This window comes from Magallana gigas, chromosome 2, assembly GCF_963853765.1.
Source record: "Magallana gigas chromosome 2, xbMagGiga1.1, whole genome shotgun sequence".
Classification (NCBI taxonomy): Eukaryota; Metazoa; Mollusca; class Bivalvia; order Ostreida; family Ostreidae; genus Magallana; species Magallana gigas.
This window is the reverse complement of record NC_088854.1, coordinates 42,397,795-42,921,284: the sequence shown is the minus strand read 5'-3', so window position 1 is coordinate 42,921,284 and position 523,490 is coordinate 42,397,795. Positions and strand designations below refer to the sequence as shown.

General features: G+C 33.5%; 31 protein-coding genes, 5 long non-coding RNA genes and 1 other non-coding gene across 66 annotated transcripts; 17 read left to right on the top strand and 20 right to left on the bottom strand.

Annotated features, from left to right (window-relative positions):
• Nucleotides 1-3,344: 3,344 nt before the first annotated feature.
• LOC105325691 (NEDD8 ultimate buster 1) lies at nt 3,345-12,327 on the bottom strand. Its single transcript, XM_011425362.4, has 16 exons — nt 11,926-12,327; nt 11,042-11,212; nt 10,731-10,898; nt 10,472-10,601; nt 9,903-9,976; nt 9,625-9,731; nt 9,286-9,395; nt 8,927-9,003; nt 8,723-8,830; nt 8,378-8,429; nt 7,908-8,008; nt 7,618-7,706; nt 7,365-7,470; nt 5,670-5,753; nt 5,232-5,376; nt 3,345-4,581 (listed from the first exon to the last, which is right to left on the bottom strand). Exons 1-16 carry the CDS (start codon nt 12,061-12,063, stop codon nt 4,394-4,396), a joined length of 1,848 nt encoding a protein of 615 aa, XP_011423664.3. The 5' UTR covers nt 12,064-12,327; the 3' UTR covers nt 3,345-4,393.
• A 13,193-nt stretch (nt 12,328-25,520) lies between these two features.
• On the top strand, nt 25,521-32,851 carry LOC105321753 (DBH-like monooxygenase protein 1). Its single transcript, XM_011420203.4, has 10 exons — nt 25,521-25,915; nt 26,111-26,249; nt 28,406-28,538; nt 29,168-29,269; nt 29,375-29,545; nt 29,856-30,028; nt 30,154-30,397; nt 30,931-31,027; nt 31,143-31,707; nt 31,951-32,851. The coding sequence occupies exons 1-10, from the start codon at nt 25,839-25,841 to the stop codon at nt 31,975-31,977; spliced, it is 1,728 nt and encodes a 575-aa protein (XP_011418505.3). The 5' UTR covers nt 25,521-25,838; the 3' UTR covers nt 31,978-32,851.
• LOC105321752 (uncharacterized) lies at nt 32,601-40,035 on the bottom strand. The gene is made up of 12 exons (XM_011420202.4): nt 39,842-40,035; nt 39,282-39,420; nt 38,843-38,999; nt 38,550-38,739; nt 37,931-38,438; nt 37,760-37,818; nt 37,445-37,533; nt 37,244-37,356; nt 36,895-37,047; nt 36,545-36,681; nt 36,184-36,290; nt 32,601-36,093 (listed from the first exon to the last, which is right to left on the bottom strand). Exons 1-12 carry the CDS (start codon nt 39,960-39,962, stop codon nt 36,010-36,012), a joined length of 1,857 nt encoding a protein of 618 aa, XP_011418504.3. The 5' UTR covers nt 39,963-40,035; the 3' UTR covers nt 32,601-36,009.
• Nucleotides 40,036-42,930: 2,895 nt separating this feature from the next.
• On the bottom strand, nt 42,931-115,302 carry LOC105320711 (prolow-density lipoprotein receptor-related protein 1). Of its 5 annotated transcripts, none has more exons than XM_066076736.1 (84): nt 115,058-115,302; nt 102,929-103,057; nt 102,487-102,525; nt 100,827-100,970; nt 100,267-100,401; nt 99,601-99,732; nt 99,139-99,305; nt 98,764-98,863; nt 98,428-98,590; nt 97,358-97,589; nt 96,930-97,116; nt 94,055-94,198; nt 93,819-93,887; nt 93,556-93,678; nt 93,096-93,208; nt 92,319-92,454; nt 91,894-92,001; nt 91,398-91,517; nt 90,762-90,893; nt 90,315-90,446; nt 90,027-90,152; nt 89,184-89,378; nt 88,609-88,813; nt 88,230-88,400; nt 87,529-87,676; nt 87,040-87,262; nt 86,632-86,868; nt 86,113-86,299; nt 85,572-85,672; nt 85,052-85,357; nt 84,576-84,698; nt 83,030-83,161; nt 81,787-81,924; nt 81,323-81,470; nt 80,759-81,028; nt 80,265-80,392; nt 79,671-79,793; nt 79,076-79,312; nt 78,562-78,754; nt 77,968-78,172; nt 77,414-77,606; nt 76,964-77,083; nt 73,793-73,924; nt 73,249-73,476; nt 72,882-73,028; nt 71,821-71,949; nt 70,534-70,653; nt 69,877-70,008; nt 69,520-69,639; nt 68,458-68,700; nt 67,944-68,108; nt 67,054-67,179; nt 66,711-66,913; nt 65,975-66,127; nt 64,068-64,494; nt 63,809-63,965; nt 62,694-62,797; nt 61,765-61,905; nt 61,369-61,485; nt 60,198-60,446; nt 59,745-59,867; nt 59,265-59,390; nt 58,968-59,087; nt 58,495-58,608; nt 57,855-57,968; nt 57,549-57,680; nt 57,064-57,189; nt 56,788-56,937; nt 56,546-56,640; nt 55,982-56,143; nt 55,387-55,568; nt 54,757-54,977; nt 54,083-54,274; nt 53,692-53,869; nt 52,689-52,799; nt 51,971-52,075; nt 51,581-51,714; nt 51,438-51,497; nt 51,207-51,344; nt 50,523-50,640; nt 49,601-49,765; nt 49,380-49,400; nt 47,060-47,180; nt 42,931-45,924 (listed from the first exon to the last, which is right to left on the bottom strand). In XM_066076736.1, the coding sequence occupies exons 1-84, from the start codon at nt 115,131-115,133 to the stop codon at nt 45,751-45,753; spliced, it is 12,765 nt and encodes a 4,254-aa protein (XP_065932808.1). In that variant the 5' UTR covers nt 115,134-115,302; the 3' UTR covers nt 42,931-45,750. The 5 variants fall into 5 exon arrangements, with proteins under 5 accessions (XP_065932808.1, XP_065932809.1, XP_065932810.1 ...); XM_066076737.1 differs by having other exon boundaries at nt 93,096-93,205; XM_066076738.1 differs by lacking the exon at nt 49,380-49,400.
• Trnap-cgg (transfer RNA proline (anticodon CGG)) lies at nt 95,978-96,049 on the top strand. The gene has a single exon. It is a non-coding gene; the product is annotated as a tRNA-Pro (tRNA).
• A 1,847-nt stretch (nt 115,303-117,149) lies between the features above and the next one.
• Nucleotides 117,150-123,402, bottom strand: LOC105339094 (uncharacterized protein C7orf57 homolog). The gene is made up of 7 exons (XM_011444504.4): nt 123,254-123,402; nt 122,397-122,579; nt 120,346-120,469; nt 119,919-120,236; nt 119,523-119,750; nt 118,494-118,610; nt 117,150-118,111 (listed from the first exon to the last, which is right to left on the bottom strand). Exons 1-7 carry the CDS (start codon nt 123,282-123,284, stop codon nt 118,045-118,047), a joined length of 1,068 nt encoding a protein of 355 aa, XP_011442806.3. The 5' UTR covers nt 123,285-123,402; the 3' UTR covers nt 117,150-118,044.
• A 234-nt stretch (nt 123,403-123,636) lies between these two features.
• Nucleotides 123,637-126,400, top strand: LOC105339096 (protein N-lysine methyltransferase METTL21A). Its single transcript, XM_011444506.4, has 3 exons — nt 123,637-123,945; nt 125,209-125,320; nt 125,422-126,400. The coding sequence occupies exons 1-3, from the start codon at nt 123,637-123,639 to the stop codon at nt 125,802-125,804; spliced, it is 804 nt and encodes a 267-aa protein (XP_011442808.3). The 3' UTR covers nt 125,805-126,400.
• On the bottom strand, nt 125,850-129,119 carry LOC105339095 (jmjC domain-containing protein 4-like). 3 transcript variants are annotated; one of them, XM_011444505.4, is made up of 7 exons: nt 128,817-129,119; nt 128,425-128,590; nt 128,204-128,329; nt 127,424-127,509; nt 127,044-127,225; nt 126,573-126,716; nt 125,850-126,450 (listed from the first exon to the last, which is right to left on the bottom strand). In XM_011444505.4, exons 1-7 carry the CDS (start codon nt 129,091-129,093, stop codon nt 126,025-126,027), a joined length of 1,407 nt encoding a protein of 468 aa, XP_011442807.4. In that variant the 5' UTR covers nt 129,094-129,119; the 3' UTR covers nt 125,850-126,024.
• A 155-nt stretch (nt 129,120-129,274) lies between these two features.
• Nucleotides 129,275-160,830, bottom strand: LOC105339114 (rab3 GTPase-activating protein catalytic subunit). 2 transcript variants are annotated; one of them, XM_034445208.2, is made up of 25 exons: nt 160,750-160,830; nt 158,793-158,845; nt 150,140-150,215; nt 148,810-148,978; nt 148,066-148,144; nt 147,826-147,945; nt 147,385-147,550; nt 146,793-146,892; nt 146,624-146,647; nt 145,946-146,027; nt 137,507-137,575; nt 137,181-137,254; nt 136,340-136,429; nt 135,906-136,075; nt 135,693-135,794; nt 135,418-135,590; nt 135,137-135,191; nt 134,562-135,020; nt 134,029-134,249; nt 133,547-133,725; nt 132,908-133,029; nt 132,551-132,647; nt 131,471-131,571; nt 130,907-131,125; nt 129,275-129,893 (listed from the first exon to the last, which is right to left on the bottom strand). In XM_034445208.2, exons 1-25 carry the CDS (start codon nt 160,762-160,764, stop codon nt 129,669-129,671), a joined length of 3,240 nt encoding a protein of 1,079 aa, XP_034301099.2. In that variant the 5' UTR covers nt 160,765-160,830; the 3' UTR covers nt 129,275-129,668. The 2 variants fall into 2 exon arrangements, with proteins under 2 accessions (XP_034301099.2, XP_034301100.2); XM_034445209.2 differs by lacking the exon at nt 146,624-146,647.
• Nucleotides 160,831-163,148: 2,318 nt separating this feature from the next.
• Nucleotides 163,149-208,874, top strand: LOC105339097 (fibrocystin-L). Its single transcript, XM_034445204.2, has 54 exons — nt 163,149-163,254; nt 167,000-167,195; nt 167,857-167,971; nt 169,116-169,324; nt 169,566-169,639; nt 169,854-169,899; nt 170,393-170,574; nt 170,908-170,997; nt 171,388-171,653; nt 172,144-172,235; nt 172,481-172,613; nt 172,987-173,146; nt 174,760-174,918; nt 175,444-175,601; nt 175,957-176,172; nt 176,703-176,833; nt 177,176-177,330; nt 178,941-179,107; nt 179,273-179,369; nt 181,204-181,361; nt 181,855-182,089; nt 182,493-182,765; nt 183,314-183,438; nt 186,199-186,328; nt 186,672-186,864; nt 187,503-187,753; nt 188,032-188,220; nt 188,589-188,762; nt 188,907-190,382; nt 190,589-190,738; nt 191,435-191,603; nt 191,907-192,054; nt 192,205-192,361; nt 192,604-192,683; nt 196,183-196,312; nt 196,584-196,952; nt 197,112-198,607; nt 198,930-199,101; nt 199,342-199,605; nt 200,106-200,363; nt 200,970-201,218; nt 201,709-201,876; nt 202,282-202,515; nt 202,853-203,146; nt 203,265-203,681; nt 204,008-204,173; nt 204,488-204,720; nt 205,229-205,474; nt 205,635-206,192; nt 206,571-206,878; nt 207,040-207,414; nt 207,552-207,945; nt 208,094-208,272; nt 208,543-208,874. Exons 1-54 carry the CDS (start codon nt 163,158-163,160, stop codon nt 208,810-208,812), a joined length of 13,431 nt encoding a protein of 4,476 aa, XP_034301095.2. The 5' UTR covers nt 163,149-163,157; the 3' UTR covers nt 208,813-208,874.
• A 3,513-nt stretch (nt 208,875-212,387) lies between these two features.
• Nucleotides 212,388-221,609, top strand: LOC136269527 (uncharacterized). Of its 2 annotated transcripts, none has more exons than XR_010711149.1 (4): nt 212,388-212,502; nt 213,291-213,376; nt 213,466-213,559; nt 221,488-221,609. XR_010711149.1 is itself a non-coding variant. In XM_066076734.1 (4 exons), exons 1-4 carry the CDS (start codon nt 212,430-212,432, stop codon nt 214,305-214,307), a joined length of 312 nt encoding a protein of 103 aa, XP_065932806.1. In that variant the 5' UTR covers nt 212,388-212,429; the 3' UTR covers nt 214,308-214,497. The 2 variants fall into 2 exon arrangements, 1 of the variants encoding a protein (XP_065932806.1); XM_066076734.1 differs by lacking the exon at nt 221,488-221,609 and adding an exon at nt 214,249-214,497.
• A 6,061-nt stretch (nt 221,610-227,670) lies between these two features.
• LOC105339099 (uncharacterized) lies at nt 227,671-241,928 on the top strand. 2 transcript variants are annotated; one of them, XR_010711151.1, is made up of 4 exons: nt 227,671-227,783; nt 228,596-228,681; nt 228,777-228,870; nt 241,613-241,928. It is a non-coding gene; the product is annotated as an uncharacterized lncRNA (long non-coding RNA). The 2 variants fall into 2 exon arrangements; XR_010711150.1 differs by lacking the exon at nt 241,613-241,928 and adding an exon at nt 229,113-229,367.
• LOC136269530 (uncharacterized) lies at nt 233,662-234,728 on the top strand. Its single transcript, XR_010711152.1, has 3 exons — nt 233,662-233,735; nt 233,825-233,918; nt 234,619-234,728. It is a non-coding gene; the product is annotated as an uncharacterized lncRNA (long non-coding RNA).
• A 985-nt stretch (nt 241,929-242,913) lies between the features above and the next one.
• Nucleotides 242,914-282,689, bottom strand: LOC105339103 (fibrocystin-L). 2 transcript variants are annotated; one of them, XM_066076733.1, is made up of 23 exons: nt 282,569-282,689; nt 279,490-279,551; nt 263,914-264,109; nt 263,193-263,307; nt 260,675-260,877; nt 260,368-260,441; nt 260,091-260,136; nt 259,423-259,604; nt 258,942-259,031; nt 258,300-258,565; nt 255,567-255,658; nt 255,197-255,329; nt 254,669-254,828; nt 253,147-253,305; nt 252,449-252,615; nt 247,284-247,499; nt 246,626-246,756; nt 246,130-246,284; nt 245,448-245,614; nt 245,193-245,289; nt 244,041-244,198; nt 243,657-243,891; nt 242,914-243,300 (listed from the first exon to the last, which is right to left on the bottom strand). In XM_066076733.1, exons 1-23 carry the CDS (start codon nt 282,643-282,645, stop codon nt 243,053-243,055), a joined length of 3,429 nt encoding a protein of 1,142 aa, XP_065932805.1. In that variant the 5' UTR covers nt 282,646-282,689; the 3' UTR covers nt 242,914-243,052. The 2 variants fall into 2 exon arrangements, with proteins under 2 accessions (XP_065932805.1, XP_011442815.3); XM_011444513.4 differs by lacking the exons at nt 279,490-279,551; nt 282,569-282,689 and adding an exon at nt 268,369-268,528.
• On the top strand, nt 268,583-272,241 carry LOC136273027 (uncharacterized). Its single transcript, XR_010711153.1, has 3 exons — nt 268,583-268,675; nt 270,797-270,998; nt 271,542-272,241. It is a non-coding gene; the product is annotated as an uncharacterized lncRNA (long non-coding RNA).
• A 2,975-nt stretch (nt 282,690-285,664) lies between the features above and the next one.
• On the bottom strand, nt 285,665-289,667 carry LOC105339104 (small ribosomal subunit protein eS25). The gene is made up of 4 exons (XM_011444515.4): nt 289,566-289,667; nt 287,358-287,450; nt 286,952-287,135; nt 285,665-285,864 (listed from the first exon to the last, which is right to left on the bottom strand). The coding sequence occupies exons 1-4, from the start codon at nt 289,566-289,568 to the stop codon at nt 285,782-285,784; spliced, it is 363 nt and encodes a 120-aa protein (XP_011442817.1). The 5' UTR covers nt 289,569-289,667; the 3' UTR covers nt 285,665-285,781.
• A 127-nt stretch (nt 289,668-289,794) lies between these two features.
• Nucleotides 289,795-295,849, top strand: LOC105339105 (etoposide-induced protein 2.4 homolog). The gene is made up of 10 exons (XM_011444516.4): nt 289,795-289,981; nt 291,584-291,728; nt 292,916-292,976; nt 293,269-293,335; nt 293,471-293,595; nt 294,104-294,220; nt 294,437-294,548; nt 294,844-294,955; nt 295,223-295,297; nt 295,620-295,849. Exons 1-10 carry the CDS (start codon nt 289,918-289,920, stop codon nt 295,768-295,770), a joined length of 1,029 nt encoding a protein of 342 aa, XP_011442818.3. The 5' UTR covers nt 289,795-289,917; the 3' UTR covers nt 295,771-295,849.
• Nucleotides 295,850-298,391: 2,542 nt separating this feature from the next.
• LOC105339106 (uncharacterized) lies at nt 298,392-300,485 on the top strand. Its single transcript, XM_011444517.4, has 5 exons — nt 298,392-298,509; nt 299,009-299,153; nt 299,328-299,636; nt 299,794-299,994; nt 300,245-300,485. Exons 1-5 carry the CDS (start codon nt 298,479-298,481, stop codon nt 300,321-300,323), a joined length of 765 nt encoding a protein of 254 aa, XP_011442819.3. The 5' UTR covers nt 298,392-298,478; the 3' UTR covers nt 300,324-300,485.
• A 745-nt stretch (nt 300,486-301,230) lies between these two features.
• LOC105339107 (carbohydrate sulfotransferase 1) lies at nt 301,231-312,326 on the top strand. Of its 2 annotated transcripts, none has more exons than XM_066076731.1 (4): nt 301,231-301,421; nt 307,595-307,681; nt 310,545-310,716; nt 310,910-312,326. In XM_066076731.1, the coding sequence occupies exons 1-4, from the start codon at nt 301,262-301,264 to the stop codon at nt 311,745-311,747; spliced, it is 1,257 nt and encodes a 418-aa protein (XP_065932803.1). In that variant the 5' UTR covers nt 301,231-301,261; the 3' UTR covers nt 311,748-312,326. The 2 variants fall into 2 exon arrangements, with proteins under 2 accessions (XP_065932803.1, XP_065932804.1); XM_066076732.1 differs by lacking the exon at nt 301,231-301,421 and adding an exon at nt 305,629-305,888.
• A 626-nt stretch (nt 312,327-312,952) lies between these two features.
• Nucleotides 312,953-315,334, top strand: LOC109620103 (uncharacterized). 3 transcript variants are annotated; one of them, XR_010711148.1, is made up of 5 exons: nt 312,953-313,067; nt 313,903-314,448; nt 314,619-314,675; nt 314,899-314,961; nt 315,130-315,334. XR_010711148.1 is itself a non-coding variant. In XM_066076729.1 (5 exons), the coding sequence occupies exons 1-5, from the start codon at nt 313,464-313,466 to the stop codon at nt 315,217-315,219; spliced, it is 807 nt and encodes a 268-aa protein (XP_065932801.1). In that variant the 5' UTR covers nt 313,363-313,463; the 3' UTR covers nt 315,220-315,334. The 3 variants fall into 3 exon arrangements, 2 of the variants coding, with proteins under 2 accessions (XP_065932801.1, XP_065932802.1); XM_066076729.1 differs by lacking the exon at nt 312,953-313,067 and adding an exon at nt 313,363-313,514; XM_066076730.1 differs by lacking the exons at nt 312,953-313,067; nt 314,619-314,675 and adding an exon at nt 313,363-313,514.
• Nucleotides 315,335-323,366: 8,032 nt separating this feature from the next.
• Nucleotides 323,367-330,892, top strand: LOC117681315 (carbohydrate sulfotransferase 1-like). 2 transcript variants are annotated; one of them, XM_034445188.2, is made up of 4 exons: nt 323,367-323,539; nt 326,909-326,995; nt 329,232-329,403; nt 329,541-330,888. In XM_034445188.2, exons 1-4 carry the CDS (start codon nt 323,443-323,445, stop codon nt 330,367-330,369), a joined length of 1,185 nt encoding a protein of 394 aa, XP_034301079.2. In that variant the 5' UTR covers nt 323,367-323,442; the 3' UTR covers nt 330,370-330,888. The 2 variants fall into 2 exon arrangements, with proteins under 2 accessions (XP_034301079.2, XP_065929926.1); XM_066073854.1 differs by lacking the exon at nt 323,367-323,539 and having other exon boundaries at nt 326,909-327,026; nt 329,541-330,892.
• Nucleotides 330,893-331,355: 463 nt separating this feature from the next.
• LOC105339115 (uncharacterized) lies at nt 331,356-333,961 on the bottom strand. Its single transcript, XM_066076728.1, has 6 exons — nt 333,805-333,961; nt 333,501-333,674; nt 333,212-333,305; nt 332,098-332,192; nt 331,871-331,964; nt 331,356-331,704 (listed from the first exon to the last, which is right to left on the bottom strand). Exons 1-6 carry the CDS (start codon nt 333,928-333,930, stop codon nt 331,469-331,471), a joined length of 819 nt encoding a protein of 272 aa, XP_065932800.1. The 5' UTR covers nt 333,931-333,961; the 3' UTR covers nt 331,356-331,468.
• Nucleotides 333,962-336,596: 2,635 nt separating this feature from the next.
• On the bottom strand, nt 336,597-344,131 carry LOC105339108 (uncharacterized). Of its 2 annotated transcripts, none has more exons than XM_066076726.1 (8): nt 344,051-344,131; nt 340,307-340,376; nt 340,108-340,219; nt 338,053-338,226; nt 337,870-337,963; nt 337,685-337,785; nt 337,347-337,440; nt 336,597-336,918 (listed from the first exon to the last, which is right to left on the bottom strand). In XM_066076726.1, the coding sequence occupies exons 1-8, from the start codon at nt 344,097-344,099 to the stop codon at nt 336,677-336,679; spliced, it is 936 nt and encodes a 311-aa protein (XP_065932798.1). In that variant the 5' UTR covers nt 344,100-344,131; the 3' UTR covers nt 336,597-336,676. The 2 variants fall into 2 exon arrangements, with proteins under 2 accessions (XP_065932798.1, XP_065932799.1); XM_066076727.1 differs by having other exon boundaries at nt 337,685-337,767.
• LOC117684938 (uncharacterized) lies at nt 340,760-342,705 on the bottom strand. Its single transcript, XM_066074327.1, has 2 exons — nt 342,363-342,705; nt 340,760-342,009 (listed from the first exon to the last, which is right to left on the bottom strand). Exons 1-2 carry the CDS (start codon nt 342,703-342,705, stop codon nt 340,760-340,762), a joined length of 1,593 nt encoding a protein of 530 aa, XP_065930399.1.
• A 3,166-nt stretch (nt 344,132-347,297) lies between the features above and the next one.
• LOC105341609 (F-box/LRR-repeat protein 4-like) lies at nt 347,298-350,809 on the bottom strand. Of its 3 annotated transcripts, XM_066076722.1 has the most exons (8): nt 350,717-350,809; nt 349,586-349,655; nt 349,385-349,496; nt 348,892-349,065; nt 348,395-348,488; nt 348,171-348,253; nt 347,992-348,085; nt 347,298-347,572 (listed from the first exon to the last, which is right to left on the bottom strand). In XM_066076722.1, the coding sequence occupies exons 1-8, from the start codon at nt 350,769-350,771 to the stop codon at nt 347,337-347,339; spliced, it is 918 nt and encodes a 305-aa protein (XP_065932794.1). In that variant the 5' UTR covers nt 350,772-350,809; the 3' UTR covers nt 347,298-347,336. The 3 variants fall into 3 exon arrangements, with proteins under 3 accessions (XP_065932794.1, XP_065932797.1, XP_065932796.1); XM_066076725.1 differs by lacking the exon at nt 347,992-348,085; XM_066076724.1 differs by lacking the exons at nt 347,992-348,085; nt 348,171-348,253.
• Nucleotides 350,810-353,704: 2,895 nt separating this feature from the next.
• On the bottom strand, nt 353,705-357,345 carry LOC136269597 (uncharacterized). Its single transcript, XM_066076721.1, has 8 exons — nt 357,291-357,345; nt 356,112-356,181; nt 355,915-356,026; nt 355,387-355,560; nt 355,199-355,292; nt 354,988-355,070; nt 354,338-354,431; nt 353,705-354,233 (listed from the first exon to the last, which is right to left on the bottom strand). The coding sequence occupies exons 1-8, from the start codon at nt 357,343-357,345 to the stop codon at nt 353,986-353,988; spliced, it is 930 nt and encodes a 309-aa protein (XP_065932793.1). The 3' UTR covers nt 353,705-353,985.
• Nucleotides 357,346-359,361: 2,016 nt separating this feature from the next.
• On the bottom strand, nt 359,362-360,705 carry LOC136273026 (uncharacterized). The gene is made up of 4 exons (XR_010711147.1): nt 360,611-360,705; nt 360,399-360,481; nt 359,750-359,843; nt 359,362-359,645 (listed from the first exon to the last, which is right to left on the bottom strand). It is a non-coding gene; the product is annotated as an uncharacterized lncRNA (long non-coding RNA).
• Nucleotides 360,706-360,804: 99 nt separating this feature from the next.
• On the bottom strand, nt 360,805-365,743 carry LOC136273025 (uncharacterized). The gene is made up of 4 exons (XR_010711146.1): nt 365,648-365,743; nt 361,523-361,592; nt 361,326-361,437; nt 360,805-360,971 (listed from the first exon to the last, which is right to left on the bottom strand). It is a non-coding gene; the product is annotated as an uncharacterized lncRNA (long non-coding RNA).
• A 3,113-nt stretch (nt 365,744-368,856) lies between these two features.
• Nucleotides 368,857-372,411, bottom strand: LOC136273024 (F-box/LRR-repeat protein 4-like). Its single transcript, XM_066076719.1, has 7 exons — nt 372,344-372,411; nt 371,017-371,128; nt 370,273-370,446; nt 370,085-370,178; nt 369,870-369,952; nt 369,232-369,325; nt 368,857-369,127 (listed from the first exon to the last, which is right to left on the bottom strand). Exons 1-7 carry the CDS (start codon nt 372,409-372,411, stop codon nt 368,880-368,882), a joined length of 873 nt encoding a protein of 290 aa, XP_065932791.1. The 3' UTR covers nt 368,857-368,879.
• Nucleotides 372,412-379,329: 6,918 nt separating this feature from the next.
• On the bottom strand, nt 379,330-386,220 carry LOC105335840 (F-box/LRR-repeat protein 4). Of its 2 annotated transcripts, none has more exons than XM_066076718.1 (8): nt 385,845-386,220; nt 385,579-385,648; nt 385,355-385,466; nt 383,752-383,925; nt 383,456-383,549; nt 383,246-383,322; nt 383,018-383,148; nt 379,330-379,592 (listed from the first exon to the last, which is right to left on the bottom strand). In XM_066076718.1, the coding sequence occupies exons 1-7, from the start codon at nt 385,897-385,899 to the stop codon at nt 383,029-383,031; spliced, it is 702 nt and encodes a 233-aa protein (XP_065932790.1). In that variant the 5' UTR covers nt 385,900-386,220; the 3' UTR covers nt 379,330-379,592; nt 383,018-383,028. The 2 variants fall into 2 exon arrangements, with proteins under 2 accessions (XP_065932790.1, XP_034301075.2); XM_034445184.2 differs by having other exon boundaries at nt 383,055-383,148; nt 385,845-386,201.
• A 1,420-nt stretch (nt 386,221-387,640) lies between these two features.
• LOC105335841 (ubiquitin-ribosomal protein eL40 fusion protein) lies at nt 387,641-390,694 on the bottom strand. Its single transcript, XM_011439956.4, has 4 exons — nt 390,536-390,694; nt 390,359-390,445; nt 387,972-388,074; nt 387,641-387,786 (listed from the first exon to the last, which is right to left on the bottom strand). The coding sequence occupies exons 1-4, from the start codon at nt 390,669-390,671 to the stop codon at nt 387,693-387,695; spliced, it is 420 nt and encodes a 139-aa protein (XP_011438258.3). The 5' UTR covers nt 390,672-390,694; the 3' UTR covers nt 387,641-387,692.
• Nucleotides 390,695-391,389: 695 nt separating this feature from the next.
• On the top strand, nt 391,390-404,743 carry LOC105335842 (zinc finger protein ZPR1). Of its 2 annotated transcripts, none has more exons than XM_011439957.4 (14): nt 391,390-391,490; nt 392,170-392,306; nt 392,574-392,735; nt 396,173-396,257; nt 396,677-396,747; nt 396,928-397,014; nt 397,657-397,697; nt 397,818-397,902; nt 398,389-398,487; nt 398,666-398,732; nt 399,039-399,199; nt 399,636-399,836; nt 403,123-403,191; nt 404,109-404,743. In XM_011439957.4, the coding sequence occupies exons 2-14, from the start codon at nt 392,193-392,195 to the stop codon at nt 404,226-404,228; spliced, it is 1,362 nt and encodes a 453-aa protein (XP_011438259.3). In that variant the 5' UTR covers nt 391,390-391,490; nt 392,170-392,192; the 3' UTR covers nt 404,229-404,743. The 2 variants fall into 2 exon arrangements, with proteins under 2 accessions (XP_011438259.3, XP_065932789.1); XM_066076717.1 differs by having other exon boundaries at nt 391,394-391,461.
• Nucleotides 404,744-411,025: 6,282 nt separating this feature from the next.
• LOC105335844 (protein turtle homolog B) lies at nt 411,026-462,417 on the top strand. 5 transcript variants are annotated; one of them, XM_011439959.4, is made up of 17 exons: nt 411,026-411,226; nt 431,889-431,954; nt 439,232-439,561; nt 448,587-448,862; nt 450,149-450,430; nt 450,638-450,925; nt 451,791-451,906; nt 452,385-452,544; nt 452,883-452,994; nt 453,466-453,644; nt 454,362-454,394; nt 455,170-455,250; nt 455,475-455,768; nt 456,087-456,161; nt 457,687-457,818; nt 458,143-458,200; nt 459,351-462,417. In XM_011439959.4, the coding sequence occupies exons 1-17, from the start codon at nt 411,166-411,168 to the stop codon at nt 461,320-461,322; spliced, it is 4,515 nt and encodes a 1,504-aa protein (XP_011438261.3). In that variant the 5' UTR covers nt 411,026-411,165; the 3' UTR covers nt 461,323-462,417. The 5 variants fall into 5 exon arrangements, with proteins under 5 accessions (XP_011438261.3, XP_065932786.1, XP_011438262.3 ...); XM_066076714.1 differs by lacking the exon at nt 431,889-431,954; XM_011439960.4 differs by lacking the exon at nt 454,362-454,394 and having other exon boundaries at nt 411,027-411,226.
• Nucleotides 462,418-463,640: 1,223 nt separating this feature from the next.
• LOC105335845 (inositol-trisphosphate 3-kinase homolog) lies at nt 463,641-504,661 on the bottom strand. 6 transcript variants are annotated; one of them, XM_011439965.4, is made up of 10 exons: nt 504,555-504,661; nt 499,555-499,621; nt 498,658-498,754; nt 474,852-474,936; nt 474,208-474,360; nt 473,643-473,715; nt 471,420-471,612; nt 469,868-470,041; nt 465,596-465,772; nt 463,641-465,049 (listed from the first exon to the last, which is right to left on the bottom strand). In XM_011439965.4, exons 3-10 carry the CDS (start codon nt 498,733-498,735, stop codon nt 464,975-464,977), a joined length of 1,008 nt encoding a protein of 335 aa, XP_011438267.3. In that variant the 5' UTR covers nt 498,736-498,754; nt 499,555-499,621; nt 504,555-504,661; the 3' UTR covers nt 463,641-464,974. The 6 variants fall into 6 exon arrangements, with proteins under 6 accessions (XP_011438267.3, XP_011438268.3, XP_065932788.1 ...); XM_011439966.4 differs by lacking the exon at nt 504,555-504,661 and adding an exon at nt 504,298-504,385; XM_066076716.1 differs by lacking the exon at nt 504,555-504,661 and adding an exon at nt 503,280-503,299.
• Nucleotides 481,316-485,105, top strand: LOC109618586 (uncharacterized). Its single transcript, XM_066076713.1, has 5 exons — nt 481,316-481,951; nt 482,603-482,702; nt 483,067-483,147; nt 483,851-483,922; nt 484,156-485,105. The coding sequence occupies exons 2-5, from the start codon at nt 482,627-482,629 to the stop codon at nt 484,392-484,394; spliced, it is 468 nt and encodes a 155-aa protein (XP_065932785.1). The 5' UTR covers nt 481,316-481,951; nt 482,603-482,626; the 3' UTR covers nt 484,395-485,105.
• On the bottom strand, nt 482,286-488,493 carry LOC136273023 (putative nuclease HARBI1). 2 transcript variants are annotated; one of them, XM_066076711.1, is made up of 6 exons: nt 488,065-488,493; nt 486,066-486,400; nt 485,738-485,856; nt 485,500-485,635; nt 485,146-485,375; nt 482,286-483,753 (listed from the first exon to the last, which is right to left on the bottom strand). In XM_066076711.1, exons 1-5 carry the CDS (start codon nt 488,284-488,286, stop codon nt 485,150-485,152), a joined length of 1,038 nt encoding a protein of 345 aa, XP_065932783.1. In that variant the 5' UTR covers nt 488,287-488,493; the 3' UTR covers nt 482,286-483,753; nt 485,146-485,149. The 2 variants fall into 2 exon arrangements, with proteins under 2 accessions (XP_065932783.1, XP_065932784.1); XM_066076712.1 differs by lacking the exon at nt 482,286-483,753 and having other exon boundaries at nt 484,854-485,375.
• Nucleotides 504,662-504,818: 157 nt separating the features above from the next.
• LOC105335846 (DNA primase small subunit) lies at nt 504,819-516,698 on the top strand. The gene is made up of 13 exons (XM_011439970.3): nt 504,819-504,976; nt 509,888-510,045; nt 510,661-510,767; nt 511,239-511,312; nt 512,866-513,002; nt 513,293-513,354; nt 513,440-513,552; nt 513,840-513,943; nt 514,174-514,312; nt 514,459-514,528; nt 515,752-515,810; nt 516,246-516,350; nt 516,595-516,698. The coding sequence occupies exons 1-13, from the start codon at nt 504,865-504,867 to the stop codon at nt 516,612-516,614; spliced, it is 1,260 nt and encodes a 419-aa protein (XP_011438272.3). The 5' UTR covers nt 504,819-504,864; the 3' UTR covers nt 516,615-516,698.
• Nucleotides 516,699-523,490: the final 6,792 nt, after the last annotated feature.

Sequence of the window (523,490 nt, the reverse complement as noted above, 5' to 3'; positions counted from 1 at the left end):
GCTAAGACTACACAATTTGTGTCTATTTCACGTGAAACCATTGCCAATTTCAACTTGTTTTTGTGCAAGAAATAGGTAGTTACATACTACTGAATGTCCAAGGTCTTGTTAAAATGGTTCTAAGAAATAAGACCTACAAGACAGAATTGGTTACATCACGGATGTAGGATCCTCAATTGAAACAACATATAGCCTTATACTTTATAATTCTACACTCAGATATCATTCCTTTACTAAGTATTCAGATCAGCAGGTACAACCAGTAAAAGTTTTTACTGTTTATTTTTTTGGTACAAGAAATGGATCCGGTGTACTATAATGTCTAAAAGGAACATCATTCACAAACAAACTGGAATTGGGTTAAATTTTATTTCAAATGTATTTTAATTTATCATGAAGCAACAAATTTTATCATATAAAAGTTTTGAGATAACGGGTATATAATTTATATAATCCTGTTTACAAATACCGTAAACAATTGTTTTAACTATAGTATAATGTATTACTCTTAAACAACAAGAGGCCCATGGGCCACATCGCTCACCTGAACAACAGTTCCTTGTAACATTCTATTTCATAGCATATGTTATTTCTATTTTAAACTTTGAAACCCTTTCTGGGGCCCCAGTATTGGTCTGGGGTTTATGATTGGCTTTAACAACTACACTATTTGAGGATCCTTGCATTGTAATCTCACAAACTGTAGCATTGTAGTTCTCAAGAAGAAATTTTTTAAACAAACTCCATATATATTTCTATCTTAAACTTTGAACCCCATCTGGGGCCTCAGTATTGGTCTGGGGGTCTTGGGGCCTCAGTATTAGTCCGGGGGTCACGATTTTACCAATTTAGAATCTACAATAGCCAATGATTCTTGCATAGTAATCTCACAAACTGTTGCACTGTAATTCTTGAGAAGAAGATTTTTAAACATGTTCCCTATATATTTCTATGTTAATTTTGAACCCCTTCTTGGGCCCCAATATTAGTCTGGGGGTCACGGCTTCCACAATTAAGAAACTTTACAATTTGAGAATGCTTGCATAGTAATCTCACAAATTTAAGCATTGTAGTTCTCCTCCATAAGATTTTTAAACATGTTCCCTCCTATCTTTCTTTGTGAAACATTGAACCCCTTCTCCTGGGGCCCCAGTATTAGATCGCTTCTATATTTTAAAGTTTTCACTATTTGAGGATCCAAGTAAAGTAATCTCACAAAGTATGACATTGTAGTTCTCGAAAAGATTTTTTTAATCATGTTTCCTATATATTTCTATGTTAAATTTTGAACCCCTCTTGATGCCCCAGTAAAAGTCCGAGGGTCATGATTTTAACAATTTAGAATCTACAATTGCCAATGTATGCATAGTGATATCCCAAACTGTTGCATTGTAGTTCTTAAGAAGAAGATTTTTAAACATTTTTTTTTATATATGTTAAACTTTGAACCCCGCCTGGGGGCCCAGTTTATGCCCGGGGGTCACAATTTTAACAATTTTGAATCTTCACTATACATACAAGCTTATGTATAAATTTTGGCATTTCTGGTGCAGTGTTTCTTGAGGAGATGATTTTAAAACGTTTATCCTATTTATTTCTATGTTAATCTTTGAACCCTGCCTGGAGCCCCAGATTTAGTACGGGGGTCATGATTTTTATAATTTTGAATCTTCACTATACATACAAGCTTTTGTATAAATATTGGAATTTCTGGTGCAGTGGTTCTTGATATGAAGATTTTTAAACAATTTTCCTACATATTTCTATGTTTAAGTTGTAGCCTGGACCGCCTGGGGCCCCGGTTTTGGTCCGGGGGTCACGATTTTTACAATTTAGAATCTTCACTATATATACAAGCTTTTGTGTAAATGTTGGCATTTCTGGTGCAGTGGTTCTTGAGAAGACGATTTTTAAACATTTGTCCAATGTATTTCAATGTTAAACTTTGAACCCCGCCTCTGGCCCCCGTTTTGGTCCAGGAGTCACGATTTTTATAATTTAGAATCTTCACTATTATAATATATACAAGCTTTTGTGTAAATGTTGGCATTTCTGGTGCAGTGGGTCGTGAGAAGATGATTTCTAAACATTTTTCCTATGTATTTCCATGTTAAATTTTGAACCCTGCCTGGGGCCCCAGTTTTGGTCCGGGGGTCACGATTTTTACAATTTAGAATCTTCACTATATATACAAGCTATTGTGTAAATTTTGGCATTTCTGGTGCAGTGGTTCTTGAGAAGAAGATTTTTAAACATTTGTCCAATGTATTTCAATGTTAAACTTTGAACCCCGCCTGGGGCCCCAGTTTTGGTCCGGGAGTCACGATTTTTACAATTTATAATCTTCACTACATATACAAGCTTTTGTGTAAATTTTGGCATTTCTGGTGCAGTGGTTCTTGAGAAGAAGATTTTTAAACATTTGTCCTATGTATTTCCATGTTAAATTTTGAACCCTGCCTGGGGCCCCAGTTTTGGTCCGGGGGTCACGATTTTTACAATTTAGAATCTTCACTATATATACAAGCTATTGTGTAAATTTTGGCATTTCTGGTGCAGTGGTTCTTGAGAAGAAGATTTTTAAACATTTGTCCTATGTATTTCAATGTTAAACTTTGAACCCCGCCTGGGGCCCCAGTTTTGGTCCGGGAGTCACGATTTTTACAATTTATAATCTTCACTACATATACAAGCTTTTGTGTAAATTTTGGCATTTCTGGTGCAGTGGTTCTTGAGAAGAAGATTTTTAAACATTTGTCCAATGTATTTCAATGTTAAACTTTGAACCCCGCCTGGGGCCCCAGTTTTGGTCCGGGAGTCACGATTTTTACAATTTAGAATCTTCACTATACATACAAGCTTTTGTGTAAATATTGGAATTTCTGGTGCAGTGGTTCTTGAGAAGAAGATTTTTAAACATTTTTCCAATGTATTTCCATGTTAAATTTTGAACCCGGCCTGGGGCCCCAGTTTTGGTCCGGGGGTCTCGATTTTTACAATTTAGAATCTTCACTACATATACAAGCTTTTGTGTAAATATTGGCATTTCTGGTGCAGTGGTTCTTGAGAAGAAGATTTTTAAAGACATGCACCCAATTTTCACTGTTTCGTAATTATCTCCCCTTTAAAAAGGGTTGTACCCTTTATTTTAACAATTTAGAATCCCCTTTTCATAAGGATGCTTTGTACCAAGTTTGGTTAAATTTGGCCCAGAGGTTTTTGAGAAGAAGTCAAAAATGTGAAAAGTTTACAGACGGACGGACAGACAGACGGACGGACGGACGGACGGACGACGGATGATCAGAAAAGCTCACTTGAACCTTCGGTTCAGGTGAGCTAAAAACGAAATTAACGTTATTTTCACATATGCTACTCACATTTTCAAAGTATTTCAAATTCTTGAAACATTCTCTCTTATCAATAGAAGAAAAAAAAATTTTGCATAGAAAACATCACTGATTTTCATACGTAAATAAGTATCTAGCGATTTTTCATATTCTGATAAAACTGTTAAAAAGTATATAAGAATATCCCGGTACTACACCAAGGCACATATTTTCCCTCTGTAATACACTGAGTTGAGTGCAGTGATATTGAGGACAGATTTGAGCGTGGTTGATACAGAAGCTGCCTCTTGTTCTTCTCTCCATTGTAGACAAGTTTTGGTAGACAATTCTTGTCTATACATTTTGGTAGACAAGACTTATCAATATATTTTTGTAGAAAAGACTTGTCTAAAGACTTTTGTAGACATGACCTGTTAATGTCAATGCATTCTGTAAGATAAGACTTGTTTGTATGGAAGAGACTTGTTTGCATAGTGTAAATTATAAGATTATTGTTTACATATTAAATATACGTAAATAAGGCTTATCTGCATGGTGCCTAAAGACAAGATCTTTCTTCATTGCATAAGTGGAAGAAACTTTTCAGTATGGTGTAGGTTGATGTCTGACTTTTCTGGAAAGTGTAGGTTTGTGAGACTTGTCCACATTAAGTAAAAAACTAAAATTTGTTTACATGGTATGAATAGCCAAGACTTGTCTACAGGATGTAAAAAGCCAAGACTAGTCTACATGGTATAAATAGCCAAGACTTGTCTACATGATGTAAAAAGCCAAGACTTGTCTACATGGTATAAATAGCCAAGACTTGTCTACATAGTGTAAATAGCCAAGACTTGTCTACATGGTGTATATAGCCAAGACTTGTCTACATGGAGAAAATGGCCAAGACTTGTCTACATGGTGTAAATAGCCAAGACTTGTCTACATGGTGTAAATAGCCAAGACTTGTCTACATGGTGCAAATAGCCAAGACCTGTCTTCAATGATGTATTTAGATAGATTTGTCAACATGATGTACATATCCAGGACTTGTCTAGCCTGTGTTACTAGGTGTTGGTAGAGAGGACACTGTTGACTTTAGCCAGGTACTCCTCCAGATACTGTGCCTCCTCCTGTAGAGTGAGGTCGAGGTAGTCCTCCTCATCCTCAGGGAGGTCAGACACCAGCTCCTTTATCGCCTTATTCTCTTCCTCAGAAGACTGGTGGCTGGGCCCCGCCTCACTGGGAGAACTGTCTGGAATCAAAACAACACCAGATTACTACAGTATGGTGTGGTGTGTGCTTATATTGAATATGTTTTTGTTAATATATACCCATGTACATGTATTTTTAGGTAATCAACTTTATGAATTATTTCTTTTGGGTATTACAGTCAAGTGAATCTAATACCCTCATCATAAACAGACATGTATTAAAACAACAAATTTAATTAAAGTGTTAAAAAGTATAAATCACTGTGTATGAATGTATTATCACACAGTCTTATTCACATCCTGCAGCTGACTGTTGGGGGTTGTAGGAAGTTTATTCCACCTGTTTACTTTTCTATCATATCTACACACCAATCTCAATATCTTATAAAGTATACAACCAATATTCAATGATGTAGCAGCTTAAGCCAACAGAGCTATTTAAAAGAAACCACAACCTTTTGTTATGACGTAAATAATCTTATTCATTCATCAAAACAAGTTGTACTGTAATTGATGCTGATATCAAGTGAAATATGCACCAACTATGTAGGCACACAAATGTTGTGCTCTATAAGCCATTGACTGGACAACTGACAATGGAGTAAACAGGCCTATGTCATACTGCTGTTTGAAATAAACTAACCCAAAGTCAATGGTCTTGTTAAAATGGCTCTATCAGTATGTTTCTCACCTGAACTACTGGCTGAGCTCTCCTCTGGCGTTGGTGGGAGAATACCTCCCTTCTGTATCAGTTCTTCTATTGCCTTCTGTACATCTCCCTTGACTAATTGTAAAGCTCTGCTTGCCATGATGGTATCAAAACCCATAGCCACCACCTCAATAGAGTAAAAGAATCAAAATACATGGATGCTTCAATAGTCATTGTGAGGTTTGTTTACAAGAGGAAATGAAAAAGCCATCGTGAAATGCATCTCTAAACATATTTGTACATATAAATGAAGATATTTATTGAGAACTTATTCTGCATCCTCTAATTGTTTTTTTTTTAATTTCAAAACCTCCACTGGGAGTACCAGTACATGTCTCATTGAAAAAATAACTTGCAGACTGTGAACAGAATTGGATGTATGTGTTGTACACTAATTCAAAATTATTTTTTGCAATCTACCTGTGCAATCATGTCATCTGTGATAACAACTGACTTCTTTTCAGGGTCTGGAAGATTTAAGAGCTCTGGGTGTAACTGTAAGACCTGGAAATAACAAGGTTAATGATACAGTGGTATCTACATATTTTTAATCTCTTCGTATAAATGGACTTCTTTAAACCTTCGTTATCCACAAGCTATTTTTCTCCCATTTTTCTGTTAGTAAGATTATATAAATCAAATTTTACACACTTAATAAGACACCTGTGTTTAATGAACCAGTTGCTATACATCTCTATATTTTCATATACAAGTTTACATCTCTATTCACCTTTGTGAGCCAGTTTAAATCTCATCACTGCAATGAACTTATTTACATCCCTCAAACTTTGTACAGTTCCCCCTTAATCTTATAAATTTATGTGTATCTCTTCACCCCATTGAACAAGTTAGTATTTCTAAACCTCTATTATGTAACAGTTTATATCTCTTCACTAACATAAACTACCGTAGTTCACTTCCTTGGATTAGTTAACATCCCTTCATCTCCATGGATTTGTTTACATCCCATTACTTACATGGATTTAATACTGATAGTTTAGATCTGTCAAGGCATATAGACTTGTTTTCATCCCTCTAGTTACAAAAAACCAGTAGTTTATAACCCTTCTATTCCTTGAACAAGTCTTTAACTTTTCATCCATTGATCAGTTTATTTCTCTTCACCTCCATGAACCATTTTACACATATGATATTGACCTCCATCGATTAGTTTGCATCCTTTAACTTCCATTGACACTTTCCATTCTCTCACCAGAGGGTCGTGCTACACAAGCTTCAACACCCGATGTACAAGATTCTTGTACAAACTTAAACGATGGGCAAAATGTAAATAAAATCTATTTAATTATTCCTTTTGTCTATGAATATGATTATGAATAATTAAATTTCAAATCTTTAACGCAATAATTTTCTTTTATTTCAACGTTACTGGGAGAACTACCGGTATTTTGCGGAGGTAAACATTAAAATATGATCACATGATCTAGTTTGACAGATGTTTGAGGAATCAGTTTCTGAACGCTACCAATTTATCGATGATTTTACATAAATCAGCAGTACTGTCATCTCCTGTGATGTTTTTAAAAGTATCCTCAAAGTCATCGCCCGTTGATGACTTCCCTTCAAGCTGATTGTACAGAAGAAGCGAATCAACAATGCCATGTGATCGCCATGCTTGTTTTGATCATGTGACAGACTATTTTTCAAGCGTTGACAGAGGTGTAAGTGAAGCTTGTGTAGCATGACCTCTGGTGAGAGAATGTGACACTTCCATGGACTACCGGTAGTTTGCCTCCCTTCACCTCTTTTGACTAGTTTACAACACTTTGCCCCCATAAAATTGTTTATGTCTTTATAGCCTCATTTTATTTATTTCATGATAACAATTCTAATTAAGGTAACTTTCTAGTTGTATGACTCGACAGTTTTTAGTCCATTTTTTATCCCAGTTTTTTGCTGTGCAAATGCATACACTGTATACACAAATCACTCTCAATCCATTACTTTCGAATTCCAAATAATTATGTTCACATGTTGTTGTTGACTTCAGAAAAATGTACTTTTTATTGCAATGAAGTTAATATTTTTGTTCCTAAAAATGATAAATCTTTTTTTTAACAGCACAAATGTACCAATTCTGACTTCTAGTTTTACCTCTAATGCCTGGTTTAAATCATTGTTAGTCTGTTTTAGGGCGGCTGCTGCAGCACCCCTGCCATAGCCCATGCTGATCAGATTCTCATAAAGAGACATATCCACCCTGCAATGTAAGGCCCAAAATTCAAATCCACACAAAGCCAGGAAAACTATCAATCTATGCATTCAAAAGTGTTAAGTTAGGGGTTTTTTTCCCAATTCCGGTTTAAAATTCACAGTGATAACAAATGGGTATAACTTAATTACATACTTTGCTCCTGATGCTGTTTTGCCCAAATCTCTCTGAATTTTCTTCTGTCTCCTTTCTTTTTTAACCTTCTTCTCAATTTCTTCTTTTTCCTAAAACAAATAATACACATGTAAATGCTTCAAAGAATATGGTGTGCATATAAGTTAGTAGATGTATATAGAGTTACTCATTTACTGATTCACAGATTAGTATAAAAATGAAGAAGAAAAAATTAGAATGGGTATGTTTTAAATAACAACTCTTGTACCTGTACAAATTTTCTGTATGGATTAAATCTGTAAGGTTCTTACTTTTCTCTTTTCAATGATGTGTTGTATTGCTTTAGTCATGTCCCCATTGGTTGCTCTTAACCCCAGGCGACCTTCTCTCTCACTAAAACCCATCACCATCACTACACAGAGAATAAACCACATCATCAAATGTAAAGACAAAAAAACATCATCACACACAAAGAAAAACTATTCCTAATCATTAGAATTCATTGTGGCTCAATTTTCATGGTATTCTTGGGTAGCCCTCCCGCATGAATTTAAATTCCTGTCAAAAACAAATTTTTAAAAAGTTAATTTTCTTACTGAAACTGAAAAATAACACTTTCACAAAATTACATACCCAAGAAAAAGCAAAACACCTGCAATCCACGAAAATTGACCCCCACAAAGTCAAATGATTCCACAGGATTGTATGAAAGGATATTTATAGGATAGGTTTTTCTCCAAAAATTCAATTCAATTAAAACCATATCAAAAATGCCAAATACTTTGTGACAGTTGGTTTTCATCGATCTGTAACCTCTTCAGTTCTTCTTCAGCCTAAAAATCAACACAAAAGAAACATGTCATATACAACCACTTCCTTTGAATGGATTTTTATAATTAAGCGAATTGCATGGAACATGCCAGTAAATGTAATTTCAATTAGTCATACAATTTTTTCACTACACAAAATATTTACATCCGTAATTAATTCCCTAAACTATAGCAGAAAAAAGTCTGGAAAATGAAATGGGTATTGAAAAACTGCAATAAAGACTATAGCCCCCCCCCCCCCATACACACACACAAATTGAGGACAAATAAAACAACAAAACAATTAATACATGTACCTTTCTAAGGAGTACATTGGCTTCTGTTATTCTGTGATGATGGTAAGCCACAATGCCTTGTAGTAGATGTAATTTCATGTACAATGCTAACTGTGTTCCTGATTCTCCCTGCAATTACCAGTAAAGGCATCAGTGAAATCAAGAATTTAGCAAAACATTTCAAAACACATTTCAGGGGGAAAAGCTTTATGGAAAAATACAAACTTTGACTGCTGCCAATCTCTCTAAATTCACTCCATAACTTCTTACAAAACAGTCTTCACTAGACCTCAATCGTTGATCTGTCAAGAGTTATTGGACTTTTCTCACAATTCAATCAAAAGCAGATTTTAAGATGCATTTTGCATAAGGGAAATTATTGACTTTGTACATATTCACATGTATCAATATTTTTTTAAACAATAGGCCCATGGGCCACATTACTCACCTTAGCAACAACAGAAATAAAATCAGCTTCATAGAGTTATAAACAAAATATCGGGACAAGTTTTCAGCTCAGGAGAGCTCAAAAGAATTAAAAAATTCAGACATGGTTGACTACATCATATTACATATAGACAGACCTGCATCTGGAAGTTCCTCGATATTTTGTAAACAGAGGTAGCACCAGACAATGTCTAAGCAGAGAACTGCATAGTTATCTACTGCACTCAAAATATTGGCTCCACATTTCCTGCAATAAAAGTATAAAAAATAAAATTAAAACAGTAAATACCGGTAATGCCATCTGAAAAACTGGTAGCATTTTACCCAACATTTTAAAGATAGTACATGTATACCATAATAACAATTATATAATACCATTATATATAATGCTGTATCTTTTGATTTTGGAAAATATTAATGTTGGATCAACATAAACTGAATTCAGAAAATTGCATTATTTTGGGATCTCTCATTACCTGAACTCCTTATCTGCCTCCAACAAAAGAAGTAAGGCTTTTGTGATCTCCTTTTTCTTTATGGCCACCCTCCCTTTCTCATGCAAAGTCATTGCAAGTGTAAGAGCCTAATTAAAATCATAATTAAAGCAAAATCACTTTTATTTTATAAGTGGGTCATTAACATGAAATTTTGCAAATAATACTATCACTTGATTATAACATGTATAATCAATTACTGATTAATATGCATGAGAAACACCCAAAAATAAGAAAGCAATCAAATGAAATAAATCAACCTTTCTTTCCTCTGGTGGCAACTTCAAAGGTCTCCCCGACTGGTCTGCTATCTGAATGTCCACATCATAGTCATCTATAAAGTATAAAACAGTAACAGTTACTAAACCTTACATGAAATGTAATATGGAATATTTCTTCTCCTATTTAAGCTGTCCAAATTATGCTTATGTCCCTTATTGATACATCGAGTAAAACTTATTTTATACAGTTAAACATAGTTATAGGGAACAAGTTTATAATGAATTGATGCTTACCGCAAAGCAATTTTTATTCCTCCATGACTTTATTATATGTTTTTGTAATGCACATATTTGTGAATTTGATGGATGTAACAAATTACCCTAATATTTAAAGAAGCAAAATTGCCTGTCCCAAGCACTTCATTATAAGTGTGTTTTACTGTATGCATAAAAGGTAATGTTCAAATAATTGGGATTGAAACAATTTATATGTACATAATTATCCATGTTTTATATCCTTATCAAAAACACTTCCCTCTATCTGTTCCTTATCTGTGAGTTTAACTAAAATTCCACAACCTTGTTTTTCCTTTCTAATTGGAGCTGACCTTTTTCTACTTTGGTGGACAGGAGCTCAGCAGCTTGCCTGGTGTTCATCATCTGGATCACTTCCTCTTCTTTCTGGGCAGCCTCCGCCTCAGAGACAGACAGACAGAGGCACATCAGCTGTGAACCATGCTGTCAATAGGATAAATAAAACAGATATATCATCAGCAGGACATTACATCCAAACCAACTGAGAGAATAAGTTATAAACTTAACAGCACAAACTACGGTACTTAGAGATACCACAGTTTTTATTCATACCTTGACATTTTGTTCCTGCAGTGACTTTGTCATACTGACCACTTGTCCACGGCATATCATCTTCAGATGATGAGCTGGAAGGCCCACTTTCTCGGCCAACACTTGTCTTAAATCACAACCTGTACTGGTCAGGGATATTTCCACTGTCTCCATCTGTGAAATCCTCTCCTGAAAAATATATAGCATTTTTTATAAAAGAGAAATTGACCAGAAGTGACAAAGAGTAGAGAATTCATACTTTTTTTCTCATTACTGATCATATCATCCCTTGGAATTGCACTTAAATACAAAAACATTTTTTTTAAAAACACCTTATTTTCTCGTAGTCCTGTTGCTTTTATTTTCAACACTGCTTTTCCTGTCTTTTGGAACTGATCCCTCTCTGCCAATTTCTGCAAGGCGTGCTGTCGCAAATGTTCAAGAATTTCTCTGATGTCTGCGGCAGGAATGTTTAAATCACTGGAGTATTTTACACACAGTTCCTAATCAAGTATAAATAAAAGAATCTGAAATTATACTCATATTCATTATTCATCTAAATACAAAATCTGTCATTATGATTATTTTGTGCCCAGATATCGAGACTACATTTGAGATACATTGAAGATTTACAATATATTTCAGTTAACATGTGCATGTTTAATACATGTCACATGTGTCCGTGTATTATATATATATATATATATATATATATATATATATATATATATATATATATATATATATATATATATATATATACTTGGCAATATGTCAATATTAAAACATCATTTAGAGTGCAACAGCAATATATTCTAATGTTAAACAAATTAGAACCACTTTTACAAGGCCTTGGACTTTCAGTGCTGCACCAGAGACATAAATCACATAATATTTAATGTTATTTATGTATCTGGTAGGACGCCACTTTCTATTTCTTGAGTCAAAACAAGTTAAAAATGACGCTGGTTTCAATCGAAATATACACCGATTGCATAGTCTTAGCTCAAAAACCAGACAAATCTTGTTGATTTCAAAGAGCAATATGACTGAGTGGCCACCATGCAATGAAATGGACAGGCCTACGTCACATTGCTGTTTTGACACCAACTACCCAAAGTCCAAGCTCTTGTTAAAATGGTTGTAAAATATATTTTGATGGTCATGGAACAGTTGTTATTTAATGTTGGTGTAGTTTCTTTAGCAGTCAACTTGCCTCTGGGATATTTCCCGGGCCCTGTTTCCCATCAGCTGAGTCTGTGTACGGTGGCAGCCATAGTTTTATCTGATCGGCGTTCAGTCTCTGTCTCACTTTCTGCGTCTGAAGTTCAATTGTATAGTTTGGCTCGTCCATGATTTTTTGCTATTTCACTGATTATCAACGTAACGTTACGTATCACAAAGTTGTTGCAGAAGACAACTGAAGTTATTAATATTTTTTCGCTAAAATTCCCCGCACACTATCGACATCCTCAGGAATGAAATGAAACAATATCTTTTTTCTCCAATTGTTTTTACAAAATATAATTTCTCAGTTACAGAAATAGCTATTACCACAAACATCAAAATGTGCAATGTCAGAACTTCGAATGATATTTTCACTTTTTCACTTTCTGTTTGTTATTTACTATTCCCCGCAGTTTCGTATTTCAGGTGCTTTGATCATCGCCCCAAAGTAAATTCGCCTTGAACACGAGCGCCATAAACTCCTATTTCTGGCGCCCCAAATCCAATTGACGTGTATTACTTAAAGGGACTTGGACACGATTTTAGATCAAAAATTATATTTTTATTTTTTATGTATAAAATGGTTTATTGGTGCATTTTAAATAATTGACCAAAATATTAAATGTAAAAGTCAAGTTACAAGCGAGATACAGAGGTAAGAATTGATTGTTATGTAAACAAAGCTCGAGTCTTATAGTTGTTTACAAAAAAGTAATGTAGAGAATTACCATTTCTTAGACAAAATGGCAGGTAAATAACAATTTAAACTAATTAAATATCTTCTTAAATAATATTTTCAACGAAAGAAAGTTACATTTCCAATACAACGAATATGTAAAAAATGACAATATTCGAGTTTTGTTTACAAACAAAGAATTATAAACTCTGTATCTTGCTTATGAATTGATATATGAGTTTCAAATTTTGACATGGCATTATAAACTTCTATATTTATCAGTATACACATTGAAAATGGAAAAATAAAATTTGAAAATTTTAAGTCAAATCGTGTCCAAGTCCCTTTAAGGAGGCCGATTTTGGGTTTTTTGCGGAAAAACTACAATAGCATAACTCTTTATTTTTTAACCATATGTAATTTAAACCAACTCAAGTTTATTTGCGAAGGTTCATGAAAATCGACCGTCTGGTTCTTTTTAGGGACCATCTCAAGTTAGAGGTACATTTACTATAGGAATATATAGGAAACTGTCATTTTCCGCACATCAAAGCAGTTTTAAAAAAATACTACAATTATAGCTTTTTTCTCAAATTGTTATATATGATTAGTAATATCATTTCCTACCTTATATGTAAAAAACACAAAATTCTACCGTCTGGTTTTTAGTGGGGGACATCTCAAAATATTAAAATGCACCAAATTTTGCTATATATTTGGATCATCACGAATGATGATTGGTATAATGGATTCATTCCAAAAATGAGGAAAATGTCCTCGAGGATAGCATCATTCTGTATATAAAATTTCAACAGCGTACAATTTTTACTTTTTCTTTTATGTTATTTCTTATAACGTACTCCTACAAAGCTTCATTTTATCATAACGTCATAAAAGCGCAATGGCAATGCTCCCCTACCGCACAACGTAAAAATCGTGTTAAAAATAAAAAATTTCCTTTAACAATCTAAATATTTTTTTCTGTATTTTGTTTATTATGTTCAATTTTATAAATGATATCGAAAAAAATTCATAAAAAGTATAAATCAACTGTATTATATTAGAATGCGCAAAAACATGCGCAATGCAAACTAAAGTCGGCCTCCTTAAATCACATCCCAAAATAATTTAACACAAACATGTCTGTAAAGAAGGAGGGTGGGTGGAGGTGGTAAATAGGATACTGTGTATTATTTAAAGTAATATGAGGTGCAATTTTCATGTTGATTTTTTTAATACGAAAATGTTATTTTCTACTATACAAAAAATGTCATGATTTTTAAATTTCTGTTAGCCATATTTTTGTGGGAAAAGCCTTTAAGAAGCTCTAATTTGATCAAAATTGAATTATTGTCGTCCTGTACAAAAATTGATCTGCTATACATTCCCAAGAAGAGAAATCTTTCTTCTGACAAAAATTAATGATTTTTTCAAATCTTATTTATCATAAAAGTTCAAATTACATGCAGACTTATCATACTAGAAGGTTTTAGCAGAAAAATAAAATTCTAAAAAATATACAGCTCATATTGCTTTAAATATGTTTACTTCACATTTTATCTATAAACCTAAGTAAGACAGACGCCATCAGTCAAGCCAACTCCTCGACTCCTATCCAGAAATCCAGACAGGAACGTCTCGGAGAAGTGAGTCAACAGGTTATATCATTGTTCGCCTGCATATTGCTTCAGCCGTCTATATATTGCTTCCAGCTCTGTACTGCTTTTCATCAGGAAATACGCGATAATTTCTCAATCTCTGTATTCAAGTTCCAAATGATCTTTCCGATGATTCCCTGGATTATTGACCACAACTCTCCAGACTGCGCTTGGTATCCTCTAAAACCGAAAACACATGAACTATCTTTTTGTTGCAGAATGATTTTCGTTCGCCATACCACTTTACTTTGTTTTCCATTTCCTATAAAAAAAAAACAAGTATGTAAATTGGTTTTTTTATCTGATAGACATCTTAAAATCCGCATCCCATTGGACAATGATATTTTTGCTTCCACAGGACCACAATAAATATGTCAAGATGGATGCTAAATAGTCTGAATGATGTTTGGATATAACAACCATCGCCGAGGTTCCATCTGAAAATCCCATGTTGAATCAAGGGGAGTAGTATAACTTTAACTTCAATTTCACAATTATTTCCTTATTTTCAATTCAAATTTTTACATAGTCCCATAAAAGTGGGATCTTAATTCAATTTTTTGTCTGTAAAATTTAAGAAAAATCTTTGCTGCGCAAGAAAGGGGGGGGGGGGCACGCCCTCCCCCCCCCCCCCCCCCTCGATGCTACGTGCTTGTCGTCTTTATTCCAAATGAATGACGTATTTCCTCTTGGACCATCCCGCTTTTTTTGGTGTCGTTGCTCTTCACCCAACTTTCTCTGTAGTTACTCCGTAACCCTTGCTTCCCCTCGCTACTGTGATCTCTATGTCTGCCTGTTCCCGCCTAGTTTTTGCTTGTTGGACTGCAATACTGGCTGACCACTCCCTTCTTGTTTTTATCTCTATTCATGTTTTTAAATCTTCTCATCTTCTGAATGTCTTTAGAGCGAAAACCGTCTGGTTTTTGCAACTTCTTATTCTTTTACCAGAAGGTATTGGTAGCTAGAGTTTGGATGAAACACTGTACAGGCCAACAATTGTAAAGCATTTGTGGGGCACTTAGCCAACTTCAAAGACATTTGTTCACTAACAGTTCTAGTGCTTCCACTGTCGTTCTGGATACATTATACACATAGAGGGTTGGTAGCCATGGTAGTCAAGAAAGTAGCCCATGTTGATTTTCCCAGCAATACAGTTTTTAGACCAGCTACCATTTTCCTTCCAATTGTTATGCTTCCTTGGTCTTTCAAGCTGCATTCCCTACACATTTAACGTGTTTGTCTACTATGGAAGGCATTTCCTTGCTTCTGTTCATCAAAGTGAGTTTCTTTGTCAATTTGCACTTAAAATCATGCTTACTTAATGGTTATATAAAGGTACCCAGTACTCAACATGTATACATATTAATCTAAGCGTTAAATTCGGTGTTTTAATTATGTTGAGATTTTTATAAATATTCAAGTGCAATTATCAATCTTCAGTTCGAAATTCGACGGCCAGTCTCGGCCACGTCCATTTAACCAAAAGAGATCCAAAACCAAAGTCTATGCTTCAGAAGACAAACAGTACTTCCCCCTTTTCCATTTAGGTTCATTCCTCACCAGAAGAGTATTCAAAGGAAAGTAGCTCAGTTTCAAGGTTAAGATTGTTATACAGATCGATAATGAGTAAAATCCTTGCCCAGAGCACATTTTCTCTTATATCAGTCACATCTGGCTCGTTCTTCTATCATTGTGTCAGACAGCCGAAGATCAAAATCAAAACAACCCCTTTAGAAAAATCTTGCATTTTTTCATCTGTGTGTCTTACCTGGTTCATCTTCAATAAATTATGCTCGTGAGTACAGTGCATCCCCAAAAAAAAATCATAGGTTAAAGTACACAAATATGCCTTTGCAAGTTCCCTTCCATTGTTTTACATTTTACAAGAAGCGGTGCTCATAATGTTCATCATATTTCATATGTATACATCTGAAATGAATATCTTTTTTTGCAATAGTAAGGTTATATCTGATGCGTTGCTACTATTGGGAGTATTAACATAGAATAAAGATATATATGGCACTCCTGATTGTTTGAGTATTATCTGCAGTAGAAAATGCTACGTAGCATACTAAAAATTATGCAACATGTCAATGAATTGTGGAAAAGGAGTAGCATAAACTAGACGAACACAGCGTGCTATGTCAGCGGAGTACTTTCTAATAAATGTTGTCAAATGGTGAATAGTGGTGAAAATACACGACACTGTGTGTGAGGTGGGATGGGGTGGGGTGGGGGGTCGTTATAACAGAAAGGCCACCCCGATTCCCAATAAGAGTCCATTGCAGACAACAGAACACTCAGTTTATTATCATCCTTCAGCAGAGGATGCTCACTCCTCCTAGGCACCTGATCCTAGCTCTATCTATTTGGAGGTCAGTGTTGCTCTGCTTTGAATTTGTATTTCGTTTTATGGATTTTTGAGATGGTTCACGGTTTGTTATTGTCATTTTTTCATCAATAAAAAGAAAGCCAACAATACAGCTAAGAATCTTTTGAGAGTAATCAAAAGTTAATTGGAATAAAACTGACATTGAAAGGAGGTTTCCTCACGCTTCGACTAATTGAATAATCGATTCCGATCAAAAAATCATCATGATGTCAATGAATCGGCAATTTTTTAAAGATATGAAAAATGGCAATGAAGTGCTAATTTCCAAAAATATATATTTATATGTTTCTGTCAAAATGTTCTATATTGTAAATTCATCATTACTATATCACGGAGGGTTTTTTAGTTTGAGTGATCTTTTCGAGGTCATTGCAATCCTGTGGAGACAAGTGTGACTGATTACAGGTATATATGTATTTTAAAAATTGGGCTGGGAGGAGGGTCTTCTTTTTTTGAAGACACTTTTTAAGAAAATTAGTTTAAATATAAACGGATCCAGGAATTTTTTTTTGAATTTTTAAGATTGTAACAAAAAACCAAATGTACTACCTAAGCTTAAAAAAGGAAGGCTTACTTTGGAACCGAAGTATATATGCTTAAATAGCCCCCCCCCCCCTAACAACGTAAAAAAAACAAAGAAACAAAACAAGAATTGAATATCTTAACATATTTCAACATTTTATTTTTAAAGATATACAAAGTTTTGACAAACTTTACGGAAAGGTCAACTATTTGTGAAAACATGCTTAGATTACATACAGTAATAATACAATTGTAAAAACAATGTAATAAATACTGTTTAATAATACATGCTCTAAAATTATTCCTTATGATGTAAGTATATAATTTTAATCTCTTAGTTAATTTAATTGAGCTTTATTAACTGCAATCACAATTTTACATTGAATGCTTTGTTTATGAAATCTCCGAAAAGACACAATTTGAGTTCAAAATTTTCAAGTACCGGTATTATTTATCCATTTTCAAAATCTAGAATTATGGTTTACTTGAGCATTTCTAATTAATTTTGACCTTTAAAAGTTGAATTGCAAACAAGATACAGAAATCAGAATTCATTTGCTTTTCTAAACAAAGCCAAATCCTTATTTTAGATTCAATTTACATGTTTATATGATTGTCCATTTGGTAAAAGTTCGATTCAAATCTTGTTATTTTTTTCTGTTTATAAAGTTATTTGTGAACAGAATGAAACAGTTCCATCTTGTTTGTCACGAGCCATTTGTGTAAGATATAGTTATTTCTTTGTTAAGCAGAGACTTCGCTTGAGCTTTGTTCAAAAAGAGAATTCTGGTCACGAATCTTACTTATAACTTGATTTCCAAATTTCGTTTTTTGATTAAGCAATAAATACTGCGCAAGCTAACTGTTCTAGACACTAGAAATGAAAAAAAGTTTGAAAAATTTGAGCTCAAATCATGTCTAACAGAAATTCTATAAACAATTCTATTATAATTATAATTGTTTTTTTATATCAAATGGTAATTTTAATACACGAATCACAAAAAAGTTTTGTTGATGTTCAGAGGTATCATGTTTGATACTTAGTTTTAGAAAATATCAGAAAATACTTTTTAATAATACTTAAACTTTGTCGTTTAAATGAAAACAGTAGCTTATCAAGGGTTTACTATCAAACTTCTTAAATTGAAACAGCGGAGAATTTGAAATTTGTTGACCGCTCAGTTCTTAATGATTTGGGCAAGTTTTACTTCAATGCACATGTACTATCCACAGAATACTACGCATTTGCACCTTCTGAGATATTAGCATATGTTGAATTAAATAGAAAATATCACTGTGTACATCAACTGAATTTACAAATGTTTTCTAAAGAAATTTGAAAAGCATTGGAGAAAATAATGTAATCATAATATTAGTTAAAGATTAAAAGGGACCCAGACACGATATGAGATGAAAGTTTTATGTTTCATTTTTAGCTCACCGAGACGAAGTCAAGGAGAGCTTATGCTATACCCTCGGCGTCGGCGTCGGCGGTGGCGTCGGCGTCGGCGTCCGGACCTGGTTAAAGTTTTTGTTGCAGGTCCTGTATCTAAGCTATTATTTGTCCTATCTTCACCAAACTTGCATGGATGATGCATCTGGACCTACTTATGGACTTGAAAGACCTGGATGCTGAATCTGGGTCCTAAATTTCAGATGCTGGAGGAGGTTAAGGTTGTTGGACCAGGTTAAAGTTTTTGTTGCAGGTGCTCTTTGATAGCAATATCTTAGTTACTGCTGGTCCGTACTTCACCAAACTTGCATGGATGGTGTGCCTTATGATACTGATGCACCAGACAGGCTTGAGTGCTGAATCTGAGCTATAGGTTTTGGATGCTGGAGGAGGTTAAGGTTTTTGGAGCAGGTTAAAGTTTTTGTTGCGGGTGCCCATTGATAGCAATATCTAAGTTACTACTGGTCCTAACTTCACCAAACTTGTATGGATGGTGCGTCTTATGATACTGATGCACCTGACAAGCTTGAATGCTGAATCTGAGCAATAGGTTTCGGATGCTGGAGGAGGTTAAGGTTTTAAGAGCTGGTTAAATAAAGTTTTTGAAACAGGTGCCCTCTGATGATGATATCTTAGTTATTACTTGTCCTTACTTCACCAGACTTCCATGGATGGTGTGTCTTATGATACTGATGCACCTGACAGGCTTGAATGCTGAGTCTGGTTTCGGATGCTGGATAAAGTTAAGTTTTTAGGAACAGGTCACATGTTTGATAGATGATAGTACTATTTCAAACTTGCATAGTTGATTTAACTGTAATATGAATGAATCGCAGAGGTAGCTTCAGATGCAGAGCTTGATCTCCATTATCAAGGATGCTAAAAAATAAATCTTAGTTATTACAGGTCCTAACTTCACCAAACTTTAATGGATGGTGTGTCTTATGATACAGATGCACCTGACAGGCATGGATGCTGAATCTGAGCCATAGGTTGCGGATGCTGGAGGAAGTTAAGGTTTTAATTGCTAGTGCCCTCTGATGATGATATCTTAGTTATTACTGGTCCAAACTTCACCAAACTTGCATGGATGATGCGTCTTATGATACCAATGCACCTGATGGGCTTGAATGCTGAATCTGAGCCATAGGTTTCGGATGCTGGATGAGGTTTAGTTTTTTGGAACAGGTCACATGTTTTATAGATGATAGCTTGCATAGTTGATTTAACTTTATTATAAATTAAATGCAGAGGTTGCTTCAGATGCAGAGCCTGATCTCCATTATCAAGGATGCTAAAGAAATCTCCTACCTCACTCAAACCAGCTCGATAGATAGATGTGTTTGTTGATAAATGATATAACATGATTCCTATGATATAGTATTGTATGATATGAAACAATATTGTTTGATATGATACAATATGATATCTTATGTTATATTATAAAAAGTTATACGATAAGATATGATATTGTATCAATTTTTTTTATATTTTATATGATATTGTATCATGATATTGTTATGTATAGTATTGTATATTATGATACAATATTGTAATATTATATTGTATTTTTAATTTATTATTTTATCACATGATACAATTACATAAGATATTGCAAAATATTATATTGTATCCTATGATACAATATTGTATATTCTATAATATTGTATCATACAATATTGTATAATATGATATTGGTTTCAGTAATATAGAATTATATCACATGAAATTGTATAATATGATATTGTAATATTATATAATATTGTATCATACGATATTGTATGATATGATATTGGTTTATATGATATATTATCATATCACATGAAATTGTATTATATGATATTGTAATATATATTATTGTGTCATATGATACAATATGTATAATATAATAATGTATTTTATAATATTTTACTTTATCACATAATATTGTATCATTTGATAAGATACAATGTTGGAATCAAATTATATTGTATTATTTGATATAATATCATATAATGTATCAAATATGTTTCAGTGTCATTTAATACAATATCATACTATATTATACAATATAATATCATCTTTCAATGTTATGTTGTATTATGTAATATGATATTGTAATATAATACTATATTGTATTATATTTTATGATATTGTATTATGTGATCAAATACAATAAGGTATAACACAATACAATGTCATATCATACGTTACAATATCATATCATTATTGTTTATTACGGTATTTTATTGTATTATATGATATATATTATAAATATGACATGATGCAATATTTCATTTTATATCATTGTATTGATTAACATATGAACATATGATTATCATAAAAAAATTTATCAGATGATATACGATATTTTGTCAAAACAGAATCCATGAATATCCAAGATCATAAAGTATGATTTTCATATAAAATGATAAAGGTGGTCTTATAAAGGTGATGTCTCATAAGGGTGATGCTCCGTCTCGGTGAGCTTAGTAATCTATGATTACCTATGTTTTTATTTATAATGTTTAAAATGGTTAATATGGGTCTAGTTCATGGTCCCTCTAAATTTGAAAATTATATATATTGAGTTACAAGCAAGATACTTACTAGCAGTTAATATGGGTCTATAGTTCATGGTCCCTCTAACTTTGAAAGTCAGATATTGAGTTACAAGCAAAACACATTGTACTTAGCTTGAAATTCTTTGTTTTGTAAACAAAGCTCGAGCCTTGTTGTTTACACATGTGTTGTATTGGTATACGTTTCAATCAAATGATGCTTTCTTTGTAATGATATTATTTATGAACACATTGAATCACTTGATCTTGTTTGTCACGATTCAATTTGTCCAATTAATGAAAATTCCGTTTTTTTTAAATTATTTATAAACAAATATAAGATTCAAGCTTTATTTGCATAACAATGATTCCTACCTCTATACATGTATTTCTCTTATAACTTTACTTGTAATGTTCAAATTATTATCATCATTTAAAAAGCAGAAGTAAGCTATTTTATACATTAAAATAAAAAAACAATTAAATATTGATCTAAAATCATGTCCAAGTCCCTTTAGATTATGATTTCTTTTTTTTTAAATGACCGTTTAGGTCGCTGAAAGTATAATTTACTAGGTACATGTAAGTAATTTAAAATCCCATTCACAATGCCACATAATATATCTTGATAAATGTTTAAACGAAATACATGTATACTGTATATGGAAGTACCAATACTTACTTTGTCCATTATTATCAATCGTCAGCAAGACTTGAAAAAGATTTCTCCAGAATTGGAAAGAGAGATAAAAACAGAAAGACAGGAAGTTTAAAAAGTTAAGACGATGGTCTGAACAACGTTAATCAAAATTAAGTATAAAATGTTTATAATTCATATTTATTTTACCATACTTTCTCTTCTCCGTTAGAAAGATATTAAAAAATTTTTTGCATTCCACCCATGCCCCTAACCTCCTTAGAATTAACCAGTATGTTCGGAAGTGTTCGACACGAAATGAACGTGCTCGTCCCAGACACTGGTCTAATTGGTATGCAGTTCCAAAAACCAAAATCAAAGAACCGAAGTCCTCCATTAACACAATTACCATGCGAGGTGAAGTTTTATTCAATTATGCATTTTAATACAATCAGACCTGTCAAAAATTAATAAATTCTTTATCAAAGAAACTGGTTTAGCAAAGTAAATAAAACTACCTGATAAAATTTGCCTTCAATCTTAAGTTCATAGATAATGAGAGAGGTTACCATAGAAGCCGACTGGTTTCTTTTATTTGATTTTCACGAAATGGTTTTATGATTGTTTCACATCAATTATAGTCCGTCTTTAAAGTATTTGGTTTTGCGTACATGGGTTTAAAGTATCGAAATTGATTATAAAATTTCACAACATAAAAAGAACAAATGTTTTCAAAGTTTGTAATGCCTTGCTTCACGATCATTATTTGAATACATTTCTATAAAAAAAAACAAAACAATGGTATCATTTTGATCCAACTGTGTTTTAAATTAAAACGTTTCGATTCCATACTTGCATTTGCATTCTCCACATTGTCTTTTAATAAAACTGAAATTAAATTTACATATCATGATATGTTGCATCATCAGTTATGAAATTTATAATTTTGTCATCAATGTTAATGTATATGTATGCAAAAATAATCGAAGGTGGCAGAAAAAAACTAACAAGACAAATTAAGATTAATAAGGTCTAATGTGAAAATATATTAATAGCTTCCTTAAAAAGTTCCCGATAAATAGAACTTGTTCCCTGAATGCAATTTACTTATCTCAATTCTTTTACATCATGCTGTCAAATTTAGAACATAAACTATAGCAAAATGTAAACTGGATGCAGAAAACATGTACTTTAATGCATGAAGTAAAACAATGTATCATTGTATTTTGGTTTCAAGAATAATTTATTAAGAGTAATTTCGGATAAGATTGTGCCATGCTCAGTGGCAATATCAATACTTATATTTTGCTGATGCGCATGGTGAGATTCTTTTTTTTTGGGGGGGGGGGGGCTGTAACAATTTTAAATTGATTTATCAGGTTTAATGGGACCATAGATTACAAAAGCTTTGACAAAAGAGAGGAATACAAATGATACAAATGTAGAGAAATGAAACACAAACGAATGATTACTATGAAAAACACTAAGAAAAAGAATAAAAGTACACAACGCAAATTTGACCTACCAATCAGATCATGAATGTTCACATTCATTCCTGGAGCTGCAAAAGGGAAAAGGATAACCTCAAATAAAGAAAAGGAAAGGAACCACATCTTTTTATTTGTCCCATAAATTCCATTTTATAAAAGACATACTACGACGCCATTATAGGGGAGATACCAATAACTCAATCTTTTATAAACAACAACACATAAAATATTTCAGCAATGCAAAAAAACCCGTATCACAATAGATTTAAATAATTAGCATACCACATCGTAAACTCTCACTGTTTCTCATAGAGTGTCTTTTGTATGGAATTAGGAGTAAATCACGGACATTTTGCCCTCTGTATGGTACCAGTGCTTCTGGGTCCCAATTACTCACAGATCGAGGAATATAAATGTCCTTCCCCTTAGTGCATTCACTTCATTGTCAGGTCTATAGACACGTATTTCGTTGTGACTATCTCATTAACAAAATCTCATTTCCTGATAAGTAATTAAGTACTTTATACATATTTATTTCTTGCCATCAGGGGTGACATCTATTGAACAGACGCGTCATTTGAATTTCAAATTTTATCAATATTGAAAAAAATATAATATTAGTCCAATTTTGAATAACATCTTTAATTCTACATTTTTTTTACTTAGCAAAAATGTAAGATGTTTACGTATTGAAGAGATATATTCTCATGTTTATTGATTGAATTTACAAGACATTCAGTTTACTTTATTATCAAAATTACTTTTAAACCACCTGAAGTTTATGATAACCAATTGCATCGGTGTGCTATATTTTGATTGACTCTGCAAAAATCCAAAACATGTAGGAACCATGTGATTTTTGTAATAATTATATTCGATTTCATAAAAATAACCACAAACATGCCAACAAAAAAAAAAAGAAGAGAAAACTATGTTGATTACTTTTCTTAGTCACTAAATTCTCAGTTCTGCTGTCTTCAGATTATTTATTGGTATATAGACAGAGCGAAAGCTTGTTTTGTTTTTAATTGATGAAAAATTTACACACTAAAAAAATTAAATAAATCAAATTTTCGAATATTTTTCAAGGAAACACAAATTTATTTTGGTCATCAAAGATGACAAATGTCATTAAAAACTATACATAAGTCATATTTACTCATTTGTTCATTGTACTTCAACGACAATATTAATAATGTAGTTACAGGCACGTAGCATCGTTTTTGAAAGTGGGGGGCCAGACCCATCCAAAAAATCTTGACAAGCAAAAAAAAAACAAAAAAAGGAAATTTAAAGTTTCCAAAAATCTTCAAAATCCTAATCCGTCGGGGGGGGGGGGGGGGGGGGGGTTAGACTAAACTATACTTCCAAAAAAAAATTCTTCCCTACCAAAATTATTTTCCCTCCAAATCATGAAATTCCTAATCCGTGGGGGGGGGGGGGTACTTCAATTTGACTCCTCATTTCCTTATTTTCATATCAATTTTTTACTTACTTCCAAAAAAGTGGGGGGGGGGGGGCAACTCCATTATAATTCATTTTTTTATATGTAAATTTTAAAAATTTTGCTGCTGCGAGAAAAAGTGGGGGGGGGGGGGCAGCCTGATGCTACGTGCCTGCAGTTAAGAAAAGAATAATCAGAATAAGATTTAAAAAATATAATAGGAAACAGTTGACAAATAAATTTGATGAGAAAAAATCAAGGCACAAATGGAAACTTGGAATTTCACATTCCTAATATGAAAAATAAACCAAATTGTAAGCGTCGAGAAATTTAACTTTCATCAGATACTTCATATTAAAACGTTGTGTTGTTCCTGATTCACAATAAATAACGATGGGGGGCAACCAAACACATTTGAGTAACATTTATGTTTATAAGATTAACAATAGCAAAATTATGCGTAACCCCTTTAAAGGATAATACAAAAATGACCATTTTTGGGTTACACGTCCCTTTTTACTGTCTTTTTTGCTTCATGACTGTTTGTATGCACTTCTGGCGATTTGTATTAATGTTTCTGTATGTTTTTTCCTTGTACCAATATATTTGGTTTGAGTGAATAAATTGAACTTGTTGTGACATCATTTTGTACATTTTTCTCAAAAATTGAGTCAGATAATTAACACCTGGGCGTGAGGAAACTTCAATAACTTTTCGTTTGTGTAATTAACAATTTATATTGATTTGGTTAATAAAATCAATACTTGTCAATAATTTTCAGATGTTTAAACTTATAACTATTTAAGATATGCTAGAGCTAATTACGAAAACACAAGTTGTGAGCATTAATGATGATCTACAGATGAATATGAATATGATTTCATATGCAAGTTTATCGAAGTCGGTAACATTTCAATAGCTAAGGTCAAACTATTAAATCATTAGGGGAAGGTAAAATTTTTCTCGAGGTGACAGCTGAGTGACAATAGGGGGCTTGAGGACTTTCGTCCCTGAAAATAAATAATAATCCGAGACGAGCTTTTGCCAGAGCAGATCAACACGAGCTCTCAGACCGACGAGCACGGGGAAAATGGAAGGAATGAACTGTCTCAGATTTGGAACTCTTCTTTGTCTCTTTGCTTGTGTACATGGCTATGCGTATTTTAGGTGAGTGTCACACCTCACAATTTATCAATCGTTATAATACAGGTGTTCGAGACTTTCGAAAAAATGGTGACCAAAATTAACTTTTGAAAAAATATTATTTGTTGAAGAGGCGAAATGACTTTCTCTAGATAAAGATAACAATGAAATGTATAGGAAACGTTACGGAAACTTACGACATGTTTCTTTTGCTTTCAGGGGTCGAATTCCTAATGGACACAAGGTTCCCCACCCTTGTAACCCTACGTCTGATAAATGGGTGGCGGTAGGACACATGCTCTCTGGGGGCAGAGGACCAAGAAATCCATTTGGAGATGATTTCGCTGCTAATGGCAATGTGAGTAATTTATATATATATTTTTAAACCCTTCAAAGTTAATCCTGATTTAAAATAATGTTTTCATGAAAATCGTTTTAATTTATTTCACTAAATCACACTCACTTAGCTGTTATACGAAACTAGAAAATTGTCATGGCTTAAAATGAATGAATAAAAAAATAAACAATATTTGTTCTGTAAAAGTAAAAAAATTAGTTTTGCTTAAAATGGTTTTTAAGATAATTAACGTCTTGAATAAGGCATTTTATTTTCGTGTCAATTCGCAAAGTTCCTTTCACTTTATTTTTTTGCAATAATCATTACGTTTTAAAGTGATATTTCCTTGTTAGATGATAAATTGCATCCTTTGTCTTATGTGCATTGTGCAGGTATATTTATAAAACTTTTGTAATGATTACTGATGGAAGCAGATTTAATTAATATATATATAGGGGTTATATTTAGCATATCTTGTTCACGCCGAAAGCACTTGATTGTGTACAATGTCGGTGTCAAAATCTGATGCCTATCAATTGCCTTTTGATTATGATTAATTTATTTTTTATTTCATAAGTATGCGTTGTTTCTAATGAGTAGATTATCCTGTATTGTTGCAAGTGCAAAGTCTACATTGTTATTTATTGCTAACAAGTTAAAAATTGGATCCCTATATACACGTATTTTACATAAAAAACTGACTGCTCATGTCAGTTGCTGCAATTTCTTATGTGCTTTAAAGAATGTATGAAACCATGCACAACTAAAATTAAATTGAACGGTGTTTAATTTCTAAGTACCCCTTTTAATCAAACATTAAATAAAAATTACCTAATTGCAAGCGCACCTTATAGAGAACTCGTCAGGTATTTCCTTTATGTTTACAAATGACATTGCACAACAACACGAAAGGTCTGAATGAATTGACATTAATTAAGTCTAACGAAAAACTGCTTACGGAACATTTACCAAAGATCACATAGCTATATGAACTGTAAATGCAGACGAGATGCAAATAAATGTATAGTACACAGCACGATTATAAGGAAAAGAACTTCAGTAAAAATGCTAAAAGCGCAATAATTCTTAAATGAAAACATATATGAAAGTAAAATAACTTATTTGAGAGTCAGAAAAGTGTATTAAAGTAATGATAAATTCATAACATGGAAATTCGAATCTTTCTGAAAAGATATACGTGTACAGTGCATATGAAATTTATGGTAAAATAACTGATTAATAAACATGTTTGTGCAAAAAATGACAAAAAATAATGTTTTTCAGAAGAACATTTCCGAAGGTACCTATGTTAGTTGTTAATTCGTTTTAAAATTAGCATATGATAAGCAATTTATACGACAGGCTAAGAGTACTTCGATTAAATATTTATTTAACGAATATGCCAAGGTTATAAAAAAAATTATCAGTCATATGACAATTCTTAAAATTCAGAAGTAAACGATTTGTTTTTATAATCATATCCGTTTAATGCATTTAAATATTCTAACATAATTAAAGCAAAAAAGATATCATATATTTATTATCACTGGAATGCAATTAATGAAATGCATTTTCAACTTTTTTTAAGCATAAAATTACAAAGTAGAGAAACAAATTAAATTACATTTTATAGATAACATCATAAGCATTGTAAATGATTGATTAATATTATTTAAAGTTAAATCATTCACTGCTATATCTTATTTCTAAACGGTAGTATTGTGACCAGCATGTCTTTTATTTTTCGGACAGTACATGCAGTTATAATTTTTCACACCATTGTTAAAGGAAATGGCAAATGTCTAAGATGATCAATTTCTGCAATTGTAATCAACTGAATTTTAATTTACGGTCAAAAGTGATCACACGACATAATGACATATTAGATAATCACACAGAATTAATTAGATAAAAGTAAGTAACATAAATATCACGAAAATGTAAATAACAATGATTATGTCTGTAATAAAAACACCAAATATTTGCATAATTTTTCAATTTTTTCACAAAACTTTTTATGAAAAAACCATCAGATCGTTATGAATTGCATTTTGATAAACCATGCAATAATAAAATTGTCAGATAAATAACAATGTTTTGGTTAAAATAAAATGAAAAACTCACGTTTCTTTTTTACTTTTAATGAAACACTCTCATTTCTTTTTACTTTTACATAGGAATGGACTAAAAAGCTTTGCTTCATGGACTCTGACGGGGATGGTCGACATAATGGTATAGAGCTGGGAGACCCCTGGTGTCAGTGGACCAAGGAGAACAAATACCCTCTACAGCTGGCTACCTCCCACCCAGGTAAGAGGAACGAATACTACTTCATGATTCCCAAAAGTTATCAAAAATAAAAATATGTTTCCCAAAAGTACAAACTCGGGTTCGTTAAACACAATATAAGTCAATAAATACAAACGGCATAGTGATAAATATTACATGACTGTATGATAAAAAAAAATATAAACAAAATTGTGTCAGACACCTAACAAAACAAAATAGATAGTTAGACACATTGTAGATAGTCTTAACTTTTGTATTTATATGCATTTTTTCATTATTTTAGTCTTGCACAAATACATTTGGCTTATATAGTTAACAGGAGAGCCAATTTAATTCCTGATTGTAATGATTAATTAATTCATAAAAATTAATATAATCGTTTAAGATCATTTACTCATAGCAGTTTCATGCATACATCAATATTGATTTGAGGCCAACCACATAAAATACTTACTTCCTTCATGTGACAGTTGGTGACAGGTTCCCACAAATCGTGATTAAGAGCGTTCTGTGTCAAAACTGGAAAATACCTATGCAATTTTTTTAAAATTACTTACAACTTATATTTTGTTTTATTTATTAAAAATATATAATAATTCATTGATCCTCATCGAGAGCATCACCCTTATATTATTATAACCTATTTACAGGAATCTGTGATCCTCTGGAAAGCCCAAAATGCGAGGGAAAGAATGAATGGCTGAAATGTCCCAGTTTCTCCGACAAATGTAACCATGCCACCAAAGAGACAGGTAACCCAAAAGAAATTAATATATAATGACAAAGGTGTTAACCTGATTATCAATTCATAATCTATTTTATGATAATATTAATAAGTGGTTATGCAAATTGTGCAGGTGCTCACCGATTGGATATCCGTCTGCCTCGTCTGCACGTGCCGGCCAAGGAAAACAGCTACATTTGCCTGGAGTACGATCTCCCTGACAACGACGACTTCCACCTGACAGCTGGAGTCCCGATCATTGACAACCACATCACCATGGGAGGCATCATGGTCTTTGCTTGTGGTAATTATAGCAACCATCTACTAAATGCAACAAATAAGTTCATTCTACATTACTAAAAAATATACCTTATAGAAGCACATTTCGAAAGACCAAAAATAAGTACCAAATTGTACAATATTTAAACAAATATCTTATTTAATTGAAGACCTCCATAAAGAACCAATTTCAACAAAATTTGAACACATTTTTAAAAAATAACACTTCAAGTTTTAAAATGTGATATGAATAAAATATTGCTTCTGACATATAATTATTTCTAGGTTTAACAAAAGTATCTAAATATCGAGGTATTATTTTCACCTTTTGACAGAGGCCAGTACTTACACACCTGCATCTAAGCATCCGTATGAATGTGGTTTGAAAACTCGTGGAGATTGTAGACATCTGATTGGAGGATATTCCGATGACATTCCAGGCATATGCTACCACAAAAATACAGGAATGCGAATCGGTAGAACTGGGTGCCGCCAGATTGTCATCCAGGTACCGTCTCCTAACAGAAATTCGAAATAATAATTCAACAATTGAGACATATATTTTTTTCTTCAAATTATTCATTTTTTTAATAAATTTAACATGCTAAACGATAATATTTGATTGCTCTACAGATTAAATGGAACAACCCAGAAGAGTATGAAGATATGTTCGATTCCTCCGGCATTTCTCTGTATTACACCAAAAATCTTCGCCGCTATGACGTAGGAACGAAGATCTTCTCCTCCACCCATTTTACCATCCCTTCACCGCGACCGATCTACGCCATCACGTCCAGTTACCCTAGCGAATGCTCACAGATGCAAATCAAATCACCTATCTACATCACCAGAGCTTTTAACCACATGCACAAATATGGTAAGAAAAGAAGTCGATTTATGAGGGTGAAGGAAAGATATATAGTTTGTTTGAAATCCGCCATTACATTGCTTTAAAGATGATTGATATGTAGGTAACGTTAATGACAATAAACGGTTTTAAAAATAAGGTCAAGTATAAAGTGAATAATTACAAATGCGACCTTATACCTATTATAAAATGCAAGAATGTGCAAAATAGAAAACAAGGTATTACGAAATTAGGATAAATGTAGCATTTTATGTAGAGCATAAAGTGATTGTCGGTAGAATGCAAGACTGTTAGGCAGGACGGTAATTTCCATGAACCAACACGATCTGCCAATTTAACATGCACAACGGCAGCTTAAAGTAATAAATTTCAGTGATGGAGATAATCTGATATATTTGGGTTAAGATCATTCATATAAAATGTGTTTTTTTTCTTCAATGATAAATGAGAAAATCAGCATAGTTTCTTTATATTGACTATTTCCTTTCTGAACGAATCTTAATGAAGAATTGATAATTGGGACATCTACTTGTACTTTTCAGGAAAACAAGAGAGAGTTGAGGTAATCCGAGATGGCCGAGTCGTCAATCTAATTACTGACGAAAGATTTTACGACTTGCATAAACCAAAAACTTTCTGGTAAGCACTTTTCTAAGGAAACACTCGAAATTGATTTAACAAAAGGTCATAAGTTAAATAAAGTACCTTCAAGGCCCGATATTGTTGGTATTCATGGCTTCTTGTTATTTTACAGGCACACGAACCCAGTCCAAGTTCTTCCTGGAGACATTCTTAGAATTACATGCGTTTACGACACCCGTGAAGTAAAACATCCGGTCCACTGGGGTCTTTTATCAACCAATGAAATATGTGCGTCTACTATTGAATTCTACCCGAAAGGAAACTGGATGGGGTCCACATGTTCTAGCTTCAAATCTATTCCCCTGTGTAAATTAGAAACAACTGGGGTAGCTAACGGATGCGACTTCAACGGCTTCTTTGGTGCACTGCACAAAGACGTGAGAACAGCCGCTTTGTTCCAGAATTGTACCGATATGAACTTTTGCACGCCTGCGTGTCGAACACTCGCTAATGCAGCTACGTCACATCCGTGTTTGACTGGAGACAGCATGGAACTTCTGAGGTCCCCTCTCACCGCCCCAAATAAAAAGCTGAAGGTGTTCTTTAATGTATTAGAACTTTGTGGAGCATATACCCCTCCCAAACACCCTCAACACAGACGCCCTCGTAAAAACCAAAACAACGATACCCAGGAGTCTATGAGCTCCGGAATTGGAGGGTCTCTTCCGGGACATCTTGTAAGTGGAACTGTGCACCTGGTATTTATGCCTGGAGAGCGATAATCCGGCTGCTTGCTTATTAATCCTTATTCCCTAAAATATTTATTTTCCCTTCGCCTAGTGTATTCCTAATAAACCGCTGTAGATTAAACCTCTTGCCAAAATAACCTGTTGCTTTGTGTCTGCTTTAACCTTAGTCGATTTTGTCGCAGTTAATGATGTGATTGTGTATTATAAACGTTCTCACTATACCCCTTACAGATTGGTCCTCAGCATAAAAGACGATGAGACTTTTGATTCAGGATGCGGAAACATTTGGTGAACGTTCATCGCGATTTTGATCAGCGAGATCCAGATTCCTTTTTAAATTCTTGATCAACAATGGACCATTTTTCATCTTTAAGATATCAAAATTTGGCATATTTTAGTTTTAAATTATTCATGAACCTTTTGACTTTCTTTTTCTGAGGTGTAACGAAAATATCGTTGCCGTTTTCCTTCATTTTACATGCCATATATTTGAAGCAAATTTTATCAACGTTGAAAATATTCGCGTACATATATAATTATTTTTCAACAGTAGATACAAATAAAACGAGAATCATATACTTTCTTGAGCTTTGAAAACAATTATTGAACACGGTTAAGAGGCATCATCTGTTGATTGTGTAAAGATATATATTATAATGATCCATATCCATTTACGTCTATTTTGTCAAATGTGTGGCAATAAAACTTTAAAAAGCTTAAAACATACTCTCACAAACACGTCCAACTATTAAGTTTCTGATATTTTAATAAAAACAGAATAAACTTTCTTCATCTCTTTCTTTCTACAACTGCAATATTGTTTGCACAACTTTTCCCATTAAAAGTGAATGAAAAAGGAAAAAAAAAAGATCGCCACACACTCTTCGTAGTCATTTCTTTATTTCAGTATTACCGTTTTGTGATATACATGTTTCAACTTCATACTATTCGTGTGCTACGAATAGTAGAAACAAATTGGAGACTTTGCAGTGTTACACACATGATGTACTGGCAAGCACTTGTGATTTTGTGTACATAGTTTTGTTCGACTAGATATTGTAACTAATGTATTGATGATGTAGACATTTTAATTTACATACATGTTATTTATAAATAAACTATTTATTCTTGATCAATTTTTGTAGAATTAACTTTCTTTATTTCGTTGGAAATTCAAAACAACTATTTAATTATTTTCTTTACATACATTATGTATCTGAACATTAACCGGTACCTGTCACATGGATGTAAGGGTCCTGGTTAATCTTATCGAAATGATAGAAAGATCGCTAGAAAGTTTAAAGATATATATTGGCATGATCCCAAGTTTTAGCTGAAAAGCCGTGTAAAATGATGTTTTCATCGGTACATTTTTTAGCATTTAAAAATAAATAACCATCCATATTACTTATATTCAATGATTATTTCTACCGACATTTTCTGAATCCATTCTCTAAATGGATACAATGCCTAAATAATTAATACAGTTTACAGTAACTAGATATAAAGATTGAAACTTCTTCCAATTACGTCATTTCCGGACAATGTGTTTTGCTTTCCTTTTATTAAACGTTAAGATCGGGTCTTAATCTTTTGTCCGATGAAAAGGTAAACCGATTTTATATAGCTAATCAAACATAGTAAGATTGAATACCAATTTGGCAGAGCTAGATAGTAAAATCACATAGTAAGATTGAATACCAATTTGGCAGAGCTCGATAGTAAAATCTTTAGGCAATGCCAGAAATTTCAGATTGTCGTGTTGCTCACCCATTCAGTGTTGCCGCTCTTCAAATTTGATGCGAAATTTATTGAAATTCTTAACTACACGTTGTTATTTCAAATGTCAAAAAATGACAATGTTTGACAATAAAATTCAAAGCAGTCTGATATACAGAAAGCAAAAAAAGCTAAAACTTGATCAAAATGAAAATCATAGACATATGATCTTTGGTCATTTAACAGAATTCACATATAGACTAAAAACTAACTAAGATCTACAATAAGTTAACATTAAACTCAGTTTATTTTTGGTATCAACAATTCAGGCTTCAATATAAGCCTTCGTTTTCATACCATAATGTCTGAAAAAGTTAAAACAGAATAAATGTGAAAATAATGAATGATCCAAGACATTGATTAACTAAAACACAATCATGTCAACTTACAGCAGTGTACAATCTGTGTGACAAACGAGACCTCAAAACATAAAAGTTTAAACATTTAGAAATAAAGTCTTATATAATACATCTAGTTTAAACATTTGAAATAATTTGTATTTTAAACCATTTTCATAAATTATACTAGTATAATTATTCTTACCCATATATTGAGAAAAATTGTTTGTACAAATGAAATTGGACGGACTTTAACTGAAGAAAAAACCCACATTATACAGACACACAGACAAAGCAGTAAACAACGTCGTATTCAGTTCTTTGCGTTGAACAGGAAATGACAATATAACTGCTTGTCTTTTATCATGCAACAATTAAACTAAATGTCGGAAAAAAACCATCAAAAGATCTAATGAAATTCGGTGTCCTCCAAACCAAACCAAAAAAAACCCTGTGATTTTTTCATAAATTGAAAGAACTATCAAAAAGCAAGAACAATGTTATTAAATGACATGGGAATAATTTCTCAAAATATGGGTGTAAATGTCGCATCAAGAATAATGGTATGCTATACTGTTAACCGCAAAAGTTCAAAATCACTAATTGAATATTACACTTTATATACGAAGAATGCTAGAGTTCTTCAGAGTGTCTGTGCAAAAATCAGCAAATGACGTTGAATATTAATATAAAGGTCAATATAATCGACCTTTGACGAGATAAGCAGTTGACAATTCCATTTAATATGTGGTTTTAAATCATGTATGTAATTAATACTAAGCAACCAAACGTCATGTTAAAATGATTAAATTACAAACAAGCATTACACAGAAACTGGTACCATACGTTGCAATGCAAAACTTTGCACATCATAAACACTAATGATATTCAAATATAATCTTTCTATGCACCTCATAGCACCGCCATCTGTCACTACACGGCGAACATTCAATTGATTATTAAATCAATAAAATTCTTGGTAATTAAAATCTTATTATTTTCTTTGTCAAAAAGTTTTGGCGTATACAAATTTACGTGAAATTCTAAAGCATTGAACCTCAACCTGACGGCATACAATATAAACCGGGTTCATCTTCGTTCATTAGATCATTCGCAAATCACATGAAATTTTCATTAAAAAAAATCCTCAAACGTCATTATTTCACCGAGTTTGTTTTTTGTTTTGCCGTTTTCTTTTTTTTGCAGGATGAGTGGATGCAACAAAAAATCAATGTCATTTTATTAAAAAAAATTACTTCAAAATATTTTTTTTTTCAATTCTGAATTCTAGTTGCTTTATGAAAAGAAGTTATGTATAAATTTGTTTCATTTTATTTTAAATTTGACGATTAAAATTATATCATAATGCATCCATCTCAAAGTCCTTTCCTAGCGAGTTAATAATGAACGAGTTAATAATGAACATTTTTAAATAAACCTAAAACCGATATTTACGTAAAAAAATACATTTATATGATTACACTTGAAGTCTGATGGTCAGTGTGTTTTTTAACCTGTTGTGAGATTTTATTTCACACGAGGAATATAAGTACATAATATTCTATCATAGATTGAATGCGATATTTAAAGTTGAAGCAATTTTTTTTTTAAAAACATCCTTTTTACTATACATGACCATCTTCAGCTTACTTTTCTTTAAGAATCGTGGTATGTAAAAACATTGGTCTTGAAATGAAAACATATTATATCAGTAATAGTTGAAAAAAAATTAATAAAGTTAAATCATCGGGCGAGCTTCACTTACAATAAATCGTAAATAAATTATAAACATGACGTTGAAATCTCAATTACTAATATTCAATATTGCAATCATGTTCTTAAATTGTATCGGTATAAAAATTCCATATTGTATATATGTAAGGTTTCAACTCATTGGGAACTAATTTTGATCACTTGTTTTAAGGTGTTTAAATCAAAACGTTTGATATAATATTTTTAATTGCTTTAATTTTCATAAATTCAAATTCCCTCATTTGTAAACGGGGGATAACCCTCTGTAAATTAAAGAAACAAATGAAAGAATGACGGACGGATGGATGAAGCGGGATACTACTAAATGCTCAAACCAATAAAGTGAACATCTATAATTCCGCATTTTTTTTCTTAGAACAATATTCTTGCGCTGTAAAGCCTTCCCTGGTCACCGCTGATGTCACTTGCTGGTAGACACTCTGTCCGTTCGCTTTTTTCTGAGCACTTTCAATGGTTCGTCTCGATTTTGAGTTTTCTTAGAACCCTAAAAAAGTCGGTCACATCTTACCATCACATTTCTTAACTATGTATCGATAAAGCTGTACTATTGCTTGGTTTTACTCTACTTATATACCTTTTTGCCAACTTTGCACATGATTTCCTGGAGTGGTATAAAAGTGCCATGGTCTTTTGGGCAGTTGAAGTATCGTTTACCATTCAGAACGCCATCATGGTTTCCAACTACAAATAATCATTTTTAAATGAAAATAAAAAAAACTTTAAAATTACTAATGCCTGTCGTCAAACAAGCAAAAATACTACACGAAACCGTCGTTTTACCGATAAATAATTTAATGCGTGGCTGGTTGTTATAAAAATCATGGTTTTTTCATGATATGCAGCGACGGCAGTTGTATTTACATCAATTACACTCTAAAGCTTGTCTTACAATATACATTGTTTTTTAGTGTGTGGTAATTTCAGTGTTGACTGACCGGGGGAGTCCAGTTCCAGTCCAGTGAACAACAGGTTCGGCTGCGTCTGTTTATCCAAGTGTCCGATGTACCGGATGTGACCTGTTCGGTCACCCTTAGCAACGACATGGTCATTGAGCTGAACCTGTAATTTGTGACTGAAAAAAAGAAGAAAAAAACTTCCTAGTATATTTCTTTCACTAAAACAAGGTTGGATTTGTTAAATCAATATCCATGCAAACAATTACAATATGGTATCCGAAAAGTATGTGAACGTGAAAGAATTAACGCTTAATGAAAACTACATGTAATAAGTGTAGGCAAACACTAAAGCAAATATAGAGATGTTTCAAAAGATCACATTTATTTACCTGACGGAGAAGGATCGTTTGTCTGTGCTCTCTTGGTCGGCTTCAGAGATGTACTCGGAACTGGAGAACACGGCCTGGCAGGCGCTACACTTACATCCATACAGAGGCTGGGACAGGTAGGCCGAGATCGGCGTCACCCGGTGTTTGATGTACCTGTATACAACAAAAAGACCAGCAACACGTAAGAAGCCTGTAGAGATTTATGAGCACCGCAAAACGCCTTTTTTGGAAGAGATATTTGTTTTATTTTACCTTTTGCCAAAAACGAGCATAAAGTATGCGCAATACAATAATAACACAACATTTTTCAAATTTTAATTCACAGTCAACTACGATCAAATGAACTTGCCTATCGCATGATTTGGTTTGTCTATTATTGTTGTTCAGCAGACGCCTCTCCAGGTATTCCATTTTAGTGTTACATACTTCGTTTTCAAGGAATAGTCTGTCCGTTTTGTTGGGCTATAACGTGATATGAACAATAAGGTGAAACACACTAAGACTTTTAAATTGATAAGACATTGCTATATATTTATTTATGTACGCAAACCTCTAATGTCAATAGCCGGTTCTTCAGAATTTCAATTTCTTTCTTTGCAGCTCCAAGCTCTTCCGTTAGTTTTGAATTCAGTAACATGCCTTCATAAAAAAACCCAGAAGATTAGGAAATAATTTCATACAAATAACCAAAAAGAGACATTAAAATGGGAAGAACATCAGTTTCACATATACATTAATTTATGAAATAATGGTTTATTGTCAAGCGAATACAGAACTTGTTATTTTGGGTTTAAAATAAAAGAAAATAAACATGGAACATCAATTTTTATTATATTTTAACAAGTCACGAGATTTAAGGGTTTACTTTGAGCAAACTTGTCCTCCAAACTTTCCTCTGCTACCGCCGAACCATTATGTGTTTCTCTGGAAAAAAATGTACATATGAATCTTCAATTATGCAAACGTAATTATAGCAATTTCAATAATGGAGAAGTTTCCCTAATTACACTTTCACATACATATATTCAATACTTACGGGTTTTCAGTACAAGATAGGCGTTTTTCTTCCGCTAACTCACTAGAATTTGGTCTATTACACACACCCGACAAATCACATTGTTTGAAATCCCTCTCACTGTTTTGCACACTACTCTGCGAGTCCTTATCCTCTGATGACACAGACGAACTTTTTGTCTTGGTAGAATTTGTTCCCATGGATTTTTCACGACAACTATTCGTGGCCGACACACATTCGGCATTGTCTTTAAATGCTGGACCACTTGTTAAAGATTGTTTAACGATTAACTCCCCCTCGTTTTCTTCAAAACGCCCGAATTCTTTCATTTCACACTCGTTTTGATTTTTGTTAACCGTATCAGACTTAAATTCTTTGTAATTATTATCAAAATCAAAAATATCATCTTTCAAACTATCTTCATCCGGTAGTTTTCCGTTTAGGTTTTCTTTGGTGAAATTAAATTCGATGTCTTTTGGCTCAACGTGAACTTCTGCTTCAATCGTAGAAAAAGGGAGTCCCTTAAAAGCTGCAAAAGCAAATATGAAAAATAACTATAATTTTTTAAAATATAAAATGTAAGTCAAAGATGATTAAGTTAAAGGTAATTCATTGACAACCTTTGTATTATTAGACTAACCATCGCAACTCTCTGAACGGGAACGTTTCCCGCGCAGAGAAAACTGTCTCCTATTGGTCGATTCGTCACCATGACTGCTGGCGGGTGAGTACTGCAGACTGGAAAGTCTTTGTCGATTTTTATCAAAGTTTGGAGAACTACTGATCGTACTTGAGCATTGGCTGCAACGGGAACATGGTCTGTTCCTCTCCTGGAAAAGAGGGTGGGGAAAATCAACGAATGAAGGATGAAACATATATACTCAGTACCCAATGTGTTTGATAAACTGTGACTTATGGAAGCAAAAAACGCACCGAGTGTAGGTTGAACAAGAAGTCGGCCTGGGCGCTTTTCTCTGAGCTGAATGAGGCGGGGGTGGGACTAATGGAATGGCTGGTCTGTCTGCTCAGTGAGGACGCGGAGTGGAGGAAGTCGTTCTCCTTCTTTAGCATGAACACCTTCTTTTCTAGTCTGAAGTGAGTATAGCAGGTGTGTAGTACAATAACTACAAGGGGGTAATCCAAAGTATGTAGACTTTTCCTACACTTTCTGTTTATTTTGAAATACTTTTACAATATCATAACGATCTTTAGTTTGTTAGACTTAGCGTGCTTTTATGATTTAAAAATAGAAGTAAGGAACTTTAAGTTGTCAGAAAATACTGAATACATATGTAGTATATTCAGATTTTATTAGAGGCCAATCGAACATTTCCTTTTTTAACATGTAGTATGTGCCAGACTGATGGACTACCTTCTTTTGGCCCTCAGAAGATTGGCCACGTCAGCACAGAGAGGGACTATTCCCTTCCTGCTTCCATTGACAACAAAGGCCACCGCGCGTGCCGCTATTTCCTTATCTTCCACCAAGTTGCTGAGTTCAACACTGCCCTCTGAATAACGTGAAAATATGAAAATAAGATTAATGGTCGCAACTGAGTGACAGATTGTTTTCTTCAAAATGAATCGGGTTTTACGGCGTAATCGTTAATCAAAATAGAAAATCTTCTGGACGGAGTTCCTATATCTAGAGTTTATAAAAAGGGGCCATATCATTACAGTATGTGACTCATGACAGCATAGAGTGCAATATAAATACTGCCCTTAAATATTGCCCTGAAAGTCAACTATACTGTCTCCCCCATCAGAACCACATATAATTCGGGCGAAGAATGTTTGTAATCTTGCCTCGCGTGGAATTTTCTACATAGCTATTATGTAATACACAACATGGTGCGAGGTGAAATACCATTCAATGAAACCAAAAACACAGCACTAAGTCAGTTTCGATCAGCCCCAAACTTGTCTACAAACCTGCCCCGAGATGTAAGTCGGGTAAAGCCGTGAGCTCATTTTCACAAGACTGAATCCAAAGACTGTTAATGTCCTCGCACAGAGACGGACTGTTTTCAAAACTACTGTTGTTTGTATTCATTTTCACTCACGACGCCATTTTCTCTGTTGCAGAGGATGGGTTTCTTTTGGCAGGGGGGCTCAAAAGGGGGAGACGGAAATAGAGCGATGACGTCAGCGCTTGCCAAAATATAGTGAATAGCATTCGTACACTAAGTATGAACCAACACTTTTTTGTTTACATTTCTCCAACTTCTGTCATTGAAGACTTATTTCAGCACCCATCTTATATATATATAAGGAACAGTTCTCAAATATTCCTGTAAGTAAATAACATTTTCAATAGCTACAGTAGATTTTATATCAGATTTTGTTATTTGTGCATCTTACATGTTAGTAAAATTCACTTTTTGAAAATAAGTATCGTGGAAAATTCCCGCACGATACTGAGAACTTTTAAAAAATTGTACAGAATTTTAATCAAGTGATTTAGTTTTTGAAATTTTTTTATTCCTGCAAGGTTCCAATAAAATTCTTAGAAGAAATTAAACTATTATACTTTCCATAAACAAAAACTGCTTGTTAAAATATCATTTATCTTGTGAACATGAAATACGTTTATCTCTTAAGGAGTAAAATGTCTGCAGCTTTTGTAGAATATTTTGTTAGTAAAACAAATTCTCTTTAGAATTTAGAATCATTGATTTCCAAAAGGACAATTGTTCTTAGGTACATGTAAATACATGTATGATCTAACATAAATTAAAGTAGAATTACAATAAACTATTCGTTGTGCGGTCTTTTTATGAATATAACCAACAGCTAGGTTTTTGAAAGGGGGGGGGGGGGGGGGGTAACTGCACCTTAATCAGGTCCACTAGTTTCACCTTGGTGTCAATATTAGCCGACATCGGGTTTTCACTTCTCGTAATTAAATTATTATCATATTTTATTAATTGTATGCATGTATGCTAAGATTATTTTTTTTATCTAACAATCAAATTAAAAGCAGCGTTTCTCAACCCCCCCCCTTCAAAAAAAAATCGATAATAGTAAAATAATGATACCATTTATATATACACATTTACAAATGATATATTTGTTACATAAAAATTTTGATCGGGCTATTATTTTTAGAATTTTTAATTGCTTACCGGTAAATGGATATTTATAATCTCAGTGCCCTGCTCTTCAAGCGGTTAACTCGTTTAAGTTCGACCACAGGTACTTGAAGTTAAAAATTAAACATTCCTTTTTATTGTAAAATAATTATTAATCAATCATAATTCTTATTAGTAGAGCATATAAATATTAACTTTTTTTTTTTAAATCTCTGAATTCTTAAAATGACTATTAACAAAATTTCATGATTTACAAAAAACAAAAAACCAAACAAACAAAAACAAAAAGGTTAAATTTTTTTTTTAGGTGATCGATCATCATGAGCGCAAATAATCCAACACCCATCCCCCCCCCCTTTCCAAAAAAAGGGGGGGGGGGCAACACATTCAGAAAAGGCGGGAAAATTCAAAGTATCCTGTAGAAAGTGTTAATTTGCAGGCACGTAGCATCGTTTTTGAAAGTGGGGGGGGGGGGGGGGGGGCAGACTCATCCAAAAAATCTTGACAAGCAAAAAAAAAAAAGAAAAAAAAAAAAGGAAAATTTAAGGGGGGGGGGGGCTGGCGTAGTATATAACTTCTATTTCACTCCTCATTTCCTTATTCTCTTATCAATTTTTTACATACTACCAAAAAAGTGGGGGGCCAACTTCATCATTGTTCAAATTTTTATATGTGAATTTTACAAAATTTGTTGCTGCGAGAAAAAGTGGGGGGGCCAGGCCCCTGATGCTACGTGCCTGATTTGAGCAGCAATGCAGCATGTTTTTGAATTAAAAGTAAAGTAATTGATTCTATAATGGATTCATTCATGATATCTAAATCTACGCAGTATATTTTTCTATAATTCTTATGAATTCTGACCAATTTGTCTGTGTATGGAAAAACCGCCTTCAAACAGTTCACATTTCTTTAGATAATAGCTATCTTAAAGTTACCTTACTTAAATGTGTTTGCTTTGCAAAACAGAAGAAATATCCATTAATGTTTTAAGATATAAGGTATACGTATATTTGAAAAATAAAAGTTTTGCAATTCTGCAATCTGCATGTATGAATAAATCATACTACACACTGCGCTGAGTCCGATGCAATATCACTAACACAAGCAATAATTCTATAATTCTCTTATTATAATGATCATTATTTTTTCAATACTTTGTACGGTCCTATGATGACGTCATTTTAGTAGGGTTCTACCTTAAAAACTCGATTGAACATAACAAAGTACTAGTTTTCCCATCTTTAACCTACGGCCAAACCGAACTTAAATTTCTTTGCCACCTTATCTCTTATCTTTGAATCCGTTATGCACGCTTCACATATTTTTAAACAATAAAATGCTTTCTTTTGGTGATTCATGTGGATATGAAGGTAGAGACCATTTTAGGAAAATACATAACCTGCGTTAGCATGGTTAGTGGGTTATGTATTTTTTCTGCAATGCTTGCTACCTACATGGCATGCAGCCAAAAATTATCAAAGACAGCATGTTATTGTTTATATTTACATCTTTCTTTAAAGAGTAAGTAAAGTAACCAAATTATTATAAAGTACACAAGTGTTAGACAGAAGAATTCACCAATGCTACTAAGTCTGGGAATTGGAATCTGATGTCATTTCATGCAGTGCATGACTTTTTTTTTTTAGGTTGCTGCGAGTTTCCATGATCAATAGACTGGTTAGAGCTGGATCGTCTGGATTTCGGCCTTGTCAGTTTCCATAGCACTATGAATTACAATCAATTTTTCTTAAAAATACTCAGTGCATGTAAATACACATATACATGTGTGAAATGTATGTTGGATTCTTCTCTTCTCCGACAGCAAATCTTTCCAAATTTGTGCTTAGCATTTTGCAAGCATAACATGTTCAACATTTGCCCACAAATTACCTTGAACATGTACTACAGAATACTAGGAAAACGGACAAATTACATATTCTAGAGCATTTTTATTTCAGTTCATTATTGATGATTTTTTATTTCTCTTAGAGATAAGCATAGGTAAATAAATGGAATGTACACAAATGGGATTACAGATAATAATGAACAGCTATATCAACACTACAACTGATACGAATTATTAGTAACTAATATAAACACAAAATTCTCAGATCATCACAAAATACACAAGTCTAGGAATACACAGAAAACAATACACAGATATTTATCAAGCACTTGATCAACATTGCATGGGTGCTTGTCAAAGGAAACTTTTATAGAATATTTTTCTTTTTTGCACTGAACAAAAAGCATATAATTTGTAGTACAGCAGAAAAATAGCCGTATTAGCTATGAATCTGTAAGATAACATTGGATATAATATATATTTGTATATTTTAAATAAAATGAAAAAAAACTGGGCAAATATGCCTAGCAACAGCAGACAATGAAGAGGAACAAATGCCATATAGGAGCATGATAAAGAACCATGACAAACAAGCATTATAGACATGGAGGCGTCTCCATGCCTCAAATAAAACACATCAGGGAAAAATACACATGAAAACAAACATGGAAAAAAAATCTCAGCGAACTTGCAACAGTCATGATAAAAACTTCCATTTCTCAACTTATACACAAAATCAATGAAAATAAAATAAAAGGGTCTTCACATTAGAATGACAGAGTATACATGTACACAAAGAAAGTAAAAAGATGCATGTCAGCACATTTATAATACTAGATATGTTTGGTAGTCTGGTATACCTTCTAAGTATGACCAATAGGCCGAAAAAATAAACAACCATACAAAATAGAAATCTGTGTATAAACAATATCTGAATACGTTAAAGCTATAACCACTTCAATGTCATCACAATCTACAGCAGCGAAAAGAAAAAAATTAATTCAAAAGATGACTGTTTCTGGTCCGTAAAAAAAACTCAAACTTTTTGGAATGTATAAGGATATCCATTGTTCTGCCATTTCCGAAAAGTCTCAGAATTCTGCCCCTAGCAAAAATATACTTACAGATCCTCTATCACCGGATTCAACTAATTTAATGAACGGTCATGATGCATGTACCATCAGTTTTTATTTGATGGGTGAAAAAAAACTTTCCCATCATCTAGGCCAAAACAGAAAATTCAAATACTGAGATTGATGAAGGCTTCACCATCAAAACATAATGCTTTACTTGGTATTGCATAGAAATGGTCAGAATTCGGAATCTAGGAAACAGGATTAACAACAAGAGTTTGGTAGTTAACAGTATTGGCAACAATAAGAGCCTTGGTTTGGCAACAAATGTTTGATTGTAATGGTGATTTTGATTAATGGTTAACAAGGCGGTGGTACTTCGTTTGAAACAGCGATAAATACAAGCACTTCTTACGACAATCATAACAATTGTGTGTCTATTAACGAGGGCATTCAGTCCTGGGACATCTATAAATATATCCCATGTATCAATGACTGTTCAGTATTTGTTTACCTATGGAACAACTGTTTCAGACGATAAGTTAAAATACATGGTACTGTGGAATCATTTAAATTGGTGGGGGTCAATTTTTGTGGATTGTGGTTTTTTTGCTTATTTGTGGGGATGTTAATTCGTGGATGCATCGTTCAGTTTCAATAAGAAAACTAACCTTTCAAAATTTGTTTTTGTCGAGGATATAAATTCGTGGGGAAGGGCTACCAATGAATACCACGAAAATTGAGCCACCACAAATTCTAATTATTCCACAGTAATCTGGAGAGAATTTTCAAATTTATGCATGAAGGATATGGACAAAGCAGTGTTCTCTCCCTTGCCTGATACTAAAATGATTTATGAATTAAAAAAAAAGGCACCCCATTCCAAAAGTGACACCATGTTATGATATGACATACATACCCACTCATATGTGCATAAATTAAAAATAAAATCTCTTAAAAACAATGCATTAAACTCTGGATTCACAACAACATGAATTATCTAATCAGTCGGACCTCAAACATTGTGTTCACACAGTCTCAAACCTCAATATATAGGGAGCATGCATTCCAATCAACCATACTTACATATAATATTGCATAATCATAAACATGTCATTTAGAATTTATACAATATGATTAAGTAGTCAATTTCAATGATATAATAAACTGTAAAAATACTTCATTCTTGTTTCAGAATTCAAAAATTTGGCTGAGCACCACATGAAGAACATGTAATGCAGGATTGTCAATCTGCATGGAAGCTTCAATATTCTCAATTCAAATAAAATATTCGTACAAAATTAAGCAATAAAATTTCTCGGACAACACATAATTTCTCTGTGTGTTTCACAACTGTGATAAAATAATTCATGCAAACAAAAGGGAACTAAGTCTTTCAAATAAAATTATCAACATGAAACTTGAAAAATAATCATGCCTGTATCAAAATTCTCTTATAATTCCATGTAACCGAGGACTTAACCAAAATGTGAAGTAGTTAACATCCAAAATTCATGTACACACTCTAAACACAAGAATAATACACATATATAATGAAATAAAAAAAAAATAAAAAGTCCAATGGGATACACAACATGGTGATTAAATTCCCTGATGAAAATTCACAACCTATAAAACATAGTCCACACATTGCAGGACACGAGTTCATTGTAATGCACATGCACACACATTTCTCTTTGGCAATAGTCAGTGTTCCAACTCATAATGTCATCAACAAAATCAGCAGGAAAATGACAGCTCTGTCTCTTTGTCTCTGAGCAGAGCTCTGAATTATACACAGTCAAACAAAGGCCCCCCCTTCAGCACCGTTCACTTTTTGACGCCTTTACCCTTGGGTTTGTTTTTGTCTTTTTTGCGATAAATGCGCAGGTTTCCATTGCCCTCGATGATGTTGTTTTCCTGGTCACTCTCCTTTGGAAGAAGAACATCGGTACTCTCTGCCTGGTACAATCGGGGGTCATATGTTGGATTTGCAAAATGATCCTATTGAAAAAAAATTCAATCATTAATTAGATGATTTACAAACTTTAAATACAGCAAATTTTTTCTAGTAATTAAACAATTATAATTAAAATTCACATTTGTGGAGGAATACAGGCATAATATATAATAAGGGTCTCAACTATATATATAATATAGGCGTCAAAATGACCCCCAAAATGAACATCTTCATGTTTTGTATACCGGTACATCAAGTTTTTCTTTACACAGATACATGTAACCAGAAGTTTATTCATATTTTTTTTCTTTTAATTTAATCCACATGCCCTCAATTTATAAGTATGATATCAATAAGATCCCATTTTCCAATTTTTTTTTACTTCATTCAGTTTGGATTGCAAACATTGCATTATTTCCGAAATCATATAAGGCTAAATGAGACAAATAGATGAAAATATTTATATACGAATGAAACTCATAATTCATGATCCCCTAAAGTATTAGGATTCAACTTCACAAGTATATTGGTGTCAGTACGATTTACGCAGCATTGCATCTCTTTCTCCAAAGTATATCCAGTTGATAATCAAGATTGCAATGATTTAAATTGACTTATCAAATATTTTCTATTTACAGAGTAGAACTCAAACCAGCAAACAGTTACACCAATTTAACATAGGGAGATCAGGATTATAGGGCTAATACAGACTGGACCTCAGTTTTTTTAAACTAAGGTAGTCAATGCTTTTCTTCTTGGGAATTTTAACAGTTAATTAACAAACATTAAGGTGTTTTTTTTTATATCGTAAACAACCCTGATCTGGCAATCATGCAGTTTTTATGAATGGTATGATTATAACCATGCCTGCAACATTGCAAGTGGTGAATGACACCCAGCATCAAGGAGCAAGAACTTCATCAGTTCCAGCGATCTTACCTCCAACTACACTCTGGAATAAAACACCTATTGTATCAACAAATTGTCACCAAAAATAAAAATAAAACTGAAAGCTTCCTGGGAAATACTAAGGGGTCCATCAGATAACTGGGTAACCTTCGATCTTCATCTCATCTTCTATTATAAGTTCCACATCATATCAAACCCCAAAATTGCAGGGGTCAAAATAAGCCTACTAGGATTTGTGGTATATGTATTGAGTACTAATAAATGACATACGTGATCTTCCAGGTCAAAGTGAGCGTTCATTTCCCGGTCCTCCTCATCATGGTCCCTGTCTCTGTACACAGGGTTAGGGACGTCCATCCCATTCATTCTCTGGTGCTTGAAAGGATTTCGACTGTAAACGAATGAAACAAAACGCTGTTTATATTATGTATGTCTAGAGGAGTTGCAGGTGGGGGGTTGTTATGTGATTTTCTCCCACTACCTTTGTAAACACTTGACCTTGGTCTATAGCTAATGTATCCTTTTTCATAAACTCAAATTATTTTTACTTCAAGTATTCTGGCTAAATCCGTTTTTTTTTTATTAATTAAAATTCATACTTATTTACTGTGGAATCATTAAATTTCGTGGTAGCTTCATTTTTGTGGAATTTGTGGGACCTAGCTCTCATCCACAAATTAACATTCTCCACAAAATAATTAATCGGGGTTATAATGTCATATTTACCTTTGGATGTATAAGATAATACACGACATTACCTACCCGCAAACCTGTAAAATTTAAGCAGTCCATGAAAATTGTCTCCCAAAAATTTTAATGATTCCACAGTATTACTAATTCCACTTTCACTTCAATTGTATTTTATACTTCAATGATTTCAGTGGTTAAAAAATTCATACAAATTCCAGTTTTCAGAGTTTGTTTTACTTTCTGATATGGTAATTGTTTGTTTAAATGATGATCGAAAAAAGAAATAACAGAATGAGATCGAACATTTGTAGCACAGCCAGTATTCAAAGACATTATATATATATAGTTTTTTGGCATTGAATTTATAGGATTAAAATGAAATATTGATTTTATGTCATCTCTTTCATCTCTAACTGTAAGTGTATATTTTCCATGTATGATTTTGACAGGTAAAAAGATGAAATACTGCAAAAATGAGATTCCAAAACCAGCATACATTTATTACCAGGTTATTCATGCACCTTCCAGGTTAAAACTTCAATCATATTTTTTACTTGGGTTATCTTGTTATGTATGATTGATCATTCCATTACAGTCTGCTGTTTAGCATTCACTTTTTACATCCCTTTTCTGTATTTCCTTTTATTTGCATATATATATTCATGCAGACAAAATAGAATATTACAATATATGCATGTAATATGTACATGTACCATTATATATGGATGAGATAAGACAATTTCCGTTGAAAAAAAAAACCTCACAACATTAACATTTTCTACATCTACAAAAACACTAGATTGCTTTCCAAGGATTCACATCATTTGGTTGGCAGCTATTAATTGGAAAGCTAACAAACAAATATAAATATTACAGTGTTCCATTCATAAATTCTCTGACATGTTTAAGTCAGCTATTTGGCTTGTACGCCATGGTCATCTAGAAAGTGTACAGCAGTGTATAAAGGTTCAATGGAGGTGTGTGTTCAGGATAAGACGTACTACTCTCTCTTAATGGCCATGCTGACAAAGCTTAGAATCCATGTCTGGTGCTCAGACTGGCATTTTGAAATCAAAACCACTAATACAATACTACAGAGCCATCTTAGCAACATATTCTCTGAAGAAAAGATTACGTAGCATTTCCTAAGAAAAGAAAATCACTAACATCACAAAACAACACCAATAGCAACAACATCTTGCCACAGAAGCTAAAGAGATTTTCGTAGCAAAAGGAAGCTGTATACAGCTTCTGCATATTTCTAGTCCGGCTCCCTTATTCAGCTCGATCTCCATGCAAATTTATATACATATTATAGCTATAAAGTTTCATGCTTCAGTTGAATAAAGTCTTTTAGCATTGCAGTCTTTTATTGGCTGCCGTATTCAGGTATCAGTTTAAAGGACAGTCAGCACTGCATGATTGGTTATTTCTGATCTGGGACTAAGTACAATGTGAAGTACTAGATTTTTTTAGAGAATGAAACAGGAAATTGATAGATGATATATAGATGCACTACCACAGATTTTTTTGCCTAAAATATTTAAGAGAATTTAATTTCAAAATTTTTGCGGTGATACATGTCAGATGATGGATCAATTCAAGGTTTCAAGGTCAATGCATGGTTTATATAATCATTAATATAACCTGTATTAAAATTAATAACCATGCATGGTATTCCATTTATTTTTTGGAAATCATGTTTGAACCATTTTCATTAACGGAAAAAAAATGTGAGGGTTGATAGAGAAATAAAGTAATTAGTCCCAGTCATGGAAATAACAGAAATAAAGGCAAATAACTTAAATAAGGATATAAATACAATATTCAGGAGTAGGTAGACACTGCATGGTAGGCGTTGTAGATATACATGTTCTATGTGTGCTGATCTTACAGTTACCTTTTTGGGTTTCTGGGTCGTCTTTGAACAAATAGAGTAGATAAATATGATATGCTATTGTCTTACATAATAGATACTACAATACATAGTCACTACCATGACTAAATTCTATTTATTAATGAGATTTGAATAAAAAGTTTGTACGATATATTCCAAGAAAAGGTATATAATAAAATAGCATTAAGTATGTACGATTTCAAAATAAACTCCTAATTTCTTACCTCTTCCTTCGGACAATGATGATGACGATGACCAAGATGGTGACAAGTAGAAGGACTAGCCCAACTATTATGCCGACAATGGTTGCGGTAGAACTTGATGAGCCCTCAGTGGCTTGAGTCTGTAATTTCTGTCCACAAAGTGGCCCGGTGAAAGGTGCTGGGCAGCTGGTTATATAATATAAAAAAACAACTTAGATACCCTCTCTTTATGCTTATGAAAGTCAAAGTCTACATCACATCATGGTAATGCACTCTGTAGATAATATCAAAGTTGAGCCTTGATATTGTTAAACAAGGTTATAAAAAGCTGGGGATTAAGTACTCATTTTCTATAGCTATATTAACAATATGCATGGATATTGTATTCATGGATGCATGATTTACCACACTCAAATTTTGATTTGTTTACCATTCGTATATATATGTATATATATGTATATTTCCCACAAGCATAAATAACAACTTTTACGTTATCTTGAATTCCATGGATACTATTTCTAATCAAAGGCAACAAATTTAAATACACGCATGTGTAAAATACATGACACTGTGTAAAATCAAAAGAATTCCTCACAGGTTTTACAATCTCTCTTAAATCTTTCTGACAGTTTTAAACTGTCTATTTGAAGTCCCTACAGAGGTTTCATCGGCACTCACAATTTTATATCCTTAAAATTTGATTTGAAAAAAAAAAAAAACCAAAAATGTGGAATTAAGTACATGTACTCCCATGAAATATGTTGGAGTCTTAATGAAGTCCCAACCAATTTTTCTTTAAGCATTTTCATCATGAAATCACAATTCCTACTTTATTGCAGCTTTTTCTCAGTCCTGTGGCACACAGGATAACTAGATTTGACTGACTCTGACATGTATTTGGTTCTGAACCACTACTATTGTTCTGTTAACTAAAGTCTTTTACCTGCAGGATACAGTTTTATCTGTTAAGACACAGCCCCCTCCATTTTTACAGGCACAGTCCTTACACTCTTTTCCAGTATAAAACTTTGTACAGTTACATTTTGCTCTTCCTTTCGAATCTACAATGGAATAATAAATAAAAATTAATAAATCATACATCTATGGTTACTGAGATTTTCCAGAATTAATTCCTAAACTGTACTTTCTATATACCGGTATTCCATATACACATCTAACTACAGTCAACCTTTGTTATCTCGAACTACATGGGACTGTTTAAAAACTACGAGATACCCGAGTACTGTAAATTCCTTATATTACGCAAGTACTTAATTCTGCGAACCTGCTGTTTTGTATCAAATCGCGAGAATATAAAATCGCGAACGCGGGAGATATATTCATATTTCTGATAGTTCTCAACTCTCAGAAAATAATAGCTAGGTTTTAAAATCTGCGTGAGATGCTTCTACCAATTTTACGCGGATATAATTTCCTCGCGTTTTAATAAGGAATTTACAGTACTCAAGATATCAGGGGTAAAAACTTTAAATAATATAAAAGTAGTTTGGACTTACAAATCACTTCGACATATCAATTGTATTCAAGATATCAGTGTTAGAGATATCAAAGTTCAACTGTATAATCATGTATTGATATGTTATATGATACTTGCTGGGACCCTCACCTATCATACAACTTCCTTCATTGGCACACTCCTTGTCATCACAGACAGAGTTCTGACATACGTCTCCGCTATATCCCGGCAAACATTCACACACCGGCGTAGAGTCCTGTAGCTGGTTGTTACTTAGGGTGCACTTTCCTATAACACATTAAGGACTTATATTACCACTTGATCCTTTAAAATATTTCTGGTAACTATACAATCATGTAAATTTACCACTTAGTTCCTTACCATTATTCTTGCAATGGTCTGCACATGGAGAGGAGGGTTGTTTTTGTTCACATTGATGTCCTGTTGGGGAAAAAAGTATTTTTTTGATTTTCAGCTAGGATTTAATCGATGCATATTCCTGGATTTGATTTAGATGGACTTACCTGTATATCCTGGGGCACATTTGCAGATTTTGGTACGGTAGTGGTTGAAGGTACATGTACCTCCATTCTTACAAAAGCTTGCATCATCACATAGTTCTGTATCACATTTTTCCCCAGTGTAATTTTCTGAACAACTGAAAAAATAATTATATATTTCTCTGAATTTTTCTGATAGACAAAATAAAATGAAAAATTGATAAGTCAATCTGCATATCTCTATAATGTAATGGTAATGCATTGAATACTAACCAAATTCTGATAATAACATAAAAGTTGATTGGTGAAAAATCGTTAGTTTATATCATTATCATCCTATAATACCACATGGTTTAGCATTTGACACAAATTGACTTGCATCAGAAACTTGGGAAGATTTTTTGTAAAGTTTACCTGCAGACTACATCCCCATTGTCATTCAAAGAACAGCTGCCTCCATTATGGCATTGCTCTTTACAATTTTTCTCACAGTTTTTGCCTAGGTATCCAGGTCTACACCTACAACAGAAGTGATCGAGTCTATGATAACAACCTGAGCAAAGTGCCTCAATATCTGTGTTATTAATGCAATGGCAAAAGCTGATGCCATAGACAGAGAAAAGGAAGCAGATTGTTAGATAATGAGGCTTATTATTACATGTATAAGCTGATGATCTAATTAATATGATATGTTAGTGAGTAGACATACTGGATGATAGGATAGTGAGTGGAAGATGAAGTGAATGATAGATAAAGACAGGAAGATGTAATGGCATCGCTGGAAATCCACTATTGATTATGCATCGTTCCTCTCCCAATTAAGGGGAAAGGAACAACGCGTAATCAACCGAAGATTTCCAATGGTGATGTATTGGATGATAGGATAGTGAGTGTAAGATGTAGTGGATGACAAGATATTGAGTGGAAGATGGTGGAAAATGGGATAGTGAGAGAAAGATGTAGAGGATGACATGATAGTGAGTGCAAGATGAAGTGGATAATGGGATAGTGAGTGTAAGATGTAATAAATAATGGGATACTGAGTGTAAGATGTAGTGGATGACAGGACAGTTGGTGGAAGATGAAGTGGATAATGGGAGAGTTAGTGGATAGATGAGGCCAGAGGTCTTACCGACAGGCAGGGGACTTATTGTGGTCAACAAAACACTCGTGGGTAACTGGACATTGGTAGTTCTTACACAGGTTGGTCTCACACAAAGAACCTGTGTATCCTTGGGGACAGCTACAAACAGTGAAATCACGAATGTAGCAAACAGCACCTCAAAGCAAGGCCGTGAATTAATGATGGTGGAAATGCAAGATTTAAATTACAAATACATATTAATAGTGCCATGGAATTGAGTGCTAACTTGATTTAGTTTAGTCTTCTATCTACTGTTGTGCATAAAAAATGAGATCAGAATGAAATAGTTTTAAATACAGATTACTCTGTATTCATACAAGTACATGTAAATTGCTGCATATAAACGTTATGTGCATATTATACCCTCACAAAAATGCTGAGTTGCATTTAATTGATGGCAACATGTTCAAAGCTTAAGCAGCATTGAAAGCAGCATTGAAATTTTTAATTATTAATAAATTAATGTAAAATCTTCAATATTAACTGGCATACCTGTAACTTAGAAATTTGACAGTAATACCAATAACCTGCATTACCCCCCAAAAATACACTACATCTGACTGAATTTGTAAGTACATCCTACCATCTTCAATGTATTCATTTAACTTTATTTTGTTCCAAAACTTCATAATTTTATTATTTTCTACATACTCTCTTCATCACATCTAAATCATACACACTGATTTGTGATTTGTATGTTAAGCCCTTACAGAGACTTGGACCCAATTAAGCAAAGTACACATGCACTTATTCACATGGACTTGGACTCAATATATCCAAGTACTTAATTACGACTCTGTATAGTTATACCATGTCCTTCTCACAAAGACTTGTATGTCAATACAGTGCCTTTTGACTATAGACTAAAAATATCAAGCACACACACACACACACACACACACTGACTTTTATGGGACTGAGAAAAGTACCTCAGTTGCATTGTACTTACACTCACTGTTTTGAGGACAGTTACTGAGTTAAAAATACTTACACACACAGCTTAGTCGTGGTATTGCGCTGGCCATTGACACACTTCCTATAGAAGATACACTCCTTCTGAGTCTCGTCGTAGTAGGAGTCGTCGTTACACACACACTTGTGGCCATCTTTGGAGGTTGGCATGTTTACACACCAGCCACGAATACAACTCGAGCTTGTACAGTTATGCTCTGGAAAAACAGAACAAGGTTTCAATGTTATAGTCACCTTTATTCTTCAGCGAATGGTGTCAATTTTAAAGCAAGTTAATATTTGATCATATCTCGTACCAAGGATGTACAGTAATTCTCTAGAAATAAACTATAACGTTTCCATTTTGTAAGCATGCAGTGCCAATTTTCAAGCAGAAAGACCTTATTTTAGGTCGTCTGCAATGTACTCACTGAATGCCTTCTGCTTGCTGGGATGTAGGATGACTATGTCTCCGATGTACTTCATATTCTTAAACAAGACCCTGTCTTTGACCTGAGTGTTATTGAATTTGTGGATCACAGACACATTGTGACTCTTGTAGAATGTGATGTAGAGGAAGTCTTCAAATACGTCAATCATGTATGGTGGATCCTTGATGGTTTCTGTCGATGAAGAGCTCAGTTATTGTACAATTGAGTTTCTCTAATTCAGTCAATAATATCATTTATATCTTAATGAGCAGCATATTACATGGTTAACATTTATAAAGATTTGGCAATTGTGATAATGATTGAAAAAATTAAAATTGAATAAGAAATGGTAAATGAAACATTCACAGTTTCAGCATAAATTGGGTCCAAAATTTACTTATATATGATTAATTTTTTAAAAGAAAATACTGTAAATGTGGGTTATTTACGTGAAGGGGAAATTTACACTATTTACCTGGTAAGCTTAAAACCACATAAAATACTCCCGCATACATTGTAAAAAAAATCAAAACATTATTGTGGTAAATCAGGCATCCTCGTATTGTTTGACAATTAATAGAAAATGTGTACTAAACCACCAGCGTAGATAACCACTTTTACAGTAATTACTAGTTAATCCTAAAAGGATTTAAACTTTAATCTGTGCTACATACTGTCAAACTGCCTAACAACATGTCTGTCCTGTCCCTCCATGTCGGAAGTCTCTATCGTCTGTTTCTTGGTGTCCACCCAGTAAATCCTACTGTTAGGATAATCAATGGCAATACCATTGGGCCAAATTATGTCCTCATTCACAAGCACCTTGCGGCCAGATCCATCCAGATTAGCACTCTCAATCTTAGGCATGGAGCCTCGATCAGTCCAGTATATTTTGCTGCGGAAAAGATTGACATTAATTACCAGCCATACACCAGTTTATGAAATGGTACTGTATATAAAGATTCATCTACTTTAATTTTATCCTATTTCTGCTTTGTTCACAATGGCATTTGGTTCACATCAAACATGTAAATTTTGTAAAGTTTTGAAAATCATCAAGATTTTTTTTTTTGATAAATAATCTAAGTAACCCTCTAATTGTATACATTTATTGAACATTTTCTAAGAGCAAAATCCAGGATGGGAAAAAACACTGTTCTAACTCTAAAATACATGTATCGATCATTAAAATTGATTCAATTTTCACAATGAGATACATGTATATACAATGTACTCCCCTGTACCCTGCATAAGACTAGTAAACAAGTCAAGTTCAGATCATTCACTATAAAATGCTTACTTACCCAAGTTCGGGATGTACAGCGATTGAATGGGGATGATCTAAATGTCTGTCTACAACTGTCCTAGTTCTAACCCCGTTGTATGTAGCCATCTGAATCTTGTGGGTTTGGGCATCCGTCCAGTAGATGTGTTTCCCAACCCAGTCTACCGCTACACTCCTCGGCTCAGCCAGCTCGGAAATCACCTGTAAACAAACAGATGGTCATGTAAATTTGGGATTCTTAAAAAATAAATTGCAGGTACACAACAAAATAAAACATTTGAGGTGTTATCTGATTTCCAAAATATACCACCTAAAAGTATTTATTAAATTCATTTTTGATCAAATAAATAGCTACAACATCTTAAATCATAAACCTAAGTGTACATAAAAATTCTTAGACTAACATTTTCATGTCAGATATTTATGATTTATACTCTATTTTAATTTTTTTTTCTTTTTTACAAAACATCTGAAAAATACAAATAAAAATAACACTTCATAAAAGAAAACAGAGTGTAAAACAATATTTTGTCACATTCAGGTAAATCATTTATCTTTTACATGGCATTGCGTAGAAATATTGTTCTTATGTGAACACATTTGTTTTACAGTACCTTTTGCCTGGTCTGTCTTTTCTTTCTGTTAGAGGGTTTGTTAATTTCATAACTATACAGAATGGAGCTGTTTCCTGGAGAGGTCTGCAGTGTGAACAACAGGAAATTCCCATTGGGATCAGTAGCATCCACATCCATAGAAATGATCTTATCCACAGAATTCTGGAAAAGGAAGCATATCAGCATATTATGGGAAAGTTTGACACGTGTGTCAGCAATTTTCTTAGTACATGTAACAAGTTTTGGAATGGACAGTACACAGCGACCAAGCATTAACATTATTTTAAAAATATTGAGCGATTGTTTTTTAAACACGAAGCAAACATGAATATTGTAAACCACCATTTTTTCATGTGTGACATATTTTCGGGAGGTACACAAGAACCTCGTTTTCGCAAATATTCCTCGTCGTGATTGGGTCTGTAAATGCCTCTGGTATATCATTTTCCATGTAGTCTAGATCTTGTTGCAAACTAGTCTATCTTTAGTAAATCGTGAAATATAGTCATTGATCATAAAAGTTGGTTTACAGAAATTTTTTTTTCAACATATTTTTAAACAAACCTCATTGATATTGAGTGGCTTTTCCCCTCCTCCTTTCCCCACGCCAGCTTTGATGATTTCTGTTTCATGAGCCAGGAGAATGTCTGGTTTGAGTCCTGTAAGTAAATTAATACACCTCTTAAAACATGATACTCAGTTTTGTGTGCCAAATGATGGGGAAAAATTGTTTTTAAAATATAAGGTTAACATGTTCATTATCTTAAGCAGAGCTACCACTATGGTATATCAAGACAACATATTACCTTTGGCATAGCAGGTGTGAATGTTTGTATTCATCAGGTAACCAGAAGTGTAATTCACACTGCATGAACAATTTGGTCTTTTAATCTGCTCCCAGAGCACCGATTGGCACTGTTGTGGGCAGGTGCCCCAAATTTGACAAGCATCAGTTTCTGTAAAAGAACAAAAATCCAACGACACATCAGCACAGTGAATACATGATGTATAAACAAAAAATTCTATCCCTGTTTGATAGAACTACCGGTAGGTACTGTTTTGCACTAGTACATTGTACTGACCGTTACAAGAGAAGCCGTTTTGATCCAGAGTGTAGCCACTTTTACAGGAACACTTGAACCGATTAATGCTGCTGTAGTTAGTACACATGTGTTGACATGGACTTCTAACACACCTTGTTGTGTGAGCTGAAAACAAGGAAAACGCATCAACTCAAGATACTAGTCACTGATTTTCTAACCAGACAGCTCTTAAGTATCAAAACAAAACCTTTTACAAATCATGCTGTATTCGTAATTTTTTTTCAAACAGGAAAATCAAATGTCAAGCTTGTGATTTGAATTCTACCATGTACCGGTATCTTAGATTTGTATGTTCTATGATATTTTTTTTTTATCAATAACAGCTTCTGATCTTTCAGAATGAGATAAAAATCCTTTAGTTAATTTTCTTCCAATGATAAACCAGGTCTGGATGCCAATGCTGGGGATATATCGCAAGCTCCCCCTAACCTGTCACGGTGAGCTAAAAATAAGGTTATACTTACAGCATAAAGCTTGTGATTCGTCGTCTGCAGTCATACAGTCCCTCTCTCCGTTACAAACTTTGGACATGGGAATACAATTGGAGGTTTTATTACAAGTGTACTCGTCATGAGAGCATCTATTAGGCTTGAAACCTGTAAACAAAATTCAAAGGATTAAATACATTTAACAGTACTGGTAGATATTGTTTTTACAGACATATATATGTGAATACATGTGTATCAGTATTTGAATTACGTTGACTTATCAAAATTAAATTCAACACTTCATTGAACATTCTGTAAACATTTTGTTTACTGGAAACTCACAAGAAATTTCATCCGATCCATCTCCACAGTCGTCTATGCCATCACAGAGTTGGCTTTCAGATATACAGTTGTAATTTCTACACTTGAAGCGTTCTGCTCCACATTGGAAATCCCCTGAAAGAAAATCATGCCAAATGTTCTACAAGTGCACAGGAAAAAAAAATAAGATTTGTAGCTTCAAATAAAAATGAAAATTTAAAAACAATTCACAGCTGGAAACCTGGCCAACTTGTAAAACATTTTCTCTGTTTCATGAATAAATCCTAGCTATTTCCAAGCTTTTTTGAACAGAATATTCAACATTATGTGAACCCTCAGGGGAGATCAATCCCTTTTTAACATATGTATTATTACATAGAGCTTATACAGGTAAATTGTGTGTGAGGAAAATATTTACAATATAACAAAGCTATAAGGTTGTGGATATTTTATCATATTTTCTATATAAAACGGACCAGTTTGATGAATCTTCAACCCACATCATACTTTTGAAGTGGAGTTATACACGCATAAAATGTTTTTCACTGCATGTATCATATAAGAAGTAAAACCATGATTAGCTCAGTAAGATTAGTGAGTTTGAACATAATAATGTTGACCAATTCTTGACTGTCCATTCTCCCCCACTGAGAGTACTTACTACAGTGAGTCCGGTTCTCGTCCGAGCCATCGGGACAGTCGCTGTCTCCGTCACACTGCCAGTAGGAGGGCAGACAGGGACCCATCGTACACTTAAAGCCACCATCACATTTTTCTAAAATATTGAATGGACATAAAAAGTTATTATTAGTTTTATCTCTGTCTAAAACCTTTGACATACATGTAGCAGTATCTGCCTGAGAAAAAAAAAAGAGAGCTTATATAAAAAAAAAAACTATAAAATTGGAAAAAGTTCTTATATGTGTACCTACCTGTATATTTAATAAAGGAAGAAATGAAAAAATGCTTTTCCTTTTTGATTCATTCATTGTCAGCTTTTTAAGCATTTAGAAATAATATCAATGTATCATATCCGTTACTAACTTTTAAAAAGAACTTGCATTCTATATTCTTAAATTAACTTTAAAAAAAGAAAGAGCAGCACCTATGAATAAACAACTACAAACACCCTACCATCAGCACAGTTGATCTCGTCCTCCCCGGTCGGACAGTCGATCTCTCCGTCACAGCGCCATGACTTCTGTATACACATCGTGTTACAGGAAAACTCTGTTTCTGATTCACAATGATGGGCTATTGGCAAAAAACACAGGCACATCAAACTGTCTCCTACATGTAACATGCCAATTTTGGCTAAATACTGTAGAAACACATATTTTCGACTGCAACTGATTTCTCTATGCACATGCTGTGCAGCCACATAGAGAAATCAATGTATTTATATAGCCTGTTTCTAATCTAGAACCTTACTTGTTTTACAGTTGGCTTCGTCGCTGCTATCCTCACAGTTATACTCCCCGTCACACAGGAACGACTTGTGTATACAGCGACTGTTGTTACAGCGAAACTCTGCCTCAGAACACTCACGATAATCACCTGTCACAGAAAAAGTTTGATTAAAGGTCACAGACATTTACAACACATTAATTATGCAAACATTTTGCATTTATACTGATTTTCTTTTTTACACCTGAAGAGACCATCATCATGCTTATTTAATATTTTGATGGTTACACCCTAAAAGTGCATTTAAATTTTGTTTGCAGATCTATCTCTTAGCAATTGCAATATCTCTTTCAATTAATAAGTTAAAAAATTGTGAATTATCTTATTCCTTTGAATGGTGTTTATTCAACGATAGCAAAAATACAGTTGTAGTCCAGAAACCAAGCGGTTATCATATATTTAAATCTGATAAAAATCTTATTGTATACATGTATATGCATTTACCTGTTTGACAATCTTTTTCGTCGGATCCATCATGGCAGTCTTTGTCAAAGTCACAGCGCCAGACCTTGGAGATGCACTGTCCACTTGCACACTGCCACTGGGTGCCATTTTCACATTTCTTGTCTGATAAAACAAAATAAAGGTGGAACTGTCATCCATACTGTTAATGTTGTAAAAAAAAATGAATAGCACAGTTTTCTTGAGAAAAAAAATCAAAAGAAAATAAAACTGAATAATAAATGCCCCAACCTTTCCCAATTTTGGAAATTTAATATAAATAATGCAAAGATTCAAAATATTTATAAATAAACACACACATATATGTACATGTATTTAATGACTGTGGTTTTCTTTTGTTTGTCTTTGAATAAAATGAGAACTGATGGAATTGCTGATCAATAGACTCTGGACAAAGGATATAAATATCCAATGCCTTAATATCCAGTCACTTACTACAGACTTCGGGACTTTCGTCGGATCCGTCAGTCCCGCAGTCCGCGTCTCCGTCACACTGCCAGGACTCGGGGTAGCAGCGGCCGGTCGTGTTACACTTGATGTAGCCTTTCTTACAGTCCTGCAGGGAACAAGTCTTTTTCTCATCTGAGCCATCATCGCAGTCGGGGTCCCCATCACACCACCACACGTACGGAATGCACCGTCCATTGTCACATTTGTGCATGTTGGAATCACAATCTTTGTTGGCTGAAACACAGAATCATCACTATGTTAAAAGAAAATGTCAGAAAATTGTGGTACGTTAAACATGTCAGAATCCCTGAACATCATGTTTTTAAATTCCAAATAAATGCACAAAAAATTAGATATATCTATAACTTTTAGAAAAAAGATGAAGGCTTATAATGAGGTTTTGATTTCATGATTCACCTATAATTAAAAACTTATTAATATGAACATGATAAAACATGAAAGTCCATTCATGGTTTTGGGAGGAATATAAACTTCTGGGAACAGCCGCAGTACAAAATTTCAATTCCACAGAAGAGACAAGTAAAGGACTATATACGGTTTGAGCCTAAAATGGCCCCCTTAAATGAACATTGTCGTTTTACTGTAATTCTTTGTTTTATTTGTACAAATATACATTTGAAGTTTTTTCATAATTTTCATTTTGATTTTAGTGCCCTCAATTTAAAAATATGACATCATAAAGTTTACCTTTTCCCGCCATTTTCTCATTTTTAGCATAAAACGGCTTGTTTTAAGGAAACATTGAGTGACTGCCTGAACAAACAAAATATTCTCACCAAAGATGTATCTCTCCAATAATTATAAATGACAAAAAGTTCGTTCTTGTTCAAAGAGTCACTCTATATTTCCCATTCGAAAAAAGATAAGAAAACTGTCAATTTTTCACTAATTTTGATTGAATTATAAAAATACCGTCACATCACATCACGTCACATCTTCTGACATCATATACTGCCAGTGAGTGCATATAAATCAAATAAATAGGTGAAAAACATATCTTATGTCTACTCTTTTATAAAATAACACAACAATCTAATGTATCTGAATCATTTTAAAAAAAGCGAATTATGGGGGCAATAATTTGACTAATATCATATATAGTTCTTTGTGTGACAGTTAATGGTGTGACACTTACAACAGTTATTTTTGTAGAAGACTGGATTACAGTTGGGGTCCCCACACAGGTCGGCCGATGGAATACACTTAGACTCGTTAACACACTTAGTGAAGCCAGGGAGACAGGTGAAATTGACTGAAACAGGGAAAGTGAAAGAGATTAACACCAGGCACACAGTCAGTTAAAATTCTGTTTTATACAGGAAGAAGGGATGAGAAGGTTAGTGACTTAAATATCTAGACAGTTAAATAAAATATCATTTGGAAAATCGTAGCTTACCAGTAATTTACTTGGAAAATTTTCTTCACCAGTATTTAATACTGATACTTGTAAGTTCATTAAGTTAATGGAAAATACCAGTGTTTAAAGTCCAGATGAGAGAAAATTAGCTTGAATTGGTGTTGCTTGACTTACGACAGACGAATGGATCTTCGTCCCATTTATTGCTACACTGAGGAGTTCCATCACAGATCTCCACTGGATTCACACAGTCAGTCTCATTGCTGCCATTGTGTCTACACTTAAACTCTCCAGGCACAGAGCAAGGGTACTCATCTGTTTTAAAGTACAAAAGGACTCATTAAAGCCTCATGTACAGTACTTGTATCCAGTAATCTTTGATATGCACGTGTTGAAATCTGTGCAAATGAATGCCAGATTGTCCTAAACAGAATACAGTCATGTACATTTTTGCCCAATGTAATTTTTGCCCATCTTCACTTGTGAAAAGTTTCGCCCTGTCTTGAATTTGCCCATGCAGAAAAAGTGTTGTTTTTAAAGAGAGATAATTTGAGACATTGGGGTTTGCCCAGTTTTAAATTCTCCCGCTGACAATGAGGACAAAAAGGGCGAAAATAAAACGGGTGCAAATATTTCCTTGTATTTAGTAGTGTGGACTGGAAGACTGAGTTTGATTTATTAGCATGTGCCTCATTCTTGTCATATACTCTTCTTTCATTCTCATTATTAATGTCCTGTAGAAGATTACCAGTACACTTCTACATCTACTGTGGTTTCATCAATATTCGTTGAATACTAATTTTCGTGGATTTTGTTGATAAGTTTATCCATGAAATTAAATGTTCATTGAAGGGCAATTTCTGCTAATAATTTGTATTGATAGGGTCATTAACCACGAATTTACGTATCCTTGAAACTGTTATTTTCACTTTATCCACGAAAATTGATACCCTTGAATATTAATGAAACCACAGCAATTGCTGGTGGATTCATGTGCGACATTTAACCATGCATTTGAATCTCTGTCTGCCTCATCATTATCTTTTATAAAATCTCTTTATTCAATATGTCCATGGGTTTCCCTCTACTTGTATTTGACTTACCACAGTCCGCTGGTTCATCAGAGCCATCCTCACAGTCATATACTCCGTCACACTGCCACCAGAAAGGAATGCACTTGGAACTCTTTTTACAGTAAAACTGTGAACTGTCAACATAAACAACAACAGGCTGTTATATCAACACACTTCATTTCTGAAACTGCATGGAAAGCTAACTCAGCATCCTCTCACCACCTTTATCTAATAAAAATGTTTTTAATGCAAAGACATGGGAAGAATTGAAATCCCAGTTACAAAACTTAAATTGACTCTTTAATTTTACCATGAAACAAATTAAATCAAATCTATAACCAAACTATGGTGGCATAGATCTGCCACCACTTGTCAGATAACTATGTCGACTTGTCAGATCTTGATGTTGACTTGTCAGATAATTATGTTCACTTGTTAGTTCTTTAAGTCGACTTGTCTCTTATTCACGTGTTTAAGAATTCAACACTTTAACCTTTCCACGCCCAATTTGTGTCATTCATTTAAAATAATATTTTCTGACAAGTCGACATAAGGACCTGACAAGTTTACATAATCATCTTTTAAGTCGATATAATTATTTGACAAGTCGACATAACATCTGACAAGTCAGCATCATTATCTGACAAGTCGACTTACAATATGAATGATAATTTTCTTTAAACTAGTGGCCATATTATTTTTTCTGTCAGATAATTATGTTAACTTGTCAGATCTTTATGTCGACTTGACAGATAACTATGTTAACTTGTCAGATCTTTATGTCGACTTGTCAGATGATTATGTAAACTTGTCAGATATTTATGTCGACTTATATGATATTATGATGACAAGTAAATGGCAGTTAGTGGCACTAACACACTTTGGCAACAAAATATTGAGTCTCTAGTCACTATGGTTATTTTCTGACAAGTCAACATAAAGATCAGACGAGTTGACATAAATATCTGACAAGTCGACATTATCATATGAGAAGTTAACATAATTATCTGACAAGTGGTGGCAGATCTATGCCACCATACCAAACAAACATAAAAAGTTATGATAAAACAGACTTTCTCCTGAATTAGTGTACCAGAAAACTGTAGGAAGTACACAGTAACGAGAGACAGGTGATAAGAGCTGACCTTTCACAGTTCATTATACAGGTGCGGTTATCACTGGCAAGGTCATGGTTTTCCGGACAGGCACAGACTCTAGTCAGACCACCAGAGTCTGACGGCTTCAGTAAACACAGATGCTGACATCCTCCATTATTATGGCAAGGGCTCTCTCCCTTTGCAGCTAAATCAATCACACAAAAAAATGAATTTTATTGAAATTTTTTAAAACAATATAAAAGATTTCAAAGACTTTTGGTTATCAACTGTGTATAATTTTGTATACCTGTCTGTTTCATTTGATGATACACATGAATTCCCATGGGACGATGAATCAATGTTGCCACAGGTCTGCGGTTGATTCCAGAGAATTTGTGGGCAGACTCCACCTTCATTTTCTCCCAGTCTGTCCAGAACAGCTGATCCATAAATGTTGTCATGTCAAATACGTGAGGAACTTGGGAATCTATGACAATATGCCTATTGCTGCCATCAAGATCAGCCATAGCAATGTAGTCAAAGTACGCATCAGCCCAGAAGAGCTTATCTGTGACATAGTCGATGGTGAGGGCGTTCGGCCATGATAGGTCGGTGGTCACTATCCTCTTGACATTCGTACCATCCATGTGGGCAGAGGAAATGTGAGCACTGTTCCCCCAGTCAGTGAAGAACATCAGTCCCTTTCCTGGATAAACTTCCAAAGCCCTGGGTTCCTAAAAGAATGTATGAAAATTATTGACAACGTAGAAAAAATCTAGATGTTCTGATAACTAAAGGAGAAAATGAAAATGCACTGTATCATATGTCCACGTCAATCATTCAATCAATCAATTTAAACGATTAGATTTACATTTAGATTTGGACATGTACATTGTAGATACTTTATAATCATTTAAATTTGCAACGGCCAATTTTGGTGGTACATAGAGGCAAAATTTCATGGATGCACACATATGTACATGTATGATTCATGAATCAATACTGTGTTTCATAATTTGATCAGGATGTCAAATCTCGAGTGCAGGCTACAGGATCTTCAAAATCCATGGAAATTGAGATATCATAAATTCTTTTGATTCCAATATTTTTCAAAATTCATTTGCACAAATAGAAAGCAAACACCATTATCTCTGAAGTACATGTGCAATAGTTCTCTGTATGTATGAATGTGTTACCTGGAGTACAAGTATTACAATAGTTCTCTGTATGTATGGGTGTGTTACCTGGAGTATTACAATAGTTCTCGGTTCTCTGTATGTATGGTTGTGTTACCTGGAGTAAAACAATAGTTCTCTGTATGTATGAATGTGTTACCTGGAGTACAAGTATTACAATAGTTCTCTGTATGTATCGGTGGGTTATCTGGAGCATTACAATAGTTCTCTGTATGTATGGTTGTGTTACCTGGAGTATTACAATAGTTCTCTGTATGTATGGTTGTGTTACCTGAAGTAATACAATAGTTCTCTGTATGTATGGGTGGGTTACCTGGAGTATTACAATAGTTTTCTGTATGTATGCGTGTGTTACCTGGAGTAATACAATAGTTCTCTGTATGTATGTATGTATGTATGTATGTATGTATGTATGTAAGTATTGGTGGGTTATCTGGAGTATTACAATAGGTCTCTGTATGTATGGTTGTGTTACCTGGAGTATTACAATAGTTCTCTGTATGTATTGGTGGGTTACCTGGAGTATTACAATAGTTCTCTGTATGCATGGGACTGTTACCTGGAGTATTACAATAGTTCTCTGTATGTATGGGTGTGTTACCTGGAGGATGACAATAGTTCTCTGTATGTATGGTTGGGTTACCTGGAGTATTACAATAGTTCTCTGTATGTTTGGGTGTGTTACCTGGAGTATAACAATAGTTCTCTCTATGTATTGGTGGGTTACCTGGAGCATTACAATAGTTCTCTGTATGTATGGGGTGGGTTACCTGGAGTATTACAATAGTTCTCTGTATGTATGATTGTGTTACCTGGAGTATTACAATAGCTCTCTGTATGTATCAGTGTGTTACCTGGAGTATTACAATAGTTCTCTGTATGTATGGGTGTGTTACCTGGAGTATAACAATAGTTCTCTCTATGTATTGGTGTGTTACCTGGAGTATTACAATAGTTTTCTGTATGTATCAGTGTGTTACCTGGAGAATTACAATAGTTCTCTGTATGGGAGTGTTACCTGGAGCTCATTACTGATGAGAACCTTCCTGTACCAGCCATTAAGCTTGGACACCTCTATGGTGTCCTTGGTCTTGTCACACCAGTAAATATTTCTGCCGATCCAATCCACAGCAATTCCATCTGGGTTTCTCAGTGTGGTGTTATGTATAACCTAGAAATTACATTCAATTAAGTGACCATAACAATTACTGTATACAGGATTATTTTTCATCCCCTTGTTATGTTTGCCCCTTCTTCATTTGTTAATGGTTTTCCCCCTCTCTTGAATTCCCCCATACAAAGTTGTATTTGAAGAGAAATAATGTAAGAAATTGTCCCAGTCTTATGTTTGCCCAGAGACTATGAGGGCAAAGTGGGCGAAAATAAAATGGGGGGGGGGGGGGCCAAATGTTTCCCTGTACGCAGTGTTTGTAATGCAAGTAGTACATATCAATGAATTTAAAAATAATCTTTAAATCAAAAATAAAAATTAATTTCATGAAGCTATTTCTGGTTTTTTTTTTAATTTCTCAGATGTACACTGTCAAGCATTTCTTTTCATCATGTTTGCTAAAATGGCTGTTTGGAAAGTTGACATAAATGTACATGTAAGAGATGCATAAAAATCATAACCTATCACGATTCACAGACCCCTTTAATACATATATGCATTACAGTGTTGGTACCATGCAGCTTATATTCTCCCTTCACTTGTTTGCCAGGAATATCAGAGGAGTGTAATGTGATGTACTTACGGACACTTTGTGATCAGTCAGATTGAGACGGCTGATTTTGCTCATTGAGTTCGTGATCTCTGACCAGTAAATCATCTCCTCTTGGTAGTCAAAATCAATGGCCACAGCATTGTTAAGGTCATTCAGCACCAGAGACTGGTGACCAAGGAAGCTGATGTTTCGCAAATAAAATCCATTGGCCAGAATCAAATAGGGCTTCACCGCTGAAATTCAACCATAATGAACCTTAATATACATGATAAAACATGAAAAGCCAAAAATAACGCTCTTTTGATAAAAAAATAAAATATGCAACCAAAATCACATGTTTGCTAGCGAGAAAATTAAAACTAGCACCACTTACAGCCGGTGACCTGGCAATTCTTCCCATCCACTAAGTGAAAGCCTTTAGCACACTCACAGCGGTAGCTTCCAATAGTGTTGATACAGAAGTGGGAGCAGGGATAAAGAGTCTTGCATTCATCCACATCTACAATCAATGCCCAAAAAATCTGCATAACTTCAAATTATTTTGCTGTGAAGATAAGAGATTATTGGTAACATTCAATATGGGACATCATTAATGCCTTTAAAACTGACATATTAGATGTACTGGTATTCTTTAAAATACATATTTCATGTTGATCTTAATTAGCAAAATAACCTGATGATAACCTCTCCAGGATGTGTGTGGCTCCTTTGTAGACAATATTTAATCAGTTTTTCAAGCATCTTTTAAATTTAAAAAATATTTTTCAAGCACATAAGGACAATACAATCCTGCACAAGTTGGATGACAAATGTTCAAATTCAAGGACTCTATACTTCTAATCTAGTGTATAATTCTAAGAACATAACTGTATTTATATTTGTAAATATTTTCCCGTATATGAATCTTCTAAGGAGCAAAAATTTTCATTGCTGTTTGCACTTTTAAGGGGTCGGGGGTCATATCAATGACATTACAATAATAATCCCCGAGATAATGGTTTCGACTGATGCTTTCTCATGTATATGTATATGGTTGTGTTCATAGTTTTAGGGCGTTGATTTCGCCATTTTTTGGGCGCGTGTTATACATAAGACCTGCCGTTTTTTCGCTATTTTTTTGTCAACTTTGGGGGTGCGCATTATACACGAGTGCGTATTATACACGAAATATTACGGTAATAAATAACAATGTTAAGAGGTTCATTGGGATATGAACTTGTTTGGTAACCTGAGCAAATCCTGTGACGCCTGTTATTGTCCTACCTGTACAGCTGTGTTTATCTGGAGCCAGTTCATAGCCTTCATTGCACACACATTCATAGCCAATCTTTTTCTCTGTGCAGTCATGTTGACATTCCTTGTAATATGTGCCGTTATTTTTAATGGCTTTTCCCTTATCTAATTCCATTAGTGTGCATTCATTAACATCTAAAAATGGGAAACAATGAACATAAAATGTAATGGATATTACAAGGCATCTAAGTCAACCTGGCTCAAAACAGTAGATCTGTACATGGTAGTATGGAATGTAAAAATTTTAATATTAACAATTTAAAAAGCCTGTGAAGATTAACAGGTATTACTTTTTGAATATGCTCTGTACAATCAAATTACTTAACAATAATGAGAATTTATGATCAAATTAACTAATGCTTCAATTTCTAATTTTCACCACAAATTCATATAACTGATTAATATGAAAACCCATTTATAAGACCCTATAAGTAGTTCAAAACAGCAATATTTGGGGCCTTTTTCTTTACAGAGCACTACTTACTACAGTTGGATGCCTCATCAGTATTGTCCCCGCAGTCATCATGGCCGTCACAGACCTGACTCTCGTTTATACAGCTTCCATTACCACACCTAAACTGGCAGTTGTTTGGTGGCTTTGAATCGCACTTCTCTGCATCTTCGTCGGAATGATCATAACAGTCGGGAAATCCATCGCACAACTTCGAGTTGTTGATGCAATTAAGATGGTGTGTACATTTGAATTCTCCTGGTCTACATCCCCTTGCTGTTTTAATACAGACAAAAAAACCCAGATCAGTGCATGATTATTAATACACTGTACAATGCATTCAAAATACAACTAATTTACATGTATTTCTCATTAGATTGTACATTCATAGCTAAATTCTCTTGGTTTACATCCCCTTAAGCTTGCTGTTATATTAATATGTACAGGCAAATCGGTACAATATGTTCAACATACTGTCCATGGATACAACAATGAAATCCAAGAAAATTGATATTCAATGAAGATTGATGAAGCTTTCTTATGGATTTTCTCTGCTGTTTAAAATTTCCACCTCCCTAAAGCAATCAAGAAGGTTAATAGCCTACATAAACTATCCCATTCATTACAAGTTGACAGTTACTACTATCCTGTACATTACAAGTTGACAGTTACTACTATTCTGTACATTACAAGTTGACAGTTATTACTATCCTGTACATTACAAGTTGACAGTTACTACTATTCTGTACATTACAAGTTGACAGTTATTACTATCCTGTACATTACAAGTTGACAGTTACTACTATCCTGTACATTACAAGTTGACAGTTACTACTATTCTGTACATTACAAGTTGACAGTTACTACTATCCTGTACATTACAAGTTGACAGTTATTACTATCCTGTACATTACAAGTTGACAGTTACTACTATCCTGTACATAACAAATTGACAGTAAATACTATCCAGAACATTTTAAGTTGACAGTGAATATTATCCAATAGATTACAAGTTGACAGTGAATACGATCCCATACATTAAAAGTTGACAGTGAATATTATCCAATAGATTACAAGTTGCCAGAGAATACTTACAGCAGTCTGGAGGTTCATCACTGTTATCTTTGCAGTCATTGTCCGAGTCGCAGTAGAAAATGCTCTTGATGCAGAGTCCATTCTGACACTGATACTCATCCTTATTGCATCCCAGTGACTCTGTTCAATTAGACAGAATGTTAAACACTTTTGCAACAAATAATTGAAGAAAAATATATTAAAGGAATGATCTAATCTTTATTTTTTTCATGCCAAAAAAGAATGTAGCAAGCAAGTTTTTAACCAATTTGACCAAATGCAGTTGAGCTTGAGAAACAAAACACATTAATTTTTGTTTATCATAATAATGTAGAGGAAGTTTATATCTTGTCTGGAGACTAATTAAGTCACACTTACGACATCCCTGGGCAACATCCTCGTCCTCGTTTTTGGGACAGTCGGCATCCCCATCACACAGCCACACCTTGGGGATACACCGGAAGTTGGAGGGACACATAAACTCGGTAGATTTACAGGTGCGATTGTGATCTAGACATAAAAAGAAGACCCTGGTTAATGGTCTGTAAAAGTACATTGCATGAACAATACTGCACATACATGTCCATTCATATTTCAGTGATACCTTACCTTCTGTTACTTTTTTTTTTATATTATCATTTTAATTCCAAGTTATCATACAAACAATAATTGATTTAACACAAAGTGGTATTAGATCAGATACTCAATGCCAAGAATTTAAAAAGCGATTTAGAACCTTCGTTGACCTGTTTGACTTTTTGGAGGCTAAGGGGTCAACAAAATACCCATCAGATCTACCTTAAATTCTTATACATATTTTTTTTTAAATTTTATACAATTAAACTTTATCCAACAAATGTAAATTCCATACCATTTAACTTTCAAAATTTGAATATTTTCCTACATGTATACCTTCAAACAGAGCTTTTCTTTGCAAGGAGATAACTATAGTCTAAATTAGAGCCATGACCACCAAGCCTCCTTTAATTGAGATCAACTCATACAACAATAATGCAATGTATAACCAGTCCTTACTGCAGGTATCCAGAGCCTCGTCAGTGCCATTTATACAGTCGTTATGGCCGTCACACTCCCAGGTCTGAGGAATACAGGTACCATCCAGACACATCGTCATACCGCCCTCACACTTCTCATCTATTCAAAAATAAAAACAATTCGCATTTAACGAGGCCGGGTCTAATTTTTTCTGCCCTAGATTTTTGAATGAAATTTTTTACATGAATTTCTACTGATATAATTATTATTTTAAGATAAAAAAAATAAGACATTTACCATACCGTTTGTTTAAGGGGTCATCTCAAAGTTTGTTAATTTTTAACATAGGACCCTATGGGATTTTGCTTGAAAAGTATCAATTTTGCACACTTTTTACATTTTTTTTAAACTTCTGCCCTAGGGATTTCTTTTTCTGTTCTACATATTAAAGTTATTGCTAAAAGGCATCAAATGGTCAAATAAAAAGAACCTTTCACCTCCTGGTTTGTTCCAGGGATCTTATCAAAGTTGTTTTTTTGTATACCCAATTTCCCAGTTTGTCAGATAATGGCTATTTTTTATTTGACAAAAACGAAAATGGTGATCTTTATAGTATTATTAAAACATTCAGACATATTTAAGTAATAAATAAATATATAACATCACATATTTAGGGTCATTAATAAAAAAAAACCATGGTTTCTGTCTTGAAATATATGAATTAAGCTATATTTAGGTAGGTTAAGAAAACGTGAGAGGGCTAGGCTTGCTGAACCCTCTTCGCGTTTTCGACCCGAGCCCAAATATAGCTTATACTTTGAGACATTTATGTTTATTCCACAATATAAAATCAATTTTACGCAGCAAACGAGCTATTTTCAGCAAATTTCGCTGAATATCTGCAGTTGACACTATCACGCCATGGCGTCAACAACGCAAAAAAATGACGTCACAATTGAAATGAAACGCTGCGCGAAAGCGTGCGTACTCGTTCTGTACTCGGCCTCGTTAAATAAATCCTTCTTTTACATTTCAATTATAAAAGGAAGATTAAAGGTGTCAAGCACTTTATCATGCAACCTAGTTTCGGTATATTCAATTCTGAACATTTCAAACTCGGAATACACATAAATTATCAAACACTCCATCAAACCCTTATTCGTCATTGTTTTTACAGTCACACATTTTCTCGTATCCACCCATGCACATGTACATGCTATATGGATAGAAATTTCCTTTACATCCAATAACATTTGGTTTGAACAAGTTTCACAACAATACTATGAAGGGGTGAGAGAGGCTGATGATTATAGAAACAATACATACCACAATTCAGTTCATCTGACTTGTCCAGGCAGTCATTGTCAAAGTCACACTTCCAGTCCATTGGGATACAGCTGTCTCCTTTCTTACACTTGAACATGCCCTCCTCCTCACAGTGATTGTTGCTGTGATCTGTTACCAAAAACTAACTTTAGAAAGTGCAGATCTTTGAACAACAAGATGTACTCAATAACAAAAAGCCTATAGGTCTTAATAGCCGTTAGATTGCCTTGTCAAGAGGGTCTCATTTTTGCATTTTCAGCTTCATTTTAGAGTCTAAACCCTACTTAGATTTTTGATGTTTAAAAAAAAAATTATTCATAAAGGGAGAGGGGGGGTTACATTTTCACTATGTGGGCATATTGGGCTTGCCCAAACATTCTGAACCCCTGGCCCAGAGTTATGAATTTAAAAAATTAGGTAGAGGGTTTCATGAATACATTCAGTTTATATCTCCCTGCTGTAGATGAAATGAAGATTGTTTTCTAAGATTGAAAACATTTTCACTATATGGCCATATTAACCCTGCCCCCAATCTCCATCACAGGGGCAAGGAATTTTACATTGCAATCAATTTGCACTTAATTTATCTCCCCCTGCTGTGGGTAGAAAAAAGAAGATGTTCTAAGATTAGATACAAACTTTTATTTTATGGCAATATTAGCCCAGCCCAAGTACCTGAACCAGGGACCATGAATTTCAAAATTTTGGTAGAGGGCTTTATGGACATCATAATCATGCATTTAGTGATTTTTTCAACATGTTTTGGAGTATAGAAGAAGATTTTTGATAATTTGGCCCTTTTCTGCTGATTTGGCCCTGCCAATGAGGCCCCAGGGGTGGTATGGTCACAAATTCACAATTTATATTTCTCTTATCCTAAAGATGCTTTAAGTCAAAAACAGTAATACCAGTAATTGGCCTTGTAATTTTCAATAAGAGGTACAAAATGTAAAATTGTTAATGGACAACGATGGACAAAGACCAATTGCAATAGGTCCCCTCAGTGACTCAGGTGACCTAAAAATGAAGATAATTTCATAAAATTAATAATTATAATTTACTTGTTGGATGACAGTCCTTTTCGTCAATATTATCTTCACAATCCGGCTTTCCGTCACAAATCCAGGACTGCATGATACAGGTAGATGTGGTATTACAGGACACCCAGTGATAAGCGTCATCTCTGTAGATCAGGGAACAATCCACATCTGTCAATTCACATACATTGGTTCAGTCAAACTTGTTGAGAAAGAATACAGATATAGCAAAGTTTTATGGGATTTCCAGCAAAATTCTGAACAAATCCTCATAATATCAAAATAACAAACTCTGAGATAACATTGCCTATGTACTGAAACAGAGTAATATCTAATTAAAAGAAGTGTAATTCCAACACTTTGGCTACTTATGAAAATCAAAATAACTCACTGCATCCCACTTCATCTGAATGGTCATCACAATCACTCTCCTGATCACAGTGGTGCTGCTTGTTGATACACTGGTTGTTACGACACTGGAACTCCGAGTCCTTGTCACAGGGACAGTCTCGCTCGTCTGAGCCATCCAAACAGTCTCTCTGCCTGTCGCAGTGCTTTCCCCATGGAATACACTGATAATTGGCACAGGTGAAGAATTGGGTTCCACAATGTGTATGGTCTGAAAAGTTGCAGGTAGGCACATTATAACATGTTAATGATATCGGCGATAGTTTATTGTGCAACCAAAATTTACTGTTATTTCAGGAGGCCAAGAGCTCAACAAATTACCCATCAGATCTACCTTTAAACATAAATTTTAGCCATAAACTATATCATTTACTAAGTTAATCAAAATATTTCAGGTTTAAAATTTGAATATTTTTCTTAATCTTTATACAAAGCTCTCCTGAAAAGGAGATCATAGTTCAAAAACGGGCAAAACAATCCAGCCCTATTAAAATGAACTTGTTGATGCTTTAAAATTTTCTACTTACTGCAAACTTTTTCAAGTTCATCACTTTTATCTTCACAGTCATGGATTTTGTTACAAGTCTGTACCATTGGAATACATTTTGAGCCATCATGACAAAGGAATTCCAAGTTAGAGCAATTGCGAACGGTTTCACCTTAAAAAAAAAAACACACAGTCCACAAAATCTTTGAAACAGCCACCATCTAACGTCAAAGAAAAATTGTCATTGGGCCAAGGGATATACTATTTTATTCAGATGAATTACATGTAAATGTACTTTCTATCTAAAATGACATGTACTGTGGAATCATTAGAATTTGCGGTGGCTCAATTTTCGTGATATTCACAGGTAACCCTCCCATACAAATTTATATCCTTGACGAAAACAACTTCTGAAAGAGTGACCAGGTAGTTTTTTTGCTGAAACTAAAAACTGGTGTATCCCAAAATTACATCCCCACAAGTAAGCAAAAAACCAACAATCCAAAAAAGTGTCCCCCTCCCCCAAACGAATTTAAATGATTCCACAGTACGTGATTTTTACCAAAATCAAGATCTAAAGGTGCTTAAATAACGGTAACCATGTAGTGTCAAAGCAGAAGTCAAAACATAGGTAATCACAGATTACAAAGCTCACCGAGACGAGGCATCACCCCTATGACACCACCTTTATCATATTATATGAAAATCATACTTTGTGATCTTGGATATTCATGGATTCTGTTTTGACACAAAATCATATATCATCTGTTAAAAAAATGTTTGATAATCATATGTTCATATATAATAATATAAAATTAAATATTGCATCCTATCATACTTACAATATATATCATATAATAAAATGAAATACTGTAATAAACAAAGATGATATTGTAAATATGAAATGACATTGTATTGTGTTAAACCTTATTGTATTTGATCACATAATACAACATTATTATATATAATACAATATTGTATTATATGATACAATATCATATTACATAATACATCATAACATTGAAACATATGATATTATATTGTATAATACAATATGATATATTATATTGTATAATATTTGATACATAATATGATATTGTATCATATGATACTGTATAATTTGATATAACATTGTATCATATCAAATGATACAATATAATGTGATAAAGTAAAATATTATATAATACAATATTATACATACATATTGTATCATATAATACAATAATATATCATATAAACCAATATCATATTATACAATATCATATGATACGATAATATATATTGTTTTCCCTCGGACTGAAATGTAACACTTTCATTGGTTTAAACATAGCACGTGATTGCCTCATATATCTCTATATTTGTTCGGTGAGAAATAATATGAGGCAATATGGCCGTCATCGACCGACGCTTCCCTTACTCATTTCGACATTTCATAGTATTTAATACATAAACCGCATGCCGTAAGTTCTTAAAGTATTTGGAGTAGTTGCCCTTTGAAATTCTTTAAAATTAGAGTAGTTGCCCTTAGAATATTGACGTCACATTGTTTTGTCTGGAGCAGAACAAAATGGCAGTGTCAAAATTTGCTCAAATCTCTGCAGAGAAAGGGAGAAAACATTTAAAATTGAATAACAACAAAACATTGCAAGTAAACATGGGTGAAGCAAAGGTTTTAAAAGAGTATTTGAAAGGTGAGATTGAAAATTTTGAAGAGTTTAAATGAGTTAAATTGGACGAAATGTTAAGCATCTTGAACCTTGCCTTGCGTAGATCATTGCTATTTGTGAACAAATATGTCGCTTCATAGTCCTCGGGAAAAACAAAACACTTATTAGGTTAGTTACTGACTCACTACGGAAATATATTGGGTTGATCAATCTCATAGATGGCCCGGCTTCGCCTCGCCATCTATGAGATTGATCAACCCAATATATTTCCGTAGTGAGTCAGTAACTAACCTAATAAGTAATAATATTACAATATCATATAATACAGTTTTGCGTGATATAATTGTAAATTACAGACCAATATCATACCATCCATTCAAGTTTGGTGAAGTTAGGACCTGTAATAACTAAGATATATTTTTTAGCATCCTTGATAATGGAGATCAAGCTCTGCATCTGAAGCATCCTCTGTGATTCATTCATATTACAGTTTAGTCAACTATGCAAGTTTGAAATAGTACTATCATCTATTAAATATGTGACCTGTTCCAAAAAACTTAACCTCCTCCAGCATCTGAAACCTATGGCTCAGACTCAGCATTCAGGCATGTCAGGTGCATCAGTATCATAAGACGCACCATCCATGGAAGTCTGGTGAAGTTAGGAAAGCAATGACTAAGATATAATCATCAGAGGGCACCTGTTTCAAAAACTTTAACCAGCTCTAAAAACCTTAACCTCCTCCAGCATCCGAAACCTATGGCTCAGATTCAGCATTCAAGCCTGTCTGGTGCATCAGTATCATAAGACGCACCATCCATAGAAGTCTGGTGAAGTTAGGACCAGTAGTAACTAAGATATCATCATCAGAGGGCACCTGCAACAAAAACTTTAACCAGCTCTAAAAACCTTAACCTCCTTCTGCATCTGTAACCTATAGCTCAGATTCAGCACCAAAGCCTGCCTGGTGCATCAGTATCATAAGACACACCATCCATGCAAGTTTGGTGAAGTACGGACCAGCAGTAACTTAGATATTGCTATCAAAGGGCACCTGCAACAAAAACTTTAACCTGCTCGAAAAACCTTAACTTCCTCCAGCATCTGAAACCTATAGCTCAGATTCAGCACTCAAGCCTGTCTGGTGCATCAGTATCATAAGACACACCATCCATGCAAGTTTGGTGAAGTACAGCCCTGCAGTAACTTAGATATTGCTATCAAAGGGCACTTGCAACAAAAACTTTAACCTGGTCCAACAACCTTAACCTCCTCCAGCATCTGAAATTTAGGACTCAGATTCAGCATCCTAGTCTTTCAAGTCCATAAGTAGGTTCAGATGCATCATCCATGCAAGTTTGGTGAAGATAGGACAAGTAATAGCTTAGATACAGGACATGCAACAAAAACTTTAACCAGGTCCGGACGCCGACGCCGAGGGTATAGCATAAGCTCCCCCTGACTTCGTCTCGGTGAGCTAAAAATCTCTGAAATGATGCTGATGATAGGTACATTTAGAGAGAATGAAAAACAATGCTACATACTTGCACACCGTACACCATCAGGCAGCAAGACAAAGGAGTCGTTACATTTACACACAGCCTGCTTATTGACGACGAGACATTGCTGAGTACATCCAGCATTCAGGCAAGGATTCTGTGTACCTTTTTCAAAAATAAAACACAAATTATCATCATCATCAATGCTCAAAGGTACATGTGCTTTCATGGTATACACTGTCAGTAAACTTTCACACTGACTTTATTTTGCATTTCAACAGTAACAAATTCCCTGGGGCAGCTATTTATTATGACCAAGCATAGTATGTTGATAATATCAAACAATTAAAAGGAACTGTAAATGCCTGGTTTGCAGAAAGGCTTTCACAATTCTTGCAAAATTTTCTTGCACACAAATAGAAGTTAGTTCACAGAAAATAGTCAATTAAATGTCAAGAGTATTTGAGATTTTTCAACTCTGAGAGAAATAATTACAATCATTGGCATCCTCAGCAAAGACAGCGATTCCCATTGGCTGTCTGTTGAGGTTCTGCTCCAGGTATGTGTAGTCGCTGCTGTCGTACTTGTTGACTCGGACCACGGCATGCAGCAGCCAGTCCGTCCAATACAGGTAGTCCTCGTACAGCGCCAGTCCAAAGGGATGCTGGGGGATGGAGGTCATCACCACCTGACGGAACAAGATCATGTGTCAATTTGTGTAGAACAACATGGACAGGCTGAACAATGAGTCCTCATCATACAGTCAAAAATCAAATTTTTAAAGTAATCTGTAGATTGCATATTCAGAATTATTAACTCCATTTTAATTTCAGCATCATAAGCACGAGTGTTGAAATTGCTACAACTGAATATCCCCTAAAAAAATTTCATATTACAAGTTATTTTTTTCTTAATTTGAATCATATACTGCAATAAAATTACTTTTTGACAAAATATTTTGATATAAATATGATACACATATTATACAATCCTAGCTGTGAATAATCACAGAATCTCATTTTGTTCAAATTCAAATCAAGGAGACTTACCGCTCTATGATTTCCGTCAAAATCACATCTTTCAATCCTATCCAGACGAGCATCTATCCAGTACAGGAACTGTTCCTTGTGATCTATGGCCAGTCCATTAGGGGTACTGATGTCAGTCTTCACTATGAACTGAGCGCTGAAACCGCTTAAATAGGCTCGCTGTATCCCTGGCTGGCTACTGTGCCAGTTGGACCAAAACATGCGCCTGAAAAAGAACAATATCTTGCAATGCTATTGTTCAATAGAGAAATGAAAGTATGTACATGTACATGTAAATGAAGGACTTTAAAGGACAGAAGAAAACAAACAACCAGGTGAAATCATCAGAATTCATTGTAATCAAACTTTCATGGATTTCATGGGTATCCCTTATCAAAGAATTTACATCCTTAATGAATAATGAAATGCCTTTTTTCTTCAGTAAACATGCAAAAAATCAACCGAACCTTTAAAATATTAAAAATCTATGAAAATTGGCCCTCCAGAAACTTAATGATTCCACATTGTTTTATGATACAGAAAACTGCCTCATCTGATTTATGTATATGTACATCTGTCAAATTTACAAGCAGAATGGTATTAGCTATTGCTTACTGAGTGCAGCTGTCCACAACAATGGCTCTAGGGTGGTCACTGGTAGACAGCTGAACAAGCTTCTGGGGTTTCCCTGCTGCCTCCCCGGTGCTGGCATTGACCTTTATTCGATTGATGGACGAGTTGGAGTAGCTGGTCCAATATAGTGTGCTGTTTAGCGAGTCAAAGGCTAGACCCTCCACTGAACCAATGGCTGAAATGATACAAAGCAAGGATTACAGGTTAACGGAACACATACACAACATTAAGGTCTTTTGATGCTCAATTTGATAACAAGATGCAAGTTACATGGAACAAATTGGTCGTGTTTGAGAATCAGTCCTATGGTGAAACTAAAAAAACATTGAACCACAGAGATAATGTTTGAAAAGGAATAGCCCATTAAAGAATGTCATTTGATACTGCTTTTTATAAGATGCAATTGACATGGGAATAGACACTGTCATGTTTGAAGTGAATAATAAAACGTACTAGTTTTAAGGTGAAACAGGGAAAAACTTTGATTAAAACTTACATGGCACGACTGTGGTGATGTTGGAGAAGGATGATCCATTGATCCACACCGACTGGATGTTGGATTGCTGAATGTCACTGAAGAACACCCTCTGTTGTTTGTAGTCGGCAGCTATGGCGATCACGTTGCGGATCTGGGTCTTGCTCTGGATTTCCTCCGCCGGTTTGTTCCTGTTTCCCGTCATGTGTAAGCTCTGAATGGCCGTCACTTTGGAGAACAGCAGGTAGCTGTCATGATCTGTATCAACATATAATCCAAAAAGTTTCATTTAGAAGAAATTTACTAAGGTTCAAAACTCACAACAAAGACAAGTTGAAATATACCAAAACAATGATGGCATAGTTGGTTCCTTCTATATGTATGATTAAACTTTCAATGATTTGCGATTGGTGATAATTGTGAATATCTTTCATCATTATTATAAATTTTTTAAATGTTACCTCAATACAAACTTTACCATGACTAGAACAAGTACACACCTATACAGTGCAAGTACCTACCTATACAATGCAAGTACATACCTATACAATTCAAGTACACACCTATACAGTACATATACAGTGCAAGTACCTACCTATACAGTGCAAGTACATACCTATACAGTTCTTGTTGTCTGTGTCCAGTTTTCCATAGGTACAGGCACATGTTACTTTGTTCTGACTGTTAAACAAGCAGATCTCTGCACAGCCACCATTTAAGTGAGTACACGAGTTGTTTCCTGAAAAGGAAATAAACCAATCTTTATTTTCATCTACATTCTGCAAAACCATCTATATTCATGGGGCCAATAAAAAAGACTGATTCAATATTCATAGACACATTTATTTGTGACTAAGAATACTGTGTACCCTTAACAAAATATTGTGATTCCTTAAAACACAATACCGGTACATGGGCATGTTCATGCATCATCGATGTAATACATGGACATGAGCATGTTCATGTATCATCAATGTTCATGTACTATTACAATTGATAGTTGGACCTCAGTCATACACTTGTACATTACAACAATAATCCAGACAATTTCTAACAGTAATGGATTTTTATAAAGACGAAAAAAGCAGATGATATGGTTGGGAGCAAAGTCAAGTGGATTAATGAGACTCCATCGCATTGCTCAGTCTTGATCCTATGGATCATGTGATGATCAATAATCAAACAATGGCATGTTCCGTGTGGTACATACCTGTTTGAACCTCTCTGTCAAACACTTTGATGCTGATCAGGTTCTTGGGAAGCTTGGACTGAATCACTGTAGGTGTACCTCCTTCCTTTGACATACTCAAAATGCTGGCTTCTGAACTTGACAGAGGTCTGAAGATGCAAAACAGGATCATCAGATTAATTAACATCTAAGAAAGACTAATTTGAGAAAGATGGAATTATTTATCATATGAAAAACAAAAAAAATGACTATTACCTATTTTGCTAAGACTTAATAATGTTAGTGGTATAGGGATATAGAGCATTTCATGCTAGACCCTATTAAGAGAAACGGGGTCATCTTAATATTTAAAATCATTTTCATTTTTTTAAACCTTAGCAGGAGAAAAAATCTATAAGTTTTGTTGAAACAGGATATAACCCGATACAAAAATGAAATATCATACATGTTTTGTATGGAGTGCAAGACAATGGTACATGTACATTCACACTTTATCTGTATTGAGGTATACTCACACATCGATCCAGTACATCTTGGTCTTGAACACAGTGAGTGAGTAGCAGTCGGCTGCGGTGGACACAGTCTTCAGGTCCTTGGTCTCTATGTTGAGGCGGCGGATACTGCGGCTCTCCCTCTCACACCAGTACAGCATCTTCCTGTTGGTGTGGTCCAGGGACAGTCCGGACACGTTGGAAGTGGTCAGTTTCAGCAGGACTTTCCGGTCTGTTCCATCCAAGGAGGCCTGCTCTATTTTCATACTGCCACTGTCCACCCATATCATGGTGCTAAAATACATAATTATTCAAATCTCATTCTACTCTGCTTCAAAATACATGTACATGTTTATGTCTAATTAAAGGAAATCATTAACAGCCATTGTTACAGATATTTTACAGTATTAAATATATGGGAGACCACTACTTCTTTCGGTCATATCATCCAACACCTCAATCAATGAAATATTTTTCCATTCAAATATTCATATATCACTTTCATTTAAATGATAAGACTCCAGTTCTATGGGGCCTCATTTAGTGAGAACAGCTGTTAAAAGTAGAATTGATAGGACTACCACTTACCCTTCTTTGGGACTGAGGACAATATTCTGTGGGTTCAGCAAATCTCTGTGAATTACCACGTATCTTTTTCGCTCTTTTTCCGACTCCTTTTTCTCAAGCTGAATCAACTCAATTACTTTTCTTTGTGCATCAGTCCAATACAAATGACCTTGAATAAAACAAACAGATTAAAGTGGATTTTGATTTACATATTGATTTATGAAGATAATACAATGTAGTCTCTGGTTAAGTACATACTAGCATATAAACTGCACCCCCTTTCTAAAGTTGGGTGAAAAATCATAGAAACCATGAAAACCCATAAAGAATTTAATTTCTGCGACAGTGTCTCAGGAATCAATAAACACTTTCTGAAAATGGAGATAAACATTGGTTCCTCAGTGTAATATCATCTGCTTTCTCAACTTTTGAACAAGTTTCGATGATAAACACTCACAAGATTTTTGCTCTGTGAAATCTGTTACCTGCTATCCAGTCCACAGCAATGTCAGTGATTCTGCCTTGTTCATCAGACAGGATCACTTCATGCCCTGTCAGGTCCCTCTTTATTCGCACTATTCTGTAGTTAGGTGTCGTCTCCACCCAGTATATATAGTCTTGTGCTGTGTAGTAAATAATGATACATGTACCAATTTTAATCAGACATAATACATATCTTTTCAACAACTTGTCAGAAATTTGTCAATTACCAGGTAAATGTGTCTGTTAAATGTTGTCAACCAAAGGGTGAATGTTTTCTTTTGATTTTTAAGTTTTTTGTTAAAGCTGCTTGGTCCGATTTTTTGTTATTACGGTATCAAATATTTTTTCAATACAAGCCATTTGTCTTAGAAAGTTATGGACTTTCTCCTATTTACACCAGCAGAATCAGTCTCCTTTCAAAGTTACAAATATTCAAAGTAAATAAAAATAATTTCTTTTTGGGCAAACAAAAAAACAAACCAAAATGCATCATGGGATGTTTAGAAAAGGGAACCGTTTGGTTTCGTCCCCCAAATGATTGGAGATATACAACCCACATGCTATGCATCGATTATAAACAAAGCAAACCTTAGAATTATTAGCAAACAAAACGTACACAGGTTTATTTGTAATTTCCCTGAACATTATGACCTTTATTTATAGCGATGTCAAAGTCGAAATACAACCATACCCGTCGTGATGTCAGGGTGAATTTTAGCATGAGGCGAAATAACCCGATACCCTTTTATGTGGTTTGTTTCGTTAAAAAATTTTGTACATAATTTTTTCATTGAAATTTGGCTTAATTGCAATGTCTATTACTATACATATACTTAGCATAACTATCGTTTAAAAACTTGCACAAAATTTGATATAAAATCGGACCAAGCAGCTTTAACTTGTTGCTATTTTTGCAAAACCGGGAAAAGAAAATACCACCAACCATTTGTTTGAATTCATTTGGTACTTTTTACAGTTGCTTTATACCTAAACATGCATCAATCAAGTGCCTCAATCTAATTAAAATTAGACTTGTAATTCCGCTCATCTACGATACGCTATACATGCTGTTCTCATTGGCCGTTGTATTTTCACAAAGGGTCACTCTGAGATGACCCCGTACGGGATGTTGTTAGATCTTGTATAGCGTATCGTAGAGGAGCGGAATTACAAGTCTAATTTTAATCAGATTGTCAAATGCCTTTATGGTAAATAAGTAAGCAGTGAACTCCTTTCATCCCTCACCTGCATGGAAGTCAATGACGGTGGCCTTCTGGATCTGTGAGATGAAGGGCAGAGCCTGTGTGCTGTTGTTAGGATTATAAGTGATTCCCCGGATCTCCGAGTCAGCCGAGTATATCAAAAGAGAATTAATTCCTGTACAGAGAGAGAGAGAGAGAAATAAAATGTCTATGAAAGCACGCCATATCACAAGATAAAAATAATTTGTATGACCAGACAAGTAAAATTGTTCCAACTTTTCTTCAATAATACAAGAGTATTCAAGGAAAACTTTGATGAAAGAAATATCATGCTTGTTATTTCACAGTGCATCTACACATATTGCTTATGAATGTATAGTTTATGCCCAAAAACAAAGAGGTATTGAATAGTTTGGGAATGATTTTACACAATTCATTAATAGAATGTAACTACATGTATGTTTGAAAGGTCTGTTTGGAGTAAAGTACACTCATCTGACATGGTAATCAAACTTGTACTGTAGATTCCTTTTTTCAAACATTAGTATCATGTTCAGTGGATTTTGCTGTTTTGTATCAAATCGCCAAAATTTTAAATCACAAGCATTTTATTTACTATGTTATTTTATCAAATAACAGAATAATGAAAGCGAGATTTCTCAATTCACAAGGGACACTTTTTGTGATTTTTGTGAATAATAATTCCTATTGTTTAAATATTAGGAATTTACTTTGATGATCAAATATCCAAAATTACTATTTTGAGGGTAATTGTCATTTGCTCCAATCAGAATTCAAAGAATCAAGTTTTCATGATTCCATTTCTAAATGCAATCATGAAAAAAAGGTCAATTTTATTATGATCAACAACTGACATAATTGTTCCAAAATAAACCCCCTAACCCCAAACCTACAAATACCTCTTGTTTATTTGGACTTTAAACAACTCAAAAGCTAGAATTAGTTTCTATACCAATTTCAAGATGGCTTTCAATATAAATGCATTGTCATTGTCAAGGATTTCATTCAAAGTTTTATTTCATCATTCAAGACATGTACAGCATTCAACAAAAACAAACTCAATACTGGGCCGAGTTTATGTTCAATGAAATGTTGATATGAATTAGAATCAAATGCATACACTTAGATTGGAATACGGAGCGGGCACTGCCCAAAGACCACGAACATGCTATTATTAACTGACATGGAGCGACAATTCTATACATGTACAGCATGTAAAAATGCCATTAAATAAGGTAAAATAACGGATAAGCAACAACTTCAAATATTACATACGCCGAAAATCTGAAAACAAAAATCAAAATGAAGATTATCACTGAAAAAATTCTTAATATATCGAAATAAAATTTTAAACATATATCAACCATTTAATCAATATGAAAATCAAAAAAAAAATTTTTTCCTTCTTAATTTTTTTTTTTGTGCAGAAAAAAACACTTATAAAATCAAACATTGGAAAAGTAAAAAAAAAATCTTTAGAGAGCACACAAAAGAGTTCCTATCCAAGAAAAAAGAACATAAAACCACAAAATAACATTTCTTTGATCGTAAGTTTACGGAGTACTCACCTGCACAGTAGGTCTCGTTTTTACGCTCATATCCTGCAGTGCAGACACAGACACGCTGATTTTGTCCTGTTGGCAGACAGAGCTGAGAGCATTGGCCATTCTTGGTTTTGCATGCATTGGTATCTGTATTTCAAACAAGATCAAAGCAATTAAAACAAGAGTATTCATGATCATTGATGTGTACTGGGGTATTACAAAAATGAACATTTCTTGATAATGTATAGCCTTGTAGAATTAAGGTAAAAGTTAGTGTGAATATTTTGCTTCTGCTGTTGAAAATGGGAATCCATATAATAAAAGCTAGATCATTTTCCATAATATATATTTATGCAAATTACTCCTAGCAATAATATAACTGTGACATTGTCAGTTCACCATCCTATGAATTTCAACATTTATTGACTTTTTTCTACATATTCTATGTAAATTACCTGCATTCATAAATTTTTTGAAGTTTGGAGTATGCCACAACTTACCGTTAACTCTTTGTGATTTGTCATAGACAGCCATGGCTATGACATCAACAGTTTTATCCCGTAACACCGAGTGGCTGTAAGTCCCATCCTGCTGAAGACTAAGCTTTGCAATTTTTTGGTCATGAGCAACAAAGATGTCTTTAGCTCCATTTACCGCAAATGCCATAGGAAACTGAATCTGAGATTGGTTATTAGTACCACTGTAGATGTCTGTACAATTCTGGGTTGAAATTTCACAAGCGATTATTGAATTATTTCCTTCCGAGAGAAAATATATCCGGCTATCTGCCTCATTATACTTTAAATCTGAAATCATAAAATCATTACAACATTATAAAACAGATTCAATAAGTATGATTTAAAAATCATATCACAAATATTGCTATCCCATCCACAGGTAGAACTTTTGAATTTTTCCATTTAAAAAGATGGCTGCAGGTCATTCTGAAATAATCTCAATAAATGTACATGTATATGCATAAATTCATGCATCAATTTCTGTACAACCATAAATACTAACTTGTTGGTCTGTTAGCATCCGATCTAATAACTTGTACTCCAGAGCCATCCATTTTTGCACTATAAATGACATCTTCATTGGAAACAGAGAAAAAAAGCCTCCTGCAGTTTAAAAAAATGTAAACTTTTCAAACAAAGTAACAAAACAACATTATTAAATAAATATAGTAGCTGGTAATTTAAGAAAACTATGTAATCAACTTGTCTATACTTTATTTTATACTAAAGGCACTGTCAATTGTTGGAAGCCTATTTTATAATTCCAGAACAGAACTTTCTACCACAGCATGTAAGTTGAGGTTCATCACACAATACAACAAAACCTACGTACTGTTAGACAACTTTAGATTCCTCATTTTACAAAAAATTTACATCATAGTTACGTATTGATTATTGATGAATGTACCTGGTACCACAGTACTAGTATGGATCACTCTGCACCCCCCCCCCCCTTACAGGTTGCCGTCACCTAAATATAATATTTACACTTAAAACACTAGTATATATCACTCGGACTATGTGTACTGTCTGCCCTCACTCACCCGGTCACTGGACTGACGGTGATAGATTGAACCCGGGTCTCGTTCCTGACGTACAGCTCCTTCCTGTAAGCCCCGTCCAGATTGGCCACAGTGATGGAGCCCCGCCGCGTCTTCTCGTTGTACGTGGAGAAGTACATGTTTTTGGAGATCCAGTCCACCGCGAAGGCATGCAGACTCAGTGCTCTCCCTGCAAACAATAATCAATGGCTGTTATAATCCTAATGCTGTGTGTTGTGTCCTTAGACATGACACTTCATCTGCATTGCCCTATATGCCTCATGGTGTGGAGGAGGATTTTGAAATAATCAGTACAACTTTGTTTTCCAAGTTCTTGCAACAAGCTGTATCAGAGGCCTGTTCAGCAGAGCTGGCACTCTTGAGTGCTCACCAAAATATTTAACTTCAATAAGTCCTCCAGTTTTTATTTATCCAAAGAGCAGAGTTGTTAATTTTTATATTTTAACAAAAGGACGATAAAATATATCACATTCTCTTATTTAAATGAATGAAATTACTCACCTGCGTCAATGACAGTTTTGACCTCTAATCCCGATAATGGAGACCTGTTGATGACTTTCAGGTCTTGGTCAGCCCAGAAGAGATAGCCCTCCTTCTCGTCACTGATGTCGTAGTCCACAGCTACAGGCTTACTCACATACGGGGTGGTCAGAGTGGGAATCACACTGAAATTGGCATTCTCCAGATCCACTCCGCGGATCTCAATCCGTCGAACAAACACCAAGAAACTCTGATCCGCTGAAACAGTCAATTAACATTTATAAATCAACCAATATTAAAAATTCACAAGTTTTCCATGAACAAGTATTTTTTTCAATGCCTTTCACGCACACAGACAAATAAATAGAAATTTACAAACTACATTATGCATGCAGGAGAAAACAAGTTTTGACACAGTGAATTGCCTACGTTTGCAGGTTTTTCCATCAGCAGCCAGTTCCATTAGATGGGGACACACACAGCCCACTGTGTTGTTGTAACTGATCAGACACAAGTGTGAACAGTTCCCGTTATTAACAGCACAAGGGTTACGCCATGGCAGCTGTCTCTTTGGGTGATAAACTTGGATGTCAAATGGCTGAGTATTGGTTCTTTTGATGACTGTTACATTTGAACCATCAAACTTGTTTGCCTACAACATCAAAATAAATATAGGTGAAGTACTGTACAAGTATGCCCTTGAACTGACAAGGATAAAACATATACCCCTGGTACCAGTAATGCTATTCTTGTACAATGAATACCTAATTAATACATGTATTTGCTTATTAAATTAAGTTAATGTTTTAAAGTCAATTCTAGAATATGCTGTGCCATTTTGTATTCTGAATTCTGAACTCCTCTAAAATGACTTCTCACTCTTAAGTTAAATATCTAAACCATTCTTTGAATTCTCACCGAGACAATAGCATTGATTCCCCAGTCTGTCCAGTATACATAGCTGCCAAACATGGTCAGAGCAAATGGGTGTCTGATGTTCTCCTTGTCCAGGAGAACCAGGCGATGGTCCTGCCCCTCGTAGGTTATAGTGTGCAGCGAGTCCGACCTAAAAGCATGAAATTCCATTAGGAGAAGGTCTGCTTGATACTGTCTTCCTGACCAATATTCAACTCTGTATTTTTTTAACCTCAGGAGAGCATTTAAGATCATAGTTGATACGTAGAGCTACATAGCAGCTACGCTGTTGAACAGGCATGCTAACTTAGCCACTACGTAGATATATGTAGATTAAATTTTTAATGCTACCGTAAGCATTATATCAAGATGACTAATTTAGTTACCACTTTGTAACAAACATGAAATTTATCTTATTTAGTGATATTTTGGTCATCCTATAAATTATTTTGAATTTAAACATACATATTTCTGCTTGATATTAACAAATCACGTCGATGTAATAAGTCTTTTAGTTGAATATTACCAACTTCAAATCAGAGACCTATTGGCTAATCTAGTAGTCCATTCAATAGACCTATATATTTACAACCTAGCCGCTAGGATAGCTACTATGATCTTGAACACAACCCTTTTACCAACTTGACCAATAATATAACTACTGTATTACCAAAGCTCTATTATCATAAGTGAAGCATACACACCTTGCATCAATCCAGTAAAGTCTTTCAAAGTCGTAGTCCACAGTAAGTCCATTAGGCCAGCCACCTTCCACAATACCTCTGATGTGAAATATGATGTGTCTGTTCTCCCCAGCCATGGAGCAGGTCTCAATGCGAGGATTTTTTGTATCCCAGTCTGTCCAAAACAGAGACCTGAAAGAAAACAGTCCTCAAAACTTAAAAACATTCACCAAATATAGATTCCAATCACTTAAGAACATGTTCATGTAAACGGAAGCAAACTAAATAGTTAGAGCCAAAAATAAATTGTTTGAATGTATTATTGTAGAAAAATTAGAATTAAGTAAACATTACAATAAAACAATGTACATTAAAAATGATAGACCACCGATGAACTTACCCATATCTAGGGTCCAGCACAATGGCCCTGGGACTGACCATGTTTCCCGCAATGAGAGTGGTGCGGTTCTGGCCGTTGATCCCTGCTACCTCTATCTGGTACAGTTTACTCTCCACCCAGTAGATCTTCTCCCCGATCCAGTCAACAGCCAAACCCTCAGTGGTGGCCAATCCAATGTCCACTATAGGCTCAATGTCAGTCAGAGCTGTCACAACAAGGACAAGGGAAATCAGTCAAAGAAATATTGGCAATTACAATACATGTACAAAGACATGCAAGTGGGTTGATATTGACATTTTGTGTACATGTACATGCAGCTGACAGTATTGTAAATCATTGAGATTATCACTGCCATGGATGTAATTTCATTATGTTCTTGGTTTTAGATTTTTACAGTGAAATTCAAAGAGCAATGCATTCTGAAGAATATTCTGTGTAAAACTTAACTATAATCTGCTACCAGGTGTAAAGTTTCTTTCTTGTATTTTTCAAAAAGATCCCATTTAAATCATAGACAGAATTGAATACAACCATAAAACAAAAGCAACACAATTTCACTGGGAAGAGGAACATACCATTTCCTTGGAGTTTTCCTCGGAAGATTTTGTCATCTGCCACATCTGTCCAGAAGATGAAGCTTTTATTGTAATAGAAATCTAGGGCCACTGTGTTGTGTAGTCCCGATACCAGGGCGGCATAATTGTGATTGGACAGGTCCACACTGCGCATTTCATGGCGGTTAGAGAAGATCAAATACTCTGGTTCAGGGTCTACAAGGACAAAAGGAAACACTTTCATGTTCATGCAACATAAAGTGAAACAAAAAGGCCAATGTCAAGTCAAACCTTGTGAGTATATATGTAATGCATGTTAAACTTTACTGACTTGAAATATAAGCTATATTTGGTCGAGGGTAAGAAAACTTGACAGAGGGCAAGGCTTGCCGAGCTTTCTTCACGATCTTGAAAAGATCCCAAATTCCGCTTATATTTCAAGACAGTTATCATGTATTTTGTTTATCCTGCAACATAATATCACATTTTGCGCCTTAAAAGAGCTTTCTTTCACAAATTTTGCTGCATATCGATCTGCAGTTGAAACCCGTAAACGAAGCAAGAAAGATGACGTCACAATGCATCTGAACGTTAGTTAAATGCACCAGGCTATATTGGGTCATTGATCGAATATAGCCATGGTTTATTGGGTTACCTTTATTCCTTCAATAAAAGGGGTAGTTGCAGGATAAAAGTTTTAAACTAGATGTTTAAAACTTTTTTTCGACATGTGTCTATTCCAATTAGGCGTTCCTACCAACATTATAATAATCATGTAAAATTAATTTTAAATAGAATACAGTTGAAATACCAGTATTGACAAGTGTGAAATATAACAATGTGTTCAGCACTGACAACACTTACCGAGTGGTCTGCAGGTAAATCCATCTGGCTCCAAGTGAAACCCCTCGTGGCATCCACATTTATGACCTTGAGGCAGCTTCTCACACGTCTGTTGGCAAATTCCCCATGATTGACAAATATTTGTTGCTGTAAACAGAAAGAAAAGTAAACCGAGTGTCCAATTATCTTCTTTTGGAAATACAGCAACATGGAAATATTTGTTAATAATATGTGTGCTAAATACGAAATCTCCACTGCTTAAAGGCTTTACTTGATGACTTTTTCGAATTTGTTCAGAACATTTCTTACGTTGACAAGTTCTGTTGTCCCTGCTGAGATCTCTGCTCTCATTGCACAGACAGATGTAGAGTTGCTTCACGAGTCCAGGAGGGGCGGGGCGACAGACGTCAGAACAGCTGTGGTTCCTACAGCTCACATTAACTGTAGAGGACAAACATTTATAGATACGTGTACACAAAACTACAAGTACAGACAAACCTTGTTATCTCTAATTCAATGGGATTGACAGAAAAATTAATATTACCTTACATTCAAGAAATATAATGAAATGCAAGAAATAGCGTTTGGGTATTTCCATTCTTAAATCTACAAATGGTATTTTTTTGAGAATTGTGGAAGATTCAGATGAAAAACTTCTATATCATAAATGTTGCAGTAAAAACATTCAGACTCGAAGCATAGTATTCTGTCAACAACTGATCTTTAATTAGATTTTGGATATACAAGAAGCATTACCTGGATTACATCCATTTTCATCGCTTTTATCAGAGCAGTCGTCGTTGCCATCACACATCTTATCAGGGCTGATACATCTGACATCATCATGGGGACCACAGGTAATATTGGGGAAGTTACAGGTAGAATAGGCTGAAAACAGAATATCACAGATGTTTTCAAAATGTAAGCCACAATGTAAACACTGAACAAATTTTAACACATATGTATTCACATCTTTGCTAGGCAGTGGGTTTTTAATTCTTGTGTGTTGGTCGAAAACTATTAAACTGAATTGTATCTGTTGTTTTTTTTCATATCTGGTTTTTTTTTTCCCCCCTCTTCTTCTGCAGGATTGTATCACTTTAAGCCCGCATTTTAATCATATAGAAATTCTAAATTCTGAATAAAATGTAATCTTGTTAAGTCCTCTAAATTACAAACTGTAATAAATTTTGCCATTCTTCATGACGCTATTACCAAATACAAATAGACCTTAAAATCAAAGGCTTATGTTCTAGACATGCATGTAGTACATGATATGAAGTTGAGTCTGCATGAATCCTGACAGTATGTGGAGTACTATAAAAACACTCTATTGCTTGGTACCATAAAAAACAAAGTGACTAAGATGAACAATGGTACATGTATACTCACTGCAGTTGGCCTCGTCTGTTCCGTCTTTGCAGTCGTGTTCTTTATCACACCTCCAGCTTTTTAAGATACAGGAATCCCCATCACACTGGAACTCATCAGAAGTACAGTTTCTCGCAGGCTCTATATAAATACACATACAATATACCATAAGGGGACAGTGTTACTCAAAAATAAAAAAAAAATCGGAAATTATCTAGCACCTCAAAATCATTAGGGATGGGGGGGATTTTTTTTAAAAGTACTAATTAAAAAAAATCTTCAAAAGTACTGCAAACTGACATATGAATTATGCTGTGTGTATATTATGTAGCAAATAAATAAAACAAATGGTGTCTGCATATAAGCTGACAATTAATCAATTATTTGACAAACAATTACCTGTATATGGCTCAAGGGATTGAATGATGAAGTACATGTAAATACATTTTTGATTAACAATTTACATAGACGTCTGCCTCTAAAAATACATGTATATACAAAAAGCTTGTGAACTCACGGCAGCCATATTCGTCACTGCCATCCTCACAGTCCTGCTCCAAGTCACACTTCCACCTCAGGGGGATACACTCCCCAGACTCGCTACACTTGAACCCTCCTTTACAGTCTGAAATGGGGGGGAAAATATAAATCATCTAATTTGCTGATTGATAATTTGCAATGTAATTATGAATTATCATTGTGTAACATTAAATGTCTCATGTTTGATGTGATTTCGAGGTTGGACCTTTACCTGGAGTCAATTCAAATTACTTAAAGGGAAATTATTCATAATTAGGATGGTCATTTTTCAATGATTATCAATGAAAATTGACTAGTTTGTGTGGGAGGCTTACTTTCATGGCAAGATGATTTTTTTGAAGATATCATTAATCAGTCTCGAAAGCTTTAAAGGCCATAAGTATGACGTGTAAGTATAAATACCTTCACAGTTCCGTTCATCGGTCCCGTCCAGACAGTCTGGCTTGCCGTCACAGATGGTGCTGTTCAGGAGACACTTGCTGTTGCTGTCACACTTGTAATGAGTCTTCATGTCACTGCAATACACCTCACATCCATCCTGTGATGTAAGACAAAGCATTAATTAAGCATGAACTATTAGGCTCGAACGGGAAATTTATTAAATACATTTGTGTTGTCCTTTCTACTTTACCAAACAAAATACACTTTTCTTTAGCTTTTAAAAAACCCTATATTTCTTCAATCATCGATTGGAAGTCTTTTAAACAAGCACACTTTCTACAGAATATCCAGTAGCAACATTTCCTGATAGTATGGAATATAACTAAGAAAATTCCCTTTTATTTCATTAAAGCCTTCAATAAATATCTCCACAGGCCTTACTCCTTTAGAGCATACTTCTTCAGTATATCAAAGAAGAATCTTATTCCTGTATTAACTGAACAGGTTTGGAATAGAAGTTGGCATAACTCTAAGACTCAAAAACTTCAGCGTTCTTCCTATCATTGTGGTTTCAATGATAGTCAGGGATAAAGCGAAAGTCATACATTTAAGGATATTATTGATAAGTAAATTCATTGATAATGAATTAATATTACGATAAATTAATAATGGTCCCATAACAAAACACTATTTTTTCGAGATATGGCACTTCAATAAACATTTAATTCTATGGATCATGTCAACAAATATTGGTACTCAACCAATCCTGAAAACCTAATACTATTGTAGCGTCCTTACCTCATCAGACCCGTCTTCACAGTCCTTCACAGCATTACACTGGAACTCCCGATCTATGCATTCCCCACTCCTCACACACTGAAACTGTGTCACTTCTGAACAGGTCCTCTCTGCTAATGATTTGGAATAACTCAGTTATTTGCTTTGTAAAATTTTGACAACTCATTTTTTTCAATCTTTTATAAAAGAAGTATACTAACTACTTCGATTCTTGACTTAATCAATTCAATGTTTTGAATATACAGCTGATCATGATAGTTATTATATTTATGTACTTTTTATTGAATCTTGAATACTTTTAAGTGAATTCTCATTCCACTTTTTTTTTCATATTTAGGTCTATTGAAACTTAAAAGTCATGTATTGAAATGAAGATGCACGAGAAAAGAAACACTGAACTGAAATGTTAAACACACCCCCTCCCCCCACCATTGGTTATGTAACTGACTTAGTTGCTTGCCTTTGGTATCACAGAAGTTTTCATCAGCCCCGTCACTGCAGTCCGGCTCTGTGTCACACCACCAGCTGGAGATCAGGCACTCACTCAGCGGACATCTCCGGAATCCAACAGCACACACCGAACCTGTTCATTACCACATAAAATTAGTTGCATTATATGCTTAAATCATTCACTTGGTTTTAACAATTAGCATAATTGGAAACTAATGTCCTATATACCAATATTAGTTACATTACAATGAATAAAATGTCTTGCTAACTTACTTATGTCGCATTCTTGATAACTGATGTTTGGACAATTTCCATTTTTACACTCACTGCATTCTGTACGCACTAAAAAAGCAAAGGAAAATCTGTAAATACTTAACAAAGTTTGCTCTCTTTATAAAAACCAATAAATTGTGTGGTGCAAAATTTCGTCTTTTAACGTACACATTTTCAATTTACATATCAGAATTTAAATACAGGGAATATCAATGTGTATGATGGGCGACGCTTACCTTTACAACTTTTCTGGTCCTCCTCTAACTGGTAGCCTGCTTCACACAGACATTTTGGTTTTAGGCCCGTGCTGGTCGGCACAGTCACACACAGATGACTACATCCCAGTGAACTGCACAGTGAGGCATTGACATCAGGATTGACTGTAAAATTCAATTCATTACTGTAAAATTCAACTCATTACAACATGAATACAATGGCAGATACTTGCTCTACTCTTAGGTCCTCTAACCTTCAAATTTAGCAATCTTATAGTCAAAATAAAAGGAATAACTCAATATCCAGAACTAGAAGGATTGCCAGATCACATCTGCTACCACTCTGTTCCTCTCCTCATAAGGAATTGCATGACTCTTCTGGAGAGCCAACATCATGAGTGTAAATTCTCAGGTACATTTGCCAGAGAATAGCGAGTCCTCCACATTCCTGCCGGATGATATGGGGACCAGTTTTGCCTCTACATGATGTACATTTTCTACTGTTCCAGTCTACATGCTAACCTTCTGTTCAGTTTTTCTCACACCAGTACACTCATCTTACTTTGGAACCATTTTAACAAGACCTTGGACTTTAATTCAGTAGGATGTAACCATCTACTTCTTGCCTCAAAACAAGTTAAAAATGACGCTGATTTCAAGCAAAATGAACACGATTGCATAGTCTTAACTCAAAAGCCAGACAAATCATGTTAATATCAAAGATCCATGACTGAATCGCCAGCAATGAAATAGACAGGCCAACATCACAATGCTGTTTAACACAACTACCCAAAGTCCAAGCTCTTGTTAAAATGGTTCTATTCTTATAACCTTTAGTGTACCAGTGTTCAGGTGTGAAGATAACACCAATGTATCAAGCTTACATATGTCCCCTTCATAGTCATAGCTTATGGTATTCTTTTACTGATTGGTTTGTGTGTACTGGTAATTGAAATACACTGCGAACATGAAATATTTGGGGGATGGAAAAGGATTAAAAGGGCAACATAATTTAAAAGAAGTATTTCAACAACTTCCTCATTGTTACATTGATGGCAATTAATGACCATCCCAACCACAATATATCTCCGTATTCATATATAATGGGCTAGACAAAAGAGATTTCTAATTAAGTATATTTATCAGTACTATATTAGAAATTAAGTACACATGTACTACTTTTACAGCTTAGTGCATTGTAATTGATAAACATAAATTTAAGTTTGATGAATTTCATTGCAGTTTATCCAATTTAATTAAGGTGATTTATATCTTTGAATGTGTCTTATATCATTTTCATTGGTACATGTAATAATGTCTACTGTAACATCCTGCAAATAAGCAGGATTCCCTCTACCTCATTACACAGACAAAATATATTCAATATTTTATATTATTTTGTCAGCACCAAATGAGCTAACTTAACAAAATGGGGATTATATGATATCAACCTTTTTTTCCAAATTTTATCTGACTGCTCTATATTTCAATTTTATTATCAATGAGTAATGTATTTCCGAGTGAAATACATCTACATGTTCAATGAATAATAGTTACATGTATGCATTAATTCATTCTGTAAAAAATGAACAGCTGAGACTAGATATATTACACAGGTAAGTATAGACACCTGGCTACTATTCACCGGTTTACCTATGGGGCATATTTCAGAAGCTTTACAATGCATGTTTGGCAGTCAGCCAGCCATAATGAAAGTGAAAGGTTTTGATAGATACTTATACTCTAAAGTAAACATAGTCTATAAATACATAAAAATGCTAATTGCTGATTCAAATACAGATTATCCACTTCAGGAGATAAAATTGATCAATTTTTTCGTCCTTTGACATGATCCCTTTACAAAGACCGCAATCTGGGACATAAAGATCCGTCTTACAGCTGTGGCTGTCAATGTCAACACAAAAATGAACATTATGGTATTGTGGCTCGTTGGTCTAGGGGTATGATTCTCGCTTCGGGTGCGAGAGGTCCCGGGTTCAATTCCCGGACGAGCCCAAATTCATTTTAAGTCAAATATCTCTACGAAAATTGAATAGAAAGTTTGAGTTTATACATCCGCTGTCACAGTGAATGTAGTTAAGTCCTATTACAATGGACTTTATTACTGCAGGCATCAAACAATAAGCTGTATACATGAACTTAAAAAAGTTTATCACTGTGATTTCTAGATGTACATGTTAGAAAGTCTAGTAATGGTTTCAAAATCCTGTTGGAATTTCTTTCCGATAATTTTCCAAAATTTCATCAAATTCTGTAAGAATATTTTTCCTCCCTTCAATTTTCTTCCAATTTATCCCCATTGTTGGAGGACAATCATAAAATAGGGCTTACTCGATAAAAAAAAGTACAGGTTTATCTTTAAACACAACTCTGAAAATTTGTACAAGTGTCATTTGGTAAAAATGACATGGAGCACAAAAATTCTGTTAACTTAATTAGTACATGTATTACATATTAAAAGGATTTTTCTTAGAGAAATCACTTTTGAAATGGCCAGTATATTTATTTATTCATATGAAACAGACTGTCAAATTTTGTGCATGAATGTTGCAAATACAGTGGACAGAAAAGATCACAGTGGAATGACACAATGATTGAGTGACCTTGCACACTTTATAAGTAGATTGTAATGAGAATGATGCCAGAAACCAGTTACATCATAAGCTTCAGTCAGGCATGTTAATTTCTAAAGGAGTTTTCAAACACTGTTGATGAGTGATGACCAAACAACACATTAAAACCATGCTAGGTGTAAATGTTGTACCCTTGTACCCATGTATTTATCACAATATAAGAAGAACTGTCTGGCAAATTGAAATGGACTAAAAAATGATAGGAAGATAACCACATGTAAGTTTCTGAATGATAAACTTACTTGGCTGTCGCAATGGATGGTAGATCTGAAGCTGATAGGGGTCTGGCAAGTTAATATGCTTGTACTCCACAGCACTGACTGATCGATTCCAGCGATGAATCTGGCTCATCTTTACGTCTTCATCATTGCTAGTCACATAAATATAGTTACCCAAAATGGAAATGCCTCTATTGATACTGGTCTTTAACTGCAAATAAAAATTAACGAAGAAATTCATGAACTGTTCAACTTTTATAATCCTACATCTGAAATTCTATTGAATTTCTCTTTTCTAAATCTCTTTTACTGTAAATGCATTCCTAAACAGATCAGAAAATAGCAAGCACTTGTCACTCGTGTATCAGCTTTGATTATAAATACAGTGTTTGATTGCAGTTATTACTATGTGTCTTAGGTTATCACCATCAAATTATGAGGGTATTCCTTACCCTAGTAATGGTATTTCTGTTAACGGCTCCACCATTGATGTTGATTCGCTCAATAGTGTCTTTGATATGGTCCACCCAGTACAGCTGTTGATTGGCAAAGTCTATGGTTATACCATGAGGACTAAACAATTCCTCAATTTTGTCCACTAAAGTACTACTGTTTGAGCCATCCAGGTGAGCCTGACAGATGCTCCAACCCATAGTCTTAGATTTCATTGTGTAGAACATCAGACTGAGTAGAAGAAAAAAACATCAGTTTAATAAGACTTTTACATTACATTGCTACAAGGATACAGCATCTCAAATGATGGAAACCTGAAAATATCATCTTTTTGAAGGTTATTTAATAGATACTTTAATATCTTTTGTACAAAACTCTTGAGATCAATGTAATGAATACTTTAGATTCCTTATTTTATGCAAGTATTTAATTTCACCTACTGTTGATTCTTTATTTTACACGAGTATTTATTTCTGTGATTTAACTGTTTTGCATCAAATGGCCACAATAAAAAATCATGAACATCAAATTTTTATCATAGTTTCATTTAGTTTACATATGTCTGGTAAAGTGAGATTTTAAAATCTGCAACATATGCTTCTTGTGTTTTTTACGTGAATGTTAATCCCTTGCATTAATTAGGAATCTACAGTATTTGTATATTCAGCAGTAAAAACAAATTGAAGGCACAAAACTTTTTTTTTGATTTTATATACCCCGGGTACTGTAAATTCCTAATTAAACGCGAGGAATTAATATCCACGTACAATCGCGAGAAGCAAGCCTTGCGGATGTTAAAACCTCGTCATATTTTCTGAGAGTTGGGGACCATTAGAAATAAGGATAAATGTTCTGCGTTCGCGATTTTATATTCTCGCAATTTGATACAAAACACTGGGAATGCGGAATTAAGTGCTTGCATAATATAAGGAATTTACAGTAGTTCACAACTTTCAAGGAAAAAGCAAGATTTTAAAATCATCCAGGAATGGTTCCTGCAATTTCACATTGATATTAATTCCTCACATTTAATTTGGAATCAACAGTACACAGTGACAGTTGCACTTACCCCAAGTTTGGTTCCAGTACGAGTGTCTGTGGAACAAGGTCCCCAAAGTCGACTATTCTGACACATTTCTGGCCCTCTGAGTTACAGAGGATGATCCTGTTGTTCGACACATCCAGAAAGTACCAGTTCTCATTTATCCAGTCGTAGGCCATACTGCCGATAGCTGTAAAAATGTCAAAAGAGAGTCTGTCATTAATCAGTGGTGTATTACAAAATATAACCTTCTTTTTTTACAGGTTGGTAATTCCTTTTTTTAAATCATACAATTTTTTCAAACACTTTCCATTCTACATTGTTTTCACTGATTTTATCAATACCGTTAAGCTTTGAACTTACTCTCGAGTGATACTTCTGTTGGAATTTCCATAATTTTTCGGGTAGTTTGGTTCATACATTTCATTGTAGACTTGTCTATTGGTGAAGGTCTATACATTATCTAGATGAGAAAATAAAATCAAAAAGTAAAATGAAAATTAAAGAAGTGAACGAAGGATACAATAATATGAACATGTGTTACAGGTCAGTGTTGGCTCTTAAAGAAATAACAGGTATGTAAAATTCTGAATTAATTTTGTCATCGTCTTCTGCTGATATTAAGCTATCTTAAGTATAGCATTGTATTAAATAATAAACTTCTTGACTTAATTTAATTATCACAATTCACAGAGCTGATTCTTTTTCATCTACATTCAATCTTAAAGGATTTCTTACCCAACACACGAGTTGTTTTCTGTGGTCAAAATCCACAGTCCTGATGTAGTTGGCCTCTGGTGAGCTGTGAGTGAGTCTGAGGGTAGAGTTTACGACATCGTCTAACCGAAACTGTAACAAGACCTGGGAGGCCGCCACCCAGAAATATGTCTTCCCTGTCAATGCTCCTAAAAAAAATACAAGCTTGTTTTATCATAGAATGATTAAGATTAAAAAATACATAATATTTATGATCTGGTAAATAGAAATATGTCCTCCCCGTCGATGCTCCTAAAAAACTAAAAAAAATAAAGGTATGTTTTATCATAGAATGATTAAGACGAAAAAAAATAATATTTATGAACGGGTAAATGGTTTCCCTGAGCAATTTTGTCTTCTCCTTTTAAAATCTTAATTGATGCAAGTGTGAGAAAGTGGGGATAAACTATAGAACAAGTGAAGTAAGCATTACAAAATACCCACCATCTAAAGGAAAACATTGGTTGCCATCTGACCCATATCCACTGACGCAGGAACATGTGACTTTATTGGTGGTATCATTGAAGGAACATTTCTGATCACAGATTCCTTCGTGGTAGTCACAAGGGTTATACTCTGAAACACCAAACATACAATGATCATATATATCTCAAACTGGTGAACATTTTACAAACAAAGCTATACCCTACAATGTTTTACATGAATAGCTTTATGTTGCATTGGTAAAAAATAATCATAATTTGTAGATCATGAATTGCTCGTTTTCATAGATTCATGCAGTAAAGGCAGAAATAACAAATTTTGTTTGGGATTGATTTTCATTTCTTCCATCATTAACCATATATCAATGAAATTAAATACCTAAAACATATTTATATGATATTGAATGTTTATCATACTTTTTTCTTAAACAACGAAACAGACGCCAAATTAGATCACAAATGAATGAAATTAACTCCCATGAAACATCTACAACCTTTGTTAACAATGTTGCCTTTTTCTGTTTGTGCTCTACTCCCTGATATGTTACAAAAAATCTCGTGATGATTCTAAGATACATTTTTTATATATTCATACATTTGTTGACTTGAGAAGCTGATCAGCTTCTTTTAAAATGAAATAAATTAATGGCTAAAGTAGTATACTCACTGATACAAGTGTTGTTTTGTTCCGACACCATTGTGAATTTGTCAGAATCGCAGTAGCACTTCGGTCCTTTAATAGTTTTGGTGCAGTTGTCTTCACAGTTTAACGTATCACAGCTTGGCAATGTACGGAAGGTAACTATAACAGAAGTTGAGAAAAGGTGAGTTTCTAACAGTGAAAGCGATAAACCTTCACTTTAACATTAGTAACATTATGATAGTAAGAGTGTTATATAAACATTCAATCATAACTTAATTCTGATGAAACTTATCTTTCCCTTTTTTTAAATAACAGCACGATGAATAACAATTCTTTTTAAAAGTGCAACATGTGGAATGTTAACTTTATATTAATGTCAATAATCAGAATAACAGTCAAGATAAAGGGGCCATCTTAATTTTGTATGCGTAAAGTTAAACAATACATGTATTCATATTTTCAATACACTAATTCTCATTTTTATTTGGATTTTATATAACAATTTAGCAATTTATGAGTAAACATTCATTGTATTTGGCACAAACAACAAATCAACAACTAAAAAAAAAAAGAAAAACGCTTACCATTACAACTACTTTCATCACCTCCCAGATAACAATCTTTCTTTTTATCACAGAACTTTGAAAGTGGAATGCACACTTCTTCCCCAGGACACCGCTCATAGTTTGGATTGCAACTTACATAAGGTGATAGGGTTTCGAAGGGGGCTAAAAAAACAAAAATATTTCAAATCAGTGATATTTCATTCAATCTCTACCTTGTATGCTGGTCATTAATAAATGGAATAAAAAATTAATGAAACACATATTATAATACTTTTTTATCAAACATATAATTGCCATACATTGGATTATACTAAATTTGAGCTATTTTGGTGGTTTAATACCAGCTTACAACAAAAATAAAGTAATCAAAATATAGATTAAAGATGTATTTTGTAAAAATTTTGAAATATCCTTATCTTTTGAAACCACCAAATTCTTAGTACAAAAACTTTTTTGAATATGTCAATTTGATTGCCTGAAATATTATGGTAAATAAACAGCATGTTTTGTAAACTTTGTAGTCAAATGCATATCATGCATTCAAATTGCTCTTTATTCTTTGTTTTCATGAAACAACCAACAATTATGTTAAGGAATGCATCAACAACAAAATCAAAGAAAGAAAGACATGCAGCTGTGGTTTGTCAGTAACATTGACAGAATGGAGATTGAAATTACTGAAACAAGAAGAATGAACGTTGTTAGCCCGTGTGGAACTTTTTCGGTGTGAGCCCCTCACCACAACAAGTTTACTCACTCCATGAGACTGAGCCAGTGATGTGATTATCCAACTCAATTCCTAATATCCCATGTAATATAGAAAGCTTTATGACATATTACAGGAAAACATGAAATCTACCCGGTACATGTAGGGAGAAAAACGGTGTCAAGTTATCTTCAATGGATATCACAATCATTTGATATGACAGGTGTTGCCTAATTAACCTTGTGGCCCAAAGGTAACCTCTCCCACCCAAGATACTATGAAAACTCATCACTTTCTTATTCTGGCTTACAGTTCTTGGCATATTTGATAAGTTCAATTTTATCAGTAAAATTAAACTTTTTTTTTGTATGCATCAGAACAAGCAGGGAAGAGAGGCTTTCTTTATACTGCTGCTCCTAGCAAATAATCTAGCAAAATTTGCTATGAAATGTTTTAATAGTTAATTTAAAAGTTTTAAAAAATCTTTCTCTGAATCATGATGAGCTTGAACCAGCAACCTTTGGGTTACTGGCTTAATGCCTATGACCACTGAGCCACAAGCTCCAGATTTTAAGATCTTCATCATTTAGTAGCTAAATTTCTCCTGCTTCTATGTCAAGCAATATAGCAGGTATGTGCTGCTTATTCCCTTGGTAAATGCCCATTCATTTTTCCCCACACAGAATTATCTAATGATAACATAAGAATGCATGTAACTGAAAGCTATCCAATATAGATCTTATACATAAGCCATGCATCATTTTTATTTTAAATATCAATGACATTTCTTATCAGATGGATGATAAAAGAATTTTGTAAAAAATATTTTAAGTGAAAAATCTCAGTCTTGATCTAATGCCACCATGCAAATAAAGGAAGAAACGAAAGAAGATGGAAGGCCAGACTTGGTACAAAGCTGGGACAATAATGATTCCACATTTACACACCGTGAAATAGATATACTTTACGTACTATTATCAGTTGACCTCCTTCTTCTTGAAGTTGTGACACCTGAAATAAAGACAGATCTGAAATATCCTCGTCACTCAAATCTTCATTGTCATCATGATTCAGACTGTATTATTTACAAGCAAGTTATTCAAGTCTCTGGAGATAACATTTATCTAATGCTCTCATAGATGTTCATTGTTAATTCTTTCATTCTATATTTCATTACACATATTAATTAAAATTGTCAGATCTTGATATCTAGATTTTTCTTGGATGTTTTCCTTTCATTAATTTTATTCTTTCACCACACATCAAACAGACATCTTTCTCTCAATCTTGCTCTCTTTTTTCCTGTTATTTCAGCTTTAAAGGCTTGCCAAAAAATCTGAAAAAAAACTCTCTCTCTCTCTCTCTCTCTCTCTCTCTCTCTCTCTCTCTCTCTCTCTCTCCACACTAGACTCACACTCTGAGTCGGACTCGTCTGAGCCATCATCACAGTCTTGATGGCCATCACATTTCCAGCAGCTGTGGATTTCCTCGATTCCATCGTGACAGGTCCAGAAACCCGCACTGGCTGGACAGTCTACATCACCTACAAATATATACACAGTCTACATCACCTACAAATATACACAGTCTACATCACCTACAAATATACACAGTCTACATCACCTACAAATATACACAGTCTACATCACCTACAAATATACACAGTCTACATCACCTACAAATATACACAGTCTACATCACCTACAAATATACACAGTCTACATCACCTACAAATATACACAGTCTACATCACCTACAAATATACACAGTCTACATCACCTACAAATATACACAGTCTACATCACCTACAAATATACACAGTCTTTGTATGAAGCATCACTTTCACATACATATAAGATAATCAAAATATTATCACCTTATGTAACTATGTCATTACATAATTTAAAGTTGTTGCCGATGCTTTCATCACAATTTATGCATCAGGTAATAATATATTTGTAATTAGTTTATAAATTATTATTTATTAGACCTAATAAACAACTAATACATGTACATGTATGTACATTGTACATCAGAAAAGAGACAATATACAATATCCTTAACCATTTAGAAATTACTTAACCTTGAACACAATATATTTGACTTTATAAATGACCCCATAGAATATCTTTTGTGTACCTCATTGACTTTATAGGAATGCTATGACAAGCTACTATTATCAAAACTGATAATAAAAAAGAAACAAAAATTCAAGATGCGGAATCTATAAAAAAATAAAAATAAATTGTGCCCATTTTAAAGATGTTTTAATAGTTATTCATGTACATCTCCTAAGAGAAAACACTACCTGGAACTTTTAGTTTTTTGAACAATGAAAGAATATATAAATCAATTAAATGAAATTTTATTAACTCGGTGGCTTCAACCTATGGAACAAGGTGAAATAAAAATATGTAAATAAGTATGTCACGTTGGCTGCACACGCCTAACACTGACCCATTGCATCCCATAAACGTTTGATATGTACAATTTGTGCTCGAGAAAGTCATGTCACTTTTAATCTGCCTGCAGAAGGTGATCACAGCCCAGCCCAGCATAGCTCTGATAGTGTGTCTCCTGTTACATTGCCACCATGTTCAATAAAGGAAAGCAAGATGTATGAACAAAGTCTTCAACATTGAAGTTTTGAAGACTTCTCCGAAAATTAAAGTACAAGACCTTGACAGCCACATTCTAATTTACGAAACACGAGACCAACAGCTGAAAAAGAATGACTTGCATTCCAGGGCATCAAAATCTCTCCGAAAATAAACTTTCATTTTCCAGAATGTGATGGTCTATGTCTTGGGTAGATAAAGGACAAAAAAGGCACAGCTAATGAATTCCTAGACATTTTCATTGTTTAGTCATCAGTGTAAAGGAAAATACAGGGGCATATTTTCGAGATTGCTTTGCTTCATTCAGGACCATTCCAGTAATGAGATATGTCAAGAGAAATTGATAGAGTCTCTGCATATACTCTCTCTTTCTTTACCCCGAAGTCAAGATTTTCTTTTTCCTTGGGACAGCTAATCTGTTCAAAGGCCGCAATGACTTGGAGTAATTGAATTTCAAGTTTACCATTATAAGAGAAGAAATTTCAGGAATTTACCATAACCAACTTGCTCAAAAATTAAATGGGTGAATGATATAATAGAGAGAAACAATGTCACAGAAGGTTCATGAGAGAGAGAGAGAGAGAGAGAGAGAGAGAGAGAGAGAGAGAGAGCAATACTAATGATTCAATAGAAATGATTAATGACATCTATTTATTTGTCTCTATGAATCTAATTAAGGGAGAGTCACATCTCAATGAATAGCTGCTAATGTCATTACATGGAGATGAAGGGTTACAGTACTCTGTACCTGTAATTATATAACACCTCAGGGACAATGCATGTCAATTTTCCATGCACAGGTAATAGCTCAAACAGAATATCTACATGTCTATCTCAAAACAAACAGAACAATGAACTTTGATAAAAAGATAATGCTAGGAACAGTGAAATTTAAAAAAGAGTCCATCACTTTCACTTTCTATAGCAAATTTGAAATACATGTACATGAATAATTCATTAAAGGATTTATTTAACAGAGTTTACTGCAGATAAAATTTAAATTAAGGATTGAGTGGTTCAAAATTCAGATCATTTCCCCGATAATGCTATTACAAGGGCCAGTTTGTATGAATAATATATTAATCAATAATTATTTTCCACTTCTTTCAGTTTCCATGAAGCAGGAACTTAAAATGATTCATTTACCAATAAGAATAAATATAATTAACACATGGTTTCAAAGAAAACCTTACAGCCTATTGAATTTCATAAATTTCCCACTATAATGAATAATACATATCTAGAAAGAAAAAATTGGAAAATTGATGAGATATCTCATATTTGAAAGAAGGCGTTAAAAATTGTCCCCAACTGAAGTTTCATTTTCTGTAGGGTTACACGTTGCCCTTGATTACCCAATACATGTTATCTATGAAAACGATTAGAAAATTCTAAGAATACCCTACACAAAAAATTCTACAGACATTGCTCATTTGCAATATTAGTTCTAATACGAGTGTTTATCTTTGTTGAAAATAAAAAAAATTGATCAAATTAGATCATTATTCCCAGATATCTGGGTATCTATGATATTAATCAATGAGCGTTTTTAGCTCCCTGTCATAAAATATCAATAAAAGCATAGTAAATCAGCATCACTATCGAGCCTTCAGCAGTTATAATGAGAGCAACAAAATCATTTCTGTATAAAAGCTGAACAAATTACACATGTAAATATTGACAAATCATATGCATCACTGAGTTAAACCAGTGAAATTTCATACTGCATTAAACTCCGCCTTGCTGGTTTAATTGCTTCAGTAAATACTACATAATCTGGCTACTACCAAACAATCCATGTGATAGAATCGGTTGATTTTATCAAGAGAGGGTAGTACTTTAAGTTGAATAACAGCTGACTGTGTGTGTCCACGTACTGTCCACTCTTATCAGCTAAATGCTCTTGGCATGGAAGAGCAGCTAGCTAGCTGACAGAAACTTGATCAGGTTCAACAAACTGACCGTTATAATGCTAATCAATAAAAACTAGTTTTGCTCTCCAATATCCTGACAGAAAAATGAAATATTATATGCCATATCAATTTACCAGATGAAAAAACAACATAGAGCCACATGATTCGAGCATTGATTCTCAATATATGTTGATAGTTTCCAAACATTTTCAAACAACATCTGTTGAACAAGATACCAAAGTCTTAACATGATATAATATTTCATAAATAATATAAAAATTAATTTAATCTGCTGATCCAACAGCACTCCATATGTTAAATTTCAAAATATTTTTTTAAAGTAATTTTTATCCTAGTAAAGTACATCGCTGTGTATATAAACACTCAAGATCTCTGCAAAATGTCAAAAAAAAAAGCTGCACACAGAGTTTCTAGAAAACAACATGATGTCAAAAATCCCTCTACTCCATGTTTTATTCAGTTTAATGGTTTGAAGTGGGCTCATCTTCAGATTTCTACCACTTTTTCTATTTTTTCGAGGAGTATTTCTGTTAAACAGAATTCCCCTGATAGCTTATTTACAACTACCTCCTTTCATAGTGTCATAATTGAACTACAATTACCAACTGATGCAAACCAGAATGGAGACGCAATAACCTGACCATTCATTGGTTTATATACATGCTTACTATAATTCTTGAACATTGAGGGTGTGGTAATAAAAATCTGATGAATATTTCTTGTATATATGTACTTTTAGGTAATTCATCAAAAACATTCAACATGAGCTCCGTTATTTGTACTTTGGTGTACAGAAATATCCATTGGTAATTTTCCAACTTTTATATTTCAAATCATATATTTCACAGCTCTGATTTTATTCTATAATTGATGCAAAAATTCAAAGTGGTGTCTCTGTCCTTAAAATCAACCCATTATGACACCTTATTGCCACATGACAATTTTAGCATAATTTACCTAAATATTATCTCAAGTGTGTGTAAAACTGCTAGGGTGAAAAAGAGCCAAGGATATATTTTTTTCGCCTCTTTCATTCCTCTTTCCAGGACATTAAATCACTGAATGACTGTGGGCCAGACGTCCCACAGGTTTTACTGGCTGTGAATTCTACCTGTGTTCAAGTTGTAATCTTAAGATCATAACATCACCCAATCCGACAAAACCAACTGTCAAGAGGAATGGCTCCAGACCACAATCCCTATCAAGATTACAAGCCCAGTTCGATGAATTTTTAAAAAGAAAAAAAAAAATACAGGTTGCATGTGACTGTGCCTCACCGGCTATCAAAAGCCATCACCTGTATACCTTTCCCTTTGGTATGAAATACAATGTGAAGGAGAGTTTATAGGTCTGGTTGTGACCTGGTTAATCGGATGCCACCCCCGTGGGGTTTTTCTCTCTCTGGTATTTAAGTCACCACTAGCAGCCACAGGTGACAGTGTAAGGATTTCTCATTGTCTGCACCACAGGAATTGTCCTCATTTATAACTACACTGATACTGGTATTTGACCACTTTATATATCTTAGTGGTCAGTGTGAGACTGACCCACAGACCCAATCAATACCACCCAGACATGTGATTAAAAGCCAGGAACAGGTTGACCAGTGTCCAGTGAGGATCGGATCAATAATGTAATTATCCGTGTCATTAGTGTCATCAATAAGTTATAGCTAATAACGGCTTCCATTCCATCGGGTGCAGTGCACTCTCCGAACTTCCCTACAGGGACAGCTAATGTTTCAGTGGCCCTGTGAAATATGACTATGATAATACAAAGGGTTAACAATATGACAAGAAGCCAAAGTTAAGGGGAAATTAATGTGAACCCCATTGATGAGACTGCCAATAAATCACATCAAAACTTCAAGTGTAAACAAAGATACAATTACAAGTAATTCTGTATCAGATTTTAATAGTTATAGAGGCATTCAATTGTATCAGAAATGCCTTAGGGATGAAAACAAATATGTGCAATGCTATCACATACATATTTAACAATTAAGGAAATGTTTCATATGATTATCAAAAGAGAAGCAGAATGATTGCTTCATTTTATATTCCTGATAAAAAGAATATTTAATACTGTAGTTTCCTAGTTAAACACGAGAAATTTATATTTGCGTAAAATCTCGAGAAGTACGTACCACATGAAGATTTTAAAATCTTGCTATCATTTTATATTTTTCATTGTATTGCACACAACTGCAGGATTGCAGAATTAATTACTTGCGTAAAATAAGGAATGTACAGTCTGCATGTATACAGGGAAATGCTCAGCCCCGCTTCATTTTGCTCCTTCCGCCCTCGTCAGCAGGCGAATTTAAGACAGAGTTTTAAACTGTGTTTGGACAAATTAAAGACTGGGCTAAACCCAGTTCCAAGTTAATTAAGAAGGGCCAAAAAAATGTGATGAAAATAACTCCGTATACAGATCACTCTCTAAACTATACCCTTATGACCATGTCCTTAAATGACCGATTGACCTTTAACCTCTCACAATATGACCATGATCTTACTGGTTTCAGACATGAGTACCATATGTCCCTTGAAGAATTATATATAGGCCTACTGGTATGTTCTGTAAGTATTAATGCACACATACATGTATTTGAATACAAACCTATTTGGTTTAAGGCAAGTGACTAGACTACTAGAATAAAAAAATATTGTGTCAACAAACGTCGAGTTCAGATTACGGATATACTGAAGACTAAAATGTACTGACAATGTGTATAATAGTGACTTAAAATGAAGATTGCTCTTCAACCATTCAACTGAAAATCAATATAAAAGCTAATAAGACAACTTTTAAAATAAAAGAAATATACTATCCATTAATTTTATAATAGAAATGTGTCAGATCTGATATATCATGCTTAAGATAGTGATTTTGTGCGATTTTTAAATAAAGGTACCAATGCCTGATCAATACTTTATTTCTACATTTACCAACAGTATATATTTACATTGTGAATAAATTGAAGTACCCCTAGTGCTTCTTGATGGAATCATTCATCCATCCCTTACTATAAACATGCAGGACAAGTAATATATATAATTATTGATCAGTATACATGTAATAGGTCTAAAGGTCAACTAATAACACATTACTCAATCATAATCATAACTCGTTAGTACTAATGCAAGACTGGGTCAACGGGCACTAAATAATATATCTGATTAATACGCCAGACGTATGTCCTATTAACGCTGTACCATTTTCCCTCGAGTTCATTCTTTCTGCATGGCCTTGAAATTTATTGAGTGTGTGTTGCAGTTAAAGCATTAATTCTTTAAAAAATAAATAAAAGAACTCTCTTTAAATACAAAGAAAATACGTAAATCTGGAGCAAAAATTCCATCAAGATCGAAGCTGCAGTCATAAAATAAACAAACCCCATCTGTCTTCTGCTTCTGGGATGTGACAGAGTGCAGATACGTGGATATGATAAAGCATAAAAAGCAGGTGTCTTAATACAATGCTCAATGATGCTCCCATTCTTGAAAGAGACACTTTATGTTCATGCAGCGAGCCCCAGTTTCTAAAATGGGAAAGTGATTCACTTTTAAATTCAGATTTAAACAGACTGCTTAAATTCAACCGTGCCAAAGGAAGATGATAAAAAAGAAATTGGGATTTTTTTAAAGACTTAATTTTTGAGTATGACAGGAAGCCACAAATGAGTGGAGCCCATTGCTAATATTCAGTGAAGCTCACTATCTGATTGCATGGTCTGGCCCTTTGTGAGGGTGACCCTGGGGTCAAACACACCCTGTCACATGATCCCCCATAGAGAATGACAACTACAATTGCCACTACCTGCAGGTGCTATAATGGTCTCGAAACACCAAACAATAACAGTCACTATTAGACAATTTCATTCACAAAATTTCTTTGAAAAGATTAGCTGAATTCTAATACTTCTTTTAGAATCTTTAGTCCTTTGTATTATTATTACATTATATTTTCTAAAATATTTCAACATGAAATTGACGGCACATTATGGACCATGCATATCATTTGCACTTAGCAAATAAGAAATTTGGAAGGTGAAGATCGTGGACTTCTTTGCATATTGAACCTGCATGTGAAGGAACAACATGTATTACATGCAAGACATGAACATATTTGTACTTTAACATGGGGGTGAACACTGGCTGCCATCTGTCACCTCTAAACCCTGTTACTGACACCAGTCAGTTACCAAATACAACATACCAGCATCAGGTGCAGTCTCTACATGACTCATGCATTTTTTAAACGCATATCAACTACAAATTCAGGTCACATGTATGTAACAGACCATCTATCTACAACCATGATAGTTCTATTACATTGTAGCAAATCCCCGACAGGCACAATCTATGATTACAAACACATTTATCCTTCCATGTTCTATGCCGATTAATCATTACATTGACTACAACGCCTCTGATTTTTCACTCAGATTAATTCATTTCAATTTCTACACTTATTATTTTATGCAAAAAACGGCACTATATCTGTATAACCAATTTCCTTTCCTTATCTAGTTTCCATGAAATATTCCTCTGCCAAACTTCATTTATATTAATCTGCAAAATCAATCAGTGATAAATTGTCTCTCTTTCATTCGATTGCAGTCCTTGATTTGGGGGGGGGGGGGGGGGTCCGTGTAAGCTTAAAGCTTAAAGTAACACCACAGAGAAAAAGTGTGAAGACTCTAGCTGGGATAATTTGTATAAAAGAGTGCACATTTCTTGTTTCTCAATTACTTCTCACTCTCTTATCCCTATCAATATCAAGGAGAAACATATTGTATTGATATTAAATGAATGCAGTGCACCAAATAGCTTTTCAAAGGCCCAAATAAACCCGTGGCAGGTTATTAATGATTTGCTAGATGAATGAAATGCAATGTCAATGGTATAAATTGGAAATTGAGGGAGAGGCTAAATGAAATGCAGCATGAAGTGCACTAGAAAAACTTTTCCAGAAATCAACCCCGAAATAAATCTTTCAGCGAGGCAATTTTCCCTATTGTGGAGGAGGGTCAATATCGCACCTAGACAAGGTGTTTTACGGGAGAATACCTGGTTTAACATTACAGAGGTGAATGGACGCCATAAATTTTCACCAACCACCTTGGTAGTTACAGGGACAATGACTCTGATCAGCTTTGCCGGCCTGAATCATCATATTGTCCCAATGTAAATGCATAATCACTGGCCTTGCCTTATATTCTTCAATTTTCCTTCAGTGTTAAGATTTGGTGATTTGTTCACAAATTTACATAGTTCACACAGTATGCCTGCATGTGCATGCATGAATCAACTAGTGTGGTGTACTGTAAAATAAAAAGTTTAACCAACAATACAAAATTTGATAAAGACCTGTTCTAGTTATCTTCTGCATGCACTGACTTTGATTTTCCACATGCATTCTGATGAAATTGAGCATCCGCAACTGCCTATTTGATGATTTTTATTTTCTTAATTAGTGTGTTACAGTATTACGGTAAAAGGAGAAAGTTGAAACAGCATTTCAACTAGGATATCTCCATTGATTGATCTTAAGATGCCACTTCCTGTATTAATCCACTTCTTTGCATGATGAGAAATGTTCAGGGGATGAAGATGTATATACAATGATTATAAAGCTCTTCCCCGAGGTTCCGTCGTAGATATCAGTCGACTTTGCTACATTCTATTGACAACATGGCCAAGAAATCATTATCAATGGCATATTCTTTGCCTCTTTGAAGTCTGCAAGGTCACTAAACATCTCATTCTCTCGGATTCTGTGAACAGTGGTGAAAAGGTTACTGCTTGGACTTTCAAGGAATGCAATGGGAGAGAGAATGGATCAAAAGTAAAAGCAAGAAATGGAGAGCCAGCTCAAAAAAAACACAGATAAGTCAGTGCCTGGGATGCACTTATAACAAAAATAATTGAAGGCTATGAATGTGTACATATGATTATCCCAAAATCCTGTGTCCATTTTTGAAGTTACAGGGCCAGCAAAATGTGCATCTGCTGAAGGAATGGTAGTCCACATTTTCCTCAATGCATGGCATCTCATCTCATTTAATTTTGTATCACTCTTTCCTATGTCTTGAATCAAAGCATACATCCTTAGCATTAATTTATTACATTATCAATACAGTGTTCTTTTACAGGTACATTTTCATTTATTTCAAAGATTTGGAAGATGAAGCCTATTAAAGTGTACCAGTATGTTCTCTTGCCAACTTGTTTAGATAAATATAATACGGTCATACAAGTTCACTTTTTTAATGAGGCTCTTCTCACCAATTTGTTTTCTTTTTTCATGATAGTGGTTAATAAAGATACACGACTCTTCTGCTAATTGGGACTGGATAGGTTTCAAAAAACATTCTATAAATATCAGTAACATTGTTTAAACTTGTAACTGACTAAACTTACACATGGTCATTTTATACGCATACACTAGCTGCTATTAAAGTGCGCAGTATGTTTGCAAGAAAGGTGAATGTTGAAAACTTTCTTCATGATGAATGAAAACCTCAGAATTTTATGTTTCATAAATAATAATTGATTCACTGGTCTGACCAATTTAAAAATAATCAATAGACTTCTAAAAGTTGTCAATTGTTTGCAACCATGTACTTGAGATGGGATGTTAAAACAGGTACTTGTATGTTGGGGTATTGTCTACATCCCATTCAATTTCAGGGAAATAACTAATCCTTCGATTAAAACCAGTATTCAGAATTGATTTTGAAAGTACAAATAACTTCAAATTTGCACGTGAATTGACAATAGGTTCAAGTGTAGACAGTGAATTTAATTTGGGGGTGGGGGGGGGGGGGGGCTCTTGAGGCAGGAAGGGAGGAGGAGGAAGGAGATTTATTTACATATTTTTTTACTTAATTTTATCAATTTTAAAATCATTACTCCATACTTATACTCATAATTAATTTCATCTTTAGGACATTTCCATGGATTAGTTTAACACAGTTGGTAAAGATTAAATAAAATCTCAATTTGTGAAATCAAATCTGATGATAAGCTTGTAAAGATATAATCTATTATATTTAATGCAACCCTATCTTCAGACGATACTTTTTCTTTATCTTGAAAACATTTTCAGATGGTTTTAATATCTACATCTGAAGTGCAAGAAAACATGCATGTAGAAGTACACAAAGCAATAAACGAAAAACCATCAGTCCGTTTCATGTGTCTACCAAAATAATTCCAGTACGATACAAACAGTTTTATTTACAGGCTTCCACGACAAGCTGTTATCATAGCTTAATAAAAATACCTGTTCAAGAACATACGAGACTGCACTCACACACATATATACATGTTGTTATTATTTTTGACATTTTAATAAAACAACATGCTCTCTATTTGTGAAATATTCAATTCTTTTAAAGTACAAAAAAAACAGTACATGTATTTCTTCCAAAAATAGCACAGACTTGAACAAACATATCCATCAAAGACATATTTATCTATATAATCCAAAAATAATAATTACAGACAGAAAAAGTTTGCTTCGTTCTTCAAAGCTCTATAGCTTTTTCAACATCAAGGAATATGAAAGTTATTCTGATCAAATAGCTCAAATCAATTTATATGTGGTGTATTATTTCTGACATTACATATTTCCATTGAGTGCAAATAAATTGAGGTAATGAAAATATTTCTGAACACAAAATAATTCACTAAACAATCCAACATTTATTGGAGGCCGAAATTGACTAATAACAAATATGTAATAGTTATTTCAAGGAAACAATAGTTATTGTCCTGCACGATCATGTATTGTATTGTTTATTACCAAGAACCATACGATTCATATGACAATCAAAGAATTCGTTATTTTAATTTAGGGATAGTTAGTACTTAGTCGATCCATTATCTCGATCTCTGGACCCCAAAAATTCATTAAAGGTCAAACAAGTTTTTCACACAAACATTATTCAATTATGATATTTGATTCTTCCAGAATAATCTTTCATAATGAGGTTTCACATACTGTGAGATTTAGTCCAAGAAAGACTTTAAGGATTTGAGATAATGTTGTTTATTATGATTTTAAATATGTATTTGTATAAATCTGATATAAATCTCTGACATATGACATCTTTATTTTTCAATACAAAGACTAGTACCACTGACGATGACGTTCATTTCAAGGACTTTTAAAATACTCTTTGTCATAATGGCCAGTGCTTTTAATTCAGTTCATGTTTATAAATCTATCAGAAGATTTAATTTTTACGCTTTTGTATCAAGTCAAAATCACAAGCCATTGAGTCAGCCATTTTATTTTTTTTAACACAGGTATTCATATGAAAATTTGCATATCAAATTTGGTGCGAGCTTTTTAAAACTAAAGTCTCTTATATTGCGTTTGTCTCGATTGTAAAGGGCACTTAGGTACACACTACAAAACATGGAAAGGAAGACGTTTTCCACATGAAAATATTGGGGGGTAACAATTTCTTAGTTTACATCAGCTGATCATTTATAGAGAGTACATACAAAAGTCTTTATATCAGCTGTGTTTATTGACATAAATTGAATAGATCCCCACAGCGTAAGTCAACTAAATGGCCCTCGTTGATTAGCAGACTGAATAAAAGGTTATAAAACAGGTTTGGGTCACCTTTGTTGGGAACAATGGTTTCAAACCAACTTATTTACTTAGTTGAGATGAAAATATTCACGCAATATTGTGTTCTATCCTTAGATCAGACTTTTGTGTACCGAATTACACAACACAATGTTGTAAAACTGAGAAAGGTAGATCGTTCGCGATTTGAAAGGACTCCGTTTTAATAACACCAATGAATAAAATCTTTTACTATTTTTATACTGAATACATTTATAAGAGGTAAATCCGATTAAAATATAAGTAATTGGGGATAAATCAATGGTTAGAAAAGTCCAAAATAATAACACAGGTGAGAGGACCCCTCAATGATCCCCAGGTGTGACAAAAATTCCTTACCTCTAGTGTATGTGACGGCAGTTACCCATATCAAAACCACCAAGAAGAAAAAAGCAGACGGTAGCTTCGCCTGCATTGCTGGCTGAAAGCCTTCTTTAATCACCTTTTAGTTGCACTCTTACTTAATCTATATATTTGCACTGCACACATAAAGGAAATTCGAACAGTATATCCATTCCCACCACCATGTGCCGTGTTGAAGTTTCCACTAGGCCTACCGTGCGTTTGAATGATGTTGACTTCGACAAAATGCGACGTCACTGCTGTTATTTTTAGAATGGGGAAGACACTTTCGAAGAGGGATAACTCAAAATAAAAGCGGAGAAAATTTTACACTTCGAATGGTCAATGACTGGATACGTAGGGGACAAGCTAATAGTAACAAAAAAAAAAATTCAAGTATATAATATTTTTTTATACATAAAGTATATTGCCAAAAAAACATGTAACGTTATCATAGGCGCTTCCCATTTAAATTGATTATAAAATATTCATCTCTAGGCCTATACTAACAAACACTTTCGTAAGGATAAGAATATTTCTATATGGTGATTAGAATATGGGGACCGCTTAAAGTATATCATTATTATATTTTTTTAAAGTAAATTGTTATATATCTAACGTTATATAGATTAAATAATATAACGTTACATTGTTTAAAAAAAGAAAGCTATATCCTTTGTACAAGTATGCAAAATGTTAGATTTATATCGTCACATCTTTCTGAAATAATGTCAATATAATGTCATATTCCTAACCTTGGTACCTAATTTGTACATCCAATCTATATGTATTTTTTTTATAGTTTTCAGTAGAAAATTACAATCCACACTCTGGTGACAAAGTACGACCAAACCAGTTTTTACTGGTTTTCTACTGGATTCACATAACAGTATAAATATATTACGGCATAACTTTTTTAAGGATTAATCGAAAGTCAGTGCTGGTCGATTTTGAAAAGAACTTAAGTAAAACGGATAAATACAGAACATTTTTTTTTATTCTTTGGGTTACGTAAACAAGAAAAATAATGTCCATATGCGAAGCATCCGTTTCTTAGATATGATAACAGGTTTGAAGTTTTAGCTCTCAATCTTGACAAGGATATATAGCGGAATTAAAAACTTTTCTTATTTCTATGTTGCATTACTTACATCAAATTTAAAAATTGGTTGATCGGAACAAAATATTTTCAATAGAATGTGTAAAGAAGAGTTCAAATAATATCTGTATTTATCAATCTGACTAAATACGACTTTAAAGCATCCTTTTTCAGAAGACTATTTTCAATATACATTACATATCAAATATAATTATTTTTGTTATACTTTCATGTTAAATACTGAAATCTGATTGGTTAAGACGCAGTTAATAATATTTACTATTACCCTCAGCGTTAGCAACGCACTTGGCAACGGGTAACATTAAAAAATATTACATGCGCGAAAATTATGCGCGTACGGTTCGCTGTAGAATTCACGTTATTCCTATATAAAAGCAGTAAAATTTTCTTAAAATTTTTAAAAAAAGACATTCAGTATAACAAAATAAATAGTGCCTGTTTGGGAGGATAACAGTTGAAATTGACACCCCTCGAAAACCATTGTCAACCTCCGCTTCGCGTCGGTTGACAATGGTTTTCTCGGGGTGTCAATTTAAACTGTTACCCTCCCAAACAGGCACTATTTATATAGTATATCTACATATTTTTTTCATGTATCAAAAGTAAGTTGATGGGGTTTTTTCTGTCTCAGGGACATGTATGCATGCCTCTGATGCACGTACATGTATGTTACAACGCGTTTTAGCTAAACAAGGTTAAATCAATCATTTATTGTATATAAAACTATCAACTTTTTGACTAAAACCTGAACATTTTTTTTTTCAAAGTGCGTTGACTTGGTCCAAAAACTAACGCAGTTTGAAAAAAATTGACAAAGTGCGTAATTTTTTCAAAGTGCGTTGCCACATACGTAATACCGGTATCGAGAAGGGAAATTGGGCAACTAGCCAACATGCAACTACTATAGTACTTTTTACATTCAGTTGGTCACGGTCAGGAAAATAGCATTAACACACAAAATACAATGAATACGTTTAGTAATTTATTTTAAAGTAAATATTACAAAATTTCATTAACAATTAATTATATAATTAGACCACATACTTTGTACTTTGTATATGAATATAATATATCATAAATCCTTTTATTTAAAAAAAAAAGTAGCACGTAAAATTAAGTATTTCAGTATCACATGAATGTACCAGGTCATAGGCACAGGTGCTTGTATTAAAAAAATATATAATTAAAACTAATATGATTTTACACTCTAACAGATTGGGGAAGACCTGCTACACAATGGGGTCAAAACAAAACATCCAATGTCTTCAAACATCACTGAAACATCTTATAATTAGTTGAATATATTCTTTCTTAGACATAGAAATAAATTTATAATGGTGGAAACAAATTAATGTAAAATGTTTTTCATAAAAAAAAATAAATAGGAATTGCTGTATTCAATTAGTAAATAATAAGAGCTATCTTTATTTCATAACAAAAAAAAAATTGCATGGGTATAGGTTTAGGTTTATGTAATAATTAAGATTTTGTAAATAGTTTTTCTTCAATAAGAAGCAATACATGTACGGGTACTTACATGCACTTTCCTTCACTAGTAATACTTTAAATAGTTTTATTACAATACTGTTCAATTTTGAGACTGAAAAAGCTAAATACTGTTTTATCTCATGATTATTCCAAATTATAATGCACCTGCATATCAAACTGATTCCAATATCTGTAAATTCATCAATAAAAAATGGATGAATCAACATGTAATTGATGTACATAATCAACCAGAATAAATTCCTCATCAGTACTCTGAGACATGGACTCCAAAGTCAACATACACCTCGTGTTATTATATGAGTGTATATACATGTATAAGCATCACAGATAAGTTTCATACAATAATAAAAAAAAATCAGTGTGTGGCCGCAACCATTGCTTTTGGCATTGTCTGGTCAACTCTTGACTGAACATTCTTGAACCTGAAATAAGCAAAATCATACATTGATAAATTTGTCTTATTCAATGAAATCAACAGTCTGATTAAAATTAGCCCCCCCCCCCCCCTACCCCCCTCCTAATGTCTGAATACTGAGAATTAAAGGTATCTTTTCGAAGCAAGCGTTTTGGTTCACTCCATTCTAACTAGGTTTATTGGGCATAGAGTTGACTGAAAACCACTGGCTAGCAAATTAAAGATGAGATAAGATGGACTGATTTTAATCAGATTGTCAAATAAAGAATATATACATGTACATTCTGAATACTTTCAGTTTGAACAAAGAGCTGATATAATACTATGAGTTTAACAAAAATTTATGAATCAGTGCAATGTCAACCTATTGATGAATAATTGGCCCTTACTTTGACATTTTGAAGAGTTCTTTCTCTGGCATCCTCTCCCCCCTCTTTGAGTTTGTGGTGGAGGTGATCGTCGATCGATTGGACTGGTGGCCAGATCCCCCTGTGTATCCTCTTTTTCTGCAACAAAAGTGTGAAAAACTTTATACATCTAATACATTTGTTTTGGTCAGTTGATGAAATATGTTTCCTTAAAATATATATGCATGTACCCGGTAGTTTAAAATGTTTGCAGAGAGTGAATTTGAGTACCACTTAATTCACTTATTGAATGCATCCTTATATCTGTCATAATCACAATTACATCATTGTTTTTTACGTAAATGTATATATACACCAAGTGCCCTTGATTGGTGAATGAACACATTATATACTTGCATATGTTTGATTAAAATTAATCTTCGTATTATGGTGCTTATTATAATTTTATCTTATTTACATAGAGATAAAAGAATAAATAAAGCATACTCCTTTTTTTCTTATCAGATATATGTAAAACTGTCCCTTGTATCTCAATGCATGTTATTAACAACTTCCATAAGAGTTCATAAAACAATCCCACGTACAAGAAATCACAGAATAGGAATTTTCATTTTTAGAGAATCCTTTACTAAATAAATTTACGTTTCCTGGGTATTCCTTTACATATCTACATAATTTTTCAAAAAAAATATGTAGATGTGTAAATGTTTTTTTGGTTTTTCAAAGAAGCAAGTCAAGATTCACAAGTGGAGGGGGGGGGGGGGGGGGGGGTCATGGGGAAGACAAATATGTTTGTGAGAGAATCTAGTCTCTTGTGTGGGAGATTTAAGATTTTTAGGCTGTTTTGCGGGAGTCTAGCTCCTGCAAGATGCGAGAGGGTTAACAGGTATGTTTTTCTCTTCAGAGCATCTTTTAGAATTCTCTAATACATATGTGATGTCCAATATTCAAAGTTATGACACCACCAAAAGAAATCAAGCTTCCTTATTTGAAATATGAGAATTCATCCCAAATGACCTTTCGGAGAATTTATCAAACAAGTTCCCTTACTGTGGTTGGTATGCTGGAGGTCTACTCTTGCCAATGGTGGTGTTGTACTCTGAGACCAGTGGCTCCTGATTCTGTGGCCCCTGGGCCGCGATCATTTGTTTGTGTTTTTCTCTCAGTCTGTCTTGCTTGTACTCCCACTTGCGAACCTCATCATGCCATTCTTTGTCATAAGTGTAGGACAAAAGTTTAGACATCTTTGCTTTCTCTGTTTTATCTGAAGCTTCAGGCCTGCAAAATAAAGGTAATAGGCTTTTAAATACTTTTTTGAAAGATTTATTTTTGAAATACCGGTATGTGTGTTCACATTGTTGCAAGCAAATGGTTTAAAGTCCACCCCACTTCTCATAAAAGTGAAGTGTGTTGAAAATGTATATTCTACCAAAATTGGAAACTTACATTGGTAAATATTTCAGTCTAGGTCTACCATCGTCCACCATCTTGGCTGCTGACACTTGCTGGGCGGTTTTGACTCCGGCAGGAGCAGGTGGTTGTTTCTTCATTCTCAGCGGTTTACCACTCCGTACACCATAGCCCGGTTTTATCACCTCTGGTAACTTGACTGTTTTATCTGTAACGCCTTTTCCTTCTCTCTCAAAAGCTGAGACATTGTCAAACCCATACAATGCTCTTCTTGGTCGTTCATAGGCATCTGTTTGTGCATCTGGATTGAACACTTCGTGGTACATGTATTCTGGTACTGTGAACTGGTAAGGACTAAATAAATAAAAAAAAATCCATGGTAATGAACTAAAAGAGTTATCTAATTCTTGAAGTTTGAAAAAATTATTCAAGAGATTTGAAGGTGTAAAATTAAATAACATACTCTGATGCAGTTTTTCCCTCTTCCTCTTCAAGTCTATTGTCCTCTAGGTAAAACCACTCATTTCTGGGATAGGCCTTAGGCTCTCGTTTTCTCATATCCGGATTTTCCTTGAATTGCAAGAGATCTACAAGGAGGGAAAATATTTATAGTATACTTTTTGGACATTGGCAAGTGCAATGTATTTTAAAGTTTATGCCAGTTATATAAGAAGCAAGTCCAGGCCCATAGGTTATGAAAAATCTTCAATTCAAGTAAAAACTTTGGTAATTTAATTAAAGGAAGTGAACATGAAAAAAATAATTGTTGCTTAATAAATTATAAAAGCCTTTTGAAACTTAAAAATGAGGTCTGTTTCCTATTTGTTTATTTCTATCAAGAGATTTTATCAATTTAACACTCTCAGTGAAAGGTTTATGGAGGTAATCCATTAATCCCCAGCATGCATCTGTTCTCTGACGTAGATAAGCCACATTGCTGCTGGTGACTGGGTCAATGTTGGAACTAGGCCAGTGTTTATGTACAGAGTTGATAAAAGTTGAGGAGAAAAATTATGCCTTGATGTGAAGAAAAATTTTGTGTACTGTCATGAGAAGACAAGGATTTAGTACATTTCTATAAATGAACCTCAGATAACTATTTGTACAAAAAATGAATATAGATAAATTAATTTGTGAAATATAAGACCATCACATGATTCCAGATGTTTGTACGGAGATGTATGTGGCAGTCAGTGTTTACATAAATAAAATGCTGTTTTTAGATTTCAATTTAAATTAATATAAAATTGTAATTCCATTTTCCATGTGGGGTTTCTTACCGTTACTTTTTATTTAAATGCCCTGGAAATTTTTCTGATTTGTTTTTTTTTTATACATAAGATCTTGATGATATGTACGCCGGTTCTGTTTATGCTGTCAGAAGAATAACAGGACTAAGACACATTTTAAAAGTCAGGATGCTGTGCAATGCACCTTGTGTGTTCATTTATGTAGCACACATAATGTTCAAACTCATAAACAAGAAATTCCAGAGTGCAAGAAAAAATAGGTCACAATAACACTGATCCACGGACATTCCATTCTAGTTACATGTCACATTAACTGCTGGTGGGAATGCATCATTCTGAGATCCAAAATCTTCCCCCATAAACACTGTTTAAAATGACAACTCTTTACATTCCTTTCAAGTTTCCATTCACATTTTGATGATGGCATGTTATCCCTGTTACTACACGTGTGTAAAAATGCAATGTGTCTCACTGATGCTGTCAGAAGAATAACAGGACTAAGACACATTTTAAAAGTCAGGATGCTGTGCAATGCACCTTGTGTGTTCATTTATGTAGCACACATAATGTTCAAACTCATAAACAAGAAATTCCAGAGTGCAAGAAAAAATAGGTCACAATAACACTGATCCACGGACATTCCATTCTAGTTACATGTCACATTAACTGCTGGTGGGAATGCATCATTCTGAGATCCAAAATCTTCCCCCATAAACACTGTTTAAAATGACAACTCTTTACATTCCTTTCAAGTTTCCATTCACATTTTGATGATGGCATGTTATCCCTGTTACTACACGTGTGTAAAAATGCAATGTGTCTCACTGACGGCAGCATCAGTGCTGCCCTCTCTTAGATGCTTAGAGATAACCCAGCAGGGAGGTAATTATTTTAACAATATGGCAGCGCTCATGGATTGCAAGAATTAGTTATTCTAAGTGGTATATCTTTTTACTGTGGAAAGCTCTGTCTAAACGGTTTTCAGATATCATTATACACATCAAACAGACAAATTTGAGCCCTTGATAATTTTTTCCTGTTCACTTCCTTTAACAAAAACTTTTTAAAAATTGGTTTACACTTGCACACAACAGGAGTAGATATGCAACTTTATATTGCAGTTTGAATGTTGCATGTATGTTATAATAGAACCATTATACCATGTAAACATTCTTAAATCAGCCTAGCTAAGACTTCTCTATCATATGCCTCTAGGGCCCGGTTTGCCTATTATAAAGAACTGTTTACTGGTACATGTACTTACTTTGTCTCCCTCCAGATTTTGCCAGTCGGACATACTTAGTGTCTGTGTCTCGGAACAGTGACCTCTGAATGTCATCTTCAGGAGGAAGGTCAGAGTTCAGACCCGGAATCTGAGAGGCAGCAGGAACCAGTACTGGCTCTGACTTGGGGTCCTGTCTCTTAGCAGGTGCATGGTAAAACCACCCTAAAACAGACAGAAATCTTAATGAAAAGTTTTCATTTGGGCTTTGTCAGGTAAAAATTAAAAAATATAAACATACAGAATGATATGTACATTATTATGTATTTCATTTAATTACCGGTAAACCAGCTGCTTAATGACAGTTGTCAGATCATGCAATAGTTTAAACATCTAGTTATATGAAGTATGCATATGAAGGTCTGTTAGAGAGATAAGAGTTGTATTTGTTGGTACAATGTATAATGACACAATATTTTGATCGCTGAAGCTTTATTTTGCTTGATGTTGTTATGCATTTAAACTGATGTAAAAGCATGCAATATGAGTTAAAATATCGTAGTTAAGACATTTACAATGATGCAACGGCAGTTCTAAGTGCTTAATAAAGAAAATAATTAACTACTAGTGCTTAATAAAAAAAAAAGGGGGGGGGGGTGGTTCATGGGACTCTCTTCGAAGTACCTGCGTTAATATGTTGTAAGAAATAAATCAAATTTCACGTTGAACTTTATTATGAAAACAGTAGGGGTCTTAATTCAATATTCACTTAATTAGCACACTTAATTTCCTTACATTAACCTAATAAGCTGACACACAATTTATGTGCTGGGATACACGGATAAAGTTTGTTTTATTGGAAACGACGAATTTTTAAAATTGAAAAATACAAAACTTACCACATTCTTTGATATTCTTATTCGTCGCCATTGAAATGCTCAATGTATAATCAAAATCTTATCGATAAAATAGCTACCGAATGTAAACACTCATGGCGTTAATGTAAACGTCGTTATGGATACAATGATACCATCTGTTTTTCGAACCCGATGTAATTTTAAATATTAAAAAATAATGTCTAAAATGAATATGGCTCATTATATTTATTTAAGACAAATCTTGGCCAATTTTTACATTTTGTGAGCGGTAGACCAAAATTTTTACAAACAAAATTTGTTGCGTATTCACTTCTGTCGGACTTGACATTAACATTCGTGCTTTTACTTTTAGAGTGCCCCTTCTATTTCCGGTATAAACAAAAATAAAAATCACGTTTTCGTTCATGTTACTGTTCACTAATATTCAGATTATTCCACTTTATAGTTTCGTGTTGATATGGTTCATACCGAAATATCATAGTTGTGAATCTACAGAAGACACACATCACTGTGTCAAACCAAAAATTGGTGCAGAAGGTTGTGAGGGGCCAGATATGCAGGGTACCACAATGGCTCTGGTGCCATATAACAAAAACAACGATGTGCTATCTATATTTAATCAGCCCGAGCGGGAATTCAATTTTGCTGGCCAAAAACTTAAAATATCACAAGACTGGAATAAGCTTGGAGTCGCAGCAGTCGTTTGGGACGCTGTAAGTGTTGTCTATCATTACAATACACAAGGTGTTAATACAAATGCATAGCAAAAATCTTAAGGTGGAATAACACATCATCACATAATGGCTGACCGCTGATCGAAACAACATTTCGTTTTATTAAAATGATTTTATGGACTGAAACATCTTACTTTCTCCATAGCCGAGTGGATAAAGCATCGGGGCCGTGATCCGAATCCCGCAGGGGCTTTTGTTGTTACTTACTGGAATAATTATTTTAGATATTCATTTTTTATCCCCCAAACTGCAAATTTTTCGCTTTTTTGACATTTTTACAGTTTATTTATAATTATAATTTTCATAATCAAAAAATTTCCTGTTACTTTGAGTGACTTTTTCCAGGTGTGTTATTCCACCTTAATCTATACATATATTAGGGTCTAAGCACTGTGTACACTTATAGTCTGTCCCAAGATATTGATGCCACACATTTGGATGATTTTTAATAAATATACTTATACCTGTAAAAGAAGTACAAATAAAATAGATGAAAAGGAAAATTTCCAGTATAATTTCATTCACATGTTATCATCTTTCACTCAGAAAAATTCATAGGAACAAAAACAAATTTCTTAGGGAGAATTATAATAGGAGCTGTTGACATCTTTTCTCAATTTAGAAGACACTCAGAATACCTCGCGCAATTCTTCAAAGTTATCACAGAGTCTGTTGCATTACAAAATCCACGCAGACATCACATTTTTATCTGTGTATTGAAACCTTACAAGCTAGAAGGGGCGTTTCAAAAGAAAATTTTTTTAAATACTATTTAATGAACATAGTTTGATCCCAGGGTTATTCATAAAATAAATATTGAAAATGTTTAGAAAATATGGGGCATATATATCTTTATAAGACAGAATATGGTTATCAAATTATCAGATAAAATGATCTGTTAACAGAGGGCAAAGGATTAAATCCGGTGGTTATTCTACAACTTTTCTGGGGAAAAAAAAGATAGCAAGAGAAACAACTTTGTTGTCCAATTGTTCCATTTATTCCTATAAATTTTACTGGTACCAGTAGTTGGAAAAATAGTGACTGAAAGTTGTAAAATCCATTTAAAGTTAATCATTTAACATAAGATAATGTGATACATGAAATAAAAATGGGCAATAAAAAGGTGTTAACAATCACATTTTGCAAGGTAAAGAGTATTGAATCCTGTAATATGCCAGTGCAATACACATACACTCTTCATTTGCCAAGCTTACTCTTACCATTGTTCTTGCTTTGCAGGCCATTGTTCTCTGTGAATACTTGGAAGCTGGAAATGTAGATCTTGACAAGAATAAAGTCATTGAACTGGGAGCAGGTTCTGGAATAGTTGGAATTGTTTCAACATTGCTTGGTAAGAGTTGCCTATACATGTATTACGATCAGCTTACTAATAGAGTACCAGTATTTCATTTGAAAAATGTGATAATCAAATGGTATCCTTTGTACACACAGGGGCCCATACAACTATAACTGACCTGGAGAAAGCAATACCATATTTGACAGAAGTTGTGAACACCAATTTACCAAAACGTTTTGAGGGACAGTTTACAGTGCAAGCCTTAGACTGGAGAGAGAATTTGGAATCTCGTACAAAAACTTATGATGTGATCCTTGGGGCTGATATCATATACATTGAGGAGACATTTCCAGATTTATTGAGGACTATTGAACACTTGAGTGATGAAAACACTTTGGTTTACATCTCTTGTAGAATACGATACACAAGAGATTCAAACTTCCTACAAATGTTGTCAGAAGTTTTTGACTTAAAAAAAGTTCATGTAGACCGTTCAAGAGATATAACTATTTACAAGGGGAAAAAGAAGACAAAGTAATCTTAATTAGGTTTTACAATTAATGAATGAAACATTAAATGCAAATAATATTCAATAAAATGATTTATATATATTTTGTATATTTATAGAGATCTATAGCAAACTCAAAAGAAGGCACATCCTATATGACACCTCCCATATATAAGGTTAAGCAGTTGCAATCGTTTCTGAACAGAATAAATATATATACAGCATTAACATTATTTTCAACATATATTATTTAGATAATGCTATTAATTATTTTTTCTATTTTTACTATAAGTTCATTGGCTTTGTTCTCACAATCATTTAAAGAAGTAAATTCTGGAGTCCGGATCATATCACATAATACATTCTTGACACTGTATAGGTCAAACACACAATGATTTATCTGCCCCTCTGTCATTGGAGAATACAATCTTTCATTCAGCACTGAAGTATAAGAGTCACAAGCACCTGAAACATCTGCTTGTTTTTCATCTGCTAGGCACTTTATGTTGTCAACAGACGGGGTCTCATCAGATCCAGACTGCCTCTGTTCTGTAGGTAAATTTCGTGACTTGTTCACTAAATGAACTTGTAGAAGTCTGATCCTGTTAATGGCAATGACCTCCATAAACTGAAGAAATTCACCATAATCGATTCCACAACTGGCCTTCAGGATTAACTAACATGAAAAGAAAGAAAACATTGAATGCCTCTTCAAAATAATTGAATCCCCAAAAAAACCCTATCAATGGAATTAAATGATTTCAAAATGGCAAAGAAGACAAGTGCTGCCTCTCTAACCTGACACTGTTGGTCCCAGCCGTCCATTCCTTTACAATCCTCAATCTCTTGCTGAACCTGGCTCAAGTTGTCTTTGACATACTCCCAGCAGATGTCAACATTACAGCCATTCATCCAGTTATGGTTTATAGAAATTGTATCTTCCTGTGAAATGAAACAATTAGTTTTAAAGCAAGTGTTCAAACATGAAGCTTCAGAGAGAGTTTATGGTGATGCAATTTTATTGTGTTGTGTTATAACAAGTATGTAATTGTTGTATATTTTAATGAAAAATGAACCTTAATAGAAATAATTCTAATTATTAGAGAGAAGAATATGTTTATTTGCATACTTCTGAATATCTTTGTTTGTTTTACAGGTGTTTTCAATGTTCATGCATTAAAGTGCATGGGTACAAATAGTTCTTGAACAGACTTCTTCTCAAAACTGAAGATACAAGAATTTCATTACTATTCAGAAACTAAAACATACAAGATTGTAGACTTGGTGGTGCCATCCACTAGGGACATAAATTATTTCCCCTGCCTCCTGAATCACCTCTATCCTAGACCCCACTTTCTTGTAGTTGGGATACAAGTTTTCATCCAGTAATTCAGCAGAATCTACATCATACACCAAATGACCATACTTATTGCGCAAATTTCCTTCTTCCCCTGCAATGAAACATATATTTATAGATTGACTATAGTGTATATTCTTAGATTTTGCAACATTTCAATGCAATCATTAATTCTTAGGGAGAAGACTTCCTACTCCTGTACTTTGTAAAGTTGCTGCCTTATAATGTAATAAACTAATCTTTGAATGAACAATACATGTATGAATTACTGATATATCTTCATAATATTCACCTGGAGGATAGAATATCCACTTCTTCCGACCACAAATGTTGGCTGACCAACTAAATGACCTGAATACATCAGCATGGAATGGTGTCCTAAAACAATATTACTGGGACTTGTAATGGTAAATGGTTATTAAAAACATAAGCTTATAGCTCCGAATTCTCAAAATTAAATGGAATTACCAGTACTGCATCAGCCTTTGAAACGATAGCTAAACAATGCCACAAAGAAACTTCTAAATGGCTTTAATTATTTTGATCAAAACTATTTTAAAAGCTTAGCTTACACTACAGCACTATTATTAGAAACTGTGGTAGTTTTGGTATCCATGAGTACCCCTTATCCATGAATTTTGCATCCTTGGAAAATTCTGAAAGTCTTAGTTTTTATGCAAGCCACTCCACAAAATTAAGTCTCAGTGAAACTGTGAAAAATTGGTAATCCTTGAAAACTAGCTCCATCAAAGATAAACGATTCTACAGAAGTTGAGGCATAGGCATGGACAGGGGAATTCCATTCTAACAGACATGAACCTGTTATGATCACTGCATAGATTTGCCACAATATGCAGCCATGCCTTGAAGTTCACATGTTTCAAATGGAGATGACAATTCTGAATTGACTATGGTTTAAAAAAAAGATGAGGGTGCAAATAAAATTTTGCAAACATTATACAGGGGTATTTACAATTTGTCACAGGAAAATCATGGATAGTTAACACATGCAAATTTTGTTTGGATTTTAAAGAGTAAAAAAGATTTCAAAAGTAAAATTTTTAAAGATTACCATGATCCTTTTGGGCCCATATACACAAATCTGTAGTCATCATCATCTTTTGTGTCCCAGAACTCATTCAACCAGTCTGACGAAAAGCCGCAAGGAGTCTCATAAGCTGTGTAGTCTGGGAAATCCCTTAGATATATAAACATGATAGAGAACTATGAACTTCCTTATATTTCTCTAACCTGAACTTAACTCCAAGTTTATAGAGCATTCGATCATATTACCGAGTGAAGTGCCAGTCTTTTAAGTAAAGATTATCCATGCTTTCTGGGTAATCAGACTCTATATAACTTTGCCAATAGTCAACAAAGTCAGCAAAAGTTTTATCTTCCTTCGGTTGTGCTGAATACTTTTCTTTTTTGCAGTTTGCAACAGGCCCAACTGTACATCCTGTAAAATATGCATGTATATATACCAAAATGATGGATTCTTTTTTTCCAGGTTAACCAATCAACCTCCTATTTTCGTATACCCTGACCTCAAGAATTTATGAAATTTGTGCCCAATAAAATAGTTATATATCATTACTTTCAACACAAACAAATATGCCGAGGTGTAGAGTCGATCTGAGAGAGAGAGAGAGAGAGAGAGAGAGAGAGAGAGAGAAAAAGAGTACCAAATGTTTTTCTAAGAAATTCAAAGTTTGGTTTTCCATCTGAATTCACCCAGTCCTTTCTACTTTTCCAGGCTTCTGTGTTCACAGATGACAAAATGCAAGGTTGATTTCTCAGTAAAAAGGTCTCAAAGAAGTTGCTGTAAGAATTATTGGTAACTAAATACGATATCCGGTCAATATTTACATTTGTATAATTCCTTACAGCTTTCCTTTTAACAATATTGTCTGGATTTAGGACAGATTTTTCAAGAGTGTTTACAATCAAGGAGGCTGCCATTGCAGTTTCTTTTTGTTGAATGCCAAACCCGAACTTTAAAAAATTGCAGTACAAAGGTATTTTTAACTCCTCAAACAGTTTTGACTTTTCTGTTACTTTTGAATTAGAAATTTAAAAATTTTGGCATATTGAATTATTCCTGTAAATGCATGATTAAAAGAGAAAAACCATGATACAAGACTATCCTTACAAGTTTTTATTTCATAAAGTAAAGAACATATTCATGATAATATGTCCCTGTGTGAAGTACAACATACTGGTATTGTACATACAATATAGGTGCCGTATGTATAATGCTGGTGATTTATACAATAAATAAGATACTGTTTCTTATCAACAGTTTAAATGGGAAAACAGTGAAAATAAATAGACTTGTAAGTCTACATTGATTAAGACCAGCCCATAGTTGACAAATTTCATGCATTCATACATTTATTTACATTGTAGAGTCAGCAATTATAGTGCATCTGTATCCAGCACTTTTCTAGTTCCTAGTCATTCAAAGCAAAATCCCTAAACCTAGATCATACTACAAATCCTACAATATTTAAAAAATTACAAATATTTACAAATGATCACTGAAATATCGTGTCAGAAGCAAACGCTCCAGCGAGTCTGAATTCATGCCCCTCAATAATGGAACATGTCATTTTATGCGGCAGAGACTTGGAGTAAGGTGCTGGTCTTGGTGCAGCTGTCCTCAGAATATACTCCCTGGCCGAGGGACGGGGGAAGTCAGGTACAGTGTTACTGCTGGTCTCCTCTTTGTTCTCTTCATCGTCCATCACCATGTGCAAGTCCTGAAACAACGATACAGTACATTAGTGGGATAAAAATACGGGATTTTCTATGAACCATCAAGAACATATTAAGTTTCTCTGTGTGCATCAAAAGGGCAACAGATGCCTTCTAAGGGCAGGTTATAGACTGTATATGCAGTACAATTTTAATTGCTCCTTTTCTTAGTACTCATTATATCTTTATGTATGTTTGGTGGTTCTTTTTTATTTTAGGCACAAAAGGAACCATGCATATATAAACTTGCTGTTAATATATTGTGTAATTCTCAAAACAATTACCAGTAACAGAAAACTATATATACCTGAAAATTAGAAAAAAATTCAGAGTCTTCAGGGGCAATAACTCTACTGATATGGGATGATTTTACAAAAATCATCTGTGTTGTGCTATAAACATCAAATATATGTTGCAAAGCAAAGAAAAGCATAAGAGAAACTGTGACATCTGGTCTGAAAGATTGGAAGGCAGAAAAGACCAATATATTCATTTTCATGGCCATTCCATACAAATGTTTTATTATACATGTAAGTTCATGATTTTAGAATACTCAAATTTCCTAGATATACAGAAAATGAAATGTAATACTATTGATGGGTAAAAATTGTGATCTGTAAGACCAAGCAAAGTTCTCAACTGATTGCCGACTACTGGTATTTTATATGTGAACACAATACTATAAACTCAACAGATTATTACTGCTAGTACATGTACAAGTATTTTATAGGTCATTTTCAATTGGAAAAAAGCTAGCTATTAAAAACACTACCAATCAAATTTCTAACAACTATTTTAATATGTTTTTTTTTATTTTTAATCAGTAAATATAGGAAAGATGGATATAGTGAACAAACCGTGGAAAATAAAAACTACTGTAACTTATAGGAAAACTTACTTGATTCTGTTAGCATCACAGATAAAAATGTAACAATTTAAATGCAAATCCATACCACAAAGTTTTGTTCTGTCACTCAGTTAATTCATTTAGTTCCACATCAGCAAGTTTTATCCTTACCCGCTGTGCAGCCACAAAGAGTTTGTGGATCATATTTCCCACTGGCCCTGTGGGTCCACCATTGATGGGGACCTCGTTAATGTGGAGGAGGTCACTGATAAACTTCTCCACTTCCTCTTTTCCACTGGAGCTCTCCACTAGGGAGGAGGGAAACTTGGCTTTTAAGGAGGTTGCCCGTGCTATCAAAGTCTCTGTTAGAGTGATCAGCTTCACCAAGTCCTTGAATGGAAAACAACACCCATATAACTCTTTTTGATACATATAATTGTTTTTTGCTTCATTGAAATTAGTTGTACATGTAATTATTCTCGTATTGTGAATTACACTCAACATCAAGAGTTTTTTGTTTTGTTTAGCAGTTCCCAGTATCTGATATAGACAAGCTACTAGTAACTGTTTTTGTGTAATTACATGCATTAAGTATTGTAAAATTGCTTAGAATTAATAAATTTTTCTCTCATACAATTATGTTCTCGTTACTTAATTTTTAAAAAGTCTTAATTATGAGACTAGGATCAATAGTGATCCTATCTAAGTTTAATGGCCCTTAGGACAGTTCATTACCTCATATCTTCTGACATCTTGATGAGGAGTCCTGGTGACCATAGAAGACTTTGATGTCAAATGTTCTATCATTTCCTTGACTTTTGGGATATCTGAATCCTCTACAAAAAAATTTAAATGACTTGTTTAATAAATGTTTTATTTCATTTGCCACGCATTTACATATTCATGTATGTATTGTATACAGAGATAAAATAACAATTATATCAGCAAACTACTGTGGAATTTAAATTTGTGGGGGGAAATTTTTGAGGATTTTTTTCTTCTTTGTGGGAATGTAAATTAGTGGGTGCATCAGTTTTCAGTTTCAGTAAGAAGACTATCTCTTTCAAAATTTGTTTTTGTCGAGGATGTAAATTTGCAGGGGAGCTGTACTGGGCTACCCAAGAATACCACAAAAATTGAGCCACCACAAAGTCTTATGTCTACATTTTACTGTGTTTTTCCATTAAATTTTGTGATCTTTAAATGCCTCTAAATGCAACAGCTAATCACTGCGTATGAACTTACGTGTAATTTACATAAGTAGTTCTCACACAGTGATTTCTAAGTTATCAGTTAAAAATATATATCATGAGCGTTGACAAAACACCATGTTTTACAACTAATCAACAAAAACCTTGACTTTATTGTTAAAAGCAAAATTTAAAGAGTTATTTTTCATGGATTATATTTTCATGCTCGTCGATCTCAACTCAACAGTTTATATGATAACCAGTTTAAACCGGTTTTGTAAAACAGCTGTTATTGCTGTTTCTAATTTACTCCCTCCTTGATCTACAATTTATATCGATTTATTTAAGTAAATAATTGACTTCATCACTAAGGGAATGTAAATATAAGCATTAAATGATATATTTTTGAAGTCGTGTGTCAATAAGTGCTGTCAGTTGAGCAGACAAATTATCATAACGTGCTAACGTGCGTTATTCAATTTGTCTGCTCACTTGACGGCAGTTATTAAATTTGACACAACGACGTCAAAAATAAATCATTCAATGCTATAACGATTCCACAATAAATTTTTTTTCTAATGATCAATCATCTCAACATTTTTGTGAAATTCCACTTTTTACTCACCATTGCTTATGATATTGACTATAGATGAATGTAACAACAAGGGCAGTAAATGAACCACAACATCAGCTGGCTTCATTGCAGACAAGAAATGTAGCACCTGTAACAATGTGTGAGAAGAAACAATTTTAGTGATATAATAATCCTGTAAACAATTCCACTCAAAGTGGTACATCCCTTTCTACTTTCCAACATACTGTAGATAAAATTTTCTGACAATATTTTCCAAAAAAAATATCAAAAATATTTGTAAATCAATACTAGTAAAATGTTTACTTCATCAGAGATTTTGATTTATTATTTTGAACATCCTGAAAAGTCTTTTTTGTTTAGCATTACTGTACTTCCTAAGTTTCTTACCTTTTCAGCCTCCTTCGTATCATCAAACAGCCTTTTCTGTCGTCTGGCTGGCACTGGTTTGGCACTTTGCCAGGCCTCGGTCCATATGTTTCCAGGGATCTGCATTCTTGTACTGAGATGGCCTACATTTAAGAAATGAACTCAATGTCTACCCAAGTTATACTCGTATAACCTGGGTTGGGGCAATTTACGCTTTATAATCCGCGAAGCGGATTATAAAAAAGCGTAAATTGCTCCAACCCAGGTTATACGAGTATAACTTGGGTAGATATTGAGTTCATTCCTTATAATTTAATTTTCTGGAATTTGCTGTACAAATTGAGTCCGTTTTACTTATAAAAATGATATAAATCTGTTCAAAATTCAAACGTAACGTCAAGTGAATTAGTACGTTGGTGCATTGTGACGTGTCTTGTGACGTGCAAACCAGGTTATACAAATTTAACTAAATTTTTCTATCCAATCAAATGGCGCGTTACAACCATAATTAAATTATTACAAAATATCTGATATACTGAAGATACTTTAATTCTTTCTTTATTTTCTTGGTAAATGCTTTTGATTCTGATTTCATATATATAATATTTAAAAAACTTAAATTGCATGATGTTCCAACATTCATTTTCAGCCTATTCATACCTATGGGGTTTTCTTTCGTTGACTCGTCCTCCTCTATCCAGTCCCTTGGGGAATACCACCTGACAAAGTCCTCAATCGTACAGCCAGGATTGGCAGCTTTAAAAGACTCCATGTCAGACACCAGACAGGCACTCTGCATTCTAGCTCTCAGCTGGGCTCCCTCTGACGATGTTCCTAGTCTTCAATGAAATAAAAGATCATTTACTGGGTACCGTACTTCATCTTCTTCTTTTTTTTCAGGTTCACTCTGGAAACCAAAAAATCATGCCTTTCCAAGAAAATCATCAAAAATGTGATGCAACAGGATTTTGGTACAGTAAGGTTTGTAAAATACATGAATATACTGATCACATAGGCAAATAATTAAAAACAAATTTTCTACATTCAATTTGTTCTCGAAACATCAAACTTGTATATGTGAGAGCTGTTTTTAAAATGATGTACAATTAATTGATCACTGTAACCAATAAACAGGATGCTACCTGGCCAACACTTCAGCGTGTTCCTCCAACATGTCCTCCGTCATTGGGGACGGGTCCTGGGTGATGGGAATGTACAATGACTCCTCAGAGTTCAGCAATTTCAGATCCCCAGATTTGGCCAGCCGTCCCTCCGGTTTGTGAGTGATGCTGTCCACGTAAGAGGAGGAACTTGTCACTGAGACTTCCATGGAAACCTCCTCTCCTTCAGGGGTTGTTGTTTCCTTCAACAAATATTTAAGAAAATCAAACATAAAGATCTCATATAATGTTCCATTCAAAAATAATTTCTAGACTCCTTATTATCAAATAAAATAGATTTCATTTTATGTGAGTACAATTATACTATATGACATCCATTGTAGTACCCATTATAACATTTAAATCATGTGATACAGGGGTTGAAATTTTCTTAGAAAATTAACTACTGGATGTCTAAAGGCTATTGTGCAGTAAATATTCAATAGGCCATGCTGCAAGCTGACTAGCCCAACAACAAACGCTTTTCTAATGTTCAACAGGGACAAAACATTTACCTTAGCTTTGATTGTCTCAACTTCCATCTCTTCATCCTCCTCATTGTCTTCCTCTTCCTCCTCTTCACCATCTTCTTCATTCTCCTCTTCTTCATCTTTCTCCTCATCTTCATCTTCACACTCAAAGAACTCATCGTCATCACTAGAGCTGTCTAGATGTGGTCGCTTAGCTGGAATGCCCTCTTTCTCCTTCCTGCTGGTCTGTTTTTGCTGCTCCTTCCTGGATTGCTGCAAGCGCTCTGTAGATTCTTTGCTGACTGTTGCAGTAGTTCCACTAGCTCCACTTTCTTTGCTCTGTTCTTCTTCTGATGCAGCACAAGGTTCAGAGTCTGAGGTGGTTAACTGACTAGATACGGCTTCCTCACTATCTGAGTCCTTCTGCTCTTCCAAAGACTGCCCTGTGTAGCCTTTGTACAACTGTTCCCTCTTGATTTTTCTCTCAATGCAACAATTCAGCATCTGTGAATTAAATATGATCAGAAATTTGTAAAATATAGTGATAAATAATATATTTAATGTGATTTACTGGGGTAACTTCAAATCCGTACAGACACATTGACAACAATAATACGTACTTGTAACTTTTGGTAGAGTAGGCATGTTCCCAAGTTTGGTGATCCTGGGTTTATTCTGCAATCAGACATCAAAGCATTTTACAGAAATTGAGAAGATTTTCAGAGATTTTTCTTAATATTTCTATGTAAAAATTTGACCCCCATCCACCCTATTGCAGCCCCACCCTACCCCCAGGGATCATGATTTAAATACACTTAAATCTACACCTACAACATTACACAGAGCGAAAAGCAGTATCATACAACCTAGCTACATGATTGAGTGAACTTTGTGTACTTACCCACTGATTAGAAACTTGTTCTCCCACCGGTACCTCATTTCTAGGACAAACTCTTGCCATAACTGGGCCACACCCCGAATTCCTCCGTGGTGCATGTTCACCATCACCAGAGCGGTCACCAAATTATGTAACAGACTATCGTCTGGGGCAGACTTCAGATGTTTGGATAAATCCTGTAAATAGGATGAAAGAACAAAGTTTATCTTTAAAATTACATGAACACAAAACAATTATACTGACCAGATGCATAATCTTTCTATCTTGAACTGTGTTACCTCAATTATAGAAGAGTATTTAGAGCTTGGTTTGTCACTTTCTGTTTCACTCTCGTCTTTGTCAGTTTTCTCTGATACTGGTTTTGCATCAGGAAACAAAAACTACCAATTAAAACAAAATAAATGTTGACTATGCACTGCTAATTCTTATAAATCCTTATATAAATTCTTAAAAATCCTTATAAAAACAAATATTATTGAGATATAACTTACCTCTAATAGAGTAGTGAGGGTATCGCCATTAATGGGGGCCTGTCCTGGTTTGATGGCCAGCCTACTACTGGCGCTGTGTACCACATTACTGAGGGAGGGAATGTTGTACATTTTGGCCACTTTGGGCTCTGTTAATTTCTGTAGGGCCTGACTAATATCTCCTGTTTGGTCTACACAAATAATGAAAATGCACATTAGATTTCAAATATTTACAGAATACCCGGTACTCTAGATTTTCAATATTTACTCCTTAAAATCTTTAGGGGGTGGGTGTGTTTTTCTCAGTTTGATCACCATTCTCAGATTTAACCATCAATGAATTGCTAGTTAGAATCCAAAGAATAATTCTCTTGTACACTTGATGAATGGAGTTTTGTGGGTTCCAATGATGTAATATTCTGATGATGTAATAAAGGCAGTACTGAAAGTTTTACCATCGTCCTCTTTGGACAATAAGTTCCACAGTAGATCCTCAACTGTCTCTTTTCTGTGTGAAATCTTCAGGAACTCACTCAAGTATTTGCCTGCAACAAGAAGTTTTCTCAGTCAATCTTAAGACACTTCTCTGTATGAATACTAGCCCCTTTCAAGGGGGCCTGGAAAACACTTTACATTTTTAAGGATGAAATACACTTTTATTATCAGTATCATACACAAGTATAATCTAATCAAATACTGTTTACAGGGAAATATTTGCCCCATGTTATTTTTACCCCTTTCACCCTTGTTGTCAGTGTGCAAAATTAAGACTGAGCAAATTCCACCATCTCAAACTATCTCTCTTCTTAAAAACGCAATTGTGTCTTAGTGAATTCAAGACTGAGCAAACCTATTTGCAAGTGAAGTAGGGCAAAGATTACATGGGGTGAAAATAACCCTGTATACAGTAGATGCAAATACCTGTACAAGTACAATGTACTTTGGTTTCAGATAAATGTAATGCACATTTAATAATGTAATACATGTAGTAAATGTACATATACACTCCCATAATTTTTAACATCAGATTTTCCTTTATAAGGATCTTTTGTAAAATTATATCTTTATCAAAAAATTTAATGGGTAATTTAAATAAATGCAAAATGAGCCATTTTTCAAATTAGAAGCTTAGACATTTATTTTTTTGTTTTAATTTTCCATACAACTGGTATCCAAGTATTAATGATCTGCTGGTATCAAAATTAGCCCGAAGTACTATATATAAATGTAGGATTTTTATTTTAATCAACGAAATCTTTGACTCAATTAGGAAAAAAAAAAGAATCATAAAATTACCAAGAAGACAGTTTGGGTCCTCTGTCATGATGATGCGAACAGCCCACTGTGGTGCCTGCATAGGGTCAAGGTCACTGCAAATCACAGACACAAATGGCCAAAAATATATAATTTGTAGGATCTTTAAATAAAACAACTTTCCACTGGCATTTTATAATGCATGTAATTATTTTCTTTTAAACCTTTTAATGAGAAATAATTGCAGTAAAGAAAGATCAGTCAATTGTAAGAATGAAAATCTGGTAACTTTTAAAAACATAATTACAGCATCAAAGATGTTTAGAATTGATTTTCTTTCTTCAAATTTGCATTATTTGCTGGCATACCTGTAGTTTTGGTTCTCAACAATCATGTCTTCTGACAAACTCGGCCAGGTGCATGCTAATTGCAACTCACTGAAAAAACATTGATTCACATTTACACCAATAGAGTACCAGTACACTGTATGCTGTATTAAAAACAAAAGGCCCAGGGGGTCACATCACTCACCTGAGCAACAAAAGCCATAACTGGTCAAATCAGCATTACAGTACCAAATTCAAAATATCTTGACAAATTAGTACGGTAAATCTTGCCCAAAAATTTTTAAAATCTACAAATTTTTATCCACATATTTTTTATGGTAAATACCAAGCCCCTTTTGTTGTTTAAGCATTCTTGAGAAGATTTTGTCTATTCCTATTTTAAAATAACCCTTTGTGCCCCATTTTTCTGAAGGGAATCATGATTTGATCATACTTTAATCTGTACAACCTGTGCTTTCACACAAAATTCAGCTTTTTGGCTATATGCTTTTTTCTTCTATCATCCTATGTATAAAATTTATATCATCACATTGTGGCCACGTCCTACCCCAAGGACCATGATTTGAATAAACTTGAATCTACACAAATGTTTTTGAGGAGAAGGTTTTTAAAGGTTTTGTCTAATATATATTACTATGTAACTTCATCCCCCCCAATTGTGGCCCTACCCTACCCTGGGGACATGATTTGAAAAAATATTGAATTTATACTACCTGAGAAGAATGCTTCCACACAAATTTGAGCTTTCAGGCTAAATGGTCTTTGAGAAGAACATTTTTGAAAAATACTAACAATTTTAAACTAGATGCTGTCATTAGACAGTAATACCCGCACCATGTGTTTGCCCCTAAATAACACTGTTTTATACCAGTTTAATTAAAAATGAAGGCTACATGCAAACTCCGGTAATACATTTAAAAATTATAATTTTCATAACTGAAGGATGAGATCCCTGCCCATATGATAATGCACATCGTGACATGAGCAGCACTTTATGTGCAATTTGGGGTAGAACTGTTTGCAGTGAATTTTCAGTTAATCAATAATCTTAACATTTTATGTCATAGGAAGTATAATGGTCTATATAATTATTACAAACAAAATTAAAAATTAAATTATGCCCCCTCCCCGTGGCGGTTGCCGGTTTTAGATTTGCTTCTGTGTGCCTACATGAACATCATCGTGTGCACAGATTTAGAGAAGGGGTGGGAGTGAGGGGTCCAGACCCCCCCTCCCCATGAAAATTCGTAAATTACCAAAAATACACCTTGGACCCCAATGCTCTTACAGACATGTAAACGCTCTAACCCATTGCGCTTCAATGTTAGGTAACATTATTTGGGGGGTAAATATTTAATCAATAGTCAACATACTTTATTGTTTATCTCAATAGGAAGTATACATGTACATCACAATATGCAGGTGTCCTGCACCACCTTAAAGCTGTTATTTACCTAATAAAATAGTGCAAGTGGATTTGAAGAATAGGTCATAAAAATACATGCATGTTACAAATGACTGATCTTTGTCTGAAGTTACGTACACAACACAGGTTTGCATGTCTCATTAGCGGGTACTAGTTTTACCCAGCTCTTCGATTAGATGGGTTCACGTGTATACATACATGGGTGTTGCTAAAACGCGGAACGGAAAACGGAACGGAAGGAAAACGGAAAATCTTATCTAATGTTATTTACATCATAGATTTGTTAAGTATGCTAAAACGATATACTTTATGTACCTTTTTAATTTTTTTTGAAAGATTAGCAATATTAGATTATTTATTCAAGAATATTTATTTCCTCAAAATTAACAGTACATGCATTGACCACTATATTCTGTCCCAAAATATCCTCGATTCACTTTTTGCTGTATATTTATATATACCTCAGGGTTCAAGCGATTCTCTTTTAGAACCATTAAACATTCTCATTATTTTTTCTTTAAAACGTCCTCTCTAGCTTATCAGCTGGTATAAATACACGGCTAAAAATAAAGAAGTCTACGGGGTTTTGCATTTTAACAGACCCGGATGATGGTGTTGAAAAATTGTGCAAGGTCTTCTGAGTGACTTCCAAATGTAGAAAAGATGTCAACATTTTCCATTATAAATCGTCCAAATGTGCTGCATGAATATTTTGGGATCGACAGACTATAGTCCCAATATATAATCGGAAAATCAAACCAGGCAACGTCTAGAGCTCTCTATTCGGATCATATGTATATAGCTGCTGGAATAAACAACTGCATGCTTTGTAATGCAAACGTAAACAAAATTGCATTGCTAAAAATACTAGTTTCACAAATTACTAGTTTCACAAATTACCGGGTATTTTAATGTTTACTGTATTTTAATTTTTTAATGTCGTCAGTCCTACAGTTTTTTTCTTCCATCTCAATGATACTGTATCGTCTGTATGATAAAAGATCGTCTAGAACACCGAAAATTCAATTTTGATGTAAGTATATACATGTACATCATATTTGAAATAATATAAAAATACTCAAAACACGCATAAAACGCTTTCACTAACTGCGTACGTTATGCTAATATGCCAGCAATACCATATAAGAAAAAAAGTAAAAAGTTATAGCTAATTTGCTCGTTTAATCATGTTAATGTTTCACAATTCGTATACATTTGATTTTTCCGTTTCGTACTCAACTAAAGCCGAATGAATACAATGCTATAATTGATAGACATTCATATGAATATTAATAAGATAGCAACATGTTGATAATCATTCATTAGATATAAATAAAAGATACAAAGTAAATCGTTTCTGGCCAGTCTATACCCTTTTTAAGGGATAAACGTGATGATATTTTCCATTCCGTTCCGTTTTCCGTTCCGCGTTTTAGCAACACCCATACATACATGTCTGTGTTTTCCGTATGCAGAAAAGGATTACGGTAGTTAAGATCAGCTAAAGGAATTCATTATTGTGTTTTAATTGGATTATCATTATGATGTTGACCAATTTAGGTAAGCATAATACATGTAGTAGCAGTAGCACAATATAATAAGATGCCAGCATGGGATTCCTGCCAGCATACATACACATGTATATAAGTTCTACTTTCACTTTCTAAATGTAATCTCCCTTTGACAGCATACTGTATCATCATCTTTTAATATTTAAATAAGCTTATCATCGTTACCTATCCTATCGCATTTGTAAAGTTTCTGTCATTTTAGTTGCAAAAGTTATTTTTTTCATTTGTCAGACTGCATGCACTGTTGAGTTGACCCCATATTGACCCTGTATAAACAATTTCTTATTAAATTTGTGTATTTCATATGTAAGTAAGTGTAGACACTTATATTTTTGATATGAGTAATAATAGGAAGGAAGGAGTATTTCTTTCTTAATGTATTATATAAATGCATCAAATACAATGTAGGTCATAACCTTATGGGACTGATCTGACCCCACGAAACAGGAAAATACAAAATATCTTCTAAAGTCATTATGATGCATTAACTGGTGTAAAGTACATTAATGACCCCCAGGTGTTGTCTTTAACCCCCCCCCCCCCCCCCCCCCCGCCTTTATGAAATAGGAAATGATCATACACTGTATATTTTGTTAACTTCTGAGATCTGAGATCCTCATCCCTAAACCGTTTAATTTATTTTTGCTCTTTGTGTCATTGCGCGTAAAATTGTATTGTAAGATTATGCCCCCTTGGAGACACCCTGACATTTTAGAACTAGAAATAATAATGTATTTTATCTTATTCATATGTTATACAGTAGTGTTTGATCCATGTGGGTAATTCCTAGCCTAATGATGTCACTGCTTTGTTTAGGAGACTTTACAATTGCCCCAAATAGGTGAATACACATGGCAGTGATGCATATAACATTTTGTTTATAAATCTTAAAAATTGAATTAAGCTATTTCCAAAATGTTAATGTGAATCACGAGAGAAAAAGCAATCAAGAAATGATTTAAAATTTGCTACTGTACACATGTAAGAATGTATTAAGAAGACTGAATCTTTATAAGCAGGTTAGATTGGGGGGGGGGATGAATGTGGAGTATAAACATTTATAATTTGAATCATTTATTGTTATTAATTAATTTTAACTTGTCAACGAATACTACTTATTGATCCCAAGGTAGAAATATGACCTCTGATCGTATCTCAATAGATCATTTGTCAATTATGCAAGGTGTAATGTAATTTTTTTTAAGAATAACATTTTTTACCAGTTTATAAAAGTTTTTAGACACCCAAATTATATTTTGATTTTAATAGATTATTCGACAAGGAAGGGGGAGGGGGGGAAGAGAGAGAACAGTTTATATTTGAGTTTGTTTGGGAGTGGGGGTTCCAAGTCATATATTTGACAATTTTTTACAGCGAATTACAGAATACCAGTAGAGTTTTCAATAGCTTGCTAGATTGATCAATAGGGTATTCAATTTGGTCAGCAAGGTATCACATTAGGTTTAAATCTAGGTCATGTGATTACTCAGGTATGACAGCAATAGAGTGAGTAAATCTGGTTAACATTTGCACGTTTTGGGCCTTTTTGTTTCTCTCTGTTATCCTACATTACTGCTATAAAAGTCTGAACTAATTTAGCAGTCAGCACAAAAAAAACTATTAGTGCTGTAAGATGCACCAGGAATCAGGGAACCAAAATATTTAATGATTTTTTGAAGTGAAAAATACCTCCTTTTTTAAGTTATGCTTTTCTCTTTTGTTTGTTTCTTCAGAACTGCCTTTTGAATTACATTTTTTGAAAAACAAAATTCAAATTACTCCAAGCAGAATTGATGCTCTATAGAGTCCAGTGCTGTCCAGGTGAACATTCTTTTTAAACATCTATGAATAGAATAGCTAACAATAGGAGAGAGTGTTCTAGAGGTTTTCTTTGTGTAAAATGAATGGGTTGAGTGCAAAATAACAATCTACACTTGAGTAACCACAGGACCTAGATTTAAACCTGATGTGATACCTTGCTGACCAAATTGAATACCCTATTGAGCAATCCAACAAGCTATTGAAAACTCTACCGGTATTCTGTAATTCGCTGTAATGTAATTTAAAATAAGACTAAGCCATACTACAGTCATGAACATGAATAGTATAGAACAAAACACAAACTAATACATGTACATGTATATATACATAGGAAGTATTACAAAACAGATGATTGATCTATATCTGGGTTCTTAAATTGAATCATATATCATGTACATATTATATTATTGTTTCTTTGTTCAAGGCATTTAAGGTGGTATGTAGGTCATGATCCCAAGTGCTCTTCCTGAAATTATCAAATATCATAAAAACCATTGAGATCCCCACCTTAATCCAAAGATATTATTCCTCCTTAGGTCATGCAGGCGCATCAGATCATTATGGCATGTAAGTCATGACCCTAAGGGGTCATCCTGACCCCCTTAGAATCAGAAATTGTCAATTATCTTTAAATTATTGATGTTTGATGATCCTATCTCTATTTAATCTTTATTAATTATTAAGTCTCCTGAATGAAGTTTGGAGACTTATTGTTTTTGTACGGTTCTTAATACATGTATATATTCTTCATCTTCTTTTTCTTCTTTCCCGCTCTGAACTTGTTTCTCAGAGATGGCTGAACATAATTGTACAAAACTCTAGGATATGATAGGCCTGCAAATCTAGTTGTGCACCCTGGTTTGGTTTTTCTCATTTTGGGTTAGACAACCACTTTTCGGGGGAGGGGGGGGGGGGGGAGGGGGGTGTCAAAAGGGTGTGGGGTCTAACATTGAACCTTGTAGAAAGAATCATAGACTCTATTGTAAATGGTACCTTGAAAACGGACAAAGATAATAATATAGGGTTTTCATAATCATATATTGGCTGTTACTGGCAATATATAGGGTTTATTAGATCTGACCCCTGGGGTCATCCCCACCCCCAGGAATTTGAAATTACCATATATCTCAGAAACTGTTATAATCATGACCCCTAAACCATATATATTCATGTTTCTGATGTCAAGGGGCATCAAATGTTATGTAGGTCATGGGCCCTGTGGGTGGTCCTGACGCCCTCAAACAGCAAGTCCCTTAATATCTTCAAAACAGTTGAGATCCCCACCCTTAAACCATATATATTCTTGTACCTTGTGTCAAGGGGCATCAAACGGTATGTAGGTCATGGGCCCCGGGGATTGTCATGACCCCCCTTGAACAGGAAGTGCACGAATATCTCGAAAACGGTTGAAATCCCCACCCCTTAACCATATATATTCTTGATCCTTAAAGGGCATCAAAAGGTATGTAGCGGTAGGTAATGGGCCTCAGGGTTAAATTTAATTTTTCAAAACCGTAATGCACATCTATGGAACAGTTCCTTTCATATCCCAAGATATGATGTGTCTATCCATTAAATCATAAAAGGAGTTCTAGGATCTATGTTTTTTTTAAAGTGATAAACGTCAATTTTCTGCTACATTTTGACTCCCTGGATGAAATTTAAATTTTGAAAACCTTACTGCACATCTATAGAACAGTCCCTATCATATCCCAAGATATGATTGTCTATCCATTAAATCATAAGAGGAGCTCTTGGATCAATGTTTGATTTTTTAGTGATAAACGTCAATTTTCTGCTACTATTTGACTCCCAGGATGAAATTTAAATTTTTAAAACCTTATTGCACATCTATAGGACAGCCCCAATTATATCCCAAGAGATGATGTAGCTACTCCAAAAGTTGTAAGAGGAGTTCTGGGAACCATATTTTTTTTGCCGAAAAACGTCATTTTTTGTTGCCCACTGATCCCCTTAATTAAAAAAAAAATTCTGGAACCTGATCATGCCTCAATATGACACCCCCAATCATATTCTAGAAGATCATTTGGCTACTGCTTAAAAAAAATGACGTTTTTTAAACCAGTTTTTTTGTAAAAAAACGTCATTTTTTAGCCATTAAATGACCCCCAGGACAAAATTGAAAATTCCGAAACCTTATTGCGCATCTATAGGATACCCTAAAACATATTCCAAAAGATGATTTGTCTACTTTTGAAAATGTAGGAGGAGTTCGAGGAAGAAGGTTTTTTGTGAAAAAACGTCATTTTTTACCAATTATTTGACCCCCAGGACTAACAGAGAATTTTTGAAACTTTTTTACAAAACAACATGATACCCCAAATCAAACTCCAAGAGTTCAGTTTGCTGGTTTATAAGATGTAAGAGCAGTTTGAGAAAGTAAAACGTGACAGACGGACGGACGGACGGACGGACAGACAGACGGACGGACGGACGGAACAGGGTAACAACAATATACCCGAACTTTCTTTAGAAAGTGCGGGTATAATAATTCTAAATTTTCCCCCTTCACAGAGGGTGTGACCCTTCATCTGAACGAACTTGAATCCCCTTTACCCAGTGATGCTTTGTGCCAAGTTTGTTTCAAATCGGCCCAGTGGTTATGGAGAAGATGAAATTGCAAAAAAGTTTATAACAACGATGACGACGACAATGACGACAGAAAATGGACAAATCTAGATTTGAGCCTTTGGTTCAGGTAAGCTAAAAACAATTGGTTTTTGCTATATCAAAAATAGATAACTTTTTCCTGTCAATAGTTATGAACAAACTGATTTCATATACATGTACATTATTTTGCTTTTTGGGAGTTGACTTTAATCAACTCTCCTATGCACTTACTCGGGCAAACCGAAAGTGAAACAGTGTTTGGACCTAAGCACAAATCAATACCGCTGACAACACTTAAGTCTTCAAAATAATCGATAAATCCGATGCAATGTATTCTGAAGCATTGTTTTTTTAGAAAACTTATTGATTAATACCTTGAAAATTGTTAGATTTTAAATGGTACAAACAATTTAGATATTTTTTGAAGTCGTATGTATTCCTACGCTAGAGTTCAATGTACTGTGGAATCATTAAAATTCGTGGTGGCTCAATTTTCGTGGAATTCCTGGGTAGCCATCCCCTACCAATTTACATCCTTGACAAAAACAAATTTTGAAAGAGTTTGTTATCTTAATGATACTAAAAACCGACAAATCCACAAAATGACATCCCCACGAATAAGCAAAAATCCCTAAATCCACGAAAATTGACCCCCCACGAATTTAAATGATTCCACAGTAGTCTCATTCAACCAGACGCTTGGCTGTCTCCGTTAATATCTGACAAAACATAGAATCTCTACTGTTTTTCGGAGATAAACGGAAACGGCCGAGCGTTTCATTGAAAAAAAACTTGCCTGGGTCCATACAATTTCTCAGAAATATTTCGATTACTGATACTACTTGCCATGCAAAATCATATATCGTTGATTTTAAAATAAATGATAATCGATAAAATCAACTCCCGTCAGTACTTCAGTACTTTGATTAATATTGTGATTAGTTCTTATATCATTGATGTACAAGTTCAATTATTCTTTGTGATATTTATCTCTTCACTGTCCAGGCCTACCTTACAGGATCCTCTGAAGCTCCAAATGGAAGATTACCAAAGTCTGAACAGCCTACCTCATCTTCCATGGGGGATGAAAAATCTTGAAACATATAACAAAGATAATGCAAGAAAACATGATTTTAAATAATTATATAGCCAGCTGGGCAGTGTGGAGAACAAATCAGAAAAAATTCACTGTCAATCTTGTATAAGCTCAGCAAGCTAGTACAAGATTCACCATGGTTATGAGGTTCTGACTACACTTATCAATAAGAATCTTAAATTTTTTTCCACAATTTCTGCCTTGTTTGTATCAGCCTTTCTTCTTGCTCAGTGCATATAGTTCATTAACAAATATTTGTATTCAGTATAAATAAAACGAAATTATCCCTTCATTAAATGCAAATTTACCCCACTTAATCATAAAGAAATAAACTGACAATAATGTTTGTTTGACTGTTTTGTGTCTGGCATCAAGTACACAGGATGTCTGCCATGCTGTCTGTCACTCATTATAAATAACACAAACTGCTCTTTTGAAATACCATTAACATATTTTTTTTTATTGTTCTTTTTTTTTATTATTTTTAAAAACATGTTAAAGGGATTATTAAGGGAAGAAAAACCATCAAATGCACATCCTGAAAGCTGCACTCTGATGCAAACATGCAAGTTCAGACTCATGCAGTCCCCTACCTTTAGAATTCACCCGTACATAAACTAGACAGAGATAAGAATCGTTTTGTATAACTGCTTATCATAAAAGTAAAATAAAGTTACCGCCTTTGTGATTTTAAAAACATAGAAAAAAGATTTAATACACTGTGCAATTTTTAAGTGAGGCTTAATCGGTGTGTACATGTACCTGGTGGTTCTTGGGGCCAGGTAGAATTGTGCCACTCTGTCAGAATGTAGGTGAACCTCACAGCGACCATGACTGTGGGTCTTGGCATCACCTGTGTTGCCTGGAAAAAACCCCCACCAATGTTCATACATGTATATAAATTACAGGTAGTTTTTTTTAGTCCCATCTGTTCCATCTATATCACTTAGACTAATGATGGAAACAATATGAACATCAAACTGGTTCTTAAATGATTTAAATATTTACAGCTGTTAAACATATATGATCCTTAATCTTTGAATAATTTGAGACCACTTGCCATATTTTCTCAATTCAATTCAATGCTTTGCTAATAGATACAAATCAACCCCTCCACCCAACCACCCACCGATGCAGTTTTGTAATTTGTATAGTGGGATGCCGCCTGCACAAGAATTTACATCCAAAAATGTATAAACATTTGTAAACATAAAAGCTAATATTTTTTATACTGGAAAGGGTTACCCAATTAAAATCACAATGAACCAGTAATTTTTGATTTAGTACCCTTGAACATTAGCCTCCAATAAAAGAACATGATTCTAGTTTACATGAGAAATGAAATATACAGAACCATTTTGGCCTTGAAGACATCAAGCAGCCCAGATAGATGGCTGTACTGAGGGGGAGCTGTCTTGAGGTGAATGACATCAAAGTCAATGGAGGAGCCCGGCAGTACACAGGCCCCAGAGAACATCTGTCTCCAGTACTGCTGGATCTGTATGAACACTGGCACAGGGCTGTAACACAGTCACCACATAACTGCTACATTATGTATCAACTTCATAGTTGCTTATTGTTGTTACAAGGGTTCCTACCAACACATTTTGGTCAAATTTTCCAATAAAATAAAACATGCTTTTTTTTTACCGATGCTTCAATTTTCATAATAATTTTCATTATCTTTTTTCTTAAGTCATTCACGAATTTTTATGAATTATATCAGTCAATTTAATATCTACAGACTATTGGCTGTTCTTTTCTACCACGTCATGGGGTCTGACATTAGACTTACCTTCCTGTGTTGTTAAGGGCTATGGAGACTGAGCTGAGCAGGATCTTTATCCTACTCTCTGATTCTATTGCAGCAGACGACTGGGAGGGTGTAATGACAACAAACTCTTGTAAGCCAAACCTAAGCAGGGAAATTAAAGGTCCTTGTAAAAATAGAAATGAGTCTACTCCATATGTTTTAAAACTGATAAGAAAGTAAAGAGACAGAAAGTTTTCTGAAAGGTACCGGTACTTGGCTTACCATCTTGAAAGACAGTGTGATTTTGATGGGAAGTCATTATCCAAACTCATCATGTCGGCCATGACTGTGGGTAAAGCCTCTGGAGACATTCAAAAAAAATTCTATTAAAAAGCTATTTATATCTTTATACTTTGTCATAACAGTAGTTTAGTTTTCAGAATAACTCCTACTTATACTCATGTTTGCTTTGCAAGGATTCTGTCCATAACTTTATTCATTTCAATGTCTCTTTTAAAATCATTATCAGAAATTTAATTGAGTGTAAAGATGAGTGATGACTCTAAAATGATATTTTAATGACCTTTAATGACAGATAAAGAGCTAGAGAAATCATGGTGAACACAAAAGAATGGAAATGAAGCTATAATGTCTGTTGAAAAAGAAGTTAGAAAATGACTTACACTCATCTTGGTGGCCAATGGTCTAAACCATTTGTTTTCAGATGAGTATAAACAAATCTGCCTCTTGGTTAGTGAAGATGGCTTTCCATCTGAAGGTTAATAGTGAAGGAGATTTTCCTTCTAAAGGTAAGTGAATAAGACTTTCCCTCTGGTTTGTGAAGAAGACTTACCCTTTTAAGGTTAGTGAAGAAGACTTACCCTCTGAAGGTTAGGGAAGAAGACTTACCCTCTGAAGGTTAGGGAAGAAGACTTACCCTCTGAAGGTTAGGGAAGAAGACTTGACTTACACTCTGAAGGTTAGGGAAGAAGACTTACTCTCTGAAGGTTAGGGAAGAAGACTTACCCTCTGAACTTTCCTTTTCCTCAGATTCATCATCAGGACTTGGTCTGGATTCTTCTCCAGATTTCTGTATGTCGTCTCGCTCCAGATACTTGTACGTCACAAGAAACGAAAAGTCAGCAAAACTGATGGATTCTTTCTTCTCATGCCATTTACCAGTGCTGAGACTGCCCTGTTTAATAAAAAGAAATCTGTACAGAGTAAAATAATGTTCTGTAAAACTTGTGTGTCACTAAAAGATTGTGTGATAAAGTGCCAACCATATCTGGCTGGTTTGTAACTGACCATGAAAACTCTCTTATGCTTATGATTTTATTAGAACAATTAAGTTAGTCATTGGAGACTGACCCTGGTTCAATCCATGTTCTCTGAGCTATATTATGTTTTGAAAAACTATACCAGTACACTCCCTTAGAAAGGATTATCTTAGGAGAAGACTAGGTGAACAATATTTCAATTTAATGATAGGAGTTTTGTCTTATCCTTCTTACATTTGTCAATAAAAAACACGTATATCTTCAATTTAATTCACATTTTCACATTCACATTTACTTGCTCTGACATCATAAAATGTTACAAATACCAAGCACTTTTATTGACATTTGCCAAACACCACTACAACTTATATTCCACTTGTATTGAAACCAATTATTTCAAAATAAAACTTAATCCCTAGACTCAATTTCTCATTTTCTTTGCAATAATAAAACATAACTCTTAAACTGAATTTCTAATATTAAATTTTTGTTTATATTGAAGTAAATGATCCATCTGCTGATAATGAGTTTTTTAAAAAAGTTTTCCAAGACAGCTTCTGTAATGGTTTTACGACTTTAAAATTACGTTGGTAGTAACCAAGGTTTCAGTAAATGATTTTTCACCTGCTGTGATATAATTTCCCTGCATGTGTTATAAATATATAAGAAATAAACAAGTAACAGTTATCAAAGAAGCTGAATTGCCTTCTGTGGAATCCTTTTAATTCGTGGGGGCTAATGTTCATGGTTAGCCAAAATTTTCTTAGTAATTTCGTTGGTTGCAAGTTCAGAAAATTTTTTATTAATATAAAACAGATGCTTGTATGTGGGGATGTAAATTCATGGGCAAAGGTTACCCAAGAAAGCTACGAACATTGGTCCCCCACGAACAATGATGATTCAAAAGTAGCTGATAAAACAAAACTATTTCAATTTGTTACCTTTTGGTCAATTTTGCTTCAGTATTCTTAATTTTGATTGGTTTCTCAAATTTCGATGTAATATAATTTAATGAGCTTGTATCTTTTCAAAAACATTTTTTTATAAATTGTAATTTGATGCTTTAATTACGGTACCCTTGGGGCCGGAGGTAGAGGGTTACTGTTGACTAACTTCCATTCGTGTAAAACTTCCTCTAGTCTGGCCACATATCTGAAACAAAAGAACATGAATACTATGTACCTCACATTTAAAATAACTTTAAAAAGATTTAAAAACAATCAATACATGAATTTCACTTTATCAAAGTTGATACACAATTATAAACAGAGGAGTGTATATGCTTCAGATAAATACACATAAAACACAAAACAATCAAATAAATACATGAAATTCCTCTGAAAGGACACAGGTTCTCGCATTAATATTCCATCTAACTGCAGAATTTCATGTTAAGTCAATATCAAATATTGTAAAATGCATTGACATTAATTGGTTAAAAATTTGATGTAAAAACACAATTTTCATGTAAATTAATTTTAAAAAATAAGAGTCATTCAATCAGCCACAATTTGTTCCCATTAAAGCACAATAATGTTATTTCTGAACAAATCTATTTGAATAATAAAGATTACCTTTTGGTCCCTAATATTGTAAACTTTTCCAATATTGTTATTAAATTTTCTCCAAAACTCAACATCATTTGCCACTTACAACCACAGTAGTAAATATTACAATAAAAAAACTTATAATAATCTCTGATTGGAAATAAATATAACCAATTTATAGTAAAATTGACACAAATATAGATGTAGGGCACTGATAAGGCAATTCTTAACCCATTACCCCTCCATTTTTTAAAATTCTTCAAATTTCCCTAGTAATATTGATTCTATGAATTGAAAAGCAACCCAAATACAAGTACACTTTATCTGGACAATTTAAACATAGTAGGATATGGGGCAAAGAGTCAATGTCCTAAGGGGCAGTTTGATACAAACTGTTTGTGCTCCAGTAACTACATTTAAACAGTCTGGGAAAATTACATCAGTGATTTTTCATCCTTAGGTGTTTTTTTTATTTAAAATAATTTTAACCTTTATGACAACATGACATGCTTCAATGCAACCACACTAAGCATCCATTTCAGTAAATTTCTATTTTTCATCTTTTTAAGCCTCTATGACATCACAACATACTTTAGTGCAACCTCTTGGCATCTGGGTCAATAAATTCCTGTTCCTTCAACTTTTATATTTTTTCAAATGTTTAACTTTAGCAATAAAAATGTAGCTATTTTTCCGCGTTTATTGCCCAGAATTTGATATTTTAAACATGACTTGGCGTTTAAAAATAAATCACATACGTCTACCAATAAATAAAGCATTGATGGGAAATTGTTTTTTTTCTTTTACAGATCAAGCTTGAACGATTTTTTTCCAATCTGTTTCGTTCAATTGCACATAAATTCAATTAAATGTCACGAAAATTTCAGTAAACATCATAAACATTAAGCTAAAGTGCCATTAATATTTTTTGATACAAACTTAAACTACCTGAAGAAAAAAAAATCTAAATTATGCTCATTGCTAATGACAGTTTTTTGTGCAAGTTAAAAGCACTGGAGAATTCTGATGGGATTAAACTGCTATATATAGGGATTTAAACACACATAAAATATTCTATCCTTAGCAAATACCAATGGAACACCAATGAGAAATACAAAGTGTACATGTGATTCATTTTGATATGTGTCCTGTGTTAAATTAAAAATACCAATTTTACTCTTAATTGATGTATATTTCAATAATTATTGTGTACATATCTCAATTAGCAGTTTTAAATTTACTATATTCCACTGATTATAATGTAAACATACTACATTTGGCTGTGTATTCATTTAGCGCTTTTAGTGGAATGCGGCTTCAGCTAAATCAAGTATATCGCTAAATGCCATGCATAGTTGTATAAGAATAGTCACATTCAGGAATATGCTAATTCAAATCCATGCCAACTTGTTAAAAAACTAAGAAATTATGCGCACAAGTTTGTAATTTTGCAGGAACCATCGACACGAATCAATTGGGATTTAATTAAGGAATAAGGAATCAATCTTTAAGCATTATGAGGTGATAATTTTGGTCGGGACGTTATTAAATCCAATAAAGCCCGAAGGGCTTTATGATAAATTTGATCACGGCCCGACCGAAATTATCACCTCATAATATTCAAAGAATGATTCCTTATTACCGGTACTTATATTTATATAATTTTAAACCATTGTATGATTAAATATTTAAATATAAATAAGCAAACCCTGCTGGCGCCTCATTGTTATTCCAGTACTATCTGCCTTTGGCATGGCAGGCAATCATACTTAAGCGTGGTGCGTCTTTAGGAGACAAAACTTTGGTGAAACCATCAGACTTTGACTTTGCATTGGCAACAAGCCAACAGACTTTGGTGTGACCATCAGACTATAGAGTCTTACTTATATACATCTTTAATTAACTCTATTTCAAGTCACTCACTGACAATAATAAGAAACAAGAGGCCCAGGGGCCACATCGCTCACCTGAGCAACTATAGCCTTAACTCTGATCAAATTAGCATTATACTCAGGGGCTGATAAATCCGATTGCCCGACGCACGGGGCAAGTGATTTTTCTGTTCGGGGCAAGTAAAAATTTGGTAGGGGCTTGCATGTGGGCAAGTGACTTTTTAACTTTCGCATATGTACTGAAAATGAAAGTACCATATTTTGCCGAATATAATGCAATTATATATAATAACTAGACTCTTGTTGCAAAAGCAACAAAAAGGTCTTCCGTTTTGATATAGATGTATCAATTTAACTGTAAGACATTGCTTCTCACATAAATAAAACATAGGTAATCATAGATTACTAAGCTCACCGAGACGGAGCATCACCCTTATGAGACATCACCTTCATAAGACCACCTTTATCAATTTATATGAAAATCATACTTTATGATCTTGGATATTCATGGATTCTGTTTTGACAAAATATCGTATATCATCTGATAATTTTTTTTATGATAATCATATGTTAATATGTTAATCAATACAATGATATAAAATTAAATATTGCATCATGTCATATTTCTAATATAATATATATCATATAATAAATAAAATACCGTAATAAACAATAATGAGATTTGATATTGTAACGTATGATATGACATTGTATTGTGTTATACCTTATTGTATTTGATCACATAATACAATATCATAAAATATAATACAATATAGTATCATATTACAATATCATATTACATAATACATCATAACACTGAAACATGATATTATATTGTATAATATAGAATGATATTGTATTGAATGACACTGAAACATATTTGATACATTATATGATATTATATCATATAATACAATATAATTTGATTCCAACATTGTATCTTATCAAATGATACAATATTATGTGATATGGTAAAATATTATAAAATACATTATTATATTATACATATTGCATCATATGACACAATAAAATATATTACAATATCATATAATACAATTTCATGTGATATGATAATATATCATATAAACCAATATCATATCATACAATATCGTATGATACAATATTATATAATATTACAATATCATATAATACAATTTCATGTGATATAATTCTATATTACTGAAACCAATATCATATTATACAATATTGTATTATACAATATTATAGAATATACAATATTGTATCATAGGATACAATATAATATTTTGCAATATCTTTTGTAATTGTATCATGTGATAAAATAATAAATTAAAAATACAATATAATATTATACAATATTGTATCATAATATACAATACTATACATAACAATATCATGATACATAATCATATCATAAAATATCAAAAAAAATTGATACAATATCATATCGTATCGTATAACTTTTTTATAATATAACATATGATATCATATTGTATCATATCAAACAATATTGTTTCATATCATACAATACTTTATCATAGGAATCATGTTATATCATTTATCAACAAACACATCTATCTATCGAGCTGGTTTGAGTGAGGTAGGAGATTTCTTTAGCATCCTTGATAATGGAGATCAGGCTCTGCTTCTGAAGCAACCTCTGCATTTAATTTATAATAAAATTAAATCAACTATGCAAGCTATCATCTATAAAACATGTGACCTGTTCCAAAAAACTAAACCTCATCCAGCATCCGAAACCTATGGCTCAGATTCTGCATTCAAGCCCATCAGGTGCATTTGTATCATAAGACGCATCATCCATACAAGTTTGGTGAAGTTTGGACCAGTAATAACTAAGATATCATCATCAGAGGGCACTAGCAATTAAAACCTTAACTTCCTCCAGCATCCGCAACCTATGGCTCAGATTCAGCATCCATGCCTGTCAGGTGCATCTGTATCATAAGACACACCATCCATTCAAGTTTGGTGAAGTTAGGACCAGTAATAACTAAGATTTATTTTTTAGCATCCTTGATAATGGAGATCAAGCTCTGCATCTGAAGCTACCTCTGCGATTCATTCATATTACAGTTAAATCAACTATGCAAGTTTAAAATAGTACTATCATCTATTAAACATGTGACCTGTTCCTAAAAACTTAACTTTATCCAGCATCCGAAACCAGACTATGCATTCAAGCCTGTCAGGTGCATCAGTATCATAAGACACACCATCCATGGAAGTCTGGTGAAGTAAGGACAAGTAATAACTAAGATATCATCATCAGAGGGCACCTGTTTCAAAAACTTTATCTAACCAGCTCTTAAAACCTTAACCTCCTCCAGCATCCGAAACCTATTGCTCAGATTCAGCATTCAAGCTTGTCAGGTGCATCAGTATCATAAGACGCACCATCCATACAAGTTTGGTGAAGTTAGGACCAGTAGTAACTAAGATTAATCATCAGAGGGCACCTGCAACAAAAACTTTAACCAGCTCTAAAAACCTTAACCTCTTCCAGCATCCGAAACCTATTGCTCAGATTCAGCATTCAAGCTTGTCAGGTGAATCAGTATCATAAGACGCATCATCCATACAAGTTTGGTGAAGTTAGGACCAGTAGTAACTTAGATATTGCTATCAATGGGCACCCGCAACAAAAACTTTAACCTGCTTCAAAAACCTTAACCTCCTCCAGCATCCGAAACCTATAGCTCAGATTCAGCACTCAAGCCTGTCTGGTGCATCAGTATCATAAGGCACACCATCCATGCAAGTTTGGTGAAGTACAGACCAGCAGTAACTAAGATACTGCTATCAAAGGGCACCTGCAACAAAAACTTTAACCTGGTCCAACAACCTTAACCTCCTCCAGCATCTGAAATTTAGGACCCAGATTCAGCATCCAAGTCTTTCAAGTCCATAAGTAGGTCCAGATGCATCATCCATGCAAGTTTGGTGAAGATAGGACAAGTAATAGCTTAGATACAGGACCTGCAACAAAAACTTTAACCAGGTCCGGACGCCGACGCCGACGCCGACGCCACCGCCGACGCCGACGCCGAGGGTATAGCATAAGCTCTCCTTGACTTCGTCTCGGTGAGCTAAAAATGGATATGAATATTATTGTGAATGATAAAAATATCAAAATTGGGTGTACTTCCTGTGACGACCGGAAGTTACGCAGGATAAAACAAAATAGTGTTAACACATGTACATACATAGGTCTATCATCCCAGAAAGTTTGGTTGTTCAAGTCATTACTGTTTTTGAGATCTCGTCGAAATCAGGTTTTTGGTCTCTGGACAGGAAACGGGCAAACGGAAGTGTTCAATGTAAATTGTATTCAATATTTCTTGTATACTTGCCTTTTATACATTATTTTTTATTTATCTAACTAAAATATATCAAAGGAAAACAGTTAAACTGATAGACAGCTCGATTTTTTTAACTCTTCCGGTATGGACCGGAAGTGACGGAAGACAAAATGAAACCGGTTAAACACATCTTCAATCAAATGTCTATCATTCATGAAAGTTTCATGATTTGATCATTTATAGTTTCTGAGATCTTACGGGTACAAAATGTGTTTTAAAAAAGCTACCTAAGATAATTGAGATATCTCACCGAAAGTAGAATTTTTTTGTTGATTTAACATCGCATAGTTGCCTTATGTATAGATTTATACTTAAATATTTATTTCATGGAAAAGGAATTTAATGCGTAACAATAATTATTTTTGAAGTGCTTCCGGTGACGACCGGAAGTTACGACGAGCAAAACAAAATAGTTTAAACACATCTACATACACAGGTCTATCATCCCACAGAGTTTCGATGTTCAAGTATTTGCCGATTCTAAGATCTCGAGGGAACAAGGTTTTTGGACGCGGGACAGGAAACGGACGACCGGAAATAGATTTTTAAAAAATGAGAAAAACGCCTCGAGATATTATCATTCTCTATCAGTCTTGAAAATTTCACGAAAATATATAAGCCATCTCTGAGAAATTCTGCCGACAAAAATGGGGAAAAAAAAAAGAAAGAAACAAACAAAGAAAGAAAGAAAAAACATTACAATCACTATAAGGTCTTCCGTTGAAAACGGAAGACCTTAATGATATCAATGATAAAACACACTTTTTTCAAAAAAAATCTTTACAATCTAAGGGTGATTAAATTATACACCACATTAGGCTTTTGACTTTTTTTTTCTTGGTACAGCACTGGCTATCATCATTAAATTAAATTCTCACTATATATACTGTTATTCTGAACTACGTACTGTTCTTTTGTTTGTTTATCATAATGATTAAAGCTAATTTAATCTTTGTAAGAGCTTTTAATTGCAAAAACTGTTTTGATTATAATCTTTTAAAAGATAAATACTTATAAAATGGCAATTTAACATAAATTTTAGCTGTTTATTCTATGTTCAACTTCTTTGAGCTGTGTTCACTGTCTCCATGTACTCCGCCATAACTGATGCTAAAAATAGATATGTGCCTATTATCACTCGCTAATCATTATCATAGCCTAAAGCTTTTTAAAAATTAAAATAGCAGGCTTAATATGATTACATATAATAAATTTAAACTAATCAACTCGCTGATGATTAATCATTTCACCTTTATTTTTAACACCTCTGTGGTCTTATTGAAACCACGGTTGTGCATGAACATGCGTGCGCTTGTCACCTATTATCTCAGACATTCACTTAAGGTAAAAGAAATTATTAAAACACCCAAAACTGCTAATGTTTTATACCTTTACAACAAATTCAATTAAATATCAATATGTAAAGTGTTGATTTCTTATCACATTCTCAAGAAAGCCAAGCGGAAGAGATGTTAAATCAAAACCATATATGTTTCATAAAGAGTATTTAAAGTGGAAAAATTTAATTTAAAGGGCAAAAACATCGTACGGTATGTGTATTGTTTATTTTTAATCACAATAAAGAATTTGGCATGGCTAGTAGATATTGAGGTAGGGCAAGTAAATTTGCCTAGCCACTTGCCCAAAGGCAAGTGCTTTAAAAAATGTATTTGTCATCCCCTGATTACAGTATCGAACTAAGTATAGTTGATCTTGCTAAAAAAAAATAAAAAATCTGCCAATTTTTATCCACATATTTTTTGCGGGAATATACTAAATAGCAAACCCTTTCTGTTGTACTTGTAAGAAAATTTTTCTCTATTCCTATATACCCCCCCCACCCCTTTTGGGACCCACTTTTCTCTAGGGGATCGTGGTTTCATCAAACTTTAATCTGCACAACCAGTGCTTTCACACAAGTTACAGCTTTTTGAACTGAAAACTTTTCCAGAATATTTTTAAAAATTTTCTCTATATATTCCTATGTAAAACTTCATCCCCCACTGTGGCCTCACCCTACCCCCGGCGACTATGATTTGAACAAATTTGAATCTATACTATCTGAGGATGCTTCCACTCATATTTGCGCTTTCCTGGCCTAACAGTTTTTGAGAAGAAGATTTTTAAAGATTTTCTCTATATATTCCAATGTAAAACTTGATCCCCCATTGTGGCCCTGCCCTACCCCCAGGGGCTATGATTTGAACAAACTTGAATCTACACTATCTGAGGATGCTTCCACTCTAATTTGAGCTTTTCTGGCCTAATAGTTTTTGAGAAGAAGATTTTTAAAGATTTTCTCTATATATTCCTATGTAAAACTTGATCCCCCTATTGTGGCCCCACCCTACCCCCAAGACCATGATTTGAACAAACTTGAATCTACGCTACCTGAGGATGTTTCCATACAAGATACAGCTTTTCTGGCCTAAAAGTATTTGAGAAGAAGATTTTGAAAAATACCAACAAATTTTCAATTATTCTAAATTATCTCCCTTTTAAAGAGGGTGTGGCCCTTCATTTGAAAAAAACTTGAATCCCCTTCACCCAGTGATGCTTTGTGCCAAGTTTGGTTGAAATCTGCCCAGTGGTTCTGGAGAAGAAGATAAAAATGTGAAAAGTTTACAACAACGACAACGCCGCTAACGCCAGCACCAACGACAACAGACAATGGACAAATTTTGATTAGAAAAGCTCACTTGAGCTTTCAGCTCAGGTGAGCTAAAAAAGGCTAAAAATAGGAGATGAGATATGCATATAATATATACACAAATAGTTAATGAAATATGATATTACCGGTAACTATATACTAGTACATGTGCTATTCACTTTTTAGTTATTCAAAACAGTACTTTAGGTAATACACAACATTTAAACTTAGACATATTCCTTAAAAGCATCCAAACCAAATAAACATGTCATTATTACCTTTCCCAGTCTGACGCTGTAGTAAAATCTGTGATCTCAAAGACATCAGCATCCTGTAAACAATCACTATGTACATAAATACATGAATGGCTAAGTTCTGTTCATACATGTATTTTACATGTTGAACAAGGTTTGATACTGCCTCCACATTATCACTTTTGTTAATCAAAAGAACAGAATCAAGTCCACAAACATGATACTCATGAAATAATGTATAATTTTTTTTCCATAGATAGAAGCAAGAATGTATTCTTGTAGAGTAACTCACTATTACATGTATTACTTTATAAAAAGGATTCTACATGTATCTGTTTTTAAAATCTGAAACATTTTTCAATCTGCTAAGAGAAAACAGCTACAGAATCATAATGGCTTAATATGCTCTGTCCCAAGATTATTGTAAAATATCATCAAAAACGTGAAGGAAACAGCAACTTGGGACAGACTATATATAGCTCAACTGACCTAAACAGTTACATGATAATGTTATAGTTAATTTATACTTTAAAAAGATTGCATTATATTCTCTCTCTCTCTCTCTCTCTCTCTCTCTCTCTCTCTCTCTCTTGCCCTCTCTCTCATTATTGCTTTTATCGAAAAGGTGAACCTACTGCAGATATTATATTATGCAGGGATTCATTGACAGTCAGTCCTTGAAAAAATCCCCTTGAACTGACACAACAGTTACCCTAATCAATCTGCATTGATTGGTCAATCTTCTAATCTTCATTGTTGAAGACCCCCCTTGTCATAAATTATTAATTTCACATTTGGTGCTTTCTGTAGATATCATGTATTGTAAAAAATTAAGGAACATATACATGCATTGTTATTGTTTCAGGGATTTCATCTTAAAATTTTACTGAGCAAATTTGAAATTAGCAGCAGGTGCAGAAATCATGGTGGTCCAAATTGGTAAAATTTTCTGCAGATTTGTTAAAATATTTTAAAATACCCTCCTAATTAGGAGGAGAGATGACATAAATATAAGTTTTAAGCCCTGTCAAATATCCACAGATGCATTTGATTATCTCAGCAAGGAAGGGTCCGATGGAGTGTTATACTCTGTCCCGAGTTTTTGCTTCCACCACTTTTTGCTTGATATTTCAATAATGGTAAATACCTTTGTGCTCAAACTACGTTCATCCACTAATATGAAAAATGTCCAGATTATCTGTTTTGAAACGCCCCCTCTACCGCTTCAGGTTTCAATACACATCTAAAAATTGAAAGTCTACGGGATTTTGCATTGCATCAGCCATTATTAAGCCCGGATGATAAAGTTAAAAAATTGCACGATGTATTCCGAGTGTATTATGAATGGAGAAAAGATGTAAACATTTCCCATTACAAATCTATGTATAAACTTGTTTTCGTTCCTGTGAAATTTTATGAGTGAAAATTAAGGGATAATTGTTCAATGAAGATATCTTGGATATATTCCCTTTCATCGATTTCAATTGTATTTCTTTCACAGGTATGTGTATTTTTATTAAAAATCATCAAAAATTGATGGAAGCAATAACTTGGGACAAACTATAGATACTCTATACATGGAAAATTCACCCTCATTGTTCGAACACAGCCAGGTCTGGGCGAATTAAATGCAGAGTGAAAACTGTTTGCAAATGTAGCAGGGCCAAAATTACATAGGGTCATGGCGAAAATACCCTGTATACAGTAATCAGGAATGAAAGCTGCGTGAAGCTGTTTTCACATATCTATGTGAAGCTTTATTCATATTCATATTACAAGCATATTTGCTATTTTCTGAAACCTTTCATCTGTTCATAGAACAGTGATAATAATTAGGTCATTCTCGTAAAAATTAACATGCTCAGAATCAAAATGCATATCAAAAGTCTTTATTATTTATACGGGATTTCATTTCATGGCTAAAGAAAGTAAATAACAACGTGTCAGCTGAATTTAAGCATCAATATTACAATACACTTACTTCGTCAGCTGCCATTGGGTTTGTTTTTTTGAAATAAATTGTACGTCGAGCCCGAACAGAATTGAAGTGGTTGTTTGATACCTTCATCAAAATTTTTAATGTTTTATAGTGTTTCCTTCAGCATGCATAACTTTTGGGTATACAGGACAATATAAAAAGGGTGTTATATGGCTGTGAGATAATTATATATAATTTTTATATTCATATACATTATACTTGTTTTTTGCCGTATTCACTTACTTGTAAAAACTTACGTTTTCATATATTTTTGATGGCCATTTTTAACTCTAGCTTAACCATTCATCATTACGGAACCTCTGCGGGGGGAAATAATGATGAAATATGTCATGGTTTATACAGGCATCGTTAATCCCTTTGAACATACTTTATTATATTTGAGGGGTTTTTTCCCAAGACTATCCCACCTTTTTATACTCGTATCTATAAAATGATAGAACCATTTTAACAAGAGCTTGGACTTTGGGTAGTTGTGTGATTGTGTCAAAGAGCAATGTGATGTAGACCTGTCTATTTCATATTCCAGCCACTCAGCCATGGTTCTTTGAAATCAACAAGATTTGTCTGCACTACGCAATCGGTGTATATTTCGCTTGAAACCAGCGTCATTTTTAACTTGTTTGACGTATGAAAAAGATAGCTACGCCCTACTGAAAGTCCAAGGTATTGTTAAAATGGTTCTAAATCATCGGTTACTTTTTCTGTGTTACCCACTAGATATGATGCTTTACTCAAACTTTTGTAACAGCAAAAACTTTGTGTTCTGTCATTCTTCAAAGTTCTGCAAGTCACTCGTTGCATTATGAAGGTCTTTGATTGCTTTTGATTTTGTCACTGTCTTCCCTCCGAGGATTTATTTCGCAATAATTCTGTACCAAACAAACAACTTTTTTAATACCAATTACCACTTAACATTCCATTGACATTCATATGGCCTTCCAGTGACTCTAGAAGCGATCACTTCAGCAAAACCATATCGTCTGGAATAATCTTTCAAACGCAATTTTATACGTACCGGGGTATATTGCCAGAAATTTCTTGGGCTTCAAATATTTTGTTGATAGAGTTACAAAAAAAAATACACCTTACGTCACTTATGAAAGTGATATACGTGTTCTTTTTTTCTTTTTCTTTTTATTTCGAACGCGGATGTTTGTTGGTTCAAATTTTAGATAAACACCCAGAACCAAGTCCATTAAACGATATCAATATGGGGGTAATTTAAATGATATATCTCAAAACAAGAGTTTTATATCTCAGTTTAGAGGATGATTGGTCCAACACACAAGCCAAGAGCTTACTTTTAAGAAATCCTTTTATATCGAATCTTTTAGAGTTTTTTAACCGAATAGTTTTGGGAAGTGACGTCAAGTTTACACAAAGAAACAAAAATCTAATAATTATTCAACATACTTACAATCTACAAACCTTTTAAAAAAAGATTTTATGGATCTAGAATTGCGACTATTTTATCTGAGCTGAAAATTATCACCCGTAGGAACCTGTCTTCACCAGTTATACAATTTAGTTTCGCTCAATATGAATGTATCCAAGATTATCAAAACGATAATGCAGTTTCTTCATTGTATCTTTCGAAAATACAAAAGTCGTAATAACTGTCACACGAGAACAAACATGGAACTTGCATAAGGAGTAAAGCACATTGCACAACATGGAATGAATCTAATCTATATATAGGATTTTTTTTTTTAATTTTCAGCAATAGTTTTAGAATACATTGTATTATGAAATCACCCCCCTCCGATGTAGTTGTATTTAAACTAACTTGAATTCTTTATATCAAGTCTGAAAAATGAAGATTTTTGCTAAAAATATTATAGAAAAATATACCACAGACATTGTCCTCGTTGTTATCTAATAGCATAAAAATATTATGAGAAAAAGCAAGTAAGCGAAGTACAAAAGGATGCGAAATAATTGAAAAAGGACAGAGACTAAGAAACTATTGGTCTGTAAACCTAAATGGTTTCTCAATAAACTGCGTGATCATATACCCCAAACAGCTTTAATGGGTACTTATACACTCAAAATTTATCAAAACACGAGATGCTTTTTTAATTTATTTTTTTTTTACCTCAGCTGCGAGTGATCAAACAAGAGAATATTTTTGATTTTACCTTTTTAGATCTTATGACTCTTTGGGAAAGGCCTATGACGGGTCACAAAGCTTGTTTCTTTGCGGATGCATCTCATTGGTCCTAAGTTTAATGGGTAGGTACAAACAATACAGCGACGTCAGCTTTCATTAACAAAACTTCGTGATAAATCAAGCGGAGAGCACGAAAACGAAAAGCCAAATTAAACCAATGGAGCATGAACAATGATATAAAACCAACGAAAAATTCATTTTTTTAACATTTGTGAAAAATATGGCATACTTAAATCAGAGGCGAAAGTCTCCGATTTTTGGATCATCGTTTCTCGGTGTGTTTTTGGTCCAATGTTTATTTACGAGATGTTCATTCGGTAAGAATTTAATAATAATAATTATCCCTCATCATTATTATGCAGACATTGTATCACATTAAATCTCTCTCAGGCACGTAACATCTGTTTTAAAAAGGGCTGGACACATCCGCTTAAAAAAAGAAGCAAATTCTTCGAATCTTGAAAATCCTATTCTGGGAGGGGGATGCTTGGCGTAGTGTACCTGTAATTTCAATTTCACTGTTGTTAATTTGTTCATCTCAACACTTTAAATTTGTGACATGCTCCCAAAAAGGAGGGGGCATGACCATGTTAATAAACTTTTTTTTACTTGTAAATTTAAGATAAAAAATTGTTGTGAGTAAAAGGACCCCCCCCCCCTCCCTCCCCCCGATGGTACGTGCCTCTTTTTGGTTTAATTTTCTGTTATATGCAAAAGTATTTCATAATTTAAGATGTATGGATTTACTTTAAACAATATAAAGTATAGATCAAATCATAGTTAATGAAAAATCAATCGGAAAACGTGAGAAGAATATATTGTTGCTAATCATAACTGAATAATATATGTGTTTTTTATATTGGTTAGAAATATGATGGTTGCAAATACTGGTAATTTTGCAAAGTCGATGTTTTTGCGCGATTGCGTTTAACAGATGTGTATGTATCTTCAAATGGAACGATCCCCTCATAATAAAATGCACTAACATATATTCATTCGAACCCTTTCCGATGTCTGTATTTTTTAAAAGATGAACAATTATTAATTTGGTTGTAAATTCTCTCGTAAAACGCATCTCTGTGTTTTGAAAACCACTGCCAGTTTCGCATAACTTGAATAAAACGTGTAATCCTCTGCAAGACTGACAAAATACCATAAAATATATTTAAAAGATTGTGGGAAACTTATACCTACATGTAACTCTGGCGTTTTGAGACGTTCAACGAACAAGTTCAAGTTAAGTGAATGCAAAATATGAAATATATTTTATTGAATGATCTAAATTTTCAAAAAACAATGTCGTGAAGTTAATATTGTGAATACTAGTAATTTGGTTACTAAAAAAGAAAAGCAAAAAAATGGAAAAAGACATAATTATATATTAAAATCAATTGCTCAGAAATTAACTTTAAAGTAGCAGGATTAAAGTTACATTTTGTTTTATATTATTTTTAACATTTAGGTATCTGGCATGCTCTTTAAAAAAAGACGTCTTTTGCTAGTATGCTTCAATACAGTTGCTAGATTTCTTTGGTTATCTGAATATCTCACTTTGCGACTAAGTCAGTGCTTTTCTATCTGCTTCGACCCCTCTTGTACGGGAGACAACAATTGACTTTCAAATTATTGAAATATAATCATAAGGAATATGTTCGTAAAAACAACAAAACGTGTCCTGTTATTTTCACGTCCCATCTAGATGAATCTTTGATAGCAATTTAGAATTTCAAATAAGACTGAGGATTTAAATAACTCAAATGTTATATACATGTATTAGGTAAATGTACCTGTATGGAAATATAAGATCTCTCAGATGTGAAATTCAAAGGGAATGTGATTCACTTTGTTTGATTAAGAATCTACGTACTTGGAAACATGTGTTCTTAAACCCGGATATACATGTATACATTTGGTTAAAAACCGCAGATGTTTGTTGCGAAAAACAAAGAACTGTCTAATACAATCTAATGACTGTACAATAATATAGATTTTTTGTAAAATAAGTGTTTAAAAGTCAAACATACATTAAAGGCAACTGTGGAAATTTGATCTCTTACGTTGATTGACAAGGGAGATTTTCAGAAAAATAGATACATGTACAATACGCGTTAGCCACACATTAACAACAATTTGTAATAAATCAATATATTTGTTTTAGCGTTATTAACGGTATATCAATTTACACTAACATGTACTTTATTTAAAAATGATCTATTGTATGTTGTTTTGCGTCCCTTCCTATTCGTTGACACTCGCTATACTAATGTGAAGAGCTATTAAGTTCAGCGCTTAAGACAATTGATCATCGAAAGTTCTTTATCATGCCCATTGAAGAGACCCCCATGCAACGTGCATCCTACAGTTGCCATATAACGTTGACTTCGAACTAGAAAAGACGTTCATAGACCAAATTATTCAGAGAGATGAAACTCTCTGCGACAAAAGCGAGACTCTGCGATAGAAGTGAGAGAGATCCCAAATAAATGTGTTTATTGAACTAAGTCTAAAGTTGTATAGAGGCGCGCCTGAGATTGGGCTTCGCCTATTGTTATCGTTATCGGTACATCTCAGCAAATTTTATATTAATATGGTAATAAAAATAAAGAACAGAATTTCTGTTTAATCTTCAGTAACGATCGAGATATCTCTCTTCAAATTTTGCATTGTTATGTAAGAGTTGTAATTAAGAGAGAGCAGGACTGCGAACGATAGCATTGTCTAGCCGCCTAGCTAAAAGTCATTTTTTGATATTGTCTAATTATTTTTTTTATCTTTATGTTTTTTTATGATAATGTAAACATTTATGTTTATTTTGATTTGGTGAAACAAAGAGAAATAACTTAGTATTTTGGGTTAAAATAGCTCATTTCATGATAGAAACTAACGGAATATGGAATTTAAAAAAAGAGAAAGAAATACCCCCCACCCTGTGAAACAAAAATTCCTTTTGAGAGGTTTTATATATTGTTATTCAGCATATTTATACCAAAGGGTTTGTTGTTTCACCGGGGGGGGGGGGGGGGGGGGGGCATTTGGCAGACCAAAACACATTCCAAAAATTGCATTTTGTTTTGTAACGTTTCAAAATACAAATGAATGAAAATGAAAATTTACTTTAATCAGAGACATAAATAATTTATGTCTCTGCTTTAATATCCAAAGTAAACATGTGATTATTAAAGTTTTTATGCATCGGCCGTTAAATAATATTTTCCTCACTCACAGGGACCAATTTCAATTAAATTTTTTAAGACCCCCCCCCCCCCCCCCCAGTTACAAACCTATTGTTAAAAAATTAATAATTTAACCACATATTTTATTTTGATATAAATTAATTGGGATTTGATAAATACTTTTTAGTAGATAACTTTGTTTTTAAATATCTGCCAGAATTTCCGAAATATTTGGATGTAAAATGTAGGCGGGAAACGGGCGTTAGCGTTCAAAGTTCTCTCTGTTTTTAAAACTTATTCTTGGTTTAAATAAAGTGCTGCCCTTTTGTTTTCACAAGTGAGCGAATGCACATTTTTAATATAAAAAAGATTGTTGACCACATTCTTCTTTATTGTCGAAGTAAATGTATCTTAAAAGCATCACCTTTTGCCCAAGTTGTTACATGTACATTGTAAACATGTAATAAAGCGTGCGCTATTTACACCAAAGTGGCGATGACTGCATGCATGAAAATTTCGTGCAATATCGGATGTCCGACGTAACATACATGTAGAATCACAGGCACCGGTAGCATGATGTATTTAGGCAATCTCTAAAATGAATAAATCCCCCTAAAAATATTAATACAATTTAATGGTTCATAAACCCTAATTTGCGCAGATCCAAAAAAAAAAAAATTCAGAAGGAGGGGGAGGGGGGTTAGAGGGATATATGTTTTCCAGGGGAGGGGGGGGGGGGTTCAAGACCTATTTTCGATAATTTTATCATTTTACTATGTGAATTTTAGAATTTTGAATTTCCCAGGGGTCTGGACCCCCCCCCCCCCCCCCCCCTTAGATCCGTGCATGCCTAACAGATAAATTTCACGCACATTTTCATCCATTTTAGGAGCTGAGGTGTTTTCAATAAGCCCTCCATACGGTAGCTTATGTGGAGAAACAAGAATGTTGATCAGTGGAACAGGATTCTCCCAAAACAAATTATCAGAAGGGAACGAAGTCCAACTGGTTTCCTTGGAGACATCGTATGACTGTCCAGTCAGCAAAGATGGAACCATGGAATCCATGATAATGTGTTATACAGTGTAAGTTTCTATCTATGTCTGCTCTGGAGAGAAGATGTTTGTTTTTTCACCTGCACGCTGATCTGTTGGTTGGTCAGTTGGTTGTTGGAATAAGTGTTGTCTGATCAATGTCTTGGGAAAACTGCTTAACAGAAATCAAATTTGGTACACTAGCTGGTATACCGCAATAGTACGTAAAATGGTTAAACTTTTCTGGACTTTTGCTTAATTGTTATAGATGTGCTGTCCACTCATCAGAATAATCAAGTACCCTTTCCTTGAGAGATGTATGTAGATCATTGTACAAGGGTACCCCTGAAGGAGAAGATTTTTAAAATGATTTTCAGATTCTGAGGTCAAAGTACTAAGGAAAATTCGGGATATAATAAGATCTAGACAACTCATTATGTTGAGAACCTTTTGTTTGTCAGACTAACTTTGAGGTCACAAGATCAAAGGTCAAGGGTTGATTTAGGGTACCATATAGAGAGACAATGTCTGATCATTAGGGATGAGAAAATTAGCTTTCAAAACATTTCTTTTTTCAATGATTTTTGTTTTTTAATGACAAAATTCATCTCAAATTTTATTTCATATTCTAATGTGTAATATGAGATTGAATGTAATCTAGATATGTAAACATACATAGACTGATCATAGTTAATATTTTTTGCGATTTCAGTCCTGGCATGAAGGAGGGTGTGTACTATGTCAGAGTGATAGTGGACGGTGTGCCCATCCCTGATGAAAACATGTGTCAACCTGAGGGTCCCTACAGCGATAAATGTCTATTTGAGGTATATACATAACCATGATTAAACAATTCCATAACATCATTCCTTTCTTACCTTCTGGACACTTTAACAGTGTTATAGCAAAGTGTCAAAGACAAGTAATTTATATTTGTTAAAAACATATTTTGTTATATCTGAGTTCACAATAATTTTTTTCACATTTAAAAAGGTCAAAGTACTACCATTGCTGTAACCATGAGTTCCCTATAATAGTATTTGCTATAACTGTGTTTTACTGTATTTACTAGAATACATCTTGTCAATTTTCATGGAATTTCCAATTTTTCAAGAGTTCATTTGGATGTAATATCATATCTTTGCTTGGATAAATAATAATTAAATCAAGGCTGCATATTATCATTCATTGGGGGTACAGATTCTTGATTTTGGACTCAATGAATTCTAAGAAAATCTAGCCACAGCTAATGACACTACATTATTCATCTAGATTAGAAAAGTTGGTCCTATGAATGCTTCTTTAACATAGATATGGAAGAGTTGATGTTTTTAACTCTATAATTACCTATTGTTTGTTAGCAATTGACTTCCTGTTTGATTTTCATCTAATTAAGAGCAGCTAGTAGATCTTTTGAACATGATCTACTCCATAAAAATGATCGAAGACTTTTTGAACACCACTAACGAGTTCAACTTTTGATAATCTAAGTAGGAATTTAGAGTTGATCTTTTGAACATTACAGTAACTGTAGATCTTTTATGCACAACTGTAGCTCTTACAGGTAAATAAGATTAGTTGATCATTTTCACACTTTTCATATATTAAGTGATTCAACACTGCTCACTTTGAGATGAGCAGTTGTAGAATCTTTTGAAACATACATCACCTTGCACAAGAAGATGAAAATTGAAAAAATGTTTTTTCTTGAATACTCCTCATGTACTTATCATGGTGAATATCATTTTGGAATATAACCAACTGTAAACCTTCCTTTACTCCCTACAGTTTTATTCATGATTAGCCATGAAATACGTAATAAACTGATTTGTGGTGCAACTTTTTTTTTTGGCCAACCAAGCATATGTAGTGGAAGCTAATCTTAAGCAGGTACAAGAGATATCAAAACACTCCTTTGCTGAGAGAGAGAAAAAAATTATCTGTTTATTCATCTCAAATGCAATATTTCAGGTGCGAAAACAGAACACCCCCTACATACAGAGTGTCTCGCCCACATCCTTTTCCCCTGGACCGGAGTCAGTAATAGCTTTAGGGGGGATGATATTCACAGACAGATATGGGACCAACGTAGCGGCAAGCTCTAATGGAAAGGAGGAGACAGTGAACCGAGTTTATGCTGGACCGCTGACGTGTGAACTGAAGAAGACTAATGATGAACTGTAAGTGAGCTGAGCTCAAGTCTAACAGTCCGCTCATTAACATTACCCATCCTTTTGACACGTACACTAAAATATTTCAATTAAAAGATGAGAAAATAAAAAAAATTAGAACAATTTAAAATGAGAAAATTGATTACTCTATGTCTTGATATGAATTAAAAAGTGTAATTTGTTTGTAACTGCATGCATGTTTATATAAAAGAGAATCATCTATTTTTAAAAAGATAAGTTTGTATTTCAGTTATGGACTTCAACTAGATTCTCCAAGTTCCAATAAAGGTCAAATGAAGTGTAGATACCAGGGAACCTATATTGGTGAGTACTGGTACATGTACTCAAATTACTTTACATGTGTCTTAAATTGGTAAAAACTCAAAGTTGCATATTGGTTAATGGTTGTATCTAAGTGCTAACAAAACATATAAAGATCATAATATTATCAATTATTTTACTCTATTCAGATTTTCTCTTTCTATTATGGTACACTTATTTTTATTACATTTCTTTTCAAACCATATCTTTTTTTCAGGTAACTCCAATGCAAGTTTCATAATTGGTGATGGACCATATGGAAGGTGATATATTGGTTTATGAATCAATAATTGTTAAAAATTTTACTAGATAAGTGGTTTATTCTTGTATTCTAATCATTTTCATGCTCATGTTGTATATACACGAGCATATAGACTACAAGCACTTTTTTCATACATATAATTTACTCATTGTTATATAACTATGGTATATCAGTTGGGTTCAATTTTTTGTAAATTGTCAACTTATTACACAGATTTATGGGGACATTATTTTGTTGAAATGCTTATCAAATATTAATAACGAATAAAAATCAGGTTTTATAATTGTTGATGATGTAAATATGTGGATGAGGGATCCAGACATAGTACATGATCGATATAGTTGACCCAGTCCAAAATGAACTCTAATTATGATTCACTCCAGATGGACAAATGATAAGAGATTTGATTTCTGCCTCAGTATGGATTCTAAGGATTAGATATGAGAGATGTTCCATAGTTTTTGATCAAAACAAATTGAATTGTATGATTTTAGATCTTGCCGCCAACTGGATACACTGTTGGTCAGTATCAACAAACAGATATATCAGTTCCAGACCTTCCCGGAGATAACAGGGGTGACCCCTTCCTCTGGGAGCACTGATGGGGGGACAGACCTAACCATTGCCGGGAATTATTTTACCGGAACAATGGAGAACACTGAAGTCTATATTGGAGGCAAGTCCAGCCTAATGTGATAAAATAATAAATAATGATGTATTTCAGTACTGTTTTTCTTTCCTTAAAAGGGTTGGGGTCATTCATATGTAACAATGATTGATTGATCAGACAGTTTAGAGAATTATTTTTTTCAAGGATCATACATTGAACAGCTATACTGGCTACTTGCCGCTGGGGTCTCTTTATGTACAGTAAAACATGGATAAAGCAAACTTGCTTAAACAATCATATTACATTCATAACAAATCAGACTTGCGTGTTAGTTGGTGTTTTGTTGTAAGCATGTTGTACTGTATTTTTAGTTCATTAGTTGTCCACTTTCTTTTCTAGGTGAGGAGTGTGAGATAACATCGTTGACCAGTACAGAAATACAGTGTACCTCACCCCCTCAGCCAGCAGAGCTACCCACACACTTCTGTGGTATGTCAAATCTGCGTCCATAGTTTTATCTTTCATTGGGATCATTCAAAAGATGGAAAATAGAACAGTTTTTTATTAACAAGACCTTGCAGGACGTAACTATATATTTTTTGCATCAATAGAACTAAGTTTAAAATGACGCAGGTTTTGAGTGAAATGTGCATAGAGTGCGTGGTCTTGGCTCAAAAGCCAGACAAATCTTGTTGATTTCAAGGAGCCAGTTAGTTGAGTGGCCAACAATGAAAGATGGATCGACAGGCCTACGTCACATTGCTGTTTGACATAACTACCCATCTAATCTCTTGTTAAAATGGTTCTAATTGTTTACCTATGCATAGACTTCGATGTTTGTGAAGGCTTTAACATATAATAATATAATTTCTAAAACAGGTAACAGGGGTCTGCTTTTGGAGGTCTGGACCAGTGGTACCAAACTCTATACAGAACTTGCAGACATTGAGACACTTACCAGTTCTGACACAGGCTACAGTGAACAACAAATTGGCCAATCTTCCTTCAGTCATCCAGAAACCAACTATGTCTCTCGAACTCGAGGCTCCTTCATAGCGCCTTACTCTGGGGAATATTTGTTCATGATTAAATCAGCAGATGCCTCTAGCCTGAGACTGAGTACGGACGGTGATCCAGCAAACAAGGTGAGGCTGAGGGAATAGAAGCGCATTGAAATGTACGAGTTGAATTCCTTTTGGGTTAATTTTGTATGCAGAATTATTTAAAGAAGTTTTGAAACTGATCCTGAAGAATTTGTTGATGTTCTGTGTATTTTAGGGCAAAGTTATCATCTTGTTCTCTAATTGATCAACATACTATAAATTAATAACCAAAATACAGTATAATTAATTAGTGTGGTTCTTTTTCTAATTAACCAAAATATCCATTATTTTCATCATTACATAAAAATATAACTATCAGGTATCCAGATTTTATAGCATTTAGAATGCATTCAAAAGGGCTACAAATGTTAATACATGCAGTTGAACTTTGATATCTCGAATACTGATATATCGAATACAATGGATATGTTGAAGTGATTTGTAAGTCCCAGCCACTTATTTTTTAAGTATTTTACCCTCGATATCTTGAAAACTAGGAGAGGCAATACATGTGTGTGCTTTTGTTTTGCAGGTAGAAATTGCAAAGTGTGAGAGCACCTGTCCAGAATATGGGTCATCTCCCTCTCAGACCTCGGGCAGAGTAGTACTGACTGAGAGTCAGAAGTAAGTATTTTAATATTATCAGTCAAAGTGCATGAATGGGATCAGCTATGTGTACTATAGTCTTTTGTTGCTCACAATGTGAGCCATGTTTGAGATAGACTGTTCCAGGAATCATGTTCAGATAGAGCCTGATCAAGTCTTCCCCCTGTCTGACCCTCTATTTTAACTTGTCCAGAAAATCGAATATTTTTTTTTTTACTTAAAACTATTTACTAAAAATCACAATTTCTTCTATCCTTCATCAGATATTTCATGGAGGTATTGCACTCGTATGGATCCAGTGGTAGTCCACTGGTTCAGGTGGCAGCCCGCTTCTTTGATACAGAATTGACTAATCAGAGCACAGGAATTGTCAATATGGAACATCAGCTAGTGAAGGTTAATATTTAAACTAAAAGAAAAATTAGTTAATAGCTTTTGAAAAACTTTAACATAAAGTTCACATAGTTATATGTGTACCAGACGGAAAAAAGTATGATGGGCACTCTAATATTCATAAGCATATATGTTATGTTACGCAGATAGGGCTTATTATTGTATAGTTGAATTATTGTGATCCCAAGAATCATTGGGTGAAAATTTTGTGGTTTGAGAAAAAGTTTAATGCATGGGGTTGTTTCTGTAGTTAAGAAAAAATGATGATTGACAACAACTTAAAGTTTGAAACGTTGCAAATGTCACAATGTAACAGAAATATATATATATCACAAAAATGTTTTATTTTCCTCAAATGTTTTGTTTTTCTGTAAAGGTTACATCCACTGTTGTCAGAGAGGTACAGAGGGTAAAGATTGAGATAGTGGCAGATGTTGGAAGTCAACGTAATGAATATCAGGTCATAGAGGTCACAGAACTAAGTGGTGGAACGTCTGATGCCACATACAGACTTGGCCTCTATGGAGTCTACACAGGTAAGATCTAGGTCACAATTTTATGAAATATAAATGCATGACTTTTAAAAGGGAGTATTTTTTCTCCTTATTTCAAAAGTCCCCTGGTACAGCATGATGGATTTTTTCGAAAAAGAAATTATGCAAATATAGAACCATTTTACCAAGACCTTGTACTTTCTGTAGGATGTAACGATCTATTTCTTGCGTCAAAACAAGTTAAAATGACGCTGGTTTCAAGTGAAATATACAACGATTGCGTAGTATTTGCTCAAAAGCCAGACAAATCCTGTTGATTTCAAAGAGCCATGGCTGAGTGGCGTTCAATGAAATAGACAGACCTACGTCACATTGCCGTTTGACTCAACTTCCCAAAGTCCAAGCTCTTGTTAAAATGGTTCTTTATGCTGGTACTTCTCACTTATTAATAAATGTTTGTAAATTCTACCCCAGGGAGGTATTATAGGCCACTAGCAACACCGCCTCACCTTGTCCAGTCCTGAACTAGCTTAATTTTCAGTTGGTACCACTTATTAAAACTGTACCCTCTTTTCTCCATCTCTGCCGAACACTCCTCCAGTAGGTGTTCTTGGGCATTGCTTTGAGTTTTTCAGGTTAAAATATCTGACAAGCAATGGAATATTTTGGCTTTGTTACATTTGGTCAATCTGTCAATTATTTAACTTAATTTTTTATGTTTTTGACTTTTCTAGAACCCGTGAATCAAATTTAACTAGGCAAAATTATGTAAGGGTTGATAAGAGGAAAATGAATTGTCAAAATTAAGGTTATTTTGATATCTTAGGGAGAAGTCATGTGTTAATGTATGGATCACGATCTTTGGTGAAATTGTTTTGCCTTAATGCTTCTGTTTTTAAGATGACTGCTTGGTTTCAAAGTGATTTTTTGTGTCTCCATGCAATTTGCTGTTTTTTACTGTGCTTTAATTTGTTTTGCTCAATATTTTTGAGATTTTCCTATAAGTTTTACTCTGTGTCCATGGAGAGCTAGAGATACATTCCTGGTGTTTTCTATTTTATCCCCGTTCTTATTCATTTTACTTTGGCCATGCTTTACTAATATTTCTTGTAAAATGGTGTTTTCTGATTGCTGCCTCCAGGGTCAAGTCTTGGAGAAAACCCAGTCTTTCTTCTTCATTTGTTGGGGCTTAGCACTGAGAGATGTTAATATATAATTCCTGAGCATGTTGATCTTGTAATTCTGTATTTCATTTGCAATGGTTTGTGCTTTTTCAGTGATGTACCTAGACAACACATTCCAAGTTATTGATTTGGGATGAAAAAGCATCAGTCTTGTAGCCTCCTGTTAGCTTTGACAACAAGATTGCATTCTCTTTCACTACAAAAGATCTCTCTCTCTCTCTCCTGATTCTTTGCTTGTGTTGTCTTATTATAATGTTTGTTTAGATTGTTTAAACCAAAATTAAAAAAACAATGACCATGCATGCATAGAGTTGAATTCCACAATATGAACCCACATGGTAGACATAAACACATATGTAGGCATAGATTGCCTAGATTGCATAGATAGGCTAGATACATGAAGGACATTTTAGGAAACGATTTATATTTTTACATGTATATACATGTACGTTTGTTGTTTCTTTCTCTCAGAGCCCTTCACCTCTACATCTACAAGCGCAGATTTTAGGCGTGCTTTTGAGAACCTCCCCTGGTACATGAATGTTGGGGACACTGTCGGTGTACAGATAACCCATTCGACCACTTCTGAGGTCAAGGTCACCATAGAAATCCAATTCTTCACAGGCAGAGGTAATTATAGTTCTTTATTTACTGAAATCGGTGTTTAAAACTGTTGTTAATGTTATGCATAATTTGATTTCTTAATTGTGGAACTGAATTTCTGTAATAATATTGCCTAAATTTTGCAATCCTTAGAAATTATAAGATCTGCTAAATGAAGAGGTCATCCCTTACATTTATGCATTTCAAAAAGTTATATAGGCTTGACAGTCATTTGCCTTTAAAAAAGGTGATATCAAAATCTCAGGCCTAGACTTCTAAAATACTCTGAACTTTTTTAAGGGGTTAGTGTGAAGGTCGCAGCAATAGTCTTGACAATGTAAAAATGTGAAGAAGTCAAGCGACATAGTAATTAAGAACAAAAATACTTTTAGTGCTTTAATTATCAATATAAAGGATTTTGCAGTTGTTTTGATTATTTAATATTGAAATTTAAGATCAAACATTTTTTTTTCAAAATGTATTCATGTTTAAAAAAATTGGTATTCTTATTGTAATAACTACTTGTAAAAAATATTGTTGTTCTTTTTTTAGGAGATATTCCTACACTAGAGTTTTTGCAAGCGGATGGCTCTCAGGGGGAAAAGTTAGATATTCAAATCAGAGAGACGGTCAAGGGTATCCCAGCACAATACACATTTGCAATGCAAATGGAAGGAATCATTTCTCCATTAATAAATAATATAAACGCTGTAAGTGTTGGACACCATAATTTGGCTGCACTTGTTTATTGCATTTGAAAATATATCTTTGTCTTTGTATTTTATCTAATGGCATATGTATTTTGCACTGTAGATTCCAAATTGAGAAAGAGAAATAATATTTGACTTTTTTTGCAAGAAGCCTAAATTTTGTAGAAATTGAAAATTTTCTTTTATTATGCCCCCCTTTATAGAGGTGAGGGCATATTGCTTTGTTGCTGTCCGTCTATCCGTTGGAATGTTGCTCGGTAGAGCCTCGTCCTAGACCATGAACCTTGTCCCCTCGTTTGAATTTCACTATCCCACACTCGTCATAATGAATGATTCTATTAATCTGCCCCCACAGGTAATACCCAAGATAGATGAGATGTTCACCACAAGATGTCCAAAGTTCCTGGGACAGACAGGATTTTTCCATCAAAGCTTTGAGACAAATGGAGGAAATAGTGGGGGAGAATGGATGAACGATCGCGAGGCTTTCTGTGGACGTGGTCTCGTCAAAAATCCAACGTATTTGTACTTGGATAATGGTGGATTCTATCTCCAAGGAACTGTGAATACTGTAGGTATTTACATGCATCAGTTAAGATTATATTTCTTGGAGCTGAGGAGAGACTTAAAATTATAATTGAAATCCACACACTTTTAGCATACTTTGTTAAATGAGCAAAATTTGAATAAAAATAAGCTGACATTCTCTGTAGGCGCATTTTCTCAAAGGGTCACATTTAGAAATATCTTGTACTATCAAGAAATTACTGCAACCAGATAAAGTTAATCCGTAATCAATTGTCATTGCTATAATTTTGTAAATTTTGTTTGATATACATGTTCATGTAATTACCAAGCAGCTTTAGACATGTTGCATAATGTGAATTGATTTAATTTGTCCCATTACTGATTACCAATGCTTTTTAGTACTATGTATGGTAACTGATTTTCATAAATTCTTGTTCCTTAATTTTGTAATTTGATCATAATAAACCCCGTAATCCTGGTTTTTGATTGAAGTAAACAAAATTTTTAATGGTTATGAATTACCAATATATGTTGATTGAAAAGAATATTTAAAGTGTGATTTCAACATTGTAGATTTGTTTTGGTTACCATGGAGCCATACAGGACACTCTGACCTTCAAATACACTTACATGGATGACACAATGACCTTGATAGAAAATAATTATAAATCCTTCACCATCAGCATAGGCGAGGAATCAGATGAGTAAGTTCGGCTAAATGGCATCAATTTTTTAATTACATTAATTGAATGAATTTCTATCGCAAGAAAAAAAATGATGCAGTGCTAAATTTAGCATTATATTGAAATTATATAATATTTAAACTATAGCTTGTATTTTAAGTTGGTTATAAGGTCAATTATTGAATTGAAATTGAAATTAGGACAGTTATGTGGGCGGGTTTGTTAAAAAAATAAACTACACATGTGGGCTGATAAAACAGGGTTGTCAAAAATGGAGAATGTGACCATTAATCCTCTTACCGGTAAGTTATAGATTTTTTTTCAATTTCATTTTTTTGATTTACATCAAATTATTTCTTTTAGGTGGAAATATACCTGCTTTGACATACTGTCAGCTCTGAGTAGCTTTAAAAGTAATGGGCAGAGCTTCAAAATACAGTACATCAAATTAAGTAGAGCAGGGGATGTATTCGTAGATGAAATATACATCGGCCAGGGGCCAAGCACACTGGACCAGGGTAAGAAGGCTACTGTGTATCCAGGTTTCTTTGGGCTATTATCTCTATTTGTGGCAAATTATTTTATTTTGCAAAAAATAAAACATACAGAATATATGTTTGTCTTAAACGAGTCCTGTAAAAAATTCTAGAATCGCAAAAAATGACCCACACACGTGAAAAACAGTACAGATAGATTAACTTTACTTTTCAAAATTTTAAGTATGCTAGAAACCAAAACCTGGATGTACAGCATTTCAGCTGTAATTTTAAAAACAAATTGTAAGCCTAATTATGTACATGCATATGTAGTAGTTACCCCATATAATGACACAAGTGTCATTATGACCATGCCCATCGGGTATCTGCACATAATCAACAATATTGTATGGGATAAGTTACTTGTACCATAGTTTACGATTATTCATTACATGTATATCTTATTATTATAATTATCGGGAGTGCAATTGCCTCCAAACGATAGATCTACAGTGCCAATGCGTTTGTCTTTATATATGTACATTGTACTCCGTGAATTTCCAAACGACTTCCTTTCCCCGACAAGCATTAATTATTCTTTATTTTTTTTTCTAAAATTCATAGCCATAATGAATAGATCGACTTCTAATTGTTATATTTTTATTTCATATTCATTCATTTTCTGACTTATAGTACAATATTTGCTTAAAAGTATTGAAATTATTGACACAATTTCATATTTACGAAGTCAACCCTAAATTGTGCAATGCTTATGTTTAAACAATTAAATATAAATTGATGAAGGTAATTAGTTTTTTAAATCATATTTGATACTCTGTATCAATAATATAAATGTAAGGTTTTTTTCAATGGCTGAAAAAAAACATGTACCGTACATATATAAACTGAACAAAATCAATCAATAAGCAAAAAAAAATTATTTGAGAAATGCATGTCGCGAAACCGTGAATGGTTAATGTCAAATCCGATTGGCTACCTACTCTTCACTCTGTCCACAAAACAAGTTTACTATTCAAACGCGTTTCTATCACGTGATTGACTTACTATAAAACCTTTCTACAGGATACCCCTAGCTATTTCATTTAACACGCGTTTCTCTTCTTGTCTGCACACATGGAGGAGAATATCTAAAAAGAGTCTTTCTGACAAAGCCACTGCCGATATCGTTTTGTCTCGAGCTACAAATGAGATTTATTTGACGAACTAAGTTAGTCAAGTCAGTTATCCGTGTTGAGTTTTGGCAATTTTGATATGGAGGAATCTCTTACTGTGAAGTTTTATGGATGTGTTAAAAAGCAACTTTGTTGATGTTGTTTTTACTCGAGATAGTAAGCAGAGTTAAATAAAGTGTGGAGTATGTACAATATAACTCACACTTTTATCAATAAAAAACTCGCCAAGCTATGGTACAAGTATATAGATCTATCATGATATGTTTTCCTAAAAATTCCTAAATCAAAGCATCACCAATGTTTCAAACAAATAATCACAACCTTTGAAAGCCTTGCTTTTAAAGCTGCTGTCTGTCTATGTAATGTATTAACAGCGCCCCCCCCCCCCCCCCCCAAAAAAAAAAAAAAGAAGAAGAAAAAAGAAATATTTGCTGAAAGAGGGATGATGTCGTTTTTCAGAGAATGTCAATTTATTGCGAATGAAGCCAGTGATGCCCAATGGACACCGGATACACTACACCCAGGGAATAGACACCTCCGTTCCACCAGTATACAGTGTGGATATCACTTTCTTCCCTTTGGAGTGTGGCCATGACTTTCCTTTGTTAAGTGTTGTCCCTGAACAGGTATTTGATATACATGTATAGACGTCTTTCTTATATAATTTTTATACTTTTACACATATATCAACACTTTTTGATTGTTTCTTATTTTATAAACTTTAATATCGATATGCTAACAAATTATTGCAAACATGTTTCATTGGTTATCCTTTTTCGGTCTATAAAAAGACTAATAACATGAAAGTTGAAGTGGAGCGAATGAGTGCAGCCTCACCCCCTGTCACAGGGACATTCACCTTGACCTTTGAAGGACAGGAGTCTGTGGGTAAGTTAATGTGTGAGGGGGATGAAATCTTTTCTACCTCTTTCCTGTCATAACTTGTAATACATACTTGTTTTATGCTGATCCTGTAGGTTAATGAAACTGCATTTAATATTGAAAATCTGTATATAAGAAATGAGAGATTTGTTAATGTTTTAAATCAAATTAAAAGAAGTTTTAGATTGTTATTTTTTCCTTTCTACATGATACAAGATTTTTGAAGCAGACCCTGATATCATTGGCATTTGATTTTTGTTTAGAAAAGAAGTGCATGGTAGAAGATTAAGCCCTAAACTAGTTTGCTATGTCCTGGTCTGTTGAACAATTATCTCCCACTGAATACTGATAAGGTTGCTATGTCCTATTTTGTTTAGCAATATCTCCCAGGGAAAAATAATAAAATTGCTATGTCTTGTTCTGTTGGCCATACAGTAAAACTAAGGTTATAGCGAAGTCCTAGGGACCAATGGATTTACTTCCTTATATCCGTATAATGAATTCGCAACAATTACTATTGCGAACTCACTATATACATGGTTTCTTTCACCAGACGACAATTTTTGCTAATGGAGGCTTAGAATGGAAATACAGCCTACCCCGGATATATTGAAATTCAGGGGATCATGCAAATTATTTCAATATATCCGTATTTCAATATATTAAGCGAAATTTATTGACGTGAAGCCGCCATTTTTGAAAGTTCAATCCTGATGTAAGCATAGAAAACCAAACCCGAACACATTATTTGGTCATCATTTATCTATTAAACAGTGAACAGATTACATGGAATATTAGTCCTTGAAAGTTTGATTAAAATTATATCCGTAAGTTTCATTTTGTTTAGTATCTTAAACATCATCATAATCTCCGATCGCATTCTTTTATGTTTTAGAGAAAAAATCACAATACTCAAACGATTCAGTACTGCTAAACGCTGCTTGTATATCATCGTAAGTGTACTCGCGATAATCTCAACACCCTTAGCTATTTCGAATTTAGGCTTTGTCCTTTTATCAATAGCCATAACTAGTTCGTATTTATTGTCCAAAGATAAGGTTTTTCTTTTCCATGGGGTTTCCATATTGCGTCGACCCTCTATACATCCGTATACGTAAAAACAAAAAATTCAACAGTGAATAAAGTTTACTTTTTAAAAGACGTATAAAAACACACATGATGAGAACTTATCAATTCACGTCTTTGTATATCAACCAGTCAGTCTGGCATAATTACTGTCACCAACCGTGACGACAGCCGCCAGGGAGTACTTCAATATAACCGTTATAAAAACAACTAATTATCACCTATGGGGATCGATCAGTGGCTTCAATATAAGCGATATTTCAAAATAACCGATTTCATTATATCCGTTATATCAATGCAAAGAAAACGAGAGACAAAACCTGGGGATTTATTTCTATTTCAAAATAAGCGGAATTTCAAAATAAGCGATTTCAATATAAGTGGAGTAAGCTGTACATTCCTTTGATACCTTTAATAATCGGACTGTAGATTGAAGAATTTATGTGAAAATGAATTACTTCTGAATCAATTTATTATGTCAAATGGTTGTGCAAACTTTTTGAACTGTAAAGAAGTTTGTTATAAAAGTGTTAAATTTTGTTATTATTCACCTTTAGAGGACTCAAAATCAGTTTGCTATACCAGTCTGTTAATTCATTATAACTGTTTAATTTTGCAAAGATTTGTTAAGAATTTTACCAGGGATTCAAAAAAACTTTGCTATATACGAGATTTCGCTATATCCGTGTTTGTACATAATGAGTTTTACTGTAAAATTAAAATAAAATAAAATTGCTATGTCTTGTTCTGTTAGCAATATCTCCCAGTGTGACGGGGGAGGAGCTGAAGGAGATCCTGATGACGAGTGTACCCAACATGGGAGAAGTCTACACCTACAGACACGGCGACTGTGCGAACTTTGACCTCAGTATAGCATTCTTGTCCAGACCAGGTGACCTTGAAACAATTCAGGTACTTGTCAAAGAAAAGATTTGATTGTAAATGGAATCATTATTTATTATTTAGCTATAGACATGAGAGAGAGAGAGAGAGAGAGAGAGAGAGAGAGAGAGAGAGAGAGAGTTTGTTTTATCCCTACACCTGCAGACACATGCCTGTACAAACTTTGACCTCAGTATAGCATTCCTGACCAGACCAGGTGACCTTGAAACAATTCAGGTATTGGTTGTCAAAAGGAAAGATTAAGAGAGAGAGAGAGAGAGAGAGGAGAGAGAGAGAGAGAGAGAGTGTTTCATCCCTACACCTGCAGACACATGACTGTGCAAACTTTGACCTCAGTATAGCATTCCTGACCAGACCAGGTGACCTTGAAACAATTCAGGTATTGGTTGTCAAAAGGAAAGATTTGAAAAGAGAGAAAGAGAGGGAGAGAGAGACAGATAGAGACAGAGACAGAGAGAGATGCTGATGATAAAGTATTCTAATGTAGTATTGTTACCCTCAGTTTTCCAGCCAGCTGTCTGGGAATGAAGTTTCGATGACAGTAGAAACTGTGGCTGACGGCAGCTTGAACTTGGATCCCATTCAGGGGGATATGTTGTGTAGCTACAGTAGCTCCCCTCAGGTGACTGTCTTTGTGAATGACATACCTGCTCGCTGTAGCGCATCCTCCCCCTCCACTGGCTGCTCTTTTAACTGGGACCCCTCAAGTACCCCAATCATCAATAGCTGCTCTACCAGTAAGTTTCTGTATTATGCACTCAGCAACTTTTCTTTCCTGGACACTTCTCATTTATAGAGTGACATCATCCTTCTTTTCTCTTTTCTTTCTTCTCACCTGTATATTTAAGTGTTAAAGGAATATGAACCACCAATTTCAGTTACATTAAGTGTACATGAAGCCTACAAAAAATTGTTTTCACTAACTTTGTTTACATTGATGATTTGCAGAATAGGTAAAGAAGTAACTTATGAAACATGGAAATAAAATATTTTCTGAAGTGGTCTGATTAACATACACAAATGGGTATTGATGAGTCTAATCTTTTAGTAATTGATGTTAAATGATAGCACATATTTTTAGGAAATGAAATAAAAAATTCATTTGAAAAAGAAATAATCATTTGCTTTCTTCAAATTTAGGTGGATCTGACGTTGTCATAACAGGAAGTGGATTTTCAGCGAGTGTAGAAGATGTCACAGTGAAAATTAAGAATGCAGATTGTACTGTAATTGCTGCCTCTGAGACAGAAATAACCTGCACTCCCTCACCGCAAACACCGGCAGGGAATCGTAAGATAAACGTCTATATAGCAGGCAAAGGAAAAGCAGCCTTGGCAGATGGAGCGTCCTGTAGGTTCTTTTCCACTTTGAAACCAATCGTATCAGTGACCCCTTCAAGCTGTAGTGTCGGAGGTAAGAACAAGTGCTATTTCGTTTTACTATTGTCATGCTGATGAGGTTGATCTACATTTAAAAAAAAAAAAGTGACGTGGTGAGATACCTTTTAATTGTTCAATCATGGAAAATTTACCTTACAAAGGTTCCATGATATTATATTGTATTTATTGAGAAAATTTTCAAAAATAAAAAAAGCCAAATGTAAATTAAATAATCATATTTATGAAGGCAATAATTGTTCTTTGTTTTGCGATGAGTATTATTACCGTATCTGTCAAACACGACCCAGATTGAAAGCCTTTTTTGCCATCCAGAGGAACCTTACATGGTTGATTTTAAAGCTCTGATATAAAAATGTAAAATGCCTCAAAAATGTGATCCCTAGATTGATATTTTCCATAAATCTACCAAAGAAATATACTTGATATGTTAGCTTGCACAGCACCTAAGTGTATAATAAGAATAAAGTCAAATGTATGTACCGGTATTGCATTATACTTATACATTTAAGGCGTAAATGATGAGGATGTCTAAGATATTATTTTGACTTTAATTTTTTACAGGGAGATGTTTGATGACAATAACTGGAGGAGTGTTTTCTGCAGATGTTAGCATTACCATGAACAATAATGTCTGCGAAATCAAAGAATTCAACAATGATGTAATTAAATGCATGGCGCCAAAGTCTGTAAGTTCTCTAACTTTAATTAAAAAAATGGTATAGAATCATATATACAATGTGTGGACTAGATCAGCTTCTTATCTGTATTTCTATCATGCTGCTGAGTCAGCGACATTTACTTCAATATCCTCCATCTGATATCTCGTGAGATGATGATGACTTACTGATGTCTCTTTTTGGGTTCTTGTGAAATGGTGATGACTCGTTGGTATTTCTCTGAGATCGTGTGAGATGGTGATAACTCAGTGATGCCTCTTCCTGAGATATTGTGAGATGGTGATGACTCATTGATATCTTTCTCTTAGATCTTATGAGATGTTGATGACTCATTAATGTCTCCATTTGATATTGTGTGAGATGACTCATAGATGTCATAGACGACTAAGATTTTGTGAGATGGGGATGACTCATTGATGTCTCTCTTAAGATCTTTTGCGATGACTCATTGATGTCTTTTTTCTTTTGAGATTTTGTTAGATGAAATTGACTTATTGATGTCTCTTTGAGATCTTGTGAGATGCTGGTGACCCATTGATGTCTTTCTCTGTGATATTGTTGGATGACTCATTGATGTCTTTCTAAGATCTTGTTAGAAGGTAATGATGCCCCTCTTTAAGATATGATTCATTGATGTCTCTCATAGATTTCGAAAGGAAGGTGATGACTTGTTGATGTCCCACTTATAGATTTTGTAAGATGTTTTGGCTCATTGATGTGTCCTGATATCTTGTGAGATGACCCATTGATGTGTCCTGATATCTTGTGAGATGACCCATTGATGTGTCCTGATATCTTGTGAGATGACCCATTGATGTGTCCTGATATCTTGTGAGATGACCCATTGATGTGTCCTGATATCTTGTGAGATGACCCATTGATGTGTCCTGATATCTTGTGAGATGACCCATTGATGTGTCCTGATATCTTGAGAGATGACCCATTGATGTGTCCTGATATCTTGTGAGATGACCCATTGATGTGTCCTGATATCTTGTGAGATGACCCATTGATGTGTCCTGATATCTTGTGAGATGACCCATTGATGTGTCCTGATATCTTGTGAGATGACCCATTGATGTGTCCTGATATCTTGAGAGATGACCCATTGATGTGTCCTGATATCTTGTGAGATGACCCATTGATGTGTCCTGATATCTTGTGAGATGACCCATTGATGTCTCCTGATATCTTGCGAGATGACCCATTGATGTCTCCTGATATCTTGCGAGATGACCCGTTGATGTCTCCTTCTTAGATCTTGTTTAATGGTGATGATTCATTTACGTCTCCCTCTGAGATCTTTTGAGATGACTCATTGGTGACTCTCTCTAAGATTTTGTAAGATGGTGATTACTCATTGATGTCTCACTCTGAGATCTTGTGAGATAAAGTTGGATGATTTGTGTCTCTCTCTGAGCTCTCTGAGTATCTTCCTTATAGATCTTGTGAGATGGTGATTATTTATTATTATCTCCCTCTGAGGTCTTATGAATTGGCCATGACTAGTTGATGTCACATCTCAGATCTTATGAAAATGACAATGAATTAGTCTCCCTCTGAGATATTGTGAAATGGTGATGACTAAAAGATGTCTTCCTGTCAGATCTCGTGAGATAGTAATAACTCATTGATATCTCTCTGAGGTCTTTTGAGATAGTAATAACAATGTGAGATGGTGATTATTCATTGTTGACTCACTCTAAGATCTTGTGAGATTGTGATAAGTCATTGATGTCTCCATTTCAGATTCCTAAACTATTATAGCAAGAGGTTTAATTTCAATATTTGGACAGGTTTGATTAAAAATATCTAAGATTCAAGTTCATTTTCTTTCATTGTTGTCAATTTATAGAATGATAATGTTCATGAAGGAAAAGCAGTAATTTAGAAATTCTATGGGATTGTAATGGTATTGGACACCTCCATATTTTGACATACTTCCAATCAAAATAAACAATAAAATAAAGCATATTTAAATAAACATTTTCTTTTCCAAAGTCATTACCTAACAGCGTATCGCAAAGGGTTAGAGCGTTAACTACGGATCTGTAGGTCATGAGTTTGAATCCCGCTTGGGCTTTAATAATTTTTCTTTCTTAAAAATTTCAAACCATATTTTTTTATCGAAAATTTTGAAATTTGAAAATTTTGAAACGGTTAATTCACATTTATATCGACAGGTGTCCCATACCACCTTAAAGTCTGTTTAGTACATACACATACTAATAAATACAACAAGCTTTCATTTCTCAGACGGTCTACTTCAACCTGTAATTTGTGATGTATCTGAGCTAAACAGTCCACAATTGAATACAATAGCAAAGATATAAATCACAGTTAGAAACGTTTAAATTCTTAGTGTTTTGATACTGCTGATTTCTATTTTTTTTTTTTTATATCAAACTGATTTACATTAATATCCATGTAAAATTATGTGGCGCATCCCTTTCAGATTTTATGTCTTGCTTGTTTTCCTGACAGTTGTTAACTATCTGAAATCATATCAAAAGTTTGGGGCTTGCAGTTTTATGTTCATGTGATTTGATACAAAATGACAAAATCCCAGAACTAAGTACAGTGTACTTGTGTAATTTACAATAGATAAGAAATCTTTAGAGTCATTTACTAAATTAAAGTACTTATATAAAACTTTGTAAACCTATGGCTACTTGAGTCAGAATTAGAATCCGTGGCTCAATTATTGAACTGTTACAGTACTATATATAATTATATAGACCTCAATTGTTCAAGGATACTTTTTTCCAGACTGTAGTTGGTAGCGCAGAATTGAAAGTAATGGTGGAGGACCAATCAGTAACTTCTACTGTAAACTATGTCACGTCTCCCTTTGTGGATGAAGCAAGCATAACGCTCACTGAGGAAATTATAGATGAAGGTATTTAATATGGTTAATTAGCCATTGCTATTAAATTTATCAATGTGTTATGTAATAAATATATGAGAAAATGTTTTGAAATTTTTGTGAGGCAGAATGTGAAATAATTTTGTCTGTTTAGTTTGACCTTTCTTTTCACAGTGTATTTTTAATATGACATTATAATTGTTCTTTAACTTAAATTCTTTGTACACACTGTAATCCATTGTGAGAAATAAAAATTCGAAATCAAAAATCCTCGGATATCAACAGAATATTGTATCATATTACTGCTAACTCTACCATAGTATTTAATGCTGAAAATGTTTTCATCTGACTATTTTTTATATTTTCCAATTCACAGCTCTGGTTCATAGACTGGTTTTCGGTGGAAGTAATTGGGTAGATGCTAACACTGTAAAACTCTTCATTGGCGGAAACGAAGTCACTCCAATAACTGTGACAGGGACCTTCAATCTAGAGGCTACTTTCGATTTGCTCCCCTCAGGAACCTATTCCCTAGAGTTACAAACAGAGGAAGGAAACGCAGTGGACAGGTCAGTGCGGTGATCAGTCAATATTCAGTTACTGTAGATTTCTTATATTTTCGAGAATGATATTTTCCGCGATCCTGTCGTGTATCAAATCTCAAGAATATTAAGAAATCACGTCTGCTGACGTTCTGTTTTGATTCCATATAGTATGCAGCTTTCAAATAATAAGAAGCTAGCTTGATTTTGGAATCTGAGAGGGGAGCTTCTCGTGATTTACAAGCATATACATAAATTCCTCATGTTTAATTATATTGAATCAACAGTTTGTTAGCTTGCATGATGTGAACTATTGAGCCTTACCCCTTCAAATATCCATCTGTGCAGTCATTAAGTGTCTTTTCACAAAGTTTTAACTCTATTTTCTGAGGGATTATTAATGACAGTGTTTTCATCAAATTCTTTGCATATATTCATGTACTTTTATCAAACAAACGCACAGTTTATTACTTTTCATAGCTCTTATTCTCAGTTCCACCAGCTTAAAATTACTAATGGTAAATGAAAAAAAAAAGAAAGACTTTTTCACTGTCTAATAAAATTTGTTATGCCTATAAGTCCAAATTTTTTCATTGTAATTGCAGACTATGAATTTTATGAGTTTATGTACAATTTTTTTAAATAATTTCCGTTCAATCGCACAGTGGTGGCAATATTCCAAGTATAACAGTACAAGAACGACAGATTACAAATGTATACCCAGCAACTGGCTCACTCAGAGGAGGAACAAAACTTATCGTTTCTGGGCAAGGATTTAACACATTAGCCCCTGTTAACAAGGTGAAGGTGGGCAGTCATGACTGTTTGGTAAAAAGCTCCACACCCAGTGAACTAACATGTCAGATCGCAGACACGGGGAGGACACATCTTGTTACAAATGACGGAATTCATCCAAGTAATTCAACTTAGTTTAACTTTTTATTTTATTTGAGGAATTAATGCAAAATTTCTTTGTTTTATGCGATTTAAAATAGTTTGGGGCAGTTTATGCTCTATAAAATGCAAAGCAACATTCTTCATATAGTGTTACATCCAGGATTATTGTGTTAGAAAAATTAAGTAACAGGCAAGCTAGATCCTGCTTTAATATTTTGAATCTGGGAAACAAAACTGATAATATTAACGTTAAGATGAAATATGCTATATATACATGTAACTTTTGCGTGGTTTAAGGTTTCAGGATCAGTGGATATGCATGGGAACCCAAAAACCTCCAGGTGAATGTTGGAGATACGGTTGAGTGGCGGTGGAAGTTTGCACAGTTCATCACCGGGATGAAGGTCCGAGTGGTTCAGGTCAAAGGTCTTCTCTCCCAGGAGGAAGAGGAGGGAGGCTTCAACAGCGGTCCCGCCACCAGCGAAGGTGAGCAGCTACTGCACTTTGGAGCCAGAGTGTTACTTTGTAAAACTGTTTCCCAAGTCTTGGTAATGTCTAGAATGATAGCTACATGTTTACAGTGACTTTATAAACATTGGATACTCTTGCTTCTTACCTCGTGAGGTTCAGGGTTATTAAAAACTACATATTAACTTGAATAAAATACATTTTGAATCATTATAACCAAAAAAGTAACTACCTTTGCATGAATGGTTGACTAAACATAATTCAAGTTTCCTTTATAGGAGATGATGAAAATAATTGCAAATATAGAATTATACATGAATTGATTGTGTGTAAACAATGGAGATTATTATAGAGATGGTCTAACAAATTTTGTTTACTTAATTTAGGAGGATACCAATTCCAGTTTCTGGTACCAGGGACCTATCATTACTGGAGTGATTTTGTAGATTTTTACACGACAACACATTTCTCTGGAGTTGTTGAAGTGCTGGGTGTTGAATCATATTCTGCGGAAGTAAATGTGATGCTGAATAATATTGAGTTTACTCATGTTAAACCAGGTATACATGTAATAATGTTGTGTCAGTTCAAATGGTACAATACAAATTAACTGTTTCTGAGTACTGCTGCATGAAACGATTGAAGTGCAAACAAAATTGGCTGAAGCTTTGAGTTTTATTAGAGGTTAATTGAATTAATTTCAGATACCGCAGACCCTTCTCCTGCTGGGACTTGTCCAGGAACCATTGGTGACCTAGGTTTTTGTACAACACCAACTCCTCCAGCTGGGGACCCCAACAAGCATATCTTTGGTTTCTGGAATTGTGCCACACCCACCGTCACTCAAATATCCCTAAAAGAGGGCACAACCTTTGACATTATAGAGATCAAAGGTCAAGGGGTTGATGTCAATACTTGTGAACTTGAGGTCAAGTTTGGTGAGGACATGTGCACTGTCCAAGGAATTAGTAGTTCTGGATTTTTCTGCACAGTTGACTCTGGAAATAACCCCACAGTGGGTGTTTTGCAGGAAATTTCTGTCCTTATCAAAAATAGAGGATATGCTTTGATAGACATAGAGAAGAGACTGGATCGTTCTTTTGCTCTGTTACCAGCCATTAGTACACTTTCCCCACTGTCTGGTTCCACAGCAGGTGGAACATTTGTTACTATTTCTGGAACAGGCTTTCCCGAGGAGGAGGACAAAGTCATTGTGTCCATAGGAGGGTACATTTGTCATGTGGAAAGTTCATCATCTACAGAAATAACATGTATATCTTCGGCTCAAACTGTGGGATCGAAGGATGTCGAGGTGACAGTCATAACTGCCACAGGCTCAGAAATCATGGCTATTTGTAAACATACCAGTGGTTCGTGTACCTTCTTATACTCTTCCACTGCAACTCCAGAGGTGACCAATGTGACACCTGATGCAATTACCGGAACCACAGAAACAACCTTGACCCTGACAGGTTCAAATTTGAAGTCAATGGTAGAGGGGGCGACAGTCATGGTTGGTGGGCAGCAGTGTGCTGTGCAGTCACAGAGTGTGGATACCATCGCGTGCACCATAACAAACCTTCCTCTGGGCATGAATGACGTCAGTGTTGATGTTGCAGGTTTTGGCAGTGCATTATCGTCCCTCACCGTGACATCACCAGCAGCCATAAGCAGTGTGACCCCAGTCTTTGGCAGTGTTTATGGTGGAACCACCATCACCTTTATGGGAAACGGGTTCACATCTGATGCCACTGTTAGCATTGGAAGTGTGGCCTGTGAAGTGAAGAGTGCTAGTTTGTCAGAAATGAAATGCATAACCGGGGCTAAGGTGGCAGGAAGCTACCCAGTGAATATACAAGTTGGATCAGTCTCTTACCCACAACAAAACTATGAATACAGGCAAGGGATATCGCCTGAAGTAACAAGCATTACTCCAAGCACGGGAGGGCATGGAGAAACAGTCACAATAGTGGGTCAGAACTTTGTCTCTCCTTCAAAAGTAACAATTGGAGAGGCAGAGTGTACAGTGGTCTCAGAAACAGCTGTCGAAATTGTGTGCACCACTACTCCACATGCAGTGGGATCACAGAATGTGGTGGTGGAATCTCAGCATGGTATATCCAATGATAATATCCAGTATGAATATGTCCTGAGTGTCACATCATTTAACCCAACGTCAGGTAAGATATTGCTTAGAAATCTTAAAATATTGTCAAGTGATCTGAAATACATTATTTTTCTGACAGTGCTTACAAAATTTGTGTTGAGCATTACATGTAAATGCAATTTACAGGTACCGGTACATGTACTTGTAGTCAGTGATTTTGAAGAAGTTGAACACCATTTTATGGAAGGTAATGGTTTTCATTTTTGTTGCTGTTGACAGGAAGTATATTTGGAGGCCTGGATATGAATATAGATGGTGCGGGATTTGATGGAAACGTTGAAGTGAGGATTTGTGATGAAATTTGCCCTGTTGACTACAACTCCCTGACTGCTTCCTCATTCGTCTGTAAGGTCCCTCCTTCATCTGATGGTAAGATTCCTATATATTAAGCTTTTAATTGAAATCTATGAAAATTGCCCAGGAAAGGGTGGGATCCACTCTGAAATGTTGTGCCTTACAGGTATGTTCAAGTTATAATACTGTGAGCATGAGTACATTTGTTTTTGCCATTACTGATGGGATAAAAGATATGAAAGTGTTTAATAATATTCTTTTCCCCAGACGATATTATCATTATATATCACAGAGATATATTATTATATGATGTATCTCTTGTTAACTACCATGTGGAGGTCTGATATGGTATTAGATATTACATAAGACTCTGCTGATATGACCATGCATATATCTGCATACACATTAAGTTTACTGTTTTATGTGGAAGTTTACCACTTTTAAACTCTGTTTTCCACTTACTGCTTTTATTAGAAAATCTACCGCTTACCTTCAGTAAACATTCATTGTTTTGATAGATAATCATTTTGGAAGCTGTTTTAGTTTTAAAAATATCTGTATGTAAAGATACTGTTCTCAGATATTGCTTGTATCAAGCAAAGACCTGGTCCTCTAATGGTATAATTTTGAATATCATTGGTTGTAATTTTATATTTAAATTAATTTTAATTGTAATTTTTAAGCTGACTCAGAATGTCTACAATTTTTTATGCTGAAGACAATTATATTTTTTAAACAAATGATTCAGATCTACATTTGGGATTTCTCTAGGAACTGCCAAAGCATGTGATGTTAAGGTGAGCTCTGGTACCGTACTTCTAACTGCTGGGACATACAACTATGATCCGTCAATGACTCCTTCCATGACTGGCCTTAATCCCACCCGGGGAGGGACAGGAGGGGGCTCATCCTTAACCATCTCTGGAACAGGATTTGGAACGTAAGTAAATCCAAAAGATTAATTACTATATTAAAAAAAATTTATAATCAAATATTTCAGCTTAGATAAGCAAGCACTTTGTACAAGTTCACATTCTTATTGACTAAGAATGTATTATTGCAATATTTGACAAATATACTCTAAGTGTATATATTAACTGTCTTGTTTACTAATAAATTAGGAAGTTGTGCATAAAATTGATAATGGTTGCCCTTGTGTTTAACATATGGACTATTAAAGGCAGAATAGGAGGTCATCACTGCAGTAACAATATTTTTCATGTATTATTTTTGTTTGATCCAGTGATGAAGGTTCTGTGCTGATAGATGGCAGCACCTGTTCTATTGATTCTTGGTCAGAAAATGCCATTACATGCACTACAGACACACACGAAGAAACTGGGACCTACAAAGTTATGGTGCTTGTACCAAACAAGGGAATGGCTGATTCGGTAAGTACAAAGAAAACTCTCTCTCTCTCTCTCTCTCTCTCTGGCACTTTAATTTTAGAAACAAAGCTAACCTGATAATCTTTCAAAAAAAGTTATTAAATTTATAAGAAGTATATGAGATGAATAGTTTAAACCAGTATTATGTTACAGGGTAGTTTAGAGTTCACCTACATAGATGTGTGGTCATCCCCATGGACTTGGGGTGGTGGTTCTATTCCATTGGAAGGGGAACTCGTGGTCATCCGAGAGGGTCACACAGTGCTATTGGACGTGGACACTCCCATACTTAACACTTTACTTATTGATGGTAAGGACCCACTGAAACTACCGGGTAGCTCATCATAAGGTTCACATGGAAGATGAGTGCTCTAATGGCAAATTACCCATGTATTTGCATATTTGACAATTAAAGCTTCTTATGATCAACATAAATAGTTATTTGTTTATCTATTCTCAATCATACAATTTGTGGAAGAAATTCCTTCAGCCATTCATCTGTACCGGTTCATTAAATATGACTGTAAAATGAATCATATCTACACATTTCAGGAGGAAGCCTGATTTTTGATGAAAAGGACCTTGAGCTTCAGGCTCACAAAATTTTGATCACCAAGGGTGGAAAATTGCAAGTAAGCAAGGAGATATCAAAGTTCTGACCATTAAGATATACACAAAATCAAACATTCATTCATTTTTAGCTCACCGAGACGAAGTCAAGGAGAGCTTATGCTATACCCTCGGCGTCGGCGGTGGCGTCGGCGTCGGCGTCCGGACCTGGTTAAAGTTTTTGTTGCAGGTCCTGTATCTAAGCTATTACTTGTCCTATCTTCACCAAACTTGCATGGATGATGCATCTGGACCTACTTATGGACTTGAAAGACTTGGATGCTGAATCTGGGTCCTAAATTTCAGATGCTGGAGGAGGTTAAGGTTGTTGGACCAGGTTAAAGTTTTTGTTGCAGGTGCCCTTTGATAGCAGTATCTTAGTTACTGCTGGTCTGTACTTCACCAAACTTGCATGGATGGTGTGCCTTATGATACTGATGCACCAGACAGGCTTGAGTGCTGAATCTGAGCTATAGGTTTCGGATGCTGGAGGAGGTTAAGGTTTTTGGAGCAGGTTAAAGTTTTTGTTGCGGGTGCCCATTGATAGCAATATCTAAGTTACTACTGGTCCTAACTTCACCAAACTTGTATGGATGATGCGTCTTATGATACTGATGCACCTGACAAGCTTGAATGCTGAATCTGAGCAATAGGTTTCGGATGCTGGAAGAGGTTAAGGTTTTTAGAGCTGGTTAAAGTTTTTGTTGCAGGTGCCCTCTGATGATTAATCTTAGTTACTACTGGTCCTAACTTCACCAAACTTGTATGGATGGTGCGTCTTATGATACTGATGCACCTGACAAGCTTGAATGCTGAATCTGAGCAATAGGTTTCGGATGCTGGAAGAGGTTAAGGTTTTTAGAGCTGGTTAAGTTTTTGTTGCAGATGCCCTCTGATGATTATATCTTAGTTACTACTGGTCCTAACTTCACCAAACTTGTATGGATGGTGCGTCTTATGATACTGATGCACCTGACAAGCTTGAATGCTGAATCTGAGCAATAGGTTTCGGATGCTGGAGGAGGTTAAGGTTTTAAGAGCTGGTTAGATAAAGTTTTTGAAACAGGTGCTCTCTAATGATGATATCTTAGTTATTACTTGTCCTTACTTCACCAGACTTCCATGGATGGTGTGTCTTATGATACTGATGGACCTGACAGGCTTGAATGCATAGTCTGGTTTCGGATGCTGGATAAAGTTAAGTTTTTAGGAACAGGTCACATGTTTAATAGATGATAGTACTATTTCAAACTTGCATAGTTGATTTAACTGTAATATGAATGAATCGCAGAAGTAGCTTCAGATGCAGAGCTTGATCTCCATTATCAAGGATGCTAAAAAATAAATCTTTGTTATTACTGGTCCTAACTTCACCAAACTTGAATGGATGGTGTGTCTTATGATACAGATGCACCTGACAGGCATGGATGCTGAATCTGAGCCATAGGTTGCGGATGCTGTAGGAAGTTAAGGTTTTAATTGCTAGTGCCCTCTGATGATGATATCTTAGTTATTACTGGTCCAAACTTCACCAAAATTGCATGGATGATGCGTCTTATGATACAAATGCACCTGATGGGCTTGAATGCTGAATCTGAGCCATAGGTTTCGGATGCTGGATGAGGTTTAGTTTTTTGGAACAGGTCACATGTTTTATAGATGATAGCTTGCATAGTTGATTAAACTTTATTATAAATTAAATGCAGAGGTTGCTTCAGAAGCAGAGCCTGATCTCCATTATCAAGGATGCTAAAGAAATCTCCTACCTCACTCAAACCAGCTCGATAGATAGATGTGTTTGTTGATAAATGATATAACATGATTCCTATGATAAAGTATGATAAAGTATTGTATGATATGAAACAATATTGTTTGATATGATACAATATGATATCATATGTTATATTATAAAAAGTTATACGATACGATATGATATTGTATCAATTTTTTTGATATTTTATGATATGATTATGTATCATGATATTGTTATGTATAGTATTGTATATTATGATACTGTATTGTATAATATTTTATCACATCTTTATCCCAATATACGGTGGATATCACTCATGGGATAAATTTTTGATATTCCACTGTGTGTTCTTACGCCACGTGACGTCATAGTTAATCATTACGTAGGTTTAGACGTAGAATGAAAAAGTAAATAATTAATTCAGTTGAGGGGTGTTGAGATATAAATTTTAAACATTTAATGTTGTTTCAGTTATTTGTCATGAATTCATAAAAAAATGTTCGAAAATGAATGTATGTTTGTTATACTTCAAGGAACTTTTTTTCCATGCGTAAAGTTGTTGACGTGTTGTAAATAATGTGTTGTGCGGCTCACAATCACAATTTTTACAGAAAAAGTTGGGATTAACAAAATACTTCGTAAAACATGTGATAAAAAGAATCTCTCATGATTTGCGATGGTATATGATTTTTATCCAACTCGTTGTGTGTTTTCTATCCCCTCGCCAAGGCTCGGGGATAGAAAACACACAACTCGTTGGATAAAAATCATATACAATCGCAAATCATGAGAGATCCTATATATATTGTATTTTTAATTTATTATTTTATCACATGATACAATTACATAAGATATTGCAAAATATTATATTGTATCCTATGATACAATATTGTATATTCTATAATATTGTATCATACAATATTGTATAATATGATATTGGTTTCAGTAATATAGAATTATATCACATGAAATTGTATTATATGATATTGTAATATTATAAAATATTGTATCATACGATATTGTATGATATGATATTGGTTAATATGATATATTATCATATCACATGAAATTGTATTATATGATATTGTAATATATTTTATTGTGTCAATTATGATGCAATATGTATAATATAATAATGTATTTTAAAATATTTTACCATATCACATAATATTGTATCATTTGATAAGATACAATGTTGGAATCAAATTATATTGTATTATATGATATAATATCATATAATGTATCAAATATGTTTCAGTGTCATTCAATACAATATCATTCTATATTATACAATATAATATCATGTTTCAGTGTTATGATGTATTATGTAATATGATATTGTAATATGATACTATATTGTATTATATTTTATGATATTGTATTATGTGATCAAATACAATAAGGTATAACACAATACAATGTCATATCATACATGACAATATCAAATCTCATTATTGTTTATTACGGTATTTTATTTATTATATGATATATATTATATTAGAAATATGACATGATGCAATATTTAATTTTATATCATTGTATTGATTAACATATTAACATATGATTATCATAAAAAAATTTATTAGATGATATACGATATTTTGTCAAAACAGAATCCATGAATATCCAAGATCATAAAGTATGATTTTCATATAAAATGATAAAGGTGGTCTTATGAAGGTGATGTCTCATAAGGGTGATGCTCCGTCTCGGTGAGCTTAGTAATCTATGATTACCTACGTTTCACTATTGCAATTTTGTGTATACAGGTTGGAACAGAGTCTGAGCCATTCTCCTGGAGAGCCTTCATTACTTTACATGGACATGTGCGTTCCAAAGAGCTCCCAGTGTATGGAACCAAAATGATTGGTGTTCGAAACGGCTCCTTAGAATTGCATGGTATGTTTACATTTATTTCTATACATGTTTAACACATAATTATATTGAGTAAAGCTCTATGTGTGCTAAAGTAAATTTTTACTTTAAATCACCTTGCAAAACTTTTTTTTTATCATTTTTCATTATCTTTAAAAGCACTTGAGTTTCTATGATCACACTTTTTCTAAATGTTACTTTTTTAAAAACTTTGGATTTTTCATGCATAGAAAGAAGGTAGATTTTTTATTTATATTAAAGACCTTAATAATAGAACTTATTTTTCTTTCAACAGGGAAGAAAATTGTGACTTCTTGGACACGTCTAGAAAATACAGCCAATGCTGGTGCAACTGAAATTGTTCTCACTCACCCTGTAGATTGGGTTGCTGGAGATGTTGTTGTCATAGCAACAACCAATCACAGACATCGTCAGCAGGAGACGGAGCAGCACACTATTGCTTCTGTCTCAGCTGACAAAAGGACATTGACACTGGAGCAACCGCTGACCTACAGTCATCTTGGGGTGACTGGGAATTACGGGGGCCAGGATATAGAATTCCGTGCTGAAGTTGGATTGCTCTCTCGAACGATCACCTTCCGTGGGACTGTTGATGACCAGTGGAATGATCCTATTGAGCAATGTCCTGATGGGTTTGATACAGGTCCGCAATTTTACTTTATTTTTACTTATAATGCTCTTTGAAATCTGATGAAATTGTAAATTGTGTGTTGTACTGTGCCATGTTATGAAACTTTCAGGTAAATGCAATAAAGAATGAACAACATGCATAAATAAACAAAAGCAATGTTGTCTTTTGTAGGGGAATTTGCAGTGCGTAGCTGTTTCAATGGTCTGTTTGGAGAAGAGATTGGAGTTGATCAGTTTGGAGCTCATATCTTGCTTCATGCTCCACAACCAGACTCTGGCAGTGTCCATGCCCACATTGAGTATGTTGAGTTTCATTATGTTGGGCAGGCCTTCCGACTAGGACGCTATCCCCTTCACTTCCATCTGAATGGTGACATGATGGGGTCCTATGTCAGAGGCTGTAGTTTCCATCAGTCTTTCAACCGCGCTGTGAATATCCATGGAACTCACAATGTTGTAGTGGAGTACAATGTAGCCTATAACATCATGGGTGGAGCCATGTTTCTGGAGGATGGAGTAGAAACTGGAAACACTTTCCAGTATAATTTAATGCTGTTTGTGATTGCGAGCTCTAGTCTGCAGAATGATGATAACAGCCCAGCTGCCTTTTGGGTGACAAATCCAAACAATATTGTGCAGCATAATGCAGTTGCAGGGGGTACTCATTTTGGCTTTTGGTATAGAATGCATGAACATCCTTCAGGGCCATCCTTTACCACCTCCATCTGTCCACAGAAAGTCCCTATTGGAATATTCCTCAATAACACTGTGCATTCCAATGGATGGTTTGGTCTTTGGGTTTTCCAGAAGTACACGCCCCGAGCAGGTGGTTCGTGTGGTTCTGGCACCCCTGAAGAGGCTCTCTTTTCTGATCTCACAGCTTGGAACTGTGAGAAGGGTGCTGAGATAGTGGATGGGGGCTCAGTCAGGCTTAGGAACTTTGTTCTTGTGAACAACAAACTATCTGGGTACGAAGGCAAGATGGTTTTGGAAGGCTCTCAGGTCATAGAGAATGCCTTGATTGTGGGACATGCATCTGAACTGACTCTTGAAGAGCAAGGATGCACAAGGGATGGAATTAAGCTCCCTTATGGATATGGTTTTCATGTAAAAAATGTTAAATTTGTCAACTTTAATAAGGATGGGTGTGCTGCATTTGGAGTGACAAGAATTACCGGCACCTGCAGTGTGAATTGTGGTGGGTATAGTTACACTACCGAAGGACTTACTTTTGTCAACTCGCCCAATAGAGGGCAGTTCTTCTGGGCGTGGGAAGCATTGATCACAGATTTAGATGGGTCCCTGACAACAGATGGTCCTTCGCCTGCAGCTGCAGGGAAAACGGTACTCCCTAGTACAGGCACTCTACCATCTACCTGCACAGCCATCGATTCGTTAAGCAAGGGATCTGCCCCAGCTGTCGCATGTCCAAGTGAACTGAAATATCATAGATTTACATTCAATGGTGTTCCTAAATCTCTGGAAGGAAAGGATGCTGTATTTACTAATGCTCATGGAAGTTCAACTCAACCCTACAGGAGCAAAGCTGTAACCCACAAGAAGGGCTGGTTGATAGTGTTTTTGGATGGAATGGAATACACTATGGATTTCACTGACAATCCAGGCCATACCAATTTCACATACAATGGAAGAATTGATAACTTTAAGGTAAATTAATGTGATAATTGAATATAATTGTCATATTAAACAGTAATTTAGAGAGAAAATGTCAGTTCTTTTATAAGGAATAAACTGCTTACAAAGACCCTTTCCCCAAACTTTCTTTGAATCTTTCTATCTGTGACGATTCAATCACTGGTGCCAGATAGCTCAGTTGGTAGAGCACCTGACTAGAGAATTCAGAGAACCCAGGTTTGATTCACCTTCTGGTCTGTCATTATTCCCCTACCTCATTCAACATTTTTAAATAAGCATAAAATTTCCTTTAGATGGAGTACCAGTATGATTATTTTGTTGTATTTATTTCCAGACCAAAGATGAGTATGTGATAGTAAAGCAGATTATTCAGCAGGAACCAAGTCGCCTCTTCATTGACTGGTCCTCGGGTCACATTCCAAAGCCAGAGACGGCCATTGATGTGGCCACAAGTAACCATGGGCACTGGGAATACTCTCAGCCACAGATGGAGCTGAAATATTTAGGTAATTGACCCCTTCACAATTAAAAATTTAAAGTGCTGTAAAGCATTTTTATGTTTATATTCCATACAAAAACCTGAATCCTTACACTGCTTTATTTCAAAATGTTGAAATTTAACAGTGTTTATATTCGCTATACATCAAACTAGACTCTGCAATCATTCATATATCAATAACTTTATGAATAATTTTTGGTCATTGCAATTGAGAAATATACAATATATATAATTTTTTTATCCTTAGTTCGAGGCTATAACCCATCCTCAGTCGGATCAACTACCAACAGAAACATTGGTATGAAATTTAATGTATACAAGTGCTTCTTTGAGGACTGTAAACCTCCCCCTGACCCCAACACGGTGCCCCCCGAGGAGGAGCGACCAGACGATGCGGTTTTCTGGTCAGTGAAAGAGACGTGGAGTGATGCAGAGGAGGGGTGGGGAGGGTACAAAGGGGAAGGGCTGTACGATCTGCCAGTGGATGGAGACAGTGTCAAAATACCGAAAGGTAAAAGGAAATTACTGTAAACAGGAAAAATATTATTTTGTTTATAATATTACTGTATGGTATAGAGATTAAGTTTATATATCCATGATATCTAACTACTTGTAGGTAAAAATACATAATAATTGATGCATCTATCATATCAACTGTTGTACTAACACCATTTTATTCTTTCCATGAATAATTGAGCTATTAATAGCTAGGATTCAATACAAAAAAATCATTAGATTTTAAGCTGTCAAATTTAGCAGCCATGTGTGCCTGTTTATGTAAAATCCCAAATTTTGCCTTAAAGTAGGAAGAAAAATTCTTTAAACATGATTTCTACTTTACCTTAGAACTATACCTGCTGTAAAAATATCAGTAACAATTTTTTGGGGGCTTCACCTGTTTAATGGAAAGGTAAAAAAAAAATGAATGATGCAAAGTAGCATGATGATACTAAAAACCGTTAGTTATAGAGACATCTCTGCTGTGCTCTGTATTGGTATTGATCATTGTAGACAAATGGGTTGTGGCTGATACCACACTACCCCAAATGGAAAAACTGATTCTCTATGGTGTTCTGGAATTGGACGATGATGGTGGAAGCAGAGACTTTGAGCTACGCTGTAAATACATCATCATTCGTGGAGGAAGGCTTATCATTGGATGGCCAGACAAGCCATTCCTTGCCAACGCCCTGGTCATCTTGGAAGGAGATCGTCAGACAGAGTATTTTGAACAAGACAGTGGGCCAACTATTGGTGCCAAGGTTCTGGGTAAGTTTCCTTCCTTTTGTCCTGTAAAGTGAATAAGTTATGGTTAACCATGCAAGTATGCAATTTGATGCTACAATTTAAAATGAATTTTGATTGTTTTACATGCATACAAGAATGTACTCATAGATTTATAGGGGATTAACAGAGGGGTAAAAAAAAAATGTTTTTCATTTAGAGTGGAGCTTAGTATCATAAGATGTGTTCAATAATTTTATCGAGATCTGTAGACTGATAAATTATATGATACTTACAAGCGGGTTAACGGTAAAATCTACAAATTTGAATAAATCTGAAAAAGGCAATCGACTTTAGACAAACAGTACTAAGTACTATAATAGGCGAGTATATATGGTATGCTTGACATGCATCAAACTTCATTATCGAAAGTCACCCAACACATAAAAAATAAATGTACATGTACCTGGAGTCAACGAGAGAAACCACTTGTTTCACAAACATTTCATGGTTTTGTAACAGTTAAGAATTCCTGGCATGACACGAAACTTAATACTTTAGTGTAAATACTATATCATTATAAATATTATATATCATTAAACATCAAGATAAAGCGAGTAGTAGTGATTGTTATTATTTGGTCTTAATCAGCTGCCTTTGGAGGTGTGGACATGCATGGTATACAGAAAGGAGACACGTGGACTCGACTCGCTCAAACAGCCAATCCTAGGGACACGCAGATCACACTCGAGTCCGCTGTAGAGTGGATGGTGGGAGATGAGATCATCATTGCCCCCACAGGATACAAGCCTGAAGAAGTGGAAAGGTTTACCATTGCTGCTGTCTCAGTAGATACCATGACAATTACCCTGGACAGTCCCCTGCAGTATAAACATATCGGTAATGGTGCATCAATGCTCCAGCTTTTATTACCAAAACAGGATTCAACACTTACTTTTCTATATGTTAGTGCAGATGAACTAGTACCTGTTTACTTTAACTAGCCTGAAGCCAATTTTATATGTATGAAATATAAACCAAAATGCATTACCAAATTTTGTTGAATATAATTTGCTCATTATAAATAAATATTATAAATAAGTAAAATTCTTATATTTTTTTTATTATAAAAAGCTTGGATGCATGAATGTACCAGTACTTCTTTTAATATTAAAAATGCCTGAATGAGTTGTTGTTGGCTTACTGTTTAAAGCTTTATATTCATATCAAATAATATTGTGCATAGCAAGTACTGGTATATTGCCAAGAACTAAACAATCGCACTTGTTTTTATGGCCACCTTTAATCAGCAGCCACTAAACATGAGCGACCAGTTTTAATTAATTATATGTACTTGTTACCTATTAATTAATTATATTTTTTATTTAAGCCCACACTCATACAGCGGGTAGTAAAACTCTAACAATGGCTGCCGAGGTTGGACGCTTGACTCGAAACATTCGCTTTGAGGGAGCTGCCTATCCAGACATGCTGACAGAAGCCTTTGGAGCCCGTATAATGGTGTCCAGAATCGTAGAGAATGGACAACTCTACATTGGTATATGATGTATTCACAAAATTTTTAAAATTCTATATCATAAATTCAACAAGATCTGAAATTAACATAAAACAGATTGGTACGTAATCATGGGAGAGAAATACAATGTAATTGCTTTTGGTATTTGTACTTACTTAAACAAATACCATTATAAATTCAACAATTATTGAATTTAATATAAATGAAGACAAACAACCAAAGAGGGAAATGTGCTATTGATGTTACAAAGAATGAAAAATATTGTATTCAATTTGATTAAATTTTGATATTTCTTTAACTACTACCTGTATATAGTTATCACTGAGTTTTGGATGTCAAAAGACCTGGGTCCAAACCAAGCAAAATGACCTTTGTCTTTATTACACATATTTCTACTTTATAACAAATTGTTACATAAATTTTCAGGATATGCCCGTCTCTCCAATGTGGAGTTCCGCTATACTGGTCAGGAGGGGTGGGTGGAGCGCGGAGATGCTCGGACCTCGCTAGCCTTCGCTGATGCCGGAACCGTCAATCCAATCAAGCCTTCTTATGTTAAACACTGCTCTTTCCATAAGAGTTTTGCCCCTTCGATCACTGTTCATGGGACAAACAACCTCCCTATTGAGTGGAACATCATGGCAGACTCGGTCTGGTTTGGTATGTATGGTGCCATAAAACAAAATACTTGATGTTAAAAAAAATTCACATCAAGCTGTATTTTGAAAGTACAGTAAAACACGCTTATAGATAAGTGCCAGGGACGGGTGAATTAACTTCCTTATAAGCGTAATTTTTTATATCCATCAAGTTTACAATATGTTATAAAGTTATGGGGAATGAAAAGAACTTCACTGTATGCGTCAATTCATTATAAGTGTGTTCACTTTAAGCGCGTTTTACTGTATATTTTACAGTTTCATTATGTGCTTTTTGAATATCAGAACATTAATTTGGCTGATGATAATACTTATATGTTACATGTTTATGACTTCAGCATTAGAGACCACTAGTTCCAGTACATTGATATCTCACAACTTTGTCACAAATGTTAGATGGGATGGATGCTTTAATGGTAGATTTGAAAATCTGAATGTGCGATACAATGGTGCCTTCAACTTGAATAAAGCCACGAACTTGGTGTTGGAATATAATGCAGTGGGAGGAGCCCAGAGGGTGGGCTACAACATTCTAGGGGAGGAGTGTGGTGTTACAACAGTTTGGAAAGACAATGTGGCCCATACTACACTAGTAGGGGTAGCAAGTTTTCAGCAGATGACCGTAATACCTGGTAAGTGACTTAATTGTTTCTATGACACATTTTCAGCAATAAGAAAATTATACAGTCATGTGAAATACCTACAGCAAAAGTTTGGGTGTTTTGGTGATGGTACATTTCTTATTGACAGAGGGTATGGACTGCATACAAATTAACAACTTTCATGTGTGGAAGAACCTGGACTATGGAATATATTACAACAACTTGGTGAGCTCAGTTATCGAAGGAATCAAGGCAGCAGACAATGGCGTAAACATCTTCCAGTTTATCATTGGTCCAGCTGCTGTCCAGCACCAGTATGAAAATAAATTTGCAGAAGTGTTCGATTCTCTTATTGTGGGAACCTCTGATGCCTTTGATTGCAGTACTGATGTCCCCAATACCAATGACTGCAACATTAAACTCAGCAAGCAAAGCCGATCTCACAGTCCAAGAAGACTTGGAATTACCATGGCAACATTTTCTTCAGGAGGAAATAAAGCTCCAGAAAAGCCATTTGCTGGCATAAAGGCCTACCAAGCCATTGGTGGGAGAGGCTATTTATCAGGTATTATTTTCTATAAAAAAAAGAAATATGAAGAGATCGAGAGATAAATATTTTTGGATTATGTTGGAACATGTACTTTTAATGCATTAATTCATGTATCTTATACTGAATATGCATAACTGGACTATATAAATCTGCTTTAAAATAAGAATTATTGAAAAATATTTAAATATTTTACCATTCATTAAAAATATCCGCAGTTTTTGGTTGTAAATTTTAAAAAAACATGTCAAAAATTTAAGATAGATCTGATGTTGATTTATTGATAATTTAGACTACTTAATGGGATGAGTTAAAGACAACTGTAAATGAGGTTTTTTTTGAAGATGTGACCTTCTCCAAGTTCAGTGACCGTTGCTCAACTGGCCGGGACATGGTGATAGCTCCAAACTTTCAGAGCGACGATGGAAACCATAGGATGGAGGTCTCCACCCTGACATTTGTAGATGTTGACGAAGAGTCCAAAATCTTTTACCCAAGATCCAATTTGGGGTACTCGGCTGTCAAAAGACACAACTTTTTTTTTCTTCTAAACTTTAAACAATGAACATCAATTTGTGTTGTTAGCTATAGAAATCTCAGTATTTTTGTGAGCTGATTGTCGATGCCTACAGCAAAAAGACATAGTCACTTTTAAATGACTTTGGCTGTTTATTCCATTAGTAAGACTGATGTCAAAAGTTAACTTCTTCAGTACTTATGATCTAGAGTTCTTTTTTCCATCTTTCATGCCACATCTTAAATAATATTAAATGATGACAAATCTGTATACTTGTGACTCTATGAGGAGATGGTCTTTCTTGTAGACTGATAAACCCTTCTGATTGTGTGGACATGTCTTGCGATGCCAAGATTAAAGCCTTGCTGGTGGACACGGATGGTAGCTTCCTGGGTCAGGCTGGCTCAGTGATCCCCCAGTCTGAGTACCAGTGGAATGGAAACCCCGCCTACATGTTGGGGGACTACAGGGTGCCCAAGGAAATGCAGGTGACTCCGGATGGAGAGAGAATTTCTATGGACACTTTGGCACCACACAAAGGTTAGAGTTGTTGCAAAATAACTGTGAATAAAATGATACTGTAAATGTATTAGTATGTATGATACTTAATGGAAATTGATTTTCAGCACATTAGTGAGGATTTCAGTTAGGATTTTTTAATGTACTTTTTTATATTCATATATTACTGGTAATGACATTTTGTGGTTTACTTGATATAGCGGAAGCTGCTTTCTGACAAAGTTTTTCCAAATGTATTACATTTACAGTAATCAGTTGTAATTTTTGGCAATGCAACTATAGTGTAACTGTAAATATAATGCTATGGTTAAGATATTATTTGTGGTTTGAATTTATTTAATGTACAGCATGATTTTGCCATTCATGGTTCATTATGAAATATGAATCCACAGCAATAGACAAACTGTGAATGAACAGAAATCCCCTGCAAATTGCAACATATTTGCTGTTGCAGCTTCAGAGTAGGTTTTGTTGGAAAGTATGGAAATATAAGCAGCACTTAATTATGATTTCTATTGGTTGATTACAGGGATCATTCGAGATGACACTTGTACCTATGTGACTGAATGGCAAGCTTACAAGTGCCCCAGCTTCAAGCACTACACACTGACCATTGAGAGCATGGACAAAGATACAGAGACTCGCCGAATCTCACCTGTGGCAATTCTTGGAGATGGTTACCTTGACCTCATTAATGGTCCCCAGGACCATGGATGGTGCAGTGGTTATACCTGTAGAAAGAGGCTCTCAACATTTCAGTCCATTGTGGCACTAAGTAAACAGAAATTGATATTGCTCCATAAGAATTTCATTCTCTCTGAAAATTAATTTTGAAAATTATAGAAGAATTTAAGTAAGAAATAACTGGTAAATAAATGTCTCTGATGTTCAAAAATGTTGATATTGTATAAAAATGCATTTTTCCTAAATTCCAGACAAGGATTATCTTTTACATTACACTGGGACCTCCCCTCAGCTGTCACGCTTCATGATGCTGGATGTCAATGAAAATGATTGCATTCAGCTTTCTATCTGGTATGCCCAGCCATGGCGCCTGGATGTGTATCATGAGGACCAGTATATTTTACCCGCCAATGCCAGACACGTAGGAGACGTCGGCACTATCGTATACGACCCCCCTCCAGTAGGGGAACCAGACAAATTCAAGCCCAGTGCTGCCACCTGTGCTGATGTATCCGGGTCAAATTTCTTTGACAGAGTGGCTGGTGTACTTACTATCCTGATTAAGGGTCCAAAGCCGGTCAGAATCGTGACCATGGACTCAGTAATTGTGTCTCTACAGTTCCCTGCCATGTCCCTGGAGGAGTTCTTTGGGGAAAACATCATTATGAATATAGCAGCTTTTCTAGATATTGACCCCAAGTTTGTTAGGGTAACAGATATCACACGTGAAAGTACAGGGGATAAACGAAAGAGAAGAGCAGTAGATGAAAACATAGTCGGAGCCACTATAGAAATCAGCAACCCACCAGGTAAATTAAGTCAAGGCTATATATATTACAGGAGGTATATTTTATTTGTTCATTATTTCGAAGGGGCATAACTTAAGATTGAATCAGATAATATAATAGACAAATTTATAATGTAGTTGGACAAGATTTATTTTATCTTTAAAAGAGAAGTATATCAATATTTCACCAGCAAAAGTTTTTGTTTTCATAGAAAAAGGTTAGAGTATAGTGTACTACAAAATATCATGATATTACTTGGTATACTTTGTTTTTTATTTATTTAAAAAGAAAAAAAGGAAACCATGTTTAGAGATTGTCAACAGCTAGTACACATGCACTTACCTTTCTGTGATTTCTGTAACAGTTACACAGTGTATTGAAAAAATGGACACATTTCAGGTACTCCTACTGATGCTGATAGTCTGACAAAAGATGACCTGGAGCAAGTCTCTGTTGACCTCATCAATGGAATACAGCTGACCAATTTCAGTGAAGACATCAACATGAATTCAAACACTTCCTACTCCATCTCCAGAAATATTCCAGAGACAGACAGCCCGGAGTGGCAGCAGATGACCAGCTCAGAGTCAGGTGGCTACTTGGTGGTGCAGGTGGCTGACCATATGATCTTCCACACTGACCTTGAGCCTATGCATGAAGGAGCCCCGTTCAAAATACAACCCAAGATTCAAGTGGTGGACCAAACGGTACTTTTGCAAAATGTGTTCTCTTAATCTTAAACTTCACATATGTAATGCATTTATTATAGATCTCCCTTATTTGACTTGTTAAGTAAATTCAACAGGTTAATTTTGTAAATATTTTTCAATATGTGTACAGGTTTAAATCATATTTTGTCCAATTTCAGGGGGAGATAATCAAGGTATTGGGAGCTGAGGAGAATACATGGAAATTAACGGCAACCATTCGCGATGGTACAGGAAACCCTGATGCTGTTCTCCTGGGATCTAAAACTGTCCAGTTTGTCAATGGTATGGCGACCTTCACAGATCTCGCCATCTCCCACTTTGGCACAGACTACATTCTAGACTTCACGGTCACAGAGCCAGATGTTGGAGAGCCATTTGTGGTGGCGTCCGAGAGGTTCACCCTGGAAGGAAGACCTATAGTGGCAGTAGTGGAGTCAAAGTCCCCAGTCATTGTGGAGCGATCAGCAGCTACTATAAGACTCGAGTTGAGAGATGCAGTTACAAACCAAATCATTGATGATATTGACTGGAGAGTAAGGGCTTTTCATCACAAAGCAATATAAAGCATTGTAACCAGTAGATCAAATCATATAACAATAGAAAAATACTGTATTTCTCCACAACACATTTCATTGTATTACACTATTGTCATAATGATCTATATTTTTAGGGTCACTCTTGGGAAGTAACAGCCAAAATTGGAATGCCAGAGTTATATGATGAAAATATCATGGATTCCCAAACAGTTACATTTGATGTGAACTCAGGGCAGGCTACCTTTGACAATCTTTTGTTTTATACTGCTGGGGTGTTTGTTGTACAATTTAATATCACATCAACTCCAGCAGATTACAGTATAGAACTCCAGGAAATCGTGGTGGTTCGCGGCATCAGTCAGGAAGAGATGACCACAGAAGTATCAAAGGAAATAGGCCTCAAGTTTGAGGCCGACTATGACAGCATTGTTGGGACAGCCAACAATAAATACTTTGCAGCCATGGTTCTGAATTGGGTTGCCGGCACATACACTGATGTTATTCCAGCACCCAAACTTGTATACAAAGGTAAGAGATGGGCATCAAACTTTAAATTCAACTTGATTATCTTTTGAATATGAATGGTCTCTCTGGTTTAGTTGTTTGAACACCAATCCAAGAAAAAATTCATTGCATGGTAGTTTTTCTGGTCATGTGAGTGTGTGTCTGTTTGCAGGGAGTATCATGGTTACCTTCAACATGGGAGGTGATGAGGGAAACATTACATCCACCATCAGCAGTCTATGTATGGCCATTCAGAATGGCACGCACTTCACTTTCATTGGTCAAGACCTCACCCTCAGTGGCTACATGACGGTGGATGGCAATAAATACTACGGTGTCTCCTGTGGAGTGGTATGCTCTCTACATACATACTTGTATCATGACTAATCTCTAAGAAAATAATTTGATAAATTTGAAGTATGGTAATGATTTGCTTTTGTGCATGAGAACTTTTTCTGATAAATTTACCCGTTATACAAAATTAAGTTTTAAAACTCTACTGTGAAATCTATTACTACATGTATGTTGCATTTGGCCATGTGCAATTCTTCCATGCACCTAAATTCTTTCCTCATTTGGCATGATCTACTAATTACCGGTATAAACTTTTTCAATCTTTAGATATCATCTGATGACGGAACAGACAGCGCAATGCCAATCATAATCATTGTGGCAGTGGTCGGAGGACTTCTGATTGTTGCTGTCATCATTCTGATAACCTGCATGATATACAAGACTAAGGTCTCCCCTCGAGCCAAGACCCACGACTTGGAGCAAGTGCTTCAGAATGAGAAATCTTTTAACAGTGTTCGCAGCTACAGACAACATCCTCCCAACTCCACCACGCTGACCGGCGAGAAAAGAATGGCGACCGATTACTGGAAAATGTGAAGCCACAGCACAAACACTTGCCATATGCCAGTTTCATAAACATTATCATATATTTATTCAGTCCGTCCATTCTGAAAAAGCACCTGAGAGATTTTGATGATTCAAAATATATGACTCTTCTTTGATGATGTGATGCAGTATTTTCTATTTCACTAGTTTTGGTAGAGAACTTTACTTGTTAGTTTTATTTCACATACTTTTTGATACCATTTCATTTTACTTTTGCTGTTGATTTTTATCTTGTTTTTGTTGACAATAGAAAGAATCTGTCCTTAAGATCCTTTCTTGCTGATATATAGACTATAGTATACATTTTTCCGTCCATTTGTTAAATGTCATTGAATCCTTTTCTGTTTTCTGAAATCAATAAAATTAACTGTTACAATTGTTGCTTGTGTCATCAATGGCTTCTTTACTGTTATCATTCAACAAGGATTATTATTAAATTTTCACTTCATGCGATACTTCAGCTTGCTAAGATTGTGTAGTTCACACAAGTATTTTTCTAAAAAAAAATTCTTGTTTCGCAGCAAATGCGTACCAGAAAATATCCTCTTTTGCTTTATATTTTAAAAAGAAAATTTTAAGGAGTATCACAATTTTGATCATTAAAATCAGTGTTTCTGCTCAATGTTAAAAGTGAATTATTCTAAACATTTGATCAGATATAAATTAATCAAGAACTTGATGTGCATGTATTCGAGTTCTCTTTAATTGATCTCATGTACCTGATACTATCCAAATTGGGCTGCGTGGTTCCTTAAATTTGAGATCTAGAGCTCTTAACAAGCTTTTCTGTCAATTAAAATTATGCATAACTAATACATTTTTAAAAAATTGCGTTTTTGCCTTGCAGCTACTCGTTGCTTTGCAACGAGCTAAATTGTTGTAGCGTTATTTTTTTTTAAATAGTAAACTTATTCACAGCCAATACAAATGTAGTAACACAGAAACAAACTTTCAGCATGTTTAAGTTAAGATTAATGAAACAAAATGCTAGAATACTAACAATACATAAGTTTAATAATTTTGGCCCAAGTTTACACAATTTACGTTGTTTTAAAATTATCCAGGAAACCATTTACAGTGCAGAGTTATACATAAAATTTTGTTTTAAAATTGATCCTTAAGAATGGAAATCTTTAGATAGAACTGGAGGGCCTTTATATTTTCTTGTCCCCTTGGAAAAAATGTAAAGAATTCAGATATTTATTTTTAAACTAGTAAATTAATTACTACAGTGAATGAAAGATAGGGTGTAAAATAAGCCCCAAAACTAGTAAAATTGTTAGGAAAAATAAAATAAAAGAAGGCAGACGAGTCTTGACAGAGAAGGAAAGCTACCGGCATATGAGCTACAATGTAATTGATAAATTACTTATAGGAGTCTACATTGTAGACTATAACTTCATCTTTGCCGAAATAAAACGGCTGACCATTCTCTTGTTCTCCAAATTCCGATTGTACTCACACTTTGCCTCTCCCCTCCCCCTTAGCTGAGGCCGTGGCTCCTGCCATAGGCTCCTAAAAAGAACCAACAATTAGTTCTGGGGTTAAAGCATTCCACACATGTAAAAATTCTGAAATGGGAATTCTTTTCAATTTTGACTCTCTTGCTAAATTTTCTGCAAAATCCCTACATTACTGAAGAGTTTTAAGAAAAAGACAGATGGAGTAAATAGCATTTCCTTAAATGATTGAAAGATTTCCAAATTAGGAAGATATAGATAGCTGTACACGCCGACTGCCTTTGCCAACTCCTCCTATTGCGTACAGGCGGTCATCAGCTTCCCATAATGAATGTTTCATTCTTGCTACATTCATTTGGGCGACGGAGTTCCAGTCATTGCTCTCGTATGAATATACTATTACATTTTTTTGGTGGCTTAGACACCCTTCGATTCTCTGTACCTAGCAATCCCGCCCCCCCCCCCCCGAAAAAAAAATTGAAAACAGTTTTGAGCTTGTGAACTCATACTGACATCAAGCTTTGCCAGTTACCTTTTATTTTAAACATTTGACATGAATTTGACATCTTTTGCATAGCTGAAATTAATTGTAATTAATGATAACTTATTTAGATTAGGAAAAAGTTTAAGTCAGACTAGCCCCCCCCCCCCCCAAAAAAAAAGACAATGAATATCTAGGTATATGTAAATTTTTGTCAAATAAAAAATCCTTCTCCATGCAGTTGCTCTAGACCATTACTTCTTCCTGGTTTCTGTGGAGCTAAGCAGCTAAGAGATGTTAACTCTCTGTTGATGGTACACCAGTCCATCGCAGGTTAATTCCCAATTCATGGTTTGCTGGTACCCAATTTCAGTTGCGTTGACTGAGACTGTGGGTAGAGTGCCTTAATTGTCTGAGGGCACAATACAGACACGTAACATCAATGGACCACAGGGCTTGAACCAGTAACCTTTGGATAACTGACCACTGAACCACATGCTTTATTTTAGTTGTTTAATAAGAACAAAGACATCTTTTCTACATGTACTTACCAACCATGTACCAAAATTCACATATCCATATCATGGCTTCTCTACTGTCACGGTGTGAAATTCATTCTTTCACTATTTATAATAATTGTGTAAATTAAAATTTTCGGACTTTGTTTTAATTGCTACAAAACGTTTTCCTATTTCGACAACGGTTTTAAAAACTTTCTAAATTCCGCACTGCCTTAATCCCACCTGAGGCACAGTCAGAAATGGACAGTTGAATTAAATATTTTAATTTTTATTGGCACTTAAACTTTCATCTTATTAATAATTTTATGTGCATGCTGCTAAAATGTCATGATGGTTTACTCAATAGCTGTTTGAAACAATTGATTTCTTTACATCTCTACATATTATTATAATTTTTCACTGTGTTATTCCATCAATCATTATATATAATTTAAAATTTTAAATTATGGTAAATTGGAATCAGACCATCCGTGCTGATGCATGCCAAACTCACGTTAAAATATATTCCATGCAAGTTCTAGAACCAAAACGCGTGTTGGCTTGTTGGTGGTTTCATGAGACTGGGTCCAACAACAAGGAAATAATTTCAGGGTTGACTCAGTATTAGTCATGTACGGGAGAGAGCGGGGCGGTCCTCGCTCGATTTTTAGATAAAAAAAATCATAAAAAAATTTAAGAGTTACTAAAAGTGGGATAATTATATGATTGAAGGTATCAATTCTAAAAAAAACCAGATATGGCATTTGTGATTTTAGAGTATATTTCAAAATTATTGATTAGATATATTAAAAAATACAAATAAAAAAAAATATCTTTTAAAAATACATGCTTTTCGTAAACACTTTAATAATGATAAACATCTTTTTTTTGAAAATGAATCATTAAAAAATTATTGAACATAATTGAATTTGTCTTGATGAATTTTTTCAAATATTATTGTTGATGTTTATAGCTTACATATATCAAAATGAAACAGTTTTACTTAAAGACAGTTAACCTAAAGACCCTAACATTAATGAGTTTATTGCGTGTTATCACCTGGAGTCGTGTTTTATGATATATATATATATTGAATTTCACCTATTAAACATATATAAATAAAGGTGTTTATCTGATGACAAATCATAAGGACAGTGGACGAGCACTATGCATCTCGGATACTACGTTTGCTTGTGTTGTTTTGTGTGCTTTTCAGATTGCTTAGGCAACCAAAATAAAAGTAAGTGCCTATATCCTTTACCAGTTTTTAAGACTTTTAAAGATATCTCTTTCAAATTCAAGTGTATTAAAAATGATTAAATCCAATAAACGTATTGGCATGCTTAATGTATTGCGATATGAATTATACGTAAGTTGGCAAACCGTTGGAATAGGTTACCCCAAGGTGGCATGGGACACCTAATAATCAAAATCCTTTCACCGGTTTAGAATTTTCAAATTTTACAATGTTTGACAAGGTAAACTGTTTAAAATTTTTGGAAAGATAAAAATTTTAAAACCCCCTGAATTCGGACTTATGACTTTCAGATTGGTGGTGAACGCTCCAATTCATTGCGCTACGCTGTTAGGTAACAACTTGGGAAAGAAAACATTTAGAAATTTATTCTTAATTTTATTATTTACTTCGTTAGATAGTACGTCACAATATGGAGGTGTCCCATACCACCTCAAATAACTTATGCCTGTTTCTTTTTTAAATGTTAAATCATGATTGTCAAAAATACATTATTCATTGGAACTTAGCCTTAGAATAAATCAGGGACTGTGATGTAAAAATCACTTTTGCAGACAAAGCAAGAAGTTCAAAAAAGTAAATACAAGCATTGAGTCATTAATTTTTGAAAGATATAGTATCACAACTGCAGCAATGTGTGCATACAAATTTCAATAAAGCTCTTTTTTAAAATCGATGAAGTGGCGACTTTTAAATAATGAAAATGTTTGATTTTCCAATGAAACTTACAGACTTTGAATGTAAGCAATGTCATCTAGTGTTTAATTTTACAGATAAAGCATGCAAACCCCCATTCCACAGATTCGCAAACAGTTGTTATTACATCAGCAGAGACAAAGTATGGGGAGATGAAGCCTTTGTAAGTAAATAATCACAGTAAAAGAAATATTGCACCTAATACATTAATTGTACATTTCATGTTTTGTTTACTTTCTGCCTCATCCAAAGGCTCGTTGTATCAACATCGGAGGTTACCTCGCCAACTTTGAGACATTGGAAGAGGCCATGCTGATGAAACAAAAGTTAAAGAAAATGAATTCGGGTATGAAAAAACAAGTATGACAGCTACAAAGATTTTACCTTTGATATGGATTAAATTAAGAGTATATAAACGAATTTTACCCCAGTTCTAGTTCATTGTACGATGTATATCACCCATTTAAGGTTTTTTTTGGCATTACACTGTGTGTTTACACCTCACGTAACGTCATAATTTTAACAACACCAAACAAATTCTGAAAATTACAGGGCAGATATATTTCAACCAATTAACAACATTCGCAGCTAAATTAATCCAGTACTGATATAAATCTTCAGTTCAATGTTCAGTGCCCTAATCATCTGAATGATGGATCCGACACTTTTTTCAGAACAACACTGCGTTCTGCAACACTTAATCCCAAAGTTTCATGTTGTAAATTTACAACATAACAATGCACGACAATAACAGTGACAAAGTAGTTCCCACACCTATAGTAATGTGTGACACTTTACGTCAAAAAGTGTAGTTTAGTTATATCCATAACGATTCAAACTGAGTATCCAAAATAAGACAAATCACGAAATCGCATAATTATTTTGTTTGATATTATACCGTATAATACATGTAATGTTTTTGCAGAAACAAATGATTTATATTTTTCGCTAAAAACTAGAAAACTTTACAAATACATGTATTGCATATTGAACCATGAAATACTCTATATTTACACCGACATTTCAATAATACAGGTCTTCACTTCTTTGTTGGAGGAAGAAATATAAACAAGAGAAAACCAGGAGGGGATTGAAGGTGGATAAAGAACGAAACTATGACCAAAATGTCATATTTTGCATTTGGCAATGGCCAACCCAATGGGAGTGACAGTAGTGCTCAAGATTGCATGATCTTTTTTGCAGGTGAATACTACAGATTTTATGATATCCCTTGTGACAATTACAATGGTGGTTATATTTGCGAAAAATAAAGTAAGAAATCAAGCTGGAATGTTTTTTTGTGTTTTGTCTTCTTGTTTGTTAAAGTTTAGAACTCATTGAAGTTCGTAGTACGCAGATAAAGTTGTTAAAAAAGTATTATGCATTCTGAAATAGTATAATTACCAACTCTGAACTGCAGCAATATCCAGCTTGGAATATAAAACAAAAATGCATAACGCTAGAAGACTGTATCAAATGCATACGTACATACGAGTATGTATGAAATATTTTGTTACCCCAATCGTGGGAAGTACAGTTCACATAAAATGAAAAAATGCTGACATTGATAAACACACATGTTTAATGTTAAAAATCCTCATTTCTCAAGTGAGGTCACTGATTCAGTTTAGCCATCGAAACATTTCCCAAAATATGTAGGGGAATATACTCCTTGATTCTATACAGGTTGTATCTACTTATGCTTATCTTTTCTTTGCATATACATATACAACATATTACATGTACATGTAAATAACATCACAAATGTTAGAAGACCTATAGAAAACCCTGCTTGTTTTATTCCACTAAAAATATATTTATAAAAAAAAGGCGGGAAAGCTTCCTGTATGTCATGGGTAATATATTAAATATGCATTACATGGGAAAATTAGACATCAATGTGGAATAACACATCGTCATAAAATGGCTGATCTCTGATCGGAACGAAATTTTTTTTATTTAAAGGATTTTATCGATGGCAACATATAACTTACTTCATAACCGAGTGGATAAAGTGTCGGGCTTGTGATCCGTACATACCAAGTTTGAATCCCGCAGGTACTTTTGTTGTTACTTACTGAATTGATTGTTTTTAATATTCATTTTTATCCCCAATTTGCAAATTTTTTCGCTTATTTGACAGACATATAGTTTATTTATCATTATATCTTTTGCAATTAAATAATTTACAGTTAATTTGAGTGACTTTGTTCTGGTGTGTTATTCCACCTTAACTCCGTCGTTTGTTTAGGGGGTCATCTCAAAGTTTGTTAATTTTTTTAACAGTTTGAAAAATCTGTTATCTCTTGGTTTGTTCCAGAGGTCTTATCAATTTTTTGTGTGCCCAATTACCCAGATTTGCCAGATAATGGGTATTTTTATTTGCAAAGACGGAAGTGGTGATCTTTATAGAAGTATTAAAACATTCAGACATATTTAAGTGATTAAAATGTATGTAACATCACATATTAAGGGTCATTGATATAAAATACGTAGTTACTGTCTTGAAATACATGTATTAGGGTGTATTTACGCGGGATAAGAAATCGTGACAGAGGGCTAGGCTTGCTGAACCCTCTTCACGTTTTCGACCCAAGCCAAAATAGCTTATACATGTAGTTTAGGACATGTTAGTCTTTTCACAATATAATAATAATTTAACACCTGAAACGAGCTATTTTCGACAAATTTTGCTGAATATGTGCAGTTTTAAGCATAACGCCATGGCGTCAACCAAGCAAAAAGATATCGTCACAATGCAAATGAAACGCTGCGCGAAAGCGTGCGTACTCGAACTGTACTCGGCCTCGTAAATAGGAGAAGCCTAAGCAGCTTCCATTAAATAATTACAAACTTGGATAACAACATTACTATCAAGTGGTCCACAGGGCTAAGAACTTCTGTCTATACTATTCTTTGCCACTAGAGCAAAAAGAAAAGACACGCAGCAAACATAAAGGACAAGAAAAACGATAATTATGATTGCTTGAGTTTGTGGGAGATCGCTATTTTGCAGGAACGTAGCAGGGGGAGGGAGGGGGACCTGCCCCCTCCCTACCTTTTTCACAGCAGACATTTTTTCATAAATTTACATGTAATTAAATTGAAGTATCATGGAGCCCCCTCCCACTTACGTGGGAGTATGTAGTAAATGGAAGTAAAAATAAGGAAATCAGCAGTGAAATTGAAGTTAAAAGGAATACTACATGACATGTAGCAATCAAGTCGTGAGGAGATGGTAGTGTACCTTTTAATTATCATAATTTGTAGAAAAATAAACGCTTCAATAGGCAATCCTTTTTTTTGTCTGGTCACTTAGGTACGAGGACTGAATGGTCTCGGCCATTTGGACATTCTTAATCACATTGAAAAATGTTTGCATAAAAATGTAGGGTGTAACTAAAATAAATGCATTGAACTTTTCTTTGTGATATAATGGTTTATGACTTAAAATCATATCTATAAGTCTAAGGTAGATCCGATAAGGTATTAATTGACAATTACAGCGTCTATAAACACAACAATATATACGTATGTGTCGATAAATTTGATGTACAGATAGAGAGAGAGAGAAAGAGAGAGAGAGAGAGATAGAGAGAGAGAAACATTATCCTTTACTGGAGGATTTACCCTCAAGTTGAGTCCACTTCATGAATAGAAGAAGAAAGACAATGAATGTCCGGGTACATGGAATGTTTTGTCAAATAAAAAAACCTTCTCCATGAATTGCATAAGGCCAGTTCTTTTTCCTGGTTTCTGTGGCGCTAAGCTGCTATGAGTTGTTAACTCTCTCCTTATGGTACACCATCCATCGCAGTTTAATTCCCAGACCAGGGTTTGTTGGTACCCTATTTCAGTTTTTCGGAATTTGTGTTAATTGCTACAAAACTTTTTCCTACAACGCTTTTAAAAACTTTCTAAACTACGCACTGCCTTAATCCCAACTAAAAGCAAAGTCAGTGATGAACAGTTAATATTACCATTGACTTCAATTAATGTTTATTGACACCATCTTTAATCTTATTATTCATTTTATATGCATTCTGCTAAAGTGTCATGATTTACTCAAAAGCTGTTTGATAATTGATTTCTTAACATCTCTGCATATCAAAACAATCCTTCATTGTGTTATTCCATTGCTCATTATATATAATTTTGAATTGTAAATTATGGTTGGTTGGAATCCGACCTTCGGTGTTGATGTATGCCAATATCACATTAAAGTATATTTCATGCAAATTCTTGATAAAAGTCTGAAAACCCAAACGCGATTTGGCTTTTTAGAGACTGGGTCTAACAACAAGGGAGTTATCTCAGGTTTGGCGCAGTATTAGTCCTGTACGGGAGAGAGTGTACCGTAACATTTGGACGGATAATCTTTTAACGATTACCGGCGCTGCTATATATATTTTGTAGTAGTTAGATCCTGGACCACTACAACAGTTTAGCGAGTGTCCCCAGATTCAGAGTTTACAGATTAAGAAGAGGATATTAACTTGGAATATTCGTTCCGATCGCAGTAAATAAAGAAGAAGTTCAGCTTTACTTCAAGTCAGCGTCCAGTGTGTGGAAGGTGCGGAAACGTGCATCCGAATGTTTTGTGTTTCGCGATGTCACAGAATTGGACATTCTTCCAGAATGACCTTCACAAAGATGAAGAAGTCAAAGTCGAACAATGTTGATATATGTTTACATTCAATGTATACTTCCCTTTATGTTTGCATCTGAAATCGCAACGTTCAATTTTCTATGTATACACTTTGCTAATCTACGGGCCATGAGCATAAATATAAACGTCTTAACGAGTTTTGAGTATATTTATTTTTGTAAGATTAAATAAAACTTTGGGACTTACTTAACAAACTTGATATGTACTTTTAAAAAACAATCATTAATTTATATCTACTCTTTAATGAAAATAAACCCAGATTTTTCTCCACAAAGTTTCTGGTACTATATTTTTTGTGGCTGAAGCTAACTAAATAACATGTTAATGTGGCTGATCCATGCATGTTTCATATCCCTGACTAAGAGCGTAAATAATGGCTCTTTATAGCGGCGATACATAATATTTCATACAAATAGACATAATTATGAAAATATAAATATATAAGCATTGAATGCTTATTTTTGGATGTCGTCGGTCCTATGACACACCAAGCGGTGCAAACAAATTATCAGCGCGGTATTCAATTTGTCTGCACTGCTTGGTGTGTCATATGACCGACACCATCCAAATATAAGCATTCCATACTTAAATAAAAGGCTAAGAATTAAAACACGTGTTGGCTTCTTGGGGTTTCATGGGGCAGGGCTTAACAAAAAAGAAAAAATATCAGGGTTGTCCCAGTATTAGTCCACTACGGGATAGAGTGTCCCGTAACATGTCGTTAGTGCAGAGCGGCGATCGCTCAATTTTCAGATAAGCAAAATCATAACAACAATTTAATAGTTACTAACGTCGAATAATTGTGCGTTTGAAGGTATAAATTCGGGAAAACCCCCAAAAACAGACATGGAATTGTGTGAAAGTTTGACAATGAGAGTATTTGTGATTCTGGTTTGAATTTCTAATTTATTGATACAGTATTTTAAAAAATACAAATAAAAAATAATGAAAAAATACTGGCAATTCATAAACATCTTAAATAATGATAAACATCTTTTTTGGATAATAAATTATTAAATGAATATTGAACATAAATGAATTTGTCTTGATGATTTTTTTTATGTTAATAGCTAAGATAATCACAATGAAACAGTTTACTTAAAGACCCTAACATTAATAAAAGAACATAAATAACAAAATAATAAAAAAGAATACATGGAATTCATAAGCAACTTAAATAATGATAAACATCTTTTTTGTATAATAAATCATTAAAAAGAATATCGGACATAAATGAATTGTTTCTTGATGAATTTTTGTCAAATACAAAATGAAACAGTTTACTTAAAGACCCTAATATCAATGAGATTATTGCGTGATATAAACTACAGTCGCTATGATATCTATTGAATTTTATCTATTGTACCATAGCTTGGCGAGTTTTCTATTGTTAAAAGTGTGGATTATTTGTGCAAACCCCACACTTGTTTAAAACTCCGCCCACTATCTCGAGTAAAAACAACATCAACAAGGTTGTTTTAGCGCGTCCATAATATTCCACAGTAAGAATTTCCTCCAGATCAAAATTGCCAAAACTCAACACGGATAAATGACTCGACTAACTGAGTTCGTCGAATAAATCTCATTTTTAGCTCAAGACAAAACAATATCGGCAATGGCTTTGTCAGAAAGACTCTATTTTAATATTCCTCTCCATGTGTGCGGACAAGTAGAGAAACGTGTGTTAAATGAAATAGGGGTATCCTGTTTAAAGGTTTTATAGAAAGTCAATCACGTGATAGGAAAGCGTTTGAATAGAAAACTTGTTTTGTTGACAGTGTGAATAGCTGTAGCCAATCGAAATTGACATTAACCATTCACGGTTACGCGACATGCATTTCTCAAATAAATTTTTTTTTGCTTAAATTGATTGATTTTGTTCAAAATATATATGTACATGTTTTTTCAGTCACTTTTAAAAAACATAATTTGATACAGAGTATCAAATAAGATTTAAAAAAAATAATTACCTTCATCAATTTAGATTTAATTTCAATTGTTTAAACAGAAGCATTGCACAATTTAGGGTTCGTACATATGAAATTGTGTTAATACGTTTAATTCTTTGAAGCAAATATCGCTACTATTAGTCGGAAAATGAATGAATATGAAATAAAATCAAAACAATGAGAAGTCGATCTATTCATTAGGGCTATGATTTTAAAAAAAATAAAGAATAATTAATCTTTGTCGGGGATAGAAAGTCATTTGGGAAATTCACAAAGTACAATTACATATATAAAGACCAACGCATTGGCACCGTATTGTTTAGAGGCAGGTGCACTCCCGATATTACCATGATAATAAGATATAATGAATAATTGTAAACTATGATACAAGTAACTTACCCCATATGATATTGTTGATTATGTGCAGATTCCCGATGGGCGTGGTCATATCGACACTCGGGAGCTACGCTCCCTCGTGTCACTATGACCACGCCCATCGGGTATCTGCACATAACCAACAATATTATATGGGGTAACTACTACGTAAACTTGTATAAATAAAGGTGTATATCTGATGATAAACCATAAGGACAGTGAACGAGCACCATTCATCTCGGATTCTACGTTTTCTGTGTGTGTTGTATTGTATGCTTTTCAGATTGCTCAGACAACCAAAATACTAGTAAGTGCCTATGCTTTTCAAGCTTTAAAGACTTCTGATACCAAGAGGCATCACTCTCTAATCCGAGTGTATTAAAAAGTGATTTAATCCTATAAATTTATTGACATACTTAATGTATTGCGATATGAATTATACGCAAGTTGGCAATCAGTTGAAAGAAATTACCCTAAATAAATTATGCCTGTTTCTTTCATAAAATGTTAAATCATGATTGTCAAAAAATCATTATTCATTTGAACTTACCCTCAAGATAAATCAGGGATTTTGATGTAAAAATCACATTTGCAGACAATGCAAGAAATTAAAAAATGTAAATAGAAGCATTGAATCATTTTTTTGAAAGATATAGCTCTTTTTTATAATCGAAGAAGTGGCGACTTTTTGATAATAAGAAAGTTGTTGATTTTCAATGAAACTAACAGACTTTGAATCTAAGCAGTATCATCCAGTGTTAAATTTTACAGATAAAGCATGCAAACCCCCATTCCACAGATTTGCAAACAGTTGTTATTACATCAGCAAAGACCAAGTATGGGGAGATGAGGCCTTTGTAAGTAAATAATTATTGTCATGGAAACTGTACACCTAATTATAATGCATGGATTATATATTTCATGTTTTGTTTACTCTCTGCTTCATACAAAGGCTCGTTGTATCAACATCGGAGGTTACCTCGTCAACTTCGAGACATTGGAGGAAGCGATGCTGATGAAACAAAAATTAAAGAGAATGAATTCGGGTATATTTACATTCAGTGTATATTTCCCCTTATGTTTGCATTGGAAATCTGCGACGTTCAATTTTCTATGAATACACTTTGCTAATTCATGCAACATGAGCACAGACTCAAACGTCTTCTTAAGTGTATTTATATTTGTAAGATTAAATGAAACTTTCAAAAACAAGGCAAATATATGGTTTACATATTGAACCATGAAATTCTCAATATGCATACCGAGATTTCAATAACACAGGTCTCCACTTCTTTGTTGGAGGAAGAAATATAAACAAGAGAAAACCAGGAGGGGATTGGAGATGGATAAAAAACGGAACAATGACAAAAATGTCATATTTCGTATTTGGCAAAGGCGAACCCAGTGGAGGTGACAAAAGAGTTCAAGATTGCATGTTCTTTTATGCAGGCGAATACTACAGATTTCATGCTATCCCTTGTGACAATTACAATGGAGGTTATATTTACGAAAAATAAAGTAAGAAATCAAAATGAAGCTGTAATGTTTTCTTCTGTTTTGTCTTTTTGTTTGTTTTATATTAAGAACTCATTGAAGTTTGTATTATATAAATAGTGCCTGTTTGGGAGGGTAACAGTTGAAATTGACACCCCGAGAAAACCATTGTCAACCGACGCGAAGCGGAGGTTGACAATGGTTTTCGAGGGGTGTCAATTTCAACTGTTATCCTCCTAAACAGGCACTATTTATTTTGTTATACTGAATGTCTTTTTTAAAATTTTTAAGAAAATTTTACTGCTTTTATATAGGAATAACGTGAATTCTACAGCGAACCGTACGCGCATAATTTTCGCGCATGTAACATTTTTTAATGTTACCCGTTGCCAAGTGCGTTGCTAACGCTGAGGGTAATAGTAAATATTATTAACTGCGTCTTAACCAATCAGATTTCAGTATTTAACATAAAAGTATAACAAAAAAAGTTGTTGAAAAAGTATTAATATTCACTTTGAAATAGTAGATATGATGACCAATTCTGAAGTGCAGCGATATCCAGCTGGGAATAAATAACAAAAAACAGTATGTAACGCCTAAAGACTCTAACAAAATGGATATGTCCATACGAGTATATATATAAAATATTTTGTTCCTCAATCGTGGGAAGCACATTGTTTTAAACATAAAAAGAAAAATGACATGATGACTATCCTGACATGATGAACACATGTTAAAAGTTAAAAGTCCACATAATCAGGTGAGGTCACTGATTCAGTTGAGCCATCGAAACGTTTCCCAAAATATGTAGGGGAATATACTCCTTGATACTATACGGGTTGTATCTACTTATGTTTCTCTTTTCTTTGCATATACACATACAACATATTACATGTAGATACCATCACAAAAACACAAACAAACCTAATTTTGCAAACATTCTACTTCAAATCTAGAATACCCTGCTTGTTTTTTATTCCACTAAAATAAATTTCAAAAAAGGTGGCAAAGTTTCCTCTATGTCACCGGTAATATATTACGTATGTATTACATGGGTAAATTTGTTTAGGGGGTCATCTCAAAGTTCCTTATTTTTTATAACATTGGACCATATGGGATTTTGCTTAAAATGTATCAATTTTGCACATTTTTGTTTTGTATGTCTTTAACTTCTGCTCTAGGTTTCTTTTTTCTGCGCCACATAAACAAGTTATTGCTAAAAGGCATCAAATGCTCAAATAAAAAATGTTTTACCTCCCGGTTTGTTTTAGGGGTCTTATTAATTTATTTTGTATGCCCAATTTCCCAGATTTGCCAGATAATGGCTGTCATAATTAGACAAAGACGTAAATGGTAATCTTTATTATTATCAAAAACTTAAGACATATATATCTTGTATAACATCACATAATAGGGGCCATAAATATAAAACACGTGGCTTCTGTCTTGAAATACATTTATTGGGCTATATTTAGGCGGGGTAAGAATACGTGACAGAGGGCTAGGCTTGCTGAACCCTATTCACGTTTTCGACACAAGCTCAAAAATAGGCTTATAGTTTAGGACATGTATGTTTGTTTCACGATATAATATCAATTTTACGTCTCAAACGCGCTATTTTCGACAAATTTCCCTGAATATGTGCAGTTAAAAGCTTAACACCATGGCGTCAACCAAGCAAAAATATCACGTCACAAACACAAATGAAACGCTGCACGAAAGCATGCGTACTCGAACTGAACTCGGCCTATAAATAGAACTAAGTTGAACCCAAGCGGCTCCGATTTAATATTTACAAACTTGGGAGTAATGTTTGTGGGTAAGTGACTGATCCAACTTGTACAACTGGGAAGCTTCCTGCCACCTGAGCCCCATTTCATTTCTGACAAACTAGCACTCTTCACTTCACAGGCCACACCTAAAATGCTAACGGTGGCATCAGATGTAAACCCATTTTCCATAAAAGGGATGGTGGTTACACCATAAACACTGCCCAAGACTGGGGTCGCGCTACTTATGGCTGCGGGTGATGTCACGGTGAGGGACGATAATGCACTGCCAAAACCTGCAACATCAACACTGACATCATTCATGCCCAGTGGAAGGTTTGTGATGGTGAACATGATGGTATCCACACTCTGTGACTGCACAGCACACTCCTGATCTTCAAACATGACTGCCGCTCCCTCTAACAACGACTTTAAATTTGAACCCATCAGGGTCAATGTCGTTTTTGTGGTTCCAGTAATTGCATCAGGTGTCACAGTGGTCACCTCTGGAGTTGCAGTGGAAGAGTATAAGAAGGTACACGAACCACTGGAATGTTTACAAACAGCCATGATTTCATGTGGTAGTTACGACTGTCACATCAACATCCTTCGATTCCACATATTTAGCTGAAGATAAACTTGTTATTTCTGTAGATGATAAACTTTCCACATGAAAGATGTACCCTCCTATGGACACAGTTACGTTGTCCTCCTCCTTGGGTAAACATGTTCTAAAAAATAGTAACAAGTGTTCCCCCTGCTGTAGAACCAGACAGTGGAGAAACTGTACTAATGACTGGTAATAGAGCAAATGAACGTTTAGCTTGTTCTCTATGTCAACCCCCTATTTTTGATAAGGACAGACATTTCCTACAGAATACCTACTGTGGAATTATTTCCAGAGTCAACTGTGCAGAAAAATCCAGAACCACCAATTCCTTGGACAGTGCACATGTCCTCACCAAACCTGACCTCAAGCTCACAAATGTTGATATCAACCCTTTGACCTTTGATCTCTATAGTGTTAAAGGTTTTGCCCTCTCTCAAGGATATTTGATAATGTTGGGTGTGACACTTTTCCACAAACCATAGATATGCTTGTTGGTTTTCCAAGCTGGAGGAGTTGGTGTTGTACAAAAACCTAGGTCACCAATGGTTCCCGGACAAGTCCCAAGGGTCCGGGGTTCCTAATTATAAATAACCTCAACCGATTTTTAAAACAGAATGTTTTGTTACCACTGCGCACGGTAACGTTGAAAACATGACGTCAGGAATACGCACGCACAGTTAATAGAAATACCCAATCCTTATTTCACCCTGAGTCCTTTGTGCTTTTCACCTAAAAATTTGAATTGGCACTTTATCACTTGACATCTAAATTCGAGATCTAGAGCTCTTAACAAGCTTTTCTGTCAATTAAAATCATGCATAACTAATACATTTTTATAAAATTGCGTTTTTGCCTTGCAGCTTAATTGTTGTAGCGTTATTTTTTTTTAAATAGTAAACTTATTCACAACCAATACAAGTGTAGCAACACAGAAACAAACTTGCAGCATGTTTAAGTTAAAATTAATGAAACAAGATGCTAGAATACTAACAATGCATAAGTTTAATAATTTTGACCAAAGTTTACAAAAATTACGTTGTTTTAAAATTTTCCATGAAACCAATTACAGTGTAGAGTTATACATCAAATTTTGTTTTAAAAATGATCCTTAAAAATGGAAACCTTCAGAATATACTGAAGGCCCTTTATATTTTCTTTTCCACCTGAAATTAAAATGCGAAGAATTCAGATATTTATTTTTAAACTAGTAAATTAATTACTATAGTGAATGAAAGGTAGGGTGTAAAATAAGCTCAAAAACTAGTAAAATTGTAATTGAAATAAAAGAAGGCAGACAAGTCTTGACAGAGGAGGAAAGCTACCGGTATATGAGCTACAATGTAATTGATAAATTCGTTATAGGATTCTACATTGTAGAGTATAACTTCATATTTGCCGAAAGAAAACGGCTGACCATTCTCTTGTTCTCCAATTTCCGATTGTACTCACACTTTGCCCCCCCCCCCCCCCCCCCCGCTACCCCTTAGCTGAGGCCGTGGCTCCTGCACTAGGCTCTTAAAAAGAACCAACAATTAGTTCTGGGGTTAAAGCACTCCACACATGTAAAAATTCTGAAATGGGAATTTTTTTTCAATTTTGACTCTGTTACTAAATTTTCTGCAAAATCCCTACATTACTTAAGAGTTTTAAGAAAAAGACAGATAGAGTAAATAGCATTTCCTTAAATGATTAAAAGATTTCCAAATTGGGAAGATATAGATACATGTAGCTGTACACGCCATCTGCCTTTGCCAACTCTTCCTATTGCGTACAGGCGGTCATCAGCTTCCCATAATGAATTTTCCATTCTTGCTACATTCATTTGGGCGACGGAGTTCCATTCATTGCTCTTGTATGAATATACCATTACATTTTTAATGGCTTAGACACCTTTCGATTCTATCTACCTAGCCCCCCCCCCCCCAAAAAAAAAATAAAAAATAAAAAATAATTTGAAAACTGTTGCACGGAGTTTTGAGTTTGTGAACTCATACTGACATCACTCTTTGCCAGTTACCTTTTATTTTAAACATTTCACATGAATTTGACATCGTTTGCATAGCTGGTATTAATTGTAATTAATGATAACTTATTTAGATTAGGAAAATGTTTAAGTCAGACTAGCCCCCTCCCCCCTCAAAAAAAAAAGACAATGAATGTCCAGGTACATGTAAATTTTTGTCAAATAAAAAATCCTTCTTCATGAAGTTGCTTAAGGCCATTAGTTCTTCCTGGTTTCTGTGGAGCTAAGCAGCTAAAAGATGTTAACTCTCTGTTGATGATACACCAGTCCATCGCAGGTTAATTCCCAGGCCATGGTTTGCTGGTACCAAATTTCAGTTGGTTGGACTGAGACTGTGGGTAGAGTGCCTTAATTGTCTAAGGGCACAATAGATACATGTTAAATCAATGGACCACAGCAGGGCTTGAACCAGCAACCTTTGGATAACTGACCACTGAGCCATATGCTTTATTTTAGTTGTTTTATAAGATCAAAGACATCTTATCTACTTACCAACCATGTACCAAAATTCACCACTACACACCATGGCTTCTCTACTGTCACGGTGTGAAGTTCATTCTTTCACTATTTTTAATTATTGTGTAAATTAAATTTTTCGAACTTTGTGTTAATTGCTACTTTTTCCTATTTCGACAACTGTTTTATAAACTTTCTAAATTCCGCACTGCCTTAATCCCACCTGAGGCACAGTCAGAAATGGACAGTTGAATTAAATATTTTAATTGACTTCTGTTTATGTTTATTGACACTTAAACTTTTATCTTATTAATCATTTTATGTGCATGCTACTAAAATGTCATTATTTACTCAATAGCTGTTTGAACTAATTGATGTCTTTACATCTCTACATAATAATATTTTTTCACTGTGTTATTCCATCAATCATTATATATAATTTAAAATTGTAAATTATGGTCAATTGGAATCAGACCTTCCGTGCTGATGCACGTTCAAGTTAAAATGTATTCCATGCAAATTCTAGAACCTAAACGCGTATTGGCTTGTTGGAGGTTTCATGAGACTGGGACCAACAACCAGGGAATAATTTCAGGGTTGACTCAGTATTAGTCATGTACGGGAGAGAGCGGGGCGGTCATTGCTCGATTTTTAGATAAGCAAAATCATAAAAAATTTAAGAGTTACTAAAAGTGGGATTATTGTATGAATGAAGGTATCAATTCTAAAAAACAGATATGGCATTTGTGATAGAGTATATTTCAAAGTTATATATATTGATTAGATATATGTAAAAATACAAATGAAAATAAAAATATCTTTTAAAAATACATGCTTTTCGTAAACTCCTTAATAATGATTATCTTTTTTTTTTTTTATAATGAATCTTTAAATAAATATTGAACATAAATGAATTGGTCTTGATGGATTTTTTAAAATAATATTTTTGATGTTTATAGCTTACATATATCAAAATGAAACAGTTTTACTTAAAGACAGTTAGCCTAAAGACCCTAACATTATAATGAGTTTATTGCGTGTTATTACCTGGAGTCGTGTTCTATGATATATATTGAATTTCACCTATGTAACATATATAAATAAAGGTGTATATCTGATGACAAATCATAAGGACAGTGGACGAGCACCATGCATCTCGGATACTACGTTTTCTGTTTGTGTTGTTTTGTGTGCTTTTCAGATTGCTTAGACAACCAAAATACAAGTAAGTGCCTATATACTTTACCAGTTTTTAAGACTTTTAAAGATATCTCTTTCAAATTCAAGTGTATTAAAAAATGATTTAATCCAATAAACGTATTACCATGCCTAATGTATTGCGATATAAATTATACGTAAGTTGGCAAACAGTTGGAATAGGTTACCTGGCATGGGATACCTGTCTATATAAATGTAGATAAAAGGACATAATAATCAAAATCCTTTCACCGGTTTAGAATTTTCAAATTTTACAATGTTTTACAAGGAAAATTGTTTAACATTTTTGGAAAGATAAAATTTTTAAAAACCCCTGAATTCGAATTCATGACTTTCAGATTGGTGGTGAACGCTCCAATTCATTGCGCTACGTTGTTAGGTAGCAACTTTGGAAAGAAAACATTTAGAAATTTATTCTTAATTTTATTATTTACTTCGTTAGATAGTAGGTCACAATATGGAGGTGTCCCATACCACCTCAAATTACTTAGGCCTGTTTCTTTTTTTAAATGTTAAATTATGATTGTCAAAAATACATTATTCATTGGAACTTACCCTTAGAATAAATCAGGGACTGTGATGTAAAAATCACTTTTGCAGACAAAGCAAGAAGTTCAAAAAAGTAAATACAAGCATTGAGTCATTAATTTTTGAAAGATAAAGTCTCACAACTGCAGCAATGTGTGCATACAAATTTCAATAAAGCTCTTTTTTAAAATCGATGAAGTGGCGACTTTTAAATAATGAAAATGTTTGATTTTCCAATGAAACTTACAGACTTTGAATGTAAGCAGTGTCATCTAGTGTTTAATTTTACAGATAAAGCATGCAAACCCCCATTCCACAGATTTGCAAACAATTGTTATTACATCAGCAGAGACAAAGTATGGGGAGATGAGGCGTTTGTAAGTAAATAATTATTGTCATGGAAACTGTACACCTAATTTTAATGCATTGATTATATATTTCATGTTTTGCTTACTCTCTGCTTCATACAAAGGCTCGTTGTATCAACATCGGAGGTTACCTCGCCAACTTTGAGACATTGGAGGAAGCCATGCTGATGAAACAAAAGTTAAAGAAAATGAATTCGGGTATATTTACATTCAGTGTATATTTCCCCTTATGTTTGCATTGGAAATCTGCGACGTTCAATTTTCTATTAATACACTTTCCTAATTCATGCAACATGAGCACAGATTCAAACGTCTTCACGTGTTTTAAGTGTATTTATATTTGTAAGATTGAATGAAACTTTCAAAAACTAGGCAAATATATGTTTTACATATTGAGCCATGAAATACTCGATATGCATACCGATATTTCAATAACACAGGTGTCCACTTCTTTGTGGGAGGAAGAAATATAAACAAGAGAAAACCAGGAGGGGATTGGAGATGGATAAAAAACGGAACAATGACAAAAATGTCATATTTCGCATTTGGCACTGGCGAACCCGATGGAAGTTACAAAAATGTTCAAGATTGCATGTTCTTTTATGCAGGCGAATACTACAGATTTCATGCTGTCACTTGTGACAATTACAATGGAGGTTATATTTGCGAAAAATAAAGAAAGAAATCAAAATGAAGCTGTAATGTTTTCTTCTGTTTTGTCTTTTTGTTCGTTTTATTTTAAGATTAAATGCTCAAATAAAAAATCTAACCTCCTGGTTTGTTCTAGAGGTTTTATCAATTTTTTGTATGCCCAATTTCCCAGATTTGTCAAATAATGGTTACTTTTTTTGACAAAGACGGAAATGGTAATCTTTGATATATTATTAAAACATTCAGACATATTTCTGTAATAAGATATATACATTGTATAACATCACATATTAAGGGCCATTAATATAAAATACGTGACTACTGTCTTGAAATACATGCATTAGGCTTTATTTAGGCGGGGTAAAGTAAACGTGACAGAGGGCTAGGCTTGCTAAACACTCTTTACGTTTTCGACCCGCCAGCCCAAAAATAGTGTATAGTTTAGGAGATGTATGTTTATTTTACAATATAAAATCAATTTTACGCCTCAAACGAGCTTTTTTCGACAAATTTTGTTGCATATATGCAGTTCAAAGCATAACGCCATGGTATCAACGTCAACCAAGCAAAAATATAACGTCACAATGCAAATGAAACGCTGATCGAAAGCGTGCGTACTTGAACTGTTCTCTGCCTTGTAAATAAGACAAGGTGGGGGCCAAGCGGCTTCCATCAAATGATTACAAACTGGGATTATGTATACACAATTCTTTGCCAGTAGTTTACAACAAAAGTTGCGAAATTGATACATTTTAATCGAATCTGAATGGGGTCAAATGTTAAAAAAATAATTATACCTTATGATGACCCCCTAAACAAACGATGGGGTAAACAGAAAAAAATTGCAGCAAACATAAATGACAAGAAATACGATAATTACGATTGCCTGAGTTTGTGGGAGATCGCTATTTTGCAGGCAGTAAATTATTTTTAATTTACTCATAAAAAATTTAAGTATCACGGAGCCCCTCTCTCCCCCTTGTGTGGGAGTATGTAATGAATAGAAGTAACAATAAAGAAATCAGCATTGAAATTGAAGTTAAAAGGAATACTTCATGGCATGTAGCAATCAAGTCGTGAGGAGATGGCAGTGTATCTTTTAGTTATCATATCATAAACGCTAAATTAGGCAATCCTTTTTCTTTGTATGGTCACTTAGGTACGAGGACTGGATGGTCGCGGCGATTCGGACATATATAATTTTATTGAAAAATGTCTGCTTAAAAATGTAGGATGTATGTCACAAGCATCCATATGAGAGAGAGAGAGAGAGAGAGAGAGAGAGAGAGAGAGAGAGAGTATCGTGAAACACTATCCTTTACTGGAGGATTTACACACAAGTTGAGTTCACTCCATGAATAGAAGAAGAAAGACAATGAAAGTCCAGGTACATGTACATTTTTTTGTCAAATGAAAAATCCTTCTCCACCATGAAGTTGCAGAAGACCAGTGCTTCCCCCAGGTTTCTGTGGTGCTAAGCAAATAAGAGTTGTTGACTCTCTCTCTTGATGGTACACGAGTCCATCGCAGGTTTATTCCCAGGCCATGGTTTGCTGGTACCCAATTTCAGTTGGGTGGACTGAGACTGTTGGTAGAGTGCCTTTATTGTCTAAGGGCACAATACATACGTGTAACATCAATGGACCACAGCAGGGCTTGAACCAGCAACCTTTGGATAACTGACCATTGAGCCATATGCTCTATTTTAGTTATTAATTAAGATCAAAGACATCTTATCTACTTACCAACCATTTATCAAAATTCACCACTACACACCATGGCTTCTCTACTGTAACAGCAAGTGTCACGACGTTAAGTTCAATCTTTCAGACTTTTTAATTATTGTGTAATTTAACTTTTTCGGACTTTTTGTTAATTGCTTCAAAACTTTTTCCTATTTCGACAACGGTTTAAAACTTTCTAAATTCAACATTGCCTTAATCCCACCTGAGGCACAATCAGAGATGGAAAGTTTAATTTAATTTTAAAAGTATTGACTTTTTATGTTATATTTTTTTTACTTTTGTAGGAATAAAAGAATACACGAAATTACGTCCCCCTGTAAAATTTAAGCAATCCACGATAATTGGCCCTCACGAATTTTAATGATTCCACAGTATATATAATTTTGAATTGTAAATTATGGCCAGTTGGAATCATACCTTCTGTGCTGATGCATGCCAAACTCAATTTACAGTATATTCCATGCAAATTCTAGATTAAAGAATGAAAACCAAAACGCGTGTTGGTTTAATTGTTGGTCGTTTCATGAGAGTAGTAGGTCCAACAACAAGGAAATAATTTCAGGGTTGCCCAGTATTAGTCATGTACGGGGGGAAGCATCCCGTAATATGTTGTTAGTGCAGAGAGGTCATCGCTCGGTTTTTAGATAAGCCAAATCATTGAATAATTTAGGATCTACTAAACGTGGGATGATTGTATGACTGAAGGCATAAATTCTAAAAACAAAAAAAAAGATATGGTGATTTTGCAGTATATTTCAAAATTATTGATTAAATATATGTAAGAATTAAAATGAAAAAAAAATTGAAAATATTTTTAAAAAATACACGCAATTCGTAAACACCTTAAATAATGATAAACACCTTTTTTGGATAATGAATCATTAAATAAATATCGAACATAAATGAATTGTTTCTAAATGAAATTTTTCAAACAATATTTTTGATGTTTATAGCTTTCATATTTCAAAATAAAACAGTTTTACTTATAGACAGTAACTGTTAACCTAAAGACCCTTACATTAATGAGTTTATTGCGTGGAGTCGTGTTATATGATATATATTGAATTTTACCTATTTAACGTGTATAAATAAAGGCGTATATCTGACGACAAATCATATGGACCGTGAGCGAGCACCATGAAACTCGGATACTACGTTTTCTGTTTGTGTTGTGTTGTGGGCTTTTCAGATTGCTCAGAAAACCAAAATACAAGTAAGTACCTATGCTCTATTAAAGACCTCTGATATCAAAAGATATCTCTTTCAAAATCGAGTGTATTAAAAATGATTTATTCTAATAAACTTATTGTCATGCTTAATATATTGTGATATGAATTTTATGTAAGTTGGCAAACCGTTGGAAGAAGTTACCTTAAGATTGTATGTGACACGTGTCTATATTGATGTAGATAAAAGGACATAATAATCAAAATCCTATTACTGGTTTAGAATTTTCAAATTTTACAATGTTTGACAAGAAAAAATGTTTAAATTTTTGGAAAGGTAAAAACTCCCTGTGGAATTCGAACTCATGACTTTTAGATTTGTAGTGAACGCTCCAACCCATTGTGCTACGCTGTTAGGTAACAACTTGGGAAAGAAAACATTTAAAAGAACTATATTAAGATATGAGTTAAATTCGGTCCCCCAATTCGCCATTTTTTAAAAAGTGTTTCGGGTACAATAAAATGCCATGCTATAATTAAGAAGAGTTGATGTAAAATATATTTATCACCAATTTATTTGATTCATTTGCACTCACTTGCAGTGTATGATGGCAGAAGTGTAATTCAATCAAAATCAGTCAAAAATTCTTATCTTTTGATGAATGAGAAAAGCATACTTGAACAAGAATTTTTTTTGTCACTTACTAACCTTGGCTAAATACATCTCTGATTCAAATATTTTGTTTGTTCAAACATGCGCTCTATGTTTTCTGAAAGAAATAACTGCTTGAAAACAAACTGTGTTACCCTAAAAATGCAAAATTGGCTGGGGAAGGTTGTCTTTACGATGTCATATTTCTAAATTGTTGGCACTTGGATCAAAATGAACATTATGAAAAAAACATTACATATATATCTGTACAAAGAAAACAAAGAATTACAGTAAATTGATGATGTCCATTTTGGGTGACCATATTAGGCCCATATCATATATAGTCCTTATTCTTAATTTTATCATTTATGTCGCTAGGTAGTACGTCACAATATGTAGGTGTCTCATACCACCTTAAATAACTTATGCCTATTTGTTTTTTTAAATGTTAATTCATGATTGTCAAAAAAACATTATTGATTGGAACTTACCATTAGGATAAATCAGGGATTGTGATGTAAAAATCACTTTTGCAGACAAAGCAAGAATTTCAAAAAAGTAAATATAAGCATTGAGTAATAATTTTTTAAAGATATAGTCTCACAACTGCAGCGAGCAGTGACGTGTGCATACAAATTTCCATAAAGCTCTTTTTAAAAAAAATCGATGAATTGCCGACTTTTAAATAATAAAAATGTTTGATTTTTCAATGAAACTTACAGACTTTGAATGTAAGCAGTGTTACCTAGTGTTTAATTTTACAGATAAAGCATAAAAAACCCCATTCCCAGACTTGCAAACAATTGTTATTACATCAGCAGAGACCAAGTATGGGGAGATGAGGCCTTTGTAAGTAAATAATTATTGTCATGGAAACTGTACACCTAATACATTGATTATATATTTCATGTTTTGTTTACTCTCTACTTCATACAAAGGCACGTTGTATCCACATCGGAGGTTACCTCGCCAACATTGAGACATTGGAGGAAGCCATGCTGATGAAACAGAAGTTAAAGAAAATGAATTCGGGTATGAAAAACAAATATTACAGCTACAAAGATTTTACTTTGATATGGATTAAATTAAGAGTATAAAAAAGAATTTTATCCCAGTTCTAGTTCATTGTACGGTGTATATCACCCATTTAATTTTTTTTGGCATTACACTGTGTGTTTACACGTCACGTAACGTCATAATTTTAACAACACTAAACATTTGAAGTTACCAAAGACATTTAGAAAATTACAGGGCAAATTTATTTCAACCAATTAACAACATTCGCAGCTAAATTAATCCAGTACTGATATAAATCTTCAGTTCAATGTTCAGTGCCCTAATCATCTGAATGATGAATCCGACACTTTTTTTTTCAGAACAACACTGCGTTTTGCAACACTTAACCAAAGTTTCATGTTGTAAATTTACAACATGACAATGCACGACAATAACAGTGACAAAGTAGTTCCCACACCTATAGTGTGTGACCCTTTACGTCAAAAAGTGTAGTTTAGTTATATCCATAACGATTCAAACTGAGTATCCAAAATAAGACAAATCACGAAATCGCATAATTATTTTGTTTGATATTATGCCGTATAATACATGTAATATTTAGCCAGAAACAAATGATTTATATTTTTCGCTGAAAACTAGAAAACTTTACAAATACATGTATTGCATATTTGACCATGAAATACTCTATATTTACACCGATATTTCTATAACACAGGTCTCCATTTCTTTGTTGGAGGAAGAAATATAAACAAGAGAAAACCAGGAGGGGATTGGAGATGGATAAAAAACGGAACAATGACCAAAATTTCTTATTTCCCATTTGGCAACGTCCAACCCGATGGGAGTGACAGTAGTGATTGCATGTTCTTTTATGCAGGTGAATACTACAGATTTTATGATATCCATTGTGACAATTACAATGGTGGTTATATTTGCGAAAAATAAAGTAAGAAATAAAGCTCTAGTGTTTTCTTGTGTTTTGTACTTATTAGAACTCATTTAAGTTCATAGTACGCATACAAAGTTGTTGAAAAAGTATTATGCACTCTGAAATAGTATAGTTACCAACTCTGAACTGCAGCGATATCCAGCTGGGAATATAAAACAAAAATGCATAACGCTAGAAGACTCTATCAAATGCATACATACCTACGAGTATGTATTAAATATTTTGTTACCCCAATCGTGGGAAGTACAGTTAACATAAAATTAAAAAATGCTGACATTGATAAACACATGTTTAATGTTAAAAATCCTCATAGTTCAAGTGAGGTCACTGATTCAGTTTAACCATCGAAACGCTTCCGAAAATATGTAGGGGAATATACTCCTTGATTCTATACAGGTTGTATCTACTTATGCTTATCTTTTCTTTGCATATACATATACAACATATTACATGTATATGTAAATAATTACATTAAATAATTAAAAATCCACATGGTTCAGGTGAGGTCACTGATTCAGTTGAGCCATCGAACCGTTTCAAAAAATTTAGGGGAATATACTCTTTGATAAGTACTATACGGGTTGTATCTACTTATGTTTATCTTTTCTTCGCATATAAATATACAACATATTACTTGTACATGAAGATAACATCACAAATGTCACAAGACCTAATTTTGCAAACATTCTACTTTAAATCTAGAATACCCTGCTTGTTTTATTGCACTAAAAATAAATTTATTTTAAAAAAGGTGGCAAAGCTTCCTGTATGTCACGAGTAATATATTACATATGCATTATATGGGTAAATTAGACATTAAGGTGGAATAACACATCGTCATAAAATGGCTGATCTCTGATCGAAACGACATTTTGTTTTATTAAAAGGATTTTATCGACGGCAACATATAACTTACTTCATAATCGAGTGGATAAAGTGTCGGGCTTGTGATCTGTACATACCGAGTTTGAATCCCGCAGGTACTTTTGTTGTTATTTACTGAATTGATTTTTTGATATTCATTTTTATCCCCAATTTGCAAATTTGTTCGCCTATTTGACAGATATAAAGTTTATTTATCATTATATCTTTCGCAATTAAATAATTTACAGTTAATTTGAGTGACTTTGATCTGGTGTGTTATTCCGCCTTAACTCCGTCGTTTGTTTAGGGGGTCATCTCAAAGTTTGTTAATTTTTTTAACAGTTTGAAAAATCTGTTATCTCTTGGTTTGTTCCAGAGGTCATATCAATTTTTTGTGTGCCCAATTACCCCGTTTTGCCAGATAATGGTTATTTTTATTTCCAAAGACGGAAGTGGTGATCTTTATAGTAGTATTAAAACATTCAAACATATTTAAGTGATAAAAATGTATATAACATAACATATTAAGGGTCATTGATATAAAATACGTAGTTACTGTCTTGAAATACATGTATCAGGCTGTATTTACGCGGGATAAGAAATCGTGACAGAGGGCTAGGCTTGCTGAACCCTCTTCACGTTTTCGACCCAAGCCAAAATAGCTTATACATGTAGTTTAGGACATGTTTGTCATTTCACAATATAATAATAATAAAACACCTGAAACGAGCAATTTTCGACAAATTTTGCTGACAATGTGCAGTTTTAAGCATAACGCCATGGCGTCAACCAAGCAAAAAGATATCGTCACAATGCAAATGAAACGCTGCGCGAAAGCGTGCGTACTCAAACTGTACTCTGCCTCGTAAATAGGAGAAGGTAGGGGCCAAAGCAGCTTCCATTAAATAATTACAAACTTGGATTACAACATTACTATCAAGTTGTCCACAGGGCTAAGAAATTATGTCTATACTATTCTTTGCCAGTAGAGCAAACAGAAAAGACTCGCAGCAAACAGAAAAGACACGCAGCAATTTTTTAACATAAAGGACAAGAAAAACGATAATTATGATTGCTTGAGTTTGTGGGAGATCGCTATTTTGCAGGAACGTAGCATGGGAGAGGGAGGGGGACCTGCCCCGTCCCTAACTTTTTCTCAGCAGACATTTCTCAAATTTACATGTAAAAATTGAAGTATCTTGAAACACCCCCCCCCCTTCCACTTATGTGGGAGTATGAAATAAATGGAAGTAAAAATAAAGAAATCAGCAGTGAAATTGAAGTTAAAAGGAATACTACACGGCATGTAGCAATCAAGTCGAGAGGAGATGGCAGTTTACCTTTTAATTATCATAGTTTGTAGAAAAATAAACGCTTCAATAGGCAATCCTTTTTCTTTGTCTGGTCACTTAGATACGAGGACTGGATGGTCTCGGCCATTTGGACATTCTTAATCACATTGAAAAATGTTTGCATAAAAATGTAGGGTGTAAAACTAAAATAAATGGATTAAACTTTTCTATGGATATAATGGTTTATGACTTAAAATCATATCTAAAAGTCTAAGGTAGATCCGATTAGGAATTAATTGACAATTACAGCGTCTATAAACACAACAATATATACGTATTTGTCGATAAATTCGATGCACAAAGAGAGAGAGAGAGAGAAAGAGAGAGAGACAGAGATAGAAAGAGGAAGAGAAACATTATCCTTTACTGGAGGATTTACCCTCACGTTGAATCCACTCCATGAATAGAAGAAGAAAGACAATGAATGTCCGGGTACATGGAAAGTTTTGTCAAATAAAAAAGTTGCATAAGGCCAGTGCTTCTTCCTGGTTTCTGTGGTGCTAAGCTGCTAGGAGTTGTTAACTCTCTCCTGATGGCAACTATCCATAGCAGTTTAATTCCCAGACCAGGGTTTGTTGGTACCCTATTTCAGTTTTTCGGAATTTGTGTTGATTGCTACAAAACTTTTTCCTACAACGCCTTTAAAAACTTTCTAAATTACGCACTGCCTTAACCCCACCTAAAAGCACAGTCAGTGATGAACAGTTTTAAATATTATCATTGACTTCAATTTATGTTTATTGACACCATCTTTAATCTTATTAATCATTTTATGTGCATTCTGCTAAAATGTCATGATTTACTCAAAAGCTGTTTGATAATTGATTTCTTTACATCTCTGCATTTCAAGACAATACTTCATAGTGTTATTTCATTGCTCATTTATATATATGATTTTGAATTGTAAATTATGGTTGGTTGGAATTCGACCTTCGGTGTTGATGCATGCCAATATCACATTAAAGTATATTCCATGCAAATTCTTGATAAGAGTCTGAAAACCAAAACGCGAGTTGGCTTTTTGGCGGTTTTTTGAGACTGGGTCCAACAACAAGGGAGTTATCTCAGGTTTGGCCCAGTATTAGTCCTGTAGGGAAAGAGTGTACCGTAACATTTGGACGGATAATATTTTAACGATTACCGGCGCTGCTACATATATTTTGTAGTAGTTAGATCCTGGACCACTACAACAGTTTAGCGAGTGTCCCCAGATTCAGAGTTCACAGATGAAGAAGACGATATTGATTAACACGGAATATTCTTTCCGACGGCAGTAGATACAGAACAAGTTCAGCTTTCATTCAAGTCAGCGTCCAGTGTGTGGAAGGTGCGGAATGTGCATCCGAATGTTTTGTGTTTCGCGATGTCACAGAATTGGACATTCTTCCAGAATGAGATTCACAAAGATGAAGAAGTCAAAGTCGAACAATGTTGATATATATTTACATTCAATGTATACTTCCCTTTATGTTTGCATCGGAAATCTGCAACGTACAATTTTCTATGTATACACTTTGCTAATCCACGGGTCATGAGCATAAATATAAACGTCTTAACGAGTTTTGAGTATATTTATTTTTGTAAGATTAAATAAAACTTTGAGTCTTACCTAACCAACTTGATATGTACTTTTGAAATACAATCATTAATTTATATCTACTCCTTAATGAAAAAAAAAGATTTTTCTGAAGCTAACTAAATAACATGTTAATATGACTGTTCCATGCATGTTTCATATCCCTGACTAAGAGCGTAAATAATGGCTATTTATAGCGGCGATACATAATATTTCATACAAATAGACATCAGTATGAAAATATAAATATAAGCATTGAATGCTTATTTTTGGATGTCGTCGGTCCTATGACACACCAAGCGGTGCAAACAAATTATCATACCGCACTAGAGCGCGGTATTCAATTTGTCTGCACTGCTTGGTGTGTCATAGGACCGACAACATCCAAATATAAGCATTCAATACTTAAATAAAAGACTAAGAATTAAAACACGTGTTGGTTTCTTGGGGGTTTCATTGGGCAGGGCTTAACAAAAAAGAAAAAATATCAGGGTTGTCCCAGTATTAGTCCACTACGGGATAGAGTGTCCCGTAATATGTCGTTAGTGCAGAGCGGCGATCGCTCGATTTTTAGATAAACAAAATCATAACAACAATTTGATAGTTACTAACGCCGCATAATTGTGCGTTTGAAGGTATAAATTCGGGACCCCCCCCCCCCCAAAAAAAAAAAACAGACATGGAATTGTGTGACAGTTTGACAATGAAAGTATTTGTGATTTTGGTTTGTATGTCCAATTTACTGACACAGTATTTTAAAAAATACAAATAAAAAATGATGAAAAAATACTGGCAATTCATAAACATCTTAAATAATGATAAACATCTTTTTTGGATAATAAATCATTAAATGAATATTGAACATAAATGAATTTGTCTTGATGATTTTTTTTATGTTAATAGCTTAGATAATCAAAATGAAACAGTTTACTTAAAGACCCTAACATTTATAAAAAAAAAAACATAAATAAAAAAATAATAAAAAAGAATACATGGAATTCATAAGCATCTTAAATAATGATAAACAACTTTTTTGTATAATAAATCATCAAAAAGAATATCAAACATAAATGAATTGTTTCTTAATGAATTTTTGTCAAATACAAAATGAAACAGTATACTTAAAGACCCTAACATTTATAAAAAAAAAACATAAATAAAAAAATAATAAAAAAGAATACATGGAATTCATAAGCATCTTAAATAATGATAAACAACTTTTTTGTATAATAAATCATTAAAAAGAATATCAAACATAAATGAATTGTTTCTTAATGAATTTTTGTCAAATATGTCGTACAAAATGAAACAGTTTACTTAAAGACCCTAACATTAATGAGATTATTGCGTGTTATAAACTACAGTCGTTTGCTATGATATCTATTGAATTTTATCTATTAAACATGTATAAATAAAGGTGTATATCTGATAACAAACCATAAGGACAGTGGACGAGCACCATGAATCTTGGATTCTACGTTTTCTGTTTGTGTTGTATTGTATGCTTTTCAGATTGCTCAGACAACCAAATTACTAGTAAGTGCCTATGCTTTTCTAGCTTTAAAGACCTCTGATACCAAGAGGCATCACTCTCAAATGCGAGTGTATTAAAAAGTATAAACTTATTGACATACTTAATGGATTGCGATATGAATTATACGCAAGTTGGCAATCCGTTGAAAGAAATTACCTTAAATAAATTATGACTGTTTCTTTTATAAAATGTTAAATCATGATTGTCAAAAAAACCATTATTCATTTGAACTTTCCCTCAAGATAAATCAGGGATTTTGATGTAAAAATCACATTTGCAGACAATGCAAGAAGTTAAAAAATGTAAATAGAAGCAGCTCTTTTTTATATATTCGATGAAGTAGCGACTTTTTGATAATCAAAAAGTTGTTGATTTTCAATGAAACTTACAGACTTTGAATCTAAGCAGTATCATCCAGTGTTAAATTTTTACAGATAAAGCATGTAAACCCCCATTCCACAGATTTGCAAACAGTTGTTATTACATCATCAAAGACCAAGTATGGGGAGATGAGGCCTTTGTAAGCAAGGAAACTTTGCACCTAATTATAATGCATTGATTACATGTATATATTTCATATTTTGTTTACTCTCTGCTTCATACAAAGGCACGTTGTATCAACATCGGAGGTTACCTCGCCAACTTTGAGACATTGGAGGAAGCCATGCTGATGAAACAGAAGTTAGAGAAAATGAATTCGGGTATGAAAAACAAATATTACAGCTACAAAGATTTTACTTTGATATGGATTAAATTAAGAGTATATAAAAGAATTTTATCCCAGTTCTAGTTCATTGTACGGTGTATATCACCCATTTAATTTTTTTTGGCATTACGCTGTGTGTTTACACGTCACGTAACGTCATATTTTAACAACACTAAACATTTGAAGTTACCAAAGACATTTAAAAAATTACACGGCAAATTTATTTCAACCAATTAACAACATTCGCAGCTAAATTAATCCAGTACTGATATAAATCTTCAGTTCAATGTTCAGTGCCCTAATCATCTGAATGATGAATCCGACACTTTTTTTTATACAATGCATTGATTATATATTTCATGTTTTGTTTACTCTCTGCTTCATACAAAAGGCTCGTTGTATCAACATCGGAGGTTACCTCGCCAACTTTGAGACATTGGAGGAAGCAATGCTGATGAAACAAAAAGTAAAGAGAATGAATTCGGGTATATTTATATTCAGTGTATATTTCCCCTTATGTTTGCATTGGAAATCTGCTAAGTTCAATTTTCTATGAATACACCTTGCTAATTCATGCAACATGAGCACAGACTCAAACGTCTCAACGTGTTTTAAGTTTATTTATATTTGTAAGATTAAATAAAACATTGAAAAACTAGGCAAATATATGTTTTACATATTGAACCATGAAATACTCAACAATGCATACCGATATTTCAATAACACAGGTCTCCACTTCTTTGTTGGAGGAAGAAATATAAACAAGAGAAAACCAGGAGGGGATTGGAGATGGATAAAAACGGAACAATGACAAAAATGTCATATTTCGCATTTGGCAAAGGCGAACCCAGTGGAAGTGACAAAAGAGTTCAAGATTGCATGTTCTTTTATGCAGACGAATACTACAGATTCCATGCTGTTCCTTGTGACAATTTCAATGGAGGTTATATTTGCGAAAAATAAAGTAAGAAATTAAAATGAAGCTGTAATGTTTTCTTCTGTTTTGTCTTTTTGTTCGTTTTATATTAAGAACTCATTGAAGTTCGTAAAAAAAAGTTGTTGAAAAAGTATTAATGTTCACTTTGAAATAATAGAATATTAATTATTTAATATTAATATTAAACAATTCTGAAATGCAGGGATATCCAGCTGGGAATAAATAACAAAAAACAATATATAACGCGTAAAAACTCTAACAAAATGGATACATCCATACGAGTATATATATAAAATATTTTGTTCCTCAATCGTGAGAAGCACAAGTCTACATAGTTCAGGTGAGGTCACTGATTCAGTTGAGCCATCGAAACTTTTCCTAAAATATGTAGGGGAATATACTCCTTGATACAATACGGGTTGTATCTACTTATGTTTATCTGTTCTTTGCATATACATATACAACATATTACATGTAGATAACATCACAAATGTTACAAGCCCTTATTTTGCCAACATTCTACTTCAAATCTAGAATACCCTGCTTGTTTTTTTTCCACTAAAATAAATTTTAAAAAAGGTGGCAAAGTTTCCTCTATGTCATGGGTAATATAATACATATGTATTACATGGGCAAATAAGACATTGACTCCGTCGTTTGTGTATCAGTCAAAAACTAGCGCAATTTTTTGTGCGCCGTAAATTGCAGTTTTTTACTATGGGTGGCACTGTAGCTCCCAGGTCGTCCATCCGATTTTTTTCAAACCGGGAGCTACAGATCTGCAGCTATAAGAAGCGGAGCTACGAATAGGAGGAGCCACAAAGAGCAGGCGCTGAAAGAGCCGAAACCACAAGAGCCGTGCTGAATGAAACGAGCCTGTAGATTAGAGCTAGCGCATACTTATTCCTACTTGATTCTACGACAAGCAATCGATTTATTTTCATAATCAGTATCTCTATATATTAAATTTAAACTACTGCATATGTAGTCCCCAGAAAGATAAATGAGGGTTCCTATCCGCTTTCGTATTTTATAATTAATAGGGTTACACGCTACACTCATTACAAAACAAAAAAACAATTATTGCACTCATAAAAACGATTATTTTATTACATTTGACTTTTTCCAAATTTACTCATTTAATAAGATATGATATGATGGAACCTTGTTAAAGTAAATTTTCCATAGAAAAACAATTATAAGGTGTTACACCACGTCACTTTTTAAAAATCTAAACTTTGATCTTTTTCGAAACGGAAAAGTATCTACAGGACGCTCCATCTGCCAAGGACGCTTTTCCTTTGCCTGCTATATAGACGTTTATCTTACGATTCCCTGGTGGTGTTTGTGGTGAGGGAGTGCAGGTTATTTCTGTCTCAGAGGCAGCAATTACAGTACAATCTGCACTCTTAATTTTCACTGTGATGTCTTCTACATTCGCTGAAAGTCCACTTCCTGTTATGACAATGTCAGATCCAGCTAAATTTGAAGAAGGCAAATGATTATTTCTTTTTCAAATGACTTTTTTTATTTTATTTTTTAATAATATAATTTAACATCAATTACACTAAGATTAAACTCATCAATACCCATTTGTGTATATCAGACCAAATCAGAAAATATTTTATTTCCATCTTTTATAAGTAACTTCTTTACCTATTCTGCAAATCATAAATGTAAACAAATTTTGTGAAAACAACTTTTTTGTAGATTTCAAGCACTTTTAAAGTATTTTAATTGGGTGGTTCATGTCCCTTTAGCACTGAAATATACGGGTGAGAAGAAAGAAGTTTCAAGGAAAGAAAAGATGATGAATGCATAATACAGAAACTTACTGGTAGAGCAGCTATTGATGATTGGGGTACTTGTGGGTATCCAGTTAAAAGAGCAGCCAGTGGAGAGAGAGGATGCGCTACAGCGAGCAGGTATGTCATTCACAAAGACAGTCACCTGAGGGGAGCTACTGTAGCTACACAACATGTCCCCCTGAATTGGATCTAAGGTCAAGCTGCCGTCAGCCACAGTTTCTACTGTCATCGAAACTTCATTCCCAGACAGCTGGCTGGAAAACTGAGAGAAACAATACTACATTAGAATACTTTATCATCAGTATCTCTCTCTCTCTCTCTCTCTCTCTCTCTCTCTCTCTCTCTCCTGTCTATAGCTAAATTATGAATGATTCAGTCCGCAATCAATCCTTTCCTATCAACAACTAATACCTGAATTGTTTCAAGGTCACCTGGTCTGGACAAAAATGCTATACTGAGGTCAAAGTTCGCACAGTCGCCGTGTCTGTAGGTGTAGACTTCTCCCATGTTGGGTACACTCGTCATCAGGATCTCCTTCAGCTCCTCCCCCGTCACACTGGGAGATATTGCTAACAGAACAAGACATAGCAATCTAATTAATATTTACTAAAAATATTGCTAACAGAACAAGACAAAGCAATTTTATTGTTTTCACTTGGAACTATTGCTAAACAACATAAGACAAGGCAATCTTAACAATATTCACTCAATATTTACTGGAAGATAATTGCTTTACAGAACAGGACATATAGCAAAATAGATTAGGCTTAATCCTCTACCATTCACTTCACTTTTAAACAGAATTTAAATACCGATGATATCAGGGTCTGTGTCAAAAATCACAATAGAGAGGGAAAAATCACAATAGAGAGGGAAAAATAACAATTTAAAACTTCTTTTCATTTGATTCAAAACATTAACAAAACTCTCATTTTTTATATACAAACTAAATTACAGATTTTCAACATTAAATGCGGTTTAATTAATTCACAGGATCACAATAAAACAAGTATTATAGTAAAACTTGGTTAAAGCGAAGTCCTAAAGCCCAAAGGATTTACTTCTTTATATCCGTAATTCATTATAACCGTAAAACAAATTCGGAATAATATGTATAACGAATTCGCTACATACAAGATTTCTTCAATCAGACTACATTATTTGCTAGTTAAGGCTTCGAATGGATATACATTCTTTTGAAACCTATAATAATCGGATTGTGAATTTAAGAATTATGTGTAAATAAATTCATTCAAATTATTGTGTCAAATGACAGTGATAACTTTTCATACTAATAAACAAATCGCTATAAAAGTCTTAAATTTCGTTATTTTCCACTTTTACGGAACTACAAATCAGTTTGCTATATCCGGTAATTTGTTATATCTGAATTCGATATAACCATAAAATAGTGCAAAGATTTGTTAAGAATTCTGCCGAAGACTTTAATTTTTTTTTTGCTGTATCCGAGATTTCGGTATATCCGTGTTTGTACAAGTTATGACAATTAAAAAACACAGAAAGAGGTAGAGAAGATTTTATCCCCCTCACACATTAACTTACCCACAGACTCTTGTCCTTCAAAGGTCAAGGTGAAAGTCCCTGTGACGGGGGGTGAGGCTGCACTCAGTCGCTCCACTTCTACTTTCAGGGCATTAGTCTTTTCATAGGGCGAAAAAGAATAACCAATGAAAAATGTTTGTAATAATTTGTTAGCATATCGATATTAAAGTTTATAAAATAAAAAACAATCAGAAAGTGTTAATATATGTGTAAAAGTGGATGTAAGAGAGACGTCTATACATGTATATCAAAAACCTGTTCAGGGACAACACTTAACAATGGAAAGTCATGGCCACACTCCAGAGGGAAGAAAGTGATATCCACACTGTATACTGGTGGAACGGTGGTGTCTGCTCCCTGGGTGTAGTGTATCCGATGTCCATTGGGCATCACTGGCTTCATTCGCAATAAATTGACATTCTCTGAAAAACGACATCATCCCTCTTTCAGCAAAATTTCTTTTTTCCCCCTTTTCCCCCCTTTTTTGCGGGGGGTGGGGGGTGGGGTTGGTGTGGGGGTGCTGATCATACATTACACACACAGACAGCAGCTTTAAAAGCAAGGCTTTCAAAGGTTGTAATTAATCTTTTTGAAGCACTGGTGATGCCTTGATTTAGGAAAAACATATTTGATATTTACTTAATTTTCAGGAAAACATATCCTGATAGATATATAAACATATGCATGTAGGCTTACAATTTGTTTTTAAAATTATAGCTGAAATGCTGTACATTCAGGTTTTGGAATTTTGCAAAGTAAAGTTTATCTATCTATACTGTTTTTCATGCGTGTGGGTTATTTTTGTGATTCTAGAATTTTTTAAAGGACTCGTAAACCAACATATTTTCTGCATGTTCAATTTATTAAGAAATAAAATAATTTGCCACAAATATAGATTATAGCCCAAAGAAACCTGGGTACACAGTAGTCTTCTTACCCTGATCCAGTGTGCTTGGCCCCTGGCCGATGTATACTTCATCTACAAATACATCCCCTGCTCTACTTAATTCGATGTACTGTATTTTGAAGCTCTGCCCATTACTTGTAAAGCTACTCAAAGCTGACAGTATGTCAAAGCAAGTGTATTTCCACCTAAAAAAAAAAATTTGATGTACATCAATAAAATGAAACTGAAAAAAATCTATAACTTAAGAGGATTAATGGTCATTCTCCATTTTTGACAACCATGTTTGATCGATCGGCCCTTATGTGTAGTTTTTTTTAACAAAACCACATAATTGTCCTAGTTTCAAATTCAATTCAATAATTGACCTTATAACCAGCTTAAAATACAAATTATAGTTTATACTTTACATTCTACTATCAAATTATAAAGTATCAAAAATATAAAGTTTAGCACTGCATATTTTTTTCTAACTATAGACACTCTTGCAATGTAATTAAAAAAATTGATGCCATTTAGCCGAACTTACTCATCTGATTCCTCGCCTATGCTGATAGTGAAGGATTTATAATTATTTTCAATCAAGGTCATTGTTTCATCGATGTAAGTGTATTTGAAGGTCAGAGTGTCCTGTATGGCTCCATGGTAACCAAAACAAATCTACAATGTTGAAATCACACTTGAGTAGTAAATATTCTTTACAATCAACATAATTATATTGGTAATTCATAACCATTTCAATTTGTTTTTATTTCAATCAAGAAGCAGATTATGGAGTTTCTTATGATCAAATTACAAAATTAAAGAACAAGACTTTATGAAAATCAGTTACCATACATAGTATTAACAAGCATTGATAATCAGTAATGGGAAAATTTAAATCAATTTACATTATACATGTCAAAAGCTGCTTGGCTGCATATGTTAATTACTTGTACATGTATATCAAACAAAATTTACAAAAGTATAGCAATGATAATTGATTACCGATTAACTTTATCTGGTTGCAGTAACTTTTTTATTTTTAAATGTGATCCTTTGAGAAATTGTGCCTAGAGAGTTAGCTTATTTTTATTTAAATGCCCATTTAACAAAGTATGCTAAAAGTTTGTGGATTTCAATTACAACTTGAATTCTCTCTTCTGCTCCAAGAAATATAATCTTAACTGATGCATGTAAATACCTACAGTATTCACTGTTCCTTGGAGATTGAATCCACCATTATCCAAGTACAAATACGTTGGATTTTTGACGAGACCGCGTCCACAGAAAGCCTCGCGGTCGTTCATCCATTCACCCCCACTATTTCCTTCATTTGTCTCAAAGCTTTGATGGGAAAATCCTGTCTGCCCAAGGAACTTTGGACATCTTGTGGTAAACATCTCATCTATCTTGCGTATTAACTGTGGGGGAGATAAATGAGAACTACAGGCCTTGATGGTCATTTGAGTACCACAGCCCTTAGGCTGACCTCTCAGAGGGTGTCATTTTTTGCATGTTTAGATTCATGTTGCAGTCTAAACCCTAATCCAAAACTCCTCTGACTGTTTACCCTTCCATTAATCATTTGATTTTTTTAAAGCTTTTGGTAAAAAGAGACCTACAGGCCTTTAATGGTTGGGTTAGCATAATATTGAGTTTAATGTAAAATGCATGCAAGCTTACATTGCACAGGATATTATATTTCCTAAAATAGAACACATTTAATATTGTAACCCTGGGTATTTGGGTCGGTCTTTAGTCCGTTGTGAATATAAAGTTGAGATGTATTTAGTTTACTTCTTTATTCTGATTCACCAATAATATTTGAATTATTGTCACTTTGTTCTTCTTGACTGATCACAGCGGACCTCCATTCTGATTCATCTTCTGAGGAATGTTCAAGAAAATCATCAGTTTTTGAAGGTTCAGTAGGATTAATTGTAGGCTCCTTTTTCAGTATTGTCGATTTTCTTTTGACAGGAATAGGTTTTTGGAGTTGTGGTGTAGGTGTGTCCTTTAGTATATCTATGTGTAATAGAAGGTGGCGGTGTAATGTTCTTATACGACCTTCTCCATTTTCCTTCTTGACCACAAAAACAGGTTTGTTCTCATTAGGTTGTCCAATAACTATATAAGGATCTTGTTCCCAACTATCTGCCAGTTTATGCTGTCCTTCGAATGCAACGATTTTCACTAAAACTCTGTCTCCAATTTTCACTGTACCTCCTCTGATTTGTAACACTCTTTCTGCTTTCTCTGCTGCAGCTGTTGCTAGTTTTTAAGCTTGGATTATTTGTTCTCGTAGATCCTTGATGTATTGAGTAGATGGTTCTTTTTCGTTCACTCGAAGACCAAATGCTGCATCGACTGGTAATCTTGGGTTATATCCGAACATCAGAAGATACGGAGTTTGTTCTGTGCTTTCATGTCGAGTGCAGTTATATGCATGTACAAATGGTTTGGCTTATGCTTTCCAATTGGTCTTCTTGCTAAAATCTAGTGAACCTAACTTGTTTAACAGCGTCCGATTAAAGCGTTCACACATTCCATTTTCCATAGCATGGTAGCTGGTAGTTCTGGATTTTTTCATACCCATGATTTTACAAAGTTCTTGAATCACTCTGCTTTCAAAGATGGCTCCTTGGTCTGAGTGTATTCTTTCTGGGATGCCATAATTAAACAATAAAATGTTTTCTTCTTTGGTGATTCATTCGGGATATGAAGGTAGCGACATTGCAGAAAAAATACATAACCCGCGTTAGCGGGTTATGTTATTTTTTTCTCCAATGATTTTATTGTTTATATTAACATCTTTCTTTTAGCTAATTGATTATGAAAAGTAAGTAAAATTTACTAAATTACTGTTAATGTACGTAAGTACGTTAGCTAAAAGAAACAGCCAAATCGCCTCCTGTGAGACTTTGATTCCGACATCGTCATGATTATTTCGTGCAGTCCGTGATCTTTCCTAGCTCGTTGTAGGTTTGGACCAATCGATAAACAGGGCTTGTCAATATCTGTCCTGTCATTTTCTTGTCAGTTTCAGCCGCTGTAGATTTCGACCAATCGATAAACGGGGCGTGTAGATTTCAGTCTGGCTGTTTCTATAGAGCTATGAATTAACTAGAAGTTTCCGTAAAAATAGAAGGAATAATACTTGTTGGATGTAAATATTGTACAATGAAGTTGTTATAGAACATGTCAGCCAAGTGACAATTTACCGTGAAGTCTTCACAAGTTAAAATGTAAAATTGTTTACAAATGACGTATGACCAATGCACAACCCCTGCCCCATGGGCAGTGAGTTGCACTATATAAAAAAAGACATCAAGAACATAATAACAGTGCATTCAGTTAATATCCAATAAGAGTAAAAGTATAGAATAAAATATTTAAAATATGAATATGAACCCAGGGCCATAAAGCCCAAAAAAAATTATTCTTGTTTCCTGTCGCCCGACCGACCCTATCTTCTACCCTCCGACCCTAAAAGTTTTTTTTATGATAATTGTGTGGTGATTGGTAACTTCGCCAGAATTTCCTCAGAAAGAGAAGTGAAGGTGCCCAGTCTTCTGAGTTCACAATCGTGTAAATTAACCTCAATGGCAAATGAATAATAACAAAATAATCTACAGACATTTTTATAGCATAAATTAATCTTGTGGTTATTAACTTGCGACTATCTTATCTTCAGGGGTTATAAATACGGGTGATGCAACAACATACTGTGCATTGGAAATTACAAAAAGATGTTTATTACTTTAAATCATGATACATCAGTTAGTTAATAACCTATTATTAGTTAATAACTTTGCAATGAATGTTAAAATAATCATAAAACTGTTTTCTTCATTGTCTTGAGAATTAAACAGATCTTCTACATAACGTACGGTAGTAAGTGGGTCAAAAGGTTGGACTAATACCCCGAATATACGGATGTATAGAGACTGATTTAATTAATATTGACATTAAAATACAAAACAGAAATATTTATCCAGAAAAGGATAATACATTCATACACATGTAAATTAAATTTTGCAAATAATATTAGTTTTTATTTATAATTTTAAAAAAAATCTTTGCCTGTTGTTTTCTATTCATTACATACATCAATAATACAAAGACCTTTGGAAATTTGAAGTCATCATTAACATACCGTACACTGTAAATATACTTCTTTCTCATTATTACACACTTGCTCCAAGTTTTCAAAAATGACCAATTTTTAAAAAATAATTTTTTTACTACCTACCTACCCTAATTTTTTGGTCAGGTGACAGGAAACAGGAATATTTTTTTTGGCCTAAATTTTACAATTTAGGTAGAGTGATTCAAAGCCCTGCATTTAGTTTTTCTAAAATAAAATGGGAATAGAAAAAGATTTTTTAAAATTTGATACATTTCAATATATGGCCTTATTGGCTAAAGCCCTAGGGCATTAATCCATGACCCAGGGGTCATGAATTTTTCAATTAATTTTAAGGTACAGGGCCTCAGAGCAATGGATTTAGTTTTTGTAAATATATACATATATATGGGAGTAGAGAAGATTTAATATATTTTCACTTTATGACCATGATGCACTCACTCTAGGTCATGCATGAATTTTACAATTTTTGTAGCGGGCTTCATGGACTTTATTACCATGAATTTAGTTTTTCGCAGATATATTCATGGGTGTAGAGAAGAAGATTTGCTAAGATTTTATACATTTTCAGTATATGACCATATTGGACGCACTCTAGGACCTAAATCCCTGAGCCAGGGGCTATGATGGAATTTCACAGTTTTGTTTGAGGGCTTCATGAACATTATAACCATGCATTTAGATTTTTTCTCAAATGTGTGAGAGTAGAGAAGAGGGTTTTTGAAAGTTTGGCTGTTTTGGCATATTTTGTCCCGCCCATGAGGCCTGGGGATGGTAATGCCATAAAGTTCACAATTTAGATTCCTCTTATCATAGAGATGCTTCAAACCATGAATGGTAACAATATACCTTGCAGTTTTCAAGAAAAGTTAAATTTGTTAAATAAGTGTTAACGCTCAAAGGACAACGCAGTGCTGGGCGAAGATCAATGGCAATAGGTCACCTGGGTGACTCAGGTAACCTAATAAAACTTGATATATTACCTCTAGAGATTACAGATTAAATTTTGGATGGTATCCACTAGAATTCTGTGTATCAAGGCTGTATTTTTTATTATTAATGATTTTTTTTTTTGGGGGGGGGATTTTTTATAATTGATTTAATATCCTGATACATCAAGATCACGTTACTTGCAGGTCGTGGTGAGTGACATATAATTAAATAGATTGTGACATCTTATTGATTTTGAACAGTATCTTTTTAAAATTTGGTTAAGTGCAGTAAAAAAAATGGGGCTTATGTTCATATGATTAAAGCCTGTAGTGGATCCATACATGTAGGCCGATTTGCGAAATTTCCACTTTGCCTAAAACACGACTATGAGTACATTTTCTTAAGAATACAATTCAACAACAATTGCCATGCTCATTAAAGCATTAATTATGCATGCTAACTCACATAACAAGAGATGTTTGTAAAACACTTATGCCCCCTTCCCTTGGAAACATCCACGAAGAAAATGAACGGAAACTGCAAATAATTGTGATTTTTCTAAATAAAAGGGGCATAACTCTGTCAAAGATTGATCGAGTGTAAATAAATTTGAACTTGACTTACACATTCTTATGATAAATCTGTATATTTAATTTCATTTAAATATGTATAACCTCCGCAAATAAAATGAACGGAAACTGCAAATAAGTGGATTTTTTCTAGGTCCAATGAGCATTACTCTGTCTAAAATTGCTCGATCCTACCCAAAATCAAACTTGTTCTAGATATTATTATGATATATCAATTATACTTAAACTCATTTCAATATGTGCAACCTCCGCAAAGAAAATGAACGAAAACTGTAAATAAGTAGAATTTAACTGAGGCCAATGGGCATAACTCTGTCTTAAATGCTCGATCAAAGCTGACATGGATATTATCAAAATTAATCTGTATAAAAAGTTTCATCTGAATACGTGCAACCTCTGCGAAGAAAATGAACAGAAACCATTGGTGGAATGACCGACCGACATACCGACCGATAGACAGACAGACGGACAGCAGCAAAACAATATGCCCTCCCTTCTTCGAAGAAGTCATAATAAAGGTAAAATTTTCAGTTTCTACAAGATCTCTAGGCTTCTTGCAAAATGAGACAAATATTATTTTTCTTTCTCAATTTGGAATCTACAGTACAAATACATATGCCATTAGATAAAATACAAAGACAAAGATATATTTTCAAATGCAATGAACAAGTGCAGTCAAATTATGGTGTCCAACACTTACAGCGTTTACATCATCTGAGGGGGTAATCAATGGAGAAATGATTCCTTCCATTTGCATTGCAAATGTGTATGGTGATGGGATACCCTTGACCATCTCTCTGATTTGAATCTCTAACTTTTCCCCCTGAGAGCCATCCGCTTGCAAAAACTCTAGGGTAGGAATATCTCCTTAAAAAGAACAACAATACATGTATATATAACAAGTAGTTACTACAATAAGAATACCGGTACCGGGTTTTTTTAAAAACATAAATACATTCTAAAATTTCAATATTAAATACTAGTAATCAACACAACTGCAAAAACCTTGATAATCAAAGCACTAAAAGTATTTTTGTTTTCACTATGTCACTTCTTCACATTTTTGCAATTTTTACAAGACTGTTGATGCGACCGTCACACTTACCCCTTAAAAAAGTTCTGAGTATTTCAGAAGCCAAAGCCTGAGATTTTGATATCAACTTTTTTAAAGGCAGATGACTATCAAGCCTAACATTTTGAAACACATGAATGTAAGGGCATATAACAATTATAGAAGCTTTGTGGGGATGACCTCATTATTGCATATCTTGATTTCTAAGAACTGCAAAATCTAAGCAATATTATTACAGAAATTCGATTCCGCAAGAAATCACTTTTATGCATAGCATTACTAACAGTTTTAAACACAGATTTCAGTAAATAAAGAAATATAATTACCTCTGCCTGTGAAGAATTGGATTTCTATGGTGACCTTGACCTCAGCAGAGGTCGAATGGGTTATCTGTACACCGACAGTGTCCAAACCATTAATGTACCAGGGGAGGTTCTCAAAAGCACGCCTAAAATCTGTGCTTGTAGACGTAGAGGTGAAGGGCTCTTAGAGAAAGAAACAACAAACACACATGTAAAAATATAAATCGTTTCCTAAAATGTCCTTCATGTATCTAGCTTATATATACCTACATTTGTTTTATTTCTACCACGAGGGTTCACATTGTAAAATTCAACTGTATGTATGGTCATTGTTTTTTAACAATCTCAAACAAACCTTATACTAAGACAACACAAGCAAAAAATCAGGAGAGAGAAAGAAAGATCTTTTGTGGTGAAGGAGGATGGAGATTTGTTGGCATTTAAGCTAACAAGGAACTGCAAGACCAAATTTTCTTCATCCCAAATCAATAACTTGGAATTACGTGTCGTCCATGTACTTCACAGGAAAAGCACAAACCATTGCAAATGAAACGCAGAATTGCAAGATCAACATACTCTTTAACACATACATATTAACATCACTCAGTGCAAAGTTCAAACAAATGAAGAAGAACGAGGGTTTTTATGCAAGACGTGAGCATATAAACAATCGGCAAATGCAGTAAAAATAATGTGACCATTTTGATGGGAGATTTCAATTCCAAATTAGATGCAACAACCCGACGCCAATTTACAAGAAATATTGGTAAAGCAAGGCCGAAGTATAACGAATGAAAATGGGGGTAAAAAGGAAAACACTAGGAATAGATCTCCTCTCCATGGACACACTTATGGTCAGATTAGAAAGAGTAAGACTTCTAAGGAAATCTAAAACATATTCAGCAAAACAGAAGCACAGGAAAGCAGCAAATTGCATGGACACACAAAAAGCACTTTGTAAACAAGCAGTCACCTTAGAAGCAGAAGCATTAAGGCAAAACAATTTCACCAAAGATCCATATATAAACACATGACTTCTCCCTATGATATCAAAATAACCTAAATTTCAACAAGACATTTTCCTCTTACCAGCCCTTACTTATAGCTAAATTTAATTTGGTTCAGTAGTTCTAGAGAAGTCAGAAACATGAAAAATTAAGTTAATAGACAGATTGGCCCAATGTAACAAAACCACAATATTCCATTGCTTGGAGGGTAAACCTGAAAAACTCAAAGAAAGGCCAAAGAACACCTACTGGAGGAGTGTTCTGACAGAGATAGAGAAAAAAGGGTACAGTTAAGTGGTGCCAATTGGAAATTAAGCTAGTTCAGGACTGGACAAGGTGAGGCGGTGTTGCTAGTGGCCTATAATACCTCCCTAGAGTAGAATCTACAAACATTTATTAATTAGTGAAAAAACCCAGCAAATATTTCTTTTTCTAAAAAATCCATCATGCTGTACCAGGAGACTTTTGAAATAAGGAGAAAAAAAATACTCCCTTTTAAAAGTCATTTCTATTTCATAAAATTGTGACCTAGATCTTACCTGTGTAGACACCATAGAGGCCAAGTCTGTATGTGGCATCAGACGTTCCACCACTTAGTTCTGTGACCTCTATGATCTGATATTCATTACGTTGACTTCCAACTATTGGCACTACCTCAATCTTTACCTTCTGTACCTCTCTGACAACAGTGGACGTCACCTTTAAAGAAAAACAAAACATATGAGAAAATTACAGCATTTGGGGATATATTTCTGTTGCATTGTACATATATTTTATTTCAACCTTTAAATTGTCGTCTATCATCATTTTTGGTTACTACACAAACGACCCCATGCACCAAATTTTTTTCCCAAATCACAAAATTTTCACCCCATGATTCTTGGGATCACAATAATCAAACTATACAATAATTAGCCCTATCTGCGTAGCATAACATTTACGCTTATGAATATAAGAGTGACCATCATATTTTTTCTGTCTGGTGTACATAATTATAAAACTATGTGAACTTTATGTCAAATTGTTTAAAAAGCTATTTACTCTTTTTTTTAAATTTTAATATTAACCTTCACTAGCTGATGTTCCATATTGACAATTCCTGTGCTCTGATTGGTCAATTCTGTATCAAAGTAGCGGGCTGCCACCTGAACCAGTGGACTACCACTAGATCCATACGAGTGCAATACCTCCATGTAATATCTGATAAAGGATAGAAGAGATGATTTTAGTAGATAGTTTTATAAGTAATTTTTTTTTTGATATTCTGGACAAGTTAAGATAGAGGGTCAGAAAGGGTAAGACTTGATCAGGCTCTATCTGAACATGATTCCTGGAACAGTCTTTCTAAACATGGCTCACATTGCGGGCAACAAAAGACTATGGTACACATAACTGATCGCATTCATGCACTTTGACTGATAATATTAAAAGACTTACTTCTGACTCTCAGTCAGTACTACTCTGACCGAGGTCTGAGAGGGAGATGACCCATATTCTGGACAGGTGCTCTCACACTTTGCAATTTCTACCTGCAAAACAAAAGCATATGTATTGTCTTTCTGATAAACTTTGTATTATTTTTTTTATCATTGAAAAGTATTTACAGTTTTAATTTGCATTATGATGTATCTTAGCTAAAAATAAAGTAATAATTGAATTTTTAAATTGAATTATATTTGCAAAACTACAGTCTTAGATTACAAATATATATACAGTCAAACTTTACTATCTTAAACTAGATGGGACTGTTCAAAAACTTTAAGATATTCGAGTTGCGAGATATCGAGGGTAAAACACTTAAAAAAAATAAGTGGATGGGACTTACAAATCATTTTAACATATCCATTGTATTCGAGATATTACTGTGGTTTCATTAATATTCAAGGGCATCAATTTTCGTGGATAAAGTGAAAATCACAGTTTCAAGGATACGTAAATTCGTGGCCAATGACCCTATCAATACAAAATGTTAAAAAAAAATTGCACTTCAATGAACATTTCATTTCGTGGATCAACTAAAAAACGAAATCCACGAAAATTGGTATTCAACGAATATTGATGAAACCACAGTAGTTTTCGAAATATCGAAGTTTAACTTCATGTATTAACATTTGTAGCCCTTTTGAAGGCATTCTAAATGCTATAAAATCTGGATATCTGATAGCTATATTTTAATGATGAAAATAATGCATAGTTTGGTTAATTAAGAAAAAGAGCCACACTATTTAATTATATATACTTTGGGTATCAATTTATCAGGTCTAAGCAACCCCCGTTTTTTGGAGGATACATGTAGCTCAATTTTAAGATAGCTGCCAATTTTTACCATATATGGAAAGTTGCTTAGCATTGTCGGTGAAATTATCCTCCATTTTTGGAGGATAGCATGGGTATTTTTCAAAGGCTTCGAGCATATCTTTAATGAAAAAATGCAAGCACCAGACCGTATGGAAATTAACGTTAAGGAAATAAACTAAATTAAATGATTGTTTGTGGCGATTTGAAATTCTATGTATGGTAATTTCACAATATCTTTTGAAAGTGTGTTCTTCCTGTGTTCAGTTTTACAAATTACAGAGACTATTTACAACTGTTTCATTTAATAAAAATCACAAAATGGTGATGTTTATTCCTAATTCAAACATAATTGAATTCATACACGTTTAAGAGACACTTAATGGATATCTTGATCTGCTATATTGTACACTCATGTAGAAAGTAAAATTAATGTTTGCACACCTTAGGAACTTTGTAGCTCTTATTCTAATTAAAAATATGTTAATTAGTTTTATGTAAAAATAATCCCTTCACACAAAAAGACATCGTCAAAATTAGAAATTTTGTGAAATATTATCAATAAATATAATTAATGACCGTTAAATAAGTTGATTTTTCAATTGTCTAATATTTATATTTTATATCATAGTTAACTCTCTTTGTAAAAGCAGAGTTAATTGCCCTACATATGAAAAGACCCACCAGGTCTAGGGGGCGAAAGCATCTATTTTTAAATTTTGTAGGATAAAAATCTTTTCTTCAAAAACGGAGGTTGCCTAGACCTGTTTATAGTATGTTGAACAATTAGAGAACAAGATGATAATGACGCTCTTAAATACACAGAACATCAACAAATTCTTCGGGGTCAACTTAAAGAGGTTCGTTCCTCTGTTTTGGGGTAGTCATTTTTGGTCACCTCTATTCTAGAAATTATGCACCATATATTGATTCTACTCATAAATTTTATTATGCCAATTAAACTATCTTAAATTAAATAGTAAAGGGAAAATTACATATTTACAAAGATTAGTATTGGACTATATTTTGTGGCGGAAGGTTTTAAAGAAGAAAATGAACATTTTTCACAACTTTGTTGTTTTAGAGTACCGTCACTTTAGTTTCCTTATTTTCAGTGCATACAAAATTTCCAGATAGTTTGTGCATTAGGATATCTTCATTTTGTTCCGAAAAACACAATTTTACAATTTTTTAATATTTCTATCGACATGTATTGGCAAATTTAACTTATATTTCATAAAAGTCAAGGAAAAATGAATCCCAATATTTGCCTAATATCAGCTTATTTCATGCCATATCTCAAATTTTACATAAGACTCATACATTTTGTTTTATTTTCTGAAATTTTAAGATTTTTCTGACAAGTTTATTATAATTTAAGAAAAAATTTGAGTCTTTTAAATAATTTCATTACATATTGAATGGGTAATGGATAAAAATAGTGTTTTATCAGTGCAAAAAGGTCAAAAATCAATCAGGTGAAGAAATTGTAATATTTTTCTTTATGATAATTTTTATTTTATTTATTTTAAATAGTATTAATTTATATTTAATGCCATGGTTCATTCCGATTATAAAATATAGAGGGAAAAGCAATTTATGTGCAATCTGTACTTTCAGTGCAGAAAGATCATATTAAATACACCGTAGCGCCATATGAAGCATATAGACCCCACAATTTTGTTTTGAATTTTGGTTAAGCTATGTTTATAGATTTTTTAAAAATACTTTACAAAAAAACTTTAAGACTTTTGATCGCAGGATCCAACGTCCTTGATCAGTTTTAAAACTTCTTTAAATAATTCTGCATACAAAGTTAACCCAAAAGGAATTCAACTCAAACATTTCGATGCACTTCTATTCCCTCAGCCTCACCTTGTTTGCTGGATCACCGTCCGTACTCAGTCTCAGGCTAGAGGCATCTGCTGATTTAATCATAAACAAATATTCCCCCGAGTAAGGCGCTATGAAGGAGCCCCGAGTTCGAGAGACATAATTGGTTTCTGGATGACTGAAGGAAGATTGGCCGATTAGTTGTTCGCTGTAGCCTATGTCAGAACTGGTGAATGTCTCAATGTCTGCAAGTTCTGTATAGAGTTTGGTACCACTGGTCCAGACCTCCAAAAGCAGACCCCTGTTACCTGTTTTGGAAATTATATTATTATATGTTTTAGCCTTCACAAGCATTAAAGTCTATGGATAGGTAAACAATTAGAACCATTTTAACAAGAGCTTGGACTTTGGGTAGTCATGTCACACAGCAATGTGGCGTAGGTCTTTGGCCACTCAGCTAATTGGCTCCTTGAAAACAACAAGATTTGTCTAGCTTTTAAGCTATGACTACGCACTCATAGTATGCACTTTTCACTTGAAACCCACTTCATTTAAATCTTGTTTTGATTCAAGAAACAGATATAGTTACATCCTGCAATGTCTTAAATTGTTAAAATGGTTCTATTTTCCATCATTTGAATGATCCTAATGAATGATAAAACACTGGACGCAGATTTTACATACCACAAAAGTGTGTGGGTAGCTCTGCTGGCTGAGGGGGTGAGGTACACTGTATTTCTGTACTGGTCACTGATGTTACCTTACACTCCTCACCTAGAAAAGAAAGTGGACAACTAATAAACTAAAAATACAGTACAACGTGCTTACAACAAAACACCAACTAACACGCAACTCTGATTTGTTATGAATGTAATATGATTGTTAAATTTGATAGTAATATATGTTTATGACTAAGGAATTTGAATCTGATAGCACTCTAAATGAGAATTCAGTTTAAGCAAGTTTACTTTATCCGTGTTTTACTGCACATAAAGAGACAGGTAGCCAGTATAGCTGTTCAATGTATGATCCTTGAAAAAAATAATTCTCTAAACTGTCTGATTTATCAATCATTTTTACTTATGAATGACCCCAATTTAAGGAAAGAAAAACAGTATTGAAATAGATCATTATTTATTATTTTATCACATTAGGCTGGACTTGCCTGCAATATAGACTTTAATGTTCTTCTTTTTTCCAGTAAAATAATTTCCGGCAATAGTTAGGTCTGTCCCCCCATCAGTGCTCCCAGAGGAAGGGGTCACCCCTGTTATCTCCGGGAAGGTCTGGAACTGATATATCTGTTTGTTGATACTGACCAACAGTGTATCCAGTTGGCGGCAAGATCTAAATTCAATTTGTTTTGATAAAAAACTTGGGAACTTTTCGTATATTTAATCCAAATCAATATAGAGGCACATATCAAATATTTTATATATCATTTATCCATCTGAAGTGAATCATAATTAGAGTTCATTATGAATTGGGTCAACTATATCGATCATGTACTATGTCTGGATCCCTCATCCACATATTTACATCATCAGCAACTATAAAATCTGATTTTGATTCATTGTTAGTATTTAATAAGCATTTCCAAAAAATAATGTCCCCATAAATCTGTAATAAGTTGACAATTCAGAAAAAATAGAACCCCACTTGTATAAATGATAAACAATATTTAACAATGAGTAAATTATATGTATGAAAAAAGGACCAGTAGTCTATATATACAACATGAGCATGAAAATGTAAAAATGATTAGAATACAAGAATTAACCACTTATCTAGTAGAATTTTTAACAATTAATGATACATAAACCAATATATCACCTTCCATATGGTCCATCACCAATTATAAAACTTGCATTGGAGTTACCTGTAAAAAAATAATATATGGTATGATAAGGAATGTTGGGTGAAATTACATTGGGTTTAATCGTATTTCAATACCAATGTACCATAATAAAAAGAGAAAATGTAAATAAAGTAAAAGAATTGATAATAATGTCTTTTACTAATTAACAATTTATTATTGTCAATGAGTCCATGACTAATTATTCAACTTGTAAACATGTCAAGTAATTTGAGTACATGTACCGGTACTCACCAATATAAGTTCCCTGGTATCTACACTTTATTTGACCCATATTAGAACTTGGAGAATCTAGTTGAAGTTCATAACTGAAATACAAACTTATCTATTTAAAAAAAAGACGATTCTCTTTTATATAAACATGCATGCAGTTACAAAAAAAGTTCACATCTTTAATTTATATCCAGACATTGAGTCATTAATTTTATAATTTTGTTTTAATTTTTTAATTTTCTCATCTCTTTAAATATAGTGGCCCTAAAGCCTTTAGGGATAGGTTAATTTAATGAAAGACTGTTAGACTCGAGCTCAGCTCACGTACAGTTCATCGTTAGTCTTCCTGAGTTCACATGTCAGTGGTCCAGCATAAACTTGGTTCACTGTCTCCTCCTTGCTATTAGAGCCTACATTGGTCCCATATCTGTCTGTGAATATCATCCCCCCTAACGCTATTACTGACTCCGGTCCAGGGGAAAAGGATGTGGGCGAGACACTCTGTATTAGGGGGGTGTTCTGTTTTCGCACCTGAAATATTGCATTTTGATATAAATAAACTAAAAATTTTCTCTCTCGCGGCAAAGGGGTGTTTTGATATCTCTTTTACCTGCTTAAGATTATAGTTTCCGCTATATATGCTTGGTTGAAAAAAAAAGTTGCGCCTAATAAGATTTTCAGTAAATGATTGATATAAATGGTCATATTCCAAAATGGTGTTTACTGTGATACATACATGGGGAGTCCTTAATCACAATTAAATCATAGTATAAAGTCCATTAGAAACCATTACTACCTAATCCTTATTTATAAGTGAACCAGCCAGGTAGCAATTAGTGCTTGCTGTATGTTTATGGTTATGGAGCTAGGACCAACATACATGGGTTCATTATGAATATTAGAATGCACGGGAAAGTAATAATATGTGTGAAAGTTTAGTCAGATTCAATGTAGCATTAGAACCCACCACACGTGTTATCTTTCTGCCCGATACTAAGCAATTTTACAATGGCGACGAGGATGTATATTTAATTGTATACAATTAGCATAATACGCAAGTTGCAAGGAAAACACAATGGCAGAATCTGGATGACCAGTTTTTCCTAAATTTACTGTCCATGCTGAGGTAGCAATAGGTACCCGATGGCGGAAATGGGTACAAAGACTGGAAAACTTATTTGTTGGAACGATAATTATGACCAAGCCAAAGATACGTTGAAAAACTACTTTGAACCAAAAGTAAACAAGGAATACGAACGGTAAAGTTTTCCGACAAACAAAGCAATTGGAAGGTGAAAGGGTGGACACATCATACTCGATTAATACAACTCGCCACAAAATGTGAATTTGCAGACAATGATAGTGAGATCTAGTCTCAGATCACACAGAGCTGCACATCTTTAAAATTAAGAGGAAAAGCGCTTAGCGAGGAGATGACACTCAACAAGCTATTAAAAGCAAGAACATTAGAACTGGCGGAAAAACAGGCATTGGGAATTGAAAATAACAATTCTAGTGTAAACAATATACACCATTAGGAATCAGGACAAAGAACTCATCAGTGGAAACCAAGGCGGAATTCAGACCCAGAACAAAAGGTACTCATAGACAGAGTTCTAATCTTGTAACTGTGGCGGCCAATACCCCACAAAACAAAAATGTCCAGCATACAAACAAATCTGTGGTAACTGTGGACAAGAAAATCACTCGCTGCTTATTGTAAATCAAAACCCCAGTTTAATAAGAAAAAATATGTCAAACAAATACAGGACTGTGATGAAGATGACGGATACGTATTCAGCGTCAGAAACAACCATACAACAACAAAACAGCCAAAGTCAAATGTTACACCTAATGAATAACGCTTTCACGTGTTGATTGACACGAGGTCCAGTGTTAATATTTTGAATGAGGTCAGATTTTCTTAACTACACCCAAAACCTAAACTGAGCAGCACAAGGATTTTTGCATATGGTTGCTGTAAAAACGACATTGGTATATTTCACTGCGACCATTGAAATAAAGTCCAAAATAGCTGTTGGAAAATTCTATGTAGTCAAGGGAAACTGTGGTACACTCCTATGATACCAAAGTGCCGTAGATCTTGGTATCATACCAGTGATCAATCATTTGTCAACTGATGTAAATGAAAGTTGGGAAGAGTTTGCTGACCTGTTTCAAGGTATTGGAAAAATGAAAGATGTTAAAGTGAAAATTAATATCATAGGCGTCGTAACCGGGGGGGGGGGGGGGGGGGGGGGGGGGGGCTAGGCCACTTTTTTTTTGCAAAGTTAGACGTAACCATTAGGGACATAGCATCATAGAGGGTTTTGCCCCCCCCCCCCCCCACTTTTTCTCGCAGCAAAGATAATTGTTCCTAAATTTACCTTGAAAGATTGAGAAGTTGGAGTCATAGGCATAGTAGCCCTAGCCCCCCCCCCCCCCCCCCCCCGGATTAGGATTTCCCTGATTTTGGGAATTAGTTTTTTTCCTCAATATTTCTGAGGATTAGTCTAGCCACCCCCCCCCCTTTCAATTTTCTTCCGACGCAAGGGCATATCGATATACTGTTCAGCCTCACCGACGGATACCTTTCCCTTTAAGGACGGCGGACCCAATTCATTTCTAGAATAGATTTTTTATCCAAAGTTTTATACAATGTTAAACAGGTAATGATGAGTGAATATCACTAAAATTATTGTGAACTGAGATATAACAAAATTTGTTTATAACTAATATAAATTACTTGTTTTTGGGACTTTGCTATAACACTGTTTTAAAAATGTCCAGAAAGTCACGAAGGAATGATGTTATGGCATTGTTTAATCATGGTTATGTATAATTACCTCAAATCTACATTTATCGCTGTAGGGACCCTCAGGTTGACACATGTTTTCATCAGGGATGGGCACACCGTCCACTATCACTCTGACATAGTACACACCCTCCTTCATGCCAGGGCTGAAATCGTAAAACATATTAACTATGATCAGTCTATGCATGTTTACATATCTAGATGTATCTTATATTACACATTAATAGAACATGAATGAAAAAATTGAGATGAATTTTGTCATTGAAAAAGAAAAATAATAAAAAATGAAAAGTTTTGAAAGCTTTTCTTATCCATAATGATCAGACATTGTCTTTCTATGTCAATAGTGCCATAGATCAACCCTTGACCTTTGACTGCGTAACATCAAAGAACAATATGTCCTTTGTCAAAATTAATGTCTGACAAACAAAAGGTTCTCAACATAGTGAGTTGTCTAGATCTTTCTATATCTAGAGTTTTTCTTAGTCCTTCGACCTCAGAACCTGAAAATCATTTTTAAAATCTTCTCCTTCAGGGGTACCCTTGTACCATGATCCACATGCATCTCTCAAGGAAAGGGTACTTGATTAAACTGCTGAGTGGACAGCTCATCTAATACAAGCAAAAGTCCTGAAAACCATTTTACCTACTATTGGGGTTCCAGTGTACCAAATTTGATTTCTGTTAAGCAGTTTTCCCAAGATATTGATCAGTCACATTCCTCTCCTGTGCAGACATAGATAGAAACTTACACTGTATAACACATTATCATGGACTCCATGGTTCCATCTTTGCTGACCGGACAGTCATACGATGTCGCCAAGGAAACCAGTTGGACTTGGTTCCCCTCTGATAATTTGTTTTGGGAGAATCCTGTTCCACTGATCAACATTTTTGTTTCTCCACACAAGCTGCCGTATGGAGGGCTTATTGAAAACACCTCAGCTCCTAAAATGGATGAAAATGTGCGTGAAGTTTATCTGTTAGGCATGTGCAGATCCAGAGGAAGGGTTCTGGACCCCCCCCCCCCCCCCCCCCGACCCTGGACAATTCAATTTTTTTTAATTTACGTAGTAAAATTATTGAAAATAGGTCTCGGACCCCCTCTCCCCTGGAAAACATAGATATCCCTCGGACCCCCCCCCCCCCCCTAAAAATCTTCCATGCAGGTTAGGATTTATGAACCATTTGTATTTAATACAATTGAATAAAATTGTTTAAAAGTCAAGTAATGTAGAATTAATTTAACACCCCCCCCCTTTTGGAAATAAAATTTTATATCCTCTATACGGTCGGTAAGAAATGATGTTTACAAATATGATAAATAGGATACCGGTAATATAATTAGGAAGATTTATTCATTTTAGGGGTTGCCAAGAACATCATCTCAGCCACCGCAGTGCTTGTGATTCTTTGTTACTTCAGCCATATTACACGACAAGTTCATGCAGTCTGTCATTCATCGCCACTTTGTTGTAAATAGCACAAGCTTTGTTACGTACAATGTTTATGTACACGTACAAGTACAACTTGCACAAATGGTGATGTTTTTGAAACACATTTACTTTGCTTATAAGGAAGAATGTGGTAAACAATCCTTTTTATATTACAAATGCATTATACTCCTTGTCAAAATAAACTTTAAGTGCGATGTGCGGCCATCTTGTACATTTGAGGATAAGAATGTAAACATATCTTGAACTGGCTTATTTCTGCCCGAAACTGACCAAACTATTGCCAAAAGATGTAAAAGCACTAAATATGAGATTCTACATGTTGTTTTGTATGCAAATTATGCATACAAGAACAGGACAATGCCGTTTTATTTACTTTAAACAGCCTAATCTTAGATGGAGAGAACCAATATAGGCTATTTTGCCTGCTGTTTATCTTTGAATATAATATTTCTTAAACTAAAGTTAAAACCGCCGAACTGCGCAGCTACAGATTCAAAAATCTGGGAAAAAAATATGAAGGGGATTCATTGGTATCCCCTCTACAACCATTTGTTGAGAAAAGTTCAAATCTTGCACATTTTTGTTGTACCTTTGCCTCAAAATAGGGTACCTGATTTTTATCAGTCGGCATCGGATCTATTTTTAGAACAAAAAAACTAGGAACTCCTTTGTCTGTGGAGACACATTCACGTTATATTTTCATTGAAAAAATAAATGTCAATTCAAAACAACCCCTGTTGAATTTGATTTACATCTCTATACATGTCCCATGTTTATTAATTATGGGCATTTTTTTCAATTATATAATTATATATTGAAGTAAATTCTTTTTAGAAGTGGGGTAGGGGTCTTAAAAAGTGATTGTTTTATATTAATAAAAGTATGTTTTATATTTTTATAAAAATATATTTTCAATGTACCTCCATAGACACAGACATATAAATTTTGTAGATTTTTAGGCCGATTTAAGACAGCTCAAATCGGCAAGCATTAACCTTTTTTTCAACAAATAGTTGTATAGGGGACACCAATAAACCCCCTTCATATTTGTTCTGATTTTCAAATCTTCAAAATAAGTATGTAGCTGCGCAGTACAACAGCTGTTCTGTGCGATTATAAAGGTATTGTCCTGTTCTTGTATGGATTCTTTTCAAACAAAATGACAAATGGGGCTTCATATTTATTGCTTTTATATCTTTTTTACAACATTTTTGGCCAGGTTCAGGCAGAAACAAGCCAGTTCATGAAATGTTCACATTCTTATCTTCAAGTGTACAAGATGGCCGCACATCCCACTTACAGTGATCAAATTTCCACGGTCACTTTTAATGTATGTTTGCCTTTAAAACACTTATTCTATATATTAACTTCGCAACATTATTTTTAAAAAATTTAGATTATTCGATAAAATATATTTGATATTTATTTCGCATCCACTTAACTTGTTTATTGAACATCTCTAAACACCAGAGTTATGAGTAAGTTTCTCACATTAATCTTTTTAAATGTATTTTTATGGTCTTTAGGAGAAAATGTTCAGTCAGTCTGCAGAGGATTGTAAACACGTTTTATTCAATTACCCAACTTTAAGAAATTACAGACATCGTAAAGAGTTCAAATAAATAAAGTTTACTGCATTTTAAAATAAGGGGATCGTTCCATTTGATAATTATGATTAAGTTTTTACGATTTTAAGAGAACTACTTAAATTTTCACAACAAAGAGTCGTTCTTATCACATGTACCATCCTAATTTTTGAGAGACTTATTTCTTCCAAACAAAAAAAAACCAAACAAATTCTAAAAGTTTTAAAATCTTATCCAATCTATTAAATTTAATTTATTTGATGTGTTCATTTTATAGATGAGATGTTTTATAATTGTGTTTGCTAAATGACAAATAAAATCAGTCTCTGTACTTCTGTGTATTTTGGAGGTTTAGTCCAACCATCTGACCCGATTACAACGTTAACTGTTGTGTAGAGGATCATTTTAATTTTCAAGATAACTGTAGACAGATGGTTTTATGATTATTTTAGCATTAATTTGGCAAAATTATTAATTAAATACAAGCTACCAATTTAACGCAATAATTGTTATATCAACACTAAAAGTAATAAACATTAGTTGTAATTTTCAATGCACAGTGGGTAATATGTTGCATATCTACATATGTTGCATCACCCTTGTTAATTGTAACCCATAGAAGATAAGGCAATCGCAAATTATTAATCACAACAGTGGTTAACTGAGGCTGTGGAAACGTCTTTTGAAATAAATAATCATCATTTTAATGTCTTTGGGGGTAAATTTACACGATCTTGAACTCAGAATACAGGGCGACTTCAACTTCTCTTTCGGAGGCGAAGTTACCTATTATAAAGCTTATGTTGATGAACAAAGCTAACAATATGATTGTAAGGTAAGGTAGCAAGGGACAGTTTCGGATATTTTTGTAAAATTGAGAATTGCTGTACTTAAAGGGTTATAAGTGTTGCTAAAATTCATGAAATGATTCTTAATGATTATCATTAGTTAGAGGGATGTCTCCTGTTGAAATTGATATGCGATATGTAGGCCCCATATGTAAGGTACATGAGAATCAGAAGTAAAATGCGAAACCTGCGGCTATGACTGTTGTGTTGACTTTATACAGTGAAATTGCAAGTTACAGACGAGGGGGGGGGGTTAATAACACAAAAAGTAGGTGGATGGGACATTGTAAACTATACACCGGTGAGTTTCTGACATGTAATGGTGCAACATGCACCTGGTACGGAAGGTCAACCCTTTACAGGGAATTGGCTGGGGGAGGTCTAAAAAGCTGATGAAAAATGAGCAAAATATGAGAAGGTCAAAATCTAAAAAAAAAAACAGAATTAAATGTATTTGGGTTGAATGGGAACTGAGTAACTTCTAGTTACAGAGTTCCAAAGACACTCACCCCCTGGCTACAATGAAATGTATCAAAAAACTGTCCGTGCCACCTTTAAATCGCAAAAGATGTGGGTCTCTTAAAACGACTTTAGGTAAAATTAGGTTTTTAAAAAAAACAACAATAAAACTCAATGTGGTAAAAAAAAATCAATTCAGTCGGCGGGAATTCATTGGGTCGGTCGCGTTAGGGGAAACATAGGTATTTTCAATATTGGCCCAATATAAAGAATTTATTATATATTATTCTACAGAAGCATGTTAGTGCCACATAAGATATATATATAAAGAAAAACTCTCTGTACATATAAAAACACACACATAATTATATATCTAAGATAAACTCAAGCATATAAAAATAAGCAGCTTTTTATATAAAGGAATTAACAATATATATGAAGAATTGTGTACATATATAAAGCAATATAATGCTCCTGAGGCTGGCAGTTAAGATCCAATAGCTAAACAGCTGGTCCACTTAATTTCAAAGAATGTTTTTGAGAAGTTGTTAGAAAATGAACAAAAACCAAACAAACAAACAAAAAACCGCTGTACATTTTTAAAAGTTATTCAATATTATCTGTTATATATACAGTGAGTTTATCTTATATACCCTTTTCTTTTTATATATTTTATCTAACAGGCTTCCGTATTATTCAGTTTAAGTTTACATATAAAAAAGTTTATTATTAACATAGTTATGCCCCCTTTTTGGGGGGAGCATGTAAAAAATTATGCTATAAAAATGTAATAAATGTCTGATGATAATAATGTTGATGATGGATAATCATTGCAATATATAATATATAATTCTTACCGAATGAACATCTCGTAAATAAACACTGGACCAAAAACACACAGAGAAACGATGATCCCAAAATCGGAGACTTTCGCCCCTGATTTAAGTATGCCATATTTTAACATATGTTAAAAATGGATTTTCCGTTGGTTTATATATCTTTGCTCATGCTTCGTTGATTTATGTATGTTTTGTAATGAAAGCTGACGTCGCTTTATTTTTTGTACCTACCCATTAAACTTAGGACCAATTAGAGGCATCTGCAAAGAAACAAGCTTTGTGACCGGTCATAAACCTTTCCCAAAGAGTCATAAGCTCTTAAAAGGTAAAATCTAAAATATTTTCTTATTTGATCAATCGCAGCTGATGTAAAAAAAAATTGAAAAAGCATCTAGTCTATTGATAAATTTGAAGTGTATATATGCACATATTAAAGCTGTTGGTATATAAATCACGCAGTTTAATGAGAAGCCATTTAGGTTTATGAACCAATAATTTCTTACTCTCTGTCCTTTTCAATAATTTCGCATTTTTTGTTCTCGCATACTTGCTTTTTCTCATTATATTTTTATGCTATTACATAACATTTATGAATTTGTATGGGGTATATTTTTCTATGATACATGTCGCAAAAATCTTCATTTTTCAGTCTTGATATAAAGAATTTAAGCTATACCAAGAAAGTTTAAATACAACCACATGGGGGGGGGGGGGGGGGTCATTATAATCTAAAACTGTGGTTGAGATTAAAAAGGCCTATATATAAATTAGATTCATTCCAGCACTCTAAAATTGACTGGTTTTTTTAACTTGTTCATGTAATGTGCTTTACTCCTGGTGCAAGTTTCATGTTTGTTCTTCAATGTGGGACAGTTATTGCGATGTTTGTTCTCGTGGCATTTATTGCTACTTGCATTTTTGTTTCTTTGTGTAAACGTGACGTCATTCCAAAAACTATTGCATTGAAATATTATAAAAGATTCGACATAAAAGGACTTTTTAAAAAGTAATCTCTTAGCTTGTGTGTTGGACCAATCATCCTCTGAACTGAGATATAAAACACTTGTTTTGAGATTTATTATTTAAATTAGCCCCATATTGATATCGTTTAATGGACTTGGTTCTGGGTGTTTATTACATACGAGGGTTGATCCAAAAGTGATGTCACAGATACGATAAAATCGTAAAAAATTCGCGTAAAAAGACAAAAACTTGTGCTTTGAGATATCCAAAACGGACGGTAACGTTCCCTAATTTTTAAAAACAGTTAGAAAAAAGTCTGATATATCTGTTTCAAAATATTGTGTTGTTTGGGTCTTCTTCAAATTTCGAAATTATGTTTTTTATACATAAATACAAACCTTAAAAAAAGTCAATTCATGACGCGGCGATGTCACGTATATATCATGCTATAAACATCAATATCTTGTCAAGTGTTCAACGAAATTTAATCAAAATATAACTTAAAATAAGAAATTTGATAAGGAAAATTTTGATGTATCATTTTACTCTAATACAGCGACAGAGTTAAACGCGGTGCATAGTGTGACATTACTTTTGGATCAACCATTGTACTAAGTAATAAAAACAGGTTTTTTGCATATGTGATACAGATGACATAGTACAGATGACAACACAAAACTCGTATCGGCCGCCGGGGCTGATACAGGTTATCAGCCCTCTAGGACTGATACGGATCCGTATCACACCCCTTGCGGAACTCCTCTGTCTTTTTTCGTTTCGGCATTTGTGCATGTTTAGAGAATAAAAAAAATATTTGTTACAGTCGTCAATTTTAAGAGCAGTTGAAAATTTTAAATGCTAACGAATGTTTTGGAGCAGTTGACTTTTAAAACCTGAGGAAAATCCGGTTGTGTAGCTACAAAATAAATATGATATTCATATCACAGCCTGTACCACTTGTCATGTTGTAAATTTTGTATTTTCTGCCCGGTAAGTTCAAAATTTACAACATGATACAGCCCTCGACCAATATCTTCCCCCGGGCCTTCGGCCTTTGGGCTGATATGGGAGTCTCGGGCTGATACCAGCTGTGATATGAAAAGGGGTATGGATTATTCTTTATTTATCTAAAATTTGAACCAACAAACATTTGGGTTAACAAAACACCCCGTTTATCACTTTAATAAGTGACGTAAGGTGTGTTTATTAAAAATTTACAACATGACAGGTGTAAACTTTTTAAAACTCTAGCGAGAAAATATTTGAAGCCCAAAAAATGTATGGCAATATATCCCAGTACGTATAAAATTGCGTCTGAAAGATTATTCCAGACGATATGGTTTTGCTGAAGTAATCGCTTTCATAGACACTGGAAGGCCATATTAATGTCAATGGAATGTTCAGAAGAAATTCGTATTAAAAAAAGTTGGTTGTTTGGTACGGTGGTCTTCCCACTCGCAAAAAAATTCTGAAATTTTTACAGGTGACTGGTCTTAGCTAGGTGGGAATGGTGTACTGATAAGGGAAGTGAGAAATCAAAATTCCATCAATACTGGAGGCAGATGTTCTGTGGGGCCTGTGTACTGCCGGGCTCCTCCATTGACTTTGATGTCATTCACCTCAAGACAGCTCCCCCTCAGTACAGCCATCTATCGAGGCTGCTCGATGTCTTCAAGGCCAAAATGGTTCTGTATATTTCATTTCTCATGTAAACTAGAAATATTATTTTTATTTTAGGCTTATGTTCAAGGATACTTATTCAAAAGTTACCAGATCATTGTGATTGTGTTTGGGTAACCCTTTTCAGTATAAAAATTAGCTTTTATAGTTACAAATGCTTATACATATTTTGATATTTGTATATATTAGCAAAGCAGAAATTGAAATGAATTGAGTAAAAAATGCAAATGGTTTTATATTAGTCAAAGATTAAGGACCATATATTTATAACAGCTTTAAATATTTAAATCTATTAAAAACCAATTTGATGTTCATATTGTTTCCATTATTAGTGTTAGTGATATAGATGGAACAGATGAGACAAATGGTCTTTAATTATTATAACAATAATGACCAGATGTGTTTTACGGCTATAAATATTTCAATCTTGATATTTATATTGTTTTCATCATCATTATCTATGACATACATGTAAATGGAACAGATGGGAATAAAAAAAACTACATGTAATTAATAAACAAGTATGAACATTGGTGGGTTTTTTCCAGGCAAGACAGGTGATGACAAGACCCACAGTGATGGTTGCTGTGATGTTCACCTATATTCTGACAGAGTGGCACAATTCTACTTGGCCCAATTAAACTTCACTTAAAAATTGCACAGTGTATTAAATCTTTTTTCTATGTTTTAAAAATGACAAAGGTGGTGAATTTATTTTACTTTTATGATAAGCAGTTATACAAAACGTCTTTGATCTCTGTCTAGTTTATGTACCAGTGAATTCTAAAGGTAGGGGACAGCATGAGTCTGAACTTGCATGTTTGCATCAGAGTGCAGCTTTCAGGAAGTACGTTTGGTGGTTTTTCTTCCATAAATCATCCCTTTAACATGTTTTTAAAATAAATTAAGAACAGTAAAAAATATGTTGCTGGTATTTCAAAGAGCAATTTGTTTTATTAGAATGAGAGACAGACAACATGGCAGATACCCTATTTACTTTAAGCCAGAGACAAAACAGCCAAACATCTATTATTGTCAGTTTATTTCTTTATAATTAAGTGGAGTAGATTTGCTTTTATTAAAGGAATATGATGAGATTTTAGTGTTATTTCATATACTGAATACAAATTTGTGTTAATAAACCGTAATCACTGTGCAAGAATAAAAGTTGATACAAACAAGGCAGAAATTGTGGAAATAAAATTCAAGATTCTTATTTATAACCATGGTTAATTTTGTCTTTGCTTGCTGAACTTAATTATACAAGACTGACAGTGAATTTTCTGTAGTTTTTTCTCCACACTAGCCACTTTCCAGTTGGCATACTATATTTAAAATCATGGTGTTTTTTTTTACATTATCTTTGTTATGTTTCAAGATTTTTCATCCACTATAAAAGATGAGATAGGCTGTTCAGATTTTGGGAATCTTCCATTTGTAGCTTCAGAGGAAGCTGTAAGGTAGGCATTAGACAGTGAACAGTAATTGTACTATTTTCACAATTTTAAAAATGAACATGTATATGAAATCAGTTTGTTCATAACTTTTAACAGGATGAAGTTATCTATTTTTAATATGGCAAAGGCCAATTTATTTTATATATATATATATATATATATATATATATATATATATATATATATATATATATATATATATATTTCTGTGAATTAAAAATGTTTTCCTTTGGAAAATTGGAACCCCCCCCCCTCCCATATAGCTCCATCCTACTCCTGAAAAATATGATTTTAATAAAGGACTATATATGGTATGGGCCTAAAATGGCCCCCTAGAAGGAATATCCTTATTTTACTGCATTTCTTTGTTTTCTTTGTACAGATATATATGTGATGTTTAAACTTAATGTTCATTTTGATTCAAGTGCCCACAATTTACAAATACGACATTGTAAAGACAACCTTTTCCCGCCATTTTTGCATTTTAGCATAAAAAAGCTTGTTTTCAAGCAGTTTTTCTTTCAGGAAACATAGAGCGCATGCTTGAACCAACAAAATATTTTAATCAGAGATGTGTCTAGCCAAGTCTAATAAGTGACAAAAAATTTGTCCTGGTTCAAGCATGCGCTCTATATTTCCCATTCGTAAAAAGATAAGAAAAATGTCAATTTTCGACTCATTTTGATTGAATTATAGAAAAAGTGTCACTTCTGACGTCATATACTGCAAGTGAGTGCAAATAAATCAAACAAATATGTGAAAAATATATTTTACATCAACTCTTCTATATTATAACATAACATTTTATTGTACCCGAAACACTTTAAAAAATGGTGAATTATGGGGGCCAAATTTAACTCTTATCATATATAGTTCTTTGAATCTACACTATCCAAAGTTGCTTTCACTAATGTTGCACCTTTTCTAAGAAATTTTTTCTCAATATATTCCTTTGTAAAGATTTAACTGGTCCCCATTGTGCCCCTACTCTACCCCCGGGATCATATTTTGACCAAACTTGAATCTACCCTACCAGATGATACTTGACACAGGTTACAGCTTTTTCTGGCCAGTCGTGTTCTGAGTAGAAGATTTAAAATAAAATTTCTCTTTATATTCCTATGTAAAAATTTGACCCCCCCCCCCCATTGTGGCCCCACCTTACCCCCAGGTACCATGACTTGAGCAAACTTGAATCTGCACTATTTGAGGATGCCTCCACATAAGTTTCAGCTTTTCTGGGCGAATGGTTTTTTAAAAGTTAATTTTAAAAGTTTAACTCTGTATACTCCTATGCAAAACTTCGACCCCCCCCCCATTGTGGCCCCCACCTTACCCCGGGGACCATGATTTGAACAAACTTGAAACTACATTATCTTAGGATGCTTCCACACAATTTTCAGTTATTCCGGCCAAACTGTTTTTGACAAGAAGATATTTAAAGATTAACTCTATATACTCCAATGTAAAACTTCGACCCCCATTGGGGCCCCACCTTACCCAAGGGGACCATGATTTGAACAAACTTGAATCTACATTATCTGAGGGTGCTTCCAAACAAGTTTCAGCTTTTCTGACCAAATGGATTTGGAGAAGATTTTAGAAAAATATCACCAAATTTTCAATAAATTATAACTATTTCCCCTTAAAATATGAAGTGTCCCTTTATTTTAACAAACTTGAATCCCCTTTACCCAATGATGCTTTGTACCAAGTTTGGTTGAAATTGGCCAGTAGGTTCAGGAGAAGAAGTCGAAAATGTAAAAAGTTTACACAGACGGACGGACAGACGGACGCCGGACAAAAAGTGATCAAAAAAGTTCATTTGGGCTTTCAGCTAAGGTGAGCTAAAAACTGATGTAACTTAGAATAATTTTGCCAATCCAAATTGTACATTGTTCTTACATTTTGTGAGTAGTCCACCTTTTTTTCACAAAATACTCTCTGCGATGCGTTTTGTTCGAAATTAACTTAGTAAACTTTTTCGTTTAATAAGCAATAGAAATAAAACCAAACTCTTTTTTAAGAAATATTAAAAATTAACATATACATATACTAAGTAACATGTATTACACAAATACAAAAACCAGGTAATCCCTTGGGAACATTCAGAAATTTAAAGTGACTTTTTGTTTGTTCATAAACATTGATCGATAAATTGTAAACATTAATGTGCATTTGAACTGAAATATAACCTAAGCAAGAAAATATCAGGTATAGGATCTTACTTTGTGCAACTTTGTTTCTTTCAGATTTACTCATGCATTTCACTTTGCAAGTCATCGTCCTATCTAGTAAACAACTTATTTTTGGGTAATTTAAAAGAGCATATTTTAAAACAAATTACTTACAAATGGACGTCTACCTAGCGATAAGTATATATTGGTTATGTAACCTCTTTTAACGCAGATACAGATAGTGTGTTGGTTTTTGTATACACAAATTGTCGGCAAAACAAGCAACTTATTTTAAAAAAACAATGCTAAAATACAAAACAGACCAGCTTCAAACAAAACAAACATTTAAAGAGGAGGTTTAGAGCTTGTTGAATGCCTATTTGGAGAGACTGTAGGCATTCTAGATATTTCATTAGACAAAAATGGCCAAAACTCCGAGATTTGTTACTTTTATCCTTCATACGTCATAAAAATAAGTTGTTTAAAACATGAGTTTTCATTGTGTCTATCAAAACTTTAAAAACCGGTACCCACTATGAATCAAAGATATTGTTATGAAGCATCATTAAAAGAATTTATATCTTGAATTTCATAAACCTGTAGGCACCTTTCATTTATTAAATCTTGACAGACACCGATGCAAAACGAACAATCACCGATGAAAAACAACCAGTCTTACACTGAATTAACGCTAGATCGATGCGTGCAAAGAAATATCAGGAGAAATCGTATAAATAAAACTTCAGATATATTTAAGTAATAAAAATTTATACATGCATAACATCGCATATTAAGGGTCATAAATATACCGGTAAAATACCTTATTACTTGTCTTGAAATACGTGTATTAGGCTATATTTAGGCGGGGTAAGAAAACGTGACAGAGGGCTAGGCTTGCACAACCCTCTTTGCGTTTTCGACCCGAGCCCAAAAATAGCTTATAGTTCAGGACATTTATGTTTATTTTACAATATGATATCAATTTTACGCCTAAAACGAGTTCGACAAATTTTGCTGAAAATGTGCAGTTTAAAGCATATATACATGTATAACTATATAATGTCGAAAGTAATATTTTTACAAATTGGACTTAAATCCAAATAATACTGAAACCTCAAATTACTAGTAAGTATTTTCTTGCAAAATTTTTACCAAATAATGACGATATATTTTTTTAAAAGAAATCAGTTAGTAAAATCATGAAGTCCTCTTTAAGGTCAAGATCTAGTAAATGAAAGGTGCCTATAGCTACAAGTTAATAAAATTCAAGCTATAAATTTTTTCAATGATCATTGATGCTTCATACATGTAACAATAGCTTTGTTTGATAGCGTGTACCGGGGCTAGAATTAATAGAAGCCATAAAGTACGGGGAAAAGATTCTTCAAACCAATTATGATGTCATAATGATTCTATCACCAAATAAACACTCTGGAAACATTAACTAGATCTTGACCCTGACGTCACGGCGCAACGAGAGATACAAACAGTATTGATTTCACTCGGGGAAAAGCCTATACAAACTGTAAAAATGCTCAATGATGCAAATAATATATCAAAAATTATTTGCACATTTGTGTTTAACAGTAATACATTTTGTGGGTGTGGTGGTTAATGTATTTTGAACGTCAACCAGCCCGAATGAAAATAGAATATCTGAAAATATTTGATAAAATGAATAAATAGCGTCATCTATAAACTAAGAGACATACGGCAAAAATCTTTCTGAGAACTAACTTATGATTCTAATTTTTTGTCATTCAAAATACAGTGGAAACACATTGTTGTTGGTTTCTGTTTTGAAAAAAGCGATAGAACTGAATCTCTAAATCTACTTATTACTTATGTAGCTTATAGAATTTACAAACAAAAACTGCTTGTTAGATTGGATTCTATGAATGAAACTGAATATAATATATACAATCATGTTAAAAAATCTACTTAAGTTTATGCCTCAGTTTTACGTTTTCGAAATGCAAATGCTGAGTGCAAGTTTTTTGAGAATATGTCAAAGATGATGTGATATACATGTATCCTATTATCATAGTGTAAAATATTCTATTATCAAAAAACTAATGAGAAGAGACCAGTCCTGTCTTTCAGTAGCAACAGGGCCTGTCAATTTCAGTCCTGTCACTTTCGGCCTCTGTAGATTTCGACCAATCGAAAATAGGGCGTGTAGATCGATTTCAGTCTGGCTGTTTCTATAGAACTTTGAATGAACTGTAAGTTTCCGTAAGAAATAGAGGAAATAATACTTGGTAGATGTAAATATAACTTAATAATTTAGACAATTACAGTGAACAAGTGTAATATAGTAGACTGTTATATATATCCTGGACACATACATGACATAGGGTCTGCCTATGTATTTCTACACCTAGAGACTATGTGATGGACTATAATTATCACCCCAGCGAATGTTATTGTCATTTAAATTTTAGACCACAAGGTTTTATTTGACCCATTCAGTTTCGCAGTAAAAATCATGCCTCGTGTTTAAAGTCTATTTCATAGAACCTATACTTGTAGTCAGATATAAAATCTAGACGTTTATTGATTTTAAACTTTATCTTCGTTAATTGTTGGATAAAATGAGTACTAGAAATAAATGTGACAATAGAAAAATGGGTTTTTTCCTGCTGTTGCAACAATAAGCATGCTTAGTAGCGATCCCCCCCCTTTAAGGATTAATTTTTGATCCGAACCTGACCTAGTAATAGCATCAATAGTGAAACAGATTATACTATTTTATACAGAATGTTCCTTGAAAAATGGCTCGATATACTAAGTTTTTATACCAAACAGGCACCCATTCTTTTTTCAAAAAGCATGGTATTGCACACCAATAGCATCAAACATAGCTATGATTTTATTAAGCAACCCAATGTTTATATTTTCAACCACGTGTTGAGTGGTTGAACATGAACGATAACTCTGTTCTGAATATCATAGTTTAATTCAAATAACCGCTAGATGATGAAATAAGACATGTCTCTTAAGGTACTTCACTACACCAAGACGTATACCTTTTAAGACACTACGTCACAAGATGGCGATTTTGTTAGACTGTTTGTGTCAGTCGATTCATATGTATATCGTCATAGCTCAGTGGTTAAAGAATCAGGCTTGTGAACCGCAGGTCATGAGTTCGAATTCAGCTGGAGCTTTTGTTCATGTTTAATGAATGAACTTTTTAAAAATATTATTTTTTATCTAAAATTGCACATTTTTCGCCTATTTGACTTATATACTTCTTATCAATCATGCTTTCTATCATAATTAAGTAATTTTCTGCTGATTTGAGAAACTATTTTAATGTGTAGTGAGGCACCTTAATAATAGATTTTCATGTTTTAACAAAAATCAAAGTAGGATATGATATGAAAAACGACCACTACTTACCTATTTTGAGAACATTATCCGAACATTTACGCTTCCGCTCGAAATTTCACAGGAACCGAACAAATCTCGGGGAAGTCTCGTGAACTTTCATTTGAGCACCTCTGGATTTATTGCATACTTAGCCACCCCTGCGAATGTGTTCGGAATGGGTTTTTTTTATCGTTGCTGAGTATGCAATGAATCAGAGGTACTCCGAAACTGAAAGGGTCAAATAAAACCATGTGGTCTGAAATTTAAATGACAATAACATTCGCAGGGGAATTAGCAACGATAAAGAAACATTCCGAATACATTCACAGGGGTGTATATGTAGATAAGGTTGTCTACCGGGTTAGCCAGGATATTACTTGTACATTAACTTAAATCTCTATATATTGCTATTACAGCCTTATTTGTATACCATTTTTTTTGCTAGCTCTATGCACCTGTGTTATATAAAGAATAAGGAATCATTCTATGAGTATTATGAGGTGATAATTTCGGTCGGGGCGTGATCAAATCCAATAAAGCCCGAAGGGCTTTATGATATATTTGATCACGCCCCGACCGAAATTATCACCTCATAATATTCAAAGAATGATTCCTTATTACTTATATTTATATTTATATAATTTTAGGCCATCGTACGATTAAATCTTTAAATATAAATAAGCAAACTCCGCCGGCGCCTCAATTTGGCGTCATTTGTATTATGGGTTATATAGTACAAAATCGATACGTAGTGTTATCACAGACAAAGACACTGGATAATGTAAATATTTGTGTATACATGTAAACCATACGCACCATTATCTGTGAATCTATACAACTCTAAATACTTTTTATAGTCGGTATTTTATTTGATAATCAATATAAAATTATATAGCGAAAATAATAACCATGTTGTTTGAGGTATAAGACAATATGTTGCTTTGTAGATAACTAATCAGATTTTTGTGCTTGAAGTTATTGTATACTTTGTTTGTTCTTATCAATAAATAATATATGTTTAAGGTATAAGACAATATGTTGCTTTGTAGATAAGTAATCAGATTTTTGTGCTTGAAGTTATTGTATACTTTGTTTGTTCTTATCAATAATAGATAGATAGATAGATAGATAGATAGATAGATAGATAGATAGATAGATAGATAGATAGATAGATAGATAGATAGATAGATAGAACTTAATTCTCAAACTAATGTGAACAAATAAGATGTCAAGTAATATAGTGCCGTTGTTGTTGTAAGGTGAAAAACACAAGAGACCCGGCGTGACAAAAGGATTGAGTATATATTTCTATTTACTGTAAGCGCGTCATCTTGACGTCATGTTTTGAACGTTACCGTGTTGTTTTAAAATCGGATAACAAAAATACCTTTACTAAATGAAATGTTACTGCATGAATTAATCTGTTAGTTATGATTTTTATGAAAAATATATGATAGACAGTCACGTGGTCATCGTATTTGATTTACCTCGTAGTATCTTCGAACACCTGTCCCGGGCAGCCGCACATCCGTCCAAGACAGCCTTACACCTGTGTACCAGGCTGAAGCTAGCAGCCACTAACAGCAGCCACTAAGCCCGTAGAAGCTAGCAGCCAATAAGGAAATTCATCAAAGTACTGAGAGTACTCTAACAGAAAATTATATTTTACTTAATTATCGACATGTTTTAATTAATATCAAAATGATTAATGCTCAATAATTTGTACGGGCATTGACGACTTCCGAAACAGTAAAGCTCGCCTGGATAAGAGTTAAAAATGCGTCTTTGTTGGATAGAAATGAAATACGTCTATACGGGTCATAAGTTATGAAACTAATGTTATCCTAAGTGTAGTCTTATTGATACAAATAGAAAAATCTATATTCATCGTATAAAGTGATATGCAAACGTATTGTGATATAAAAGTCATGATAAATTAAAGTAAATTAAAAGGCATAAAACGACAAAAATGCAATAAAATCCCCAAGCCAATCCAGTGTGGCAAAATAAATTGTTTACATCGAAGCTAAACATGTGCGTGTTAAAAAATTTATGCTCTGGCCTTTTCACTCCCCCAGAAACAACATCAATCGAAATTAAAAAGACATCGTATTATTACGAATATGAAACAATAGGGCACCCAGCATTGTGATTTTATTCTCATAAAAAAATTATCTATGTCGCAGTCAAAAAAAACAGAGAATCATCTGGGGAAATTGGGATTATTTTGTCTCAGCCATGGTTTGACGTGAACCTTCGAAGAATACAACTATAGGTCGGTTTAGCTCACCCAAACTTTGTTATATTTTAGCATTTCACAATGATATAGGGGTGAAAGGCGGAACGTTATCTCTTTTATCTTTGAAGTGTGCATCAAACGGATACCAGGGCAGTGCAGGGGACCTATGGGGCTATTATTTCCCGGTCTCAAATTTGGGCTGTAGGGGTACCACCAAGTGGCTCCCAGGGGTTCTGGCTCATTTCAGGGGTTTATATCTCACTTGAGATTGACCACAAGAACTTGGAAACACTAGGCTTAAGTAGAGGACCTCAAGGGGTATTCATAATAAGCGTTAGAGGGCACCTATGATCCCTGCAAGGGTTCAGTTAGCTCACCCGAACTTTGTCATATTTTAGCATTTCACAATGATATAGCTAGGGGTGAAAGGCGGACCGTTATCTCTTTTATCTTTGAAGTGTGCACCAAACGGATACCAGGGCAGTGCAGGGGACCTATGGGGCTATTATTTCCCGGTCTCAAATTTGGGCTGTAGGGATACCACCAAGTGGCTCCCAGGGGTTCTGGCTCATTTCAGGGGTTTATATCTCACTTGAGATTGACCACAAGAACTTGGAAACACTAGGCTTAAGTAGAGGACCTCAAGGGGTATTCATAATAAGCGTTAGAGGGCACCTATGATCCCTGCAAGGGTTCAGTTAGCTCACCCGAACTTTGTCATATTTTAGCATTTCACAAAGATATAGGGGTGAAAGGCGGACCGTTTTCTCTTTTATTTTTGAAGTGTGCACCAAACGGATACCAGGGCAGTGCAGGGGACCTATGGGGCTATTATTTCCCGGTCTCAAATGTGGGCTGTAGGGGTACCACCAAGTGGCTCCCAGGGGTTCTGGCTCATTTCAGGGGTTTATATCTCACTTGAGATTGACCACAAGAACTTGGAAACACTAGGCTTAAGTAAAGGACCTCTAATGCTTATTATGAATACCTCCTGAGGCCCTCTACCTAATCCTAGTGTTACCAAGTTCTTGTGGTCAATCTCAAGTGAGATATAAACCACTGAAATGAGCCAGAACCCCTGGGAGCCACTTGGTGGTACCCCTACAGCCCAAATTTGAGACCGGGAAATAATAGCCCCATATGCCCCCTACACTACCCCGTTATTCGTTTGATGCACACTTCAAAGATAAGGAAGATAATGGACCACTTTTAACCCCTATATCATTGTGAAATGCTAAAATATGAAAAAGTTCGGGTGAGCTAACTGGACCATGCAGGGGTCATAGGTGCCCTCTAACGCTTATTATGAATACCTCCTGAGGCCCTCTACCTAATCCTAGTGTTACCAAGTTCTTGTGGTCAATCTCAAGTGAGATATAAACCCCTGAAATGAGCCAGAACCCCTGGGAGCCACTTGGTGGTACCCCTACAGCCCAAATTTGAGACCGGGAAATAATAGCCCCATATGCCCCCTACACTACCCCGTTATTCGTTTGATGCACACTTCAAAGATAAGGAAGATAATGGACCACTTTTAACCCCTATATCATTGTGAAATGCTAAAATATGACAAAGTTCGGGTGAGCTAAACCGACCCTTTTCACTGTCATTGTTGTATTCGAAGGTTCACGTCAAAACATGGCTGAGACAAAATAATCCCAATTTCACCTGATGATTTTCGCTGTTTTTGACTGCAATTTATAAAAAAAAAATTATGAGAATAAAATCACAATGCTGGGTGTTCTACTGTCTCCTATTCGTAATAATACGATGTCTTTTTAATTTTCGATTGATGTTGTTTCCGGGGGAGTAAAAAGGCCCGAGGGTAAATTTTTAAACACGCACATGTTCAACTTTGATGTAAACAATTTATCTTGCCACACTGAGTTGGCTTTGGGTTTTTATTGTATTTGTATCGTTTTGTACCTTTTAATTTACTTTAATTTATCATTTCTTTTATATCATAATACGCTTGCATATCACTTTATACGATGCATATAGTTTTTCTATTTGTATCAATAAGTCTACACTTAGGATAACATTATTTTCATAACTTATGACCCGTATAGACGTATTTCATTTCTATCCAACATAGAAGCATTTATAACTCTTATCCAGGCGAGCTTTACTGTTTCGGAAGTCGTGAATGCTCGTACAAATTATTGAGCATTAATCATTTTGATATTAATTAAAATATGTCGATAATTAAGTGAAATATAATTTTTCTGTTCAAGTACTCTCAGTACTTTGATGAATTTCCTTATTGGCTGCTAGCTTCTACGGGCTTAGTGGCTGCTGTTCGTGGCTGCTAGCTTCAGCCTGGTCACCTGTGTACGGCAGCCATACACATGTCCAAGACTGCTTTACACCTTTCCAGCCAAGGACATGACAGCCAAGGATACATCTATTCAGGACAGCCTTACACCCGTCTAGGACAGCCTTACACCTAAAAGTAATTAAAATATTAGAATTATAAAATAGGCCAGATACGTGGGGTTTTTCTCTTCTTTTTTTTCTTCATTTGTGTAAATAAATCTATAAAGAAGCTTTGATAATTAATATCATACTGATGGTCATCCTCGCTAGCCAAAGGGTTTTCGGTCCACTCCGCCCCTTATATTTCTTTTATGGGAAATTATGATTGCCTGAGTTTGTAGGAGATTGCTATTTTGCAGGCAAGGGACATGGGGAGGGGGGGGGGGTGCCTTAAATTTACAAACACGTATAAAAAATGAAGTATCATGGAGTCTCTCCTCTCCCACTTATATGGGAGTATGTAATAAATGGAAGTGAAAATAAGGAAATCAGCAGTGAAATTGAAGTTACAAGGAATACTACATGGCATGTAGCTGTCTGGTCGTGATTAGACGGCAGTGTACCTTTTAATTATCATAGTTTATAGAAAAATAAACGCTTCAATAGGCAATTCTTTATCTTTGTCTGGTCACTTACGTACGAGGACTGGATGCTCTCGGCCATTTGGACATATTTAATCACATTGAAAAATTTTGCATTAAAAATGTAGGATGTAAAGCCAAAATATATGCATAAAACTTTTCTTTGAGATATAATTATCTTAAAATTATAATAGTCTAAGGTAGATCTGGTTAGGAATTTATTGACAATTCCAGCTTCTATAAAACAATAATATCTACGTGTCTATCGATAAATACAATGCAGAGAGAGAGAGAGAGAGAGAGAGAAAGAGAGAGAGAGAGAGATGGGAGAGAGATGGGAGAGAGAGATAGAGAGATCCTTTACTGGAGGATTTACACTCAATTTGAGTTACTCAAGAAGAAATAGTAAAGACCCAGCGACAGAGACGACTCCATTGCTTCCATCATCACCTTGGTAGATAGACTTTTATTTCTATACATTTTAATTAACTGAAAATGTCCAAAGCGCTATATTGTAGGCGAAATAATGGGAAAATGCGCTATTCCTCTTTACACCTGAATTATTGGCCAATCAAACTTTGTGTGACAATGTACATAAGAAATAACAGTACTTTGAAACGTTTTGAAAAATTGAATTAGTTTAACTCGAAATGTATATCCCTATGCAATATAATTTCCTCTTGTTAAAAAAAAAATTCCTAAGTATTGAGGGTCCTTTAGCCAACTGATTGAGACTCTTGCAATGAAGCTGTTTGAATAACTTGTCAGAATTTTTTAGTTCTGTTCTGTTTCCATAATAAAAATTACATACATGTACATGTATAATTTTACTAAATAAACAGAGAACTAGTTTTGTTTTAAAGTTTTGTCTGCACTACTAAAATGTACCAAACTGTATAGGCATATTGCTTTTAATTTAAATTATATTTTAAACTGTTCAATTCCGTTGCTTTTTAATCAAAATAAAATTACACAGACTATTTGTTTATGCACACTCCATAAAGGGATGTGATGACAGAGGAAAAAAATTCAGGGTTTAACTTCGCACTGGCCTTTGACTCAAATCCACAGAAAAATCACTCAACAATCCCTTATTCGTGCACTTTCCTGGATTGTACAATATCTCTGTAGCTCCCTATATTAAACAAGAGGAGTTTGTAAAACTTATCCCCCCTCCCTTGAAACATCTGTGGAGAAAACGGAAACTAAAAATAATTGAAATTTTTCTAAGTCCAAGGCACATAACTCAGTCAAAAAAATGCTTGACCGTACCCAAAATTAAACTTGATCTAGATATTATTATGATTAACCTGTATACCAAATTTCATTTCAAAGTGTGCATCCTATGCGAAGAAAATGAACGGAAACTGCAAATAATTGGAATTTTTCTATGTCCAATTGGCATAGCTCTGTCGAAAATTGCTCGATAGGACTCAAAATCGAACTTGACCTAGAGATTATTATGATAATCCTGTATATCAAATTTCATTTCAATATGTGCATCTCTTTGAAGAAAATGAACGGAAACTGCAAATAATTGGAATTTTTCTACGTCCAAGGGGCACAACTCTGTCGAAAATTGCTCGATCATACCCAAAATGAACGGAAACTGTTGGTGGAGCGACCGACAGACAGCAGCAAAGCAATATGCTCTCCCTTCTTCGAAGGGGGGCATAAAAATTCGGATGGACGACCAGAGCGCTAGTTGCAATTTTCAGCGCACAAAATACAGCTACTTTTAGATTAGCTTTATTTCACAGAAATTACGTATAAAAAAAATCAGCACCACTAAATATTTCAGACAATTCACTACTAAAATTGTCACTTAACAGTACCGATCAGACCCAACCTAACAGAAATTACACCCCAACTAAACCCTGGGTTTACTAGAGTGGACCCAGAGTAAACCCAAAGTAAACCCAGAGTGGACACAGAGAGTAAACCCGGCCAGAAGTATACCCCTGAAAGCAGATGCTGTGTATTCGGAATATACAAGGGGTAGGAATTACAGGCAGTAGGATAGTAAGATTAAAATACTAGTCTGCTTCACACTTCAGTGCATACAGTTGACCTCAAAAGCAATTTCAAAATACCCAGAGTAAACCCAAAGTCAACCCCAAGTGGACTTAAATTTTCAAAAAGTAAACCCAGGGTTTAGTTTAGTTGGGGTTTTCTCTGGCGTTAGGTTAAGTCTGATCGGTACTGTATCTATCATACACTTACTCCAAAACACGCTTTACAGACATCGGAATATGAAGCATGTTAAAATCTGTCGGTATTTTTTACATGTAACTTCACTTTCTGGGCCTCCTGTTTAATTGAATATCAGATACAAGTAATGACATTAACAGTCAAATAAAATTCTTTGTATTAACTATTTGTACAGAATGTGTACTTAAATGACATTAAACAGTAAAAAACTATCTCAATTTTTTTGTCCACTGTTAAATGCAACTTTTTCTACACATCGCTCCCAGGTCATTCATACAAATTTCATCAGACCAGGAGCGACCGACAGCTAACATCTTTTCTCCTGTATAAGACTGTATACACTTTGATTGTTCATATTCAGTTTATAATTAAACTTCCTATATGAGATAAAAAAGAACAAGGCGTGCACATTTTTTTTTCACATTTATTCATCTATGCATCTTCTCCTTCATCCCCCTTGGTCACACGGGTGTAGATTAGCTGTGAGTGATGCTTGGACACCAACTTGATTTTACCTGTGGAAACAATAAAGATGCTATAATATATCTACATGTATCTAAATTAAAGTTTTATGAATAACACTTGTCTTAGACTGCCTCAAAACTGTGTTTAAATTTCAGAGGAAAAGACACACAGATAAACCAAAAAATACTATGATACGGTATGTAAAACTTTCCTGCTTTTTCATTGATGATCAGTATCCTTACTTTTTGACACTTCATCAGTATTACCGATAAGAGAGAATTTTTAAATCGTCTGATTGTAAATATCGCATATTATAGCGAGCGATGTTTCTGATGAAAAAATAAAGGTCACATTGATTTTAAAGACAAATTATTTTAAAACAAAATACTACTAGATATTACTAGATGGTTTTTTACTGACATTAAAAGTATCTTTCCTCCTAAATTGAAAATGAAATTCAAAGAAAGGTTATACTGCACATTACTTGTGCCTGTTGTCCTTACAGCTAAACACTCTGAATTTTGAAAACATAAGCTTATATCATGTATATAGAGGCTTAAGATATAAGCACCTATAAAATGGCAGACAAGAATAAATCTTGAACAGGTTGTGTTCTGCTTTTAGCTCAAAAAATTATCATATCTTATTTCTAGGTTTCTTCATGCAACTCAAAACCAAAAGAATTATTGAATTCATTCATTTTAGAATAAAATTATGTAATGTGAATTAATAGAATAGATATAGGCAGGCCTTATAACAAAGTTTAGAACTTTTGTAGGCCCAAAGTATTCATCTTTGGACTGGGCAACCAACAAGAATTTTTTAACTATTAAACATTTTCACTTCCTTTCAACTACCGAGTATTTTCAGACAGCTCATTAAAAGGTTAATGAGTATAAAGATGTAGAGCTTTAAAACAAGCACAAGCTTGCTATTCATCCCAACAGTTTTGTATATTACTTGCACAAAAAGGTTCAAAGGAAGAAATAATACATGGTTGAAAGTATTATTTTTTTTGCACTTTAAGTAAAAGTATTCAAAGTACATACCAAATTTCAGTGCTATCAAGAAGACAATGCAATGCTCTTAAAAAATGACTGTATTTCCTGACAGTTTAGTTAAGCTATCACTGCTCACCTTCTTTGTGTAGGGCTCTGAGGGCCTGCTTGGCTAAAGATCCACGAATCTTCATTCTCTCAGAAACTACTGACGGTGTGATAAGTTTGTATGTGGGCACTTCTTTTGAAAATTTGTCATATGTTGCCTTATCAAACAAAATCAAGTTGTTCAGCTTGTCCCTGACTTTTCCCTTGGACCACTTCTGCAAATGAGAAAAAATTTCATTTGGAAGTTAATATTGTGCTGTCATATATTACATACTGTAACATTAAAAAAAACATTCAGATACTATTCATCATCATTAATTAAAAACAGTAACTTCAGTAAGGTGCTTTAGTTAATGATTTTACATAGAGAGATCACCATCAATATTTCTTAATTAAACAACTTTACTTTTTTATTAATATGACAATTGACATATTACCTTCTTTTTGGCCTTTCCTCCTCCTCCTTCCTTCTTTTTTGCTGGGGCTTTTCCCCCCTTTGCCCCTGCCTTGGGGTCTGGTTTTTTGGCTCCCTAAAAATATAAGGCTTATAATTTACATATGAATGTAAGCAAATCATTAAAATCTAAAATTTCCACATGCTGAATACCGATTCACTGTCATCTTTCTCAGTTGAGAATGTTTTAAAAGTTTCACACTATTCAACAGGTTGGGCACCAACCCCCATTTGATGGTTGGAGTCCCATTTGGTGGTTAAATGCCTAAACAGTATACCTATTTTACCTACCAAATGGGACTCATTTTTCGTTTAACTCAGATTACGTTTTTCTGGAGTAATGGCGCATCACGTTTATAACCGGGGCAAGTACTCTTGACATGTTTGCTTCATGATTAAACAGTCATTTAAAAAAATTTATGGGTCAATTTTTCCGCACGTGTTTAAAAAAAGACCGAAATGAAATGCTCCCGGAAGTCGTGTATAAACAAAGTGTTTATGTCTTCTCAAAGATCGATTTTAATCAAAGTACGACATGGCCTCATTCCTCGAACTCTTTACTTTCAATTTCTATCATCCGAGCAAGTGGAAAACAATTGCAGCCAATGAAATCGGTGATCTTAGTGATACACGTCGAAAGCTCAATTCAGGTATGGAGGCCCAATCGTACATTACTTCAGTAAAATTCTGTGACAAAAATAAAGTCAGATTATGAAAATAATGCCGAAAGTACAAGGTAATAAGTCATTATTTATGTTATAACAAACAAATTTCGTTAGTTAAAATTTTAAGTAAGTTTCACTGAGAAATTTAATATAGTGCGAAAGTGCCTCCATACTTAAATTAGCTTCTAACACGCACCTAAAGATCATTGTTTTGATTGGCTGCAATTGTTTTTCACTTGCCCGGATGACAGAAATCGAAAGAACATAGTTCGAGGAATGAGGTCATGTCGTACTTTGACTAAAATCGATCTTTTAAAAGACATAAACACTTTGTTTATACATGACTAAACACATGTGTGGAAAAATCGCCACATAAATTTTTTTTTCAAACGAATGTTCAATCATGAAGCAAACATGTCAGAGTGCTTGCCCCGGTAATAAACGTGTTGCGCCTTTTCTCCAGAAAAATGTAATTCGGGTTGAATGAAAAATGAGTCCCATTTGGTAGGTAAAATAGGTATACTGTTTAGGCATTTAACCACCAAATGGCACTCAAACCATCAAACAGGGGTGGTGCCCAACCTGTTCAAAATCTAATACAGATCTAGATAGAACCATTTTAACAAGAGCTTGGACTTTGGGTAGTTGTGTCAAACAGCATTGTGACGTACGTCTGTCCATTTCATTGTTGGCCACTCAGCCATGGCTCTTTAAAATCAACAAGATTTGTCTGGCTTTTAAGCGAGGACTACGCAATCAGTGCATATTTCGCTTGAGACAGCGTCATTTTTAACTTGTTTTGACGCAAGAAATAGATAGCTACATCCAACCGAAAGTCCAAGGTCTTGTTAAAATGGTTCTATATCAATTGTTCACAAACAGATTATCGATGTTAAATATACTCTTGCTGTTTGTGATATTCTACTTCCTATTTTATGTCATTTAATTTTATCCTGATTTTTTTCTGTACACCAAACTAACTCAGAGTAACTCCTTTGGTTGAGAGAATCATTCAATTAGATTTATCATCAAAACCAGGACCAGAACTTCATTTTTAATAGACTATAAAATATCGAAATTAACATGCAAGCGCAAAAATTAGCAATTGCTCATTCTAAAACATCATCAGAATCAAATATGTGCCTCAGACTTAAATAATTGAATAATTGTGCGACAGTACTTTAGCTTTTTAACTTACTTGTATTTTTGTAATTCTAAATTTACAACTCCCATTGAACAGATAGTTAAATCAACCTTCAAGAGAACTATGCTCTTGATTAGTTTCCATTTCATAAACCAGATTGTGAAAATCCCTTCACGACATCTCATTTAATAAATTGTGTGCAAAATTCATCCCCCCTTTTTTCTATAACCTTTAATTTCGTGTCCAAATACGAAAATATTTAAGGCTGAATATGCTACTTGATGGAGACTGGCATACAGTTTATCTTTATGTAGCTTAAAGGATATTTCAAAGAGTAAAAACATATCATTTCAGCGTATATTTCTAGGCAAAATTGGCATACCATGCTGCTCTTTGAGAACCACGTGAAAAAGAGGCCAGCATGTATCCCACAACGCACCTCTTTTCCGGAAGCTTATAACAACCAAAACAATAACTAACGATAATATTAAAATATGCATAATATCAGATTTTAACAAAATTATTAATCATATTTGACATAAATTTAGAAGAAATTACAAATTAATAAGTTTATTTCGATAATCATAATATGTTTGAACTTAATTTTTATTGATATGAGCAACAGGCGCAGAAAAACTGCGCACAGTATTGTGATAAATTTAGGATCTATGTTCAGGACGAAATGTGTCTAATACGATGATAAGATTCATGTTCATGCCTAACAAAAGGGAATTATGGCAGATTCTACAAAAGAAATAATTCATGGAATTATACAAGGCTTTAGAGACAGCATATTAGGTAAAGCGTACACTCTATAACTGATCAAAACATCTGATAGTGAAACCACCCTCTGGTATATATCTCAAATCCTGATGGATTGATTAGAGTAATTATGACGAAATTGTAAACTGTTAACAGGCAACATTAATAATGAAATATCATGTCCTTAATGTAGACTGAAAACAGAAAAGCGGGGCAGTTGAATAATGAATTTTGTGTTGAAAAAGAAACAATTATACTTTGTCCCAAGTCTCTGCTTTGACCACTTTTTGCATAATATCTCGATTACCATTAATACCTTTGCGCCCAAACTACCTCCATTTACTAGAATGAAAGAGGTCCAAATTATCTGTTTTGAATTTAACTCCACCCCTTCAAGTACGTTTCAATACACATCCAAAAATAGATTAAAGTACAGTAAAACACGCTTATAACGAACTCCCAGGGACAGACAATTTTTCTTCGGTATATAAACATGTTAAGTACCCCGGATAATATTATGAAAAAATTTTGCAAGGAACTTACGAATGAAGAAAAGATGTAAACATTTCCCATTTTGAATCTCCATACGATGTTTGTTTTCCTCTGGGTATAAACAGATGATATATTATTGTATTAATGGAGAACTTTTTTCTGGTTTATCGAAATGAATTGAAATTCATTGACAGATAATATGTATATTTTAATTAAAATTCATAAAAAAGTAACCACGAAGCAATAACTTGGGACTGACTATAAATGATAAGGGTTACGGAACAGCTGACAAAAAATTTGTTTGCTGATTACCTGATTACCAATTATTACTTAGCATTCTGTAACAGATTACAGGTGATTACAATTACATATTACCCCATCCCTGGATAGAATAACTTAATATAGAATTTTGGGTTTAAAAAAATATGTTTTTTGCAGAAGGTTTAAACATGGTTAAACACCCTTGTATTATTCCCAGTTATCTTTCATAAGCATTTACCGGTACAAGGGTCATTGATCATTGTCAATTGAATCGTTAATTGTGGAAGGGTCTGACTGAACCTTCGTCTTCCCTGAAACCTATTCTGAGAAGGTTTTTGGATCAACGGTGATCAGATGGATATGATCACGAGGATCTACTCTCAGAATAAGTAGTTTTAATATGAAAATTTTATTCATAAGGTGGAACCATGCAGTAAGTTTTAAGAAGCAGTAGTATGAAAGATTTAATTGACAATCAGACCATTATAAACTGCATGTGTATGTACACCTTTATAACATCCAGTGCCATATTATTTTATTAGTAAAGATATGTGCAGCTGTTTCACTTTATGAAAGTATTACTAAGGGGTTTGGATGGCAGTGGCCATTTTTAAACTGTATTGATCTCCTTTAGAATAAGAGCTTTGTAGAAAGATAAAGGAAAATACTAATTCAAATTCGATGTTCCTTGTGTAACGAGGTGATAGATAATTATGATCTTTTAAGATCAAATTTTTGTAAATATCAAATTTCTGCTGTTAACAGCTGAAACTTTTATATGAAATTTTTTTTTACCAAGTTTCTTTGAGTTTAAGGTAGATCTGATAAGTAATTTGTTGACCATCCAGTATCCTTAATGTAGGCCATTTTAAATTTGTTTTTCAGGAATATCAAAAATTTTAAAATATGATGCAAGCATTGACAACAGTGACGGTGAACTAAAGAAGAATGAACCACAGACAACATTGGCCCGCAGGAGAGCAGAAAAGCAAAAATTGAAGGGAAACCTAGAGATTAAGGAAAACAAAAAGTAAGTTCTGAGGAATAGCTTTTACTAAGCGTTAATTTAAAATTGTTGCATTGTTTATCAGATTCACACAATTTTCTTTTTAACTCACTTGAGCCATAGGCGCAAGCAAGCTTTTCTGATCAAAATTTGTATGTTTTCTGTCATCGTTGTTGTTGATGTGTTGTCATCAACTTTTTCCCACTGGGCCAATTTTAACCAAACTTGGCACAAAATATCTATAGGTGAAGGGGATTCAAGTTTGTTCAAATAAAGGGACATGCCCTATTTAAAGGGGAAAAAATTTAGAATTACAGAAAACTTGTTTGTATTTTTCAAAAATCTTTCTCTCAATAATCATTTGGCCACAAAAGCTCAAACTTGAATGTGTAGAAGCATCCTCATGTAGCGTAGATTCAACTTGTTCAAATCATAGCCCCTGGTTATGGTGCAGCCACAGTGGGGGGGGGGGGGGTTGAATTTTTACAAAGGAATATACCGGTAAAGAGAAAAATCTTTAAAAATCTTCTTCTCTAAAACTAAGAACTCAGAAAAGCTGTACATAACATGTGATAAGCATCATCATGTCGTGTAGATTTAAATTTGTTCAAATCATGATCCTGGGGGTAGGGTTGAGCAACAATTGGGGGGGGGGGGCAAATATTTACATAGAAATATATAGAGAAAAATCTTTTAAAATCTTTCAAAAAAGAATTCAATCAATTAGCTGAAACTTGTGTGAAAGCAGGTTGTGCAGATTAAAGTTTGATCAAACGGATTCCCTGGAAAAGGGTAGAGCCACAAAGAGGAAGGAGAGATTTTTATATATAGAAATTGAGAAAAACCTTCTGACAAGTATTGAAACAGCAAATCTACCTACCTAGTCCTTGTTGCACCTAAAGGCACATAGGGCAAGGAAGGACAAGCCCTTTTTGAAAAAAGGGGCTTGATATTAAACATAAAAATATGTGGATAAAAATCAGAAGATCTCTAAACTTTTTATGCAAGGTGTACTCTACTAAATTAATTGTCAAAAAATTTTGAATTTGATACTGTCATGCTGATTTTATCAAGTATGACTATTGTTGCTTAGGTGAGCAATGTGGCCACTGGGCCTCTTGTTTAAGTTTTATTAGAACTATTCATCTCAATTAGACATACAGTTACACGTATATTAGAATAAAAATTGTGTCTGTTATTTTCTTATTCAGAGAAGCAACCGTGAAGCAGAGACTCTTCCAGTGTTCTGTGTGGAATGGAGGTGTTTTCTTGGTAATTGACAAGATTTTACAAATTTATTTTTTAACAGCTATTGTTTAAGGGGCAATAATCAATGAAACTGGAATCAAGTTAGTGACAACAGCTTAATTTAACTGTCTAAACTGATTGTTTGAATTTTCCCCTTATGTGAAAACACCTACTATGTGGTGCAGGTATAAAATATATACCAGTGTATAAATGGTATCTGCACATGTAAACACCATAAAGATACATGAAATTTGTAAATCATGTAAATATCTCTTACTTTTCGTAATATCGATGAAATGGCTGTTTTCATTTTCAGACAAGCATTGTGTTATTTCATTGGGCCTTGCTCCCATGCTTGTTATGGTTCACCGAGTTAATTTTTGGTAAGATTTTTTATTAGTTTTCGTAATTTTCAATATCTGATGTACAGCCTTTCTCAAATTTCAAAATGGGATTGACTTTAAGTTAAACACAAAATTGCAAACCAGTTTTTAACATCCTATTTACATTGATTTTAGCTGGCTCAGAGAATTTGAATATCACTTGGCTGTGGATAAGTTCTCTGCTTTCTTGGATCTTTGGAGCTCTGTGGATTTTGCCACTCTTTGTCATCAGTAAAATTGTGAACTGCATGTGGTTTCAGGTTTGTTGTTATCAATTTCTTTGCCCCTTGAGATGGAATATTACGGGAATTATGTTTGTGCCCTGTTTGTCCTTCTGCTATCTGCCAAAACTCTACACATGTATGTCGGATGAAGAACAAGTACTAATGTCTTTTTAAATGTACTCAGATCTAAGAAACTTATAATTGTTCATCTATTTATCAATAAATAGCTACCTAATTTGGATGTTACATTAACATCTAAAATTTATATACTTTTATGTGTTTCTATTGTTTGTAAAAAAATCTTTGTAAAATATATGAAAAATATTGTTTGTAAAATCTTCTGTCTTGAACAGTTAGATGTTGGATTTACAACATTGATGATTGTATAAAATCACATTCTCTGTATACAAAAATCTAAATGCATGCGACTTTAAAGTGATTGTGTTTAAAAAACACATTCTCGTAGTGAGACCTGAAGCTCTGGGTTCAAATCTCTGCAGAGACTTGATTTTTCACCACCTGTTACATTTTGATTTACTTACAGGACATTGCAGATGCTGCCTATGTGAGATCAAGGGGGCGCCCTACTCCTATCAATCTGAGTGTCTTGGTGGCAGATCTTTTATTCAGTGTCCTGTTACAAGCTTTCTTTTTAATTCAGGTAAATTTAGATTAGCAAAAATTTAAGATTTTTTAAAGTTATCTGTCAGAACATTCAACCAATGGAAAACTGATCCATTTCCCTGAATTTTTAAAATTTTTGAAAGATAAGAAACTATCATGATCGATGAGTTGTTGTAAAACAAAAATTGTTATACTGTACAATGATTTTACAAAAAGTATTTCTGTGTATACAAATCTACAATGATGTTTTTAGAGTACCTTGGCTACTTTTCTACCCATTCCCGGTGTGGGCTATTTAGTGGGCTTCATTCACATGTCTCTCCTGTACTCTCTTTATGCCTTTGAGTACAAGTGGTTCAATATGGGTAAGTCACATGACTCATTCTGAATTTAATTACATAAATGTTTGGTTTCCTTACTAGCTTGTAACAGGATAATGGCCATTTCATCGAGTATCAACAATCTAGCCTATGACCTGTTGTATTTGTAGAGATAAAGGTCAAAAGTGAAATGGCTTATTAAAGGTCAAGGTCGTAATTGAAATTCGAGGACAAATTAACCAAAACAGTTTTAATGTTTAATATAAAACATGGTTATGCTCTGTAGCATAGTTTTTAACATTGCCCTCTTACTTTTCATTTTATTCTTATATGAACACAGGTTGGGAGGTTCACAAACGCCTTGCTTACATTGAGTCCTACTGGCCATATTTCCTGGGATTTGGCATTCCTCTGGCATTTCTGACTTCTATGTCAGCATCAGCTGTTATCAGGTAGAGTTAACAACATCATAAGAATGTGGCATGAAAAATGAAATCAATTTCTGACTCTGTTTTCTGTTGTTAAACTTTTGTTTGGCTGTTGTAAAGTTTTTGATATGAATATTATTTGATAATCAACAATATTCAGAGTCCTCTGAAAACTTTGACAATAATACCTAATGCAGTGCACCTAGAAGTGTAAATAATGATTTTTTATTTCATTCTGCTTGTTTCTCCTCTCACATCATGTTTGATCCAATACATGTGTGTTTCTTTCAGTGGATGTATCTTCTCTATACTGTTTCCTTTGTTCATACTAAGTGCCAATGATGCAGAGGAGAGCTCACAAGTTTGGTGAGTTTTGTTTTACTGTTATATGCCAGTATTTGTTATAACTTTTACTGAATAAAGAGAGCTGGATGGTTGTTGCAATATTTTAGACTACATTATTTTCTTGAAAAGAAGAACTTTGTGTTAAGATATTGAAAAATGTTCTTTGATTAACAATATTATAAGTTATAAAACTCATTTCTGAGAATTTAAGATTGTTTGATCTAATGGGTACCGGAGTATTTTGTTGATAACCAAGCCTACTTGATATGAAACTTGTGCTGATTTTAAAATTCATTAGAGAAATATGGTCAATAAAAGCCTCTTTATTTAAAATTCTTTTCAGTCATTCTCCCTTGAGACTATTTGCTCCGGTCGTGATGATCACAAATATTCTTTTCCGACAATCGGTGAAATCCAAAAGCACACCCACCACTCAGCAATCTTCTTCTCCTAAAAAACAGACTCGCATTACAGAACCTGCAACTCGTAGATAACAACTTTAGAAGTTAAATGTCACTTTGATTTGATATGCAGTGAAGAGGGAAATTGCAATAGTTGTGATTATTTATGATTGATGACTCTGAAAAAGATAACCTTTTGTTTCTCTCTGTTTGAATGTGAAATTTTTTGGGTTTTGTGACTAGTATTTAGTATTTAGTATTCTAGTATTTAGTCATGCATGTTGTAACTTTTGTTTTAACCTGTATACATTGTACATGAATGTATGGAAGAGTTATGATTGTGTACTATTAATTAAACAAATGTACATGCAGTATTTACTTTATGTGACAGAGTGATTGTGATCTTCCAATAAAATTTCTGATAAAATTCAGAGTATGATATGTTGTTTTAGCTAACAGAAAAATCTGATAAATCCCTTCAAATTCCATACAAATTAGAGTGTCTCCTTATTACAATCTAATGGAACAAAAGGTTAAAGCTCAAGTGAGCTTTCTTGATCACTCCTTGTCTGGCATTCATCGGTCTGTCTGTCTGTCTGTCGGTGTGTCTCTAAACAAAATTTTGTCAAAGAAAATCATAGTCCCATGGGATTAGTTAGCTGAATTCTGGAGATTTTTTTAGATTTGTATATGTATACATGTACATGTACAAGAATGAAAGGGAAATGTTTGAAAATACTTGATTGAATCTGCCAAGACTTAGAATAGAAACAAATGCAAGATTTTATCAGCAAAGGAACTTTGCATGGCTTCTTTTTAAAATTGAAAAGGGGGGGGGGGGCGTATTGTCACTTAGGAACAGATGAACATACATGTACTTGGATAGAGAAATGTGTAAATGTATTTTACATTGAAGATCTGAATTTTTTTTCTTTTTTAGCTCACCTGAGCTGAAAGCTCAAGTGAGCTTTTCTGATCAAAATTTGTCCGTTGTCTGGCGTTGTCGGCGGCGTTGTCTTTGTAAACTTTTCACATTTTCTTCTTCTTCTCCAGAACCACTGGGCAGATTTCAACCAAATTTGGCACAAAACATCACTGGGTGAAGGGGATTCAAGTTTGTTCAAATGAAGGGCCACGCCCTCTTTAAAGGGGAGATAATTGAGAATTATTGAAAATTTGTTGGTATTTTTCAAAAATCTTCTTCTCAAAAACTGTTTGGCCAGAAAAGCTTAAACTTGTGTGGAGGCATCCCCAGGTAGTAAAGATTCAAGTTTGTTCAAATCATGGTCCCCGGGGGTATGGCGGTGCCACAATGGGGGAATGGATTTTTATATAGGAATATATTGAGAAAATCTTTAAAAATCTTTTTCTCAAAAGCTATTAGGCCAGAAAAGCTCAAATTTGACTGGAAGCATCCTCAGATAATGTTGATTCAAGTTTGTTCAAATCATGGTCCCCGGGGGTAGGGCGGGGCCACAATGGGGGATAAATTTTTAAATATAGAGAAAATCTTTAAAAATCTTCTGATGAAAACTATTAGGCCAGGAAAGCCCAAATTTGAGTGGAAGCATCCCCAGGTCGTATGGATTCAAGTTTGTTTAAATCATAGTTCCGGGGTACAGTGAGGCCACAATGGGGGATGAATTTTTATATAGGAATATATAGAGAAAATCTTTTAAAATCTTCTTTTTAAAAACTATTTGGCCAGAAAAGCTGCCCTCGGGTAGTGTATAAATTCAAGTTTGCAAAATCATAGTCCCTGGAGGTAGGGCGGGGCCGCAATGGCGGGTTGAATTTTTACATAGGAATATATAGAGAAAATCTTTAAAAATATTCTTGGAAAGTTTTCAGTCCAAAACTCAGTACTTTGTATGAAACCTCAGGTTATGCAGATTTAGGTTTGATGAAACCATGATTCCCTAGAGAAAAGTGGGGCCACAAAATGGGGGGGGGGTATATATGATTAGTGAAAAATCTTCTTAGAGGTACAACAACAAAAGGGGCTTGATATTTACCAAAAAAAGTTGTGGATAAAAATTTGCAGATTTTCAATTTTTTTTAGCAAAATCTACTGTACTTAGTTGTAAAGATATTTTGATTTCGATACTGTAATGCTAATTTGATCAGAGTTAAGGCTCAGGTGAGCGATGTGGCCCGTGGGCCTCTTGTTAATGACGGCTGCGCGGTTAACAAATTAACCACCAGATCTTCATAAAATTTTAAGATATGACTTGTAAAGCTATAAACTATAATGTAGTAAAGAAACATTATATACATATTACCTTATGAATTTTGGTAATTTCCTACATGTATACATTTGTATGGAGATCTTCTTTCAAAGGAGATCAACACAGTCTAAAAGTGGCCATGACCATGGAGCCCTCTTAAAATTAAAAATAAAACTACATGTATAGTACAAAAACCCAATAACCTTCATTTTCGTAGCTGACAAAATCGCGAATAGACGCGTAACTTTCGCGATATACCGCGTAACGTTCGCGAAAAACCGAATATGAAATGAGTCCCGCGGGAGTGTTAGTCCTATTAGGGCAGATCTAGTTAATGAAAACCTGACACCATAGAAGAATTCCCCGAAAATTTGACTACATATATATTCCTGTAATTTACTTTCATAACTTTGGAAATACAACAGACTTCATGACGTCGAGGGAACGTGCTAATCGCTGGAACCATTATTTAAGTGAGTCGTTCGCAGTGGTCCCTGTTATCGCAAGACCTTTTGACCCGCAGGTCATGTTCTGTTAGCTTTGTATACTTGGTGGCCTAACTATTGTTTAAACATGTTTTACTGGAATATCGTATTTATCTTTGGTACAGTATACATTTTACCTTTTATCAGATTTATTGTTTGTTCTTAAGTAAATTATTGTATTTACAATACGTAATGAATTTACATTATTTCTAAAAGTTAACATCAACCCCCTTTTCAAAATAAAAAAAATCCACAAAACCAGCCGAATTTTGATGATGAAAAAGCTGCAATATGAATGGTATGATGTCGTTATTCTTTATTTTAATGTGTCGATTTCATTAATCTTAATCCCCACATGATCATTTCATAACATTTCTGGATGATACCCATTTATCGTGTAATGAGGGACTCATCAGCTCAGAAGTAATAAGAAAAAGTATCTAGACAAAGGTATTGTAAAAGATCAATAAGAGAGAAAAGGTTTCCTGAACTCATGTCAAATTGTGATGCCTAGGCTAGAAAATTTCGTGAGATTATTCGTTCTTTGTTTATTATGTATACATGAAACTTATAGTAAACTACTTCTCCTGTCTTTGGCACACCCCGTTTCATTTCCAGACCTGGCCGCCGTTTGGTTATTGGTCAGTACAGCCGCCCAGTCTCAGATTTGCCAGGAGACCATTGCCCTGGGGTGTGGCTCCTACCAGCAGATTGAAGCAGACGAGACCGTGTGTGGATCAGACGGCTCTCACTACGTCAACTTGTGAGTTTCCAAGTTACACATTCTATCCCAACTTGTGTGTTACCGGTTGTTCTAGTATTCGAGGTTGTTGATTTTCGTGGATAGTTCAAAACATGCGAAGATAAATTGTGTTTAAATGCACCGTTTATTTTTCATACTATATTAAACTGATTGTTTAATTTCATATTTTCATAGCTGTGAATTTAGTGTAGCAAAATGTAAAAACCCTTCATTGGAAATCGCCTCACTGGGTCATTGTGGTCTAGGCCAAACAACAACAACGACACCGACAACTACAACACAGACAACAACAACAACAACAACATTACCAACGACAACAACAAGACAAACAACAACAAGTACCACAGTACAACCCTCCACAACTAGATCAACAACAACGCGCGACCCCAGCCAGCAGTTGTTCTGTGATAATAAGGATTTAATCACGTGCCCATCTACTGTAGGTCACGTGTGCGGAAGTAATGGCGTCATCTACAAGAATGAGTAAGATGAAATTAATTGTTGACACAGTTTAACTTTACATTTTATATAAGATGGTTTTAAAAATCAATTTCGACAAAACAAGAACCAATCAAGCAAACGAGCACTTAATTTAATATTATTTTATTATTGAAAAAACATGTCTACTGAATATCTACAGTTGTGAGTTTGCCAAAGCCAAATGCACTGATGGTAGTCTGAGTATTGAGAGTGTGTCCTTCTGCCACCATACCACCACTACCGCTAAGCCTACAACCCTTGACCCCAACCAGCAGCTGTTCTGTGATAACAAGGAATTCATAGGGTGTCCCACCACCGTCAAACACGTGTGCGGAAGTGACGGCGTCGTATACAACAACGAGTAAGTGACGTCGCAATTGCCCATTCATAAATTTACTTTAAATGCAGGACAATATTTATTAAGACTGACAAAAATATATTGAATGAGCTTTCAAAATGTCATATAAAATATGTACACAGCTATAACTGATTAGTAAAATTTATATTTGTACATGTAAATTAACAATTTCTTGAGGCAAGTCACCATTTATTTTGTTTTGTTCTTAGTAAAACTTCACTGTTCATCAACTGTTTAAACTTTTCTTTCCTAGCTGCGAGTTTGCTAAAGCGAAGTGTACCAATGGCGCCTTGTCTATCCAGCCTTCGTCATTTTGTCACCACACACTCTGAGCATTTCAGTACTTCGATCTTGTCAATTTTATAACACATAGTGTGCTTAAATTGTATAATGGAGCGATTATGAACTGCAATTTTTTTTTTATCGGAGAGATCATTATTCAAAAACTGTTTTTATTATTTCAGTGACAGTTGAATAAAAATTTAGATTTATAATCTTCTGGATTTTTTTACGTAAGAAAAACCATTCGAGGCTTAAGGATAGTTGGGTTGATTAGTAGCGCTGCTTCTTATACATGTATGTCAATCAAAGTAACAGAAATATAAAATATATATTAAAAACCATAAATTAATTGATTTTCTTGAGACTTTAGCCTTTTCTATTAAAAAAAGCCTTTTCTGTTTAAAAACATTGTCTGATAAAGTTACTAAACCATAGTACTATATATTTGTAATTACAGGTTGTTTTAAACAGTGCTGTGCAGGTGTTTGTTTTGGCGAGTACATGTAGCCGCTCGGGGAATAAACCAAATTAAATAAGCAAGTAAATAAGATTAGCTAACTCTTGAATCTTACAAAAACTTTCATAAACGATAATCCTGTTCAAACCCTGGGAAAATACTTTGGGGAAAAAATATCTCACAAATATGGAAAACAAATGCTAGTTAAATCTTTAACAAAATCTAACTTAAAACAAAAATAGATTCTTTAAAACAAAAATAATTTGTACATGACAATTTCAGAATTTGCCCCTAGAGCTGTGCATATTAAATGATATGGGCTTATTTTGAGAGCGTCATGACAGATACCGTGTTTTTTCTCGAAACATATGAAAATAAAATTTTGCTCCAATGAGACACCTTTTAGGTAGTAAAGAAAAACTTCTCATAAAAAAGGCACACAGCGTCACAAGCATGTAGCGATATCGCAGATAAAAAGATAAGTAGTGAACTGCTAACAAGAGGATCAACTCTTCACTTCGGGTATCGATTATGAGCTATAAATCATGGACACATTGCTGGTGGAGACAGTATTCGGTTTATCTGAGGATGAAACGTGTCGTACCTCTTCAAAATTTCAGACGAAGGAAAGTTCTGATAACCGGTTGTACTTTCATCTTCTTCTTCTTCATCATCACCATCTTCATCAACGGTAAGATTTGGCTAATTTAAACTATTAGTTCTTTCTTGAAATCCGACTTTCGGAACAGTTCCATACGATTTGTACGTAGGTAATATTTATGAGATGTTTTGGCCCTCCCAGTTTCTCTCGAATACAATTACACGTTGGTCAATTTTAAGTTATATACCGGGAGCACATGTGCTCTGGCTTCCAAGTTTGTGCTATTGAGATGTAAACAAAAATGTCACGACATCATTCGAACTCCAATATAGTAAGACAAGTTGAGAAATGTTTCAATGCTTCTGGCATTCTCTTGCTAAACCTACAGCGTATTCCGATTGTATCTGTATTTACTCATTTGTTTACATATACCTGTTGTAAGGAATTTCAATTTGGCAATGAATTTGACTCTTACGAAACTAAATGGCAGTTGCATTGCTGTTTAATGCGTTGGCACTTTCTAAATAGGGAATTCATAAAATCAAAACTCGGAAGGAGCAGTAACAAGAAATCGAAGCTTGGAAAAAACTCTATAAATGTTAAACGCTGTGGTTTCATAGATATTCGTTGAACAGCAATTTTTCTGATTGATTTTGTTGAAATTAAATATCCATTAAAGTAGGATTTGTGACAACAGCTATAGGACCATTGTACACAGAGTTACGTACATGTATCATCGAAATAGGGAAGAGAGAGTAGTTGATCATATACATGTGTATATATATCTACACTCGCTTTCTCTAGTGCTACAACATTGAATACTCCTTGTTCATGCTCTGACATATCCTTCTTGTCAACCTGAGACTTGAATTTAATTTTGAATACAAATATTAATGTAAAAATAAGTTACTGATATTATATACTGATATAAATTGACAAATTTAACCTAGTAGCTATTAATCAAATTAAACAAGGCTTTTCTTTTTAGTTTAGTGGACGAATTATTGTATCTGCTGGCATTGTGTATGGACTAAGATCAATAGGAATTATAATGCCAACATAAATCAAAGGATTAGAATAAACCTGCTGACTTTTATTCTACTGTCATAGCTTTCTCGCTCTATCAAAAGGAATGAAGCGACAGATCGAAGAATACTCACTATATTTATTTGCCCGAAAAACATTATGAACTATGACCGTCGGTATTTGTGAAAATTGCAGAGTATAGAATGTAACAAATATAAGATGTCTTGTTTTTATCACAGGAAACATACAGAAGTAGCTACTTCTTATTTTCCCCCTTTAAGCTCAATATTATATTCGATGATTTCGAATTTCTTTTTTTAAAAATATTTCTTTTCTTATTTAGCGAATGAGCATTATAATAAACATTTAGTGAAAATACAACTTCATTGTGCCTCGTGTTAATTTGAATAAACCTGTCAATTTCACAGGAAAATGTTTACGTTAAATTCATATGAGCTGAGAAACGATAGCATGTGTAATATTTAAACAATAAAATGCTTACTTTGGTGATTCATGCGGGATATGAAGGTGGCGACATTGCAGAAAAAAAAAATCGCGATAGCGGGTTATGCAAATGTTTTCTGCAATGATCGCTATCTTCATAACCCGCATGAATCATCAAAGAAAGCATTTTATTGTTTGTATTAACATCTTCCTTTTAACAAATCATTAAATTGATTGTAAAAAGTAAGTAAAATTCGGTAAATTACTGTAAACGTTCATTAGTTCATTAGGTAAAAGAAACAGCACTGGCGTCGGAAGCAAATTGAAAGTAGGGGGGGGGGGGGGGCTAGACTAATCCTCAGAAATATTGAGAAAAAAGTAATTCCCCAAATCATGGAAATCCTAATCCGTGGGGGGGGGGGGGGGGGGGGGGTATACCTATACTTCCAAAAGAAAAATAAAACTTACTTACCCAAATTATTTTTTTTCCAAAATCATGAAACTCCTAATTTGGGGGGGGGGGGGGGGGGGCTAGTATGCTTCTAAATCCAACTTCTCAATCTTTCTTGGTAAAATTAGGAACACTAATCTTTCCTGCGAGAAAATGCTATGTTTCTAATGGTTAGGTATAACTTTGCACTAGCCCCCCCCCCCCCCCTCCCCCCTCGGTTCCGACGCCTATGAACAGCCAAATCATCTCCTACATGTATGGGACTTTGAGCCTAATAACTTCAGGTCTGTAGCTCCAGACCTGCAGCTATGACTTTAATTTTACTTAATAGTAGATTTTGTTGATCAAAATAGATTCACATCTGTAAACTATAATTTACATTCCGATTCGTTAACTATAGTTAAGAGTTGTTAATCATAGTTATACAATCGTGAAACTATACTGTAATTACATGTATATTTATCAAATACATAATGTTTTACAAATCGTAAATGGTTGTTTTCATTATCAATTATAGTGTTACACTTCATAAGCTGAAACTATGGTTTACAGATGTGAAATATAGATTAACGGCGTTTAAAAAGTTTCACAGATGATAAATAGGTTTATCAACCATTAACTATATAGTCCACGGACTCTAAACTACAGTTAACAATAGTTTATTGTTAACTATAGTTTACGGTTCGTAAACTATAATTAACGGTCCGTTTACTATAGTTTTCTATGACACGCCAAATTCACAAAAATGAGCTAATCATATAGTTTTACTGTCAATAAACTAGGTTAAACGGTTGTAAACCATAGTTTACGGTAAAAAATTATAGTAAACGATGATAATCTATATTTTACATCTGTAAACCAATGTTTCAGAGGTGTAAAACTAAAATCAACGCTGAAAACAACCAATTGCAATTGAAAAACATGATTTTAATATCTGATAAAAATTGTTTCAAGAGTGTGAAACTATATGATTAACAACTCTTTACCATAGTTAACGAATGCAAAATTAATGATAGTTTACAGATGTGAATCTATATTTATCAGCAAAATCCATTGTTAACTTTATTTGCAGACAGATAAACTAGGATTATCATAAGTAAACTATAGTTTACAACCGTTAAATATGGTTTTGCCGACGAAAACTACCGTGGTTTCATTAATATTCAAGGGCATCAATTTTCGTGGATAAAGTGAAAATCACAGTTTCAAGGATACGTAAATTCGTGGCCAATGACCCTATCAATACAAAATGTTAATAAAAATTGCACTTCAATGATTGTTTATGTATGCATGCACCTTGTCGTTATTTATTTTTATTTATTACCTGAGGATACGTTCATGTACATGTAATCTATCTACAGACTAAGTTCGTATTCATTATTGATAACGAAGGAAAATGTTACCTTAACTCCTATACAGCATAAAGAAATATGTGGTTTCTTTTTGTTTTCATTAAGATTTTGAAGATGAACAATGAGTTCTTTTGAAATTTAAGTGTTTTTTACCCAATGAATACCGAAAAAATTGCCTATCATGAGGTACATGTAGTATTATTATCCTTTCATGTTAAATACTGAAATCTGATTGGTTTAGACGCAGTTGGTAATCCGTTCTATTACCCTCAGCGTTAGCAACACACTTGGCAACGGGTAATACAACGAATTGTTACATGCGCGTAAATTATGCGCGTACGGTTCGTCGTATAATTCACTTCATTTCTATATAAAAGCAGTAAAAATTTCTTTAAAAGTAAGACATTCAGTATAATAAAATAAATAGTGCCTGTTAGGGAGGGTAACTGTTGAAATTGACACCCCGAGAAAACCATTGTCAAGCTCCGCTTCGCGTCGGTTGACAATGGTTTTCTCGGGGTGTCAATTTCAACAGTTACCCTCCCAAACAGGCACTATTTATATATAGGTGTAGCTATAATCTTTCGACTAAGATGGACAATTCATCAAATCATATAAGGCAAATAAAGAAACTTTTTATTAAAAGTGCATGTTGAAATGCATATCACTTCTGTAATGTATTTTCTGTATTATTATTCATCTTTTTTGTGTATAATATATGTGCATAATAAGAAGGCGATTTGATAAATTATTTGGCTCATAAATAAAATAAACTCCAATCATACAAAAAAATCAATATAGAAAAATTGATTTTTTTTTCCTCAAAAATTCTGAACCCCGGTAATTTTCGTGCATTCTTGAGTCGTTTTATCGCATTCGTGAAAAAATTCAACATGTACTTTAAAAAGCGCTTAATAGTGACAGCAGACCTTGCGAATCGCGACAGTCAAATAATTACTGATTTTTTTTGGCTGAATATTTTAAGGTACAATTAACTTGCTCCAAGAAGTCAGCGTTGTAATTAATTGAACATCATTTAATCGTCGTTCGGTTAACATATGCCACAGGGGCTTCGCTTATTAATTCAATTGCAATGAATACATAGGAATGATCGTGTTAGGAAGTGAATATTCTTTCATCGAATTCTACACTGTCCTGTACGTCCATGGTTTACAATGAGCGCTATTTATTTTTTCTTAAATCGAACGAGGAGGAGCAAGGGCGTTTTGTTTGGATTATTTCTAGTTCTGTCGATTTTGATTTTGTCAACAAAGAGGGAGAGCAGTAAGTTTTATATATTTTTTTTTTAAGATTTACTTGACCCCCCTTCCCCTACCCTTCCGAAGTTTGTTATAAATTCTGGGTTTTCCCCTCCCACATCAAAGACCCCCTTGCATATATAACCGTGGTAACCAGAGTTATTGATATAAGTTTTGTTTGTTAGTTATTGTAAATTAATTTTCTTTTTTAATCTTAATTTTGAAATTTTTGAAAGGCGAATCTACATAATTAAAAGAGTGAATTAAATGCATTTTGGGTGTTATACTAGTATCTAAAAATCATTACACATTGAACTGAGAGAGAGAGAGAGAGAGAGAGAGAGAGAGAGAGAGAGAGAGAGAGAGAGAGAGAGAGAGAGAGAGAGAGAGAGAGAGATTGTTTTAAAATGATTACCCTTTCATCTTGCAGTTGTCATCGTCATTTTAAAACGGAATATTTTTGTATATATCAAAATCATGGAAATTTAATTATTTATTTACAAGAATCTTGGGGTTTTCTTTTTGTCCTGTATGTTTGTTAGTTGTTGTTGCCCCCCCCCCCCCCCCCCCAAATGTGACACAATATTCAATCCTTCGATATATTTCAAATTTATTGAAAGCATTTGACTCGACAAATGTACATGTAGTTGCAATGAATACCTCTGAATATAGAAACTTAAATCGCAGTCAGGAAGATCTCCAGGTTTTAATTATCATTCGTTAAAATTATAATTAATGATATACGTGAGAATGCGACGCATTGGCAAGTACAAATTCATGTGTACTTAATCGACATATTATTTGCATGTCCAATTAACATATGTTTGACATCAGCAATTTCTATTCATTTGTATACAAAATTAGCATAAATGCAAAAACGACACATTACGATCGGTAAGAGTTAAAATTCAGGCAATTATATGTAATAATGTTTCGCGGTTTTTTTTCCAGCTGTTTGATTATAATAATAAAAACTTAAATCCATAGCTTACAAAGTCATGCGAGGGAGAGAAGTGAGCGAAGAAAATACTATGACTTGTCTACAACGCAAGACTGTTTACCGCACCAGAACATGAATTCATAATTTAAAAAGATTAGTCTCTCATTGCAACTTTAATGAAGAGAATTAGTTAGATGCAAAATAGATTCTGGATTGCTAATGCATTATTAACATCATACAAACGTAGGCCGGAAAACGAAGACACGGTTCTTCACCCTGCAGTGTCATTTACACAGCACTGTTAATGACATCTGTCTTAATTAATTACCCTGTAACAGTATTTCGTTAATTAGTGTGATGCTACATGTATACATGCAGTACAATGCCACAGGGCCAGAATAAGACATCGCCGCGAGGTCAAAGCTACACATTGTAAGTAACCAAGATTTAATTGAGTTGCAACTACACAAAATGTCAGATTTGGACTAACATGGCATTAGTCTCGCTTTCGCCCAGACTTTCGCTCTCGAGACTTGTCTTGAGAGCGAGAGTCTGTGCTAGAGTTAGAGAACGAGATGCTGGTACTCAAAATACAATGTCATTATGTCAATTTTTGATGATGGAAGAAAATGAAATAAATTCTAGGATGTTCGTACGGACAAAAAAAAAACAACTTAATAGGGCAATCAAAAGATGCATTTGCCATGTCCTTTAGTCAATATTTTAAGGTACATTTGTTTCATTTATTATGATATAACTATGTTGCAGTTTATTTATTTTTTACTTTTCAGATAATTCTGTCATCTATAACCAAGGGTATGTGAAATCCTTCCAAGAATGGCAGACCAAAGCATCTCTGGAGTTAAAGCAATTCATAGGTAATCAAATGCACTTTCTTACACTTCATCGTCCATGTTTAACTTCATCTTGGCTGTCAGAGACCTTTCAAGTATCATAGCATCTTTACAATGTTAAGGTTTTGTTATCGTATCTTCAGGGTCCTCCACACACCTGGAAAAAGTTCTGCCTCCAAACATGAACTTCTAAATTACTTAAATATATGGATGTCTAGCATGTTCGACTTGAAAATGACAAAATATTCAATTTTTAGCTCACTGAGACGAAGCCAGGGGAGCTTATGCTATACCGTCGGCGTCGGTGTCCGGACCTGGTTAAAGCTATTGGTGCAGGTCCTGTATCTAACTTATTACTTGTCCTGTCTTCACCAAACTTGCATGGGTGATGCATCTGGACCTACACATGGTTTTGAAAGACTTGGATGCTGAATCTGGGCCATGAATTTCAGATGCTGGTGGAGGTTAAGGTTTTTGGAGCAGGTTAAAATTTTTGGTGCAGTTGCCCTTTGATAGCAATTTCTAAGTTACTACTGGTCCTATCTTCACCAAACTTGCATGGACGGTGTGTCTTATGATACTTATGCACCTAACAGACTTGAATGCTGAATCTAAACCGTAGGTTTTGAAAGCTGGAGGAGGTTAAGGTTTTAAGCTGGTTAAAATTTTGGGAGCAGGTGGCCTCTGATTATTGCATGCATGGATGATGCATCTGGACCTATTCATGGACTTGAAAGACTTTAATGCTCAATCTGGGCCATGAATTTTAGACTTTGGAGCAGGTTAAAGTTTTTTGGCAGGTGCTATTTGATGCCAATATCTAAGTTACTACTGGTCCGATCTTCACCAAACTTGCATGGATGATGCATCTGGACCTACTTATGGACTTGAAAGACTTGGATACTGAATCTTGGCCATGAGTTTTAGATGCTGGAGGAGGCTAAGGTTATTGGAGCAGGTTGAAGTTTTTGGAGCAGGTGTCCTCTGATGATTATATCTTAGTTATTACTGGTCTTAACTTAACCAAACGTGCATGGATGTTGCGTCTTACGGTAATGCTGGATTTGACAGACTTGAATGCTGAATCTGAGCAGTAGGTTTTGAATGCTGGAGGAGGTCAAGGTTTTTTCAGCGTAGTAAAATTTTTGGAGCAGGTGCCCTTTGATAGACAAATTTTAGTTATTATTAGTTTAATCTTTACCAAAATACAGATGATGCATCCTGCGATTCTGATGCACTCCACACGCATGGATGCTGAATATAAGCCATAGGTTTAAGATGCTGGAGGTGGTTTAGTTTTAGATAATTGTACTATTTCAAATTTGCATGGTTTATTTTAACTATGTAAATGAATCGCAGAGGTGCGTCAGATACAGAGCCTGATCCCCATTATCAAGGATGCTAACAAAACCTACCTAACTCAAACCTGCTTGATAGATATGTTTGTTGTTGAATGGTATGACATGATTCCTTTTATATAGTATTCTATGATATGATATTATGAATATTATATTATGCGTCTATATACATGTAATACAATATCATATGAAATATTGTTATACTTTCATGTTAAATACTGAAATCTGATTGGTTAAGACGCAGTTAATAATATTTACTATTACCCTCAGCGTTAGCAACGCACTTGGCAACGGGTAACATTAAAAAATGTTACATGCGCGAAAATTATGCGCGTACTGTTCGCTGTATATATCTTGATGTGATATCAATCTTATGTTACTATTTCATATTGTTTCATTGAATATTACAGTATTATATTGTATCATATGATATATCATTTGGCCCATTATTGTCTAGTATCATAGGATGCAATATCGTTTTTAATAGTATTGTATTGATAAACATTGTTTCTCACAACGCCGTATGCAATTAACATATGATTATCAAACAATTTTTTTTTAACATGGGATGTACTATATTGTGTCAAATTACACTACAGTATCCATGAATATCCAAGGTCATTACCTATGATTTTCTTATGATATGATAAATGTGGTCATTTAAGGCGATGCCTCATAAAGGTGATTCCTTGCGGTCTCTGTGAGCTTTGAAATCTGTGATTACCTATGTTTTAAATTGTACTACTATTCATGAAATTTAAAAAAAAAACTGTTTAACAATGCGTTCAAATCATTTATATTTACATCTACCAAGTATTATTTCCTCTATTTCTTACGGAAACTTATAGTTAACTCATAGCTCTATAGAAACAGCCAGACTGAAATCTACACATCCCATTTATCGATTGGTCGAACTCTACAGCGGCTGAAACTAACAAGAAACAGGGCTAAAATTGACACGCCCTGTTTATCGATTGGTCGAAACCTACAACGACCTAAGAAAAATCACGGATTCCACGAAATAATCATGATGATGTCACACTCAAAGTCTCACAGGAGACGATTTGGCTGTTTCTTTTAGCTAACGTCCTTATGTACATTAACAGTAAATTAGTGAATTTATCTTTTCATAATCAATTTATTAATTAGTTAAAAGTAAGATGTTAAAATAAATAATGAAATGCTTTCTTTGATGATTCATGCATGTTATGAAAGTAGCAATAATTGCAGAAAAAATTTACATAACCTGCGTTAGCGGGTTTTGTATTTTTTCTGCAATGTTGCTACCTTCATATCCCGAATGAATCACCAAAGGAAGCATTTTATTGCACAAGTGACGTACTGCCATAAAAAGTAAAATTCACGAGGTGTCGAGGATCCTTAAGAATGTTTTGTAATGCAACTTTAATAAATTTCATTGGCTTGCAACCAGAATTCTACAAATAAAACTATTGGACCGAAATCATGAAATATATAATTATTTTACATTATTTTTATAATAATTTGTAAATGTCTTATAATGGTGTCAGGGAGTGGTCCCATGCCCGTGGTAATTCTGACGTATATGAGGAGCGGATCATCCTTTTTTGGGGAGGTTCTTCAAGCCAGCGATGACGTCTTCTATCTATTTGAACCACTGAGGACTATTCAATTTCATTTTAGAAAGAGCAATACTTTTTATTACCTTAACGGCAACAACAGGTAAATGTCTTACTCTGAAAGATAAAATAAATGATGCAAAGACAGATTTGTTAAAATGATGGAAAGATAACATCTTATAACATTATGCAAATTACTATTACCTGTGGTCGTTACAGCAAACAACAAATCCTCATAATAATAAAACGTAAAGGTACATGTAACTATTAGAAACCCTTGATCTTTTTTTTTCCAGATCGTATACAAATTTTCTGGATATTGCAGCAGACGTTCTAAACGAAATATTTCAATGTAATTTCGAAAATCTGCCTCTCCCCTTTTTTGCCGATGGGTTTTTAAGCAAAGGAAAGAAATCAAAAGAATTTCGAGTGTGCATGCATCAGAAAACAAAGAATACTAGTTTAAATGAAGCGACAAAGCAATGCGCCCTGATGATGAAAAAAATGTGCCAGGCTTCAAAATACATTATCCTTAAAACAATTCGCATTCCACTGAAAATTTTGGTTCCGTTTCCAGAAACATTTCCGAAATTTAAGATTCTTCATCTTCTTCGAGATCCCCGAGCCACTCTGAAATCACAGTCTCGTTTTGGCGTGGTGAGAACAGAGTATATGCAGGAAAATGCTACAAAGTTTTGCAATCGAGTATACAATGATATTACAATAGCTAGGCAAACCACGTCCATAGCAGACGGTCGGTATTTTCCAATTTCGTACGAAAATTTGGCAAAATATCCATTTGAGATGGCAACTAATGTGTACAATTTCCTTGAAATGGAAGTCAATGCAGATATGACATCACGTGTGGAAAAATTAACAATGGCAAAGAAGACATGTGGCGAGTCGAAAATTGCTAAAACAATGTGCACCAAGTCATCCAATTCCAGCGCAGACGCGGACAAGTGGCGGGGAACGATACCATTTCACTTTGTTTCTGTTGTGGATAATGCTTGCCAGATGCTGTACAGCATAGTTGGACTGCAAAGCATCCCTGATGAGGTTCATTTACGTAACCTGTCGTTTTCTTTAAGGAGGGAGACCATTCCTGACTTTGGTGATTTCAGATTCTCATAACGATAGTCCAAGACTTTTATTGGTGATTTCATATTCTCATAAAGTTAGCCATTCTTAAAAGTTCTTGTTCTGTGCATTTCAACGGTATAAGGTAGTGGTTGTTTCTCGGAATTCCAGAAAAGCTGTGATTTACTATATACTCTGGAATCATTAGATTTCGTGGTGGCACAATTTTCGTGGAATTCGTGGGTACCTCGCTTTCATCAATTAACGTCTTCCAAGAATTGATAAAATAGGGTTATAAAGTCAAATTTCCTTTTGTAGGTATAAGATAATAAACGAAATTACTCCCTCACAAACCTGTAAAATTTAAGCAATACATGAAAACTTGCCCCACGAGATTTAATGATTTCACAGTAAATTATGCGTTTTTAATTAATCATAATGTGTGCTTGATTTGTCCTTGTGTGCTATTTAAAGTGTATGTTTGTTTTTAAAATGAAACATATTTTCTCTACTTTTTATTCCGAAAACATGAAGTATAGGAAAAATTATACATTTTGACGAGTTTTATCGTCCATTACTTTATGCTATCATCCTGTTACTTGTTTGTTTTGATTTAAAGAATCTTAAAAATGACTTTTCTTTGTTGTTTTTTGATGGATTGAATCTACGTTTTACTCCATGAATGAGAGCATTTAAGCTTGTTAGCATTGAGACAACTTTTTTAATGATATCGATTATAATCACATGTACCTGACATTATTATCTTTCCTGAAAAATATACCCCTTAGAAAGAGAGAGTGTCTTTTAAAACCGGTGCAACTGGAAATTTGGTAATTATCAAGACCTTGTCAATGATTCATGAAAAAACAATTCAACAATCAATCTACTAAAAAAAATAAATGAAATAAATTGAGGGGAGGAATATGTCAGGTTGAAAAACAAATTACGTGTATATGTATTTTTTTTGTAATAATTAGGTATTTATATCTGCATGTGAAAAAATGATAGAAATAGAAAACGAGTCCCATGATTAAATTGAAAGTATGATTAACATTTTATTTAAAAAAAAATAAAAAGAAATTAAGATAATTAATCAGTAAGTGGTATATATCTCTGAAAATGTTTTCAGGTAATGATTGCACATACAAACACTTTGCGAACACTAACTTTGTTTTACCAGAAAGCACATATAGCATAGTTTGGTATGAGTTCTAGACATTTTCGTACGTATCAGAAAACGTATATTTGGCGCGTTTTCTTTTTGTGACGTCACGCTGCATTATGTTGAAACGTTTAGTCTGAACCTCGAAGGAATATTTTGAATCTGGAGTTTAACTTCATGGATAATGCGCAGCTTACACTCAACTCACGAAGGTAAGATAATTTTGTTAAGAGACAGCACTGACTCAATGTGTCAACTTCTCGTGTTTGACAAATTGATACGTATCGAAATCCGTTCGTTACAAGGGATGTAAAGTTGTTTTTATTTAAGTTTCAAAGACAATTAAATTTTGTCAATAAATAATATAATGGGTATAATTTGACAAATTTAACACACTATCTTAGCAACAACAACAAAATAAAAATAAAAACAAACATGAAAATAAAATGCACAAAAAAGCAGAGCAGAAATTGATGTGACGTTGCCATAAGTAACGAGAAATGCCTATATATAAGGCGTTGCGTTGTGACAACGTCTCATAGTTACGGCGCCATTCGCTAGCGAACGGACGTGCAAAAATTCAGAGCGAGAAAATTTGAAAATTGACAATGAAACGGGGGCATTCAGTTGATGAATTCTGTGTTGAAGGAGGCATAACGGTACATAATACCAGTATTGCTAATTATTTGTATGAATTACACTTTAGTATATAAGATATTAGACTTCATCATTATCTACACGACACTTGATATTTTGGCGTAAGCCAGCCAATGTTCTTATCCGTAATTTTACGGTGTCATCCTAATGTAAAGTTATTACATATTAATATCAAAACCAAAAAACAAACTTTAAGTGTATTTCACATAACTTTTTATAAAATTAAAACAATATTCTATCATCATATTAAGGAAAACATAAATGGGTGGATAATATTCGTCAAAGGCACCGTCTACTATTGACTTTAAAAATAAATAATCCAAGTTTCATACTTGTTCAAAATACTATCAGAATACAGATAAACAATATTCTCATATTGTGGTGTTGTAGGCCAAAAGGAGGAAAACTGGACGGAAAAAGAGAGACGGGAAGAGACATCGTTACCGTGTGTCCACGTCTCTGTCTCCCGACTCTTTGACAGATTCGTCTGTGTCTACCTGTGCAACTCTGCCTCAGTGCAAAACGGACACTGTCGCAACCTCTCATGAGATAAACAATGCAGCAACGTATTCAGGGCAAGAAACAGCGGTTGCTAGCGCTTGTGATTTAAAAGCTGCTTATGAAATTCAGTCTTTTAATGGCTTTCCTGTCAGTGAAACATGCTCTAGCACCGACATCATCTCTCAGGAGGACTTTCTCGGAGTGTTACACGGACTGGGTAGTTCTTACAGTCTGGATGAAATAGATCCACAGGGTCAGCCTCTACAATGGGTTGTTGATAAGTCTTCCTCGTTCCTTGTTCGTCAGCATGATCAAGTCTTTCTGACGGTGGTGCCTGGAATTGTCGAGGCCTCCACACAGGAAACAGAAACTCTGGTGAACACAGAACCAATCACTGACCTTGCCATCCAGCCATCCGACAGCATAAGCTACTCGGTAAATAATCTCTCTCTCTCTCTCTCTCTCTCTCTCTCTCTCTCTCTCTCCACCAAAACACATTTACAATCTCCACCAAACTCTCTCTCTCTCTCTCTCTCTCTCTCTCTCTCTCTCTCTCTCTCTCTCTCTCTCTCTCTCTCTCTCATGATCTTTTTTGTTTTTCCCAGCAACACTTCTCTACCAAGTCTTTTTCTGATAAAATAAAGGAAAGACTTGAGAACTGGGTAAGATGCACATTTTCATAAACCGTTGTATGCTACATACAGTATACAATCTTAACCTATATTGGAGCAAGTTTTCTTTAGTTAATGTATACGTGTCATGATATGACATTTTTTTTTAAAACTTAATTTCCTTAAAATATTTTGACCTTTATTCATAATCTTTTTTTTTTTATCATAATAAACCAATACATGTTTTTTAGTCTTTTTGTATTCTAAATTCCAGTATTTTGCGACAATGGAGGTTGACGAAAAGGCGTCTGCTCTAATGAAATATCCCACTCACCTGGTAATGATAAAACTATGGGTCAAAATTTGATTAAACGCTCATATTTTGATATTAGAGCCTTAGAAATTATTTAATGTTTTAATTTGAAATTGAAATTACACTTTTGATTTTTGTACCACGAAACATGCACAACAAATAATAACATATTTCACTTTTTGTTCATTTAAGCTTGAATGGTCGGAGCGTGTCAAGTTCACGCATGTGCGGAAATGGCAGCAATTAGAATACCACGCACCCGACTACGGCAAATTTGACTGAAGAGCTGTTTCTGTGCTTTTAAAAACTGACTTTCTTATCATGCAGTACATAATTAATTCTATCAATTGTTTGTACATACATGTGATTTTAGTAAATCAAGAACATCTGATATACAGTTTCTGTTTGTTAAGATCTTATTACACGTAGTGATGTACCTTTACGATCCATGATTCTTTAGTCTGTCCCAAAATATTTATGCCGTACATCTTCTTCAATTATACTATTTTTTATAAATACCTATGGGTTCAAACGATGTTTATTCAATTGTATAAAAAATCCCAAAATTTCCCCTTCAAATGACTTTTGAATGGAGAAAAAATGTAAACAATTTTTATTATAAATCTCTGTAAGAAATCTGTTTTGTTCCTGAATATAAAATGATCAAGTGCCATCGGAGATATCTTGGATATTTTCCCTTTTATCCATTTCAAATGCACTTTTTTCACATGTACAAGTGTATTTGTATTAAAAAGCGCCCAAATGTGCTGCATAAATACCTTGGGACACACTTAAAATGTGAAAATTATTCTTTATTTTAGAGTTTATTTTTAATCAAAGCATGAGCTAATCAGGTGTTTTTAAAACTCAATTTTTATCACAACTGGAGACTTTCAAACCACAGGCCAGAAACTACCTTTGTGATTCATCAACATTGTCTGTATCGGGTTTGGTAAAGTGAGGGTGCCAGATGTCTCCAACATTTAGGTGTCTGTTCTCCGACGTAATAACCCAATAGATTCATATCTTACCCTGTTTTGGCTTACATATTATGTTAATATAATCAACGTAACACTATACTATTTCCAATTGCTAATACAGAATCAATTATAGTGTGATCGTTAACAGAAAGAAAAATCACACATTTTATTAATCAGATTCCACAACTGCTGTCTCTAATATTTTGCAAATATACGCACCCCTTTAAAATGAATAAGAAGACTTAGAGTTAAGTGATTACTAAAATAACAAAAACGTTAAATATAAAACATAGTTATTGTACGTACACGCATATTGGAACAATAATTACAGATGATAGAAAGCACAACACACTGGCTAAGATAATAACATTTCACGTCTGTTTAAACATAAAGAGACGTGAAATTTTATTATTTTAGCCAGTGACTATAAACTATAAAATTGATTATTATATAGTTTGCTATTTTACAAACCTGTTTACTGTAACGCTAGCTTATATCATTAAGACCCTACATATTTTTAAAACTAGAAAATTAAAGATTCCTATTGTTAATGTTTTATTTTTCAAATTACCATAATCTTTACGATAGGTAATCTTTGTTCTTATATTGACGACCTCCTACAACTGTAATGCTTCTTAGATCTTTTAAAATTTAATCAACATCTTATATCTATTTTGTTTGGTTTTAACGTGATTTGAAAAAAAACTGACACAAAAATCAAACATAGATGGGTACCAGTTAATAAACTCTTTACTACAGAAACATAGTTTTTATAGTGTCTACTTTGCTTATAAATTGGCATAACAGGAGAGTTAATTAAAATATCGGGGGGGGGGGGGGCAAATTACAAATGAATGTGGTTGATATCAATAATAGGGTGCTCTTTTTAAATCTTTAAATAAAGTTTGAAAAAATCATTGAACGGTACATATAATTGATTTAATCAATAATGCATTGTTTCACGGAGTACAAATGTAGTATAATATAGGGAAAAAACCCTTGATGATATTGATCCGTTTAGCTTGGCTACGATCCACGGATGCATGCATTGCTTGTTGTACAGCATCTGTCAACATAGGACATGTCATACCTCTTTTTTATTTCAGGAAAGTTCTCTCTCTCTCTCTCTCTCTCTCTCTCTCTCTCTCTCTCTCTCTCTTTTGAGAAATTAACACCATATTGATATGTTTCAAATAATATTTTAAACAAAATTGGCAAGATGTTTATAATGTAGATATTTTTTGATGGATTACGATTTTGTTTTCCTGCAATGATCGCTAACTTCAAAGGAAGCGTTAATTATTTCTTATTACGTATTATTTGAGTAAATCTACACAACCAGAAGAGCAATATGCACCTATCTGCAATAACAGAAGGCCTTGATTTTTAACTACTATGCACCTCAACATATTGTATTCGTATATGCACTAAAGTATACACATTTTTTGTAAATACTGGTTAAAAAGATGTAAGCCCCCTCTCCCTCTTTTTTCCCTACCCACAAATTAAAGCTAACTCACAAATGTGCTGAAAAGTTTATTGATCAGAATATTATAATATCCTGGTCAAAACAAATAGACTTAGATGGACATCTTACATACATACATATATAGTACAAACCAATTATTCAAGTTGAACAGTAATCAAAATACTGTAAACTGTTAAAAACAAAATCAAAACAAAAACATATGTTAAAACAAACTGCAGCATATAGAACCATTTTGATAAGAGCTTGGACTTTGGGTAGTTGTGTCAAAGAGCACTGTTACGTAGATATGTCTATTTTATAGCTGGTCACTCAGCCATGGCTATTTGAAATCAACAAGATTAGTCTGGCTTTTGAGCTAAATCTACCCAATCTGTGTATATTTCACTTAAAACCAGCGTCTTTTGACATTGTTTTGATGCAAGAAAAAGAAAGTTACATCGTACCGAAAATCCAAGGTCTTGTTAAAATGATTCTAATATGTAGAGCAGAATGTTATACAAGGTAAACTATGCGTTAAACACTTACAAACTGACTAATGGCAGATGGTTGGGGAAATAAAATTGCATTTAAAAGATGTGTTGTTTGAACGAACGTTAGGAACTGCTAAATAGAGTTGGGCTGAAAACATGTCATAAAAGGGGTTATTTAAAAAATAAAGTGCTTTCTTTGGTGATTCATGCACCAAATGAAGGTGGCGACATTGCAAAAATACATAACGGGCTATGTAAATTTTTTTTCTGCAATGATCGCTAGATGTAAATATACACATATGTATCGTGTCTTTTTGGGGTATACCGGGGATTTCATACGAATTATTTATTTATTTTTTTAAATTTAACACAATTTAACACAAAAAACCACCTTAAAAGATCAAGGAATGCGAAGATTCATATTTGGACAATCGTTTTAAATCTGGTAAGAACTGGGTCGTGTGAATTTCAATCTTGTGAATGAGTTTGTCCTGCTGGGAAACTGGTTAACCATGATATTGTAAAAGAAAAAACCAAATATGGTCATTAAAACACAGCTGTGGTACAGTGTTATCTTTTAAAGTTTCGACGAGTGACCGATGAATTTGGGGGGTGGGGGGGGGGGGCATTTAGTGAGACTTTAATTTTTTGCATGTTTGTCTTTTACGCTTGAGAGTTACAATTTCTTCACAGACACCTGACGTTATACATTTTTTTAATAATTAAAATATATATGTTCTCTGCGAAAAAAATACGCAAGTTTTATTATTTGGTAGTGGTTATATTACCTTATTATCAGAAATTAAACATCAGGTGCCTGTGAATTTCTTGTATGTTCCTTCACTACTTTAAAACATTTAGGTTTTCAGCCACCTGAGTGGAATAGATGATGTACGTGACATCAAAATAATTATTTTTTTACTTTTTAATACAAAAGAGTTCTTCATCATGTCATCCTCTAGTAAATAGGATTTCTCTAACTTCAAACGTACATTAAAGCTAAATTATATAGTTTATTTTCAAAACAGCACGACGGCATGTCATAAACTACTTTCTTAATATAAATAAAATGTGTTTAACTCTTCTTCCCATCTAAGAAGTAAAATAAAGAAAAGATAAAATGCAGCTGACGATGGCATAAAAGACACACACGGTGAATGCACTGTTGAGTTATTGTAGTAAAAGTCGGTGATGTACCGATATCGATTCTAGTCAGGATATGCAATGAAATACTAAAATAAAAGAAAGGTTTGCTTTTTTGATATATTACAAATGCAGGAATTCGAATATCAAATATGACGATAGAATAAGAAAAACAAGTTTGTTCACATATTTTTTTTTTCGTTACATGAATGTAAAATTATTTTAAAACTTTTATCACTATTAATTATTTCATTTGGATGATTTGTTTCCATTACAAATGTATTGACCTAAATATTGGGAGCTAATTAAATAATTAAGTTATAGTGTGTCCCAAGTTATTGCTTCCATCACTTTTTGATGATTTTTAATAAAAATTACACATACCTGTGAAAGAAATACAGTTGAAATCGATAAAAGGGAATATATCCAAGATATCTTCATTGAACAATTATCATTTTTCACTCATAAAAGTTCACAGGAATGAAAACAAATTTCTTACGGAGATTTATAATGGAAAATGTTTACATCTTTTCTCAATTCAGAAGTACTCAGGATACCTCGCGCAATTTTTCAACGTTATCATCCGGGCTTATTAATGGCTGGTACAATGCAAAATCCCCGTTGATTTTCTATTTTTGGATGTGTATTGAAACCTGAAACGTTAGAGGGGGCGTTTCAAAACCGATAATCTGGAAATCTTTCATATTAATGGATGACCGTAGTTTGAGCACTAGGTATTTACGGTTATGGAAAAGTGGTGGAAGCAAAAACTCGGGACAGAGTATGAATGCGTACATGAGGGTAGCTACATGTAGCACCGATGAAACAGTACATAGCCCGCATACGCGTTGAATTGAACAAAAAAGTGAGAGAGAAATTTCTTAACCAAAGTACTTTGTAATGAGTCGCATGATAATAACATTCTCAAAAAGTATACATTAAATTTCAATGAAAAATATATCTTCAATGTACCTCCATAGACACAGACATATATAGTTTGTGGGAATTAAGGCCAATTTTAAGACTAGGGTACCCGACTTTGAGACAAAGTTGTAACTTGAACAAGCAAGCTAAGACTTTTTTCTCAACACATGGTTGTAGAGAGGACACAAATTGATCCCCTTCATATTTTCCCGATTTTTAAATCTTCAAAATAAGTTTGTAGCTGCGCAGTTCGACAGCTGTTCTAAGTAATTAAAAAGGCATTGTCCTGATCTTGTATGCATACTTTTCAAATAAAATGACATGTAGGACATCATATTTATTCCTTCAATATCCTTTGGTAACAGTTCTGGTCAGTTTCCGGCAGAAACATGCCAGTTCAAGAAACGTCAACATTCTTATCCTCAAATGTACAAGAAGGCCACACATCCCCCTTAAGGACACACGAGACGTTCCTAAATTTTAATTAATTTTCCTTGATATTTTATTCCCTTTTTATTAACATTTAAACCTGTTAATTCCCAAAAGTTCAGGATACTACGGAAGCCCGTAAGTGCCACATGATATATATAAAGAAAACTACATATATATATAAAGAAAATCGTATATTTATATATATAAAGAAAATGATATATATATATAATGAATACGATATATATATAAAGAAAACTGAATATATATAAAGAAAATCGTGTATATATATATATAACCACTGATATATATATAAAGAAAATCGCGATATATAAGCTAGAGTGATATTTATATAAAGCCAAAAAATTCCACTACGTGACCTTCACCGATTGCAGCCTAATGCTGCATATAATTAACAAACTCCGCCTACAGAGGAGAGAGGCCACACATGCAATTATCGCTCCATGGTCAGCCGATCAAAAGAGAGGTAAAGAATTTATTTGTACTATAGACAATGTGTTAAAAGAAATTGCATGTAACTCTATTGTAACGAAAATATGTTTTACTGTTTAATATTTATATCATTATAACCATCGCCTTAAAATTGTTTATAAACTGTTTAAATTACTAATAGATTGATAGGAGTGTCTGGCTACCCAAAGCACAAAAGTTTATTCCAACAAAAATTGTGCATACCTGCGTGGAATAAGTGGAGGGGTCATAAGGTTACGGGTATTTTGGAAAATTCAAAATGATTTGAAGAATCTTAAACATCTTGCAGAATAACATCAAAAACATAAGCAATTACACATCCTTTTTTTCAAATAATTTGGTTTTAAACTCAAAAACCTCCTTTAATTATATAAGTTCATCGAATACTAGTATGTCAGCTAGAGGTGTCACTTTAATTTCGTTTTACAGTTTTCCACATTTTGTAAAATGTCCTCTAACTTATAAATCTATATAAATTTTTGCATGTATAATATCTATGCACTGATAAGAGAGCAAAACGTATATCCATAATTCGGCTGTCATCTGTAAAAAAGATAATACTGTGATTAATAAAATCACGTTTACTTTAAAAAACAATTATTCAATACCAGGTAATGTTTTACAAACTGGGCGGGACTGGTGCAAAGCATGAAAGGCATTCAATATTTCACTCGATCAGAATTAATTAATCATCTGTAATGTGAATAAATCCCTTCAGATTTATTTCGCTCAAAATATTTAGACCCATCTTAACCAAGAACTTCCAAAGAGGGAGGCGGTAGAGAAAATTATGGGGGGGGGGGACTGGGTGTGTTCATAACCTATTTTTCTGTAGCAAATTTTTAAAATAGGTTGAATTTTCCAAAATACCCGTAACTTTATGACCCCTCCACTTATTCCACGCAGGCATCCACAATTTTTGTTGGAATAAACTTTTGTGCTTTGGGTAGCCAGACACTCCTATCAATCTATTAGTAATTTAAACAGTTTATAAACAATTTTAAGGCGATGGTAATAAGGATATAAATATTAAACAGTAAAACATATTTTTGTTACAATAGAGTTACATGCAATTTCTTTTAACACATTGTCTATAGTACAAATAAATTCTTTACCTCTCTTTTGATCGGCTGACCATGGAGCGATAATTGCATTTGTGGCCTCTCTCCTCTGTAGGCGGAGTTTGTTAATTATATGCAGCATTAGGCTGCAATCGATGAAGGTCACGTAGTGGAATTTTTTGGCTTTATATAAATATCACTCTTGCTTATATATCGCGATTTTCTTTATATATATATCAGTGGTTATATATATATATATATATATATATATATATACACGATTTTCTTTATATATATTCAGTTTTCTTTATATATATATCGTATTCATTATATATATATATCATTTTCTTTATATATATAAATATACGATTTTCTTTATATATATATGTAGTTTTCTTTATATATATATCATGTGGCACTTACGGGCTTCCGTAGGATACATTACCAGGCTCTTTTCTGAGCTAGAATATTTCGAATTTTCCTTAAAATAGCATTCAAAATGCATTTTAAAAATGCTTATAAATAAAACCCTATACTATACATTTTCAGTTGAATACTTTATATCTAAATAAAAAAAAGTCATATAACATAAAAACATAATTATAAAATTACTAAGTGGAAATCTTCACATCGTGGAGATAGGAAAAAATGAAAGATAGGTCGCGTGTGACCTTAAATGATTTGAGGTTAACAGTTGTCATTTATTTTATAATAATGCATTTATGCATACATGTATATATTCTTTATCTAGATTGACATTTGAACCTAAACATTATCAATTTTCTTCAGTCGATTTCTTGAGTAACAGCTAGAAAGGCACAAGTTAGCATTTAATTCAAAGCAGTGTGTACACATTGTTTATGTAAACCAAACCAAAATAATAGATGACGTCAAATCAATAATTTTTTTTGTTTTTTTGTTTTTAATACAAAAGAGTTCTACATCATGTCAGCCTCCAGTAAATACATTTTCACTCACTTCAGACGTGCATTTAAGCTTAATTATGTGTGGATTTTTTAAACAGCATGACTACATGTGATAATTTAAACTACTTTATTACTATAAATAAAATACGTGTTTGACTTTCCCTCCCCTTTAATTCATATAACTTGTAGTCATGTCGAAAACTTAGTATCTACTTTCATAAATTTGAATTTTCAGCACGGTATTAATATCAAATACCATTTTTTTCCACTCCAATAAAATACCCATTTTAGTTTGTTTGGATATTTGTAGAGTTTTTTGCTTAGCTAATAATAGTTTATAATATAATAGATTAAAAATCATTATTTTAAAAAATGACGGTAGATTTGATGGTTAATTGACAGACCATTCAGCTTCTTAAAAAGAGGTATCTTGATTGGTACATTCAGTAGTATGAAAAACAAACATGTTGATGACATCGATAAAAAAAAACCACATTGATGATATTGATCCTTTAACTACGATTCACGGATCCAAACATAAGATTGCTTGTGAAACAGTATTCGGTAGCATTTGGTAGACAGCAACTGAGGATGGGAGTTATCATACCCTTTCACTATTACAGAAGAAGAAAGGTTTTCATTACTGGTTGTACCATCATTTTCCTCTTCGTCATCATCTTTTGCAATGGTAAGATTCAGTTTAAAGGCGATTGCAATTCGCTTACATCCGAGACACACCAAACTGTGATACGTTTTGAATAATATTCTAAACGGAAATAACAAAATTCAGCTAATTTTGGAATTTATGTTTTTCATTTAAACAAACGTGTTGGAATTGATATTTTCTAAAACCCGACGAAATACGAAAAGAGAGCATTTTTCGGTTTACATTTGTCTCTCTTTTTAATCCTTTTTTATGTTTAAAGTATAAAAATACGTAAATTGTATGTATTGACAGTCAATTCTTGCGTTTAAGTGCAGTCTTATTATTACAACTAAAAAATCTGACGTAGGCCGTGAGGTTTGTGCCATGAACATTTTAAAAATAATTATTAATAATTTTGAAACAATTATTCAACACAAAATTGTGTATTCCTTATGATCATTAATAATACTGAACACTTGTACATACATATATATCAAAACCATGTAAAATCCTATAAATTAAAGTTTATTAAAAAAATCACTTACATTTGATATAATAAATAGACAATTCGTAATAACCTTTTTAACATAAGTGCATTTGTAAGACAGATCTAAAAAGGAATAACACAAGTTCTTCGATTCCATCTAAGTCCTACTTTTGTGCCTTTTTGTGAGCCTACTTAAAATAAAAATTTTCAGCTTATGTTACGAGCCCGTAATCGATCACATAACAATGCACATAAAATTGTTAAGAGCTCAACAATGCTTTTTAAACGAAACACGTAGATTTTATGCATGTATGCGGAAAAGCGTTAACGATCTGTACTATGTTAAAACTGGATCGTGTGGATTTCAGTCTTTATGAATCTCGACTTTTAGTATTACAGTAGTTATTGTTTTAATTATAATTAATTCTGATGATTATAACATGTTGTTATAGAACCTTATGAAAGATGCTTCGAAAGACTTGAGATTTGTTCCGCTGAGAAACGGGTACTACCATTAAAGTAATCACTGAATCTTAATAAAGAAAACATTTTTTAAAGATCAAGTATCATTAATAAAAGCAAGCGATTATTTCTTTTATAGATCTTTAGAAATTACAAAATGTGTGATTTCGGCTGATCTAGGGGTAACGCAATTCGAACAGAACTTGAAAAAATAGAAAAATTTATCACCGCCGGTAAAAACAATATCGATTTAGGATCAATTGTATATAGGTACAATTAGAACAGAACTTAAAAAATAGAAAAAAATATCACTGCCGGTAAAAACAATATCGATTTGCGACCAATTGTATATAGGTTCAATTAGAACAGAACTTAAAAAATAGAAAAATTTATCACTGCCGGTAAAAACAATATAGATTTGCGACCAATGGATACAAAAAGAAAATCTTCATCTTGGTGAAACTACGGTGATTACAGTTTACATAATGAAATTTAAAATGTTTTGTATGCTTGTCTTTTACAGTTTTATAGTTAGTTTTTTTTATACCTACATGCATGTCTGTCAATTCAATTGTTCAAAACATTGCATGCGTCATATGAAGGATCTTTACAGGAACAACAGCGGAGACAAATTTTGCGTTTTGTTTATAAACGAGGAAACAGATGTCTTCATAAAACCCGTAGTTAAAGCTGTTTAAGAGAAACAAACGATAAAGACCTTTTGTTAACACATCGTATGCGTATCTTGTTTTTAATTTACATAGCATATTTAATATACGTAGAGATGCTGTTTATGACTGCTAAAAAGATATTATGCGACCATAAAGTTGATAAATCCTGACAGAATAGCAATTCCATACAAAGAAAATAAGAGACAGCTGGACATTTCTTAAAGAATTCTTATCTCGATGGTTATCAAATGACTTAAATATAAAAGAGGAGAACGGGTTTTTTTCTTTAAGTTTCAATTTTCTTGACGCTTTGCTACGATTTCGTATCATGATCATCTTAATTGCAAGACTCAAATCATAATATTATTGCTTCTGTTCCTTCCTTCCTTCCTTCTTTCATTCATTCATTCATCCATCCATTCATTCATCCATTCGTTCATTCATTCATACATTATTTCCCTTCATAATGTGAATGACATTACAAAATTATAATTATATATATTATTATTATTATATGACATACAAATCATAAATGCAAAACAAGAGAAACTATGATAAGATTATAGTAAGGAAAATATAAATACATGCGTGTATTTGACCAAGAAGGAGACGAGCTGGCAAGAAATAAACTTGAATAATTTAATTCTGATTGTAACGCCTCATTTGATTGGCTAAACAAATTCATTTATATCGTATAACATAACTTGTCTACATCATATTGCGACGTGCGTGCGAAACGTATTAATCCGCTTGACGTTACGTTTAAATTTTGTACAAATTAACATCTTTTAACTAAATAATGGGCCTTATTTTCTGATTTTAGTGATAGAAAATTAAATTATAAGGAATAAATTTAATTTCTACCTATGTTATACGAGTATAACATAACTTGGAACAGTTTACGCTTTTTTATAAAACGCTTCGCGGTTTATAAAGCGTAACTGCCCCAAGTTATGTCATAGCGTATAACATAGGTAGAAATTAAATTCATTCCTTAAAAAGATTGATATCTATGAGAATTTTAGTTGGATTATTTGTAACGTAATAAATAGCAATAATAAAGTATTGATCAATTAATTTGGGGCTAATAAAACAGTAAAATGATTTTATGGTGTTTTATGTGCATATGAAGGTACAGAAGTTAGAATTACAGAATAAAACGCACAACCCACGTTAGCTTTAAAAAAAGCCCGAAAAATGAAAAAAAAAATTCAAACCATACATCAGTTGTAGATCATTTAAGGATATTTATTGTATCAACAATTGTCAAGAAATCCATACCTAATCTATAAAAGTAATATATAACTAGCTGTGGGCATCTTATCCAAAATTTTAATCGTTTTCATCAATAATGTTTGTCCTATTTCGACTGGATACTTCAAATTTTTCACAAGGTTATTTCACTAATGGCATTCAAGCAAGCAGGTTTATAATGCCATGATCCCTAAAAACAAAATTAAAAAGTATATACAGATTTCGATAAAATAAAACCGACAAAATTTCACAAAGTAAGTATCGGAAAGTAAACATTTTCAAGAATGACCATTGTTTTTCAACAAAAGGAAAATGTCGGTAAAACATGCGCTTTTATAAAATAAAAATGTCATAATTACCAATTAACTACTCCACATTGTTGTTTCTATCTTAAATTGGCTTACAGACATTTATCTTCCTACAGGGAAGACTGCAATAATTGGTTCCACTGTTTCATATTACGTGAAAATGTAAGTGAATCCAATCACTGCAACAGTGTGCTTCATCAATTTATATTCTGGTCTCTTGACTTTTCAGACAAAGCGTTTACTTATACCAAAGAATATTTGGAATCATTGAAAAAACGGCAGTCTAGGGCATCGCTTGGGATTAAAAACTCGACAGGTTTACAAATTACTTTCTTTTACTAATTCTAGTAAGACATTTTACATTGAACTTTATTCTATTTAGTATACAATGAAATACAATAGCCAAAAATGCTTTCTTTACCCTTTCAAATCACAAGTTTTTTTTAAAAAAATCAAACTTTGCACACAGCATCCTTGGGTGAAGGGAATTTAGGTTTGTTAAAAGGAGTTATTCTTTTATCCAAAGGGTGATAATTAACTTTTATTAAGAAATTGGGGACTTTAACAAAAATCTCCTTCTAAAATACCATTGGGACAGAAAGCTGATACTTCTGTGAAAGCATCTTCAAGAGGTGTATATTCAATTTTATTCAAATTATGATCTCCGGGGGTAGGATGGGGCTAAAATCACAGGTGCTTGAGGACAGGATCGACCCCCCCCCCCCTCCCCAATATATAGACCCCCCGGACTTCTTTTTTTTATTATTAAATTATCCTTTTATGACATATTTCTAATCTAATTTATTCATCCATTGCCCAAAATTACATAAAACAAACATTTTTGAAAAAAAAATCAGACCCTCTGTACATATAATACAAGAAGGTTGCTAACTTCGTCTGCCAGCCGAGAGGCACTGCCGATGAATATTTGTTAAAATGTACTATCAAACTACATCTACCAGTAAAAACGATGACCTCATGTCGTAGCCCGATAATTCCCTTCACTGAATATCTGCATGTCATGCCCGTGTAAATACATTTATTAGGTAAATAGGACAATTTTCACCGACAAGTTGCAAGTTATTCCATCTAGAACGTTTTATCACAAGGAAGACAACTCTGAGAGATTTATGAAATTGCATGGCAAACTCGAAAAAAGTACAATTCATCAAAAGTATGAATTCTAATCAAGCCGCGAAAACTTTTTTATCGTCTTGGGAACTGAAAAATCTTAAAGAAGGATCCCCTTCTGGGTGTATTACAAATGAAGACATAAAAGAAAAAGAAAAAGAATTATGTTACGAGTTATCTTCCTTGCGATAAACCCTTACTTCCGTTGGTTCTAGATGGACGAAGTTAGCAACCTTCTGTAGAGGATCTGATTTTTTTTTAAATATTTGTTTTAGGTAATTTGGGGCAATGAATGTATAAATTAGATTAGAAATATGTCATAAAAGGATAATTTAATTAAAAAAGAATAATAATAAAGTTCCGGGGGTCTATAATCTTGGGGGGGGGGGGGTCGATCCTGTCCTCAAGCACCTGTGGCTAAAATGGGATAACAATTGAATTTTTTAAATCTTTATTTTACAAACCGAAGGCCAGAAAAACTGAAACTTGTTATAAATCATCATCAGGTAGTTTAAATTCAAGTTTGTAAAAATCATGATTCCGGGGGAAGGTTGGAGCCTCAATGAGGGTTAAATTAGAGTATATACATATGTAGGTGATAAAACCTTAAACTTGAGTGTAAGCATCTTCAGGAAGTGTATTTTCAAGTTTGTTCAAATCAATGTATCCGGTTCTAGAATGGGACCACAACAGACAAGAATATGTAGAGAGAGAGAGAGAGAGAGAGAGAGAGAGAGAGAGAGAGAGAGAGAGAGAGAAATTTGAACTTTAAAAAGCTAAAATTTGTGTAGAAGCATTCTCAGGCACTGTCGATTTAAGTATGTTCAAATCACGATCCACAGATGGGGGATGTAACGATGATAGTAGAATTTTTACATATAAATAAAATGAAATAATGTTTTATTCAAACATCATTTAGTTAGAAGAGCTGAACTTGTGTGGATCGCGATGTCAAAAAGGAAAATTTTAAAAAGAGTCTTCTATTTTGTCAAGATTTTTTATTTACACGTAATTTAATACAATAAAGCTGCTTTGAGTTATGACTAATGTTGCTTAGATGAGCTAGTGATGTAACATCTGGGCCTCTTCTTTTGATTTTTTGTCCGAGTGTCTTGACAGAATCCGTAAGAAAGGTTTGCTTTATGATTTTATTTATGATTTATTTGAAGTTTATTTTAGTTTAAATTTATTTAAATTTGATATTGTATATGTTTTTGTGTTTGTTTTTTGTTTTTGTTTGTATTTTGTTCGGTTTATATTTAAAGAATAGTTTACATTTAAACGTTTTCTCTTTGTCAATTTTAACCAATAGCCGAATTGTGGGTTTCTGGTATGTTCTGTAACATTTTCAATTTTATCCAAACCGATTTAAAACACTATGAAAAAATAAATGTCCGTGTCTGTGTTTCGTGATGATTTAGGAAGTGGACCCGTGCCTGTGGTGATTTTGACGTATATGAGGAGTGGGTCGTCGTTTTGTGGGGATGTATTGCAAGCCAGCGATGACGTCTTCTATCTATTTGAACCACTGAGGAATGTTCAATTTCATTTTAGAAATAGCAGTGCTTTTGATTACCTTGACGACAAAAAGAGGTGAATTTTATTTTAAAAGACGAAAACATTTTATTCAGTTCAATTTTTAAAAATATTTTATAGATCTTCCTTCCTTCCTTCGACTAATAATTTGGTATAAAATTTATGAAGATAAATTATCTTTTTTTTTCTTCCAGGTCATACACAAATTTTCTTGATTTTGCAGCAATATTTCTGAATGATATATTTAGATGTAATTTCGAAAATCTGCCTCTCATTTTCTTCTCTGATCGGTTTTTGAACAAAGGGCATAAATCAAAGGAATTTGTTGCATGCATGAATAAAAGAACTGCAACCAATACCAGTGAAATTGCAGCAATAAGGCAATGTACCCCGGTGATGAAACGTAGCTGTCTGACCTCCAAACACATAATTATCAAAACAATACGCATTCCTTTGACAACTTTGGTTCCTCTTGCAGAATTATTTCCAAACTTAAGGATAGTTCATCTCTTACGAGATCCACGAGCGACATTATATTCTCAGTCTTTCTTCGGTATGGTGAATAAGGATACCTCTCAAGAATATGCCACGATGTTTTGCCGTCGAGTATACGATGATCTTACTACAGCGAAACACACTTCATCATTACAGTCAAGTCGTTATTTTTCAATTTCGTACGAACATTTGGCCAAATATTCGCTCGAGACGACCAAAAATCTTTACAATTTTCTTGAAATTGATTTCAACGCCAGTGTAGTATCACGACTAGAGAACTTAACAAAGGCAGAGAAAACTTGTGACGAATCAGTACTGTGTACAAAGTCCTTCAATTCCAGTGCAGAAGCCGATGAATGGCGTCTCTCTATTCCATACAGCTTTGTTCATACAGTGGACAGTGTTTGTCACATGTTGTACAGCATAGTTGGATTGCAAAGCATTCCTGATGAGTATCATTTAAGGAACTTGTCGTTTTCCCTAAAAAGAAAGAACATTCACGACTTGGGCGATTTCAGATACGTATGACAATAGAAATTATCAACTTTTACGTATTAGATATCCTCACATTTTCATGCATTTGTCAAAAAAAGAATTTTCAGAAAAACAATAATTTACTGAATCTTCATTAACATGTGCTTGATTTGATTATTTTTTACTTCCTAAAGTAATAAGAAGTAAAATATTTTTTGACAGTTAATGTCAGCTTAATGGTTTTGGGAAATAAAAGAAATTTTATGAGATGAGTCTTGGCACATGTTCAATAATATGTTTTTATTTTTTAAAATCCTTGACAAATTTTTTTATGAAAAATCACAGTCATATCTGTTCAAGCTTTTCCTTTTCTGTTGATATCTATTTTGAAAAAGAGTGATTTCTGTGACCATTTTTGTCCTTTTTATATCCCCTATAACTGATAAAATATTACATTTTCTATTGTTTTGTCAATGCAGTTTCCATGTATACTATAAAAAAAAAACACAATAAGATAAATTAACTTGTAGTTGCAACATGAACTCTGAACTCTATCAGAAAAAAAACCCATCATAATCCATGACGTTAAAATGGTTACAGTATATCATTATCCTATCTTTTTTATTTCTCATTCGAAAACACGTTATATATATATATATATATTATATATATATATATATATATATATATATATATATATATATATATATATATATATATATTCCAAATTAAAAACGTATTGATTATATTAAAAAAACGTGCTATTCCTGTTCAGGTGATTCATTCCAGAAAATTTTGAGCTTGTATACGACTATCTTGTGAACCATAATAAAAACACGTCTTATTCTTTTTAACTTTGAAATATTTACATATTCATGCATTGGAATCCTGTTGTCTTTTTGTTGTTTAAATCATCAACAAGTAACAGTATATCAAGTTTGATAGCATACATTATAACAATTACATTTCAAGAAAAGAAGACACCAAATTAAAGTTTAGAAACTTCATTTTTTTATGTTCTATTAATTAAATCTGTAAACATGATATGGAGTAATCATTTCATCAATCAATTACAATTAAGGCAAACCCATTTTATTCTAAACAAAAAGAGTTTTTGTCAAACTTTGTTTTAAAATTGTTTTATTCATTTACTTCAAAATTCACAAATATATCCTCCAAGCTTTTTTCCACATTTGGCGTTATGGAACTTGTACCCGTCTCCTGCGTAAAACATCAAGCAGTCTTGTGGGGATTGCTCTGTTCCGTTTGGTTCTCCAGCTCCAAAGGCAAAATATGTCATGTTGGTCATAGTTCCTTGTTTGATCCATCTCCAGTCTCCTCCTGGTTTTCTTCTGTTTATGTTCCTTCCACCCACAAAGTACGAAACTCCTGGCGATATATAAGGTCTTAAAAAGTTAGAGCTGACATGAATTCATAAAAGTAATTTATCGATACATTATTCGAAATATTCAGGTTTCACTTCCAATTACTTTTACTATTATTTGTAGTAATTGACATGCGTGTGTTGTACATTAAAAATTGACTTAATTTATACCTGTTCTCATTGTGGTCAAAGTATCCTTCATAAGCATAGCCTCCTCTAGCGTTTCAAAAGTGGCTAGATGTCCACCAAATCTAAGACATCTGGCCTTAAGATAAACTATTTTAGTAAATTATGATGAATATGTTTCATATGGTTGACGACTAAATTATCACTCACATATAACTCTCCTTGTATTGCATAAAGTCATAGTTAACCAGACTTGTAGGGGTTTCACTTACAAATGCAAGGTCTCCAGATACTTTGTCATTCTTTATCATGTAACAAGAATTGACATAATGCAGAGATATATTCCCAAAACATTGTCTTTTAGCATCTACAGAACAAGTGAAATGTAATCAAATTGACAGGTAAATAATTTGTAGCTATGTATCTATAATTGGCTGAAAATAAAATCGACTTCATCTTAAGGTAAGGTGGCTCGACACACCAGTGCATTATTTGATGGATCGACAAAGAATCATCTTTTTGAAAACCATTTTACAAAAATGAGACCGATATCGGTTTTCAAATATTTCATATAGCTTTTTTGTATCTTTAACGTAAACCAGAAACTTAGATTTGATTGCAAACATTTTTAGGGCTAAACCTTTTCTATCAATGGTGCATAATACTATTATCTATAAATACATGTAAAAGACGGTCAAAATAAACTTATTTCATTTAATATATATATATATATATATATATATATATATATATATATATATATATATATATATATATATATATATATATGAAAATGAAAATCAAGAATGTTAGATATTTTTGAAGCCTATGGATAAAAATTATAAATAAAAACTTCAAATCAACTGTAACTTGCATTAACCAATAATAAATAGTGAAATTTAGGATAAACTGTGATCTTATATTGCATATCAATTACCTAAAATAAATTGCAGTATTTTTGTAAAATTTCAATTTTCACAAAATTTTGCATTTTAGTTATAATTTATTTGTAAAATATCAATGTTTGAAAATGGCTAAATGTAACTATTTGTTATTTTTTTTAGATTTTATCAATGAATTTTAAAGGTATAAAAAATAACAATTTTAAATTTTTAAAATATTTTTTGAAATCAAAAAATCAAAAATTTGACCAGACCATTTTGGGAATGTTTTTATATATAAAATACGATATAACACACCAACTGAGTTAAAGATTTTTTTTCCAGTTCACCAAAAAAAAAATAAAAAATAAAAAAAATAAATACAAAACCGATATTGGTCATATTTCATCTATTTCAAAAAAGATTCTTATAGATCCATCCAATAAAATTTTGATGTGCTGAGGAACTTAAACTATTTTGTTATTTCTACAAATTGTACATGTACCTCCAACGATCTCAACAGCATCGATTTCTACCCAGGAGTTAGACACGGAGCAGTCTATCTCAATTCTAAGTTCATTGAATGGAAACTTGACCCTCTGGATTGAAATAAATGAACAGAGAAATATTCGTTGACAGGGAAAAACCATTAAATGTACGTATGTATAATAGGCATATTATAAACGAGATAAACATACATGTATCCATATCAAATACTTAGACATGATTGAAATCAACACACAATACCAATGGTGTTTACATAATACAAAAAACAGAATTCCGAAAAGGAATACTTTTATTCTAGGAGAAAACTTTCTTGCTCTCTTGATGTGGAGGGCTTGGGGTGTCCAGAATATCTCCACCCAGTGGTCATTTGGACTTTTAGCCGAAATTCGAACGATAGCTCCAGCATTAAGGGTTTCATAAATATTGACACTGGTAACATATATCTTCCTCGGGAATTTCATCTGAGGAACAAAACCAGTTGATATAAAATTCTCTCCCTCCATTCCATCCTCAATCTCAACAACCACACAACAACATTTGAACAAACCAAAACAATGGTATATACCATAAGTCATAAGCAGAAATACTCACCTTCAAATATTGTAATATGTGATTTTGACCACCAGCCTGGGTCCAGCTGCGTTCACTGTCCACATATTTAGGATAAACGTTAGGTTTACCTAAAATCTGATTGGCAGAGTACCTGAAATAAAACATTGTTTTTAATATGTTTCATGTAATCTTACAGCTGATATAGTAAAAGATTGTGTTTGGCGGTAAAAGTTTTATTTTAAAGCGATGAACAAACCTTTTGGAAATCCACTGGGAAGAAAACCCTGTAATCTCGGAGGCCCACAGATGTATTTTAGCTTTACGTGGATTGGCGTTAAATCCTTGTCAAAATACCACAGAATAAAATAATGTGCTAGCTTTAATTATATTTCCGAAAAATTACTTTAAGTATAAATTTATTAAATTGTTCATCAACAAACAGTTTGTTTGATTTGTTCTTTGAGATCATAAGTAACGGGCTTTTTTTTTTTAAATGTTTGATAAGTGTTTGATCAAATTTAGACCTAATTTGTACCTAAGTTCATTTGTTTAAGTCATTTGCTAAATTTGGAGAGAGTTTATACGTGAATTTGTTTCAGGTAATATATGACAACTTCAATCGGCTAAACATTCACACGCTGCATCTTAAAAGGTTGAATTAAAGCGTTTTTCAAATATATATTTATTAATTAACTAGTTGCTTTGAAATACCGTATAAAATTCTACACTAGCTCACAGTATAATAAATTATTGAAATAAGTCTTTAATCTCTAAATGTTTGGAGAAAAAAAAACTAATCAAAAATAAATTTATTTAAGAGTACCACGGTGAACGAGTTTTCTAATGATTTAGCATTATGTTGTTGAAATTTAAAAACATTTTTAAGTATTAGGCTTTTCTTATATATATTAAAAGTTTGTCAACTTTGGATCAACTGCCTTAGGAACAACAGAGTTATGCGAAAAGTCACTAAATTTATTTTGGTTAAAATTCCAATCATTGAAATCATTCACAGCAGTCAATTAATAAAATTCGTAAAAATTATAATCAATTAGCAACGAACCAGTTCCGATCAGATTTACCAGCGTGGAATCACAAAAATGGATCGGTAGTCCGTTGATATTTAAGAAGTTTGAATTTATGAATTAAGTACATTTTTTAAAAAGTTAACTAAGGTTACAGGTGTGATTATTATGAAGACGTACATGTCTAATACGAATTATACAGATTTCTAAGAATTATGTAACAACATACCTTGAAAATAAAAGAAAGTCCATATGCATATGTGTATAATCAATCGGGGGATAGTCATTGGTAGGCTAGCTTGTGTAAATTTGAAACTTGATCACGCTGTTTATATAGAGACTTGAATTCAATGTTTGCATGTCATTTGAAAGTGGTGTTGTCCATGATTTATTTATTAAGTATAATTGCTAGAAATTTTTACCTCAGATATTCTTACATAAAAATCATTAAAATGTATTTAACAAGTGCAACACCTTGTGTGTAAATCATTTGAAGTTCGCCATAAAGAAGCGTATCAGCTTAAATCGCCTCTACCAAATGTAATGCCTCACATGGATTTTTTAGACTGTTTTAATACAATATTTTAACATTATAGTGATCTAAATTACAAACTTTTGAAGTTTGATAAATACATGTATAAATTTTGTTATGTCTTTGTTTTGTCTTTGAAATGTCCATTGTGTTAAAGACAGTACACGTATAGTTGTTTTCTGCTTAAAGTCATATCGCTAGCATGGCGCTCGTGGCAAAAGGTCGTTTTCCACTAACCGGATGTATTTAATCACGCTTTTTCTAAATGAATACATGTACAAAAAACAAACCGTAGATCTTAATCATCTTTAGTGTAGAAATATAAAAAGAAGTGTTTTAAAATCTCACAATCCATTCAATACATTAGAAGTACATTTAACTGCTGTAAATGTCAAATGCATGTTTATGTAAAAATGACTTTGTAAAATTTAATGAAAATCATTCCTAATAGCTGAACTTTAAAGGAGTGTATTTTTCACCTATACTTATATGGTTTATTTCGGTTTTGGTCAACTTATCAAGTGTCAAATGATAGTGCTTTCTATTTTAATATCGGCAAAAATAAGAATATTTCAAACTTTACATTTTTACTATCACTATATTACAAACGTTTTGAATCGATATATCATTGTTTGATTCAATGAAACATTAAAACTTACCTAACCAACTGAATGTGAAATGTACATTTCAAAAAAAATATTTTTAATTTGATTTTTCCTACCTCAAAAAAAGTTTTCCTTGTAAACTTTTTACCCTCAGCTTCGAGCTAAATAGCATGCATAATGACTGTTCCACGTATTATTCATACCATATATGTGACAAAGAGTTATATAATGTTATACCATGTTAAAGCGACCGACAATATTCAAAAATAAACATTGTAGCTGGAATATTCTCAATAATTTTAGTAGGCCTTAAAACTGCAAATTCTCTTTAAATCCCTGTTGTGTGAGGTTCTAAAATAGCTTTCGTACATAATTTTGCACTCCTTTTATGTTAAAAGGGCAAGAAAGAAATTTGTACAAAATCAAGGAACTTTTGATGTTCTTCACACTAGCAGTTAGTAAAAACAATTTCTTTAAAATGAAAAACATTGGCACCAACTACAACTTTTCCTGAAAAGTGACTATTACAATGATCTGTGATTTAGAACGAAGTGATTCAAACATTTTTTATTCACTCACTCGAATAAAAGTGAATTAAATATATATTATGTCTTTTTTTTATTTTCAACATTATCAACAAATATATAATAACATTAAAATAAAGCTCTTACTGATTTCAAACATTTATTTCAAATTTCACAAATATATCCTCGGTGTTAAAAGCTCCAACTAATATCAAACTTTTCTTTTTAAATTTCACATATATATCCTCCGAGATTATAACCATTGTCACAGAAGACGTCGTGAATTTTGTACCGATCTCCAGCTAAAAATATCATACAGTTCTCTGGAGATTGCTCTGTGCCACTCGGTTCTCCTTTAGAAAAAACAAAATACGTCATTTTTGTCATAGTTCCGTGCTTGATCCATCTCCAGTCTCCTCCAGGTTTTTTACTGTTGATGTTCCTTCCACCAACGTAGTAGGAGATTCCTGAAAAGACGTTAAACAAGTAATCTACAATTTTTCATTTGTTTTGTGTATTTTGTAAAAATATTGTCCATTTTGTATTGTTAAATTTTCATTTTTATATTATTATGATTTATTTGTCTCGCTTTAATCATATTAGTTTTGTAAAATTTTCTATTTGTATCATATTTAATTTTGTATTTGTCTTTATCTTTTAATAAATAATTTACTGATTTAGAATTTGATTAATAAACGATAAACAATTGTGAGGTAACTCGTGGCACTGCTGGAATCGGCATTTTACAATTGCTTTAAAGTTTGGCTTGGTAAAAATAAAAAAGTAGTTAATTCGAGACAAAATACATATTTATCATGCTCTTACAGTGTAATCTAACTTGATTGTTTATGCAATCATAATTTTCTTATAATAATATCTAAATATATGAATTTACCTGTCTTCATTTTTTTTAACTTGTCCTTCATCAGCATGGTCTCTTCTAGCGTTTCAAAATTAGCCAGATATCCTCCAATCTGAAGACATCTAGCCTTAAACATTATAACAAACGCTTTTTTGATGAAAAATATTTCTGAATTCATAAAATTTAACTGATGTTCATTAACAATTGTTATTTTACTGTCGAACGAATCAGGAATAGTTTCGGTCTTGAAATATCGAAGACAAGAAAAATAAAAATGAAAAATCTTCAGATCTGTAGCTTGATACATGTATGTTGTAGAGCTTTCAGATCTGCGTTTAAAGTGGAAATTACAAAAGTAATGTTTTACTCACAAAGGCTTCATCCCCGGAAACGGCGTCTTTCTTTATAAAGTAACAAGAGCTTCTGTATTTGAAAAAGGGCAAAGGGCACATATCTGAAAGAAAAAGTAGTGCTATCGAAAGAGATATGCAAAGATAAGTGGCTTGAAAAGAACTAGTATGTAGAAATGGGCAATTTAAAGTACATTGTAAAATACCTCCAACTATTTCAATGGCATCGATTTCTACATAACCTTTGGACGCCAAGCAATCCACCTCGATTCTCAGCTCGTCTACTGGGAACATGATCCTCTGGAATAAGGAAGATATATATTTTTAGATAAAGGATGCTATGTATTGTGTTTCTTGATCCTATCCTGATATATAGAAAAATAACATACCTTTATTGGCGGAGAAAACTTCCTAGCTTTCCGTATGACATGAGCATGGGTGACATTGTATATGACCACCCATTGGTTATCTTCGTCTTTTGCCGAAATTTTTACGACTGCCCCGGCATGGTATGTTTCGTAGATGTTGACTTTCGTTAAAAAGATTTTCCTTGGAAATTTTACCTATCATAATAAAAAAAACAACAACACATATCTCGTTTTATCATTCTAACTTTCTCTCTTTCCCATATCATTTGGTGAATAATTTGTTCAATTGTTTTGACGTAGTGAAAATGTTATTTTGAGCTACTCATAAAAGTGCAATCAAAATTTTAAAAAGAGTACAATATAAAAAAAAGTACAATAAAGAAACTAAAAGACAGTATACACTATCGTTTGTTTTCGCGAAACGATAGAACAAATTATCAATTACGCATTTTATTTGAATACGTATTACAGTCATACATTGTAATATATAAATTCATATACTTTGCTTGTTCACGTGTTCATTTCATAATGATACTGTGTAAATATGGGAAAATATCCAGCATATATTGTAAATAATGGTGCAACAGGTACAGACGTGCAATGTCATATGATTTATCTCCAGAAACAAATTGTGAAGGTAATATTGTAAGGTAGAATGGATGAAGGGGTACGTTAATTAAACATTTGTCTTACGGGAACATAAGTCGACAAAAATTTATCAGTATTAAACATGAATAAGCAATTCAAAGGAAGTACAGATTTCATACATGCATGTTTCATTTTTGTTTACAGATTAACTGTCAATGGCTGGTTTTGAAGATCTAAATATTGGCAGTTCTTTAACGTAATTTTTTCTTATTAAAATCGTGTCTCTAATGATTTGCTTTATCTAAATCAGATATAGATTTTACTATATTTGGTTGCAAAAATGTTTTTTTGACAAACAGCATTATCAAATTTTGTATGAAATACAGACTTTATCAAGTGTAATATACTGGTTTTTCTTGTGAGAAGTTATGGAAATGTCAAATTTGAATTATTGAAAAACCATATTTCAATATCACACCAATATTTTTTTACAATCATAAGAAAGGTAATCAATTGTTTCATTGTATGTTTTAAAGAAAAAAACATGATGGAAAACATATTGAATTTATCTTCAACAGGTTTTGATTACTTTGTATTATTCTGTATAGAATTTGCAATTGGGGGAAATGAAACCTTCTATTGGGAGTTTGAGAGAAACTTTGTAAGTTACTTTCCATTCGATATCTGTAAAAAAAATCCTTTTCACTTCTTACTTATCAACTTTACTGGTTCTCATTTATTTCTATTAAAGATTTAATTAAAATAAAAATAGTATTCATTTCTTTGCAACTTTTAGTTTTTTCCCATAAAATAAAAAATAGAGTTTGTAATGTAAGGCTAGTCTCTTTTTTTCGCATATTTTCTGTGTTAAATGTACACTTTTTTGTCCTACAGTGTTTATACATGTATTTTAACAATATTTGTTTTCACATTTAAGTTTATTAGAAAATTCCTAATAAGATTAAACATCATCAATGAAAATAAACCCTGCTATATCGGTTTTTTTTTAAATATTGAAGTTTTGCGGATCCCAGTGCTGTTATTTTCACATGCATATTCATGATTCTGTAAATTTTCTTATGATTACTTGTGAAATTTATAACCTTTCTCAAGCTTTATAAAATGTTTTTCAAAAATAAGCTTGGTATTTTCTTGCTGATAGTTTAAAAGAAATATTACACTCTCTCCCAAAATTCTGTTGATTTTATCTGCAGAATAGCAGATAAAATGAGTTTAACCTTAAAATATGTTAAGAAACTTATTGAAAACCAGAAGTCGATGTACATCGAAGACCCCTATATAACTTGATTTCTGATGTTTATAATGTAATGGAAATGGCAATTGTATTAAATGTTCATTTCTAGATGAAAGATATAGATAGCAAAATACTTTTAAATGTATAATACAATATCAATCCAATTCGTTATACTTAAATGTTAATCCCGGAATTTATAACTATAGGTTAAAAAATTATGAATATGTACGCACTTCAATAAAGTGAACTCTGTCTAACTGATTAGAAGACTGTGTCCAAGTGTTCACCGAGTCGCCATACTTTGGATATACGTCTGGTTTTCCTAAAACTTGATTAGCAGAATAACTGGAAACAAAATTTAAACAATGAAAAGTACCAAATCCTTTTAATTGCAGTAGAATGAATAAAAGATTTTATAGGTTTTGATTTTACCCTCCAGTGTTGTACTGGTTGGAAAACTTTGTTACTTCGGAGGCCCAAAAATGTATGCTTGCTTGACTTTCTAGCAATAAAAATAAAATAAAACTTGCATATTGATATATCCATTTATCAGATAATGATTTTATAGATTTAAGAAATGAATTTAATAATTTTTCTATTGATCGACGTATCAAAGAAAAAATTGACCGGAAAACTTCATCAATGCGCGTAGCGCATTGATGAAAAAGTTTTCCGGTCAATTTTTTCTTTGATACGTCGATCAATAGAAAAATTATTAAATTCATTTCTTATCATTTAATTTGGCTTTTCACACTATAAAAACAAAGAATGTCTGTCATCATAAAGATTTAATTTAACGATGAAAATTTGAACCGTGCGTAGGAATACACAAAACGAAAGTAACAGTTCAATTCAAAATGGCCGTATGTGTCCCATTACAACGCTCTACAAGGCAGAATTAAATGGATTCGATCCGAAATTGAAGGTGCAGTTGTTGAAGGCCGAGTTTGATATAAAAGACGAGGATAAACCCTGACTGGAGGTATGCTGCATGGTATTAAACACAGACTGTGAGAGTGAAGGTGAAACGGTGGGCTCGACATGTGCCTGTTGTGGAAGTGCGGTAGTAATCCTGGAAGTGCACGGGGAAGCAACCATACAGGACGATGACTCCGCCGAAGAGGACGATGACACCGATGAAGAGGAAGCTTTAGCGACTTTAGCCAACGCATGACTCAGGTGCTGCTTTTGTGCCGTTGAACAGTCCCTGTTGTAGGATCTGACAGATGCTTCATTTCGATGGCCACTCATGTACATGATATGGCGGATTTCAAACCCTTCATCATTTAAAGCTTGTATTGCTGTGCTGCGGAGACAGTGTGCTGTGTATTTCCGGGAGCAACCAGCATTCCTGGAGATATCTGGCATAAATTTTGAAAACTGGTATGGTTTGCAGGGTTTAGCTAGGTACCAGATATCAGTGGTTTGTGGTGAGGATAAGGCTGCTTTACTGCAGTGGTTAAAGAGAAACGTTGCTTGAGGATCGATATGCTGGAGAAAAGTCTTAAGTGTTTGAACAGGACAATTCGAATCACCAGTCGCATACATTCTTTTGTCGTGGGGTGCTTCCTGGTTTTCTAGCCCTCCTTGCCAGTTCTTTTGCTTAGTTTCGTGGGAGAGGGACACATATTCAACTCCCTTGTCATCTTTAAGGAAGAGAAAGGACTTGGGAGTCAACTGTTGGTGAAATTCTAAACCCCTTGATACGAAATGAAGGGATAAATTGAACCAGACACGATAGCGGAGAATAACAGGGCAGGAGATAGATGACAAGTATTGTGATATTTTGTGAAGATCATCGGGGGACACTACTGCCTTGTGCTGAGTAGGTTTGGAAAGTCCGAGGGCCATGTTCTGCTTAAGTTTTCCTGCAAGAGCCCCGTTGGCTTGTTTAAAAGCTTTGTCATGGACTATATCCATGTCCCTTCCTATGTCACTGAGATGACGATTGATGGCAGACCTGATACCTTTTAATGTGTTTTTGTGATATTCGTTTGACATTTTATTTTCCTTTTCGCCATTGAAATCAGGTTTCGGTTGCACTTCTGTGTAAAACCATCTCAAGTGATTATTTAGCTCTTCTTTTGAAATTGACTGCAGATCAAGTTGAAATCCAAATTTCTCAATGCTCCAATCTGAAATTTTTTTTTCTATGTTAGTGTTTTGATTACATTATTTTTTTATTTTATGTTTCAAGTTTTGTGGATTTTTAGTAAATTTTTGAAAAGTTTAATTTTCATGTTAACTTTGCTTTTTGACAGATTTTGCTGTTTGACATTCTCTTTTTTCTTATTTTTATTAACTTATAACATTACACATGTTTATTGTTGATATATTTATTTCACCTGCATTTAGGTGTTGTTTTTTAATTATTGCTTTTTTTCCATTTAGGTATTATGAAGTTTTCAAATATTTTTATTTGGGTTATAAACAAGTGGCAGATAATTTTCCCTTTGTTATTGTATGTTATTACAAGTTTTAGACCCACCTTGCAAAATTTTCATTCCCCATTTTGTTTTGGCTTTTGTTGTTGAAGATTGCTTTTTTGATTCAATTTCACACAGCTCCTCAACAGTTAATGATTTAAATCTTTGTTTTGGTTTCTCAGCAATGGCTGGTAGCGGTGGCCTTTGATCTTCAAAAGCTTTGGTCATTTCAGTAATAGCCTGATTGGTGCTTGTAGATACAGCTACTTCATTCAGTGTGAATTCTTGATCGTCATTATCGAGCAAAAATGCCAACATATCTTCGTCCAAATCGTCCTCATTGTAGCCCAGTTTAATTCGTTCCGTTATATTTCCAAGATCAAAGGTCGCCGGTTGATCAGCCATGTTTATGATCGAACTTGTATGATACGCAGACGATAACGTGAGATTAAATGGGATTTTTTTTAAATTTGCGTCATCATTATGTGTTTTAATGTTTAATGTTTTAAATTGTTTGTTTGTGAATGCGTATTTTATTGTTTACAATAAAAAGAAATTCATCATGCTCTGGATTTTGTTCAACACGTTTTTCTGGAAATACCCATTCTATAAATAGCACAGAACTTAAACAAGAGAAAAGTATTTCCGGCTGCTGAGTGCAAACGCACTCAAAATTTTATTGATGCAGGTATCAAAGAAATTTTTCGACCAATCAGAAGCGCCGATATCTCATCAAACGAATGAATATTAAATGATATAAATATATAATAACAATTATTTTTCTTCTGAAGGAAAACACCGGTAAAATAAAAAGAACTAAGCTTTTATGAAGTGATGATTTTTGGGAAAAAAATTATTATTCCTAGATGGCCAATTTTCAAAAAATATATACTGTCCTTACTTTTCGTCTTAGTAAAGTTATATAGCGAGAGAATAGTAATAGATATAACAATAAATTGCATAGAATTCAAATATAATGTCAAAGGGATTAATCAACTTTGAACGTTAGACCTACTGTGGAATAGGCAACTTTTTCTATATACAATATAAATATTTTTTTCAGCCAGTTAAAAGCGTGTAAAAAACAAAATTTTATTATGTAAATATAAACAATAGCTCTAGGCGGATTCAAATTCGTGCTTCACTCGATATTTTAACCACTGTTCTTTTTAACGAAATTGACACAAACAATTTAACAGATCCATCGTGTGACGTTGTGTCTTAAAAAGTTTAAGTTTTGATGTAGTGGGCAACATGAATCATTTGATCATATATCCATAAAGAGTGAGTAAAAATACGTATATTATTATTTTTTATCGATTAGGATGTTACAAAGTAAGAACAGCCAATGTTCCATATATTTTTGGATTACCAATGTAACCAAATTTAAAGCTACTTGGAAATCTGAGGTAAGTCCATGCAAGTCCGTAGAGTCTGTGCTCTAAATGTAATTTAATTTTAGTTTAAACTGATCAAATATAATTCCTGACGTTAACGGAAAATGTACCAGAAGATGTCAATTAACGATGCACAAAGTTATTCATTATAGTTACACGAATCAAAAATGAAATCTTAATAGCTAAACAATTAGCAGATTACAATGTATATATTCTTTTGCGCACCTTCTGTCCCGGAAAGCATGTATTGATTACAATCCATTATCGTAAGAAATAGATGAAAATATACTTAGTTGATATCCTACCCATACAAGTTTTAAATGTGTACAAGATTCCAAGAACCAAGATTTTACCTTGAAAAGCCAAGAAAATCCACACAAGTATAAATAACTGTATATCCATTGCTAGTCTCTCATCACAAATGTTATGAAATTTGATCACACTATTTTATAGGCCAACTCAAGTTTTGCGGATAATATTTCAAAATAATTATCGCATTGCGCGTTTGATTCTACAGCTTTTAAAATTAATTTACCTAGCATTAAAATAAACAAGTTTGTTTGTGGGGGATGCCCGGTCACGATTAAAAGTGTATTCTTTCAACTGACATATTCATGCAAAAAAACTGATGTACCTGAATCATTATAAATATAGCGAATTTTGGGGGCCAAATTTGACTAATATCATATATAGTTCTTTGAAAGATAAAAAAAATTGATTTTTTAGTATGCATATTGCACACAAAATTGCTTAACATTGTCTTTTATTCACTTCAAACTGGGCAGCTGCAGACTTCAGAGGGCCGGTTCGGGTTTGTTGGATTTTTTTTAAAACTACTATAGCAAAACTCTCTATTTTTATAACCATATGTAATTTACAACAACTCTAGTTTATTTGCAAAGTTTCAAGAAAATCGACTGTCTGTTTTTTAAGGGGTCATCTCAAAATTCGGTTACATTTACTACAGGAATATATAGGAAATATTTTTCGCAATTCGAAGCAGATAAAAAACCTACAGAAGCTTTTTTTCTCAAATCATCCGGTTTTAACTTGGGGCCATCTAAAAATATCAAATTACAGCATATTTTGCTATATACTTGGAGCATTACAAATGTAGACTGGTATGATGGATTCCTTATAAATTGAAACCCCCCCCCCCCCCCCCCCCCGAGGATCGGATTTCTTTATCTGGAATTTGTTGAGTGTGCTCAATTTTTTAAATGATATAGAAAAAACAATCATTAAAAGTATGTATAATCCGTATCTTATTAGAATGCAAAAAAACATGCTCAATGACAACTAAAGTCGGATCCCTAATAAAAGATTTAAAAAATCTTGAAAAACATGGAAAGAGGTCATTGGTGTCCACTCTTTAACCATATTTTAAGAAATAGGTTGTAAATTGCATTATCAAGTTGTAGTTTTGAAATTAAATAAGTCTTTAAAATGTATTTTGCGATTTTCCTACTTTATTTCTGATTTTAGGCAATCATGCAATTTCAATTTCACAAATATATCCTCCAAGCTTTTTCCACATTTGGTGTTAAGGAATTTGTACCCATCTCCTACGCAAAACGTCATGCAGTCTTGAGGGGATTGCTCGGTTCCCTCTCCAAAAGCGTAATGCTTCATTTGTGTCATAGTTCCCTGTTTGATCCACCTCCAGTCACCTCCTTTTTTCTGTTAATGTTTCTTCCGCCCACGTTATTCAATATTTATTATATATTGCAAAAGATGTGCTTAAATGATACACAAGTACTTGTACGTGTACTTCAGTCACACGTTTTCTGAAATTCATGATCTTTAAGTAAACTTGCCAGCAAGTGTTACAACCATTGCATCACATTTTAGATGTAATGTAATGTCGCAGAAAATACTTGCCAGAAAGTTGTAAGTTAGAGCCACGATTTCGCAACATTTACTAAACATTAAATGCAACTGTAAACTATGTTGTAACTAAATCGTAGTGTTGGTAATAATTTGTATATTGGTGCCACTTTTGCTTTATATAAAAAAAATTATTGTCTCAAATATTATTTGTATTTCAATTCATTTCTTCTTCAAAGTAGTTGTTACTAGATTTATTGTCTTTTTTTTTAAATTTGATATAGTAATTTCAATAAAGCATTGAGCATGAAGCTTTGTGACTCATTTAACTATTACGAAATGTAACTGACCATATACCTTGTCTGGCTTACCTGCCAGTGATGTATTGCGATATATGTGATATTTATATACAATATAGACCCCAAAATATAGACCCCAAAATTTTGTTTTGAGTTTTGGTTTAGATATTTGTGTAGATATTAAAAAAATACTTTAGAAAAAGACTTAGAGACTTATTATCGCAGAATCCAACGTCCTTAAATTGCTCGTATAAACATTTTTGGCATAAATATAAATGTTTTTATTTTTTTCATCATGATGAATAATAATAAATTGATTCAGTAAATTATCAGCCTGTTGAAAAATTGAAAAATAATACTGTGGTTTCAATAATATTCAAGGGTATCAATATTCGTGGATAAAGTGAAAATCACAGTTTCAAGGATACGTAAATTCGTGGCCAATGACCCTATCAATACAAAATGTTAATAGAAATTGCACTTCAATGAACATTAAATTTCGTGGATCAACTTAACAACAAAATCCACGAAAATTGGTATTCAACGAATATTGATGAAACCACAGTAATCATTTTTCGAGGAACGTGTCGTCTGACCTTAACAGAAAAAAGGTTAATACTAGTAGATCAATTTTTTCCTCTATCACAATTACTTTTTTTCTTAACTACACGTATAATAATTGCACCTTTTATGAATTGGAAACACACCATTTGGTAATTTTAACGTTATAAAATTCAACTGCTGAAAGTTTTTTAATGTGCCAAATAGCCAAAAAATATTTGGATTTTAATATTCGACTTACAGTTATACTTCTGATCGGATGTTAGAATAACTGATTAGTTGGTATTTACAAGCAGACAAGGAAATCGTCATAAGTGCTCTCCGCGAGTAATTCATACATTAATATCTCTGTCTGTAATGTGAAAATCACATGATAATCATCTTAAATTCTATCATTTTTATCTAAAGTGGATCATGTCAAAGCATATACAAGTACAAGAAAATAGCTGATTCCAATGATTTGTCGCATGCAATACCGTTTTAATGATTTCTACGGTTAGTCTATAACATCATATCTGTAAGTTGTGCATTTTATTTCTTTTCAAGGAATTTGTGGTATATACAAAATCGTCGATATCAAAATTAACTTTAACGAGCCTCAATTTAAAACAGGCCTTTGATCTGTTCACCAAGTTTAGTTTAAAATATTATTCACACAAATGCGATATATATATATATATATATTGTCGTGTGTGATTTTACTTTTACATTTTATGTTTACTTTATCCAATGAGTTGAAATGGTGTATATATTCGCGAGGCTTGCGCGGGTTATGTATTTTTTCCTGCAATATCGCTACCTTCATATCCCACATGAATCATCAAAGAAAGCATTTTATTGTTTAAATGAATTTAACTATAATTAAAATACTAAGTACGGTTTCATGTATTCAAAGATAAAAATAAAAAAATGTAATTTGCAATTCATTTTATTGTCCATATATCATTGATTTTCATGCTTCACAAATATATCCGCCGACCCTTTTTCCACACACGCTGTCGTGAAATGTGTACCCGTCTCCTGCATGAAACAACAAACAGTCCTGGGGAGACTGTTCTTTTCCGTCCGGTTCGCATTTACCAAAAGCAAAATACTTTATTTTTGTCATAGATCCGTGTTTAATCCACCTCCAATCCCCACCTGGTTTTCTTCTGTTTATGTTCCTTCCACCGACAAAGAAGGAGATTCCTGATAATAAAAGATGCTTGTTTGGTGAAAACGGTTGTGAGAGACCATTCCAGTAATACTTTTTTCATTAGGTAACTTAAAATCAAATTTTATAGTCAAAGGTTTTTAAAGGAACAAAATGGTAACTAAAATGTAAGTTTCTTTAAGATACGTAAAAAAAACTTTCAAAGTAATTTGCATGCAGCTAAAGGTCAGTATTGCTTATTTTATTATGTGTGCTTTTACGATTTATCCTGGGGTTAAGTGTGATTGAAAGCAAGCAATTTTCTGATATCAAGTCTAACAATATAAAAATAATTCTCTTTTTTTTTCTGTCTGTCTGTCTGTCTCATATATATATATATATATATATATATATATATATATATATATATATATATGCGCGCGCGCGCGTGTGTGTGTGTGTTTATTAAGATTACCTGTCTTCATTTTCATTAATTTATACTTTATCAGCATGGCTTCTTCGAGCGTTTCAATATTAGCCAGATATCCACCAATTCGAAGACATTTAGCCTTGAACATTAAATGAGTATGCTTATAAATATCAGAAGTCAGAAAAAGGGTTCAATAAACATAATATAAGGGGAAAAACACTCACAAATGCCTCATCTCCGGACACCGTGTCTTTCTTAATCAAGTAACAAGAATTCCCGTATTGGAAAAAAGGTGAAGGGCACATATCTATTGTAACAGGCAGAAACAAGGTAACATTAGCAATAAAAAATATAAGATATGAGTATTTCTATTCATATTATTATTATAGCATTATGAAACAAATCAAACTCATTTGTTATCTAAACAATTTATATAAAAAATATTCACCCCCAACTATCTCAATGGCATCGATTTCAACGTAATGTTTAGACGCCGAACAATCCACCTCGATTCTCAACTCGTCTACAGGGAACATAATCCTCTGGTATACAGTGATAAAATAAATCAAAGAATAAATAACAAAATACGAAAACTGTGTTTTGTAATTTGTTTCTTAAATTGTGTTTTGTTTGTTTTTTTATTTTATAATAACTGATTATTATTATCATCGTTATCATTTATTTAAGGAATGAATTCCATATTTATTTGTTTTATACGATATAAAATGGTTTGGGGCAGTTTACGCTTTATAAACCGCGATGCCCTTTATAAAAAAGCGTAAACTGTTTCAAACCATTTTATATCGTATTGATACATTTTTGACGTTAGTCTTACTATGACGTAGGCAACATTCTTTATACGATATAAAATAAAAATTTTAACCAATCAGAAAGCGCGTTACAACCAGAATTAAATTATTATTACAAGAAATATCATGATCTTACTTTTATTTGTGGAGAAAACTTCCTTGATTCTCGTATGACTTGAGCATGAGTGGCATTGAATATATCCACCCACTGATTCTGTCCGTCTTTAGCCGATATTTTCACCACTGCCCCAGCGTGGAACGTTTCGTAGATGTTCACTTTAGTTATGAAGATTTTCCTAGGAAATTTTACCTATTATAATAGTAGTGAAAATAAACATTTTATTTTATATGTTTAGATTCCAGTAAAAGAAAAAAATCCTATGTCCCTCGATTTTTGATTGCGTTTGAGATCACCACTCAAAGTTTTATTATGTCGAAATTTTTATACTTAACAGTTAAATAATCATAATTGATTGTATATAATAATTAACGACAGGTATCATAACCGTGTAAAATTACAAAAAGAAAAAATCATATACTTTAAACATTCTCATTCCAGAAATCTTAATGTTGAAAATTCAATCAAGAAAAATGAATTAAAAATGATAAAATTTACATAATGAATTCACCTCTATAAAATGGACCCTGTCACGTTCGCTAGCCGCCTGTGTCCAAGTACCACCAATGTCACCATACCGAGGATAGACGTTAGGTCTTCCCAAAATTTGCTTTGCAGAGTAACTGAAATCAACATCCAAACAATAAAAAGCCCTCGTACCTAGCTAACTGGAACGAATCTGATATTCTTTTGTTTTATTTTAAATATTTACGTTCCGGTGTTGTACTGGGTGGAAAACTTCGTGACTTCGGAGGCCCAAAGATGTATGCTTGCTTGGATCCCTGTAATTAAAAGAAAAAAGATACTTGTATATACTCTCTTCTCATTAAATCGCGAGTTCAAATGCCCATACGATATTTAATGAAATAAACTAAACAAAAACATGATTAAATGCATATTTCTTTTCCTAATCAATTTTAGTTAATTGTTTTCATAAATCATCATAGTGTAACATAAACAAATGCTATAACTCAACAGTGCTTCCAATGCCGCGATAGAGTGCAGTCTTGCCCTATGATTCCTTCCACTCCCAAATTGCAGAGTTAAGGGATCAATGGACAAGACGAAGATACAATAAAATCTCTATTTTTTAAGGTAAATAAATCTTGTTGTTTGAAAAATAGCACACAAATTAGTAATCAAATTAAATCAAGTCATTTTCCACAAATCGAGACTTATATTAACTTTATTAAAAGCACTTGGAATATGATTTTTTAAAGAAAATAAAGAAGTGGAATGAGACCAGAATACTTCAAGATATGCATCTACATGTACATATATTTAAACAATAAAATCCTTTCTTTGTTGTTTCGTGCGGGACATGAAGGTGGCTACATTGCTGAAAAAATACGTTATGTTATTTTTTTCTGCAATGGTTGCTACCTTCATAACTCGCATTCATCATCAAAAAATATTTTATTGTATATTTACATCTGTTTTAAATTGTGTAACAAATTAATAAATTGATTGTAAGAAGTAAATTAACTTAATGACTGTTAATGTACATTTGTACGTTAGCTTAAAGGAAACAGTCAATCGTCTGCTATGTGAATTTGAGTCGACACATCATAGTTATTTCTTGCAGCCAATGATTTTTCTTAGGTCGCTGTAGGTTTCGTCCAATCAATTAACGAGTCAAACTAGATTTAAGTCTGATTGTTTCTATAAAGCTATGAATTAACTTAACGTTTCCAAAAGAAATAGAAGGAATCATACTAGGAAGATCTAAATATAATGAAATGATTTCTTATCAATTACTTTCTAAGGCGAGAGATAACTACGGTGATCACATATGAATTGTTTATACAAGTTTGAAATGAAACTTTTAGAACCAAGTTATTACCTTGAAAAGACAAGAAAATCCAGACATATATTAAATATTGTGCGTGGTACTTCATCACTGGATTGTCACTATAAATGTTTTGAAATTCGATCGCATTGTTTTATATAAAATTCTAATTCTACGCTGTAACAATCCTTAGTTTTGTGGATAATGTTTCAAACTGATTTTCACATTGCATGTTTTCATTATACGGTTTAAAAATTATTTTACTCATCATTCACAAGGTAGATAAAACAAATTGGTTTTATATTTAGTTTTATATTAAGTTTGTTTACATCGTAATACAAGCTGTGGATTACAATCTAATTGTCACCAAGTCTAATTAAAATTAGATAAAATGAAATATAACCACTTTTACCTCAGTCAAATATCTATGTTCATCATGCAAATAACCAACAAACAAACATAAACAAAAACAAAACACAAAACACAAAAAAGCACCAACCACTAAAAATCTTTTTTGAAAGAACTCGATTTCTCTTGTGTAATGAGACGATATATAGACAATTGTGAACTTTTAAGATCAGTTCTATGTAAATATCAAATTTCTGCGGCCAAGTGTAGCCACCGTTTTTCTTCACATTGAATATTTTAGCGTACTTTATTGGTAATTAAAGGAGACAGAAGTAAAAAAAAAAATTTTAAATGGAAATTTTTTGCTATTTTGAAGACAAATTGCGTTGAATGCGGCGATTTTTTTTAATATTGGTCATTTTACTGAATAAAATGATCATATAAAGAATATTGTGAATTTTAGAATCATAGAAAATTGTTTATGGACAAATATTTACATTCAGTGTATATATCCCTTTATGTTTGCATTGGAAATCGTTCAATTTTCCATGAAAACACTTTGCTAATTCATGCGCCATGAGTACAAAGATTAATGTCTTCACGGGTTTTAAGTATATTTATTTTTGTAAGATTAAATGAAATGTTTAACATAACCAAACAATACACATGTATTTCATATAAATGGACATTACTATGAATATAAATATAGGCATTCATTCATAAACGGTTTAAAAGTGTTACCATTGTAACTAAAGAATGTTTAAACAATAACATTTTTTTCAATTTTTTTAACGTTTTAACATGTTGTTTTGACTTGGTAAAAGAGACAATATATAACAAAGTTTAAACTGGTTGCTATGGTAGGAAGGTAAAATCAGTGTAATCATTAAAATCTGTATGGTTTTTTTTTTGGGGGGGGGGGGGGTTAAAGAAATTTTATACATACCTTTGGCATAATATTTCAAATAAATTGAATGGAATGACCTAGAATGTCCCCCACTTTCCTGGAGTACCAGTTACTTAAAGCTTCATTTTAGCAATATAAACTGCCGTTGCTATGACGTTTTAAACATCTTCTGTTTGATTTTCTCTAATCTACATAATTCCTTAGCAATGTTAACAGAACTTTTCTGCTGTTGAATAATGGTTTAAATACATTTGATTTACAAGTCTATCATGTTTTTTACACCTGACAAACAAGAATGGTTTTAATTTTCTTATCGTTCGTTATCTTTATGTATATTTTGAAAACAGCTTAATATCATTAGTCTGGTTTTATGAAAACTTCTATCGGACTTAAACAATTATTTAAAAATCAAATTTCATGGTGACATTCTTTAGATATTAATTTGCCCACCAATGTTATTTTTTTTTACAATTTTGGTTTTCACGTAGAAGTGATTTTTTTTTATAGTTTTCTCCCCCTCACTTTTATATATAATTGTTTGGATGATTTATCGATGGGTGAATCAGTGAAATGGTTCTTTGGTGTTTCAAACATACTATCATAACCGCTTAAATGTCTCTTTCTGTCTTGTAGGACTTCAATCATGTTGCATCAAAAAAATAATTTAGTTTATTGATTTTTAACATATAGCTTTTGAAACAAATTCAATATGAATTGAGAAAGGGCTCGACTTAACCAATCAACATTAGCCATGACTATGATCAAATCAGTCTCATGGTTTTAAGCACAAAATATCTGGATAATATAGTAGAGTAGATCTTGTTTTAATTTTTAAAGAAATTTCAAAGATTTTCTCTATCTTTTATATCTATGTAAAAATTCATTTGCCCTTATGGTCCCACCCTACCCCCGGGAATTCTGATTTGAACAAACTTGAATCAAGACTACATAGGATGCTTCTATGTAAGTATAAACTTTTCAGACCAAATTGTTTTTGAGAAGAAAATCCTTTTTAAAATGTCAACGAATTTTCAATAATAATTCTAAATCATCTCCCCTCGAAAGAAGGCTGCCTTTTGTTAATACAAACTTGAATTACTACCCCTTAAGAATGCTTTGTGACATGGATTGGCTAAGTAGTTCTGGAGAAGAGAAAAAGATGTGAAAAATTAAAAGACGCCACAGACTACGACAACGAAAAACGGACATATATATTTTGATAAAAAAAAGTTCACTGGAGACTTCGACTCAAATAAGCTAAAACGTTTACCTGGATATTAACAACTTAGTCATGAGATTATTTCCTGTGAAATCCGAAAGGTTTCCAACAAACCAAGCTCACTTTTGTTTATTTCTTACATTTAAGTTTGAAAAAGTCATATCGATTAGAGATACATTTAATAAACATATGCAATTATGCATATGTAGCTTGTCAATAGGTATTTCAAACGAAATTTATTTGCAAATACAAATGTCTCAGATATAAACCGCATGTAGAGTATTTCACATGGATATAAATTTGCCTGTACACGTGATCAAGTCCTTTGAAGTTAAAATTATAAGCGTTTGACCCGTTTAAAATTTCACACACAGAAATAAACGTTTCTACAATTTTTAGGTGCAAAAGTAACTGTTTTTTGAAAAGCCTTTTATTAAATACAATATTGTCAGTATATATATATATATGTATTAGCATCTTTGTAAAATTCATGTTAATTCAACAAAAAATGAAGACGTAAAGATTTCAAGATAGGGTTTTTTGTTGTTTTTTTTTTGGGGGGGGGGGGGTAGTCAAAGACCATGAAACAATGTTTTTACTATTTACTTATTGCTAGTTTAGTTCATTATAAATTAAGTTCATGTATATATTTTGTTTTGGAAAAAAATTATATACAAAAGCTTAGGTGCGAACAGATACAACTTTACCCACTCATATGCAAATACACACGACATCAGTCAACTAGACTACAATTAAGTGCGCTTTGCAATTACTTTTAAACAATAATTATAATATAATTAAACAATCTTGAAAGTGTATTTTGCAATTTAGTTTACTTTATTTCTGATTTTAGTATGCCATTTCAATTTCACAAATATATCCTCCGATCTTTATTCCACCATTAGCGTTATGGAATGCGTACCCATCTTGTACGTGAAACAACAAGCAGTCTTGTGGAGATCGATCTGTTCCGTCTGGTTCTCCTCCTCCAAAAGCAAAATACCTCATTTTGGTCATAGTTCCGTGTTTGATCCACCTCCAATTTCCTCCTGCTTTTCTTCTATTTGTGTTCCTCCCGCCAACAAAGTACGAAATTCCTTTAAATAGGATTAGATTGTTTAGTATACATGTGTTACTTTTTGATTAATGTCTTATCTATTGTCTTCTTTTAATATTGAATTAACATGACCTTTAACATTACCCTTCGTCATTTCATTTAATTTGTCCTTCATCAGCATGGCCTCTTCCAGTGTTTCAAAATTAGCAAGGTATCCACCAATCTGAAGACATCTAGCCTAAAAGATTTAAACTGTATGCTATAATGCATGCAATTTATTTACTTGAAATAAATGTATGAAAACTGCATGTTTTTAATCCTTTGAAGAATACACAAACTGTACATAAACATCAGTATTTGTTCCCTCCTATTAAAATTTGCAATTGCTTTTTGTAATGAAAGATTTTCTCAAAATTTTAATGTTTGTTAAAGAGAAAAAAATTATTACTATGAATGAAAGATTAAAATTTACTCGACTGGAGGGTTATCTTATCCAATTAAGATGCTTCAATGTACATGTATCGCCACTAAAAATATCTACCGAATACTTTCTTGTCTTATTTATCACAAAATATATATATAAGATTGATTGTTACGGTTTTGAACACTAAGAATCTTTTTTATATTATATATCTAATTTCATCTAGATCTTGTGGATATCTTTGGCTATCGTAGGTTATTTTAAAAAAGGGACAATCAACGTTCGTTGCTTTTAGATTTATCTAAGTGGCTCGCAGCACTAATATAGGGACATTGTGTTTAGCAAATGATAAAAACAGATTTCTTCAACTCACAAACCCTTCATCTCCTGATACAATGTCGTTCTTTATCAAGTAACAAGAATTCTGGTACTGGGAAAATGTTGTGGGGCATCTATCTAAAGTGACCGTCGAAAAAAGATGGCAACAATGAAAAGTATGTTCAAATTTTTTTGAGGAATTTCAGCAATATTAAACAAGTTAATCTAGCTCTTTTTTTAAAATTTAGCGAATTTTGCAAATATACCCCCAACTATCTCAATGGCATCGATTTCTACGTAACTCCCGGACGCCGAACCATCCACATCGATTCTCAGCTCGTCTACTGGGAACATGGTCCGCTGTAAGAAAGGAAGATAAATTCATAAATAAAGGGGTACTCATATATTGTGTTTGTTAATCACTGTTCATAACATATATAGAAAAATAACGTACTTTAATTTGTGGAGAAAACTTCCTTGATTTCCTTATGACATGAGCATGAGTGGCATTGAATATATCCACCCACTGATTCTGTCCGTCTTTAGCCGATATTTTCACCACTGCCCCAGCGTGGTACGTTTCGTAGATGTTCACTTTAGTCATAAAGATTTTCCTTGGAAATTTTACCTAATATTATAATAGTAGTGAACAACACATATTATTACATATGTTTATTATTCCTGTAAAGGAAATATATTCATATCGTTCATTTTTTGATGGCATTTTATTTCGACTTTTGAAATTTTATTCGTCGAAAGGTTAAACATTTTAAAAACTAATTTAAGTTTTTTCGTAAAACATTAAATACCAAATAACAACAGATCTTAAACCATGTAAAATTACCAGTAGAAAAAAAACCCAGGGATTAGTTAGTCATATACTTGATACATTCTTATGCCAGAAATCTTAACATTGAAAATTCAATAATTCAAGCAAATTGAACTAAAAATGGCAAAATTAATAAAATGAATGCGAATGTACCTCTATGAAATGGACCCTGTCAAATTGGCCAGTCGCCTGTGCCCAAGTGCCAGAAATGCTGCCATACCGAGGATAGACGTTAGGTTTTCCCAAAACTTGTTGTGCAGAGAAACTGGAATCAACATCCATACATTAAAAAGTACTCAAATCTAGCTAATTAGAACGAATCTGAGATTTTACTGTATTATTTTGTTTACCCTCCGCTGTTGAACTGGATGGAAAACTTCGTTACTTCGGAGGCCCAAAGATGTATGCTTGCTTGGATGTCTAGTAATTAAAAGGAAAATAATACCTCTATATACACTCTTCTCTTTATATCGCGAGTTCCAAGGCCATACAATATTTAATGAAATTAAATAAATAAAAACACAATTAAATGGATACTTCATTTCCTAAACAATTTTAGTTGCTTTGTTTTCATAAATCATCATATCTTAACACAAGCAAATAAAACACTTTTCTATAACACAGCCGGACTTCCAATGCCGCGATACAATGCTGTCTTGCTCCATGATTCCTTACACTCACAAATAACGGAGTGAGAGGGATCACGGGGAAAGACTAAGATACAATGGAATTCTCTATTTTTTAGGGTAAATAAATCTTGTGGTTTAAAAAATAGCACACGGATAAGCAAATTAAATTTAATCAAGAATATTTCAACAAAGCAAGTTTAATATAAACTTTATTAAAAGCACTTTTAGAAATGATCGCCTGGAACGGTTCTTTTTAAAGATAATAAATAAGTTATATGAAACCAGAATACTTCAAAGATATGCATCTACATGTATGTATATTTAAACAATAAAATACGTTCTTTGGTGATTTATGCGGGACATGAAGGTGGCGACAATGCAGAAAAATACATAAACCGAGTTAGCAGGTTATGAAATTTTTTTTATGCAATATTTTCTACCTTCACAAATCGCATGAAATATCAAAGAAAGCATCTTATTGTATATTTACATCTTTCTTTTAAAAAATGAATAAATTGATTGTAAAACGTAAGTTAAAGTAACTAAATTACTCTTAATGTACATAAGTACGTTAGATTAAAGTTACAGCATAACCGTCTCCTATGGGAATTTGAGTCTGACATCATCGAGATTATTTCGTGCAGTCCAGGATTTGTCTTAGGTTGCTGTAGTTTTCGACTAGTCGATAAATGGGGCGTGTAGATTTCAGTCTGACTGTTTCTATAGAGCTATGAATTAACTTAAAGTTTCCATAAGAAATAGAAGGAATCATACTAGGAAGATCTACATATAATGATATGATTTCTTATCAATTACCTTCTAAGGCTTAAATAAATACGGTAATCATATCTGAATTGTTTAAACAAGTTCTAAATGAAACTTTTAGAACCAAGTTTTTACCTTGAAAAGACAAGAAAACCCAGACATATATTAAATACTGTGCATGGGACTTCATTACTAGACAGTCACTATAAATGTTTTGAAATTCGATCGCATTGTTTTATATAGAATTTGAAATCTACGCTGTATATTACCAAGTTTTGCAGATAATATTTCAAAATGATTTTTACATTGCATGTTTTCATTATACGACTTAAAAATTATTTTTCTTATCAATTACAAGGTAAATAAAACAAAGAACAAGTGCACTTAAGCTATAGAGAATGGGCCCTTTTTCAGTGCCGTTTATATGTAGAAAATATCATCAAATTGCTTTTTTCTCATAATAGTTAAGCACTCATGGATACTTCTGATTTATATGCACGCTTAAATTTACCAAAATTAGAATACAATTAAAAAAATTGAGGATTTTTAAATGCCTATAAATAATCTAAATCCGGAAAAATCGAACCGAACCTACTTGAATTGTGTCTATTTAAATCAGAGGGAGGAGACATTTAAATCAACATTGCTCTGTTGGTGGATCGATTGGCGCGTTTGCTGAATTATACTTTATGCATTATTTTACGTCTGAAAAAAAAATCGAATGAAGCTTTGAAGTTGCATATTACCATAGTGACAAACAAATATTCCTGACCATACAAAGATGAAGGAAAGCGATCTAAAACGTGTCAATGTTTTACAGTGAGCACATTTGACAAACGTTTACCTGGATAGAAACCACGTGATTGTTTGAAATAATTTATTCCATGCGTGAGTTCAAACATGGGTCACGCAGGTAATAGATTTCGCTTGCTATAGGAAAAGCCTTGAAATTTTCATACGTTTTTACATTTTTTAGGTACCAGCCTAACCGAGTACAATCTTCTTACTTTCACAGGAGTTTACTAAATGTATAATGCGTATATTGTCTTTTCCACAAGTTTGTACTCGGTTAGGCTGACAGTAAACAAAGGCTTTAAAATGAATGCCTGTCCTCGATTTACCATACAAAATCACGAATGTCTGCTGACCCCTACTATGTTTTAAAGCTTCGTGCTTTTCATAAACAATAATTTCAGCGCTAAAACTTGTTAATTCTTATGGAATAGATATCAATAGATAATGTTAAGGAAAAAAATATGCTTAATTTGATTCTTCATTTTTTCACTTTTCACCGGGGCCCATAAGTGCACTCGTCCTTTGGTTTTTTTTTAGTTTGTTTACATCGTATTACAAGCTATGGATTACAATCTAGTTGTCACCCAGTCTAATAAAAATTATATAAAATTAAATATAAGCACGTTTACCTCAGTCAAATATCTATGTTTGTCATGCAAAAACCCAACGAACAAACATACAAAAAACAAAACACGCATCAACCACTAAAATTTTTTTGAAAGAATTGGATGTTTCTTGTGTAACGAGATAATAGACAATTGTGATCTTTTAAAATCAGTTGTATGTAAATATCAAATTTCCGCCGTTTTTCTTCATACTGAATATTTTAGCATACTTTTAAGGTAATCAAAGGTGACAGAATTTTAAAAAAAATAAAATGGACATTTTAAGCTATTTTGAAGACAAATTGCGGTGAATGCGGCAATTTTTGAATATTGGTCATTTTACTGAATAGAATGATCATGTAAGGAATATTATGAATTTTAAAATCATAGAAAATTGTTCATGGACAATTATTCACATTCAGTGTATATATCCCCTTACGTTTGCATTGGAAATCAGCGACGTTCAGTTTTCTATGAATACACTTCGCTAATTCATGCGTCATGTAAAAGATAAACGTCTTCACGTGTTTCGAGTATATTTATTTTTGTAAGATTAAATGAAACGTTCAACATAACCAAACAATACACATGTTTTCATACAAATAGACATTACTATGAATATAAATATAGACATTCATTGCTTAAATAAACGGTTTATAAGTGTTACCATGGTCAACACCATGGTCAAATAAATAAAAACACACTCATATGCAAATACACACGACATTAGTCATCTAGACTACAATTAAGTGCGCTTTGCAATTACTTTTAAACAATAATTATAATATAACTAAACAATCTTGAAAGTGTATTTTGCAATTTAGTTTACTTTATTTCTGATTTTAGTATGCCATTTCAATTTCACAAATATATCCTCCGATCTTTATTCCACAATTAGCGTTATGGAATGCGTACCCATCTTGTACGTGAAACAACAAGCAGTCTTGTGGAGATCGATCTGTTCCGTCTGGTTCTCCTCCTCCAAAAGCAAAATACCTCATTTTGGTCATAGTTCCGTGTTTGATCCACCTCCAATCTCCTCCTGCGTTTCTTCTATTTATATTCCTCCCACCAACAAAGTACGAAATTCCTTTAAATAGGATAAGATTGTTCAGTATACATGTGTTACTTTTTGATTAATGTCTTATCTCTTGTCTTCTTTTAATATTGAATTAACATGACCTTTAACTTTACCCTTCGTCATTTTATTTAATTTGTCCTTCATCAGCATGGCCTCTTCCAGTGTTTCAAAATTAGCAAGGTATCCACCAATCTGAAGACATCTAGCCTAAAAGAATTAAACTGTATGCTATAATGCATGCAATTTATTTACTTGAAATAAATGTATGAAAACTGCATGTTTTCAATCCTTTGAAGAATACACAAACTGTACATAAACATCAGTATTTGTTCCCTCCTATTAAAATTTGCAATTGCTTTTTGTAATTAAAGATTTTCTCAAAATTTTAATGTTTGTAAAAGAGAAAAAAAATATTACTATGAATGAAAAATAAAAATTTACTCGACTGGAGGGTTATCTTATCCAATTAAGATGCTTCAATGTACATGTATCGCCACTAAAATATCTACCAAATACTTTCTTGTCTTATTCATCACAAAATATATATATAAGATTGATTGTTAAGGTTTTGAACACTAAGAATCTTTTTTATATTATATATCTAATTTCATCTAGATCTTGTGGATATCTTTGGCTATCGTAGGTTATTTTAAAAAAGAGACAATCAACGTTCGTTGCTTTTAGATTTATCTAAGTGGCTCGCAGCACTAATATAGGGACATTGTGTTTAGCAAATGATAAAAACAGATTTCTTCAACTCACAAACCCTTCATCTCCTGATACAATGTCGTTCTTTATCAAGTAACAAGAATTCTGCTACTGGGAAAATGTTGTGGGGCATCTATCTAAAGTGACCGTCGAAAAAAGATGGCAACAAGGAAAAGTATGTTCAAATTTTTTTGAGGAATTTCAGCAATATTAAACAAGTTAATCTAGCTCTTTTTTTTAAAATTTAGCGAATTTTGCAAAAATACCCCCAACTATCTCAATGGCATCGATTTCTACGTAACTCCCGGACGCCGAACAATCCACATCGATTCTCAGCTCGTCTACTGGGAACATGGTCCGGTGTAAGAAAGGAAGATAAATTCATAAATAAAGGGGTACTCATATATTGTGTTTGTTAATCACTGTTCATAACATATATAGAAAAATAACGTACTTTAATTTGTGGAGAAAACTTCCTTGATTTCCTTATGACATGAGCATGAGTGGCATTGAATATATCCACCCACTGATTCTGTCCGTCTTTAGCCGATATTTTCACCACTGCCCCAGCGCGGTACGTTTCGTAGATGTTCACTTAGTCATAAAGATTTTCCTTGGAAATTTTACCTAATATTATAATAGTAGTGAACAACACATATTATTACATATGTTTATTATTCCTGTAAAGGAAATATATTCATATCGTTCATTTTTTGATGGCATTTTATTTCGACTTTTGAAATTTTATTCGTCGAAAGGTTAAACATTTTAAAAACTAATTTAAGTTTTTTCGTAAAACATTAAATACTAAATAACAACAGATCTTAAACCATGTAAAATTACCAGTAGAAAAAAAACCCAGGGATTAGTTAGTCATATACTTGATACATTCTTATGCCAGAAATCTTAACATTGAAAATTCAATAATTCAAGCAAATTGAACTAAAAATGGCAAAATTAATAAAATGAATGCGAATGTACCTCTATGAAATGGACCCTGTCAAGTTGGCCAGTCGCCTGTGCCCAAGTGCCAGAAATGCTGCCATACAGAGGATAGACGTTAGGTTTTCCCAAAACTTGTTGTGCAGAGAAACTGGAATCAACATCCATACATTAAAAAGTACTCAAATCTAGCTAATTAGAACGAATCTGAGATTTTACTGTATTATTTTGTTTACCCTCCGCTGTTGAACTGGATGGAAAACTTCGTTACTTCGGAGGCCCAAAGATGTATGCTTGCTTGGATGTCTAGTAATTAAAAGGAAAATAATACCTCTATATACACTCTTCTCTTTATATCGCGAGTTCCAAGGCCATACAATATTTAATGAAATTAAATAAATAAAAACACAATTAAATGGATACTTCATTTCCTAAACAATTTTAGTTGCTTTGTTTTCATAAATCATCATATCTTAACACAAGCAAATAAAACACTTTTCTATAACACAGCCGGACTTCCAATGCCGCGATACAATGCTGTCTTGCTCCATGATTCCTTACACTCACAAATAACGGAGTGAGAGGGATCACGGGGCAAGACTAAGATACAATGGAATTCTCTATTTTTTAGGGTAAATAAATCTTGTGGTTTAAAAAATAGCACACGGATAAGCAAATTAAATTTAATCAAGAATATTTCAACAAAGCAAGTTTAATATAAACTTTATTAAAAGCACTTTTAGAAATGACCACCTGGAATGGTTCTTTTTAAAGATAATAAATAAGTAATATGAAACCAGAATACTTCAAAGATATGCATCTACATGTATGTATATTTAAACAATAAAATACGTTCTTTGGTGATTTATGCGGGACATGAAGGTGGCGACAATGCAGAAAAATACATAAACCGAGTTAGCAGGTTATGAAATTTTTTTTATGCAATATTTTCTACCTTCACAAATCGCATAATATCTAAGAAAGCATCTTATTGTATATTTACATCTTTCTTTTAAAAAATTAATAAATTGATTGTAAAACGTAAGTTAAAGTAACTAAATTACTCTTAATGTACATAAGTACGTTAGATTAAAGTTACAGCATAACCGTCTCCTATGGGAATTTGAGTCTGACATCATCGTGATTATTTCGTGCAGTCCAGGATTTTTCTAAGGTTGCTGTAGTTTTCGACTAGTCGATAAATGGGGCGTGTAGATTTCAGTCTGACTGTTTCTATAGAGCTATGAATTAACTTAAAGTTTCCATAAGAAATAGAAGGAATCATACTAGGAAGATCTAAATATAATGATATGATTTCTTATCAATTACTTTCTAAGGCTTAAATAAATACGATAATCATATCTGAATTGTTTAACAAGTTTTAAATGAAACTTTTAGAACCAAGTTTTTACCTTGAAAAGACAAGAAAACCCAGACATATATTAAATACTGTGCATGGGACTTCATTACTAGACAGTCACTATAAATGTTTAGAAATTCGATCGCATTGTTTTATATAGAATTTGAAATCTACGCTGTATATTACCAAGTTTTGCAGATAATATTTCAAAATGATTTTTACATTGCATGTTTTCATTATACGACTTAAAAATTATTTTACTTATCAATTACAAGGTAAATAAAACAAAGGACGAGTGCACTTATGGGCCCCGGTGAAAAGTGAAAAAATGAAGAATCAAATTAAGCATATTTTATTCCTTAACATTATCTATTGATATCTAATCCATAAGGATTAACAAGTTTTAGCGCTGAAATTATTGTTTATGAAAAGCACGAAGCTTTAAAACATAGTAGGGGTCAGCAGACATTCGTGATTTTGTATAGTAAATCGAGGACAGGATTTCATTTTAAAGCTTTTGTTTACTGTCAGCCTAACCGAGTACAAACTTGTGGAAAAGACAATATACGCATTATACATTTAGTAAACTCCTGTGAAAGTAAGAAGTTTGTACTCGGTTAGGCTGGTACCTAAAAAATGAAAAACGTATGAAAATTTCAAGGTTTTTCCTATAGCAAGCGAAATCTATTACCTGCGTGACCCATGTTTGAACTCACGCATGGAATAAATTATTTCAAACAATCACGTGGTTTCTATCCAGGTAAACGTTTGTCAAATGTGCTCACTGTAAAACATTGACACGTTTTAGATCGCTTTCCTTCATCTTTGTATGGTCAGGAATATTTGTTTGTCACTATGGTAATATGCAACTTCAAAGCTTCATTCGATTTTTTTTTCAGACGTAAAATAATGCATAAAGTATAATTCAGCAAACGCGCCAATCGATCCACCAACAGAGCAATGTTGATTTAAATGTCTCCTCCCTCTGATTTAAATAGACACAATTCAAGTAGGTTCGGTTCGATTTTTTCGGATTTAGATTATTTATAGGCATTTAAAAATCCTCAATTTTTTTAATTGTATTCTAATTTTGGTAAATTTAAGCGTGCATATAAATCAGAAGTATCCATGAGTGCTTAACTATTATGAGAAAAAAGCAATTTGATGATATTATCTACATATTAACGGCACTGAAAAAGGGCCCATTCTCTATAGCTTAAGTGCACTTGTTCTTTGTTTTTTTTTAGTTTGTTTACATCGTATTACAAGCTATGGATTACAATCTAGTTGTCACCCAGTCTAATAAAAATTATATAAAATTAAATATAAGCACGTTTACCTCAGTCAAATATCTATGTTTGTCATGCAAAAACCCAACGAACAAACATACAAAAAACAAAACACGCATCAACCACTAAAATCTTTTTAAAAGAATTGGATGTTTCTTGTGTAACGAGATAATAGACAATTGTGATCTTTTAAAATCAGTTGTATGTAAATATCAAATTTCCGCCGTTTTTCTTCATACTGAATATTTTAGCATACTTTTAAGGTAATCAAAGGTGACAGAATTTTAAAAAAAATAAAATGGACATTTTAAGCTATTTTGAAGACAAATTGCGGTGAATGCGGCAATTTTTGAATATTGGTCATTTTACTGAATAGAATGATCATGTAAGGAATATTATGAATTTTAAAATCATAGAAAATTGTTCATGGACAATTATTCACATTCAGTGTATATATCCCCTTACGTTTGCATTGGAAATCAGCGACGTTCAGTTTTCTATGAATACACTTCGCTAATTCATGCGTCATGTAAAAGATAAACGTCTTCACGTGTTTCGAGTATATTTATTTTTGTAAGATTAAATGAAACGTTCAACATAACCAAACAATACACATGTTTTCATACAAATAGACAGTACTATGAATATAAATATAGACATTCATTGCTTAAATAAACGGTTTATAAGTGTTACCATGGTCAACACCATGGTCAAATAAATAAAAACATAATTAAATACAAATTTCATGTCTTTATCAATTTTAGTTACGTTGTTTTCATAAATCATCACATTTACGAGAAACAAAAGCTATAACTCAAACGGGCTTCCAAGGCCGCGATACAATGGAGTCTTGCCCCTTGATTCTTTACACTCTCAAATACATGTAACGGTGTGAATGGATCATGGGGCAAGACTAAGATACAATGAAATCTCTTTTTTTAGGTAAATAAATCATGTTGTTTGAAAAATAACACACAAAGAAGTAAATTAAATTAAATCAAGTAAATTTCCAGAAAGCAAGTCTTCTATAAACCTCATTAAAAGCACCTTTAAAAGTGACAACTTGTTAAAGGATTTTTTTTTTTAAAATCATTAAAAGATATGAGATCAGAATACCTCAAAGATATGCATCTACGTGTATATATATTTAAACAATATAATTTTTTCTTTGGTGATTCATGCGGAATGTGAAGGTGGCAATATTGCAGATAAATACATAAACCGCGTTAGCAGCTTATGTAATTTTTTCTGCAATATTCGCTACCTTCATAAACGCATGAATCATCAAATAAGGGAACTTATTGTATATTTACATCTTCCTTTTAACAAACTAATAAATTGATTGTAAAAAGTAAGTAAAAGTTACTGTAGCTAAATTACTGTGAAGTTACATTAGTATGTTAGCTGAAAGTTAGACCCAAATCGTCTCCTATGGGATTTTGCGTCCGACTTCATTATGATTACTTCGTGCTGGTCATTGAGGTTTCGACCAATCAATAAACGGGGCGTGTAGAATTCAGTCTGATTGTTTCTATAAAGCTATGAATTAACTACAAGTTTCCGTAAGATATAGAAGGAATCATACTAAGTTGATGTAAATATAATGATATGATTTCTTATCAATTACTTTCTAAGGCTAAAAATAACTACGGTAATCATATATGAATTGTTTATACAAATTTGATATGAAACTTTTAGACCCAAGTTATTACCTTGAAAAGACAAGATAATCCAGACATATATTTTATATTGTGCATGGGACTTCATCACTAGACCGTCACTATAAATCTTTTGAAATTCGATCGCATCGTTTTATATAAAATTTTGATTCTACGCCATATATTCGTAAGTTTTTCGGATAATGTTTCAAACTGATTTTCATATTGCGTGTTTTCTTTATACCGTTTAAAAATTATTTTACTTATCATTCACAAGGTAGATAAAACAAATTGGTTTTATATTTAGTTTTATATTTAGTTTGTTTACATCGTAATACAAGCTATGGGTTTCAATCTAATTGTCACCCAGTCTAATTAAAAATAGATAAAATGAAATATAACCACTTTTACCTCAGTCAAATATCTATGTGCATCATGCAAATAACCAACAAACAAACATACACAAAAACAAAACACAAAAAAACGCACCAACCACTAAAAATCTTTTTGAAAGAATTGGATGTTTCTTGTGTAACGAGACGATAGACAATTGTGATCTTTTTAGATCAGTTCTATGTAAATATCAAATTTCTGCGGCCAAGCGTAGCCACCGTTTTTCTTCACATTGAATATTTTAGCATACTTTATTGGTAATTAAAGGTGACAGAAGTAAAACAAAAAAATTTAAATGGAAATTTTTAGCTATTTTGAAGACAAATTGCGGTGAATGCGGCAATTTTTTAATATTGCTCATTTTACTAAATAAAATGATCATATAAAGAATATTGTGAATTTTAGAATCATAGAAAATTGTTCATGGACAAATATTTACATTCAGTGTATATATCCTTTTATGTTTGCATTGGAAATCGTTCAATTTTCCATGAATATACTTTGCTAATTCATGCGCCATGAGTACAAAGAGAAACGTCCTCAAGTGTTGAGTATATATTTTTTTTTGTAAAATTAAATGAAATGTTCAACAGAACCAAACAATACACATGTATTTCATACAAATGGACATTACTATGAATATAAATATAGGCATTCATTGCTTAAATAAACGGTTTATAAGTGTTACCATGGTAACTAAAGAAATTTTAACAATAACATTTTTTTCAATTTGATCAAACGTAAATGATTTTTAGTGGATAAATTTTAACATTTTAACATGTTGTTTTTACTTGGTAAAAGAGACAATATATATGAAAGTTGAAAATTGTTGCTATGGTAAGAAGGTAAAATCAGTGTAATCATTAAAATCTGTATATTTTGGGGTATTTTTGAAGAAATACTATATATACTTTTGTCATAATATTTTAAGTAAATTGAATGGAATGACCTTACATGTCCCCAACTTTCCTAGAGTACCAATTAAAGCTTCATTTTAGCAATAGAAAATGCCGTTGCTATGACGTTTTTAACAATTTCTGTCTGATTTTTTATAGTCTACATAATTCCTTAGCAATGTTAACGACACTTTTATGCTTTTGAATAATGCTTAAATACATTTGATTTACAAGTCTATCATGTTTTTTACACATAACAAACAAGAATGGTTCTAATTTTCTTATCTTTTGTTATCTTTATGTATATTTTGAAAACAGCTTGATATTATAAGTTTGGTTTTATGAAAACTTCTTTTGGACTTTAACAATTATTTAAAAATCAAATTTTGAAGAAAAAAATCCGGTTTCCTTGGTAACATACTTTAGATATTAATTTGCCTACCAATGTTTTTCTTTTTTACAATTTTGGTTTTCACATAGAAGTGACTTTTTTCCTTTCTTTTATATATAATTGTTTGGATGATTTATCTATGGTTGTAGATATAAACAGTGAAATGTTCCTTCTGTGTTTCAAACATACTACCAAAACCGCTTAGATGTTTCTTCTTCTCTTGTAGACCTTCAATCATGTTGCATCAAAAGAATAATTTAGTTTATTGATTTAAACATATAGTTTTTAAAATAAATTCAATATGAATTGAGAAAGGGCACGGCTTACCCAATCAACATTACCCATGACTATGATCAAATCAGTCTCATGGTTTTAAATATCTGGATTATTTAGTAGAGTAGATCTTGTTTTCATTTTTAAAGAAATTTTAAATATTTTCTCTACCTTTATCTATGTAAAAACTCATTTGCTCTTATGGTCCCGCCCTACCCTCTGCAATCATGATTTGAACAAATTTGAATCAAGACTACATAGGATGCTTCTATGTAAGTATAAACTTTTAAGACCAAATTGTTTTTGAGAAGAAAACCCTTTTTAAAATGTCAACGAATTTTCAATAATAATTCTAAATCATCTCTCCTTGAAAGAAGGCGGCCCTTTGTTAATATAAACTTGAATTACCGTCACCTAAGAATGCTTTGTGACATGGTTTGGGTAAGTAGTTCTGGAGAAGAGAAAAAGATATGAAAAGTTAAAGACGCCACAGACGACGACAACGAAAAACGGACATATATATTTTGATCAAAAAAGCTCACTGGAGACTTCGTCTCAAATAAGCTAAAACGTTTACCTGGATATTAACTACTTGGTCATGAGATTATTTCCAGTGAAATCCGAAAGGTTTCCAACAAACCAAGCTCACTTTTGTTTATTTCTTACATTTAAGTTTGAAAAAGTCAAATCGATTAGAGATACATTTAATAAACATATGCAAGTATGCAAATGTAGCTTCTCAATAGGTATTTCAAACGAAATTCATTTGCAAATACAAATGTTTCAGATATAAACCGCATGTAGAGTATTTCACATGGATATAAATTTGCCTGTACACGTGATCAAATCCTTTGAAGTTAAAATTATAAGCGTTTGACCCGTTTAAAATTTCACACACAGAAATGAACGTTTCTACAATTTTTAGGTGCAAAAGTAACTGTTTTTTGAAAAGCCTTTTATTGAATACAATATTGTCAGTATATATATATGTATTTGCATCTTTGTAAAATTCATGTTAATCAACAAAAAATGAAGACGTAAAGTTTTCAAGATAGGTGTTTTTTTTAGGGGGGGGGGGTAGTCAAAGACCATAAAACAATGTTTTACTATTTACTTATTGCTAGTTTAGTTCATTATAAATTAAGTTCATGTTTATATTTTGTTTCGGAAAAAAATTATATACAAAAGCTTAATTGAGAACCATACCCACTCATATGCAAATACACAAGACTATAATTAAGTGCGCTTTGCAATTACTTTTAAACAATAATTATAATATAACTAAACAACCTTGAAAGTGTATTTTGCAGTTTAGTTTACTTTATTTCTGATTTTAGTATGCCATTTCAATTTCACAAATATATCCTACAAGCTTTTTTCCGCAGAAGGTGTCATGGAATGCGTACCCATCTCTTACATAAACACACAAGCAGTCTTGTGGAGATCGATCTGTTCCGTCTGGTTGTCCTCCTCCAAAAGCAAAATACCTCATTTTTCTCATAGTTCCGTGTTTGATCCATCTCCAGTCTCCTCCTGGTTTTCTTCTATTTATGTTCCTCCCACCAACAAAGTATGAAATTCCTTTAAATAGGATATGATTGAAAAGTATACATGTGTTACTTTTTGATTAATGTGTTATCTCTTGACTGCATTTAATATTGATTTAACATGACCTTTAACATTACCAGTCTTCATTTTAAATAAAGTGTCCTTCATCAGAATGGTCTCCTCTAGTGTTTCAAAATTAGCTAGGTATCCACCAATCTGAAGACATCTAGCCTAATAGATTAAAACTTTATGCTAATGCATGCAATATATTTCCCTTAAATAAATGTATGAAAACAGCATATACTTTCAATCCTCTGGGAAAAAACAACCTGTTTATACCATCACCATTAGTTCCCTCTTATGAAAATTGTCATTTGTAATAAAGATTTTCTCAAAATGCGTACAATTCTTAAGTTTTTTAAAAAGAAAAAAATATCCGATATAAATCAAAGATGATAATTTATTCAACTGGGGGTTATCTTATCTGAGGAAGATGCTACATGTATCGTAACTAACAAATATCTACCGAATACTTTCTCGTCTTATTAATCATCATATTCATAAGTCTAAGATTGACTTGACTCTTAAGGGTGTGAACACTTCAAATCTTTTTTGATAACTTTTATCAAACTTCATTTGGATCTTATTGATATCTTCGGCTATTTAGGTAATTTCGATGTTCGAGGTTCTATGCTTTGAGATTGATTGAAGTGGCTTGCATAATTAATATGGAAACACTGTGTTCAACAAAAGATGAAAAATTTCTTCAACTTACAAACGCTTCATCTCCGGATACAATATTGTTGTTTATCAAGTAACAAAAATTCTGGTACTGGGAAAATGGGGAAGGGCATCTATCTAAAGTGACAGTCAGAAAAAAAGATGTCAAGAATAAAAGTATGATCAAAATTTCTTTTAAAGAGTTTCAGTAATTTGAAACAAATCAATATAGCTCTTTTTTAAACATTTTAGTGGATATTATGAAAATACCCCCAACTATCTCAATGGCATCGATTTCTACGTAACTTCTGGACGCCGAACAATCCACCTCGATTCTCAGCTCGTCTACTGGGAACATGGTTCGCTGTAAGAAAGCAAGATAAATTCATAAATAAAGGGGTACTCATATAGTGTGTTTGTTAATCACTGTTCATAACATATATAGAAAAATAACGTACTTTTATTTGTGGAGAAAACTTTCTTGATTTCCGTATGACATGAGCATGAGTGATATTGAATATATCCACCCATTGGTTCTCTTTGTTTTTTGCAGAAATTTTTACGACTGCCCCGCCATGGTATGTTTCGTAGATGTTCACTTTAGAAAGAAAGAGTTTCCTTGGAAATTTAACCTTGAATAATAATTATACAAACTTAAAATCATGTCACATACGATAATTGTTTCCGGGAATTTGCTAAATGTTTATTATTGAAGTATTTAAATGTCCTCATAAATATAGATGCTAAAAAATGTATTGATGTATGGATGAAGAAAACAATTCATCTTTATAAAATTAACAGCGATATGAGCTAATACAAACTATGAGATTATTTCATTTGTTTTTGTTAGATGTTAGATGAAACATGTGGACATTAAGTGGTAATGTACATGAAGAACCAAGAAAACATTGAACTTTTAAAGAAAATTATCTCATTGAATTATGATTTTCATTTTTGTGTTCAAGTATTCCACGTTCCATGTATAGATAATTGGAAATACCATCATCGATTAAGTTTGATGTAAAACAAAAAATCAGCAAAAGCAAACAAACGAAACAAAAGCAAAGTCACTCAATTCAGTTATTGCTTTCATTGTTCATACATTTAAAATGTCAAAGATAATGTTAATGAATGAATATATAAAAATGTTTGTGACAAAATTTTGAAAAGATTTACCTTATTCATAGTAAACATGTACCCACCTCTATGAAATGGACCCTGTCTAGTTGACTACGAGCCTGTGTCCAAGTGCCAGGAATGTCGCCATACCGAGGATAGACGTTAGGTGTCCCCAACACTTGCTTTGCAGAGTAACTATAACAAACGTTCATCTAACCATGAAGTTGAACAGAATAGGAGCTTTGCTTATTCATTCAAAGAGTTCTAGCTTAGTGCTGGGCAATGTTCATGTATAATAGCGATTAAGGGTAATGTATTACCAATGTTGATGCATTTGACATAGTTATTCCATTTCATGTACATGTAATTCAATATTTATTATATATTGCATTTAATTAAAAAAAAAATCAAATTGCTCTCATTTACACAAATGATAATTGAAAAGAGATTATTGTGGGTGTTTTTGACAAATAATTCATTCAATTTGTGGTGTGTTATTTTTCGAAATTATGTATTTCTCATCTTCTGAAAATAATTGATGCATAATGTATAATTTAATTTAGGATTAAAATGTTTATTTAACGAATAAAAACAATGTTTCTTAACGTGTATAAACTATCAAGTCGTGCTTAAGGAGGTTAGCTGGGTGGTCAACAAGTAAACCATCAGACTTACTATAATTCTTAAATATCATTATTAAACTATAAGATATCATATGATAAAGTAAAATTCCATTTATTTTAGCATAAATTAAAATTTGAATGTTTTTTCTATATTTTTATAAAGAGCTCTACCTCTCATGGACATCAATATAATCTAAAGACCACCCAACTCTCTTGAACTCTATTGAAATACCTAGTCGTATGACTTTAATGTGTTTGTTATATCTGGTCAAAAGATATGCTGTAAATGATACACAAGTACGAATAATTATACTTGAGTCACACATTCTCTGAAATTTATAACCATTAAGTAAACATTCAAAAAGTGTTTCAACTATTTCTTCACATCAGACGCTTTAGATGTAATGAAATGTATCGGAAAATAATTGTCATAAAGTTGTAAGTTATAGCCATGATTACTCAACATTCACTTAACATTAATTTAAAAATGCAACTGTAAGCGTATGTTGTAACTAAATCGTGGTTTTAGTACATGTATTTTTTTGTATTTTTGTGCCATCTTTGCTCTAGTTCAGTAAAATGGGTTTTTTTCCTCAAATATCATTTGTATTTGCCTCTGCAAAGTAATTGTTACTTGATTTATTGCATTTCTTTTTAAATATTTGTAAATGCAATTTCCACGAACTTAATGAAAGGTTTATTGGCTTTAGCCTTGAGCATTTAACTTCAGTTGTAATTCAAGTAACTGTTATCCATTGTAATTGACCCTATCCCTTGTCTAGCTTACCTTCCAGTGTTGTACTGTGAGGAAAACTTAGTTACTTCAGATGCCCACAAATGTATACTGGCTTGCATTCCTTGGAGAGAGAAAGAAATGAGTTCTCCAAAGCGATTTAATTTAGACTAGTGATTAAGTCAAAAGCTATGAAAATAAATAAACTGGTAAATCTCAACTGAAATTCAGAGAAGGTTTTCTGTAACATCGTTCCATTGTACTCAATTTTAAATTATGTCACTTTTTGCAACACGAATAGTGCTACATGTACGGCATAAATCATGTTCAAACCAGATAAACTTATAAAAATATATTATTGAAAAAAGTTGAAGATACGTATGCGAGTCTTAAAACTAGTATTTACCTTGACAAACAGAGAATATCCATAGAGATATAAGCGGCAAAACACTCATTGTAACATATCATTCATACACAAAACCAATTCGTTTTATAGAAACCTACAAATCAATATTTCAAACTCTTGGTTGTGTTCGTAAATTAACAGGTTTAAACATAATAGCTATTGTGTGTAATTTACTGTGTTGGGATAAATTATAATCGACAATTCAAATACATTAAGTGATGGTTCCACACAAAATCATAAAACTGTATTTACAAGTATGATACATGAGTAGTAAATCATTTCAAGCGTTTAGTAAATTGTGATACAAAAAGTGTTAGATGAATTAATTCAATATGCATATGTTGTAACTGCTCTTTGTTTAAAAATGAATATTTCGTTCAATTTAATTTATGTTCATATTTCTAAGATCCCTTGACTCTGGTCTTATTTGTAACATTCAATGACCTGGGCTAATTGGTACAACAGGATGAAGCTTGCCATTTAGTCAGCTAAATATTAACTGAATGGTCTGGAAATTCAGTGAACAGTTGTTTCGTCCTGTGTACATACTTGATAAACTGTGAATTGTAAATAACACTTGCATTAATGCAATTATGGTAGGTTAGTTTGCTTTCTTTGCTTTAATGGTTTCGGACTACAGAGAACAGTACATAATCTGTAATATCTGTATTGTATTTGTCGGAAATGATCACAGAAAGAACCAGTGCTACCAGTTGGTTTGTGCAAAAAATTGGTTTATTTAATTTTCAAATTGTTTTACATCATTTAAAAGAATCTTATATTTTGTTTGGTCTGTCTGTGTTGAATCCTCCTGGTACCTGATTTAAAGCAATACTAGAATCCTAAAGTGCAATGTAAATAAATAAAATTTGGTAACAGATTTTTTTTTTTACTTTTTGAGAGGTAATAAATGTTTTTTAAGCAACAAAATACCACAAAATAGAACACGTTTTCAACATAGAAGGCGTTTGATTTCAAATCTTAATCATAAGAAATAATAAGCTTCAACATTTAAGCATGGTTATTTTACCTGTAGTAACTATACAAACAGCCGTGTGTCAGATCACAAGGAATTAACAAAATTATATTTCGCAACAATATTTTCATTAAATGATTTGAACGTTTATGCACCGAGATAAATAAAGAAACTTTCTTTTAATAAGTAATAACATTGAACAACTCAAATTTAACAATCTTATTTCAATTATTCGATTGGTCTTTGCTTCAGATCTATACAACAATTTAACTATATTTGTTTAATTATAGGGAAATCCAATTTACAAGACTAATGTTCTTTTAATAATGGGTTCATTTTGTCTAAATTCTAGTTAATCAAGATGTTACTTGATGAAAAAATGACAATAACAAACCGTCAACCATCTCAAATATCCAGACAACGAAATACAAATTCAAAGCAGATCAACAAGGACCTCCAAATACATAGAGGTAGGATCAGGTGCCTAAGAGGAGTGAGCATCCTCTGCTGACCGGTCACACCCTCCGTGCGCCCAATGTCATATCGGTAAAAATGTCATTATCGAGGAAAATGTCGCAATTTGGGGAAAATGTTATGATAAGGAAAAACGGAGAAAAATCCGTGGACAATTCGGTATTCAATCAATAGTCCAGAGCAGAGCAATCACGGACCTCTGGAAAACCCCAGATGAAGGATCAGGTACCTAGGAGGAGTGAGTATCCTCTGCTGACCGGTGTCGTATAATTTAAGGTCCGCCCCGTAAAATGGTCCGGCCGGACTTTAATGTTAACATTTAAGATCCGGCTTTCCCCTATAAGAAAAGGTCCTACCCGTAGTCACTTGTTAAAATTTCTCTTAAAGTAATTGTTCTTTTTGCTCGTGTACTTGTATTTTAAATATGACTTTGTTTACATAATCCAGTCGGCCATTTGCGTATTACTTTGTGGAATATCAAATATTCATAGCGGATTAGATTTTGACCCATTGTTTAAGAATCTGAAAAAAAGAAGACCAAGAGTATTTTGACAATGATTTGTACACACCATTTAGTCCCTTTGTTTTTAAATATCTTCCGGTGTATATGTATTAGCAGAGGGTTGCATGACAGGTAAACGCAGGTAAAAGAAGCCCTGCAGGCATTCACACCTGTAAAAAAAATGTCTCCGCTGTAGTGCTCTACGCAAGTAAGATTGGCTTTTTAGCTTTTGCTTTGTTTAATTTTCAGTAGATCAGAAACTTATGATAATATACTAATAACTTATACGTCTCTAGGTAGATTTATCACAAGTTTAAGATAATTAATAAAAGGTCGCAGATGTGGATTACCGTAACAGAGGGTATACGTTGACAATATAGTGTATACATGTACGTACTGTGGTACAGTATTCGATCACCCCATTATTCTAAAAGACTTATTCCCTCTTTCTTTAACCAAACGTACAATACTTTTATATGTATATAATGATGCATACATGTAATTAAGCAAGGATTTGGAAACAAGTAAACATTAGTTTTATTATAAGTAAATCCGTTTCCATCGATAATGTTTAAATTCTATATCACAAAGCGCTTTAATGCAGAAATATATTTGTAAACTGCCTAAAAAAAATCCTTGTTGATTTAAGAAAAAAAATGTATCTCCATTGAGTTAAATATTGACGTCCTTATCAAATGGATAGTGTCTAGAGTAGCAATCTTGCATTGGTATATAGATTAATAACTCTCTCTCTCTCTCTCTCTCTCTCTCTCTCTCTCTCTCTCTGACTTCCATGTTGGTGAAGTGCCTAGTTACATATCCTTCGATGCATCAATGGTAACATTGGTATATAGGAAAATACTTAATCAAGTTGACACTTGTATTGACTCTAATTTAATGATGATCTTTTGTTTCAGTGGGTAGGACCCAATAATAAAGTTAAAGAAATGGTCCGCCACGTTGAAATACTGAATGCAGATAATAAATATTCATATGATAAATATCCGTATAAATACTTGTTTTGATTTATCCCTATAATCTTTTAATTTAGGACTAGGACCTAATATTATGGCACAGAAAAGGCCCACTTGTTGAAATACCCATTGATATTGATACTTGCTTTGATTGACCCCGATGTTCTTTTAATTTAGGGATAGGACCTAGATGTAATATTATGGCTCGTTTAGAAAAGGTCCGCCCCCCCTGGTCTGAACCTTTGGTGAAGTTGACTTTTTTTGGATAGAAATTCTTTTAATTAAAGTCATGTACACAACATCTTCCATTTTAAATATCTAAAAAGTAACGGAAAATAAACGATTAATGTACCCCCCCCCATTGCATATGAAAATGAAAAGAAGATCTTTTATATGCAGGTTGGGGTTGTTTTAAATAAATCGGAGCATGTTGTGTACATGACTTTAAAGGAATTTCTACCAAAACAGTGTCAACTACCCCAGGGGTCTAAATTCAAGGGGGGGGGGTCCTGTCCTCAAGCACCTGTGTTATTTTTTTTAAAGAAGAAAATCGGATCCCTATATTTTTTGCCAGAAGCAAAATGCATATACAGCCGAAGGAATAGGACTTTTTACTAATCTAACATGTATGTCTTTAATTTCTTATAAACAAATCCATTCCTTCCTTGATTATTATAGTCCGATCCAAATATAAAGTTTCAAATAGAAAGAGGGATTGAAGAACTGAATAATTTATAATAACTTTCACTTGATAATATGCCCTAGTCACAGGGGCGTCGTATCTCTCTCTCTCCCTATATATATATATATATATATATATATATATATATATATATATATATATATATATATATATATATATATATATATATATATATATATATATATATATAAATGTATTATTTATATATATGTCATAGAGAGAAGAGTGGATACGATGCCCCTGTGCCCTAGTGCAAATAATAAGTAGCAATGATATCGCTTGCATATACCGTTGTAATTGAATTGTAAAGAATATTTGATTTTAAAAAGGGTAACGTTTTTAAGCGTGTATCGTATTGGAAAGATGTGCAGAAAGAGGACTTTGGAAATGTCCATTGTTTACATGATTATTTCAAACAGTCAAACCCCTCACACCTGCAGGGTGGTGTGTGTATACAACACTTGGTTCAAGCCATTGTTTAATTAATGACACCAATCAGTTTCATTTCCTGTTTATATAAGATAGACCGGCAAAACTAAAGTTGAAATGAGAATCCAGTTTTAAACAGTAAATTTTTTTTTGATTTATTTGTGTTCACCAAGCTACATGTATAAGTATTTTCATTAAAACTACATGTATGTGCTGGATATTTACTTACTCACCTCGGGTAGGTACTCCTTTATAAGAATTACAAAATAATACCACTTACTAAGTATTTTGTAACAAATTAGTCGAAATTAAAAAAATATAAATGAAGAAATATACCCCGGACCTTTAATGTTAGGCGGACCTTTTCTTATACGGGCCGGACCCTTTTAGAGCAAAGGCGGACCCTAAATGTTAACATTAAGGGTCCGCCCGGACCATTTTACGGGGCGGACCTTAAATTATACGACACCGGTCACACCCTCCGTGTGCTCTTTGTCGTAATCGGGGAAAAAACCCCGGAAAAGTCCGTAGACAATTGGGTGATTAATTGATTGGTGATTCAGCATGCGACCCAGTGGAAGATTTTATTTGCTGACAAGGTCGTTGTATCGACCATAGAACTTACGAAAAGTTGACTTCATACAAGACTGTTGATAGTCCTGTTTTATCAACTTGTTTGTCAGTAGCTTGTCTCGCCTTAGAAACTGTTCATACGAAGAGCATGCCCTTGCATATCGTATCAACTGAGAGACAAAAACACCATATGCAGGTGATGAAGGTGTATTGCTACATAAGTAAGGAAAGATGACTAGAAAAAAATGAAGTTATCGCGCTTATCATAAAGTTTTGTTGATAGGTTACCATCAATGTCCGTTTTCAGTAAAATATCTAAATACAAAACAGATGACGCAAACTCTGTGGTATCTTTTATTTCAAGTTCACTGGGATATATCGAGTCGACGTAAGTATGGAAAAAACAATTGTAAATTGATAATGCGTCGTCGATATACCTGAATGTTGAGTTGAAGGCCACAGAGAGTGATTAATTTTTTTCACGTACAAGTTTTTGAATAAATTCTGCTTCATAAGAATACAAAAATAGATCTGCTAACAATGGGGCACGATTGGTACCCATGGGAATTCCAACAGATTGTTCGAAGACTTGATTTCAAAAAACTACATATATGCTGTCTATCAGAAACTCAAGCATCTTTTTAATGTCAACTTCAGAGTAATTGTGTGTGCTAACAAAATAATTTTTTAGATTTCCAATGACAAGGTAAGCATTTTTACGACTTCCATTTTTATTGTAGAAACATCTATCGATGATATAAAAAAGCCTAGATTTTAATTTGTCATGGGGAATGGTTGTATAAAGCGTTGAAAAATCGTTCGTTTTGATGCTATTGATTTAGGTATGATTTTGTGACCTCAAAGTTTCTAATAATGAGTTTTTTAGTGTCCACATCTGATTCACACCACTTCTGGAGTATATTGCTGTACAGTACTCTTAAAGTTTCTCCTCCACTACTGTAAGAATTTTAGTAAGGAGTAAAGAGAGAGGTTTGGTAGAACATTTACTGGAACATGCTATATATCTCTGTTTGTAAAGACTATTGTGAAGGTTTGAAATCCAGTACAAATTTCGGGGTTTTTTTTGTTGTTTTTTTTTTTTGCTTGTCAAGATTTTTTTGGATGGGTTTGGCCCCCCCACTTTCAAAAACGATGCTACGTGCCTGGTGTAAGCAGGTTACCATGTGTATAATCAACCTAGTTCTTTGAAAATGCAATTAATGATGTTTAACAATACTTGACAGAGAAATAAAATGAAAAACTTGGAAACATAGTCTCTTATTTTTATGAAAATAACTTTTTGCAGCGTTAACAATCCAAATGACACAAATTGCCGTAAGTGTGCGTTTGAACATAAAATAGATATTATTTCTTACTATTATTTTCTGCAAAGTTATATAAACATTTATATTAAATATTAATATGTAACAGAAAATTAGTTTTTAATAGATCATTTTCTTCTTTTATCACAATTTCTTTTTTTTAGGAATTGGAAATACACCATTTGGTTATGATAAGGTTTTTAAACTCAACAATATTTTTTGGATTTAATATTCGACTTGCAGCTATACTTTTGATCGGATGTCCATATAACTGATTAGTTGGTATTTACAATCAAACAAGGAAATCGTCATTAGTGCTCTCCACAAGTATTTCATAGTTTTATATATATATATATATATATTATATATATATATATATATATATATATATATATATATATATATATATATATATATATATATATATATATATATATATATATATATATATATATAAAAGACTTAGAAGAAGAAAAGTAAATCGTTTATGAACTCGGCTTCTATTATTGATAACGGTTGAGAATAAGATTTTGGTAATGAACGTAATATTTCATGAATCATTAAACTGACAAAGGATTCACATCCAATCTAACATTGTCATCTCAAAGATTAACATGCGTTCATAATAAACTAAATGTAAATGTTATTTTAGAAAAACAACTAAAACTGTAGTTTGCAACTCATTTTGTTTTATATGTATTACATATTTTGAATTTCACAAATATATCCTCCATTCTTTATTCTACAATTGGCGTCATTGAATGCGTAAGCTTTTGCTGCGTAAAACATCAAGCAGTCTTCAGGGGATTGATCTGTTCCGTTCGGTTCTCCAGTCCCAAATGCAAAATACTTCATTTGTGTCATAGTTCCGTTTTTGATCCATCTCCAGTCCCCTCCTTGTTTTCTTCTGTTTATGTTCCTTCCGCCAACAAAGTACGAAATTTCTGTAAATAAAAGATGTTCGTTGAAAAAGATTGTGAGAGACTATTCAATTAGTAATATTCATATTCATTGTTTATTTCCCCTTATGTTTGCATTGGAAATCTGCGACGTTTAATTTCCTATAAATACACTTTGCTAATTCGTGCGCCATAAGCACAAATAAAATAATCACATGTTTTGAGTATATTTATTAATACATAACCAATACATAATATTATACGTAACGAATTTGATGTGTAACTAGAAAACTGACCAGTCAGGAAGGGCCCCGCTATGACAATTAATATAGAGAAGTGAAAAAAAACTTTGAATTCCATCCTCTTTTTATTAACAATGATGAAAAATAAATGCCCGGCATAAAATGTAAAGAACTGCAATATATATAAGGTGGTAAAAAAAATATGAAAATTATAAGTAACATCTGTATTTTTTAAATTTCAAGATAATTCCTAAATGTCCAAAAACTCTAAATAGTAACCTTGTATCTGCATAAAACAGGGATAACCTCATGTTCATAAAAAAAAACTAAATTAAATGTGTATTTAAAAAAGATTTAAACAGGTGTTTTATAAAATGCAATCCTTCAGTGAATGCAAATACACTGTATCACCCAGGGTTGACCTCAACTTCAAAACAAACATCAGTTGCAGACAAAGGTGTTCATTAATCTTCATATGACAGATAGAGATAGCCTCTAAATTTTCTGCAGTAGTAGGCAAGATAATTAATCCCAGGGTATTAATTGTTCTGCTCTCTCATCCTTTTCTTCTAAATTTACCGGTACAATAAGATTTTTTTTTCAGAAATGACAGAATGGGGTAATTATCTGATTACCTGTTAAAATTAACAGCATTAAGGCAGAAAAAAATAAAATAAATACTTAAAAAATAAAATAATGAAAAAGGATATCTTAATATATATCTTGATTTTAGAATTCAATAAAATTATCGTGAATCATTGTGTTTGGTATTTTAACCAAAGTAAAGTATGAATATTATATTTAAGGTGTAATATCCCTCTGCTATTAATTTTGCAATATATTTTTAAAAAAATTTCATATTGATTTTTATCAAAGTCAATATCAATCGATTCATATGAAACAAAGTTTAAGTGATGAAGCGCTGCTAGATTTTTCAAAAATTTATAAAATGTCAAATCATGATATGAAGAAAACTAGACATAGTAATCAGAAAAAGCAAATTTTTACCATCGCAGCATAAAATTAAAAATCTAAAATACATATGAAAATAATATATAGTTATATACATTTTCAATTCATATTACAAAACATATTGAAGCGCTGCATTTTAGTTCAGAATAACACTTTGTTGTATAGGTTTGCAACAAAAATTGCTTCAATCAGCAAGAGTTATCTTTCTTTATTAAAAACTATTGAAGGTTTTACATACATGTATTACATACAGTGCATGATAAATTGCCGCAGTTTCGAAATTTTCAGAAAAGGATTTCTGTTTTTAAATTTGGATAAGATAACAGTAAATGGATAGATATTTAAGAAATCCTAAAAATGTAAACCAGAGAATTTTGTTATGTAACACAAAAAGGGGAATCAAGTGAATAATCTTTCAGTAATTAGCTATAGTATATCAATATAGGGATATATTGTCTTGAATCAAATGAGATTTTAGGTGGGTTTTTTTCAATTTGTGTTCCCATATCTGCTTCCTCAGAATGGAAAAGCCTTATTCCATTTTAAACATTTGAAATTTTTTAAGTTTTAAGCGATTATAACTAAGTCTAGAATTTGTAATTGTCTTGGTCACATTTTTCCCAATTATAATTCATTCAGCTCTGTGAACGAGCTATAGATAGAGCATGCAATAAAATTATTCCATCAAAATATTCTCTGGCCTAAAACATCAAACATGTACTGTACCTGTACTGAACAAGTACATAAAATTTAGTTATATTTAAAAAAAGAATTAATCCATCGGGAGGGGGGGGGATAGTCATGTAGATATTGCCTCATGAATACTTTATCATTATGATACATTTCTTGTAATTTTTTGTAAAAGTTTTCTTTACTTTTTTGCCCCCTGCTTCAAATGAACCCTGGGGTTCAGTTCGTTCCGTTCAAATTTTCTTTTTCTTTATTTGAATTTGAATAAGTGTATCGCCTTCCAACATAAATTAGGACCCAGCACCACCTCCCTTGTTGTTACACACCTCAATAATTGTGAGTTAACAGAAACAAAGTGATATTATTTTCTACAGAAGTTATCTCTCTTATCAGAGGGACATTCCACCTTAAAATCCATATTTCAAAGAATGTACACAATCCTACACATCATTCAAAATTGACCTTAACTTCAAAACAAAGTTCATTTGCAGACACAGGCAGTGCAGTAATTAATCTCAATGTGACAGATAAAGATAAAGCTTAGGATTTTCTTCGGACAAATATTGCACAGCCTTCCAAGTATACAATGGTAACATTCTCAGCAATTATCTCTCTTTGCCCATTCATTCTTATGCATAGTTAAGGAATCTACCCCACCACCCCAGCTCCAAACCAGAAGACATAGAGAACCAAACTTAGCATCAAAAAATGTATTTCTGCCTACTGGACTACCATACCAAATTTGAACTTGATTGGGCAACCGTAAAAAAAGTTATTAGAAAAAAACAAAACATTTGTGGACGGAAGAGTGACAGACGGACAGACAGAAGGACGGACGGACAGAGTGATTACTATAGGGCACCCGCAAATCCTTGCGGGGCCCTAATAATGGAAAATAGTTATTAACTCATAACAACTCCCTATTAAACAAAGACTTTTCTCTTCAAAGTTTCTGGCACTATATTTTAGTCGCGGAAGCGAACTAAGTAACATGTTAATATGGCTGTTATGTTATGTTTTATATCCTTGACTGAGAGCGTATATTATTGCTTTACAGCAACGATACACTTATATTCATACAAAAATACATCTGTATGAATATAAATATAAGCATTGAATGCTTATATATATTTGGATGCCGTTGGCCATATAACACACATAATTAACACACCATGCATGCGGTGCAGACAAATTATCATTCCGCGCTACCGCGACATCCAAAAATAAGCATTCAATGCTGAACACAATTTCACATATTAAGGTTAATTGAAATTTTAAATTCATATCATAGACAAAGGTTCTAATGGAGATGAAAGAGTAACCCAAAATACATTCATAGAACTTATGTACTAAAAAAGAATTTCAAAAAAATTGTACAAGAAGCATTCCATCAAGAAGTGCTATCATTATTTAATGTCTACATTCTATGATTATGTTCTTGGATAAAATGTAATTGAGAGCAAGCAACTTAAGAATTATCAAAACTGGCAACAAATATTTATAATTCTACATTATTTTCATGTTTATTTTGGCTTCTTATTCAGATGGGTTTTTTTATACTCATACCTAGTGATAACTTAATCAAACATTAATTTCACATTACTTGTCGACATTTTAATTAACTTGTCCTTCATCAGCATTGCCTCTTCAAGCGTTTCGAAATTAGCCAGGTATCCACCAATCAGAAGACATCTAGCCTTAAACATTGAAGTAGTTTGTTAATACATGACGGAATATGTTGATAATCATGTTGACACTTTACAGTCAAATTTTCAACCAATTTCTTTTACTTACAAATGCTTCGTCTGCGGATACTGTGTCTTTCTTTATCAAGTAACAAGAATTTCCGATTTGGAAAAAAGGGCATATATCTATAGAAAAGAGCAGAAAAAAAGATGGCTACAATGAAAAAGATGTACGGGTATCTCTCTTCGCATAATCTTAATAATGTGGAAAAAAGCGAGCTCATATGGTTTTTAAACAATTAGTAAAAACAAGAAATACCCCCAACAATCTCAACAGCATCGATTTCTACGTAATCGCGGGCTACGGAACAATCTACTTCGATTCTCAGCTCATCCACAGGAAATATAAACCGCTGGGGTGAAATGAAGAAAAATGAACCAAAAAATAAAAAATACAACAATTGTGTTTTTGTAATCAATTACTTTATATGTGTTTTGTTTGTTGTTGTACTTTTTTATTACTGTCATTACAGAAATATGATTGTTGTTCATGCATGCATTTTTATACATGTATTATCATAGTAATTATACAATGTAGAAATATTATTATCGTACTTTTATTTGGGGAGAAAACTTCCTTGCTCTCCGTATGATACGAGCATGATTGACACTGAATATATCCACCCATTGGTTTTGTCCGTCTTTAACGGATATTTTGACGACTGCCCCGGCATTGTATGTTTCGTAGATGTTGATTTTAGAAACATAGAGTTTCCTTGGAAATTTTACCTTTAGTCAATGATATAAGATAAATAAATCACCTTTTTTATTTCATATATGATTGATGTATTTTGCTTTCGTAAATATTTTAACCGTTGGTTTTCACGAACACAAAATTATACTTTAAATTTTAAGATTCTCTAAAATATGAATGTTTTTAGAAATAAACTTGATTTTAAAGCATCCTTGTAGCAAATTGTTCAGCATAGAAATTGATTCTTAAGGAAATGTAGAGAATCCTTACGTACTATGTTCTTGAGTAATAAAAGCATACTGTAAACGAACTTTTATTTGCGACATTTTTTCGCGATTTACTCTTATACAGACCTGTGTTGTTAATACAAACACACGACAAGGGCTGGTTCGCGGCGAGAAATATTTGCGACGACGAGGCTTTCGTGAACTTCGTCAAAATTTCTCGCTCACGAATAAAAGTTGGTTTACAGTAATTTAGAAACAAAATGGGATCATATAAATAAATATAAGATCATAACTATGGCACGCCAAACTCACAAAAATGAGCCAATCATAGTTTCACAGCCGATAAAATAGGTTTAACGGTTGTAAACTATAGTTTACGAACAGAAAACTAAAAAGTTAATGACAATATTGAATCTCTATTTCACATCTGTAAACCATAGTTATAACGCGATCATCTATATTTCAGAATTATCACTGAAAACAACCATTTGCAATTGCAAAACATATTACTTTATCTGATAAATATTGTTTCACGATTGTGAAACTATATGATTAACAACTCTTAACCATAGTTAATCAATGCAAATAATAGTTTACAAATGTGAATCTATATATAACAGCAAAATCTATCGTTAACGTTAGACTTGGATTATCATTGTAAACTATAGTTTACAACCGTTAAATATGGTTTTGAAGATAAAATCTATTGTAAACGGATCGTTTTTTTTTTATAGTTAACGAATCTTTAACTATAGTTTAAGAATCGTGAACTATAGTTAACAATAAACTATTGTTAGCAATAGTTTAGCGTCCGTAAACTATAGTTAACAGTTGATAAATCTAGTTTATATCTGTGAAACTTTATTTAACGCCGTTAATTCATATTTCACATCTGTAAACCATTATAAACGCGATCAACTATGTTTCAGAAGTGTAAAACTATAATTAACACTGAATAAAACCAATTACGATTGCAAAACATGATTTCTCTGATAAATATAGTAGTTTCATGATTGAAAAACTTTGCAAACAAATAACCTTAGATTATCGTTCTTTAACTATAGTTTACAACCGTTAAATATAGTTTTATAGATGAAAACTATAGTTAACGTATCGTTAACTATAGTTACTAGTCGATAAATGTGAGACTATGTTTAGCTCATTTTGTGAATTTGGCGTGCAATAAATGACATTTTGAACCAATATATGAACTAAACTATAATGATTTCGTACCCACCTCTATGAAATGGATCCTATCTAGTTGATTACCAGGCTGTGTCCAAGTGCCAGAAATATCGCCATACCGAGGATAGACGTTAGGTTTTCCTAAAACTTGCTTTGCAGAGTAACTGGAATAAACATTGTTCCAATAAAAAGCACTTGAAGTTGAAACATTGCAGTTGACAGAATACGAGACGTAATTTTTTGGTTTACGTTTTTATTTCAATATTTGTTTTTTACCCTCTGCTGTTGTGTTGAGAGGAAAAGTTTGTTACTTCGGAGGCCCAAAGGCGTATGCTTGCTTGGATTTCTAGCAGTAAACATTTACATTGTATACTTAGTATATCTACATTATAGAGATACATGTATCCAATTGTGTATAACTAATAATAAATTGCATATATCTCCTTTTTGGTTTAAAGTAGCTTTACATGAAAAAGTTGATCTCCAATCTCGAGATCCAACGCGAACCAAAGTTTTACCTTGAAAAGACAAGTAACTTTTACCTTGAAAAGACAAGAGAGTCCACACACACAGTAATAATGGTATACGGGCATTCATTGTTGGACTGTCACTAAAAATCCTTTTTATCACATAGTTTATATAGAGAAATTCAAACCCATGTTCTAAAATTTTGCGGATAATATTACAAAATAATGTACATATTGAATGTTTTCATTATGACCATGCTATACCAGTACTTGGGGGGAAAACGCAAAGGTTAATGAGTTTGATATACATATAATAATTCAAGCTACATGTATTTGTTACAAACTAAACTTCGTCTCTAGTCAAAAAAAATAATAATAATACAGTGAAATATTATTAATAATAATTAATATTGCCAGTATCAAGGTGCAGTTTCCTTAAAATCAATATGTCGTATGAGAGACCATTATAATACTGTGCTAACACGCGGCATTCAAATTGTCTGCACAGCCTTGGTGTTTAATAGGACCGACCACATCCAAAAATACAATGCTTAAATATACACACGCGCGCGCGCGAACACACACACTGACAAAATGTACATATATTTAAATTGACTAAGTATATATTTCTCCCTATTTATTAATTAAGCTATTTGATTGTAATACATGCTTGACAAGAAAGATATCTAGACATCCAGTGAAATACCTATTCTAAACGGATTTTTTTTTTTTGGGGGGGGGGGGGTTGCATTGTTAAGTTCTATAAATATTAATTTCAATTAATTCTAGAAGATAAAACAAATAATTTTTACATCGTTCACTGATGTCTTTTTTTGTACTTGGATGGATTAAAGCTGTATTATCGGAACCTTCACATACCTAAATTGGCTGTAGCTTCGACAATGATTATAACTAACGTATTTTTAGATTGTTTATGTTTAATTGATGAAATTATTAAGAGAGATGTAAATATTTACATCAAAATGCTTTTTGTTTCTTTATTTGGGTTATCAAGTTTGATTTGAACATATTTTATTATGCAAAATAATATTTACATAATAGGATTGGGCAGCAGGCAAAGCCTATTTAAGCCTTCTCCACTAGGTACAAGGTAGTCATATGTATAAAATACAAGAATTGTGGAGTTAAATGATACAATTAAGAATACATGATTTTTTTGTGTAGCAAAGTGAACAAAAGCTATGTATGCGCTTGTTTTAGGCTTCATGCAGTGAAATACATCTAAATGCAACGTATGCACATGCTGCAAATTTGCGACATTATTTTGAAAGCAATTAACCTATAACTTAGTTCCAGCTAGTTTGGAACTTCATCTTAACAAGATTAAGCCAATGGGAAATAATTTATTAGCTACTAGTATTTTATGAAGTATAAGCCAGATTGGGAGAGAAGATAGGTTCCCAACAGTTGATCGCGGATGGACAGACTGATCACAGCAGAATGGGGTCCTATTAATTCAGCTGCTAGTTCATGTACATTTTTCCTGTCAAATTGAAGAACATAGTTAAATAAAGGTTGAAAACAATAATTGTAAATCTGAACTCCTTTGATGTTGTGGAAACTGTTCATGACTAACCTACGTTTTTCTTTATTGTAAGCGAAGCATTTTGTGTCATGATAAATAGTGCATTTCTTATAGTTAAGGTTCTAAATTATGAATTTTTTGTTAGCATTCAGAGAACATTACTGCCAACTTTAAAATCCACACATATTGTGCTTCCTCTTTAAATAAATGTACAACCACTCTTGACCATAACAATTGTATTTTATTGGCAGCCTAATCACAAAGAGTGTTTCTTTGCTGTATGACTACCCTTTGCTGTTTGAAAGGACTGATAACAAGAAGGCTGTTCTGTACACTGTGATATCTCTTTATTCACAGAACAGGGGTATAACAACAGTTTACTTCAGCTTCTTCTTGGGTCGGATGTTGTTGGTGTGTCCACATTTCCTCTTGCGACAGTTGGTTGCTCTTGGGTGAAGACGTGCATAGCACCTATTGAAAAGAAAAGGTAATAAAAATGTTTAAATACTGACAATAAAAATAAAACAAGGCTATATCGCATATCTGACTTTCCTTTTAACAGGAATTGGCTCTAATTTTGCTAATCCTTGTCACGAAAAGAAGTAAAGTTATGGTAAACATACAACTTTGCATTTCAGTGAATGCTTTCAACTTACTTTCTGCAAATCATCTTGTCACAGTTGTACTTTGAAGCCAAAATCCTCAAACTTGGCTCAATGATGCCACCTCTCAACCTCAGCACCAAGTGAAGAGTGGACTCTGTCAAAGGAAAAACAATCCTGTTAGAATTCTGTCAAACAATAGACATGTCTGTATATCTAAAATTCTGTTAAATCAGATACAGACAGTAATGCCTGGAACGGATGCCTCAGTCAGGATGTACTCAGAGAGGGCAAGTTCCTATCATCATAACAGCAAACCTTTACAATACGTTCATCATTCTAAATTCATTGTACAACTTGGTACCTTTATTAACAGATACACTTCACAATAACTCTATGGCTGAGCACAAATAAAACTTTTTTATCATTTAATGTATTGTTTTTTGTGGTCAATTTCATTAAATACTTCGTACATGTACCACAATGCGAAACAGTTTTCAAGGTAGCAGTGAGTCCGACAGACTTGTACTCCAAACTGACCATTTTGGTTGCTTGTCCTAATCTTGCTACTTAATTGCATACCAACCTATTATTCCCTATAATTTAGATCAAATTTTGTTTTTGAGAGTTTTGATTTATCTGTTTGGTGAGCTGTTGCATAAATCTTGTTTATGCAAACTGACAGATGGGAGCAGAGATTATTTGCATGTAAAAATGTGCAGCTCACCAACAGACACACAGTCAATAGTGGTAAACCCTGTTCATCTTCTGCTTGTTGTGAACACAATATAATCAAATTAAAAGATTTTAATGTATGTTGCAACTATACAATTCTAAGGCTGAATCAGATACAGACAGTAAATGTCTGGAACGGATGCCTCAGTCAGGATGTACTCAGAGAGGGCAAGTTCCTATCATCATAACAGCAGGCTATATATACTGTACATCTATCGATACATTTTTTGCTACCAAATGTAAATTGATTTATTTAATTGTACACATCAAAGAGAGGAAATAGTCAATTTTTTAATGTCAAATATGTAATAACCTTTATCTATTACCTGTGCAAGTTTAAGGTTGACCTATACAGATGCACCATCAAATGCACCTTCCAATTTCTTGCATGAAAAAAATGCAATCAATTTTTTCTACTGTCTGCTGACAAAAGAAATTCTGAGATTGACTTATATCATTTAGATGTTAAGATGCATAAATATTTGTTGTTTTCATGAATACATGTACTACTCAGTTGAACTTTGGTTGCTGGAGAAAGTTCCTTTTTATTTGTATTTAAGAGATTGCGTTTTCTAACAGGTAATAGTATAACACAGTTCTATACAGCTGAATCAGATACAGACAGTAAATGTCTGGAACGGATGCCTCAGTCAGGATGTACTCAGAGAGGGCAAGTTCCTATCATCATTCACAGTATTTTAACAGGGGATTAGAACAGTGTTGGTCTCATAACAATCAAGAATCACAAGGTCAAATGTAGTTTTCATTGTTATTTTCGTTGGCAGTATTTATCAACGAAATTAAATCCATGCTCATTTTTAACCCAAGTATTCATAAATACAGATTTGATACGTAATAGATACGTAATACATTTTAGAGATTACGATATGATGAAATTAAATCCCAACAAAATTATATTTGCTTTAAAAACAACAAAATTTTAAACCAACGAATATTTGAGCTTCTAAAATATACTGTGAATTTATTATATTTGGCGTGTACGATATTTGGCGAAATAAGTTTTTGAACAACTTGGCATGGATTTAAATTAGCTTATTCCTGAATGTGACTATTCTTATGCATATATGCATGACATTTGGCAAAGTACTTGATTTAGTGGTAGCTGTATTCCGCCAAAAGCGCTAAAAAGAATACACAGCCAAATGTAGTATGCATACAGTATAGTCTGATGGACAAATGAAATCGAGAGTTTATTAGCAAAATAATGTGGAATGAAATGTGACACTCCTTTGACGTCAAATCTGTTCTTAGTTTTTTAATTCAATGAAGCAAAACTGATGCATAAGCATTTCAAGCATAATTAGGGTTTTCATATTGAAGTTTTTTTTTAAAAAGGCTTATTTGGGTTGTCTATAATGAGTAGGACAAAACAGATCCACAAAGATAGTAAAATATTTCGTATGACATTCAAAATTTATGAAAACTTTATGACAGATATGAAAATAGTAACAAATTGAATTATCACAACATTGGTTTAAAGTAGCTGAATCAGATACAGACAGTAAATGCCTGGAACGGATGCCTCAGTCAGGATGTACTCAGAGAGGGCAAGTTCCTATCATCACCAACAGCACAATTTATTCATATTACAATTACCTTAACCTAAATCTTTACACCCAAACATAGGTCAGTTAACTCATTCCATATGATACACAACTTTTCCTTTTGAGGAAGAGAAATTGTACCTTTCTGGATGTTGTAGTCAGAGAGGGTACGGCCATCCTCTAACTGTTTACCAGCAAAAATCAATCTCTGCTGATCTGGGGGAATTCCTAAATGTGAAAACAGATTCAACATTAGTCATCATTTGGGGTTCAAAATCACATTTAATCTCAACACAGTTGTAGCACTGTTCACCATACCTTCCTTGTCCTGAATCTTTGCCTTGACATTTTCAATAGTGTCAGAGGGTTCCACCTCAAGGGTGATGGTTTTACCCGTCAATGTCTTTACAAAGATCTGCATGACGGTGCAAGATTCTGCAAAATTAAAACTCATTTAATGCACATTTTCATGAGAAAGCTTAAACAGATATTTCAATCCATTGAGTACATACAACAAGAGAACTTTTAAGTTTTATAGGAGTTTGATCACCAAATGGAATTAAAACCTTAAAACCACCAAAAAATAGGTTGTGCCCAACATGTAAAGGGATACTAAATGTTAACTCAATTTTTAATATCCTAATATATAGTCTTGTTCAACTAATGCAGATAACAGAATTTCAAAAATAGTCTACTTTTGTGGAAAAAAGTCATCTTTTAATAAATTAGAAATGCTGTAGGTTGTTCAATGCTAAAAAATGTAATTGTAAGTTATCTTTTCGGAACAAACCGACATAGAAAGTTTGCTTAACATATCTTTACTGTTTGATATAGCATTAAATCTTCTAAAATTAAAGTAATCATTCAGAATTAACTATCTAAAGAACCATCAAAACACGTGTGTGGCCGCCATTACCTTCGTAACTCTTGAAAAGACCGATAGATGGCGTTCAATATGATATTATAAATTTTAAAATTATGACCGATATTAATCCGGAAATAACTTAACAAAAATATTTTTAAAAAATCTTTAAAGATGATTTTCAAGCAACATCATTTTGTTTTTAAAGGAAATTGAAATATTATTTTAAATGAAAACACGTATTGTTTAATTCGGATGTGTTTGAATCCCGGAAATTTCATAAAGTTTCTTCTGATTTATTATTTACAGGGCTAATATTGTTTCCGATGTTGTGACACATGTTGACAGGCTTTCCAGTTTTCTTTATATTTTGATATTTAAGGTAAAATTAAAACTGGTCTGATTTTTCTGGTAAGTGTTTAATATAAGTTCTATATATATTTAAATCTGACTGGATTCATCGTTAGACGAAATCATAGGTATCGAAGTACGCTCTTTTCTAGGAACATATTTGAACTAATAGACACAGCTAGTATTCTTTCCACTCCTTTAAGTTCTTATACTTTACTGAAAAAAATATGCTTGAGTATCAATGACAAGACGATACGATGTATGCGTCAGGGGTATTTTTTTAAAATAATCAATCTGCTGCTGAATTATTTATGTTTTTTTGAAAGGCTGAAGAATTTCTAGAATATTCTTTTAGTTCATAATAAAAGGTCAATGCCAATTTTGGGAATATACCATGAAACAGATAAACTTGTGATATAAGGAGAAGAGAGTATATCATACTGACAACTTCTTCATTATCATGTTTACTTCCCAAAATAATTTTTCACGATTGAGTCCTAAGAAGTTTTTAATCTATGTTTTTTCCCATTAAAAATAATTGTTACATGTACATAAAATCGTAAATGACAGATAAACAATGTTTAATGAATATCATAGTAGTAATGAAGATCATTTGTAACTGTCAATTACACTTTATTAAAATCTGAATATAGTTGAAACCACAAATATTTAAAACTTAAAAATGAGGTACATCTTTGCGTACATGCCAATATTCATCATATATTGTCTTTTTGTGCAGGTACTTAAAATCAGAGTACCATAATGTCATCAGAAAATACCAATGTCTCCAAACCTTTATATCGAGACATCAATGCAGATGATGATGATCCAGAGGTTATGGAGCTTGAGAGTTACTGTGTGAATTGTGAACAAAATGTAAGAAAGAGGTGTTCATTTATCATTTTATATACAAATTAGTCAAAAAATTTTCCATGTTATGAATAGACAAAATATTAAAATACCAATATTTCATGTCATGAATAGCAAACATGAATCATCATATCATTTTGTCTGTTTGTGCTTTTACATGTATCACTTATCTGACAATTTTTATGTAAACTTTAGGATTATTATGGAACTATACATTAATATATATGCATGAGAAGTATTTTGACAATTTTTACACTGTGCTTGACATTGCAGGGGAAGACCCGCCTGTTCCTGACAAAGATTCCATTCTTTAAGGAGGTGGTTGTTTCCTCTTTTACATGTGATAACTGTGGTCTCCATAACACAGGGCTGCAACCAGGGGGCAAAATTCAGGAGAAAGGGGTCAAATATGTCTGCAAAATTAATGATGCTAAAGTGAGAATCAAACTTAATATTTAATCACATGACTAATTTTATTAGCTCACCGAGACAAAGTCAGGGGGAGCTTATGCTATACCCTCGGCGTCTGCGTCCGGACCTGGTTAAAGTTTTTGTTGCAGGTCCTGTATCTAAGCTATTACTTGTCATATCTTCACCAAACTTGCATGGATGATGCATCTGGATGTACTTATGGACTTGAAAGACTTGGATGCTGAATCTGAGTCCTAAATTTCAGATGCTGGAGGAGGTCAAGGTTGTTGGACCAGGTTAAAGTTTTTGTTGCAGGTGCCCTTTGATAGCAATATCTAAGTTACTGCAGGTCCGAACTTCACCAAACTTGCATGGATGGTGTGTCTTATGATACTGATGCACTAGACAGACTTGAGTGCTGAATCTGAGCTATAGGTTACAGATGCTGAAGGAGGTTAATGTTTTAAGAGCTGGTTAAAGTTTTTGTTGCAGATGCCCTCTGATGATTATATCTTAGTTACTACTTGTCCTAACTTCACCAGAGCGTCTTATGATACTGATGCACCAGGCAGGCTTGAATGCTGAATCTGAGCCATAGGTTTCGGATGCTGGAGGAGGTTAAGGTTTTTAGAGCTGGTTAAAGTTTTTGAAACAGGTGCCCTCTGATGATTATATCTTAGTTATTACTTGTCCTAACTTCACCAGACTTCCATGGATGGTGCGTCTTATGATACTGATGCACCTGACGGGCTTGAATGCTGAGTTTGAGCTATAGGTTTCAGATGCTGGATATGGTTAAGTTTTTTGGAACAGGTCACATGTTTAATAGATAATAGACTATTTCAAACTTGCATAGTTAATTAAACTGTAATATGAATGAATCACAGAGGAAGCTTCAGATGCAGAGCTTGATCTCCATTATCAAGGATGCTAAAAAATATATCTTAGTTATTACAGGTCCTAACTTCACCAAACTTGAATGGATGGTGTGTCTTATGATATAGATGCACAATCTGAGCCATAGGTTGCGGATGCTGGAGCAGGTTAATGTTTTAATTGCTAGTGCCCTCTGATGATGATATCTCAGTTATTACTGGTTTGAACTTCAACAAACTTGCATGGAGATGCAACTTATGTATACTGATGCACCTGACAGGCTTGAATGCTGAATCTGAGCCATAATTAGGTTTCGGATGCTGGATGAGGTTTAGTTTTTTTGGAACAGGTCACATGTTTTATAGACGATAGCTTGCATTATTGATTTAACTATATTATAAATGAAAGGCAGAGGTTGCTTCAGATGCAGAGCCTTATCTCCATTATCAAGGATGCTAAAGAAATCTCCTACCTCACTCAAACCTGCTCGATAGATAGCTGTGTTTGTTGATAAATGATATAACATGACTCCTATGATATAGTATTGTATGGTATGAAACAATATTGTTTAATATGATACAATATAATACCATATGTAATATTATAAAAAGTTATATGATACAATATGATATTGTATCAATTTTTTTAAATATTTTATGTTATGATATTGTAACATGATATCGTTATGTATAGTTTAGTATATTATGATACAATATTGTATAATGCTATATTGTATTATTAATTTATTATTTTATCACATGATACTATTACATAGGATATTGCAAAATATAATATTGTATCCTATGATACAATATTGTATATTCTATAATATTGTATCATACGATATAATTGTATAATATGATATTAGTTTCTGTAATATAGAATTATTTCACATGAAATTGTATAATATGATACTGTAATATTATATAATATCGTATCATACGATAATGTATAATATGATATTGGTTTATGATATGATATATTATCACATCACATGAAATTGTATTGCATGATATTGTAAAATATATTATTGTATCATATGATACAATATGTATAATATAATGTTGTGTTATATATTATTTTACTTTATCACAATGTCATAATATTGTATCATTTGATATGATACAATGTTGTATCAAATTATATTGTATCATATGATACAATATCATATCATGTTTCAAAAATGATACAGTATCATACTATATTATACAATATAATATCATATGTTTCAATGTTATGATGTATTATGTAATATGATACTGTAATATAATACTATATTGTTTTATATATTATGATATTGTATTATGTAATCACATTAACGTATAACACAAAACAATGTCATAACATATGTTACAATATCTTATCTCATCATTGTTTATTATGGTATTTTATTGTATTATATGATATATGTTGTAAATATGATAGGATGCAATATTTAATTTTATATTATTGTATTGATTAACGTATGAACATATGATTATCATACAATTTTTTAACAGATGATATACGATATTTTGTCAAAACAGAATCCATGAATATCCAAGATCATAAAGTATGATTTTCATTTAATATGATAAAGGTGGTCTCATAAAGGTGAAGTCTCATAAGGGTGATGTCTCGTCTCGGTGAGCTTTGTAATCTGTGATTACCTATGTTATATAAACTGTAAACATATTTTTTAAGTACTGTTGAAATACTGGTTTTATGTGCATATAAAGCTTTAGCTTTTATTTTTCTTGTGCTTGCAAAATTGTCTATGATTTCAATTTTGAGAATTCTTAAAGAAATTTCTCCTGACAATTAATATCTGAAAATGGACCAAATAAATGTTGCTTTAATTATCTAAAAAAAAATTTCACTCTAAAATTGTAAAAAAAACTTTCAATTGCTACTAGTTTTTGGGAGTTGATTTTAATCAACTCTTCTATGCAGTTACTCCAACAAAGCGAAAGTGAAACAGTGTTTGGACCTCAGCACAAATCATTGCTGCTAACAAGACTTAGTTCTTCGGCTGTCTCCGTAAATCCTTGTCGGAGATTTACAGTGTCAGCGAGCGTTTGGTTGAACGAGACTAGAGTTCAATATTGCCTGGATCCATACAATTTCGAGAAATATTTCTATTACTGATACATAGTTTGATTGAATTAATTTTATCTTTTAAATTATTTAACATGATTCAAATGGGGGTTTCTCTACATTTTTTTCGAAAAAGAACAAAAATTCAATTTTAAAAATGTGTGTAAGTCAAATTAGAAACTACATGTACTTGTCATGCAAAATAACATATTATTGATTTTAAAATAAATAAACATCGACAAAATCAACTCCCGTCAGTTCTTCAGTACTTTGATTTGGTAATAGACCAGTGATAAACTGATTTGAAGCTTAAAGTTTTTGCAACCATGTTCTTATGGATAATCTTTAGCAAATATGAAAAATAATTAATGATGAGAAATATAAACAACAATGTTCTTGCCAGCATGGTAACATTTTCTTTATTGTATGTAAACGTGGGTTTTCAGTCTGTCTGTCTGTGTATACCTTAATTGTACATCTACAAAGTGTATATGATTTTCTTCCATTAGGATTTAAACAGGCAAATAGTGCAGACTGATAATGCCACTGTGTTGATTCCCAAACTTGAATTTGAAGTTCCACCAAATAAAGGAAGTAAGATTTATATTTCTTTTGTATTTCTGATGAAAACTGATATCTAAATTGTTGAATAGTTAGTAGATACATTGCACATTTTTCATTAATTGCTCTTGTTTTTTATGATTATTTAGTAGCATTAAATCTGAAAAAATTATTAGATTATGTAAAGAAAAGTAACTTTATTAATATGAGATATGTACATCCATGTTTATAGACTATTGCGTCCTATTGTTCTACAGTTAAAATCAAAGACTTACACATATAAACTGGAACTGCTATTAACAATAAAAGAGATACAGAACATGTAAAATGCAAAATTTATAAACTTAAGATCCTTGTTGTGTTTTTTTAATCCTTTGTGTTTTCGTACTCTTAATATCATTGGTATAAGGCTGTCAAATCTTCATTCAAAATGTTGTGAATTCATTTCCTAGCATTGACCACTGTGGAGGGTGTAATACAGGCTGCAATTGACGGTCTGTCTCACGACCAACCAGTCCGCAAAGTAAGTATCTGTCTTTCTCATTTGTATGTAAATGCTTAACATATGTATCGTTTTCACATACAACATCTTGAAGTAAAATTAAAGCAAAAGCACATGCTTACCTGAAATTTGGCTTGTTTGACAACTGCACCCCTGGTAAATTGATATACTAATTAAGATTTTGTATTCATATTGATGTAGATCCAGAATCCTGAGGTTGCCACTCAGATTGAAGCCTTCATTGAAAAACTAAATGCCCTAAAAGAACTGAAAGAACCCTTTGAAATCGTGAGTTTCATTCTTAGAAGCAAAGACAGTACTTTTGACATCATTCATTTACGAGGGTTGTCCCAAATTAGGGTTGACAAGAGGCATTTTTCAATTCATTGAAGACACAGGAAGATGAAATTTGTGTGCCACATATAGGGTTCCACTTTGCATTAAGATTATGTTTTGATATCAAATATTGTTTGAGATTAAATAAGTAAAATGAAAGCATACTTTATCATAAATTCAACGAGTGGCACAATGTCATAAATGAAAAAAAAAAGTTTTAATTTTTGGGGTATTGTTTGACAAAATGTCATGGAATATAGTGGTATTATAAACTTGCAGTGAACAGATTTAAAGTTCTGTGTTCAGTCTATATGATTTTGGGACAACTCTTGTACATGTAGTTGTAAGCCATTTCCATAATTGTATTGTTATAAAGTAATGTTATTCTGATATATCAAGATATGTATTCATATGATTGTATCTGTTATCAGTTCATTTGAACAATGAAATATCTTTTATTGCTGATGCGGGGAGATCAAAACTGAAATACATGTATACAGTAATAACTGGTTTGTCTTTAAGTGAACAAGTGAAAAATGTTCATTGCTCAAGTAATAAATTATGATTTCTAAATTTGATGATCTTGTGTTTTAGATTTTAGATGATCCAAGTGGAAATAGTTTTATGGAGAATCCATATCCTTTACATATTTAACAATATGATTCTGATATGAATGATTGTATGTGATATTAAAATGATTAAGCTATAGATTCTGACTCTTTGTAATGTTTGTGATTTCCTTAACTTTTGGCTACGTATGCACCTAACGTAGACAAGGACATGACGATCCACTATTATGTACGGTCCAGAGAACAAGACGAACAGCTGGGTCTACTGGAGGTATGTAACACACTATAGTCATGTGTTACTCACATGTACTTGACTTAATCCACTGCATGCCATGGGGGACAGAGAACCGCTACAGTGGCTTTCCATTCCCATCTGTCTTTTGCGAAAAGTTTTGCTTCTCTCATGTTTTTTGCCAATTTTCTTAAGGTCGGATGTCAGTACTCTGCACCAGGTGTTGTTAAGATCCACTTAATTTTCATACATCTAGTATTCCCATGTCATGTTGATTAAAAAAAAAATTCCCCCAAAAGAGAAATGACAATACACATTCTATGTTTATGCTACTAAAAATCTTCACACAACACACGCACAACTTCTTGTTCTCATTCATGCAGTTTTTAGTGGGCCTTAAAACATATCAATAGTAGAATGTCTGCTACTTCACTAAAACTCATGATTAAAATGACCTGTTTTTAGTAATGAACATTTCATTCACGTTGGTAAAAGTTATTGCTTATTTTCAATGACATTTGACAGCAAGAAGAAGCCCAACAAAGCTCAGGAAAAGAAGACGTCAAGGAGAATAAAGGAGACAAAGAAAAGAAAAAAGAGGAGTTCTTTGATGGAAAGTCTGAGGTTGGTGGCAGTCCCTAGTTACCTGTGTATATGTAGCTATTCCCAAGTTTATTTTGTTTGTTAAAAAAAATTATACACAGTTTAGTTATTAAAAAATTTTGTGGATGAAATGCTGCAATTTATTTTACAGGAAAAGCTAGCTGTCTCTATGTATCATATACCGGTATATCTTTTTCAGGTGGCCACCTTTAGAACTAATTGTCCAAACTGCAATGTGCCATGTGATACAAATATGAAATTAGTCGGTATCCTTTTGAATTTTTCAACTGTTATTGACTTTCAACTTTAAATAATATGCAAGAACAACTCAAAATTGATAAATACCCATGATTTTATATAAATATTGTCATACCGGTAAGTTTATCATTTTTCCATTTTACAATGAACGCCTCCTAAATTGTTGATGCGACAACTTTGCAATTCTGTGTGTTATTCATCGTCAGATCAGACTTAATCGTCTATAAACTTGAAAAAATATTATTCCTGCTTAGATTCTGTCTACATGTACTTTTATTTTGACTACATGTCCAGTTAATTTCTTAACCAATAAGATATCCCACATTTTAAAGAAGTTGTGATCATGGCCACAGTCTGTGATGCATGTGGCCACAAGGATAATGAGGTAAAGGGAGGATCAGGAATCGAACCAAAGGGGACCAAAATCACCCTCAAAATCACGGACACCTCCGATATGTCCAGAGATGTCCTAAAGGTATTTGTTGTGTGTAAAAATCATGAACCTGTAAACAACTGTTTTATTCATTCAAATTACATAATATTGGTATCATAGGTTACCCATGTTTATTTTTATACACTGTACACTGAAAAAGCTTGACTTAATCTTTCTAAACTTATATATACAGAAACTTTTCAATAAACAGTATATCTTGATTTTTAGTCTTATTAACAAAATTTTTATAAAGATCAATGCAGTGCTTTGGTGATATAATGTTCACTATACATGTATTATCATCTGTAATCCATTAATTTAATAATTAATATATACCATTTTACATGTGTAACTTATCCTTAATCCTATGTATGCTTATTATCATTATCAAACTTGCTGCATCATGGTCATGATGGATGCTGATTTTATCATGCCTGTCTCAAAAGTTTTAGGTCACCTCTCATTATTTTTTTCGTAGAGTGACACAGCTTCTATGGCTATCCCAGAGCTGGATTTCTGTGCTGAAATGGGGACCCTGGGAGGGAGGTTCACAACCTTGGAGGGGCTCTTAGAGGGCATCAAAGGACAGCTGAGTGATTCCAACCCATTCTTCAAGGGAGACAGCAGTGATAAAGAAAGGGCCAGTAAAATCGAGATATTCTGCCAGGAAGTGCAAAAGGTACCGCAGTAATTGTCTTTCTTTGGTTTGAGGAACATTCCTGGAATTTACTGTTGTAAATATCTCTTGTGAATTGATTTGATTAAGTACATGAAATAGATACAAGGTACAGGGTCATGTTTATACAATAATGAAAATGTTCCAACAAATTAAATTGCCACCAAACTAGATATAGGTTAGTAATAAATAGTCACTGGTATCTTACATGCAAAATAACAGTTGTCTGAAAATCATGTTTGCACCAATCTTTAAGATGAAATTACAGATTTTTGATTGAATCGATGATTATTTTTAAAACTATAATTAGATAAGAGGTTCGGTCAGAAAAGTATTGATTTGGGGTTGACAAGCACACACAGGGGGGAATTCTCATTATACATCCAAATAAATATCGGTACATCAATTAATATTATTCCAAACATGTTTGCAACATTTCTTTGTGTCCTTATGTTAATACATGTATTGCTATATAATACTGACACATTTCACATATACTTGATTAACTGTTGTGGAAGTGAAGTCAAGCTATGTACCGGTAATCCCTCCTGCACCTTTGGAAAAAAAGTCTAATGTAAGATTGGACAAGTTGTTAGGTTAGATTGTATCAAATGGAAGGAGAGAGTAGAATTTAGAACTCTGATTGGAGTCGGTGTGGACATTTTGATGGATTGTACAGGTGTCAAGTTTTGCTGGTTTCCATGATAAAATAAATGGTCAGCACTTTGCTAAGACTTAAGATTGTGAGCAATTTCTAGTTATCACATACAGAGCATGCAAATAAAATATTATAATGTGAATGTGTTCTTACCATAAAAGACAGTGCATAGTTATTTCACGTTCTCAACACGACCAATCTTTTGAAATTCTTTGACCAACACATAAGTCATCACAAATGCAGCCCCTCAGTGTAAATGGTTAGTCATTGTGTGGATTATCATGACTAGTACTGAAGTTACTAGTACCGAGGTACATGTACTTGAAGAGTCATCCATCTATCATGACTTACTGGTATTTCAAACAATGGTAATCTTTATCATGAATGTCCGTGATTAAAATTGCAGTTTGTAAATTCAGTAACTACTATACAACTTATTTATTATGATCAATAAATCTTTTTCTTCATTAGTGAAATTTGTTCGATATATTCCTTATTTATAGGCATATAAGTTAGGTTGATAAGAGATATTTTGCATTAAAAGAGACTAAAAACAAGTCAAATTTTGTGTCCAACACTATAACAAACAATTGTACAATGCACTAGTTATTGATCTTTGGTGTTAGGACAAATTCTACAGAAATAATTTTAGATTCATGCAGTTTAATTCAAGATTGTGTATTGATATCAGCCTATTTTTAGTGGTGCTGGACTGGTGCATACTGAAATTAGCAGTGTGTGCATTGCAGTCATTCAGTCAGAATAACATTACTCCGTGTGGTTGCTTCTTTGGTGAATGATCTTTGAATATTTCTCTGTCTACAGGCATTCTTGGTACAATAGATATAAATAATATATAGATAAATCTAATTTAAGGTAGAACCTACACGCCCCTTTAGATGTATGATATTAGAAAAAAATATACAGTGGAACCTCTGAATGAGTTATTGTTTGACATCTAACAATCTGGGCATAAACAAAAAGAGAGGGAGATGAAGGAGAAAAAAATGTAGGATTGTATTTTTTTTTTAAGTGGGTGGGGTTGGGGTGGAAGACTTACCCAAAATCTTGAGAAGCCCAAAAAAAAAAATACAAAACACATTGCCAATCTTCAAAATTTACTATAAGTTTTATTACTGTCTTGAAAAAGGGGGGGGGGCTATTGTTCAAAATTAATTTTTTGTTAATTTAAGAAAAAAATGTTTCAACAAAATGTTGCCACCCCCCCCCCCCCTTCCGTCAATACTTATTCCCTTGACAAATTCTTGAGAATCACTCTATAGCAAGTTCTGCATTTTGTTTTTGTTGATGATGTAACCGTCCTGTCTGGATTATTTATCTGTTACCTTTCATTCCTCTATCCATCCATCCATCCATCCATCATTCTGGGTTTTTTCCAAGAGGCCCAGTAAGATTTTGTCAGCTTGGATTCTAGATCACAACTTGCCAATAAGCCTTGTGATTGATATCTTGAATAAAGGATTTTTTTTTTAACAAATCTTTATCAGAATTTAATATCTCACTGGAGAAAGAAAAAGTTCAAGAATTGCTCTAAATACTAACCATTAGGGAATTTCAAACCACTAGCCATTGTTTCTGAAGTTGCTGGATTTTTTTTCTATATCAGCATTCTATTGAAATTAATACAGTGCATTAAAGTACTTTCTTGCAAAAAAATTGCTTTTCATTTATAAACTTCAATTTGGTTCAGAAAGAATGACTTGTCATTATGGTAAACTGTAGATTAGAAAACACATCAATTTGTGTTTAATTTCTTTTGATATGACATATTTATAAATCTGGCATATTACTGCAAATTACTGCCCTCGTATATTTCCATGTAGAAATATCGATTTGCAGAGAAGAATTTTGATGTTCTAACGGTTTTTAACTGGAATAACATGTATTTATGACATCGTATTTTCATTGTAATTACACCATGGATCTCATTTTATTTGAGGCTGAGCTTCGCCAAATGCCAGGGTAATTGTGAGCCTCTTAGCCTGAGGCGCTGCATTTTACCTGATTTGATTAGCAGGATTCAGCCTTTTTTTAATATTATGTTGTGTAGGATATTTTTCTATTTCTGTTTATTCTGTCATAAATGTACAAGTCTCATCTGTATTTATTATCTGTTTGAGGCATGACCAAACAAGGTTGCATGATACATTATAGAGCTTCAACTTTTTTTTTTTTTTTCGCTTTTTCTCCGAAAATACATTTACCATTGCCAAGGTCATGAATTCATGCATGCTGTTACAAAATGAAAAAAAGAATTGATTTTTCACTAAATATGGTAGTTATTCTTGGTTTTATTTCCATTCTCTAATTTAAACATTAACATCTTTTTTGTTTGTTTCATCATAAAAAAGATACAAGTACATTTACTTATTTTGGGCATTAATGTCAAATGGATGGACAATCAACTTTTTCATTTAATGGCCTGGTCTGATTTCAGATGATCTATCTCAGTAGCAATGAACATTACCATGATGTTATCGTGGCAAATTATACAAAAAAACGATATGTTTATACAGCCCAAAATTGTGTTCTAAGCCACAAGAGCAGAATAGCGCTTTTACCTCAGTATTCCTGTATGATACTCAGTGACGTTTAATGGACCTTTTGTAGATCATATCTGGAGAGCGACTAGGAGACCATTTTATTCTGGATGACCCTGCTGGGAACAGCTACCTACAGGTCAGTGGCAAAGGTCATATAGGTCAAACCACCATCTTCTCCCTATATCACTCCTCAAGGGGCTGGATAGGACTTTAAAAAAGAGGCTACCCACCCCCCAACTATTTTTTTCTGTAGAACTAAGAAATGGTTTGCACCATGCAGAATTTTGTCAATCTTATCCTGATTAAGGTACCTCACTTCACCCAGACTTATACTTTTTAAGACACTACGTCACAAGATGGTGATTTTAAATGTTTTGTTAAACTGTTTATATCGTTCGATTGGGTTGTATATCGTTGTAGATCAGTGGTTAAAATATTGGGCTTCTGAACCGCAGATCATGAGTTCGAAACCGCTTGGAGCTTTTGTTCATTTCAACTGAATTATATTTTTGACAATGTAATTTTTCATCCAGATTTGCCTATTAGACTTAAATATTTCTTATCCATTATGATACCTATCATAATCAAGCAATTTTCTGCTGATTTGAGAAAATATTTCACGGTGTAGTGAGCCACCTTAAGTACTTAAGAATTTACTGGTAACAGATAAAGATAATTGTAAATTAAAGATTAAGGTGGAGCATGGAGGAAAATAAGTGAAAAGTGTAGCACAATTTTTCAGTGTAAACAAATGGCCATCAATTATTTTTTTGACTAGAATTCTTCCTTTTCTTTCAATGTTTACTCGTTGTATTAAAAGTTTTGTACAATTAGCCATTGAACTACTTGTATTGTATCATTTAAACTGTAGTGTTTTTACTTTGTTATTTCAAAATGAAATCAATAGAGTGATCAACTCATCAAACAGGAGTTTATAATTACATAACTAGTCAAGTTGGTGAAAACTTAATGAATGATTGATGTTTCAATTCAGTTTAAATGCCAAGAACAATTGTCAATAGAACTTAATCTCCATTTTTTTTTACTTTACAGAATGTGTACGCCCCAGACCCCGATCCAGAAATGACTATTGAACAGTACGAGAGGACTTATGAACAGAACGAAGATTTGGGACTGAACGACATGAAAACTGAAAATTACGAGACGTCTTGACCTTTGCACACTTTGCGCCAACAAAAGAACATAAAACCAGGGCCTCTGTGTCATTTCAATAGTAAAATTATTCGTTGTTCACATCAGAGGATGCTACAAACAAATAAAATAAGCTGAATAACTGCAATGAAAGTCCACAAAACAGTGGGGGGGGGGGGGGAGTGTGATTTTTTGGAGTTTTTTTTTTTTTTTACCATTCTTGATTGAAAGTGCAGGTTTGATTTGCACAAACCACATTCACAATTGTTTATTATGGTCAGTGTACAGTCATTGTCATGTTTATAAGCTTTTTAATAATATATATTTATATGTTTATCATCGGTACATGGATTTTGTTTCTGTCTCTAGAGAGTAATGATGCCATTACAATAGAAGGAACATAATTTATTCAGAATTCTGTTTTGACTTTTGCATCTTTTATGAAGCTTGCACAAATTTGCTTGTAATTGTTATCTTATCACATTACCGTGTTCATGTATAACAACAATTATATTAAAAAACATCATGCAAGAAAATGTGAGTATTTATTGCAATACAAGTAGTTGCATTTTAATTCAAGATTGTATCAAATGCAACTACACAATTACAGGTCGTGCATGCAAAATGTGATTATTTGCAGTGCTGTCTGTGTATATCCATAGAATTCATTTTAGAGGACTGTGTTCGATTGATAAACAATTATGCTAAGATAAGGGTGATTTGTCCTTTCCCCTGTAATTAAAATGTCTTAAATGCAGGAAAAGATAAGTCGATATGGAGAGAAAAAGACACAGAAGAATGTTAATGAACTATGACTGTGATAAAACAATGACAGTTTACGAAAGAATCTAATGAAGCCCTGACAGTACATCACAATATGGCAATTTTAGGGCATTGTGAAACAGTTTATATCGCCAAAATTTGTCGTCTATCTCTGTGGCGCAATTGGTGTTGCTTCGGTCTTCCAACCTGCAGGTCCCAAGTCTGAATACTGCATGGACTTTTATTTTCATGAATCGCAGTAAAATTAAGAAAAGTTGATTTTTCCCCCCAAAATTGAAATTTTTGGTTCATTTTATAGTCAAGCACATGCTAAAAATCTTCAAGTAATTTCGAAGAATGGGCTTTTATGCAGAACTTTTCCCAGGTGTGTGGAGAACCCTTAATTACTGTATGTTCATATATGTATGTCAGTGCATATTTTTAAAGTAATTGTGTGGTGAAATGTGGAAAAACAATAAATGTACTGGTAGATGTCTTTAACATAATTATACTGGTATATGGATGAGATTAAAACTTTCTGATGAAGATGGAATTCACTAATTTTCATCATACAAGGTTGAAAGCTGAAAAAGATTTTGAATAACAGGATGTTGTGCAATCGAAATATTTTTCAGAATGCTACAGTTCTGAAGTTAGATTGTATGCCAAGTTTGAACAAGCTGCATAGAGCCCATGTACTATTAGCAGACTCGTATACCATACATCATCAAGAGACTATGTGAAAGTAAATACCACTATAGTCATATCCATCTCTTCAGCAGGCCAAACATAACCATAGCAAACGCAATCCATAAAAGGAGAGAGGTCCTCATTTAGATGTCTCTGTTTTCATGAGTATATGACCCAGACACATTTAGATCAATCACATTTCACACTGAGGGTAATGTGACATTCCTCTTGTGCTAACTAGTAGTGATGGATAGGATGATTTTTCTCTTAAGAGGAAGATAACACTGAACATTCTGAGAAATCAACAATTGTCTGTGAGTGACTATTGTTTGGAACTTGCTGACTTTTTTTATTTTGCAGAGTCTGAGTTTTCTGAAAATAAGAATCTACAGACAAGAAAATTGTGTTTACTAAAAATTGAGGTCCCATGCCTACTTTAAGCCTCTGCACTTGGTTGATAATAGAGGCATTTCAAGATTGCTTAATTCTCATGTGTACACAATTCAGAGGCAACATACTATGAATGAATAATTTTTAGATTGACTCTATCTTCATTTTGTTTTGGATGTTGTCATTTGATTACTAATAAGTGGGAAAAAGTAATTTTCTTTTAACGCCTACTTGTACTGATATGTGATGCTTTAATGATAAGGGGAGCAAATTGCTGCATAATTAGAAACAAGAAAATATTTTTTGATGGAAAGTACCACATATATAGTAGATTTATTAATTTTCAATTTACCTCCTTTTAGAGTAAAATGAAACTAAAAACATATTTTGACCCTGCTTCATTGAAATCATTGCTAAAAAGTGATCATTCAATCAAATACAATTAAACACTCTGTGTTACCAAGGTGACATACATTTGTGATCACTAATAATCTGTCTTTATGCAGACATCCTCTATCAACATTTTCAGCTTCTTGACAAAAAAAAAATCTGGTATTGGGCAGATCTTGATTAGATTTATTTTTTACACCAGTATTTGAAGGGGTTGATGTATATTTCAATTAATGATTTTTTTTTTGTTTGGGGGAGGGGGTAATTATTTTGTTCTCCTAGACACATGAATAATTTGTATCTTATAAATCATTCAGATTTATACCATACATCTTTAAACATTAACAATTTCTTAATTTTTCGTCCAGATAAAAAAAAATACATCTCTTTTTTGTGTTGCTTTATACCCAGGTGAACGTTAAGGCCCATGGGTCTCTTGTTGTTTTGACTTGGTTTGACGTTGTCCTGCTTGAGCTTAGGGATGTCTCGGATGCTCACCATAATTTTTTGTCCAGGTACATGTAATTTCTAAATTTCTTTTTAAAAAGGAAAGAATTAAATTAATTACAGGTGAGCTAAAATTCGGTCCAACAGATAATCAGCGTTACTTTATTTACACAACTCAAAACTTTTAGTATTTATTAAAGATGTCAAGATTCCACTGAATTGTATTTTTCACAAGATTTGAAGCGTTTCTCAAAGTTTAGTCGACGCATGAAATAGATTGACATTGAACAGGCTGTATTTAAAATATGTTACTAATAGTTAATATCTTTACTTGTTTTAAACACATAAATATACTTTGCCACTGAATCAAATGTTTCAACGGTTTTTAAGCATATGTGCTTCAGATGTTTATACGTCGTTATCGACGTTCGATTGCATACTGATATCAGTAGTATTTGATGGTTGTATCTGTAACAGATTTTCGCCGTCGTTGAACATGTTGAAACTGAAACTCACTACACAAGCGTCAGTAGTATATCCATTGGAGGAGGGGTGGGGGTGTCAGCACCCCTTTTCCTTTCTGATATTTTACTATATAGGTTTTACTTTATCATCTACACCATCGTTATTATAAATTGTTTAAAGTTTAATATCCCTACCTCGGGAAAATATTCTGAATCAGAACTTGTTTGGTCCCGAACGGGAGGATGGGGGGGGGGGGGGGGGGCTTAGCCTTTATTTTCTTTACCATCTATAAACGTAAACTAGTTAAGCCAGATGCCCCATCCCCCTTATTAGGAATTTGAGGTTAAGTTTAAAAGTTGTATTTGTGCTTTTGTTTCTAGGATGGGGTTCGGCTAGTCAAGATATTTTGGGGTAGGTTTGCCAACCACCCCCTCCCCAAACCACTTTTAAAAACGATGCTGTTTTGCTATCGATAGGTGTTTGTCTAAGATTCTCCCTTCAAGATGTTGCGGCCATCACATCGTTAACAGGTAACCGGTAAAGCGAGCAGGCCAACAGCTGGGGACATTAAGTCAACCCCAAACAATTTCTGTCATCCTCCCAATACTTATTTATATGCCTGATAAAACAAATTATGACACGTTCAAATATAATTGCAAGATTTATTTTCTCTGATATATAAAGTATTTTGTCGAGATTTGTCGAGATTTTTCGATCTATATTTTGAAGGCTTATACTATAACCCCCCCCCCCCCCCCCCCCCAAAAAAGTTAAACTATATCATCGATTGAGCATTTTGTATGTAATCTGATCTTCAAAATAAATATCACCACGTGTACCAATGTAACGTGATTCAATGTAATTCAATGTGTGGCGATCGTGGCTTAAAGAAAATTATTGATCAAAGTCAATCGTCAGTATGATTAGTCAAAGAGCTAAACCTTTCATATATTGTATCTAAGTTGTTTTTTGTTTGTTTGTTTTTATTTAGATTTTCTCCATGGGGTTTTAACTTTTTAGAAAGGGCACTATCCAAGCACCCCAGCTTCAGTTAGAAGCTTCAAATGAATTGACGGTTAGCGAGGATCCTTGAACTTTATTTTTAGAAGATTTTCATCTTTTATTCATGCGTGTACCAGTAGCCTGTAAGTATTTCAAATATGAATTGATAAATCTTGTACTCTTTGTTTTTCCTTTGTAATTTTGATTGTTGCATTTATTTCCGAAACCAAAGCAAAAGTCGACTTCTGCTTTGGTTTCAGCTGATAGGAACACTAAAACATTCATGTGTCTGGGATTTGAATTTTAAGATCAAACATTTTTTTCTTCACATATCGCTAAAATTGCAGGATTAACGAAACAAATTTCGCGTGTCATCGAATCCACCTGTACACGTGTTCATGATTCCAATATCCGATCCCGCGGAAATGCTTACAATTCTTGTAACAGTTTTGTACAATGTACACTAAAACAGTCCAAAGTATGGGGCCACTTCGACCTTTGAACATAATTTTACATATAGATGCGAGAGTGCTAAGTTGCGAAGGCGAAGGAGCGAAAGTGCGAAGATGCGATATGTTACATGCATATTGATTCAAAATTTATGCAGTAGGTTTTGGTAGGGATCACCTTTACACGATTTAGTAAGAAACGCCAATAAATTGCAAATAATTCATACGGGGGGGGGGGGGGGGTAGGGAAATGGGCGGAAACCTTTCTTTCTGAATAAAAAATTCTTAATTTGATAGAAAAAAGTATTATTCATCGGACGATTTCAAAAACATGATTAAAAAAATTAAATGAAACGATCGAAATGAGGGAAAATCAAGTTTGAGTTTAACGATTACTATAAGTTCTTAAAACATTTTTGTTATGTAATCCTTTATGTTTTTGGTACATTATATAGCGTTATATATTTGGATTTTTAAAACCTGTACATTAAGTTACCTCGAACAATTCTTTCTCTCACAGAATGGACAGTTTTCAGATTTTCTCCCTTACTTATCATGTACGTTAAAATAATGAAACGATCGAGATTTGGGGGTGGGGGGAGGGGAGTCAAGTTAATTCTTCTATCAGCTGTCTAAAGTATCGTGCCAGCAAAGACTGTAAATTGTCGCGTGGACCAAGGGTGGCCAGTGCCCAAATAAGTAGACTATTGATACAGGACATTGATTGCGCGTCCGAGACGGACAACCGCGACTGTTGATGATCTATAGATCTATGTGTCGACACTGGATGTATCAAATAAAAAAAACCAAACCCTTCCGTGATCGTATTTCTGTAATTGTTGTCCAAGTGGGTTTGATTTGAAAGAATTTTCTAAAGAAAGTAATGACGAGTTTCTGTTGCTGAGACAGTAAATTCGTGTGATGACTCTTGTGGGCGTTTTTTACTGTCTGTTGAGAATTTTTACGAGCGGTCTGTTCTACAGACGATTTGCCAATTTGTCGCATTCTACATCGCCATATATAGACTATAGACAAATTAAAGAAACTGTATATATACCGGAGAAAAGGCTTTGTTCACAAAATTACAATAATTCATCATGTCCACAATTTTAACGCAGGTATTTCATTGAACACCCTTTTAACCCACCTTTACCCAAAATTTAAAATCGTTCCTTTTTAAACTTACAACAAATTGATCACTATTATACTGGCACTGTACCAGTTATCGGCTAAAATTTAACGTTTTCTTTTCGTATTTCCTTATTTCTTGATATTTCTTGATAACAACTGACATACTTTAAATGGTGAACTTCTTATTTATTCATCTGCTAGAATATATCATTAATTAGAACCGAAAAACATCTTGTTTTCTGATTTTTAGCACGCCCCGAATTTGCCGAGTTTTCACGATTTACTGTACCAGTTATCGGCTTCGTGATAATAACGTAGTAAAATTCCTGTACATGTTGATTTATACTCTGCAAAATGTAATTTGAATTATGCCCCTTGTGGGGTCAGACTAAAGGTCGTAGGGTTATGACACATAAACAAACCTCATAAAATTATGCGTTTGTTATCATACGGTAATTACACAATATCGTTGACTATGTAATACATAATTGTGCAACCAGACGTTCAACTGCGCTATGAATCTCTCGGAAAGAAGAGAATAGAAGAGAATTCCTTTTGTTTATACATGTTATATGTATTGATATTATATGTCAAATAAAAGAAGTAATATTCTATTTTTAACTTATTACGTCACACCCCCACTGCTAAAAGTGCAAAGATGTAAATCAGCGGTAAACAATGATCGTTTAAGCTCATGTTTAAAACATATTCAAGAAAGTTTTCAAGCAAACTAAATTTTCTTTATTCGAAACAGACGACTAAATTAAAAAATCTCGGAAAGTCGCGTGATATTAACCCGAACTCTATGTTTAGCCGATAACTGGTCTTAGCCGATAACTGGTACAGTACCAGTAGAATTCGAAATATCTTTCTCGAGCTAGGTCCATTGTTACCAGCGTTGGCGGCCCGCCTTTCACCTCGACGGGCACCTGTTCCCAAAGAATGCGGACATAGTAAAACTCATTGAGAACTTCTGCATGAGAATTGGGACACACGCAGAGCCGGGTACGGTCGAGCGTGTATCTGATTGGTGGAACGACAATTGCAAACCAAACAACGACTATTGATTGGCTAGTGGAGATGCGAGCTTTATTTTTTCCCGCACACCTTGCTTTAGCAGTGGCTCTGTGTTCGCCGACTTTACGAGTGTCGTCGCTCTCACTATGAAAAAGAATTTTTCGAAGTTTTAGACTTTCCATGGATTTTCAGCTAGATGTGATGAAGGGATTGCCATGGTTTTAGTAGCATCATGTTTGCTCCTGATGCATTTGTTGGGGTTCGGAGCTAAACGAGGTAAGTGCAAAGAGTTTCTATATACATGTAAGTATTAACTACCCCGATTTCCACCAATTGACGAGCTTTGACAAAGTTAAATCCCATTTCTGGGGGTTGTCACAAGACGTTGAACTTGTGACATCTTTAACAGCTCCTAACAAAAAAATAAAACTGCAACGTTGAGGATATAGGCCAATTAATACATCCAAATTAATGTTATAAATTAAATATAAGATGAGTTGAAAAGGTTTTATCCTAGGTGTGGAGCATTTCCGTGCTGATCAGATAACACTGACTAGAGAATTGCATTATGCTATGAAAAATTAATAAAACCACCCTTTCATTACTATGAAACTTTTATTGATTTTAAATTGACTTCCCCGAAAGACAAAAGTGTCGGAGGTCAATGCATACATGTAGATAAATATGTACCAAAGCCCACGTCATGCAGTCATGTAAATAATGGGATGGTGGGAAACTGGTCAAGTTTATACTAACAAGTAAATAAACCAAGCTTAATTAAAGATCACAGAGTTTCTTATAATCATGCTCCAAAGAAAGGAAAAAAAAAGGAAAAGATTATTGTACCAGTATTAGTATTAGAGACTGAAGAAAATGAGGTGAATAAAGTTTCTAAAAATTGAATTATTGGTATTTTCAAAGTAAAAGCAGGATTGGTATAGACCCGCACATATGCACTTAATAGTAGGATATGAATATTTAGTTACAATATAGGACAATTTGTGATGCGCTGCGACTTTATGCATTTGTGTAACAAGATGACAGGAAGATAATGAACTCGAAAAACATAAATTAATTGAGAATAAAAATGTCACAGCCAACAAACAGAGTCACAAGGGAGAATTGTAATGGGCAACCCACATATTGTGACATTGAGTTAATGCAGGAACAAAATAAAAAAAGTGTGGAAGAAGAGTTCGATTTTGTCAAACTATACAGAAGGAGGGAAAATTGTGTTAACCTTTGATTTTTTTCAAATAATCACGACCAAGCTAGACTTGATCATTGATTTGAGCAGCTTCTCTGATATGGGCAAGACAGATAATTTATAGTAGTTGCGGGCCCAAGAGGCCTCTAAAAAAATTGTCATGTTTTTCAGCGTAATGTGTCAAAATTACCTTTAACTCGATCAATTATCAATTTACAGATAATATAGAAGATAGTTCATACTGAATTTTAGTATTATTGAATGTGCGAAACTGACACAGGCATCTGATGTTATATACCTAATGCGTATTTTTCTTTAAAAAAACCCCAAAACCTACCTGATTATACTCATAGATTATTAGGTAAGGGAGTACATGTGTCATTTTTAATTATGAGGGAAAAAAATAATGTCAGGTGCCTGTGGGTCATTACTATGATAACTTATATTCTTGTGGAAAAAAAATCATTATCTCCCTCTGTGCATAAATCGCTTCCAAATGTAGATTTTGTGTGTCATCTGTAGAATGGGCTCATATTGCAAAAGTGTAGTTAAAAATCTGTACTTATCAAATTCACAATTTGTTTCTTATGAGGATGTCATAACAGCAGCTAGCGTTTACCATTTTAAGTCATGCAACTGTTATAAATTTATCAATACATTTGAAATATTGTTCACTGCATGCACACACATGTTAAATGTGAAAATTAAAACATGCAAGTAAGGCAAAATGGTGGCTTATTAAAATAGATACATATAATTTTCAGATTCAATGTTTTTTCGCAATTTTGTCTTTTATTCGTAGTGAAGATGAAGATTCTTTATTAACCTTAGGTTAAATGATTGTGCCAGTCTTTAGAATTCAATCAGGTTTCTTGTGCTAAATCTCCCATATCATAAGTATACACCTTATTTTTTTAGTTATAAAATTTATGATGCTGTTCTGTTTAGAATATATATTCTATTTTTTTTTTGTGAATTGAAAACACACACCCCACCCAAAAAAAGGAGTAAATAGGTACATGTATTGACATGAAGACTTAATTTCTAAAACAATAATTCCTTCTGCTTTATTGTAAAAAAAAAGTTTGAAGAATTGAATTAGCAGAAAGAAACAAAACGATATGGGCTTCATTTGATACAGAGTAAAAAGTGGGTGACTGCAGCCCGGCAAGCTTTTAAACTGTGAAAGTATAGCCCACTTAAGGCACACAGAACATAAAAGTATTCTCCAGTGGTAGAGTCAATGTGGAATAGCCATGAAAAATGAATGCCATGTCTGTGCTGATCAAAATTAGTAAAACCCAGGTAATCAATGGCAGTTTTCTACCCTCTTTTGCAATCAATTATGGATCATCATTATCGGGGCTGCTCCTTGGAATCTTATATATGATGGTACCTTCCTTAGGAGTAAGGATTACATCACCCAATTGCCTTGACTCAATTTACAATTCTTCATCATGAATGAAAAAAAAGGTTTGTCCTTCCTCTCTGAGCCAATGCATGAAGAAATGGCAAAATTTTAATTAATTAAGAAGTTCCTGTTTTTCACGACAGTAGCCTATTGACCTACTTTGCTGAAACTGCACATGCGGCAGTGTTTGATTAAATTTTCTTGTTCCATCTCATTGTCAGGTTTTTACAGAAATTGGTTCACTCCCCTATGGAATATGTAATGCTTATTATATGACATAAGACCAGGGGAAATTGACTTGCATAATTGAATATGGGATCGAGAAAAAAAACCCAACCAACATTACATAAAAACATTTTATGTCTGTTTCATTACCATGTTGCAGTGTCCCTTCCTGTGCATCATAACGCCAATCATGTTTAAAGTTGCAGGGCTGCTCCTGCAAATTGTCGTGCAATTAAGTTTATAGGAATAATTTGGTAATGAAAATAATGTTGTTATACATTGGTTACTTTTATGGCTAATTTGATAACTCTGATAAGTTTCCCTTTCTGATTTGGAGAGCCATTAGAATGCTCTCCGAGCATGCCTCTGCCTTTGTTACTCGCATTATCAGGTGTAGCCATCTTTTTTTCAATCCATTCTGTTTGTCATCATGAGGAAATCTTGGAGCTTCAGACCTGTCAGCAACAGTTGTGTTTCTGTAGCAGGTTTGGTGCGAGGGTGATGATGTTGCCTTGTTTTGACACTAATACGAGTTCTATTAGGGCTGCAAAAACAATTGGTAAATGGCTGTTAAAACTATGGTGTCATCACTTTTGAAAAAGTAGCAATAAAAAGAAATTATGATCAAATTTTGATCGAGATGTCAAGAATCTCTAGATGTATCGGTAGTGCTAAAAACTGCTTTGACAGTAAGCCATCATTGAATCAGTGAAACCGTGGAGAAGGGGTTGATATAAAGATTTAATGCATTGAAGATACGAGAACTGGGCTATATTACTTAAATTTAATTTCCTAAATCCCTTGTTGATGAAAAGGACAGATTAATCATGTGTTTATGTGTTTTACTTTGACCGTCGCATTAATTGATCAGATTTTGCAAACAAATGGTACTGGATTAATACTAACCCTGAAATTCAAAAGATTTTCTTTTTTTGTCTATGGTTAATCCAGATTTCAACTGATGCCAATAAGGAATTCATTAATCTTAATTGATAATGTGCCTTATATTTAAGCTTTATTATTTCAGTCACTAAAGAGTGATATTAAAAAATCTGTATTGATATATTGGCCTGTGAGTCGTATAATGTTAGAAATATTATAATCAAGCAATATCTGGGAGTTGTGGTAACAGTGTGGTATCACACTGTTGACATAAAGAGTATCAAATCGCCCCGGCAAATATTGTGTGTCACAGATTTATATTCCAGGGAAAGAAGAAATTATATGATTATAGCAATATATTGCTTTCTATATCACTGGCTCTGTTTTGCTTCGGTGCAAATATTGACAATTGCATTAAACTGATACAGCTCATCAATACCCTGTAAAAGGGACCTTTGTGCTCCATTATGATGAGGCCCGCTGCTATCTGAAGAGGCCTTTTTCATACTCTGGTGCTCAGACTTTTATGGGTGGGAAATTATAGCTTTCCTCAGGCCTGACACAGTACCAGGAGACATGTAGATGAAATTACTGCAGTCTGCTTGCTGATATTTAGGCATATTTAGGAATTCTTTTTGATAGAATTGCAGGTTATAGTAGATCTCCATTCGGTTTGATGTGGATGGGTTGTTTTTTAAATGTTATGAAATTGATTATTTTTACGACTGTTTGATGGTATTTTATGGTTTAGAAAGGTACGTTAGGCATTAGCTGATGGCAAAATCAATGTAAAAAGGTATTTAAATTTTTAACCATCTCCAGAGAATAATGATGATGCAATAATTATTTTTTTGCCCACATTAACTGGTTGCCAGAGCTAAAGAGAATTATGGTATTCAAGTTATCTCCTGTTTTGGATTTGAATTTTACTTGGACTCAATCATAACGTGTGGGTTATTGCACTATTACAAACATATTGTACAGAATGTCTCTTTCCCTTCAGTTCAGTTTGAATGGTTTGTCCAGGAAAAATAATTTACTGTTATTTATCCTAGCATAGAGCGATGGCAGGAACTTGCTATAACCCTCCATTTTACAAACTGATCCCATAGGAAATTAATTTTCACACACAGATGCTCAACTGTCTCATAGATCACTAGCTATCTTCTATTAGCTAATTTACAGTCTGTATCATAGGGCAGAGAAGCTAAGTCCAGTTCAGAAATCCAGCTCTTTGACCATATTCTGCTGGAGACATCAGAGGTAATCCAACTGAATAAAAGGGGAGAGGGCTGAGGGGCATTTTGGTTGCTCCTCAAATGGTCCTCAAACAAAAGTTTATACCAGTACTGTAAACATAGAGGTAGAGCTCATCTTAATCATGTCTAACAATTCAATTCTTTACAATGAATATTCTGAATAATGCTTTCAAGTTGATAACCCTACAGGCATTTTTCAATTATTGCGAAAATGGTTTTTTTTTTCCCAATTTAAAACTTTGAGATATAACCACCCTTTATACAAATTACACAGTTAAGAAGAAAATATTTGTTTTCATAGTCCAGCCCTTATAGCAGACAACAAAATGTTCCAATGCAGACATTTTATATTTGTTTTCTCTCGAAAGAATGTGGTTTTTTTATGAATTGCTCTTCGAGGTCAGCAATTCGCCTTGCTTGTGTTAGACAGGGCTTTTGGTGCAGAGCAGGCCAAAGTTATTGTTGTTTCATTAGTGTGTATGTTTCATGTTACTTGCTTCAAAGCATATAGAGAAATAAAATAAAGGATCTTTATGGGCGTTGTAGCATAGGATGACATAAGGTGTACTTCTCTTGTACCAGTAGATAGTAAAACTTTATGATGGTCTAAAAGGGTATGTACCATAAGTCTGAATCAGATCAAAAAACATTGCATAATGTGATCAACAGTCAGCCACATATTGTGGATTTTGCTTTGAGTTGCCTCTTTTATTGGAAGTGCAGATGAAATCCTAAGAGACCTTGTGGCAGGGAGGGTGTCATGCAAAGGTTTTCTAAAATGAAACACAATTTTAATCAGCAATGTCATTCGTTTGTTCTAGGATCATTATCAGCTGGTTATTATGACCAGAATAGCTATTATCTGCATGTTCCTGAAATATATATCCATTTGTAGTATTCTTTTAGTACTTCTGTTTCAATTAATTTGTCAGTGGTAATATTACGTAAAACATTATTAACGCTTTTGCTTCATTTGATGATCCCTTGAAAATAAAAATGCTGAAATAAAGTGTAATTTGAGAAATATTTCAGTGAATCATTAAATATGGATATAGGAGTCAATAAAATTACCAGTAGATAATTTATAGTATAGATAATTAAGACGAAGCATTTGTACCTTTGTTTGACATACTGTATGCCTGCTGAGTATAAAAATACTTTAACTATATCTTGCCCTTCACACTTACTTTTGCTATACTTTTACTGATTAAAGAAAAGTCAGGGAAAAAAAACACGATTAAAATTGTTTCATGAACTTGTATAAACCTGATATTAACTGTATTTGATGCTGTGAAACATGTCTGCTTGAAATCAACCTGCATGCTGTATTTGGTTGCAGTTTGTCAGGAATGCGAACTCTTTCCATTCTGTACTTCATATTTCACATCAATTTTTCATGCGTTTCTTTTCCCGACTACTGCTGTTTACTAGAATATCATCATAAGTACAAAGTTAATGGCTATACACAGCTAGAGTCATTCATCATTCATAATACATGTATATCGTATGGATGGACCTGGATTGACCCAGTCTAATAAATGATGCAGAGAGGGAAACAATGGAGACTGCCTATTACACCAAGTGGTCCTACCTGTTTTGCGATTATTTGAAATTTGCATGCAGGGTTTGCGACTCGTGAGCTACCTAACTTTTTTTTAATAGGTCAATTTCACTGTAGTTATATATCAAAATCCGTCAGGGGAATGGAGATTGTTCAGATTTGTGCTGGTTTAGAATTCCACATAACATGACTAGTCTTGGGAATTTTTATGGCACAGGGTATTTGCCAATCAAATGATTTGTCATATAATGACTTTGGGTAGGGAAATGAACTTGATAATGAACAGTCACAATTTGAAGTCATAACTTCCTTTTACTTTAACCATCTTATAGAAGGAGAATCGTCAAGTAGGAAATAATCAAAACAACTTTTCTTTAAGTGATTTGACATTGATAATGACAAACAACTAATGATTGTCATATCTAAACTTTAAAATGTACCAACAGGAAAAACAGCTTTGATGGCTTCTGTAAGGAAGTTTAGTAACATCAATATATAATCTCTTGTAAAAATTGCAAGTTTCCCAAAGAAATCACCCCAAAGTGTAAATTGAATCATCCTCTCTTGAATGTTTTGTTCTCTTTAACTGCTTTGAGGACCTCTTGGATTCATGTTGTCTCCTTTCTAATGGAGTTTGGAGATTGCTGTCACTGTCTGAAGAAACACGGCTTATGTTGACCAATTAATATCATTTAAGTTCTTGTCTGCCTGGCAATGGACAAGTCCAGCTCAGTTGGTAGGGCAATCACAAGAAATGGTCCAGAGATTAAGTGGCATGTCAATGGAGACTGAAGGTTTCTTTTGGCAGAAATTGATCTCCGCTGTGCCCTGAGATGATCTTGTGATCAACTATTCATGAAATATCAAGCAGCCAGGCAGAATCAATGGCTTGTCCAATGAGATGGTCATCTGATATTTTACTGTCTATAAGTGATGAAATGCAACAAAAAATCATACAGATTTGTCAGATTCTATGATTGGTTATCCAAATTGGATTCCGGAGCAAAGATGCAGATTCATAATGAAACTGTGTAAGTCTGATTTAGAGTAATACAAGCTCATTCATAAAAAGGCGGATTTATATGTATCTGTAATTTATATGCATCTGTAAAACATTATATCTGATTGATATCAAGATGCAATATGCTGGAGAAATGGTTTCCAAAGTTGTGTATAAATCCCGTGGGCACTGAATAACCTGTTTAGATTTATGCTCCAGTCAGAAGATATTGACCTCAGGTCTGCAAAACAGACAGTTTTTGGAGTATCATGGGGTTTGATGCTTTTGGTCATTGTCTGCTCAGATTTTTATGTAGACTTGTTAAACCCAGTGCCAGTTATATATACATGTATTACAGTATATAGTATTGATCCCTTATATTTTCAAATTGAAGTACAGTTGAACTTCGATATTTCAAACACTGATATCTCGAATACATTGGATATGTGGAAGTGATTTGCAAGTCCCAACCACATATTTTTAAAGTATTTAAATACCCTTGATATCTCAAATACTTGGATATTTTGAAGATTTTATTAAACAGTCCCATTTAGTTATAGATAATGAAGTTTGACAATAATAGTAAGTTTATTTGTGCAGGTTTAGTTTACTCTCTTGTTCTGACATTTTTTTTAAAATCACACTTTTAAAAAAGGCAATTATTATAAATGTGTAAAACTGTATCTTTAATTGTTTTCTTTAATCTTTTATAAAGATAAGTATACCTTATGTTGAATTAGCCCAGATTTGAATTCTTGCAATGGGAATGAATAGAGCAAAAACTTAAACAGGGACTAAAATAATCATGTACAAATAAATGATGTGGATGAGGATAATCTTAGATGTTGATTTACTGCAATGATTTAATAAAAAGTGAACAAATTGTTCAGATCTGTTTCTTTTATATATGTCCATAGACAGACAGTCATAGCCTTCACCTATCTTTAAAGAGTGGAGGAAAGCCAGATCTTACTTTCCTATAGAGAATAACCTTGTTCACAAATAACTGTATGCTGTACAGTGAAACCTGTTTAAGCCAACGGCATGCTTTAGTTAGAATATGAGAGCTTATTGATGAATTGGACATGTCAGATTGGTTAAATCATTAGACTATGTAAAAATAATTGAGATTGTGGATCAGAATAGAGAGTGAAAAGGATTACAGAGGTGTCATTGCATGGAGGTTAGACTGTACTGGCATTTTTCAAGCAGCAGGCTAGAACTTTTCCCATGTAAACAAATTGAATCCCACTCAAAATACAGGAGATTGCATAATATGTTTATCAATTTTTATTCATTATTAATTCTAGAAATGGGATGTTTTAAAAAATCTCATGTTTTAATTGGTGTTTGTATATGATGTATAGAGATGTAAGCAATGGATAGAGTGTGTAGTGTTTGAAATATTTAAGTTTGAATCTTTGAACCCTTACATTTGTGTTTTTGTTGGGTTTGATTTTCTCACCATTGATCATTGTTCAATTAGCTGTCAATTTGTGCATCAGGATCAATACTGGTACTTATATATACCAGTATGATGTCTGCATGTAACTTGGTTAGAGATACTTGGCATTATAGAATTTTGCTACAGAATTCTTTCAGGACATGAATCTGAAGATTTCATTTGAACCATGACAATTGGTTAATCCAATGAAATTCAGTAGCAATCTAATGAATTATTTTGTAGACTGACAGTGGAAAATTGCACCATGATCTCTAACTATCAATGGATGATCTTGAATTATCACTTGCATATAATCCCTTGCAGTGACATTGCATATGTTACTAAAGACCAAGGTTAGAGTCTCTGTGAATTCACTGGTATCATCTTTGTGTCTTTAACCAATATGAGCGTAAACAAAATTATATATCCGGTAGTCTTATTGTAGATATTTCAATTACCAATGACAAAAAATGAGGATCAAATAAAGTCAGTCGGTTCAGGATAAGCCATTGTATGCAGCAGCAGGTGATGTAATACAGAATTATTCCGATGTCGCGCGTCCTTGCTAGTACATGTACCTTTGTTTTATGGATCTGCATTTTACATTGCCGACATGCATCTAGTAGTTTATGAGCAGGATGTCTGTGTCAAGAACACAGAGTTGGTATAATCAGTAGACTATTGGGCATATCGAATATTTATTATCATCTATCCTATATTGGAGCTGGCAGATACAAGATAATCATGATCTGTTTGTCTTTAATATGACGGGAAAAAAATTCAGAGTAAAATATCTATTGCCCATGGCCAAGGCTGAATCAAATATTTTCATGAATATTCTGCATTTGTATACACACTGACAGATGTATTGATATTTCGTGTGAATAATTGAGATTGCATGCATTTCATGTTTTAACAAAAAACACCAAAAAGACAACAACAAAAACAAAAACAACAACACCCCCCCCCCCCAAAAAAAAATGAGAAAGAAAAAAAAGAAAAGGTTGTTGTCTTGTAGTTTATCAAATAGACCTTGTAGAATCTACATCTGATGCAGTGCTGTTTTTGTGTCAACCCCAGACTTCCCTGTAGAAATGATTTCCCAGTGAAACACATTACTTCAATTAAGGGAAAAAAATGTACAAATAGACTGAGTGATTGGATTTTGTTATCTGTTGATGCTGATGCAAGTTTGATTGATTACTAAATGTGTTTATCAATAGAAAAGCAATTAACTCTTCAAAATTGCATTATGCTCCCATGTTTTGAAATTTGTAGGGACAACAGAAATGTAAAGGCTATGGAATGATTCAAAGGGAGTGTCGGAATTGCAGATTGACTAACAAAAAAAAAAAGGTCTGCAATGGTCTATAAACTGTTGTAGATAACTTTTCTTAGGTGTGTTCTTAATTTTGGGGAATCACAACTTGAAGTCCAAATTTATTGATGTAAATTAATTAAAACAAATTAGTAAAATAAACTTGTACATATTTGAAAAGAAAATTTAAAGCAAGAGTTTCAATTCCACAGTAGAGGCTAGCTTCTTCCATAAATTCTTTAGTTTATACAGCTTGGCAAATCCCAAAATTGATTCTTAGATTTGAATGCATCAATTTAAATACCTCATAAATTAGAAATTAACAGCATACAAGTTTAGACTACATTTAATAAATTAGAATATGGCCTAGAACTATTAATTGTAAATTTAATTAAAAAGAGAATCACAAATATTTAATTAACATATTGCAACAAATAAGAACAGAACAGTTTTCACTTTTGCAAACAATATCTTGAAATAAATGCAATATTTTTGGAAGATCTATTGTTGATATGCAAATGTTAAAATTTTGGCATATTAAGTGAGTTTTAATTATGTTGTACAATCACAGCTAACAAGTTAACAAAATTGTTGATTTTCAAGCTGGGAATGCAGGCTGAAATACTACTCAAATACTCGACATGTATAGAATATGTCTAGCTGTATTTAGCATGCATGCAATGGAGAGAAGTTTCAAGTGAGATTTAATTATTTGTACATACAGCTAACAAAACTGTTGATTTTGGAAGTTGGGAATGTAGGCTCAAATACTTGTTGGTATGCGACATGTATAGAATATGTCTAGCTGTATTTAGCATGCATGCAATGAAGAAAAGTTTCAAATGATCATTATAGTTCTTAATTTAGAATAGGAATGGGATTTTTTGAGTGGGTTCCAACACTCCTGTTTTCTTTCTATTGATTGGTGATGTTGCTATCATTAGTGTTAGGTGAGCTATAAATCTCCACCTGATTGAGAATGATCTATCATAAAACAGGCCGTTTCTGAGTCCCCCAGCACTCTCCTGGGAATTCTCCAGTCTCCGTTCTCAGAACAGACTCATTTTTTGGTTGCCAGGCAGTTGTAAACTGACTGCATTAGTTCTTTCTGCGCAATTAATTTTCATGTATTCCCCAGCGCAGCTGAATTATTGGGGCTACTGGATAGGCCAACCTTCATTGTTTACATCTCAGGTGTGTTAATAGGAGAAAATGGAATAATAATATTTGTGGAGGCTTGCAAGTCAGCAGACAGAGCAAATACAAACAGTGATATTGTGGTCTCATTGTTAACCCATGTCTAATAAACTCGAACTAATAACTGGTAGAGCTTTTGCTTGTCACACTTTCTTTTTCATTTACTAGGGTAATAATGGATATTAAGGTCTTTTACAGAATAATATCTTATCGATGTGCTAATGTAATTCTGTAATCAAAAAAGTCCTAAAGTATCCCATAAAGCAATTCCTACCTGGGAAATCGATATCATATTAAAGGGGTGTTGAAAATTTTTAATTTTTCCATTAGTCCGTCAGGTCAATGGTAGATTGTTCAAATCCCAACAATTTTCATTTCTTATCTTTGTAAAGAAATGTGCACATGTTCACAGCTTTGACTTACTGTTTCATCTTCTATGCCAGTATCAATTTGTTTCACAAAACATCCATAGAATACAATCTCGAAAGTGATTTGGGAATTATATGGTTATATTTTGAGAAGGATTTTGTTGTTGTTGCTTTTATTGGCATATAGGGCAGGCGTTCAAGATTAATATACCCTTGATATATTAGGATGTGCAAAGTTATATGCCTCCCAATTGTACAATTTATGGGGGGAATGTCAGAGGAAAGCAAATTGATACTACACACCCACCAATTCGTGTCTTGGAAAGGATGTAAAGAGTGAATAGGATACAATATCGTGAAGAAGCTGAGAATTTTGATCTTCTCAAGGGAGAAATATGTATTATGCATGGACTTAAATCAGGGATGATAAAGCTGTCAATCAAATCATGATAGATGTCAAGAACTGAGATTTGTTTTCAAGTACGCCTTCAAAGAAGTTTGTCTAAAAGATGACAATGTTTGTATGCACAATTGTTAGCATGTACCGGATCTTAAACGAGGTTCATTGATTTCTTTACATTCTTGTGCTGGATCCCAAGTCAAGTCTCTTTAATATATTTGTTGGATTTGAATTGTGAATTTGCAATGAAATTTTTGTGTTTTGTATTGATTTGTTCTAAGAGAAGTAAAAGATAGTGTCAGTTCTTCTGAGGAACATTAAATCACTACTTGAACACAACCCTCCCCAAAATAAAATGTTAATAAAAGACAGTACATAGCCATTGTGAGTCCTGTTCATTATTGTAACAACAGGAATTTGGTGTTTTTGGACCAGTCATTAACACGGAGAATACGTGCTGGAGCTGTGGAGATTTCCACTATGTAACAAAGAGGCTGTTTTTTCAGTTTCAATAAGTAACGGTTGTCTTAGATTTATGGAGAAAGTTTAACCTTAGGAAATGTCAGTTAATTTTCTGTGGACGTAGGGTTTAATGGCAGAGTTCTTGGCTATTGATCAGCGTGACTCGATCTGTAATGTAGCTGTTGATTTTTGCTGATATTTTCTGTTTTTGTAAATGCTAGCTTACAATTTTTGTTTTGCAAAAAGGTTTACCCAAATACTCAACTAAATATATCCTTTTCAAAGTGTAATTTTGCAGCTCTTTGAGGGCTCCCTTGCACTTGCCATCATAGTTTTGCTTAAGTTTCCAAAAGAGGGCCGAATGACCCAAAGTATTAAAGCTATACACGCTATAATTTGCGTCAATTTTGAATAAAGGGGAAAATGTATGTGTTCGATTACTAATAAAAGTTACCTTTATGCTGTTAATAATAATGCTCAATTCGATCACGTAACAAATATAACAAATATTAAACAATAAAAAATATTTATTTTCCTGCCAGGAAAGTAATGCCTCATCGTGAATATCAATCTATCACGTGATATCGACAGCTAAATTTAGTCTATCATACCAAAACTGGTGAAGGGTCAACATCTTCATAATTGTGATAGTTTCACAAAGGAAAGGATATTTTCAGTAAAGCATAAATCTGTCCGATATACGAGTACAAACAAAAGAAAAAAATACAAGCCTGTGAGTAGATATGAATACTTCCTTTAAAAAAATGACGTAGACCTGTGTGTTTCCCCATTGTGCTATTTATAGATCATATAAGTGTTAATGCAGAAGTAAGGGTATCTTGAATGACAAACGTATTTTACTCATTATACATATATGTATTTCAAATTAACAACTGTTAAGCATATTAAAAATCAAGTTAGATATTTGATTAGGCAAACAATACCCCACCTAGTTCTCCGTGGACATGCGCAATGAGATCGGTTTCGCTCTTCCTTCATCAGTATTCATGAAAAGGTATATTTCCTGGCAGGAAAATAAACAATAAAAAATCTATATATTTTTAATGACCTGGAATTCACCATTGTAATTTACAGATTAAGGATAACTTTTATAAGTAGACAAACTCGTGCGTTTTCACTGTCATTCAAAATTGACGTAAATTATAGCGTGTATAGCTTTAATATATATTGAAGCAAGCAAATTTGAGCATGCAGATTTCTTTATTGGAGTGATAAAGATGGTATCTATACAAAACATGATTGATTAATTTATTATACTTAGTTGATACTGTTGTATGTCCTTTTCAGAAATTTGATCTCTTCTGGGCAACTGAAGCCTTCTTCATATTGCACACACTGCATAATGAGTTAAGTTAGGAACGGCATCAATATACACTATCCTGATTAATTTAACTTTGAAATAAAGGATTTAAATGTTCATCAAACCAAGGTTATGATATTTGTTTTTTATTCCATAAAGAAAACAAGCTCCTGTTGTTGTATGCAAAAATTGTATATTATAGGAAATTAATGTATTTATAGAGATATAGACAAAATGGAACTTCCATTAATAACTTATTAAGACACGTTTATGTCATTAGAAATATCCTGCATTGAAGTGATGTATTGTAAAGTTGATAATTAACACAGTACCCCTCCATATCCAAAGGCTGATCTTAATTGACCAAATGATGCCAATCTCCAACAGATGTTTTCCCCAATGTTAAAAGTTCCTGTGGTTGAGGATGAGGAGATGCGGTATCAGTTGGTCTCATCTATTGACTGTTATGGGATAATGTCCCCAGAAAGGCATCAATGGGATCTAGCCTTGTTCACAGCCAGGAACCAGCCAATGGAAATCATTTTTCAAAGATCCCACAGTTGGTCATGTCAGACAAGATACACACTAATTTGGGCTGCCAGTTTTGTTTAATTGTCACTTTAAATTGATTACTTGTGGGGAAATTATGAATTATTGAATTATAATTTGTTATCATTATCAGGCATATATGCAGTGGATTAAGATTGTATGTGAATTACATTAGGAAAAACAACCTTAAACTCCCTGGTGATATATTTGCTGCAACCTTTCAATCAAAGTACTGAAAGTATTTATGGGAGATGCCTTATATATTGTCTGATAACGTTTTAGACAAATTACTTTGTTTAATTATTTTAGCAATAAATAGAAGTCATCAATATAGGATATCCTGTTGAAATTCCTAAGACAATGTAACATAATTGTTTATAGCTTAAATATTCCATTTTGAAAAATTTAGATATTTTTTAACACACTTATATGTGAAATGGAGAACTTTGGAGTGGATGTTTTATTCAGAAAACAATTTAAAGTGTAATTATTAATATGAATGGTACTCCACATTATTTGTGCCTGTATTTTTGGCTACATTATGCAATGAAATTTGAAATGATGTGCATTCACTGTGTAATTGAGTCTGCATGCATGCCAGCTGCTTGGTAGAAAATGTCAAACTGTGCATTACAATAGATTTACATGCATGCTGCAGAGAAATTTATTAAAAGTGTTTTTAAACACTATCGGAGAAAAAAAAATTGAATTGTGAAATGAAATGCTATGAGAAACAATTTTAGTCCCACAATGCAAGAACAGACTATTGATTTTGAATTGTTCCAGCTATTATAGATCATCAGTTTTTAACTCCAGGAGGAAGACTGGTGAAAAATGTTTAAAATAATTAAATGAAGGTCATATAAAATTGGAACATACTGACTTAATAAATTATTGAATATACAAACCCTAATTGGGAAAAAACCTCCAATAATAGAACATAATAACATGATTGAGGTAATATTGGTCTTCAGATAACTATATGATATTAAGAAATTAAAAAAATTAATCAAATTGCTTGTTTACCCCATTTACTTTTTTGACTTTTACAACTATATTGTATGTATGTAAATATGCCATTTTTTGTACCTCATGTACCATATTATGGTTATTTTTTTTTGGGGGGGGGATTGAACTGAACTGAATAGTTTTGTTTTTTTAATAAAAAAGTGTGAGGTTCAAACTACCTGAAATAAATAATATTTTATTTCAAAGCCAAAGTGTAACAGTTTATACATGTATGGCATTGAAATCAAGCAATTCCATCACTACTTGTAACTATTGAGGTTTCAAAACTTTACATTTTATCACAATTGTTACTGTGTTTGGCATTCCACATAAATTTTCTATTCTCTCAAAAGGAGAGCTAGAGAACAAAATGAAATGCTTTTACCAAATCATTTGAGTGTATGCATTGGAGAAAAAGGCAAACTCTAATACCCTAAGAAATCAATGGAAGATCAAAGGAGCCATTAAAAGTCTTATGTTTGTTCTTTAGTAATGTCAGGAGAAGCCTTGAAAAGTATTGCAGTATTAAATCCACTTGTCTCAGAGATAAATGAATTTGTAGCAGGAATAAATTCCAAAACATCCCTTTTTCCCTTTTGTTTCAAGTTAGGTGATCAATTGAGATGATAATAAGCATCTTAGATTCGTATGGTAATTGTTATTCTTCCAAAGGCTTCATTAAGATGCGATATTGAAAGCTAATTTAGGCCTTCTGACAGTGTTTTTCTCTATTATTATCTTGCCGCTTACAATAAAAATTGATGACATTTTGTCCAGTTTCTCCATCTTTTAGTGTACTGATGATGGATTGTGACTGAAAGTCTATTCATTTAAGTTAAATTAAAGTTCGAGGCTTTTCACTTTCTGGATGAATCTCAATCAAAGATGGCGTCTGTGGGAGAGAGGAGGAGGTGGAGGAACATTGCAAGGACAAATGATTCATGTGACGCGTTGTGTCAAAAACATTAAATTGTGTGAATGTCATAGAACTTCAATTCACAAAAGATAATTTCAGGGGCTCTCTAGAATTGATTACAGAAAATTCCCTGTTGGGTGAATGGAATAACATTTTCATTGATACTGATGTTGGTTTGGAAATGTTAATTGCTAAAAAATAATTATCCTCCAATAAATAAATAGAATTGACTCGTGCATGGAACCTTAAAATGTTGATTTTTATGCCATACATCACAAGTAATTAAATTTTTTGGGTCTTGTCTTCTCAATCAGTACTGTTTAGATAATAAATACTAATTCCAAAAGTGAAACAAAACAAATATAAATTATTTACCAGTTTAAACCCACGCTCTTAAAAATTTTAAAGATTTGTTGAGTGGGAACCTAAAGTACCAGTATTGGTTATGCTATTATTGATGATGGTTTCTTGGTTGCTTTGATTCATTTTGATGTTTTTCTTGCATGTAGTTGAGCAATTAACATCAGCTTCAATCCTTGTTGACTTGCAAAGTCACATATTAGGGCCCATAATCAGCATGAAGCTAACACTGAGCACTTTTTGCTGTTTAAAGAAAACAGTGTAGAAAATAATGGTTTTTAGACTTTCAGTTTTGTGAAGGAATGCATTTTAAACACTTGGTCTTTTTGTGTACCGGTATTTACGTATTCACAATTGTCAAAGTATATATATATATATATATATATATATATATATATATATATATATATATATATATATATATATATATATATATATATATATATATATATATATATATATATATATATATGCCTAGATGTTTGAAGAACTGTGAACAAAGATTTACTGAGTACTGTATATTTGAAGCTTAAGAATTAAAAAGAAAATCGAAGAGATTCAGATGGTTGTCCTTTTTCCCTAATGTTTTAATAATATCATATTGACATGCCTAAAGAATATATAGCTCTTAATTCATGCAAACATACAGTATATGGCAAGTCTGGGTTAAAATGTTGGCATTGTTCCAAATTTATGCACAAACAATAACTCTTTTATGCTCTAAAATAGAGTTATTAAAAACCATTTTAAACACAGTTGTTAATTCTCTTTAGTGGTTGAATGAAGTCCCATTTGCAAGTCGATCTCTATAGAAATATTCTTATCAATGGGTGTATTTGGTAGTGTATGGAAGAAAAGCTCAGTTGACTACTTTGAAAAGACACTAATGTAAAATTTTAGGAAAAAAACTTTGACATAAAAACATTGTGAGCATTTGTTCTGTATTGGTGACAGGTACACAAATTTAATTAGACCTACATTGCTGCAGCTTAATTGAAATTTAATTGTGTACGAGGGGGGTTTAATGTGTAATTCAGAGCGTGCCTAAGAAGCAACAATTAAGCCCAATAAAGTTAGAATAAAAGCTGTGCCATGAGTCCAATTTATTTGCATCTGCTTGAAGGGATTTCTTTTGAAATTTTGTATTTTTGTTAAAACCCCCAGTGATATGATGTATTGATCCTTTTGGAGAGGTTAATTAATAAGTATTCGTAAGTTCACTTAGGACTGGGAGCTATGATCATTTGCAGAAGGTAAATTCACATCAGCCTGCAAGTCTTTTCCATGACTGCATGTGTATACAGATCTTTACTTAGGAACTGTTAATTAAAATCAGCTTTGCTTTTAATCGATCTGGAATCATTTTTACTTCCAATTAAGAACCTAATCAGCTTCAAAAAGCCTTTAAAGTATTATTTAAAGTGATTTGATGGTAGATCAAGGATAGGCTTGATTAAATTTGCTCTTTCAAGTTTTTTTTATGTCTTTATGAAATTCTTTTTCATTTCCTGATGATGTGGGAATACTTATCACTGCAGACTAGCAAAGTGTAATCATAGATACTGCTGCTGTCCTGATGATATAAAATGTTTGATCATCATGTGTGCTATTCACAAATAAAGATGGTCTAATCACTGCTAGAACATGTACTATTAATTATCCCATAGGTACCTGCATTCTATATAACCATGCATTTCTGAGATTCAGAGCAAAGATGAAAGACTTTTGGTATTTTCTGCCATATAATTTTCAAATAAGAGATATTATTCATTGGAATTAATGATGTTTACCCGGTTACCTCTGCATCAAGTTGCTGACATTACGATTTTCACTCAATGGTAGTTGATGCGAAGATAATATGAATCTCTTCACTTTGAGTTGAAAGTATGTGCAGTCACAGCAATGGTAATGCATGTATCACCTCTTTGCTTCAATTGATTTTTGAACTTGAAATGGTCATATTACATATAGCTTCAAAATATAAATATCACATCTTTATTTTGGTGGAGTATTGCATCATTTCAAAGCAGGAAGGTTAATTAATATCTTATAGCTCATTTATATACATGTGAAATGGCCTGTTTGAGAAGTGATAATACTTTGTTCATTTTATATCTTGTATCAAATTGGAGCAACTTTTAGTTTACCAATTATATAAAGGTGATGCTGGTACAAAAAGACTAAGGCTAAACCTTCAGAAGTTCAGAAGGTTTCTTAAAATTTCATTGTTGGTTGATTTAATTACTTCCATTGGATCTCGATCACCCCTAAATCTAAATTTTTTCAAGACATACCCTTAAATGGGCACCTTTTATGAGTTCTTCCATGGATTGTTGAATCACTCATTCCTCCAGCTCGCCTATAAATGCATTGATTTTCTCCCTAGAAGTACCCTTTTACCCTTTTTGAATAACCATAACCACAAATGGAAAATACAAGATGCATTAACAGCAAAAAATTACAATTATTTGGTGCATGTTGGATTTCTTTAGACTATGAAATCCTTATCTTGGTCAACAGTGAGACAAAACCTTAATTGGGTTAATTAAACTGCACTAATGCACTTCAATTTCCATGAACCAGACAGGTCAATGCCTCAGTGATGGAGCCCTTACAAACAACCAATTATTTCACCATCAAAATTTTCTGAAATTTGCAAAAATTACAGTCGTAGATCATATGGTATCTTGAAGAAAACATTGGTCGGTAACTTTGAAGTAATAAGGTTTCATGGCAATGACAAACTCTTGCATATCTGTTTGCTTAAGTGAGACAACAGCCCATGATGATACCGATGGCAGAGACGATAAAAGGGGGATCATGCCTAATTAAGTCCTGATCCATATTCATCTGTTTCTTGGACAATAATTGACTGGAGATTTGAGGCTTTATCTGTTCCTTTTATGTCTGTTTGTGGAAGTCCAACATCCATTTCATCTGTAGAAAAGCATCAGCAGCATGTCATAAATTGACTGTAATGATATTTCTTTTGTCGACAGCTAATGGTTTCTCATATGGCTTCCCCATCTCTATGCATTCCTCTGCTCGCTATTGAGGAAAAAAGTCTGCTTCTTTTCATGTTTCCTTAAAAAAGGTTGATTAAATTTATGATAGCACTATAGTAATGCTATGATTAAAATGTTTGAAGGATGTATAGCCAATTCATTAATGGACCGACTAACACTTTTTTCGATGGATTTACACATTTGATATATCTGATAAGTTATCACATTCTTTGAAAGGGACTTTATGTGCATGATGTGTTGGGTTTATGGTCTCAATGTTTCATCATTCTTAAAAAAATCTACTTTTTCTAATCATAATCAGTTTTAAAGATGCAAACAGATATTTAATAAATTAAGTTTCTTTATGTGACATAAAGAGTTAACTCCGTCTGTGAAAGTAACTGCAGCATGAGTTCTCTAATGGTCCGGAAGCAAGGAATTGAACAATCTACTGTGATGGATATTATAAAAACCTTAATCCACTTAATACTGCTGGTTGTGCATAAGAAGAATAAGGGTTTAGGGTTTAAGCCCTTTTTCAGAAAATAAAACTTATTGGTTGCAAACATTAGCTAGGAGACTTTTATTTGTTAGCTGTGACAATATGAAGACATTGCACATTAAGAATTACCAGCACTATAAATAGCTCTTTGCATGAGCACTTTGCAAAGGTGTAATCATTTGGCATCTCATCTGAAGATTTTAACGAGAAACTTTATTGATAGGTTTTAAAAAGTCCCAATTACTCAGATGTAATCGAAAGATTCAAGCAAAACACAAGGGTTGAGATTACTCTTGACCTTGATTTTGTGGATACAACCTTGGCTTAGTTAGGTTAAGGTTAGAGGATATGCAGGATTTTAATTTCAATTACTTTTACACATAATATATAAAATTAAAATTAAAGCGAATCTTTGTTGAGATGAAATTAATGTAATGATATTGGGATGTAATTAAGTGACAGTAAGAGGTTATTCATATCAGAATTTATATGCAAGACAGTTATTGATGAAGGCACTGTTAATGTTTCGTTTAACTTTTTCAGATGATGGAACTTTTGCATGGATTATAATTGCTGCTGTTTCATTATGGTGGAAACTGGATTCAAATGGTTTGTGAATTGAATCAATGTTGTCTACTCTGGATATTCAAATTAAGTGAATCGTGTTATGATATTGTAAGCAATTATATACATCAGTCATCACTAACTGCATAGCCATGAGATTGGTCTGCTGCATGGTCAAATTATTCCTGAAATAGATCGTCTGAGTCATATTACCCACAATGCCCATTAATTTGTACATGGTATATACATCAAAGTCATACATGTTAAATAACTGTTAAAAATTAGTAAAATTTTCCTTGCTATTTTAAGTAAGGGGATGCACTAAGTAAGCTAAATGTTAAGCCGGTCAATAGTTTGATTGATTAAATAAATTATCCTAAAAGTGTTTTAAGAAATTAATGCAAACAATATTTTTGGTTCTATCCCTCTTTGTTAAACAACAAATGGTTGGACAAAATATGAACCAATGTTTTTTTTATCAGTAGGGAAAATAATGAAGTTATTTTATCAATCAAAAACGCGAGCTTTTTTTTTTTACTGTCTGGGAATTTTGGGGTAAGATGATTTATTTGGTCTCCTTAAATCAATACAATGATTTATATCTCCCCAAAAATAAGAATATGGAAGTTATGACTGGGCTTTTAATGTTTAGATCTTCATCTTTGTTCATAAAAGGAGAAACTCAAAAACTTGTTGAGTTCAAGAACTTGAATCTGGTATCGAAAGACCGAAAGAGCTTACTCCTATTACTTGGAGGTTTATTGCAAATCTGTCGATATTTCATCAGTAATTGTTCAATAAAAGACACCATTTATTACCATGCATCATCCTCTAATCAAGCCTCATCTGTTTTTTCCTAATAAAACTAGACTTATGTCCTAGTCATTCAGAGTATTTCATTTCTTCCTGTTTTTCTTTGAGCCTTGTTATCACAGCAGAGTGTACTATAGCACGGTCTGCTTAAACTCATCTGCTTTTCAGAGATAGACTCAAAGAATTGTGTAAATTAATCACTCTATTGCATCCTGCTTTACCAATAAGTCGATTCTAGATTCAATTGTCTTGTTTGACTTTCCAGCTCTCTTTAAAGTAATTTTTGCATTTTCCTCTTTTGTTTGCAGAAGAATGCATTGTAGTATAACTAGCAGACATGTTTTTTTATGAATCCATTTTGTGCCAGCTATTTCAGAAACAGGAGATATTAAAATGGAAGAAACTTTTAGCCATGATCGTATTTTATTACTTGACGTGCAAATGTACCTTTGAGGAATGGTAGTAGAGTTATGTCTTGCTGGAAGATAAGTTAACAAATTGATTTTATTGCACCAAGATTCTAACAGCTCTAAATTTCCCCTATAAAGGACATAAGGTTCATGGTGTCCTTAGAAATGTGATGATGTCATTAATCCTGATCCACAAAGGCCATGGAAAAGTGATGATGTCATTTATTCTAACACTCTATTGTGACAGAGTTTGGAGGCATTCCAGAAGGGATTAAGTTCCAATTACTCCGAAAATTCATTGAAAATCCTCTCAGTGCATGTAGCCAATGCATCACTCATCAGAACCAATGCAAAAAATATGGCAAATCGCTTGATCTTTGTTATTAATGTTCATGAAAATGTTCTTGGTGATGGTTTCTGACTGGTCTATTGTTTTACTTGGTGCATGACTTTTTCTTGGAGAGAGGGGTGACATCTGTTTCCGCAGTGCATCATGCAACACAATGCTGCTGGTGTAATGAAGAGTTAAGGGAGTGCTCACAAATACAATTACAAGTAAATATCCCCCAGCAGGCAATAGTCTCTTGGACTGGGAAACAAATTACATTACGTTGTTGTGTAACAATTGCAATTAATTGAGGTGTGTATGCAGACTTGATACTGCTACACAGAGGTCACACAAACTCATGGTGTGTATTGTGATGGACTGGTAATAGTTTAATTACAGAATACCAATTTACAGTGATGACTAATATATTCTATAGAAAATAATCCTATTTTTGATGTAGTGCTATTTATCGTATTGGCTTTGCCTTAACTTGCACCATTTCCATTTCACTGCCACATATATACATAAGGTGATTTTATTTGCACTCTCTGACCATTTGAAGCCAAGTCAGGCCATATTGAAAAATATGTTTGTTTGGCCTCTCCATCTTTGATGTTTAAACTTTGATGCAGTTGGTTGACAGGGAAATGAATTTTGTTGCAAATTTACCTTAAATAGTCTTAATTCAAATTATTCTGATTAAATAGAAAATGGTTAGGCAAACAACAGTTGAAAAAGCAATAGCAAAGAAATGCTGAAAATGTCAGATATCTGAGTCGCATACTTTATCATTAGTTGGTCGCACACCAACAATTTTCCAAAGTTGATCTCAGTTTCATTCTGATCAAAATACAGATCTCTTCAAAGCACTTCAGTAGTGTTCTGTGTTTTGATAAAATTTGGTCAGTTGGTAATATTGTAATCAAATATTTTAATCTACCCAATGATAAAATTTCATGTGCAATGTGTTACTCAGTACTGTACTTTCAGTACTGTCAGTACTTTGATTTTTTATGAGAAATACTTGATGAAACTTCTCACTAGGATGCTCGATGATACCACTTAGATTACCTTGTGCTTGATAAATCCACTTTTTGGATGCTTTTAATGAAACCTTTTATTTAGGATCACTAAAGGCTGCTTATAAGTACGATGAAACCATTTTACATTAGGGAGTATTTTGTTGATATATTAACATTTAAAACATCCTAGTTCATTACTGGTATATCATTTATATCAGTAATGGTATATGGCAGGCTTTCCCCTTCTCAACTCAGACGTTTGCAGTTTTGATTAAAAGTAAATTTGAATACATTGTTAAGAATTTAGAGAAATGATTATGGATAATTACCGACATTGATCTCCAGACACAGAGTTCTCGGTTCTGGAGACAGACTTGTCCTACAGAGAAACCTCAGGGGGGACGCAGTATAGGAAACAATCACCTATCTCTGAATAGCATCAGACACCATCAGAAAACACTATACAATCATTTATCCAAATCTATAATGTCTCTTAGATCCCCCCTCCCCATCTCTGTATGCAAAAAAAAAACCCCAAAAAAAACATCCATAATCATGGCTGTGTGCAATAATTTTTTTGAGTAATGAGAATGTACCTTTCTAATTTTATCAGTGGAAGACACCAAAATTGGTGTTACTTTTGTAGTACTGGAAAGAGATGGGTGCTGGAGTGTGTAGGAAGAGATAAATGGATGGTAAAGATGCTGTGCGTTAACTTGTTATTACTCTATACACAGTCCATTTTATGACTTTTTCACTTATCTTGCAATATTACAACAGCAGACATGAAATAATTGGGTTAAAAACTACCCAATTCTTCGGACGAAGGACCTTACTCTTAGCTTTTTAGTGCTTTTGGTGAGATGTTGCCCCTGAAGGCAGGATTGACACCCAAGAAAATAATGATATAATTTTCACATTTATTTCAATTAAGAACTGCAGATTGGTCCTAAATTGATGTACAGATGATTCAATTTATGTGATCTTCCAGCTTGCAGACAAAGATGTCTGCTGCCTGCAGGTTTCTAGAACACCTTTAAACCCATTTAATTTGCATTTGACACCAGTCAGGCTCTGCCCAACAGCATGCATGTACAGTCATCCCTTCTCCATACGACAGTACATGTACCACCATTAAAGGGGCTGGATGGTCATGGCCAATTTTAGACTTAATTGATCTCCTTGACATGAAGAGCTCTGTATAAAGATATAAGAAAATTTTTAAATTGAAAAGCTGAAATATTTGGTTTTTTTGCCTCTAAATAATAATTTATGAGCAAATATAACATGTTTAAAATTTTAAGGTAGATCTGATGGGGAGCCTCCCTTAAAATTGTACTCTTTGGTATAATCATTTGTTGATTAACCATTATAAGGAAATTGTTGATTAACCATTGTAAGGAAAACCCTGAACTAACAAATCAACTGGGCTAAGAAATTGAACAGGCTAAAACTAGAAGACTAGCCTCATCAACTGTTGGGGGTAAATTAATTTAACACTTGCTGCGAGACACTATTTCATACCTATATTGCGTTAGGATCAGTGGTTAACCATTTCCAAGGGAAATTATAAGTCACAGTAACCATTTCAAGGACATTTTCTGGAATTTGGATCCAAATTTAACTTTATAATATATTGTAAAGTATTTACATTAATTTCATATTCCGTAACTTCTTTTTGGTTTTTGGCAGATATGGAATATCCATGATAATCAATAAAGGTTTGTTTTCACTTTCCAAGGTGGCAGGAAATAGCTGTAAGTTAGTTTAAGGGAATTGTAAGGTTATAATAGACACACCTAATATCTATTTTTTTCCAATTTTGATTTTTCAAAATGCTAAAATTGGTCTCCTTGAAAAGGCTGCTTGGTCCTTGCCCTAAGGTTAAGATAACTAAACTTTTGCTGGCTATTGCTAGTTTTTTCACTTTTTTTTTTAAATGTTGACTGTTTTTTACTGGATGAAACTTTCCCTCTGCTCTTGAAATTCCACCATTGATTAAGATGGCTTTTGCTGGTAGTTTTCTAGAGTTATTTCCAGAATATTATATTCATGTACCAAACCTTCTGCTTAAATGATGCTTTATTTGATTCTTTTTAAAGGACAAACCCAATCACAAGCAACAAAACTACCGGTAAACCATATTTGAACATTGCCCCAGACAATCCCTAATTTGATAAACAATAAACTCTTTTTTAATTAATTGTGCAGAGTTTGCATTCACAAGACAATTGATAGAGCCTTCAGACTATTTTCATCCCCTATCTTTGGTAATGTTTCACTCTCACAGACATTATGAATTGTCTTCACTTTATATGGAGCAGTCTATTAAATCAAAATTTGATATGCTGGTAGTGAAATACTGTACTCCAGCAGAGGGAGAGAGTTGTATTACAGCTTCTTTCTTGTAGCATTCAGAGGCCACCTGATAAGGTGGGTTTGTCTTTCCACACAAATTCCAAGCCATTATAATGAAATCAAGTTTATTTCTGTATTCTGATGCTATCGCCTATCCATGATGGTTGCTGTTCTACATAATTTGATCAAGTTTAAATTAAAAGACTTGAGGAAGATGGTGCAGTGTTCATCAAGATGACTCTTTTTTCTATCATAGAGATGAGACAGACAAGCAGACAATTTGGATCAATCAGGGCCCTCATAAAATGTTCACAGACACTTTTATTGACAGCAACAGATATAGTGATTAAAAAATTTCAATAAGCAACAAGATATTAGTGAAGATGACATTTTTGCTGCCAAAGGCATGCTTTGTTTTTGCCCTGAATTGCCAACAACACCCAAATATTAACCGAAATTAAACCAAAAAATTAGGCTCCATGTGACATTTATTTTTTTTTTTCTGTCAGCACATGATAAATATTTGTGACCTTTATCTTTGTTGGTTTTATGATGTTGTTTTTGAGTAATTAAGGCATGCACAATGGGTATTCATTGTACAGAAAAACATGCTTATGGCAAGAATAGATGTTCCGACCGACAATTCACTTCACTGTTAAAGACTGATGGGAAATGAAACTTCTGGTAACTGCCTTGTAAGTGGGGATTCATTATAAGGGAGTTCTCTGTAACTGTTTTTTACTGTAGTAAGAAGCAAATTTCTTTGAGAGAGAGAGAGAGAGAGAGAGAGAGAGAGGAGCAAATTCAAAATAAGTTGTTTAAAGTTAATTTTTGATACATATATATATATCATACCTTCTTCTGATTTTAGTTTAAGCTCTATGAGATTTCATTTTTTCTCTCAAAATCTATATCTGTGGATTTTTTCCTTCACGTTACTTAAAAGTACATAAATCTTCTCGTTTTATAGATTACAAGATAAAAATGTTTTGAGTGCTATTAAGCAGAATTTTTGCAATACCAATGATAAATGCCACAAACATTGATTTCTGATTTAAATGTTTAAAGAATTGACGTAAAATTACAGAATTATAAAAGTACAAATGCAGCAAGCGCAAAATATACATGTTACTCGTAACCATGTACGGTTAGTCGATCAGTATTTAGTTAGGGATCCATTGAGAGAGTTGGAGACAGGAAGAGTGTGGGGGAGACACCGACATTTTTTGTGTCATTTCCTCGCTATATTTGGTGTGAACCGTTTCCACTAGAGAGCTTTTTGATGCCGAGGAAAGAAAGTAGGATATTGGCAATTTGCTGACATTACAGGAATTCCATACTGATTTTCAATGAATGTATTCAATACAGCACATCATCTAATTATCCTCTAGGAATAGGCCCCAGATCTTTTTGGCTTGTTTTCATTAAATAGCATCACTTTCCAGGAATGAAATAATTTGAGTACCAAATTGGTTTATTGAATTGGAGACAGATAGCATGGGATACAAAAATATGATTCATCAGGTATTCAAACAGAGCTCTAACCTTGAATCTCTTATTTATATAACATTTGATACATCATCTTTGCTCCTGTTGGTTAGTCAGATATGAATGCTATGCTGTAAATTCCTTATATTACGCGAGTACTTAATTCTGCGATCCCGCTGTTTTGAATCAGATGGCGAGAATATAAAATCGCGAACGCTGAACATTTATCCATATTTACTATAGTTATCAACTCTCAAAAAATAGTTGCGAGGTTTTAAAATCTGCGAGGGATGCTTCTCAGGATTTTAGGCGGATATTATAATTTCCTCACATTTAATTAGGAATTTACAGTATATTATGGGTATAAACCTGAAATGTATAATTATTCAGAAAATTGTTTTCGGAGTGAAACAGGAAAAATGAATGGCTTTGCGCCTGGTTCTTTGGTCGGATACACAGGCTCATCTGCCTCCTTCTCTACCTTACAAACATGCACCAGTTGCATTCTTAACTCTATAAATGTAATTGCTCTTTGATATTAAGCTTGTAATAAAATTATTTTGTGAACATACATTTTGTTCACTGTAAAACATTGATTATTGCATTTAAACGGTAAAAAATTCAGCAATTAGACTAAATTGTTGTGTTATAAACTTGTTACAGTATGTTCACAGTACATGTATTCGAGTAAATCAGACCAAAAATGAGATTGCATGCCTGTTATCATTCATAAAACACTCCAAATTCTGCTTAAAGATTACAGAGCCCCAAAATCTTGTCAAAACATGTATAAACTTTAAACATACAAAATTTTTACGTTTATTATTTGAAAAATATATATGACCATGTTTACTGGAGAAGAATTAATTGAACATTTGGGGTATTTTTGTCTCTCTGTTTTAGGAGCGGTATATGCCGAAGGGATTACTCAGAAACTAGTGGATTCTGGTTCACAGGAAGTGTTGGAGTGTTTTATAAAAAACAACAAGTCTGAGGCCAAACTTATCCGATGGGTCAAATACAGTGGCATGTTTCCGATTCTCATCTTTCAACAAATGCAGCATTACCCTGAATTCATTAAAGATGGATATCTAGGACGTGTTCGGTTAGTTAACCAATCATCTTTAGAGTTGTCAGACATTCGCAGTAGTGACGAGGGATTATATGAATGCAGCATTACACACACTGATGGTGGAAAGGAAGAACTTACACACGTCCATTTGAAGGTCAAAGGTAAAGGTTGAAATCAATCCTTTTGTGTATAAGGTGGTCTGAAATTAATTCTATATGTTTAATGTCACCTTCAAAATTCCAAACACAGCTACCAGAGAGCAAGCTAGTCGATCTGGTTAAAATTTTAACAAAATTTCAAACAAATGAAGTTTTCTTATTCATTAACTGCATAAATGGAAATACATGCTCTAAGCATGAGTATGTAAGGTATATGTAAGCTAAAACATGTAGTATCCGAAAGTAATAAATAAAGGGATCCAAATGTTTTGTATATTCTTTGGGATTGCAGTTTTTTAATTGCTAAAAGAAAATGAAACCCATGCTGAAGAGTGACTTTAAGCAAAGAATTGAATTTGGACAGCCTCAATCCTCTCTCATTGAATTATAAGCATAAAAAAATGTAACAGTGTATGATGTATTAAATGTCCATCTTTCATTATATACATTTTCATGATGTCTCCTATTTCCTTGGATGAATTTAAAATCATGGTCTAAACGGTTGTAAGAAACACCTTAAAATGATTCATTGAAATTATGAAATATGTGATTGGGTATTAAATGACAAGGTTTATTGCTAAAAAAAAAACCCAAGTATGTGGAACAGCTGGGTTAATGGACAATAATGAAAAATATTGAGCTTCTCCTTTTTTGGAGCCAATGCCCTAAAACAGATATTCTACTTCAGTTATTGCTTCCTATATTCTCCCTCACTACGTTCGTCCGAATATAAAACAATAAAGTGCTAAATGAATAAAACCAACAAGTACTACATAGGTACGCTGCTCGCTAGCGTTATTTTATTTATACACAAAAACACATATTAAACAACCATCTGTCAGCCAAAAATCAACACTTTCCATGTCATCTGCAGCCACTTTAACTACTACTACTAGCGAGCGAGCTTAGAGTGCCACGCCACCGCATGGTCCTACTATTTATATTACCTGACCACGTGACCCGAAACCCATTCGAGTACGTATGAAAACCCATCACACACATAATTTTAATCAAATTAAGTTTCTTTCAGGATGAATCGAAATTTACTTCATGTAGATACAGTAAAACTTGGTTATAGCAAAGTCCTAGGGACCAATAGATTTACTTTGTTATATATCCGTATAGCAAATTCGTAATATTAACTAGTATAGTTAAATTTTAATATCATAAATACATGCTACTAGTATCCTACTACATGTGAAAATGCTGACATGTAAAAAAGATGGCTGTTTTATGTGAGCTATTGAATTGCATGTGTTACAATATCAGTTCTGCAATATGACCACATAAAATTTGTGGTTTTTCAATGAGAACTGACTAACTTTCTGCCACAAAATGTTGAAATTAGATTTTTCAACGACACGTCCACCTGATGATATATTTTACTATTTTTCTCTTTGAAGTAATGACACAGTATTCGTTTGACATCAGGTGAAAAAGCTAGCATGCAGCTGAATTTGATTTGTTTGAAATTGTATGAAACATAGGACTCGATCTCCATCTTTTGAAATTTTTCTGCACAAAAGGTGGTACAAGTAACAAGGGAATTTGTTGGTTATTGATATTTTGTTGCAATTATACAGAACACAGCATCAAAAAGTTTTCATAAATAATTCTCATAGCAGAGCATTATGATATTGGTGGATTTCAATGATATGTGGTGAATTTTAATTAACAGTATGCAACAGAGAAAATTTTAATGTTGCACTTTACATTGCCTGTTGCACAAGTACTTGCTGACTAGTAAAAAAATAAAAACCTCATGGAGATCCATGATGAAGTGAAAATGGAACTTGAGACTCATCTCATTGTCTTACACACAGTAACACAAACTTTTGATCTGACTAACATTTCTTCAATTCTTAGGTCACCTGAGTCACTCAGGTGACCTATTGCAATTGGTCTTCGTCCGCCGTCGTGCGTTAACAATTTTACATTTTTAACTTCTTCTTGAAAACTACCAGGCCAATCGTTACCATTTTTGGTGTGAAGCATCTCTATGGTAAGAAGAATCTAAATTGTGAAATTTATGGCTCTACCACCCCTGGGGTGCCACGGGCGGGGCCAAATATGCACAAAAAAGCCAAATTTTCAAAAATCTTCTTCTCTACTTCCACACATGTGAGGAAAAAACTGAATGCATAGTTATGATGTCCATGAGGCCCTCTACCAAAATTGTGAAATTTATGGCCCCTGGGTCAGGGGTTCTGGCTCTAGGGTGGGGCCAATATGGCCATATAGTAAAAATGTATTAAATCTTAGAAAATCTTCTTCTCTACTATCATATATATTTGTTAAAAACTAAATGCATGATTATGATGTCCATGAAGCCCTCTACCTAAATTGTGAAATTCATGGCCCCTGGGTCAGGGGTTCTGGCTCTAGGGTGGGGCCAATATGGCCATATAGTAAAAATGTATTAAATCTTAGAAAATCTTCTTCTCTACTATCATATATATTTGTTAAAAACTAAATGCATGATTATGATGTCCATGAAGCCCTCTACCTAAATTGTGAAATTCATGGCCCCTGGGTCAGGGGTTCAGGCTCTAGGGTGGGGCCGATATGGCCAAATAGTAAAAATGTATTAAATCTTAGAAAATCTTCTTCTCTACTCCCATATATATTTGTTAAAAACTAAATGCATGGTTATGATGTCCATGAAGCCCTCTACCTTAATTGTGAAATTCATGACCCCTCGGTCAGGGGTTCAGGCTCTAGGGTGGGGCCGATATGGCCATATAGTAAAAATGATTAAAATCTTTAAAAATCTTCTTCTCTACTCCCACACATGTGGGCAAAAAACTGAATACATGGTTATGATATCCACAATCTCCTTTACCTAAATTGTGAAATTCATGGCCCCTGGGTCAGGGGTTCAGGACATGAGGGGGGGGGGGGGGGGGGCAATATGGCAATAAAGTGTTAATGCATATAATGTTTAAAAATCTTCTTCTCTATTCTCACACATCTGTATAAAAAAAACCGACTAATAATTATGTTTACCAGGAAGTCCTCTACTGAAATTTTAATTTTCATGTCCCCTGGGGTATGGGTTTTGACTCTAGGGCAGGGCCAAAATGGATGTATAGATGTTAATGCATATAACGTTAAAAAATTATCTTCTTTACTTCCACACACCTAAAAGGAAAACTGAATTCATTATTTTGTAGACCAGATCTTTTAGTTTTTCACCAAAATTATAGGTTTCACAGTTCTTTTTGAATTAAATGTGGTTGTCATTACAAATTTATAATTTTTCTACTCCAGTATGAAACCTAATTAATTAGATGCATATATGAGACTCCATGACAAGTTTGTGTATTGGATATATGCTACTCAGGTGACCGTTAAGGCCAATTGGCCTCTTGTTTTTTTTTTAAATCTGCCATGGCAGTTATCAATTTTTTTTGTTAATAATATTCATGTGATTTTGAATTCCTAAAAAACTTTTGCATTTTTCTTAGTTTACAACTCTGTGTTACGTGCAAGGACATCTGCATCTTGGTCGGATTCTGTTGTTTGCTTGTTTTAGATACATGGCAAATGACCCCTCTGACTTGCATGCATTGATCAGTGAACACAGTTAGGCCAAAATGAAATTATTGTTTGTTTGGAATTGCCTCCTGCCTCATTTAAATACATCCTCCCCCCCCCCCCCCCCCCCCCAAAAAAAAAAAAGTTTGAAAAAAATTCCATTCTGGGTCTAGAATTCTCCAGGCGGCAATTCCAAACATTTTTTTAAGAATGGCCTTATCATTAAGTCATTGATAACTGGTTGTTTCTAAGAATCTGGTATCATGTTCAATGAATAATAATATGCAGTCATGACAGATTACAGAATCTCATGAAACTAAAAGGATCATTGAGAGAGAAAAAAACCCAGAAAACATCTATTTGCATAGAAAATGACTTGTATAACTTCTTGATGTCATCACTTGATACATGTATAATAGTGTTGATCAATCGCTGTCACCAGGAGGAGCCACGATGGGTTTGACGAACACCATCCCCGAATCCTAGCGGCTTTCATCGGAATGGCCAGTCTCAAGTCTCCATTCTCCTGCTTGCTCACTGTGACAGCTCTGCCATCATTGGTTGTTCTCATTATTCTTTTGCCATCATTGCGCCATTGACAGAAGATTAAATTTCCTTACACTCCGATGGCTAGAACACACGTTAGGCAATCACAGAGTGCAAGATTGACTGGAAAAGATTTTGTCCAAAAAGTTTCTGCAATGCGCTTGTCCATTATTAAGTAAATCATTTATCTAATTTGCTTGATTTTCCAAGTGAATTTGCACAGCAAATCAAGCAGGGATTCTCTTCATTTAGATTGGCTCGCAGACATTGTCAAGTATCCTAGGGTTGTAACTGGATGAAAATGCAAATTCAAAAGAGGTTCCTTACTCAATTTTTTTCCTCTGTCTTTGATACAATTATGTTGTGATAGAATATTGATTCTCATTTCCTTGAAATTGTTGGACTAGGCTGCAACCCACCATATATTTAGATTTAGTGATTGGTTTCCCCTATAAATACAGCACAATTGCTGGAGCACAAAACAGATGCAATTAGATGCAGATATGTTACCGATGTCTTCTCCCTGTGTTCTATTTCTTATACTAATGAATTCTCCCCTAAGACGTTATCCTTCGAAGACCTTGGCATTTTCCCCAGAAAGCAGCAATAAATCTTTGTTTTAAAGAGATTAAATTTTTTTTTGTAATTAGAAATGGCCTTCATTAATGTGGTAGCTATAGTACATGGCCATTATTTGAAGACTTCCTTATTTATCTATTCTTCGTTCATTTTACATGTACAACTGTCCTATTTTCCATGTCAGATTGAAGACATTCTGTTTAGTGTAATTAAACCATATTAGGTTATCCATACAAAGTTAATTTTATGTTTAATGTCACGTGCCCACATAGGTATAGGAGAAATTGTTGTTTAATTAAAACAAATACTAGTACAAACAAACCCCAATTTTTAATTGTATTTTTTGTATATTCAGCTTTTATGTGCAGACTATCCTGTATAAAAATAACAATGCGTAAACTTATTATTTGTATACTCATGTTTATAAAGTGACATATAGGTCCGATGGGCCGGGTGTTTATTCATTAAGGTATTATATCATATACATGTATCTTTGTTTATAAAACACATGTCACTATAATAAATCATTTACTTTATACTTACATTTACTTACTCTATCGTGGTTTTCCATTTTGGAACAAAAGTACTGCAATCTGTTGATATATGAAAAGCGTTAGTAAAAACTTTTATTTGTTTTGATTTTTCCCTCACCCTTGTATGTTTGGTATTTTGAAGGTGACAGTAAACATGGAATTAACTTTGGGCATTTTTAAATTTTTTTATTGATTTAAATACAGTAAAAGGTGATTATGATTGTATAGGAGCAAATTAAGGGCTCTCTCTCTCTCTCTCTCTCTCTCTCTCTCTCTCTCTCTCTCTCTCTCTCCCTCTCTCTCTCACAATATTTTGGTACTAAGTCTGAGGTGTCAAAATGAAGGAAATAGTATGGCCTATTAACTTAAAGATGAAGTAGCTGCAAAAAATTATGGGTATTTTTTTTTTATTAAGAATTTATTTATTATTATTTATTTCAGTGGCCCCAATTGGCATAATAAAAATATCACCAGGTATACCTTATTATATAAATTTTTAACTGGGTTTTCAAAAGGAAAAATTATAAATTTTTTATTATTAAATTGGTAAAAATGGTGGGTGGATGGGCGGGAGGCTGCCAAAAGGGTACCCCTATTGTATGGATAACCTATATTGCATAAATGGTACCCTATTTCTCTGGATAGGTAGTGTTTATAATCTATTCAGGGTCGACAAATGGATACAGTTCACACAAAAGAAAACCTGGTTTGTTGTCACATTGACAGTTTTCCTCTTGTTTACTTAATGTTCTATCCAAAAAAGGCCAAAGGGAATGTGTTGTGAGATAAATACATGTTATATTATTTGCCTGGATCCTATTTTCTTTGGAATTTATGATTTTTACTATACTTTAATGTGATATATTTGCCTAATAAATATACTGTGTCAAATATAGAGGTAATATTTCAAATATTGAGTATACTTACTATTTAGTTGACCCTTCAATGCTTGATCTAGCTCATTTTTATTTGATCAAAGAAAGATAAATCAAGCTCAGTTGAGAGTAATTTTACCTAGCACTATTAGTGCAACATGTCTTCTTTATTTACATGAATTGGTATTAAAAAATATGAAATTATGAATTTGTGAAGAAGTTAATTCATTATGCATTTATTAAGTTATCAAAATCGATTTTAAGAAAGCTTGTGCTGATTTGACACAGATTTTTCAAATATTTAAGTTATCTTTGTTGATGTGGAAATTTAGATTAAGTACTCTACAATTGCTCTCCTAACTATCACTTCAGATCCAGAGTAAATAAATGCACTGGTTTTCTTGATACAAGTTGTCTACTGTACGCACATTAAGTGTGTCACTATTCCATGGTCAGAGTTACCTGGGCAGGTGTGTGCAGCTTAATTAACTCCTCACTGTGACTGGCCAATTAACCGAGTTAATTAAAAACATTGATGAGAAGGTGATAGCTTATGGGAGTCAAGAGTTATTAAAAGGCCCTCAATGTTTCTCACAAGTAGGGCTATTGTTTGTTTTGATGATTAGGTACATTGTACATGATCCATACCTGACTCAACCTGCAGAAATTCAAAAGTGGACTCTTCCTTTAAATTTTGGGGATGAATGGATTGAATGCATTGTGCTGTGTGGGGGCATGTAGATTTTCATGGCCTCTACCTAAGAAGGGGGAATTTAAACTGCATGTAGGTTACCATGTCAAAGACTGAGAGTGATACGTGGAATATACATTTGATTCTTATATTCTGTGAAGTGGCCGACTGTTGAAGGGGAGGCATGTGGATCTATTAATAGTTGGGATTTTCAGTATGAGGGTGCTGCCTTTACTGGTGTACCAGGGCCTGGCATGCCTCCTTATTCTCACAGGACATGTTTGTGGACAAGGTAAAGAAATATGAACCCCCTCAGCATTTTGATAGAGTTTCAATTTCTTCAAGGAATGGAGAGGGAAAGAAGATCTAGTTTATAGATTGTCTGTCTTAAAATGCACAGATCCCCCCAAGAAGCACTGTGTGTGTAAATTTAAGCTACCTAACAGCCTTGAATCAATTACTTTTTAAAAGAAGATTTTAAACTGGCAAAGAAAATAATTAGTGAGTCTTTGGTTGCACATGTCTCCAGTTGTTGTATATTAAATGTGCTGCTATTTTGTTTAATATAACTTTTCAAAAAATGTGTATATTTGCAGTTCTTTGATAATAGTAGTCCTTATAATTCCTTCAACAAATAAAACCATATTGGTTTAGCGATTGGCATGCAAACATTGCTGTTAATGTGAATATAATCTACTAAGATATGTGCAAGACCATAAGATCTAAGGCAAGCATGAATTGAAGAAATGTGTTGGTGAATTTTCATTGCTTTATATAATTCAATTTTGCAGCAGTAGTTAACCTGTGGGTATACCCATTCCTTTTATGAGACTAAAATGAACAAGTTTTAATTGAGCCATAAATTCAAACTAAAGTTTCTTTTGATTTCTTTAAAGATAAATATACCTGCTAGAGGGTTCTGTAATGACTATTAGTTAAGCCGTAGAGTTTTCACATTAATAACAAGTAAATGTGTGTGTGAGAGAGAGAGAGAGAGAGAGAGAGAGAGAGAGAGAGAGAGAGAGAGAGAGAGAGAGAGAGAGAGAGAGAGAGAGAGAGAGAGAGAGAGAGAGTTAAACTGTTCTCATAATTGCAATTGACCAGATTTTTATTGCTGTACAATTGTAAACTATATTTTTTTTTATTTTTAACAACATTTAAATGTGCATGAAGAATTTAGAATATTTGTCAAAATTCAACCATGCATATGAATAGAATTTCTTTTAAAAGTTAAACCCAGAATGCATTTACTTTCTGATTTATAAAGGTGATAGGCACAAGGTGTAAATAATATATAGCATAGAGAACCTGTTGTAAAGTTTCATAGATTAGATCCTAGCTGTTCAAGTTAAAAATTGATAAAAGAAAAAAAATTAGCAGAAAATTTTTCCGCTCATGCCAAGATCCTGGTTTCACTTGTATACATTTCAACACATGCAGACTTGCACTTGAGTGCATGTAGGGTAATTAATTGTGTCAAACAGGCTTGCGTTTTCCTCTGAGATACACCCATATGCATGTATTATGTGATCATTATTAATTTGTTGACAGGCATAACAGGTTCAAGTGACACTTGAATTGTTTCCCCCGGTGATCTGGGCTTGGACACTTGCTCAGAAGGGACAGAGAAATTAATTAATATTTGTATTTATGGTGAAATCCTAAAAACTACTGTTTGATATGTGGACTGGCCATATACGTTAAATATCTGACCCCAAAAATAAATCTGATAAATTTGTTGATGTTTGGGCTTATCAGGGTATCTATACCTATGTGTGTAGGAAATCTTTGAAGATAAGAAGTGAGAGATTTAACTCCCAATGCTCTAAGTTCAAAAAGGAATTTTAAAAAACTCTGACCAGTACGTTGGTGAATAGGCCCACTGTGTAACATTTTAAAAAGCTCCACTCCCTTTGTTATCAAAAGCAGATTTTCTGTTTTGTTGAGATATCTTCTTTTATTTAAATAGCCAATTTCTAAATTCAATGCAAGTAGGATGTCAATGTTTCGATATATTCAAAGAAATGTATTTTAAACTGAAATTCACAAGACATTTCCTGCATATTTTTGTAGTATGATTATACAAAGGTATTATTTTATCAAAGTTTGATATTTAGCTGAAATGTATTCATGAAATTAATTGAAAATTTGATTCAGAAAATTTATGTTAACACATATTTTAAAAAGAATTTTGCCTAAAACACCTAAAGGAAATAGCTAACTTTAATACAGAATGTTAACAGTATAGTTTGTGTTTAAATTTACAGCAAAACCCTACATAACTTCGAGCTCGCCGACCCAGCTTCATCAGCTTCTGGGGGCTACGGTCAACCTCTTCTGTCATGCCAAGGGCACCCCTGAACCAGATGTGGTGTGGTCCAAAAATGGTGTCCCTCTGGTAAACTCCAAGCGAGTTACAATCGCACTGGACAAGGCGACGGTGGAGATTCGGGACCTCCAGCGTTCCGATAGCGGGACCTATACCTGTACCTTCACAAATTCCATGGGGGCAGTGTCTCAACAAATCATTCTCATAGTGGAAGGTTGGATTTTTTTTTATTTTTCAGACAATTGTATATGAGACTATTTTACTGTTTCACAATTATCTCCCTTTTAGAAAGGGTTACACCCATTATTTTAAAAATTTAGACTCCCCTTCCCATAAGAATGCTTTGTACCAGTACTGTGTATGAGACTTTTTAAATTTTCTAATAGTGAACCAAAGGGGGAATTTTTCATCTAATTTTAGACATTACTACATATTCATAAAAGAGATTTATTTTCTGCTCATAAATAGTGAAATCAAAGGGTACTATAGTATTCCTCTCATATATCTGTCAGTCAGTCAGTCCTGTTGTGTTTCAAGTTTTCCATTTTGCTAAATAGCTTCCTTGTGTCAAGATATTTAGATCAAGGTAGACATTCTGCAAGTTTGATATACTAAATCAATATTGATATATGGAGTTCTAAGGAACATTATTAAGTGTATACATATGCATAACCTTAAAATTTTTGTAACTTTAAACAAAATTTTTTGGAAGGGGGGGGGGGTTGTTGATGGCTTTACTTTAAAAATCTATGCAGTAGCTATTCTATTCCTCTGTACAGTTGGCTAGCTGTTCTCTGGAGGGTGATATATGGGGACTTTCACTGTCCAACCCTATATAAATGAACCTTCAATGGTTCAGAGAGTATCCTATTTCAACATATTGATCCCATTTGCTCTCACAGTTGATGAATGATAAGTGTCTGTAAAGAGGAGGGGTGTTTCTGAGATGGAATGATAAAAATCCTAGAAGTCAGCCCACACTGAGTTTATCATTATTCAATGATGAATTATTGTGTTTATTGAGTTGCTGTTCATAGAATGGCAACCTCTATGATCTTTCTCAGTGGTGATTATTGTATCTATACATAGGTGATTGATCCGAAATGGTACATAGACTTTAGATATTCCTGTGTTATTGTAGCAATTGACAATATGTTCCTTTAGTTTTGAGTTTAACTCCTTTCAATTAAGGCTAGTAGATGAACATGAATTATGTGTATATTATGGTTCAAAATCTCTCTCTGCATGTGTGCTAAATTTTGCTCTAATGTACATTTTCTAAAAGCAATGGAAATTATAATATATATGAAAAGAATATAAGCATCACTGACAAAACATTTTATTGTAGTAAGATCGAGTGATCTCCCTTATCAGAGGTCATTATTCTAAAAACACGTGTTTTTTTGTTGTTTGATGTATACATTTGTCTTGTGTTTGTTTATAAAATAGACCAAAGGAGAAACATAGAGAAAAATTAAAATGAACTGTACATTTTTATAGGTGCTGCCTATATTCTACGCGCTCCATCGAATCGTACAACTCTTGAAGGACAGAAAATTCAGTTTGACTGCGGTGCAGCTGCATTTCCAAACAACATCACTTACCGGTGGTACTTCAACAACCGCAATGTGTTGACGTACAATGACAGTCGATTATCGGTGTACCCTGATGGTAAACTGGTGATATCACCAGTGTACAAGAATGACATGGGCTGGTACACCTGTCGCCCTAGTAACGGGGTGGGGGAGGACCCAGAGGCAGCTGCATTCCTCAATGTTACCTGTAAGGAAGTGGAGAAATCATACAACCTATTACAATTTACAAATTTGCCAACTTCTTCTAATATAAAGTTAAACATTAGGAATTTTAAAAAAAATCAATTAAATGTGAATTGGTTCAATAACTTATTTGATTTTCAAAATAACAGAGGTTAAACACCTTCAAGATGACATTGTCTACCATGCTTATTAATTCCTGTTTTAATTACAGATGCTCCCAAAGTTTTGGTAGACCTGATGCCTGCAAGAGTCACTTGGGCACTGGGCTACCAAGAACATTTGGACTGCCCTGTAGATGCTAATCCCCCAGTCCGAGAGTACAGCTGGAAGAAGAACACATACTTAGTGTCCTTCAGTAGTGACCACATCACTCTCCTGCCAAACGGGTCTCTATTGGTCAAAAGTGTTCAGCACTCTGATGCCGGGGCCTATAGCTGTATGCCGGTCAGCTCCATTGGAAACAGTCAATCTTCTCCTCTTGTGCAAGTCATTGTGCAAGGTAAAGCTAATGGCATTTACATTGTCTGCAGATACAGCTTTTGAATCAGTCAGATGCGTGTATCAGTAATGGTTAATTGTATAGGAATTTTTAAAAAAAAGTCTATGGCCTAGAATCAGTACTAAATTTCTTATTCAGCAAAATCTCTCCCCCCCCCCTTTCTGTTCATTGTTTCAAAAAATATTTATATTTTGTCTGAGAATAGATTTGTGTGCAATAGAAATGCATTTATTCAGGCTGACGTGGGATCACTTTTGTTCAGTTTAGTTTGTGCGTGATCTATAATTTGTATTGTTCAGGCAGCATAGGCTTAAGATTTCTATTGATTAAAATGTGTCACTGTGTCATGACCTATAATCACTCGCTACATAATGACCTGCATACAAGATGCTCACAACTTCTGCCTTGAACCATTGATCGATGAACTGCATCTGCTAAATACAAAAGCCCGACATGTCTTGGCATTGTTATAAAAGCAATATCACCATTTACATAGGAAAAGATAATGATTTAATACTATCTCAGCAGGACATTTATAAACTGTAAATGTCACAGGTGCTTTTAATGACGGTATATAATAAATCCGTGGATTTATCAATCAGAGCTATTTTCATGGTCAATAACACTGCATAGAGTTATTGGCTTTGCTTGTATTTATAGATAACATTTCCTCATTGTAGTCTTTTACACAGGCATAAATTCTATTAGCTCAGCTACGTGTTTTTTGGAAAACTGCTGAAATGTTTGCATTGCCCAAAATCTTGCAGTTGTTTGTCAACTGCAGACCCTCCCTGCAATTTTTCCGTTAATTTCTGATCTTTTACACACCTATCCCTGCAGTTTAAATTTTCCCTCCCTATTCCAGACCCTCCAAGGTTTCTCTTCCGTCCAGAACCCCAGTACCTCAGAATTCCGGGACAAGATGTGACAATGATCTGTGGGGCCACCGGCAAGCCTGTTCCTAACATACAATGGAGGAAGGTAGGAGACATGTCTCTAGCATTCATCATCCTGTCTGCAGTGAAAAAAAGTTCACTGAGGGTTACTGTAAATTCCTTATTTTACGCGAGTACTTAACTCTGCCATTACGCTGTTTTGTAACAAATCGCGAGAATAAAAAATTGCGATCACTATTATTTTTTGTTAATTTCCTATACTTCAAAACCGTCTGAAAAATTAAAGCCAGACTTTAAAATCAGCGATGGTTGCTTCTCGCGATGTTACACGGAAATTAATTCCTCGCGTTTAATTAGGAATCTACAGTAGTAAACGATTGCTCACTCAGAAACATTCAATGATTAAAACTTTTGTATGTGTAAAAATAAAAATAGAGAGAATAATTAATAACAGATTTGTTGATTAATTAGTGTTAAAATCTGACCAATGTTTCACTCTTGAGATTAACTTTTTGAAAAACACAATGTTTTAATTTTGTTCTCATTTACCTCTCTCACTCTAGGTGACGGGTGATCTGAATTTGCTGGAGGGTGGGCGTGTTAAGTTAGAAGGTGGTAATTTGACAATTACCTCACTGAGGAAGGAGGATCATGGCAGATACGAGTGTCAGGCGGAAAATGAGGTCAAAACCATCGTCGTGGGCACGGACCTAATTATACAAAGTACATCTGGTTATTTTTATCTCATTTTGTGTTAACTTTTAATTTAAAGTGTAAGATTAACTGCAAGTTTTGCATGTTTTTAACTCTAGACAAAATGTCTTAACTCAGCTAAGCACAATAGAAAATGGGTTACGTGATGACTTTACAAGCCTCATGACAAGGAAAGGATTCAAATTTTGGTTGACCATTATAAATGCCCAAGTGAATCATTGTGAAAATTTTTCAGATAAAATTGCGACATTGCTCCTTTGATGAAAAATCTTAATAATTTTTTATAAATAAGCTTATAATAAATTTATATTGATACAGTACACTGTTTTTTTCCGGTGCAATTCCAGTGACCACCCCACACGCTCCGTACAATCTCACTGTGACTACTGATTGGTTCAGTGCCAGAATAAGTTGGATTCCAGCCTACAATGGTGGCAACGACCAGTTCTTTGTGATTTGGTAATAATTTAAACATCATCTTTGTTGATATTAGATGATTTGCTAACTCATACTTTGATTAAAATACATTAAACCATATACCAGCATATACTATCAGTGTTCAAGTAAATATAAAATACATCATTTATAATATTGTGATTTAAACTAAACAGCCATTTATAAATCAATTTATGTGAAATTTGGTTCCTGTACGAATTATTTTACAAAAGAAGTGCAAATTGTTAGTGCATTGCTGGACTATATCCAAATTAGAGTTATCTTTCCTATCAGTGCAATGTAGTGAACTTTGACAAGCCAATTAAACTAAACAGCTACTTCTAACAATTATTAAATCTTTGCCATAAAATAAAACAACTGGAAAATGTAGCAATGTTGTGCTTATACAAGGTAAATATAATTCATATGGATTAATTAAAGAAATAAACGATACATACACAGCATGACTGTCATGTGTGGTGGTGATGATTGTAGGTACCGCAGAGCGAACGGACAGGTATCCCAGTGGTCCACCTTGCAGGTACTCCCCAAGTCTGCCACCGTCTTTACCTTGTACAACCTGACCCCAGACACAATGTACGAGTTCAAGGTTCTGTCCAGGAACGAAATCGGAAGCGGAAACTTCAGCGAGATCGTTAGAGCCCAGACCAAAGGTCAGTGGAGTTCACTGCCACGTTTTTCATTGATCATCTGCTTCATCTAAGAGAGCTTCTCAGACTTTTTTGAACCATTTGTATAAGAGCTTGGACTTTGGGTAAATGTGTCTAACAGCAATATGACGTCGGCCTGTCTATTTCATTGCTTGCCACTCAGCCTTGGTTCTTTGAAATCAACAAGGTTTTCTGGCTTTTGTGCTAAGACTGCGCAATCTATGTATACTTCACTTGAAACCAGTATCATTTTAAACTTGTTTTGATGCAGGAAATAGATAGTTAAATCCTCCTGAAAGTCCAAGGTCTTGTTAAAATGGTTCTAATGTCTCACCTTAATGTTAAACATGTTAAACGTTTGGAACAAGATGATTTGATAAGAAGAGTTTTTCTTCCGGAATATCTGAATTTTTTTGGCCTTTTCATTGTTGATACAGTTATCCTATCCAAAGATTTTTTGTATAAGAACATGTATATTAAAATTTCAAAATTTATATAATGAATTTGCAATGCAATGTACATGTAGTAAATATATCATACGATTGTTTTTGTACAATTGGGCTGTCACGCTGTCTATATATATCTGCAAACATTATAAATCACTGTTATATTCTATCCAAGCTTATCATATATTTATCTGGCACCATGTAACCGTTTGACATTTGATGACTTCCTTAATAAGGCTGAGCCTGTGTTTTTGCTGACTTTACATGCTAACAGGAAATGCAACCAAAACCACAGCAAGATCACCTGGTACATTTTTCTGCGGAATCACGTGCACCTTTTTTAACCCTCACTTTTGTAGTTTTGTTGAAAGTTCTTGACCAACGCCATGTATTTTTGCGTCTGTACAGAATTGTGTTGAACATGTCCTTGTCCTTTCTCTCCCTCTCTCTCTGCCTGTCTCTCTCTCTCTCTGTCTGTCTGTCTGTCTCTCTCTCATCTTTGATTGAAAAAAAAGGAACAAACTAACAAACTGGTTAAGCCTAAGACTTCATGTCAATGTCAGTGTCACATTAAATGTTGTTTCATCTGCTAGGTGTTGTCTTAAAGTTTAGTATAAATATATGTTGTGTATACGGATACATGTGTTTGCAATTCTGTTTTAATCAGATGCATGTCTTGTTAAAGTCTTTTTTACTTTCTTTACATAATAGGCTAAGTCTTTAAAACTTTAAGATATTAGTACCTTGTGGAACTCACATTCATAAAAAAATATTTCCTTCAGTATCATGCAAATCTGGTAATTGCAGTACTGTACATGTATTGCATATAAAGTAACTGGTGAGAAGACAACAAAGCATATTCAGTAGTTGAACAGAAATAGACAGATTGAATGGTTGCAATTTTGTCATACATCATAGATAACTGTTATTTCTTAAATTCAGTCATCAACCATCATGCTAGCATGACTTCGCTATCTAGATTGTTCCAATAGTGAGCTGGCTGTTGTACATTTGTATGGTTACTTTGTTATCAAGATAAATGGGTGTCCAGCAGTAAATCAGTAATCCATTCTGTTTTACAGGTGATGAAACAAAGCTGCCCACCGCTCTACCCACAGACTCATCCGGATCGACATATTTTCCTATCATAACCAAAAATATTGGTGAGAATATTAAACAGCATACGGAAATATGCACTGAAAACATACTGGTTACCTTTTCTTGGAGGGCATATTTCCACAAGGCCACAGTTAATTCATTATTAAGTTTATCATTTTAAAGCCTAAAAGTTATCAAGATGTCAGTAAAAAGTAGGCTCATGTAGATAAATGATACAGTTTTTATCTGTGTTGACTTTTTATTTGAATCTGCATGTTTCTGTATGTAGGTGCTAGACCTCCACCCCCCAGAAATGTGTCTGCCCGAATCGAAGGGTCGGTCATCCGCGTCTACTGGCTGCCTCCCCTCACCAACATGTCTGTGTATTATTACAACATAGAGTGGTCGACTGACGGACAGAAGTGGCAGTCGTTTGATGAGAGAATTAATGTGCCTTATACGTTCTACATCTGGCAAGATGCCCGCCCAAACATGGAGTACTACTTTCGGGTGTTTTCTTACTCCATTACAGCCTTCAGTGTTGCCAGCAAGGTTGTGATGATCAGAACGCCCCCTGCAGAAAGTAGGTCCATATGTCAATACTTACATGTACCATTCAGTAGGGGCTTCACTTTGTCCATATTTGGCTCATGACTACAAGTGTTCTTTATTCTAACCTTAGTTTGAAAATCAAAGTTTTAGAGACTTTCATAGTTCAAATAGCATTAGTTCTATGTACATGTAGCTTCTGCAAAATATAGCATGATGTTTGATGTACGTGTGTACATTTGATATTGCTACCAGTGTCATTGAATTAATCTGAGTGTCGCCTCTAACTGTTGGAGAATTTGTGATATATTTTTTTTTGTTGGTATCATGTGACCACCCTTTGCTGTTTTAGTTTTTGGACCGAGTGGACAATATGTAAGCCTAACCACTGAGAGATTGACCACAATATCTCCCCAATCAAATGACGGTATAGCATCGCTACTTCTCATTGGCCTGCCTTTGATAACAAACCTCACATTTTCGCTTCATTTGTTCATTTTCCAACAAGTATTTCATGGGCAAAAAACTTTCATTTCTGCAACTTTTTCTGCACCCGTAAATGTCTAGATTAATTTTGTATTTTTGTAAAGTCAAATTTCTTTTATAATAATTATAATTTTTTTTAAAATGTGTCATTATGTAAAAGATAGAAAGTCTATTTATAGTAACTTGGCAATCATGTTTTTAAAGGGCAAAATGACTAAAGGGGATAGCACAAGATAAGCGCTTGATCAGTTCTTAAACCTCCTTATAATCTGCCGAATTGAAAGCTTTGTTGTAAACCTTACCATTGTGTTTAAGAGATTATACTCTCTAGCACTAAGGAAAGGTTGTGCAAATTTCACAGTCATTATGTGGAAAAGGGATTGTAGATTTAACAGGGTATATATATCTGTGTAACTTGTTATATATATATATGTATATACATGTAGAGATTTCTGGGTAAGTAGATGATATCTATTACATGTATTATGTAATCAAGCATTACAGAGCTAAACATACTTGTGCTCAGCATATTTTTTTTTAACTTGGTACAAATTAAGATACAAATATTTACATGTTGGTTATAATAAACTTTACTCTCTATTTTTTTTTCATTCATCAATTCAATTTTAACTTTAAAAAAAATTGATGTAACAAAATTAATGCTTTCACATTTTCTTATATATTCTAAATATTGATATATTTTATTAAAAAATAATTTAATCAACATAAAAAAATTATGTAATAACCAGTCCTAGAGTATTTTGAAAAGGTTGTCTGCTTAATTAAGGGTTAAAGCAAAGTTGATAGAAAGATAACTTGTAGCTGCACACCATAGCAGAAGATTAACATGCAACAGATAAAATTAATGATATGTGTTAATTTTTTTTTCCAGATTTTGTTTGAATGTGTTCAAGTGTATTTATTATTTGTAATTACATGTAGTACACTAAATATGTATTCTGTTATTACAAATTTATTTACAATTTTCAATCACTTCAGTGTTGAATGTTGATGTAAATTATGTGATATTTTTCGTCATCAAGTATTGTAGTAGATTTAATAGTACATATACATGTATAAGAATGTATGAATTGTTGACATTTTAGATTTGATCATCATCATTGTTTGGTCATTTTTCACAGCTTTATAAGTTTAAATGACTTGAAGTCATTTCTTGATTTATAACGGTTGACAGCTTTTGAAGTAGTGGCTAGAGAAAAAGTTCTTAACTGTGATCAGTCAAGTGTCAAAGAGTTCAGTCACTCAAACGGACCGTGACAACTCCTCTGTAATAAATGCATTGTTATTATCTTAATTACCTGTAAACACTTCCTTGAGTTATGTCTCTTATTATAAAATGAAGCATGCTGTAGAATTATAAACCATATTAGAATAGATTTCCTTCACTGAATCACATATTTACAAATAGAAAGTTAAAAACAAGGAAATTTTTTTGTATTTTGCAGAATCTGGATTTTTCCTGTCGCAGGCCGAGATTGGAGGAATTGTGGGAGCATTGCTATTTCTGCTTCTTACTGTTCTCCTGGTTGTGGCAGGAATCATATACAACAGGAGAAAGCAGAAACCAGATAAGTTTGGTACGTAATGTACATGTAAAGACATTACTTTGAACTCAGAAATGTTAAATGTTGTTAGAAATGGAAAGTACATGTAGTTATATTTTTTGTTTAATAAAATGGTTGCAAACATTTCTTGTTATAGTTTGAAGTCTGAATTCAAATACACTGTACTAATTGACTGCCTCAATACATGAAATCCATTTCAGTTCTGATTTAAAGAAATATGTAAACCAAACATTGTATTTTTTTTAAAAAGTTGCGTTACCTTATTGAATTTTAGAGTTTCTTGTATCTTTTAGTTTCAATTATTTTTACAAAACATTTTGTGGCACCTAATTTTAGGTAACGTGAAGTATATTGGACCTGCTGATGAGCTGAATACACGGCCATATAGCAGAGGGTATGCATATTGATATCTTATTTGATGATTACTTATTGAAGTATAATTGCCTTATAAGGCAGAAATATTAGTACATGTAGTATGTCGTGTACAGGATAAAATTGTTTTCTAAAATTAAAATATTTTACTCCAAGAAAATTTGAAACTGCTTAGTTGTACATGATGAAAATGTTTTACAAGAGTGACAATAAATTGCTATTGATTTTGGTTGGTCTAGCCCTGATAATGTGAATCTCTAGAAGAATTATCCAATATATTTCTTGTTATTGGGAGTAAGAAGAAAAACAGAATACTAATAATGAAAAGTTGTGACTGCCAAATTAGAAAGGAAAAATGTTTGTGACAGGCAGAGTCGAAAAGGTATATATTATAGTAATTCAATCCCAACCCACATCCAAAAAAACCCACTGGTAAATGAAGACAAGTGTTAGAGTGTTACCCAAACAAGCACCTGCAATAATTCAGGTTTCCTTTGTTAATGCGAACACAGGAGGGACAAGAAAGGTTCAGTAGCTCTTCTTTAACCCCGGGATTTTGTTTTTTACATGGACCTGCATGTTTTTAGATTTATTTATTTCTGCCCTCAAATTAATTGTGACAAATTGTATTGATTTTGTAGCTGTTTGACTGTTTCTTTTTTTGGCAAAGCTGTTTAAATGGTTTCTTTTTTTCTTTATTTCTATATAATGATGGTAATACATGTACATGTAAGTGGCTTACTTTTTGTTTTTTTAAAATTTCATTTTATCCTGAGACTAATTTTTTGCCTCGGTTGAGGAATCTGAGGGGTTACGTTCACAGAGAGAGTGCTGCTGATTTGTACATGTTTGTCTTCAAATAAACGTGCATGGCTTATAATACTTTGTGCAGTCTTATGCTTATTTAGTGATGGCATTAATTTGACAATATGCAATTTATCTTCAAGACAGGAAATGATGAATATTTGACTGGATTTAGCAAATAATAAAAACAAATTGTCTGCTTTGAGAACCAATAAGAGTAATGAGATTTTGTTTACTATTTTCGAAATTTTATTTTTTTAAATAACCAGTGTTTGTTAACTGTTACTTGATTGTTTTGATGTTATGAAAGAAATACCTGAAGAATCAAATATCGGCAATCTTATTGTGACTGTTCTTTCTACTTGCAGTGAAGATTTACCAGAATGGAGTAGCAGGCGGTCACCGTCACCACCATCATCCCCAGGAGGAAGAACTCACTCTTTGAGGCGGATCCCCATTGCCAACGGAATCTACATCCTGCCTGACACCCAGGAGATCCACAGAGAGCAGGACGTGGTTCCCCAGGAATACATGGCAGAGTCCCAGCTTTACGACCCTCACCAGTATATATACAACTCCGACAAGGGACACCTGCTTCCCAACTCGGCAGGTCATGACCCCGAGGACTGGGAGGGGATAGAGGAACGCCTCAAGAGGTCAAGGCTGGATTCTCATGACACTTCACGCAGCGGATGGAAAAATCCGGCCAAAGGGAAATATCCGCTTTATATCAAACATTACAGTGATTTTGATTTAAGCTTTCAGTCTCCAAACTTTTCAGGAGATGACCATACTTATGTTAATGTGCCATCACCGCATTCCAGTGAACAGCAAGTCCCAGACACTTCATTTTATTCTCATCCTCATTCCTCAGGCTATCATGGAAGTTACATAGACGATGACGACGAAAATGGTTTTGTACCAAAGAGACCTCCTCTTCCAAAAGAGTTCCAGAGAATGACCTCTGGAAGATCCATTTCCATGTATGATCCCCTGTATGAAAATGTCAATTCCTCTTTTGTTGTTGATGTGTTCTTCCCTCCCCCTCCTCCACAAGAATTTCCAGGCAGACATTCTCTGCCCCGCCATAGCTCAATGAAACCCTCTTATAAGACGTACCTAATTGGAGATCCTGTGGATGATGATTGCGGATTCACCCAACCATTTGGTGCTGAAGACATCTCCTCGGTGATGCCATCTTTCAATGAATCCGCAAGTGGTGCTCGAGATCGATTTGCATACTCTCCTTACAATGAAACAAACTCTAGAACTTTGTTGGAGCAACCAAACTGGAGTGGTGCAGAGATAAACAATTATCCATTATCTGCAAGTGAGAGACTAGCAAGACCAAAATCAAGAGGCAGTGATAACAGACAGAGATCCCATTCCAGTGATTATGCCAGTGATAATCCTAGGCATTCCTTGGTTAACAATCATCTTGACTACCCTGATAATACCACATTAAAACATCTAGATCCCATTTCTCCCAGCCCAAAGTCCCCCAGAAATGACTTTTCCTTTGGTCCTTCACAGTATACCAGGGACCAACTTCAGGGGGTTGTGGACAAAATTCGGAAAGGTCCTAGAGCTAGAAGATCCAAATCTGCTGGACGTCTTCCCTCCCAAGAAACAAACTTTCCTTACTCATATTCTCCACAGGTTGTTCCAAATCTCAGCTTGTCACCAACATTAGGCTCAGGGTATGATCAGTATGTCGAACATCCTCGACAGAGATACTCACACGAAATTGCTCCATATAAAGGAGAAAGGGGTAGTCGATCGAGCGTGAACAGTTCTGGTCGAGGAAGTCTTGGAAGACACAGATACCCTACAGACCCTCGCTCTTACGCTTTGGAAGATCTCACTCCAGATTCTAATAGTAGTGGTAGGGGGAGTCGGAACACATCACAAGCCACAGGCTCATCCCATCAGTCCCGTATTCCTAGAAACTCTCTCAGTTCATATGCCTCACCTCAAGAGCACGATCTCAGTCAAGACTCGTCTCCATTTTTGGATGCCACGGGAAGTCTCCAGAAAGACACTTCTGCAGATGATAACTATGAGTTTGACTCTTTGCAAGCATTGGAGGCTGATCTCATTAACACCCTCCGCAGTTATCCATTAGCCAAACAGAGTGAGGATCTCAAGATGGCCATTGAAAGTGGCTTAAACACTTCCGAGTTTTATGATAGTCTTTACCCGAAACCAAGTGTTGAAAGCCAGTACGACAATTCTGAAGCCAGATTTGAGAAATTGCGCCAAGAGTTTCAACTGTTTCGACGAAAGCAGCAGGAAATTTTTCAACAGACACGCTTAGCTATGGATAGTGACATGTTGTAATTAATGTGCATTCCACTTTATTCATGATGTAAATGTTAAATCTTCAGATATTGAATGCTATGAAATTGAGGTGTCATTACATTTTAGGAAAATGTATATTGTTTGTTTTGTTTACATGAAGTTTCAAAACATGCTTGAAAAGCTACAGTGTGAATATGTATTGAGAAATTTCTATGATCTCGGCAACCTATTGTCACAGATTTGAATGGCAATGCATCATATTATGGGTATTTTTTATTTGTTGCGTGTACAGTTATATTCCACACAGTTTGTTGTATACATTAGCACCTGTTTCTCTGTCCATGACTGCTTTATTAAGGGTCACTTGTTGAGGCTGTTTTGTTTTATGTCGTTTTGGTTAAGTTTTTTTTTCTTTGTCTGTTTATACCATTCTTGTTGTAACTGGTTCATAGAACCTACAAGTTATATAATTCCAATATAGTTGTAGTCAACTCTTAAACATATCATAATCTGAAAGGCTGTATATATAGTTTTTTATGCATGGTGAGCTCTTGTGGAATGTATTTTGAACAGAACATACTTATTTTGGGCGTAATTTTTTTTTTAACTCTGATTTAAAAGAATGTTTTAAAATGGCCGAATAAGTATGTTTTATGATGAATTTAGTGCAATAGTTTATTTAGGATTTTTTCTTCTAATAATATATTTATGTATTTTAGTCAACCTTTTTTTGTTCAAAACTGAAGTACTGTATTTATCTCTTACACTTTTTCAGTAAATTTACGGCAATTTTATTTTAGTTGATACCAAATGCACTTGGCAGCATTTCAAGAAAATGTATTTCATTTAGTTTTTCATATCATTATGTATTTTTAGCCAATTGTTTTCTTGACTATTTTAAAACAACTTTTTGAGTTTTTTCTTTACATTTTATCAGGATATACGTACATGTTTGTTATATACAGTATATATGAACACTGATGGGTGTGAGTGCATGTTTTTGTATTTATTGACTTTAAATTTTGTAAGCATTAAATGTGTGCGATTTACAAGAGCTGTCCTAATAGCTTAATATATACAATAATAATTTAAAAATACTTAAAAATACAGAAAAATAAAATTTTGAAGATCCTTTTTGCTTGGCTTTGTTTCTTTAAAGACAACACATATTAAAAATGTCAACATAATCGAGGCAAATGGGCCCAGTAAGTAAGGAATAAGGAATCATTCTTTGAGTATTTTGAGGTGATAATTTCGGTCAGGGCGTGATCAAATCCAATAAAGCCCGAAGTGCTTTATGGTAGATTTGATCACGCCCCGACTGAAATTATCACCTCATAATATTCAAAGAATGATTCCTTATTACTTATATTTATATAATTTTAAGCCTTCGTAAGATTAAATATTTATTAAATAAATATAATTAAGCTAACCCCGCTTGCACCTCAATTTGCTGTCATTTGTATTATGGGTTTATATAGTACAAAAACGATACGTAGTGTTATCACAGGCAAAGACACTGAAAAATGTCAATATTGTTGTTTAAATAAATTGCAGAACTGAAAAAAAGTTCTTGTTTAATTTTACGATGCATAAAACATAATTTAAAAAGGAGGCCATACAACATATGTAAGTTTTAAGATATATCAAATGTTGCTAAGATAAATCATACAACAAAGGTAAAATTTAAAGTAGGCCACTGACCTACATTTTCAATAAAGATATCTTGAGGTTGTAAGATGCTCCAACTGACAATCTTCTTCAATCTGGGTTAATACTAAGCCTAATACACTGTAGTATGAAAAATATAGATTTGCTGAATAACAAAAAAATTTTAAATTATAGTAGTTCAGTGATCTACTTTTTAACTCGCCTGAGCAGAAAGCTTAATTTGAGCTTTTCTGATCACTTTTTTGTAATTTGCCTTCTTTCAATCGGTCTGTAAACTTTTCACATTTTCATATTCTCCAAATCCCAAGGGCCAATCTCAACCTTTACTGAAATGAAGGGCCACACCCTTTTTCAAGGGGAGATAATTCAGAAATTATTATTTTAAAAATTTTTCTCTCAAAAACCATTGGGCTAAAAATGCCGAAATTTCTGTGGAAGCATTTTCAGATTGTGAAGATTCAAATCATGACCCCAAAGATAAAGTGGGGTTCCAATGAATTTTTACATAATAAATAGAGGAAAATCTTTCATTCTTCTCTAATGCCATAAGGCCAGTAAAGCTGAAACTTGTTCAAGCGTAGATTCAACTTTGTTCAAATAATGATTCCTGGGGAAGGGGGTAATTTTACATAGGAATAAGTAGAGAATAATCTTCTCAAAAACCATCTATATAGAAAAATTGAAACTTCTGTGGATATTTTATGATTTTATTATAACTTCCATAGCTGGCTTCACATGATTGCTTTTCCAGTTTTTGATAGAACTGCAAAATGACAAAGCTCTATTCAAGTCATTGTAACACTGAGGCCTTCAACTGTGCCAGCACTAGCACATGTTGATCATAATCAGCTTTAAAATTTAGAGTGTTAATAATAGTTTGTATTATCTCAATGCAAATCCAATGGAATGCACAAATATCAATTTGGTTTACAATTATTAATGTATATCAATCAGGAAAAAAATAAAACACACAGTAGTCAATGCTGGTGGTCAAAAATCACATACAGTAGAGAATGTCCCTGTATTTTTCTTCTATTAACGAGACAGTTTTAAAACAATATTCACAGCAACACATACAGCTTTTAAAACGTACCCTGAAATAAAACTCAGTTTGTCTAAAAAAAAAAAAGAATACAACTCAAAATTCATTACTTTTGTTAATATAGCTACTAACTGTGTTCTAAGCACTTCATTCCATCTAAAAAAAAAATAATATAACTTGAACAAAACAATTCATATCTACCACATCACTTCTTTCATCTGTTCTGAAATGTTTTCAATTTAACTAATATCGGTGAAAATCTCAAGATTATTATCACATTTAATACAAGAACATGAAAAAATGTACATGGTCATATAAAGTTTAATAATGGAAATGGGAGTCCATTAGCTCCTTACAAGATCAATAGCACATATTTAGCAAAAGTACAAAGCTTTTAAGAGTTAATGTATCATCAGAATTTCATCTGCGATCACCAAACTTGTCAAATTTTTGGTCACCGTTTTCTGTATTTACTTTAAAAACGTAGGAACAACCAACGTAAACTAGCTGTGAAACTAAAATCAAGAGTTCTGCTTTAGTTAAAACATAGCTTGCATGATCGCCAAGTCTTGTAGAATTAGCATGTTGTGTTTAAAAGGTTGTTTGTTCTTTTACTCTCTGAAGGGATGCATGGTACAATGGCTTTGGACACCAGTGTTTATACTGTCTACATAGTTTCTTTTTGTTTCATTGTAGATGATAATTAAGTACCGGTATCTGCCATTAACATGTACACCTGCATCTTATCATTATAACATTTAAACCATCCTCTAGTATTCAATATTTTCAAAATCTCTCAACCTTTGTCATGATTTTTTTTTTCAAAAATAAAACAGTGGCTCCATGCTTTCACAATACAACAGTCTTCAAGCATGCAGTTCCTTGGGATTTGGTACACTGTTGTGGTCCCCAAGTTTTGAGATTCTTGATTTGCGGAGTTTCTTGCAGTGGAGCAGATTCCTCCTCTCGGTTCCGCCATTAACCGTCGTCTTGATTGTTCGGTGCGTGAATGTTTCTAGAGTCACTCTTGCTGCATTCAAGGTTCTCGAAAATCTACAAAATGTTATTATTCAATAGGAAACAATTTTTATAACCAATTTCAGAAAAATTATTAATTTTTAGTAATTATTACAATAAGGAATCAAAAAGATTTTTAGTAACCAATTTATAATTTGTGTAATTTTTAGTACCAGTAATTAATTTTCAAAATCATGGAATGTTTGTGACTTCTATATCATATGATATGCTAGATTGTTAGTGATAAACACATTGAATGTGACCTTAGTCTGAGCCATAAAAGGAATTAAGAGAAACTTGTCAAATCTTATAAGGTTCACTAGCAAATCCCCACTAAACCTATGTCAACTTACATAGTACATGAACATGTATTTCAGAGTAGGAGAAACTTGTCAAATCTTTTAAGGTTCACTAGCAAATCCCTACAAAACCTATGTCAACTTACATAGTACCTATATTTCAGAGTAGGAGAAACTTGTAAAATCTTTTAAGGTTCACTTGCAAATCCCCAGAACACCAATGTCAACTTCCATAGTACATGTACATGTATTTCACCACCCTGCTGTAGAGTTTTTGGCATACCTTAATTAAAGAGTCTACTCCATACAGGTAACCGTCCTCACCATTCCCCAGGGCCCAGTCATCCCTGTGGGTCAGGGTTTTACCCTGAGGGAGAGGGACGGTCTTTGAAAAGTCGATCATCCAGGCTCCAGTATTACCCATTTCATCAAACATAAACAAGATTGAACTTCCAATTATCTAGACCAAAAAAAAAAAAGGATGATATCTATTATTGGATACTATTAAAGTACGTTGACAGAAACATGAACATCGCATCTCTAATTCCAAATACACACATACATGAACTAAGAATAACTGTGAGAAAACCTGTGGGTTGTGAAAATAGTCATGATTCATTTTACCTAAAGCTGTTTGTCAGTCTTTATACAATTGAGGCTTTCATCGATACAAATCATATCAAATTTTATCGGAGGCAATAAAAAGCTAGCTGCAATTATTATCCTTTTAACATTATATACATCAAGCTACATAAACAAGAGGCCCATGGGGCCACATCGCTCACCTGAGCAACAATGGGCGTTCAAAAGATATTGTGCCATATGGTCCCTCGGTAGAATAACAAAAAATAAATATTGTAAAGTATTCGAATTTTACACTTATTTTTGCATACACGTAATCTTTGACATTGTACCTTCATGAAATACTATTTTTTTTACCAGAATAAGAGAATCCTACGCAAGGTATAAAACTTAACATTTGGTAGGGGTACACTGTTAAGTTTGTATCTTCCAATTTAAAAAAAAAAATATAATAATTATTGTTTTTTATTTAAAAAATCCTACATGTATAGATGTGAAGAAGAAAATTGTACCTCAATGTGCTCAATTCCTCAAATTAAAAACATTCAAAAATTTAATTTGTCTTCTCCATTATGATAATTAAATGACTGTTATTTACCTCACGTACAAACCAGGATAATTTTCTGCTGTGATATTTTCTTAGGTATAGCGATAATTACTTTATCCCCGCAACAGAAATGTGTCAGAACTATGGAAACTGTTTTAAAGATGTCGTTTTTATTTACTCGTGTCTGAAAAACTATCAAAATTGATGTAGATTTCACATTATTTATGGTATAAAGAGGGGGCCCCAGAGAGTAGGTATATACAGAATATCATTCTTTTATTTTGTTTGTACAAGTATTTAACATACTCTAATTCATTCATGTTCAACCAAAATTTCAGCGTCAATCGTAGAATTATAAGCAAGATACAGAGCTCACAGTTCGCCTAGGTTTGAGTCATATTTTGTTCACATGAGTTTATTACATTCAGCTTAAGATTTTTAACTTGGTATTTCCTATTCAGCATTTAAAATGGAAAAAAAGAATGGCCTAAAATTTTCAATTCTTTTATTCACTCAAGACCAGTTCACTGGTATTTGAGGTTCAAAATCAGTTTATACAAATGTACACAAACACAGTCAAGGATCACATGTACAGTAGGAGTAATAATGACGAAAAAAAGTTAAGTTTACAATACACAATTAGTTGTTAAAGTTGGTTTCTGGAAGAACAGACTTTGAAAATTTTCTTAATAAATATTGACAAATTTTTCCTTTTTTAATCTTTAGTTTTTAAGATCTGTGTACAAACATACAATTGTGAGCAAATCTCTGTATCTTGCTTATAATCCGAAGCTTAACACTCAAATATGGTTAGTAAATAGAAACTGTAAACAATTAAACACAAGAAACATGCACTATAACAAATAAAGAACACAATTTATTTTTTCGAAATGAATCATATATATACATGTATATACCTACATATTTCCGTCAGCGATATCAAAATCTATTTAAACTGAATAAACTTGAGAAAATGCCGAGCATCTCAACAAAACCTATTGCATTAATCTACCATTACGCAAAAGATAATGCCGAATTACCGATAGAATGAATTGTATTTCAGTACTTTTTGATACATCAGATTTTGCTTAATTTGCACAGGTAAACAATTGATTTACCAAAGTCTCTGTTTGATTTGATGTGTAATAATCACGAAATACAGACGATAGTTCCCAGGTTACAAAGCATAAATAATGAAAACGTAACGAAAATCAGAACAAGCTAACACCAACGTCATGTGTGAAAACTGTCAATGCATTGAAATATTAAGCCTCAATTTACTTCACAAAATCGGCACCAATATATTTTGCATGTTTCAAAAATTTCCCTTCATACGCGAACTGTTGCACAACAAGCAAAATGGGTATGCAAACCTGGGCCGTGGCAAAATAAAAGCCGGGGCAGATCGGCAATCGTCAATTCCAAATACGCATTATTTTGCAGCAATATTTACAGCGAATACAAATATACTGGTCCATCAAATATCCTGAAATTTTAATGAGATTGGCAGATAAATAACTGCCAATTTTTTGTTTTGCCCAGGCCAAGTTTTGCCTACCCATTTTACCGATGCCGAACCCGAAGCTATTAAACTGATTGAAACACGCCTTTCCTTTATTATTATTTTCGTAATAACTCAGATTTAAAACAGAATTAGCCCTTAATTTTTGCAATTTATATTTTCCTTCCCATAAGGAATTCAGTAGTTCTTGAGAAGAAAATTTTTAAAAATGCACCCCCCTTTTTCTACAGTTTCAAGGTTTTCTCTGCTTTGAATACAGATCGGACTTTTATTTCTGCAATTTATATTCACCCTCCCATAAGGATGCTTTGTGCTAATTTCAGTTGAAATTGGATAAGCGGTTTTAAAGAAGAAGTTCAAAATGTTAAAAGTTTACAGACGGACAGACAAACAGACGGACGACGGACAAAATGTGATCAGAATAGCTCACTTAATCTTTCAGCTCAGGTGAGCTAAAAAGTTAAAAATACAAATTGCCAGTTTTGTATTTATGCAAGTACATGCATGTGTTAATGAAGAAACTAAAAATAAAAACACAAAATGTATGATGATAATATGTCTGATCAGCAGAATTTGGATATATTGTTGGTTCATGTATAGTTTTTAAGAGAGGCTCAGGGGCCACATTGCTCACCTGAGCAATGATTAGGCCAACAAAAGCTTTAGAGTATCCAGACCACAAAGTAGAGTATATATCTTGATTTTCAAATTTTTTCAAAACATATTCTTAAGTTAAACATTGAGCTCCTTTTTTTGTTTTAGTTTTTGGGAATAAGATTTTTAAAAGATTTTTATCTAAATACTCCTATGTAAATAATGTTAAACTTTCCCACTTTCTAGTAGCCCAATCCAACCCTATGGGATGATGATGATGATGATGATGATGATGATGATGATGAGGATGAGGATGATGATAATGATGAATAGAATGAACTTGAATCAACACCTTTTTTTTTTTTTTTTTTTTTTTTTTTTTTTTAGATATTTCTCTACATATTCCTATGACCCCAATTGGGGCCCCAACCTACCCCTGGGGATGATGATTTGAACACACTTAAATCTACACTACCGAAGGGTGCTTCCACACAAGTTAAACTTTTCCAGCCTAATGATTTTGAAAACAATTTTCTAAAATTCATAAATTCAAAATTATTTTCCCTTTTATAAGAGGTCGTGGCCCTTCAACTTGAATTCCCACCATTTAATAGCGCTTTGTGCCAAGTTTGGTTGAATTTGGCCCAGTGGTTTTGGAGGAGGAGATCAAAATGTGAATAGTTTACGGCAACGACAATGGAAAAATTTTGATCAGAAAAGCTAACTTGAGTCATCAGCTCAGATGAACTATCCATAAAAAAACCCTGTAAAACAAATTTCACAACAGCTTCGAGATTAATCAGCAATAAACAGTTTTCCGGAGACTAATTTAAGCAAGCAAGCTTCTTCCAGTAAAAAAATCATTTACAAGAGACATTAAATGACTGGTTTGCTGTGAAAAAAAAAATCATTATGACGTACATGGCTCTCACAAACGTTAGCAAGTTTTCTAAAGAACATGCAACACCTATTTGACTTATACACATTTATGCATCATGCTATATATCATAATCAGGTAATTTTCTGCTGATTTGAGAAACTGTTTCAAGGTGTAGTGAGCTTAATATTAAAGTTTTACAATAAACTATACATTAATGTTTCACACCTCTCAAAACCCAAATTTGCTTTATTTTAATATGTTAAGCAAAGACAAGATACAATGACTGCAAATACAAATAATTGTTAAAATGATTATCTGAATCTACAACTAGTCGCCCAAGAAATAATGAAAGACAAAATGGAACACGCAAAATTCTTGAATTTAAATGTGACATGCACTAAACAATGTACAAATTATAGACTTTCATTACCTGGTGTGACATTAAAAAAGAGGAGGATTCGAATTTCTCCTTGATTTGTTTTAGCCTGCTGTGGAACTTCCATCGCACAGAGTCCTGGTTCTTGATGAATTTACATAAAACGTTTTCTATTTGTGCCATTGTTTTCACCTTCTTCAAATTAGTGGTTGGTGATTCACCAGACACCTACGAAAAATTAAATCAAAATAGAATTAATATTGTTTTTTACAATACATGTAGTCCCTATAGGGTGTTAGTCATAAATTTATACTTATGTGTCATAAAATGCAAGACATTTTAGTGATTTGAATTTCCTCTTTACACCTAACCCACCCCCATCCAATTTGAATATCTGTATATTCTATGAATCTTCATTCATAATACCTCTCCTTTATTTTACCAATATACCTGGGAAAAGTAATTGTGACTGATTCATGAAATCTAAAATATCAGTTTACCAGATGGAGAAATTTCAATTGATCAAAAGAAAGAAAAGTATTCCCAGAAACTTTAAACTCTGAGCATATGATGCACACGAAACTTGTTTCACATGATGTTTTCAAGGGCTGGATGATCATTCCAACTTTTCTGACTATTTTTATCTCCTTGAGATGAAGAGTTCTGTATAAAGATATAGGTTAATTTTCAAAATTTTAAAGGTTTTTTTTTGGTTTTAGCTATTTATTATTATAAAGGTATTTAAATGTATTTATTATGAGGTATTTAAAATTTTCAGGTAGATCTTGTGGTGATTTATTGACCATTCAGCCTCTTCTTGGTATTGGCCTTTCAGAGACCGCTTCTGACAACTGATGTAACTTATCCTTTCTTATAACCACAATAAAACATTCTGCTACCCTGCCATAGGATCAAATATCGCCTTGCTAATTGGTTTTTAAGGGTATTTTTGTGACCACGTAGGGTGAAATCAATATGAGAATGCAGAAAAACCATAGCAACAGAATAACTGGCACTGTATATAGACATTTATACATTTATAAATTGCAACTCTTTCATCATAAAAATATATAGAGAAACCTGAATAGATGGATACCTTAGATATGTCTTACCCATTATTTTTATTAATAAGTAGAGAATACCTATGGAAATACCCGGTACCTTAAGAAATACATGTATAGTATTTTCTTTGCACATTTGGGATATATTTATAGCTCAATTTAATCATCAGCCATAGCTGGTACCGGTATATGGGAAATGACAAGTTTCCTGTCTATTGAGACTGATTCTAAGGTCAAACATAGCTGTAATCCACCTCCTTTCCTAGATTGTCATCTACCTTCTTTTAGAGTCTCCATTCTGTAGTCATACTCAGTTGAATGGATACCAATCTTTCCATGAATTGTTTACTACCTATCATTAAGACCTTTATTCAGAATCAACTCAGCTATAATGTAAACTACCTACTCAGCTGTAAAAACATTAACTGTAAACATTAACTATCTATATATACTCAGCTGTGAACACTTACAACTGCTAACTCAGCTGAAAACGTTAACCTCTTATAAAACCTCTATCTCCCTTAAATGACTTGTTGACTACCTACCCGTAGAGCCTCTATTCTGAAGCCATACTCGGCAGTGGAGCTTTCCTCCTCCCTGAATTGCATATATCTGAGTTTGGTGATGGCCTGTTGTTCCCTCTCCTCAGGAGTGGGGGCACCAGGGCACAGCTTAACCATCTTCTCGTACAAGTCCTTACGCAGCACTGGGTTCTTTACTTCAGACTCCATAAATGTCCTGAAAATTTCAATATGTACATGTAGATTTGCATACATGATTCATCATATCATATAATGATTCATGTATTATAGCAGCCAAATTTTATTTGGTATATACATGTACAAGGGTGAAATGACAAAGTATGAAACAAAGGTTAAATTATGTTTGGCTTAATTGTTTCTATGTTGATCCAGTGCTGCAATCTTAATTTTTGCAAATAAAATAATTGGCACAAATCTGCATGTTTATGTCATTTTGCTATATGATTCATTCATTGAATAGACCAGTACTTGTGTAACTATAAATTCAACATTTGATGAAGCATTTTGTATACCCCCCCACCCCCCCAAAAAAAAATCTTTTTAATTTTTCGTAGCTAATTTGTATTTTAAAATAGACCAATTTTGCAAGTGTTATTTGGTGAATTAAGTATAAAACTTTCTCATAGAAAACCAGGTTGTCTGAATTATTTGACAATCTAATGGACAAAGAATCTGTTCAATCTTCAGCTTTAACATTATAAATTATCATGTTTGCAATACATGTATGTACAAATGAATATCAATACAATTCAAATTGGAATCTGTTAATTACCCAGCCAATGTACAACATAAGATTGGAGTACGTTTCCTGTTGTTTGATCTAATTATTCCACTCTACCATTTACAGCAATATGAGCTGCAAATTGCATGTTGGAAATTTTTGTTGTATTAAAATTGCGAGTTGTTATCTTCAAGACAAATCTAATACAAATGTAATGGTTTACAACAAACTTCTGTTAATCATATTTTGTTTGGAAAGCAATTTGGAGGCTCTGATAATGAAGCAAAATTACATCACTGTTGTCCTAGCTGTACAACAAGTGAAAAGCTGTCAAAGTGACATCAAACCGGGTTTTCTTTTATGTGAACTGTATCCATAATCAATGTCAACCATGAATAGATAAACACTGTACCTTACTGTATCCAGTGAAATGGAGTACCCTATATGCAATATTTTGCCAAAAAATTACTAAGTTCAAAAGCTGGTATTTTTTTCATAAATTATCAGAAATCAAAATCCTAGCAATATGCACACCTCTGATATATGTACAACTGATCTGCAAAAGAACAACTCCCTCTCCTGAAAACTGTAGGAAGAATTATCCATACAATGAGGGTACCCTATATGCCATATTTTGCTAAAAAATGACCAAGTTCAAAAGCTGGTATTTTTTCATAAATTTTCAGAAATCAAAATCCTAGCATAATGCACACCTCTGATATATGTACAATTGATCTGCAAAAGAACAACTTCCTATCTTGAAAACTGTAGGAGTAGTTATCCGTACAATGAGGGCACCCTTTTAGCAGCTGCCCACCAGGCGGCCATTTTCAACATTTTAATAACTGGATTTTCCGTTGGAAAACCCAGTTAAAAATTGATTTGCTTTATGTTCCATTGGACAAGAATCTTCATCATGATACCATTTAAAGATCTTAAGTGCTAACAGAATTATTATCATATTAGCATGTTGAAGCCGCAAAATCAAATTAAAATCATCAAATATAAAGTTCAATTTGCTTTAACTATCAGCACCTTTTGCCTATCAAATCAGAATGTCTTTTCTTAAAAATTTTATCATAATATGTCCCATAAAACTCTCCTTAATCACATATGTGTTAATGAAAAAAGAACACACGGCTAGTACCTATTTCAATATTGTGAGAATTCTGATATAATGAATAATTTGAATTCACTACCCTTGTAAAAGGTGAAGGTTAAATTCTTGGTTAATCATGTCAAAACTGATAATTATATACAAGATGCAAAAATCTGTTGCATGCTTGGAAATGTTTTTTAATTTCATTATTTGGAATAGACATTAATTAAACCATATGTCTTAAAAATTATCAGAGATAAAAAAAAGTAGAGCAAATTGGAATGTGTATATAACAAAGTGTGCTACTTTATTGAAAACGTTTCACAACAAGACACTAAACTTCATTTTGCTGAGTTCATATACTTCAGGAATATTTCAAGAAAGTAACACAAACATGAAAATATACCTTTTTCCAATTTTAATATCCATGATATTTGGATTAATAAAATGCTGTAAAAGATCTTCAATTTCTATAAAATCTTCATCAATGTTAAGGAAACTATAGCAGCTACATGTAGCATGACTCGCAAAGTATTAAGTACTACTTGGGTAAATACAGTTGAACTCCGATATCTCGAACACTGATATCTCGAAATCTGGATAGGTCAAAGTGTTTTGTCAGCCCAACCACTTATATTTTTAAAATTTTACTTTCGATATTTTGAATACTCAGATATCTCGAAGTTTTTATACAGTCCCATCTAGTTTGAGATAACAAAGTTTGACTGTAGTAAGTATTAATGCACAAAAAAAAATTCGAAGACATTTTCTATTTGACAATGCAAAAATGTATAAATTGCTTAGAGCATCATTTAAGGTAGAAAATAAACATATCTGGTTGCCGTGTTTCATGTTTATGACGGTGAACTTTTGAACGACATGTAGGTGTATAAAAATGCCAATACTGTATTAGACAATCTAAATCCAGATTTTTAATAACCTTGTTTTTTATGTGCTCAGAAAAAGGATACATTCTCCATTATATTCCACTTCCCTGAAGAATTCAGGCACAATTTCATGAGCCGAGTCCTTCATCAGCATTTCGTAGGCCCTCGTTTCTGTGCTGTCTTTGAAATTTATCCTCCTCTTCCATATTGTGCTTGGTCCTGCAGGGGCAAAAGCTCCTGGGAAACGGAAATGTGAAATGAAATTTATTCCAGGAATACTCCATGTATTGCAAATGATAAAATAAGATATACTTTTTTAAAGTTGGGTACATGTATTTTAACTGGTCAATCAGCAGGCACAAAGGTAATGACACTTGGAAATATAAATTTGTCTCAATATTTCCTGGTTGTACATAATTCATGGTTTTATATGACACATTTATGCCTATGTTTGAAAAGTTAAAAATAAAAAACCCAACAACTCAACATTAAAAAAAACCCATTATGATACCGATTGGTTTAGTGTAGAGCTTGTGCTTGATGACCTAATGACCAGAGAAATATTTTGTATAGCGATTACGTAATGAGAACTTGTTAGATATAAAACAATAAACATGCCAAATCTGACCTACAACACTCAAAGTATGTAACTCAGTTACCATACACAGTACAGCTTGTGATGGTTACTATTACAAGGGGGTCATTGTACATCAACACAAGGTCGTTACCTGGGTGACCTGCTAGCTGTATCCAGGCATTCTTCCTGTTCTTCACAAGAGCATCACTAGCAGGAGCTGAGAGGTCCAAGGCAGTCTACAAAACCAAAAATAATACAACTCAACTTTTTGAACATAAATATTCCAAATGCCATTGATATGTTGAATTGATCAGAGGTCCGATTCACTGTTTTCATGTATTTTGACTTCACTCCTTTGAATCCTTATATTACCTCTAATTTTTTTTCTCCGCCCAACAAGTTCCAAGACTTTACTTTATAACTTAAGAAAAGAAAGCAGTTTCAAATACAGTAACACTTGTTTGTAAAGACTTCACAGATATAACAAACTTATTTGAGGTTCCCTGCAACATTTTCAATTACCTGGTACATGTTTAGCCCCCTGCAACATTTTCAATTATATGTTTAATGTATGTTGAATTTTATGGTCATATAGCAAGCGCAGTAGAGATTATAAATAACAAAATTTACCAATTCATCTTTCAATATTACAATTTTCTAAAGACTTCAATGGATTGAAATAATATATTGGCATAAATCATCATAATTAACTTCTCAAGTTCTCAACGTATATGTTTTGTAAATTCCCTGTATACCAGGTAAATAGAAAAGTCCTTGGGACTTTGCTAGCTTTACTCTATACTTTCACAAACTATAATTCTCCTTTCAGAGCCCCTTAAGTTTGCTAACTTTTTAATTATCTAAACATCAACTATTCATCAAGCCATCCTATCAATCAATCAATCAATCAATTAATGTTTATTGTAATCCATCCATCAATCAAACACTTACAGATTGTTTCAAGAGGTCAGCTGGTGAATGTAATTCACATCTAAACCTTCATCTTAATATATGAACAATTATAATAAATGCTTTCTTTGGCAATTCATGCAGATATGAAGGTAGCAACATTGCAGAAAAAAAATAACATAACCCAATCACTAAGGCAGGTTATGCATTTTTTACTGCAATGATCCCTACCTTCATTGTCCACATGAAACATCAAAGAAAGCATTTAATTCATATTTACATTTTTCTTCTAACAAATTAATGAATAAATTGTAAAGTCTGTCAGTTAGTAACTAAATTACTGTTACGCGTATCAGAACTTTTTTTTGTTTGTGTGGAAACCTTGATAACTGAGAGAGGTGCTAAATTAGCACAAAAATATCTTGTTGATTATACATTCATTAACATGTAGACCTACCACTAATCTTTTGTCAGAATTTTGTCTGACAGTCAGTGATAGTGGACAGTTAATTAGGACAAACACCTGCTACTGTCATCTGTGCACATAGGTGTGCCGTGATAATGACTATGGTAAATATCAAATATCAAAAATCATCTAAAAGTTGCATAATCTTTATATGAGTTGTCAATATGAAAATCATTTTCTCTGCATGTTTTTCCCATATAAATATCAATATTTATTGATCTAGTGATGATTAATATATTCAAAGATAATAATATGTGGATGTTTTTTAATATCTAAATGCACAGCTGATATGCACTTCTGATTATCTCTTTGCTTCACACACTGCAGAACAATCAACGGATCACACCTATAAGATCAATAAACTGCTGAGGGTCTGATCAAACAACAGTTAGATAATCTTGTATGATAGGACCCGATTACAATTGGTTCTCCCTATAGGACTTCCTCTTTAAACCCCCTCCCCTGCTCCTCCTGGGACACTTAAACTGATAAAATTACATCACCAAAGTCATTTTTTTAAAACCGCAACTTAGCAACGTAAACTTATTGGTATGATATGAATGCATTCCAAAATTAATGATCTGTACCTGTTTTACATGTATGCCTCCTATTTTAACCCCCAAAATTATAGGGATGGTAGGATTTTTTTCATTGTTCACTTTAAGTGTTAATTGATATGTTATCAAACTTGGTTAATCAGATGGACCCTCATAAAACATTTCAAATACACAGAAAGCAAATCTAGATCTAGTGTTTCTTAATTATGACAGCATCCATTTTCATAAAAACAAATAAACACCATTTGAATCAAAAAATGAATATTGTTGCAAAAAAAAAGTAAATAACAAAATTAGGGTCATCCTATAACAGTATAATATTTGGCAATGGAAACACACTATTTCTTTACTGTGGCCCTATTATAAGGATAAACTGATAAAAACACATCAACAAATTGGCCAAACTTGTTCTGAAAGCAAATTTGTTATTTTTTTTTCCTCAGATGAAATTCATTAAGGAACAAAGAACAAGGTACAGAACTGCCAATTTCAACCATAAACATTTCTATAAATATATCTTATTTCATTAGAACAACAATGCAAAGTGAGAATGAGATAACATTTCTATAGAGGTGTTCAGTCTATCAGTGAAAATTTAGTACAGAAATACCTAGAATAGGCAAAACTCAGTCTGAATGATCACACATACAACAAAGGAAACCCCTAATAACGAATCCATCCAAAGATATAAATGCTGTGGTAGAATTCAATGGCTTTCTTTGTAAATAGGTATTTTGCTTGCAGTATCAGATTTGCTCTCTGTGAATAATGCCGACCCCCCCCCCCCCCCTCCTCACCTTCATATAAGGAATGTCTTGGCAACATTCATGGTTCGATTTCTTATTAAGCAATAGGAATTTAAATTGAGTTGTTTCTAATTATTTGATTTCATTTCTCTCACTTAAATTAAAGTTATCTTTCATCTTTACCGATTCAAAAGGAAATATTCAGCTACCACGTAAGTACCAAAGTTTACGTGCAGCTTTTTATATAAAGCCGGAAGACGCGTGTTGTACAAACAATAAGTTTAGTCTCGCTTGAACGGTTAACATAGATGGCAATAAAACATTACGTCTTACACTAATTGTTCTAAAGGACCAAGAAAGAAAACACGTACCATGATACAGAGAACGCATTACCGTGCCCCCAGAACATTCAACTGTCCAACAAGTCACGAACGTAGCGTAAATTCCTCTATTAGGTTAGCGCCTGTGGACGTTCACATCCTTTCCCATGGTATAGTAGTTCTAAAACTTGTGTGACTATTACCTATCCGTCTAACTGTTGTTTTTGTGATGTTATCATAACCTTATCAATGGAGTGTGTGTAGTATATATACACAAACCTGAGTACAAAAACTTCACCCCTTTCTATAAATATATAGGTAGACCCCGCACGGTTTCTTTGGGTATCGAGTTCCTGTCAACGTACTAAATTTTCATTAACTCAACAAAATAATAAAGTAAAATATTATTCGTGATAATCGCACGGTAGCATTTCAAAATTACTTTTGACAGGAATCGCGAAAAAGTCCGAAAAACTTCCATAACAAAAAGATTAAGTTTAATTTTCAACAGTGATAAATAATGTTACTTTACCAAAGCTAAAAGGTTAGCAAACGCCGTGGCGCTGACTTTGGAAGAGGCACATGATTTCATATTGTTTTGTATGTCCGTGATCATCATGCATCGGTTACACAACTTGTGTTTGGACGTCGCCATGGTCAGAAGAATGTCGATTTTATCGTCCTTGTCACAAACGTTACACATCTTGTAACCCCTCCAGCGGGGAAACTTTGAGAATTCCTTTCCTTCCAATGAAATATCCAGAGTCAATAAACTATCACACGAGAAGTTCCTGGCGATACACGACGGTTGAACGTCAAAGACTTGGGCCGGATCATGCTCTAGCGTGGCTCCGTTCGTCTGGCCAACGGACGCGTTTTTACGCGACTTCCTGGTTAGCCTGCGATGCAGGTACAGAGTTTTGACCGTGCTGTCCTCTTGGGAATTCGATGACGAAGCGTGGACACATCCCATTCTGTGAAATCATTCGTATATCTACAGCGTGCAATAAACGTGAGATAAAAATCACAGTCCTATTTCCCGTAAAAATCAAATAAAAACACAACCGCAACTGGTTTTCTTCTTCTTTCTTTCTTGAACGGAGAACGGAACAGGATGAACAGCTGTCCACCGAGTTGTGTACCAGATGAATGACAGTTTTATACCACAAACAAATATACGTTATTGACAGTCTAGTGTAGCTCCATGCAGTCGATAACTGTGTGTTTTTCCTATATTCCATCTACACCTGTCGACAGGTCTCCACGACAGCGCTTGTTCAGGTGTACGCACGAAAACACGCATATATGAGCATTGAACAAGCGACATGTGTTACGTTAGTTCATATCAATATTACGGTAAATCTGTCGTCAAAGACCAAATTAAATTTTAATAATCACGATCATGGTCGACACAAGAAGAAAAAAGGAAGAAAAAATCCAACAAACAACTATTTATGGAAACGATGCACTGGCATTTTTTCCTGATAAAAATAGCCTTTTACTAAAAAAAAAATAAGAAGACATTGTTCATTATCCGTGGTGTTAACTTTGATTTCGAAAAACAAGATTTTGTGTTGTGTTCATTGATAACCTCGTATTACAAAGGTCCTTTTTTAGATATAAAACACTTAATATTATTACAAAATCTGGCGAAGTCCCCACACTTTAAATATCGTCAAAAGTTGTTCATTTATAGTTCATTTATTGTTATATATTTTGCTAATTTCTGATGAAAGTGTCTTAAAATTTTAAGTACCAGCAAAAAAAGCAAATAAAATTTTGTTCATATTAAGCCCTGGAAATCCCAAATGGTGTAAAATTCTCAAGGAAATCAGTTTATGTTACTGAATCGTATTAAGTCAACTAATAATCTACCACGGTTCACTGTTACTTAGTTCTAATATACCCAACAAAAGATATAATATTCTATTAATACCACAAATAATTAAGACAAAATATGAGCGTAAATCAGAAATACCAACTTTAGCCTAGGCGTGTCATTGATTTTTGTAACTCATAATGTTGCATGTGAGAGAACATCACAGCAAAGGGTGCTACACAGTATGAACTCGATACCAAATATTATCCTTGTACAATTTCATTTCTCCGACATGAAACCTTATGATGTTCCCTTGAAATGAAAAAAGCAACCTTTCGTATTGCGATATTTACGACCAGATTCATCCAAATAGGATGCACAGCTTTTGAAGATGTTTTTCATACTAGGGAATTCACTGGCGATATTGAAGCAAATTCAAAGAGTCATTGATAAACTTACATACGGCGGCCATTACCTATATAATCATTAAGTTTAGCCAATTAAGCTGTGCTTAACGAGGTCATTTTGGAATTCTTGACTCTAATACATTTAGTATAATAGTATATGGAAGAGATGGCTTATTAACGATCCGCCCAAATTTACAAAACAATACTTGGCACTGCCTACCATTCTCATTTGTTCCGTAAAAATCCTTTTTTTCTTTTTTTTCTTTTTTTTGCATGGAAAGGACTTGTACCAGTAATGAAAATGTGACCAAATTCGATATGGTTAATAAAAAAACAAAACAAAAACAAAACCTGGCCCAACACTGTAAATATTAACAGAATGACATCATCAACCTAACGGTTTAGGCATTCTACGTAATATCGATGCATCATAATGTCGCCTTAACAGAGGAAACAGTACGCCAATCCCAATAAAAATAGATAATATGTCTACTACATCATCAGTATCCATGGAGATACTAGATCCAGATGAAATCTCTTTTTTTTTTTACAATAAAAGCGACGAATGTTTATAATGAAAAGTGGATCGAGTGTTACGTGAAAAAACAGTAATATACGTTTGTAGCAATGCGAAATGTAATAACAACGCAAAATGCAATATTATATTTTACGTTATTACATTTTTTGCGCTGATTTCGACGCAAAGTGTAATAACGCAAAACGTACTAACATAAAAATAGGGTTGATATGTAGCTGAAATGACCCAGAGTAACTAATGATAAAACTACCATACACTGCAAATAGTTGACGTGATTAATGTTCCAGGGGCTCGTTTTACAAAGATTCGTAAGTCATAAGTCTTAAGTCTTAAATATTCCTAACTTACGACAAAGCGTAAGACCGTTTTACGAAACGTGTCCTATCTGCATGTCGTAACTCCTAAATCGCAACTTTCCTCGTAAGTCATAAAGGAACTCTTTAGTCTTAAAAGGTATGAAAGTAAACTTGGATACCGCGCGAACCAAGACGCGATGACGCGCAGACGGTATATTTCCGAAATGACAAGAAAAGAGAATTGGAGACAAGAAGAAATATCTGCCCTGGTTGAGGGTGTTAGCGACCGCCTCGAGGTGATAAAAGGAAAATTTTCCCCTTTTATTACCTCAGAGAAAAAAGCCAACGCATGGGAGGAAGTATTGGAAAGGTATATTATATTTTTTTCTGAAATTATATAACGTTATGTTAAAGATATAGCATAAGTAAATCTTATGTCCATATAAATAAAAAAATGTCATTTTGCATTAAAATTTTTGAATATATATTTATATTTCCATCCCCTTACCCGATTTCATTTTCTTTTGAAGGGGAGGGAGTGTGCCGAAATTTTTTAATTGAAAAGAAAAGATTTCATACATATAAAATTGCATTATACAAGTATAAATATTTTTCATATGTGAGAAATATGACAAAAAGTTAGATTCACTCTGTAATTGGTTGTGGCAATATTGATTTTTCATAAAAAATTAGATATCTTTGCTATATAGCCGTCGGCATTGTTTTGGAGTTTATAATTTCACTCTATAAATATCAACCAATCGAATCGGGGAAATCCCGTAAACCTCCTTCACACAAAAATGGTGGTTTGCGTAAAGTTGGATTGAATAGCGCTTTTGATGTGTTTTAAAACTGAAACCGATATGAAATGAATTTCATGCATTTATGATACAGCGATTTATGATGGCTTCGAATACTTATGTCTTTAATGGATTACTGCGTGAATATTATCGGATCAGGAAAAAAGAGGTAAGTGTCGTAAGATGGTATCGTTCATATTTTAAAGCGTGCACATATTTTTTTTTTTCAGTGTAAATGCCTGCAGCTTTACACAGCGAGATGTCAAAAGTATAAAAAAGAAGTGGATAGACATTCAAAGCAAGACCAGAAAAAGAGAAGCAGAGAGGAGAAGAGAGCAGAAAAAGACTGGGGGAGGTCCACCTCCACTAAACTTGAAGCCATGGGAAGATAAGGTATACATTTAATGAAGCACAGTTATATATTCGCTTATTGTTTTTAATTTTAAGTTAGTGTTTTTATACATATCACATCCAATCAATTCATTGACCTATTTCTGGCAGCTAAAGACACTCAAAGTGCAAGAGCAGCTGTAGGATGATGGTACAATCATGTAAATAAACAATGTGCAGCTGGTACATGTATGTTCAATAAATAGTGAATACATGTACAAGTGGCAATGAGTTGTATTTTAGAAAGGACACAAACAAAATTATTCATATATACCCACATGCATCAGTATTTATTTGCTTAATATTGGTAATTTATATTATATGTTTATTTTACTTATCAAAATGATGAGAAACTATAATACTGTGGAATCATCATTGTTTGTGGCTGACCAATGTTGGTGGGATTTTGGATAACCCTTGCCCACGAATTTACATCTTCACAAACCTATACACACAATCATTTGTTTAATATCAATTTAGTAAATTTTGGCCACCTTCCAACACCCCCCCCCCCCCCAAATAAAAATGATTCTACAGTATTTGAATTACAAATCTTTATATCGTAGATATACATGTAAATATTGTACGGATTAACAAATTTATTGTGTACATGATAAAAATATTGCTTATTACTCCTCGTTGACTATATTGTAGATTGTTTCTATTCTCGATGATAGCATGGTGGTAGGGATAGAAGGTGGTTTTGACACCAGTGAGTGTGGAAGCAATGAGTTCCCTAAAGCCACATCTAATGGTATAACATGGTTTCATAAGTTTCTTTAAAATAATGAAAACAAAAGAAAACAAATGAATTAATAAACATTACTTAAAGTGTCATGTTAAAAGCAGCCTTATTAGGGCATGAGTAGCCTTTATAAAAGTACAGTGTGCTTACAATTTTTTTAAAAACTTAATATTAGATCAATATTTATTCAATATTGATACATTACAATGTACTAATAATTCTTTGGGTTTATTCTCAACATTTTTCATTAAGCATTCTGGGCTTGCTCCTTTGTATTGTACACATTATAAATGGAGTTGTTACATCAATGATTAAAATAGATTGTTAAGATCGATGAGCTTGATAAATGATATTTAAAATGTTTTTATGGTAGCTACTTCCAAGTTCATATCAGCAGATGCCTCCAAAACCCAGGAACTAATTCCTGAGACTCCTCCTCCCTCATTTGCTGGAGGTAAGCAAAGTAAACATTTATTTATTTATAGCATTGTGTGTGTGTCTTTGTACGATTTCCTTAAAAATGCTTTCAGTGCGTCTTAAAATATTTTTTTTTTTTTAAAGTAAATATAAGTAATAAACAGCAATATTAAAAAGTTCACCAGGATATGAAGTTTGTTGGTACGTGATCAAATCTACTGAGCAACACTTCGGGCTCCACAGGATTTGATCATGTGACCAACCAACTTCATATCCCGGTAAACTTTTAAAATTGCTGTTTCTTTCTTAATTAAGCTTGAAAATATGCAGCACTTCGAGTATATACACCTCATATAGAATTTACTGGCTATATTTAAATTAGATATCATTATGTGAATTAATAACTGTAAACATTTAAATCAAACAACTGCTCAGCCTGTGATTAAAACAGCAGTGTGATATTTGGTTTGTAACAAATGTGTTTTAAAATAATGAAGAAAAAAAACAGTATGTAAAGGTATTATTATATTCCTTTAATTGATGGGTGATAGAACATGTGGGTCTCTGTCCATCATTCTTCTAATTGAAACAAGTCCCTGGAATAGGTACATGTACTAAAATGGCCATGTAGAATGGTGTACACCTGGAAAAAAAATAGCAATGATTTTTATTAAAATATATTATTAGTGAAATGTTCAATCAGTTTAAAAATTATTAATTTAACTATTTATTTCCTAAAGATACCAGTATGCCAACTGGCTGTTCCACAAAGAGAAAAAGAAAGATCACTGTTGAGACAGCATGTACATCAGGTAGGGTAGGAGGGGAGGGTGACTTGCATGTATTAAGGAGCGAAATGATGCCTTGTATGTATAGTTTGTTTTTTGTAAAGACATTTTGTACATCATTTTTTCATTGAAATATGAATAATATAATCAATGTTGCCCTCAACTCCAGTCAATATTTGTATTATATTGTATAAAGAGTTCAACTATGGTACTATACAAATTATATATATTGAAACATTTCAAAATGTATTTCTTAGATAACTCCAAGGCAGAGCAACTGCTTAACATCCAAAGAGAGAAACTGGAGCTTAAAAAAAGTCTGCTCGAGGTAGAAAAGAAGAAGTTGGATGTGCTTAAAGAGATCTGTTTTGAATTGAAAAGAAAAAACTGTTGCTGTTCCTATTCTTTTCAAACTCTTGAGCCCTTAGTTGAGCTTGAACCAGCATCTTGCTCAGTTTCACCAACTATCAGAGGTCTTGTTGTAAAAGAAATTTAATTTTGTCTGTGCAATGTAAATTAGCCTGTTTTATACCATGTAAAGAGCGTTTCTGATGAAAGGTGCCTGTATGTCTGTCTCTCAATCTGTCTGTTTGTAAACTAAGCACATATTTTCCTTCTACTTTAGAACCCATTGGCAGTAAATATTATTATTGTATATTCTAAAATATTGAATTGAAGGGTCAACCTTTGTGAAAGGGAGATAATCATAAAACTTGGTTAACATTTAAATACCGGTAGGTGTCTTAAGATATTCTTCTCAAGAGTCACTGCACTAGCTATTCTGGTCTTAATAATATAGTGAAAATTATAAGAAAAAAATATGTAATGCCACATGATACACCAATTTAAAAATATTCCATAAGTGAGCAATGTGGCTCATTATTCTCTTGTATTGCTTGTTAAATTTGTTGGGTGGGGGTATTTGTAAATCTTTATTTTTTTAAATTTTCTGATGTTTTAAATTTTCTGATGTTATAGAGATCTTATGGTCATTTCAATAAGATATGAAATAGATATTTTGTGATTTCATAGCATGGCAATTACTCTTGATTGTTTAATGACATTGCATTTTGAAATGGAAATTTGTTTAGTATCAAATCCAATGGTTAAAGTTACATTTGTGTTATACTTGTTTTGCTATTGTTTTCATCTTGTGTTTAACAGTCAAGTTATGATGACATGATTACAATTATTTTTATAACCTTAATATATCTTGTTGTCTTTACTTGCAAGTATATTGAACTTACTATTTCAAAAGCATTGAACCAGCCTCTTTCTGATCTGTTGAGCTACACCTGCACCGTTTGCTTGGAGATTGTTGATTTCCTCCTCACCCTGGTGCTGGATATCAAAGTCCACCTCTGGCATTGGCAGCCTGTCTTTGATACATTTGTTGTGAAGCTTGAAGCATGCTACTACAGTCTTCATGCACTTTTGGGTGGCAAAGGGTAATACACCCCCAGTTGGATGTAAGCATCTGAAAGAAATCAAGGATTTAATATAAGCACTATTTCTTTAGAGTACATGTATTTAATAAGATGAGTAATAATATTTTTCATTAAGATGAGTCGCAAGAACACTGTCATTTCACGTCATCTCACCTAAATCTTGACTTGAGCACACCAAATGCTCTCTCCACCACAACACGGGTTCTGCAGTGGGCGCTGTTGTAGTTCACTTCCTTTTGATTAGCCGGGATGTTAATTGGTGTCATCAAGTATGACTTCAAAGGATAGCCTAGAATGCAGTTATATATATGTAGTATGTACTGACTAACTAGACATTCATGTGTAGAATGCTCAATTTACTTGCCATATTTCATTTACTTATAATTCATACCTGAATCTCCTAGAAGCCATCCATTGCACCCTTGGGCCAAGATGTGGTTCAGGTTTGAATTTTCAAATACAAAGCTATCGTGAACAGCACCAGGCCACTTGCAAACCAAATCTATGAATCTTAAAGAAGATGGGTGAATAAGATGGGGCAAAAGCCCATTGGTTCAATTCATGTATTTACTATCGAATCCTTCTTTAATGATATGATACAGTTTTTGAAAAGCATAATTTTTAACATCTTTTAATCTTATATTGATAGTATCAGTCTCCAAAGTACAATAATATGAATAATGTTAACTATGGAACTTAATTGCTCTTTGAAATAATACCTTAGGGAAGCGTCAGAAACGGCCTGGACATTCAGAGCATGAAAACCCTTCCTACAAACGTAGCTTGGCTCGTTTTCGGAGGGAGCCTGAATTTTTATCAAAGTCCCATCCACTGCGCCCAGCACATTGGGAAATCGGGCCTTTGAAAAAAACTCTGTTTTTGTTCTTCGGATTTCTTCCTCAGATGTAGGAAAAGAGATATTTTGCAAGCGGTGGCAGAGGGAGGTCAGAACTCTGTCCATGGCAATGCAAACACTAGATTTCGAAATTCCATGTAAATCCCCACACTCCGAATAGAATATTCCTTTTGTGAGGCATCTTATTGTGACAAGAACCTGTCAATAAGACAACATATTCTTTTCATTAATATTTTACATTACATACACAAATTCCATATGAATAATGTTTTGGGTAATATTGGGTTTGTGATATTTTTAAGGAATGAATGTTAACATATCACTATTTAAAAAGTATAAATGTAAAAACTAGTGTACTCTATTACTCTAAAACATATTTCATAGCTGGGTGGTGCCCAAAAAAGATTGTTTAATGAAATAACAAATGAGTTAATGGTGTTTTTTTTTTTCAAATTACAAACTAACACCTCTAAAACTCAATCTACCAAAAAAAAAAAATGATATCCATAAACATTTATGAAAAAAGTTTTGTATAATAATTCAGTTCACTGATTTTATTGCATATTTTTGGAAATCAGAAATAGCTCAACATCCAAGGAAATCTCTCTCTCTCTCTCTCTCTCTCTCTCTCTCTCTCTCTCTCTCTCTCTCTCTCTCTCTCTTAAGGCAGATCTGGTAAAAACAGTAATGATTTTATTTTTTGACTTGTGAAGACTTTGGTGTTTTTTTCTATGTCAGGTGCTGGGGTCATGGGTAAAGTTGTACCATGTTGTTCCATGCATAGGCGTCGGAACCGGGGGGGGGGGGGGGGGGTGGGGGGGGGGGGGGGGGCTAAGCCCCCCCCCCCCCCAACTTCTTTTGCAAAGTTAGACCTAACCATTACGGACATACATGTAGCATCATACATCATAGAGGGTTCAGCCCCCCCCCCCAAACTTTTTCTCGCAGCGAAGATAATTGTTCCTAAATTTACCTTGAAAGATTGAGAAGTTGGAAGCATAGGAACACCCCCCCCCCCCCCCCCCCCCGGCCACGGATTAAGATTTTCATAATTTTGGGAATTAGGTTTTTTTTCCTCAATATTTCTGAGGATTAGTCTAGCCCCCCACTTTCAATTTCCTTCCGACGCCAGTGCCATGTGTATAATCGATGTCTAGCCGTTTCGACCTTTTCCCAAAATTGACCTTAAATCTGTTCGGATCTTGCTAGTTTCGGCCCGACGTCGTTTCGGCCTATATATTTCTGGACGTTTCACTCTGGTTTTAATAGTTAATATTGGGCAGAACCATGACTTAGCATAGATCAAGACACGTTTATGTTGCGTTATTTTTTTTTTTGAAAAGATAAGTAATTTATAATCGTAGAATACGAAGCTCGGCGTTTCACCATGACGCAAAAAGGGATTAAAATATCTAATCCATCACATTCACCGAGATTTTATACATTTTATTTTATATGTATATGACCCATGAACCTCTAAACCTGAACTCGAACCTATAAAAAAAATGGTGAAATCTGTTGGGAGGGGGTCCAAACAACGTCGCTGAATTCATCACTTCATTACCTCACTCATTCGAAGAAAGAACACATTTCATAGTATAGTATGTAATTGTACTCTGAAGGTTGGGTTATGTTGAAATAATTGTTTTTTCCAACGTGTGTTTAGACAAGTGCGTGCATGTATTCATATTTATTTCGTGTTTGATCCGTGCCCGTGTGCTCAACGCCTATATATCTACAAGCACCGTTTTCGTGACGTAGCAATCAGGAAGTGACGTTATCAAATGTAGTGTAAATATTCGAAGTTGGAATGATTATGATGTGCGTTGTGTCAGATGATATTAAATGATAATGATACCTACTTGGATAACTGCAGGGATGGCCTTGCTTCTGTTGGTTGGTCTTTCTATGTCTTCTTTAACTAGATCAACGACTTCGTTTAAGTACCTTCTCGGAAGCCTGTACCTTTCTATCACCTCTCTGTCGTTTAAATAATCTAATGGATTGTTTCTATCTCTGAACACTCTTCTACCCCTTTCCTTTTCTCTTTCGTTGAGAACATCAAAAATAAACAAAGACGCCATTTTTTATAATTTTATTATCCATAGCAACAACGATATATTTAGTGAATTGGACAAAACTTAGGACTTAGGGTAGCCTTCGGGTGGTCGAAGACTTACGGCCGAATTTCGTCGTAAGCCACAAGTCCCAAATCTTTGTAAAACGGCCTTAAACCCTAGGTGTGGTCTTACGACCAAATATATGACTTACGACCTTTTGTAAAACGGGCCCCTGATTTTTAAAAAAATATTCCTTAAAAATTATAGGTATACTATACAGAGAATAAATAAATATTCTTGGTATTCACAAAACCATCATGCTGTCCTGTTTTTGCAAAAACGCCATAATAATTTGTCTAGATAGAGTTCTTAGCGATGGATACTATACTGAGTATAACAACCACAGTCTCTATAAATGTTTGTTTCATTTTGCGTTAATAAGTTTTGCGTTGAGATCAACATAAAACTTAATAACGCAAAATGTAATAATGGAGTTTATTAACTTTGCGTTGTTATTACTATACATACGTTGCCAATAAATGGTCGGTGATTAACTACACGTGTAGTACTAAGAATACGAATAACTACTGATTTCTCTAATTTCATTGGTTTCATTAAGAACTTTAACATCAACAAATAATTTAAATACAAAATCAAATAAATAAATAAATTAAAAACAACAACAACAAAACCAAAAGTGCAATATAATTATAATAAAGCTGTAAAATTTGATTTGATTATACTTTTATGGATTTTAGCCAGTGACAGACAAGGATGGAGAACTCTCGGTACTGCCCTATACACCAAAGGTGTCACGGGCAGTAAGTAAGTAAGTAAGTTGGGACAAAGTCTCTGGTATAAACAGTTTTTTGTTTTGTTCATAGCTTACTTTTCCAATAGACTGTTAAATCAATATTTTTAGTTATATTTTTTTTCTCGTGTAAAGAATTTACAGATTTATTTTTTCGTTACAATCATTCATTTCGCGAAGGTGAACAAAATGTATTTATTGCACTACGAGTTGGACCAATACAGCATTAAACATCTTACACGTGTGTAATACTGATAACCTTTTTTTCTAAATTTCAGTAATTGTATAATATTTAGGCGACCAAATCCGATAAACACTGAAATTAGGAATCAAAATGATGGATCGATTGTAGAGAATGATTTGTTAATTTTAAAGATCAATACTTTCCTTGTCTCTGTTTTATTTCTTTGTAGTTTGTTTATCGAACTATATAAAATAGCGTGAAAGAAGATGAAAAAAAGTGTCAGAATTAAGAGATTACCAACACATCCAATGCTTCATTTAAAGAATTCGTTTGCAGCGATGTCTATTTAGCGTAAATATATTTTAACGCTTAAATTAGTTTATCCCTTGAACCATTTGAACAGGTATCCGTACTGAATTCTTTTTTTCTTTACTTTAATGCTTTTTACGTGATTCACATTTTTATCACAGTTTAATATAAGCTTAATCACACAAAATATATCCTTAAAGACTATTTCTTTTGCGTTTCTCCGTGTTAAAATCAAACAGAGGAAACTGCGTTTTGCATGATTTCGTTATATTTCAACACCAAATATTCAAATGAAATATCTATATAAGGTTTTAAAATTATAATTTTTACGATCAAAGCAATTAAAAGACGACATATCCGTCATCTTTTCTTGTCAAGTTCTTGGTACAGAAAGAAAAAAAACCCGTTTCCTTCTGCACAGAAGAACATACCGTCATTCTAACACTTTTAAGCCACACATTGCAGAGACTGGTTCGGGGAACACCTAAACTCAAACAACAAAATGATGTACTAAAATACAAAAGTGAAATCATATCGAAGTACAATCTTTGAATAAAGCGTGCGTTTATTACCTAGCAATGATGTTGTATTATATTTGACTTTCAATGAACACTGCACTAAGATTATTTTCAATCGAAGTTTTAATTCTAAAAGAAAAAAGTTTAGAAGTCTTGACAGAGCTGTATGTGACCAAATTTTGTAACCATGCAAGTATACTTTAGTTTTGCTAACAAGTCTAAATTCTCTCTTAAGAAACAGAAACAAGATTAAAGAATTAGTGCATATCTTAAGCATTAACCAAAAAGCTGTTTGTCAGAATAAGAGCGCCAACAGGATATTGTCAGTATAATCACAAAATATTTGAAATGCTAGCTTTTTTCTCCCACTTGTAATTTTCTAGATGCATGCCACATATAGAGAAAGATAACAGGGACGGTTTTACACGGCTTTGGAAGTCTGCTGCAGTTTGGCTCAGTGTTTGTCCATGTTTGTGCAATGTCTCTGATTCCACAGATAATTGCAAAACCAAGTTCAGTTCTGCATAAACCTTGTATATTATGTACAATTACCAGTAATTCGTTCATCAGGCATGTGATTTGAATCTTAAACGCCATGCATGTCATGTGACAAATCACATTTCTAATTGACTGTTAATTGGGTTATTATAGTTTTATTATCATTATCTGAAATTTTCAGTGATAATGCAACATTTACACCAGTTAGCCATGACGTCACTCTTTGCAACTGTCTGCTGTCAGGTAAAAATGAAGTTGTTTTTATCTAGGTTACTGGTGAATCTCAGAGACTCCATGGGGAAATCAGAGTGTATAGGATCCAAGAAATGTGTTATCGGATGAAACTAAATCACGTTTCAGGAAAGATGTACATGCAGTTCAAGATTTTAATGGGTGTATCAACCCCAAGGCACTTTTACTTTAATTTCTATTAATTCAAATTTCGAATGACGTATAAAGTACATTTTGCATGAAGCATGAAATGATTGGAAAATTAAGTTGATACAGGATGAAATACATACATTACACTAGGTAACTCTATATATAGGATTGATGAGATAACCAATATACCTAAAAGGGTTTGTGTACAGAAAGTATACAATTTACCAGTTACCGGTTACTTAATGAATAAATTTCAAAGTGTTTGCAATTATGATGTATCCATATTTTTAAGGTGTTGAGTGAGTCTTTTCAAGTAACCTAGATTCGATCAATGTATAAACCGGTAAGTATAAATGCCAAGTGGTTGCATGTACATGTACTTTGAGGGTTTCAAGTACCAGCTAAATTGTGTGTTCATGCAATCACTTGTAGGCAGTCATAGTTAAATATGCTGTTGTGATGAAAATCGATCACCTTGCAGAAGGATTCGTTAAAATTTTTTGTATGAAAAAGCCAATAAAATAGGGATTTACTCATTTAAATTCAGGGATGTGATAAAAAGAATCCCTCATGATTGGTGATGGTATATGATTTTTATCTAACTTCTTGTGTGTTTTCTATCCCCTCCCCAAGGCTCGGAGATAGAGAAAACTCACAACTCACTGAATAAAAATCATATATCATATCACAATTCATAGGAGATTCAATATTTATAAATAATACTTTTCAAGAATTTTGATAAAGTATACCGATAATTCAATAATAACTATCCCTTTGGTAATTCCTTTGATATTCCTTAACGGTAGGGTGGTATATTTATGTTTAATGCAATTTTTAAAATTATTTTTTATATATATAACACACTTATGGTGTCAAGATTAAAACACATCTACATCTACTTAATATACATGTAAGATTAAATGTCAAGCATGCATTTATATTCTTAAAGATATCATCAGAGAGGCCATTAGTCTTTTATCTGTAAAAAAGAAGTATTACCAGTATTTAGAGACAAAGTCCATATATTACGTAAATGTATAGTTCATTGAATTGCGTATATGCATATAGTTCATTGAATTATCACTGCTGAACCAACAGATCATGGCATCATAATACCTCACACAAAATGTAATCCTGCTTCATACGATTATTTAAGAACATTCTCAAATGTTCTCCAACATGTCAGAAACACCTTGTTTAAAATTAAAAACAAGTAAATAGCAAGATAAATTTCATAAGCTAGATCCTTAAATAAGACAAACTATTGCCCGATGGGAAATCTTTTTTGGTAATATATATATATATATACAAAAAAAAAGTCAAATTCCCACTTTATGAATTTTACAAGGATCTTTGTTTTAATTTGAATTGGACTTCCACTTTTTATAGAAATTACTGATGAAATTTTGTTTTCATACTTGTACTTGCAGGTACTGTGGAATCCTTAGAATTCGTGGTGGCTCAACTTTCATGGTATTCGTGGGTAGCCTTCCCCCAACGAATTTACATCCTCGACGAAAACAAATTTTGAAAGAATTAATTCTCTTATTGAAATAAGAAACCCATGCATCCATGAATTTACATCTTCACGAAAAAGCTAAAAACTTTTTAATCCACAAAAAATGGCCCTCATGAAATCAAATGATTCCACAGTATGTAATAGTTTACCTGAACAATCCCCCTAAATTCAACTGTGATTTCAGTTTTAAATAATGTGTAATTTGTATATCTTGTTATGAAAATGAGAAAAAGTTAACATGATTGAGACGAAATAAAAAATATGCACATTAGCCATGAAAGAGGGATACAAATTATGATTTGTATTATCTAGAAGACTATAAATTACATGTACATGCCATGAAAAAACAAACTACATGTAGTGAGAACTCATCAAACATGGGGGAGTAAACTGCATGCTCTCTCTCTCTCTCTCTCTCTCTCTCTCTCTCTCTCTCTCTCTCTCTCTCTCAATCAATCAATCATGATTTTCCATTCATAAGCTGATACAAATCTATATAAATTATTATACAATTTTTTTTCAAACCAACCCCCCCCCCCCCCCCCCCCCAAAACTAGTTCTTACCTGAGAATGTCTGGTTTTGAATCGCTTCATCTTCGAACAATAACCGTTAGGCAGTGAATGTGAAATAAGCTTATTAAAATACTATCATATAATATGATCAGTCTATGACATCATATCAAAGCCACTGCCACAGATAAGCAGTCCAGAACTGTTGACTTAGTACGGAAAACAAAATGATATTGCTTTACTAAAAATAACAAAAGCGATTATCCATCTCCTCCACAAAACAGAAAACAATATCCGCTAGGGAAATATTGAGGCTACAGGTACGAAGGTGTCGCATCTCCACACTTTGTATCAGCGGTTCCATCAGGCTCTAGGCTTCACACAGGGAATGGCCGTTGTTTTTAATATTTTATCATAATACGTACTGCAGGCTCCCAAGTGAAGAAATGTGTGTATATTAGATAGAGAAGAGAAGTGACCAAAATGATTACTTTGTGTTTTGAGACATACATAAAAATTGATTTTTTTTTTCTTTGAGTCTTTCAATTTTCCTTGTATTGGATTCTCCCTATTTAGAATGTCTGTTATAGAACATTGCAACATAATATTGATAATATCTAACCAAGACCATCTTATCAAGGTAATGAGCTGAAACCAGACCTTATTAAATGATGTTATTTTACAGCCTTAATCTGAGACTGATGCGACACGATAATGGCCCTAATAGTTCTGACATTTCGAAAAATGAAAACTTGTATGCATACACGCAAGAGTATTTTTTATGTGCATGCAGTCAATATAAACTTAAATGTTATCAAGCTAAAGAAAACAAGAAGTTTCATTTCTGAATCAAGTTTAAAATCTGAACTAAATGTTTCATTCTTTTAATTTTAATTCATTATCGTTTGTTCTAGCTTGCACATGTTTGAATATATAAGGTTTGTAGTAAAGGCTCAGAATCTCATCATCTCTTACAATACACTTTTCAAGATCTTACAGGTATTTATATTGCTCAAAATCGTACGTGGTCCACTTAGCCGCAATATATTTTGTCTCTAAATACATGAATATCAGAATTCACTTGTGAACTTCTTCAATACCAGGTTTCAAGCTTCTCTTAGATTCAGTCTAATGCAACTAGCTCTATCACAGAATTATCATTTAAAAATGAAATTCACGTCCCAAAACTTTAATAAAGCCATAATTGCTCCCCAGTAATCAATGCCTACCATTTCCAATGTTCAAACAGTCCATGGGCCACAGCACTCACCTGAGCAACATCAAGTTGGATAAATGGGGATGAACAAATTAAAAATTTATACATATTAAACACCACGTAAAATACACCAACAAATTATCCCCCCCCCCAATTTTGGCTGAAACTTGGTGATGGAGAGATAGGAGAAAATGTCCTTGCTTGTGACCATTAGAGTTGTGCAGCCTATGACATTTTACACATTCATTTTATTCTCATTCCATTAACAACAAACAAATCTAAAAAATTAATCTAAAATCTAAAATAGTGGTTTATATTGTAATTAAATATTGTAAGTTACTTCTCTTTAACCAGAACTGTGTTTGGGACAAATTTAAAACTGGGTAAAATCATTGAATACCATACCTATGAATGGGAAAAAGTAATTGTCTGTACATCTATAAAATTATATATATATGATTACTGATCAATTCAAGGGCATCCATCAAGAAAAAATTGACCATCCATTGAGATGAATTAAAGACAGTGTAAGAGAAAAACTGAGGTAAACTGCAACACAGTTCACGTACCAATACTTGATTTTTCAAATGTGTTTTAAAAATGACATATTTGAAAAAAAGGGTCTGAACTCTTTGGTTAAAGTACAAATACAGTAATTATATTTCAAGGTATATATCAACATGCTGTCTATCTATCTTAAATTCTTTTAGCATTTGATATAAACACCATTCATCACCTGATTAATATGATGAAGTATCATCCATAAAGGTAATGAATAATATAATATGCTGCAAGGATTATCAATAAATCTACTGCAAATCATGGTACATGCAACAAGCTCTGCATCATTGTTTGATCTATGTATAAATTACTAGTTTATAATCAACAGTTCATGCAAAAATGCAAGCTACTGGAATGGCTTAGTAAGAGTACCTAAACCAGAAAAAGATTCCTTAACTACAGGGGTAAATCTGCTTCATGACCCATTAATAAAAGAATTCCATTGTAATTCCCGTTTTCTTCTTTTTTTCTGAAAGATTTTTGTCATGGCAAACCAGCATAAGATACCATTTCTATATCACCAACCCAAATGTCACTATAACTTCATGGCCATGTGATTTTGTATACAAAGTGAAAGGTACCAGTCCTATTCAGGCAACATATCAACCCCATTAAATAAATCAGAGTTCTTAAACTCACCAAACTGGTCTATTTATGTCTGCATTGGAACACATGCCTGCATTGGAACACATATCATTGCAATTCAAATTTTGAATTTGTTACTGTATGACAAGTTATTTTCTGTATTGTGTACTTGTTTAACTTGTGCAGCACTTTGTTTAGCACTTGCTTATACATCATTTAATAATTTGATATATAATACATATAATTTCAAAAGAACACCTGCAATGCCAGATGTATATATACTGGTAGCACCTGTCTGGTCACATAGACAAGGATTTTGCGATGATGTGTCTTAAGTTCCTTTTTTAAAGGTCTTAATAACTCTAAGGTCAGTGTTACCCAAGCTAACACATCCAACATCTCAAGGTCAAAAGTCATATGAACTTCATTTTATTTAGTACATAGAATATAAAATTACACTGAAACTAAAAGACTTAATGGATGGAAAAGTGAAAATGATACAAAACATGTAGTTTTTTTTTTATTACTTATCTATCCTAAATTTCTAGGAAGAATGGTTTTTCATGCAGAAACCATTTCCATTTATTTCAGTTCTTGCTTACTGATTTCTTGAAACAGATGTTTTCAGTATTACTTTCATTATTGTGCCTTCAAAACCAATTGCCTTTTAAATTTACTCAAAGTACATAATTCCAAAACAATAGCACAAACCAGTAGATTCTTGATAAATATTAACAGTTTTTGATATCAATTCCAATTTAAATGTTATTCTCATTAAGAATATTGGTGAACCAATGGGCAAGAAATGGAAGCAGGATGACAAGACAAAATTCTTAATTTGTAAAGAGGATTACCTTTGTTTATTTTTTTCATTTCATGCTGTGGTTGTTCCTAACCATTTACAATTCTGTATATGCATTCTATAGTTCCTAACCTCACAGTAGCTTAGAAATAGTTTCCTACTTCTACAATTGCTCTTAATATATTTATTAATGATAATTACCTTCTGAATCTCTACTAGAGCATAGTAACTTTAAATAATTTTCCACCTGTGTGAGATGTGTATCTGTTCCTAGAGTTCTCCTTACCCAATGATAGTTCCCCCACCAGAAGTATAGTAACTTCTCCTTACCCAATGATAGTTCCCCCACCAGGAGTATAGTAACTTCTCCTTACCCAATGATAGTTTCCTATCAGGAGTATAGTAACGTCTCCTTACCCAATGATAGTTCGCTATCAGGAGTATAGTAACTTCTCCTTACCCAAAGATAGTTCGCTATCAGAAGAATAGTAACTTCTCCTTACCCAATGATAGTTCGCTATCAGGAGTATAGTAACTTCTCCTTACCCAACGATAGTTCCTTATCAGAAGAATAGTAACTTCTCCTTACCCAATGATAGTTCGCTATCAGGAGTATAGTAACTTCTCCTTACCCAATGATAGTTCCCTATCAGAAGTATAGTAACTTCTCCTTACCCAATGATAGTTCCCTATCAGAAGTATAGTAACTTCTCCATACCCAATGATAGTTCCCTATCAGGAGTATAGTAACGTCTCCTTACCCAATGATAGTTCCCCATCAGGAGTATAGTAACTTCTCCATACCCAATGATAGTTCCCTATCAGGAGTATAGTAACATCTCCTTACCCAATGATAGTTCCCCATCAGAAGTATAGTAACTTCTCCTTACTCAATGATAGTTCCCTATCAGAAGTATAGTAACTTCTCCTTACCCAATGATAGTTCCCTATCAGGAGTATAGTAACTTCTCCTTACCCAATGATAGTTCCCCATCAGAAGTATAGTAACTTCTCCTTACTCAATGATAGTTCCCTATCAGAAGTATAGTAACTTCTTGTTACCCAATGATAGTTCGCTAACAGGAGTATAGTAACTTCTCATTACCCAATGATAGTTCGCTATCAGGAGTATAGTAACTTCTCCTTACTCAATGATAGGTCCCTATAAGGAGTATAGTAGCTTCTCCTTACTCAATGATAGTTCCCTATCAGGAGTATAGTAACTTCTCCTTACTCAATGATAGTTCGCTATCAGAAGCATAGTAATTTCTCCTTTCCCAACGATAGTTCCCTTTTAGAAGTATAGTAACTTCTCCATACCCAATGGTAGTTCCCTATCAGGAGTATAGTAACGTCTCCTTACCCAATGATAGTTTCCTATCAGGAGTATAGTAACTTCTCCATACCCAATGGTAGTTCCCTATCAGGAGTATAGTAACGTCTCCTTACCCAATGATAGTTTCCTATCAGGAGTATAGTAACTTCTCCATACCCAATGGTAGTTCCCTATCAGGAGTATAGTAACGTCTCCTTACCCAATGATAGTTCCCTATCAGAAGTATAGTAACTTCTCCATACCCAATGATAGTTCCCTATCAGGAGTATAGTAACGTCTCCTTACCCAATGATAGTTTCCTATCAGGAGTATAGTAACTTCTCCTTTCCCAACGATAGTTCCCTATCAGAAGTATAGTAACTTCTCCATACCCAATGATAGTTTCCTATCAGGAGTATAGTAACTTCTCCTTACCCAATGATAGTTCCCCATCAGGAGTATAGTAACTTCTCCTTTCCCAACGATAGTTCCCTATCAGGAGTATAGTAACTTCTCCTTACCCAATGATAGTTCCTTATCAGAAGTATAGTAACTTCTCCTTACCCAATGATAGTTCCCCACCAGATGTATAGTAACTTCTCCTTACCCAATGATAGTTCCCTATCAGGAGTATAGTAACTTCTCCTTACCAAATGATAGTTCCCTACAAGAAGTATTATTATAGTAACTTCTCCTTACCCAACAATAGTTCCCCATCAGAAGTATAGTAACTTCTCTTTACCCAATGATAGTTCCCTACAAGAAGTATAGTAACTTTTCCTTACTCAATGATAGTTCCCCACCAGGATTATAGTAACTTCTCCATACCCAATGATAGTTCCCTATCAGAAGTATAGTAACTTCTCCTTACCCAATGATAGTTCCCTACAAGAAGTATAGTAACTTCTCCTTACCCAATGATAGTTCCCCACCAGGATTATAGTAACTTCTTGTTACCCAATGCTAGTTCCCTATCAGGAGTATAGTAACTTCTCCATACCCAATGATAGTTAAAAAAAAAATTCCCTATCAGGAGTATAGTAACTTCTCCTTACCCAATGGTAGTTCCCTACCAGAAGTATAGTAACTTAAATATTATCCTTCCTGTAAAAGTTCTGTATCTGCTGCGAGAGTTTCTTACTCTATAATAGTTCGATCCTACAGTATGAAAATATATTTTTTTTACCTGTAATAGTTCTGGCTGTTCCTCATCCTCAGGCAGAGGAGGAGGGGGGAATCCATTAACTAGGCTGTCTGTAGTCATGTCATCTCCAAAGTAATGTCTGAAAAATAAAATAAAACAGGGGCTTTAATTATAAGTAATGTAATACAATGGGAATAAAGTACGATATTCCATGTCACTGATCCTATGAACAAACCCTGTGAAAATTGACCCCCTACGCCATAAATAAAACTGTGACATATCAGTTCACAAACTTTTTTCATCTCAACTTACAATCATAAATGCACCTTTTGAAACAATTTCTCTGTTGGTTTTTCCAGCAATTTAGAAAAGACACATGAAATTTGTACTGCTCTAGCTCCAGAGTATGTTTCAAAGTAATATATGCCCAATAATAGATAAAAAAAATTGCTTTAATTAAGTGCAGGCTCCGCCAACACTTATATTAAAACTGCATGCATGTTATATCTGTTGGCCATTTTAATCAAGAACCTTAAAGCTCACGAATATAGCGTGTTTTATAACAAATGGTAAAATATTGATTTTTCTCTGAAGCTACAAAATCTCAAACTTTGTAGGTAAACTAGTGATTTTAAAGTATCAAAAAAAGACTTGCAATCTGACCCTCCATTTATACAACCAAATACAAGTGGATATTTTTAACACATATGTACTGTGGTCTATTTATACATAACATTTTTGTATTGACACGCCTCTTGTAAGATAAACAATTTATGATTATCATTAGAGACTAAAAATAATATCCAACAACGTTCCATTTCTGAAATAAACCAATCCACTGAGCAATTGGAAATTAGGAAGAGCTTTCAAAACAAAGAGGAACTTCCTGTATAGCAGATTTATCTAATGTTTTTTATGACATTCTATACCGGTACTTACCAATAACATTTATTTCATTTAGAGTTCTATCACATAATGCACTTGATTTCCAATCATGCTTGAATACCTGAAACATTCAAAAATTGCATTATAAAACAGCAAAATTCTATTAATATACTGGCATCTCTGATTCATTCAGCCATATAATGGGTGACATAAGTGGTAAAAAGATCAAACAGAAAATGAATGTAAATACGTCATATTGTACCTAAAAAAAAAATTACAAATTACTTTAACTTTTCACAATATTTTTGCTTAGTTTCTTTCCCTTTTCAGAGGAATTTTTACTAAAAGAAAATATTTTTTTGCACTTAGCTGATATCAATATTTCATTGGAAATACATGTATCACCCATTGCTATGCAGTGTTGCCATTGCCTGGCTTTATCACCAGAAAGCTGGGGTATGGTTTTAAAATTCAGGGGGAGATACAGTAAAACATGCATGGTTACAGCGAACATGTTTGTAATGAATTGACCCTTGCAGCAAATTTTCATTCCCTGTGACTTTATTATGTGTTGTAAACTTGAGGGATATAATGAATTACGCTTATAACGAAGCAAAATCGCCCGTCCCTGGTACTTCGTTATAAGCATGTTTTACTGTACACATACAACTTTTATCGAAAAGTTTTATGACCAATCAAGTTTACCAAATTTACTGCATGTCAGTAAGTTTCTTTCTGTTTTCCTAGGAAGTTTATTATAAACTTTCATAAACATATTAAGAGTGCTCAATGGTCGTGGCCATTTTTAGCATGTATTGAACTTCTGGAGATGAAGAGCTCTAAATTAAATCATAGAAAAAACCCAAATTTAAAAAATCTAATTTATGATTAATTTGTTGACCATCCAGCCTCGATCAATAAAAGATTCTGCTTATCATCATCAAATGTTTTCATTGTGATTTTTTGTTCATTCCTAATTCAAAGAATTTTGTCATTTCTATACATATTATATCTTTAATTCTACAATATATTTAACTGCCTATTAATTTGATTTCAAAGAATCAAACTTAAAAAATTCTTTTAACAGCATGATTGGTCATTTAGAGATGATTATTTTAAGCTTCGTTGAGTAAAAATTACCCGTATATACATTTTTTGTTAAAAAAAAAAAACCCAGTTCACTATTAGGCAATAACCACAATCATGTACATGTATTACTATTACCCGGTAATGAAAATGAAAACAGATACTTTCACTACAACTTAATCATTCTGTAGTAAAATAAATCCATTTGGAGATATGAAGTTATCGCACTAGTATAAACAAGTTAAAAGCTCCTTCTTGACTTTAGGTAAACAAGCATCAAAGAAATTCCAATCAAAACTAGAGAGTCAAGAAAAATCAGTACAATTAGTTATAGTTAAATTGAGACTACGCATTAAGACTTCTTTGTTTTAGGCATTTGTCACATAAAGAGTAAATAAATTTATAGTCCCAATTTAGAAACATTAAATTACAAGGCATCCACCTCACGATTTCATAGAACAGTTAGTAACTTAATTGCCATCAACAAGCTATCAAACATTTTCCACGTTATCCTAAAAGCATTATATATTGATATACAACTTCTCCGATTCCATTATCATTGATACATGTATATCAAAATTTCGTATTCACAACTGTTACTGAAAAAAATCTATATTATAATCACCTCAGTTGTTCATGTATTTTCTATTTGCCTCACACTGAACTAAAACTGTAACTTTTATTAGACAACTATAAGGTATTTATAAATCTTTATATTCATAATGCTGTATAACTGTGGTTCTTAAAATTTTTTTTTTTTTAGGTTGACAGACCATATTTGTCAAACCAAATATTCTGCTCAGATACAATTCTACTTTACAAGGTGTTTCATTTTATATGTTTCCTCTATTTATGTGCACACATTGTGTAGAATCATGAACCTAAATATATTAACTGTGAAATGTACAAACATTATGCCAAGGTGTGCCTTTAGGCATATGAATGGATAAGTTTATCTGAGATTTGAAATTCAGCTTGACTGCATCCATTTCAATATATAAAGTTGAATCAACATGAACATACTAACTTATTATATTCTATTAAGCATTTGATGAACTTCCATTCATTGACAAAGATATTGTGCATCAATGCATACATAAGCTACCATGACATCCCAAACTTCAATTCCATTTCCATTCCTTGGTTCAAGTGAGTTTCCATTTCCTTGGTTTTAACAGACACATAAATAACAGAGATTGGTAACTCCGCCATTAGTGTATTTTGCTGTTGAAAAATGGTACGGGACCAACCTTACTTTGAGAGCTACATTTTAGTGAACCGAGATAATGATCTTAAACCAAAAGTATATTGTTTTAATGAAAAGTGTGTATAGGTTTTAAACATTTTTGAAACAAAAAATTGAAAAATAAGATTAATATATAGAAAATATATTGGCCAGCTGTAAAACATCGGCGAAATCTCGGACGACCGGTAGCCAACTGCCTCTTATAACTCCTCTTTTAATATTGTTTATATGACATAAACTCATGAAAATATATTAATATTTTGAATGTTTTGGTAATAGGTTTTAGCTGTTTATATTTCGATATAATTGTTTATTAGAAAGATATCCTGATTTAAACTGGGAACACTTTACAATAGGGACCACAGGATTTCGCGAGATTTCGATCAGCTGCTAATCTCTGTTATTTATGTCTCTGGTTTTAAAGATACACATAAACAACTATGTTAAAGCTGTTCATAGGTTTTTTTTCTTATCTATCTAAAATTAGACACATTATGACATTGGGTTAAGAAATCACTGCAGAAAAGTTCATTAGCCAACAAAATCTATTTAGACCCTCAGGATATCTCATAGGTCTTATTTAAGAAAATAAATCTGTTCATCAATTTGCAACAGCAAATACAGCTACTTAATCACTTGACTTGTTTGCCCAGTATAATTGGTATATGATTACTCTTTAAGACTATACCATTGAATCATTTTTATTCGTGGGGGGTCAATGTTCGTGGGTAGCCAAAATGTCCTCACTCGTATGGACATAATTTCGTTGGTAGTGTATTTGGAACAATTTTAATGAATATCAAACAAAATTATGCTTGTAATGTTTATACGTTTGTGGGGATGTAAATTCGTGGGCAAGGGTTACCCACAAAAGCCACGAACATTGGTCCTCCATGAACAATGATAATTCCACAGTATGTAGTACCGGTACTTTTTAAAGTCAAATTCAGTATGTCATAAACAGGGTGTTTTAATTCTACAAAATAATAACTATAATCATGATGTCATGGCATGGAGACTTGAAGAATAAATAAAATAGTCTCTTAGTAATGTCATAAAGGATATCGAGATACACGTACTATGTCATGAAGGTCCCAAATATTACCGTAATTAAAATACTAGTATTTTGTTTTTAAAGGCAATATTTGAAACCAATTGATCAATCCTTCTAAAATTTCTGCCTTTGGGCATTTCAAAAAATATAAATTACACAAAACAGAGAAGTCTTATCTGATATCATCCCTACCTGATGATTCTCAATATTTTCATAAACCATTTTGATCTTTCACTTGTACCTAGATTCTTATTTACATTAATTAACCCCTTGAAGTCTTTGAGTTGTTAACATGTACATAGCAGGAGCACTTTAATATAATTGACATCAAGATACTTCATACAATTCCTCAAAATTCATGTGTCATAAATAAACAAGTACTTGCAAACTTACTTTAGTATATCAGTTGTTTCAGCACTCATAACAAACAATTGAATCTATGTAAGTGGAAAAACACATCTTGTTAGAAACCAAAGTGGTACAAAAATGAAACTGACGTTGCATACATTCCATGTAAACTTATATATATCTATTTGATTTAATTATAAGTATGGATTTATCAAAATTAACCAATTCTGATTTAGTTTATATTGTATTCAGTGCAATAAAGTGCCTTAAAGTTTATTCATTTATTGTGTATTCAGTCAGGTAGTCTAAACAGTAGCTGTATCATAATACCAACAGATTCATTTCAATCATAAATATGCAAATTATAAAGATTTTGTTTCAAAGCCAACAGAATATTTTTTACATTTGTCTACAAAACTGGTGAACTAATATAGTACATGTAATTTACACATGAATACCAGCACACAAACATTTCAACAATAAAAGCAAATGAATTTATTTCTTACATTGTCACAAACCACAGGTTTTGTGGAAGTAGAATGCAAAACAGGCTGCAAATATTTCTAATGAATATATATATGTAGGATTTGTTTATGAATATTATTCATTATTATGATGCATGCAGACACATTTCATATTATAATCAAGCTTTTAAATGGCAAGGGGGTTATGTTAATATTACTTTCAATGAAAAAAAATAAATTTTTAAGCTTTATGATCATGTTTTTGTCGTGACAGTTATTCATATGAATATAATAACTTAATTTCAACAATATTTCATTCAATTCATTTGGGTAATGTAACTCCTGATAGTATAAGGCTGTTAGCTAAGGGACAAGGTAGCCACAGTTTATGCTAAATGTTTACTAAATTCAGCCAGAACGTTGACAGGACTGAATGGGACACGACACATAATTTGAAACTATTCACTTTTAGAACTGCAAAATATTGAAAGGGTGTGACAAGAGTAAGTTTTTTTTCACATTAATTGAATAGATTTCCTTCCATTGAATAAATTGTGTATCATCATTATCATAATTCAGTATGTTAAAATTTATCTTACCAGGGTCTCTGCATTAGAATGCATCCAAACCTTGATGTTATATAATCAAACACAGATTAACATGGTCTCGGTTTAATTATTTCCCTATTGCAACAGAGCTTTTCAGAAGGACATGCTGTTCCAGGATACAATCGGTCACTCAACCGTACCCCCCCCCCCATGTTGCTTTTCGTGACAATCCGTATATAGGCCTACTGCAGTATAAAAATATACAAAATGGAAATAACTTGACCATATTGATCGTTATTCGCTAATACCTTATTCTTGTATCGTTTTGTGTCGACTGAACTCAACTTTCCTCGATGGTAAAACTTTTTTCATAAAAGACTTCGTCTGTTTACAGTTGAGAACAGTTTTTGGTTGTCGTTATATACATTTTTCAAAATATACAGTTAAATAATCGAAAAAAATATTTTGTTTGTTTAACAAGTCTTGAAACTGTAAAATTGGTATTAAATAGTTTTTTTCTTAGATATGATCATGTTTTATAAAATTTACGACAACCAAATATGAGTTATATAAGATTGGTTTTTAGCGCCAAATTTCGACAACAAATAACCATTGAAAATGACAGAGAAATCGACATACGATGCGGCTTCTCTTCCAGATCTACTTCCCATTTACTACAAAAAATTGTTTCCATATGGGCTTTACTATCGTTGGTTAAACTACGGAGGAGGTAAAAAAAATATACTGGCAATAATTATACTTTATTTTGATTTATAGAAGATACAGTTCATGCACAGGCCTCTGAATTTCTCTCAATAAGCTGTGAAATGTATGGGAAGAGAGAGAGAGATATATATACCCTATCAATATAGGGTATATATCTCTCTCTTTCCATACATTTAACAGCTTATTGGTAGAAATTCATATATATGGTATATATCTCTCTTTTTTTCTATACATTTAACAGCTTATTGAGAGAAATTCAGAGGCCTGTGGTTCATATGACCAGGTCCAGTACAATCTCTTGATTTAGCTATATAACTGGAAAAAGCTATATAGCTTTATTAAGCTATTCAAAATAGCTTGATAAAGCTATGTATGTTAGGTTTTTGAAGAAAATATTTATAACAAGAAATAGACTAAAAATCGCAATTAACTTGCTTCTCATATTTGCACCATTGACCATTAAAAACTTAACCAGAATTAAATATTGTTTTAAATGCAGCTTTTAAAAACTTTTAAGCAAACAATAAATTTCCATTGTTTGGGTAACTGTCCAGCACTTTGTGTGCAATGAGGTGTACTGGATAAGTATGATTTCTTCTCATTGTGCTGAATTATAACCAATCAACAGGTCTAGGCAACCTCCGTTTTTGGAGGATAGATTTTATCCTCCAGAATTGGAGGATAGATGCTTGAGCCCCTAGCTGCAGGACTGTAGCTCCCGGTCTGAAAAAATTCGGATGGACGACCTGGGAGCTACAGTGCCTCCCATAGTAAAAAACTGCAATTTACGGCGCACAAAAAATTGCGCTAGTTTTGGACTTATTAACCTTATTTTCACACAAATTCTGTAAAAATAATTAGTACCATTAAATTCTTCAGCGAATTTACTACTGATATCGTCACTTCACTTGCCTCAGATTTTCTCTAAAACATGATAACCGACCTCGGAAAAAGAAGGATGCTAATTTACGTCGAGATCGAGAGTCGCCATTTTTAAATGTAAACAAACTTTCACCTCTTTAATTTACAGGGCTGGTGATGGTGTTTAAAAGACTATCAGAAGTAAGTGAAGTGACGATATCTGTAGTAAAATGTCCGAGGAATTTTTTGGGATCAAAGATTTGTATAAAATGTGTTCGTAAATGAGATTAATCAGTCCAAAACTAGCGCATTTTTTTGTGCGCCGTAAATTGCAGTTTTTTACTATGGGAGGCACTGTAGCTCCCAGGTCGTCCATCCGAATTTTTTCAGACCGGGAGCTACAGTCCTGCAGCTACTTGAGCCCCCTGGTGGATCTTTTCAGTTGAAGGGCAATTAACTCTGTTTTTACAAAGGGACATAAACTATAATAAGTAGACAATTAAAAAAACACCTTATTTAGTTGTCAATAATTATATTTAATGATATATTAAATAAATATTAAAGTTTGAATTATTGCAGGGCTGATTTTAAAGAAAAATATTTTATGTGAAGACTCTCACATTTTTTTTAAAATTCAGTTTAATTCATATTTATAAATGGTATCATTTTGAGTAATAAAATTTGACAGTGTCTTTTTGTGTGAACGGATTAATTTTACATTATGCTAAATAACCTGTGTATTAATAAGAATAAGAGTTACAAAGCTCCTAAGGTATGCACACATTTACTGTGTACATGTACAATATAGTAGATCAAGATATCCATTATGTGTCTCTAAACGTGAATTAATTCAATTATGTTTGAATCAGGAATAAACATCACCATTTTGTGATTTTTATTAAACGAAAAAGTTGTAAATAGTCTATGTCATTTGTGAAACTGAGCACAGGAAGTACATACTTTCAAAGCATATTTTGAAAATACTATACATAGAATTTCAAATCGCCGCATACAATCATTAGTTTATTTCCTTAACTTCAATTTCCATGTGGTGTGGTGCTTGCATTTTCCCATTAAAGATATGCATGAAGGCAATGAAATATACCCATTATATCCTCCAAAAATGGAGGATAATTTCACCCACAATTCAAAGCAACTTTCCATATATGGTAAAAATTGGCAGCCACCTTGAAATTGGGCTATCCTCCAAAAACGGAGGTTGCCTAGACCTGATCAATTATCTTGTTTACCATAACTGACCTCCTTTATATTTCATTCAAGAAGTAACTGTGTGGTAATGGATCAATTGCCCCAAAACTTGAAGTCCAAAGTCTCTTAAGGAGACACAAATTCATGAGTAATCTTTACATGCATTGTTTACAGAACAGTTCAAAGTTAAAAACTATCACTGCACTAAAATGCGATTTTTTAATACATACTAAAAAAAATACACATTTAAGAAAAATGTATGAAAAATAGCTAAATGAAGCTACTCTAATTAGCTTAATAAAGCTATTAAGCTTATTCAAGCTATATAGCTAAATATGGAGATTGTACTGGACCTGGTGACTGAGACGTCACAATCTTCATTTTATATCAGACCTGTACTTAAATTATAGGGAGAATAAGAATTTAGATCGTGTTGAGTCCCTGTGGATAATTATAAATGATATCTGGTGAGTACGTGGGGTCTTACTGAACTATTGATAATTAGTTTAATTAACTTATGATGCCTTTGAGTTCCATATATATGCCGAAATAGTCCAGTATGCAGACTGGAAGGTGCCCATACATATAACTGTAACAGGATGGGAGAAATAATGACAGACCTGACTGGGATTCAAACCGGCCCCCCAAATTTATAATCAGCCAGGTGCTCTCCCAACTGAGCTATCTGGCCACGTATTGGATTGAACCAATCTGATGGTCACACACCTTTATATGATAACAGTACCCTGGTCTTAGACTCATTAAAATTAGAATTAATGTGTTTTTTTCCCATCATTCCTGTTCTAGGGTAAAATGTTACCTTGGCTTAATATTTATAAATTGGACTTGCCTTCGATCTCTGCCTTCTTTGGACTGATAAAGGCATCATGAACCTATTAGTCCTATACCAGTCAGGGATGAATATTAACATTCCTGACCCAAAAAGTGTAAGATTTATCCCAAGCAACAAGTTTCAGAGGGTATGTTTTTTATCTGTCAGTCAGTCCTTTTTTATTTTCAGTGCAAATCCTCTTTTATATATAATAACTTCTTAACACATTAATTACAATAATACATGTATAAAGGACATGGGATGTAGGTGTGCATGTTCTAAGAAAATCCAAATTCAGTAATTTTTGTGGAAGTTATGCTCCTTTTGAACTTGACAGTTTGTCAGCACAATTCCACTTTACTGCTGAACAGCTAGATCATATCGAAACATTTGTATTGACACAATACACATTGATTTGACTGGAACTAAGACATGAAGTCGACATGGTTTTTATAAAGAGTTTTACGTTTTGTAGTTATATGTACACCCATGATCAGTGTGATGTTGATATGTGTTTCTGATCTAATAATTTACTGATGATGTTCGTGGTATAAGAATAATACCCATGGTATCTCTTTGATCTCAGCATTAACAGGTCGAGACCACTATATTTTGTGACGTCGGCATAAATTTGCATACTAAATTAGGCACCTGTTTACTCTTATCGACAAACCAATCAGGTGAATGAGTTGCAAGGCATTGTGGGCTACTACAAGTTTCAGTGTATACAAAGCGTATGGAAAATATATACCATTTTGAATTGTCCTTTGGAAACTCATTTTGAATGATTTTTCAGAATTTATGAAAGTAATATGGACAATTATGTCTGAACTTCAATTTCTATGCTCACATTTAAAAAATATTGCATATGAGGACTTATATCAACCTATTTAAATACCCCATTGTCAATGTTCAAAAGAGAGGTACGTCCTATTGAATTAAAAGCAGTGAGTACTGTTTTTTTTTCACGTGATACCCCACATTTGGGACAACATTAGTGGAACCATGCGTTGATATTTTCTTCAGGGACATTCATCAGAATGCTTAACGGACAAAATACTTTATGTTGCATATAGCTTGTGCTTCCGCGTTTGTATATTTGTGCATTTCTACTACCGTGGCTACTAGCATTCACGTATGTTAAAAAATGTACAGTTACCGTATTTATTTCTAGTGCACAATGATAAAGTCACCAATACACAAATGTGATGTTTTTTTCTTATCAAAATATGTTTGTACTTGTATGCGTATGTTTGTCAGTCGTTTGATACTGATCATTTTTGAAGCAACAATTAATCAACTAAAACAACAGTATTTTTTAATGTGAGCATGGAACAAAGTTAATGGTACGTAATCTTTAATTTTTTACCTTCTAAAGTAAAAATCAAGATGTACAAACATTCCGGCAAGCAATTAAATATTGTGTATAAAACAGACAAATACCACGTGCGTTTGTTGAATCGTAAACACGTTATAGACCGTCATGCATTGCAACTCATTCACTGGATTGGAGAATCTGTTTGCCAAAAATACTGTCACGTGTTAAATAATGCTATCCATATAAGGTAGTGTACCCGACCTGATTAACTATGGTAGAATTGTGACATAATTTATCAATGTTTATTAATATTCTGATTGAGTTATCCTTCTTGATGTTTTGCACCTTTTGGACTTTCAAGTTTGGCTATAATTTGCACTGTACTACAATCTTTCTTGTGGGAGTTTCTTAAAAATTTACATAGTTGTTGAAATTAGAAATACATGGCTATTTTTATGTTAGCATTGTCAGGCAATGTGGGAGCGTGGGGTATGTGAGCTAGCTTGCTCACTTTTCCACCTTCCACCATACAGATATTAACTTCTACAGACTAGCATCACAATGATGTGTTTTTTCTAAGTCAATTTAAGGATATGAGTAAAAACTCTAAATGGATACAATAAATAGAAAAACTGGGCTTCTTATTCTTTCTAAGACTTATTTTAATCAAGAACTTGTCATGTTTCTAATTGCAGTTCCCAAATCTTACTTCACCAACAGAGAGTTTTCTTTCACCCTGAAAGATGATGTGTACATCAGGTACCAGTCTTTTGCTGATCAGCAAGAAATGGAGAAGGAAATACAGAAGAGATGTCCATACAAAATAGACATTGGTGCAGTGTTTTCTCACAAAGTAACTATGTTTAATTTGTTATTTTGAAACTTAATTACGAAAAGATGAAATTAAGATGAATTTTTCAGCTTATAATACATGTATTAGTTGTTTTCAGAATGTCAAAGCTGATGTTGTTATGGTCCAATCATAGAGTTGTTATATGTTCCTTGCTGTTTTATTAACAGTTAGTCTAGCTTGAAATAGATAATGATATCTGATTGGTTCCAGACAGAATGCATAAAACTAATCACTATTATTTTGTAAATGTGTTATATGATTGGTTCCAGACAAGGAGCATTGAACCAATCACTATCATATTGTATTTATAAAAATATATATTGTAAATTTAATGACAAATTAATGTCATTTGAAATTTAAAATAAAAATTAACATCACTGTATCTTTATTCAACCACTAGTATTAAATGTCATTCAAACCAAAAATAAAGATGTAGAGTTTTTAATATTAATAAGTTTGTGTAATTCTTTTGATGAGCAAGACTTTCCTATAGCAACTTTGTCAACAATTAAATTTAAGGAACATTAACATGTAACCAGAAATGTTAACATGTTACCTGATGAAAAAAAGACAAAAATGGAATGTACTTCACAGCTTCTGTACACTTTTTTTTAGCCTAAAGATCACAAGACAGTGAAAGCTGCTGCCTTCCAGGCTCAAGAGAAGGAGCTGGTGTTTGATATTGACATGACGGATTATGATGATGTGCGGACATGTTGTTCGTTAGTATATATAGTCATAAATTCAACTTTTCATTGTGGATTTCAGAAGCTCATACATCTATTGATTCTTTTTTTTTTTAAATCTTAATTAAAATCATTTGAATATATGTCGTCACATGTTTTAGTTTTCAACTCATTTACCACACAGAAAGCCATAATTTAATATTACTGCTACGCTTCCAAATCCTTCCAAACAAATCAAAATTTGGACCTTATATATAAAAGATATAATTTCTGCAGTTATGAATTTTGTGAACTGGTATTTGATAATTCATGTACAGAAAGTATGTTTTTACAATCTGAATATTTTCTTTAAGACCTGACATATATTTTATATATAAAGACAAGTTAGCCAATTCACAGGTGATTATATATTGAAATTCTTTATTTCTGTGTATTAAAGGTATATTATCCCTTGCGGAAATTTCCAGATCTTTATGTATTTGATTTATTATTTTGTCTAAATTTTAGGGGAGCAGATATTTGTGAGAAATGTTGGCCTTTGATGCAGATTGCAGTCAAAATTTTGGATCGCGCTTTAGAAGGCAAGTTTTGAATCTAGAAAACATTGTAATATTACTTTTGATAGTATCCCTAATACGCGCCCCTGCTCCAATAAGCGTCCCTTCTAGCTTTCAAATATCAGAAAATAAGGCCCCCCTTTTATTACAGTACCAATCAGACCCAACCTAACTGAAAGTAGACCCCAACTAAACCCTTGGTTTACATTCGGGGTTTACTCTGGATTTACTAGAGCAGACCCAGAGTTAATCGAAAGTACAGGTAAACCCAGAGTAGACACAGAAAGTAACCCCTGATCACAAGCAGATGTGACGTGTATTTGGAATATACAAGGGGCAGGAATTACAGGCAGTGAGATTGTAAGATTTAAGACGGGTCTGCTTCACACTTCAGAGCGTATAAAGTGGACCCAAAAAGCAAATCAAACCAGACTAGACACCAATTTTCAAAAAGCAGACCCAGAGATAACCCCAAGTAAATCCTGAATGTAAACGGGGTCTCCTCTGGTGTTAGGTTGGGTCTGATCAGTACTGTACCTAATCAAGTTTTTGGCTTTTATTGAGTGTTGCTGGTAAAAAATATTCGTCATAATACATAATATTTCTAGTCGCCACAAATCTAAATCATTTAATTGTCTGTTTTTCTTTCCCGTTATGTTCCCAGGAAACAAATCAAAAGTCGGCCATTATAAAATGAAAGTAAAAACAAACATTGGAAGTAGGGTAATTTGTTAATAAAGTAAAAGCATTTGTCTAGAATTTAAAAACAAATGAAAGTCAAAAGATAAATGAGAATTCTTTTGAAAAAATTATGGGTGAATATTTCCTGAAAGTAAAAGTGACCTACCAGTTGTCTTTTGATCCAAAATTTGGGGTTGTTTTTAGTGGTAATAAATAAATGAATATGAAGAGTGGATTATTTTATTGTGAAGGAAAATATAACAATCATTAAAGAGTTTTCTGAATTCAAATTTTTTTTAACGTTCTTGACCAAAACATATCACAGAAAATATTTTGAATACAATTGCCAAATAACAGCCCTCTCTCTGCAATTTTTAAAGTGCTTCAGGCACTAATTGGGGATAATACTGTAATTTTAAAGTACCTCATTAAATCAAAAATCATACTTTTTGAGATACATGTACTAAATCATAAGATGGGGATTGAATTTTTTTTTTTTAAATAATTTTTGTATTGATCAGTTTGGTTTGTATATCATCATAGCTCAGTGGTTAAAGTATCAGGCTTGTGCACTGCAGATCATGAGTTTGAAAATGCCTGGTTTTTTGTCATTTTTAACTAAATTAGATTTTTTAATTTCATTATTTTTTATCCAAAATTGCATTATTTTTTTTTGACTTGTATACAAGGTACTTCTTCTGCATCATGCTGTCTATCATAATCAAGGAATTTTTTGCTGATCTGATAAACTATATTAAGGTGTATCCACCATAATACTGTAAATTTTGATTTTCCATTTCTATGTGATACATAATTTGAAAGAAAAATGTTATGGGAATTAAGCAAAAGTGTACTTTTTAAATGGATCTACATTGAGCATTGTTGAATGTTTCTAGAGGACTTTGGATTTGAGCACAGACTGTGGGTGTACTCGGGGAGACGTGGTGTCCATTGCTGGGTATGTGATGAAACGGCAAGAAAGCTATCCCAAAATGGACGCACAGCAGTGGCAGAATATCTCAGTCTGGTCAAGGTAGTATAATTCAGTTTTGGGGAAATTCAGAATTTGTACATTAACTGTTAATATCATGGTAGAAATATTTTGGAAAATCTTTTGGTTCTAAAATTGTCACCACAAACCACAGCAACATGCATTTACTCTAATGGCATTTAACATAATCCAATGAAGCATAAATCAAAGTGAAAGCAAACCATTTTGTTGAAGAAACAAAGAGTAAACAAAAGTTGGTGTACTAAATTGCAGCACTCTAGCATCACATCTTGATCAAACCTGTTAATGATTTATGTACCTTCTTTGAACAGGGTGGGGAACATCAGAACAAGAAAATTAGTTTGGATACCACAAGGCTTCATCCCTTTATCAGGTATGAATAAATACTCCAATTTGACGTCTGAATTGCATACAGAGTATGGTCCCTTTAGCTGTATTTCTTTCTTTTTTGATTGCAGCCAATCCTTGGAAATAGTCAAGGCAAGGTTTTATGATTATGCTGTAAAGAAGCAGGACTTCTTAGGGGACGAGGAAAATCATAAAAAAGTCCTGTCACTAATTACAGATGAAAATATCCTTTTCATAAATGCTTGTTTTTAAGATGGTTCTCACAGCATATCAAAGATTGTATCACAAGAGCTTGTATAAGTACAAAACAAAAGAAATTAAAGACTTTCTATATAAGAAAATGTAACAGGTATTGAATATTTCAAGTTAGCAAAGAAAGTTTCCTAAATTGGCAACTTCAATCTCAGTTCAGATCTAAGAATTCAGTTGATACAAAAGGAATGTTTACATATCTTACATGTACCAGTACTGCAATTTTCTAAGAAGCACCATTCTTCTTAACTTACTTACCATTAAGAACTGAGTTAGAGAAGAACTTTACTAGTAAAGAATATGAAGAAAATACTTCTAAGACGGCATGGGCTGTACTGAGAAAACATGTAGAGACAAAAAAGGTAATTTCACGCAAAACAAAATGGTTTATACCAATGATACCAATGCAACTGCTTTTCTATCAGAATGAGTAAAAATTCAAATGTTTATGTATTATCTTCAACTATTTATATGTTTTAACTTTTATTGAAAATTGTGAGTTTGCTTGCAATTAATTCACACATCGCAATCTTCTGATTTATCAGAAGTCCTAGATAATACTTTAAATGAAACATTTCTTTTACTTTTTTAGAGTGAAGCTAATTACAAAGGCAGCAAATATGTATTGGAAGAGATCATGTTACAGTACTGCTACCCCCGACTAGATGTGAATGTCAGCAAGGGAGTTAACCATCTCCTGAAAAGTCCATTCTGTGTTCATCCCAAAACAGGTCACAATAGGCCCTTTTTATCATTATTTTTGTTGTGGGTTTTTTTTTTTCGGATTAAATTTACAAGCATACAAAGCATGTGTTGGAATTCATTGATAGCTGTTTATTAGTCTGGATTTGACATATTAGATATTTTATGTGTGCAGGTAGAGTTTGTGTTCCAATAGATCCCAAGAAAATTGATGAATTTGACCCAATGGCTGTCCCCACAATAAGGTATACTTGTAAATGCATTAGATTGTGTAAATCTTGTTTAAAAATGAGTACTTTTAACCGGGTTTTCCAACAGAAAAATTCTGTTATTGAAATGGTGAAATGGCGGGCGGGTGGCTGCCAAAAGGGTACCCTCATTGTACGGATAACTCCTCCTACACATTTTCAAGATAGGAAGTTGTTCTTTTGCAGATCAATTGTACATATATCAGAGATATGCATATTGCTAGGATTTTGATTTAAGATAATTTATGAAAAAAATACCAGCTTTTGAACTTAGTAAAAAAAAATTACAAAATATTGCATATGGGTACTCCATTTCTCTGGATACGGTAGGCAGTGTTTATCAATTCAGGGTTGACATGGATTATGGATACAGTTCACATAAAAGAAAACCCGGTTTTCTGTCACATTGACAGCTTTTCACTTGTTATTGGAATGACCTTAATTATTAGCTTTCCAATATATATATCTATATATATATATATATATATATATATAGATATAGATATATATATATATATATGAAGGTATTATATATGAATAAACACTTGGTATGGCCAGTTTACCCTTTATAAGCTGTAAAGGGTGAACTGTTCAACCTAGTTTATATGATAATTCATTGGATAGTTATCGAATCCATAAAATTCAATTAATTTTCTACCTTTAGGTGCAGGAAATGAGAAAGTTTGTCTTCATTGATAATAAACATTTTTACAAATTCAGTGGAAAAAGTCAGTACCATTGAATTCTTCACGAAATTTACTGCTATAATTGTAACTTTACTTGCCTCAGACATTCTCTTAAACATGCTTACCAACCATAGAAAATACAGTGTGTTGAATTCATGTGCAGATTGAGAGTCACCATTTTTGCATGTAAACAAACTCCACCACTTCACTTTGCAGGGCTGGTGGGGAACCTCAGAGGCAAGTGAAGTGATGAATCAAATATTTGTACAGAATGTGTTCAGAAATAAGATTTATCAGTCCAAAACTGGAGCAATTTTTTTGTGCTCCATGAATTTTAACTTGTTAATACCTGCAGAACTTAAGCTTTCAAGTCGTCCATCAGAATTTTTTCAGACTGGGAGCTCGGACCTGCAGCTATACACATTGAAATAGTGTTACTATGGGTTCTATCCCCTATTATGTCAAATTGCAGTCTATTGCTTCCAACAAATGCTTCTTTGGTATGTAGCATTTAAATTTTTCATTTTTTTTCAGTGACATATTAGAGGAACTTAATTCTGTGGAGAAAGAAGATTCTAACAAGAAAACTAAAGGTAATGCTATTTAATAGATTTATCAATAACTAATGAAATTGAAATGAATTTGTATGTGATCATTTTTGAAAATTTAGTTCTCAAAGGTATTATAAAGTGAGATTAAATAATAAATAAAAATTACCAATATTTATATGAGGTTTTATTAATTTACTACATAATTAAATGCATGAAATTTATTTAAATGAAGTAAGAACAGGAAAGAAATTTTTCATTTGAAGTAAGCATAAGGAAATTAGTACAAATAATGCAACATTTTGTGTTATTTTCATGGTTTAAAGTATTAAGTGTGCTTGGTAATAACCTACTGGGAATCAAAATCCCACTTAATAATTTCAGAAAATGCTGTTTATCCTAAATTAAATTTGTTATTTTATCCACAGCCTTTAATTTGGTACACTAATTAAGGAAGTAGCTTGATTTTTTTCCTTCTAGAATTCAACAAAACATCTTTAAAAGAATGCACTCAGGTCTTTGAGCGATTTGTGAAAAAACTTGAAGAAACATGGAAAGGAAAGGGGAAGATGATAGAACAGAGTGGTTGGTATTTATTATATTTATAGATATTAATAGAAAACAATCAGCAAATCTTAAAAACACAGTGTTGGCCCAGTGGTTAATACAAAAAAGTTACGCAACTTGAGCCATGTCAAAAATCAACCGTAAAACATTGCTAAAATTATGCGCACACAAAATGCTTTTTATTTGACCGTTAATTCTCTAATTCATTATTTAATGCACCGATGTATTTATTAAAAATGGTTAATTTTGCTTATATTTTCAGATATGACCATGGAGTTTTAGAAACAAAAGATGAAGACTTATTTGTTTATTTATTTTTATTTGAATCGAGGACATGCGCCAATAAAAACATGATAATCTGTTGAATTTGGCTTATTTGTAATTGTGTCATTACACGTTATTCATGTCATATGATTATCATTTGCCATACTAAAGAGATTATTTTCATTGCCATACCAAAGAGATTATTTTCACAGGGTGATACATCTTTGAGCATAGGAAAAATTGCCAGAGTATTGTTAACAACTGTTTATATAAACAATACTTCCTTTGGAGGAAATGCAATATGAGGAGTCATTGTCTCTAATTCAACAACATTTTGCATAAATGTTATTAGAGGTGAAGATTTGTTGCTGTGACCTAGGTTTCTCAGTTTTAGGTCAAGGTAATATTTAGCTAACAGAAAGAATAACTTAGTAAACAAACTGTTAGCGCATGGAACTAGAATTTTAGCTCACCTGAGCATGTGATTTTTTTTCTGATCCAAATTTGACCTTTGTCTGTCTTGTCGGCATTGTTGTCATAAACTTTTCACATTTCCATCTTCCTCAAAACCACATGGCCAAAGTTAACAAAAGTTGGCACAAAGCATCATTAATTTAAGTGGAAAGATTTCGAGTTAGTTAAAATGAAGGACCAAGCCATCTCTTTAAAAGAGAAGATAATTATAAGTTGGCTTTTAAAGAAAACCTTGTCCTAAACCATTACGCCAGATAGGCTGAAACTTTTGTGGAGGCATCATCAAATAGTTTAGGTTTGTGAAAATTATGGACGTAGTATAACAATAACTCCAAAAAAAATATTTTTAAGAAACAAAAAATGAAAATCCATAAACCAGGAAATTTTTTTTTTTGGGGGGGGGGGGGGGGGTAGTATACCTATAACTAATTTTAAGTATCTCTCTTCATTCCCTTATTTCCATTTCAATTTCTTACATGCTACCAAAAATGTGTAAGTGGGGAAAGTTTCGTGATACTTTAATTTCTTATTTGTAAATTTAAGAAAAATATGTTTGCTGCATAAAAAAAGTGGGGTGGGGGGCTGGCCCCTCCCTTATGCCACGTGCCTCATAGTGATGTCTGACTTTGCAAAAAAAGTGTGTGTGGGGGGGGGGGGGGGGGGGCTTATACCTCACCCCCGGTTCCGACGCCTATGTGAGGTGTTGTAGAGTACACCAACATACCTGGTGATTGTGGAGTACAACAGCTTGTGAACACGGGGAGACCAGATACTAGACCTGTTCTTCACAAACAACCCTTCTCTTGTACAACGTTGCAAAGTAATCCCAGGAGTAGGCGACCACGAGGCAGTGCTAATAGACTCATTAATACAACCACTTAGAAGCAAACCAGTCCGTAGGGAAATATACTCATGGGACAAGGCAGACATGACATTGTTGCACCAAGAAGTGTCCAACTTTGTACAAGATTTCATCGCCAGGCATTTTACATCTGTCAACACCCACTGGGAGCTCTTCAGAGACACTGTACTAGACATCACCAACAAGCATGTCCCCCACAAGAGTACCAGATCCAGAACAACAAACCCTTGGATTGACACAACCAGCAGGCGACTGGCGCATTCCAGAAAGCCAAGGCAACAAAGAACATGCGAGACCAACGTAGATACTTGTCTCTATACTAGTCAGAATGCCAGCGAAGCGTCCGTCTTGCCTACCAACAATACATCGATGACATCATAACTCCTAGTGCCTCAGAGAACCCTAAGAAGTTCTGGCCCTGGGGCCATAAAAGTTAGACGAGCTGACTTTTGATCTCAGTCTCACTTTTACAAAAGGAATATATAGTGGAAATGTGTGACTGAGATCAAAAGTGAGCTCGTCTAACTTTTATGGCCCCTGGGCCTGGTCCCAGTCCATTCCCAACAATAAACAACATAGTCATCAGTCCACGTGGCGTCCACAAGCTATTGAGCAACCTCAATGCACACAAGGCAACAGGACCAGATGCCATATCGGCACGCTTTCTGAAGGAACTAGCAGAAGAGATCACACCAGCTTTGACCTTCTTTCAGATGTCATTAGAAGGTGGCCAAGTACCAGATGACTGGAGGATAGCCCACGTCGTCCCAATTTTCTAGAAAAGCGACAAGAGTACGGCAGCCAACTATCGCCCCGTATCTCTTACGTCGATCTGTTCCAAAATGTTGGAACATATCCTCCATTCCAACATCATGGACCACTTTGAAAGAAACTCCATCCTCACACCAGCCCAGCACGGATTCCGTAGTAAGCGATCATGTGAAACCCAGCTTACAGCCACAGTTCAAGACCTTGCCCCGGGGCCATAAAACTTAGATGAGCTCACTTTTGATCTCGGTCTCATTTATCCATTACATATTCCTTTTGTAAAAGTGAGACTGAGATCAAAAGTGAGCTCATCTAACTTTTATGGCCCCAGGGCCTGGCCAGTAACCTGTCGAACAGCAACCAGATTGACGTCATACTGCTTGACTTTGCCAAAGCCTTCGACAAGGTACCACATTGGCGCCTGCTTCACAAGCTGAACTTCTGTGGAATCCGAGGCTGCACTCTACAATGGATTGAGAGCTTCCTTACTGACAGAAAACAGAGAGTGCTGGTTGAAGGATTGTCCTCTAACATCGTAGACGTCAACTTAGGAGTTCCCCATAGGCACTGTAATGGACCCCTATTATTCCTGGCCTATATCAACGATCTCCCTGAAGTTGTCCAGTCCAACGTAAAGCTTTTTGCTGATGACTGCCTCGTCTACAAAACGATTTGTTCAACCAGCGATACAGTCCAACTCCAGCAAGACTTATCAGCATTCGAGAGGGATGGCAGATGGCTTTCCACCCCCATAAATATACAACCATCCACATTTCAAGGAAACGCTTTCCCATCAAGGCTTCATACCATCTACATGGCCACACCCTGGAAGAAGTCCCAAGTGGTAAATACCTCGGAGTCACCATCAGCGAGGACCTATTCTGGCGTGAACACATCAACGCAACTTCGGCCAAAGCCACACGATCAGCTGGATTTCTCAGGAGGAACCTCAGAAATTGCCCGAAGAGCATCCGGAGCCAGGCATTTACAACTCTTGTGCGTCCAGTACTGGAATATGCATCGGTTGTGTGGGATGCCTACCAACAACAACTGATCAGTCGGCTAGAGAACGTTCAGCGCCAAGCAGCCAGATTTGCCACCGGGGACTACACGTCCAGGGACCCAGGCAGTATGTCTAGCATGTTACACCAGTTAGGATGGGAACCACTGGAACACCGGAGAGCCAGGAACCGCACCATCATGCTCTACAAAATACTACACCACATTGTAGAGGTCCCGGTTTTCCACCTACTGCACACCAACACTAGCAGAACACGTGGTTCCACCGCCAACAACATTCTCCATCTGTGAACACCTTTAGACACGCCATCAACACAATTAGCGTGTCTACTATCAGGCACGTAGCATCAGGGGGGCCTGGCCCCCCACTTTTTCTCGCAGCAGCAAATTTTTTAAAATTTACTTATAAAAAATTGAATTATCATGGAGTTGCCCCCCCCCCCCACTTTTTTGGGAGTATGTAAAAAATTGATATGGAAATGAGGAGTGAAATTGAAGAAATATACTTGCCATAGCCCCCCCCCCCCCCCCTCCCACGGATTAGGATTTTGAAGATTTTGGGAAAGTTGAAATTTCCCTTTTTTTTTTGGCTTGTCAAGATTTTTTGGATGAGTCTGCCCCCCCCCCCCCCCCCCCCACTTTCAAAAACGATGCTACGTGCCTGACTATCCTGCACCATTAGACAGCTCGCTTTTAACTTTTGACTTTTATCTGTTTTAATCTGCTCACCATGGAATCTCAAGCAGTGGAGTCATAGCACTCAGAACTGAGTTTACTCCATAATTGGAAGAAGAAGATTACATTTGTTTAAAATAACGGTCAGTGAGAGATAAATGTACGAAACTTTAAAACAAGTTGTCTGAATATTGTGATTAGAATTGGAGCTATTGTTGCTCATGTGAGCGATGTGGTCCCAGGGCCTCTTTTCAGAGTTTTTGATAAGAGACTAAATGTTGCCTAAACCAAAAAAGGGGATTCCTCTGTATTATTTGAATCTGTGAAGAAAACGCAACTTTAGGAAGCCCATGCACAGATTCCTCTTTGAAAATTCGAACTTCTGAAAGTTAATCAAAAAATGCCTTGGTTGAGTCTCACAAATTTATTCCTCGGTCACTTTTACCTCAAAATTATGGGAAAATGTCTGGATCAGCACATGATAGTCTTTTTTCAGAATTGGTCCAAAAGATTACAATAGGCATAAACAACAGGATATTTCAAACAATATTCCTAAATCATTAAATGATGGGAATTAACTATGTAAACTACTTTCACTACATGATTTGGTTAATAAAGTACTTTGATCCTTTTATCTTTTCCTTCTGTTATACATAGTCTCACATTTTTCCGCATCGCATTAGGCACATATACGGCAATTTCAAAGTTCATAGAAATGTACATGAACTACTATTCAACGACTGTCGCCGGTTAAACGTTTGCAGATCAAAATTGCTGCGCAAAGCTCATCCAAATAAAATGAAACATTTCTTTCAGAAAGTCTGCTACAACAAAAAGATATATGTATACAACACTGGTAATGAAATTTATGACGTAGTTTCCCTGGTGTGACGAAAATACGGATCCCTTTTTGTTTTGACTGGGTACACTGTCAACAAACTTAGCTAACCAAATATTTGTGTTGGTCTTTCAGTAATTGGGGCGCTCTTAAACTAGTTTGTTAAACGGATTTTAGAAACCATGAAAGTCCACGGTTAAAAAAAACTTATTGACATTGCGCTGCATAATAATTCAATCTTGGAAAAAATAAACCCATCAAAACAGCCGGGGTAGAATTCCATATCTTTGTGGAATGTAATTTGGTCTGCTTTTGATTACATTACTTAAGAAGGTGTATTCTGATTGAAATTTAGACTGTTGATATAAATATGCACCTATTAAGTACTCGCATAACGCATTGAAAAACAGACGGAAAAAAACTTCTCGGACTCTGTGTTATCCAGGAAGAGTAGATTTCCCGGAGACAAGCCGCTCTCGGATTGGCTGAATGAGAGTTGCATCAGTCTAGTTGTTGCTTCTGTTTGGGTTCAGCCTTTGCCTTAGGAATCTTCACATAAGCTGCCCATTATGCATCAAATAAAGTGACATGCATCAGATTGTATACGAAATCGTTAATTTAATTCCTATATCTTTCTTAGTTGATCCTCTATTGGTGGCTTTGTGTGATCAGCAGGGGACATTGTCCTCAGCAACCTATTTCTGCCAATTAATAAAAACTCGGTAGGAAACAACAGGGTGTAATATGTGCTTATTCATTGAAGGAAACGAAGTTACTGAGTAGATAAACTGGTTGCAGTTTCCCTGTCGACCTTGGATTTTTGCAGAGAATTAGTTGTTAATTAGGTAAACGCGATCAATTGTCGTTTGTCTCGATCGAAGAAGATGTATATACTTGAAATACAATATTTAATTATATATGAATTCAAGAAGTTAAACATTGTAAGCAAAAATTAAGAAAGTGGATTTTTTATCATCTTGATTTTTTGTTTAATTAAGATTCGATGACGTAAGACATTTGGCTACCAAGTAATGCTTGAATGTGTCGAACAAATAAAAGGACCGAAACAGCTATATATTGCATCCCTAAACAGGCTCAATCACGACCGCTTTCTCAAAATGCACGTTTGTATCAACACCCGGTGCAGTGGGTATTTTTCTCTGTATTCCGCCAGGTATAAGTGATCAACATCCCCACCCCACCCCCCTTCCCATTCCCTACTCCTTTCGATTTTTGTGAATATTTGTGCCCTAAATCTATAAGAACTGTAATAATTAGTATTTTTTTTTTTGTAAACTGCAGTCTATGAAATTTCTAGGTATAAAAATAATATTGATACCTAATTATACATCACGCCCAGGAACGTAACATCGTTTTTGAAAGTGGGGGAGGGGGTTTGGAGAGCGCACTACCTATAAAATTTTTAAGATTAAATTGTTTGTTTTTAGGAGGGAGAAATAAGTGATGCTACGAGCCTGATCCCTTGTTACCATCTCGGATCCATTTCTAATGAAATGACTACAATGATCATTCAAGGTGTATTTAACAATATTTTTATCATCTACATTATGCGTTCACACCCATGCAGGAGCAATTATAACACCATTCTTTTAAAATTTTCCGTAAAAGTTCAGTTCAACGCAAAATTCCAAAATCATACAAGACAAACTCTTTTGAAAATAAATTTAAAATAAACAAATAGTTGTACAAAACATCTTCTGAGAAAAGGTAGGATTGAAAGACAGTTCAACGTGAAAATGAAACGTTAAATCGGATTAAAATACTACTACATGTACGGCATTATACGACATCTTTTCGTGGATAATATAAAACTGTGTACAATTCATAGAGAATCTACAACTCTTGTGCAATATATCGACAGTTTTAAATTCCAAATAGTGTCATCATGCTTTAATTCCGGTGAAACAGTGATGCATATAATTACGTGTATTCACTTAAATAAGATTCTATTAATTATATAAAATATTTGTATGTGTATAAAACGATGTGGGTTTGTTTGTTTTAACATGAGCCACACATTTCAGAGAAATATGATATTCACGAAAATCTGTTCAACAAATTTCAACTGAAAACGTTTGTGTCCTTTACTAATTTTCGATCTAAAGTTAAAAATTATTACATTACAAAATTAAAATTTTTCATGTAATAATTTAATAAGTAGAGAACACTTGTGAAATGTTTAGCTTAATCCTTTAATTTCAGGCAATAAATAAAGTTTGTTGGGTACTGGAATATT

Excerpts from the sequence above, each read along its gene's own strand:
- LOC105325691 (XM_011425362.4), bottom strand. The coding sequence starts at position 12,063 with ATGGACGAGCCAAACTATACAATTGAACTTCAGACGCAGAAAGTGAGA. Across the intron at positions 9,004-9,285 it reads CGAGGAACTTCCAGATGCAG|ATCAACGATTGAGGTCTAGT; the intron begins GTCTGTCTATAT and ends AACTCTTGACAG. Across the intron at positions 8,831-8,926 it reads AGAGATTGGCAGCAGTCAAA|GGAGAATCAGGAACACAGTT; the intron begins GTTTGTATTTTT and ends TGGTAATTGCAG.
- LOC105321753 (XM_011420203.4), top strand. The coding sequence starts at position 25,839 with ATGGAAGGAATGAACTGTCTCAGATTTGGAACTCTTCTTTGTCTCTTT. Across the intron at positions 25,916-26,110 it reads CATGGCTATGCGTATTTTAG|GGGTCGAATTCCTAATGGAC; the intron begins GTGAGTGTCACA and ends TTTTGCTTTCAG. Across the intron at positions 30,029-30,153 it reads GCCGCCAGATTGTCATCCAG|ATTAAATGGAACAACCCAGA; the intron begins GTACCGTCTCCT and ends ATTGCTCTACAG.
- LOC105321752 (XM_011420202.4), bottom strand. The coding sequence starts at position 39,962 with ATGAATACAAACAACAGTAGTTTTGAAAACAGTCCGTCTCTGTGCGAG. Across the intron at positions 39,421-39,841 it reads CGACTTACATCTCGGGGCAG|AGGGCAGTGTTGAACTCAGC; the intron begins GTTTGTAGACAA and ends CACGTTATTCAG. Across the intron at positions 37,048-37,243 it reads CAAACCAAATCATGCGATAG|GTACATCAAACACCGGGTGA; the intron begins GCAAGTTCATTT and ends TGTTGTATACAG.
- LOC105320711 (XM_066076736.1), bottom strand. The coding sequence starts at position 115,133 with ATGCAGGCGAAGCTACCGTCTGCTTTTTTCTTCTTGGTGGTTTTGATA. Across the intron at positions 100,402-100,826 it reads TGATGAAAGTAGTTGTAATG|TTACCTTCCGTACATTGCCA; the intron begins GTAAGCGTTTTT and ends CTTCTGTTATAG. Across the intron at positions 86,300-86,631 it reads CAAAACTGTCATTGACGCAG|GGAGAGCACTGAGTCTGCAT; the intron begins GTGAGTAATTTC and ends TATTGTTTGCAG.
- LOC105339094 (XM_011444504.4), bottom strand. The coding sequence starts at position 123,284 with ATGGCGACGAATAAGAATATCAAAGAATGTG. Across the intron at positions 120,470-122,396 it reads AAAATCTGGAGGGAGACAAA|ATCTCTTGCAATTCAAGGAA; the intron begins GTAAGTACATGT and ends CCCTCCTTGTAG. Across the intron at positions 119,751-119,918 it reads AGACTGAAATATTTACCAAT|GCCTGAAGCTTCAGATAAAA; the intron begins GTAAGTTTCCAA and ends TTTATTTTGCAG.
- LOC105339096 (XM_011444506.4), top strand. The coding sequence starts at position 123,637 with ATGTTACTGTTCACTAATATTCAGATTATTCCACTTTATAGTTTCGTG. Across the intron at positions 123,946-125,208 it reads CAGCAGTCGTTTGGGACGCT|GCCATTGTTCTCTGTGAATA; the intron begins GTAAGTGTTGTC and ends CTTGCTTTGCAG. Across the intron at positions 125,321-125,421 it reads AATTGTTTCAACATTGCTTG|GGGCCCATACAACTATAACT; the intron begins GTAAGAGTTGCC and ends TTGTACACACAG.
- LOC105339095 (XM_011444505.4), bottom strand. The coding sequence starts at position 129,093 with ATGGCAGCCTCCTTGATTGTAAACACTCTTGAAAAATCTGTCCTAAAT. Across the intron at positions 128,591-128,816 it reads ATTTCTTAGAAAAACATTTG|GATGTACAGTTGGGCCTGTT; the intron begins GTACTCTTTTTC and ends CATATTTTACAG. Across the intron at positions 128,330-128,424 it reads AAAGACTGGCACTTCACTCG|GGATTTCCCAGACTACACAG; the intron begins GTAATATGATCG and ends TATATATCTAAG.
- LOC105339114 (XM_034445208.2), bottom strand. Across the intron at positions 146,893-147,384 it reads ATGTCTTCAAGGCCAAAATG|GCAACACAGGTGATGCCAAG; the intron begins GTTCTGTATATT and ends GGTTTTTTCCAG. Across the intron at positions 129,894-130,906 it reads TCTTTGTGGCTGCACAGCGG|GACTTGCACATGGTGATGGA; the intron begins GTAAGGATAAAA and ends TCGTTGTTTCAG.
- LOC105339097 (XM_034445204.2), top strand. The coding sequence starts at position 163,158 with ATGGCATACTTAAATCAGAGGCGAAAGTCTCCGATTTTTGGATCATCG. Across the intron at positions 196,313-196,583 it reads CGGCTCCTTAGAATTGCATG|GGAAGAAAATTGTGACTTCT; the intron begins GTATGTTTACAT and ends TTCTTTCAACAG. Across the intron at positions 203,682-204,007 it reads TGGGAGAGGCTATTTATCAG|ATGTGACCTTCTCCAAGTTC; the intron begins GTATTATTTTCT and ends TTTTTTTTGAAG.
- LOC136269527 (XM_066076734.1), top strand. The coding sequence starts at position 212,430 with ATGCATCTCGGATACTACGTTTGCTTGTGTTGTTTTGTGTGCTTTTCA. Across the intron at positions 212,503-213,290 it reads CTTAGGCAACCAAAATAAAA|ATAAAGCATGCAAACCCCCA; the intron begins GTAAGTGCCTAT and ends TTAATTTTACAG. Across the intron at positions 213,560-214,248 it reads GTTAAAGAAAATGAATTCGG|GTCTTCACTTCTTTGTTGGA; the intron begins GTATGAAAAAAC and ends TCAATAATACAG.
- LOC105339103 (XM_066076733.1), bottom strand. The coding sequence starts at position 282,645 with ATGTATCCTTGGCTGTCATGTCCTTGGCTGGAAAGGTGTAAAGCAGTC. Across the intron at positions 255,659-258,299 it reads ACGGTGATCCAGCAAACAAG|GTAGAAATTGCAAAGTGTGA; the intron begins GTGAGGCTGAGG and ends TTTGTTTTGCAG. Across the intron at positions 247,500-252,448 it reads CCTCAGATGATGTAAACGCT|TTAATACGCAAGATAGATGA; the intron begins GTAAGTGTTGGA and ends TCTCCCCCACAG.
- LOC105339104 (XM_011444515.4), bottom strand. Across the intron at positions 287,136-287,357 it reads GAGGAAAGGCCAAAAAGAAG|AAGTGGTCCAAGGGAAAAGT; the intron begins GTAATATGTCAA and ends TCTCATTTGCAG. Across the intron at positions 285,865-286,951 it reads CAGAGCCCTACACAAAGAAG|GTAAAATCAAGTTGGTGTCC; the intron begins GTGAGCAGTGAT and ends TTGTTTCCACAG.
- LOC105339105 (XM_011444516.4), top strand. The coding sequence starts at position 289,918 with ATGGCAGATTCTACAAAAGAAATAATTCATGGAATTATACAAGGCTTT. Across the intron at positions 289,982-291,583 it reads CTTTAGAGACAGCATATTAG|GAATATCAAAAATTTTAAAA; the intron begins GTAAAGCGTACA and ends TTTGTTTTTCAG. Across the intron at positions 294,221-294,436 it reads AAGCTTTCTTTTTAATTCAG|AGTACCTTGGCTACTTTTCT; the intron begins GTAAATTTAGAT and ends TGATGTTTTTAG.
- LOC105339106 (XM_011444517.4), top strand. The coding sequence starts at position 298,479 with ATGTTTTACTGGAATATCGTATTTATCTTTG. Across the intron at positions 299,154-299,327 it reads GGCTCTCACTACGTCAACTT|CTGTGAATTTAGTGTAGCAA; the intron begins GTGAGTTTCCAA and ends ATATTTTCATAG. Across the intron at positions 299,995-300,244 it reads GGCGTCGTATACAACAACGA|CTGCGAGTTTGCTAAAGCGA; the intron begins GTAAGTGACGTC and ends TTTCTTTCCTAG.
- LOC105339107 (XM_066076731.1), top strand. The coding sequence starts at position 301,262 with ATGAGCTATAAATCATGGACACATTGCTGGTGGAGACAGTATTCGGTT. Across the intron at positions 307,682-310,544 it reads GGAGTTAAAGCAATTCATAG|GGAGTGGTCCCATGCCCGTG; the intron begins GTAATCAAATGC and ends TAATGGTGTCAG. Across the intron at positions 310,717-310,909 it reads TACCTTAACGGCAACAACAG|ATCGTATACAAATTTTCTGG; the intron begins GTAAATGTCTTA and ends TTTTTTTTCCAG.
- LOC109620103 (XM_066076729.1), top strand. The coding sequence starts at position 313,464 with ATGAAACGGGGGCATTCAGTTGATGAATTCTGTGTTGAAGGAGGCATA. Across the intron at positions 314,676-314,898 it reads AGGAAAGACTTGAGAACTGG|TATTTTGCGACAATGGAGGT; the intron begins GTAAGATGCACA and ends TCTAAATTCCAG. Across the intron at positions 314,962-315,129 it reads TGAAATATCCCACTCACCTG|CTTGAATGGTCGGAGCGTGT; the intron begins GTAATGATAAAA and ends TGTTCATTTAAG.
- LOC117681315 (XM_034445188.2), top strand. The coding sequence starts at position 323,443 with ATGGGAGTTATCATACCCTTTCACTATTACAGAAGAAGAAAGGTTTTC. Across the intron at positions 323,540-326,908 it reads CGTCATCATCTTTTGCAATG|ACAAAGCGTTTACTTATACC; the intron begins GTAAGATTCAGT and ends TTGACTTTTCAG. Across the intron at positions 326,996-329,231 it reads TGGGATTAAAAACTCGACAG|GAAGTGGACCCGTGCCTGTG; the intron begins GTTTACAAATTA and ends GTGATGATTTAG.
- LOC105339115 (XM_066076728.1), bottom strand. The coding sequence starts at position 333,930 with ATGTTTTATTTCAGGTACTCTGCCAATCAGATTTTAGGTAAACCTAAC. Across the intron at positions 333,306-333,500 it reads AGTTTTCTCCTAGAATAAAA|AGGGTCAAGTTTCCATTCAA; the intron begins GTATTCCTTTTC and ends ATTTCAATCCAG. Across the intron at positions 331,965-332,097 it reads TATCTGGAGACCTTGCATTT|GCCAGATGTCTTAGATTTGG; the intron begins GTAAGTGAAACC and ends GTTTATCTTAAG.
- LOC117684938 (XM_066074327.1), bottom strand. The coding sequence starts at position 342,705 with ATGGCTGATCAACCGGCGACCTTTGATCTTGGAAATATAACGGAACGA. Across the intron at positions 342,010-342,362 it reads GGGAATGAAAATTTTGCAAG|ATTGGAGCATTGAGAAATTT; the intron begins GTGGGTCTAAAA and ends AAAAAATTTCAG.
- LOC105339108 (XM_066076726.1), bottom strand. The coding sequence starts at position 344,099 with ATGGATATACAGTTATTTATACTTGTGTGGATTTTCTTGGCTTTTCAA. Across the intron at positions 340,220-340,306 it reads AACCAGTACAACACTGGAGG|TTATTCTGCTAATCAAGTTT; the intron begins GTAAAATCAAAA and ends TTTTGTTTCCAG. Across the intron at positions 337,786-337,869 it reads TGCCATTGAAATAGTTGGAG|CACTACTTTTTCTTTCAGAT; the intron begins GTATTTTACAAT and ends CTCTTTCGATAG.
- LOC105341609 (XM_066076722.1), bottom strand. The coding sequence starts at position 350,771 with ATGAAGTACCACGCACAATATTTAATATATGTCTGGATTTTCTTGTCT. Across the intron at positions 349,656-350,716 it reads GATTTTCTTGTCTTTTCAAG|GGATCCAAGCAAGCATACAT; the intron begins GTAATAACTTGG and ends TTTTAATTACAG. Across the intron at positions 348,254-348,394 it reads TGCCATTGAGATAGTTGGGG|ATATGTGCCCTTCACCTTTT; the intron begins GTGAATATTTTT and ends CTGTTACAATAG.
- LOC136269597 (XM_066076721.1), bottom strand. The coding sequence starts at position 357,345 with ATGAAGTCCCATGCACAGTATTTAATATATGTCTGGGTTTTCTTGTCT. Across the intron at positions 355,561-355,914 it reads ACAGGGTCCATTTCATAGAG|GTAAAATTTCCAAGGAAAAT; the intron begins GTACATTCGCAT and ends TTATAATATTAG. Across the intron at positions 354,432-354,987 it reads TATCAGGAGATGAAGGGTTT|GCTAGATGTCTTCAGATTGG; the intron begins GTGAGTTGAAGA and ends TAAATCTTTTAG.
- LOC136273024 (XM_066076719.1), bottom strand. The coding sequence starts at position 372,411 with ATGCAAGCCAGTATACATTTGTGGGCATCTGAAGTAACTAAGTTTTCC. Across the intron at positions 371,129-372,343 it reads TCACAGTACAACACTGGAAG|TTACTCTGCAAAGCAAGTGT; the intron begins GTAAGCTAGACA and ends CGTTTGTTATAG. Across the intron at positions 370,447-371,016 it reads ACAGGGTCCATTTCATAGAG|GTTAAATTTCCAAGGAAACT; the intron begins GTGGGTACATGT and ends TTATTATTCAAG.
- LOC105335840 (XM_034445184.2), bottom strand. The coding sequence starts at position 385,899 with ATGAATGCCCGTATACCATTATTACTGTGTGTGTGGACTCTCTTGTCT. Across the intron at positions 383,926-385,354 it reads ATAGGATCCATTTCATAGAG|GTAAAATTTCCAAGGAAACT; the intron begins GTGGGTACGAAA and ends CATTGACTAAAG. Across the intron at positions 383,550-383,751 it reads AGTTTTCTCCCCAAATAAAA|CGGTTTATATTTCCTGTGGA; the intron begins GTACGATAATAA and ends ATTTCACCCCAG.
- LOC105335841 (XM_011439956.4), bottom strand. The coding sequence starts at position 390,671 with ATGAGTTTTAATTTTGCAGAATCTTGCACCGTCATGCAGATCTTTGTA. Across the intron at positions 390,446-390,535 it reads AAAGATTCAGGACAAGGAAG|GAATTCCCCCAGATCAGCAG; the intron begins GTATGGTGAACA and ends TTTCACATTTAG. Across the intron at positions 388,075-390,358 it reads TGACTACAACATCCAGAAAG|AGTCCACTCTTCACTTGGTG; the intron begins GTACAATTTCTC and ends TTCCTTTGACAG.
- LOC105335842 (XM_011439957.4), top strand. The coding sequence starts at position 392,193 with ATGTCATCAGAAAATACCAATGTCTCCAAACCTTTATATCGAGACATC. Across the intron at positions 396,748-396,927 it reads ACGACCAACCAGTCCGCAAA|ATCCAGAATCCTGAGGTTGC; the intron begins GTAAGTATCTGT and ends ATATTGATGTAG. Across the intron at positions 403,192-404,108 it reads CTGGGAACAGCTACCTACAG|AATGTGTACGCCCCAGACCC; the intron begins GTCAGTGGCAAA and ends TTTACTTTACAG.
- LOC105335844 (XM_011439959.4), top strand. The coding sequence starts at position 411,166 with ATGGTTTTAGTAGCATCATGTTTGCTCCTGATGCATTTGTTGGGGTTC. Across the intron at positions 431,955-439,231 it reads GTGGAAACTGGATTCAAATG|GAGCGGTATATGCCGAAGGG; the intron begins GTTTGTGAATTG and ends TCTCTGTTTTAG. Across the intron at positions 450,926-451,790 it reads TGTGCAAGTCATTGTGCAAG|ACCCTCCAAGGTTTCTCTTC; the intron begins GTAAAGCTAATG and ends TCCCTATTCCAG.
- LOC105335845 (XM_011439964.4), bottom strand. The coding sequence starts at position 478,671 with ATGGGATGTGTCCACGCTTCGTCATCGAATTCCCAAGAGGACAGCACG. Across the intron at positions 474,937-478,230 it reads TTGCTAACCTTTTAGCTTTG|ACTGCCTTGGACCTCTCAGC; the intron begins GTAAAGTAACAT and ends TTGGTTTTGTAG. Across the intron at positions 471,613-473,642 it reads GATATTAAAATTGGAAAAAG|GACATTTATGGAGTCTGAAG; the intron begins GTATATTTTCAT and ends TGAAATTTTCAG.
- LOC109618586 (XM_066076713.1), top strand. The coding sequence starts at position 482,627 with ATGGTGGTAGGGATAGAAGGTGGTTTTGACACCAGTGAGTGTGGAAGC. Across the intron at positions 482,703-483,066 it reads CCCTAAAGCCACATCTAATG|CTACTTCCAAGTTCATATCA; the intron begins GTATAACATGGT and ends TTTTTATGGTAG. Across the intron at positions 483,148-483,850 it reads TCCTCCCTCATTTGCTGGAG|ATACCAGTATGCCAACTGGC; the intron begins GTAAGCAAAGTA and ends TATTTCCTAAAG.
- LOC136273023 (XM_066076711.1), bottom strand. The coding sequence starts at position 488,286 with ATGGCGTCTTTGTTTATTTTTGATGTTCTCAACGAAAGAGAAAAGGAA. Across the intron at positions 486,401-488,064 it reads CCATCCCTGCAGTTATCCAA|GTTCTTGTCACAATAAGATG; the intron begins GTAGGTATCATT and ends TCTTATTGACAG. Across the intron at positions 485,857-486,065 it reads GTTTCTGACGCTTCCCTAAG|ATTCATAGATTTGGTTTGCA; the intron begins GTATTATTTCAA and ends ATCTTCTTTAAG.
- LOC105335846 (XM_011439970.3), top strand. The coding sequence starts at position 504,865 with ATGACAGAGAAATCGACATACGATGCGGCTTCTCTTCCAGATCTACTT. Across the intron at positions 513,944-514,173 it reads AACATGTAGAGACAAAAAAG|AGTGAAGCTAATTACAAAGG; the intron begins GTAATTTCACGC and ends TTACTTTTTTAG. Across the intron at positions 514,529-515,751 it reads ATGGCTGTCCCCACAATAAG|TGACATATTAGAGGAACTTA; the intron begins GTATACTTGTAA and ends ATTTTTTTTCAG.